Raw genomic sequence first — 559,741 nt, forward strand, 5'->3', positions numbered from 1 at the left:
GAGCGCTTTCGGCTTCAGCGGAGTGATTAGAGAACCGGAGCCCGGAAAATATTCACGTCGGGGAAGACTTCCAGGAGGAGTAAATCTAACCGCCGGCACCGCCACACACCTCCCACGAGGCGTGGGGCCCGGCTCCGCTTCCTCAAACCACGCCCCTCCGGGAGGCGTGGCTTACACCGGAAGCCGCCCTCCCCAGCGGAAGCCGGATCCCGCAGCCTAGGCCCTCCTCCCAACCTGTCACCAGCTCTTGCCCCGCCCATCCGAAAGTGGGTGAAAGGTCGGCGCTGCCGGCGCTGTAGCTGGGGCTGTGGAGCAGAACCCGCCCGGAACAGACCGACACAGTGCCGGCGAGGCGGACGGACGGACCATGGCAGACAAAGCGAAGCCCATCAGCCCGCTCAAGAATCTGCTGGCCGGAGGCTTTGGCGGCATGTGCTTGGTATTTGTGGGGCACCCGCTGGACACCGTCAAGGTGCGAGGTGGCTGGGGCGCCGGCTGGAGGGAGGAGGCCCCGGGCGGAGCGCAGAAAGCAGTGTCCCCCGCGAGGCGCAGCCCGAGATAGGCGCGGGGCCCTTGGGAGCTTACATGAAAAGTCTAAGGAATCTCCCTTTCATTCTTTCCGGGGATCGGGGGCGCGGGGAGAGTTGTTCCTCGCGCCCCAAGAGCCGACAGCGCAGAGATAGCAGCCTCTAACCGTCCATCAAGGGTTCTCGTTTAAAATTCTCTCTCCTGCATCCTCTCCTGACCTGCGGCACTTGTTTGAGGGTAGGAAAGAAAAAGCGCCTCCCCAAAGCTCTGATTTGCAGCAGACCTTATAACATTAGTAGCAGGATTGAAGCAAAGCACCTGGTAAAGCCCTCCTCAGGAAGAGAGCTAGGCAGAGGCGCAGTTATTCTAGAGATGTCTTTTTTTTTTTTTTTAAGATTTTATTTATTTATGAGAGACAGAGAGAGAGAGACATAGGCAGAGGGAGAAGCAGGCTCCATGCAGGGACCCCGATGTGGAAAGCAGGCTCCAGGCAGGGACCCCGATGTTGGGACTCGATCCCTGGACTCCAGGATCAGGCCCTGGTTCAAAGGCTAAACCACTAAGCCACCCAGGCGTGCCTAGAGGTGTCTTTTGACACAGTCCTCTGGGTCCAAGGTTTCCCCATCATCATCTCCTCACTCTCCACTGCAGAGGGAGGGGGCTGGCCATCTTCAGCCTATAACCTTCCATTAGCCTGATGGGCCTCCTGTGGGAGGTGATGATAACCTGAGATTGAGTCCCTCCCAAGGAAAGCAAGTGACTGATTTCGCCCAGGGCCAGGATGATCCTCGCAACTCCCATGTAAGGAAGCTGTGGTCAAACTGAGACTCTAGGAAGGAGGAAACTCATCAGGGCTTGTTCCCCAGTCTTCTGCACATCATGCCTCAATTCGTTCCCCTGCAGCACTTTTAGCAAGGCCTGCCTGAAGACCAAAGTCCATGCCTTGTGACTTAGCATTCAAAGCTCCATGGGAGTTTTTTTGTTTTTGTTTTTATTCCATGGGAGTTTTCTAACCTTATTTCTGGACACACATTTGGAGGAAACTGACAGATCATGTCCAGGGTGGGCCTGTGGGGAGCAGACCTGAGTCTTGTAGAGTGGGAATTCTATGTAGGGGACTTATTAGAATACTGGTTGGATTGTTTCCACAGGGGATAGCTTTGGGGATACTTCCTCTTGGCAGGTTTGGGCAGCAAACTCTTTGCTGCCTTTTTTCATCTGGAGGAAGAGCCGGAGTCATTTTGCAGCAAGATTAGGATTAAAACCAGGCTGGTTAGGGCACATGAAATCAGATGTTTATTCAGCTGATAGTAAATGTTGTTTGCATTAGTGCTTCCCAGAAAGTGGTTTAGGCAGCACTGTCTAGTAAGAGAGAATTGATTGGTCTCTCTTCCTACTGTTGATCCATGTAGCCAGACATCTTATTAGTTCCAGGCATTTGGGACCTCTCTTAAAAGAAAACAAAAACCCTTATTTGCTGCCTTATACAAATGTTGCTCTTACTTCTGTATCCTCTTGCCCTTCCAATAGATGTCACTCTCAGGAAGAGCCCAGGAGGTGATCTCTGTCCTGATGTGTGAAAATGTTCCCTGGCATTTTTATCAGCCAGAAAGTCTCTTTTTGGTTTAAACAAAACCACAAATTTCTGATTGCAGTCCTTTTGGCCTCAGAGATCCAAATGGAAACCAGTCAAAGCCTGGCCTTACGGGCACCTTCAAAAGTCCAAGGCCACTAGTTGTGGCCTGAGAAGGCAAGAACTGCGGTATTTGAGAGTTGGAGCTTGGAAAGGCTATATGGCAGGTGGCTAAGGGCTGGCTGAGTTCTGATTGGAGAGGTAGAGAAACCCAGACATTCTGGCTGCGAGGAGGGCAAGAGTGAAGGCAGATACAGGCTTAGCAGTGGGAGTCAAGCTGTAAAATAAGAATGAGGTACTTTAATGTTCTTACTGGCTTGGGTGGCTGATGTCATGATGGAACAAGGATGAGATTTACCCAGAATCACAGAAAGGGATCATCAGTTGTTTTTTTTTTTTTTTTTTAAGATTTTATTTATTTATTCATAGAGATTCAGAGAGAGAGAGAGAGAGAGAGGCAGAGACACAGGCAGAGGAAGAAGCAGGCTCCATCCAGAGAGCCTGACGTGGGACTCGATCCAGGGTCTCCAGGACCACGCCCTGGGCTGCAGGCGGCGCTAAACCGCTGTGCCACCGGGGCTGCCCCATCAGTTTTTTTTTTTTTTTTTTTTTTAATTTATTAGAGACACACACAGAGAGAGAAAGAGAGACACAGGCAGAGGGAAAAGCAGGCTCCATGCAGGGAGCCTGACGTGGGACTCGATCCTGGGTCTCGAGGATCGTGCCCCGGCGCTAAACTGCTGGGCCACCAGGGCTGCCAGGATCATCAGTTTTTTTTTTTTTTTTTTTTTTAATTTTTTTTTTTTTTATAATTTTTATTTATTTATTTATGATAGTCACACAGAGAGAGAGAGAGAGAGGCAGAGACACAGGCAGAGGGAGAAGCAGGCTCCATGCACCGGGAGCCCAACGTGGGATTCGATCCTGGGTCTCCAGGATCGCGCCCTAGGCCAAAGGCAGGCGCTAAACCGCTGCGCCACCCAGGGATCCCTAGGATCATCAGTTTTAATCCACTTCTTCCTCCCTGAGGGAGGTTGTGCCTGACCATGGAGGATCTGAACGCCAATATAAGGGATTTCAGATATAAAGCAGTGGGACCCTCTGGACATTTCTACTGTTCTGTCCTATAAACTCAGACTTGCATGTCCTCTGCATTGCCTAGAGAGTGATTTCCTTATTGTGATGTGTAAGGCCCTAACAAATATAAGAATAGGAGATTCTAAAGAAACAGAAACAGCATGCTGAAAATGGTATCTTGAAAAGGTTAGTATGGTAGCAACCTGAGAAGGACTTGGAAGCAGAAGAACTCTGAGCAGGAAAAACAGCCAGGAAATAGACTGCAGAAGTAACCAAGTGTATCAGTTATCTATCACAGTATAACAACTTACCTCAAAACTTAGTGATATGAAACAAGAAGCGTCATTAACTCTCACAGTTTTTGTGAGGCAGGATTGGCAGTTTAGGCAGATAGTCTGGTTGAGGATTGCTTGTGAGGTTGCAGATGTTGGCTGAGATCCAGGATGTATAGAGAACTCTTACAACTCAGTAATAAGGCAAACAAGCCAATTAAAAAGTGGGCAAAGGACTTAATATTCAGTAAATATTAAGCAAATTTATAGGGACAGAAAGTAGATTAGTGATTCCCAAGAGCTGAGAGAAAAGAGGAATGGGGAGTAGCTACTAATGGTATGGTGTTTCTTTTCTTTCTTTTTTTTTTTTTTTTATGATAGTCAGAGAGAGAGAGAGAGAGAGAGAGGCAGAGACATAGGCAGAGGGAGAAGCAGGCTCCATGCACTGGGAGCCTGAAGTGGGATTCGATCCCGGGTCTCCAGGATCACGCCCTGGGCCGAAGGCAGGCGCTACCGCTGCGCCACCCAGGGATCCCTGGTATGGTGTTTCTTTTTGGAGTGAAAGAAGTATTCTAAATTGATTGTAAGGAAGGTTGTACAACTCAAAATACTAAAAACCATTGAATTGTGCACTTTAAAAGGGTGAATTTTGTACTATGTAAATTATATCTTAATAAAGCCATTACAAAAAGTACTGAACCAGATTGCCTGACTGCCTTAGTTGGTAGAGCATGTGACTCTTGATTTTGGGGTCATGAGTTTAAGTGCCATGTTGGGTGTAGAGATTGCTTAAAAAAAATACTGAAACAAAGACAGTGCACCTACCCTGCTGCCCCCACCCCAAGACATTATCTGGGACTGTACTCATCTGAAGGATTAGCTTCCATGTGGTTCATTCACATGCTGGCAAGTTCGTCCTGGCTGTGTCAGGAGGCCTTCTTTCTTCCACACATGGCCTCTCTAGGCTGTTTGAGTGTCCTCATGACTTGGTGGTTGACTTCCCCCACAGCGGATAACCTGAGGTAGAGACAGGCAGAAGCTGGCCTTATCACCTAGCCTTGGAAATCATATAGCATCAATATCACCACACTCTATTTGGCAAAAGTGAGTTCAGTGAGTTTGGCACACATTCAAGGGGAGATTAGGACTCACTTTGAAGGGGAGAGTATCAAAGAATTAGTGGACATAATTGAAAACCACTATACTGGGTATGGATGGGTTAGAACTTGCACCAGGAGAGGACTCAGACAAAGAGGAAGAAATCAAGATTCTGGAAACATCTTGAAGGACTACTTCAACAGACTTGGTGCCCATGGCATAAGAGCAGTGGAAGTAGTCAGAGGTAATGCTATGATTTCAAATCCTGAGAAAGGGGTGGCTAGGTGGCTCTGGCACAAATGGAACATTCATAAGGAGGGTAAGATTCCAGAAGTGATTTGAGTAGGGAGATCTTCAGCAGGCAGTTGGAAGTGTAGCCCTAAGAATGGGAAAGAAGGTCTGGAGATGACCAAGTGATAGTTATCACTGAGCAGAAGCTAAAGCCCTGCAATCTGAGTTTTCTGAAAGGGATTGTGGATCAGGTGGGTAGGGAGCTAAGCCTTGAAGAATGCCTAGAGTGGAAAAGGCAACAAGGGAGGGAGGTGCAAGAGGGGAGGTTTCAAGAAGAGATAGTTTGAAGCATTGGATACACCAAAAGGTCAAGAAGGATGAGGAACAAAAAAAGTAGGATTAAATCCATCAGGGAGGGAGGTGCAAGAGGGGAGGTTTCAAGAAGAGATAGTTTGAAGCATTGGATACACCAAAAGGTCAAGAAGGATGAGGAACAAAAAAAGTAGGATTAAATCCATCTTAGTCCAGAATGCCTTTGTGGAGTGCTTGACCTAACCACCAGCATGTCACCACCAATGGAAGGGGGTGGTGGCTAGAGCTGGAGCTTTGCATTAGCCAGGTCTTACTAGCACATCACTTGCACTCCCTAAACCTAGTCTTCTCATCTGTAAGCTGGGAATACTTGTCCCACTGAGTCACTGTGGGATCTATTGGTAAGAAATAAATGATGAAAAAAAAAAAAAAAAAAAAAGAAATAAATGATGGAAGTTAACTGGATGGGGGGGAAGGGGGGGAAGCATGCTACTCCTGACTTGTGAGTGCAGAGTTTGAATAAAATGGAAGAAAAAGAAGTCTGAATCTAGCAGGTTAAGTGAATGCTGAAGACATGTACACAAGCTCAGCTTTCTCTGTTTGGAGTTTGGTAGGCAGTTTGTTTCTGGGAGATGACTATGTTTTAACTTCTGGTTTTAGGTCCGACTGCAGACACAGCCCCCGAGTTTGCCTGGACAGCCTCCCATGTATTCTGGGACCTTTGACTGTTTCCGGAAGACTCTTGTTAGAGAGGTATGGTATCCAGGTGCTGGACATTCCTCTTAATCAGAGAACCAAATTCACAGAATTGGTTTATTATCCCCCTGGGGGAATAGAGTGACTTTCTGCAGAGGTCTAGCCCACAGCTGTGGCTGTCTCATTGTGCAGTCCTGTGCCTTCCTGTTGTTGTTCTGGAATCTTTGATAGTTCCAGCCACTGTTTTATACGGAAGACTAAAGCTAATAAAATGGTTCTCTTATTTGAAAGGCAGAATTAGGGGTGCCTGGGTGACTCAGCCAGTTAAGCGTCTGTCTTTGGCTCAGGTAATGATCCTAGAGATCAAGCCCCATGTCATGCTCCTTACTCAGCAGGGAGCATGCTACTCCCTCTCCCTCTGCCTGCTACCCCCCCCCACCCCGCCTTGTGCACTCTCTGTCAAATAAATAAATAAAATCTTTAAAAGAATGAAAGGCAGAATTAGACCACAAGGAATTAGTGGGGAATGATTAGAGATGTAAAATGGAAGAAAATGCAAATCTGGATCAGTTGGTTCAATAGAGGTTAGTGTCAGAAGTTCATGTAAAGTCTTTGGGTGCCTGGCTGACTCAGTTGGTGGAGCATGTGATTCTTGATCTCAGGGTCATTAGTTCAAGCCCCATGTTGGGCATGCTTAAAAAAAAGAAAAGAAAAGAAAAAAAAAAAAAAAAGGTAGTCAAAAAGAAGTTCATGTAAAGTCTACAGGAAAAGCAGCCAGTCTGGGGAACGGTGAGAAAGACCAGTGAATCTACAAACCCCTAGACAAAGACACTAAATTGGTTTGGGGTTATTGAATTACATAATAGCTTTTTAGGTATTTCTTAGAGTGAAAACATGGGATTTATTTATTTTTTTAATTTTTTTAATTTTTTATTTATTTATGATAGTCACAGAGAGAGAGAGAGGCAGAGACACAGGCAGAGGGAAAAGCAGGCTCCATGCAGGCAGCCCGACGTGGGACCCGATCCCGGGTCCCCAGGATCACACCCTGGGCCACAGATAAACCGCTGTGCCACCGGGGCTGCCCAAAACATGAGATTTTATTTTATTTTATTTTTAAGATTTTATTTATTCATTTGACAGAGAGTGCACATGCAAAGGGAGTGGCAGGCAAGAGGGCAAGGCAGAAGCAGGCTTCTCACTGAGCAGGGAGCCGATGTAGGGGCTTGATCCCAGGACCCTGAGATCATGACCTGAGCAGATGCTGAACCAACTGAGCCACCCAGGTGCCCAGAAAACATGGGATTCTTAAAAAGTTTTTTTACTTTTTAAAGCGATATTAATCACTTCAATAGCACGAATATTAAAAGACCTTGTTGAGAACTTTTCCTTTGCTTCCTAAAATGTAACTCTTATATTAATACTCTATTAAATATATAGCCCTTAGTACAGAAATGAAGAAGTAGGTGTCACCCAGATAAACAGAGGATGCTGGTAAGTGATGGACTCAGCCTTGGGAGAGTTGTTCCCAGGGTTCCTGCAGTACCCATGCCTGAGATGGTGCTGCCTTTTCTTCTATAAGGCATTCATTTTTTCCTCTGTGTTGCCCAGAGTAGTGTCTGATAGAGGCTTTAGGCTTTGGGTCTGCTCAGAGTCCACTGCCCTGGTGAAAGAGAGGCAGGATTACCTGCCTCTTTGTCAATAAACACTGAGTACCTGTTTAGTGGCTTGGCAGGGTGCTGGGTCCTGGGGGCCCAGTGAGAATGACTGTATAAACCCAACTCCTTGCAGAGTTAAATAGGCTTCCTTAGTCCATATGTTTGCATGTCCCTGGTTTTTGCTGTGCAGGCTGAGCACTCTGCTTCCTGAAGCTGCCAGAGATCTTGGTGTTGCATGGAGGTGGGTGGGCCAGCATAGTGGAAGGAAGGCTAGTGGAGTTGTCAGGAGGCATGAGCTTAGCCCCTTAGGATTTGGGTATCCTTCTCAGCCCAGTTGGGGAGCTGTGGGCTTTGGAAGCACTTTATCACATGCTGCTTCTGTAGATCCCCCTTGGAACCTTCTTTTTCCCCTTTACTCTTTCCTGTTTATTGCTTTTGCACTTTGTCCTCTGAGAGTCTGCTTACAGTCTGTGGCAATGTTAGGCCTTTGCAGGATCCAGCAGTGCCAACTGGTATAGCTGGCCCCTTTAGTTTAGGAAAGAAGACTGGTTGTGAATGCCCAGAATCTGTAGAGAGACAGGTTCTTTTTTTTTTTTTTTTTTTTTTTTTTTGAGAGACAGGTTCTTCAGCCTCTGACTGGAACTTCCCAGTGTGTAGCACCACTCTATTTATCCTACAGCTCTCTCTCTTAATTTAATTTAATTTAATTTAATTTAATTTAATTTAATTTAATTTTAATTAGAGAGAGAGAGCTCTTGCAAGCACAAGCTGAGCTGGGGTGGAGGGTGAGCAGAGGGAGTGGGACAAGTGCACTGAGTGTGAGCCCAATTTGGAGCTCAATCTCAAGACTCTAGGATTAGGGACTTGAACTGAAATCAAGAGTTCAGTACTTAATGGACTGAATCACCAGGTGCCCCACCTGTAACTCTCTCTTAAAGAACAGCTTTTTTACAAGATTTTATTATTTGAGAAAGAGCGAGAGCACGAGTGGGAGTAGGGGGGAAGGGCAGAGAGAGAGGGGGAAGCAGACTCCCTGCTGAGCCCACCACCTAGAGTTATGATCTGAGACAAAGGCAGACACTTAACCGACTGAGCCACCAAGATGCCCCAAGAACAGCTTTAATATATTTTTTTAAGATTTTATCTATTTATTGAGAGAGAGAGAGAGAATGCCTGAGTGTGTGCGAGCAGCAGAGGAAAGGGAGAGAGAATCTCAAGCAACCTTGTGCTGAGTGCAGATCCCATGACCCTGAAACCATGACCCAAGCTAAAACCAAGAGTTGGATGTCTAAGGGACTGAGCCACCCAAGTTCCCCCTTAATATTTGGGGTTTGTTTGTTTGGTTTTTAAGATTTTATTTATTTATTTGAGAGAGAGAGAGAGAGAGAGAGCGCTACATGAGCAGGGGAGAGAGGGAGAAGCGGGCTTCCTGCTGTGGGGCTTGATCCCAGGACCCTGAATGGAAGGCGTACACTCAACCAACTAAGCTACCCAGGTGCCCCTAATATTTGTATTTAAAATTATTCCTTATTCTGTTTTGAAGTGATTCAAGCACTTGAGTTTGTTACTAAAAGGGCTGTAACAGAGTAGTAAAATGATTTATCCCCTCTTTCTCCAATTATTTTCAGCTCTTCCAGTTATTTATGCTGTTTCTACCTAAATAATATACATTTATTACTATATTTTATACATTTTTATATGCTTTAGCTACCTGTTTGTAGCAGATGATTTTAACTCTTACATTCCTTTATTCCTTCTTTCTGCCCTGTCCATACAATTTTATCATGTTTTCTGGTTTAATCAAATTCACTGCTTTCATATTTACAACTTTGTATGTGTGTTTTTTCTGTTAACTAAGTAACATACTATGAGGTGCATTTTATTTCTTGTGCCACTTTTTGTTTTTATTGAGGTTGGGTTAGTAATTGTATCAGTTTCTTTTGCTTGTGTTTCTTTGAATCTTGGCTCTGTTACCCTGTATCTGAAAAGCTCTGTGGCAAGTACCTTTCTGTTTGGTTTTCCACACTGCCTAAACAGTTAAATCTGTTGTCCCACTGTGAGTTGTTTTGCTTTGCTTTTCTTAGAAACATTCCTTCTGAAGTCTTCCATCCTCATACTCCCTTGTAGACTGGCTTCTTTCCAGATTGACAGGACTCAACACCATCCTGGTAACCCCGTTCACCTCTCTTGGGCTGAACCCTTGGTTTCCTGAGTCCAAATCTTCCTCTTCCCTGGTTTACCAACCATGTTTAGTTGGGATATCAATTTGTCTATTTACTGGCTACTGATATAGTTGATTTTATCACCAAACTGTATGAGTGAAAATTGATGTGCTGTCTTACTATTGTTTCTAACAAAAACTCCACGTCTCGGGTAGCTCAGAGGTTGAGTGTCTGCCTTCAGCTCAGGGCGTGATCCCGAGTCCTGGGATCGAGTCCTGCATCGGGCTTCCCTCAGGGAGCCTGTTTCTCTCTCTACCTATGTCTCTGCCTCTCTCTGTGTTTCTCATGAATAAATAAATAAATAAAATAAATAAAATAAAATAAATAAATAAAATCTTAAAAAAAAACAAAAAACAAAAACCTCCATGCCTTAATACATGGAAAATACAAAAATATCCTAATTCCCTGTTATCTTACCTCAAGTAAGTCAGATCACTTTGTACATCTTGTTTTTTAGCCTACTTTTTTTAGTGGTCTCTAAGTAGACTTAGTAGATTCTTCTCATGTTACAGCATGATTTAATGGCTGTGATAGTCCATTTATGGAATTCCCATCATTTGTCTTGTTAGTGTCCTATTTGGGAGTTTTTTGGTTTATTCCAAAAATTTTGGGAGCTTCATATTGCCTGGTGTCATTCTCTTTTTACATCTCTTAGTATTTTCTTAGAATAAATTTCTAGACAGAGAATTTCCTGATGAAAAGGTATGCTGCATATTGCCAGATTACCTTACAGAACGAAAGCTGTTTGCAGTTTCTTCAGCAGTGTGTAAGAGGACAACTATTTCTGGTGTTTCCTTCCTACTTAAAGCTGTCTTTGCTTGAAGAAGAGGTGAAGGAAGGAAGCCACAAGTTAGAGGACACATTGCTTTCCTGTTTCAGAAGATAAAGGGTAGTTGTTTCTATAAACAGTTTCTGCTTCTGTGATTCCTTACAGGGCATCACTGGGCTATATCGGGGCATGGCTGCCCCCATCATTGGGGTCACTCCCATGTTTGCTGTGTGCTTCTTTGGGTTTGGTTTGGGGAAGAAACTGCAACAGAAACACCCAGAGGATGTGCTTAGGTGAGTACTTACAGGTCTGGAGCTCTTGAAGTTGTTCTGCCTGATGATGTGACATGGGTTAAAGGAAAAAATCTTGGCAGATAAGGAGTGGCTTTCTTCCCGGACCCCTAACACTGGCTCCTGGTTGCCCCACATGAGGCAGGTACTTGAGTTTCTTTTGCTCTGTGAAGTAAAGGGGGAAAGAAAACAACCCAGAGCCCTCCCCATCCTCCCTACCAGCTTGTCGTAATTTCTTCTGTGAAATAGTATCACTTACTGGAGATATTAGTGATAAGTAATAAGACAGCGTTGGGAGGTGTGACTGCTACAATGTGTATAAAATTCCATGAACAGGGATCCCTGGGTGGCGCAGCGGTTTGGCGCCTGCCTTTGGCCCAGGGCACGATCCTGGAGACCCGGGATCGAATCCCACATTGGGCTCCCGGTGCATGGAGCCTGCTTCTCCCTCTGCCTGTGTCTCTGCGCCTCTCTCTCTCTGTGACTATCATAAATAAATAAAAATTAAAAAAAATAAAATAAAATTCCATGAACAGTACCTGAGGCTGCAGTAATGACAACGGTAGCCTTGTTTCCCATCACTTGGTTGGGAAAAGGGAAGGCTTGAACTTTTGTTTTACATCATTTTAGTAACATGATTATAGTTATTTCAGTTACTGGTTTTTCTGTTAAGTGAAATAAATTAGTAATTATTTAATTTATAAATTTATATGTTAGTATACATTTTTTCATAAACTTTAAAGAAGTTGGATTTGGGTACGAAGAGGCAGATGAGTCAGGATTACAGCTCAGAATTTGCAAAGTAGTTAATAAAAACATCAACTTTGGGACGCCTGGGTGGCTCAGCGGTTTAGCACCTGCCTTCCGCCCAGAGTGTGATCCTGGAGTCCCGGGATTGAGTCCCACGTTGGGCTCCCTTCATGGATTCTGCTTCTCCCTCTGCCTCTCTCTGTCTCTAATGAATAAATAAACAAAATATTTTTTTTAAAAAATCAACTTTTTAAAAAACTAAACGTTTTTTAACTTTTAATTGAAATATAGTTGATGCGGTATTAGTTTCAGGTGTATAACACAGTAATTTGACAATTATATACATTATGAAGTACTCAGCATGATAAGTGTAGTTACCATCTGTCACCATATGAAGTTATTACATTTATTATTGACTGTATTATATTCCCTGTGCTGTACTTCACATCAGACCAGCTTCTTGGGATGCAAAGGAATTCTGAATGGAAATGTGGAATGGCAAGGTGGCTCAGTCTTGAGACTTGCAAGGTGACAATTCCTGGGAGGGGCTGCAGGCAGTATAGAACCCACAAAACCTAACCAGGCTTGGGATCTAGTAGCTTGAGGGAGGAAATCCAGGGTGCTGTGCAGTTGTTTTCTGTTATTACTTCAGGTCAGAGCATGCTGACTAAGGGTCTAGGACATAGATAGAGATGCTTGTTTTTTGTTTTTTTGTTTTTTGTTTTGTTTTTGTTTTTTTAAGATTTTATTTACTTATTCATGAGAGACACAGAGAGAGAGGAAGAGAGAAGCAGGCTCTATGCAGGGAGCCCGACACGGGATTGGATCCCAGGGATAGAGATGCTTACAATGTGAAACTATTTCTGGAGTCCTTGTGACCCTCCAAATGTGTCCAGCTTCTATAAATAGCAACAGGTGGCCACAAATGTGGATGTGTATAGGGTCCTTTTGAAGCTGTGTTTGATTGTTGGTAGGTCCAGGTAGGTCCAAATGTCCCATGGACACATGTCCTCTCTGAGCAACTGGTCTTCTGGCTTATGTACCAGCTCGTAACTGTATCAGGACCATGCACTAAAACCTCCAATGGGGTCATTGTTAGTACTTTGGCCTATAGGTTATGTTCCTTGTACAATCAGATCAGCATGCAGAGAAACACTTTCTGCTTGAGCAAAGGTCAAGACACTCGGGACCCCAACCCCATAATCCGGCCATCTTTTAAATTCTGAACATCAGCCTTGCCCCGTTCCCCTCCCTGCAGTGGTATTTAGGGACACTGTGAAAATGAGTATTACTAGGACCATGGAGTGGACACCCAAGAGGTCCAGACTCACAGATGCCACCCTGGGGCGGGGGGTGGGGGTGGCAGAGTGGGCCAGGCAGTCACAGAATGTCTACAGAATACCCTGTGCACACAAAGAGATCCCATTTAAGGGAAAGTCCTTACTCCCAGGAGATGGGAGTGTCCCTGACCTGGGGTATGGGCATCCTGCAAAGAACAGAGCATGTTGGTCTCATGAGGGGAAGTTCAGTTGTGGAGAGGACTCTTCTTGGGGATAATAATGTGAACTGAGACTGTGAAGGAGGCCATGCATGAAAGCAAGTCTCTTGACTGTAAAACAGTCAACCTGTGTGTTAGACCTGCATGCCTGAGGTATATGTGTGATCTCTACCTGGGGTGAGATTAAGAACAAACCAGGGCTGTTGAAACTGATACCCTGCCTGGAGGGAAGGACCTGCATAGATGTCTCTGTACCCCCAATTTGACACCTGCTCTCTAGATCTTGGACTCCTAGTTGGGTGGGGCCTGCCTGAAGGCTCAGCTGTCAGAGGGTGGGGGTCAGGAGGGACCTGAGGTACTGGCAAGTAACTGAAGCTTTTTAGCAACATATATATATATATATATATATATATATATATATATATATATATTAACTTGCAGGGGCTCTGTTGAAATGCTCATTGTAGCTTTGTGCTCCACTGTGTCCTGGCCACCCTTGGTTTTTGTTGTTGTTGTTGTTAAGATTTTATTTATTTATTTATTTCTTCACGAGAGACACAGAGAGGCAGAGACATACAGGGAGAAGCAGGCTTCTCACAGAGAGCTCGATGTGGGACTCGATGCCCGGACCTGGGATCACACCTTGAGCTGAAGGAAGATGCTCAACTGCTGAGCCATGCAGGCGTCCCTCCTGGCCACCCTTGTATTACTAATCCCAGAAAGAAAAGGAGATGACAGCTATACAGGCAGCTGTGCGCTATAGATGCTTGGAGTCCCAGAGTCCTCTGAATACTTGGCATGGTTCATTCTTTGAGAGCCAGGGTGAGGATCTGTATCTCTGGCCACTGGGGGACCATTCCCTGCACAGAGGGCCACAGAACCCATCATGCCTATCTGGGTACCATCCCTGTCTGGGCCTTTCTCAGCATCTTATAGCATAGTCCTTGCAACTGTCCTGGCTGCCCTTCAGCCTTTGGAGGTGGCCACCCTCCCCCACCCCCGCCACAATGCTTGTCCTGCTTGTGTCTTGACTCAGGACGTTTGTGGTCCAGACGAAGTGAGATTGAAGGGGAACTGGGGTCGATCGAGACCCAGATCTTGAGTTAGAGGCTTTTTTCCACAACAACTCTGAATTTGACAAATGGAGAATCAGGGATCCATGAAGCCTGAAGACTTGTCTGTAGTGTCTGTGTATCACAGGCCCAGGGGAGGGAGCTGTATCTCACTGTAAAGCTCCTTCCTTGGGTGAGGCCAGCTGAGTGTGCAGCTGACCTTGACCACGTTCATATTGTTCTTGGCATTGAGAAATTTGCCCTGGGAAATTTGATATCGGAATACACCTAGAACTTGGCTTTTGTGCAAGATATAACACTTGTGCTGGGCTCTTGTCTAGTCCAAGTGCTTCTTTTTTCTTTTTCTTCTTTTCTTTTTAATTTAAATTCAAGTTAGTTAACATATAGTGTAGTATTGGTTTAAACAATACAATGTAGTGATTCATCACTTAGTATAATACTCAGTGCTGCTCATCCCAACAAGTGCCCTCCTTAATGCCCACCATCCATTTAGTGCATCCCCTGACCCTTAGTGCTCCTCCCCCCACCCCCCGTCATCCTCTTTGCTGGAATTGCCTCTGTTCTGAGTGGTTAGTCACAGGTGCTTGCTTCTGGTTTTTGTTTTCAACACAGCTACCCCCAAATATTTGCAGCTGGGATGTTATCTGGTGTATTCACCACGGGAATTATGACCCCTGGGGAACGGATCAAGTGCTTGTTACAGGTAAGGGTGTGATTTGGGGTGGGAGGATGTGATCTGCGGGGAAGTGGCTAGCTTTTTCCATTCAGTATGCAATTTTGTGTGGATGTTTATGTTCACCCTTTATAAAGGCTTCAGGTCAGGTGTGCAAAACAGTTTCAAGGTTTTCAGGAACATGGAAGCAGTCGTAGTAGAATCAAGAACCAGGACAGTATAACAAACCAACCAAAATCTCACACCTGTAACGTGTCATTCCAGACTTATCCACTCTTACTAACAGCTACTTCAGGAACTCAGAAAGGTGAGTCATGTCTCTTCAGAGGTGGAAGGGAGGCTGCTTCTGCCCAGTGTATCTTGTGTCTCTACCAGTTGCCCAAAGGCTCAGTGCCCTTGGAGTGCTTAGCTTCTTCACAGGCCAAGTGTGTGAACTGGCTGCCTGCCTTTCCACACAGGGCTCCTTTTATTTATTTATTATTTTTAAAAGATTTTATTTATCTATTAATGAGAGAGAGAGAGAGAGAGAGGGCAGAGACACATACAGAGGGAGAAGCAGGCTCCATTAAGAGAGCCCTAGGTGGGACTCGATTCCTGGACTCCAGGATCATGCCCTGGGCCAAAGGCAGATGCTAAATGAGCCACCCAGAGATCCCCCAGGGCTCCTTTTAAAACAACAACAACCAAAATTACTGCTTTTTTCTTCTAATGACTAAAGTAATTTAACACGCAAATTTTTTTTTATAAAGATTGTATTTATTTATTCATGAGAAACACAGAGGAGGAGAGAGAGGGGCAGAGATACAGGCAGAGGGAGAAGCAGGCTCCACACAGGGAGCCCGACGGAGGACTCTATCCCGGGTCTCCAGGATCACGCCCTGGGCTGAAGGTGGTGCTAAACCACTGAGCCACAGGCTGCCCTTAACACACAATTTTTGCTAGAAAATTTTCATAATGCAGAAAATCACACACAAAAAAAAATGTATTTATCACCTGTGATACCATCCCACTGTTAGGCTTTCTGTCTGAATTCTTCTAATCTTTTTGGTAAACACATATGTTAAGAAATGTTAACGCTTGGGCAGCCCCAGTGGCGCAGTGGTTTGGCGCCTCCTGCAGCCCAGGGTATGATCCTGGAGACCCGAGATGGAGTCCCATGTCGGGCTCCCTGCGTGGAGCCTGCTTCTCCCTCTGCCTGTCTCTCTCTCTCTCTGTGTCTCTATGAATAAATAAATAAAATCTTAAAAAAAAAAGAAATGTTAACTCTTAAAATTGGGGTCATATAATGCATTATTTATGTAACCAACTTTTTTCACTTGATGGTACCTGATTTTCCATGCGGTTATTTTTCTCAAACATCATGTTATTATTTCATTACGTGGCTGTCACTTACCCAATAATCTCTTATCTGGGGGCATGACAAATTATATACGATAGTGAAGATCTTTGTAAAGAAGTTTTTGGGGCAGCCTGGGTGGCTCAGTGGTTTAGCACCACTTTCAGCCCAGGGCGTGATCCTGGAGACCCAGGATCGAGGTAGGCTCCCTGCATGGAGCCTGCTTCTCCCTCTGCCTGTATCTCTGCCTCTCTCTTTCTCATGAATAAGTAAATAAAAATTTTTTAAAAAAGAAGTTTTTGCGTGTGTACTTGATTATTTTCTTAGAATAAATGTCCAGACTTGAAATTATTATGTTTCAAGGTGTATACTTTTTAAAACAAGATTTATTTTATTTTTTTATTTTTTATTTTCTAAGATTTTATTTGTTTATCTATGAGAGACACAGAGAGACGCAGACCAGTCCTAGAACTAATAAGAGAATCAGAAAGGTCACAGGACACAAGATTAATATATAAAAGTCAACTGTATTTCTATAAACTAGCTATGAACATGTAGATAACAAAATTTAATTACAGTACCATTCACAATGCCATTTTTCAAAGTCAAAAGAGAGAAAAGACTTAGGTGCAAATATAAGAAAACATGTACAGGCTTCACAGTCCTGATGAAAGAAAGTAAAAGTTCTAAACAAATGGAGAGACATACTATGTCTATGGATTGGAAGACTCAAAACAGTATCAATTCCATCCAAACTGATCTATAGGGACGCCTGGGTGGCTCAGTGGTTGAGCATCTGCCTTTGGCTCAGGGCATGATCCCGGGGTCCTGGGATTGAGTCCTGCATCGGGCTCTCCACAGGGAGCCTGCTTCTCCCTCTGCCTGTCTCTGCTTTTTTTTTAAGATTTTACTTATTTATTCATGAGAGAGAGAAACAGAAAGAGAGGCAGAGACAGGTAGAGGGAGAAGCAGGCTCTTCGCAGGGAGCCTGATGTGGAACTCCATCCCGGGACTGGGATCACGCCCTGAGCCAAAGGCAGACGCTCAACTGCTGAGCCATCCAGGCATCCCTCCCCTTTATTCTTGAAGGAGATTTTTGTTAGACATAGGATTCTGAGTTGACAAGTCTTTTCTTTCAGTACCTGGAAGATACTGTGCTATTTCTTTCTATCATCCCTAGTTTCTGCTGTCATTCTGGTTTAGGTAAGGTGTTATTTTCCTCTGGCTGCTCTTAAGATTTTTTCTTTTCTTTTAGAAGGAGAGGAGGTGTAGAGGGAAGGGTAGAAAGAGAATTTTAAGCAGGCTCCATGATCAGCGCAGAGCCTGATGTGGGGCTCGATCTCACAACCCTGAGATCGTGACCTGAGCTAAAATAAAAAATCAAATGCTTAACTGAGTTCCCCAGGTACCCCAAGCATTTTTTTTATTTATCTTTAGTTTTCAGAAGTTCATTTGTGATATGTCATTACATGGATATATATGGGTTTTTCTGTTTAGTATTTTTTTTAAAGATTTTATTTATTTATTTACAAGAGACACACACAGAGAGAGGCAGAGACACAGGCAGAGGGTGAAGCAGGCTCCATGTGCCCGATGTGGGACTCGATCCTGGGATTCCAGGATCACACCCTGAGCAAAGGCAGACCCTCAACTGCTGAGCCACCCAGGCATCCCTTCTGTTTAGTATTTGCTCAACTTCTTGAATCTATGTGTTTATGTTTTGCCACATTGGTAAAGTTTTGGAAAGTTTTTGGCAGTGATTTCTTTTTATTTATTTATTTATTTATTTATTTATTTATTTATTTATTTATGATAGTCACAGAGAGAGAGAGAGAGAGAGATAGGGAGAGACACAGGCAGAGGGAGAAGCAGGCTCCATGCACCGGGAGCCCGATGTGGAATTCGATCCCGGGTCTCCAGGATCACGCCCTGGGCCAAAGGCAGGCGCTAAACCGCTGCGCCACCCAGGGATCCCTTTGGCAGTGATTTCTTCAAGAATCTTTTCAGTCCTGTCCTCTTTCCTCCTTTCCTTTTGGGATCCTGAGGCCACAAATATTAGATTTTTTTTGTTGTTGTTATAATCACACAGGTCCTTGAGGTTCTGTTCAATCTGTTTCAGTCTGTTTTCTTCCTGTTGTTCAGATTGAGTATTTTCCATTGTTATGTTTTCTGGTTGAGTTTTTTCCTCTCTTGCCTCTGTTTTGCTCTTTAAAAAAATTTTTTTTAATTTATTAATTTGAGAGAGGGAGAATGAACAGGAGGGGCGGTGCAGAGGGAGAGGGAGAAGCAGACTCCCCGTGGAACAGGGAACCCTATGCAGGACTTGATCTCAGGACCCTGGGATCATGACCTGAGCTGAAGGCAGAGGCTTAACTGACTGAGCCACTCAAGCGCCTCTTTGGATCTTGAGTGAGCCATCCATTGAGCTTTTTATTTTGGTTGTATTTTTCTCTTCCTTTCTTTTCTTTTTCCAATTGCATTTTTCAATTATAGGGTTTCCATTTGGTTCTTCCTTACATCTTCTATTTCTGTGCTGAGACTTTATTTCTTTGCTGTGGCTTTCTGTATTTTCATCTGCTTTAAGCATATTTATAATTACTTATTGAAGGATTTTTATCATGGCTGCTTTAAAATTAAAAAAAAAAAAAAAAAAACAAGGAAAACAAAACAAATCTTCATCACATAATAAGGGTTGTCTTAGGGATCCCTGGGTGGCGCAGCGGTTTAGTGCCTGCCTTTGGCCCAGGGCGCAATCCTGGAGACCCTGGATCAAATCCCACGTCGGGCTCCCGGTACATGGAGCCTGCTTCTCCCTCTGCCTATGTCTCTGCCCCCCTCTCTCTCTCTGTGTGACTATCATAAATAAATAAAAATTAAAAAAAAAAGATTATATTTAAAAGAAATAATAATGGTTGTCTTACCTTGGTGTTGTCATCTGTTGCTGTCTTTTTTCTTTCAGTTTGAGATCTACCTCATTTGGGGTATGATGAGTGATTTTTTATCAAAACTAGTTATTTGGGGATCCCTGGGTGGCTCAGTCTGCCTTCGGCCCAGGGTGTAATTCTGGAGTCCTGGGATCAAGTCCCACATTGGGCTCCCTGCATGGAGCCTGCTTCTCCCGCTGCCTATGTCTCTACCTTTGTCTCTCTGTGTCTCAAATGAATAAATAAATAAAATCTTAAAAAAAAAAAAAAGAAAGAAACCGGTTATTTGCATATTATGTTGAGATTGTGGATCTTATTTAAGCTTTCTGTTTTACCCGGCTTTCTCTGACTCTTCCAGCAGGAAAGGAAAGGTTACTGCCTTGTTACTTCCAGGTGGAGGTAGAAGTCTAGGTTCCCAGGGCACCTGGGTGGCTCAGTGGTTGAGCGTCTGCCTTTGGCTTAGGTAATGATCCTAGGGTCTTGGGATTGAGTCCCACATCAGGCTTCCCATAGGGAGCCTGCTTCTCCCTCTGCCTATGTCTCTGCCTCTCTGTGTCTCTCATGAATAAATAAATAAAATCTTTAAAAAAAAGTCTAGGTTCTCTACTTGGTCTCTGTTGGCACCTCAGGGTGGGGCACTTTTTACTGCTGGGTGGGTGTGGGAGTTCCATCGTTTCCACTGACCCCATTGGATAAGAGGTTACTGGTTACCAGCTGTCAGGGATGAAAGTCCTAGTTCCCTACTTGGCCTTCTCTGACTCCACCCTGGCAGCATGTTGGGAGGCTTGTAATAGCCCTGCAAGGGTGGAAGTCTAAGCTCCCCACCTGGTGTTTGCTGGTATGGATGGGAGTGAGGCCCCAGGTTCCCCCCCCCCCCATGGGGTATGGCTAGAGTAGAGTGTTTATTGTCTAAAAATTTTTAATCTTCTAAGATGTTCCTTTCCTGGTCCTTTGTCTAGAGAACACAGATTTTTGTTGAGGTTTCTTTTTGGTCTATGCTTGCTAGCATTCCTGGACTGCCAATTTCCTCAGCTCCAGGTCTGAGATATATCAAAAAGAAAATCCAAGAAACTTACCACCATGTCATTCCTCAAGTTCAAAGGCCCCTAGCCAGTCTCTCTTTTTGTCCAAACTTTCAGAGTCATCTCATGTTTGTTTCAAAAATAATGTCTAGGGATCCCTGGGTGGCGCAGCGGTTTGGCGCCTGCCTTTGGCCCAGGGCGTGATCCTGGAGACCTGGGATCGAGTCCCACATCGGGCTCCCGGTGCATGGAGCCTGCTTCTCCCTCTGCCTGTGTCTCTGCCTCTCTCTCTCTCTCTCTCTCTCTCTCTCTCTCTGTATCTGTCATAAATAAATAAAATATTAAAAAAAATAATGTCTAGAGTTTTTGGCAGCTCTTCCTGCCCATGAGTTCTGTCCACCTTTAATAAAACTACCTTTTTCACACTGAAAAAAAAAAAATCTAAGGTTTTTTGTTGTACTTTAGCAGGAAGGATAGGGAAAAGTACTTCCTAGAAGTGAAGTATATTGATTTGACTAAGGGAATATTTGTTTTCAGTAACTGTATCCATCAATCATTTCCATCATGGCTTTTTCTTTCTCCATTATGTCTGAAGTCCTTTCCTGCTCCTAGACGAAACAATCCCTATCCATACTCTTCTCTCGAATTCCTCTTTTTTGGGGGTGACTACTTTATACTTATCCCTTCTTCTCAAATCCCTACCCTCTCAGCAGATAACTTGGCTTTCTATTTCACTGAGAAAACTGAAACCACCAGAGGAAGACTTCACCAGATGCCCTTCACCACCTCCACCCACCCCTCTGGCACCTGTTATTCTACCCACAGCTACCTAGCTTGTTTCCACCAAGGATGGCCCATACTTCTGCTAGATCCCACCTCTTCTTTATGTCCTGAATTCTATCTCCTTTTACCCATCTGTAAACCTCACTTCAGTAGTTCTTCTTTCTTTCTCCCTTCAATATAGATTTTTACTCTCCACTGGATTGTTCTCATCAGCAGTAAAAGCATAAACATGCTGTGTTTTCACTTTAAGAATACAACTCTCGGGGATCCCTGGGTGGCGCAGCGGTTTAGCGCCTGCCTTTGGCCCAGGGCGTGGTCCTGGAGACCCGGGATCGAATCCCACATCGGGCTCCCGGTGCATGGAGCCTGCTTCTCCCTCTGCCTATGTCTCTGCCTCTCTCTCTCTCTCTGTGACTATCATAAAAAAAAAAAAAAATTTTTTTTAAAGAATACAACTCTCTATTTTATTTGCCACATCAATTTCTTTGCTTCATGTCTTTCTTCCCCCTTAAGTCAAAACTCTTTGAAAACATTTTGTGTGTGTGTGTGTGCGCGCGCGCGCGTGTGTTTTGTACTCCTTGTCTATAGCTCCTCTTCTCTAATTGGTAAACCCACTTGAGTCTGACTTTTGCCTCACATATCCAACAAAAGTATTTTTGTCAAGGACGCCAATGAGCTTTATACTAGTCTAATGTTCAGTTCTTAGTCCGCATCTTTCTTGATCCATTGGTAGAATTTAACTCAGCTAATCCCCTCCTCTTACTTGAAGAGCTATTTTCATTTGGGTTCTCTCCCGATTTTCCTCCAACCTACTTGGCTGGTCCTTTTCGGTCTCCTTTGTTGATTCATCATCATCTTCTTGATCTTTTAACATTCATGCTCTATAGGGCTCCTTTCTACTACATGCATTTCCTTGATGATTTCTTTTTTAGCTTGTGATTTTATTTTATTTTTTTTGGTCTCGTAATTTTTAGATACCATATATATGCTAATGATTCTCCAGTTTATATCTCTAACTCAGGCTTTTCCTGAACTCCAGATGAGTTTATCCAACATTTCCATTTGGATGCTAACAGGCACCTCAGAGTTACCATGTGCAAAAATGAACTCCTTGTCTTCTCCAATAATTGTTCACCTACAACCTTCTGCAGCTCAGTTGGCAGCAACACCATCCTTCTAGGTGTTCAGCTCTAAAGCCCAGGAGTCATCCTAGATTCCTCTCTTTCTGTCACTGTACATATCCCATCTGTTAAACAGTTAAGCTTGCTTTATTTTTTTTATTTTTGTTTTTTTTTAAAGATTTTATTTATTTATTCATGAGAGGCACAGAGAGAGAGAGAGAGAGAGAGAGAGAGAGGCAGAGACACAGGCAGAGGGGGAAGCAAGCTCCATGCAGGGAGCCTGATGTGGGACTCGATCCCGGGTCTCCAGGATCACGCCCTGGGCTGAAGGCAGGCACTAAACCGCTGAGCCACCCGGGCTGCCCCAAAGCTTGCTTTAAATATATCCCAAGTCTACCACTTCTCATCCCTCCGTTTCTAGCTACATTGCTCCAGGTCACCTTCATTATGTAATAGAAGATTCTGATAATATGTCAATTCCATACCAATCCTCTTTGGCCCCTCATGTCACTGTGAGTCAGCTCTAGATCTCTGATCACGTGGGTCTCCTTGCTATTCCTCAGATATGTGAAGGTTTATGTGTGCCTAGATCATTTGGGGAAGTTTTTTTTTTTTTTTTAATAAATAAGATTTTATTTATTTATTCATGAAAGACATAGAGAGGCAGAGGGAGAAGCAAGTCCCCTGCAGGGAGCCTGATGTGGGACTCGATCCCAGAACTCTGGGATCACGCCCTGAGCCAAAGGCAGATGCTCAACTGCTGAGCCACCCAGGTGTCCCCCGGAAGTTATATATATTTTTTTAATTTTTATTTATTTATGATAGTCACTAGAGAGAGAGAGAGAGAGAGAGAGGCAGAGACACAGGCAGAGGGAGAAGCAGGCTCCATGCACCGGGAGCCCGATGTGGGATTCGATCCCGGGTCTCCAGGATCACGCCCTGGGCCAAAGGCAGGCGCCAAACCGCTGCGCCACCCAGGGATCCCGATTTTATTGCTATTTTGAATGGGATTCTTTTCCATTATCTTCAAATTGTTATTGCTGGTACGAAAGAACATTATTGGACTTATATGTTTATTTTGTAAATGTTTCTCCTTGGTATTGCTAAAGCTTAACTCTCCAGCTTGCTGTGGATCTTGCATGGGGTTCTTTCTCTTGGGGTTCTTTCTCTCAGATCTTTTCTGGGATTATCCCTGCCTGCCTTACTCAAGCTCTTAATCTTTTAGGCCCTGAATCCCTGAAGCCAGTATGGGGGCCTCTCCATCACTCTCCCCTGGCTCTGTACAAGACCTCTATCCCAGCACTTAGAGCTCAGAATAGCCATTTCCTTATCACCTTTCCTTAACCAAACTTCATGATCAGTTAGAGCTTGGAATGGATTTGGTGCTCATTTGTTGAAGGAATAAGTGAATGACTGAAGTATTTGTCTCCCCCTTTCTAGACCTTCCAACTAGCTTTATTGGGAATGCTCTTGTATTTGAGAAAGTTCCTCCACTTATTTTCCAACTCCCCTGTTGACTTTTTTCTTGTCAATGTGTGCATACTTTGTGATATTTTCTTTTTCTTTTTTTTTTAGATTTTATTTATTTATTCATGAGAGACACACAGAGAGAGACAGAGACATGGGAAGACATGCAGAGAGCCCAATGTGGGACTTGATCCTGGGACTCCAGGCTAAAGGCAGACGCTCAACTGCTAAGCCACCCAGGTGTCCCACTTTATGATATTTTCATGTAACCTTATTTCCTAGTGATATCCACCAATATTCTATGTTCCAAATAACTATCAGTTTGATAGTGAAGTCTTTCATTGGTCTAATGCCTCATCACCATTTCCACACTCACCTTGTAATCTTCTATAACCTGCTGAGTCTGTTGACTTTGATATTGCTGCTGCTGACTTGATGACTTTTTCCCTCCTTCTCAGATTCAGGCTTCTTCAGGAGAAACCAAGTACACTGGGGCCTTGGATTGCGCAAAGAAGCTATACCAGGAATCTGGGATCCGAGGCATCTACAAAGGGACAGTGCTCACCCTCATGCGAGGTAACCTTTTATGTTTTCCACCTGAGGTCACCTTGGGGGGGCTCATCTGAGTTAAATCTGCCACAGAGGGATCCCTGGATGAGCTTTGGCACTGTACAAGCCATACCTCTGACAAGGCTGGCATGATGTGTCCTGGTTTTAGACAGTCTCACCCCTGGCCAGCATGGACACAAATGAGGCTAGGAAGACTCTGTCTTCCTGGCAGGCTGGCCCTCAAGGATGTAAGTCAAGACAGTGGCAGTTACAGGGGAGTGGCAAATAGATTGAAATCATGGCTGGAGGGATGAGTGGGAGGAAAGAATGACTAAGGACACTGGAGCTTTCCCTGGTTTCAAGAGGCATGGTCTGTTGGGGTCGCAGTAGGAGAGACAGCCATGGCCTTACCCCTGTCCTGACATGGCATAGAAGCTTGGAGGAAGGCCAGAGACTAGCTGTAGTTTGTAACTTGGAGAGGGTGTGTCTGTGGGAACCACTTGGGGGATTTTGAAGGTGAAATGATGTTGTGTGTGTTTGTGCCCACTCACACCAGTGCTTGTCCCCAAACAGCATCTAATTACTGCAAAATGATGACTGCAAACAGGAGGTGCTACTGAGGAACTTCCCAGAAAACTTTCAAAGAGCCAGCACTAAGCTTGGCTCTTCTAAGTTTTAGAAATCTGTGAGGATTTTATATCATTTACTTTGCTTCTTTCTGGCCCCTAACAGATGTTCCAGCCAGTGGGATGTATTTCATGACATATGAGTGGCTGAAAAATATCCTCACTCCAGAGGGAAAGAGGTGAGGAGAAGAAAACTTAGAGGCCACTTTGTTCAGTCATGGGTTGGTTGGCCTTTCCTGTGGATGGGTCTGAAGGCAGAGTGGTTCTGGCTCCGCATCTACTTTCTTCCCCTTGCTGCTGAGACCCAGCTAACACTGCTGACTTTGTACCTCATCTGCTGGAGCAAGTATGTGAAACAAGTTCATGAAACCACCTTCAAGGAGTGGCAGCTGGCATGTCACGGGAGCCCTGGCCTTGGACCTCCTCCCTTCTCTCTGTAACTGCCCCACCTGCCATGGGAGGGATGGTCTGAATGCTGTGCTCACAGCCTTTGTCTGACTGGGACTGCGGTTGGTGTTCTGCAGTGTCAGTGAGCTCAGTGTGCCTCGGATCCTGGTGGCTGGGGGCATCGCAGGGATCTTCAACTGGGCTGTGGCAATCCCCCCGGACGTGCTCAAGTCCCGCTTCCAGACTGGTTAGTGGAGGGTAGTGGGGCAGATGAGGGTGGAGTGGGTCCCAGAACTGGCTGCCCCTGGGGTGCAGAGCTCTTAGGGCCCTAGAGATATTCACTCTCCATAGCAGCACCCAGCATCGGTCTGACCAACTTTTTCCCTTGCAGTCATTTCTTTCCTGGAACCCTAGACTTATTTCCCATTGGCCAAAACACAAAATAAGTGAGATAAGCAGTCAAATGAACTCTGCTGCCTTCACATGACCAGAAGGACTGTTTCATTCTTCATTCTTTTTCATTCGCTCAGCATCAGTCCAGACACTGAGTCTGTTTGTCCCAAGGTGAACTGTGTTGTCTGTGGACTGGTCCCAGATGACCTAAAGGGTGTCCTCTTCCTGATGCTGTGACTCTGCAGGAAGACTTGACTACAAAATTGTCCCCATGCGGGTCACCATAGGCAGGTCAGGAAACTTCCTAAAGCCTTAATAGTTGGATTCCACCCACAGCACCTCCTGGAAAATATCCTAATGGTTTCAGAGATGTACTGAGAGAACTGATCCGGGATGAAGGAGTCACATCCTTGTATAAGGGGTTCAATGCAGTGATGATCCGAGCCTTTCCAGCCAATGCGGTGAGTGGAAGACAAGGGCTGTGCTTTACCTTCAGAGCTTAGAGCAGGGTGCAAGGTCTAGGCGGGCTGACTTTTGCTTGTTCCTAGGATTGGATCACTTTTCCCCAAATTCCACCCTCAACCAGAGCTTCCTTATTTGCTTCTTTTCCTGAAGCTTTAGGAGGGGTTGCTTTTGGGATTCTTTGAGGGGAGGGGCTTTGATTTCATGACTTGGTCATCAGAAGTAGACAGTTGTGAGACATGGATTTTCTTCCCCTCTTAGGAATAAAAAATCACAGCTTGATTCCCTGATCTGGGGTGGGAATGAAATTGGGGAACAGTTCTGATCAGAACTAAAGTTAGGGAAGGGTTCTGGTCCTGACAGGGTCAACCAAGCATGATGGTAGGATCTCTGTGATAGTCACAATTCCTGTTAGCTTTTCTCTTCCTTCTAACTCCTTTTAGGCCTGTTTCCTTGGCTTTGAAGTTGCCATGAAGTTCCTTAATTGGGCCACCCCCAACTTGTGAAGCTAAAGGCTGTTTGAGGTTTCTGGATAACGGAAGCTATTACGGAAGAGGAGCAATCGGCAGGACTAGGCAGTCCTGAAAGGCAAAGGGAGGGGAATGGTGGGATCAGAGCTCTGTACATGGACTTGTTGAGACCATTGCCTTAATGACACCCTCTACATGGATAACTTGGTGTGCCATTTTGAAACTTGAATTTACTCATGTCAATTTACGGGATCTCAAGAGGATTTGGAGGTGGAATAAGTAGCTTCTAGACCAGATTCCAGCTGTGGTCAGAGAGCTGTCTAGTGGTTGACTAAAGGCCCTTCTGTACCCAAAATATTACTCCAGAAAGAGGAAATCTTGGCTTCTCACTGGAGACACTATGCATGTTTTCAACCAGCTGACCAAGAGCTGGTGTTTCCTTTGATCCCTACTCAGGAACACCCACCTGATTTCCAGAGTGTCACTTAATCCTGGTCTGCACATGGGGATGTGGAGCTGAGGCCCACATCTCTCTGTCCAAGTGTACTGGGCAAATGTGCCTGGGGCATATAGCCCCTGTTAACAGTCAGTTTTTTTTTTTTTTGAATGCATGCAAGAAATAAAAACTAAAACTATAGTAACCTAATTTGCCAGGAGTAGATGAAGAGCTTTCCCTCCTACACAGTGAGGAGGATTTTGAATCAACACTCCTCGCCTGCTGAGATAAGTGACAGGGGTGTAGGAAAAGCTCTTTTTACACATTATTTTCTCATGAGAGTGCCCTATTTTAACAGGAAACAATAAATATTGTTTCTAATTTTTGCATTGTGTGAAATTATTTTGATTCTGGGTCATTTCAGCAGGTAGCCTGTGGCCTTGGTGGAGGCTGTTAGGGATCCATAATCCCTCCTTGATGGCTTCAGGCAGGGGCTTTGGCCGGAGAAAGAGGAGGAAGTTTTGGTTAGCCAGCCTTACCTGACTGTCCTAACAGCAGCTGCTTGATAGAGAAGGTGGGGGGGGCGGGTGACTACCTGATTGCTAACTGTTCTGATAGCCCTCAGTACAAGTCTGCAGCCTTTTCCCTTCATTCTTTCACCTCTCTGCCCTGAGCTAATGCCATAGAAACATCCACAATATATTTTCTAACACAAGCAAGATAGTTGATTGTTCTAAAAGCCAAAAGCAATCTTGACTTTTCTTTTTTTTTTTTTTTTCAAAGATCTTATTTATTTATTCATGGACACACAGAGAGAGAGAGAGAGAGAGGCAGAGACACAGGCAGAGGGAGAAGCAGACTCCATGCAGGAAGCCCAACGTGGGACTCGATTCCGGGATTCCGGGATCAAGCCCTGAGCTGAAGGCAGACACTCAACTGCTGAGCCACAAAGGCGTCCCAATCTTGACATTTCATATGGGTTTTGGGGTCACTGTGATCTGATGTCACCAGCAGGGCTTTGCTAATAATTAGGCTATCGATGATGCCCAGGTGCATCCAGGGGAGGTAAGGGAGACAAGTTAATTTGTCCTTATCTGGTAGGTGGTGAGGCTCCTGAAGCTGGGCTTTTCTGGCATTGTCCCAACTGGCAGTCACAGTTACTTTTGCTGGTGCTTCTCACGTTGCTGCAGCTGTGCAGAGACACTTGGACTTTGGCTTTAGAGCCACACTTTGTATAAAGGGGTGAGGGGACAGGGACCCACTCCCATGTGGATGTGGGTGTGGCCAGTCTGACAGGAAGCTGAAGATTTGGGGGTTTAAGGAAGGATACTTTATTCCTGGGAAGATATTTTTGGATGACCAGATAGGAATTATGATAAAAAAATAACAATAAAATAAAAACATTGTTTAGAGATGAAAATTTTGTGCCCTCTGTTAGGAAGATTAATTCAGTGTTATGCCTGCCCCCTCATGCTGAGGATTTAATCTCTCACTGGTTTGGAGAAGGCCACATGCATGTTTCTTGAAGCTCTTCTTGGCAGCACCCTGTCTCTGAGACAGTCCTACAACCTCAGCCTTTGCCTGGAAGCCCCTGTGAAGTGCATTTGCATTCCAGCCAAATGACAGCCATTCCCATGGCTCAGGATGACTTTCACAGTCCATGCTTCTGGATAATTTGCCCTTTGAAACAGCTTCCATTTTAAAATGGAATGTATGGGTTCCTTGGTGTTAGTGGTAGTAGATATTTCTATTCCTTTGGTTGTTCAATAGGTGCTAAATCAAATAGAGAAGCCCTGGAAGACATATCTGTGAAGGGAGCAGAGCAGATGGTGAGGAACTCCCTCCTGGCTGGCACTTCCTTTTTATGATGCACTTTGAAATGCCACCTGTTCCTGATAGATCTCTTTTCTCCCTGGTGGGGGTAAGGGTGTAGGGAAAGACCAGGGCCCTCCTCAGCAACTTCTCTGTCACGGACAGCATTAAGCAGAAGCCAGACAGCAAGTGTTAAAACAACCAGCCAGTGATAAGGCCTCACCCAGGCACAAAGGAGAGTATAACTGGGTCAAAGGTGAGGGGCAAACAGTGGGATATTGCAACAAGCCTATTAGAAGCTTCAGTGCCATTTCTGCTAAAAGGTTGTAACATCTCCACCCACAGTTCTTTCCCTACAGTTCTTTTTTTTTTTTAAGATTTTATTTATTTATTCATGAGAGACACACATACACACAGAGACACAGAAACATAGGCAAAGGGAGAAGCAGGCTCCATGCAGGGAGCCCAATGTGGGACTTGATCCCGGGACTCCAGGATCACATCCTGGGCCAAAGGGAGGGGCTAAACCGCTGAGCCACCCAGGGATCCCCTCCCTACAGTTTTTTTGAGGCTGGAATCCCCTATGGCTTTTCTAACCTTTCCATGGGTTCTGTCTTATTTCTTTATTCCCATAAAACTCAATATATAGTGGGCAGGGGTTTTCACCCCCACTTTCAGATGTGATAGCCAACTCTCAGACAGGGTAAGCTGATCTGCCAAGATCACTGACAGATTGATAATAGTGTGCAGAAAATAGAGTGATGTCTGGGTGTCCATAGGCCTGAAGAAAGGTTCATGATGCTATCAGAGGCTGTCCTGGGGCTGCTTGACCCAAGCTCCAGGAGGCCTGTACGTACTACAGGGTCAAAGCCCGGCAACTGGCCTCACAGGTACCACACAGAGTCCCAACAAGCTCTGGGAGAGCCCCAGGGTCAGGTATTCCCTCAGCACTCTCTTCTGCTTTCTCTGCTCTAGTGAGCATATAAGCCTGTGGCTCTCCAGCCAGGCTCTCCCTTGCTTCCCAGGTTCTGTCCTTGCCTTGAGGGGTCTGCCAGGCAGACCCAAGGTCCACTGAAGAATCTGACACTTTCTTGGGACACAGTGTTCTGGGAGGGGTGGTTCACAGGTGCAGAAACAGGTGGTCTGGGAATTAACTGCTCCCTGGGTCATAGATGCTTGTTAAAATAGAGCAGTCTTCCTAGACCAAAGGCAGTAGCCACATGAGGGAAGCTGAAGGACAGCTCTATAATAGAGGCTGAAGGACAGCTTGGGTGATGACAGAGAAAACATAGCCTACTTCCCCAAGCCTTCCTGTCCAAGAGGCTCATAAACACTTCTAAGGCAAAACGGAAACTGATAATGGTAGATACTAAATGAGCTGGGAAGACTGGACCAGAGGGGCCGGCACGTGGGGTGGTCAGATGACTAACAGGTTCCAGGAGAAGGTAGGCGATTGGAGTGGCTTAGAGATACCCTTTGGGCAGAGGAGAGAGGTATTGCTGCTGGGGCTAAGTCCACTCCCCCACCCCCAGTAAGCAGAGGGTATCAGAGGGCAGAAGGTGTGTATAAATTGGGAAATCTGGGCCAAGAACAGGCTGCCAGAGGAGTCGGGAATTTGAGTGGTTCCTTTCTTCCTGGAAAGAGAAAAAAGAGAATTGAGAATTGAGAATTGGCCCCATTGTGTTTATGTATGCCTGTGGTTGGTGATGTGGCAGTCTGTACAAGATTTGACTGCCTGCTGGGTAGTGACTCCTAGGCCTGGCTTGGAGTTGAGCACCTGTCAGTGCTCTGGGACCTCCTCTTCTCTGCCACAGTCTCTATATTTCTCTGGCTTTTCAGGGTCTCTGCTTTTGGCTTTTTCACCCACCATCACTGTTGGCAGCTATTTCCTGGTTACCTGCTGCCTGTGGGTTTGGTTGCCATGGTAACCTCCAGTGGTGTAGTTGGACAGGCTTGAATGAAGGCAGTCGGGAGGGTAAGGGTAGAAGAGGCAGGATTCAGGGCCCTGGTATTTCTCTTTTGCTCTAAGGCACTCTTCTTTGGCCAGCTCAACTGGGCATTCATGAAGGCCCTTGGGACTCCACTTGCAACAGAAGGGCATCCCAGAAGGGGCAGAGATGGATCCTTACTCTTGGACCAGATGCTAGGGAAGGGAGCCACATAGGGCCTGGACAATTTTATTTTAGGCTGGTCTGTGGAAACAGGTAAGGAATAGCTATGGGGTTCGTGATTTCTGTGGCTCTCATTTCCTCCATGTCCAAAGATGCCCTTTGAATGTCATGTTTGCTCGATGGATGGATGGCCAAGCTATCAAGCAATTGATAGCAAACCAGCCTACTCCTGGCAGAGGCTGATGGAGGTTCCTTAGAGTGACTGGGAGAACCTACCCACACCCAGCTCTGTCATCAGCCCTGGAGTAGTCTTTATCTTTTTTTTTTTTTTTAAGATTTTTATTTATTTATTAGATACAGGGGAAGAGAGAGAGAGAGAGAGAGAGGCAGAGGGAGAGGCAGTCTCCATGCAGGGAGCCTGACATGGGACTCAATCCTGGGTCTCCAGGATCACACCCTGGGCCGAAGGCAGCGCCAAACCGCTGAGCCACCGGGGCTGCCCTATCTTTTTTTTTTTTTTTTTTTTAAGATTTTATTTTTTCACCCATGAGAGAGACACAGAGAGAGAGAGAGAGAGGTAGAGACACAGGCAGAGAGAGGGAGAAGCAGGTTCCACGCAGGGAGCCCAATACGGGACTCAATCCCGGGTCTCCAGGATCACACCCTGGGCTTCATGCGGTTCTAAACTGCTGAGCCACTGGGGCTTCCCACCTTCCTCTATCTTATTTTGTGATTGAGGTCAGAGTCCTAACTGTACAGGCACCTGTCCCCCTTTAAAACATATAAAATCTGAAGAATGAGCAAACTAGGGAGTGGAGTTGTGAATTTGCCTTTCCAAAGGGTCGGTTTGTAGGATTATTTGAAGCAGGTATGGTGGTGCAGTGGGAGTGACATGCAGGTTTTCTGAGTATGGGCTGACTCCTGGAACACTTGGAAGGGTCGATCTACTGAAGAGCAGAGGAGAGTTGACGAACCCTGCCCTGTTAGCCTCTTACTGCCCATCTCAGTGAAGTGTTCATAGGCTGAGATTTAAAAAAATGCAGCTTTATTTTTTTAAAGTTTTATTTATTCGGGGATCCCTGGGTGGCTCAGCAGAGAGGCAGAGACACAGGCAGAGGAAGAAGCAAGCTCCCTGTGGGGAGCCCAATGTGGGACTCAATCCCAGGACCTAGGGATCATGACCTGAGCCAATGGCAGATGCTTAACCACTGAGCCATCCAGGTGTCCAGAAACACAGCTTTAAAGAAAAGGACTCAATCCTGAGACAGGGGTCAGGAGAGCAGTTTCACTGACTCTGCTTCCTGTGTGGAAGCATTCATTTATTCATTCAGTAAACCTTCCCCAAGAATGTATAGTAAGGACCCAGCAGGAATCAAGGGACACTGTCCTTCCTCTCACAAAGTAAATTGTGCATGACTCCTCCCAGAGGTCAAGGCACTTGTCCAGGGAGACACTGCTGTTTGAAATCACAGTGTCTGGCCTAGAGCATGGATGGTTTCTGTACCAGTGGTGTTTGGTTGCTCCTGTTTCCAGAAACTAAGCTCCCAGCAGCACTGAACTCCTGGGTGTGTGCCAAACCAATATGAGAGGTCTTAGTGCTGATTTTAATTAATAGTGGGTAATTACCAGGTGGAGCTTAACCGTCCCAAATGCCTTGGAGGTTCCCGAGCCTACAGCTCGCCACTTCTGTCTGGGCCCAGCAAGGAGAGGTCGGGTTCTGTCCTATGCCCACTGGGCCTTTCACCAGCACTCTGACTCAGGACAATCGCCTTTTTCTATTCCCTTCTGATCTGGTCTAGGTGAAGGGAACAACTTGGGAAATGGTCTAGCCTCTCCAATTCACCTATGCCCACTCCGTAGCGGTAAAGGATAACAGTGCCTTGTGGTCTGCTCACCTCCACCAAACAGTGGGCCCAGGGTGGAGTGTGGGAAGAGAAGAGGTGTGCAGAATCCTGGTGGGAGTGCTCAAAAGCAGGAACAGACTCACAGGTGGTTTCTGCTCTGGGCCTTATACCAGTTTCTCGGGAACCTCCAAGGCATTTGGGACGGTTTGGGACGCCTGTCCTCGCGGCTGTCGCCGGCATGAGCCACATCCAGATCCCGCCGGGGCTCACAGAGCTGCTGCAGGGCTACACGGTTGAGGTGCTGCGGCAGCAGCTGCCCGACCTGGTCGACTTCGCGGTGGACTACTTCACCCGCCCGTGCGAGGCCCGCCTGCAAGCCTCCAGCCCGCCCGCCGCCCCTCCTTCCGGCTCCCAGGGGCTGGAGCCCAGCCCTGGCCTGGTCGCCGACGCCAAGGCGGACAGCGAGTCGGAGGACGACGAGGACCTGGATGGTAGGCGGCGGGCTGGGTCACTGTTTGGCCCAGTGACTCTTCCAGGCTTCTTTCTCTGCCTGTGGCTCCCAAATTGCTACATCATTGAAACTCCTACTATCTACCAGGCCTAACCCGTTTGACATATCACAGGCCCCCTGCCAGACTTCTGAGGGTCCTATTGTTCTGCCACCATTCCACCCCGTGAGCCTCTGCTCTTGCTGTCCTCTATGGTCAGATGGCTTTCCTCAAGATTTTCCTGTAGTAGCGTCCTGTCCAGGCCTCGGAGTCAGCCTGAATGTCACCCCCTTAAGTGGGCCCTCTCGCTCTCCACCGCAGCCAGAACCGCACTGAGGTTGCAATGTGTGTGCCAGGCGTCTGGCTATCTGGCTCTAGGCTGTGTCCCTGGAGCCTACCCAGTGCTGGCAAACAGGTGGCTCTTAGCGAGTATTGAAATCGAAACAAGTGAAAGGTTTTTGGGACTAGGTGGGAAGCTCTGACGACTCCCTTTAGCGGGGAAAGCACTCACTCCACGACTCGACCCGGGACTGCACGGGGCCTGCGGGCGGCCCGGTGGCGCACGCGCACTGGGGGCCGGCGGTCGGCGGGAGCGCGCACGCCCGCGGTCGCGTGCGTCACAACCCGGGCTCCTGCCCCGCCCGTCCCGCCTGCCCGCTGGTCGGTCTCCGCGGCGGCGGCGGCGGCGGCGGCGGCGGCGGCGGCGGCTGCCCAGTGACAGCGGCGGCGGCACCAGGCCGGCCGTAGTAGCTTAGTGTCGTGCGGCCCGGAAACGCACACCCGGCGGAAGGGCGGCGCGGCACGAGGAAGGCCAGAGCCGGGTCGCGCGGGAGGAGACCTCGCGGGCGCCGCGCGAAAGGCCGGCGTGAGGGAGCGCGGAGGCAGTGGCCGCCGGCGGCCGGGACCCGCCTGTCCTCGCGGCTGTCGCCGGCATGAGCCACATCCAGATCCCGCCGGGGCTCACGGAGCTGCTGCAGGGCTACACGGTTGAGGTGCTGCGGCAGCAGCCGCCCGACCTGGTCGACTTCGCGGTGGACTACTTCACCCGCCTGCGCGAGGCCCGCCTGCAAGCCTCCAGCCCGCCCGCCGCCCCTCCTTCCGGCTCCCAGGGGCTGGAGCCCAGCCCTGGCCTGGTCGCCGACGCCAAGGCGGACAGCGAGTCGGAGGACGACGAGGACCTGGATGGTAGGCGGCGGGCTGGGTCGACGTTCGCGGTGGGGGGGCGGGGGGCGGGGGGCGGTGCAGGGGTCTCCAGGGGTCTGGAGGGGCTGCGGGGGCCGACCACACGGGGCCGGGACCTTGGAGCTCTCTGGCGGAGTTTGTCGGGCTTCCCCGAGCCGCAGGCGTGAGCCCCGCGTGCGCCGCCTCCCCGCTGAGCTCGGCGGCCCTCCGAGCCCTGGAGCGCACCGAGGGAGTTGTCAGATTGAGCCTGGGAGAAAACGTGCGCGCCTTCGGCCCGCGTGGTGGCGCGGAGCCCACGTCGGCCTCGCTTCTGCTGGGGACCCTTCGCTCGGTTCGGTTCCGAAGACAAGGACGCTCACATCCACCGGCTCGTCTTTAATAACCAGGACGGTAACTTTGTTTGGGAATCGTTCATTTCGTGGAAAGTTGTGGCGAAAACTTTAAGCATAGGCAAAAGTAGAGAGAGAGAGAGAGAGAGAAGGTGAACTGCACCCCTCCCGATGCCATCATCCACATTCAACAGTTTATCCGGCACAAATGTTTCATCTCTCCTTTTTTTCCTTTGCCTTGCTGAAGTATTTTAAAGCAGATCCCAATCAGTCATTTCACCTCTGCATAACTGGATTTCTTAAAATATTCTTAGTATTTTTTAGAATTTCTTAAAATATATGTATTTCAGCTTCGCTAAAACGATTGGGTCAAATTTGGTGAGGGTAAACAGTAACTTGTTTGACCCGTAGTTTATCCTGTTTAGGGTGCAGGGAGAAAGACAAGTTAACACTTTTTACATCAGATTTAAGCAAGGTTGTCAAAAACCAATTCCATTTTCCTTGGTTGCTTCAACATAGGCTTTGTCAATTTAACAATAGAATTACCCTACATTTGAATCTCCGAAATTTAAGGAGGAAAACAGAGACGTAGTTAGAGGCTTAGTGTTATTAGAGTATGCTGGAAAAAAAAAAAAAAACCAGAGTAGTTCTGAGTTGAATCCACATTCAGGTCACACCAGCAAGGAGTTAATTATTGGTCATTGCTGTTGGAATTTGTAAGCTTCAGTGTTGTGGACACCTTCCCATAGTTTATTTACTATTAAGAGTAGAAATGGTTCTTCAGTGTTTCTTTGACTTTTTACATGTTAAACTACGAGATTTCACCTTAAGCCTAGAACCAAATCGTTATTTCCCAAATCTCTTCCACAGATTTAATTTCCGGCTAAGCCAATTGATTAAACCTATTTGATTTCAGATACACTTATCTTAAAATGGGGACAGTGACAATGATCTCCCAGGGATAAATGCCTTTAAAAGTTTTATTTCGGGAGGGACTCCTACATTCGTTTCACTGTCATAGCCATAAAAAGCAAAGCTGTAACCTGCTTTGTAAAATTTTTATGTACACAGATTAGTATTTTAGAAATTAGTTCCAGATGAGTAAAATGGAGTTTACAGGTTTTGTGTTGTGTCCGCGTTCTTTGTCATCTTTAGTATCTTTAGTTTTCAAAATTGAGTTGATTTAAATCTTTGTAACCCTGTGCTTTATTTTATTGGCATGTAAATATTTGTTGTTTATATCTCTAATGTGGCTGTGCTACGTATAATTATAGAAATCAACACAAGGTGAACTTCTATTTACAGATAATAGACTAAAAATACATTGCGCACAGTGAGATACCACTTCACACCCATGAGGATGCCTATTAACGAGAAACAAATTGCAAGTGTTGGTGAGAATGTAGAGAACTGGGAGCCTTTGTTCATTGCTGGTGGGAATGTAAAATGGTCTAGCTGCTGTGGAAAAACAGTTTGGTGGTTCCTCAAAAAGTTAAACATAGAATTACCATATGATCAAGCGATTTCACTGCTATGTGTATATCCCAAAGAATTGAAAGCAGAGAGTCAAACATAGAGTTATATGCAGGTGTTCATTGCAGCATTATTCATAATAGCCAAAAGGTAGAAACAACCCGTATCCCACTAGCAGATAATGGTTAAATTGTGGCATATACGTTCTATGAAATAATTCATCCTTTAAAAGAAATGAAATTTTAATATATGCTACAACATGGATGAGCCACAAACACATTATGCTAGTGCAATATGCCAGACACCAAAACACAAATATTCTCTGATTCTGCTTATATGAGGTATCCAGAATAGGTAAATTCATAGAGATGGAAAGTAGGATAGAGGTTAACTGGAGTTGGTGATGAGATGTTACTGTTTAATGGGTATAGAGTTTCTGTTTGGGATGATAAAAAAGTTCTGAAATTGAATAGGAGTGATGGTTGCACAACACTGTGGATGTACTTAATGCCATGAGTTGTACACTTAAATGGTTAAAGTGGCAGGTTTTTTGTTAAGTATATTTTATCACAATTTTTAAAAAGACCAGAAAAGAAATACATTACATATCCAGTGATTAGGAACATTAAGGTAATAAGCCCACAGTACCTAAAATAAGAACTAGCATATGTAGAGTTGGATCTGTGTATAGCAAAGGAGATTTTCTTTAGTATGGCTAACCATCGGTTCAGTTTATAAAGTTGTATGCTATTTGAAACACAAAAAAGTTATTAGCTGTCATTGGTTTGTTCTAATAACAGTGTTTTGATGTCAGACAGCACACCAACTATGAAATATTGTAATGAGTATTTAACTCTTGGGAAAGCCTGAAGACTTCAGACTTATTAATAAGTTACTATAACGGCATCCTCATGAGAACAATAAATTGACAACATCCAGACTGATTTACTCTGTACTTAACCATAAAACACTTACACTTGTGGGTCTCCCGGTGTGTATATTTACTTGGTTATATATATACATATATATATATGTATATATATACATATATATATACACACACGCACACACACACACATATGTGTATATATATTCAAGTACTATGTTACTCACCCATTTAGAGTTTATAATTCAGTGGTTTTATTCACAAATATGTGCAGCCATCACCACAGTTTTAGAACAATCAATTTTCATCACTCCAAAAAGACCTCATACACTAGCCATCAATGCCAACACCTCCACTCCCCTCTAATGTGTTTTCTGTCTATGGATTTGCCTGTTGTGCACAATTCATATAAACAGAATCATAGAGTATATGGTCTTTTGCTCCTGGCTTCTTTTGGTTAGCATGTTTTCAAAGTTCATCAATATTATAGCATATATTATTAATATGTTTCTTCTTTTTATTGCTGAATACTATTCTGTTGTATGGCTGTACCAGATTTTGTTTATCCAGTCATTAGTTGATGGGCATTTAGGTTGTTTTTACTTTTTAGCTATTATGAGTAATGTTGCTATGAATATTCATGTATACAAGTTTTCATGTGGACATGTTTTCATTTCTCTTTGGTATATATACCCGGGAGTAGAATTGTTTGGCCATGTGGTTAACCTTAACCTCTGTGTTTAACCTTTTGAAGAATTGCCAGATTGTTTTCCAAAAGTGGCTACACCATTTCACATTCTAACCAGCAGTGTGTTAAGGGTTCTAGGGGCACCTAGCTGGCTCAGTTAGTTAAGCATCTGACTCTTTTTTTTTTTTTTTTAAGGATTTTATTTATTTATTCATGAGAGACACAGAGAGAGGGGCAGAAACATAGGCAGAGGGAGAAGCAGACTCTGCGAGGAGCCTGATGCAGGACTTGATCCCAGGACTCTGGGACCATGACCTGAGTCAAAGGCAGACACTCAACTGCTGAGCCACCCAGGTGTCCCTGGTGGATTCTTTAGGAATTTTCCCTAGCATTTTTTACTGCACAGTGTATACCTCTTAACACAGGAGTTGGTGCAAACAACACTAGCAGAACTTTTTTGAAATTGCTTAATAATAATATTCCTGAAGATTTTTAATAAATATCTCTGCATATCTGGATCTCTTAGCAGGATTTGGACACTGTTTGAATCACCTTCTCCTGAAGTTCCTCTCCCTCTTGGCATTTGTGTCTTCATTCCCCTGGCTCTCCATCCACTACTTGGCCTCTTCTCTGCCCTTTAAATGATAGTTCATGATCTCCAGAATTTAGTTTGTTACCATTTCTGCTTTAGTGAGCAACTCTCTTCCTGAGCATTTTTACTGCCTTGAACGAGGACTTTCATAATCAAAATTATAGCTTCAGTATTCTCTGCTGATACACATGCCTGTTCATGCTCATTTTGCTAGCTGGTCATCTCTCATTCATCTCTCAAACTCCTATGCCTAAAATGGATGTAATTAATTTTTTGTTTCACTGCTATTTCCTCTAATTTTTTAAGCAATAAACCTAGGAATCAGTCTTTCTCTGTCTCACTCTCTCATTTTATTCTCTGGGCTCTCTTATCTTGTCCTTCCCCACTGTCCCTGTCTTGGGATTGACTTTTATTGCTTCTCAGCCATATGCAGCTGAGCATCTATAGGCCTCCCACTTATCTCTCCTCCACCCCATCCATTCTCTACACAATCATCAGAATCACCTTTCTGCCACCACCCCCCTTTTTAAATTGTGGTAAAATATACATAATGTAAAATTTACCATTTTAACCTTATTTTTTAAAATATTTTATTTTTAAGTAATTTCTTCTTATTATTATTATTTTTATTATTTTTTAAGTAATTTCTATCCCCAGTGAGGGGCTCAGATTTTACAACCCTGAGATCAAGAGTTGCATGCTCCACCAACTGAGCCAGCCAGGTGTCCCCCATTTTAACCATTTCAAGTATACAATTTACTGGCTTTTTTTTTTTTTTTAAGATTTTATTTATTCATTCATGAGAAACACAGGGAAAGAGAGAAGCAGAGACACAGCCAGAGGGAGGAGGATGTGTCATCCTCCTCCCTCTATGCAGGGAGTCCTATGTGGGACTCAATCCCGGGTCTCCAGGATCACACCCTGGGCCAAAGGCGGCGCTAAACCTCTGAGCCACCCGGGCTGCCCCTTCAGTGGCATTTATAACCACTTTGTTTTCTTTCTTTTTAAAATTAAATCTAATTTTTTATTTAAATTCATATTGGCACCTGAGTGGTTCAGTGGTTGGGCGTCTGCCTTTGGCTCAGGGCATGGTCCTGGTCCCGGGATCAAATACCACATTGGGCTCCTTGTGAGGTCCCTGCTTCTCCCTCTGCCTGTGTTTCTGCCTCTGTGTATCTCTCATGAATAAATAAAATCTTAAAGATAAATTCATTTACCAGCACATCATTAGTTTCAGATATAGTTTTCAATAATTCATCAATTGTGTATAACACCCAGTGCTCATCATATCATGTGCCCTTCTGAATGCCAATCACCTGGTTATCCCTTCCCCCCATCTTTTTTTCTTTTTTAAAGTAAGCTCTAGGCCCAACATGGGGCTTGAACTCACAACCGCAAGATCAAGAGTCAATATGAATTTTGTGATCAGTTTTTTCATTTCTGTAAGAAAGCCTGTTTTCTTAATGTTATCATCAGAGTGTTTGTGAACTTATACGGCTACAACTAATTTTTGTGTGTTGATCTTATGCCCTGCAACCTGTGGATTCTTTAAAATAATCTGAATAGTTTTATTTGTTCCTTTTCAATCTGCTTTTTATTTGTCTCTCTTGCCTAATTGCTGTGACTAGGACTTTCAGTACTATGCTGAATAGAGATGACTCAAGTGGGCATCCTTGGGGCACCTGGATGGCTCAGTTGGTTAAATGTCTACTTGCAGCTCAGGTATTAATCCTGGGGTCCTGGGATGGAGCCTCATGTCTGGCTCCCTGCTCAGCAGGAAGTCTGCTTCTCCCTTTCCCTCTCCCTCACTTATGCGTGCATACTTGCCTGTGCGCACTCTCCTTCTCTCTCTCACAAATTAATAAAATCTTCAAAAAGAATAAAGTGTGTATCCTTGTCTTCTTCCTGATCTGGGGGGAAAGTTTTCAGTCATTTATTGTTGAGTAAGATGTTATTTGTGGGTTTTTTAAAAAATTCTCTTCACTATGTTGAGGAAATTCCCTTTTAAGAAATATTTTAAAATTTTTTATTTATTTGAGAGAGCAAGAGAGAGAGAGCAAGTGAGCACAAGCAGGGTGGAAAGAGGTAGAAGGAGAAGCAGATACTCCCCACTGAGTAGGGAGCTGGACGTGAAGCTCCATCCTAGGACCCTGAGATCCTGAGCTGAAGGCACAGACTTTTAACTGATTGAGCCACCCATGTGCCCTGAGGAAATTCCCTTTAATTCCTGGTTGTTGAGTGATCTTATCATGAAAGGGTGTTGGATTTTGTCAGATGCTTTTTGTGCATCAATTGAAATGATCATGTGACTTTTTCCCTTCATTCTTTTTTTTTTTTTCCTTCATTCTTTTAATGTGGCATATTATACCAATTGATTTTTGCATGTTGAACCACTCTTGCATTCTCGGGATAAATCCCACTCAGTCATGGTGTAAGGTATAATCCTTTTAATATGTTGCTGGATGTGGTTTGCTGGTATTTTGTTGTCATGAATTTTTGCTGCATTTTGTAAATCAAGTGAGTGTATATGTGTGTATATATATATTTATTTATAAAAGCTTTATATATTTATTCATGAGAGACACACAGAGGAAGAGACATAGGCAGAGGCAGAAGCAGAAGCAGGCTCCCTGTGAGGAGCCTGATGTGGGACTCGATCCCAGGATTCCGGGATCACACCCTGAGCCAAAGGCAGATGCTCAACCACTGAGCCACCCAGGTGCCCCTCAAGTGAATATATTATACTCATTTTCCTTTTAGGTTGTTTCCAGATGTTTGCTTGTATGAACTTTTTTATGTATGTGGGCTTTTAAGAAAACAATTGATTATTTTTTATTTTCTTCTTAAGATTTTATTTTTTTATTTGAGAGAGAGAGAGCAAGAGAGCAAGTGAGAGAACACAAGTAGTGAGAGCTGCAGAGGGAGAGAGGGAAGTAGGCTCCTTGATGAGCAGGGTACCCGACCCAGAACCCAGGGACCTAGAACCCAGGGATCATGATGTGAGTGGAAGGCAGACACTTAGCTGATTGATCCACCCAGGCACCCCAACGATTGATAATATATGAAAGTAGTTAATTTAGGGACACCTGGGTGGCTCAGCGGTTGGGTGGCTGCCTTTGGCTCAGGTCATGATCCTGGGATCTGGGATCGAGTCCTGCATCCAGTTCTTGCAAAGAGCCTGCTTCTTCCTCTCCCTATGTCTCTGCCTCCCTCTGTGTGTGTCTCTCATGAATAAATAAATAAATCTTTTTTTTTAAAGTCGTTAATTGAAGTATCTCCAAGTGGTGACTTCAACCTCGATTCCTGGCTCAATGCTGATAGAAGTAATTTGTTCAGCAATCTCAGAACTGTGCAAGTCAGTGAGTTGCTTGTGAATTTTGTCTGAAAAAGATCCCAAGTCTTAGTACCTTCACCAAAAGGAGTTTGTTTGTTTTTTGGGGGGTGGGTAGGGGTAGAGGCAGAGGGAGAGAGAAAATTTTAAGCAAGCTCTACACCCATTGTAGAGCCCAACATGGGGCTTGATCTCACAACCCTGAGGTCATGACCTGAGTCCAAGTCAAGACTTGGACATAACCGACTGAGCCACCCAGGCACCTCAAGGGGTTTTCTAGGTAGTGGTTCTCAGAGTCTTGTTAGGTACCTGAACTAGTCCTTCCATTTTGAGATTCTCTTCCTTTACTTTTATGTTAAGGCCAGTTAGGGTAATTCTAGTTTGGTGAATTGCCACCTCTGGTTCCAGGCATGATTTTCTGTTATATTTAAGAGCCATGGATGCAGTTCAACTCCCTGACAGAATTTGTTCCTCGGAGAGAGCCAATAGCAGTGAGTCAAGAGTAGGAGCTGGCACCCCAAGCTCCACTGCAGCTGTGACTATGTCTTCCTCAAAGAGTACACAAGGCTTTTAAAAAAAAATTAGCTTATTCTCTTGGAATATATTTTTAGAAATAGAATTACTAGGTCAAAATGTACTTTTTTTTGTTATTTAATATGACTATATAGTCATATACTTTTCAGAAGGATTGTGCTAATCAGTATACACAGTCACCAGCAACATATGTGAATACCAAATTTGTACATTTGAAAGCACAAGGTATTAAAATTCTTTAAAAAGTACTAGTTTTGGGGGCACCCCTGGTGGCGCAGCGGTTTAGTGCCGCCTGCAGCCTGGGGTCTGATCCTGGAGACCCAGGATCGAGTCCCGCGTCAGGCTCCCTGCATGGAGCCCGCTTCTCCCTCTGCCTGTGTCTCTGCCTCTCAGTCTCTCTCTCTCTCTCTGAATAAATAAATTAAGAAAAAAAAAACTTATTAAAAAAAAGAAAAAGTACTAGTTTTTGGAAAATTTCTCAATGTTTTAATTTCAATTTTATTCATTTTGGGAAGGTTGAACCTTTATCTAATGTCTGCTCACATTCAATGTAGGGTTGTATACATGAGATACTTATTTTGGTTGAGTTGATAAGAATTATTGACTCCTTGCCTTTGAAAGGTGCAGGAGAGAGGAAAGTCAGAGTTTACTCCTCACACTCCACCTGGGGTGATCTTGGTATTATACCTGGAATACTAGTTGGATAATGCTGTTAATAAATATACTAGGTAAAGTAAAGCTGTCATTCCTCTGCTCACAGCACTTTTTTTTTTTTTTAAGATGTTATTTATTTATTCATGAGGGACTCAGAGAGAGGCAGAGACACAGGCAGAGGGAGAGGCAGGCTCCCCACAGAGAGCCCTATGTGGGACTTGATCACAGGACCCTAGGATCACACTCTGAGCTGAAGGCAGATGCTCAACCACTGAGCCACCCAGGCGTCCCTCACATAACTTTTTTTTTTTTTCAAAGACTTTATTTATTTATTTGAGAGAGAGAGAGATCATGAGCAGAGGGAGTGAGAGAAACAGACTACCTGCTGAGCAGAGAGCCCAATGTGGGGCTCAATCCCAGGATCCTGGGATCATGACCTGAACTGAAGGCAGCTGTTTAACTAAGCGACCCAGGCACCCCTGCTCACAGCACTTCTAACACTACCTGGAGTTAGTGCAGACCACACTGGTTAGCTCAGTCCCACAAGATGGCCCCCCCCTACTTCAAAGGCTAATCCCAAATCCCTGGCCTCCTATACTTCCAACTGACCATCTGTAAATTGGAGGTTTCTACACCCGCCTCCTGGAGTTTGATAATTTGCTAGGATGGCTCACACAACTGAGGAAAGTGCTTTACTTACTGTTCTTATTTTATTATAAAGGGTACAACTCAGGAACGACCAATGGAAGAGATGCATAGGGCAAGATAAGTTGAAGGGGCACAGAGCTTCTATGCCCTCTCTGAGTGTACCACTCTCGAAGCACCTCAGTGTGTTCAACCTGGAAGCTCTGAACCCATTTATGTAGAGTTTTTCTGGAACTTCTGTTATGTAGACACAACTGATTAAATCATTGGTCATTGGTAAAGAGCTCAATTCCCAGCTCTTTTCCCCTCCAGGGAACTTTCAAAGGGCTGAAAGTTCCAATTACCTGATTAGTTTCTCTGGTAACCAGCCCCCCATCTTTATTAGCATAAGCTTAGGTATGGTGGAAAGGGGCTTATTATGAATAACAAGACAGCCCTCACAAGAAACTTCAAGGGTTTGGGCAGCCTGGGTGGCTCAGCGGTTTAGTGCCTGCCTTCAGCTCAGGGCGTGATCCTGGAGAGTCAGGATCGAGTCCCATGTCATGGAGCCTGTTTCTCTCTCTGCCTGTGTCTCTGTCTTCTCTCTCTGTGTCTCTCGTGAATAAATAAATAAAGTCTTGGGAAAAAAAAAAGAAATTTCAAGGGTTTTATGAACTCTGTGCCAGGAACCAGGGCCAAAGACCAAACATATATTTCTTATTATATCACAATATCACACTAAGAAATTTTAAAACCAGACTTTCTTCCTCCCCTTCTTCTCTTCTTCCCCTTCCTCTCCTGTCCCCTCCCCTTCCTTTGCCTTCTCTTCCTTCCCCTCCCCTTCCCTTTTTTAAAAAAATTTTTAAATTTTTAAATTTTATTAAGGGGATGACAGAGTTGGATCTATTGCATGAATTTGATAGGTTTGCAGGATGGCCAGGTAGAAATAGCCGTGATAATGACAGGCCTGGATCTGGGAGTCAGATCAAGGGTGGAAGGAAGATGTGGTATGGGAGTGGATGAGGCTATCCAGGTTGAAGAGAATAAGGCTGTGGGCATGATCCTGGGGACCAATGACATTCTGGGTTTAAAAAGTATGGGTAAATGCCAAGATTTAAGACTTAGGGTGGGGATGAGAGTAATCTCTGACCCTTTTTTCTTCCCTCACTCTTTACATTCATCCTTTAGCAAGTTCTCTCTATGAAATATTGCCTCCAATTATTTACCTCCAATATTCTGGCTTTGATTCCATGTGTTTGATCAGACTGTTTAGTTTTTTCTTTCTCTTTTTGTAATTGAGATACAACACATAAAATTTACTTTTTTAAAGTGTACAATTCAGTGGTTTATAGTACATTCACAAAGTTGTGCCGTCATCACCACTGTATAATTCCAAAACATTTTCAATACCCCAAAAAGAGCCCCTGTACCCATTTTTAAAAAATATTTTATTTATTTATTCGAGAGAGAGGCAGAGACACAGACAGAAGGAGAAGCAGGCTCCATGCAGAGAACCTGACGTGGGACTCGATCCCAGGACTCAAGGATCAGGCCCTGGGCCAAAGGCAGGCGCTAAACCACTGAGCCACCCAGGGATCCCCCCCCCCTTTTTTTTTTATTTTTTTCCTGTACCCATTTTTGTCACTCCTCATCCCTCCCTCTCTCTCTGGCAACCAGCAATCTATTTTCTGTATATGGAGTTTCTTATTCTGGACATTTCATATACATGGAATCACATGTGTTCTTTTGCTCCTGGTTTCTTTTACTTAGCATGATGTTTTCAAGGTTTATCCATATTGTACTATCAGTGCTTCATTCCCTTTTATGGCCAGGTGCTGTTCTATTATAGGAATATATTAGCTTCTGTTTATCTATTCATCAAATTATCTATTTTGAGTTGCTTTAACTTTTTGACTGTGACAAATAATGCTACTGTGAACATTTGTGTTAAAATTTGTGTTAAAAAATTTGTGTTAAAATTTCACATTAACTTATTTCCTTCTCCAGTTTTATTGAGATTCATTTGATATATAACATTGTATTACTTTAAAGTATACAATGTGGGATCCCTGGGTGGCGCAGCGGTTTAGCGCCTGCCTTTGGCCTAGGGCGTGATCCTGGAGACCTGGGATCGAATCCCACGTCGGGCTCCCGGTGCATGGAGCCTGCTTCTCCCTCTGCCTATGTCTCTGCCTCTCTCTCTCTCTCTCTGTGTGACTATCATAAATAAATAAAAATTTAAAAAAATAAAATAAAATAAAGTATACAATGTAATGATTTGATACATGACGTATTTTTTTTAAAGATTATTTATTTATTCATAGACACACAGAGAGAGAGAGAGAGAGAGAGAGAGAAAGGCAGAGACACAGGCAGAGAGAGAAGCAGGCACCATGCAGGGAGCCTGACGTGGGACTAGGTCCAGGGTCTCCAGGATCACGTCCTAGGTTGCAGGCGGCGCTAAACCGCTGCGCCACCAGGGCTGCCCAATACATGATGTATTGTGGAATGATTACCACAGTAAGTTTAGTTTACATCTATCAATCATCTCATAGTTAAAAGTTTTTTTTTACTTATGATGAGAACTTTTGAGATTTACTCTTTTAGCAACTTTCAGATATATATTATATATTATATATTATATATTTACAATATATATATTGTAAACTGTTGTTACCATAATGTACATTACATACCCAAATTACATCACATAAAATTCTTAAAATCTTTTTTTTTTTTTTTTTTTTTTTTTAGATTTTTTAGATTTTTTAGATTTTTTATTTATGATAGTCATACACACAGAGAGAGAGGCAGAGACATAGGCAGAGGGAGAAGCAGGCTCCATGCACTGGGAGCCCGACGTGGGATTCGATCCTGGGTCTCCAGGATCGCGCCCTGGGCCAAAGGCAGGCGCCAAACCGCTGCGCCACCCAGGGATCCCTTTTTTTTTTTTTTAATTCTTAAAATCTTAAAAAAAAAAAAAAAAAAAAAAAAAAGCAAGTGAATGAAATCTACATATCTTCCATGGTCTACACAATCCTACCGGATTTGGATCCTATCTTTCTGCCTTCTCTCTCTAGCCCTTCCCCTCCTCACTTTCTAAGCTTATTTCTACACTAACCTTACTGTCTCCCTGAGTATTTGATGATTGCTGCTGGCCCTTCCTGAATCTTTCTCCCTGGCTTTGACCAGCTGGCTCCTCTTCTTTTAGGACTCAGCTTCAGAGAAGATTATCAGATTGTTCTGCTTAAGGTGGGTCTCTCTGTTGAGGTTCTATGGCACCCTGGGTGGTTACATTAGAGCTCTGTTATGATCTGGAATTCTCATTTGCTTTTTGTTGTTTTTCTTTCAGTAGTATAGATGCTCCTTGAGGATGGGAAGCTTTCTGTCTTCTTTGTCTCTAGTCCTTAGCTTACACCTGGCCCATCGTGGATACTTAAGAAGCTCTTGTTGAGTAAATGAGTGAGTGTATGATGGGGAGCTGATTTTGGAGATTGATACAGAGTACATGCGAGAGGGAGCACAGAGATGGGAGCTACAGAAGGGACTGGTCAGTCCGTGGTGTTGGAAGCAGTGAAGAGGTTGGCAGTGCCAAAGCTGGCGTTGAAGTGGTTGCATTCAGCTATAATTCTCAGGATGATGTGTGCTGGTCTCAGCCTGGCATGGTGGTTAGACTGGCCCTATGCTTCTTTATTGTAATTGCAGGATACCCTTCAATAACCATCAAAAAACTTTGAAAGAATAAAGGTTTAAGAAAAAAACAAAGAATAAAAGTTTATTATTTATAGGACCTGGAAATTACATAGCACACATGGAACTACACAACGAGAATGTTGTATAGGGTGGGGGGAGAGTGTGCAGCTCAAGCCAGGGAACAAGAGAACACAAAGACACAGGCCTGGGGTTCTACTTTTATTGGAGTTGAAGGTGGAGGCCTAGGGTGTGGGGAGGCTCGCTCTATTGGTGAATTTAAAATATAAGAGGGGGAATTTAAAACATGGAAAGAGAAAAAAATAAGCAGCCCAAATAATCATTTATCAAAAATCAACCAAGATCTCTAAAACAAAGGAGCCTCAGTGAGGGGAGGCAGCCTGGCTCTTTATCTAATCAAGTGACTAGCAATGTGTTTATTCAAGATAGCCCTCTTAAAGTAGATGCCTTTTTGAAATGAATGCGTCCGTAATCACTTGCATTACAAAACAAAACAAAACAAAACAAAAACAAAAAAACAAAAAAAACCTGCTTAGACTCCATTTACACTGGATACAGGCCCCAGTGGGATTGTGGTGAAGGAGGTCAGGAGGCAGTAGGGTAGGAAAAGTGTGTGTGAGGGAGGGTGGCTTTATAGGATATGAATAAGGAATGGGGACTACATTTTGAAGAAGAGAGGACCCAGTGATAGATCGAAGGAGAGGTAGGTGTGAGGAAGAGTTTTTGTTAAGATACAGTCAGCCTTAGTGTGGGCCCATGAGGGAGGAAGAGAAACCAGAGGAGAGGTAGCAGCTAAGGCCCTAAGGCTGGGTGGGTTAGAACAGGGAAAAAGTGGGGATACCTCATATTCAGAGAGTGGAAAGGAGTGTTATTTGCCTTCCCTGTTATTTAATTTAAAGGATAATTTAAGGTTTCACTTCAAGGCCTTGTCTTTTATGAGTTGAATCTCAGAGGTAAATGTTTAAGCTAAGGGAAAATAACCCTCTTTGAAGTGGGTTATTGATTCTTCTAGCTTATCTGTCTGTTGGCTGCTTTGAATGCCATGGATCCATGAGAAAGAAACAAATGCATTTGTTTAAAGGTTTTTATAACACAGACCTTTTTGGGGAAGGGTTCTTTTAAAAAAAATTAACTTCTTAGGGTGCCTGGTGACTCGGGCATCTGCCTATGGCTTGGGTAATAATCTGGGGTCCTGATAAAGCCTCCCATTGGGCTTCCTGCTCAGTAGGAAGTCTGCTTCTCCCTCTTCCCCTCTCCCCAGCTTGTGCTTTCTTTCTCTCTCTCAAATAAATAAATAAAATCTTTAAAAAACTCAACTTCGGGATCCCTGGGTGGCGCAGCGGTTTAGCGCCTGCCTTTGGCCCAGGGCGCGATCCTGGAGACCCGGGATCGAATCCCACATCGGGCTCCCGGTGCATGGAGCCTGCTTCTCCCTCTGCCTGTGTCTGCCTCTTTCTCTCTCTCTCTGTATGACTATCATAAATAAATAAAAAAATTAAAAAAAAAAGAAAGAGTGGGAGAAAATTAAAAATAATAATAAAATAAAATAAAAAACTCAACTTCTTTTTATAAAATCTTTTATCTAGAAATTAATGAAAAGGCAGCTTATTGGAACCTCTTGCAAGTCTCAAAACTTCCCTATCTGATAAGAGATGATGAGCTATTTCTGGATGACTGTTTGTTGTAATTTTCCATTTGTTTCTCTTATAAACTTACTAACTGCTGAAAAAAATGAAAGAAAACAAGAGGTCACTATTATGATGAAAATATTTGGGAAGCAATTATGATAATGAGGGAATCACTCACTAACTTTTACATTTCTAGAAATAGCCAGGGGGGCGCCTGGGTGGTGTATTGGATTAAGCATCCAGCTCTTGGTTTCAGCTCAGGTCATGATCTCAGGGTCATGAGATGGAGCCTTGCATCAGCTCCACACTCAGTGTGAGTCTGCTTGAGATTCTCTCTCCCTGTCCACCTGCCTCTCCTGTCCTGCTGTCTCTCTCTAAAATAATAAAGAAAGAAAGAAAGAAAGAAAGAAAGAAAGAAAGAAAGAAAGAGAAAAAGAAAGAAGGAAAGAAAAGAGCCAGATACTCAAAATCAACAATTAAGTGATTGAATTATCCTTGGATTAGTTTTTTTAGTGGAGATAACTTGAGAGTGCTTAAGATTGCCTGCTTTTTTTCCAGCTTTGCTTCTGATACTTACTATTAAAATATTTTCAATTTTATTTTATTTTTTAAATATTTTTATTTATTTATTCATGATAGACACAGAGAGAGAGGCAGAGACACAGGCAGAGGGAGAAGCAGGCTCCGTGCCGGGAGCCCAACACGGGACTCGATCCCGGGACTCCAGGATCGCGCCCTCGGCCAAAGGCAGGTGCCAAACCACTGAGCCATCCAGGGATCCCCATATTTTCAATTTTAGAAAAAGAACGATGTCCCTCAGTGATCTGCTCACACTGTTTTTATTATAGAAAAGATCAAGACAGTCTCCAGTTAGAAAAGTGTTACACAGTACTGTGACTCACACACTGCTTCTCCTCTGCCTAGTCCTCCTTTTTGAGACTGACAGCATAAGTTCTGTTTTCATCACATCATAATAAACATGTCTGTGACTCTGGTAAGACTCCTGGGGCCTATATTTCCGGGCAGGGATGGGCACTCATCAGCTTCCTGGGTATGAGAATGTGGCGTTACTGCCCCTCAGGTACCCAGCTCTTGTGCAACTAAAAGATAGGTGACCTTCCTTCTTCCAAGCTTTTACAGTAAAACTGAGGACCCTATTGCCCTTTTTGAAAGCAGCTATGAGAATGAGTTGTGTGGAAAAAATAATTTTCCAAATATAAGAGAAAAGGTGGGCTCTCTTTGTGTGGTGGCCTTTACTAAGAAATTATGATTATTAAAAAAAATTGGGGGTGCTTATTCACAGAACACAAAGATCTATCTACTCTAGCATTAATGCAAAAAGTGATCTTTGCTAATGCATGTTTAGTAACCTATGGGCAGCTTTTGAAATGTCCTCATTTGAAGGACCAAATATATTGGAGGACACCAGCGCATAATCTGTAGACAAGGACAGGTTGGTCTCCATTCTGGAGACCATGAAGAGCTTGTTTTCATCATCTTGGTTACAAAATAGCCTTAGTTTACAGTTCTGTTGAAGAATGAGATATTATTTCAAGATTATATGTTTCCTTAGTAAAAATGGATCAAGGCTTCCTCTTCAACTAAAAAGCAACTTGAAGGAAAATAACAGGGGAAACATTTGGCTCATTAAGTCGTTTTGTAATAATTTTAGGTGACTTGGCTCCAGACTGAAATAGGTGTTGGCACAGCTATTTCTTGTCTCTAGAAACAGGTGGTCTGTTAGGACTGTTCCTGTATATTATATCTTCACAATACATTTTTCTCATGTCATTTTTCCTATTTTTAAAAAAGATTTTATTTATTTATTCATGATAGACATAGAGAGAGAGAGGCAGAGACACAGGCAGAGGGAGAAGCAGGCTCCATGCAAGGAGCCCGACGTGGGACTCGATTCCGGGACTCCAGGATCGCACCGTGGGCCAAAGGCAGGCGCTAAACCGCTGAGCCACCCAGGGATCCCCTCATTTTTCCTATTAAATGTAAAATTTAGTTTATGATTCTTTGGAGTTAAAAAGGTGGGAGTGAGACACTTGGGTAGCTCAGTCAGTTGAGCGTCTGCCTTTGGCTCAGGTCATGATCCATGGTCCTGGAGTTGAGCCCTGTGTCTGGCTCCCAGCTCAGTGAGGAGGGTTCTCCCCCCCCGCCCCCCCGCCCCCTGCTCATGCTCTCACTTTTTCTCAAATAAATAAATAAAATCTTTAAAAATAAAAAAGCAGGAGTGTTCAGAACCTGGTAACTAAAACTTTTAGCTTGTATAATTTATTTTCCATTTGAGGTTCTGCTTAAATGAATTTAAGATCTAAAAATAGATGGCTTGAGTTTTTCTCAGTCCCAAGCCCTGATACCTGCCTGGGAATTTGTCAGCAGCAGTTTTAGGATGTGATGCCCCACAAGATACTGTGTGTGAAGACAGTGACTGATGATATTGAAATTTGGATAAAGATTTTTTTTGGCTAAACCAGTGGCTAGAGAATTACTGTTCAGTTTTCAATGTTATAGTTAAGTACTTTTGTTTTTTGAGACATCCAATATTTTTAAAGAAAAGTAAAATTATGTTTAGAGGAGGATTTGTTTCATACAGTAAATAGACATACTTTTGCCATGTTCTATTTTTTTTAAGATTTTATTTATTTATTCAGGAAAGACACACACACACACACACACACACACACACACACAGAGGTAAAGACACAGGCAGAGGGAGAAGCAGGCTCCATGCAGGGAGCCCAACGTGGGACTCGATCCTGGGTTTCCAGGATCACACCCTGAGCTGAAGGCAGCACTAAACCCGCTGAGCCACCCAGGCTGCCCATTTTTGCCATGTTCTTGATGGCTTTTTTGGAAAAGATTATTGAGATTTTTTTTGTTTGGTGACTCCATGATTGTTAAGAAGGAGATGATTTGTCTTGCCATTACCTGGCCAATGCTCAAATAATGGATCTTTCAACTGCCAAAAGAGTAGCTCCATCTGTTTAGTGATGTTAAGGGTTTTTTTCCCTAGCAATCACTAGATAGCCTTTGGAGTATAGTTAAATTTAATGCATAAAAAGTTATTATTATTTTTTTTATTTTAGAGGAAGAGAGAGCTTGAGTGAGAGGGAGGGGTAGAGGGAGAGGAACAAAGAGAGAATCTTAAGCAGCCTCCACGCCCAGTGTGGAGCCTGACCAAGGATCCAGTCTTACAGCCCTGAGATCATAACCTGAGCCAAAATCAAGAGGTGGATGCTTAACCATCTGAGCCACCCAGGCTCCTCAATGCATAAATTTTTTTTAAATAGTGTGTAGTCTAGTAGACGAGTGATATCTGAAATGCTAATAAGTGAGAATAGGATTTAGTGCTCCTAAAATGAGTGGACATCAGTGGTCTTAGATGCATTTTTTTATGTTTGTCTTTAGTTTTGTAAGTTGGTTAGGGAATTTGTTTGTTTGTTTTTTGGAATTTTGTTTTTGTTGCATAATAATGTGTCTGGCCTTTGTGCCTTCCACAATTCTTACAATTTCCCAAGCAATAGGGGGGTCTTTCTTATTCATGAGTCCTTTGGATCACACCTGAGTTAATGTTAATGAGATAATTCAGAATGGTCCCTGGTCACCAGAAAGACCAACTATATAATTAGAGGATTGGGATTTTGAGCCAGTCTGACTTCTGGGGAAACGTGGAGCTGGAGATTGAGTTTAATCATATGGCCCATGATTCAGTCATGCCTATGGAATGGAACCAAAAAAAAAATCTTGGTGGAGCTTCCTTTTTGGTGAATACATTTCTGTTCTTAGGAGCGTGACATGCCCTGATTCCATGAGGAGAGGAAATGGAAAACTCTGTTTAGGACCCTTCCAGACCTTAGCCTTTGTGTTTTGTGTCCTGTATTATAAAATTGTAAGTATCATGTTTCCAGGGGTTCATTTGTTCTAGCAAATCAAACCTGAGGAGTTGTGGGAACCTCTGAATCTATAGCCAGTTGGTCAGAAATGTGGATGGCCTGGGGACTCGCAAAGTATAGCTGGCATCTGAAGTAAAGACAGTCATGTTTGACTGTGGACTATGATGCTATTTGGGTGGTTAGCATCAAAGTTATAGTGAATTACACCAGTTGGTGTCAGGGTGGTTTTATATTCCTATTATAATTCTATTTAAATTGGTGGCCAGATGTGAGTGGGTGAGAGTATATACATCAGAAAAGGGACTTCGCTGTTAGTCTTTTTCAGTCTGGATAATAGGAAATAATTCATTCAATCCATTTATATTTAGTGTCTCTGTGTGCCAAAGTCTGTGCTAGACCAAACGTGGTAGGAAAGTATCTCTACTCCTTAGGAGATTTTAGGGTGATGTCCTAGATACACGTGGAATTTTTGTGTGCTATGATAGAGAAGAAGTGCTCAGCCCCTGGAATGGAGCTGTCTTTTTTGCATCTTGGACGATAGGACTGGGTTAGAGATGGATCTGCTTTAGTCAGGGGGTACTTTAGGAACAGAGAGATGTCACATGTACTAGTGTACATGGGGGGCAGGTGTTGTGGGTGGCAATGGTTATTTCAGAATAAGTGACTGTGTTTAGTGGCTGGATGTATGTGTTAGGGCAGTGTTTTATAAACATTGTAAGTGAACCATCTGTATCAAAATCACCCTGCCCACTGGTTCTCCTCTCTTCACACAGAAATGCTGGTTTTCTTTTTTAGTTTTTTTTTTTTTTTTTATGTTGGTAAGTGTTAATTATTGACAGTAGTAAGAATACTGTAATAAACCCATCTACTCATCACCCAACTTCATGGTATTGATACCATGGCAACTAGCTCTGATTTATAGTGTTTGACAGTTTCCTTTGGGAATATTCACCCATGTGTTTACCTTGCTAATTTCAAGCTACCAACACAATTTCATTGAACAGGAAGTTGGGTTCTTAGAATCAGTTCTGATCCGGTGCGAGCTCGTGATTCATTTGCACTCAGACCACCTTCCCCCAGATTATTAAGTAAAATTCTAAACAAATATATAAAATAAATAAAATTCTGGAGATAATTTTACCATAAATATTTAAGCTTATATTTGTGAGGATTAGTTTAAAAAATATATCTACAAAACTTTTATTACATCTAAAATAATGAAAAATAATTCCATAGCATTAAATATTCAATCTGTCTTCAGACTTCACACATCTCCAAATGAGGTCCATAGGTTACATTTGGCTGTTTTAAAATATTTTATTTATTTATTCATGAGAAACATAGAGACAGAGAGGTAGAAACACACTCAGAGGGAGAAGCAGGCTCCATGCAGGGAGCCCAACGTGGGACTCGGATCCCGGATTTCCAGGATCATGCCCTGGGCTGGAGGTGGCGCTAAACCGCTGAGCCACCCAGGCTGCCCTGTTTTATCTCTTAAGTGTATTTTAAACTATAAGATTTCTCTCTCTCTCTACTCCCCCATTCTTTCTCTTTTCCTTTTGAAGCTAATTTGTACAAGAAAGTTTATTTTGTAGATTTTTTTCACAGCCTGAAGTTTGCATTTCCATGATGTTTGCTTCAGAGTTTCTCTCATTTTTTCTCTAATTCATGATTAGCACTACAGCAGTGGTTACTAAAATGAGGTTCCAAGATCATCAACATCGGCCTCAGCTGGAAAACTTGTTAGAAACAGATTCTTAGTCTTGCTCCGGACCTATTGAAACAGAAACTCTGAGGCTGGGGCCTTGCAGTCTGTATCTTTAAAAAATAATTTATTTAATAGAGAGAACACAGAGGGGAAGTGGGGCAGAGGGAGAGGGAGAAGCGGACTCCACTGAGCAGGGAGCCCAACTGGGAGCTCGATCCTAAGACCCTGGGATCATGACCTGAGCTGAAGGCAGATGCTTAACCAACTGAGCCACCAGGCACCCCTGCAATCTGTATTTTTTTTCTTTTTTTTTTTTTTTAATTTTATTTATTTATTTATTTATTTATTTATTTATTTATTTATTTATTTATTTATTTATTTATGATAGAGAGAGAGAGAGAAAGGCAGAGACACAGGCAGAGGGAGAAGCAGGCTCCATGGAGGGAGCCTGACGTGGGATTCGATCCCGGGTCTCCAGGATCGCGCCCTGGACCAAAGGCAGGCGCCAAACCGCGGCGCCACCCAGGGATCCCTGCAATCTGTATTTTAACCAGTCCTCCTGATGATTCTGATGGACCCTGAAGTTTGAGAACCTTTGCTGTGTGGGCTTGATCAGATTCAGGTTTGTACCTCACTTGCTGTCCCCACCACCTCCACCAACTATTTCATAACTTTTGATGTATCTTCCATTAGAAGGCACATAGAACTAACTGGTCTCTGATTTATGATGTTGATGATCATGTTGATTGTTGCCAGCATATATTCATTAGTTCACCAAGGTTTCACAGAGCATTAATTCTATCATTCTTTCTTCATTACATACTGAAATGCTTCTGTAAATAAAAACTTCCTCTTTTTAACTCTTAGGTTACCCTGCAGAATAGTTTGTTCAGGAAAGATAGGGTAAATGCTTGAGTCTTTCCTTTCATTTACTTGTTTTCAGAATAATAAGTTGATTTTCTAGTATCCTCCAAAGATGACCAATTAAGTCTTTAAAAAGATACCATTATAAAGTTAAGGATTTAATTGTATTTGTTGATTTAGTCCATTGCCATTTGTTCTTATTTGATTCTCATATTATTCCATCTTTTTTTTTTTTTTAAAGATTTCATTTATTTATTCGTGAGAGACACACACAGACAGAGAGAGGCAGAGACATAGGCAGAGGGAGAAGCAGGCTCCATGCAGGGAACCCGATGTGGGACTCGATCCCAGGACTCCAGGATCATGACCTGAGCCAAAGGCAGACGCTCAACTACTGAGCCACCCAGGCACCCCACCCCCTTTTTTTTTTATTCAGACACAGAGAGAGAGAGAGAGAGAGGCAGAGACACAGGCAGAGTGAGAAGCAGGCTCCATGCAGGGAGCCTGATGTGGGACTCGATCCCAGGTCTCCAGGATCACACCCTGGGCTGCAGGTGGCGATAAACCGCTGCGCCACTAGGGCTGCCCTTATTATTCCATCTTTGTGTAATGGGAACCTCTTTAAGTTTCCTCTAATTTGTTTTGATTTGGTCTTAGTAGTATCTTTTTTTTTTTTTAAGATTTTATTTATTTATTCATGATAGTCACAGAGAGAGAGAGAGAGAGGCAGAGACACAGGCAGAGGGAGAAGCAGGCTCCATGCAGGGAGCCCGACGTGGGATTCGATTCCGGGTCTCCAGGATCGCGCCCTGGGCCAAAGGCAGGCGCTAAACTGCTGTGCCACCCAGGGATCCCGGTCTTAGTAGTATCTTTTAGCATTCTTGCTTTTTAGTAGATTTTCCAGTATTGTTACATGTTTAGCTCCAAACCAGGAATCAGCATTTCTTCAAGGAGCCCTGCTTCGCTTTAGCCAAAAATGGTGGAGACCATAATCTGGATGGTAGGGGTGCTCATTGCTACTGGGGTTAGTCATATTTCCAACTCACATTGAGGACTGTACTGCTTTTATTTAACCTAATGTATGTCCTTTCTCTAATGCCAGAAAATTGCTATTGTTCAATAACATAATTACTCATTTTCTTTATCTCATAAAGCGTGTAACAATCTCAGAATCATGAGACTAGCAGTATGATGTTTGAAAACTGTTTAAGATTTTCTTGAGTTATTATCTTTAGGATAATACCTCACTAGGATTTCCAGGTCAAGTCTCTTGAAACAGTTATTTTATATGGTTCTCCTCTCAATTCAATATACAACTAATTTGAATTATGTTTGGGGGATTATTTTTTTTAATTACTTTTATAACTATATAAGATATTTACACAGTTCAAAGTTAAATCTCCAAAATAAGGTAAATTCAGAGAAGTCTGGCTTCTATCCTTAAAGCCTCCACTTGATTCCCTCCCTCCCTTGTAGCAATGGTTTTCAGCTTTGAGAGCTTTTTTTTTTTTTAATATTTTATTTATTTATTTGTGAGAGAGCAAGAGCCAGAAAGATCACAGAAGGAGAGGAAGAGGGAGAAGAAGAGGAGGAAGAAGCAGATTCACTACTGAGCAGGGAGCCCAGCACGGGACTTGATCCCAGGACTTCAGGATCATGACCAGAGCCAAAGTCAGATGCTTAAACAACTGAGCCATCCAGGTACCCCAGCCTTGGGCGCTTAAAAAAACAAAAACAAAAACAAAACCCGATGCTCAGATTCCATATCCAAACAATTAATGAATAATTTGGGGCGGGGAGTTAAAGGAGAATGAGACCCAAGTATCAGTAATTTTTACAAGATTCCAGGTGATTCTGGGATCCCTGGGTGGCGCAGCGGTTTGGCGCCTGCCTTTGGCCCAGGGCGCGATCCTGGAGACCCGGGATCGAATCCCACATCGGGCTCCCGGTGCATGGAGCCTGCTTCGCCCTCTGCCTGTGTCTCTGCCTCTCTCTCTCTCTCTGTAACTATCATAAATAAATAAAAATTAAAAAAAAATTAAAAAAAAAAGATTCCAGGTGATTCTCATGGATAGCTAAAGTTAAGAACAACTGATGTTCAATTTTTTTGATAATATATTGTTGCATTAAAATGTATGTGCACACGTGTACAGATAGAATACATCTATATTGGTTCCTCCCTTTATCCCTCCGACCATCCTTCCTTCTTCCCGCTTTCATTTCTCTCTTTTCCTTTCCTTTGTTTTGCTTTCCTTTCCTTTTTTGAGTATAGTTGTAACAATGTATAGTATAGTATGTAACAATGTTACATTAGTTTCAGATGTAACAATTATTCCACAAGTTTACATATTATGCTATGCTCACAAGTGTAGCTCCCATTTGTCCCCATACAGTGCTATTACAGTATCATTGACTATATTCCCTATGGTATGCCTTTTATTCCCATGACTTACATTCCTGGAATGTAAGTGGAATGTATAACTGGAATGTAAGTGGAATGTAATAACTGGAAGCCTCTATCTCTCACTTCCCTTCACATATTTTTTCCATCTCTTCACTCCTCTCCCCTCTGGAAACCATCAGTTTGTTCTCTGTATCTATAGGTCTGGTTTTGCTTTTTGGTGTTTTTTTATTCATTTGTTTTTTTAAATTTCACATTGAATTCATATGGTATTTGTCTTTTTTAGTCTGACTTATTTTGCTTAGCATAGTATTGTCTAGGTCCATCCATATTGACACATGATGCAATCTCATCCTTTTTATGTCTGCATAATATTCCAATGTATAGATTTATACACCCCCCCACACACACATTTTCATTATCCATTCATCTATTAATGGACACTGAGGTTTCTTTTATATCTTAGCAATTGTAAATAATGCTGCTGTAAACATAGCACTACATATATCTTTTTTCTGAATTAGTGTTTTCCTTTTGGTAAACATGGTAGTGGACTTATTGGATCATATGGTATTTTTATTGAATTTTTTGAGGAACCTCCATACTGTTTTCTTTTCTTTTTTTCTTAAACATGGGGAAATATACTGCAGTCTTCACTGAACAACATGACCTGGAGAGAAGTGACATACTGTGCAGTGTAAGAAGTGTCTGGGTTATCTTGCCACCTGCTAAAGCTGGAGGATGCCAGTGTTATAGATGTTATAGGATTTTAGTATATGTGCTGCCGAAGCGAGCACAGATGTTATAGGATTTTAAAAAAGAAAAGTGACAGTTGAGTAATTTTCTAAAATGTTTTTTAAGTATAAAGGAATTCTAAACACATTTATATAATTCTAAAAATTAAGAATGGTAGGGCATCATGAACACATGTGTGACTTGGCATCTGCATCTGACAGTGCATGATTCATATTTACTAACTAGCATGATGTGTGATTTCCATTGATTACTTATCTGTGACATGTGTCTTTTTTTTTAAGATTTTATTTATTTATTCACGAGAGAGACACAGAGAGAGAGAGAGAGAGAGAGAAAGAGGCAGAGACACAGGCAGAGGGAGAAGCAGGTTCCATGCAGGGAGTGCCTGATGTGGGACTCAATTCCGGGTCTCCAGGATCACGCCCTGGGCTGAGCCACTCGGGCTTCCCTGTGACATATGTTTTATGTTCTTATTATAATTTGTAAAATTTTGTTAGTAAGAAAATAAAAATGGCTTAACTTTTTTTTTAATTTTTTAAAAATTTTATTTATTTATTTATTTATTTATTTATTTATTTATTTATTTATTTATTATATTTATGATAGTCACAGAGAGAGAGGCAGAGACACAGGCAGAGGGAGAAGCAGGCTCCTTGCACTGGGAGCCCGATGTGGGACTCGATCCCGGGTCTCCAGGATCGCGCCCTGGGCCAAATGCAGGCGCCAAACCGCTGCACCACCCAGGGATCCCTGGCTTAACTTTTTAATCAGTTTTTTAATTTGACCATAAAGTTTATTTTATTTTTTTGCATCAATTACTAAGGCCATTTTTTCTTCTCTGTTTCAGTCCAAGCACTCAGTAGATATTGTGAGTACCAGCTCATGTTCTATCAGTTTAAAACAGTTCTATGGCCACACAAGTTTGGGAAATGCTGCTGTTGACCCATTAATAAGCCTTACAAATAGGAGGGACACCATCATGTTTGTACTCTAGGCAAGCAATGTGAAGAACTGGTCTGAAGCAGGGCCAGAGTGAATACCAAGAGACCTCCTTATAATCCATTATAATGATACAAGTCAGTAGTGAGAAGGGCCTGAACTGAGCCCAGTGAAATAGTGTTATGGGTTAGCAGGAATGTTATCAAAAAGGAATGTTTTCCTTTAATTGATTCATCAGCTATAAGATTTGTTTTTCTGTTTTTAGGGTCCAGAAAATAGGTGTTTTGATTGATTGATTGATTTTTAAAGATCTTTATTTATTCATGAGACACAGAGAGAGAGAGGCAGAGACATAGGCAGAGTGAGAAGCAGGCTCCCTAGCCTGATGCGGGACTCAATCCTGGGACCCTGGGATCACTACCTGAACCAAAGGCAGATGCTCAACCACTGAGCCACCCTGGTGCCCAAAATAGGTGTTTTAAATATACTCATACATCCGTATATGATCAATTGCTTGATGACTTACTCATGTTAATTAAACTCACTGGAAAAAAAAAAACAAAACTCACTGGAAACTGACTTACAAGAATCAGGCAGACCTAGGTTTATATCCTTGCTCTGTCAAGAGTTTTCATTCTTAAAAGAGGAATTCTTTTAATTCCACCCTTTTTCAAGGGTGGTGAATATTAAAGACAATGTTGCTACGTACCTATCATAGTAACTGGTGTGATAACTCTAATTGGTTGGGCAGTCTCTTCTATTGATCCTTGAATCCCTATCCTTGAAAATCAGAGAACTTGCCCGTATAAAATCTTTAGAAAGTTGGATTATCAATAACAACTTTGATTGGAAAACATGGAATTATTATCAGCAATATAGCAATAGCTAAAGGGGATTAGGGAAGTAGGGGAAGTTGTTGTTCTAGTTCTTGAAAAGCCTGATGCAAAGTTGGTTTTTAGCCTACAGCAGGGGATGATTCATTGGGGCCTGGATGGTTTGTGTTTCCAGAGTTGGTTTTTGCCCCTGGGTTGGCAGTGCTCTGTGTCATCCCTGACTTGACCCCTCTGCTTCTTCTGACCTTGTCACAGTTATGTCCCATACTCAGGAACCTGGCAAGTGTTTGTGAGGCATGGTTTACATCAGACTAACCATCCACCCTTGACCCACTGTTACAGTCTCTGTGTTTATGAGTTTATGGCCAGTAATTAAAACTGTCTGGTGGAAAGAAAAAAAAAAAGAAAGAAAGAAAGAAAAAACTGTCTGGTGGGAGAGGATGGTGACATTGCCCCCGAGGTAGGGAGCCTGGAGGAGCAGATCTGATGGTGATTGGTTTCATTCTGGACCAGTTGAGTTTTAGGTACAGTCCCTGATGCTGGAATTCCAACTGTCATTTAGCTAACACTGGGAGTATGGCTCTAGAGAGGGCAAAGGTCATGAGTCAAGCTCATTTTTTATGTTTCTTCTCCTTTGGATATACCTTCCCTTCTTCCTGGAATGCTGTCTTTCCCCCTTGTATGTCTGCTGAGCTACTGCTTGTCTTTTATCAGCCAATTGAAGGGTTTCCTTTTCTACATACCAGCAACCCTATAAGGTAGGTACTATTATTGTCCCAATTTTTTAGATGAGGAAATTGAGGCACAGGGGTTAAATAACTCATCCAAGGTCACACTGCTAGTAAGTGACTTAACACTGGGATTTGAACCCCAATGGCATGGCTTAGACTCTTGTGCTCATAATCACTTCATCTTAATGCTTTTCAATTACTCAGTAAATCACTTATTATGTGAATCAAGTGTCTACAGTGCTCATCTCTATATGTGGGATTCAAGGAGACAGGTTTTTCCTTTTAGTACAATATTTCCAGTGAGACAGAAAGCAATTTCAGAGTGTTCTCTTTTCTCTGTTCCTGTTACCATTGTTACCATTGTCTTGGTTTAATCCCTCATCTCTTCTCAGGACTATTATTGTAGGACCGTTACTGGTCTTCCCACTGTGTTTTATTCCTTTGTGTTTTTCTGTGGCTATTATTAGAATCATCTTTTAAGATGCATGTATGACCTTGCTACTCCTTTGCAGAAGACCCTTCTATGGCTCCCTACTGCCTATAGCATTCCCTAATCCAGTCAAAAGAAGGAACAATTTTTCTGTCCTTTTCTTAGCTTGGCTTGGGTCATTTTAGAACAAGTCATTGCGCTGGGGCAGTGGAAACACTACAGTTTGCTCAGCTTGGATCATCTACCATGTCCTGTGACCTAGTTAGAAGTGACGGTGATGGGCAGGGTTGAGAGTAAAGGCCCACAAGGACTTCAAGTTTGAGAGAGGCCACTCCTAAATGATAACTCCAGATATCTAGATGGAAAGAGGAAGGGGTACTGAGTGATGCGAAGGGGATGGAGTTGGGCTAGCAGCTAAATCCTGTTGTGGCCTTCAGCTTCCCTCTGCATTCTGGCTTTAGTTGGACAGATGCTCATTTTGCTGGGCCCTGGGATACAGAAGAGAGGAAGAGCATTCATGACTGCAGTAGCTTATCAGGTGGAGGCAGTGAGCAGGCATGTGATGTGATGATCCCTCCACAGGAGCAAGCCAAGTAATTCTAATATACAGTATATTGCTGTGGTTCCATAATTAAACAGTGGTGGAATTTTTCCCAAAAAGTACAAAACAGGCATTGTATTTAATCACAGCTCTGTTTTTCCTGAGTTGTCAAATTTACATAAATCACATCCTGGCTTAACCACTCCCTAGCTTTGTGACTGTCTATTTGAGGGCAATTCTCTTAGGTTCCTCGTTACAAAATGGGATAGCAGTAGAGTTGTTGAGACAATTACATTCAATGGTGCATTTGAAATTCTTGGTTCAGTACTTGCATATAGTGGAACTAAAAAATTGTAACTAAAAAAAAAAAAGGTTTGAATGGGATATACACAGTGAAGTAGCAGCTGTGAAAAAATGTGAAACTGAGCTCGTCTTTTAAAGATCTACAATTTTGAAAAAATACAAAATTGTGATATCCCTAGAATTTTACAGTCATAGTACCTTTAAATATAGGGTCACTGAGTCCTCCTTCAGGTCATTTGTGGTAAATAATACTATTCTGAGTTAATTTATGAGAATACCAAGGCCTTAGGGAGGTTAAATTCTAAAGTTAGAATGCAAATCTGTCTTTGACTTCAAATCTATTACGACTTTTGGGGCGCCTGGGTTGCTCAGTTGGTTGAGTGACCAACTCCTGATTTCAGCTCAGGTCATGATCTCCAGCTAGGGGAACAAGCCCCCAGCCAGGCTCCACAATCAGCAGAGAGTTTGCTTGATATCCTTTCCCTCTCTCTTTGCTCCCCCTACTCTTGAGTGCCCCCCCCCCCGGATAGATCTTTTAAAACATCTTGTGATTCTTATGTTTTCCCCATTCTGCAAAGCCTTGTCAAATATTAAGAATAAATTATTTATGGGGCACCTAGGTGGCTCCGTTGGTTAAATATCTGACTCTTGGATGATCTGTAGTTTGGGAGATGGAGCCTTGGATAGTCTGTTTCCCCTCTCCGTCCCCTCTGCCCCTTCCTCCCACATATGCTCTAAAACGAATGAATGAATGAATAAATAAGTAAATGACTTGCATTGTAAAATGACAGATTGAAGGCTGGTGGTACAGCTTTTCTCATTTGAAAATATGGCAGATATTCCTTATGTAAAGAATTTGATAGGCTTAGTTGATTGATTTCCAGTTTTCTCAACAGACTAGGCTGATTTCTGACAGAATGCCTTGGGTGTGGCAAATGTGGAAATGAATGTGGGCATATAAAGGAAGATAAAGAAGTCTGACCTGCTGCTTCACACCTTTGCATTAGGGCAGAGGGCAGCCAAGATAGAGTCTATATTACGTGGTACCTCTTGGATGCAATGTGTGTTAATGTTTATAGAATAATTAGTGCCTTTGAAAATGGAAAATAACTGACTCTTCTAAATTGCAACATTTATGTACTTAGAGGATTAAGAATCTTCCAGTTTCTTAGTAGCATAGTATCTCTAAAAATGCCAGTGCTTTCAAAAGAAACAAAAATCTGAAATGGAATATATACATTTACTCTTTCATGAAAATATGCCAACTCTTCTGAATATCAAAAGGCTTTAGAACTGGAGAATTGAAACCACCTATTTTCTTCATATCCTAAAAGACATGTTGAAATTCATGATTAAATATTTACAAAGCACAAAGCTTGAAATTAGAAAATAAAAGTGGACTGTTTGCTGTTAGATGGAAGCTTTGAATTGGTGGAGAGCTGTTCTGATTTAAAGGCTTCATAAGCTTTGAACTACTCTGATTCTGTGACATGTTATCAATTTGTAGCAATGATTCTTTACTCTGGTGCACATCAAACTTATCTCATAGAACTTTATGGAAATACAAATGGAACAAGGCATTGGAGAATGTGTGTGTGTGTGTGTGTGTGTGGTTTTTAAAAAAATATTTAATTTATTTATTCATGAGAGACAGAGAGAGGCAGAGACATGCAGGGAGCCCAATGCGGGACTTGATCCTGGGATCCTGGGATCACGCCCTGAGCCAAAGGCAGACGTCCAACCGCTGAGTCATCCAGGTGTCCCAAAGAACATTTTAATATCAACAAAAAGGCCAAACTTAGTTCAAGATTCAAAATATATCTTTCTTTTTTTCCCCAAAAAATATGTCTATCTTAAAAGAAACTGGAAACCGTAAATCTGTTCACTCTTTGAGTGAATGGAAAGGATTATAAAGTCAGTTGAATATCATTTACTATTAACATTCTTTATAACTTCCCTCCTTTGTCTTATCTAGCTTTACTTAGAATCTTTAACATGGCTTATAGCAGCTACCTAAATCACATGAAACTTTCTGGAAATTGCAGTATTTTGTCAATCCTGACGAAGAATTGAGGCTCTGTTGCCCAAAATCTCTATAATCAAGTGGACTTTTGTCTTCTATATCCAGAAGCTGGAAGAGGTACTTCTTATTGCCTTCTAATCAGAATCCCACCCTGTCTTTTGTTTCTTGTCTTTAGTTCTTTTTATTTTTTTTTTAAGATTTTATTTATTTATTTATGAGAGGCAGACAGAGAGAGAGAGAGGCAGAGACGCTGGCAGAGGAAGAAGCAGACTCCCCACAAGGAGCCCAATGTGGGACTCGATCCCAGACCCGAAGATCACGCCCTGAGCCGAAGGCAGACGCTCAATCCCTGAGCCACCCAGGCATCCCTTGTCTTTAGTTCTTTCTTAATATGTACAGAGTGTTATATCTAGTTTGATTACTGTGACTAACACAAGATTAGACAAGTTTCTGCTGTCTTTAAAAATCAATTGTGTTTATAAGTTCTCAGAGTTTAAAAAATCTGAGCATAGGGATCCCTGGGTGGCTCGGCAGTTTAGCACCTGCCTTCAGCCCAGGACGTGATCCTGGAGTCCTGTGATTGAGTCCCACATCAGGTTCCCTGCATAGAGCCTGCTTCTCCCTCTGCCTGTGTCTTCACCTCTCTCTCTCTCTCTCTCTCTCTCTCTCTGTCTCTCATGAATAAATAAATAAAATCTTAAAAAAAAATCTGAGCACCATTTTTAAAAGTTTAAATAGAACATAAGCTGTCACATAAAGTAGTTAAAGCTTTTCTGCTCACAGTTGTCTGTAATGCTAAATAAAAAAGGGATGATGAATTATTTTCTTCCTATTAATATATTTCAGAATTTACTGAGTCTGTACCTTATTATATTACAGGGTATGTTTGTTTATTGTTTGTCACCACAGTTAGATTATAAACTCCACTGAGGACAGGTGATTTGTTTTGTTCTCCACCTTCATCCCAGAGCCTAGCACATAGTAGGCACTCAATAAATATTTATTGAATGGAAAAGAGTGATGTTTTATCCTGTTTTTCTCTTTCCTCTGTTTCATTTCCTCTCCACATTCCTTATACTTGATATGAATCCGGAAAAAAAATAATGATATGAATCATGGCTAAAAGCTTTCAATGGGTTTTTAAAATGAGTTTTATTGATAAATAATACATATACCATGGAATTCATCCATTTTAAGCACACAATTATTTTTAGTAAATTACAGAGTTGTACATCCATCACTACAATTTTAGAACTTTTTATTTTCCTAGGAAGATTGCTTGTGCCCATTTGCAGTTGCTTCCCTTTTCCACCTCAGTCCCAGGCAGTCACTAATCTGCTTCTATCCTTCTGGTTTTACCATTTTTTGGGTATTTAATTTAAATAGAATCATAGAGGGATGCCTGGGTGGCTCAGTGGTTGAGTGTCTGCCTTCGGCTCAGGGCATGATCCCGGGATTTGGGATCAAGTCCCACATCGGGCTCCCTGCAGGGAGCCTGCTTATCCCTCTGCCTCTATGTCTCTGCCTCTCTCTCTTTGTCTCTTTAAAATTAAATAAAATAAATAGAATCATATAATATGTGGTCTTTTGAGCCTGGCTTCTTAGCATAATTTTTAAAAATTGAGGTGAAATTCATATAACATGCAGTAACTGTTTTAAACTGTACACACTTCAGTGGCATTTAGCATTTAGTGCATTCACAGTGTTATGCAACCACCACGCCTCTGGTTTCAAAATTGTTTCAATGTCCCAGAAGAACACCCTGTACCTAGTAATCACTCTTCGTGTTCCCCTTCTCCCATTCCTTGGCAACCATCAGTCTACTTTCCTTCTCTATGGATATTTGGATTTACCTTTTCTGAATAATTCATATCCAGAATATGAATCATACAGTATTTGAGCTTTTGTGTCTGGTTTCTTTCATTTAACATGTTTTCAGGGTTCATCCAAGTTGTACTGTGTGTTAGTACTTCATTTCTTTTTATGGCTGAATAATATTCCACTGCATAGATAGACTGCAATTTATCTGTTCTTCTGTTCATGGACTTTTGGGCTGTTTCCACCTTTTGGCGATTATGAATAGTAAGTGCTGCATGAATATTGATAAACAAATATCTGTTTGAGTACCTGTTTTCAGTTCTTTTGAGTATATACCTAAGAGTGGAATTGCTGGGTCATTTGACAATTCCATGTATACCTTTCTGAAGAACCAGTTTGCCACAGCGACCATACCAATTCACATTTGCATCAGGAATTTTCAAGGGTTTCTGTTTTTCTGCAACCTTGACAACATTCATTTACCATTTTTTTTTAATTTTTATTTATTTATGATAGAGAGAGAGAGAGAGGCAGAGACACAGGCAGAGGGAGAAGCAGGCTCCATGCACCGGGAGCCCGACGTGGGATTCCATCCCAGGTCTCCAGAATCGTGCCCTGGGCCAAAGGCAGGCGCTAAACCGCTGCACCACCCAGGGATTTACCATTTTTTGGATTAAAGCCATCTTGGTGTATGTGAACCCACATCATTGTGGTTTGATTGACACTCCATTAATGACCAGTGATGTTGAACATCTTTTCATGTGCTTGTTGGCTGTTGGTGAAAAAAGTCTATTCAAGTCCTTTGCCCATTAAAAAAAAATATTATTGGGGCGCCTCAGTAGCATAGGCAGTTAAGTATCCAACTCTTGGTTTCAGGCTCAGGTCATGATCATGGGGTCATGGGATCAAGCCAGGTGAGGCTCTGCACTCAGCACAGAATCTGCTTGGGATTCTCTTTCCCTCTCTCTGTGTTCCTCCTGTTTGGGCTCTATCTCATTCATAAATAAATAAATAAATAAACAAACTTTAAAACATTTATTATTGAAGTACATAGTTGACGTATAGTTTGTAGTTATATGATGTTACAGTGATCTGGCAATTCTGTACGTTATGCAGTGCTTGCCGTATTAAGAGTAATTGCCATCTGTCACCATACAAAGCTATTGCAATGTATTGTGCTGTACTTTCCCCCTCGTAACTTGTTTTTATAACTAGAAGTTTGTACCTTTTAATTCCCTTCACCTATTTCAGTCATCTCCCCACCCTCCTCTCTTCTGGAAGCCACCAGTTTGTTCTATGAGTCTGTTCCTGTTTTTGTTATTGTTTGCTTATTCATTTTAATTGGGTTGTTTATCTTTTGTTGTTGAGTCATGAAAATTCCATATATATTATGGATATTAAAACCTTATTAGATATCTGATTATCTAATATTTTATCCCGTTGTATATGTTGTCTTTTCACTCTCTTAATAATGTCTTTTGGTGCACAAAGTTTTGGTGTCAAATCTGAGAATCCAAATTGTCAAGTCCAAGATCATGAATATTTATTCCCATTTTTTTCTAATAGTTTTATAGTTTTAGCTCTTTTTAAATTTTTATTTATTTATTTATTTATTCATGACCAACACAGAGGGAGAGAGGGAGAGACACAGGCAAAGAAAGAAGCAGGCTCCACACAGGGAGCCCGATGCGGGACTCGATCCTGGGACTCCAGGATCACGCCCTGGGCTGAAGGCAGGCGCTAAACCACTGAACCACCCAGAGATCCCCAGTTTTAGCTCTTATATTCAGGTCATTGATCTATTTTGAGTTAGTTTTTGTATGTGGATTCTTTGCATGTGGATATCCTGTTTTCTTAGCACTATTTGAAGAGAGACTGTTCTTCCCATTGAATGTTTTTAACACTTGTTGAAAATCAGTTGGCCATAGATGTTTTATTTCCAGACTCTCAATTCAATTCCATTGGTCTATATGTCTCTCTTCATGCTTGTCCTACACTGTTTTAAATACTGCAGCTTTGTAGGAAGTTTTGAAATTGGGAAGTCTCCGTCTTACTTTGTTTTTCATTCTTTTATAAAATAGATTTATTTATTTTGAGGGGGAAGGGAAGAGGGAGAAGGGGAGAGAGAACCTTTAAGTAGACTCCTTGCTTAGTGCAGAGTCCATGTGGGGCTTGAACCCACAGCCCACAAGATTGTGACCTGAGCTGACGCTGAGAGTTGGTGCTCAACCAACTGAGTCACCCAGGTGCTGCTCCTGTTTTTCTTTTCTCAATATTGTTTTGGCGATTTGGAGCCTATGTAATTCCATGTGAATTTGAGAATCAGCTTTTCCATTTCTACAGAAGAGGCCATTGGAATTTTGATAGAGATTGTGTTTCCACTTTATTATTATTTTTTTTAAGATTTTATTTATTCATGAGAGACAGAGAGAGAGAGAGGCAGAGACACAGGCAGAGGGAGAAGCAGGCTCCATGCAGGGAGCCTACCGCGATCCTGGGTCTCCAGGATCAGGCCCAGGGCTGAAGGTGGCGCTAAACCGCTGAGCCACCCAGGCTGCCCTGTAGGTCCCTTTAGAGAGTATTCCATTTTAACAATATTAAGTCTTCTAACCCATGAACGTGACCTGTCTTCCATTTGGTTAGATTTACCTTAATTTTTTTTTTTTGTTTCTATATTGTATATTTCTATAATGTTGGAATTGCTTAAATCTATTTCTTTTGTTGGTAGAAAAACCAATAAGGATAATTTAAACGCATTTTAAAACCCAATGTAATTAATATATATTATATATTACTAATATGTTATATTCGTTTCGGTGTATTTCTTTCAGTGCTACTTTGTAGTTTTCAGTGCACATACATCTTTGACTTCTGTCAAGTTTATTGCTAGGTATTTTATTCTTTTTGGTGCCACTTAAATGGAATTGTTTTCTTTCTTTCTTCTTCTAATTTTTTTTTAAAGTAAACTCTATGCCCAACATAGGGCTTGAACTCAGAACCCCAAGATTGAGAGTTGCATGCTCTACCTGCTGACCCAGCCAGGTGCCGCAGAATTGTTTTATTTTCTTTTTTTTTTAAAGTAGTCTTCATGCCCAGCATGGAGCCCAGTGCCAGGTCAAACTCACTACCCTGAGATCAAGAGTCAGAGACTTAACTGACTAAGACAGCTAGGCACCCCCTTTACTATCTTAATTCTTAATATCCCTTTGGTTTGTTCATTACTGTTGTATAGAAACACAACTGATTTCTTTTTAGAATTTTATTTATTTAAAAATTTAATTTAGAGAGAGAATATGCATGAGCAGGGTGGGGGCAGGGAGGAGTAGAGGGAGAGGATCTCAAGCAGACTTCCCATTGAGTTGGGGGGTTGGAACACACACACAGGGCTCCATCCCATTACCCTGAGATCATGACCTGAGGCAATATGAAGAGTTGGGCGCTTAACCAACTGAGCGAGCCTGGTGCTCCTTTTTGTCAATCTTATACCTGGCAATTTTGCTGATTTTGCTGAATTCATTTGTTAATAAGTAGTTTTTAAATGGATTCTCTAGGGGGCACCTGGATGCCTCAGGCAGTTAAGTGTCTGACTGGATTTCGGCTGGATCAGGTCATGCATGATCTCAGGGTGCTGGGATTGAGTCCCAAGTTGGGCTCCACGCTCAATGGGGAGTCTGCTTGAGATTCTTTCTCTCCCTCTGCCCCACCCCGCACTTGAGGATGCTCTCTCTATCCCTAAAATAAATAAGTCTTTTAAAAAAATAAATGGATTTTTTGAGGTTTCTGTATATAGAATCACATCATCTGCAATAGACACATTGTTAAATAGCAGTGGTGAAAGTAGGCACTTTTGTATTGTTCTGAATCTTAGAAGAAAAGTTTTCAGTTTTGCACCATCAGGTATGATGTTAGCTGTGGATTTTTATAAATACTCCTTTTCATGCTAATGAAGTTTCTTTGATTCCTATTTTTCTGACTCTTTTTTTATCATGGAAGATTGCTGAATTTTATTAAATGCTTTTTCTGCATCTATGAAGATGATCATGTGGTTTTTTCTTCTATTAATGTGATATTGATAGTCTTATGATGAATTACCCTAGCACTCCTGTGCTAAATGCTGCTTGGTCATGGTGTATGATCTTTTTTCTTTCTTTTTTTTTTTTTTTAATGATTTATTTATTTGAGAGAGAGAGAACATGAGAGGGGTAAGGGGCAGAGGGAGAGTGAGAGAGATAGAATCTCAAGCAGATTCCTTGCTGAATGTAAGCCTGATGTGGGACTTGATTTCATGACCCTGAGATCACAACCTGAGCCAAAACCAGGAGTTGGCTGCTTACCTCTCTGCTTACCCAGGTGCTGCCATATTTTTATATATTTTTATTTTTAAGATTTTATCTATTAGAGAGATAGAGGACAAGTGAGGTGCGAGGAGAGGGAGAAGCGGGCTCCCCACTGAGCAAGGATCCCAATGTGGGGCTATATCATGACCTGGTCCTGGAATCATGACCTGAGCTGAAGGCAGACACTTTAACCAACTGAGCCACCCAGGTGCCCAGTTCTGATTCTTTTTTTTTTAGATTTTTATTTATTTATTCATGAGAGACACACAGAGAGAGAGGCAGAGACACAGGCAGAGGAAGAAGTAGGCTCCCTGAAGGGAGCCTGATGTGGGACTTGATCCCAGAACTCCAGGACCACGCCATGAGCCAAAGGCAGATTCTCAACCACTGAGCCACCGAGGGGTCCCCCAGTTCTAATTCTTAATACTGTTTTCACTGTTTACTAACAAAGAGCTGGTGGTTCATAGTTCTGTTTTGTTTCATACTTTACATTAAAATAATATGTTTCTTCTAGCAGTAATATGTTTTACTTTTAAATTTAGAAATTCTACAAAATCATAAAGAAAATGTAAATTGCCCCTGATTCTACCACCCAAAGAAAACCCCATTAATATTTTGGTGGTTTTCCTTTTTATTTAAGCTCAGGTAAAAATGTGCATATAAAAACTGGCATTGTATAGCATATTTAGGCAGTTTTTGCTCTGGTTAACTTATAATGAGCACTTTTTCCTTGTCATTAAATGATCTCCAAAGACAATTTTTTTCAACTAACATCTTCTTTTATTAAGTTAAAAGTTTTTGGGTTGTTTAAATTTTGTTAGTTAACATACAGTGCAATATTGGTTTCTGGAGTAGAATTCAGTGATTCTGAAGGGATTAAGTGATTCATCCCTTACATACAATACCCAGTGCTCATCACAACAAGTGCCCTCTTTAATGCCCATCACCTATCTGGCAAATCCACCACCCACCTCTCTCCATCAACCCTCAGTTCTCTGTCATTAAGAGTCACTTATAGCAGAGGGGCGCCTGGGTGGCTCAGTTGGTTAAGCGTCTGCTTTTGGCTCAGGTCATGATCCCAGGGTTGTGGAGTCGAGTCCTGAGACAGTCTACCTGTTCAGCGGGGTCTGCTGCTCCCTCTGCCCCTCCCCACTGCTCCTGCTTGCTCACTTGCTTTCTCTCTCTCTCCCTATGCCTCTCTCTTAAATAAATAAAATCTTAAAAAAAAAAAAGATTTATTTATTTATTTATTTATTTATTTATTTATTCATTCATTCATTCATTCAGAGACAGCGAAAGAGAGGCAGAGACACAGGCAGAGAGAGAAGCAGGCTCCATGCAGGGAGCCCGACATGGGACTCGATCCCGGGTCTCCAGGATCACACCCCAGGCTGCAGGCGGCACTAAACCCCTGCGCCACTGGGGCTGCCCAAATAAATAAAATCTTAAAAAAAAAAAAAAAAAAGTCAGTATGGCAAGGCGCCTGGGTGGCTCAGTCAGTTAAGTGTCCAACTCTTGGGCAGCCTGGTGGCTCAGTGGTTTAGTGCCACCTTCAGCCCAGGGTGTGATCCTGGAGACCTGTGATTGAGTCCCATGTCGGGATCCTGACATGGAGCCTGCTTCTCCCTCTACTTCTCTCTCTCTCTCAAAAGTAATTTTTTTTTTTTTTTTTTTTTTTTTTTTTTTAAGTATCCAACTCTTGGTTTTGGCTTAGGTCGTGATCTACAGGTTGGGAGATGGAGCCCCTTGTTGGGCTCTGCACTTAACAAGGAGTCTGCTTCCCCTGTCCCTTTCCTTTTACCTCTCCTTCTGTTGAACTGCTCTTTCTCTTTCTTAAATAAATAAGTCTTTAAAAAATTAAAAAAATAAAAAAATAAAAAAAAATAAAAAAATAAAAAATTATTTATGGCTTGTTTCCTTCTCTCCTTTTTTTTCCCTTCTTCCCATATGTTCATCTCTTTTCTTTCTTAAATTCCACATGAGTGAGATCATTTGTCTTTTTCTGATTTATTTAACTTAGCATAATACACTCTAGCTCCATCCAGGTTGTTGCAAGTGGCAAGATTTCATTATTTTTGATGGCTGAGTAATATTCCATTGTGTATATATACCACATTTTTAAAAAAAGATTTTATTTGAGAGCGAGCATGAGCGGGTGTGGAGGGTGGAGAGAAAGAAGCAAGGCTCCCCACTAAGCAGGGAGCCCAATGCAGAGCTCGATCCCAGAACCCTGAGATCATCACCTGAGCCAAAGGCAGATGCCCAACTGAGCCACCCAGGCACCTCTATACTACATCTTATCCATTCATCAGTGGATGGACATTTCGGCGGCTCCCTCCATAGTTTGCTATTGTTGATAATGCTGCTGTAAACATCTGGTTCCACACACCCCTTTGAATCTATATTTTTGTATCCTTTAGGTAAATACCTAGTACAATTCTTTGGTTGTAGGGTAGTTGTTGTTGTTGTTTTTAACTTTATTTGAGAGAACACAAACTGGGCTAGGGGAAAAGGGCAGAGGCAGAGGGAGAAGCAGGCTCCCTGCTTAGGAGGAAGCCCAACACGGGGCTCAATTCCAGGACCTCAGGATCATGACCTGAGCTGAAAGCAGATGCTTTACTGACTGACCCACCCAGGTGCCCTAGGGTAGTTCTATTTTTAACTTTTTGAGGAACCTCAAAACTTCTCCAGAGTGGCTGCACCAGTTTGCATTCCCACTAACAGTGCAAGAGGGTTCCTCTTTCTCTGCACCCTCACCAACACCTGCTGCTTCTTGTATTGTTAATTTTAGCCATTCTGACAGGTGTGAGGTAGTATCTCATTGTGATTCTCATTTGCGTTTCCCTGATGATGGGTGATGTTGAATGTCTTTTTGTGTGTCTGTTAGCCATAGGGATGTCTTCTTTGGAAAAGTGTCTATTCATGTTTCCTGCCCATTTCTTAACTGAATTATTTATTTTTTGGGTGTTAAGTTTGTTATTTGTAGATTTTGGATACTAACCTTTATATTAGTATATTCAGACATGTTGTTTGCAGATATATTCTCTCATTCCATAGGTTGCCTTTTAGTTTTTGTCAACTGTTTCCTTCTCTGTGCAGAAGCTTTTTATCTTGATGAAGTCCCAATAATTCATTTTTGCTTTTGTTTCCCTTGCCTCTGGTGACATATCTAATAAGTTGCTGTGGCTGAGGTCAAAGAGGTCTGTATTCTCCTCTAGGATTTTGATGATATCCTGTTTCATATTTAGGTCTTTCATCCATTTTGAATTTATTTTTATGTATGGTATAAGAAAGTTTCCCAGTTTCATTCTTCTGCATGTAGCTGTTCAGTTTTCCCAATACCATTTGTTGAAGACTTTTTTCCATTGGATATTCTTTTCCTGCCTTGTCAAAGATTAGTTAACCATATAGGTGTGGGTCTATAATTTTATTTAAAGATTTCATTTCTAAGTAACTTCTACATCCAGTGCGGGCTTGAACTCACAACCTGGAGATCAAGAGTCACATGCTCCACTGACTGAGCCAGCCAGGTGCCCCTCCCAAAAACATGATTTTTGAAGGCTTTGTAATCAGTCATGGATCTGCTTAACCATTTTCTTGGAAATAAACATATTTTTTAATTTTCCAGATATCCATGTTTTCATTCAGAACTCATTTTTTAACTTCTTTTGAAATAATTTCAGACTTCTAGAAAAGTTGCAGATAGAACAGAGAATTCTTATATCCACATTCTCAAATGTTAACATTTTGCCACATTTGCTTTGTCATATTCTTTTTCTGTGTTATGCACACATGGTTTTTCCCCCCCTGAATTCTAATAGTAGGGCTGGAACTCACATGAGGAGAATGAGGCATTTGCCTTGGGCACAAAATTTGAGTGGGTACCGAAAAACTCAGGAATCAAGATAGATATTTTAAAGCAATATTGAAATAAAAGTTCATATAAAATAATATATGATTGATATAAACATTTAAAAGACAGTTATTGCAGGCATGATGCCCTTTTATTTCCTTTTTTCCTTAAGATTTATTTATTTATTTTAGAGAGATACAGAGAGAAAGGGCATGAACGCGAGGGGCAGAGGGAAGGTCTGATGTGGGGCTCGATCTCTCCACCCTAAGATCACGACCTGAGCCAAAACCGAGTTGACACTTAACCGACTGAGCCACCCACATGCCCCGATGCCCCTATATTTCAAAATATTTAAGTGTGTTTCTTTTAAAAATGGAGAGATGGGGGCAGCCCAGGTGGCTCAGCAGTTTAGCGCCGCCTTCAGTCCAGGGCATGATCCTGGAGACCTGGGATCGAGTCCCACGTTGGGCTCCCTGCAATGGAGCCTGCTTCTCCCTCTGTCTGTATCTCTGTCTCTCTCTCTCTCTGTGTCTCTCATGGGTAAATAAATAAAATCTTTAAAAAATAAGTAAATAAAAAATTAAAAGGGAGAGATGATATTCTCTTACATAACCACAATATAATCATCAAAATATAGGAAATAACTTTGATATAATACTAGTACCTAATAAAAAAAATACTAGTACCTAATATCTAATCTACAGATGTTCAGTTTTTATCAGCTGTCCTAGTAGTGTTCTTTATAATATAAGACCTTTTTTCTGACTCAGAGTCTTATCCAGGATCAAATGTTGCATTAGTTATCAGGTCTCCTTAATCTCCTTTGAAATGAACAATATAAATCCTTCATGACTTCGACACTTCTGAAGAGTGCTGATCATGTATTTTATAAAATATCCTTTGACTTGAGTTTGTCTCTTATTTCTTCTTGATTAAATCCAGGTTATAAATTTTTAGTAAGTGCCATGTCTTTTTCAGTGCATTACATCAGAAGACACAAGGTATCTTTTTGGTCCTATTACTGGTGGTGTCAGCTTTAATCACTTGGTTAAGAATGTGTCTAGCTAGGTTACTCTATGGTGAAGTTACCATTATTTTCTAATTAGTTGGTATCTTTTCAGGAGATACTTTGAGTCTGTAAAGATACTGTTTCTCCTTGTGCTTTTTAGTTTTAGTATCTATTGATGATTCTTGCCTTAAACAGTTATTTACTATGATGCTTGCCAAATGGTAATTTAAAAAATTTTGCATCACTCCTTTCTCATTTACTGGTCAGAATTTTACTCTAAGAAAAAAATTTCCTGTCTTATGTATGTCTTTATTATATTATTAATACATATCAGTTTGTATTCATTCTTCTATAAGTTATAATTCAGTACTATCATTTTTTAAAAAGATTGTATTTATTTATTTATTTATTTGAGAGAGAGCGCAGGAAAGAGCATGATCTAGGGGAGAGGCAAATGAAGAGAGAGAGGCATACTCCCCACTGAGCAGGGAGCCCAATGCAGGGCTTGATCCCAGGACCCTGAGATCATGACTTGAGCCAAAGGCAGACGCTTAACAGACTGAGCCACCCAGGTGCCCCAATCTAGTATTATCATTATTTATCTTGTTAAGTACAGAGTTTTGTTTTATTTTGTTTTTTTCTTGCTCAGGTCACAGTTTAATATGCTTCCAGAGAACTGGGCCTCTGCTCCCCACACATTCAGAGATCCAGGCTCCTTACTCCCCTAGAGTAGCCCTTTCACCTGAAAGTTGGGAAATAATTAAGCCCTAATGCTTTAAGACATCTATTGCATGCAACAAGTTAATTTCTCGTGATTCTGTAGTGGTACTAATTATATGCCATCCTTGGGACAACTGAGGAATTAGTCATTTGTATCTTTGTTTATTAAGGGCTTAATTCTCTCAGGAAACTCTGGTTGAAAAGGGCTTCTCTGGAGACTCAGTCTTCTGCTGACTCTGCAACTGGTTGAATGAGGAGGGAAGAGAACATAGAGGATCCCATTGAAGGATTTTGAGGGGTCAAGCTGGAGTTGGCAACATCAATCACCAGTGTTCCATTAGCCAGAATGGTTCAATATTGTCCCTATCAGAGAGGCTAGATAACAGTCTAGCTGTGTTGTCCAGTAGGAAAGGAAAATATAATTTAGTGAGCTCAGAGCAATCTCTGATACATTTCCTTTATTCTACTTCCTTCCTTTGCTTTTCTTTCTCTCACTTATTCCTGATGCCACATGTCTATTTCTTGTTTGTTTCTCCCACTAGAATATAAATTATATTGATTAAGGAATTTGTTTTTATTTATCTATCTCCTGATACAGTATCTAGACAAAATAGGTAAAATCTTGAATTAATTACCTCAAAAACTACTATATAATATTTCAACATTAGAGTGTTCTTGCCATCTTTAATCTGACAAGACAGAAGGAAAGGACATCTTGAGAAGGCTCATTAACAATAGCAGAGGCAATGAAGTATTTACCGCTTCTTTGTTGATGTGAGAAAGGTTGCCATGCATTCTGGAACAGTGCTTTTTTAGCCTTCAGGTTGTAATTTATGACTGAGTATTGAAATTGGGACACCTGTGTGGCTCAGTGGTTGAGTCTGCCGTTGGCTCAGGGTGTGATCCTGGAGTCCCTGGCTTGAGTCCCACATCAGCTTCCTTGCATGGAGTCTGCTTCTTTTCCTTCTGCCTAGGTCTCTGCCTCTCTCTGTGTGTCTCTCGTGAATGAATAAATAAAATCTTTTTTAAAAAAATAAAGATTTTATTCATGAGAGACACAGAGCGAGAGAGGCAGAGACACAGGCAGAGGGAGAAGCAGTCGTTCCCCCCACCCCACCCCACCCCCAGCAAGGACCCCAATGCAGAACTCAATCCCGGATCCCGGGATGGACACCTGAGCCATCCAAGCATCCCACTTTCAAATTAAAAAAAAAATATTAAAAAAAATAATAAATAATAAATTTATTTATGTATGTATTTGAGAGAGAGAGAGAGAAAGAACACGAGTTGGGGGAGGGGCCGAGGGAGAAGCAGACTCCCCACTGAGCAGGGAGCCTGATGTTGGGATTCCATCTTAGGACCCCGAGATCACGACCAGAGCAGAAGGCAGTCACTTACTGACTGAGCCACCTAGGTACTCCTGGTGGTATTTTAAGTTGAGGCCAGAGGAAGCATTGAGAGTGGACATGAATTTCAAGAGCAGATTCAATTAAGTCTTGATGCCCAGTTGCATGTGTGTGGGGATGGAGGAAGGGTGTAGAGGGCGGAAGTACAGATAGGCTTCAATGGTGATGATGACGGGGAGACCAGATTTGGCTTTGGCCATTCAAGTACAAACCTCCAGAGGCAATAAAGAAATAGAAGTTTGGAACTTAGGAACAATGTAGGAGTATAGAAATGGATCTGAGATGTGTGTTGTAGTAGTAGTAGTAGCAGCAGCAGCAGTAGTAGTAGTAGTAATAGTAGTAGTGGGAAATTTTTTTTTTTTTTTTAATTTATGATAGTCACAGAGAGAGAAAGGGAGAGAGGCAGAGACATAGGCAGAGGGAGAGGCAGGCTCCATGCACCAGGAGCCTGATGTGGGATTCGATCCCGGGTCTCCAGGATTGCGCCCTGGGCCAAAGGCAGGCGCCAAACCGCTGCGCCACCCAGGGATCCCAGTAGTGGGAAATTGAGATTGCTATAAAAGTTGTGCAGAGAAGATGGCCCAAGAAGGAAGCCTGGGGCTTTTCAACAAGAAGGGCTGCAGTGAGAGTACCAGTGAAACCAGAAAGGTAGGAGGAGAAATGAACAACGTTTTGGCCAAGCCACTGGAAAGAGGCTAGTCAACTATGTCAGGTGTATAGGAGGTCAGATAGAATGAGGAAGGGGCAGAGGGTGATGATGGTGACCTGCCAGCCTCTTGGTGAGTGAATAATGTGGCCCACCTGCATCAGTTTTGAGTTCCACTCAGGAAAAAGCTTTATTACCCCTTGTATGGATCTACATTCTGTACCAAACTGTCTGGGTCATTAAGATGATTTATTTCTGTATTTGCTAACCTTAGAGCTTAGAAACATATGTTTATTTTGTATCTTTTATGAAGTTAAAGTCTCATTATGAAAAAAAAGTTACCATCTTTTTCATGTTACCTAATTTTTTAAAAAGATTTTATTTGTTCATGAGAGAGAGAGAGAGAGAGAGAGAGAGAGAAAGAGGCAGAGATACAAACACAGGCAGAGGGAGAAGCAGGCTCCATGCAGGAAGCCCGTTGTGGGACTCGATCCCGAGTCTGCAGGATCACGCCCTGGGCTGAAGGTGGCATTAAACAGCCTGAGCCACCCAGGCTGCCCCATGTTATCTAATTTCTATAGGTGGTCAGCATTGATACTTTTTAGACCTCTCCTCACCCCACTAGATGGGAAAGGCAAATCAATTTCAGATTAAAGAATTTATCTGAATTGGATGTGTTGTTTTGATTTAGAAATTTCTGAAGAATGTACAGTTTTCATAGGCCACACAATGAAGAAAATAAAGATAACCCAACTTTTCCTGTTTTAGACTCTGCTGCCTTTGGGGTTGGTGTCTTTTAGTTTAGATCATTAAATGTGTTATAGTTTCACTCCCTAGAAGTAAGATGAAATCAAGCACAAAAGTAAAAAAAAAAAAAAAAAAAAAAGAAAGAAAAAGAAAAAGTTATAAACTAATACTTTTTGAAAAAAAAAACTAATACTTTTTTTGTTTTTTTTTTAATTTTTTTTATTTATTTATGATAGTCAGAGAGAGAGAGAGAGAGAGAGGCAGAGACACAGGAGGAGGGAGAAGCAGGCTCCATGCACCGGGAGCCGGACGTGGGATTCGATCCCGGGTCTCCAGGATCGCGTCCTGGGCTAAAGGCAGGCGCCAAACCGCTGCGCCACCCAGGGATCCCCAACTAATACTTTTTGAAAAGCTGATCCCATGTAAATATTTTCTTTTAAATGAAAAAGAAATGAAACTTCTTGTTGATACAATTTCTCAAGAAAAAAAAAAGGTTAAATAGATAATGTCTGTAAAAAGAGCACATCTACAGCCTTATCTGACTCAATTTTTGGTGCCACTAGTCTCAGAATTTTTTTATTCTCCATATTGGTGATATCCAGGCCAAAATTTTGGATGTCCTTTTTCCTCATTTCATTTTTTTTATTTAGTCGGCAGTTAGGTTTAGTATCAACCCAAGTGGATTTTTAGTGTTGAGGAAGGATATTTGTTGATATTATATAGAAATTCCACTTAAAAAGGACTATTTAATTAGGCAGAAGAAATTGAAGAAGATTAATGAAAGAACTATATGGTGCTTTTTCTGCTTTCACATAATCTTCAACTGATCAATATTATATGACAAAGAACCTTTTATCTAATTAGACCTTCATTAGATTTTTTTAAATTTCCAAGGCTGTTTCCTAAACTGTTTATCTTAATTACAAGTATTTTGGTATGGTTTGAGTGGGAGATATAATGCAGACGTAGATCACTATCATACAAAGATTGGTAATGTAGAATCAGATCTGATTCTGTTGGGCTTCAGGTTTACAGATATGTCTTAAAGGCTGTCTTTGCAGTTTTGCTCTGGAGTTTTAAATAGCATGCACATTAATACTAGTGATTGAGGAATGGAAAGAAATGATAGCAGAACCGATTGACAATTGAACAACTACTGTTTTTTATTATGGTGAGTTATGTTTACTTGCTGGGTGGTGGGTTTTGTTACATCTTCACATCCTATTGGGTATGTGATACATTTTTCAAGGCAAAAGAATATGTCCAGGAAAAGTCTTTACCTAACAGGTGGTAATGATTATGCCTATGCAGATGTCTTCACTGATAGATAAACAAAAATTGTAAGTTATTCTTTATGATTAAAGATATTTTCTGCTTGTTAACAGATGATCTTTTTTTTTAATATTTTATTTATTCATGAGAGACATGAAGAGGCAGAGACACAGGCAGGGGGAGAAGCAGGCTTCATGCAGGGAGCCCTTGATCCTGGGACCCCAGGATCACACTCTGGGCCAAAGGCAGGTGCTAAACCGCTGAGCCACCCAGGGATCCCCAACAGATGATCGTTTTTTCAAAAGATCTAAGACCAGCAAGAGAACAATGATTGTGAAGTCCAGACTGGTTTTTACTGATTGTGGACTTGAGAATTGTTTTCAACATCAGAACTCAGAGAGGCAGAGATGATTTTTTAAAGATGATAGTGATAGCTCTTGAAAAATAAGGATTTTTGGTAGTAATAAAACAATTTACATTAGTCATTAGGAATCAAATCAAAGCCGTGGGCAGCCCGGGTGGCTCAGCGGTTTAGCACTGCCTTCAGCCCAGGGCATGATCCTGGAGGCCTAGGATCAAGTCCCACATCAGGCTCCCTGCATGGAGCCTGCTTCTCCCTCTGCCTGTGTCTCTGCCTCTCTCTCTCTGCATCTCTCTGTGTCTCTCATGAATAAATAAATGAAATCTTAAAAAAAAAAAAAGGAATCAAATAAAGGCTGTGATAAGCTCCCCCTTGTTACTCTAATCAGGTGCCTCAGTGGCTTAGTAAGTTAAGTGTCCAGCTCTGGGTTTCAGCTCAGGTCATGATCTCAGGTTTGTGGGATCAAGCCTCATGTTGGGCCCTGGCTCAGCACAGAGTCTGCTTGTCCTCTCCCTGCTTGTGTGCGTGCTCTCTCTCTTTCAAAAATAAATAAATCTTAAAAAGAAGATATAATAACAAGTGTTGGTTAGGGTGTGGAAAAATTGGAACCCTCATGAACTGATGGGAATGTAAAATGGTGCAGCAGCTTTGGAAAGCAGTCTGGCAGTTTCTCAAAAGGTTAAACATAGAATTACCATATGACCCAGCAGTTCTACTGTTACATATATACCTAAGAAAAATGAAAACAAATATCCACATAAAACGTTCATAGCAGCTATTATTCCTAATAGCCCCAAAGTGAAAAGAAAACCAAAGTCTGTCACCTGATGAATGAATAAACAAACTGTGTATATCCAGGCAATGGAATATTTTTTTGTCAACAAAAAAATGAAGTACTGATACATGCTACATATTGCATTCTGTTTATTTGAAATGTCCAGAATAGGCAAATCTATGGAGACAGAAAATAAATTAGTGGTTGTCTAGGGCTAAGGGCATTAGGGAAAATGGGGAGTGAATGCTGATGGGTTTGAGATTTCTATTTCAAGTAGTGAAAATACTCTAAAATTGATTGTAGTGATAGAGGCATAATTCTGTGAATATACTAAAAGCCATTGATTGAATTGAATACTTTTTTTTTTAAGATTTTATTTATTTATTTGAGAGAGAGAGAGCACAAGCAGAGGGGGAGAGGGAGAAACAGACTTCCTGCTGAGCAGGTAGCCCAACGTGGGGCTTAATCTCAGGACCCTGAGATCATGACCTGAGCTGAAGGCAGACACTCAACCCACTGAGCCACCCAGGTGCCCCTGGAATTCCTTTTTTTAAAAAAATTAATTTAAATATTTGCTTATTTAAGAGAGAAAGAGAGCAGGGGGAAGGGTGGAGGGAGAGGGAGACAAGCAGACTCCCGGCTGAGCAGGGAGCCAACACAAGGCTCGACCCCAGGATCATGACTTGAGCCGAAATCAAGAGTCAGATGTTTAACCAACTACACCACCCAGGCCCCCAACCTAAACAAATTTTAAAAATACACATATAGGGGTGCCTGAGTGGTGCAGTCATTTAAGCCTCCAACTCTTGATTGATTGATTGATTGATTGATTGATTGATTTATGAGAGAAACAGAGAGGCAAATACATAGGCAGAGGGAGAAGCAGGGTCCCTGTGGGGAGCCTGATGTGGGACTTGAACCCAGGACCCTGGGGATCATGGGATCATGACCTGAGCCACTGACTAACCCAGGTGCCGCTGACTCTTGATTTCTTTTTCTTTTTTTTAATTTTTTAAAATTTTTATTTATTTATGATAGTCACAAAGAGAGAGAGAGAGAGAGAGAGAGAGAGAGAGACGCAGAGACACAGGCAGAGGGAGAAGCAGGCTCCATGCACCGGGAGCCCGACGTGGGATTTGATCCCGGGTCTCCAGGATCGTGCCCTGGGCCAAAGGCAGGCGCCAAACCGCTGCGCCACCCAGGGATCCCTGACTCTTGATTTCAATTCAGGTCATGTTTTCAGGGTCCTGGGATCAAGCCCCATGTCAGGCTCAGTGCGGAGTCTGCTTAAGACTCTTTCCCTCTCACTCTGCCTGTCCCCCACCCCCCCTGCTCTATCTCTATCAAATAAACAAATAAAATCTTTAAAAAATTTTAAGAGCTAAAAAAATACATGTACAGATAAACTATACAACATAAGTTTTATGTGAATTGAGCATGTAAATATACATATACTTTAATGAAATCACAGAAATTTAAAAATTGGGGAAAAAAGACTATGGATGCATGTAGTTTACTTTGAATTGGTTATATAAAAATATGATTTGACAACAATAAAAATGAAATTTGTTTGTTTATTTTATTTTTTAAAGATTTTATTTATTTATTAATGAGAAACACAGAGAGGCAGAGGGAGAAGTGGACTCCATGCAGGGAGCCCGACGCGGGACTCAATCCCAGGACTTCAGGATCATGCCCTGGGCCAAAGGCAGATGCTCAACCCCTGAGCCACCCAGGCGTCCCGAAATTTGTTTTTTTAAAGATTTTATTTATTTATTTGAGAGAAAGAAGGAGAACACAAACATGGAGGAGGGGCAGAAGACAAGGGAGAAGCAGATCCTCTGCTGAGCAGGGAGCCCAATGTGGGGCTCCATCCCAGGACCCTGGGATCATGACCTGAGCCTAAGGCAGACGCTTAACCGGCTGAGCCACCCGGTGCCATTTAGGTGCCCTAAAATGAAATTAACAAAAAATGAAAGTTTGGGGCACCTGGGTGTCTCAGTTGGTTAAGCATCTAACTCCAGCTCAGGACACGATCTCAGGATCCTATGATTCAGCCCTTTGTGGGACTCCTTGCTCAGCAGAGTCTGCTTGTATCTCTCCCTCTCGCTCTGCCCCTCCCCCTGCTTGTGTGCTCTCTCTCAAATAAGTAAAATCTTTTAAAAAAATGAAAGTTTATCATGTTTAACTTGAGGCCCTACATTTATTGATTTTTAAAATATTCACTAGAGAAGCGCATTTGATTGTCCAGTTCTTTTTTTTTTTTATTTATTTTTTATTTATTTATCTAGGATACAGAGAGAGAGAGAGAGAAGCAGAGATACAGGCAGAGGGAGAGGGAGAAGCAAGCTCCATGCACCGGAAGCCCGACGTGGGACTCGATCCCAGGTCTCCAGGATCTCACCCTGGGCCAAAGGCAGGCGCTAAACCACTGCGCCACCCAGGCACCCCTGATTGTCCAGTTCTTTATCTCATCTCAGCTCAGGTCTTGATCTCAGGGTCAAGTAAGTTCAGGCCCCACCCCACCCCGCCCTGTGCTGGGTATGGAGCCTACTTAAAAAGTAAATAAATAGGGGTTCCTGAGTGGCTCAGTTAGTTAAGCCTCCAGATCTTGATTTTGGTTCAGGTCATGATCTCAGGGTCCTGAGATAGAGCTGCATGTCAGGCTCCCACTCCCCCTCTGTCCCTCTCCCTGCTCACGCACAAGTGTGCTTTCTCTTTGTCTCTCTCTCTCTTTCTCTCTCAAATAAATAAATAAATAAAAATATTCATTAGAAAAATGTCAACTCTGTTGAAAAGTTGGAAGAACCGGTAAACTCCAGTTGTTAATATTTTGCCATGCTTCACTTCTTTTATCTCTCTCTTCCTGTTTATATACACATGCACATGCACACACACATTGTAGTGTCAATTTTTGCTTTACATATATTTAATTTTTCTTAATTGTAGACAGATACACATAACATACAATTTACCATTTTAAAGTTGTAGTTTATTGCCATTGAGTACATTCATAACAATCACCATTGCCTATCTCTGGACATCTTTGCATATTGCAAAACTGAAACTCTGTACCCATTAAACAATATCTCCTCCTCCCTTCCCCCAACCCCTAGCAACCACTGTTTTGCTCTCTATTTCTATGAATTTGACTATTCTAGGTACTTAATATAAGTGGAATCACTTATGTAGCTGACCTCATTTAGCATAATGTTTTCAAGATTCATTCATCTAAACTTGTAACAAGTTTCACAATTTCCTTCATTTTAAAAACTGAATAATATCCCATTGTATGTATACCATATTTTTTTTATTAGTGGGTACTTGGGTTGCTTCTACCTTTTGGCTATATATGTGGGTATACTGTAATATCTCTTTGAGATCCTGCTTTCAGTTCTTTTGGGACATATACCCAGAAGTGGAATTGCTGGATATGATAATTCATTTTTAATCTTTTGAGGAGCTGCCATACTATTTTACACAGCAGCTGCATGATTTTATATTTTGACCAACAGTGCAAAAGGATTCCATTCCTTCATATCCTTACCAACCTTTATTATATATTCTTGTTTTTTAATCTTTGGGTTTTTTTTAAGATTTTATTTATTTGTTTGAGAGAGAGAGAGCAGGGGAGAGGGGCAGAGGGAGAAGGAGAAGCAGACTGAGCAGAGAGACCCATAAAGGCCCCTATTCCAGGACCCTGAGTTGACCTGAACTGAAGGGAGACATTTAACCAACTGAGCCACCCAGGCACCCCGGATTACTTTTATTTATTTTTTTCTTTCCTAATTGTTCTGGCCAAAACTTTCAGTAATATATTCAGTAGAAGCAGCAAAACAGACATTTTGCCTTGTTTCTGATCTTAAGGAGAAAGCTTACAATCTTTTACCATTGAGTTGGTGTTAGCTGTGGGTTTTTCATATGTGCCTTTTTCATGCTGACAAAATTCCCTTATAATTCCCATTTTATCATGAAAGAATGTGTTGTCAAATGCTTTTTGTGCATCAGTGAGATGATGATGTAGTCCCCCCCCAACTTTGTTCTATTAATGTGGTGTATATTGCTTGATACTCTTATTTTGAACCACCCTGGGATTCCTGGGATAAATCCCACTTGGTCATGGTGTATAATCACTTTAATATGTTGCCGGGTTTGGGGGCATCTGGGTGGTTCAGTCATTTAAGCATCTGCCTTCAGCTTAGGTCATAATCTCAGGGTCCTGGGATTGTGTTCTGCATCGGGCTCCCTGCTCAGTGGGAGTCTGCTTATCCCTCTCCCTCTGCCCTTTCCTACATCATGCTCTTGCTCTTGCTCTCTCTCAAATAAATAAAAATAAAATCTTTAGGGATGCCTGGGTGGCTCAGCAGTTGAGCATCTGCCTTCCACTCAGAGCATGATCCCGGAGTCCCAGGATCAAGTCCTGCGTTGGGCTCTTGCATGGAGCCTGCTTCTCCCCTCTGCCTATGTCTCTCCCTCTCTCTCTCTCTGTCTCTCTCTGTCATAAATAAATAAATAAAATCTTTTTAAAAAATAAAATCTTTACAATAAGTATATTGCTAGGTTTTGTGTACTAGTATTTTTTGGAGGATTTTTGTGTCTATATTCATAATGAATATTTTCATGTTTCATCTAGGTTATCCAATTTGTTGAAATACTGTTTTTCATAATATCTCTTATAATCTGTTTTAGTTCTGTGTATTCCATTGTAATGTCCCTACTTTAATTTTAGTAATTTGAATTTTCTTTTTTCTGGGCAGCCTGGGTGGCTCAGCGGTTTAGTGCTGCCTTTGGCCCATGGCCTGGTCCAGGAGACCCAGGATCGAGTCCTGTGTCGGGCTCCCTGCATGGAGCCTGCTTCTCTCTCTGCCTCTCTCTCTCTCTCTCTCTCTTTCTCTTTCTGTGTCTCTCATGAATAAATAAATAAAATCTTAAAAAAAAAAAAGAATTTTCTTTTTTTCTTTGTCAGTCTAGCTAACAGTTTACTGATTTTGTTGATCTTTTCAAAGAATCAACTTTTAGTTTCACTGATTTTTTTTTCAGTGCTCTATTTTGTACTTTCTCTCCCCTCTGAATTTCTTTATTTTTGCTGCTTCAGGATTTAGTTTGCCCTTTTTCCCCTACTTCCTTAAGGTGTGTAATTAACTTATTATTTTGAGGCTTTTCTTCTTTTTAAACGTAGGCATTTGTAAGCTGTAAATTTCCCTCTTGCACTACTTTCAGTATATCCCATAAGTTTTGGCATATTGTGTTTTTGTTTTCATTCATCTCAAGCTATTTTCTCATTTTCCTTTTGATTTGCGTCTATACATTTAAATCATTATTATTGTAATAAATTGTTGGTAGTGATGTTTTACAGTGATTTTTCAAGCACTTTTAGATTTTATGTACCCAGACAGGGTGCTTTGCATCATAGTTTTTAAAATTTCAATGTGTTACTCTTTTCCTAGAAGTTCCAAATTTTTTTCAAGTTCCCCTGTTTTATTTTGTTTTGGTTGTATCTTATTCCTTTATTTATACTTTAGATTTCTGTTTTTTATGTCTTTGTTTTAAGCATTCTATTCTTCTGATGCCTGGGTGGCTCAGCAGTTGAGTGTCTGCCTTTGGCTCAGGGCGTGATCCCAGAGTCCTGGTATAGAGTCCCACATTGGGCTCTCTGTGGGGAGCCTGCTTCTCCCTCTGCCTATGTCTCTGCCTCTCTCTGTGTCTCTTATGAATAAATAAATAAAATCTTTAAAAAAAATTCTGTTCTCATTTTATAATAGTTCTATAATCTTGGTATCTAACCGTTTGTTTGAAATATCCTCTGATTGTACCCATGCTAAATTGTTTCATTGTCTGTTTTATAATTTTAGGTTGTATACTAATGTTTAGTGGGGTTTTAATTATGGAAATCCCATGAGGCCTCTGTTGTGGGTTTAATTTGGTACACATTTCATCTGTCTGCCTGAGTGACAGGAACATGTGTTTTAAGTGATCAGAGGAAACCCTCCCCACACCCCTCAAGCTAGAATGCAAACTTCATGAAACTAGGAGTCTTTGTTTTATTTACTGGTGTATAACAAATTGTCTACTACAGTGCATACCATGCACTAGGTACCCTATCTATATCTGTTGAACTGAATTTATCATCTTTGCTGGTGGGTAGATTAATTTTGACAGATCCACAGTTTTATTGAGGAAGTAGTAAGAGGAACTGTTGTAGGTACTTCCTATCAATAATGGCTGGGGTTTTTCTTTTGTATTCTTGCCTATTTGTTCCTAACATTTTACCCGATGCTATACAAAAAGATAATTCTAGTCCTCTTATGGTGAATGAGCATTTGTCTCCTTCCTGGGTCTATTTTTGTTTCAGAGGCCTCACATTAGTTGAATTTGGCTCTCTGGGCCATCTTCAATTTGTTTTTCACTAATCAAGTTTCTTTTTATAGAAGGTGAGAAGGCATGTTTTACATAAATTTTTAAATAAAAATAATCAAATTAAGCTCTGAAGGTTAAAAAAAACAACCTTGGAGTGTCTCGTTGGTTCAGTCAGTGGAGCATGTGACTCTTGATCTTGGGGTCATGAGCTTGAAACCCACATTGGGTGGAGTCTACTTAAAAAATAAATAAAAGGGATCCCTGGGTGGCGCAGCGGTTTGGCGCCTGCCTTTGGCCCAGGGCGCGATCCTGGAGACCCGGGATCGAGTCCCGCATCGGGCTCCTGGTGCATGGAGCCTGCTTCTCCCTCTGCTTGTGTCTCTGCCTCTCTCTCTCTGTGACTATCATGAATAAATAAATAAAATCTTAAAAAAAAAATAAAAAATAAAAAAAATAAATAAATAAATAAAATAAAAATAAATAAATAAAATCTTTTTAAAAAATATTGTATTCAAATGACATAGTTGTAGTGAGAATTTAGATAACATTAAACATAACAAATGACAGGTGAAAAGTAGAAGAAGAGATTAGCAAAGATAAAACTTATGTGGTTTTTTTAACCTAAAACAAGTGGTACATTTTTCTGATTAATATACTAACTGTGGGCATATTGAGGAAGAATATAACTTAATGGTTAATTTCTTTTTCATTTTAGTGTAATAGTTATTTTTTTAAGATTTTATTTATTCATGAGACACACAGAGAGAGAGAGAGAGAGAGAGAGAGAGAGGCAGAGACACAGGCAGAGGGAGAAGCAGGTTCCATGAGGGGCCCCAACATGGGACTTGATCCCAGCTCTCCAGGATCACACCCTGGGCTGAAGGCGGCGCTAAACTACTGAGCCACCTGGGCTGCCCATTCAGTTATTTTAAAATGAAATTTAGATGTTGTCCAGCAGATCTTGGGATTATTTTTTAAGAATATTAAAGAAGAAAATTAACTATTTAATATCATAACAGTACCAATAAATTTAGAGTTCTTATTTATTTGATATGACACAAGTTAGATGGAACATGGATGTAAACAGAAATGGAATTGCCACCCTGAGTACATTGAAGTTATAAAGAGCTTGTTTTCAAAGACGTAAGTTCTTCCTTTATTGCCTTTTGTGATCATGTTCAACAGTGGTTCAACCTGTGGTTGATTACAGAAGAGTATGAATTGACCTAACATTTGGTAATAAGGTGCTTTTAGTTCTATGGTTAAAAATTAGGTCATGTGACATGATGACAAACTAAATGTTCCTTCTTTGTTTTGCAGTTCCAATTCCTAGCAGATTTGATCGGCGAGTATCAGGTATGTATTCTCTTTCATAGCATATTGCTAAAATGCTGTTCTAAGATGGGATTATTTTAAATAAAAATAAACAACTTTTAAATAAAAAGGTAATTTAGCATTATACATAGAACATTATAAAAATTATCTGTAATTCCTTCATTCTGTTTCATTTTGATTTCTGAGACTACATGTACATATTTGTCTCATTTATGCCATTAATATTTTCCATGTTCATATGTATGACTTCTAAAAACTACTTTTTTTCCTTCAATGCTTCCATACACTATGCCATGTTCATCACAGCAAGTGTACTCCTTAATCCTTGTCACCTATTTAGCCCATCCCCCCCACCTCTCCTTCAGTAATCATCACTATGTTCTCTATAATTAAGAGTCTGTTTGTTGGTTTGCCTCTCTCCCTTTTTCCCCACTTTGTTCGTTTGTTTTGTTTCTTAAATTCCATATATGAGTGAAATCGGGTGGTATTTGTCTTTCTCTGACTGACTTATTTTGCTTTGCATTATACTCTTCTAGCTCCATGCATGTCATTGCAACTGTTAAGATTTCATTCTTTTTATGGTTGAGTAATATTCCATTTTATACATGCACATGTGCTCACACACTCACACATTTCTTTATTCATCAGTCGATGGACACTTGGGCTATTTCCATGATTTGGCTATTGTAGATAATACTGTTATAAATATTAGAGTGTACATCTCCTTTTGTATTAGTACTCTTGTATTCTTTGGGTAAATACCTAGTAGTGTGATTGCTGGATGATAGGGTCATTCTATTTTTAGCTTTTTGAGAAACCTCCATAGTGTTTTCCAGAGTGTTGTACCAGTTTGCATTCTCACTAACAGTGCAAAAGGTTTCCCCTTTCTCCACATCCTTGCCAACACCTGTTGTTTCTTATGTTGTTGATTTTAGCCATTCTGACAGGTATGAGGTGGTATCTCATTATAGTTTTGATTTGCATTTCCTTGGTGATAAGTAATGTTGAGCACCTTTTCATGTGTCTGTTAGCCATCTAAATGTCTTCTTTGGAAAATGTCTGTTTTTAAAAATACATATTATTTCTGGTATTCTAAATTTGCTGTATTCATTTCTTGCATACACTGTTGAGCCACTAAGATTATTTCCTCAATTATAGTGTTGGGTAGCATTCTCTGGTCAGAAACTGATCATTGCCTGGGTTTTTTCTGTGTATTGCTTTCTAGAGGCAGTCTACAGAATAGGCTGCATGCAGAGAGAAAGACACCCTACAAAGGCTTCTCTTTCACCACCATCTCACTAACATAGATGGTGCCTACTACTTTATTTTTTTTAATAATAAATTTATTTTTTATTGGTGCTCAATTTGCCAACATACAGAATAACACCCAGTGCTCATCCCGTCAAGTGCCCCCATCAGTGCCCGCCAACCAGTCACCCCCACCCCCCGCCCTCCTCCCCTTCCACCACCCCTAGTTCGTTTCCCAGAGTTAGGATCTTCCATGTTCTGTCTCCCTTTCAGATATTTCCTACCCATTTCTTCTCCTTTCCCCTCTATTCCCTTTCACTATTATTTATATTCCCCAAATGAATGAGACCATATAATGTTTGTCCTTCTCCGATTGACTTATTTCACTCAGCATAATACCCTCCAGTTCCATCCACGTCGAAGCAAATGGTGGGTATTTGTCATTTCTAATGGCTGAGGAATATTCCATTGTATACATAAACCACATCTTCTTTATCCATTCATCTTTCGATGGACACCGAGGCTCCTTCCACAGTTTGGCTATTGTGGACATTGCTGCTATAAACATCGGGGTGCAGGTGTCCCGGCGTTTCATTGCATCTGTATCTTTGGGGTAAATCTCCAGCAGTGCAATTGCTGGGTCGTAGGGCAGATCTACTTTTAACTCTTTGAGGAACCTCCACACAGTTTTCCAGAGTGGCTGCACCAGTTCACATTCCCACCAACAGTGCAAGAGGATTCCCTTTTTTCCGCATCCTCTCCAACATTTGTGGTTTCCTGCCTTGCTAATTTTCCCCATTCTCACTGCTGTAAGGTGGTATCTCATTGTGGTTTTGATTTGTATTTCCTACTTTAATTTAGATATAAAATAGTACTTTAGGGCAGCCCCAGTGGGCTCAGCGGTTTGGCGTCACCTTCAGTCCAGGGCATGATCCTGGAGACCTGGGATCAAGTCCCACTTCTGGCTCCCCGCGTGGAGTCTGCTTCTCCCTCTGCCTGTGTCTTTGCCTCTCTCTCTCTGTGTCTCTCATGAATAAATAAATAAAATCTTAAAAATAATAAAATAATAAAAAATAATAATAAAAAAAAATAAAAATAAATAAAATAAAATAGTACTTCAGATTGTTCTATTTGGCACTCCTTTGATTATTAACAAAAATGAATGTTTTCCAAATATGAGAAATCAATTTTTATTTTTTTATACAGTACTAGTTTGGTGATATTTTTCTCTTTGATCTATTATGATCCAGATTAGTTTTTTATAAGTTTAAGTAAATTTCTATCATGATTTTTGAACTTTTGAAATTTTAAAAAAATATTTTATTTCTTTATTTTAGAGAGAGAGAAAACATGAGTGAGGGAGGACAGAGGGGAAGGGCGAAGGGAAAGAATGCTGAGGAGACTCTGTACTGAGTGTGGAGCCAAATGCAGGGCTTGATCTCAACCACTCTGAGATCATGACCTGAGCTGAAACCAAGAGCCAGATGGTTAACTAATTGAGCCACCCAGGTGCCCAACCTTTTGAAATTTTTAATGCAAAATTTTCCTGCTTGGTATGCTACTTGTTTTAATTTTGCTATTTTTTTATGGACTCAAAAACTTTGGGATCCCTGGGTGGCGCAGTGGTTTGGCGCCTGCCTTTGGCCCAGGGCACAATCCTGGAGACCCAGGATCAAATCCCACATCGGGCTCCTGGTGCATGGAGCCTGCTTCTCTCTCTGCCTGTGTCTCTGCCTCTCTCTCTCTCTCTCTCTCTGTGTGACTATCATGAATAAATAAAAAAAAAAAAAAAAAAAACTTTAGTACGTGACTGATTCCATGAACACTGCCTGCCTGGCACATAGCAAACACTAAGTATTTATTGAATATATAGAGAATATATATATCTTCATTTTTAAAAAATAATTCCTCTTTTTTTTTTTCCCATGCTGTAGAATCTTTAAGTATAAAGACTTTCAATCACATCACCTAGGGACCATTTTACCCACTGTTCTGTTTGATTGCCAGTCTCTTGTCTCTTTCCTTAGCAATAGTAAGGCAGATACCCTTTGTGCGGGGAAGAGAAATCCATGGTTTGCTGCCTTTGCAAATAACAAAAATGTTGGAGAGTTGGGTGATGAAGCTGTTGCCATTGGCATCTTTCACGTGAACTACATCAAAAGAACCAGGGTGTCTCTCTCCTTTGGTGATCACACCAATTCTTCCCAGGTTGGTGCCTCCATTCACCATACACAGATTATCAGTATCAAACTTGATGAAATCAGTAATCTTTCCAGTCTCCAAATCAATCTGAATGGTGTCATTCACCTTGATGAGGGGATCAGGATAGCGGATGGTGCGAGCATCATGAGTCACCAGATGAGGGATTCCTTTTGTTCCCACAAAGATCTTTCTCACTTCGTGCAACTTATACTTGGCCTCCTCAGGTGTAATCCGATGAACAGCAAAACGACCCTTGGTGTCATAGATTAGACGGAAATTCTCCCCAGTTTTGTCAATGCTGATGACATCCATAAAACCAGCAGGGCAGGTGATATCAGTTCAGACTTGCCATCAATCTTAATAAAACGCTGCATACAGATCTTCTTCACTGCATCTCCTGTTAGGGCATACTTAAGTCTGTTCCTTAGGAAAATGATGAGAGGAAGACATTCTCTCAACTTATGGGGGCCAGTAGATGGGCGAGGGGCAAACACACTGGTCAGTTTATCCAGCATCCAGTGCTTTGGAGCTGCTACATGCTTCAGGTGCTTCTTGGGACCACAAGCCATGGCTGCACTAGGCACGAAAAGAGCTAAATAATTGCTCTTAAGCTGAGAAGGTTCCCCTCCCCTTTTATAGACCTAATAAATATATTTTCTGGAAGTTTCCTTATAATTAAAATGTTTGACTTTTGGATACATCCAGAGTTTATTTGATTGTATAGTGGGGATGTTAATGTGTTTCAAACCTGCTGTGTGTGAGCTGTATGTATCACATCATTCTTTGATATCCCCTCATTCTGGGAATCCTTGATTTTAAATTGTCATATAAACTAATATGTAGTGAGACTAGGAATCCCTTTTCTATCCCTTTGTCCTTTTCTTTGAGAAAATCTGCTCATTTATGTTTCAGAAAGCCTTTAGTAAGGTTGTACACCAAAGTATGTTGAAAGGAGATTGAAAAAACTATGTTCTTATGTGTAGTGAGACATTATGGAGAAGAAATTAAGTATGGATTAAGGTTGGTATGAGATCCATGAGCTATTACCTTCCATTTTGTTCATTCTTGGCCTCCTTTTCTTTTCTTTTCTTTTCTTTTCTTTTCTTTTCTTTTCTTTTCTTTTCTTTTCTTCTTTTCTTTTTTTTCTTTTTTTCTTTTCTTTTCTTTTCCTTTCCTTTCCTTTCCTTTCAGTCATCAGAGAGAGGCAGAGACATAGGCAGAGGGAGAAGCTTTTCACAGGGAGCCCAATGTAGTACTCGATCCTCAGACCCAGGATCACACCCTGAGCTGAAGGCAGGTAGTCAACCCCTGAGCTACCCAGACATCCCTACTTTCTTTTCCCCAAATGATTAGTAATGTCTCTTGACCTCTGTAGGACAGATCTGGGAGATGGAGAGTACAGTGATATCTCATCCAGAGGTCCTGGATGGTGTTCATGAATTGCTGCTTGAGCTGTCAGTGTTCAGGCCTGAACTCTGTGGAGAACTCAAACAATAATCCCTCCTCCTTAGATTTTGCAATCCTTTTTTTTTTTTTTTTTTAGATTTTATTTATTCATGAGAGAGAGAGAGACAGAAAGACAGAGACATAGAGACATAGGCAGAGGGAGAAGCAGGCCCCATGCAGGAAGCCCGATGTGGGACTCGATTCGGGAATTCCGGGATCATGCCCTAAGCCAAAGGCAGATGCTCAACTGCTGAGCCACCCAGGCATCCCAGATTTTGCAATCTTATTGAAGGTTTAAAACTTCTCAATATTATTCAAATGCTAAGTTAAAAGATTCTTAAAAGAATCCAAAATGAGGGGGATCCCTGGGTGGCTCAGCGTTTTAGCACCTGCCTTTGGCCCAGGGCGCGATCCTGGAGTCCCGGAATCGAGTCCCATGTCGGGCTCCCTGCATGGAGCCTGCTTCTCCCTCTGCCTGTGTCTCTGCCTCTCTCTCTCTCTTTCTCTCTCTCTATGTCTATGTCTATCATGAATGATTAAATAAATAAATAAATAAATAAATAAATCTTTAAAAAAAAAAAAAGAATCCAAAATGATTATGCAGGAGAGAAAATAGCCTGTAGGAATAGCTAATGTTCTTTTCATCCAGGCTATGTGTTAGGTGCACAATTTTAAGGTCTATGTAAATACCTTCCTTGTGTCATTGAACATAATCCTCACATTAACAGTGAGGTACATGCCATGATTATCCTCACTGTACAGATGCAGAAACTGAGGACAAGGCAGAGGTTAAGTCGCTTGAACAGTCGAGGTGATAATGTACCTAAAAGTATCAGGAGTCCTAAATTCTACCCTTCTTATCTCTCAGGACCCTTTCTTATACCCTCTGGACCTTTTGGTCAGTATTCATATAAATCCCCTAAATTCTCAGCCTGTTACCTCTGAATGTAGCTTTCATCTTCTGGATCTAGCTGAAGCTTGGCTTGCCCTGCAGGCTTCTCAAATTGTGATTCTTTTCTTCCTTCTTTCTTGTAATACAGACAGGAGGTGGGTAAATGGTAAATATTTCTATACTCCTTAGTGCTTCCAGACCATTGTCTCTCCCTCCTCCCTACAACCCTCGCCTTCAAACTTCACGTTATTATATTCTCTCAGCCACTTCCCCTCCTGGTTTTTAGTTCTCTAATAATGCATAGGCTGTTTTCTTCTTATTTCCATATAGATGATTTTCTCAATGTCTTGCCCTTCCATTCATTGACCTCTTGTCTTTCACCCAACTTCAGCCACTCACCCCTCTGGTCATTCTCTGGAATGACAAGCATTACAACTCTTTTTTAGAGGGGGAGTGGCAGAGAGAGAGAGAGAGAGAGAGAGAGAGAATCTTAAGCTGATGCTGGGCTGGATCTCACTACCATGAGATCAAGACCTGGGCTGAAATCAAGAGTCAGATGCTTAACAGACTGAGCCACCGGTACCCCAGGCATTACAACTTTTCATACTCAGTGATCCCAGTCTCCCACCACCTGCTGTCACCTGGGCTCTTTTGCTATCCTGCTCCAACCCTGACAACTTGATCTTTCTTTCCACTGTTCCTCCCTTCGTCTTTTACTAACCTTAAATTATTCCTCAGTCAATGATTATAACCACTCTGTGGCACATACCTTCAATTTACTGTTTCCTTTTTACTTGCTTGGCTAAACTACATTCTATTTAAGCCCACCTGTCCACTTTTTTTTTTTAATTAATTTATTTATTTATGATAGGCACACAGTGAGAGAGAGAGAGGCAGAGACACAGGCAGAGGGAGAAGCAGGCTCCATGCACCGGGAGCCCGACGTGGGATTCGATCCCGGGTCTCCAGGATCGCGCCCTGGGCCAAAGGCAGGCACCAAACCGCTGCGCCACCCAGGGATCCCAGCCCACCTGTCCACTTACTCTGCATCTGCCCCACAGCAGTATTTGATGGAAGGAAAATACACAGCCCTGTTGACTAATCTTACTTTCAGTACATGATCATTCAATACTAGTAGGCTCTGGATGCCTGCAATCATCCTGTGTCTCCATACTTCTTTCATTCTTCTGTTCTCCCAGATAAGCCTTTCATACCTTCTTTATTCCAAAACCTGCACCTCATCCTGAATCCTCATTCCTGGCAGATGATTTTTTTCTTAACTAAGGAAATAGAAGCTATGAAAGATAGTTTCCATAGACTCCCATCACCACATCTATTCTTCCTTACCTGCCTGTGAGTCCAGTGTCCGCCTATACACTAGACCTCTTCCCTTTATCCTCCTAGCAGTTACTTCCTCTTTATCCTGCATGATCTTTTTTTTTTAATTAAGATTTTATCTAGTTATTCATGAGAGACACACAGAGAAGCAGAGACACAGGAAGGGGGAGAAGCAGGCTCCATGCAGGGAGCCCAATGTGGGACTCGATCCCGGGTCCCCAGGATCAGGCCCTGGGCTGAAGTCAGCACTAAACCACTGAGCCACCCGGGCTGCCCCTATCTTGCATGATCTTTATCCTTCACCTGGATTATTCTTCTAAGTGGAGAAACACAGTATTGATTTCCACTTCTTATAAAAATAAAACTTTTTAAAAACACTCTTCCCTCTCCAGCCACCACCCTTTTTCCCCCTGCATATCTTTATAGCAAATTCCTTGAAGGAGCAATCAATATTTGTTGTATCTAGTTTCTCTTCTATTCTCCCTTGAGTCCAATTTAATCAGACTTTTGCTCCTGTATCTCATCATAACTATCTTTGTAGATTGCTTACATCCTTTAGACCTTTATTTGCAAAACACCTTCTCAGTTAGGTCTTCAGTAAGACACAACACACAACACACACACACACACACACACACACACACACCCTATCTCCCTCACTTATTTTCTCATTACTGTCTCTCTCACTCTCTCCTTCTTAAGTTATTTGTCCTATTTATTATCTAGTCCTTGTGCTAGAGTATAAGCTCCAATCAGGCAGAGAAGTTTTGTGTTTTGTTCGTTGATGCATATAGTTAACATTTAGAACAACGTCAGTAAATATGAATGGATGAATAGAAGAAAGGAGCAAAAGCAAGGGGTTAGAAATCAGAAGGAGAAATTACTGTGGGCAGAAAAAAATTAAGAGACACATCTTTGAGGGAGGAAGCAGAAATTGCACTGGAATTTGTAAGACATGGTTACTGTTTGACTAGTACCAAGGATGCATTCTGTGGGAAAGAATGTCTTAAGACTCAAAGGGGGATGAACTGGATCTGGCTGCTCTGGCTATAAGTAAGGAGATAAAATAAGATTGGAAAGAGAAGTAGGGAATAGGGCTCCTTATGGGATCCAAGAATTTCAGCAATGACTAGCTATGTGAGGACATGTGCTATGTCAGAAACTGCAGGAGAGGGCAGCCCGGGTGGCTCAGCGGTTTAGCACCGCCGTTGGCTCAGGACGTGATCCTGGAGACCTGGGATCAAGTCCCACATCAGGCTCCCTTCATGGAGCCTGCTTCTCCCTCTGCCTGTGTCTCTGCCTCTCTCTCCCTCTGTCTCTCCTGAATAAATAAATAAAATCTTAAAAAAAAAAAAAAGAAACTGCAGGAGACTTCAACAACTCAGTGTGTCTGACTGAATAATAATCTGGAATGTAAAACAGTGTAAGAGAGCTAGCAATTGTTGAGTATCTCCTGTGAGCCCAGCCCTGTGTTTTATTTTTTTTTAAGATTTATTTATTTATTTGGGGGGGATAGGCAGAGAGAGAGGGACTCTAGCAGACTCCTTGATGAGTGTGGAGCCCAGTATGGGGCTTGAACTCAGGACCCTGAGATCATGACCTGAGCCAAAATCAAAAGTCGGATGTTTAACTGCCCAAGCCACCCATGTGCCCTGCAGCCCTGTGTTTTAAATGTCTCCTCCGGGATCCCTGGGTGGCGCAGCGGTTTGGCGCCTGCCTTTGGCCCAGGGCGCGATCCTGGAGACCCGGGATCGAATCCCACGTCGGGCTCCCGGTGCATGGAGCCTGCTTCTCCCTCTGCCTGTGTCTCTGCCTCTCTCTCTCTCTCTCTCTCTCTCTCTCTGTGACTATCATAAATAAATTAAAAATTTAAAAAAAAAATAAATGTCTCCTCCTACTCCCCACTTTTTACATGATTTTCATATTGTTATTGCTTCTCACCACTGAAGAAACAGACCAGGGATCTGGAATATAGGGAAATAGTGAATGAGTGAGTGGTGGGTGGATTGAAGCTCAGACCCTGGTGCATGTAGTAGCTTCAGAGATGAGCTCTTCCCTTCTTTGATGCTGGGTCTCCATTGCAAAGCAATAGAATTGAAAAGCTCTGCCTGTCTACGGACATACCACCCCAAACGCGCCCTAGCTTGTCTGAAAAGCTGTGCCTTCCAAGTTTAAGTTCTAACAGAACAGTCCTTCTATGTCATGTGATAAATTCATCAAATGAAGAGAGTTTGTAAATTCTTTAAAGGCAGCTTTCTTGAAATAGTCCTAAAGTAGTATTAACTGGCTTTGAGTTTGAAATGTTAGTCTGATTCTGTTAATTAAAAAACTTCATCCCCAGAAAAATCCTTTCATTTATTAAATGTATATTGAAGCTTCAAAGCATTTTAATCAGAAATTTGTGTGTTGGCATCATGCCATATTTAGGCAGGGATAATCTGATCTGGTGATGACTGTGACCAGTCAGTAGAGTCTGCTGTGCATCTGGTGCCATAGTAGTCACTCCTCTCTGCATGATAGGTGCTCTTCCTTCATGAGGCGTCCCTGTCTTTTAAGGCTTACATGCTTACAATAGACTGAAATATTGATTTTTGTCTAGATAGCCTTTCACAGTATTCAGTATTTTTTCCACCAATAGCTATCTTCAGGTAAAATATTACCAAACATTACTGAAAATAATTTAGAAACCCAGTGTTACATACTGAATTTTGTCCCTTGTGAATTCCTATGTGAGGCCCAATATGACTGTATTTGGAGAAAGGGCCTTTAAAAAAAAAAAAAAAAAGAGGCAATTAAGGTTAAATGAGGTTATAAGAGTGGAGCCCTAATCCAATAGGACTGGTGTCCTTATAAGAAGAGGAAGAGACACCAGGGAGTGTACCATAGAAACAGAGGGCCATATGAGGACACAGCAAGAGGGCAGCCACTCGTGAGCCAAGGGAAGAGGCCCCAGGAGAAATAAAACGTGCCAGTACCTTGATCTTGAATTTCCATTCTCTAGAACTGTGAGAGAATAGATTTCTGTTCTTTAAGCCATTCTGCCTGGTATTTATTATGGCAGCCCAAGCTGAGTAATACACACAGGCTGAATCAACTCTACACGGGAGCTAGCAGGAGAGCATAGCACCTCAGGATGTGACCAGGATCTGTGCTCACTTCTTTGTAAATATGAAAGGGTTTTCTCTCACCAGCATACTTTAATGATTCACATTTCTGGGAGCACCTGGCTGGCTCAGTTGATAGAGTGTGCAACTCTTGATCTCAGGATTGTGAGTTTGAGCCCCACATTAGGTGTAGAAATTACTTAAAAATAAAATCTTTAAAAAGATGATCCACATTTCTGGATGACAGAAGCATCAATTAAAATTTGGAAGAAGAGGGCAGCCCGGGTGGCTCAGCGATTTAGCGCTGCCTTCAGCCCAGGGCCTGATCCTGAAGACCCAGGATCAAGTCCCACGTCAGGCTCCCTGCATGGAGCCTGCTTCTCCCTCTGCCTGTGTCTCTGCCTCTTTCTCTCTCTCTCTCTCTCTCTCTCTCTCTGTATGTCTCTCATGAATGAATGAAATCTTTAAAATAAATAAAAATAAAATTTGGAAGAAGAAATTGTGCTGGATAGGTTCTTGTCACTTTGTACAGTTTCGTGTTGCCAACCAGTGACATCTGCTGGAAGACTGTGGCAAAACAAATTCCCTGGAACCAGGGATTGTGCTACTCTTTCAGTCTTCGTTTTCAGTAGGTGTTACACATCTCATGACACTCAGTATCTTTCTTGAGGCTTCATAGGAGATCACACAGACTCTGGGGCAACAACCACATAGACACTTAAAAATGGACTTTTAGGGGCAGCCCTGGTGGCTCAGCAGTTTAGCGCCGCCTTCGGCCCAGGGTGTGATCCTGGAGACCTGGGATCAAGTCCCACGTTGGGCTCCCTGCATGAAGCTTCTCCCTCTGCTTGTGTCTCTGCCTCTCTCTTTCTCTCTCTGTGTGCCTCTCATGAATAAATACATAGAATCTTTTTTAAAAATGGACTTTTATACAGAAGATGAAAGAAGTGGTTTGGGATCAAGACCAGGAAGAAGTAGAGAGATTGGGTAGAAACAGAGGGAACAGGCAAAGAGAGGTGAGTCTGGAGTTCAAAAGAAAAGGGAAGAAATTCAAAATCAAGTTTTGGAAAATAAAGACATAATGTTTTTCCACAAAAATAATAATTTTACTGGAAATAACTATTTTTGCTTAAATCACAGTGCTGCACCTTAGGACTTGAAGACTGTAACATTTATTGCCTGAGTTAGGTTAATGTCTAAAAATATAAAAACGAGGGGCACCTGGATGGCTCAGTTGGTGAAGCATCTGACTCTTGATTTTGACAGAGGTCCTGATCTCAGGGTGGTGAGATTGAACCCTGAGCCAGGCTCTGTGCTCAGCCAGGCTCTGTGCTCTTAAGCATGGAGTCTGCTTGAGATTCTCCCCCACCCTCCCCCACCTGCTCAGGCATGCATGCATGTGTGCACTTGTGCTCTCTCTCTCTCTCTCTCAAAATAAATAAATAAAATCTTTTTTTAAAAAAGACCTTTGAGAAGACATACACATGGCCAACAAGCACATGAGAAAATGCTCCACATCATTTGCCATCAGGGAAATACAAAGCAAAACCACAATGAGATACCACCTCTCACCAGTGAGAATGGGGAAAATTAACAAGACAGGAAACAACTCTCCAAATGTTGGAGAAGATATGGAGAAGAGGGAACCCTCTTGCACTGTTGGTGGGAATGTGAACTGGTGCAGCCACTCTGGAAAACAGTGTGGAGGTTCCTCAGAAAGTTAAAAATAGAGCTACCCTATGACCCAGAAATTGCATTACGGGGTATTTACCCCAAAGATACAGATGTAGTGAAACGCCAGAACACCTGCACCCGAATGTTTATAGCAGCAATGTCCACAATAGCCAACTTGTGGAAGGAGCCATGATGTCCTTCGACAGATGAATGGATAAAGAGCATGTGGTATATATATACAATGGAATATTACTCAGCCATCAGAAATGACAAATACCCACCATTTGCTTCGACGTGGATGGAACTGGAGGGTATTATGCTGAGCAAAGTAAGTCATCAGAGGAGAACATCACATGGTTTCACTCAGACGGGGAATATAAGAAATAGTGAAAGGGATTATAAGGGAAAGGAGGTGAACTGAGTGGGGAAAAAATGGAGAGGGAGACAAAGCATGAGAGACTCCTAACTCTGGAAAAGGAACAAAGGGTTATGGAAGGGGAGGTGGGCAGGGGTGTTGAGGTAACTGGGGGATGTACTGAGAAGGGCACTTGATGGGATGAGCACTGGGTGTTATACTATATGTTGGCAAATTGAACTTCAATAAAAACACATGAAAAAAATAAAAACGTTAAAAAACTGTCAGCAATTCTACACATCAGTAATAAGATAACTGAAGGGGATCCCTGGGTGGCACAGCGGTTTGGCGCCTGCCTTTGGCCCAGGGTGTGATCCTGGAGACCCGGGATCGAGTCCCACGTCAGGCTCCCGGTGCATGGAGCCTGCTTCTCCCTCTGCCTGTGTCTCTGCCTCTCTCTCTCTCTCTCTCTCTGTGACTATCATAAATAAATAAAAATTAAAAATATATAACTGAAAAAACCTTTGAGTCTTTTTTTAAAAAATAAAACCATAAAAACAAACTAAGTCACTGAAGTACTTTCCTTCAAAATCAGAGAAAAAGCAAGCCTGGAAATAGGCTAGCCCAAGACTATGTCATTATCAGTAAAATCCTGTCAGTCTCATCATCACAGACTTATTATTTTAAACTTTTTAAATGAAAATTTTCATACATATGCAAAAGTAGAGGAAGTATAATAATAGTCATGTACCCATCTGTCTCCAAAGTGAGGGTTTTTTTTTTTTTTTAAGATTTTATTTATTCATTCATGAGAGAGGCAGAGACACAGGCAGAGGGAGAAGCAGGCCCCAAGCAGGGAGCCTGATGTGGGACTCCATCCCAGGGCCCCAAGATCACGCCCTGAGCCAAAGGTGGACGCTAAACTGCTGAGCCACCCAGGCATCCCTAAAGTGAGGGTTTTTAAATGCATTTTTCTAAGAAGATATTTTGAGGTCCTGGACCAAGAAGTAGCAATTGAAGTACATTGAATAAAGGTCAGATAAGAGAATATTTCTTTCTTTTTTTTTCTTTTTTAAAATTTTTATTTATTCATGAGAGAGACACAAAGAGAGAGAGAGAGAGGCAGAGACACAGGCAGAGGGAGAAGCAGGCTCCATGCAGGCAGCCCGATGCAGGACTTGATCCTGGGATTCTAGGATCACACCCTGGGCCAAAGGCAGGCGCTAAACTGCTGAGCCACCCGGGGATCCCCAATATGAAAATATTTCTGAAGGAGAATTTGATGTATTCATTGGGTAAGAGGTGAATGAAAGAAGTAATGGTGAGTTGCAAATTTCTGGTTTAGAAAACTGGGCTGCTAACGACAATATTAATCAAGAGCACAGAGAGCCAAGAGGCTTGCAATTTAATAGTGTGTCCTCAATGCAGCTTCCTCAAATCTACCAAAATAATCTATGAAGGTGCAAAAAAGTGGCAGCAATATGTCTAGGAACTCAGGAAGGTATGTGTCTTAATCTTTAGGACAGATCTGAGATAAATGTAGCTGACCTCATCTTGTGGAATCAGGAATGGCTTGGAGAAAGTTAGTCATTATCTACATCCTGTTGTCACTTTCCTGGCTCAGCTACCCGAAGCATGTACCAGTCAGGGACTAAGCAGACCTTCCTGCAGAACATTACCTGGTGCTGTTTTATACTAGAATAGTATATGTCCTTTTACTCCCTTCTCCCTAATTTTTCTCTGGGTAAGGATACTGGATCCCTGTTGGACAGGCAGAGTATTGATGGTTATTACAGTACAGAGGTGTGACCCACACTAGAGTACCGTAGGGTAGGCAGGGAAGGGACTCCTCTCTGCCTGATACACCATTTCTCAGGTGTTCCATGCATTCAGAGAATCAGTAGGAAGGGGAAGCTGGGATGCAACTAGACCAAGGCTGCAGTGAGTAAATGTGTCTAATAAGCCAGGAGTTAAATTGAAAGCAGTATGTATCCCTAGTTGTTAGCTATAATACAAATGCATTGAGTGTAGGGTCACGAACCATTTGGATTCCTTGCCTGCTAACTTCCTGGTTTATCCTTCTCTATTTCCCTTTGGAAAAATAAACAGGTAAAAAAAAAACTTTTATGTATATATTCATATTTATATATATATTTTTTTCCCCTCATCTTAGTGTTCCTTCTTTCTCATAGAAATCCTTTACGGAAGGGAGAACATACTACATATATCTTTCGTTTTGCTTTTTTCCCTAGAAATCCCTATTAGCCCTTGGAGAGCTTTCTAGTTTTTTTCTTGTAGTGTATTATTCAAATAGTTATATCATATTTTTTATAGTTCTATAATTTCTGATAATTTTTCTATTACAAATATTCAGTAAATATTTTCTGAATCTTTGAATTGCAAGAGAGACAAGTCCTGCAGCCAACCAGTGCAACAAACATAGGTTACCTACAAGGAAAATCCAGTTGATTTTAGATTTGTATAATATTGTACCCAGAAGAAAGACTGACACATAGTATTCATTTTGTTTAAAATTCATTCTTATTGGGGTGCCTCCATGGCTCAGCAGTTGAGTGTCTGCCTTTGGCTCAGGTCGTGATCCCAGGGTCCTGGGATCGAGTCCTGAATCGGGCTTCCTGCAGGGAGCCTGCTTCTCCCTCTGCCTGTGTCTCTGCCTGTCTCTCATGAATAAATAAATAAAATCTGTAAAAATAAATAAATAAATAAATAAATACATAAATAAATAAATAAATAAAATTTGTTTTTATTTTTAAATCATTTATGTACAGAATGATGTTGAACAATTTTAATTGATTCTTTTCATAATTACTCCATATCCATATCCATGTGTTTATATTGCATATGTTGTACTCTGATTTTTCTACCCATGCTTAAAAATTCAGCAGAGAGGGCAGCCCAGGTGGCTTAGCGGTTGAGCACCGCCTCCAGCCCAGGGCATGATCCTGGAGACCCGGGATCGAGTCCTGCGTCAGGCTCCCTGCATGGAGCCTGCTTCTCCCTCTGCCTGTGTCTCTGCCTCTCTCTCTCTCTGTCTCTCATGAATAAATAAATAAAATCTTTAAAAAAAAAATTCAGCAGAGATAGTACTTCTTTCCTTGTCCTTGCCACTATCATGGGATTTTCTCTATGATATATTTTATCAACTCTCTCCTATTTGAGACTACCGATCCCTAGAAAGCTGGCCTTTTAGAACCTAATAGAATTCCTGACATGAGTAGGTACTTAATATATTTGTTAATTGCTGAAAGGGCTTTAAAATCATTACAGCTTTAGAAACCAGTGAATAACAGGAAACTACGTTCACTTCCTATTTTTCCAGTAAAAGCACACATCTGTTTTATTCACTTTTCTCTTTATGTTTTTCTCTCCAAATTTAGTCTGTGCTGAGACCTATAACCCTGATGAGGAAGAGGAAGATACTGATCCAAGGGTAAGAATTGCTGCAAAGGCAGCACTTACTGCCTTATTTTATTCTGTACTTAACTCCCCTCCTCCTCTACATCATGCTGATAATTTAAATGAATACAAATTAAATTTCAACAAGGTGCTATATTTTTTATCACCAGTTTGACAGATATTAAGAAGAATGAAAGCAGGACTGGTTGAGGTTATGGTAAGAAGGGGTGCCTGCCTACCTGTAACTGTCAAAACCTTAAATATAGTCAAGCCAACTGACTCATTCTGAAAGAGAATTCATCCTTGACAAATAGCTGGATCCTTCCTGAGGATGTACAGAGATCATTGCAGTGTTGTAGTAGTTAAAAATGGGAACAATGCCTCAAAATAGGGGATTACCAGGGGTTAAGTTATGGTACATTCAAATCAAGAGAATCGGCAGCCATTGGAAATGATGGTACAGGACCAGATTTAACAGCAAGGGATCCAAGTGGTTCTTGACCCTACACTCAATAAATAACTTAAAAAAATATATTAATCTGAGGTGTCTGGTTGGCTTAGTCGGAAGAGCATTCAGCACTTAACCTCGGGGTTGTGAGTTCAAGTCCCACTTTTGGTATAGAGATTACTTTAAAAAGTAAATAAACTTTAAAATACATACATACACACACACACACATACATACATACATATATATGTTTATCCGTCTGTCTAGTGTTTATTAGTACAAATAATTATTCTGGAAGAATATATCCCAGATGTTAACAGTGGTTGTGGCAGGACTATGGTTCACTTTGGTCCTTAAAAACTCAGATTTTTAAACTTTTATTTTTTATTTTTATTTTCCTTATTATTATTTTTTTTTGGTAAAGATTTTATTTATTTATTCATGAGAGACAGAGAGAGAGAGAGAGAGAGAGAGAGAGGCAGAGGGAGAGGAAGAAGAGAAGCAGGCTCCATGCAGGGAGCCCGACGTGGGACTTGATCCCGGGTCTCCAGGATCACGCCCTGGGCTGAAGGCAGGTGCCAAACCACTGAGACACCCAGACTGCCCCCAAATTATTTTTATAAAAGCATATCTGAATCACCACTTTTAAAAGGCTAATACTATAAAAGAAGCTTCAATGATCTTTTAAGTATGCCTTAAAACGAGCAGTCCATGAAAGATTTCTCAAGTATTCTAATAATAAAATGGTACCATTGTGTGAATCTAATAGATATGTAAATTTAAAAAATTCATTCTGGATATTGTAAAATTCTTGATGACTTTTTTTTTTTTTTTTCTTGATGACTTTTAAAAGTTAAAGCAGGTTTTTTTAGTGGGGGCACCTGGGTGGCTCAGTCAGTTAAGCATCTGACTCTTGATTTCAGCTCAGGTCATGATCTCAGCATCATGAGATCAAACCCCATGTTGGGCTCTGTGTAAGTGGGGAGTCGGCTGCAGGCTCTCTCCCTTGCCCTCTGCCCCCCTGACCAACACGATCTGGCACTGGAATAATCACAGTGGTTTCCTGGCTTCCACTCTTCACTCAAGGCTGTTCTTCACTCGATAGTCAGTGTGAACCTTTAAAAACATTAGTCAGATCTTTTTCATTCCTCAGTCAGAACCTTCAAATTGCCTCCATGTGGCTAGGGAAAAGTTGTAGTTCTGCATTGTAATGCCCTCTCTGGTTTGAGCATTTCCCTCACCTAAGCCCTCAACTTGGTCTCTTCCTGATCTTTCACCCTTGCTCCGAATGAGTCACACCCATCTCCTAGTTGTTTCTCAGACATGCTTTTCACCTACCACAAGGCCTTGTTTTCACTTGCTGTTCTCTCTGCTTGAGGTGCTCTTCCCATAGAGATGTCCACATGACTCAGTCCCTCAGATCATCCTCACTTCCTTGAGATCTTTACACAAATATCACCTTCTCAGTGAGGCCTCATCTGCTCACTCCACACATACTTTTTTTTTATCACCTTTCCCCACCTTTTTTTTCCTCCTGTCCTTGTCACTCTCTTACATATTTTACAGATTTACCTGATGAGAGCAGGTGTTATTTGTGTATTCCCTGTGTCCCTAAAGGTGGAACAGTGCCTGGCACCTAGTAGATGCTTAATATCTGTTGAATGAACAAATCTATAGCCCTCTGCTTTACAGACAAGAATGCTGAGGCTCCCAGGAGATAGCTGACTTGCTGCCAGTCACACAGTCAGTGAGTGCCCCAGGGTGGGTGCTCTGCCCCCATCACCTTGCCCCTCCATGGCCAAGGACACTGCTTAGTATTTGTATAGAATTAAAGTTACAGTAAACAAACTCTTAGTTTTCCCTACTTTTTAGGAGAAAGAAAATTACTGATCTGTAAATAAAGCCAAATTGTTAAATGGAATAAAAATATTTCCCTGGTTTCATTTGGATTAACAGGTGATTCATCCTAAAACTGATCAACAGAGATGCAGACTTCAGGAGGCTTGCAAAGATATTCTCCTTTTCAAAAATCTTGATCAGGTAACGTTTTGTGTTTTTTTTTTTTAATATTTTTGTCTTTTAGCTTTTGTATATTTGTCATTTAAACAGTTTTTGTTATATTAGCCTCAGTCAAATGAGGCATAAAACTTTAGATTCATCTTACTTACAAATGTTTGCAGTGTGTTGCCTATCATAACTTATAATGAGCTTTTCAGATGACTTCCAGTATTTCTCTGAATTGCTTTGGTACTTCCTCCAAGAAAATACCATTTGAGGACCATGCAGTTTGGTCATGTTAAAAGGAGATAAACAGGTTTGCATGACTCTGGCTTAGTTTAGAGGGTCTGAATTTATGCTGCAGAGTAATTTCTCCAAAGATGCTAGTATGGAATTCTCTTCTCTGGTAGCAGTTAACCCACTGGAAGTGCATGACTTCTCAGGCCTTCGATGTGAGGCACCTCTTGTGATTACTTCTCAGCAAAGACCTCAGGTGTGGGGAGGAGTGGGTGTCTGCAGGACTCTGGTATAGAATCTCTTCTGGGAATGTCTTCCCTCCCTTGGTGAAGATAGAGAGTAGGGGCTACCTCAGGAGGTTGAAGAATCTTCAAACTTCATTACTCCTCTACTTTGAGAGCCACACACTGAAGCTACATAAATGGCTTGAGGTACTGGGCCTACCAGAGAATCCTAGAATGTGCAGAGACACGAAGGATGGAATTAGAATTCTACTACCACCCAGCTCCTGCAAATAAGTCTTCGGATGACATCCTCACAACCATCCCTGGTATCTGTAAACCAGTCTGTGTGGTTTTAAGAATAGCCAGAACTTTAGTCAGTTTTATTAGTCTCAGGCTGAATAAAAAAAAAGACCATGACCTCAAGGAAAGGCTGATTGTGAGAAATACTGGTCTGTGTCACCTATTTTCCCTAGAAGATCCATCTGTATCAATGGAAAGAAGACTTGGGATCCCTGGGTGGCGCAGCGGTTCGGCGCCTGCCTTTGGCCCAGGGCGCGATCCTGGAGATCCGGGATCGAATTCCACGTCGGGCTCCTGGTGCATGGAGCCTGCTTCTCCCTCTGCCTGTGTCTCTGCCTCTCTCTCTCTCTCTGTGGTGTGACTATCATAAATAAATAAAAATTAAAAAAAAAAAAATTTTAAAAATAAAAAAAAAATGGAAAGAAGACTTGCTGCTTTACCTACTGAACAAAACCCCTTGTAAATTTTATATCATCAGATATTCTAAGGGAAATTGCTATGTCAATCTAATATTCACAGTTTTCTTAGTATTGAAGAAAACCATTTTACCATTTCATTTATAACTAAAATTTCATATTTCATTATATTTTTCTAACATTTTTGTCATGAAAATATTCAAATACAATAAAGTTGAGAGACTTCTATGGAACACATACTTATCCACTGCTTTGATTCTATGAGTAACATTTTATTATGCTTGCTATCTTATATACCACCTACCCATCTTTCAGCAAAGAGGTCAGTAAACTTTTTCTTACAGAACTAGGTAGTAAGTATGTCTGTTATAACTATTCAGCTCTGTTATTGTAGCAGGGAAGCAGCCATAGACCATACATAAATGAAAACGTATGGCTGTGTTCCAGTAAAACATTATTTACAGAAACAGGCAGCTGTTTGCTGGCTCCTCCATTAACCCGTCTTACTCTTTTGGGTTCGTTTCAGAGTAAGTTGTAGATATCATTATACTTTCCTTTATTTTTTAATTTTTTTTAAAGATATTATTTACTTATTCATGAGAGACACAGAGAGAGAGAGAGAGAGAGAGGCAGAGACACAGGCAGAGGGAGAAGCAGGCTCCATGCAGGGAGCCTGATGTGGGACTCGATGCCGGGACCTCAGGATCACGCCCTGAGCCAAAGGCAGGCGCTAAACCCCTGAGCCACCCAGGGATCCTCTCTACTTTTCTTTAAATACTTTGGCATGTGTATCATGGAACTAAATTTCAATATTTGCATAAAGTCTTTTTTTTTTTTTAAGATTTTATTTCTTTATTCATGAGGGACACACAGAGAGAGGCAGAGGGAGAAGTAGGCTCCTCACAGGGAGCCCAATGTGGGACTCGATCCCGGACCTCGGGATCATGCCCTGAGCCGAAGGTGGACACTCAACCACTGAGTGACCCAAGGGTCCCACTTACAGTCTTTTGATATAAAGTTTACATGCAATGAAATGCGTAACTTTTAAGTGCGTTCGTTGAGGTTTGACAAATGTATACATTTGGGTGACCCAAATTCCCTAACAAATCATTTAACATTTGTTAAACACCCCGCAAAAATGCCCTCATGCCCCCTTGTGATCAATTCTGGCCCTATCTCCTCTCAGAGGCAACTACGATTTTGATTTATTCTGCAATAAATTAAATTTGCCTCTCCTCAGATTTCATATAAATGGAATCGTACAGTGTGCACTCTTTTGTGTGAGACTTCTTTCACACAGCAATTTTTGAAGCTCATCCCTGTTGCATTTATCAGTAGTTCATTTCTTTTCCTTTTTCACTTTTTATTTTGAATTAGTTTTAGACTGACAAAAAAAAGCTGCAAAAATAGTACAGAATTCCCATATACTCTTCATCCAGCTTCCCCTGGTATAAACAACTTTTTTTTTTTTTAAGATTTTATTTATTAAAAAAAAAAGATTTTATTTATTTATTCATGAGAGACACAGGCAGAGGGAGAAGCAGGCTCCATGCAGAGAGCCCGATGTGGGACTCCTTCCCGGGACTCCAGGATCACACCCTGGGCTGACAGCAGGAGCTAAACCTCTGAGCCACCCAGGGATCTCCTACATCTTAACATAACCATAGGACAATGAGCGAAACCAGGAAATTAACTGTTAGAATACTATTGGCTAAACTACAACTCTTGGGATCCCTGGGTGGCGCAGTGGTTTGGCGCCTGCCTTTGGCCCAGGGCGCGATCCTGGAGACCCGGGATCGAATCCCACGTCGGGCTCCCGGTGCATGGAGCCTGCTTCTCTCTCTGCCTGTGTCTCTGCCTCTCTCTCTCTCTCTCTGTGACTATCATAAATAAATAAAAAAAAATTAAAATAAATAAATAAATAAATAAACTACAACTCTTATTGAGATTTCACCAGTTTTCTCACTTATGGTTTTATTTTTCTGGTTAAGGATCCAGTTCAGAATCCCACTTTGTAATTTAGTTCTTATTTCTCTTTAGTCTGTCATAGTTTTCAGTCCTTTCTGGTCTTTCATGATCTTGACACTTTGAAGAGTACTGGTTCGTTATTTTATAGAACGCACCTCAATTGGATTTGTCTGATGTTTCCTTATGACTATGGAATATGGATATACATTCTTGGCCTGACTCCCAAAGAAATTATATTGTCTTTTTCTCAGAGCATCATTTCAAGGGGTCCATAATGTCAGCATGCCTTATTGCTGGTGATGTTAGTTCATTCCTCTTTTGTTGCTGAGTAATATGCCATTATATGAAAATACCAGTTTGCTAATTCTTTTTTTTTCCCCTGTTGATGGATACCTGGTCTATTTCTTGTTTTTAGCTCTTAGGAATAATGCTGTGGACATTTTGTACATGTTTTTTGTGAACTCCCCGCCCCCACCCATTTCTCCTCAGTAAAATAACTGAGGGCAAAATTGCTAAGTCATAGGGTAGGTATATGTTAGATTTTACAAAAATCTGCCAGGTCTTTTTAAAAGTGGTTTACCATTTGCATTCAACAATACATGAGCTTCCCAGTTGCTCCATATCCTTACCAATATTTGGTATTGCCCATCTTCTCAAATTTTAGCCATTCTGGTGAGTGTATTTGTTTCAGTTTGTAAAGATTTATTTACACCTACTTTGGATATAAAGCATACTTTAAAAAATAAATAAAAATATATAAATAAAATAAAAATTTATTATCCAAATCTCTGGTTTTAAATTTTCAAATTTACAGGAAAATAAAAAGAATAGTATCATGAACACTCGTGTACCTTTACCTAGACTGACCGGTTGTTAACATTTTGCCACATTTATTTTCTTTCATGTGTGTATGTACGCACACATAAGTACATGTAAACTGCTTTTTTCTTTTGTCCTGAGCCATTTATAAATATGTTTAAGACATCTTGACTCTTGGCCCCTAAATACCTTAAGATATATTTTCTAAGGGATCCCTGGGTGGCGCAGCGGTTTGGCGCCTGCCTTTGGCCCAGGGCGTGATCCTGGAGACCCAGGATCGAATCCCATATCGGGCTCCCGGTGCATGGAGCCTGCTTCTCCCTCTGCCTGTGTCTCTGCCTCTCTCTCTCTCTGTGACTATCGTAAGTAAATAAATAAAAATTTAAAAAAAACAATTAAAAAAAAAAAGATATATTTTCTAAGAACAAAGATACTCTCCTACATTAGCACAATACCATTATTAACATTGATACAGTAATGTTATCTCGCATCCATTCCATATTCAGATTTCCCCAGTAAAGTTCTCTATAGCTTTTTTGTTTTGTTTTTCAGTCCTGAATCATGTGTTGCTTTTAGTTGTCATGGTATCATTTTAGTCATCTCCAGCCTAGAATCCTCCCCTTATACCTTATTCTGTATCTTATGATACTGATGTTTTTGAAGAGTCCAGGCCAGAGAAGAGTTACTTAGAACAAGAAGCTGCCAATGGACAGCCCACAGGCCAGTTATAGCTAGGTACAGGTATATGTGTTTGGTCTGTATTGTACTTGAAAATTTGAGTTGGTACCTGTATTTAAACATGAGATTTCTGGCAACATTGGGCTCACATTCCATGTGAATGTGGAATGCATGTGAACATCACTTCCCTTATAGTATTTGTTGGCTTGTATTCAACACACATGAACCTGTGGAAATAAAGAGATGCTTTTAGTTTACTCAGTTATTTTTAGGTAGCACAGTCTTACTGACAGACACTGAATCACATGGAATTATGCAACAATAAAATTTTTCCTTGCCACGTCTTCAGTCCACATTCCTCCAAGGAGAGTCTTTCTTTGAGCTGAAGCTGATATTCATTAGTGCCCCCTGACAGCCAGTGATCTCCCTTCCTGACAGAGGGATGCTGGCCCTAGACTGAGACCACTGTTTTGTTAGAATTTAATTGCATTGTTTTGTTTTCCCTATACTTATCAATACAGTTACCTTCTGATTATAGCAGGTAATAATAAGTAAGTCATTATATGTGTTGTATATAGATGTTTGAATAGATCTCAATTTTTGAGTACCTGTTGTGTGATACTTTCCTTAGATTTTTCTCTTTTAGTCATAAAAATCAATGAGCTAGAAACTAGTAAACGCTTATTTTTTTTTTAATTTTTATTTTATTTTATTTTTTATTTTTATTTTTTTATTTTATTTATGATAGTCACAGAGAAAGAAAGAGAGAGAGGCAGAGACACAGGCAGAGGGAGAAGCAGGCTCCATGCACCGGGAGCCCGACGTGGGATTCGATCCCGGGTCTCCAGGATCGCGCCCTGGGCCAAAGGCAGGCGCCAAACCGCTGCGCCACCCAGGGATCCCTGTAAACGCTTTTTAAAATATGTGTTAACTGAGGCTCAGAGAGGTTAAGTAATGTGCGTGACTAGTCAGAGCAGTTGTGCTACTCTGTAAGGTAACTTCTAAGTCTATCCCAGCCCTTTAGATGTGATGATCCTAAAAAAAAAAAAAAAGGATTTGATCATCCTGTTAAGATCAACACCCATAGGAAGATGGCATTGCATGGTTTACAGATGGTATAGTGGAGCCATCAAGGAGCCTGACAGTCATGTGGGTGCAACTGGGAGAATGGGTACCATAACTGAGATACCTAGTTTTGCAAAAATTATGGAATGTTTTTTCAAAACAGTACGCCTCAAAAATACTTGGCAACTGTGCTGTGTACATGGAGGTACAAAGCTGAACGGTCAGGGGAAAACATTTGTTTCAGACAGCTTTTAGGATATTGCTTGAATATGGGGAACAATCCTATATGTGTACTTCCACCTTGTAGTTGCAAACTGAGATAAGCAGTCATTTTTTTCACAGCCAGTGTAAAAGCCGCCTTTTCTCTTTGTGTGTATACCTTGCAGGAACAACTTTCTCAAGTCCTTGATGCCATGTTTGAAAGAACAGTCAAAGTTGATGAGCATGTCATTGACCAAGGAGACGATGGAGACAACTTTTATGTCATTGAACGGTAGGAAATGAAACTTTGCAGATGTGTGGCTACACTTAATAAGATTCATGATTAAAGGCACCCAGTGCTTTGTTCAGCCCAGGAAGGACTTAGGATCAAGTGTACAGGCTTCCCTCTCTGCCCACTGCCTGCCCCCTGTATCTACTGCTGTTCTGAGTCCTCAGTACAACCCCATGTTTGGGTTGCTATTAGCAACACTAAAAAGTCTCCTTTACAATTAGACAAGATGGGGACGCCTGGGTGGCTCAGTGGTTAAGTGTCTGCCTTTGGCTTGGGGCATGATCCGGAGTTCTGGGATCAAGTCCCGAGTCGGGCTTCCTACATGGAGCCTGCTTCTCCCACTGCCTGTGTTTCTGCCTCTCTCTATGTGTCTCTCATGAATAAATAAATAAGATCTTTAAAAAATAAAAATAAGATTAAAAAAAGAATTAGACAAGATGTGCTTTATAAACATGTTATTTGGGCAGCCCTGGTGGCTCAGGGCAGCCCCGGTGGCTCAGTGGTTTAGTGCCGCCTGCGGCCCGGGGCATGATCCTGGAGACCCTGGGATTGTAGCTTGGGATTTTCTAGGGGGCTCCCTGTCGGGCTGCCTGAATGGAGCCTGCTTCTCTCTCTGCCTGTGTCTCTGCCTCTCTCTCTCTCTCGCTGTGTCTCTCATGAATAAATAAATAAAATCTTTTAAAAAATAATAAAAAAAAATAAACATGTTATTTGCCAGTGTTCAAGTGAATTGATTTCATAAAGAAGCCATTTTGCTATACTGTCATCTGGATCTTTCAGGCCCAGCCTAATTTACCTATGAATACACTGCCTCAACTTCCATGTCGCCGGCCCCTTCTGGCTCTGTTCCTGGTATAAGCCATGTCGGGAGACATGAAATACGTGGGTTTGACCTGCTGGCCTTAGTGTATTGTGAGCTCTTCAATTGTTAATTTCATCTTGAGGGTTCCTTCTGACCCCCTCCCAGACATGAAAAGAACCACCTTCACCAAATAATCTCCTATAGAATGTCTAGAAATGGTAACACTGGGTAAAAGGGTCTCTTTAAGGAATTTGTTAAATGTTGTTAAGTATCTTGCAAAAATATTGATATATTTAAGTTTGCCTCAGTGATGTATTGGGAGTGCCTGTTTCTCTAAATGTTTGTCAGTTCTGAATATTATTCTTTAGCAATCATTACCAGTTAACAGGTAGAATATTGCACCTTTTGGTTTCTTTATTTTAATCAGTTCTGTATCCTAGTTTTCAACAAACTACAAAAGACTCATATAGTTATATCAATCCCTTCAAGAAAAGCATTTGACAAAATTCATCACCTTTTCAATGTAAAAACTCTCAGCAAACTAGGAATAGATGTGGTTTTTCACCAGTCCAGTTAAAGGAATTTTTTTAAAAACTTTTGGCCAGCATCATAGTTAAGGGTGAAACATTGACTGTTTTCCCCTTAAGATCAAGAACAAGGCAGGGATATCTGCTCTCACCACTTCTATATAGTATTGTATTGTAGATCCTAGCCAATGCAATGAGGCAATGAAAAAAAGAAGAAGAAAAAGAGGGAGGAAGGGAGGACATAAAGATTAGAAAAGAAAAAGTGAAACTGTCTTTGTTTGCTGATAACATTAAACATTATCTTCCCTAGAAAATCCCAAGCTACAAAAAAGCACCTAGAACTGATAAGTGAGTTTAGCAAGGTCACAGAATACAAAGTCAAAATGCAAAAATCTATTGTATTTTTGTATACTAGCAAAAATATGTTGGAAGTTGCCTGTTTTATATCATTTGTACCTTCTATTTATGCACTACCTGTCAGGTCTTAAATTTAGAAGTAACAAATGAAATTTATTGGAAGTAATAAATGAAATTATTTCTTGTATTTCCAGGGGAACCTATGATATTTTAGTAACAAAAGATAATCAAACTCGCTCTGTTGGTCAGTATGACAACCGTGGCAGTTTTGGAGAACTTGCTCTGATGTACAACACCCCAAGAGCTGCTACCATTGTCGCCACTTCAGAAGGCTCCCTTTGGGGACTGGTGAGTTAGAGAAATGATAATCCTTGCGTGGCGTAGTATTAATTCCCCTTACTTCTGAATTTGCTGTCCTTAAGCTATGGTTCACACTATATTTTGTAGCCAGTTCTCTGAAATACATTATGAAAGGATTTGTGCCAATGTGTTTTTCCATTTCTCTAAAATAATTTGTCAACAAACCATTTACTACAAATTGCAAGGAAAAGACTGGGTTTTATAACCTTATAGTCATGTCAGTTCTTATTATGCTTTCTGTTTGTTTTGATCAGACAGGTAGAGAGAAAGGGGATAATTTTCCATGCAAGAGGCAGCCTAGAAAAATAATTGTCATAGAGAGCTTTGCCAACAGTGCTTGTCATCTCTAGCTGTCCCAGGACTAACTTTTCTCTATGGCCACCCATCCACTTGTTCATGTGCATTGGTCCATGCCAATATCCAATAGGTGTGGATGGCTAGAAAGGCTGATGGCCATATTCTGGGAAAGAGAACTTTCCTAGAATGTCTATGGCACACCACTGCTGTGATCCCTATCCTCTATTACCCATGGTCCATCTTGCTTCCTTTCAGTATCAAGCCTTCAGAATCTATAACTCTCTTCCTTCTTAAACAAAATAATTACCCTTTTGTACAGATTCCAAATTTCACTTTTTAAGATATTGACATCTGTGATAATGTGTTTCCATCTACTTTACTAGCAGAATTAATTGTATACCATAGCATTATCAACATAGTTCCTCAAATGAAATCACATTTTAAAGACAGAGCACTTCCTGTGATATACAAGAAAAGACCTGTCTTTTGGTATAGTGTGTCTTGAGAGATGAGACATGTAATGGCTTAAGAATAAATCACACACTTGGGGACCTAGTGATTGAAAAACTCAAGGATGGGGCACCTAGGTAGCTCAGTTGGTTGAGCATCCAACCCTTGATTTTGGCTCAGGTCATGACCTCAAGCCTTTCTTGGAGCCTGTTTAAGATTCTCTCTCTCCTCTCCCCCTACCATTCCCCACCCTGCTGACATGCTTATTTGCTTGCTTGCTCTTTCTCTCTCTCTTTAAAAAAATAAAAAAGGAAAAACTCAAGGATAGATCATAGATCAATAAGTAATAGGGAAAATAAACTCAGTTTTAAAATGTATTGATGCTAAGGCTGGCGCTCAGTTAGTAGAGTATGCTACCTATTCTTGATCTCAAAGTTGTGAGTTTGAGCCCCACCTTGGGCATGGAACCAACTTAAAAAAAAATGTAATTATGACAACTACTGGTCCAGGTCAAGATGGCATATCTCCATTCCTCACTAGTTTTATCTCTTAAAACTAAAAAAATTCAGGAGCACTTTAGGTGGCTCAGTTTGAGTGTCTGCTTTCAGCTCGGATCATGGTCTCAGGGTCTTGGGATGGAGCCACACATTGGGCTCCTTGCTCAGCAGGGAGTCTTCTTCTCCCTAGGCCTCTGCCCCTCCCCTGCTTGTGTACTTTCTCTCTCTCTCCAGTACATAAATAAAATCTTAAAGAAACAAAAACAAAAAGCTAAAACAGTCCAGATATCATACAACAAACTTAGAAAGATGGGAAGGATAGGGATAAGGTGAAATGGCTAGGGATCTTGGGATTTAAAGACGGACAAGACAGTGAATTTCCTGGGTTTTCTTTTTTGCTTCCCATATATATACCAGATGGCATTCTGGAAAAGCCTACAACCTAGATCCACCAACAAGTACATACAAAAACAACCCCAAGAAAAGCCTGACCCCTTTAGCTAAAGGACCAGGAAAAGGGCAGCCTAGCAGAACACCTACCACTCTATTCTAGCCAAATACCAAAGGAAAAAATTGCTTCTACTTTCCAGTGTCACTGGGACTAGCAGCAAACTGAACGTACTACAGCCTCACCCAGTAGCAAAGAGGCAAAATGAGGAGATACACAGTGTTATTAGTTGGCATTCCACTTTCCCTGCCAGGGTTGTGTCAGTGGAATCCAGAGGGGAGCTGAACATTCACTCCCACATGTACATGCACACTATACCTAAATTGTGCCTGCAAAAGAAAAAGATTAAATTGGATACATAATTTCACAACATAATACCCCAAATGTCTGAGGGACAATAGAAAATCATTTGTTATACAAAGAAGAGCGAAATTCTCAACCTGAGTGAGAAAAGACAATCAACAGATGCCAATACCAAGATGACACAACTATTGCAACTAACTGACAAGGGTTTAAAACAATCATCAGGATAGCCCAAGTGGCTTAGGAGTTTAGCGCCGCCTTCAGCCCAGGGCGTGATCCTGGAGACCTGGGATCGAGTCCCACGTCAGGCTCCCTGCATGGAGCCTGCTTCTCCCTCTGCCTGTGTCTCTGTCTCTGTCTCTCTCTCTCTCATATAAATAAAATCTTTAAAAAAAGCCACCTGGATGACTCAGTTAATTAAGCATCTGCCTTCAGCTCAGGTCATCATCCCAGGGTCCTGGGATCAAGCCCCACATGGGGCTCTCTGATCAGCAGGGAGCCTGCTTCTTCCTCCCCCTCTGTGCTCTCTCTCCCTCTTTTGTTCTCTCTCAAATAAATAAAATCTTAAAAAATAATAAAGCAGTCATTATATAGCCAATTATATAAGCCACAATTGCAATTATGGACACACCTGAAAAAAATGAAGAAAAAATAGGGCAGCCCCGGTGGCTTAGAGGTTTAGTGCCGCCTTCAGCCCAGGGTGTGATCTTGGAGACCTGGGATCGAGTTCCACGTCAAGCTCCCAGCATGGAGCCTGCTTCTTTCTCTCTCTCTCTCTCTCTCTCTAATAATAAATAAATAATCTTTAAAAAAAAAAAAAGAAAAAAAAATAGAAGGTCTCGGAGAAATAGAAGACAGAAAGAAGATCCAAATGGGAACTGGAAAATATAACAACCAAAATAATAACCAAAAAATTACTGTCTGATGTGGTTCTCAGTGTATGTAGAGAAAATACTTGGGACACCTGGGTGGCTCAGCGGTTAAGCACCTGCCTTCGGCCCAGGGTGTGATCCCAGTCCTGGGATCGAGTCCTACATTGGGCTCCCTGCATGGAGCCTGCTTCTCCCTCTGCCTGTGTCTCTGCCTCTCTCTCTGTGTATCCCATGAATAAATAAATAAAATCTTAAAAAAAAAGAAAATACTTAAGATAGTTATAGTCTAAAAGGAAGAGGTAAAGGGGCCCAAATGGAAGTAAAGCTTCTACACTTTATTCCAACTAATAAAATGTTGACATCAGTAGATCGTGATTAAATTACATATATATAAATATAATACCTAGAGCAACTGCTAAAATAATCTGTACAAAGAGATGTATTCAAAAGCTTTAATCAGGTAACCCATAGGTATACAGGAAAATGAAACAGAAGAACAAAACAAAGGGGAACAGCAGAAAACAGTAAAATGGTGGACTTAAACCTTAATATATAAATAGTTACTGTAAATATAATATGATTATACCAACTAAATGACAGAGACAAATCACATGGATTTTTTAAGATGACCAGCTCTATTCTATCTGCACCAAACTCTCTCAAACATGATATAGATTGATGGGGATCCCTGGGTGTCTCAGTGGTTTGGCGCCTGCCTTCGGCCCAGGGCGTGATCTTGGAGTCCCAGGATCGAGTTCCACATCAGGCTCCCTGTGTGGAGCCTGCTTCTCCTTCTGCCTGTGTCTCTGCCTCTCTGTGTGTGTGTGTCTCTAATGAATAAATAAATAAAATCTTAAAAAAAAAACACATAGTATAGATTAAAAGTAAAAAGATAGAGTTATATATATACCATGCAACCATTAACCAGAAGAAAGCAGGAGTAATTATATTAGTATCAGATAAAGTAGACCTCAAAGCAAGGAAAGTTACCAGGGACAAAGAGGAACATAACATAATAATGAAAGAGTTAATGTACCAAGAAGACATAGCAGCCCTAAATATGTATACACCAAACAACAGGGCTTCAAAATATGCGAAGCAGGGATCCCTGGGTGGCTCAGCTGTTGAGTGCCTGCCTTAACCCCAGGGCATGATCCTGGAGTCCCAGTTGGGCTCCCTGCATGGAGCCTGCTTCTCCTTCTGCCTGTGTCTCTGTCTCTGTCTCTCTCTCTCTGTGTCTCTCATGAATAAATAACATCTTTAAAAAATATATATGTGAAGCAAAAACTAATAGAACTGAAAGAAGAGACAAATCCACAGTTATAGTTGCAGACTTTAACACTTCTCTCTCAACAGTTGATGGAACAATTAGAAAATCAGGAAGGTTATTGAAGAACTTAACCACACCATTAGCCAAAAAGATCTAATTGAAATTTATAGAACACTGGGTACAACAATAGTAGAGTACTCATTCTTTTTAAGCCTGTGGAATATTCAACAAGATAGACTATATCCTGGGATATAAAATAAAACCTAGCAAATTTAAAATAATTTAAACCAGAGAATGTATTCTGTAACCTCAATGGAATAAATCCAGAAATCAGTAACAGAGAAGTAACAGGAAAATATCCACAAACACTTGGAAATTAAATAACACATTCCTAAAGAATTCCTAAGTCAAAGAGAAAGTCACAATAGAATTTTTTTTAATTGAACTATAAAGCTACCTGTCTCATGGTTGGGTATGAGAATTCAACAGATGGACATAAAAGAAGCAACTCTCTTGATGTCTGGCAAAAGGTAGGGGCTACAGAATGGCAACACCTGCTCTCCATAGTTGTGGTGCTGCGTTATGACCATTCTCTCCTGAGATCCCTGCCTTGTCTTTCTACTTCCTAGCCTTATCCTTTTCAGCCTTTTCTTCCTTTCCCTGCTGTTTTAAGCATCCTATCAAAATGCCCTTCTGGGCTCTGCTTTTCTTCTGCTTTGTTCATGTACTTTATAGCCCAAAGCCTCTCGAAAGCTTTAGTATCACCTCTTCAAAAGTGACTCCCTGATGGTCCTCTACAGCCTGATTTCTTGTAGCTTCCAAGGCTTCAGAAATGCTTTCTGAGGCTAAAGCAGGGAGGACTTGGTGTAGTCACTTAAGTTTCTCACAGTGAATTCTACATTCCTTCTCTTAGTGGGGGCAGTTGCCACCATGACCACTATACTTAGCCTCTGCTCTTGTTCTCTCTTGTGAAAGTGAAAGTTAATAGAAACTTTCTTAGGAAATGCTTGCAATCACTGGAAAAGGTAGTATTCCTTTTCTTTTCTGAACTTTAGGCTGTAAGCTTGACGCTGAACACTTGCCGCCTGAAGGATCCACTATTTCACAGTGGGAGTTTTCTCCTCACAGCTCTGTTGGAAGCTCCCTGAAAGCTTTTTCATGCCCTCCACAGTCACAGGAGTTGGCCTTGCATAGCATGAGAGTTCTGGGAAGAGTGGAAATACGCATAGAAAATGTTGGAACATGAATAAATAAGTCACTTTGAGAGATACCAGTTGTTTTCTCTTCAGCTAGAAATAGTTTGCTATTGCAATTGTAGCGATCTTTGTGATGTTATAGATGGATTAAAAAAAATTTTAACAATGCCTACTCAGAAAGAAGAGAACTTCATAATTCCCATTTTCTCACTTTTGATTGTCCTCTTTCTGTAGCACTCGTGCCTAGATTGGCCCAGAAAACATGTGGAAATTGAATTCTAAAGATAATGAAATAATATTCCAAAGTATAACAGTAACATTTTAAATGATACATCCCTAACCTTGGACTTAAAAAAGTAGTGGCAAATCATGCAGCCCATTAGAGCAATCAGAGATTGAATGGCTCTTTTCAAGCAGACAGATGGAGAAGAAATGGAGCAGAATCTTGCTATATGCTAAAAAACAAACATGATTTGTACAGCAGTTTAGAGGGAGAGTTGGAGTCTGTCATAGCTCATACTAGGAATATAGGGTGTAGTAGGTGACTTCTCTCTCTCTCTCTCTCTTTTTTTTTTTTTTTTTTTTACTTCTCTTTTAAGGCAGATGAAACATGGTATGGGATAGGGGCTGGGAATTCTATAGCTTATGGAATATGAGCTGTAAAACCCATTAGGACATCTCAACTCAGTTGTCTTCTATGTGATTTCTCTACCCCACTACCAACCCATCATAGAGCATACTAAAATAGCAGACTTACAGTTAAACATCATGTCCTGGGAACCCTGGGTGGCGCAGCGGTTTAGCACCTGCCTTTGGCCCAGGGCGCGATCCTGGAGACCCGGGATCGAATACCACGTCGGGCTCCCGGTGCATGGAGCCTGCTTCTCCCTCTGCCTGTGTCTCTGCCTCTCTCTCTCTCTCTCTGTGACTATCATAAATAAATTTAAAAATTAAAAAAAAATCATGTCCTTACCTTGTATGTATCATTCTGCCAGCCTTGAGGATTTCATTATGTTGCTTTCAAAGGAAAAACAAAAAAACAAAAGACACCTTCCTCTCCCAGCCTGAGGTGGACAAAAGGTACAATTAACTTAGGTATAAAAAACCTAAAACTAAGCAATTAATATTCTCCTGGCTGTGTGTCCCTCCTCACAAATATGTACACATATCTGAGAGGAGCTTGACTGTAGCTCTGGTTAGCTGTCTTCTGATCAGAATCCATAACTTGCTGGAGTCAAGGGACTCCATTTCCATTCACATTCCTGCCTCCCCTCTTTTTCCGTTAATTATTAAATTTTTATGTATAGTTATATAATTATCTATAAACATGATTTATATATAATACTTATATTGTGAATATTTATATATGTATTTGTTTTTTAAGTAGACTCCACACCCAGTGTGGAGCTCAGTGTGGGGCTTGAATTCCTGATCCTGGGAACAAGACCTAAGCTAAGATCAAGAGTTGGATGCTTCATCACCTGAGCCACCTAGATGCTCCACCAAAATTTATATTTTTGCAACAAAAATACCCTTGATCACTCCAGCCTACTGTGATCTCTCTCTTTACCTCCTCAGAATTCTTGTGGCACTTACTCTTGTCTTTATTGTTCACCTGGCACATTAGATATGCTGTCTTGAACTGTAGATTTTTTATTCCCATATACTTTGTGTTGTCTCCCCATTGAGATTGTAAAGTCCTTCAGGGCAAGAGCCCTGAAGTGGTTGTTACATCTCCTTTTTTTTGAATGTGCACCTTTTCACATTGAACAGTGACTGTGAACTGGGAAGTGTTTGATTGGGATTTGTATTTTGTGTTCTATTTATGACCCATAGGTGGCACTCATTGAGTACTAGATAGCAAGCAATTGCACGTGGACCATCTGTCTGACACAGGCTACAAGTCTTTCTCTTCCAGTGATGACTCAGATTAAAATGTCATTAAACACTCAGTTGGCCCAGTACATTCCATAGTCCTCTAATATTTGCTGTCATCCAGTTAGTTAAACCATAGATGTTCTCTCACAGAGGCATTTACCAGAATTTTCATGTTCTTTCTTGTAGGACCGCGTGACTTTTAGAAGAATCATAGTGAAAAACAATGCAAAAAAGAGAAGGATGTTTGAATCATTTATTGAATCTGTGCCCCTCCTTAAATCACTAGAGGTAAAGTGTATTTGAATAAGAGTCTGTTTTTGGAGCTTTAAGATTTAAAACTAATATAACCTATTAAATTTTCAAATTGGATGATTCTAATCAATTGTTTGGATATTCTTTGTGACTTTCATTCGAGATCTTTTCCTTATAGTTTATGGGTATGTCTATTGTTTCAGATGTCAGAACGAATGAAGATTGTGGATGTAATAGGAGAGAAGGCCTATAAGGATGGAGAGCGCATAATCACACAGGTACGTGGGGCCTTGAGCAGCTCCTTTCCTGAGGGTTACCTCTTGAAGGACTAGTGCATCCCTTGTCCACACACTTTGGGAGCTCGTGTTGCCAGCTAGTTGGGCACACTTCCTGCAGAGTCCTCTGAAACCCATTGATGTTCATCTCATGGACACATACACATCTCTTGCCTCCATTCACCTTTTGCTGGATTCTGATGTTGTTCTTTTGGATCTCATTCTCTTTTGATCCTTGTGTAAGCTTCATTCATTAGTGTTAAAGCCTAGAGAAGGTCCAAGGGTTGTGCCCTTTACCTTTTACGTTTGACACAAAAGTGGCTTCTTAGCTAATCTAAAATAGGCCAGAGTCTTCAGTCTTCAGTGATTGACCAGATTTATAAGTTGTCTTCAATATTTCCTTTGTGCCTTTCTCTCATGTTATTTTTGGGTGCTTGAGGATCACCACACAGTAGCCTGGGTCATTGTGATGAGTATTGTGTAATAATTTTCCTTGTCTACTCTGTTTGTGTCTTTAATTATATGTTAAGACTTCTAGGTGTAAACTTCTCTGTCTGTGGTTCTGGCAAGAACACTGGGAACATATCTGGTTGGTCTGGGTGGGGTAATGTTCCCATCATGAACCCAGGGCTGGGGCTAGGAGGAAAAAAGACTCAGATTGGTCAAACCTAAGTCCTGAGCCCACCTCTGGGGCCAGTGGATGGAGTTGGCCCAACCGGCACTGCAAGGACTAATCAGGCTTATTATCACAGAAGGAGAGAGAGAAACTCCCAGAGAAAAAGGACTAACAAAAAACAAAAAACCCTGTGCCTTCTCTAAATGCCTTTGTTTTCTAAGTACCCCTACTGTTAATAATTCCTTCAATTAGAAATTGGTTTGAGGGATCCCCGGGTGGCGCAGCGGTTTGGCGCCTGCCTTTGGCCCGGGGCGTGATCCTGGAGACCCGGGATCGAATCCCACGTCGGGCTCCCGGTGCATGGAGCCTGCTTCTCCCTCTGCCTGTGTCTCTGCCTCTCTCTCTCTCTCTCTGTGTGACTATCATAAATAAATAAAAAATTAAAAAAAAAAAAAAAGAAAGAAATTGGTTTGATTCTCTAGATATTAAGATACACAGGTAAGGCTAGATATAAGTACTATAATGAAGGAACATATGAATGACAATGAGAATGTAGGAAAGGGAGTACTTGGGCAGCCCGGGCGGTTCAGTGGTTTAGCGCCACCCTCAGCCCAGGGTGTGATTCTGGAGACCTGGGATCCAGTCCCACGTTGGGCTCCCTGCATAGGAGCCTGCTTCTCCCTCTGCCTGTGTTTCTGCCCCTCTCTCTCTCTCTCTCTCTGTGTGTGTGTGTGTGTGTGTGTGTCTCATGAATAAATAAAATCTTAAAAAAAAAAAAAGGAAAGAGGGTATTTCATATGGTTCTGTGGGGGGAATAAATGCCATTTGGGCTGGGCTTAGAAGTACAGCTTCAGCAGTTGAGGTCAGGGAGAGGTCTTTTGGGGCAAAATAACAATATGAGCAAGGGCCTGTCGGTGTGAGCTGTGTTCCTGAGCAACTGTCCTGGTCTGTTAAGAACGTAGGCCTGAGTTGCAGGAATGGGACATGTTGGGGCACCTGGTTGGCTCAGTAGTTGAGCATCTGCCTTTGTCTCAGGTTGTGGTCCTGGGGTCCTGGAATCAAGTCCTGCATCATATTCCACACAGGAAGTCTGCTTCTCCCTCTGCCTATGATGTCTCTGCCTCTCTCTGTGTGTCTCCCATGAATAAATAAATAAAATCTTTTAAAAAAAAAGGGGGGGACATTTTGACTGGTCAAATTTCTTCTGAATCTGAGGTGCTTTCATTTACTCCCAAAGGACCTCTTCTTCATCCAGAAAGCTCTAGGCCTTCAGGAGGTATGTCAAGAGGTATAAGCTGCAGTATTTTCTGTTGTGTCTGTCTTCTTGAAGACAGGAGTGCTAGGTGACTGTGCTTAGTGGACATGAATTAAGATGACATCAGCTTATTTATAGACCACTTTTGGCAGTGTCTCTAGCTAGACGAGGGATCTCCAAGTGAGGTCCCAAATATAGCAGCATCAGTGTCATCTGGGAATTTGAGAGGAATTGTTAGAAATGCAAATCCTTGGGAATCAGAAACTGTATTTTATGTTCTGTTTGTTTGTTTTGGTCAGCTTTGTTACAGTATATTGTACATACAAAAAAATCACCTGGACACCTGGGTAGCTCAGTGGTTGAACATCTGCCTTTGGCTCAGGGCATGATCCTGGGGTCCTAGAATCAAGTCCCTGCATTGGGCTCCCCATAGGGAGCCTGCTTCTCCTTCTGCCTGTGTCTCTGCCTCTTTCTGTGTGTCTCTCATGAATAAATAAATCTTAAAAATATTAACAATAAAATAAAATCACCAAGTGTATAATTCTGGAGTTTTTTTGTTTGTTCGTTTGTTTGTTTTTATGATAATCACAGAGAGAGAGAGAGAGAGGCAGAGACATAGGCAGAGGGAGAAGCAGGCTCCATGCACCGGGAGCCCGATGTGGGATTCGATCCCAGGTCTCCAGGATCGCACCCTCGGCCAAAGGCAGGCGCCAAACCGCTGCGCCACCCAGGGATCCCTAATTCTGGAGTTTTATAGCCATCCGTACAATCATAGAATCATAGTATAGGATATTTGCATCACCCCAAGGAATTCCCTCATTTAGATTTTTAGTCAATCCACTGCTCCCACCTCCTTATTCCTGGAAACTACTTACTTGCTCTTTAACATTATAGAAATTACTTTTCTAGAATTTTATTTTTTTTTAATTTTTATTTATTTATGATAGTCACAGAGAGAGAGAGAGAGAGGCAGAGACACAGGCAGAGGGAGAAGCAGGCTCCATGCACCGGGAGCCCGACGTGGGATTCGATCCCGGGTCTCCAGGATCGCGCCCTGGGCCAAAGGCAGGCGCCAAACCGCTGCGCCACCCAGGGATCCCCTTTTCTAGAATTTTATATGAATGAAGTCTTATAATATGTAGTCTTTTGTGTCTGCCTTCTTTCTCTTTGCATGTTTCGGAGATTTTTTTCATGTTGTATGTGTCAGCAGATAGTTCCTTTTTATTACTGAGTAGTATTTTCACTGTATGACGTACCATAATTTGTCTTTCCATTCACCAGTTGAAAGACATTTGAGGTCTTTCCAGCTTGGGGCAATTATGAATAAAGCTGCAATGAACATTCTTTTTTTTCCCTTTTTAAGATTATTTATTTATTTATTCGTGAGAGACACAGAGAGAGAGAGAGGCAGAGACACAGGCAGAGGGAGAAGCAGGCTCCACGCAGGGAGCCCAATGCATGACTCGATCCCCAAACTGGGATCGTGCCCTGAGCCAAAGGCAGACACTCAACGACCGAGCCACCCAGGCGTCCCGGTATCAGCAGTCCTTTTAATTTTAGCCATTCTAGTGGGTATAAAGTGGTAATTCATTTTGGTTTTAATTTGCATTTCCTAATGTCTAATGATGTTGAGTGTCTTTTCTTGTGACTGCTTGCCATCCATAGGTTTTCTTTGATGAAGTTTCTGTAAATCTTTTGCCCTATTTACAATTAGGCAATTTGCTTCTTCTAATTGAGTTGTAAGAGTTCTTTATGTGTTCTGAATGCAAATCATTTATTAGGCAAATGATTGGCAAATATTTCTCCCAATCTATGTCTGTGGCTATGGCTTGTCTCTTCATTTTCTTTTCTTTTTCTAAATTATTTTTTGTCTCCAAACTTTTATTTAAATTCTAGATGGTTAACATACAGTGTAATATTGGTTTTAGGAGTAGAACTTAGTGATTCATCACTTATATGTAATACCCAGTGCTCTCATCATAACAAGTGCCCTCCTTAATCCCTATCATCTATCTAGCCTATCCTCCACCCACCTCCCTTATCTCTTCATTTTCTTAATGATAGTTTTTAAAAAAGCAAAAGTTTTTAATTTTGAAGAGTCTAGTTTGTAATTTTTTTTCTCTTGTTATTCATTCTTGTGCCCTATTTAAAAAATTTTTGCAAAGTCAATAAGATTTTCTCCTTTATTTATCTCTCGGCTAGCGCCATTCAATAAATATCATGTAAAACACATATGTAATTTGGGATCCCTGGGTGGTGCCGTGGTTTGGCGCCTGCCTTTGGCCCAGGGCGTGATCCTGGAGACCCGGGATCGGGTCCCACGTCAGGCTTCCGGTGCATGGAGCCTGCTTCTCCCTCTGCCTGTGTCTCTGCCTCTCTCTCTCTCACTGTGTGTCTATCATAAATAAATAAAAATTTTTTAAAAATTAAAAAAAACACATATGTAATTTAAAAATTTTTAGCAGCCAAATTTTTTTAAAGGTTAACTTAATTCTAATAATGTGATATATTTAACCTAATATCTTTAAATAATACCTCTTCAACATTTAAGTGATATAAAAATTCAATGATGAAATATTTTACATTTTTTTTATTCTGTCTTCAAAATGTGTTGTATATTTTATATTTTACAGCACACCTAAATCTATAGAAGTTTTTGTTTTTTTTTTAAAGATTTTATTTATTTATTCATGAGAGACAGAGAGAGAGAGAGAGAGGCAGAGACACAGGCAGAGGGAGAAGCAGGCTCCATGCAGGGATCCCAACGTAGGACTCGATTCCTGGGTCTCCAGAATCATAACCTGGGCTAAAGGCGGCGCCAAACCGCTGGGCCATCAGGGCTGCCCTTTTAATTCTTTTTTATAATTATTTTAGCTATTCTGTGCTCTTTACATTTCTATTTATATGTTAGAACTAACATAACAATTTCTACCAAAAAAGCCTGCTGAGATTTTTATTTATTGGGAATATGTTGAATCTATAAATCAATATGGGGAGAAATTGACACTGTAACAATAATGAGTGTTTTATGTCAGTCTCAGGCCATCGGTAGTGATAGTATCAGCTAGGAATATCTGAGGCACTCACCTACTTCTAGCAAATCCTCACAGACATTTCTCCAGAGCCAGTGTTATGGCTGGACCAGCCCTTGTGGTTCTTTTTTTTTTTTTTTATTTTTTTTGCCCTTGTGGTTCTTATTATGACTACAAGACTTACCTCAGCAAACAACTATAAGGGAACTTTGAAAAAAGATTTGCTGTTTATTACTTACAGGTCCTGGAGGGTACATGGTACATCCAGGGCCACACAGTGAGGTCACAGGGTGGGCTGGGGGACTTGGAATTTGGTCTGAGGGTGGGGTGCCCAGGGTTTGGCAGGTTCCCTCTTTATTGGTGAATTTAAAACATAAGAGCAGGAATTACAGTGTCACTCAAGTGGTCATTTTCCTCCATTTCCCAGGACTTTCTAAAAGGGAAACTTTATAGGTGAGAGCAGACTAGCTCTTCATCTAGTTATATAGCTGGCAATATGTTTATTCAAGATGGGAGTCTTTGAAATGGTTGCCTCAATAATCAAAAGGTTGATGTCAATCACTTACATTACAATCAAAAAAGCTTATTGTCAGTGAGATACCACTTTACACCAGTGCGAATAGCTAAAATTAACAAGACAGGAAACAGCAAATGTTGGTGAGGATGTAGAGAAAGGGGAACCCTCTTACACTGTTGGTGGGAATGCAAGCTGTACAAACACTCTGGAAAACAGTCTCAAGAACTTTAAATAGAGCTACCCTACAACCCAGCAATTGCACTACTGGGTCAAAGATATAGATATAGTGAAACAACAGGACACCTGCACTCCAGTGTTCATAGCAGCAATGTTAACAATAACCAGAATGTGGGAGGAGCCAAGATGTCCTTAGACAGATGAATGGGTAAAGAAGAGTGTATACACACACACACAATGGAATATTACTCAGCCATCGGAAAGGATGAGTACCTACCATTTACATAGACATTGATGGAACTGGAGGGTATTATATTAAGTGAAATAAGTTAATCGGAGAAAGACAGTTATCATATGGTTTCACTCATGTATGGAATATAATAGTGCAAGGGACCATAAGGGAAGAAAGGGAAACTGAATGGGGAAAAATTAAAGGAAGACACAACATGAGAGACTTTTAAATCTGGGAAACAAACTGAGGGTTGCTGAAGGGGAAATGGGTGGGGGGCTGGGGTGACTGGGTGATGGGCATTAAGGAGGGCATGTGAAGTGATGAGTACTGGATGTTATACTATCTGTTGCTAAATTGAATTTAAATAAAAAAAAAATCTTACTGGGGTGCCTGGGTGGCTTAGTTTGTTAAATATCTGCCTTCAGCTCAGGTCATGATCCCAGGGTCCTGGGATCAAGCCCCACGTGGGGCTCCCTGCTCAGCGGGGAGCCTGCTTCTCCCTCTCCCTCTGCCTGCCACTACCCCTGCTTGTGCTCTTCTTCTATCTGTTAAGTAAATAAATAAAATCTTAAAAAGAAAAAAAAAGCTTATTGTCAGATACTTAAATGCTACAGTGAGTTGGTTCATGAACGTAGTATGCTTTTATATATTTTAATTTTTCTCTCCTATTTTATACTTTTCAAGTCTTACACATCTGTTCATTTATACCTGGATATTTCATAGTTTTAACTTTATTCTAAGTGGTTTTCCTTTTTTCAGTTTTTAATTATGTATTGCTAGTACATAATTGTATTTTTATATACAATTGAATTTTGCATATTGATCCTGTGGTATTTACAACCTTGCTAACCTCACAATTTTAACAGCTTTTTTGTAGCTTCCTTGGGATTTTCTGTATAGATGATTATTTTATCTATGAACAAAGACAGTTCTACTTCTATATGCCTTCTTTGTAATTTTTAGCTAATTAATTTGCCTTATTGCATTGGCTGGGACCTCCAGTATAATATTGAATAGAAATGCTGAGAACAGACATCTTTGTCTTATTAACTGATCTTAGGAGGAAAGCATTTAATTGTTCACCATTAAGTATAATGTAATTGTAAGCTTCTTTATAAATGTCCTTAATCGGGTTAGAGAACATCCCTTCTGTTCCTAGTTTTCTGTTTTTATCATGCAAAGATGTTGAATTTTGTCAGATACTTTTGCTGTTCTGTTATTATTGATGTGTTCATATGGATATTCTTTTTTAGTTAACAAATATGAATTATGTTGTTTGACTCTTTTTTAACATTGAATTTTGAATATTAAACCAAGCTTGCATCCTGGAGTGAGCCCTACTTGGTCATGATATATATATTAGCCTTTTTATTTATTACTAGATTTAATTTGCTAAAACTTTGGTTTTTTTAATTTGAAGATCTGATTGACTTTATTAAGTAATTCATGAATTAAGTAGCATCCTATCTAGCATGTAGTGGGTAACTCCCTTGTTAAGGACTTTTGCGTTTGTTCATGAAGGGTATTGGTCTGTAGTTTTTTTCTCCTTGTGATGTCTTTGTCTGGTTTGTTATCAACAACTCCAGACGATTTTAATGTTTGCTAAAGTTTGAAAACCACTACTATAGCCTATTCTAAGGCTTGGTAATGCCCTTGCTTTAAGAATACTTGGTGGAGGGATGCCTGGGACGTTTAGTGGTTGAGTCTCTGCCTTCGGCTCAGGGTGGGATTCCAGAGTTCCCAGATCAAGTCCCACATTGGGCTCCCTGTAGGGAGCCTGCTTCTCCCCCTGCCTGTGTCTCTGCCTTCTTTCTGTGTCTCTCATGAATAAATAAATGAAATCTTAAAAAAAAAAAAAAAAAAGAACACTTGGTGGAAGTGTTTGAGAAGCACTTTCAAAGATTTTTGAGAAGGATGACACTGAGAATTGTATTCTCAAAGCATCAGTTCTGGCATCAGTGAATAATGAATTGGTTTCAGCCTCACTGAGTAATCAGGGAAATGCAAATTAAAAACCACAGTGAGAACTATTTTCATACCTATTAGCTTGGCAAAAAGTAGGAATCTGACAATTCCAAGATGTAGTAGGAAGTTTTGTTCACTGTTAATAGAATCATTTAGCTGAATCCCTTTTGAGAGAAATTTATCCTTATCCTGTAAAGCTGAATTTATTCTATAATCCAGAAATTTATTTTCTAGATATTTTCAGAGAAATACCCTTACACTTCAGAAGCTGTTCCACCCTCATGAACTCCTATCTAGTCATGGCCTTCCTACCTCCCTATCCTGACTTTATGGTAGTCATGTATTCGCTTTCCTTTGTAGTTTTAACCACTTGGGTATACATCCTAAACAATATGGCCATATCTTGCTGGGTTTTTAAAATTTCTAAGTTGGAATTAGAGGGGTGCTTGGGTGGCCCAGTCAGTTGGGCATAGTTTGTTCATTTTCATTACTGTGTAGTATTCCAGTGTGTGAGTAAACTATTTGCCTTCCCAACTGCTAATGGACACTTGAGGTGTTTCTAGTTTTTAGCTGTTATAAGCAAGTGTTCAGTGAGTACATTGATTTGATTTTCAAATGTTAAAGCAGCCTTTTGTTGCTGAGATAAGATAAATCAACTTGGCCATTGTATAGTATCCTTTTCATGTATTGACGAATCCAATTTGTTAATATTTTAAGATTTTATGGTTCTGCTCCCAAGGGAGGCTGATCTGTAATTTTCCTTTTTATAACAGCCTTGTCAGATTTTGTATCAGGATGTTAGATTCATAATGTAAGTTGGGATTCTGTTCTCTTCCTATTATCTGAGCAGTTTGTATTAAGACTAGAATTCCTTTGTCTGAAATTTAGTGTTGTTGGCATAAAGTTGGCCATAAAGTTCCTATAACACCTTTTATTATTTTTATTTTTTACTTAAATTTTACTTAGTTAACATACAGTGCAATATTGGTTTCTGGAGTAGAATTCAGTGATTCATCACTTATACAACACCCAGTGCTCATCACAAGTGCCCTTCTTAGTACCCTTCACCCATCTGATCCATCCCCCCCACCTCTCTCCATCAATCCTCAGTTCTCGTATGAGTGAGATCATACAGTATTTGTATTACTTTGAGTTATTTCACTTAGCATAATACACTTTAGCTCCATCCACGTTGCAAATGGCAAAATTTCATTCTTTTTGATTGTGAGTAGTATCCCATTGTATATATATACCACATCTTTATGCATTCATCAATGAACAATTTGGGATCCCTCTATAGTTTGGCTATTGTTGATAATATTCGTATAAACATCGGGGTTCATGTACTCCTTCAAATCTATATTTTTATATTCTTTAGGTAAATACCTAGTAGTATAATTCCTGGGTCATTGGGTAGTTCTATTTTTAACTTTTTTTTTAAGATTTTATTTATTTATGAGAGGCACACAGAGAGAGACAGACACGGGCAGAGTGAGAAGCAGGTTCCATGCAGGGAGCCCAACATGGGACTCAATCCCGGGCCCCCCTAGATCACGCCCTGGCTGAATATGGCACTAAACCGCTGAGCCACCCGGGCTGCCCTATTTTTAACTTTTTAAGGAACTTCCAAACTGTTCTCAGAGTGGCTACACCAGTTTGCATTCCCACCAACAGTGCAAAAGGGTTCCTCTTTGTCCACATCCTTGCCAACACTTGCTGTGTCTTGTGTTGTTGATTTTAGCCATTTTGACAGGTGTGAGGTGGTATCTCAGCACAGTTTTGATTTGTATTTCCCTGGTTATGAGTGATGTTGAGCGTCTTTTCATGTGTCGATTAGCCATCGGGATGTCTTCTTTGGAAAAGTATCTATTCATGTTTTCTCATTACTTAACTGGATTGTTTTTTGGGTGTTGAGTTGATAAGTTCCTTACAGGAATGTAAGGAACTGTAGTTCCAACTTATAGTTGTATACTAACTCTTTATCAGATATTGTTGTTTGCAGATATCTTCTCCTATTCCATAGGCCACCTTTTAGTTTTGTTGTTTTCCCTCTAACACCTTTTAACTATATAACAGCATCTAGAATGATGTTCCTATCTTCATTCCTAATGTTGTTTTGTGCCTTCTTTTTTTTTTCTTGCTTAAGCTTGCAAGGGGCTTATCAGTTCTTTCAGTCTTTTTAAGAACCAACTCTCAGGCAGCCCCGGTGGCTCAGTGGTTTAGCGCTGCCTTCAGCCCAGGAACCTGATCCTGGAGTCCCAGGATTGAGTCCCATGTCGGGCTCCCTGCATGGAGCCTGCTTCTCCCTCTGCCTGTGTCTCTGCCTCTCTCTCTCTCTCTTTCTCTCTTTGTCTCCTTGAATAAATAAATAAACTTTCTCTTAAAAAAAAAAAAAAAAAAGAACCAACTCTCACCTTTTATTAATCCCATTAAACATTTTCTGTTTCATTACTTTCTGTCTTTATCTCATTTCCTTTCATCTCCTTTGTTTTTGTTATTTTCTCTCTTGAGTTGGTTGCTTAGCCCTTTACTTTCTAGCCTTTCTTCTTTTTCGATTATGAGCATTTTAAAACTAGAAGCTTCCCTACATCCCTGAAGATCAGTGATGATCGTCAGCATTTAGAGATTGCTGCCTCCCTCTTGATAGTTGTGCTTGGACTGCTGTGACTCTTTAGCACCATATTCCTTCCTGCAGCCCAGCTATTCTTTACATGTGATTGTGCATGAGAGTGGGTGCCCTACTTAATGCACACGTCCAACTGGGGCCCAAATACAGCAGAAAGAACAGAAGCCACTGCTTATTGCAGGGTATGGTGGGATGCTAGTATGCATCTCAGCCTGTCTCTAGGTATTGTCTAGACCATGTGTACTATCAGGGGAACCCCTGGCAAGCTGCCCCCTTCAGAGTTTCTCTTATTATATCCTTACAAATTTTTATTCTTTATTTTACAAATAGAATTTTTATTTTAAAGCCAAAGAATATGACATTTTAATGTTATGCTTGTGTACTTTGTAATGTTTTAATAATTTTTGCATTTATCCTAATTGATGGGATATTTTACCTGTTCTCTGAATGATGTGAACAGAATTTATACCTCATAAAAAGTATGTTTCATGTATTCAGCATTAAGTACCATTTCATTAAGCCAACAAGGCGCCATGTCCTGAATTAGAGTTTCAGTCATTCTTATGGTGGGATATGGATCTTTATCATCATTTGTGAACAAGAGACATTTATTTAATATAAAGTCCAGTGAATTTCATCATATGGATGATAACCTAGTCAGTACCTGCTGTAGACATTCAGAAACTATTTATCGAAACACCTGATATGTTCACAAAAATTTAAAATATTTTTTACTGGCTTTTTTACTCCAGAATATAGAATGGAATATTCTTTCTGTGAGATGTATCTTAGTGGACTTGACAATTTGAAAAGCAGGGCACTCTTCCATTGAGCTCCTGGGTAGATATCTCATTCTACTCTGTCCCCCTGTAAACTGACAGGCATCCTACAAAGTCTGAACAACCAGCTTTGCATGCATTATCCATCACTGGACCTGAGGGGGATGGGAAATACTTGTCCTGGCCCATCTCTGTCTCAGCCTAACCAGGCTGTTTCATGAGGCTGAAAATGCCACACAGTATGTCCCCTCAGATACCACAAAAATAGATTATTTTCTTTTTCTTCTTTTTTAGTTTTTTAGTTTTTAAAAAGATTTTATGTATTTATTTGAGAGAAATGGCGAGCCTGATGGGGGCAAGATGAATAGAGGAGAGGGAGAAGCAGACTGTCTTCTGAGCAGGGAGTTCAATGCGGGGCTCAATCTCAGGACCTAGAAATCATGACCTGAGCCAAAGGCAGATACTTAACCAACTGAGCCACCAAATTAGACTATTTTCAACTGATACTATCATCGTTCATAGTTTTATTTATTTATTTTAAAAGTTTTTATTTATTTATTCACAAGAGACACAGAGAGAGAGGCAGAGACACAGGCAGAGGGAGAAGCAGGCTCCATGCAGGGAGCCCGATGTGGGACTCGATCCTGGGACTCCAGGATCACTCCCTGGTCCAAAGGCAGGTGCCGCTGAGGCACCCGGGGATCCCCCCCCTTCATGGTTTTATTTAAAATTTTTCTTCTTGGGATCCCTAGGTGGCGCAGCGGTTTGGCGCCTGCCTTTGGCCCAGGGCGTGATCCTGGAGACCCGGGATCGAATCCCACATCAGGCTCCCGGTGCATGGAGCCTGCTTCTTCTTCTGCCTGTGTCTCTGCCTCTCTCTCTCTCTCTCTCTCTCTCTGTGACTATCATAAATAAATAAAAATTAAAAAAAATAAAATAAAATTTTTCTTCTTAAATTGTTTGTGAACTATGATAATCCTTTCTGGTGATATATTAGCAAGTTAGTAAAATTAAAGGGATTAGAGATGATCCTCTTGATTCCACCAGCTATGTCCCCTACCTCCTATGACAAAGTTATCTTCTGAGCTCCTGAGGAAACTCATCTGTAAAATGCAATGGCAATAGTACTGAGTTTATCTTCTTGGGAGATTGTGTGAAACCAATATACATGCAGCTCACACCAGAGTGCCTGCTGGGAGTGAGCACACAGCATCGTTAGCAGGTTCTGTTTTATTTGAGCTCCTCTGTTCATCAAACTCATTCTCTTCACACTCATTCTTTTCACCCTGTAGACATGCCTGAGTCTCTCTTGTCCTCAAAATACACACGTTTCTCCACTCACTCCGTTTTCACTCCAGCTACTAGCTTCTCATTCCTTTCACAGGCAGGCATATTCAAAGTGTGGGTCTCACAGTGTGAACTAGCAGAAGCCAGACACAAAAGGCAATGTATGATTCCATTTATATGAAGTTAAGGTACAGCCTTACTTTCCTTAACAGGAGTTAAGGAAAACTGCAAGGACAGAAGTCAGATACAATTACCTAATAGGTGAAGTAGTGGTGGTTTTGACTGAAAAACACTCCATAGGGTGGAGGCCAGAAAGATTTTCTGTTGTGTTTTTTTCTTTTTTTAAAGATTTTATTTATCCATTCATGAGAGAGGCGGAGAAGCAGGCTCCACGCAGGCAGCCCGACATGGGACCCGATCCCAGGTCTCCAGGATCATGCCCTGGGCCAAAGGCGGCACTAAACCGCTGAGCCACTAGGGCCACCCAGATTTTCTGTTTTGATCTAGGGGGTGGTCACACAGGTGCATACATGTGTGAAAATTTATTAGGCTGCAGCTGTGAAAAATGAGCCCTGTAAATTAGGCTATTACACATCTATCTAAACAAAAAGAGTTCACTCAACCTTCACCACCTGTCACTTTTGTGGCTCATCCCTACCATTCACATTCTTGGTCACCAGAATGTTTCCACACATTTGAATCATTATTACTCTTGACCTCCCAGCAACACTGAACACTGGTAATCACATCTTCCTTTATTAAACTCCCTTCTTGGACCTAGAAACTACTCTTCTTCCTGGTGACCATGCCTCTGGTTCCCCTTTAGTTTCCTTCAGCAACCTCTGTCAGGAAGCTCTTTGTGTAACTCTAGAATCTCATGCTGATTTGGCTCTGCTGGGTACAGGGTACCTACCCAGCACAGCAGCATAGAAACTCACAGGCACCCCTTTATAAAGCTGTGGCTTTTACTGACATGGAGCAGTGATTATTACATAGTGAACTGGGACTAGACTAACTGAGGAATGGCAGCCTCAGCTGGAAGGTGTCCACTTGGAGTTCTCTGTGGTAGTTGAAAGACGTTGAAGTCTTAACAAAAATTCAGAAGTGTAGATTCTTCTGAAGACATAAGACCCACATAGAATGAGGACACATGATTAGTATTGAATTATCCAGTATAGATGGTTATTGCTCCAGATGTTAAGAGAAAGGTGTCAGAGACTGAAGTGAGCTTGTGAAAGCCTCTTCTCCTGTGTCTGCTTGCTTAACTCTTGCCTCATTCCAGCCTTTGCTCAAATCTCACCCTCTTGATGAAATTCTGCTGTATACTGTAGCCATCTCCTCCCCCCAGTACTCCAGATCCCACCTTCCTCTACTTTCTCTCTATAGTAGTACTTAATTGCCTTCTAACACAATAGTATCATTTGCTGATTCATCATGTTAATTGTTTGCAGTTTGTTTGCCCTATCAGCCTGTAATTTCCACAAGGGTAGGGATATTTGTTTTGTCCACGTACATCTCACATGCCTAGAACAGTGCTTTGGCACATACTAAGTTCATAAATACCCATTGAATTACCTGAATGACTGGTTCAGCCAAGTGGTTTAAAATCCAAGCAAGGAAAAGAAAAGCCTGAGGCTCATAAGGGTGACATTAACCCACATTATAGTACCTCCCTCACCAAGGCAGAGCTTTCTCCAGATCCACACTGTCCTCTGGAGGGCTGCATTTGGTCGTGCCAGGAGTCACCTTGATATTGTCTGTAGCAGTCTTGTCTGCTGCTCCCCCCAGTCACAGATTCCTGAGCAGCAACAATAGTAATGCTATGTATAATTGGCAACCCAAGTATTATCCAGGGGAAAAATGTAAATATTCCATGTCAGGAAGTGAGAGATGTGTGTTATAGTTGGACTGACATCCCCAGGGACCAGGATCCTTTCATTTTGTACTGAATTTGTTAGCCACTGGTTAATTTGTAGAGTTAGAAAATAAATACAAATCAGAGCTCGGGCAATGAGATGATCTATTTCTGTGTCTTTCACCAATATGTATGTATGTATGTATAGCTCTGACAACCTTCTCTCCCTTCCCAGGGTGAAAAGGCTGATAGCTTCTACATTATAGAGTCTGGTGAGGTGAGCATCCTGATCAGAAGCAAGGTGAGTCTGCATGTGATGGTACAAGTGAGGCCAGGTGCATGCACAGGAAGTAGCTGCTTGCTTTCAATAATGTGAAATGTGTCTAGTGTAACAAAACCATCATTGTTCTATGGAACTGGCAAAGACCCATGTTTAAGTATCTCCAGTGGTAGGAATTTATTATATTTCTCCTTATTCCTATAGCCTTTGCCTCTGTGACATAATTAATGATATGAGAAATATTGGCCTACAAATCAATAAGACAAAGATAAACACAGCTTAGTAAAAAGTGGGGTAATTACATGATAAAGGTGTACACGTGGGTGTTGAATATGAAAAAAATCTTCCTTCCTAGAGTACTGGTGGGGAGGTCTGTTGGACCAGTATTACTATGCCATTTCATGGATAGGGAGGCCTAGAAAACTGATGACCTGTAGGTGGGAGGAGTGATCCTTATCATAAATCCATTGTCACCAGATTTCCCTATTCCAAATTTTTTAAGAATGTAGAATTTATTAAAATGGTTAAATATAATACTAACCTAATATGAAACCTTTCACAGAATATCTTTAGTAAAAGTTAAATATGGAGAAAGAAAAAGATGATTACCACCTATAAGATGGCTTGATTCCTGATGAAAAATAGATCTGCTGTTTCACATGAAACAATAGGTTGAAACGTCTCTGTTCTTTTACTTGTTGTTTTTGGACTAGTGATATATGTTTGCACATTTCTCAAATACTCATTGACACCTCCTGATCACAGCATAGTGTTGGGTATGTGGGACCAGCAGCACTGTGGCCCTGGGGAATGAGGGAACTTGTCAGGAATGCAGTCCTGGGCTCTGCCCCAGACCTACTAATCAGAATCTACATTGTAACAAAACCCCAAGAGAGCTGGTTTTCCTGTGACAGTGTGGTAACTGCTACTCTAAAGAAGGGACTAGATGGGCACAAACACATCTGCAGCCCCAGAGAATGCTGCAGAAATTGGAAAGAGTGTTGGCTCTGATGGATCAGATCAACTTCAGAGCAGACAGGTTGGGGCAAAAGTGTGGAAGGAGGATTAACCGCCGATAACCTAAAGAGCCTCTTAGAGATTAAGACTAATTCTTACCAATAAACTCTAAATAATTTTTTACTTAAATTATTGCTTAGCAGATGGATTTGTTAAAAAAAAGGAAATTAGATATTAAATATAATATGCTACATTATTTTCACTAATTTGAAATTACAAATTCCAACCTGCTTGATTTCTTAATACAGAGTTAAATCCCTAAATATCCAGGTTGAAAATTATCAAAAAATGTTTTTAATTACTCACCTCTTCTAAAAAAAATGTATATGTGGGGGGGAGGAACCACTAACTTAAGATACACACTGTACCTAAAAGAAAATTTGTCACTGTATTGTTTGAGAAAGGCATAGTCTCAAATCAAAAAGAAGTAAACCCAGGATTGTGCCTTAACCTAAGAGAAACACTGACATCATTTAGCAGCAATTAGCTTTTCCCTTGTGCCTTAGAAGTTAGCATCTACCAAAAGAAGAGCATTCACATATATATAAAATATGTGTAAATGTATATTAAAATACATATGTATTTTATGTTAATATATAATGTATGTTATAACAATTGGATATATATTTTCTTTGGAAGATATATCTAAATCTCCCAAAGAAAATGGTCTGTTCCCTACCTAAATTAGTCATTACCTGAAATGTGTTGGGACTTGGATGAAGCCCCAGGTAAAAGCCAACTCCTCTAATTAAATCAGACCACTAAGATGAATTAGCCCATGCAGTTTACATGGTACAGTTAGTGTCTCCACAAAGTGAATTTCTTAATAATTGTGTTAAGTGTGCTGAGAAGGGAATGCAAGTGTGTGTGACTTGACATGCCCAGCTGTGATTCTAGAATCAGCCTAGGTCATGTTTTCCACCTGCTCTAGACTAAAGCAAACAAGGATGGTGGGAACCAGGAGGTTGAGATTGCCCGTTGCCATAAAGGGCAGTACTTTGGAGAGCTTGCACTGGTCACCAACAAACCCAGAGCTGCTTCAGCTTATGCAGTGGGAGATGTCAAATGCTTAGGTAAGAAAAACAAATTCTTTATGCATTTATACTTTTTTTTTCTAACACGCAGTACTTTTTTTTTCCCCATCAGTAAGCCTTGTCTCATTTCACCAGTTCTCACACACCTCTAGGCTTGAACGGTCTGTGGGGCCAACTAGAAATGGGTGAATATATCCTTTGAGCAAACATTTCTGAGCACAGTATAGCCTGTGAGAAGAGCAGTAACAGAGGCAGAGAAGTCCAGGGCTCTGTGGGGATCAAGTGAATAGGTGATACTCAGCTCTGCAAAGTCATAAACAGATGACACAGCCCGGCTATACTCACATAGAAACATCGGTCTTTTTTCCAAGTGCCCAGGATCCCACAGTCTCATTCCCCAAGGTGAATGGGTATATTTAAGAAAAGGTTTGCATGAGGGAAATGACTGAATTACTGGTGTAGAGAATTCATTTTGTCTCATGCCTTTTTTTTTAACAACGCAGTTATGGATGTACAAGCATTTGAGAGGCTTCTGGGGCCCTGCATGGACATCATGAAGAGGAACATCTCCCACTACGAGGAACAGCTAGTGAAGATGTTTGGCTCCAGCATGGATCTGATTGATCCTGGGCAGTAGGTGTACCACACCCCAGAGCCTTCTCAGTGTGACACCAAAACCTTCCGGTCAGCCACAGAACACACACAGAAGACAGACACGACAGAACTGTTCCTGCTATTGCCACCGCCGCTGCCACTGCTACGGCCGTGGGCATTTAGAAAACTTGAAAGTCAGCACTAAAAGATGGGCAGAGGTTCAACCCACACCTCCTCCACTTTGCTTCTGAAAGCCCATTATTAGACCACTTGTAATGATTATTCCAACCCAGTTGTCACATCTTTGGTTCAAAATGGCATGTCTCTCCAACAATTTAAGTGCCTGATACAAAGTCCAAAGTGTAATCATCTTCCTTTCCTCTCTGGCTGCTACTGTTGCTGTTGGAAGTCACCACAGGTCTGCACAAACCTGTGTATAACTGTAGACACCCACCCCTAACCTTTCTCAAGGGAGGAAATATTGTAGCCCTTGATCTTCTCCTTCGTTTGTCCTTTGAGAAAATCCACATTTGTTCACAATTGTAGCCTTTGGTTTTACAGTAGATGGCGGCAGGTAGGCTGGAGGTCTGTGGTCCTGTGGCATTGTCCTGTCTGCTGCCAGCTGCACCTGTGACAGCTGTCTCCAAACTCACAGTGATGCTTAGCAAAAGGCTTTGCCTAGGACCCAGCTGGTCAGCACCCCAGCACACACTGATTGGTCATGAGGACCCTGGTTAGAGCAGAAAATTTGGGTTCAGCACATTCTACAGGTAGCAGAGGGCCAGGGAAGGTTTTCTGGGTTGGGGGTTTTGGTTTGTGTTGTTTAGTTTTAGATTTTGTTTTGTTTTACTTAATCTCTGTGCAGTTTGCATGAATGAATTACTGTCCATTTCTAAGGAGCCAGGGTCTGAAGGTGCCATAACTTTATCTGACCCAAATACTTCCCTGGACAACTCCTGCCATCTCGTTTCCAGTTGTCCCTACCAGCTGATAATGGCAGTATGCCAGGCAAGAGGTTGTACTAAGAAGAGAACCCTTTCCTTTTACTCCAGTGTTGTTACATAGCTTTGCTGTTGAACTATCAATTTTTAAACTCTTTAAAGAAGATGCAGCTATTTTTTTGGAAATTAAAAAAAATTATTTCTGTATTTTGGGAATTCCCATTGGACCTGTTCATGTATGTCAGTTTGTCAACTGACTCAGGCATTCATCCTGAAGATCAGCTCTTTGTTTTTAAAAATCAGAATCATTCACAATGTCATAGAATTACTGCAAAGAACTTTCTAATTAAGGTGTGATATTTGGGGTTCTAACTATTAGCCCCAAAGGAAAGTAACCTAGCTTGTATTTTAAAACTTTTTAACCTTTTAATAATATCAGGTAGAAATTCTGATGAATTATCCTAATTAACTAGATATATTTCAGAATGAATTTTTTCTTCAGAATGACTTAGAATCAGATACTACAGGAGATCCTAAGAGCAGTGTGAATTTTGCATAGAGATGAATTTGAATATTGTAGCCAAGTTTATATTCAATCAAGAGGCCCTTTCCAATATGATTTACTTCTTAAACTTATGTGATTCAATAAATCCCTAAGAGATTACATGCTGAGGTTTGAGTCATTCCTGTTGTAGGATTATGATGGAGCCCACATGGTCCCTTCCGTTGTCCACAGAAGCCAGGCTTTCTGCTTTTAGCATGGACAATGTGGTGGAGAGATTTCCAGAGTGGTGACCCAACCACAACCTTGGTCAAGTCTCCCTTTTCCTTGTGTTCTGTGAAGCGAAAGCAGCAGGACTCTTTTCAAACTGCCCTAGCTAGGTAGTCTGCATTGCAACTCTCAGAATCGTGAAAGGTTATAACTAATACCCCAAAACAGGCAGCTAGCACTGGGAAAGCCCATGTGGCTTTTTCCCATGATTTTCCAAGGTTGTTCTTCTCTAAGGTGTTGCTTTATTAGCATCAAATAAATTAAGAAAGCAGATCTTGTACTTTAGCAGATAGGGATCACACCGTTTCTTCCAGAAGCAGCAGGTACATTGAGCTTTAGGAGTGTCACAGAGGCCTAACCTCAGACTATGTGTGGACTCTGTTTAAACACTGAGCAGATGCCCCCTTTGTACCTCCATGCCAGCATTAGTCAGGGCTGGCTGTGAGCTTAGTGCCAGAGTCACTCCTGCAGGCTGCTAGGCATGGGCCTTCTCATCCTGCCTTCTTACACATCCCAGTTCAGTCTTCCCCTTCACAGAAGCCTCTGATGCCCCCAACTCACTGATGGTTACTGTTTTACAGAGTAGAATTCATCTAGATTTGAGTCCTCCTGCTCTAACTACAGACTGACATATGGATCATGAGTCCAGATCCTCACTGCATTCAGGGTCCCTTGGGGGTCCGGCTTGAGGAAGGAAGACTTTAAAGGGACCAGTGTGAGTGAAATAGGACACAGCCATTAGCAAGGTGCCAGAAGTCTGCCAGAGTTTCAGTTCTTTTTGCAGCATGAGGACTCAAAGGTAGCAGGCCCAGTTTGACCGAGGACTCTAGTGTCCACATTATACCAGGCAAGCCCTGCACCAATTGGTTGGGCTTCAAGGGGAAGAGCGTGTTTGGACAGGGATCCCTTTGTTAATTGTTTTATATTGTTCTCTTCCATGGATTAGAGCTTCATGCCTTCTTCATGGCCTCTTTCCTGGCTCTGCTATTGATTTGGGATGGTAGAGAATATTCCTGAGAACCTCGAGGTTCAACCTACAGTATTTTCCTTCCTTCTAGCCCCAGTTTATCACACCCACTCTCTTCTTTTGGTTGTAGTCTCTGAAGAAAGGGTTCATGTGCCCTGTCCTCTTAGTAGATAGTCTAACATAGAATTGCTATAGATTCTCAGAAGTCAGAGTGCAGCTTTTCTTTGAGCAGTTTAATGAATGAATTCAGCAGCAAAGTGGCAAGAAATGGTTCTCCAGCCAGGAGAAGTCATGTTTCATCCTCTTAATGCCCAGATTCTGTGCTCACAATGGTAGTCAATGAGAGGTGCCACTGGTGCCCAGCAACACCCTGGGCACACAGCATCTCCATGTGAAGTCGCAGTGTAGAAACAATCTTCTCTCATTTAGAAAAAGTGAAAGAGCATTTTTGCACAGAGAAAAAGGAAAAAGACCCATGAATGTCATCTTTTATCTTTTGTTTTCAGTTGGCTGATGTTTGGAATTTTTGTTCTTGACATACACTTGTAAACCAGTCTTGCCAAGATAAAAGTTGTTTTGGTTTTTCACTACAATTACCTCTTGTTCCTCCTGTCTTGACTGCTGACGTTCCTCAATGATTCTAATGTCTATTTTATGGGAAGCAGCCTTCCCTGTGGGTTTCCTTTTACATACTGCAGGGCTATCTTTATACTTAAAAAAAAAAAAAAAAAAGAAAAAGAAAGAAAGAAAAGAAAAGAAAAAAGAAAAAAAAGGAGAAAACTGTCACTAACCTCATGGGGGATTTGCAGAAAACCATTTAGCCCACCTTAAGCAAAAGGTAGATTTCCTCATTGTTTTCATAAACTCATTGTAATAAAAGAAATCTAATTCAGCATTATTGTGCTACCTCAAAGGTAAAATGTTTTAAGGTATTTTTTTGGTCCTGAGTTCACATAGTGTTTGAAATGTCTTTCAATTGGAATTGTTTTTTAAATCATTGGGGAGAATCTTATTTTAAACGTTTTACACTTGTATTTTAATCTCAGAAGAATAAGTGATTAGAAAGTGATCAATTCTTGTTCTGTAGTATTGAACATATAATTAAATCATTGTTTGCCATAAACAAGGTCGGGTTTTTTAAAAGGAAACTCTAGGGCTTGGCTTTGCTCTTGGTTAATAAAGGCTGACAAATCATGTCTGACTTTCTGGTGCGGCCTTGTGTTGTTTGTCCTCTCATTTTAGGGTTCCAGGCCATCATAGAACTCATCTGGCAGATACATGGTTGGGACTGGGATATGAGCTCTTGAAAATTAAAGAGGAGGCCTGGCCTATGTATCAGGGTTCTCTAATAAGAACGAATAAGGAGTGTGTGTGTGTGTGTGTGTGTGTGTGTAAAGAAATTTATTATAAAGAATTGGTTTATGCAAGTATGGAGGTGGGCAGGTCTCATTATCCACAGGATGAGTTGGCAAACTGTAGACCAAGGAGAGCTGATGATTTCATTTCAGTCTGAGTCTGAAGGGTTGAGAACCATGAGAGCTGATAGTGGTCCTTTCAGAGGGTAGCAGACTGGAAACCCAGGAAGAGCCAATGCTCCAGTTTGAAGCAGTCAGGCAGGAAAATTCTCTTACTTGAGAAAGAGTCCCTTTGTTCTTTCTGGGCCTTCAACTGATTAGATGAGGCCCACCCACATTGGGGAGGGCAATATGCATTATTTACTCAATCTACTGATTTAAGTGTTGATGTCATCTGAAAACACCCTTACAGAAACTCCCAGAACAGTGGTTGGCCAAATATCTGGGCACTCCGTGGCCCAGTCAAGTTGATGCATAAAATTAACTATCATAGGGGCACCTGGGTAACTCAATCACTTAGGCCTCTGACTCTTGATCCCAGCCTAGGTCTTGATCTCAGGGTTGTGAGTTCAAGCCCCATGTTGGGCTCCACACTGGGTGTAAAGCCTACTTAAAAATAAAAAAATTAGGGGATTCCTGAGTGGCTCAGCAGTTTAGCACCTGCCTTCGGCCCAGGGCATGATCCTGGAGACCCGGGATCGAGTCCCGCATCGGGTTCCTGCATGGGGCCTGCTTCTCCCTCTGCCTGTGTCTCTGCCCCTCTGCCTCTCTGTCTCTCTCTCTCTGGGTCTCTCATAAATAAATAAATAAATAAATAAATAAATAAATAAATAGATAAAAATAATAAAAAAATTTCAGCGGTGCCTGGGTGGTTCAGTCAGGTAAGCATCTGACTCTTGATTTTGGCTCAGGTCGTGATCTCAGGGTCATATGATTCAGTCCCATACTGGGCTCCATGCTGGCTGTGGAGCCTGCTTAGGATTTTCTCTCCCTCTCCCTCTGCCCCTTCCCCATACACCCTGTATGCATATACCCTGTCTCTAAAATAAATAAATAAAATCTTTAAAAATAAATGAACTTAATCTTTTTTTTTAGTTTTTAACAATTCTGAAAAGTTAACTATCACATCGTGGTATTTGAGTTGTTGGGGATGGCATGGAAGGGCATTGAATATATCCCTTGTCAGGAAAGATAAACTCACCAATGAAGCCCAGCAAAAAACATTTCTTGTCTGACAATATTACTTCTACCATTTCCTTCTCAGTAACATGGCTGTAACGAGAACTAGCAATGATTCTGTGATAACCCAGTATACCTACAATTTCTTTCCAACTGACCAAAAGAAGCTGTTCTACAACAAAATCATGTTCCAGTTTGATCTTGCCTTGACCTGACAGTACAAAAGGGTCAAGTGGCAGGTAAACATACGAAATATCCCCACGGAGCTCAAGAAGCTGGGAGTTGAGCTGTCCAAAAGCCAAATTGGCCTTGTTTCAAGGCTTCAAAAATGAAATATGGCTTGCCTTTTGTGGTTTTAGTGGTGGTATTGTTATGAACAGTTAAGAAGTGCCAGGACAACAATAAGATCATATTGTCCACAGTCTCAGCCTTGAAGAGGTCCTCACGTGAGGATTTTGCTTTCTTGTATGTTCGAACATAAGCTCTAAATTTGCCCTGTCAAAGGTACCTGAATAAATCTTCAGTGATCTTAGTGCATCCATTTTGTAACAACAATTAAAACAGTTTACTTACACTGTGATTAAGGAATCTGTGTTTGTTTCACAAGGCATCAAGTATGAATTTGGCTTCCTTTACCCATCCTCTCTGTAGACAAATGCCCCGTCATATCATGGCACAGATACTGTTACCTGATTATTTGGGGATATGCAGATAGAATGCAGGGTGTTGACCAAGAACATACTGAATAATCACTTGTGAATTTATTTTTTTATTTTTTATTTTTATAAATCTTTTTTTTTAAGATTTTTATTTATTCATGAGAGACACACAGAGAGAGGCAGAGACATAGGCAGAGGAAGAAGCAGGCTCCCCTTAGGAAGTCCAATGTGGGACTCCATCCCTGAACTCCAGGCTCACTCCCTGAGCCGAAAGCAGAGCTTAACCCCTGAGCCATCCAGGCATCCCTCACTTGTGAATTTAGAGGAGTATTATCTAGGTTCTGAATTAGAATGTCAGAAATTAGGTCTGACTCCACTTATTCATTGATTGAGCAAATTTTGATGACCTGCCGTGGACATTCCTGACACTGTGTTTAAACCCCAGGAGGGATGCCTGGGTGGCTCAGCAGTTGAACGGCTGCTTTCAGCCCCAGGGCGTGATCCTGGAGTCCCGGGATCTAGTCCCGCGTCAGGCTCCCTGCATGGAGCCTGCTTCTCCCTCTGCCTGTGTCTCTGCCTCTCTCTCTGTGTCTGTTATGAATAAATAAATAAAATCTTAAAAAATAAATAAACCCCAGGAATTGGGTGTCTGGGTGGCTTAGTTAAGTGTCTGCCTTCACTCAGGTCATGATCCCAGGGTTCCAGGACCCAGTCCCGCATTGGGCTCCCTGCTCAGTGAGGAGTCTGCTCCTCCCTCTTCCTCTACCCCTACCTCCTACTCATGCTCTCTTTCTCTCACACTCTCAAATAAATCAGTAAGATCTTTAAATAAATAAACCCCAGGAATTCTCAAGAATGATAGGTCTAGGCAGCCCAGGTGGCTCAGCGGTTTAGCACTGCCTTCAGCCCAGGGCATGATCCTGGAGTCCCGGGATCAAGTTCCACGTCAGGCTTCCTGCATGGAGCCTGCTTCTCCCTCCGCCTGTGTCTCTGTGTGTCTCCTCATGAATAAATAAATAAAATCTTTAAAAAATTGGCTCCTCTGTAAAAAAAGAATGATAGGTCTGCCAGGGCATCCTGGACCTTTCTTCCATTGATGATGGAGCTTATCCTCCATGTTTCTGGACTCATAGACAGCAGCCCCGGTTTCTTATTTCATGGATGATCATGCTCCCAATGCCTTATCGTTGCCCTTGGTCATGCTGCTCTTCTTTAAGGGCTGCTGCTGCCTCTTCATATAAAGTGAGTGGTTTGGACACACAGCATGCATTGTCCCTCACTGCTCTAGCCTGCATCACACAATTCTGGTTACACAGCATCTGAGACACCATTAAAGGAGAAAGACTAGATGTGAGATTTGGAGGAGACTCCCTCCAAATAAGGACTTCGCAGAAATTGTCACCTTCATCCTACTCTTGTAAACATCATGATGAAACTTGGCCAGAGATGACTTTTGGGCCTAGGTTGCATTTTGTGATGTCATAAGCTAAAAATCAAACTTTTCTGAAAGAGGGTCTCTTCTGTATGACATTTCTACCCCTTTCTCTGGCTTTTTCCCAACCAGAAGCCTTGATCCTATGAGCACTTCTTTCTCTTCTATAAAACCAGTTAACTGGCTTGTCCTTAAGTCCATAAAGTCAAGCAGTGCCCAGCCCATTTGCAGACTAGAGAGCAGAAAGCTGTCCAGGATGGAATGTGAAGCCCAAGGAGCCACCCCAGACACTAGGAAAGCCAGCAGGACCTGACCCCACTAATCATTCCATCCTGACAGGCAGAAGAATGGGCATTGGGCAGTCAGGTCTTGGGGAACACAGTTGAAATAGTACTAGCCAAATCTCCATGGCCTTCTTGGCCATCGGCCCACCACTTCCTCCCTCTGCAGAATTGTATTGAGTTAAGGGTCAAAAGTCACTGTGTGTGCTGCTGAAAGCCAGGATCCAACAATCTCCTTCCTGACCAGGTCCTCCAGCCCCCAGAATGAGGAGGCAGGGGTGTGCAGTTGTTTTTTTATACTAAACTGGTAAAAAGGAAGAGCTAAAGTCTAGACCCACCAGATAAGCAAACCAGCACTTTCCAGCATAACATCCAAGCATAGTTAAACTGGACATTTCCATTTTGAAAATGAAAGGCCTAGGCATGAAGGCTTACCCACAGCACACTCTCCCATGCATGCCGCAAGCCCAGCCTGGGTAGCTGGAGGAGTAGGAGACCTGAAGCTGAGGCTTGGATCTGCAGGACAGGGCAGAGAACTTTGGGGCAAGCAAGCTGGAATAGCACAGGAGCCACTTGGATTCTTGGCATCCTATCCTAGAGCCCCATGCCCAGAATAAGAAATGAGGCCTCACACAGGCTCCTATGACCCCAGACAAGGGACTGTTCCCCCAGACAGCTGCAGCCCTGGCAGCTCTGGAAGCCAGAGTGCTTTCCTAGCCAGGACAGAGCTGGGCAACAGAAAGCATGGGACCCTCAGGTCCCCACTTCAGGGCTCTGCCACTACCTCAGAACTCAAGATGGTTCCATGGGACTGGCAGCTCTGGGCTGAGGCTGGTGAGGCGAGAATGAGTTGGAGACCCTCCAGTACTTTGGCTTGCTCCTCTGTAAAGAAGGAAACAGGCTTATGGGAGGGCATCCACTCTGCTGCCCATTGCTTTGCCCACATGCGTTGGCCCAGTGGAATTCCAGGCTGGCCCTTCACCTGCAGGGGGCGGGCCAAGGCCCAACCACAGAAGGAGGCTGGGGTCAGTGGCTGCTAGGGTCTCTCCCGTAGTGCTCACTTTAAGCTGGGCATCTCTGGCTCACAGCAAAAGCAGACCCCACTCTGACAGAAAACTGGCCTCACAACTGAAAACCTATGTGAGTTATTCTCATACCTGATAAATGGTTAAAGCTAGTTTTATATTCCAGGAGGCTAGCTTTGCACCTGGAAATTAGTGTGGGGCTAGGTTTGCAAAGTGCAGGCAAAGGTACACAAAGAGTGGGGCTTGTTGAGACCAGGGAGGCTTCCAGCACAATGGGAATTACTCAGTGTCCTGGGCTCTGATTGTGGTGTGTGTCCAGGGCAATGTGCTGAGAGCTGCCTCCACCCCGGCCCTGAGGGATCCTTTTCTTGGTGTTTTTCCTGCCTTTTGTTCTGTAAAAGCAACAACAACAAAAGTCAGGAATGACTTGCAGCCAGCCCCTCCCCATGTGGCCCACTTCCCAGAACTATGGATACAGGGGAGGGGGTAGAGATGTGGGGGACCAGAGTCCTACCTGTACCTTGGGAACATCATGTTCTGGACTGGACTGAGAACTGCGCATCCAATCCTTAGGATCCATAGGCCCCAGGGGGTGGAGTTGAGCAAGAATGGCCAGCTTGATTTAAGAAACAGGCAGGGAAGAGGTTTCTGATAGCTAACTGTCCCCAGGGCAGGACTACCATTGCACTCCCTCCTGACCCTACCCCTGGCCCTGACCCTGGTAAAGAGGAGCCCTTCCTTCCTTGATCCTAAGCCAAGGCTTCGTGGGAGGAACCAAGTGATTCCCCAACTGGGATCTTCAGCACAGAAAGGCTGCATCCACCTCCTGGTCCAACTCTCACTCCCTCCGCTTTTGGACAACCTCTTTCACCCTGGCTGATCCCTGGCTACTTATATCCCTGAGGAGAGGTCCCTGCTCAGCACCTACTGCCACCCTTTATCTCCAGGCCCCTTGCAATACTCACTGCCTGGCCCTTGGCCCATCCTCTACTCTTTTGTGCCTCTGTCCCCCTCAGCCATGGGCTCACCTCATTATTAGAGAAAACAGAGACATGGGCTAGAAGCCCTAGGCTGCTCCTCTGCTCCCCATGTCCCCATTTAGATCCTGCCCCACTTCTCCTTCCATGGCAAGAACCTTGAGACTTCCCTATAGTCACCTCCTCACCTCATCTTCTGGCTACAGCTCACCACCACCTCGGTCCTTGGAGCCAGCTGAAGTCACCATGGTGGATTCTTCTCTCCTGCTTCAGGACCACCTTCTCAGGAACATCTAGTTCTCCTGATTTTCTTCTCAGCTCTGTCAGCTTTAGCCCAAACTACAGTTAAATGTTGGGGTGTCCCAGGACTCCACTCCACTCCACTCCCACCCTGGGAGATTGTCAGAAGCAGTGTGGCCTTGGGTTCCCTCCACGCCACTCACTCTAGATTTATACCTCCATCTGGGACAGTGCGCTGAGCTGACTGTCCAGTGGTCTGGGTTGGGATTCCTCTCCCATCTCTTCACTCCACCCACTGGGCACCTTCTACAAGTTTGCTTTGGTTTTTTTATTATTATTTAAATTTTTTTTTAATTTAAGATTTTATTTATTTATTCATGAGAGACACACAGAGAGAGGCAGAGACACAGGCAGAGGGAGAAGCAGGCTCCATGCAGGGAGCCCGACGTGAGACTCGATCCTGAGTCTCCAGGATCACGCCCTGGGCTGAAGGCGGCGCTAAACCGCTGAGCCACCAGAGCTGCCCTAAAATTTTTTTTGAAGTGTGGACTATAACGTATATAGGAAGGTGCCTAAAACAAAGACATTCTGCTTAATGATTTCTCACAGGCCAAACATTCATAAAACAGAGCCCAGGTGAAGGACATCATTGGTGATCTATAGTGGGTGCCTCTGTGGCTCTCCAGTCATTCTTCCCGGCTCTGTCCCAAGTTCTAAGGTAAGGTGGTCATTACCTTAATTTTCTTGATCCTTACCACCTAAACATACCTCTCTGAAAAACTACTTTCTTGGGGCACCTGCCTGGCTCAGTTGGTGGAGCATGTGACTTTTGATCCCCATGTCAGGAGTTGAAGCCCCAGGTGTAGAGCTTACTTAAAAACAACAACAACGGGATCCCTGGGTGGCGCAGCAGTTTGGCGCCTGCCTTTGGCCCAGGGCGCGATCCTGGAGACCCGGGATCGAGTCCCACGTCAGGCTCCCGGTGCATAGAGCCTGCTTCTCCCTCTGCCTGTGTCTCTGCCTCATTCTCTCTCTCCCTCTCTGTGACTATCACAAATAAATTAAAAAAAAAATTAAAAAAAATAAAAACAACAACAACAATAAATAGATAGATACACTTTCTTCATACAGCGATATAATAAACACCTATAATTAAAGTCATAAGGGAGAACCTATCCTAACTGCTGGGTTTTAGCACAGTCTTTATCTTTTCCTCTTTTGTTTACCCCCGGCTCTATCTTCTATCACCATCACTCTCTGGAAACCCATGTTTACAAGATACATATTCTCTGAGGCGCCTGTGTGGCTCAGTAGGTTAAGTGTCTGATTCTTGGTTTCAGCCAGGTCATGTCCCAGGGTCTTGGGATCAAGCCCCTGGTCGGGCTCTGTACTCAGCAGGGAGTCTGCTTGAGATTTTCTCCCTCTCCTTCCCCCTCTGCTCTCTCTCAAATAAATAAAATATATTTGACTCCTCAAAAACGTAATACCCTGCTGTTGATTAGAAACCTTACTAATAACGTAGACAGTCAATTAACATGTTTTGTATGATATATGTATTATATACTGTATTCTTACCAAAAGTAGGAAAGAAAATAAGAGAAAATACATACTGTACTGTATTTATGGAAAAATATGCAAATAAGTGGAGTTCAAACCTGTGAGTGTCAAGTGTATATTTACGCAGAATGGTTTGTCTTTATTGCATACATGAGATCATTTTGTACACACTTTTCTGCATCTTTCCTTTCTCACTCACCTCAACTTCTTGCAAGTTCTCAACTTATTCTAGTTCCTCCTTTTTTTTAAGATTTTATTTATTTATTCATGATATACATTATATATATATATATATATATAGAAAGAGAGAGAGAGAGAGAGAGGCAGAGACACAAGCAGAGGGAGAAGCAGGCTCCATGCAGGGAGCCTGACGTGGAACTCAAACCCGGGTCTCCAGGATCACACCCTGGGCTGAAGGCAGCTCTAAACTGCTGAGCCACCTGGGCTGCCTAGTTCCTTCTTTTTGATAGTAACATAAAACCTGTCCCCAAACTTTATGATACTCCTCCCACAAAAGGTGGAGTCTAATTTCCCTCTTCTTGAACCTACATCCTGGTTTTAGTGACTTTGCTTTTAAAGAATTGAATGAGACAGAAATGACAGTGTGACTTCTGAGTCTAGGTTAGAAAGGCAATACAGCTTCCACCTGCCTTCCTCACTCTTGGGTCAGTCATCCTTGGAACCTAGCCACCGTGTTGTGAGGAAGCCCAGGGCACACGGAGGCCAATGTGGGTGTTCCAGCCTCAGCTCAAGCCTGAGCTGATAGCCACCATCAAACATGCTTCAAGTGAGGGATCTTCTGATGATTTCAGCCCCAGCTTTCAAGCTGCCCAGACTGGGATGTAGCAAAGAACAGTTGCCACTGAATCTTGATTAAATGGCAGGTTTGTGAGCAAAATAAATGTTTTTAGCCACTATTAGGTAGTTTTTTACACAGCATAGTAGCCAGAACAGTGTAGAGGTACCAAAATGTCTCTAATCATGATCTTATGGATGGGCCATCACTTTGCATTTTTTTCCCACTACACATAATGTAGGAATAAATGTCCCTAACCATATAGCTTACATCTCAATGGTTTTATTTCTTTTTTTTTTTTTTAAGATTTTATTTATTTATTCATGAGAGACACAGAGAGAGGAAGAGACACAGACAGAGGGGTTAGCAGGCTCCCTGTAAGAGTCTGATGTAAGACTCAATCCCAGGACCCCAGGATCACGACCTGAGCCAAAGGCAGTTGTTCAACCACTGAGCCACCCAGGTGCCCTCATTAGTGCTTTTATTTCTGTAAATGAGAATCCAAAGTTTAGGATTATAGAGCCCAAAAGTGTATGCATTTTTATTCTACTGGAGTTTGCCAAACTGCTTTCCAAAAAGGCTGTAACCAGTCACCTTTGTCAAGAACGTTTGGCTGAATCCTTTTCCTTACATACTGGAAAGAAGAGTTGGTGCAACCCTTTTTAATTTTTGCTAGTCTACTAAATATAAAGTGACAACTCATTTTTCTTTTTTAAAAAATTAATAGTGTTTTTTAAAAAGAGTGACCTTAGGTTCATAGCAAAAATGAGGGAAAGTACAGAGAGTTCCCATATCCCCCCCTCCCTGGCCCAAGACACAGCTTCCCTCCCCATCAGCATCCCCTATCAGTGTGGTATATTTGTTACAATCAATGAACCAATGTTGACCCATTAGCAACCAAAGTCCAGAGTTTACATAGAGTTCATTCTTTTTGTTGTACATTCTATGGGTTTTGACAAATGTATAATGAAATGTATCCACCATTATAGTATTATACAGAAGGGTTTCACTGCACTAAAAAATCCCGTGTTCCACCTATTCATCTCTCTCTCTCCTTCAAATCCCTGGCAACCACTGATCTTTTTATTCTCTCCATAGTTTTGTCATTGTTACATTTTTACTCTGACTCACATTCCTTGCCTTCTGATGAAGGGGACCATTTTTTTCATGTTTTGAGGTTCTGTTGGTTGCCTCACAGTCCTTTATCTCCTTCGTCTTTGCTAATAAATCCAGATTTTATCCAGTGGCAAGTGTCCAGTCTCAAGTGATGAATGAATCCTGACCCCATTCCCTGACCTCTCAGATTCCTAGTGTGATTTCCTATAGGAAATTTCCCACCAAGTACAATTCCTATACCTTTCATAATAAATTATTCCTAAGTATTTTATAGTTCTGTTATTGTTAATTGAATATTTTTCTCAACTTTATTGATTTCTAGGGGCTTATTTATAGCAAATTAAAAAAAATTTTTTTTAAGTAGGCTCCATGCCCAGTGCAGAGCCTGATGAGGAGCTCGATCTCATGACCCTGAGATCACGACCTGAACTGAAATTAAGAGTTGGATGCTTGGGCAGCCGGGGTGGCTCAGCAGTTTAGCGCCGCCTTCAGTCCTGGGTGTGATCCTGGAGACCCGGGATCCAGTCCCATGAAGGGCTCCCTGTAGGGAGCCTGCTTCTCCCTCTGCCTGTGTCTCTGCCTCTTTCTCTCTCTCCTCTCTGTGTATTCTCATAAATAAGTAAAATCTTAAAAAAAAAAAAAAAAGTTGGATGCTTAACCAACTGTGCCATTCAGGCGCCCCTGTAGTGAATCTTCGATATATTTTTCTTGTATTTATCACCTTAACAGTTTCTCTTATTAACTGTAGTTTTCAAGGGGTGCCTGGGTGGTTCAGTAGCCTAAGTGTCTGCCTTTGGCTTGGGTCATGATCTCAGGGTCCTGGGGTTGGGCCCCCCTTCAGACTCTATGCTTGGAGGAGTGTTTTTTCCTCTCCCCTGCCCCTACTCATGCTCTCTCTTGCTATCTCTCTCTCTCTCAAATAAATAAATAAAATCTTAAAAAAAATAATTGTAGTTTTCAAGAAAGCCCTTTGGATTTTCTAGATTTCCAATCATGACATTAACTAAAAAGATTGTGCAATCTCTGTCTTTTCAATATTTATAACATTGTATTTTCTTTATTTGCTAGAACTCTAAAGCATTGTGTAATGATAATAGTGTTAATACCAATCCTGTCTAATTTCCGATTTAAAAAAAAGTAGTTTTAGTATCTGGTGTATGTTATGGTTATGAATATTTTACCTTTTATATTTTTTTCATAAACTGTGCCTTTGTTAAATAATGTGCCTCTCTATTTTTCTCAATGCATATCACCTTAAATCTTACCTTCTCTGGTGTCATGTAGCTATTCCTGCTATCTTCTACTTTGTGCAGGCCTAATCTTTCTTTCTGCCAACTCCTTTATTTTCAATCTTTTCTTGTGGTTTCAAGTATCTTTATTATAACCAGTATAGGTCTGGTTTTTGTTTTTCTAACCCAGTCTCTGTCTTTAATGGGGGGATCCAGTGTATCCTTAATTAGTTATTTAGTGTGACAAAGATGTTTGCTCATTCCATAATTCCTTTATGTTTGTTATTTTATACTTTGTGATTTTATCTTTTTATTCAATTGAACTACATGAAATTACCAACTACATGCTGCTTTCCTCTTTTCTCTCTTTAAAGCTGTCATTCATTTTATTTTTTCCCTTGGTAATTTGGAAATTCTACTACTTTTTTCCATTCCATTAATGGCTACCTTCCCCCTCCAGGCATGAGGACTGACCCTTCACTAGGTATAGATAACAGATAATTTACCTATGTTATGGGGGACAGTTTAAAGCTAGTTGGGGGCAGCCCGGGTGGTGGCGCAGCAGTTTAGCGCCGCCTGCAGCCCAGGGCGTGATCCTGGAGACCCTGGATTGAGTCCCACATCAGGCTCTCTGTATGATGCCTGCTTCTCCCTCTGCCTGTGTCTCTGCCTCTCTCTCTCCCCCTCTCTGTCTCTATGAATAAATAAATAAAATCTTTAAAAAATAAAAAAAAAATAAAGCTAGTTGGCCCTTCCTCCTTGGTAGGTAACTTGTTCTATCTATCTGGAGTTTGTACAATGTTCTCTTTCTCATTGGAGGTTAAGCATTTACTACTTAAGAATTTACTATTGTCTTTCCCTTCCATACTGCCTGGGAAAGAGGTCAGTACCTCCCATCTACAGGCACAGCTTTTTCTTCATGTCAGAGAAGTTTTCTACTGTAATTCACTTGGTTCATGCCTCTATTTCATCCATCCCTGTTTCTCCTTCTGGAACTCCTATTTGCACAACAGGATTCCTGGATTTGGCCTCCAGATCTCCAGTTTTTCCTTCATGCCTTTGAGCTTTCCATTTAGCTCTGAATGATTTCTTCCATTAGACCCAAGCACCTTCTTCATATTCCTCCAATATACCAAACTTGTTCTGTCCTTGGGGTTTTTGTCCTTGCTATGCTTCCTTCCAGGACTGACTTTTCTTAGATCTTTCCCTGCTCAGCCCAAAAGTGGGCTGATGTAAGCTCAGATTTAGGTTCATGTTAGCTCAGATGTCCCCTTCTCAGATTTTACCTTTTCTGCTGCCTTGGATGTAAGCACCATACTCTGCATATCACTTTGGTTCCCTTTCTCCATTATTCACACTGCTCATAATTAAGAGTTTTTAAACAATATTTTATTTATTTATTTAAGAGAGAGTGAGAGAGAGCACAAGCAGCAGGGTGGGGGGTGGGGGAGGTGGAGGCAGAGGAAGAGGGAGAAGCAGACTCCCTACTGAGCAGGGAGCCTGACACAGGGCTTGATCCCAGGACCCTAAGATCATGACCGGAGTTGAAAGCAGATGCTTAACTGACTGAGTTACCCACTTGCCCCTTAAGCTGTTTTTTTGTTCTGTTTTGTTGTGTTTTACTGTTGTATTCATCCTTTATTTCCCCATACTCCTCACTATGGGGCAAGGATTCTGTAACAATCATTCAAATTCTTGCTGTGTCCATTCTTGCTATGTACCCAGTGTCAGGCACAGGTCAGCACTTATGGAAGAAATCTAAGAGTGAACTAATGTCTTCCCCAGGGAAACCCTGCCGTGTCCAGCCTCAACCCCACACACAAGATTATTGGAATGGGAGAGTGAGTGGGCAGAGGAAGGTGGGAAAGTGCTTGCCTGTGAAGACTTGAATAACGGTGCCTGTTGGGCCCTTTTTTATTCTGTGGCTATAGCAGGGAATAGGAGCAGAAGCTGGGTTGGGCTTCCTAGCAATCCTGATGGGTATGGGGCCTTTGGGCCTGACCCAGGAATAGCCTTGATCGGGGATACTCTCATTCTGCTCCAACCTTCTGCTGCCCCATTGAAATTTTTTTCCATACCACTTATCACTTAAAATCCCATGGCATCCATCTTATTCAAGTCAGCCAACAAGTATTTCTGGAGCTTACTTGGTATTTGAGGTGCTCAGGCTATATCCGTGACTAAAACAGAGAGATTCTCACCTCACAGGGCTCTTATTCTAGTGGAGAAAGCCAGGCAATGCCATATAAGAATAATAAATGCCTCCATAGGGCACCTGGGTGGTTCAGTGATTGAGCAACTGCCTTTGGCTCAGGTAGTGATCCAGGGGTCCTGGGATCGAGTCCCACATCGGGCTCCCCACAGAGAGCCTGCTTCTCCCTCTGCCTATGCCTCTGCCTCTCTATCTCTGTGTCTCATGAATAAATAAATAAAATCTTAAAAAAAATAAATGCCTCCATAACAAAGGTAACTGCTATAGAAAAAAGTAGAGCAGGGAAAAGGGATAAAAGTGATCCCATGTGCTGGTTGAAAGGTGCAAGCTGCAGTCTGAAATGAAGGGCTTTGAGGGTATTAGGGGACAGTCCTGGGAAAATTTATGGAAAGTGCATTCAAGGTATGGAAACCAGAGCCCAGCCCCTGGGATAGGAGAGTGCATGAGGTGTGATATATAAGCAACTTTGGGCTGCTGAGCAGTGGGGCTGGAGATAAAGAAAGGAGATGCAGTCAGAGAGGTAATGGGGAATCATAAGGTTCCTGCGAGCTTTGAGTTTTTCTTGGGGAGGGGTTACTGCAGGGTTCTGAGAAGGGCAGGAGCGATTCTGATTTATGTATTCACAGGCTAATGTGTAGAGAATGCACTAAAGGTGGCAAGGGCAGCAGCAGGAGATTGGAAGTTGACTGTGACATTGCCCTAGGGAGACAGTGGTGGCTTGGACTGGGTGGAAACTATGGACCTGGCAAGAAGTGCTCTCATTCCGTGTAGATGATGCAGTGGAAGGAATAGGACTTCTTTTTAAAATTTTTTTATTTATTATTTTATGCATGACACAGAGAGAGAGAGAGAGAGAGAGAGAGAGAGAGAGAGAGAAGCAGACGTGGGACTCAATCCCGGGTCTCCAGGATCACATCCCGGGCTGAAGGCAGTGCTAAACTGCTGGGCCACTGGGGCTGCCCAGGAATAGGACTTCTTAAATGTAAGTGGGAAAGTAGTCAAGAGGTGTTTAGTCTGAGCAGTAGAAAAGACTAAGCAGCCATCCCTTTGAGCTGGGGGAGGAGAGGTAGAGTGCATTTGGAGGACGAGCCAGAGCTAGGGTGGCACAAAGTGAGTTTGAGATGCCAAGCGGAAGTCAGTACAGATGCCTAGTTTACAGCTGGGCATTGAGTCTGGCACTCAGGTAGGATCTGGACTGGACATACACCTTTGGGAGTGATGGATGTGTAGGTGGAATTTGAAGCCACGAACCTGGATAAGTTATGAGAGAAATAATAGAGAGAGGAAGCAAAGAGGAGGAACCAGTGAGGTGAGAAGAAAGCATGAGGAGCCCTGAAACACACAGGAGAGGAGAGGCCAGCTGGTCACAGGAAGTCTTTCCTGCCCATTCCCGTAAAAGCAGACCCCATATATATTTTTTTAAACTGTTTTTGTTCACTGCTATATTTCCAGCACAGAAAGTGGGTCTCAAATACCTGTTGAGTGAATAAGCATATGCATGTGTCCACACCTCTGCCACCCCCAGTGCTCATGCAGCAACGTGGGCCTCCCTTACAGAGAGAACAGAGATCAGGTAGGAGGCTCTGCCCACTTCAGTACCATCTCCCTCCTCCCTCGAGTTTCCCAGCCACACTGACATCCACTCAGGTGGGAGCCCTTCTGGCCAACCCATAGGACCCAAGGCAAATGCGCTTCAGACAAGCCCTGCAGTGTGGAGGTTGGTATGACCTAGGGTGGGCACGGGGTCATCCACCAGTCCCCAGAGGACCCTACAGCCATTCCTGCGTCCACCCCTCTCTATCTAGTCATCTATCCACCTGTGCATATAACCATTCCTTTACTCACCGTCTACAGTCCCTCTTTTGTCCATCTTTCCATCCATCCACATCTAGTCCTCTGTCCATCCATCTGCTAGGGTGACGAAATTCCCAGTTTGCTGCAGACTGTCTCAATGTTAACCTTGAAAAGTCCACACTCCGGGAACCCCACCCCGGACTCTGGAAAAATGGGACTAGTGGTTGAGCCATGCGTTCACCCAGGGATCCGTCATTGCACCCACAAACCCAAAGCCCATCTGTCCACCCAACCACCCACCTAACCTGCCTGGCCATCCTGCCCCTTGGAAGGCCAGCGAGGCCCGCAGCATCTCTGGCCCCGCCCCGTGCCCCGCCCCGTGCCCCGCCCCTCCCGGAAGCCGCTGCCTGGATCCCGGCGCCCTAGCAACAGCGCTTTTCGCGCTGCCCAGTCCGCGAGCCGGGCTCCCGGGGCGAGCCAATAGCGAGGGGGCTCCGGGAGCGAGGCGCGGGGGGCGGGGCTCGACGCGGCCGCCGCCATCTTGATGGGAGAGAAACAATAGGACGGAAGCGCCGCGGGACGGGCTGAGGCCGCAGGTAATCCCCGCCTTGTGCAGCCTGTGGCTCTGCCGCCCAGGTACATTTGGGAGAGGGGGTCTCCAGGCCGTTCGCAGGCGCGGTCTCTGGTCATGAGGGGTGTCCCCGTGTTATTTGGGGTGGGGCTCTCTCGCGGTCCTGGGGGCGGGGAGATGTCCCTGGGTCTTCGTGGGGCCGGATATCCCCCGGTCATTTGAGAAAGGCATTATTTCCTCAGGTTACTGGGGGCGGGGATGGGGTGGGTGGAGAATATCGTCCCGGATTTTGAGGGGCAGAATCTTCTCTGGTCATCGAGGGGGTCTCCCGGGTGTTTTGGCGGCGCAGGATCTCTCTGGGAAGGTTTCCTCCAGGTCTTCGTGGGGGAAAGATCTGTGTCATTGCTTCCCATGGGCCCCCGGGTTACTGCGGGGGGGTTCTCCTCGAGTCTTTGAGTGGAGGAGCCAGCCCACCGCCTCAGGTGCTGCCTACCTGGGGCTGGCAGATGTGCAGCCATTTTGAGCGTTGAATGCCAGTTGGGCCTGTCAGCGGGTCGCTGGTGAGGAAATCTGCACATCATCTTCTCCAAAAAAGTCCTAAAATGGATCACAGGATGTCTTCTCTAATAGTGGTAAGCTTCACCGCGGGTGGAGCTTTCATTTCTTTCTCTTTTGCTTCAAGACTGCTTTTGCCTCCTATCTAATGATTTGTATCCTTCGGTTTCCTACGTCCAGAAAGCTGCACTTGCAGAAAAAAAGAGCCCTCAAGTGTTGTGAAAACAGAATGTAGAAAACAGTCAAGCCTAGTGCTCTTAAATCCCAGGGAAATAGAACTAGTTACAGCTTGGAATGAAACATTTTGGTAGTTAAAGGTACATAAAACAAGAATAAAGTCTTTGGAAAGAATAGTTGTCGAAACTTTTGAAAAGCGGTAACGAAAATGTTGCAGTTCACCAGTTTTGTGATTTTTTTTTAATAAAGCACCATGATTACAGTAATTTTGATGAATTCTAGTATTTAAAATGTTTGCAGTATTTGCATTTTAAGCAGGGTTACATTTTAAGCAAACTCAGGTGCTTATTTACATGTGTTGCTGCTGTGAGTTTTGTATAATTGCATCCTGTAGCCTGGTGTTAAGTTTTTAAAAAGAAGTTTCAGGGGGGTGGTGTTATTCTTTTAACTTAAGCCACCATCAGAATTAGAAGCTGGTGAAATGGATACTTTATCATATTTGACGTAAAAAGCCAGTTGATCTTAGTAACTTTTCAGTTGAACTGTTCACTCTTATTCCAACTGATTTATTTGCTTTGTGACTTTAGACTAGAATTCACAGGAATTGTTAGAAATCAAGTACATAAGAACCAGCACCAGAGTTGATAGAATTGTAAAAACCACTTTTGCAGATGGAATAGAGTTCTTTTGTGCTTTGGGGCTTCGCAGATGGCAGACCAGTACACCATATACCATCCCTGTGTCTGTCATAGCAGTGGAATGTGGAAGGAAGGAGCAACTGCTGACTGATGAACCTTAGCCAGGCTCCCTTGCAGAGAGGTGCCAGAGCCTTCTGTAAGCACTGGAGATGTCACTGGTATCTAGGCAACAGGGTTGAGCCTGAGCCTCCAAGGCCAGCTTGCTGAGGTGAAAATTTTCCATTGTTTAGTTCATAAAGAGGATGCTCTGGGGAAGAATTTTCCTTTTAAGTGGTTATTTTACCTAGTGAGTAATCGCCCTAACAAATTGAACATGTTTTTGTACAGTGGAAGGTAAGCAGATGATTTCTCTTGTGTGATTACATTTTAAAGCATGTTTTTGTTTTTTAAATAATTATATTTTTGCCTGTGTGAATACTGAGTAATAAAAGTAACAAGTAGTATTATATTTTGCAATATATTCTGGTAACAAAATAAAAAGTCCTTTTCCCCCCCAAAATTGGATTTGCAATCCACCTCAGAGTTTGAAGGAAAAGACAGTCTCTTAAACTGGTGAACAGTTGGTTTAGGTCTGTCATCCATCACCAGTTGGAGTTATAAACTCTTAGTTGATCTTGTTTCATCTCACTGCCTGTCTCCCCCATCTTAAAAACAAAACCTGAATCTTTTTAGGTGGCATAGTCCCAGGATGTAGTTTTTCCATCAGTATTTCATTGCGTATCTCTAAGAGATAAGAAGCTGCCCAGGGTATCTACAATACCATTATTCTGCCTAAAAACCAATGATGAGGGACGCCTGGGTGGCTCAGCAGTTGAACATCTGCCTGTGGCTCAGGGCATGATGCTGGGGTCCCAGAATTGAGTCCTACATCCAGCTTCCCTCGGGAAGCCTGCTCTTCCTCTGCACGTCTCTGCCTCCTCTTTGTGTCTCTCATGAATAAATAAATAAAATCTTAAAAAAAAAAAAAAACCAAACAATGATAATACCTTTTTTCCCCACCTAAACATTTGGTTATGGTCAAATGTCTCTGATTTTCAAATAATTTTTTTTTAAAGATTTTATTTATTCATGAGAGACACAGAGAGAGAGGGAGGGGGGCAGACAGAGAAGCAGGCTCCATGTAGGGAGCCCGATGTGGGACTCAGTCCCCGGACTTCAGGATCACACCCTGGTCCCAAGGCAGGCGCTCACCTGCTGAGCCACCCAGGCGTCTCTCCAATAATATTTTTACAGTTGATTGGTTCATATCAGAATCCAAATAAGTAGTCTGCACATTGCATTTGATTGAGGTATCTCTTTTTCTTAAATTTATATATGCTCATTCTATTTTTCTTGTAGTTTTGTTGCAGCAACTGTCATTTATCTTTAGGATCCCATATGCTGGCTTTTGCTGATCATTTCCTTTACTTGAGACCTTTTGACTATGATGACTGGATTGAAGGAGGTCGCTCCTGTATATCTTTTCAGTGAAGAAGTTGTGAAAGCTTTGCCAGGGCTCACTCAAGGGATGCCTAGGTGGCTCAGCAGTTGAGCGTGTGCCTTTGGCCCAGGGCATTGTCCCGGAGTCCTGGGATCGAGACTCACATCAGGCTCCTTGCATGGAGGCTGCTTCTCCTCTGCCCATGTCTCTGTCTCTGCCTCTCTCTTTGTGTCTCTCATGAATAAATAAATAAAATCTTAAAAAAAAAAAAAAAAAAAAAAAAACGCTCACTCAAAACTGAGCCCCAAATCATGACTCTCTAAAGGCTGTCAGGGACATGAAGTGCCACACAGTACAAGATTCTCCTCCCTCTGTGTCATGTAGTCCAAAGGGTATGAGCCCTAGATTTTCAGTGTGAAACTAGGAGGAGATTCTTACCCATGGCTTCTAGGAGGATGTAGATGTTCTACCTCTTTGTCTTTTTATAGACCTCCCTCTCTTGTGCTGACCTTGCAGCCTGTGAGGCAGTTCACACCTCTGGGGGCCCTGACTCCGTGTTCTTTGCACATTACTCTTAGAGTGCCTTCTGTCTTCCTTTTGTAGGTAATCTCCAACTCTTGTTTTCAGGTAAGTTCACTCAAGCTTCAATTCCATTGCTCCCAACTATCTGCTGAATATTTCTTTTTTTTTAAATTTTTTTATTTATTTATGATAGAGGGAGAGAGAGAGGCAGAGACAGGCAGAGGGAGAAGCAGGCTCCATGCACCGGGAGCCCGACGTGGGATTCGATCCTGGGTCTCCAGGATCGCGCCCTGGGCTAAAGGCAGGCGCTAAACCGCTGCGCCACCCAGGGATCCCAGTCTGCTGAATATTTCTTGAGTGCTTGACCATCCCCTTATATGTTAAGAGTCTGCAGCTCAACTCCGTGTCTTCTGAGTGGTTTCTGACTTCATGAACCAAACATTTTGTTATGACGTGGGAAGGCTCAATATCTGACTCATCCCTCTAATTTGATTCCCCGTATTGGGTTCTGAAGATAGGGTCCATGGGTATGCACACTCCAGTCTGTATGTAGAGTGCAGTGAGAGTTGTGCATTTTTTAGGATAGAGGCCCACAGATGTCTCAGATTCTCCAGGGGGTCAGTAACCCCCAGAAGGATTAAGAACAGTGTGATACACCTGGCCATCTACTAAATCCCGTTTCTCTACTCTTACCCCCCTTCCTCCCTTAATTCCCCTGTGGAAGTTGGGCACCAGGCTCTCTGGGTACGTTGGAGAAGGGAGGAGAATTTGTGCCCTCCTGAGTGTGCCACTGAATGTGGGGAGGTCATTCTAGGTGGGACAGGTGTCTAGAGAAGGGGGTCTCAGCCTAAGAGCTGTCAGGACTCTTTCCCACTTCCCACCCCAGGGATGAAGTAGGAGAGACCCATGAGAGAAGGAAGCTCATTCTGGAAGAGGCTGAAGAGATCAGCTTGGTCTTGATCCTGATGGTCTCCTAGAGGTTGCAGCTGTTAGGGGTACTCCTGCTATCATCTCCTTCCTTCTGCAAACTCAGGACTGTGAAGGCAGTATTACTGCCGCCTTTTCACCTTTGGTTTTAAAATCTTCAAATAACCAGATAACTAAATTCATGAGCCCACAGTTACCTGGAACAAAACATTTTTATGGTATAAAATGTAATGGAGTAGCTTAAGAGCTTTCTAAGCACTAGCAGTTTTTCTTAAGTTTAAAATTTTTTCTTCTCTCAAACCTCCCTTTTCACATGTGCTTCTTTTTTAAAAAAATATTTATTTGTTTATTTATTTATTTATGACAGAGAGAGAGAGAGAGAGAGAGAGAGGCAGAGACACAGGAGGAAGGAGAAGCAGGCTCCATGCCAGGAGCCTGATGTGGTACTCCATCCCGGGATTCCAGGATCTCGCCCTCGGCCAAAGGCAGGCGCCAAACCGTGGAGCCACCCAGGCATCCCCTTCACATGTGCTTCTAATGTGTATAAGAATCGAATCTTTTTGTTTGCTCCTTAAGTAAAAATGTAGACAGAAGACCTCAATAAATGCTGGTTCTTGCTGACACTATCCTTCTACCCATGCCATTGCAGTAGTGACATGCTGGGTGTCTGTGAAACCAGGTTTTCCCTTTTCTCTGCCTGGTTAATTTTCTTCTTTTTTTTTTTTTCTTTTTCTTTTCTTTTTTTTTTTTTAAGATTTTATTTATGTATTCATGAGAATATACAGAGAAGAGAGAGAGGCAGAGACACAGGCAGAGGGAGAAGCAGGCTCCACGCAGGGAGCCTGACGCGGGACTCGATCCCAGGTCTCCAAGATCATGCTCTGGGCTGAAGGCGATGCTAAGCCCGCTGAGCCATCCAGGCTGCCTGGTTAATTTTCCCTAGGGAAAATGTCACCACCCTGCCCCACAATCCTTGGTGGCTCACAGACATTACAGGGAAGAGTGAAACAGTGGGTGCAACCTCTATCCTCTGTCCCAGCAATTCTACTTCTAGGAATTTTCCTACAGAAATTCTTCCTCAAGAGTACAAAGACCACTACAAAGACACTCATTGCATTATTATTGTAATAAAATAGCGTCAATAGTGAAGTTAAAAAATAACATTAGGAAACGGGCAGCCCGGGTGGCTCAACGGTTTAGCGCCGCCTTTGGCCCAGGGCATGATCCTAGAGACCTGGGATCAAGGCCCACGTTGGGTTCCCTGCATGGAGCCTGCTTCTCCCTCTGCCTGTGTCTCTCATGAATAAATAAATAAAATCTTTTAAAAGAATAATACATTAGGATTATGTGAATAACATGCTGCCCTTGAAAGGAAATCTGTACAGAGGTATGGCTAAGGCATATAGTTTAGTGGGGGTAAGTGGCAAAACAGACAAATATTGAATGATCCTACTTGTATGAAAAACCAAGGTACTATGATTCATAGAGGTAGAAAGTTGAATGGTGGTTGCCAGGGGCTTGGGGGTAGGGAGACTGGGCAGTTATTGTTTAATGAGTACAGAATTTGAGTTTGGGAGGATGAAAAAGTGGTGGAGATGGGTGGTGGTAATTGTTGTACAGTTTTTTTTTTTTTTAAGATTTTATTTATTTATTCTGAGAGAGACAGAGAAAGAAGCAGGCTCCATGCAGGGAGCCCAATGTAGGACTCGATCCCACGACTCCAGGATCAAGCCCTGGGCCAAAGGCAGACGCTAAACCACTGAGCCACCCAGGTGTCCCAATTGTTGCACAGTATTGTGAATGTACTTAGTGCCACTGAACTGTACACCCCAGAATAGTTTAAAAAGGTAACTTTTATGTTGTGTATATTTCATCACAATTTTTTAAAAAGGTGAGAAAAATAAAGCTGGTTTTACTGGGGGGAGAAAAGCAAAACAACACATACAGCCTGATCCTGTTTATGTAAATAGAAAAGCATATGGAAGAAAATCTGCAAACTGAAGAGGCTCCCAATAATGGGAGGAGAGGAGCCAATAATGGCTGACCAATAATGGTGGTCATTTTATCACGCTTGTAACTAGTTTAAAAACCTGTTTCTTTAAAGGCTAGGCAGGATGTCCCGTGGCACTCCATTCCTCTGCCTGGTGTTAAAGCCTCCTTTCTTCACTCTCCTTCCAGAGGCCATACTGTCTGGTCCCTCTTGTGGCCTCTCCCAGTAGACTCTTTGGAAGAACTGCAGGGCAGTAAGGGGCAGAGGACAGCCTGTGTTTGAAGAGTACATTGCATGCAAGCCAAGCCGGAGGCTAGATGTTTTACTCTTTCCCACCTCAGAGCACCTTTGTTTTTTGGGTTTTGTTTTTTTTTTTTTTTTTAAGATTTTATTTATTTATTAATGAGAGACACAGAGAGGCAGAGACACAGGCAGAGGGAGAGGCAGGCTCCCTGCAGGGAGCCCAACATGGGACACGATCCCCTCAGAGCACCTTTGTAAACTGTACTGTGCCTAGTTTACAGATGAAGACAGGCATGAAGAGAAGGCTAAGCACCAGGTATACCCCAAGATAAGGTAGGCCCCAATTTGCCAGGGAGATTTAAATGAATTTTTTTATACAACTCAAAAGTGTATTACATAAACTTAAAGAGATGTACTTGGAAGTTGACTTTCCTATAATACTATTTTTATTTTTATTATTTTTATTTTTTATTTTTTATAATACTATTTTTAATTGCATGTACACAATTATTATCTAAAACAATGTATTCCTTTAGAAGCTATGCTTTTTACCCACATATTTTGTGAATTAGTCCTATTCCAATTTGCATGCTTCTTTGCTATTCTCATAGCCACATTTGGAGGTGCTCTCCTCCTGAGCACTCTACCTTCACCTCTTAGTGGTAGAGATGTGACATTGTCACTGGAACCTCTACCCCAAGCTGGTTGTAATCTCTTCAGTGTGACCCTGTTACTGTATTGATTTTTTTTTCTATATAACAGCTTTATGGAGTATTGTTCACGTAATATATAATGCATTCCAAAGGACTCCTGTATCTCTCATTTCCATTATAGCCCCCCCTCCACTGGCCCTTTTGTCTTCCTGAAAGTCTTTTCCCCTTGACCTGTGTTAAAGGCCACCACTGTACATGGTTAAGCCCTGGGGATGAAGGGAGGAAGCAAGCTCTTCCTGCTGTTGGTTGTGGTAGTATGCCCCACAGTGAGTTGCCTTGGGACCAGGGAGGATGTAGCACATTACCATTTTGGTATTTTACATGGAAGATTGGGAGCGTTTTTGTGCTTAAAACTGCTGAGATGCCACTTAATTTTTTTTTTTTAAGATTTTATTTATTTATTCATGGGAGACACAGAGAGAGAGAGGCAGAGACACAGGCAGAGGGAGAAGCTGGCTCCATGGAGGGAACTGGAAATGGGACTCGATCCTGGGTCACCCAGTCAGGCCCTGGGCTAAAGGTGGTACTAAACCGCTGAGCCACCTGGGCTGCCCAAGATGCCATTTAATTAAGACTGAAATGGTTGAGAGTATGGTCTCCAGGTCGGAATAGCAAAACCAAGTGGTTAAACAGAAAAAATGTGCCTTTATTTTATTTTAATTAATTTATTTTTAAAAGTTGTATTTATTTATTTATTCATGAGAGACAGAGAGAGAGAGAAGCAGAGACATAGGCAGAGGGAGAAGGCAGGCTCTCTGTGGGGAGCCGGATGCGGGACTCTATCACTGGACCCTGGGATCATACCCTGAGCCAAAGGCAGACCGCTCAATCATTGAACCATCCCGGCGTCCCTTGATTTGATTTGATTTGATTATTAATTTTTTTTATTTATTTATTTATTTTTATTTATTTTTTTTATTTATGATAGTCACAGAGAGAGAGAGAGGCACAGAGACACAGGCAGAGGGAGAAGCAGGCTCCATGCACCGGGAGCCCGATGTGGGATTCGATCCCGGGTCTCCAGGATCGCGCCCTGGGCCAAAGGCAGGCGCCAAACCGCTGCGCCACCCAGGGATCCCTGATTATTAATTTTTTTTAAAGAAATCTGATAGGTTTCTTTTTTTTTTTTTAAGATTTTATTTATTTATTCATGAGAGAGAGACAGGCAGAGGGAGAAACAGGCTCCATGTAGGATGCCCGATGTGGGACTTGATCCCGTGTCTCCAGGATCAGGCCCTGGGCTGAAAGCAGTGCTAAACCACTAAGCCACCCACAGGGGCTGCCCCCTTGATTTGATTTTAAATGTTAGTGAAATGTAGCTGTTGCTTATTTTGTCAGTACCTACAGCACCCTGTCCATGGAAAATAGAAATAATAGCTCCAGCACCTTCTCCTGGGACCCTCACTATACTAAGTCTTTCATCTGTGTCCTTTTTGTTCCTGGGGTGATCTCATCCCATTCTGGACTGAAGAGTTTCAGACTTTGGGTTGTTTCTGAAACCCTTGTGATTTGGAGATGGAGTTCCAGTACCTGCTGTCATAAACTCCTCAGGGCAGTTGGGGTCAGTCTGGGCCTCTTGGGCCTCTTCTGTTTGGTTTCTGTTGTAGAGAATTCACAAAACTTTCTTTGTAATGCTGGGTCTGTTTGCGTGTCTTCACTCTTGTGAATGTATTTAACTGAAAGTCATGATCAAAATGGGAGATCATTTAGTATTACTTGTTCTATGTTTCCATCCATTTATCTTATTTGAGACACTTATACATGATTTAGAAATTTTTTTTTCTTTTAATAAGATGTGTTAGAAATCGGGAAGACAGAACACTTGGCTAGTGCTGCTGTTTCTGCTCCAGGCTTTTCTGTCCCTAGGTGCATACTTCAGAAATGAGAGGCCCCATGGGCTATGTGAGTTCCATCTTACTGCCTTGGGGAATGTAAAAATCTTGCATCACCTTCAAAGCTTGTTTTGTTTGTTTTGTTTTGTTTTGTTTTCAAAGCTTGTTTTATAAGAATAGTAGTTTTTTGTTTTGTTTTGTTTTGTAAGTGTAAAACTAACTCTAGATAGGACTTTTTATCTGGGATTGAGATGCCAGATCTATACAACTTTGGTGTCATTGCTAAGGCTGCAGGAAACATTTGTTTTGGGATTAACATAGCTCCAAGCCTGCCATTTTTCACTCTGATGCCCATTTGTTTAATGTGCTTGAAACTTGGTGTCTGTGGATTGCGCCTTTAGCTCATTCTTCCCCTCTCATGAGCAAGAAGTGATGCTAAATCTCTGTAGGGGTCTCACTTTAGCTTCTTTTACAAGGTGCTCTGTGGAGGTGTGTGGACCAGCACCTGTTGGTTCTCATGCTAAACAGAATCAGACCCTTTCCTTGGGAGATTGCCGAGAGCTATCTCCAGCAAAGAAGGCTAGATAGTGTATTTGACCACAGAATGTATTTTTTTTTTTAAGATTTATTTATTTATGAGAGACAGAGAGAGAGGCAGAGACATAGGCAGAGGGAGAAGCAGGCTCCATGCAGGAAGCCCAATGTGGGACTCGATCTCGGGACTCTAGGATCACACCCCAAGCCAAAGGCGGATATTCAACCACTGAGCCACCCAGCCGTCCCAGAATGTATGTTTTTATGAACTTGAACATGACAGGAAAAACATACACCAATCTTAAACTATTTAATTGAATATTGCCGAGATGATGGTCTTCCTAAATGAGTCAGTTCTTAATGAACATTTTCAAGTTTTCTGCCTTTATGCTCTACTCATGTGAGGCACTGAAAAGTGTCCTTCCATGAACAGTGTCTGTTCTCTGAGGTGAGTGCCTCGAGGAGAGATAGTGGAGTTGATTGCCAACTCCTTGCTGAGGGTTTGGGTTTTATTGCTCTGTCCTTATCAGAGAGTATGGGAACCCAAGTGTCTTTTCCCCAGGTCCCTTGAGCTGCCCCTGCCTGCCCTTTGTAGTATTTATGCTGGGCCTCATGGAACAGATACAGCAACACCTTCCTGGGGTTGCATGCTTGAGGGCCTTATGGATTGATTAGGATGCTGCACCTCCTTGGAGGCCAGGGTAGGACTGTAAGCCTCAGATGCAGAGGTGCCAAGTAGCAGCTTAAAGTCTCTGGGCTCTGAAAAACTGATGGATGTGGCCAAGAGGTTTAGGGCAGGTGATGGCTGGAAAAAGAGGGGACAGGCTGCTCCTCTTCCAGGAATGATTAATCTTACTCTCAAAACAGTGTTTTTTTTTTTTAAATACTGGAGGCTCTTTGTATAGTGCCAAAAAAAAGGGAACAAAGAGGTAAGATGTCAAAAGTGTCCCATCTGCCTTCCCTCCCAGTCCTCAAATGTGCTCTTGAGTGACTAAAGTCACTGCCCTTCTTAAAAGCTGGGTGATTCCGAAGGAGTCAGTGTATTATGATTTGCTTCATAACTGGATGTGGTTGAATTTTATATCTTTGAAATTTGTAAATTTTTTGTTATGCTTTATTTTGGAAAGAAATCTCAGGACTTCTGGAGGATGACTGGCAAATGGCATAGGGCTGTGACCTGTGCCAGCATCAAGAATTTTCTCACACACATATCATTCTTTTCTGGTTCGTCACAGAGGAACACCTCTGAGTAGTTTGTGATAAAAGCTGCCAGATTGGGGGACACCTGGGTGGGTCAGTCGTTTGAGCACTCTACTCTTGGTTTCAGCTCAGATCATGATCTCTGGGTCATAGGATCAAGCCCCATGTTGGGCTACACACTCAGCAGGAAGTCTGCTTAAGAGTTTCTCTCCCTGTCCTCCTTGCACTCTCTCAAATAATGTTAAAATAATAAATGTTAAAAAAACAAAACAAAACAAAACTTCCAGATTGATGCTGTGAGCCTGGGCCACTTTGCAGACTCTTGAGGAGAGAGTATTTACCTGAGTGAGGTTTTGCAAGGACTTGGAAGAAATTGCACTCCCTGGAACACAGTACCCGGTGCAGTGCAGGACACACCTTGGTCCCTCCATCAGCAGATACAACACTTGGAGTGCTGGCCTGGGCAGGTCAGGGCTGCCTGGGTTTTGTGGCTGCCCATAAGGACTGAATAATTTTTGGCTCCCTGTGTTTCAGAGAATGAGTTCATGTGTCATCTGGTTTGGGAGCCAACTGAGCGATGAGTAGGGGTAAACATTGACCACATGCAGAAAGCATGTAATCTTGCCTAAAGCCAATGAATGGACCATTACTTGTCGGCACAAGAGAGGAGAGAACTATGACTCAAGGTAGGAAAATCCCTCACAGATTTAGAACTCACAGCAATTTCAGTTGCAGTCTGAAGCAGTCACTTCGGTGTGTTTCTGTTGTGTCTGTTTCCTACACGGTGGTGTGGGGAGTCATAGACTGCACCAAGGAGAAGACTGGAGATGGAGAATAACCCTTGAAAGAGGAGTAATGGTCTTTTTAAGGAGGACTGAAAATTCTTGGTGTGTGTATGAAATGCATTTAATTCTTTATAAGAAATGTGATATTCTGATAAAGAGAACATGTGACACTTTAGAATTAATAATTTTAATTTCCCTGAAGCAGCAGTGCTATGGTTTTACTAGAAAAAGCTTTTTAAGTTGCTAAAACTTTGTAATTCTAGCAGTGTAACTCTGATGAACATACTTCTAGGTAGGCTTAAAGCTCCTTCTCATCTCCTTCCATCTTGGGACATGCTAGTCTTTCATTCCAGAAATCTGATCTGAGGCAGAGAGATAGGGCAGCTTGGTTGTGCTGGTGGTTCTAGAGAGATGAAGCATCTGAGAGGCTATTTCCCTTACAGAAGAGCTTATCTGGATTTTTAAAAAATATTTTATTTATTCATGAGAGGCACAGAGACATAGGCAGAGGGAAAAGCAGGCTCCATGCACGGAGCCCGATGTAGAACTCAATCCTGGGACTCCAGGATCACGCCCTGGGCTGAAGGCAGGCCCTAAACCGCTGAGCCACCCAGGTGTCCTGCTTATTTGGATTGATTGATTGATTTTTATTTAACTTTTTAAAAGATTTTTTTTTTAACTTTTTAAAAGATTTTTATTTGTTTTTTCATGACAGAGAGAGAGAGAGAAGCAGAGAGAGAAGCAGGCTCCATGCAGGGAGCCTGACATGGGACTCCATCCCGGGTCTCCAGGATCACACTGGGGGCTGAAGGCAGCGCTAAATCGCTGGGCCACTGGGGCTGTCCATATCTGGATTTTTTTTAACAGAATCTGTCACTTTATTTGTCCCTCAGCATTAGGGGAATCTGCCGTATTGTGGCTTTAGTGAAATAATTCCACGTACAACTTACAGCTTTTCCTTTATTAAAACTAGAATAAAATGTTAATGAGGGAGAAAACGAATACCTAGTGTTGGATCTCAGGCATCTGTGTCAAGTCAGTGCAGAGCTTCTGTGTCTTATCTCCCTGGCTCTGCTGCTTTGGTATGGTGGTAGGGGGCCGTGTGTGTGGGGGTGGACGGACACCCTGCAAGCCAGCCAGGCTGCAGCTCCTTTGAAGTTAGGACTATGATTCCAGCCATCCTCAGCAGTAACTCTTCCATCACTTGTTTTCTGTGTTGAAGTCTACCTGTTATGGTGCCCTCCTGGGGCCTCAGTACTTCCATCCATTAGGAAGGTAAATCGAGGGGTGTTGTAAGAGCATGGGTGTCACAGAATAGACTAAGTACTCCCTAAGCAGTGGTTCTGGTCTCTGGTATGGTTGTATCCCATTGTCGTTGAAGCTTGAGGAGTTGGTCAGTTCCTCATCCGGTCTTCCAGTGCCTTAGACATACCTTAGGGGCAGGATGTGTTTGGGTTGTTCTCCTTACTTGTTTACATGTGGTCCATCTTCCAGGGTCTCCATCATGGATTAGAGCTTTGAGCACGGTATGGGCTAGGGCAGTGTTTTTGTTTTTGTTTTTGTGGATGAGCTTAAAACTTTCAAGAGCTGAACAACTGAATGTTTTTTCCTGTTTTAGTCTCCGTGAATTCTTTTATTTTTCCCTCTAATATTTTCCATCCCTATTATAAAAGTAACATATGCTCTGAGTTTGAGAATATTTCAAGAAGTTTGGTATATATAGACAATTTGAAGAGAAGGGAATAACGATCTTACCACTTGGCATAGGGCAGATGCAAGTTTTGTGCTGTCTCAAGTTTATATAACATAAATATATATATATATATATTATTTATTTATTTATTTTTATTTTTTGCTTCTAGTGGACAATGATTTTATTGCTTGAGTACATAGCCAAATTTATGTGACCAGGGTAGAGGCTGTGGATGACTCATATTTCCAGTTGAGGGGGGAGGACTCGTTTGGTCTTAGAATATCGAGCCAATTGGTGAATACGGCTCTCAATCAGAATCCATCGGAATTTGGCATCCTTATCCTTTCTGTTCCTCTCAAGATGCTTTCGAACAGCAACAGCTAATCAAATGGTACAAATCCTCAGGGAGATCAGGTGCAAGTCCCTTGGACTTAAGAATTCTCAAGATTTTATTGCCTGTCATAGAACGTACTTGTGCAACACCATGGGAGTCTCTCAGGATCACACTGATCTGCGAGGGAGTCAGACCCTTCTTGGCCAGTTTGTAGATTTGCTCCTTCACTTCATCGGACGTCAGCTTCAGCCAGGTGGTGGGGACGCTGTGGCTGTAGGGCAGAGCCGACTGGGACTCCCTTCCTGGGAGCGTGCATGCGACCCATGATGGCGGTGATCAGGCCATATATGATCTATTTATATAAATATATAATTACAACTGCCTTCTTTTTTTTTTTTAATATTTTTTAATTTTTATTTATTTATGATAGTCACAGAGAGAGAAAGAGAGGCAGAGACACAGGCAGAGAGAAGCAGGCTCCATGCACCGGGAGCCCGACGTGGGAATCGATCCTGGGTCTCCAGGATCGCGCCCTAGGCCAAAGGCAGGCGCCAAACCGCTGCGCCACCCAGGGATCCCACAACTGCCTTCTTTAAACAGAAGAGTTTACAGTGATGAAAACAAGTAGGTGAGAAAGTGACTGTTTAGAACGAAAAAAGAAATCAGAAGTTCACATTTCAAAAAGCAGACAAATACGACAGCCTGCAGTACCTTTTCCCCTACATTTTGGGGCAGCATTTTTTTTTTAACTTTTTTTTATTTATTTATGATAGTCACACACAGAGAGAGAGAGAGAGGCAGAGACACAGGCAGAGGGAGAAGCAGGCTCCAGGCACCGGGAGCCCGACGTGGGATTCGATCCCGGGTCTCCAGGATCGCACCTGGGCCAAAGGCAGGCGCCAAACCGCTGCGCCACCGAGGGATCCCCTTGGGGCAGCATTTTGACTTCCTCTTCTGTGACAACAATAATCTATGTTTTTTTTTTTTTTTTAAGATTTTATTTATTTATTCATGAGAGACACACAGAGAGAGGCAGAGACACAGGCAGAGGGAGAAGCAGGCTCCATGCAGGGAGCCCGACATGGGACTCGATCCCAGGTCTCCAGGATCACGCACTGGGCTGAAGGCAGGCGCTCAACCTCCGAGCCACCCAGGGATTCCCATATTCTATGTTTCTATAGAAAGGACACACAGTTGCTCCCCTAGGTTGATGCCCATCTGCTTCCAATTACTGACAACTTATAACACTTTATTTTAGTTCACAATTCATCATATTCCGTGTCAGTTTTTAGGATTGTTGTCAAATTTGGGAAACCTGTATCAAATTTCTTTCTCATATGTGAGCTGGGAGACTTCAAGGCATTCACTATTTTTAATGTAATGACTACAGGGCTTTGGAAGGGGGCGAACAATGAGTAGCTGGTACTTTTTTTATTTTTTGTGTGTGGTAAAATATACATAACATGAAGTTTACCATTTAACCATTTTTAAGTGTATGATTCAATGGCATAGCTGGTACTTTTTGCTAGTCTTTTCCTCTGTAATTCTTTGGACCTAGGTCAGACATTATAGATTATACAATTTTATATCTGCTTTTTTCACCTAAAAGAGGATATCTTAAGCATTTTCTCAAATGTTTTAAAATCAGGGGATCCCTGGGTGGCGCAGCGGTTTGGCGCCTGCCTTTGGCCCAGGGAGCGATCCTGGAGACCTGGGATTGAATCCCACGTCGGGCTCCCAGTGCATGGAGCCTGCTTCTCCCTCTGCCTGTGTCTCTGCCTCTCTCTCTCTCTCTCTCTCTGTGTGTGACTATCATAAATAAATAAAAATTTTTAAAAAATGTTTTAAAATCGTAAAATTGATAAGCAAACTTTTCATAATATCCTGATAGCCCATCATGCACTCTTCTATTGCTAGACGTGAAAGTAAGTGCATTCATAATGGAGTATAAGAGATGTCTTGATGCGGTGGGGAAGTGCCTGGCTGGCTTAGTCCGTGGAGTACGTGACTCTTGATCTCAGGGTTGTGAGTTTGAGCCCCACATCAGGTGTATAGAGTACTTAAAAATAAAATCTTTTTAAAAAAAGGGAAGATGTCCTGATGGGGCTTAATCTTGTAGCAAGCACGGTGTGGGAGTTTTCCTGAAGTTGGTGGTAGTTTGATGCTCTGTACCCAGATGGGTCAGTCTGGTCAGCCCTTATCCTTGGTACATCTCACAAGGCAAACATTGATAGCTTTCCTCTTCCTTCCTGGCTTTATTTTGCTAAAACTCCTTTTTATATATTCATTTTGTTACCAGGAATTGTGCCTCATCTGTTACCGAGCTTCCAGGTAAGTTCAAGTCACGCTGGGAATGATTTTCCTTCTGCATTGTCTTGCTAAGGACTCATTTAAAGCTGGAGGGCAGGGCAGTCCTGGTGGCTCAGGTGGCTCAGCGGTTTGGCACCGCCTTCAGCCCAGGGTGTGATCCTGGAGACCCAGGATCGAGTCTCGCGTCAGGCTCCCTGCATGGAGCCTGCTTCTCCCTCTGCCTGTGTCTCTGCTTCTCTCCCTCTCTCTGTGTGTGTCTCTTATGAATAAATAAATAAAATCTTAAAAAAAAAAAAATAAGGCTGGATGGCAGACCCACCAGCATTGCTGAAGAAGGCCTTCAGCAGAGACTTAGAACCAACACGTGGCCTTTCTTTGTTTTGCCTGCAAAAGATGCGGATAATTATCTTTTAATGATAACTTTGCAACTTGAAAACCTTGGGTCTTTGGGATGAGAACTCAATACCAAAACAGAATTTCTGAATGCTAGTTAGTATATTTGATTTTTGTTTTGTTTTTGATTTTTTAAAGATTTTTATTTATTTATTCATGAGAGACACACAGATAGAAGCAGAGACAGGCAGAGGAAGAAGCAGGCTCTTGATGTGGGACTTGATCCCAGGACCCTGGGATGACGTCCTGAGCCAAAGGCAGACACTCAACCACTGAGCCAGGCATCCCTAGTATGTTTGTGTTAAACTATGATAGAATTTTAATCTTCTTGAGGCTGCATTTATTTATTTTTTTAAAGATTTTTTTTATTTATTCATGAGAGACACAGAGAGAGAGAGAGAGGCAGAGACACAGGCAGAGGGAGAAGCAGGCTCCATGCTGGGAGCCCGACGTGGGACTTGATCCCAGGACCCCAGGATCACACCCTAGGACAAAGGCAGGCGCTGAACCGCTGAGCCACCCAGTGATCCCCATTTTCCTTTTTTAAGTAATCTCTACACCTAATGTGGGGTGCAAATTTACAACCCTGAGATCAAGAGTCCCGAGCTCTACCGACTGAGCCAGCCAGGTGCCCTGAGGCCACACTTTTAAAGTTTATTCTTGAATGACCATTCTTTTTTTTACAAGATTTTATTTATTTATTCACGAGAGACACACACAGAGAGAGGCAGAGACACAGGCAAAGGGAGATGCAGGCTCCATGCAGGGAGCCCAACATGGGACTTGATCCCAGGTCTCCAGGATCACGCCCTGGGCGGAAGGCGGCACTAAACCGCTGGGCCACTGGGGCTGCCCATGACCATTCTTTTCTTGCCTGATTTTCCATAAGAGGGAATTTTCCAAGAGATTGATTGTCATTACATTAAGAGCTTAAGCTTTGTTTACATGAAATGTTTCCATACCACCTGGTCCCAGATGAGTGTTCAGGTACAGGGTCCTTCATTTATACTCCACAGGTAATGCAGACTTGATAGATGGGGAATTATAAATGCAAAATACATTTTGTAAAGTGTGTTGCATACCTCATTTTTAAAAATTTATTTATTTATTTTTCATACCTCATTTTAATAATCGTACTCACTATGATTGGTGAGGGTTTGGATAATTGCGGTGGGTGCCTTTTGAGTTCTTTGTTGATCTGTGTGCAGAAAGTGTTCATGACGTAGTAGTGATTTGAGGCACATCCTATGAAGTGCCTACTCTGTGCTAGTGTTCTTCTGGACTCTGGAGACTCAGTAGTAAACAGAACAGTCAGAAATCTCTGACTTTATGGACTTTGTTTTCTGGTGGAGTCAGGATGGGGGATACAAAAAATAAGACAAATAAGAAAACATAGTAGTAGTAAAAAAACATAGTATATTAGATGGTGGTGATAAGTACTAAAGAGAAATAAAGCAGGTTGTATAAGGGAGTGTGGACAGGAAGATATGGCACTTTCAGATGGGGTAGCTACGGAAGACCTTATTAAAGAAGGGGCATTTGCATAAAGAGCTGAAGGAGGTAAGCTTGTGAGTGGAGGGAATACCTGGGGGAAGAGGTATACCAAGCAGAGAAGATGGCAGTGCAAAGGCCCTGAGGTAGTTGTATTCCAGGCATGTTTGAAAAATAACAAGGAAGCTAGTATAATAACAGATTTGATGCTATTGATGAATGTTTTACAGAAAGGTTTTTTTTGGTTTATGCTTCTGTTCTGCTTGTTTGTGTGTAAAGGATGCTTTTGCTTTGACTTTACAAGAATTGAAAAAGATAACTATGCAACTGGTAGAAGTCTGCTAGTATTAAGACCTTGATAAAATTGGGCTTTCAAAGTGAGCAAATGGTTTTAGGTTTAGCAGTGGGTGTCATGGATTTATGAGGGAAAACGTGGCTGTCCCTGAAAGTCTGTACCATCTGGGAATGCCTGCACAAAAGGATGGGGGAGTCCTTACTTTGACCAAGATGGTGACCCGGGCATCTTGGCAGGAGTGACTCAAGGTGCTCAGTGTGTGGCAAATGAGCCCAGTTAGAATGGCTGGTAAAGTAAATCTCAACCAAAGCGTTTACATATAGAAGCTATTTGACACCTAATATGATCTTTTTAAGTATAATTTTTCCTGATTAAAATAATATGTACTTATGAAAATTTGGTAAATTAAAAAGTATAAGAAAAATTTAATTCCTCAAATGAAGTATGTTATATACAATAAGACTCCTCAATTTTAAGTCTAATTTGATGAATTTTGACAAATTTATGTAGTCCTATAATTACCATCCTAGTCACAGTGTAGAACATTTTCATTACTCCTAAAAGTTCTTAGTCTTCTTTGCAGTCAATTCTATTCCCCTACCTCTGCAGCTATTTGTCTACTTTCTAGAGTTCTGCTTTTTCTATAATTTCATATAAATGGAATCATATAGCATATAATCTTTTGTGATTGGCTTTTTTCATTTATAATGCTTTTATGATGAATCTTTGTTGTTGTATGTATCAATATATCCCTTTTTATTGCTGAATAATATTCCATTATATGGATATATCATAGTTCGTTTATTCATTCACCTTTTTTTTTCTTTTCTTTTTTTTTTTTTCATTCACCCATTTGATGGATGTTTGGGTTTCCACCCTTTGGCTATTGTAAATAGTATCTCTATGATGTACAGATCTGTGTAGATGTTTTCATTTGTTTTAGGCAAATACATATGAATAGGAGTATTGGGTCATATAATAAGTATATGTTTAACTTTCTAAGAAACTGCCAAACTGTTTTCCAAAGTGGCTATACCACTTTTTGCATTCCTACAACAGTATTTAAGAGTTCCAGTGACTGACCCTGGTGGTGTAGTCATGGGTTGTGTGCAGATACCTTATGGTGGTGGCTCTGGGGCTCGTGGAGAGGAGGTGTGAATGATGAGTGTTGTTTTTCCACCATCAGGCCGGTGTGCCTCACACCCCACCCCCTGTGACTATCCAACCCTGGGGTTTTTCTAGAGGCAAAGTTAAGTGGCCCCAGCAGACTCCATTTGTAACCTCATTAGCTAAATTCTAGGCGTGTGAGCTAAGGGCTCAGGGGTTTTCATGAGTCATAGTTGTTTTATTTGCAATATTTTATTTTTAAATTTTTAAAAAAGATTGTATTATTAGAGTTAAGAGAGAACATGAAGGGGGAGCGCACAGCAGAGCACCAGACATAGGGCTCCATTCCAGGACCCTGGGGATCATAAGTGGGCCAGAGGCGGATGCTTAACCAACTGAGCCACCCAGGCATCCTTATTTACAATATTTTATTTATTTGTTTATTTATTTATTTATTTATTTATTTTTTAAAGATTTTACTTATTTATTCATGAGAGATACAGAGAGAGAGAGAGACAGGCAGAGGGAGAAGCAGGCTCCATGCAGGGAGCCTGACGTGGGACTCGAACCGGGGTCTCCAGGATCACACCCTGGGCTGAAGGCAGGCGCTAAACCGCCGAGCCACCCAGGCTGCCCCTATTTACAATATTTTAGAAGCTAAGAAATTAAGGCATTGTTTCCAGCAGATCCTTAAACCAGATTAATAGATTTAAGGGGATGGGCTGCAAAGGAAATCTATGTCCTGTCCTAGGATGTATTATGTTCTGCTTTCCTTCCTTGTTTATCGTTTCATGGACCAATATGAGGCAGTGTGGAAAACTAAATTTAGATGCTAAATCTGAGGGCAGTATTTTATGGTTATTCCCTCCCTAGTCACAGGGTCCACACATTTTGCATGGACTTCTCAGTAACCACTAAAACTCTAGGACTCCTGGGAAACTGGGCCTTAGACAAACTGAGACATTTAAAAATCCCTCTGCTAAAACCATATGTGGAACAGAAAGTAGCAGGTGAAAAAGAGCAGGTGTTTTGGACACTTTTCTTTCTTATGGCCAGGTTGAGGCCACTAGAGTGGGAGCCGATCTGATCTGTGTAATCTTTGGGAAGTTTGATCATTCATTTTTCCACAGAGATGGGGCAAGCTCCACTTCTTCATCCACAACCCCAAATATTATAAATATGTGGTATAGTGAAGCCATATACTTATGCTCATGTTGAGAGACTAAACATAATTGAAATAAAAAGGATGCCTGGGTGGCTCAGTGGTTGAGTGCCTGCCTTCAGCCTAGGGCATGATCCTGGAGTTCTGGGATGGAGTCCCACATCGGACTCCCTGCGTGGAGCCTGCTTCTCTGTCTGCCTGTGTCTCTGCCTGTCTTTCTCTCTGTGCCTCTCATGAATAAATAAATAAAATCTTTTAAAAAATCATTGAAATAAAAGAATCACAAAACAGGACTTATTATTTGCAATGCAATGATATTTACTGTTTTTTCCTTTTTGGTTAAAACAAACTACTGGTTACCACTCACTAATTGCATTATACCACCCACACAAGGGCTACTCCAGGTCTGTGTTCTCTGTTTTACAAACCAGAAAACTGGAACCCAGAGGGAGCCAGGGACTTGGAGACTTTCTCCAATCAATCAAGTGGCTGAACTGGGACTAGAATCTGGCTTCACCTCACTACTGGGTAATCAGTTGTCTCCCTAACTTCGCTTCATTTTTGGGAGTTTCCTCTGTCATCAGCCTGGGTCAGGCGAGGATTAGCCTTATTTTTCTTGCCTCTCTACCCAAGATGATGATTATTCTCTAGGGAGCAATGTTCTGTGGACTGCCAGAGTTGAGTGCTGGGGGGCAGGGTGGCAAGGTGCCACATCATACCCAGCAGCTAATGAATACACTGAGGACCTGGGAAGAGGAGATAGAGACACTCACCTGGCCTTTTGGCCTCCAGCCACACCCATGCACCATACACTAGAGTTGCCATGAGGGACCAATTTTTGTTGTAGATTTACCATCCCTAGATGGGTAAGAGATGCCTGGAGAAAGAGATTTTTATTTTTCTACTTAATTGAATACATTTAAGGAATCTTGAACAGAGTTGGATTTGGATTCACTTTGGTGTTAGCATTACTCTGGTAACAAAAGCAGTTTATACTTTAATGAAAGGTTTGGATTGTGATTCTAAAGCCTGGACCATGGGAAGTGTTTTGTGTTTGTGCATTGACAATTTAATAATTATGGTACCTGGTTTGTGCTTGGGTACTGGCAGACCGTCTAAGTCAGTACAGTAGCTTTCTTTTGGTATTGCTTTTACTCCAGAGGTTTCTTTAGTGCATTAGTATGAACTGGTCTGTAGACCCTAAGAAAGGGCTCAAGTGGCCAAGTATCTCAGAGCTCCACCTTCTGGAGAGAGTCTGGAATGACTGGACTGTACTCCTTGGAGCTTACAACCCTGCTCAGCACATTCCCTCCTGAGGGCTTCTCTGATGAGAAGGTGGTGCCAGGACCTTTGGTTTTCGTCTCTTTGCATATAGGAAAGCTTATGGATTCCTAATCCTCAAGTCCTGTTGGCCTACAGTTGGATCTCTCTAAAAAGAGATTAACAACCAATTTAAACTCTTTAAGGGAGGCTATATTATAAACAGAAAATATACATGGTGAAGGCACTTTCACAATAGGCTAAATGTCCCTTGTTCATAGGAAGAGCGCTGTATCAAGGAATTAGTGCCAAAGACCCTGAGACCTAGAGGTGTCCCTAGGAGGGCATCCAACAGATTGAGGTTCATTTGAGAGCTGTGGCTTATTGTCCCTGGCCCTGGAAGAGTTTCCTCACCTCCCCAAATCAGCTTCATTGTTTGCAACAGAGAGGATACTGTCTTCCTCCCAGAAAATATCCCAAGGACCAAATGAGGTAAGTTTCTGTAATGAACCTAGCATGTAATAGGTGCTTTACTCACTTTAGAGGACGTGGGCACATCTTCAGCAGACCTGTTCTCACCACCAGCATGTCAGTTGGGGTACATGGGGGACTCTTCCAGTTCCCATTAAGAACCCTGTACAGATAATGAAATGTCCAACACCCGTCAGTAGTGCTAGTAGCCCCTGTGTAGTTTGTAAATTATAGACAGAAAACAGAGAACTAGCTTGACATGCTTTGAAATGGTTAACAGTTGCATTGAGGTTGCTTTGCTGAGATGTGGGGTGCTTAGAGATGCGAAGTCAGGTCTAAGGCCCTAAACCTCAGGCCCTGATTACCCCAGGAGTGCAGCTTTGGTTTAAAGGTGTGCCCCAGCTTTTGGAGATCAGGATAGAACTGATAAAAATAGTCACTGACCTAGAACACCATGTATCTTTTTAAATGGAGTTAGCCAGCGTTGATCAGTTGTTTTTAGATACAGACGTTAATCATTAAAGCTAGGCCCAAGCTCTGCTGCTAATAAGGTTAATGGGGCTTGTCTTTGGCTTTAGGGTTGGGGGGGGCACTCTGGGGGAGTAAATCTTACCAGATGGTGAGTAAGCAGGTTTTCCCTTTAACTGCATTTTATAAAAACATAATTAATGACTAAGAATTAGCCGTAATGTAAACTATGATGATGAATCAATGTAGGTTCATCACAGTTTGTAAGAAACCTACCACTCTGATGAGGGATATTGATAACGGAGAAGTCAATGCATGTGTGGGGGCAGATGGTTATGTGAGCAATTATCTCCGTCTAATTTTAGTGAACCTTAAACTACTCTAAAACATGGAGTATTAAAAATGTGTATGTATGGGGGCTCCTGGGTAGTTCAGTCGCTTAAGCATCTGCCTTCTGCTTGGGTCGTGATCCCTGGGTCCTGGGATCCAGTAGGCCATTTGGCTTCCTGCTCAGCGGGGAGGGAGCCTGCTTCTCCCCTACCCCTAGCCCTACCTACCTCGTGCGCTCGCTCTCGCTCAAAATATTTTAAAAAATGTATGAAGTCAACAATCTTACTAGAAAATGGCAAGATTTAATCTGAATTATTAGGTTTGAAATGGAACTTTACCTTATCGTTGCTTTGCATTTTTCCCGCCTAGTGGAGGGCACTGGCTGTTTTCGGAACACCTGGGGCCAGTCCCTGCTTGTCGGAATCTGGCCCCGCCCGGCAGTAGCTCCGGCTGTTTGTTTCTGCGGGAGGAGGCGGAGCCGGAGTGGACGGCGTGGGCGGAGCCCCGCCTAAGAACTGGCTGTTTGTCTCTGCTGGAGAAATGCTCGCGGCTTTAAGACGGTTCCCAGGCCGCTTCCAATGCCAGTGTCTCTTTGCTTCCAGCAGAGCGTCCTGTCCCGCGCAACCGAGGACCTGAGGCCAGACGGACGACAGACGGAGGACGCGCTGGCCGCTGGACCCCGCCGCCTCCCCTTTCTCCCTGCCGCCTGCGCCTGGAGGATGAGCCCAGCCTTCAGGGCCATGGACGTGGAGCCCCGCACTAAGGGCGTCCTGCTGGAGCCCTTTGTCCATCAGGTTGGGGGGCACTCATGCGTGCTCCGCTTCAACGAGACGACTCTATGCAAGCCCCTGGTTCCGAGAGAGCACCAGTTCTACGAGACTCTCCCAGCCGAGATGCGCAAATTCACTCCCCAGTACAAAGGTGAGCCCCCGCTACCATAGGGGTCGCCAGCGCCTGGCGCCAGGAGAGATGAGAGGCGGCGCAGCCGTGGAAGGCCCGGGCAGCCATCCCGGGAGCCCTCACCCCTCCCCACACTCTGTGTTTTCCCTCCTCCTCTTGGCCCTCAGCCCAGCACCTCACACCCTCAGTTTGCAAGGCCTGGTAAGATTGCTCAATTGTTTTGTTTTGTGGATTTGTTTTGAGTTTATTTTTGGTGGAAGTATAGTTGTGTTTTATGTTCAGGTGTCTCTTGATCACAGTAACCCATAGCCCCCCCTGGGGGAACAGCGGGGGAAGACTTTGGGAGGATTTTACCCAGAATCCTTGCAGCCTGCTTTTTGTCCTCCAGGAAACCAGAAGCCCTGGTGATTAGGTAGGCTGGGAGCAGCGTTGAGTCAGATGGAATGCAGGAGTGGGAGGCCTGTGCTGATTAGCTGAAGCCCTTTGCTATTACGGAATGTCCCCGAAATTGCGATGTTATGGCAACCCTTTGATTCACATATGGTGACTCTTTCTTTTTATACTGCATTTTTGGGGTGACATCAGCAGCCACCAGCGTAATGTGGTCTTTCCTGGGGAAGGGGGATATTTTGTAAATCAAAGAATCCATTAAGGAAATTAAATTTACATTGCTTGATTATACAAAAGACTCTTGAACAACCTAGGTTCTTCTGGGACTGTTGAAACATGCTCTTTGAAGACAGAATGTACTGGGCGCCTCTCTCTGTACTCTGAATATGCATGTGTGTTGTGGTGGGGGGTCGGGGAGTTGAGGGCCCTCACTTGGTCCTTCTCTGTTGTTTTTTCCAGGACAAAGCCAAAGGCCCCTTGTTAGCTGGCTGCCCCTGCCCCCCTTTCCCCCTGGTTCTTTCCCCGTGGCCACAGGAATGTGTGGTCCCCTGAATTCCTCACCCGGGGTCCTCTGCTCCTCTGCGCCCAGAGCCAGGGACCACCTCAGAAGTGTCATCTCTCTGAGCACGCATTCCCCTGCAGCGAGCAAGCGAGCGAGCAAGCGGGCGGGCAGCAAGGACTGAGCAAATTGAGTGATCCCGGGCCAGAGAGGCCTGGGAGGAAAGGTGTTCAGCCAGTCGGTTGTAAGGCGCTCGTCGGCACCTGCTGAAACGCTCCCACCTGACAGCCCCCTCCTCAAAGACTGTCTAATTACACATGGCAGGTTCTAGAGACTCAAGGGGGACAGCTGCTTTCAAGGCCACCACGCGTCTGTGCTCCCAGCCCAACCCTATTTGCCTTGTGTTCATTTTGTTCTTTTGTGACTGCAAAGACCAATAAAGTAACATGTTTGAGGATAAAAGGCTTGGGGTGCCCACCCGTGTGGGGGTGCTGCAAGAAGCCTTTGCTAGGGTGTCTGTTGTGCTGTGTGGTTTGTTTTGTTTGCTCCTTTATTTTGTTTTGCTTGCCCAGTCTTCCCTTACCCTTGGATGCTTCTTACCCCTCAGGACAAACCTTTGTTCCCCGTGTTCAGGCTCTGCTTTAAAGCAAGCCTCAGGCCGTCGGAGTTTCTGTTTAGGGCATCAAAAATTCCCACAAGATAAAAAGAGCAAATGTTTTTTCTTCTCTCTTAGGATTAGAAGAATTACATAAAACTTAATAAACATTTTCAATGATGGAAAAATGTGTCTTGTAATTCTTTGGCTCTTGCCTTTTTGAGTGCATCAGAGAGGATGACTCTCGGCCATGTTTACTCCCTAATCGCTTGTCTTGTATGGTGTCATCTTTTCTAGCTGTTTTGATATTTGTTAGGTTTGCAGATGAGTTTGGGGCCTCTGGCAACATAGAGACTAAGGAACAGGGTAAGAAAAAAACAAATGTTACAATCATGTTATTTATAACACATCTTCTATGGAATTAAAATTTCTCTCTGCTCCTCACCTCCCCTTCCAGGTGTGGTGTCTGTACGCTTTGAAGAAGATGAAGACAGGAACTTATGTTTAATAGCATATCCATTAAAAGGGGACCATGGAACTGTGGATAGTGTAGACAATTCAGACTGTGAACCAAAAAGTAAGCTCCTGAGGTGGACAAACAAAAAACATCATGTCCTAGAAACGGAAAAAAGCCCCAAGGACTGGGTGAGGCAGCACCGGAAAGAGGAAAAGATGAAGAGGTATGTATGAACTCAGCAGGAGGAGAGGTGTGATCTTATTTACAACCCAGCCCCCTAGAGCTAGGACTCAAATGATAGACTTAGTCGGTGCCTTGTCACTCAGTGTCCAGTTCCCACAACTTTTCTTTAATGACTGTGGGTTATACTTTTGAAATTTGTGTTAAATATTAGCATTTTAAGATCAGTATTTTTGAAATAGAAAATGGAGAAGATATAGTAGACTTTTAAAATGTGTATCATAGGTGAAGCTAAAAGGCAATGCCAATTCTCTCTTCAGCACTGAGGTCATCTTTAGATTATAGAAATATCACAGTTCGTTTTTATTTTTTAAAAAGATTTATTTACTTTTAGAGCATAAGCATGCACATGAGCATGCAGCAGGGAGGGGCAGAGGGGGAGAGAGTGAGAAGATACTCAGACTCCCTGTGGAGCATAGAGCCCTATGTGGAGCTCCCAGCTCATGACCCTAAGATCATGACTTGAGTCAAAACCAAGAGTTGGACACTTAACCGACTCAGCCAGCCAGGCATCTCAGAAATACATGTCACATTTCTTTTGTATTTTACAGTCACATTTCTTTTTTATTTTACAATTAAGATAATCACGTGATTTTTCAATTATAGTTTGGGCATATATGAAAAGAGTTTTGTGTACTTTCTAAAACAAAAGTGACTTTTACCAAATTTAGAGAAAGCTACATAAAAGTGTACTTTTTTTTTTTTTTTTTTTAAGATTTTTATTTGTTTATTCATGAGAGACACAGAGGCAGAGACACAGGCAGAGGGAGAAGCAGGCTCCATACAGAGAGCCTGACGTGGAACTCGATCCCCGGTCTCCAGGATCATGCCCAGGATCATGCCCTGGGCTGAAGGTGGCACTAAACTGCTGAGCCACCTGGGATACCCTTTAAAAGATTTTATTTATTTATCCGAGAGAAAGCACAAGTTTGGGGGATGGGCAGAGGGAGAGGGAGAAGTAGACTGCCCAAGGGGCAAGGAGCCTGATGACATGGGGCTTGATCCCAGGACCCCAGGGTCATGACCTGAGCGGAAAAGTACCAACTGAGCCACCCAGGCCCCCCTTTAAAAATGTACCTTTAAAGATTTTTGGAGGGAGGGGGATCCCTGGGTGGCTCAGCGGTTTGATGCCTGCCTTTGGCCCAGGTGTGATCCTGGAGCCCCGGGATTGAGTCCCACATCGGGCTCCCTGCATGGAGCCTGCTTCTCCCTCTGCCTGTGTCTCTGCCTCTCTCTCTCTCTCTCTCTCTCTCTCTCTCTCTGTGTCTCTCATGAATAAATAAAATCTTTAAAAAAATAAATAAATAAAAATAAAAAAATTTTTTGAAGTGGAATTTTACCACTTTGGCCTTTGAAAATATATCCTAAATCTAGGAATTGATTTTTTTATTTTTTAAGTATGCTCCATACCCAGCATGGAGTCCAGTGTAGGGCTTGAATTCATGACCCTGAGGTCAAGACCTGAACTAAGATGGAGAGTCAGATGCTTAACTGACTGAGCTACCCAGGTGCCCCTAGGAATTGATTTTTAAAGGGAAGTTATAATAAACAAAGGAAAGTACAGACTTAAAATGAATCAGATTTACACCATATTACCCAAATCCACTATATAAATGTAGACATGGAATGCCTAGGTGGCTCAGTTGGTTAAGTGTCCAACTCTTGATTTTGGCTCAGGTCGTGATCCTCAGGATCATGTGTTAGAGCCCTATGTGGATCTCCACACTATGCATGGAGTCTGCTTAGGATTCTCTCTCTCTTTCTCTCTCTCTCTCCTTCTTCCCCTTCTCTGTGTCAGAAACAAAAACAAACCAGGGACTCCTGGATGGCTTAGTTGGCTGGGTGTCTGCCTTTGGCTTGGGTTGTGGTCTCAGAGTCCCAGGATCTACCCCTGCATCAGGCTTCCTGCTCAGTGGGGAGTCTGCTTCTCCCTCTGCCCCTCATCTCGCTCTCTCGCTCTCTTCTCATTCACTCTCTTTCTCAAATAAATCTTTTTAAAAAAAGACATAATGAAGTCATCTGATTTGTTGTTTATTCTGCCTTATAAATGTTATTAGCCTTTTTTTTTTTTAAGATTTTATTTACTCGTAGAGATGCAGAGAGAGAGAGAGAGAGGCAGAGACACAGGCAGAGGGAGAAGCAGGCTCCATGCAGAGAGCCTGACGTGGGACTTGATCCAGGGTCTCCAGGATCATGCTCTGGGCTGCAGGCGGCGCTAAACCGCTGCGCTACCGGGGCTGCCCCTGTTATTAGCCTTTTGTTAGGATATATAACCTGCTAGTTAATTTATTTTGAAATAAAGTCTAAACATATAAGGAATTAAAAAAAAAAGACTCTGGGTTAAATTATGCCACTGTGGATAAGCAGAGTTGTAGTCACTCACTGCTGCTGCAGCTGCCCTGTGCCAGGCCCAGCGAGGAGCCATCCCATCACCTCAGGTTCCTCACTGGTAGTGGAAGACAAAATGATCAGTTGGGCATCCCTGAAATGTGGGATCCGGCTATACAGAGCCTTCCAAGTGCCGTTCCTTGTCAGAGCTTGTAAATATATAAATAATATATATAGATTGAAGTATATATAATGCAGCTAAGCAGGTTGGCTTATTCCCATGGGATTTCAATTCAGCTTTTCCTAGTTTCCAGCATTTAGAATCCGGGAACCTGCAGGTATTAGAAGCCAGGGAGTGGTACCACCTAGAAGAGGGCAGTAAAGGCTGCAGCTTGGGGCAGGGGGTGGGGATAAGATGGGGGTGGTGGATTGGAGGTGCAGGGGGAGACAGGGTGTTCTCGCATCTGAGGCTTTCCTAACGGTAGAAAAAAGTGAGCTGGCCCCTCAATTTTTTAAAAATCAGCTTTCTTGAGGTATAATACACTTGTATAAAATGTATCCATTTGAAGTGTTTAATGTATACACTGAAACCCTCACCACATCAAGACCTTAAACTATCCATCACTCCAAAAGATCTTTTGTGCCTCTTTGGCCCTGAATTTTGATAAAACGTTGTGATTTATTGGCTTCTTGTCTCCTTACAGCCACAAATTAGAAGAAGAGTTCGAGTGGTTAAAAAAATCTGAAGTCTTGTACTACAGTGTAGAGAAAAAGGGGAATATCAGTTCCCAGCTTAAACACTCTAACCCATGGAGCATGAAATGTCACCAGCAGCAGTTACAGAGAATGAAGGAGAATGCAAAGCATCGGAACCAGTACAGTATCCTTTGTTCACAAAGTGTCTCTGCTTTGGGGAGAGGGAGAGGGCAGGTGAGACCCTAAGATCTCAAAGAAGCTGGGTTTGTTTTCTAGTCATGGTTGTGTCAGGATACCCTGTATAGTAACCGCAAGCAGAGCTCCGTTCCCGCAGGAACAGGGGCTGGTCTGGGAATACAGGTGGTAGGGAGGCAGGTGAGGGGCACCTCTTGCGGGGATCAACCTGCATCAGGGAGGCTTTAGCCTAGAGTACAAGGGGCTGGTCTGTGTTTTCTGAAGTCCCCAGACTGCTTACTTGCCATGGGTGGGGTGGCTGGTGGGTGCTGATCTTTCAATCCTGGTTCACCAGACTGGTATGTGAAGAATGGCACAGGGGCTTTTCTTCTTTTTCTTTTTCTTTTTCTTTTTCTTCTTTTCTTTTCTTTCTTTCTTCTCATTTTATTTATTCATGAGAGACACATACAGAGAGAGGCAGACACACAGGCAGAGGGAGAAACAGGCTCCATGCAGGAAGCCCTACATGGGACTCGATCCCAGGTCTCCAGGATCGTGACCTGGGCTGAAGGTGGCGCTAAACCGCTGAGCCACGGGGGCTGCCCTCTTTTTTTCCCCCTTCTAACCCATTAAGCTATGTTTCACTGATTATTTTTTTAATCTTAAACATGTTAGACATAGTATAATACTTTGAACTTATAAGTACCAGTGACCCAGGTTTAGCAGTTAATCCACTTATGTCCATCTCATGCCATGACAGTCTTCTTAAACCCAGCACTCCCAGCCGAGCTCTTTCTGAAGTGTCTCACCTGCACACACCTCAGCATGCATTTCTATGAGAAGGGTATTTTAAGGTGTTATTACCATTATTGCTCCTCAAAAGTAGACAGTAATTCCTCATTATCAAGTATCTAGCTTGTGTCCCCATTTCCCCAGTTGTCTCATAAATATATTTATACTGATGGATTGTCCAAGTGAGGTTTGAATTGGTCAAATGTTTGCATTTGGTCAAAATGTTTAAATCTCTCTCTTTTTAAGATTTTATTGAGGCAGAGACATAAGCAGAGGGAGAATCAGAATCCCTGTGGGGAGCCTGATGAGGGACTCAATCCCGGGACCTCAGGATCACACCCTGAGCCTAAGGCAGATACTCAGCCACTAAGTTACCCAGGCATCCTGTGTTTAAAGCTTTTAAAATACCCTTTCCATTTTTCTTCTTGGAAATTTCTTGTCAAAGAAACTAGGTCTTGGCGTGCCTGGGTGGTATAGTCAGTTAAGTGGCTGACACTTGATTTCAGCTTAGGTCCTGATCTCAGGGTTGTGAGATTGAGCCCCAAGTTGGCCTCCATGCTCAGCGGACAGCCTGCTTAAGACTCTCCCTCTGCCCCTCCTCCCTCAAATAAATAAATCTTTAAAAAAAGAAAGAAACTAGGTCTTCTAAAGTTTCACACCATCTGGATTTTACTGATTACATTCTTGTGTTACTCTTTTTCCTCTGTTTCCATTAAGTTGCTAATTTGATCTCCAGGCTTGATCAGATGCAGGTTTACTTTTGGGATGGGGGTAAGAATCCCTCTGAGATAGTATTGGCTGTTAGCAAGTACACTATTTTGTCTTTTTCCTCCTGTATTGATATCGTCTTAGATCCCTTTTCCCACTAGGTGATTTTCTAGTTTTGTCATTCCTTCTTAGCTGGAATCCATAAACTTTTCCTCATCAACTGTATGCTTTTGCTGAGGTATGGTTGTTATAGGAAAGGCAAATTAAATGTTTCTTTTTCCTTTATTTACTAAATATTTGGAATAATGGGTGGGTTTTTCACCATCCTCCAAAGATGACTAGTGAGTTTTTCAACATCACTATAAATCTGTGAATTTATTTATTTATTTTTTAATTTTTATTTATTTATGACAGTCACACACACAGAGAGAGAGAGAGAGAGAGAGAGGCAGAGACATAGGCAGAAGGAGAAGCAGGCTCCATGCACCGGGAGCCCGACGTGGGATTCGATCCTGGGTCTCCAGGATCACGCCCTGGGCCAAAGGCAGGCGCCAAACTGCTGCGCCACCCAGGGATCCCTAAATCTGTGAATTTAAACATACTTGATATGGTTTATTCCATTTGTAGTTTTTATCTTTACTGATGTGCAAATTCTCCCATGTTTGGTCTTTTAAAATAGGCTATTGAGCCCTTCTGACACAATCACGGTAGTCTGTGATGGCTGCCTTACTTTCTGGTATGAAAAGATGGTCCCAAGGTCATGTATGTTTTCTGTTCCAGATGTGAGTTCCTCATTCCTCTAAGGCAGGAGTTAAAACATTTTCAGTAGGGGGCCAAATAGTAACCTAAACATGAGGCTTTGCAGGCTGTACAGTCAGTCTGTCATAGCTCTGCCATTGTGGCATGAAAGTAGCTATAGATAATTAAATTTATGAATGAGCATGACTGTATCACCAAGATTTGCATATCCTTTAATTTGTGTATGTCATGAAGTATTCTATGTTTTTTGATCTAAAAATTTAAGAATGATTTCTAGTTTACAGGTCATACAACAAGTAGGGATCCAGGGAAAGGGCCATTTATGGGTCTGGGGGGGTCTCAGGGCTCTGGGAAACTGATCAGAATTTGGTGGTGCTGGAGTCTTAGAACCGAGTCTTGAATTCCACTCAGATGAGACTTCAGATACTGAGTCTCAATGGGTCTGGAATCCCAGGGAGTCTCAATCCCAGAGTTAGGCTTACAGGTCTGGAGTCCTCAGAGTTGGCTCTCAAGGGCCTACCCTTTCTTGGGGGTGCGGGCTCTTGGGGTTCTAGTCCTCATGAGTCTGGGGTCTCAGGGTCAGATGCTCAAACTACCTATCTGTTGGAGGTCCCAGCAGGCCTGGGGCTCTCTGGGGTTGGTACCGAGAGCCTACAATGGGGCCCAGTTTAGGGACCTTGGAGGCCGGGCTAGGGAGGGGCATGCTCACCAATCCCTGCCCCAGGAAAACTGGTCTGGGTGCTAGGGGTGCTTATACATCTATCTTGTCATTGTTTCTAGCCGTTTTTGGTGCCACACAACAGGGAAATACACATTTATTTTAATGAGAAAATTTTTCATGAGTTCGTACAGATATTTCCAGTTCACATATAAGGCTACAGGATTTACTTATTTGGTGTCTGTTTATAACTTAGGACAATCTGGTGTGGAACCCTCTTCCCACGTCTTGCTAATAAGTTCAGGAAGTGTGTGTGTGTGTGTGTGTGTGTGTGTGTGTGTGTGTGTGTGTGTGTCTGTGTCTTCCAGGCTGGGGGAACCCAGGCCTGTGTCAAACCTAGAACCAGCCAGTTCCTGGACAAGAATTAAATGTGCCTTTTAGCCTTGGGCTCCCTATGTGGGGGGATAGCAGGACTGAGGGGGCCCTCTGTGGACTCAGGCTTCTTTGAGGTACTGTGTGCAGGCATTGTGCCCTGGGAGTGCCAAGGCCCCATGTAGCAGCACTTTCTTTTTAGAGCGAGGACTGTCCTTAACCACTCAGAATTCATCTTACTGGAAAACCTGACTTCCCGCTATGAGGTGCCTTGTGTCCTGGACCTCAAGATGGGTACCCGCCAGCATGGTGATGATGCTTCAGAGGAGAAGGCAGCCAACCAGATCCGCAAGTGCCAGCAGAGCACATCTGCAGTCATTGGTGTCCGTGTGTGTGGCATGCAGGTGAGGGGAATGGAATGCTGGTGCATAGCGTGGGTGGGTTAGGGTATTCAGTAGCTGCCACTCCTGAACCCTGGCATATAGTCCTGTTTTCTCAAGATTCCAGCGTGGCTGAGCAAGTCTGTCGCTTTCTGATAAAAAGAATGCATGCCTGGATGAACCCTCTGGGGCTGTCCTGTTTGAGTGCAGAGCCTCTGTACAGGAGCAGGAATAAAGGCAAGAAGGTTAGGCTCTCTCCACTAATCCATACACCAAGCAAGGGCCTGGGGACAGAACTAGATCAGAGGGCTGCATCCTGAATGGGTGTTTTTTGTTTTGTTTTGTTTTGTTTTTTTTTAAGATTTTATTTATTTATTCATGATAGACACAGAGAGAGACAAAGGCAGAGAGAGAAGCAGGCTCCCTGCAGGGAGCCTGATGTGGGACTCGATCCCAGGACTCCAGGACCACGCCCTGGGCCGAAGGCAAGCACCAAACTGCTGAGCCATCCAGGGATCTCCCTGAACGTGTTTTGATCAGAGGATTGCGTCTTGTGTGACAGGTGTCTGATCCAGGGCTGTTGTATTGCTCTTGGCCAGGGTTCAGGCTTTGAGATAGCTGTCGGTACCTAACCTGCTGGTCTCCTTCCCACAGGTGTACCAAGCAGGCAGCGGGCAGCTAATGTTCATGAACAAGTACCATGGACGGAAGCTATCTGTGCAGGGCTTCAAGGAGGCACTTTTCCAGTTTTTCCACAATGGTCGGTACCTGCGACGTGAGCTCCTAGGCCCTGTGCTGAAGAAGCTGGCTGAGCTCAAAGCCGTTTTGGAGCGACAGGAGTCCTACCGCTTCTACTCAAGCTCCCTGCTGGTCATCTATGATGGCAAGGAATGGCCTGAGATGGCCCTGGACTCAGATGCTGAGGACTTGGAGGACCTGTCAGAGGAGTCAGCTGACGAATCTGCTGGTGCCTATGCCTACAAGCCCATCGGCACCAGCTCAGTGGACGTGCGCATGATCGACTTTGCACATACCACCTGCAGGCTGTATGGCGAGGACAGCGTGGTACACGAGGGCCAGGATGCTGGCTATATCTTTGGGCTCCAGAGCCTGATAGACATTGTCACAGAGATCAGTGAGGAAAGTGGGGAGTGAGCTTGCTGGCTGCACCAGCACCCGAGAGACTCTCTGTGTCCCAGGCACAGCTGTGCTGCGTCGGGGAGAAGGCCAGTATGGCCAGGCCGTTGGCCCCTGCAGCCTGGAGCTGATGTGCAGAGGCCTCTGTGAGTCCCAGCCTGAGCCAGCCCCAACCGCGTTTGGAGTCTTTTATTTATTTTAACTATTTCTTCAACATTCCACATTTGATGATGCAGATACCTCTTTCTTCCCTGAGTGTAAATGTTCTAATACAAATCTTTTTGTTAATTGTACACAGTGCTGCTGTTGTTCTTACTAGGGGCAGTCAGCCAGCCCCTTTCCCAACCCTCAGAAGTTTCACACATGCTGTCTCCTCCACCCTAGTCCTGGAATATTCGCCTTGCCACTGCCCCCACCTCACAGACCCTAAAGTCCCCACAGCTTCTTGGCTCGGTCCTTGGGTCTCTTTGGGGTTAGTATCGGCTTAGTGTCCAGCACTCCCTAAGCAAAGAACTACTTGACTCTTGATACATGTCTTTCCCTGCCCTCCATGCAGCCTAAGACAAAGTTGGGCAGCATGTGTGTCAGACCTTGAATCCAGCTCCTGCACCACTGGCAGCAGCTAATTGGTTGGTCACTGTGATGTCAGACGTGCTAGAGCCAAACTGGGGCCTCAAGTAGCTGTCAGGCTCTGGTCTGTTGGCAACTATGGGCTCCATGGCAAAAGGTCCTAGGAGGTGGGGAGTCCCAGTGAGAAAGTGTTCTGGGCAGTGTGGTCCTCTTAGCCATACCACATGTCACCGCTGCTACCCACAGCTATGCCAGTCTCATCCACACAGCCCCAGGCAAAGCAGCCCCTAAGAGCTACTTCTTTGCTAGGAGGGCCCTGGGAGGTGTGGCAGGAGGTCTTGAACTGCAGAACCAGACACCTGGGAGAAGCCAAGGTAGGGTCCTGATGTCCAGTTCTAACAGCCCCACACCTCCCCAAAACTCCCAGCACCTCCTCCAAGGCCCACTATGCCTATGTGCACTATATCCACAAATGCCAACGGTTTGTGCCCACAGTCCCTGCACCCTGGGCCCAGGCTTCTAGTGGTGAATGTGGCAGGACCAGTCCCTGGACAGGAATAGGAGGCCCCCAGGACCCTTAGGGCCGCTCCCCTGGGTCCCTCCCTCTCAAGACATCAAGGACAGGTCAGGGCTGACTGGAAAGGGGTGCAGGGATAAGTAAGTTCTTGAGGCCACAGAGCACCCCCCTCCCCACCCTCAGCAGCTCTCTTGTCTGCTCAGAAGGGAGCATCAGAAGTCCGATAATTTGAAGTTGACCTATAAAGACAACAAGGGCAATGTGACAGCGACTGAAATTGTGTGATAACCTTAGGTTGTGAGGAAGGGAAATGAGTCCCTGGCAGAGGAAACCCTATGGAAGACCCACAATAGAGGAGTAGAGAGAAGCTAGCGGAGAGAGTAGGTGAGTGGGCAGCAAGGACTGGCGGATGGGAACTGCCGACCTGGTTTCGTGCCTGTGGCTGGAGTAGGGACTCGGAGGAGAGGGGTCCTGAAGCCTGCAGACACCAAGGAGACCGGTCCCCGCGGGCGCCTCCCAGTGTTGGATCAGCGAGATGCAACAATGGGACTACGCCGCTGCTTAGTAGGTCAGGATCCACTCCCCCAGCGCGCCCGGCACGCTGGGGACTAGAGCGCAGGACACAGGCGCTGCCTGTGGGCTGCGGGCGGTGCGCTCCTTCGGGAGGTAGGACGGGCCGCAGCACCTGGGCTGGGGTGGAGGGCCAGGCGGGAGGAGCTGGGGCGGGCGAGAGAGGCTGCGAGGCTCGGAGTCTGGGGGGCCGGACCCGACTCACCGCAGACTGGAGCCGCTCGGGGCCGCACCACCCCGCTCGGGGCCGCCAGGGGGCGCCGCGATCCGCGCGGGGGCCGCCCCTCTCCCGAGGCGGGGCTGCGGCGGGAGGGCGGGTGCGCGCACGCGTCATGTGTCACGGGGCGGGGCGGGGCGGGGCGATCTCGGTGCTCCGGGCCTGGCGTCCTGGTTCCGCAGCCCCCGCCGCCTCCACTGCCCCGGCGCGGCGCGGCCCGGCCCGGCCCCATGTATCGTGCGCTCTACGCGTTCCGCTCGGCGGAGCCCAACGCGCTGGCGTTCGCGGCGGGCGAGACCTTCCTGGTGCTGGAGCGCAGCAGCGCGCACTGGTGGCTGGCGGCGCGGGCGCGCAGTGGCGAGACGGGCTACGTGCCTCCCGCCTACCTGCGCCGCCTGCAGGTGAGTGTGCCCCTCCTCGGCCGGGCCTCCGCGGTCCCTAGACTGGGCCCCTTTGTAGGCTCTCGGTACCGACCCCGGAGAGCCCCAAGCCCGCCGGGACCTCCCGCAGATAGGGGGTTTGAGCACCTGACCCTGAGACCCCAGACTCATGAGGACTGGAACCCCAAGAGCCCGCACCCCCACGAAAGGCCAGGCCCTTGACAGCCAACTCTGAGGACTCCAGACCAGCAAGCCTAACTGGGACTGAGACTCCTTGGGATCCCAGACCCATTGAGACCCAATATCTGAATCCTCATCTGAGTGGAATTCAAGACTCGGTTCTGAGATTCCAGCACCACCGAATTCTGATCAGTTTCCCAGATCCCTGAGACCCTAGGCCCATAATCGGCCCTTTTCCTGGATCCCCGGGATCCCACACTCTTGCCTCCCACCTTCAGACCCCCAGCTGGAGCCACTGCCTCCACCACTGAGACCACCTGTTTCCCCGACCATCCTCTCTGTCCCTACTCCTCCACTGAGACCCTAGTGTCATTGATAATCCACTGAACCTCCAGACCTCAGTGTCTTTGACTCTCCTGTACTCAGCCACCCCCTAAGCTCATCTTTAGACTGCCACCCCGCCACCCTCTTGGAACCAAAGATCTCAGCCCCTGTTGACACTGCCTGTCACTACTCTCCCCAAACTCCCCATCACAAGCCTCCAGCCCTGACTTTCCAGACTAATTCTCTCTAAAAGTGAAAAGTTCCATCCCTCCTTGTCCCCAGCCTGGGGTGGGGGGCGCTCCTGTTGTGAGGAAGTGAGGCCTCTTCATGGCTTCCCCTGGGCTGTCGCCCTGTTTCCTTCCAGTGGAGGCTGCATCTCCAGTTCCTGTTTCCCCAAGAATAGTCCTGCTGTGGGGGCTGGGGTGCAGTGTCTCCAGCCGGTGTCTATTCTGACCTCAGGGGAAAGAAGGGCCTGGAGCCTCCAGGCCTGGCCTGTGCCAGACACCCCCGCCCCATCCTAGTCCCTAGTCCTTAAGAAACATCCTGTCCCAGCCCAGTTCAGGACAGAAATAACAGGATAAATTTGGAGATGTCATCTGGTCTTACCAGAGAGGATGCGCCCTAGGGCCAGGACCCTCAGTTTGCTCCCATCTAGGAGTGCCTGGGGTGTGTGACTGGGGCCCTGGACACAGGGCTGCTGGCTCTGGAGTGAGCGTGTCAGACCCAGCCTCCCTGGAGTTGGGGGCCTATTGGAACACTCTTCTTCAAGGGACCATGAGGCTCCTCTCCAGGGTCCCCTGGGGCTTGGTGTTCAGTGAGGGCCAAGAGGCTGCCCTCCCCCTCCTAGTCTCTTTCTGCATATCTCCCTGTCTTTGTCTCCCTAACTCTGTCTCTGTCTGCCATTCCAACTCTCTGCCTTTCTCTGTCTCCAGCTCTCAATTTCTTTCTGCGTTGTCTCCCTCTGCCTGTCTCTTCCTTTCCCTCCTTCCCTCTATCCCTCCCTCCCTCTCCCCCCCTTTCCTGTTTTCTATGGATAGGTGTTTCTTTTTCTGTCCCGCTTTCTGCTTGCTGTCTGCCTGTATCCCGGCATACCCCATGCTACCTGGAGGGCTTTGCTGACCTCTGTATCCATCTGTCTGGCCCCATCAGAAAGCCTCTTAGACCCCGCTTGAAGTGACGTCACCTCAGTTCTGAGACTACCATGTAGCCCTATGGCCCATCGTGGACAGGGGAGGGGTGGAGGTGGATGGTTGCCCAGCTGCCACCCTCTGCTCTGCACACTGTGCCAGGCTGGCTGGGGGGATTAGACTCCTGAGTTGCTGGGTCTGGCAGTACAGAATCTGGGGCAGGGGCCAGGCCCCTCTCTTATGTCCATCCATACCACAAACACAGAACTGCTGCTTCCCAGGGCAATTCTGGAACAGCTAGGGGTTATGAGAGCTAGAAGCAGGGGTGGAAAGAGGGGATCCCCTTGGCCCATCCTCAGCTGGTCCGTCAGGCCCCCATGATCTGCAGAAGGCTCTACGAGGACAGGGCTATTCTGGAGTGTGACCTTGGTTTTGAGAAGGATACACAAGATCCAGAGTGATTTGTTAAGGGTTCCAGACACTAGAGGCTCCCTGCTTGGCATTTCAGCCTGGGCCCTGAGCCAAGCCTGGGAATAGACTAGGTATGTACTCCTGGTCTCAAGCTAAGGGTCCCTGGGCTTGTTTTTGTTCTAGATCCCTGATTCTCAGAGAGCCTCACTGTGGGGCCTGACTGGGGCCCCAATATGTAAAGCAGCAGCATGGGGCCACCCCGCACCCCAGCTCCCTGAGTGACACAATTTGAGAACCTTCATATTCTAGTTCAGCTTTTTGTGCTTATGTCTCGCATTCCAGGCCTTAGCTGTAATGTTCCTTGGCCTGCCCTGGGTTCCATCCTGGGCTAGATGTGGGTTCACCCTCACTAGGCCCCCAGATCTAACTGCCCATCCTTGCCCCTGCCCAGGGCCTGGAGCAGGATGTCCTCCAAGCCATTGACCGGGCCATTGAGGCTGTGCACAATGCAGCCATGCGGGATGGTGGCAAGTACAGCCTGGAGCAGCGTGGAGTCCTCCAGTGAGTGGGGGAGGGGGAGGGCGCCCTCCCCCTCCTCATCCCTGTGTGCATAGTCGGGTGGGGGTCCTTCAGTGAGTACTGGGGATGTCTGGAGGGTAGAGTCAGAGGGTAGTGCAGAGTGGGGTGGAGCGGGAGGGAGGGGGGAGGAGCCTGGGCTGTGAGGGGCATCCTGCAAGCAGGCAGCATGTAAGGACTTCAGGAGTTTTAAGGTAACTCACCCAGTAATCTCCCCGTCCCTCCATCAGAAAGCTGATCCACCACCGGAAAGAGACCCTGTCTCGCAGAGGCCCCTCAGCCTCCAGTCCTGCAGCTATGACCCCGTCCACCAGTGATCACCATTTGGACGCTGCTGCCGCCAGACAACCCAATGGGATGTGTCGAGCTGGGTTCGAGCGGCAGCACAGCCTGCCCAGTTCGGAGTATCTTGGGGCCGATGGAGGCCTCTACCAGGTATGTGGTGAGGATATCCCAGGGAAGGGAGGTGAGTGGAGCTTTAGGCTTGGTCCAGAGGTGCCAGAAGTCACTTGGGTCAGTGATGCAGACAGAGCCATGGCCCCGCCCATGCCAAGAGCCCAGGGCCCTAGTCAGGCCGGTTCCCCAGGTGTGGCAGCCCGTCCTCCCAGATCCCACTTCTGTCCTCCCAGATCCCGCCACAGCCTCGCCGAGCAGCTCCCGCCACGCCGCCCCCGCCCGTGAAGCGCCGAGACCGAGAGGCCCTGATGGCCCTGGGAAGTGGTGAGAAGGCAGGGTTGGGGCAGTTAGTGGGACACCCTGTGCTTGGAATGGTTGCCCTGCTTGTGTCAGGAAGTTGGGGGCTCTGGGCTGGGGGGGTGGGGCTCAGGGCCTGGAGGGGTAAGGGCCCAGGGGGCTGTCCCAGCACAGCATCCACTCTCTGCCCACAGGCGGCCGCAACACCACACCCTCCGGGGGCAGTTCTGTGTCCAGCGGCTCCTCAGTCAGCAGCACCTCCCTTGACACGCTCTGTACCGGCTCTAGCTCGTCTGAGCTGGGCCCCAGCTGCTCACCCACGCCCCCACCCGTGCCCCGCCGAGGCACCCATACCACTGTGTCCCATGCTCAGCCCCCTCCCTCCAAGGTGCCGGCCCCTGAGCCCCCTGCAGAGGAGGTAGCAGTCGATACCACCTCAGCCCCTGATGAGCTGGAGGCCCTGGGTGCTCTGAGCCTGGGGACCACAGACGAGAAGGTGGTGGCTGAGCCTGCCGTGCCCAGGACCATCGGGGCAGAGCTGATGGAGCTTGTGCGGAGAAACACCGGCCTGAGCCACGAGCTATGCCGTGTGGCCATTGGCGTCGTGGTGGGTCACATCCAGGCCTCTGTGCCGGCCAGCTCGCCTGTCATGGAGCAGGTCCTCCTCTCGCTGGTAGAGGGCAAGGTGAGGGTGGGTGGCAGGGCCAGAGGCCTCCCCCTCCTGGGGCCACCCTGCCTTCCCTGCCCCGTTCCCACCCTCACACTTGTGTTCAGCCTTAACTTGACAGGTGCCTGTTGAGCTCTCGCTTGGCCTTCATTGTGCTGGGTGCCTAGGGACCTTTGAGCTGATCCCTGAAGGAGAAAGGGTGGAAGAGCATTCTGGGCAGATGCTTAGCTAGACAGGGGCCGGAAGGCAGGACCAAGCGTAGCTCGCAGGAGAAGTGGTTCAAGGCCAGCATGGCAGTAGGGCCGGGAGTGAGGGAACAGGTGGGGTGGGAGGAGGTGAGGCTTGGGGCTTGTGACAGATGAGACCAGATGTGAGTAGCCGGGAGTCCTCTCTGGCTGCAGGGGAGGAGTGGACACAGGGTGTGAGAGAGCACAGTGCCGTGCTGGCCTTGACAGTGGAGAGGAGTGGGTGCTTCAAGAGCTGTGGCAGAGACCTCAGTGTTGACTCAGGTGTGAGTCAGGTGCGTGGGCATCACAGATGGGTGGGATCCTTTGCCAGGGCTGAGGCGCTGGTCAGGAAGCAGGATTGGAGGGCAGTGAACCATCTCCAGATGGGGACCAGATGGGCCCAAGGTCCTTCCTTAGGGCCCTAGGACCCGGCAGCTGCAGTGGGGGCGTGGGGATGGGTGCAGCAAGTCCCCAGGCTTGTCTGTGCCGGGCGGGACAGGTGCTGTCAGCCTGGGAGCATTCGGGAGACAGGAGGTGGCAAGATGACAAGGCCCGACGCCATGTGGTGTGGTGGATTCAGAGAGTAGCATCTCAGTCACATTCAGGCAGTGACGGTCGGTAGCCTTCCATATGGAAGATGTTTATACAGGTCTGGGATGAGAGGCAGGTACTTGGAAGGCACCACAGATCTAGTGGGCAGGATCTAGTCCCAGCAGGTTATCAGGCCTAGGGCAGAGGAGTCACTCGCAGAGGCAGTGTAGACCTGGGCTAGTGCCCTTGGGAGCTTTGGTGTTGAGGTGGGCCATGGGAGCAGGTCTTTAGTGGGAGCCCAAGGCGGGGCAGAGGGGAGGAAGAAAGAGAACCAGGGGCTGGTCCCCTCACAGGTTCTGGGAGGACACAAACTAGGGGCAGCTCTGAGAGGCGAGGCTGGGTACCCTTGCCTGACGTTGGCTTGGAGCTCATGCCCCTGACATCCTCAGGGTCTGGGTTGACTTCCAAGCCTCAGGGGCTTCCTGAAGATGGTGATGGGCAAGAAGTGTGCTGAGTTGTGCCTCACCCTCTCCCTCCAGGACCTGAGCACCGCCCTGCCCTCTGGGCAGGTCTGCCATGACCAGCAGCGGCTGGAGGTGATCTTTGCAGACCTGGCTCGGCGGAAGGATGATGCCCAGCAGCGCAGCTGGGCCCTGTACGAGGACGAGGGTGTCATCCGCTGCTACCTGGAGGAGCTGCTGCACATTCTGGTGCGGGGTGGGGCCCACGGGTGTCTCTCCCCTCCCCCTACACCATCCCCCTCTAGTGCTTAGGAGTGTCCCTGGCATGTACTCAGCTCACCTGTGCGTGTGGCCATGTGGCTCCCACTGAGTCTGTCACGCTTCCTCCTCCCCGCAGACTGACGCAGACCCTGAAGTTTGCAAGAAAATGTGCAAGAGAAATGAGTTCGAGTCTGTCCTGGCTTTGGTGGCCTACTACCAAATGGTGTGTGTGAAGCAGAGGGGCGGGGGGGCATGGGGACACCCAGGTAGAGGGGCAGGTTCTGGGCACTGAGTACACAGGGTCTCCTGCCAGGAGCACCGGGTGTCATTGCGGCTGCTGCTCCTCAAGTGCTTTGGTGCCATGTGCAGCCTGGATGCAGCCATCATCTCCACACTCGTGTCATCTGTGCTGCCTGTGGAGCTGGCACGAGACATGCAGACAGACACACAGGGTGAGGCTTGGGGGAGCTTCCTGCCACATGGGGGGTTCCCACTGTCTGTGGGGGCTCTCACCGCCTGCCTTGCCCTCCAGATCACCAGAAACTCTGTTACTCTGCCCTCATCCTGGCCATGGTCTTCTCCATGGGAGAGGCAGTGCCCTACGCACACTATGGTAAGCGGGCTGGGAGCCTGTGGGGCTGGGGACCCGCTTGCCTGGGGCTGACAGGGATAGGGCATTCTGGGGCTGACAGAAACCCAGGCGGGTGGGTGGGGTGCAGAGGCCGGGAGGGCTCAGATCCTGTGTGCCCCTGCCCAGAGCACCTGGGCACTCCTTTCGCCCAGTTCCTGCTGAGCATCGTCGAGGACGGGCTGCCCCTGGACACCACAGAGCAGCTGCCGGATCTCTGCATGAACCTGCTTCTGGCTCTCAACTTGCACCTGCCAGGTGGGGGCAGGGCCCGGCGGGAGGTGGTTGACCGACTAGGGGCTCCTCGCTTGGTGCCCGTGCACTGTGTCTACACCCATGTCCTTCCTCAGCACCTGACCAGAACGTCATCATGACCGCTCTTAGCAAACACTCCAACGTCAAGATCTTCTCTGAGAAGCTGCTGTTGCTCCTGAACAGAGGAGGTGAGGGAATCTGTGTGGTGCCACTTCACTGTCCTTTGGCTCCGTGACCCCATGACCCCTTGTGGTGGCTATAGGCCCCGCACAACGACCACCCTGAGCCCTCTTCCCCCTGCCTCCTAGACGACCCCGTGCGCATCTTCAAACATGAGCCGCAGCCGCCACACTCCATTCTCAAGTTCCTGCAGGATGTATTCGCCAGCCCCGCCACAGCTGCCATCTTCTACCACACGGACATGATGGCGCTCATTGACATCACTGTGCGCCACATCGCGGACCTGTCACCTGGAGACAAGGTGCCTGGAGGTGGCTGCGGCAGGGCTGGGAGCTGTGTAGAAACTGAAACAAAATGAAGGGGAAACAGGACACTGAGCGGAGACTGGGGACAGGGTTGCAGCTGGAGCCAGGTCAATGTGGGGGCCACTCAGAATCCATGGCAGTTGTGCCCAGACCCAGAGGAGCCCTGGTGAGCTGATCTGGGCCAGGCTGCCTACACAGAGCTGGGGTAGAGGAAACCAGGTGGTCAGGCAGGAGACCCTCAAGGAAGCAGCCACAGCTGTCGAGGGGGCCCGGGTGGGCCATGAGAGGCCATGGCCACGGGGGAAGAGGTCAGGTTTGCGTGCATCAGAGATGAGTCCCTGGGCTTGCCCTGGACTTCTGTTGAACAACCAGGCGGATGAAGTGTGATTGCAGAGGTGGGGAGGCACTCTCTGAGGGGGGAGATAGAGTTGCGTTTTGATGTATTGAGATCGAGAAGATAACCACTAGACAGCCAGGTCCAGAGCATGTCAGGGAGCGATGGAGAGTTGGGATGGAAGGGACACAACTGTGCCATCGCCTTTGCACAGATGTGATGGGCAGCCTGTTTCAGGGCCACCACCGCAGGTGTGAGCACAGCGAGGACAAGTAGGGAGGAACCCAGGAGAAAACCCAGAGGCCAAGAGCCCAAAGCGCAGGGCTCAGAGGAAGTGGGAGACGAGCTGTCTCTACAGTTAGGAGCCTGAGTAAGACGGCGGCTATGAATTGGCTGTTGGGATTGCCCCACAGAGGCTAAGGTGACTGACAAGCTATATCTGTGCAGTGGAGGGTGAAGGGTCCGAATGGAACATTTAAGAGAGAATTTGAAGTTGGAGGGGAGTGAAGGGGGACATTGGAAGACATTAACAGAGACAACTCCTGTGAGTCTTCCTATAAAGGGAGCAGAAAAGTGAGGGTGGGGGGCACCCACTGGAGGGAGATGTGGGTGTCAGGAAGTATTTTAAAGGTAGGAAGATATCTGGGCCAGAGAGAATGATCCAGTAAACATCAAGAAATGGCTGACGTGTTCAGGAGAGGGGCCACTGCTCTGGCGAGGAGATCAGGTGCGCGGGGGAGAGCCTGGGCCTGTGGATGGATACCCCCCACACCCCCACAGCGGAGGCCAGGGCGGCTCATCCTGGTGGGGACAGGTGAGATGTGGAAGTTGGGAGGGCAAGACAGGAGCGTTCAGAAAGGTCACTAGTTTTCCCCATGAAGCACAAGGCCAGCTGTCCAGGCACTTTAGATCTGGAAACCGGGAGAAAGTGGGCAAGTAGCTCACACACCCTGAAGTGAGGGAGTCCAGGACAGTGCTGCACGTCCGTGTGACATCTGTGATAGGGAAGGAAGTTCAGGCCTGCACACAGCCTTGTGGCTGACTACTGCTTAGACGCTGGGAGGTGATTTGCAGGTGCTGCAGGGTTGGACTGCAGGGTTGTCTGACCAAGGTTGGGGATTACAGGGCGGTGCTGCCCAAAGAAGGTATTGACTCCTCTAACCACAGGTACAGAGAGAAGTGAGGGATGGTGACAGGGGTCAGTGAAGGGGACAGACAAATGGGAAGCACTGGGGTCAGATTAATGGGTTGGGTGTCTCAGCGAGGCAAAGGAGCAGCTGGGGTATCCAACTGGAGAGGCTACTGAAGCATTTTCAGCCAAAGGTGCCGGGTTGGGGAGGTGGATGCTGGAGCTGGCTGCCACATATGTGGAAGGGAGGGCGGCAGCCAGGTCCTAGAGGGTGTTGGATATGAAGGGTGCATCAGGACACCTGTGTTTTGACCGTGCCCTTTAGTAAGAAAAAAAAAACACGAGAAAGCCTTCAGTTTGGGGAAGACAGGGAAGGTCATGAGTTTGATGGTAGATATATGGGACAAGCTCTCTTTGAGGTGTGCAGGAGGTGAAAAGTGAGCAGTTGATATTCTCATCTGGAGCTCACTAGAGAGGGCCAGAGGTATAAGTGTGGATCATCATTTGAAGCTGTGGGTGTGAGTGAGATCTTCCAGGGTAAGAGGAGGGAGTGAGAAGCAGGGGTCTCCTGACCAGACAGTGCCCCGTAAGAGCCCAGCATTGAAGATGGGCAGGAGCTGGCCGTTTCCCGTTGCCACATCTCTGAGCCAGAGCTCCAAAGGTCTGGCCGCGTTCTGGGACTGCCTGTGTCTGAGATGATCCATTCCCTCACTCACTCAGTGGCTCTCGAAGGCCAATTCTGTTCCAGGCATATTGTGGGTGCCAGGGGTGCAACCCTGATCTCCAGTGCTAGGGGCCCCTTGGCCCACGGGGCAGCCTGTTGCTGTCTGGTGGTGGTGGCAGTGCCTCCCTAGGGTCTCTGAGCTTGCCCACTCTTCCCACAGCTGCGCGTGGAGTACCTCTCCCTAATGCATGCCGTGATCCGTTCCACGCCCTACCTGCAGCACCGCCACCGGCTCCCTGATCTGCAGGCCACGCTGAGGCGCATCCTGACCGAAGAGGAAGCCTCACCTCAGGGCCAGATGGACCGCATGATTGTCCGAGAGATGTGCAAGGAATTCCCCGTGCTGGGGGAGGACCCCAGCTAGCGCCTTCCCTCCCTCCCCTGCAGCCCTGGTCACAGTGCAGGGGATAAGGAAGCTTGGCCCTTAGAATGTTTTGCACAGATAGTGCGGGGGGAGGTCGTGGTGAAAAGGGACCCAAGCAGGGCCCCCCACCTGAAGTACAGCCAATACAAGGGGCCAAGTGCAAGATTGGGGACCACGCTCTGGGAGCTGTGCTGGGGCAGAGGGCCTGTGTGAGCCGAAGGGCCCCCCCCCAACTCCTGGTAGGTTGCCTCTTCAGCATGCCCCCTCCCCTCAACACAGATGCACACTCAGAGTCCTGCTGCTGCTCCAGGCTGGGCCAGAGCCCCCATCCCTGTCCTGCCTAGTCTGGGTCCTGGGCCTCAGCAAGCCGTGTCCTTGGGGTAAGGGCAGGCACCTTCCGCCAGCTCTGTTCTTTGCCTTAGCTTTGCAGTGAGTGCTGCTCATGTGCTTCCCCCCTCCCCTTGGGGGTCGCTTTCCCTTGCTCCTACCCCCAGAGGTCTTGGCCAAGCTGCTGCTCTGAAAGCAGAATCTTAGAAACAGGCCATCTAATTCTGGAGCTTCATAGGATACGGTGATGGCACTCAGGACGCCAATGACGGAATCTATTTTCTCTGTAAAGACAGACTGAAAAGCCATGTGTATTTTCCTGTGTGCTGCAGCTCACCTTTGGAAATAAATCACAGGCATCTGGAAACAGGCTGTGTGATCAGCAGCCCTGTATGATCCTGGGTTGTGGTGGGAGAGGACGGGAAGGGGCACTGGGGCTTCAAGACCTTGCCACTTGCTTGCCTTGACCTCTCCACTATAAGGAGGGGATGCTCCCTAAGAGGCCTGTTGGGGTCCCTTGACCTCTGTTCCAGTCTCTCCCTGAGTTCCCATTTCTAGTTCTTCTGGGCCACAGCTAAGCCAGCGAGCTAAGCCCCGCCGTCCGTTTGCAGGTGACTGCCCTTCCAGACCTCACTTCGACCCTGTTTGAAACCCTGTCCTCCGTAGCTGACTTCAAATTAAGCAGGCCCCACTGCAGCCCCAGCCTCCCTGCATGTCCAGGCCCTGCTCAGCTCTATTCCCTTCCTCATTCTGTCAGTGGGTCCAACAAGATCCCCTTTATTTTTCAGTCTCAGAGATTTGGTCGTTCGAGTAGGGCAAAGAGTATCTCAACGAGCATGTGGTTCAATTTGCACTACTATTTGCAGATAGGGACCATTTGGCAAAAACTTCATTTTCCATGTGTGCTCCCATGTTAACAAAGGCTCTCACCATAAAGGGGGGAGGGGCAGGAACCCACAGGCAGACACCATCAGAAGTGGTTTTCATCAGTTCCCTTTTTTTCACCCAGGACGATCCTCATCAGACACTTCCACACATCCAGAATTATTGATACAGTGACTTCCAGTCACGACTTTTCCTTTCTTATCGGGATGCTGAAGGCAGAGGGCTGTTCCATTACTTTCCCAACAAGACTGTAATGCAGCAAGAAGCACAAAAGAGGCCAGGGCTAGGGGTAGGGTCCCCTGGACACAGGTCCTCAGGAAGCTGAGGCAGGAACATCTGCCAGGGAACTCACGAAAGCAAAGCACAGGAGGATGATGGGGAACATCCTTAACTCTTTTTTTTTTTTTTAATTTATTTATGATAGTCACAGAGAGAGAGAGAGAGAGAGGCAGAGACACAGGCAGAGGGAGAAGCAGGCTCCTTGCACCGGGAGCCTGATGTGGGATTCGATCCCGGGTCTCCAGGATCGCGCCCTGGGCCAAAGGCAGGCGCCAAACTGCTGCGCCACCCAGGGATCCCCTTCCTTAACTCTTGATTCTCAGGTTAAGCACCCAGGGTCACCTGCTGGACCTGACTAGGGGCTGAAAGAATGCTCCCCAGTAGAACTGTGTGACACACCCTGGTCACTCCCCTTCACCCCAAAGGCGTTCTTTCTTTTCACATCCAGAGTCAATGACATGGACTTCCAGTCATAACTCCTTCCTCACTGGAGTGCTGAAAGCAGAGAACCATGGTTCTCCTCTCAAGATAGTGTGATCCAGTGACAAGCACAGGTTTCTTGAGAAGCTGAGGCAGGAATATTTGACAGCCTCCTTGCCTTGCTCTGTTCCCTGTTGTGATGCCCACACCAACCTTGGGAGGGCAGGGCTGTGCTGTGCCATCTGTCCCAGCACCAGCACCTATGATGAGCAAAGTGTAAGCCCACGGCAGGAGGTATCAGAAGCCCTGGCCAGTTTCTGTGCAATTGGCCAAGGAGCCCTGGCATGTGTTTGTAAGGCATGCAAGAGCTCCAGGTGACAGTTAAAAATTGGCCTCTGGCAGCAAACATGCTCTTTTAGGATCCAGAACTCTACAACCCCCTCAGCGAACACCTTGATGGTGCTCTCAGAACACAAAATTAGAACCATAAGAGGAAATGATTAGCCACAGAATTCCTCAGTGAGGGAACCGTCTTTGCAAGAACACCCATTTGACTGCTTGGAAGGAGGGTAAATGTGGGGTATGGTGAGGCAGGAGGACAGAGAGAGACACCTAAGCCACCCAAATGGGAGTGTTTTGGGTAGGTGGGGCCAAGAAAAAAAACTCAAAGATTTTGAGGGACAATGAGGAATGGGGGTTTAGACTGACCTCTGGGGTAGAAGGAGTATATAAAGGTGCTGGCACCTTGCTTGTGGGACATGCACAACGGACCACAGGCTACCCATGCATCAGGCAACTCCAGGGTAAGGCCTTGAATGAAGATCACATGCCTGATACAGACTCCCAAAAGTAGGTGAAAACAATATTTTTTCTCTTGTTTTTATGGAAGAATAACATAACCATGAAATGTACAGTATACAGAGAACACAGCAGAGTGACTTATGAATCAGAATGCTGACATAACCACTACCAAAGTCAAGAAATAGAATAGCACCAGTCCCCAAAGCCCACTTGTGTGTGTCCCCAATTCATCACTGACCCATTCATGCTCCCTAGAGGAAATTTCAGATAAGTTTTGCCTGTTCTTGAACTTGGCATAAATGGAACCATAGGTTCAAACTCTTGTGTTTGGCTGCTTCATTTGCCATTAAGTTTCTATGTCCTAGTATGTAGTTGCAGTTTGTTCACCCCCAAAGTTGTATGGGATATACTCTCATTTATTCAGTGCTGATGACCTCTCAATTTCCAGTTCTTGTCTGTTGAGATTAGTGCCATCAGGGACATTGTTACTCAGGTCTTCTTGTTGCACATGTGCATTATGGGGGTGGGGGGTATTCTCATGAGTGGAACAGCAGGGTCACAAGCCAGTGCTCCATATAGTTTTGCTAAGTAGCTGTACCAGTGTACACTCCTCCAGTCATGTGAGTTCCAGCTCCTCTCCCAAAACTTGGTATTGTCAGACTGGTTGGTTTGTTTTTAGTCATTCTGGTTCGCCATAGTATGTATGTATGTATGTATTTATTAAGATTTTATTTATTTATTTATGATAGTCACACACAGAGAGAGAGGCAGAGACATAGTCAGAGGGAGAAGCAGGCTCCATGCACTGAGAGCCCGATGTGGGATTCAATCCCGGGTCTCCAGGATCGCGCCCTGGGCCAAAGGCAGGCGCTAAACTGCTGCGCCACCCAGGGATCCCAGTATTTATTTTTTAATTTGCATTTCTCTGATGGCTAAAGAGGTTGAATACCTTTTCACTAGTTTATTGGCTATTTGGGTTGTTTGTGAAGCACCTGTCAAATCTCTTGCCTATTCATCTGGGTTGTCTATCATTTGTTGACTTGTGGTATGTATGTGGCATATGAGTCCTTGGGTTGTCTGTCTTGCAATATCTTCTTCCTTTCTTAATGTTGTCTTTTTTTTTTTTTTTAAGATTGTATTTATTTAGAGACACACACACAGAGAGGCACAGACACAGGCAGAGGGAAAAGCAGGCTCCATGCAGGGAACCTAACATGGAACTCAATCCGGGGTCTCCAGGATCACACCTTAGGCCAAAGGCAGTGCTAAACCACTAAGCCACCCAGGCTGCCCCTTAATGTTGTCTTTTGATGAAAAGACATTCTTACGGGTAATGTAATCCTTTTTTTTTTTTCCAGGATTTTTGTGGTTGGTGCATTTTGTATCCTGTTAATAAATCTTTGCTTAAAGTATGAAAATCTTTGATGTTGTCTTCTAAAAGCTGTGTTCTCTTTCCTTTCATTATTCAGACATCAAATCTATCTGGAATAGATTATGTGGCTAGTATGAAGTAGGGTTCTCATTTAACTTTTTTTAATAAATATTTTATTTATTTATTCATGAGAGACACAGAGAGAGAGAGAGAGGCAGAGACACAGGCAGAGGGAGAAGCAGGCTCCATGCAAGGACCCAGATGTGGGACTCGATCCCGGGTCTCCAGGATCACACCGTGGGCTGCAGGCAGCGCTAAATCGCTGCGCCACCGGGGCTGCCCTCATTTAACTTTTTAAAAAATATTTTATTTATTCATTCATGAGAGACAGAGAGGCAGAGACACAGGCAGAGGGAGAAGCAGGCTCCTCACAAGAAGCCCGATGCGGGACTCGATCCCGGAACTCCGGGATCACGCCCTGGGCCAAAGGCAGATGCTCAACTGCTGAGCCACCCAGGCACACCCCCCCCCCATAAGGGGATGCCTGGGTGACTCAACAGTTGAGCATCTGTCTTTGGCTCAGGGCGTGATCCCGGGGTTCCGGGATCGAGTCCCACATCGGCCTCCCTGCATGGAGCCTGCTTCTCCCTCTGCCTGTGTCTCTGCCTCTCTCTCTCTCTGCATGCCTCATGAAAAAATAAATGAAATCTTTAAAGAAAAAAATAACTTCTTCTATATGGGTATCCAACTGAGCCCTCACCGTTTTTTGAAAAGCCCATCTTTTCCTGATGTTGACTCTTAAGAGCCACCCTCATCAAAATTCAAGTCTCCACACATCTTGAGGCCCATCTCTGGATTATGTTTTTCAGCAGTCTATTCCTGCTCTGGCACCATAGCCTTGGTTTCTATAGCTTGGTTATACCCAGTATAGAAAGTTGTCCTCCTACTTTGGTTTTCAAGACTATCTTGGGTATAACCTGGCCCTCATTTTAGAACCTAGCTTATCAGTTTACACACACACACACACACACACACACACACACACACAACTTACTGGGATATTATTGGAGTGACATTAACTCCATATGTCAATGTCAATTTTAGAAGAAATGGCATCTTTACAATATTAAATCTTCCAATCTTTGAATATAGCTTTTCACTCCATTTCTGTCTTTATTGCTTTCAATAATGTTTGTGTGTCTCTGTGTGTAAGAGTTATTGCATATCTTTCACTAGCTTTATTTCTGGCATTTTGTTACTTGACATTCTTGTAGGTGGCATATTTTTAGAATGTTTATTTTCTGTTGCCGATATATAGAAATTACAACTGATTTTTATTTTTATTTATTTTAAAGATTTTATTTTTAAGTAATCTCTACATCCAACATGGGACTCAAACTTACAACCCCAAGGCCAAGAGTTGCACACTCCACCAACTGAGCCATCTAGGCACCCCACAACTGATTTTTATTTATTTTTTATTTTTTTAAATTATTTATTTATGATAGTCACAGAGAGAGAGAGAGAGAGAGAGAGAGGCAGAGACATAGGCAGAGGGAGAAGCAGGCTCCATGCACCGGGAGCCCGATGTGGGATTCAATCCCAGGTCTCCAGGATCGCGCCCTGGGCCAAAGGCAGGCGCCAAAGGCAGACGCCAAAGGCAGGCACCAAAGGCAGACCCAGGGATCCCCCACAACTGATTTTTACATATTGACCTTATGTTCAAGGAGTTTGCTAAACTTACTCTAATATCTAGAGTTTCTTTTAAATTTTTTACATACACAAAATCCTATTGCCTGTGCATAAATTTTATTTTTCCCTTTCCAATCCTCATACTTTTTCATTATTTTTCCTGCCTTAATGGTACTGGCTATGCCCTCTGATAGAATATTGAGACTTGTGGTTATGAATGTAAAATGTTTTTCTCTAGTAATGTTCTGCTGCTCCAAGAGGTGAGGAACACACAAATAATCTATTTTAAGTGGGGTTAGGTTTTAGCCCATGTTTGTCTAAGAAAAGCAGGGCAGATGAGTTGTTATAACACTGGATTCTATAAGGCTAATGGTAAACAAGGAATGAAGAGGTGAGGAATGATGGATTGGAAATCTCAATGAGATCGAAGAACTGTTGGATAATCAGCTGGATGGGATGGCCAGGTCTTCTGGCTTGCTCTTCCAGCAAAGTACCTGACAAGCAGGAAGAAGGAGCAAAACACAGTATAGACAGAATAGGTAGGAAGTGAGAGACCAAGATGTCCTAGAGAGCAGTTTCTTTTTTTCTTTCTTTCTTTCTTTTTAATTTTATTTATTCATGAAAAACACAAAGAGGCAGAGACATAGGCAGAGGGAGAAGCAGGCTCCCTGTAGGAAGCCTGATGCATGACTCCATCCCAAGACCCCAGCATCACAACTTGAGCCAAAGGCATACCCTCAACAACTGAGCCACCCAGGTCAGGTGCCCCTAGAGAGCAGTTTCTGCCAAGCCTTTGCCCTCTGGTCTCCTGGACTGCTCTCCATTTACCCCACAGAAGCCTCAAACCCAGGTTTCTTTCTTTCTTTCTTTCTTTCTTTCTTTCTTTCTTTCTTTCTTTCTTTCTTTCTTTCTCTTTCTTTTTTTTTAAGATTTATTTTTATTTTATGATAGACAGAGAGAGAGAGAGAGAGAGAGACAGGCAGAGGGAGAAGCAGGCTCCATGCCAGGAGCCCGACGCGGGACTCGATCCCGGGACTCCAGGACTGCACCCTGGGCCAAAGGCAGGCGCGAAACCGCTGAGACACCCAGGGATCCCAAACCCAGGTTTCTGAGCCCTGGGTAGAACCTAGCTTAGAATTGAAAAGAAAAGACAAAGGATGAACCGTAGGGATCTTGCTTATGTTCCTAGAAGGTAGCGGCCAGCCTGGAGTTGAAGAGAGAAACCATCACCAGTACCTGGTTTCTGTCTTTCCAGGGCTTATTAGAAGCTGCCACTGGGGGTGGGGCAGAGAGGCGGGGAGCCGGCGGCCTCCACTGCACAGCAGCCAAGGACAGCAGTGAGGCAGGAACAGCAGGGAGCGACACGTACGGGCGCCGCAGTCACACGGCGAGTCAGGGGTGTTAAGAAGCCTAGGTCTTGCTCTCCACCGGAGCATCCGCTGAAGCCACTGCTAGCCCTAGTGAAGACAGCAGAGGTTGACTCCCCTCGGCCATGGTTCCTTTATGCCTCTGCATATTTGCTCACTTAGCCTCCAAGACTTAGGATGGCTCCTCCTTCCCTCGCAGCTGCAGACTTCCTCTCGGTTCTGCCCAGGCATTTTCTCAAGCGGGAAGCTGTCCCAGATCGCTAAGTTGGCTGAATCACCTCCTCCAGGACCCTAGCACTCTTCCCGCTAGCGTTCCGCCTGTCGGCCTCCCTCCTTTGTTGGTGTAGAGTTTTGTGCCCTGCACTCGCTAGATTGTGGATCCAGAGGGCGAACGAGCAGCCAAAATCTCGTCCCCGGCCTCGCTCCTCAATCGCCTACAACGACTGGGCCCCCATCCAACCGAGCTCCGCCTTCAGCGGCGCAGCAGATGCTCCCCCCTCAACGCCCAGTGGAACCCAGGCTACACACCCGGCGCGAAGCTCCAGCCTTACGGGGTCCTCAGATTCTGGAGCCCACCAGCCAGTTCTCTGTAGGTAGGTAGGGCGTTCGGGAGGTGGAGCCCACGGGAATCCCACCTCCCGGAAGCAAAGAAGTCAAGGGGGCCAAAGACTGTGCCTTCTGATTGGTTGATGATGATGTCATAGGTACTGTCGGCGTGGACCGGAGGCCTTAGCCGGGAGTTTTCCGTTAGTTCCTAGCAGGAGCCGCGCCCCTTGCAGAGTTCTGGGATCCAACCCTCAACCCCTCCTCGGTCCTGAGACGCCCGCGCCCTTTACACATGACGCTGCTGGTCATTGCCGCTGCTGCCTTTACAGGCGGGACCACAGAGCCTGGGAGTCTCTCTCCCGGCCATCCTGGAAGCCACATAACCCTCCCCTCAGACAATGAGTCCGCCGTCGGGGGCGGAGCCTCCTATTGTGCCAATAGTTCTCCCCCAACCCTGTGTCGTCTTCTGTGACGTTCGTTCCGCCGGGACTGTTCATTGGTCAGCTGGGACCAATTTACGCCCAGAATTGCTCAGCGCTGGGAGAACTGTATTGAATCGTGGGAGAAGGGTTGAGCTTCCGTTAGTCCCTTCAAGGGGTTAAGGGACGCGGTAGTGGCGGGCGAGGGGCGGGGATCCGAGGAGGCGGTAGCTGCACCCCTGTGGCAACGTCGGGGTCACGTGGTATCCCAGAGCGCTAGAGGCCCCGCGGCCTGGAGGAAGGTGTAGCGTCCAGTGAAGGGGTCTCCAGGGCGGGAGCCTGCTGGGATCCAGCAAGGCAGGGAAGAGTTTGGTCTTTACTCACGCCTTGGGTGGGTCACCTCCAGTCCCTGCACTGCAGAGACGCAGCAAACTCATGTTTCATGAGTTAAAACTCACGGATTGAACAGTTCAAGCTATTAACTTTGAGTCCGGCGTCCCAGGTCCGCATCCAGTCAACGTCCCTTCCACCCCCAGGATTCCACATGGTCAGGAGAACGCTCTCTGCACATCATGGACACCAAATTTTCAGATCAAAATCCGGGATAGGGTTCAGAAATGGGGACAAGAGACCTACTAGCGGAAGAAAGGATGGGAGATGCAGCTGGGACCGCGCCTAGAAGGAGGAAGGCGGATGAGGGCGGTGGCTCAAAGCAAGGAGGGTGGATCCAGGGGCGGCGAACCTCCTAGCCCTGTTCAGCACCGTGGGCAGCAGTTATGCTTTGCCCTGAACAAAGATGGCGACAACAGCCTCATTAGTCGGAGTTAGCATGCGCGACGGGCTGTACCACCGGATTTGGGGCTTCGGGGCGGAGGTGGAACGAACCATCACTGAGTCCGGGAGCCATGTTGGAGCGACGGGAGGCGGCAGCAGCGTCGGGGATGCTGTGGTGGGGGCGGCAAAAGCCGGGGCTGCACGCCAAAGGGGTTCTGGCCGCGGAGTAGATGGTGCCCAGAGGGCGGAGGCGGCGCGGAGCGACAGGCCGAGAGGCGGGGGGCCGGGGCGGCGGCAGGGGCCCGGGAGGGGGCCCGAGTGGCGGGGCGGGCCCAAGGCCCGGACCGGGGCGAGGGGTGGTGGAGGCCGTATGGGGAGGCGGGGGGTGATGGCGAGGCGGCCGCTGTGGTGGAGTCTCAGGGGGCCGACGACCCCACTACTCCTGCTCCTTCTCCTCGTCTCTTTGTTCCCTCTCAGCCGGGAGGAGCTGGGGGTCGACGGGGGCCAAGGCTGGGACCCAGGGGTAGCTGCCGCTACGGGGCCAGGGGCGCGGATCGGTGGTGGAACCTTAGCTCTTTGTCCCGAGACGCCCGGGGTCCAGGAGGATGGAGAGCCTGGTCTGGGAATGAGGGAGCCTGTCTTCGTGGGGCTCCGAGGGGGAAGGAAAAGCGCCCAGAGTGGTCGAGGGCCCCCTAAGCAGCCGGATGCGGGGCTGGGGGCGAAATATGGGGTCCAGGCATTAGACAGCCGCGGGCGAGAAACAGGACAGGGCACAGGGTCTCTGTTATGCTGGCGCACAGAGGTCTCCTCTTGCGAGCAGGCAGGACCCTTGCGAAGAGACAGTCTGTCTCCAGAGGCTCTGTCCCCAGAGGTCCCGAGCCTGGAGAACAGCCCGCCCTTCCCTTCGGACCTTCTGGTTTGGCCTCGTGGTTACAAGCCGGTGTCCTCCCAGAGGAATGCTGGGAGAGGCACCCCCAAAAAAGTGGGAACCATGCGCTGCTGCGGGGAATTGTGGGCTCCAAGGCGCAGGGGTCAGGGTGAGAGAACTGCGACACCTAGAGCAGAGAGGACAGCCCCCCAGCCGGAGTGTTCCCCCAGGGCTGCGGGATCTGGCCCTGGGCTGGATTCAGCACCGCTCACAGAGAGGACAGCTCCCGCGCCTGGTTCAGCACCTCGCGAGTCTCGGACAGCTCCCGAGCCGACGCCCGAGCGCATGCGCTCGCGTGCTCTCTTCCGCCGCCGCTTCCTCCCGCAGAGCCCTGGGCCGCGCCCCCCGGGGGTCCTGGCTCATCCAAGAGTCTGGAGAATACCCACAGCCAACAGAGTCCGCCCCCGTCGCGCCGCGAATCGCCACCCGCAGTTTCCGCAGTACAACTATCAGGCGCTAGTGCCTGAGAACGAGGCAGCGGGCACCACGGTACTCCGCGTAGTGGCGCAGGACCCGGACGCAGGAGAGGCCGGGCGCCTAGTTTACTCGCTGGCTGCTCTCATGAACAGCCGTTCGCTGGAACTGTTCAGCATTGACCCACTGAGCGGCCTCATCCGCACAGAGGCTGCTCTGGACCGCGAGAGCATGGAGCGGCACTACCTGCGCGTGACCGCGCAGGACCACGGCTCGCCGCGCCTCTCGGCCACCACCATGGTGGCCGTTACAGTGACTGACCGCAACGACCACGCGCCGGTGTTTGAGCAGGCGCAATACCGGGAGACGCTTCGCGAGAACGTGGAGGAGGGCTACCCCATTCTTCAATTGCGTGCCACAGACGGCGACGCGCCCCCCAATGCCAATCTGCGTTACCGCTTCGTGGGGCCGCCAGCTGCGCGCGCCGCTGCCTCTGCCGCCTTCGAGATTGATCCGCGGTCTGGCCTCATAAGCACCAGCGGTCGTGTGGACCGCGAACACATGGAAAGCTACGAGCTGGTGGTGGAGGCCAGCGACCAGGGCCAAGAGCCCGGGCCGCGCTCTGCAACAGTGCGTGTGCACATAACCGTGCTGGATGAGAACGACAACGCGCCCCAATTCAGCGAGAAGCGCTATGTGGCGCAGGTGCGCGAGGATGTGCGCCCCCATACGGTGGTACTACGCGTCACAGCCACAGACCGGGACAAGGATGCCAACGGACTGGTGCACTACAACATAATCAGCGGTAACAGTCGTGGCCATTTTGCAATTGACAGCCTCACGGGCGAGATTCAGGTGGTGGCACCTCTGGACTTTGAGGCAGAGCGAGAGTATGCCTTGCGCATCCGGGCACAGGATGCAGGCCGGCCACCACTGTCCAACAACACAGGCCTAGCCAGCATCCAGGTGGTGGACATCAATGACCATACTCCTATCTTTGTCAGCACACCCTTCCAAGTCTCTGTACTGGAAAACGCACCCCTGGGCCATTCAGTCATCCACATTCAGGCAGTGGATGCAGACCATGGGGAGAATGCCAGATTGGAGTACTCCCTAACTGGCATGGCACCTGATATGCCCTTCGTGATAAACAGTGCCACTGGCTGGGTCTCTGTGAGTGGCCCCCTGGACCGTGAGTCTGTGGAGCATTATTTCTTTGGCGTGGAGGCCCGAGACCACGGCACACCCCCACTTTCAGCCTCAGCCAGTGTCACAGTGACTGTGCTAGATGTTAATGACAATCGGCCTGAGTTTACGATGAAGGAGTACCACCTGCGGCTGAATGAGGATGCCGCTGTGGGCACCACTGTGGTCAGTGTGACCGCTGTAGATCGTGATGCCAACAGTGCCATCAGCTACCAGATCACAGGTGGCAACACCAGGAATCGCTTTGCTATCAGCACCCAGGGAGGCGTAGGTCTGGTGACATTGGCTCTGCCACTGGACTACAAGCAGGAACGCTACTTCAAGCTGGTGCTAACTGCTTCTGACCGTGCCCTTCATGATCATTGCTATGTGCACATCAACATCACAGATGCCAACACTCACCGGCCTGTCTTTCAAAGTGCCCACTACTCGGTGAGTGTGAATGAAGATCGACCGGTGGGTAGCACTGTGGTGGTCATCAGTGCCTCTGATGATGATGTGGGTGAGAACGCTCGTATCACCTATCTCCTAGAGGACAACCTGCCCCAGTTCCGAATTGATGCAGACTCAGGGGCCATTACACTACAGGCTCCACTGGACTATGAGGACCAAGTGACCTACACACTGGCTATTACTGCTCGGGACAATGGCATCCCACAGAAGGCAGACACTACTTATGTGGAGGTGATGGTCAATGATGTGAACGATAATGCTCCACAGTTTGTGGCTTCCCACTACACGGGATTGGTATCTGAGGATGCCCCACCTTTCACCAGTGTTCTACAGATCTCAGCCACTGACCGGGATGCTCATGCCAATGGCCGGGTCCAGTACACTTTCCAGAATGGGGAAGATGGCGATGGAGATTTTACCATTGAGCCCACCTCTGGTATTGTTCGCACAGTGAGGCGGCTGGATCGGGAGGCAGTGCCAGTATATGAACTTACTGCCTATGCAGTGGACCGAGGTGTGCCCCCACTGCGGACTCCAGTCAGCATCCAGGTGACGGTGCAGGATGTAAATGACAATGCACCTGTCTTCCCAGCTGAGGAGTTTGAGGTGCGAGTGAAGGAGAACAGCATTGTGGGCTCAGTGGTGGCTCAGATTACTGCAGTAGACCCTGATGAAGGCCCCAATGCCCATATAATGTACCAGATTGTGGAGGGAAACATCCCTGAGCTGTTCCAAATGGACATCTTCTCTGGAGAGTTGACTGCACTCATTGACCTGGACTATGAGGCTCGTCAGGAATATGTGATTGTAGTGCAGGCCACGTCGGCGCCTCTGGTCAGTCGGGCCACTGTGCATGTCCGCCTGGTTGACCAGAATGACAACAGCCCTGTGCTCAACAACTTCCAGATCCTCTTCAACAACTATGTATCCAACCGCTCAGACACCTTTCCCTCAGGCGTTATTGGACGCATCCCAGCTTACGACCCTGATGTCTCCGACCACCTTTTCTACTCTTTTGAACGGGGAAATGAACTGCAGCTGCTGGTGGTCAACCAGACCAGTGGGGAGCTTCGACTGAGCCGCAAGCTAGATAACAACCGTCCACTGGTGGCTTCCATGTTGGTGACTGTCACAGGTAAGGGCAGTGGAGGGGGGGCAGGCAAGTGACCCAGTAACCTCAACCTGTCAGGGCCTCAGGGGCTCCACAGGGTACCTCAAACCAAAGAAGGATTTCCAAGCCTTCCCAAGAATCCTTTAAGTGCTGGGTTCCTGCACCCCACAGGATCCACCGAAGACTTCACAGGTTAGTAGGTTTACATAGTCTCTGCTTAGGGTCTTGGGTAGACTCCACAGAACCCCAAAGATTCTAGGATATCTATCAGACCCCATAAAGATGGTATGAACTGTCTATTACACTAGAGATAGTGCCCCTACCCACAAAAGGCTGCAGGTCCTGGGTTAATGCTCTGGAGGTTACAGGAAAAGCCAGCATGGACCATTCAGTCCACACCACACCCCTGTTCAGATGAAGCGTTACTTTGGTTCCAGTCTGACCTTCACTCTGTACAGGGGAGGTTGGTCAATGGTTTAGCGGTTAAGAACAGCAGCTTACTCTGGCAGCTTCAGACAAAGAGTGGGCTCACATTTGCCTGGCTACTATCTAAGGGGCTGATTGAGGCCCTGCCCTTCCAAGAAATGTCCAGAGGCCTACCTGCCTCTTTCCTGCCTCTACAGCCCCAGACTTTCACAAACATTCCCTCATAGGAGGGTGCAGGTGGGAGAGGCTCTTGCAATCCTGCCTACTTCTCCAGAGGTTGGGAGATAGGCTTCATCTGGTTTTCATTCCAGAGTTCTGGAGCATGGACTCCTGGCACTGCCAAAGAAGGCACAACCTTCATTTATTCCTCAGTTCACTCAACAACCAATCCTTATTGACATTCAATGTGTACTAGGGTCTGGGGACAAGGTATATAAACATTTCATCCTCATTTTGAGATGTGGCCACTGAGATCATGGACACAGGTCTGGGGTGATGGGCTGCTTTCTGACCCAAGAATGCTGAGGAGGGGGTGGGTGGCCAGGGTCCAAGACCTTTCTGGAGAGAGGGAGCACGCTGAGCCAGGGTTCTGTGGGATGAGGTTGAGTGGTCACAGGGCCAGCCCTTTTAGTGCCATGGGAAAGCAGTTTGCTGACCAGAGATAGGGGATGGGTGATCCTTGATCTAGAACGTTATTTGTTTCTTTGAGGGGATGTTTTGCTGGTTATGCAATGCTGGGGGGAAGGGTGGGTGGTCAGTGACCCTGGCTCCTTCCTAAGTTGTGAGGGTGTCCTGCTGACCACGATAATCTGGGGGGAGGTGGGTTGCTGCCCACTTAGGGACCATCTTGTGTGCTGGATAAATGACTGACTGACCCATGAGCTGGCTCAGATCTCTGCTGGTGTTGGAGGGAGGGGAGAGGAAGCAGCAACTTTTTACTTTGATGCTGGGGGAGCTGGTGGTCACAAGCCCCAGACCTCCTATGTCCTGGCAGCCTGTTGACTCAGAGGTACTGGGAGGTACAGGGAGTCTGAGCATTCATTGAACCCCAGCCCTCTGAGTCCTGGGACGGGCAGCCTCTGACCCCAGACTGACCTCTGCCCCTACCCTCACCCACAGATGGGCTGCACAGCGTGACTGCGCAGTGTGTGCTGCGTGTGGTCATCATCACGGAGGAGCTGCTGGCCAACAGCCTGACGGTGCGCCTCGAAAACATGTGGCAGGAGCGCTTCCTGTCACCGCTGCTGGGCCACTTTCTGGAAGGCGTGGCGGCGGTGCTGGCCACACCCGCCGAGGACGTCTTCATCTTCAATATCCAGAACGACACGGACGTGGGGGGCACCGTGCTCAATGTGAGCTTCTCGGCGCTGGCGCCGCGTGGGGCGGGGGCGGGCGCTGCGGGTCCCTGGTTCAGCTCCGAGGAGCTGCAAGAGCAATTATACGTGCGCCGCGCGGCCCTTGCCGCCCGCTCGCTCCTGGACGTGCTGCCCTTCGACGACAACGTGTGCCTGCGCGAGCCCTGTGAGAACTACATGAAGTGCGTGTCCGTGCTGCGCTTCGACTCGTCCGCGCCCTTCCTGGCCTCGGCCTCCACACTCTTCCGACCCATCCAGCCCATCGCAGGCCTGCGCTGCCGCTGCCCTCCTGGCTTCACCGGAGACTTCTGCGAGACCGAGCTGGACCTCTGCTACTCCAACCCCTGCCGGAATGGCGGCGCCTGCGCGCGGCGCGAGGGTGGCTACACCTGCGTGTGCCGCCCACGCTTCACAGGTGGGCAGAGCGTGGGGGCGGGAGCGAGGGGGCGGCGTCAGCCTGGAGCCCACCGGGTCGAGCCCACCCGCGGCGAGGCGGGAGGCCCTGGGGAAAGGCGAGGTCTGGGCGGGACTGAGGCGGCTAAGGGGGCGTGGCCGCGGAGGGGGCGGGCCCGGGGCGCGGTCGGAGCTGCTGGGAGCGCGCGGGGGCCAGGCTGACGCGAGGGGTGCCCTCGGGGAGCTCGCCCTTTCAGAGCGCTGGGAGCCCTCGGAGGCGCGGGGCCCCCTGGAGACCCGGCGGGCGGGGCGGTGACCGCGGACCCGGGTTTGGCCCGCAGGAGAAGACTGCGAGCTGGACACGGAAGCCGGACGCTGCGTCCCGGGCATCTGCCGCAACGGGGGCACCTGTGCCGACGGGCCTGACGGCGGCTTCCGCTGCCAGTGCCCGGCGGGTGGCGCCTTCGAGGGCCCGCGCTGCGAGGTGGCGGCGCGCTCCTTCCCTCCCAGTTCGTTCGTCATGTTCCGTGGCCTGCGGCAGCGCTTCCACCTCACGCTGTCCCTCTCGTAGGTGCCCGCCCCGTATCCCTGCGCGCCTCCACGCCGTCCCTACTCCCTGCAGACCCTGACTCAGATTCCCAGCTGCCCCACCCTGAGGTCCCATAGGACACCGCCGCTCCCTGGATGCCCCGCCCCTGACGTCACTGCGCTGTCCCTGACGTCACCGCACCCTTTCTCGTCACTGCTTGCCCCATCCTAGCCTGGGCGGGCTCCCCGCGCAACTCTTTGTCTCCGGGATGGTGAATGTGCGGTGTCCGGCTCAAGACACTCCCTGTCCATCCCACTCAGGTTCGCAACAGTGCAGCCAAGTGGGCTACTCTTTTACAACGGGCGGCTGAACGAGAAGCACGACTTCCTGGCCCTGGAGCTCGTGGCCGGGCAAGTGCGGCTTACATATTCCACGGGTGGGTGCTCCTGTGGATGTGCGTGGGGGCCGATGTACGTGTGTGGGTGAGATGGCTGGGGGGTATAAGCCTCAAGTCCCCTCAGGTTTGCCTCACTGCACCCCCTAAACACTTACCTCCATGCCAAACAGACATCAGTGAGGGTCTGACCCTCCTAGCCGTTCCCTGGGTCAGAATGGCTCTCCAAGAAGTGTGTGCTTCTCCTATCTGTCCAAAGGCACTGTGGTCCAGCCAGTGTGGTAACCAGTAGATGGGACCGATCTGATCTACATCTTGGGAATAGCTGTATTTATATGACTGGGGGTGGGGAGGGAGAGGCAAGTAGGCAGCTCCAGACAACCTTCCACATGTGTCCTCCCCACAGGTGAGTCCAACACAGTGGTCAGCCCTACAGTTCCAGGGGGCCTGAGTGACGGACAGTGGCATACAGTGCATCTGAGATACTACAACAAGGTGGGCACCACTCTTGGCATGGGAGTTTGAGGGGAGCTGGGCTGCCAGGTTCTGCCCTTCAGGGGTCACCCTGGGGGTCCTGTTGAGTGGTGTGCCTGGGTCTCTAGCCCCGGACAGATGCCCTGGGGGGTGCTCAGGGCCCCTCCAAGGACAAAGTGGCTGTGCTGAGCGTGGATGACTGCGATGTGGCTGTGGCTCTGCAGTTTGGTGCTGAGATCGGCAACTACTCATGTGCAGCTGCTGGCATGCAAACAAGCTCCAAGAAGTGAGACCCCAGCCCCTGATCCCCATGGCCTCTGCTTGCCAAAGCCCACCCTAACCCTTCACATATCCCACTTCCCACTCCAGCCTGCCAAACTCCCCATCCTTCCCCAGATCACAATTTCCCTCTCCCCATTAGGATGCTGAAAACTCACCTCACTCTAACTTCATCCCTGTATTCTACTCCAGACTCCCTACTCCCACACATGATCCTCAGGCACCCAGTCCCCAGTCTCCACTCTCCCTGCTTCTTCTTAATGCCCCACATCCCCACGTGGTCCCCAAGACTCTTCACCGACCACCCAAGTGCCTCACTCTTTCATCCTAGTCCTCAACCTCTCCATCTTTCCCCAGACCATCTGTCCATCATGAGCCCTGCTTTGCACCCTACAACTGAAGTTAGGCCCCGGCTTCTTCCCTAGCCTGGCCTTACCCTCCCCACTAAATCACCTTTACACTCTAAGTCCTACCCTTGCACACACATACTTCCTGTGACTCTCAGGAGCAACCCTACCCTGGCCCCCGTCCCAACAATGATGTGGACCCCTGATCCCCAGGTCCCTGGACCTGACGGGCCCTCTGCTCCTGGGGGGTGTCCCCAATCTCCCCGAGAACTTCCCCGTGTCACACAAGGAGTTCATTGGCTGCATGCGGGACCTGTACATTGATGGCCGCCGAGTGGACATGGCAGCCTTTGTCGCAAACAACGGCACCATGGCAGGTAGGCTACATCCTCGTATTAGAGAGGGGGGTGGAGGGCTACATGGAGCGATTGCACATCTGACCTCATCCTCATTTCCTTTGTGGGCAAGCATTTGTGCCATAGCCTAGCCTTTAGGGCCTGCCTCCTTCCAGCTCCACCCTGAGAGAACAGGGGGCCAAAATTGTGGCCACTTGTGGCCCCCTTGGGCCCGTGTCCTGTCTAGCCCTCATGCCCCCTGCCCCTCATGTTCTCATATCCTCCGTGTGCCTTCCTCTCCCAGGCTGCCAGGCCAAGCTGCACTTTTGTGACTCGGGCCCCTGTAAGAACAGCGGCTTCTGCTCAGAACGCTGGGGCGGCTTCAGCTGCGACTGCCCTGTGGGCTTCGGTGGCAAAGACTGTAGGCTCAGTGAGTGGGCAGCACGGGGCAAGAGGGGCCTGCAGGGTAAGGTCTGTTGCTGAGGTGGGGCCTGTGATCCTGCTCCTTTTGTCCCCTCAGCCATGGCCCATCCCCATCATTTCCGTGGCAATGGCACACTGACCTGGGACTTTGGAAATGACATGGCTGTGTCTGTGCCGTGGTACCTGGGGCTGGCATTTCGGACACGGGCGACGCAGGGGGTCCTGATGCAAGTGCAGGCTGGGCCACACAGCACGCTCCTCTGTCAGGTGTGTCTGTCCTCCTGGCCCCTCCCTCAACCCTCAACTCTCAACTTAAGATGCCACCAGCAACACTCCTTTGGGTTTGAGCCTGTCATGCAGCGTACTCCTACCAGGTGTCCTGACCATATTTGACCCTGCTTTGGATCCTGTCCCTTCGCCTTCTTTCCTACCATCATATCCTCTGCAAGTGCAGAGCCCCAGCATATCTGTTTTGTGCTAGCTGCACCGATCCACAGTCCCTGATCCTGACCTCTGCCCCCTAACTTCACTCTCAGCAACATGACATCCCAGGGCACAAGCCCCTGTGTGCCCAATATACCTTGGCCCTGTAATTCTGATGTCTGAACCCCCTGACCTCCCCTCTTAACACTCCCAGCCCCAGTCCAACTTGAGGCCCTGACTCCAGGGCTATTCTTCTCTGTCTGCAGCTGGATCGGGGGTTGCTGTCCGTGATGGTGACCAGGGGCTCGGGCCGTGCTGCCCACCTCCTCCTGGACCAGGTGACTGTCAGCGATGGCCGGTGGCACGATCTGCGGCTGGAATTGCAGGAGGAGCCAGGTGGCCGGCGGGGCCACCATGTCCTCATGGTCTCGTTGGACTTTAGCCTCTTCCAGGTCTGATCTCTGACTCTGTGGTAGTCCATTCTTAGTCTTCCAACCAGACCCACCTCACTTGACCCCCCCCCCACCAGTCCACTTCCTCTCAATTCCCTCCAATGCACACCACTCTCCTTGCAGTCCCCTCCTCGTACCCTTGCTCTGAGCCCACCATGCCAGCCAGGCTGCTCTGTTGCCAGGCCTGCTCATGTCAGAGAGGTTATCCAGATTCCTGGCCTGGTCTTGGGGTACCTCTGCAGCCAGTATATTCCCTAACTCTTGGAAATCCCTTCTGAAAAAAAAAAAAAAAAAAAAAGGAAATCCCTTCTGATCCCTGCCCTGACTTCCCTAGCTCAAAGCCATGAAATCTCAGGATCTCTTCTGGGTCCAGGAGAGAGAGGCCTGTCTGGACCCAGTTCTTGGCCGAAATCTTGCTATTACCCACCCGCCATGCTCTAGCAGGTCCTCCATACTTGGGGGTAGCTCATTCCCAGACTGTTCTCCTGATCCAGAGGGCTAGAGGATTGTCGGGCAGGGCTAGGACAAGGTCAAGACTGACTCTGGGGTAGGACAAGGGTCCATCAGGCACCCCCACACCCCCAGTTCTGACTGTCCCCCTCCCCCAGGACACCATGGCAGTGGGGAGTGAACTGCAGGGCCTGAAGGTAAAGCGACTCCATGTGGGAGGCCTGCCCCCCAGCAGTGAAGAGGAGGTTCCTCAGGGTCTGGTTGGCTGTATCCAGGTGGGGGTCAGCATGGGAACGTGATATGGGCTATTAGGGTGAGTGGTCAGAGGTTAGGAGCGCCTTGGGACCTGAATGCTGCATTCACGTAGGGGTTGGCATGGGGAGGGGATGTGACCCAGAACCATCAGAGACAGGTCAAGCCTTTCCATGCCCTTGGAGCTGAGGGTCTAGCTTAGATTATCAAGGAGCACTAGAGATCTGTGTCAGGGACAGCATGATTAGGGGTTCCATGGGGTGCTGAATTGGGGATATTGGGGTCAGTCTGGGTTTTTAGGGGGTCTGAGGGAGCTTGCATGTGAGGGATCATCAGATCAGGTGCCTGGCTCTGTAGGGTCCGAGGTGCTTTGACATGGGTCTTACACCTTGCTGGCTGTGTCCACAGGGGGTATGGCTCGGCTCCACACCTTCGGGATCTCCAACCCTGCTTCCACCTAGCCACCGAGTGAACGTGGAACCTGGCTGTGTTGTGCCCAATGCCTGTGCATCTGGACCCTGTCCACCCCACGCTGACTGCCGAGACCTCTGGCAGACCTTTTCTTGCACCTGCTGGCCAGGTGTGACTTGGGGATAGGGCAGAGTGATCTGGATAGGAACCAGGGGCTCATGGTGAAGACTAGGGGATCTGGAGAGCCTGGAGGAGACAGGCACTGGAAGAGTGGGGTGCCTGCTTCCTCCCGTGCTCCGTGGCTGGTGTCCTGAGCTTGCCGACCCAACCTGCAGGTTACTATGGCCCAGGGTGTGTGGACGCCTGCCTCTTGAATCCCTGTCAGAACCAGGGGTCATGCCGCCACCTTCCAGGAGCCCCCCATGGCTATACCTGCGATTGTGTGGGTGGCTATTTTGGGCACCACTGTGAGCACAGGTGAGGGGCTGGAGACTGAGATGATGGAAAGACCTGGTGGGGGCGGGGAGGGTCACTGGGACATGGAGGCATCTCACCTGGCTGTCTCCCTCCAGGATGGACCAGCAGTGTCCACGGGGCTGGTGGGGAAGCCCGACCTGTGGCCCCTGCAACTGTGATGTTCACAAGGGCTTTGACCCCAACTGTAATAAGACAAACGGGCAGTGTCACTGCAAGGTATGCCTGGCCCCTGACCCCTGACCTTTTAACTTTTCTCTAGCCATGATTTGTGATTCTTATCCAGCTTGCTGATCTCTGCCACCTGACTCAGGCCCTAACCTCTTACCCTGTCCTGTCACCTAACTGCCACCTCTTGTTCTTGACATCTGATCCCTCCCTTACGTTTCATTTGAAGTCCAGCCTTCCTTCTGGCCTGTGAGTACTGCTTTCTTGACCCTTTGCCCTTGATTCCACTCATTCCCCAAGCCCTGACTTGAGACCCCTACCTTAAGCCCTAGTCTCTGACCTCAGGTCCCTGATCCATTCTCAAATAGGAGTTCCACTACCGACCACAGGGCAGCGACTCATGCCTCCCGTGTGACTGCTACCCTGTGGGCTCTACCTCGCGTTCATGTGCACCCCACAGTGGGCAGTGCCCCTGTCGCCCAGGAGCCCTTGGCCGCCAGTGCAATAGCTGTGACAGTCCTTTTGCAGAGGTGACAGCCAGTGGTTGCAGAGGTGAGCAGGCTCCTTGCATTTCCACATATAAAGGGCTGGCTCTGGCACACTGCTGCCGAGTCTCCTGGTGGGCTTGGCTCCTTAGATAGGGGCTCTGGGAGGTTTTTCCTGAAGGAGACCACTGACCCCCTAGGGCTCCCACATTTGCCCCACGTACTTTGATGACTTGTCACAGAATCTGATAAGCCAGCTCCTATAAGGTCAGCAGGGGAGTGGTGGGTGGTGGGTCTGATGTGGGTGGCAGAGGGGCAGTGGGTGTGGCTGTCATTTCCCCCTGGCCCCTGGCCATCTGTTCAGTGCCTCCTCTCTCTCCAGTGCTCTATGATGCGTGTCCCAAGTCCCTGAGATCTGGTGTGTGGTGGCCCCAGACCAAGTTTGGCATGTTGGCCTCAGTGCCCTGTCCTCGGGGGGCTCTGGGTGAGTACCTGGGTGGGGGGCAGGAGCAACACTGAGGAGGGGAGGAGGCCTGTCATCTGACTGGAGATACTTCTTTTCCTGAGTTGGGCGGCTCTACTCCTGCAAAGAAGTGGGAGTGGGGTAGGGGGTCCATGTGTACCTCCTAGGGACTCTGGGTCCTTCCTCACCCCCTCATTGAGCCTCCATCTGTTTCTCTTGGCTTCTGGGCAGGATTGCGGGGTGCAGGTAAGGGGTACGTGTTTGCTCAGGTGTGCTGCCCCCCCCCCCCCACTGCCAGAGCTTTCGCAGACCCCTCTTGCTGCCTGAAATCCCTGCAGACCCATCCCTGCTACCTGAGGTCTCTAAAAGCTACTCTCAGCTGCTTGAAGTCCCTGGAGGCCCCTTCCCTTTCTCTGAGGATGCTGGGGGCCCTTTTCTGATGCCTGAGGACCCTGCAGACCCCTCCCACTTCCTGAGATCCTTGCAGGCTGCTCCTCAGTTCTCAAGGTCTTCAGGCCTTTTCCTACTGTCTAAGGTCATGAAAGATCCCTCCCCTCTGATTGAGGACCCTATAGACTCCTCCCCGCTGCCTGAGGGCCCCTCCTTGCTGCCTGAGGTCCCCGCGGTGGCTGGACAGAGATCATCTGTGTATGCATGCTCATGTGTGTGTCTTTCTGTGCCTGCGCACGTGTCTGTGAGTTTGTTTTTCAGGGGTGGGGGCTCTGTGTTCAAGTGAGGGTCCCCTCTTGCTGGTGGCTATAAACTGTCTTAAGGCCCAGGTCAATTCTGATGCAACCCCCCATCCCAGTCCCACAGACAAGGGAGAGATCGCAGCAGAGTCCACCACTGGGGCAGTTAAAAGTCGTGTGAGAACTTTGACCCCCACCCTCACTTTAGTCACACAATGACTGAAAAACCTGTTCTGTGTCAGCATGTCTGTGTGTGTGTCCACGAAAGAGTGTGTGTGTCTATCCTGATCACATGTCTATGTATGTGCCAATGTGAGTGCTGGTGTGTGTGTGCTTGCCCTGGGTCACATGTCTGTAAACCTGTGCTGGCCTGTGTGTGTGTGTGTGTGTGTGTGTGTGTGTGCAAGAGAGAATGGGAGAGGGAGAGGGAGAGAGGGAGAGAGGGAGGGAGGGAGGGAGAGAGAGAGAGAGAGAGGGCGCCCTTGTGCTCTGCTTTATTTAATCAGTGGTTCAGGGCCCACATCTTCAAGTATTAACTGATAGGCAGCTGGGACCTGCCTGGGCTGGGCTTAGGGCTGGGGGCTGGGGCTGCTCTGTGCCTAGGTCCAGCCACAGATGCCTACTACTCTGACCTCTGTCTTAGAGCTCCCCCAGGGTGGGAGAGGGTGCTGTGTTCACCTCCTCAGTGAAGGTGGCCAGGCCCCAGGCCTGACCCTGAGGGTCATCTGCCCTCAGGTGCTGCTGTGCGGCTGTGTGATGAGGACCGGGGTTGGCTAGAGCCTGACCTCTTCAACTGTACCTCCCCTGCCTTTCGAGAACTCAACCTGCTGGTGAGACTGCCCAGACCTGGCCCTGCACTCAAGACCTTGGCCTCCCCAGGCCTGTGCTGGGCTCTAGACATCCTGCCCCAGCCTTTGACCTCCTGGGCTTCTCCTGGATGCCCTTTAATCTGGCCAAACCCTTCTTCCTGTGAAGCTTTTGAGAAAGGCCTAAGGGACCAGAGAGCAACATCCCCATCTTTATCCTGGCAGCTGGATGGCCTGGAGCTCAATAAGACAGCACTGGATACTGTGGAGGCCAAGAAGCTGGCTCAGAGGCTGCGGGAGGTGACTGGCCACACTGAGCACTACTTTAGCCAAGATGTCCGAGTCACTGCCCGACTGCTGGCCCACCTGCTGGCCTTTGAGAGCCACCAGCAGGGCTTTGGGCTGACAGCCACACAGGACGCCCACTTTAATGAGGTGAGGCTGCACCCTGTGCCCACATCCCTGGGACCCCTGCTCAGGCCCCTCCTGACCCTGGGGAATTGAAGGTCCTGGGCTCTCCCTCTTCCCTTGTCCTCTCCAAACCCACCCCGTTGTCTGCTGGGGCCAGTCTGAGTGCTCAGCCAGATCCCTTGGACCTGCCCTGTCCCCCACATGTCCTCACCTGGCTGAGCCCACTTTCATCTCCCTCCTTCCAGAACCTGCTGTGGGCTGGTTCTGCACTGCTTGCTCCGGAGACCGGAGACCTTTGGGCAGCACTGGGGCAGCGGGCCCCTGGGGGCTCCCCAGGTAGCGCAGGGCTGGTGCAGCATCTGGAGGAGTATGCCGCCACACTTGCGAGGAATATGGAGCTCACATACCTGAATCCCGTGGGGCTGGTGACGCCTAACATCAGTATGTAGCGGGTGGCCTGTGGGGGGTGGGGTGGGCAGGGGGCTGTGAAGGGGCAAGGACCTGGGGGTCTGAGGGGCTGGGGATATTGGTGTCAGCATTAGTGGCAGGAGGCTGTGCCACCTCCCTCAGAGCTTTGAAGGGACAGGCTCTGTGCTGGCAGCAATGAACTGATGGGTTGTGGGACGTGGGGACAGGACGTGGGGACAGGATAAGGCTAGGAGGGTATGGGGCCTTCAGCATGGGGAGGAGATCCTTGTTGGGTCTCACCCGCCTTCCTCCTGGGCAGTGCTCAGCATTGACCGCATGGAGCACCCCAGTCCCACCCGGGGGACCCGTCGCTACCCTCGTTACCATAGCAACCTTTTCCGGGGCCAGGACGCCTGGGACCCTCACACACATGTGCTGCTGCCTTCCCAGTCCCCGCGGCCGTCTCCACCTGCAGGTGAAAGCCCTTGGCTAACCCCCGACCCAGGTCCTATTTCCTCCCCTGCCTATTTTGCTACATAGTATGTTGCCCTCCTGCCAGTTCTCCCCTTGCCAGACCTGCTCCATGTCAGACCCCTGTGTGAGACCCTGCCGTGCCAGCCCTCCGCACTGCTCTCACCTCACCACATTCTCTCCCTCTCCCGAGATGATCTCTCCTGGGCTTTGATGTTGAGGATCCAGCCCTGGGGACGAAGGGGACATGGGCTTCTGCTCCCCTGTCTCCCAGTTCTGGATCTTCAGGGAAGAGATTCCCATGCTTGATGCGGCATTGGGTTGGTTCAGAGCTGGGTTTGTGGGAGCTTGGGGGTCGCTGATGGTGGTTCCTCTCCCTCTCCTGGCAGTTCTGCCCACAGGCAGCGGCAAAGTGGAAAACATCACCACCTCAAGTGTGGCCCCTCCTCCAGCACCCCTGGAGCCCGAGCCTGAGCCTGGGATCTCCATTGTCATCCTCCTTGTTTACCGCACCTTGGGGGGGCTGCTTCCTGCCCAGTTCCAGGCTGAGCGCAGAGGTGCCAGGTACCTCGGTGGGGGAGGGAGGAGTTACTTCCAGGCCCCTCCCCTGAGCTTCCTGCAAGCTTCTACCCAGCCAAGCACCCCTTTTTTGGTGGGCAAATGAACAGGTTCCCCGTCATCCTGAGATACCTCCTGTACACAGTTCCAGGGAGCCTTGTCCACGCTGGCTTTCATGTGAATCACATTCTGTGGGGTTGTGCAGGGTTGCAGACAGACACAGAGCCACAGACAGACACAGAGCCACCTGGGTTGCAGCCACAGGTGGGGGCTGGCGCATAAAGGAGAGGCACAGGAGCCAGGTACAGACAGGCAAACTGGCTAACAGGCAAAGACGGACTGACCGATGGAGGTCAGATGGGGGTGGCAGGGAAGACAGTTTGAGGCAGTCTGCGGCTGCTCGGGCCACACACCCCGGTGTGGGCAGTGGGTCTGCAATCTCTCGGCTGCAGAGAATCTGCTTTTCCTGCAGAACTGTGACAGCCCAGCTAGGCCATTGAACTCAGGGTCTTGAAGCAGCCCAGAAATTGTTTCCACTCTGGGCATCCCGGACTCTCGGTCATCCATGCCAATGGCATGAAGACCGTGAGGTAGGTAGTCAGAGCTTGGGGAGGTCAGCGGTGTCTGAGCCCAGGTTGGGTGTCTCCTCAGGCTCCCTCAGAACCCTGTAATGAACTCCCCGGTGGTCAGTGTGGCTGTGTTCCACCGACGCAACTTCCTAAGCGGTGTTCTGGAGTCCCCCATCAGCCTGGAGTTCCGCCTGCTGCAGACAGCGAATCGGAGCAAGGCGATCTGCGTGCAGTGGGACCCACCTGGCCCGTGAGGACCTCTACTCCGGAAACCCTTGGTCCCCTGTTGGCCCCTGGAGTGCCCAGCCTGTCCTTGGGGCCCTCACCAATGTCCCTGTGCACCCAGGCCCATTAGGACTGCTGCTCCCCACCTTCACACACCCCCAACACCCTCCCCCCACACTATGTGTCACAAACCTCCCACCTGTCTGCGGGGTACTGCCCTGAGGGGATGGTAGATCTAACCCGCCTCTGGCTGCAGGGCAGACCAGCACGGCATGTGGACGGCACGGGACTGTGAGCTGGTGCACAGGAATGGGTCTCATGCTCGGTGTCGCTGCAGCCGGACAGGCACCTTTGGGGTCCTTATGGATGCATCCCCCCGTGAGGTGAGACTATGTTCAGAGTCCTGAGGATGGAGGCAGGCCAAAGGGCAGGGGTGGGATGTTATCCACCAACCCTATCCCCACAGCGGCTGGAAGGTGACCTGGAGCTGCTGGCTGTGTTCACACATGTGGTCATGGCTGTGTCTGTGGCTGCACTGCTTCTGACCGCAGCTGTCCTACTGAGCCTGCGCAGCCTCAAGTCCAACATGCGTGGAATCCATGCCAATGTGGCGGCTGCCCTGGGCGTGGCAGAGCTTCTCTTCCTGCTGGGAATCCACAGGACCCACAACCAGGTGCAGGGTCAGGGCCAGGGGACCTGTGTCTTGATGACCTCAACCTGGCCCAGGAAGTCCTGGAGCCAAAGTTCAGGGTTAAGGGCCAGGGATGCTCAGGTTGGGGCCTGGGTTTGGGGCAGGATCCTGGGATAAGGTGCTGTGGTTTAGGGGTCAGAGGTGGGGGGAGGCGGGAGCAGTGCTGACACCCCCCAACCCTGCCTTCAGCTGGTGTGCACCGCGGTCGCCATCCTCCTGCACTACTTCTTCCTCAGCACCTTCGCGTGGCTCCTCGTGCAGGGGCTCCACCTCTACCGCATGCAGGTTGAACCACGCAATGTGGACCGTGGCGCCATGCGCTTCTACCACGCCCTGGGTTGGGGTGTCCCTGCCGTGCTGCTGGGTAAGGGCTCTGCTTCCTAACCTATCTAGGCCTGTGATCCCCAACTTCTGTCACATGGCCTGACCCTTGCCTCTGCCCCTAATCATAATCATTACTTTGATCTTAATCCTCACCTGCTGCATGCACGGAGGAGCTTGCTCGCCTGTGCCCCACACCAGCTTCTCCCCATGTATGAGAGGGTCAGCTGCTCTAGAACATACCCCTTTGATCATTCCTCTCCTCCCCTACAGGCCTTGCTGTTGGCCTGGATCCCGAGGGCTATGGGAACCCTGACTTCTGCTGGATCTCCATCCATGAACCCCTTATCTGGAGCTTCGCAGGTCCTGTCATCCTTGTCATTGTGGTGAGTGTGTTCACACAGGGCACCTGTGTGCTCCACAGCAGGTGTTGGGGAGTGGCCCTGCAGCAGGTGCGGTGGTGTCAGTGCCAGGGTACCAGGCGGAGGCGGTCCACGGCTTTCCGGGGCGTGACCTCAATTCCTGTTCTCTACTCCACTGGCACAGAGATGGGAGGTGTCGGGTCAGAAAGATGGCTGCCTCTCTCTGTCTGTGAATCCCTGTCTCCGTTGTTCAGTCCCACTCTGGTTCCCTCTCTCGGACTTCCTCTAAGGTCCTCTCTGTTTCTGTTCTCCCTGTTGTGTGCGTGTGCACCCATGCACTTGCGTGTCTCTCCCTGGTTCGGCCTCTCTCTGTGCAGCCTGGTCTCTCTCTGTCCCTGTCTCTCTCTCACTGTCTCTGTCTCTCTCTGCCCCACCCCTGCTCCACATGTCTGGCCGCGGGTCCAGATGAATGGGACCATGCTTCTCCTCGCTGCCCGCACATCCTGCGCCACTGGGCAGAGGGAGGCCAAGAAGACCTCCGTGCTGTGAGTTGGCTGGCTGGGGAAAGCGGGGAGGTTCTTAGAACGGCAGTCCTCTCCCGGGCAGGCTGGGCTCCAGATGCTGGGTATGGGGATCGAGTCCTACCTGCCCTGGCCAGTGGTCCCTCTCTGGCGCCCCCGCATGTGCTGCTGCCCTGCTGTCCCCAAAGTCTCCTGTGGCCTGGGTGGTTCACTTTGCCCCCTACTCCCTGTGTCCCTGCTGTCTCCCACATTCCTCTCACAGCGCCCCCACCTCCCACATGTTTTCCCCATGTTCCCTCGTGGCTCCCTGAGTATCCTCCTGATTCTTTCAGTGACCTCCCGTAGTCTCCCATAGTGTCTTCCTGAGACTGCTGTGTTCCTGTGTGATTTCCTGTCCTTCCATGTCCCCTGTGTGCTCCGCACACGAGCCCTGCTTGACGCTTGCGTGTCCCCTGTGTCCTCCCATATCCCGCAGCAGGAGCCTTCGTAGCTGCTTTCTGCTGCTTCTCCTTGTCAGTGCCTCCTGGCTCTTCGGCCTCCTGGCAGTCAACCACAGCGTCTTGGCCTTCCACTACCTCCACGCTGCGCTCTCTGGCCTCCAGGTACCCGGCACCCCTTCCCACCCTGGGCCAGGGGGGGCTTCAGCGGGGTGGCTCCAACCCTGGTGGGCCCTTGACACCTGATCTAGGGCTCACTCCTCCCGGTAGACTGCTGATGGGCAGGCTGCTCGTCCCAGGTTGACCTCCTCCAGCACTGACCTCCACAGCTTAGTCACTTGTGCCCCTCTGACCCGTCACTGCCTGACTCCTTTACTGGGTCGCCCCTGGCTCCTCACTCCCTCACACTAACTTGTGATGACTAATCCCCCTTGCTGAGCCACAGTGACTTCTCCCAGCCCTGACGGACCCCCTGGTACTCCTCCTCTGACCTGCGACTCAGTTCTAAGCTCTCACTGATTTTCACTAACCTTCTTTGACTCCATACTGACCCTTGCTACCACAGGGCCTGGCAGTGCTGCTGCTCTTCTGTATCCTGAATGCAGATGCTCGTGCTGCCTGGACACCAGCCTGTCTGGGCAGAAAGGCAGCACCTGAGGAAGCAAGGCCGGCCCCGGGCACGGTAAGGGGCTCTCAGGTCTGGGGAACCTGGGCAGGGGCCCTGGGAGGCCAGGGTTGGGAGCCTCTCCAGAGCTGGCTCACACTCCTGTCTGTACCCACCTCCTGCAGGGGCACGGGGCTTACAACAACACAGCCCTCTTTGAAGAGAGTGGCCTCATCCGCATCACTCTGGGAGCTTCCACTGTCTCCTCAGTGAGCAGTGCCCGCTCCGGCCGGACCCAGGACCAAGACAGCCAGCGGGGCCGTGGCTACCTCAGGTGAGCAGAGAGGTCTTCATGGGAGGGGGCTGTACTGCTCAGACCTGTCCCCCTTGACCAGAGGTTGGCATTACCGGTCCCAGAACGGTGGCTTCACCTGTCTTGGCACTTGGGACTCTGCTACTATTTCTCCTCCAGATGCTTCTTGCTGCACACCCAGGGGTGCCTTCAGAGCCATCCCACAGCAGTTGGCCTTATGTGCTCACAGACACCCCAGTCCCCAGAGTACCCTATCACATCCCTCTTTGATGGGTGGCTGGGGCACTCCTGCATTTCCAGGGACAATGTCCTGGTTCGACATGGCTCCGCTGCTGACCACACTGACCACAGCCTCCAGGCCCATGCTGGCCCCACTGACCTGGATGTGGCCATGTTCCATCGAGATGCTGGTGGAGGTAGGGGCCTAGGCTGGGGGTGGGCCTGGGCTTTCTTGAGAGCAGCGGCTGACTGTGGTGGGCAAGTTCCCCCCAGGTCACTGCCCCAGGAGACACCTGGTTCTCCTGCCAAGTCCCAGCCATTCTGCACCAATACCTGCTCCAGACTCTGCCTAGGTCTCCAGCCCCAGTTTCCCATTGTAGCTACCCTAAGACACAGCTCCACACTCTTTTCCTTGTCCCTTGGAGCCACTGACATGCCTTCCCTCTTCTGACTTTCCTACCTCCAGCCGCGGACTCTGACTCCGACAGTGACCTGTCTTTGGAGGAGGAACGAAGTCTGTCCATCCCATCCTCAGAAAGTGAGGACAATGGCCGGACACGGGGGCGTTTCCAGCGTCCGCTCCGCCGGGCTGCCCAGAGTGAGAGGCTCCTCACTCACCCCAAAGGTGAGGGCATACTCTGACCCCATGAGTGACCCAGAGATACCCTCTATTCCATTAGGGTCAAAGTCAGGGATGTTACAGGGTGACATATCATCCCTCCAGCCCCTTTTCTTTCCTGAGAGTTAGGGGTCAGCCCGCTTGGTTCTTCCAGGTTCTTGGTTCTTCCCAACCCCTCAGCCATCAAGTTCCCCCACCCCTAGTATCTGCCCACCTTCAGAGTGGCAGGCTCATCATTAGTCCTCTCCATGGTTCCACTGATTTCTGAGAGATGCCCTCTTGTTCCTACCTCCACTCAGAGCAGCCAGGGTTTCAGGAGTTGTTAGAGTTGGGGGAGCGGGGGCAGTCACTGAGTCTGGATCACAGGATTCATAAGACAATGGAGTCAATTCAGAGGCTCCTGTAACCTGCTCTGGCTCTACAGATGTGGATGGCAATGACCTTCTATCCTACTGGCCAGCCCTGGGGGAATGCGAGGCCACTCCCTGTGCTCTGCAGACCTGGGGCTCTGAAAGGCGCCTGGGACTGGACACCAGCAAGGATGCAGCCAACAACAACCAGCCAGACCTGGCTCTGACCAGTGGGGATGAAACCTCCCTGGGCCGGGCCCAGCGTCAGAGGAAAGGTATGATCCCTGACCTTGGCCTATACTTTCAGGGACCCCAGGAACTGCTTCTACCCCCATCCAAGGGATTCCTGCCACTTTGACCCAGACCTGCATTGCCAGGACCTGGGGACTGTCCCTCCTCTGATCTCGAGGGTAGGGGGTTGTTGCCCTTACTCCTGCACTATGGGGACAGACCCTGTCCTGATCGAGGATTACTGTCTCCCCACTCTGAGCCCTGTCCTGCTGCCACTGTGGAATCCCTAGAGACTGCTGCTGCCACTCCCCAAGGGATTTCTGCCCTCAGCCTTATGTCAGAGGGATCCCAGGGGCAGCTGCATCCCAAGACCCAGGGAATGTCTGCTCCCCCCACCCCCATACAGACCCTATCTCCCATTTGTTCCTCACGTAGGCATCCTGAAGAACCGATTGCAGTACCCACTGGTGCCACAGACCCGAGGTGCCCCAGAGTTGTCCTGGTGCCGTGCAGCCACCTTGGGCCACCGTGCTGTGCCAGCTGCCTCCTATGGTCGCATCTATGCTGGTGGGGCCACAGGCAGCCTTTCACAGCCAGCCAGCCGCTACTCCTCTCGAGAACAGCTGGACCTGCTCCTCCGGCGGCAACTGAGCCGTGAGCGACTGGAGGAGGCCCCTGCCCCTATTCTCCGTCCCCTGAGTCGGCCAGGCTCCCAGGAACGCCTGGATGCTGCGCCAGGCCGCCTGGAGCCCAGAGATCGGGGCAGTACCCTACCACGGAGACAGCCACCCAGGGACTACCCCGGTGCCAGGGCTGGCCGCTTCGGGTCACGCGATGCTCTGGACCTAGGGGCACCCTGCGAGTGGTTGAGCACACTGCCCCTGCCCCACAGTGCCCGGGACCTTGACCTACAGCCCCCGCCTCTGCCCCTCTCTCCCCAGCGGCAACTCTCAAGGGACCCCCTCTTGCCATCGCGGCCCCTGGATTCTCTGTCCAGGAGATCGAACTCAGGGGAGCAGCTGGACCGTGTGCCTAGCCGGCACCCCTCACGAGAAGGCCTTGGGCCACCCCCACAGCTGCTCAGAGTTAGGGAGGACCCAGCCAGTGGCCCTAGCCATGGCCCCTCCACAGAGCAGCTGGACATTCTTTCTTCTATCCTGGCCTCCTTCAACTCCTCAGCTCTCTCCTCCTCTGTGCAGTCCTCAAGCACGCCCTCGGGCCCTCACACCACTGCCACGCCTTCTGCCACGGCCTCTGCGCTTGGGCCCTCCACACCACGCTCTGCTACATCTCATAGCATCTCGGAGCTGTCTCCAGACTCAGAGTAAGCAGTGTGTGGCCACCTGCCTACACCCTCATTAGCTTAAGGCAACCTCCTGTGTACCCTGCCCTGTGTTTTGCCACAGAACGTAGGTGTGGGTTGGTGGACGGTGTGGGCTACCCCAGGCTCAGCACAGCCAGGCGCCACAGGCAGGGAACGGCAGTGTGATTAGCAGTGTGATTAGCGGTGACCTACCGGTGTAGGATTGGTGCCAGCCACCCTCCCCTTGTACCTCCCGGGCTAGGGAAGAGAGATAAGTGCCTTCCAAAGGGTTTGGACTAGTGGAGGGGGCAAGATCAGGAGCCAAGGTCTAGAAGTAGGAGATAACATGGTACATACAAGAGGCAAGGGGGAGAGGAGGAATCATTACTGGGGATGCTTTGCTTAGGAGTGGTAAGGGTTAAGGAGGGCCCAGAAGTAGTGTCAGGATATGGGCATCTCATATGCCAGGGTGAAGAGCTAATTTTGAAAGTAAATAATTTACCCACTTCTTTATTTAATCAATGTGAGTCTCCTTGTACCTACGGGCAATGTGAGATGGAACACAGAGGAGCTGACTCGGGGCCTGTTGCATCTCAGGTTCCTGTGGGACATCTGTAGGGTGGGGAGCAGCTGGGTACACAGGAGTCAGAGAGGAAGTAGGGAGGAACCAGGGCTTGCCAGCCACGGAAGCCAAGAGAAGAGTTGAGTTTCAGGAAGGAGAAACAGCTAGGTTAGGCTCTGTGGAGGTCTGCAAGGTGAAAGGAGGCTTTGAGGGGAAGGGATGCCAGGAGTGGTGCAGGAGACTCATAGAACCCAAGCAGAGTCAGAGGAGGAGAAAGGGAGGAGGAGCCGGGGATTTAGGGCCTGGTGCCAGGGATTATGGAAAGATGCCTGAGGTAGGGCTGAGGGAGAGCTCTGAGCTCTGAGTATTGCTCTGGCCTTGAGGTCTGGCTGGTGGATGGTAGGGAAGGTGTCCTAGGGGACTGACTACACAGGGGTTCAGGCTCTGAAGTCACACTTGACCTCTCTGAGTCTCCGTTTCCATATCTGTAAAATGTGTCTGTAGTAACAAACTCTTTGAGATGTGGTGATTTTTTGAGACAGAACCTGTCAAGTGCTAACCTAGTATCTGTGCATGGCAGGTGCTCGCTGAGTGCCTAGAGAGAAAACAGGTGACCAAGGGGCCTTGCTGATGAGTCTCAGGGTGCAGAAGGGGTCTGAGAACCCTGGAAGGGGGTGTAAGGGGGCTGGGGACTGAGAGGGAGAAGGTGATGGGGTTGGGGGTGCTGAGATGGTGGGGACCCAGGCTGTGGGGGATCCCAGAACCCCCTGACTCATTGTCAGCCACCACCTCTGACCACTGCATTCAATTCTGCAGAGTTCCCAGAAGCGAGGGCCACTCCTGAGGGCCAGACTCATGGACTAGGAACGGCTGAGGGCGATGGAGGATTTGAGCTACCAGAAGAGACTCCAGGAGTGAGGGGCTGATCCTAAGGCAGTCTCTACCTACCCCACCCCCAGCTCTGCCTGTGGCTGCCATGCCGAGGCTCCATGCTCCGTCTGTGAGCATGTGAGCAGGTGTGTAGCAGGTGCAGGGTGAGAGAACTGAAAGGAGGACTTTTATACGTTTTGTACCTTTGTAACCAGAGAGATATGCTTATGTTATTTTTCCGCTTTTCTGTCTCCCGGGGTTCTGAGGCTGGGCTGGGAGGGGAAGGGGACAGAGGGTAAGAGGTGCAGTGTTTGGCCCCATTTGGGTCCCTGGCAAACCATATGCTCTTTCCTCTCATTTGACTGGGGTGGATTCAGACAGGAGGGGCAAATAGCCCCCATCCTTTGATCTGAATATCATGAGGGCCTAAAGTACAGAATTGATCTTTGCTTTTTCTCGGATGCTCCGAGGGCCAAACTTCAGGGACTGGGGGTTGGTCTTGGAAACAGGGGTCCTCTGACCTCCTCATGGGGCTTGCTCATGCTGCCCCTCCCCGTGGATGTGTGTGTTTCTTATGTGGAGTCCCTGCCACTTACTGCCTTATGACCTAGGACTGATGCTGTGGGGCGCTGGTGGAGCAGCAGATGTCATGTTTACAGAGCAAGGCTTTCTTTTCTCCCATGTGGAGGAGCTCAGGCCTCTATTCAGACATTCCTGCAGAGGGTAGACTGGGGGGTCATTCGCCAGCCCCTGCCTCTGGTGTGAGCAGAAGTTGTCTGTGGTGCCATTTGATTCCCTGACACTGCCCTTTGCTAGAATTTCTTCCTAAGGATAGGGGTAAGAGGGGGAGCAAGGGGAACAGAAAGAGAATTGAAGACACAGAATGTAGGTGCCACTGCCTCCCATGTTTACAGGACCCTCCTGGCCCTGGGCGCCTGGGCTGCAGTAATTCATTCCACGTTCCACCCTACTTTATCCCCTTCTAAAGGGAAAAATGACTGTTAGGACCCTGTTCACAAAACTCTTCTTTTATTGCTTTGTCTGATGTCCAGAACTGGGGACTTTTAGATTTTGTTACTTTGTTTACAGGTCAAGATTTAAAACATTTTAAAACTTTGTTTACAACTTACAACTTTGAACTTTTTACACTTTGTTTACAGTTGAAAATGTGGGTTCTCCTCCCCCTTTGTTTACAAGTGAAAGATGGGAAGGTGGGAGAGGGGCTTAAGGACCCTGGACCTGGCCATCTTGAGGGGTTTCTAGCTCCTAGCTCTCCCAGGCCAAAGGTCAGCCCTGAGCCCTCTGTTGAACAGCAGACCCAGAGGCCTCCAGAGTAGGCATCCTCTTACGGCTAGGAACAGTGGGTTGTGCAGGGTTGTAGGGGATCTATGCAGACACCCTCCTGCCCTACACATACTCTTAGGAGGCAGTTTCCAAGGAGATTAAAAGTTCTACTTTGCTGACTGGTGCCAAATCCTGCCAGCCAGGACTCCAGCTCTCCTTACCCAGAATGACCCCAGCCCTTGAAGGGTGAGGGGTCCACTGTAGGGAGAGGGGGTTGTCCTTGCTATGTCCCTCTCTGGGGGTCCCCTGCTCCAGCCCAGTGGCCCCTTTCCCTGTCTGTGTAAATTGTTCCGTGAAGCCGCGCTCTGTTTTGGGAATAAACTTCTATAGAAAATGATTATTGCTTCTTTCTGTTTGGGGGTGGGAGTGGGGAGGACAGGGTAGGGTAAGAGGGTAGCTATGAAGGATTCAGGCCCAGCTGACCTTTGAAAGAAATCTGAGCACTTCTCTCCCCCCCCCCCCCAATATTCAGCTATTTTTAGCCTATTTCATCTGACATTTGGACCAGGTTTCCATCTCTTTCACCCTGACTTCTGGCCTACTGCCTTGTGATCAGGGGCTAGAAGTATGAGCACAGGTGTTGGGAGTAAGGTGCCAGGGAACCCCCCTCTCTCTTCAAGGTGTCAGTACAATGACTTGGTCTTCAGGCCTGCGACTCTAAGCTGGCATTTGCCCTGGCCAGGGCTCCAACCCATCCCAGGAACTGCCCTTGCTAACCCCTCGGCCCATGAACAGCACTGACCCCCACTAGCCTCTCAGGCTTCCAACTGGCCAGCACATCGTGTTCCTTCCCCACTCAGGCAGAAACCTTCCGGGCCAGATGCCAGGCTCTGTACGGGAGGGAACCCTCGCAGCCTCATTTCACGCCTTGATGTCCAGGGTTGAAGGGAGGCTTTGGGCACCTTCAGCGTCAGACATTGCCTGGTCTTCAGGGGAAAGCTTGAAGGTGGCGCCCTCGGTGGGAGGCAAAAGAAGCCCCAAGGACCGGATACCCCAAGGAGGGCTAAGGTCCTGGTTCCCAGAAGCACCCCCAGGCAGCCCATTGGGGGGGTTCCCTCCCCCTCCCGCGGGCACCTTCCGCGGTCAGCCAGAACCTGGTATCCGCCCCGTCGTACCCAGGTACCCGGGGCCGCGGCTACGGCCAGTCTAGCGCGGATCCTCGGTCCCAGTTCCGAAGTTCCATCCGGCTCAGGGAGGCGGACTCGGCGAGCCCAGAGGGGCAGCACGAACCAGGCCGCAGGGGAGGAAGGGGTTAAACCTTCCGCCTCGGGGCTCGCCCCGCCCAGAGAACGACCCTTAGGCCCCGCCCGAGCTCGCTGATTGGCCCAGGCCTGCTCTGGCCTGTGCGGGGATTGGCCCCTTGGAGCGCACCGTAGGGCCCCGACACCCATCCGGAGCGCGAGCGGCCTCCCGCGCGAGCGCTTAGGGAGCAGCTGCCACCTGGCAGGCGGCCCGCTGGCCATGGGGCCGTCTGAAGCTTCGGGGTGAGTGCAGGGCGCAGCCCGGGTTCCCCGCGTCCGGGTCCTCGAGCTGCCGCGTGGCCCGGGTGTAGGTGCCGGCTTGGGTTAGCGCGGAGGGGTACCGCCAAGACCGCAGCAGGCGTCTTCCCCTTGCGACGCCTCGGTTTGCTGCTTTGCCGATTTTCTGCAGGCGGCTGCCCCCGGAAGCGAGGGATGGGGGCGGGAGCCGGCGCGCCCCCCGCCCCCGAGGGCTGTGTGCGGAGCCACTCGAGCGCCGCCCGCGGGCTGGCCTCGGGCCGCGGGAGGCGGCTGAGTGTGGAGGAGCCCCGGCCCGGAGGTGAGCCGCTGGGCGCGTTGGGGCCGGGAGGTCGCCGCACCGACTCCGCAGCGCTGGCCTGAGCCCATCCGGCTGTACCTCTGGTCCGGGAATGAGGGGTCCGGCTGGAAGGGCCGAGGTGCCCTCCCAGGGGGAGGGGCCAAGGATCCAGGCCCCGCCCCCCAACCCCGCGTCCTGGGGAGTGGGGGAGCCCTTTAAGAACACCTGAGTGACTCACGGAGGAGGGGCAAGGGGGCTCAAAGATCTCTGAGAGACGGCAGTGCCTAGAGTCTTTGAGGATTTGCCTTTTGCGCCTACTCCGCTCCCCGCTCCAACCAGGACATCCAGGTTAGAGGTTCTTCCCAGGGGAGTTCCTACCCCTCGGGTGGGATCCTACCCCTCGGTCAGAGCTTTCCAGAAAAATTTCCCAGCGGGGGAATTTCCCCCGCAGGGAAGCCACCTGCCCTGAGGTCTATTCCCAGGTGAGAGCTTTCAACCATTCCGGGTGGGAGCCTCCGCCAGGTAAGCGCTTCCCTTAGGTGAGAGTACCCTCCAGATGAGAACTTTCCTAGCTTTCCTGGCAGGTGAAAAGTTTCCCCACTAAGAAAGTTTTCCTCCCAGTATGAGCTTCCTCGAATAAGAACTCCCTCCCCACAGATCTCCTATTACCAAGGGAGGTCCCCTCTTCCTCTCCCCTCTCCCCTTCAGGTGGGAGCCCCTGGGTGGATAAGAGATTCACTGAATACAGCACATACCTGACTGGTGCAAACTTTCCCGTCAGGTGAGAGCTTTCTCTATGTTAGAAAAAGCACCTGGGGGATCCCTGGGTGGCGCAGCGGTTTGGCGCCTGCCTTTGGCCCAGGGCGCGATCCTGGAGACCCGGGATCGAATCCCACATCGGGCTCCCGGTGCATGGAGCCTGCTTCTCCCTCTGCCTATGTCTCTGCCTCTCTCTCTTTCTCTCTCTGTGACTATCATAAATAAATAAATAAATAAATTAAAAAAAAAAAAAAAAAAAAAGAAAAAGCACCTGGTAGTAGTAGGAGCTTGCGAAGTGAGACCCCTTTCTCCACGTGAGAGCCATCCCCTGGCTTTCCCAGATTAAGCCTGAGTTTGTTCACAACCTGGACTCCCAGGCTGGAGGCCCAGGGGCAACCTTAGTCCCAATATTTTCCTTCCCTTAGATGGGAGCCACTCTAAAGAGGAGCCTGCCTGAAGAACTGAACCCCTGTCCCTTCCTTGTGTGTGCTCTCAGCCAGCACTGAGCTCACTGGACAGGGATTGTCTTGGGAGGGGGGACAGGCAGCTGGGGACCAGGCCTCATAGAACACTGACAGGTGGGCAGCTATACCTGGGTTGGAGGTATGGATTGTACTCATCTTGCTATCTTTTCATAGGGAACTTTGGCCCAGCAAGAGACTTTTCCCAGCCAAAGTTCAAGAATTGCCACTGGCTGGGCGTGGGTCCAGTTGAAAGCTGGACCTACCTAAATCTTAAGGCCTAGAAAAGTCAAGTGGGTGACTCTGATCCCAGGTGGAAGTGTGAGGGAGGTTGGGCCAGGGGTACACTCACTGTGACTCTGCTCTCACCATCCTAGGCAGAGGGACACACAGGCGCTGTTGCCTGTGCCACAAGCCATGGAGCTAAGGAAGCGAGACTACCATGTGGAGCGGCCACTGCTTAACCAGGAACAGCTGGAGGAGCTGGGGTGTTGGACCTCAGCAACTGGGACCCGCCAGTGGCGAACCTGGTTTCAGTAAGGCTGAGGATGGGGGTCTGGGGGGCACTGGCAGGACTTAGGTAGACCCTGTCCCCAATCCACCATTGTGTCCCCAGGTGCTCCCGTGCTCGGGCCCGAGCCCTTCTGTTCCAACACCTTCCGGTTTTGGCCTGGCTACCTCGGTATCCCTTGCGAGACTGGCTCCTGGGCGACTTGTTGGCTGGCCTGAGTGTGGCCATTATGCAGCTACCACAAGGTGAGCCACACCTGACCCAGAGGCTGTACCCTCAGCCTCTTCCAGAGGTGAAGAGTGATCTGCAATCCATCAAGGCCCTGTCGTGGAAGCCCTATGGTCTCATGCCCCTCTGTAATCTGAAGCTATAAGCCCTGCCCCTGGAACTATGGACCATGACCTAGGGTTGGGATTCCCTCATCCTTCTCAAGGCCCTGGCCTGCAAGCCTCCATTGCTACCATTCTACCTCCAGGCCTAGCCTATGCCCTCCTGGCTGGACTGCCCCCCGTGTTCGGCCTCTACAGCTCTTTTTATCCTGTCTTTGTCTACTTCCTGTTTGGCACTTCCCGGCATATCTCTGTGGGTAAGTGGAACCAGGCTTGGCCTTGCAGGAGGCTGTCCACCTTTCCCTGTGGAGGACAGGATGAGGGAGGGCTAAGTGGGGAGAGGGAACTTGGAGAGGGGGACAGCATCGGTGCTGGACCAGTGGGAGGCTGGCCCGAGGTCATTCCCAGGCAGGACTAGGCCTCTGACTATGGGGCCGCAGATTCAGAATAGCTCAGGGCCCAGGCTCCAGGAGGATGTGGGTGAGATGACTTGAGGGGTCCAGAACTTGGCAGAGGCCTAACCAGCCTGAGGCTGGCCGAGCCCTTTTCCCCATCTCACCTTCTACAAGGAGAGTGATTCTGAGCCGATGGACACAGGTGGGGCAGGGCCAACATTTCTAGCCACCCTTAAGATGCCTTGAGTTCAGGGTTCATCCTTGACCACGAGCATGGACTCTAATGCCTAGTGGAGTCTGAAGATACTCCTCTGGAACGGGCTATCTCCTGACCTCTCCCCTTAAGGGCAGAGCTCCAGGGAAGGGCAGCATCCTCTGCCCTCAGACCCACCCTGACCCACCCCTGCAGGCACCTTTGCTGTCATGTCTGTGATGGTGGGCAGTGTGACAGAATCCCTGGCCCCAGATGAGAACTTCCTGCAGGCTGTGAACTCCACAATCGATGAGGCGACCAGAGATGCTACCCGGGTGGAGCTGGCCTCCACGCTCAGTGTCCTGGTCGGCCTCTTCCAGGTGCGGAGCAGGCAGGAGCCTGTGCCCCCACCCTGACCCCACCACTGCCAAACCCATCCCCACCCTCCTCTCCCAGTTCCCCAGAGTGTCTGCCCATCACCACCCTTCCTCATCACTCTGGCTGCTCCCACCCGCCCTGGGCTCTGCTGTAGCCACCCTGACAACCCTTGTCTCTCCCCTGACGTCCCCTGGTCACCCCACAGGTAGGGCTGGGCCTGGTCCGCTTCGGCTTTGTGGTCACCTACCTGTCAGAGCCCCTGGTCCGAGGCTATACCACAGCTGCGTCTGTGCAGGTCTTCGTCTCCCAGCTCAAGTATGTTTTTGGCCTCCAACTGAGCAGCCGCTCTGGGCCACTGTCCCTCATCTATGTGAGTGAAGGTGGGAGGAGGAGCCAGCGGGGCGCGCCCCACAACCTCCAGTGCCACCCGTGACCCTGCCCCCCCCCCAGACAGTGCTGGAGGTCTGCTCAAAACTGCCCCAGAGTGTGGTGGGCACGGTGGTCACCGCGGTGGTGGCCGGTGTGGTGCTTGTGCTGGTGAAACTCCTGAATGACAAATTGCACCGACGTCTACCCCTGCCGATCCCCGGGGAACTGCTGACGGTTTGGATTCTTCGGGGCAGGAGGGTCAGGGAAGGTGGGGGAGGTGCTTGCTGGCAGATGCCCCCCAGACTTCATGACCAGCTGGAATGGGCGGGCACCAGGGAGAGTTCCTGGGGTTGACCACAGCAGGAAGATCCCATGCTGGCACCTTCCGGACCTTGATAGCATCTCTACTTTCCCCAAACAGTTGTGTGTCTTACCCCTGTCCTCTGCTACACCACCCACCCCCTGAAGGCTCTGCTTCCGGCATCCCTCTACCCCCTTGACAATGCCAAACCCCTCCCCTGACTCTGTCCTCTCTCCCTAGCTCATTGGGGCCACAGCCATCTCCTACGGCGTGGGCCTGAAGCACAGATTTGGGGTGGATATCGTGGGCAACATCCCTGCAGGGTGAGCTCTGGCCCCTGTCCAGTCAGGGAGGATTGGGTGGCCAAGGCAAACACCCTCCTTTGGCCTCACAGATGCCTCTCACAGGCTGGTGCCCCCAGCAGCCCCCAATCCCCAGCTGTTCGCCAGCCTGGTGGGATATGCCTTCACCATCGCTGTGGTTGGTTTTGCCATTGCCATCTCTCTGGGGAAGATCTTCGCTCTGAGGCACGGCTACCGGGTGGACAGCAACCAGGTCTGGCAGTGGGGTACAGGGGTAGCTGAGTGTACAGTGACCCCAGGGGCTGGGAGCGGGGGTGTATGGAGTATCAGGTGGGATGTGGGGAGGCAGCAAACAGATGTGCTGGGGCCATGTGGGGCACTGAGGGTGGGAGTTCAGGGCATTTGGGGCAGCAGCAGCCAGATCAGGAGACTGTTGAGTGAGGATGGAAGTTGGGGACACCTAGGCCTAGGCATAGTGGCCTAGGGGAGGCACTTGGGAGGGCAGAGACCAGGCACTAGACACCTGCATTTTTCTCCACCAGGAGCTGGTGGCTCTCGGCCTCAGTAATCTCATTGGGGGCATCTTCCAATGCTTCCCCGTGAGCTGTTCCATGTCCCGCAGCCTGGTACAGGAGGGCGCCGGAGGCAACACACAGGTGGGCTTCGGGCATGGGTGTGCATCCGTGCGCATGCGCACACACACACTGCTTTGGCTGGGCGATCCCACCCCGTTGCTCCCTCCACTTCTACTCTCCTACCCTCCATCCCACCCTTCTGGTTACTCCGCCTCCTCCCCCCCAAAGGTGGCTGGAGCCGTCTCCTCTCTCTTCATCCTCATTATCATCGTCAAACTTGGGGAACTCTTCAGAGACCTGCCCAAGGTGAGCTGCCACACCCACCCAGCCAGGCTTGAGGGACTTGGCCAGACCAGGGGCTCAGGTCAATTAGGTCCTAGGTGAGGGGCAGGGATACAAGGTCATGACCTATTTTTCAAGGTTGAGCTCTTTAGGGTGAGATTTGGGGTCAGGGATTAGAACCCTTCAGCTTCAGATCCGAGTTGTTTTGTCCAGGGGTGGCAGTTAGCATCAGGTGGGGTTATGCCAGCATCAGTCTGGCTCCTGCCCAGGTGGTCAGGCTTGTTAGCATCTGGGCATCTCTCAGCAGCCCATGGTGACACTCTCTCCTCTCACCTAGGCAGTCCTGGCAGCTGCCATTATCGTGAACTTGAAGGGCATGTTGATGCAGTTCACCGACATACCTTCCCTCTGGAAGTCGAATCGGATGGATCTGGTGAGAGGTCTGGGAGCCCAGGGGTGGGGTTAGGGGCCTGCAGCCCCAAGGCCCCATCTAGAGCCTGTTGACCATTGTCCTACTTTTAGCTCATCTGGCTGGTGACCTTTGTGGCCACCATCCTGCTGAACTTGGACATTGGCCTGGCAGTTGCAGTGGTCTTCTCTCTCCTGCTTGTGGTGGTCCGCACGCAGCTGTGAGTCTCCCCTTCTGGTCCCCTCATCCCATTCGGTGAGAGGGTGAGGGCTACACTGGCTCCCTCCAGCTTTCCTGCATCTTGGTGGTAACGCTTGGCTCCCTCAATGCCCCCTTCTCACACACTCTCCTTCACAGGCCCCACTACTCTGTCTTGGGGCAAGTGACAGACACGGATATTTACCAAGATGTGGCCGAGTACTCAGAGGTGGGTGGCAGAGGCTAAGCAAGAGGAAGGCCTGGCGGGGTGGGATGGAGGCACAATGGGTCCTCTGTTGGTCCTTTCTGCACTTTGCAAAGACCCTGGGGGCTGAGTGTGCTTTGGTCCTGGGAACTTCAAGGGAAGAATTTGGGGCTGTGACCCTCCTCAGAGCTATAAAGGGACAGAGGAGGAGTGGATAGAGGTGCTGGGGAGCATGGAGAGGAATCTGACTTGAAGCTAGCAGTCCAAGCCTTCTCTTGCAGAGCAGCCTTGGGGCAGGAATGCTGGGGGGCAGGAGCCCGGGACACCAGGATGTTGGGGAGGCTGTTGCCTGATCTGACCAATGGAGTTCCTACATCTCTAACATTCGTTTACCTCCTGAGAAGGTTCAGGGCTAATAGTGGGGTTCTGGAATAGAACAAGCCTATTCCTGCTGACATGGAACCTTGGAGCCTGAGTACAGTATAATCAGAACAAGGGGAGGGCAAGAGGGGGAGCAGCTCAGCTGGACAGAAAGGGAGATGGGGGATGCCTGGGTGGCTTAATTGTTGAGCATCTGCCTTCAGCTCAGGGCGTGATCCTGGGGTCCCAGGATCGAGTCCCACATCAGGCTCCCTGCGTGGAGCTTGCTTCTCCCTCTGTGTGTGTCTCTGCCTCTGTGTGTGTGTGTGTGTGTGTGTGTATGTCTCATGAATAAATAAATAAAAATCTAAAAAAAAAAAAAAAAAAAAAGGGAGATGGGAGCTGCTTTGTGCAGGCCCAAGTGCTGAGCAGAGACCTGGGCTATGCCCTGGATGGAGTGGGAGCTGGGGAGCGTTCCTCTGTGCGCAATGTAGCAAACAGACCACAGGGTGGGGGGTGGAAACCCAAGAGGAGGCCTGAGAGCCTGGCCTGGGTATTGGCAGAAGGGAAGGGATATGGGAAGGGAAGATGCAGGATGCCCTGGGGGAAGCTTTGACAGGCCTGGCTGAGGCCTGGGTAGCCGAGGGTGGGGAGTGGGGAGGAGGATAAGGAGTTAGGGTGACATGGCCAAACTTCTTTCTGGCCCACGATCTCGGGAGGGCAGGGGTTGCAGGCTGGGCCCATGCTGGCTGGTGAGCAGAGCCCTGGTGATGGGGGCTCAGGCTGCACAAGGGAGGAAAACAGAATAGGATACAACTGGGAAAGTAGGGGCTCAGGCACCCCAACACTTGCCCATCCCCAGGCCAGGGAGGTCCCAGGTGTGAAGGTCTTCCGCTCATCAGCCACCATGTATTTTGCTAATGCTGAGCTCTACAGTGATGCGCTGAAGCAGAGGGTAAGTCCTGGGGTCCCCAGGGTGAGCATCAGAAGGCCCCTTGTGTCCCCAAAGTGTCCACATCCCCTTCCCTTGCATTTGCTTCTAGTGTGGTATAGACGTCGATCACCTCATGTCCCAGAAGAAGAAGCGGCTCAGGAAGAAGGAGCAAAAGCTGAAGCGACTGCAGAAGACTCTCCAGAAACAGGCAGGGGCCCCTTTGAGCTGGGGACTCCTGCCCCCGTCCTGCTGCTGAACCCACATGGCCTTTTTCCTGGGCCCGTGGGCTCCTGGGCTCCTGGGCTCCTGAGTTCTTAGCCTCACTCACCCTTCCTTTTTCCCTGATGTCCCCAGGGCCCCTGCTTTGCTCCCCTGGCAGGTTAGTGTTTTGGGCAAAGTTTTGTTTCACGCGCACACACACACACACACACACACACACACACACACTGCCAGCCAGTGACAGCATGGACCACCACAGTCCTTTTCCATTTTTGGCTGCTCCAGGAGCCAGTCAAACCCTACTGTATTCAGCCTGGTGGCCTTGGGTTCCAAGGTTTAGTTCCTGGCCTGCCTACCTGCCCAAAGCCTGGGGGTGACACCAGACTTGCCTGGCCTGGCTGCCATATGACAGCTGAAACAGCTCTTTCCTGTCTCCCTTCTCCCTGGCCTAGACTGCAGCCTCTGAGGGGACTTCTGTTTCCATCCATGTTAACACCAGCGTCAGAGACATGGAAAGCAACAATGTGGAGGACTCTAAGGCCCAGGTGAGGCTGGAGGTGGGAGAGGGGCCAGCCAGGAGCTGCAGAAATGTGGGTGTATCATGCATGTCCTGAGAGGAAAGCCATGGACTTACCCGCTGGGGCTTCAAGCTGGTTGTACCAATGGTAGGAGTGGGGGTGATGGAACTGATGCCCCATGGGGAGAAGCCTGGTGATCTGCCATAGATTCTGCTTGTGGTTCTCTGATCTGCCATCCAAAGACCTTGAATTTGTAGAGTCCATGAGACCTCACAGTCTGTGTTCATGGGTAGAGGGAAGGGATTGGGGGTATGGGGAAAAATATGGGATCAGAGGGTGTGCCAAGCCCAATTAGGGACCCAGGCTGGGTGCCAAGGTGTCTGTGTGTGCACGTGTGTCCCTGAGCCCCCTATTCACTCCACATTGGCTGGCTAAGGTTGGGGCACATTTGCCCACTTCCCTCCCTCGGTCCCTAGGCCTGGGCCTGGGAGGTAACAGAGCAGTATATGCACATCTGTGCGTGCTCCCTGAGTCTGAGCTTCCTCTCCTGTGCATTCCCATGTGTCCGTGCATGTCCCATATATGTGGGTATTTACATGCATGCTCCCACAACTGACCCCATGTGTCCCTTGCATGTCCGTGTGTGTTCCTTGCCATCACTCCTTCATGTGCAGCCTTTGCAGTGTGTCTGGTTTCCCAGCAGGCGAGCACAGGGAATGAGGTAGAGGATATAGCAGCTGGTGGTCAAGAAGATACTAAGGCCTCAAATGGGTCCACACTGAAGGCCCTGGGCCTGCCTCAGCCGCACTTCCACAGCCTTGTCCTGGACCTGAGTGCCCTCTCCTTTGTGGACACTGTGTGCATCAAGAGCCTGAAGAATGTAAGGGGCTAGGAGCACCCTTCAGCAGAGCCCTGGGAGAGGACCAGGCCCCCCAGTCCTCTTGACCCTGTAACTGGACCCAAGAACCGTCTGAACTCCCCCTCAAAACTCCCTCTCCCACAACCTGCCTGAGTCCTTCCTCAGAGCCCTGGAGCCTCTCTCTGAATCTGGCCCCCTTTTCTGCTGCAGATTTTCCGCGACTTCCGAGAGATCGAGGTGGAGGTGTACCTGGCTGCCTGCCACAGTGCGTGCTTGGGGACAGCACGAGTGGTCTGGGAGGGGAATGGGGCTCTCCCAGCCAAGGAGCCTGCCATGCAGCACAAGGAAAAGTCTTTCTCTGAAACTAGAGCTCAGAGGTGTCTTGGGAGGCAGGGGGTCAAGGGAGGCAGGGGAGGCAGGGGGTCAAGAGGGACTAGAGGTTTAGTTGCAACCCCAGGAGTATAGGTCATAGGTGAAATGGGTCAGGGTATTCTGGTGATTGGGGTTGGTGTTCCTGGTGATTCTGTGAGTCAGAGGAGACTTCCTTCCTGCCTGCAGCTCCTGTGGTCACTCAGCTTGAGGCCGGGCACTTCTTCGATGCATCTATCACTAAGCAGCATCTCTTTGCCTCTGTCCATGATGCTGTCCTCTTTGCTCTCCAACACCCGAAGTCCAGCCCTGCCAACCCTGTTTTGGTGAGCTGGCCTCTGGCTCACAGAGCTCTTTTTGTTTGCCTATTGCTTATCCCTACCCTGACCCCCACCTCAGGGAAGTCCGCCCTTCCTGAATGGCTCTGCCCCCAGTGGACCCACCGCCTTCCCTTCCCACATGCAGCTAAAGCTGCTCCCGGGAGCAGGAGTTGCTGTCCTGGGGGAAGGGGCAGGTATGTGTTTTTGGAAAGTGACTGGAGCCTCCCATCCTTGCCTACTCAGATGACCAAACTCTGACCACGCTGCTGCCCAGACTGAGACTACTCACCTCTGGAGGTTGTGACCAGGCACTTGTGAGAACGTCCCTACCCTTGGGCTGCCTCCAGATGTCACCCAGGAGTCCTCTCCGTATATACACATACATACAACTCAGGGATGGAGGTTTTGGGACTCCCAAGTTCAGTGCTATAGGCTTGGGCCTGGGATTGGGCACTGGAGTCAGACCAGCACTGGCTGGGTGGGGGGAAGATGCATGTTTTTAGCCCCAGAAATAAAAACCTGTTTGCCTACCACTGGGCTCTGCTATGCCTTGGTGGAGTGGGCAGTGATCAACAGCCCTGGCTCCTGACCCTTCTTATGCCCCAAAGTGGAGGCTGAAGTCAGAAATTGGGGGGAAGTTTTGGGGAGGGCAGAGTCAGGTAAGAGAATAGAGAGCCCAAGGGAGAGTTATGGAGCCCAGGCCAAGGGTTGGGGGCACCCCAGGTTCAAGCTCTCCAGCTATGCACAACCCTTGGGGCCTGTTTCTTCAGTTGGAAGACCATGGAATCAGAGCTGCTTCTTAGGAATGGTCTGGTGAGTGTAGCCCCTGGAGGATGTGGAGTGAACACCTGAGCAACCAGCTGGAAAAGCATAATGTTCACAGGTGCTGCTGGTCTGTGTTGAGAAGTAAGAACTGACAGGATTGATATACTTGGGAAAAGGCCTGTTCACATCCTTAGACCACTTGGGCTCTGCAGGTCACTGTCAGCCAAGAAGCATGTGCTGCTTTCTACCACAAAAGGCCAGCATCCGGGCATGTCGCCCAGTGGGCAGCAGTGGGCCTTCCTTCGGGCCAGCTGATGCTCTGAGTGATTGGGAGCAGGAGACTAGAATCTTCCTGGGCCTCAGTGTCTCCTCGGCAGTACAGTGCGAATGTGACTGTACCCACTTTGTGGGTGCTCAGTGAGTATGAAACGAGTCAGTGCCATGGAACGCTTGTGGCAAGGCTTTGCTCACGTCACCCGCTCGGGATGTGCAAGCTCTGCTGTCCCCCAGGTACTGACCAGGTGCTCAGCTGTGTGCTGGGCTAGTGGACAGAGGCTGCTCTGTCCTTCAAGTCACCCGGATGCCCCTTGTCCAGCTCAGTGTTTATCGTATTCTGCAGTGGCGGCAGCCTGCTCTGTGTTCATGAATCATCTGCCCCACCCCCCAGAACCACAGCTCAGGAAATCAGGGCTTTTTATCTACTCTGACACGCCATGGCCCAGCACCAGCAACGGTGGTGTGTGGTGTGCTTGGCAAATATTGGGTGAGTAAAGCTCATGTGCTAGACTGGAGGGCAGACCTCAACTAAGAAATTGCGGACAGAACTGCTTTGAAGAAAAAACTGGGTCATACACGAGAGAGAGAGAGAGAGAGAGAGAGAAAGGAAGGACAGACTCTATTGCCCATCGTGGTCATGGGAGGGAAGCTGAGGGAGTAGGTCACACAACTGAAACACCAGCCGTGGGGAGTGGAGGAGTAGAGGACCATGTCCTGCCAAAATGAACTGCAAATATGTTCAGGAACACCAGGGAGGCCACTGGGGCCTGTGTGAGGCCAGATGGAGGGAGGATGCAGGACACAGGACTTCCCAGGCCAGGGTGAGCCTGCAGGCTTTACTCAGAGTGTGTGGGGGCCCCATACTTCCGAGGGCTCATCCTGCTGGAATTTGTACTGTAGGGTAGGCTGGGCTTTGGGGGCCAGCTTTGTGCTGGACAGCAGCCTTAGGAACTGTGAAGTGTTAGGATTTTAGGGATCGAAGGCTAGATGAGGAGGAGGAGGTAGGGGGAAGAAGGTATCCCTTCAGACCCGGGCTGGCTCAGAGATTGGCACCCAGGACTCAAGCCTGCCCAGTGCACCTGCCCCCCAGCCCTGGAAGCTCCCCTTCCCTCCTGCTGTGCTTTCTGGCCAGGCTGCCCCTCCTGAGAGGCCGTGGGCCCAGCTGGAACTTGCTGCCTGCTGCTGGGGGAGGGGTGTTTGCCCGTTGCCAGGCGCCCGGGTTCTACCCAGGCACTTGGCACAGCCATGCTGCTCACACCGTCCTTCCTGCTACTGCTGCCCTTGCTGGCCATGCCAGCCCCCTCCCTCACCTGGACACGGCCCCTCTGGTACCAGGTGGGGCTGGACCTGCACCCTTGGGGGTGCCAGCCAAATACCCTGGATGGTTGTGGGAGCAGCCTGGGCTGTCCTGGCCACTGGATGGGCATGGGAATGAACCGCATCTACCCTGTGGCTGGGGTCACAATCACCACTACCATGATGCTGATGATCAGCCGGGCCGTGCTGCAGCGGCGGCGCTCCCAGGCTGCCAAGCTCGAGGTGAGCAGAGGACTGCTCTGTCCTCCACAGCCTCCTACCTCCACTTAGACTCAGTGAGCTCATGTCTTCCACCCCTCTTCCCCTCTCTACCTCCTACCCCATCCTCCCACCCGTGCCTCCATCTGTCTCCCCACCACTCACACCCTGTGGTCCCTATCTCTGTCCACACTCATCAACCCCTGACCATTCCCTGTGGCCAGTACTCTGCTCCTATCTATCTACCCCTTTAATGTCCCTGTTCCTTGTCCAGCCCCCTTGGCCCCCATGACCACCCTAGCCTCCAGCAGACCCCTGGTCACCCTTCCTCACCAACTCCCTTCCTATGCCCTTCTCCCTGGTCCCATGGCTGCTCCTTACTATACCCCCCCATCCTGTCCCTCTGCTCTCACTCCTGCCTCTTGGTCCTATCCTCAGCATCCACAGGTGACTACTAACCCCTCTGGACCCTGGAAGCGGCGGGCCCCAATCTCAGACCGTGCCCTGCTCCGTGGGGTCCTGCACATGTTAGATGCCCTCCTGCTCCATATTGAGGGCCACCTGCAGCGTATATCCAACCAACAGAAGACCCAAATAAAGGAGTGTCCCACCCAGACTGGGTGACCCAATGTATGCCTCTCTTTGCCTGGTGGCCAGTTGGGGTTGGGATAGCCTGAGGCTCTGGACCAAGCTCAGGCCCGTGTGTGTGTGCGTCTTCTCCAGGCCTTCCTAGACCCTGTGTCCCCTTTCTACTGCAGCCAGCGGACCTGAGGTCTCTGTGCCCAGGATGGGTGGGTAGATAGGTGGTACTGGCTCATACTGCTCCGTTGCCCCCACCAAGAAATAGACCCCTCTTCACTCACAAATGCAACTGTCTCTCTGGAGCTCCTCACGGGCCCCAGTGTGGTGGAACAAGACTTGACCATCAGGGCAGAATGGGGTAGTCCATGGAGCGGAGGGGACAACCTAGCTGAGTCACTGAGGGCTCTGTGTAGGTGATGCAGGGGTCGGGGTTGGGTAGGTGGGGTGGAGGCTGAACCCTGGCCGCTTTTATCTTTGTGGCAGCCTCAAACATGCTCTGGCATCTGAGTGGCCCTTGCCCTAAGGCCTTTGGAAGTGGAGGGAGGGCTGAACTTCACTCCCTTTTTCCCTTTCTTCTACTGCAGAAAACCCAAGTTGAGTAGGTACTGAGGCCCATATGTATTTAAAGTCTGTTTTAGAAAAAGAATATAAAATTACGAATTAAAAAATAGAAACATGCATTCACATGAGGAAAGAAACAAGAGATTACAAATGTCAAAGAGTTGACCCTACAATGCAAAATCCAGACCAGTAATGTGCTTATGGTGACATCCTGACCCATTTCTGTAATGCAAGTCCTCCTGCACTCCCTGGCTGCTGATTCTGACAACCTCTATATAGGATGAGGAGTTTGTCATATGGGGATGTATTCTCTATACAGAAAAGAGAAAAATAATTCAGTCTTCCTTCTAACATGGTTGGTTGAAACTTGTATTTTAATTTTTGGTAGTTTAGGTTGAGTGTCTGTCTTTGGCTCAGGGTGTGATCCTGCGGTCCTGGGACTGAGTCCCACATTGGGCTCCCTGCATGGAGCCTGCTTCTCCCTCTGCCTGCCTCTATCTCTCTGTGTCTCTCATGAGTAAATAAAATCTTAAAAAAAAATTTTTTTGGTAGTTTAGAGAATTCCTCTCCTAACCTGTTTTTGATGATGTCCCATCAATGGTCTAGATGGTTTTCGAATTTTGAAAACTGTCATCAACTTACCTTCATATAGAAACTGTGTAACTTGGAAGAATTTGCCAAAGATGGACTTCTGGCTCCACAGACCTTTCAAAACTTGTTTTCTTTGTATGGCCCACAATTTTCTAGCACGGGGCATTGTGGGGGCAGGTTCTAAATGCAATGGGACCCTGTATATCTATTCTGACCAGAAGCTCTAACCTGGCAGGAGGTTCCTGGAGGCCTCCTGTACCAGGGAAGGAACAATAAAGTAACCACACACAGGAGTGGGGTGAACCACATTGGGTCCCTCTGAACCCAAACCAAGTGTGTCCCTGAGGTAGGCTTAGCGCTGTGCCACCCAGGTCCCTCAGCGGGAAAGCCTGCTGCTGCCGGCAGATAGGTCTGCCTTAGCTGCAGAAAGGCCTCATCATAGCTAGTTTTTGCCCTTGGCCTAACCCTTTCTCTCCCTCCCTCAGATACCGATCTTGACTCCTTGGTAAACATCCTAATCTCCCTCTTTGAGTCCGTGTCCCAGAGAACTCAACCTGGGACAACCCCCAACCCACCTTCCTCTTGGCTAACCATCCAAACTGTTATAACCCCTTTAATGCTCCCTAAAAGAGGAGGAGTAGGGTAGAGGGATTGACTGGAAAAGGAAAGAGGTTCTAACTGAATGCTGTTAGAATATCTTCATTTTGTGAGTTAAAAAAAGAAAAAAAACCCCACCGGAAACAGAAGGTCCAGAGAGTTCTACAAGGTCTACCAGCAGTTCCAAAGGAAATACCCATGGATAGAATGATTCGGGGGGCCCCTGGGTGGCTCAGTCAGTTAAGCATCTGCTTTCAGCACAGGTCATAATCTCTAGGTCCTGGGATGGAGCCCTGCATCAGGCTCCGTGCTCAGTAGGAGGTCTGCTTCTCCCTCTGACTCTGACCCTCCTCCCTGCTGTGCTCTCTCTCTGTCTCAAATAAATAATAAATAAATAAATAAATAAATAAATAAATAAATAAATAAATAAATAAATAAATAAAATCTTTAAAAAAAGAAAGGCTTGCCCTTATGGACACACTACTGGGGGTCTTCCCAAGGCCCGGAAGAGAAGGCCATTGAAGCTTAGGATTCATCAGCTTCTTGCTAGACCCACTTCTACATTCTGAAGGTTCAGAAGCACCGTTTGCTAGTTCTATTGTGGATACTGGATGCACTGATGTACAGAACAGAAGGGGCTCCTCCCTTACCCACTCACAAATGGGAAGGTGGCAGTAATGGCGGTGACGGTGAAACCAATTCAAAAAAAGCAGTCACTCTACAGAGAGTTGTGCTGGCCTAGTCAGGGTGGAGCAGAGGTGGGCTGACTGCTGGCACCTGAAGAAAAGTGAGGTGACTAGAGTAGGAGAGAGTGTTCCAGTCAGAATGACAAGCCTAGTGGAGGGGGTGGGGGCAGAACTTGGCCTTGTCTATGAACTAGGCGATGGTCAGAATTTCAGGGGACGAAGAAGCTCTGGAGACTAAGGAGCAGGCTAGGGAGGCGGAGGGGCTGATACCTCCTGGTGAGGGTTTGGTGGGCAGAATAATGGCCCCTCAAGATGGCCATGGAATCTGTGGTTACAGAACATGGCAAAAAGAACTTGGCAGATGTAATTAAGGTTAAAGACCTTAAGGTAGATTATTCTGGATTATTTTGCTAGGCCCAATGTAATCACATGAGTCCTTAAAAGTGATGAAGAGGGCAAATGAGTTGGTCAGATTTAAATTATGAAAGGTATTTGATCCTCTGTTTCTGGTTTTGAAGATGGGGGAAGGGATCTTCCACCATCCAAAAATCCAAGGAATTCAGGTGACCTCTGGAAGCTGGGACGACCCCTTGGAGATAGTAAGAAAAACAGGAACCTGGGGTGCCTGGATGGCTCAGTTGCTTGAGCATCTGCCTTCTGCTCAAGTCATGATCCTAGGATCCTGGGATCGGGCTCCGCATCAGGCTCCCTGCTCCTCAGGGAGCCCGCTTCTCTCTCTCTCTCTGCCTACCTCTTCCCCTGCTTGTTTGCTCACTCTCTCTGTCAAATAAATAAATAAAATCTTTATTAAAAAAAAAAGAAAAACAGGAACCTCAGACCCTACAACCACTAGGATCTAAATTCTGCCAACAGGGGATCCCTGGGTGGCACAGCGGTTTGGCGCCTGCCTTTGGCCCAGGGCGTGATCCTGGAGACCCAGGATCGAATCCCACCTCGGGCTCCCGGCGCATGGAGCCTGCTTCTCCCTCTGCCTATGTCTCTGCCTGTGTGTGTGTGTGTGTGTGTGTGTGTGTGTGTGACTATCATAAATAAATAAAAATTAAAAAAATAAATAAATAAATTCTGCCAACAACCCTAATGATCAGGGACATAAATTCTCTCCTAGAACCTCCAGAAAGAAACACAGTTCTGCTGATGCCTCAATTTTAGCTTAATGAGATCCATGTTGGACTTTGAACCTACAGAACTGTGAGACAATACATTTGTGTTCTGAGTCATTGGGTAATTTGTTGTGACAGCAATAGAAAATTAATACAGATGTTGGTATCAAGAGCAAGGTACTACCATAACAAATTCTAAAAATGTGGGAACAGCTTCGGAATTGAGCAGTGAGCAAAAGCTGGAAGAATGTAAGGAACATAATGGAAAAAGCCAAAACATCCTTCAACTATTAGCAGAAATCTGGACCTTAAAAATGCTGCCAGTGAGGGCTCAGAAGGAAACAAGAGACATGTTACTGGGGACCAGGAGGAAGCAGAATGCTAAGTAGCTGCAGAAAGCTTAGTGGAATTGTGTCCAACAGTTGGGTGGAAAGCAGAACTTGTAAATGATGAACTTGGACATTAGGTAGAAGAGATCTCCAAGCAAAATGTTGAAAATACAGCCTTAGGTCTTCTTGCTATTTATGGTAAAATGCAAGAGGAGGCAGGAAGATTGAGAGAAAAAGTATTACAACAGAACCAAGACTTGATGCTAGAAATTCTTAGCCAACTGTCCAAAAAAAGGACTTTCCCCAAAATTATTGATTAGAATACATATCTAATCAAACCAGGTTTTTCTTTTAGATTGACAAAGTACTGTCTTGATAAATAATTTAGAACACAATGTGACATCACAAAAGATGATAGAGTAGCACTCCCCAGGAATCCTTCCCTCTATTAAAATAACTATTGACCTAGCAGAAATTGTGTAGCAGCTTTTTTGGAATTCTAAAGTCTAGGTTGAACACTTGCAGCATCCAAGGGAGAGCTTGATGGAGAAATTCAATTCAATGAATTTCCCTGTTTCAAACCCCACAAGCTGGGATCCCTGGGTGGCGCAGCGGTTTATCGCCTGCCTTTGGCCCGGGGCGTGATCTTGGAGACCCGGGATCGAATCCCACGTCAGGCTCCCGGTGCATGGAGCCTGCTTCTCCCTCTGCCTATGTCTGTGCCTCTCTCTCTCTCTCTCTGTGTGACTATCATAAATAAATAAAAATTAAAAAAAAAAAAAAAAAAACCCCACAAGCTGAGGCAGCTTCCCAGCTGCAAGGGATTTAAGTAGACCTCACTTCACCACCCCCATTCCCACCTTCCTTCTGGGAGCAGGACACTTAAGGAAATCTTTGTCAGATCACTGGCTGACCAAGTGATAATAGAATAGAAACTTCAGTTTCTATACACAACAAGGAAAATACACTTTGTAAAAATAGTATGGAGAGGTCATAAACAGATGGCTTCACCTCTCCACAAGCTGAAATCAGAAATTACTGAAGAAAAAAAAAAAAGAAATTACTGAAGAGTTCTCACTCTCCAGAATTACCACATTTCATATTCAGAATGTCTAGTTCTTAACAAAATATTATGAAACATGCTAAGAAATGGAAAAGTATGGCCCATTCACAGAGGAAAAAAAAAAAAAGGAACTTGACAGGAAACACCCCTGAGTAAGCCCAGGCAGTGGAATTTTTTTTTTAAGATTGTTTATTTCATTCATGAGAGACACACGGAGAGAAGCAGAGACATAGGCAGAGGGAGGAGCAGGCTCCCTGCAGGGAGCCCGATGTGGGACTCGATTGGACCTATGGGGATCAGGCCCTGAGCCAAAGGCAGATGCTCAACCACTGAGCCACTGAGGTATCCCCCAGGCAGTGATATTATCAGTGAAAGGAAACTGGACAAAGAGCTAAAAGAAATCAGACAGGGCAGCCCAGGTGGCTCAGCGGTTTAGTGCTGCCTTCAGCGCAGGGTCTGATCCTGGAGACCCGGGGTCAGGTCCCACATCGGGCTCCCTGCATAGAGCCTGCTTCTCCTTCTGCCTGTGTCTCTGCCTCTCTCTCTGTGTGTCTCCTGTGAATAAATAAATAAAAACTTAAAAAAAAAAAAAAGAAAGCAGAAAAACAATGTCTGCATAAAATTAGAATATCAATAAAAAGAAAATTGTAAATGGATCTAAGAATGCTGGAGCCAAAAACTATAAGATAACTGCAGTGGAAAACTAGAAGTGTTCAACAATACACTGGAGCAGGCAGAAGAAAAGATCAGTGAACTTGAAAGTAAGACGAGATATCCAGTCTGAGAATCAGAAAGAAAAAAATGTGCAGATCCTGTAGAACACCATCAAGCACAGCAATATATGCATTGTGGAAGTTCCAAATAGAAAAGAAAGTGAGAAAGGGGCAGAAAAAAAGTTTTTGAATAAATAACGGTCACCTCCTCCCCCCAAATCTGATGAAAAACATGAGCACACACATCCAAGAAGTTTGGTTTGGTGGGTTGGGGCTTAGCATAAATGACTCCATTTTGGGCATCTTGCTTTTGACAGTAAATATTGTATGAATCCCATTTTTATGAGTGGGATATTTAAAGCAGCCAAGTTCATTTAAACAGAAAGTAGAATTGAGATTATCCAAGGTTGGAAGAAGGAGGAAATAGTGAGTTATTGCTTAATGGGTACAGTTTCCATTTAGAATGATGAGTTCTAGAAGTTCTAGAAATAGTGGTAATGGTGGCACAGTATTTTTAATGTAATTAATGTAACTGAGTTGTACACTTTTTTTTTTTAATTTTTATTTATTTATGATAGTCACACACACACAGAGAGAGAGAGGGGCAGAGACATAGGCAGAGGGAGAAGCAGGCTCCATGCCGGGAGCCTGACGTGGGATTCGATCCCGGGTCTCCAGGATCGCGCCCTGGTCCAAAGGCAGGCGCTAAACCGCTGTGCCACCCAGGGATCCCGTGTTGTACACTTAATAATAGTTAAGGTACTAAATTTTATGTATATGTTAGCACAACTTAAATCTAAAATTTGGGGATCCCTGGGTGCTCAGCAGTTTAGCGCCTGCCTTTGGCCTAGGGCGTAATCCTGGAGAGCCGGGATTGAGTCCCATGTCAGGCTCCCTGCATGGAGCCTGCTTCTCCCTCTGCCTATGTCTCTGCCTCTCTCTGTGTGACTCTCATGAATGAATAAATAAAATCTTTAAAATAAATAAATAAATAAATAAATCTAAAATAAAAAAAAAAACAAAACAGGGGTGCTTGGTGGCTCAGTCAGTTAAACGGCTGACTCTTGATTTTGGCTCAGGTCCTAATCTCAGGATCCTGGGATTGAGCCCCGCATCAAGCTCCACACTCAGCGAAGAATCTGCTTCAGGATTCTCTCTCCCTCTGCCCCTTCCCCTGCTCACACTCTTGCACATGCATGCTCTCAGATAAATAAATCTTTCAAAAAATTAATAAAATTTTGAAAACACATGGAAAAAAAAAGCCTAGAATAAACTGGTGAGTATATCAAATAAATATTGAGTGAGAAGAGTAAGGTGAGTCCCAGAGCCTTCTCAGGCAGCCCACAGGGATCTGGTTACAGGTTTGAGAATCCCTGGGGTGGGTAATAAAGGGGATATGGATAGAGACGGGACACCTGGCTGGCTCAGTTGGTAGAGTATGTACCAAATGTATCAAATTTTTGATCTTGGGGTCATGAATTCAAGCCTCACGTTGGGCATGGACATTACTTAATAATAAATAAAGAAATGCTGTTAGAAAATGCAGTTTCCAATTTAGGGGGAAAAGGGATATTTTGACTTCACCTCATTCCATTTACCAAGTAAATTCCAATGATCAGTGAATCATCAAAGACTCTTGCCAAGTCATTGCGATGGCTGCCGCTAATAATAAACATTTCCTTTTTTGACCAACCTCTCGAAACACAGGCTTCTGCAACATCACGCACTTCCTGGTTGTATCATTGTCCTTCCCTTCTCATCCCAAGGTAGTAGTGGGAATGGGGGATGGGTATGAGGAAGACTGGATATAGAAATTATTTTTTTTGAAAGATTTTTTTTATTCATTCATGAGAGTCACACAGAGAGAGGCAGAGACATAGGCAGAGGGAGAAGCAGGCTCCATGCAGGGAGCCTGATGTGGACTTGAACCTGGGAATCCAGGATCACACCTTGAGCCAAAGGCAGGCCTTCAACCGCTGAGCCATCCAGGCGTCCCTCTGGGTGTGATTCTTGAAAGAGGAGTCAAGGTTGTCTCCTAGATTTTTAGTCTGAACAACTAGGTTAATGGAGGTGTCATTTACTGATGAAGGCAATTATGGGAGGTTTGGAAGGAAGAGTAAAGAGTTCAGTGTTAGCCATGTTTAATTGAAATGTTGGCCCTCCGGGGGAGATAGTGAAAAAATGCTGGGAATAGAGAAGCCATTGTCTGTACAGACAGCACTGAAGCCCTGCGGCTGGGTGATTTGACCAAAGAGTAGATTTTATCAGGAAAGGAAGAAGTAGCCAGGACTGAGCCCTGGGCTCTCTATTAAGATTGGGAGGTGAAGAACCAGCTGAGGAGCTAAGAAGGAGTGTCCAGGAGGCGGGACAAGAATAGTAGTGTGGGAACCTGAAAGTAAAGAAGGCATTGGCTTTAGCAACATGGAGCTCACCGGTTACCATAACAGGTGTGGATTTGGAGGAGTGATGTAGTGATTGGACTGGAGTGGATTTGGGAGAGAATGGGAGGACAGGAATTGCATGCAGCGAACTCTTCAGGGGAGCTCTGCCAGAAGGGTACAGAATGTGGGTGTCACTGGAGGAGGCTGTGTCATAGACAAGAGAAGCCTAAGAAGATGTAACAACTAAACATGTGGTGTCCTGAATAGAATCCTAGAAGAGAAAAAAACATAGGTAGAAAGTAAGGTAATCTGAATAAACTATAGACTTTAGTTAATAGCATACCAATATTGCAACCACCATACCTTAATGTCAGATGTTAATAATAGGGGAAACTGTGCATGTGTGTATAAGGGAGATATATATGGGAACTCTACTATCTGCTCAACTTCTTTATAAATATAAAACTTCTTGAAACTAAAGTTTTAAAAAAGTGGAAAGATGGACTAGATGATTCTATTTTTTATTTTTCATGTCTAAATCATAACTTAATCTTATTTTTTATTTTTTAAAAATATTTTATTTACTTATTCATGAGAATACACAGAGAGGAGGGCAGCCCGAGTGGCTCAGCGGTTTAGCGCCGCCTTCAGCCCAGAGCCTGATACTGGAGACCCAGGATCGAGTCCCACGTCGGGTTACCTGCATGGAGCCTGCTTATGTCTCTGCCTCTCCCTCTCTCTCTGTGTCTTTCATGAATAATTAAATTTAAAAAATCCTAAAAAAAAAAGAGTTCTTCTAAAAACAAACAAACAAACAAACAAATAAATAAAATACACAGAGAGGAGAGAGGCAGAGGCACAGGCAGAGGGAGAAGCAGGCTCCATACAGGGAGCCCCATGTGGGACTCGATCCCTGGTCTCCAGGATCATGGCCTGGGCCAAAGGCAGGCGCCAAACCGCTGCGCCACCCAGGGATCCCCATAACATAATTTTAGACCACAAAATATTAATAAACACACACTTAAGCGCCTTTTGTCTGCTTTTTATAAAAGTTATATTTTAAGTATGACTTTTTTTTAAAGATCGCAAAGACAGAAGTAGAATAAATCACATATAAATTACGTAAAAGCAGAGTTCAGAGGTATGCTCTTTCAAAAGTAACATGTGTCTTGCAAAAATTAAAAACTTTGTATTAACACAGAAATCTAACTATGGTGAGCATCCTTTTCTTCCCTTCAATCCATTTTTTCCAGAAGTCCCTCGGCTGAAAGTTTCGAGTGAGTTCCTCCGGATTTTTTTCTTTTCTATGTGGTCTATGAGAAAAGCCGTATTGTTTTGTTCTGTTTGTGGGTGTGTGTTTTGTTTTCTCAGAAAGGAGTTGCAATGTCACAAATCCGAGATTAGGAGTTTTCCTGTTCTACAGTGCGCAGTGGGCGCGTCGCCGGGAACGGGGAGCAGCAGCTTCTCTCTCACGTTCCTCTGGGAATTGTGGCTCAAGGTCGACGACTCCGAATTCGACGTTACTGTCCCGGGGCGTCTGGGCGCACATGCACAGTGCCAGCATCAACCGCCAACGAACGGAATCCATGTTCTCTCCACCCAAGTAAGTAGTCTCTAAGCTGTTCCTTTTTCTCCAATTCCCTCGAAGTCAACCGTCTGAATCTACTTCAACCTTTTCGAGAGAAAACCGTGATCAGCAGCTACCTCACAGTCCCAGCAATCCGCGCCGCTGCTAGGGCCCCGGGGCTCCCATCCCCGGACACGCGGCCGCTGCGCCCCCGGCCCGCGCGGCAGCTCCGAGCTCGCAGTGGATTCGGGGCGCCCGCGAGGCGTGAGGAACATCGGCACTTTGACTCTCACGAGTGAAAGGGGAAGCTGGACTGTACCGCGGACGCACCGGCACTGGCCACGCACAGCCAGGTGGGCTGAGGCACGCGGGCACCCGCCGACGGCGGGCACAACCACAGACCAACGGCGCGTGAAGAAGCTGCTCTCCGCCAGGAGGCGGCCGAGCGCCACGGCTGCGGCAGTGCGCCTGCGCCTCGGACGCCGTCGCGTCCCCTTTTACGCTTGCGTGACGCGACCTAGCGTCGACTGGAGCTGGAAGATGGCGGCTTCCGCGGTTTGCCGGGCGGCGGGCGCCGGGACGAGGGTGCTGCTGCGCACCCGCCGCTCGGTGAGGCGACAGCGGGAGCACAAGGCCGCGGAGCGCGGGGCTTCGGCACGCGGACGGGAGCGGACTGTCTAGCCGCGCAGGGTCACCGTTGGGGAGGTTCCGGGGTCAGGGCCGTGCGAAGGTCACGGCGCTGAGCGGGGATTGGCGTCCTGCGGCGGGCCGGGGCGGGGGGGCTGCGACCGGGATCCCACTGCTGGCCAGGGAGCCGAGGTCAGATCCCGCAACCGAGTCCTCAATCTCGGTCGTCCCTTTTTAGCAGTCGTCCCTGCTGAGGTCGCCTGCCTTGCGGAGCACCGCCACCTTCGCCCAAGCTCTCCAGAGCGTGCCAGAGACACAGGTCAGCCTGCTGGACAACGGGCTGCGAGTGGCCTCCGAGCAGTCCTCCCAGCCTACCTGCACGGTGAGCCGGGGCTCCCCTCGGGAGGCCGCCTCCCTACTGCGCCTGGCGTCTTTTCCTAGGTCAGGGTGTGACCTTGGGCTCAAGTCCTCTGTGGTTTGGGTCAGACTCCTTATTCACCACTGAATTGACTCTACTGCCTTAATCCCGACCCCAGCTAGGCCCCACTTCTTGGAGGCATTCCTTACTATAACTAGCACACATTTAGTATATGATGCCTGCCAAGCCAGAGGCCAGGTTTTTTTTTTTTCCAGCGTATTCTTAAGCACCTCAAAGGAGAGAAGTGATCCTGTTTTCATTTTACCATGAGGAAAATGGGTTTCAGAGACATAAGGTAACTGCTAGAGTCACAGCCCAAAGTCATAATCTCCTGGCTAGACTACTTACGGGCCTGCATAAGGAATGCATTTGAAAATTCCGAAGAAACGGTTGATTTTCCAAAAAAATACAAATCCCCCAAATTGACTTAAAAGAAATCTTGGTTAGATATATGAATAGATGAGAAGATTCTGAAGATGTAATCCTCTTCTCTGCACTCTAAATGCCAGGGTGCAATAAGACCAATAAGTGGTCTTATTAGTAAATTCCTTCGGTTTTCCAGGAACAAATAATGTGCTTTAAGTTGTTACTGAACGCAGCAAAAAATCATGGGCAACTTTTGTATTACGTGGCTCTTATATCCAAAGCCTGTTTAGAAAGTTGGTGAGAGAATGCTGTATTTCACGGACTCTGAGAAGCTCTAATTGTAAGGGGCACCCACTGTGTCCCAGTGGCATATAAAGAATGCTGCCTATGATAATCAAAGACTACCGTGGGTTGTAAGATTTAAGTTTTCCTTCTGAGATGTTAGTTGTGAAATAGATGTTAGCGTAAGAATTTATGTTATATTGTATGCCTATCAACATCTCTTAGGAAAGTAGATGTGAAAATTTTAAATCAGCTGTGAGCAAATATTAAAAGACTAGATCTATGTGACTTGTGTGGGATGAGTGATGTGGTGTGTGTTTCATAGCACACCAGGAGGCTGTTGAAGTAATGATGAGATTCTCTCATTGGGTGCCAAGGAGACATTTGACAGTGTTAAGTATCCAAGTCTGGTTAAAAACTTAAAAAAAGAAAAATTGTGAATGAAGGCTCCTTGCTTAATAAGATAAAATGTTCAGTGTCTAAACCAATAGCCTGGGCAGCCCCCGTGGTCCAGCGGTTTAGCGCCGCCTTCAGCCCAGGGCCTGATCCTGGAGGCCCAGGATCAAGTCCCACGTTGGGCTCCCTACATGGAGCCTGCTTCTCCTTCTGCCTGTGTCTCTGCCTCTCCCTCTCTGTGTCTCTCATGAATAAATAAATAAAAATTAAAATAAATAAATAAATAAACCAATAGCCTTCCTTAATGGTGAAAGACAAAATTACCAGAACAAAGGCAGGGTATAATTTTTAGAAAGCAGAAAATAAGTTGTTGTTTGCAAACAATGTGTCGATTGCCTAGAAAAAAATAAAAAGAGTCAACTGAAAAGCAAGACAATATAAGAATTTCATATTGGTAATGGGGTTAGGTGAGTGTGCACAGAAGCTTTCTTGGGAACCAGTCTACAAATAGAGTGGGAAGGAGAAGGGACATGGTATGTCTTTGAGCCCCTGCCTGTGCCCAGGGCACAGCTGTATCTCCAAGCACATGGGGTCCTACTGAGACAACTCTCCCCCAACCTTGGGACCGTGAGCCCTGACCTGGGGCTTCTGTTGAGTCTTCCAGGATAAGGCATAAGTGGGGGCTGGGGTGGTTTGTGTGTTACCTTTGTTGATGGCTTCTTGTCCAGGTCGGGGTGTGGATTGATGTTGGCAGCCGTTACGAGACTGAGAAGAACAATGGGGCAGGTTACTTTCTGGAGCATCTGGCTTTCAAGGTGAGGCTCTTGAAGTCCTGCATCTCCCCTGGGGTTGGGGCTGCCTGGTGTCCCTCCTGAGGAGGATGTAGGTTCACAAAGTCAGCTTCCTCAGTTATGGGCTTCAGTTGGGGGGCGATCTCTGGCTGGCCTTTCTGGAAGGAATCACATGGGCTTAGCCTCTCCTGAGTGAATATATATCTGGTCAGCCCCTGCACAAGGCCCCCAGCGCCTGAAAGAAACCCAGGGAGACGCAGGACCCCACTCCTCACCAGAGAGGCCGGGCGTGCGTCATACACATGCATTGGTGCAGAAGTGTGGAACACGTAGATAGATGTTAAGATATGTATTTGAACAAACTTGTAGACTTGGGCTGTCAAGCGTTCTCGTGAAATGCTCTCTGGCCGAATACCTGGGCATCTCTTGTTTCTAGAAGTAAATACTGAGCTTTCCTGAGGTTGGAGATAGTCTTCATCCTTAGCCCCTCAGCCAGTCCATGTTGTCATGAAGTCTGTTTTTTTAAAAGAATGAAAAAAATGGAGGAGGAGATATAGATGGGTGGGGGCGTGGAGCAGGACCATGTAGATAGCCTAGCCAGCAGCAACATCACAGATGTGTGTGCAGATCTCAAGATGGATGTGTGTGCCAGTGGACACACGCACACATACACGTACAGGGCTGGGGTTGAGTCCCACAGAGGTTGCACTAGTACACACACAATAATATGAATGGCTTGGGGTTAGAGTGGGTAATGGCAGCATCAGCTGAACATTGATGTGTACTAACCTGACCATGACTGTCAGCAAGGTGACAGAGAATGGGAAGGTCAGGCTGCTATGGGGCTCTGGATTTCAGGCAATACTTGCACTGGCTGTGCCTTTCTTGGCCCCTGGCTGTCTCCATTTTGTTAGCCTATGATACTGTGTGGCCCTGCTTGGCACTTGGTGAGTATGGATTGTAGGCCCTATATTCCCATCATCTTTGCTAAAGGATGTGCCCGTGGACTAGTGATCCTGCTGAGACTTTAGCCTTTGAAGATAGGGGTCCTGAGTTCCCATGTGGCTCCTGATTGGTCCATTTGCTGTCTGGCTCAAGGGAACAAAGAATCGACCTGGCAATGCCTTGGAGAAGGAGGTGGAGAGCATGGGGGCCCATCTCAATGCCTATAGCACCCGGGAGCACACTGCCTACTATATCAAGGCACTCTCCAAGGACCTACCAAAAGGTAAAGCCTGGAGGAGGAGGCAGGGACAGGATGATAGGACTTAGGGGTACAGAGGACAGGCCCCCAGGAGCTTGGCCTGGCTGAAGAATGGGGTTACCCTGACAGTATACTCTTGTAGCAGGGCAAGCAGGCATGCCAGGCCTGGGGGGTGCGGGGGAGGGGGTTGTGCTGTTACTGGCCTGCAGTAGCCACCTGGTGCCTAAACCTGCTCTTGCATCTAGCTGTGGAGCTCCTGGCTGACATTGTGCAGAACTGCAGCCTAGAAGACTCCCAGATCGAGAAGGAGCGTGATGTGATTCTACAGGAGCTGCAGGAGAACGATGCATGCATGCGGGATGTGGTCTTTGACTACCTGCATGCCACAGCATTCCAGGGCACACCTCTAGCCCAGGCTGTGGAGGGGCCCAGTGGGAATGTCAGGTGAGGGTTGGCCGGACCTCTGCCAGAACTTGCTCAAGCCCCATTCACATGAGTTTGTTTTAGTTGGCCTGTGCTATTATATTAATTTGCACAATTGGAAACATCTCTGTTGCCACATGGTCCGTGGGGTTCTTTTTGAAGACCTGTGTGGTCTTTATTTAGATTGTGGGCTTCCTTGTAGGGTTTTATGTGTCCTGACCACCTGAGGGAGAGAGCATTGGGGGTCTTGTCCTCTGGTGGGGATCCTGACACCTCCTTTGGAGAGAAAGCACTGCCATGAAGGCAGACATGTGGTGGGGACCTTGGCAGGCTGGGTGGCAGAGATGGGAAATGGGATCAAGGGGTCTGCTAGGGCTTGCTCCCTGGAGAAGTCCTGTCTCCTCGTCTGTCTCCTCAGCTCTGTTTTGTGAGACCCAGATCACTGTGATTTGGGAGAGGCGTTGAGCCATTGGCTGTATGTCTTTCAGGAAACTATCTCGTGCAGACCTGACCGAGTACCTCAGCAGGCATTACAAAGCCCCTCGCATGGTGCTAGCAGCAGCTGGAGGTGAGTACTGGGCTCACTGAAGCCCTGTGGTGATGGGTGGGTAGGAACCAGCCTTGTTTACCAGGGCCCAGGTCTCCTGGTTCTGACCATAGGGAATCTTCCATTTCTGGGGACCCTGTTCCTATTCTGTCCTTTAGGGGAGTGACTGCCACCCATCTTTGGGACCCGCCACATAGGGATGCTGCTCCCCCTCATTAGTACAGGCCTTTCTCAGCCCTACCTGTTCCCTAAAAGACCTAGTTAGCAGGCTGATGGGGGATATAGGCCCTCAGGGTGTTCCTTGCAGCCGTGCTAGTGGGCAGCCAGGCACTGGGGTGTGACAGTGCATATTTGATGACAGACCAGGAAGTGCAGAGTTGGAGGTTCAGGGGTGCTTTTGAAGTATATGCTGTGGGAACCAAAGTCTAAAGGATGGGGGGAATCAGTCAGGAGGGAGCTGGGACCCTGAGTGGTGGGGCAGGGCAGTGTCATGGCCTGATGCTTGGCTGTTTGTGGGGGCTGGAGCACATGCGGACCGATCAAGATGCTAGAGCGGCAGAGAACTCCTCTTGTAAGGGTGAGGGTGGGAGGTCCTGCAGTGTCCTGAGGGGCTGAGGTCACAACGTTATTTGTGAATATCCTCAGAATGAGTCACAGCCCTGTGGTAGCACCTCTGTGCCCTCTCATTTGCCACCTCTACAGGGTAGCAGCCAGGATCCTCTTGAAGGGTCAGAGTGACGAAGCAGGGCAGGAGGCCTTGTGCCCGGGGTACCCCAGTCTTGTCCTTAATGTGGGAGTGAACGGATCACATGGAGACCCATCTGCAAGCCCAGCATGCTACTGCTTCCCTGGGGATGAGGTCATGGGCACTCTTTGACCGTCAGGTGCCTGCCCTACCTCTGAGGCAGAGTCTGCCTACATGGGACTCTTCCCTCACCCTGTCCCGATGTCATGTTCTCCTTCTGTCTCCCACTGAAGATAGGATGTGGGGTCCCCTGACCCTGTGCTTTGGACCCTACCTGGCCAGTAACAGTGCTGTCTATTTTGGCAGGGGTGGAGCACCGGCAGCTGCTGGACCTCGCCCAGAAGCACTTCAGCAGCGTTTCTGAGACATACACAGAGGACACTGTGCCCACTCTGGCTCCATGCCGCTTCACGGGCAGCGAGGTGGGCTGCCTTGTGGGCTGGGGCGGTGTTCTTAGCCCAAGCCTCTAGATGGGCCCTCACGTACCTGGTTGTCTTCATGACTCCAGAGGAGCCTCGGGAGTTGGAAGCGGGTCTTGTGGCTGTTGTGTCGCAAGCACAGGTGTTCACACACACACGTGCATGCTTCACCCACAGCTGGTACCTTTTCTGGTCTCTGGATGTTCTGCCTCTCTCAGTCATGCCGTGTCCTTTTTCAGATCCGCCACCGTGATGACGCTCTGCCCTTGGCCCATGTAGCTATTGCAGTAGAAGGGCCTGGCTGGGCCAACCCGGACAATGTGGCCCTCCAAGTGGCCAATGCCATCATTGGCCACTATGACTGCACTTATGGTGGCAGCACGGTAAGCACCGGGGCGAGCATGGGACCTTGCCTTCAAGGTACAGAGGGTACCAGGGCTGTGGGCTCCTGTACCTTGGGGTTCAGGGTGTGAACCATCGACAGGAGGGTGAATGCTGACAATCCTTGCCCCGGCAGCACCTGTCCAGCCCACTGGCTGCTGTCTCTGTGGCCAAGAAGCTGTGCCAGAGTTTCCAGACCTTCAACATCTGCTACGCAGAGACTGGGTTGCTGGGCGCACACTTTGTCTGCGATCGCATGAACATTGATGACATGATGTTCTTCCTGCAAGGCCAGTGGTGAGTGGCAGCCCAGTACTATGGGGTGCAGGAAGGGCCTTTAAGCAGGGGTGGGGTAGGAGACCGCATCATCTCTCGGGATGACCACCTTGTCCCCTGCCCATTTCAGGATGCGCCTGTGCACCAGTGCCACAGAAAGTGAGGTGCTCCGGGGCAAAAACATCCTCAGAAATGCACTGGTGTCTCATCTGGATGGTGAGTTGTGCAGCCCTCTGAGGAGGGTGTGGAGCGCATCCTGGCAGGGACAGCCCCAGGATAGCCACGTTCCCAACCAAATTGGGAAAGGAAAACTCTGAAGGCCATGCCATATCCCCACTTCCACTCCCAGGGGTGTGGTGTGTCCAGTACGAGTGCCAGTGGGCCAGGTCAGCAACAACCCATTGTTACAGTGGCAAGTGATAGTAGAAGTGGGGGTTGAGATCTGGGGTCAAACCATGGTCCAGATGTCAGCCTAGAGCTGGAGGCTCAGTGAGTACCGGTGGTCCAGGACTGGACTGGGTGGACTGGTAACCCTCCCCTGACCCTTGCAGGCACCACTCCTGTGTGTGAGGACATTGGACGCAGTCTCCTGACCTATGGCCGGCGCATCCCCCTGGCTGAGTGGGAAAGCCGGATTGCGGTAATGTGGGCCCCTGGGGGAGGTTCTGGAGTCTTGACCTGGCAGACTTCTAAAGGGCGGGGAGTTCAGGCCTGACAGCGCACTGTGCAAACTGCTCCCGTAGGCATCTCTGGTGTCTTAGGCAGCGTCACCCACGGGTGGCATTATTGGAGGGCAGGGCAGAAGCCGATGGCTGAGGGGATGGGCGGGGCCTGCTGCCTTTTCCCTTTGGGTGAAGAGCAGCTCCTTGGTTCATATAGAAGATCAGGGCTGGCTGGGTGATGTTGACCTGCTGAGGTGGTCCCAGGAGCCTGCCTGTCAGTGTGCTCTCTACTTCACCCTGCAGGAAGTGGATGCCAGTGTGGTGCGTGAGGTCTGCTCCAAGTACTTCTATGACCAGTGTCCAGCAGTGGCTGGATTGGGTGAGTAGCCTAGAGGGCCTGTTCTTAGTCCTCCTCCTCAGGCCTCCTCTTGGCCTCCCCTTCTGCCTCTGTTCCCCCACCCCCTAGCCTATGCTGGCAGCAGCAAACTGAGGCCCCCGAGAGGCTCTGCCCACTAACCTGGCTGCCAGGGAGTTCTTGCTCAGAAAACCTGTCCCAGCAGCTCCCTGACTCCCTGCCAAGGTACCTCTATCAATACCCCACACCCGCCAGGTAACGGACACCTCTGTGTGGGGGGTGGGGCTTCAAGAGCATGAAGTGACAGGCTCAGCACCCCTGGGGGAATGTTCTCTTCCTTTTTTCCACTGAAAGCCTGTCTTGTGCTGCTCTGGGCAGCTCTGAATCGGGTGCGGCGCAGGGCCAGGTGTCCCTGTACAGGCCAGGTACCCCACCCTGACGCCCCACCCTATCCCCACAGGCCCCATTGAGCAGCTCCCAGACTACAACCGGATCCGTAGCGGCATGTTCTGGCTGCGTTTCTAGGCAAGAAGGCTGTACGGGCAAGAGGGCTGGGCCAGGGTTCATGGTCCCTCCCCACCACAAACATGCCACCTCGGCTCTTCAGACCTGTGTGCAGATTACCTTACCTCCAATAAAGTCCTGTGTTGAGAACTGTGTTGTCCTCTCGGCATTACCATGGAGTCCACTGGGCAGTGGATGGGGGAACAGGGACTTCTCTTAGGTTCTGTATGCCCCCGATCCTTCTGCCTTCCCACAGGCTGTTGTATCCCCAGCCAGGGGCAAGCGTGGGGGCCGCAGTATGGAGGCCGGAAGCCTTTGATGCCTGCAGGGAGCTGAAGCCAGATGTTTCCATTTAGCCACGTGGGGGATGCTCCTCTCTAGTCTGTCCCAAGAGTAGGGTGTGGGAACCCATGTTTTTGCCCTGGTAGAGGTTCCAGCCTGGGAACTCGGAAGCCAGGAAGGAAGCCCTTGGTGTGGGCCCTGTGCAATTGCTTTCTGGCAGTTCCTGGTCCCCTGGACAGGCCAGGAGGGCCAAGGAGTATCCCTGAGGAAGCCTTCTTCATGTTTACTCTGGATCCTGGGAGGAGGATAGCCTGGGGCATAGTGTTCCCATCTGATTTCTAACTATTGCCTGGACAGGCAGGGCAAGAATCCTTTGCCTCGATTTGCTGCTGACTCAGGCTCCGAGAATAGCCCTGAGCTCAGTGGGGCCTGAGCCCCCTCCCTTGACTAGATCTGTCCCAGGCAAGTCCTGAGCTGCTGGCCTGATGATCCCCTTCCCATCTACCTGAGGCAGCCAGGACCTGGTGGAGCTCTCTGCTGCCTAGTCCCCCTTCAGGCCCTGGGCCCACAAGGCAGGTCAGCAGGTAGACCCTTCTTGTTTCCAGCCCTTCTGCAGTCAGATTCCCTGGGAGCCCAGGAAGGAAGTGGAAGTGAGGGGCCTGATTTTCTTAGCAGAAGTGCTGCTGGCAGTCGGGACCAGAGTCCTGGGACAAAGGTCATTGAGAAGCAGGCTCTTCAAAGTCACCCAGCACCCCAGCCTTACAGTGGCCCAAATAACCCTTGAATCACTCCTGCCCTGCCCCAGTGTCTTTCCCTCACCTCTTCATTGACACCAGTTGTCAGTCAAGAAATAATGATCAAGTGCCTTCTAGAACCCAGAGCTGGATAACCCAGGTCATTCTACTTTGTGATCAGTTTGAGAGAAGCTGCTGCACAGTGCGGAACCCTGACAGGCTCATTCCGGGTATTTATAGGTGCAGCACACTGGGCCCAGAGAATACCAAATCTTGGCTCTGGGTGTCCTGGGCACACGAGAGAACCCAAGCTCTGGAAGTGATCTGGTCCCAATTGACCTTGTGTAACCAAGCAAGGGATTTTGATCTTTGCTCTGGAGACATTTTCAGGGAGGTATCTTGGGAGTTACTGGGAAGAGAAGTGACTTGGTCAGCCTGAGATTTAGCATGGGGACTCTCAGGCTGGATTTCTGTGGCACCCCAGTAAGCTGTGCTATAGCAGAGCAGAGGTCACAGCTGTAGGCGGAGCTGGAGCGAGCTGTAGAGGATACAAGCCGGATAGCAGCCCCAGCAGAGCTGGGGTACCCCAAAGAGGGGTAGTTTGGAAGAAGATGACCTTCCTAGCTTTGGCCATACTTTTGGTGAGAGATTGCCTGGGCTTAGAAATCAATCCCATCTTCCAGGAACTCAAACTTAAGGTCAAGATTTGGTATTCTCCAGGCCCAGTGTGCTGCAAGAGGCCTCAGAGGGTCACACACCTGCTCGTAGCCTAATGGGGGCTCCAGTCTCATACTCCTCCCCATCTGTTTGAACCTGCCCAATAGCCTCTCCCAGCACCCTCTGAGTGACCCCCACACCGCAGACAGCCTTTTCTCTTAGGGGCACATCATGGTTCTGATACCCTCTCAGCAGGATGTCCAGTCACCCCTAAAGGCTGGACTGCCACATGTGCATAGGACCATTCTACATGTGGCAGCTCTAACCTCTACTGTACAAGAAGAGGTGAGGGTCTTGTGGCAGGGACTGCCTCTGTAGGGAGATTGTGTCTGCTTTTCTCACCTATCAGCTTTAAGGGGTGGGGGTCTTGGGATGCGGCTAAGAGGACCATGACCTTGGAAAAAGTTCTGGGCCCCATGGGTCACAGCACTGTATCCTACGATAGGGAGAAGGATCACTGATAAAATACCATTCTGTAGCTCCAGCCATATGGGCAATAGTAAAACGGAACATGGATGGTCCTCATTGCCTCCAGCCCTGGCCATACTTCATTGCCTCCAGCCCTGGCCTCCAGACCCCCAGCCTGGAAGGCCCAGGGAAGATGAAGCAGTGCTGTCCCCATCTCTCCCCACTCAGCCTGTTGATCCCCAGGAGTGGCCTGGGGCCAGGCATGTTGGAAAGGACTTGGTGGCAGTGGTGAGTGTAGACATACTTTCTGGGCTTCTCAGGATTATCTAGGACTAGCAGGAAAACAAATAAACAAAAACCAGGGCCTGCTGTTCCTGGGAACATCTCTGCCTTGAGGTCACTCTCTATGATGCACACACAAAGACTCACCTCCTCCGTACAGCACTCGTGACCTGGAGATGTATTAAAGGCAACTGTCTACAGTCACAAAAGCCAGTTGAGGGAAATGGGTGGGGAGTCAAGCTGGTTAAGGGGAGAGCAGTGGGGCAAGGGTAGTTATGAGGGTGGCAGCCACAGGTGGACCCTAAGAGCAGTGAGGGAAGGAGGGAGGCTGGTGGTGACCTCTGGGTCTGGTGGGGATGATGGGAAGAAGGGGGTCTTCAAGAACAATAGGGTGAAGGAGACTGCCACACCAGAATGAGGACAAATAGGGGGACTTGGAGCAGGACAGGGCCACCAGTGAGGATGTAGGCAGGAAAGAGTGGATTCCTGAGAGATGAGCTGTCACTGTGGGTGGTCCCACCCTGCACATATGGACAACCCCCCCTTCCCTGCAGGCACAGCTGGATGGCATCTGCCTGGGACTGGTTCAGGGCATGGTAGGGGGTACGGAGTACTGGGATAGACACGTATGCATATGCATGACACAGATTCTCTCCTGGCTTCCCCTTCCCAAGGTGGGGTGGGGTGGGTATTTTCCAGTGGTGCCTTGGTTTCCCAGGGAAGAGCCCAGAGCCCCTCATTTGCTGGGGGGTGCTCCAGCTGTCAAGGGGATTGGGGTGGGGCACAGGAGATCTAACAGACAGAGGCATGGCTGAATCACAGGAGTGGCCGGCGGGACTCATGGCCTGAAGGCTTGTCTGGGCACCCCCATAGGGTGGGGGGTGAGTCATCTCCAGCTGCAGCCTCCCCCCACCAGCATCCCACTGTCTCCTCCGTCCCCAGGAACCTATCTGAATTCCAGCCTCCAGCTGTCACTTCACTAGTCCCTCTGACCTTAAAGCACACAAAACTTCTGACCCCGGAGAAGGTTGGAGTGGTCTTCCCGACAAGAACCTTCTGGGGGGAGTCCTGGAAGCCACAGGAGGTGGGGGGCTTTACCCTCAAATGGAGTCAAATCATCTTCCCCGGGCTGGGGTGGTGGGGCGGTGGCCTTTGGGACGCGGGGTGGGGGGCGGGCCGCCCGGGACCCCGCCCGCAGCTCCGCCCCCCGGATCAGGGACTTTTCTCCGCTGTGGCGGCGGGACGGCGGCAACGGCTGGCGGCGGGAGCCGGTGGACGGCAGGCAAGACCGGGACTGGGGGTCGGGGTGGGCTGGGCTCGGACCCGCCACAGCTGCGGGGGCCTGGCTGACTGTCTCCCCCACCCAGGATGAGGCTGCCGCTCCTGGTGGCCGCGCTCTGCGCCGGGATCCTGGCAGGGGCGCTCCGAGTGCGGGCCCAGCAGAGGGAGAGAGGTGGGCACTGCCGAGAAGGACTCCATCCTGGGCGCTGCGCCCGTCACCTGTGGCCTTCATCTGGCCCCCCTACCCACCTCCTCGACCCTGCCCGCATCCCTCCTCAGACTCCCCAAACCCTGCGCCACCCCTGCTGGGTCTCCCAGACTGCATCCTATCCTATTGGGTCTCAAACTCTGCTCCCCAAATGCGGCTAGGTCACCTACTCTTTGTCACTCCACTCGGCCCCCTGAGGCCAACCTCAGTCCCAGAACCACATCCGTGCGCTTCCTTCTCTGCACACACCAATCCTCCTGGAGACTCTGCTCTGGGCCCCTCTGTCCCTCCCTTCCCAGGTTCCCAGGCCCCAGCCGGCCTGGGCCGGTTTGCTTCCCGATGAGGCCTACTGCATCCTCCCCAGCCCCTAGTGTCAGGGGACCACAGCACGAGGAGGGGTGGGTGGGCTCCAAGAAGAGAGCGTGATGGCTCCTCCCTGCCCTAGTGACCTGCACACGCCTTTATGCTGCTGACATCGTGTTCCTACTTGATGGCTCTTCATCCATCGGCCGTGGCAACTTCCGTGAAGTGCGAGGTTTCCTGGAGGGATTGGTGTGGCCCTTCTCTGGGGCGGCCAGTGCACAGGGTGTGCGCTTCGCTGCCGTGCAGTACAGTGATGATCCACGGTGAGTGGGGGCCCCTGGAGGTGGGGACTTGGAGATCTCACCAGGATTCTTCCCCCACAGAAGCAGAGAGCCCAGAACCCCTAGGCCAGGCCTTGGAGAACCCCAAGACCCCTCTCCCCTCAGCCAGGACCTCCTCTGGAGACAGAGGCAGGGATCTCTGAGGTAGAATACTCACACCTGAGACACTCTCAGGCTAGTGTCCTGCCAACGACAGGGCTGAGTTTTCTGATCTAGAGATGGGGAACCCAGGGGCCTCAGATGCCCCTGCCTCTTGGACTCTCCATGTTGCAGCCTCCCGATGCCTTCAGCCTCTCCCCTCCCACAGGGCCTTCCTGTCTGGCCAAGATCCACCTCCCTACAACTGGACCCTTCCTCCCACAATTCCCTAATTAAGCAGACATCCTGCTCCCCAACGCAGGGAGCCCCAAGGGCTCCAGCCACAAGCCGGACACAGAGGGTACCCGAGGAGTTTGTTAACGGCTTCAGAGGTGGAGAACAGGAGTCACAGCAGCAAGAGGACCCTCAAAGGGACATGATATTCATAGACCTCACCCCAGGGCGAGGCCAGGGCCAGAAAAGATCCTGGCCCCTAGCCTGTCGCCACCTTCCCTCCCCTGTGCAGGACAGAGTTTGGCCTCGGTGCACTTGGCTCAGGGGGTGATGTGATCCGAGCCATTCGTGAGCTCAGCTACAAGGGTGGCAACACGCGCACAGGGGCTGCAATTCTCCATGTGGCCGACCATGTCTTCCTGCCTCAGCTGGCCCGCCCAGGGGTCCCCAAGGTGATCTCTCACTCTACCACGCCCCCTACATTAGCCATCTGAGGCACACTGATGTATTGCCCTGCCCCGCCCCTGCCCCAGGTCTGCATCCTCATCACAGATGGGAAGTCCCAGGACCTGGTGGACACAGCTGCCCAGCGGCTCAAGGGGCAGGGCGTCAAGCTGTTTGCTGTGGGTGAGTACCCTGCTGAGGTGACAAGTGGGCTGCGGAAGGGCCTGTCGGAGGGCATGTGAGCTGCCAAGCTCTGACTGGGCCTCACCTCAGGAATCAAGAATGCTGACCCCGAGGAGCTGAAGCGAGTCGCCTCACAGCCCACCAGTGATTTCTTCTTCTTTGTCAACGACTTCAGTATCCTGAGGACACTGTTGCCCCTTGTTTCCCGGAGAGTGTGTACCACAGCTGGTGGTGTGCCTGTGACCCTGCCTGGTGAGCTCCTGCCCACACCTGTGCCCTGACCTGGACCTCTGACCCCACCCCAACCTGGCAGCGCTGACATCAATCCCAGGCGCTCCTGACACCAGGCGGGGGTACCACCCTCTGGTCCTGCCCTGGCAGTGCTGACCCTATCCCATGTGTTCCTGACCCTGGACCCCAGTTCTACTTTACTTCTGACCCCTGATCCTCTTGTCTGATTGCCTGACTACCCCCCGCCTTCCCAGCTGATGACTTGACCTCTGGTCCACGAGACCTGGTGCTGTCTGAAGCAGGCAGTCAATCCTTGAGAGTACAGTGGACAGCGGCCAGTGGCCCAGTGACCGGCTACAAGGTCCAGTACACTCCTCTGACAGGGCTGGGACAGCCACTGCCAAGCGAGCGGCGGGAGGTAAGGATGTCAGGGGTGGTGTGTGGAGGGCTTGGGATTTGGCTGGGCAAGGTAAAGTGACCTCTGACCCTGGGCAGGTGAGCGTCCCAGCAGGTGAGACCAGCACACAGCTTCAGGGTCTCCGGCCACTGACTGAGTACCAAGTGACTGTGGTAGCCCTCTACGCCAATAGCATCGGGGAGGCTGTGAGCGGGACAGCTCGGACCAGTGAGTGATTCTGCTAACCTCTCACCCCATCACCTAACCATCCCCTAACCCCTCCCCACTCCTGACTGTGCTAACCCCTGCTGCACCTTCTCCCAGCTGCCCTGGAGGGGCCGGAACTGACCATCCAGAATACTACAACCCACAGCCTCCTGGTGGCTTGGCGGAGTGTACCAGGTGCCACTGGCTACCGTGTGACATGGCGGGTCCTCAGTGGTGAGTGAGGAGTGTAGACTGAGGGCCTTCCCTGTACCTCAGACACGATTGTAGGGTTCTGAGTCTGCAAGACACACCAACCACCCCCCTTCCGCACCCCCGTGCAGGCGGTGTCACACAGCAGCAGGAGCTGGGCCCTGGGCAGGGGTCAGTGCTGCTACGTGACCTGGAGCCTGGCACAGACTACGAGGTGACTGTGAGCAGCCTGCTTGGCCGGAGCATCGGGTCTGCTTCCTCCCTGACTGCCCGCACTGGTGAGAAGGCTGGGTGCTTTCTTCAGGCTGGGTGGGCAGGCAGGCAGTGTACAGTGGCTACTGACGTCCCGTGTGCCCTGGGCAGACACTTCTGTTGAACAGACCCTGCGCCCGGTCATCCTGGGCCCCACATCCATTCTCGTTTCCTGGAACTTGGTGCCTGAGGCCCGTGGCTACCGGCTGGAATGGCGGCGTGAGAGTGGTCAGTGCAGGGGAGAGAGGTGGGCAGGCAGGGTTGGGCTTGGCTTCAGCTGACCTGACCCTGCCATCTTGCAGGCTTGGGGGTGCCACAGAAGGTGGTGCTGCCCTCTGACGTGACCCGCTACCAGCTGGATGGGCTGCAACCGGGCACTGAGTACCGCCTCACGCTCTACACCCTGCTGGAGGGCCGCGAGGTGGCCACACCTGCAACTGTGGTCCCCACTGGTGAGGGCTCTGTGGGCCTGGCCAAGTGACAGGGGAAGGGACGGGGGCCCTGGGACAGCCTTTCATGCTGTGCTCCTCCACAGGGCCAGAGCTGCCCGTGGGCCCTGTGACAGACCTGCAGGCAACCGAGCTGCCTGGGCAGCGAGTGCGAGTGTCCTGGAGCCCAGTTCCCGGGGCCACCGAGTACCGCATCACTGTGCGAAGCGCCCAGGGTGAGATAGACACAGCCACGCCCATACACACATTAAAGATCCAGCTCTTGGGGTTTGACCACACCTTCACCCCATCTCTTTCCATTCCTGGGTTTCTACAGCTCCTTTCTGTCTCCTTGTCCATCTATCCCCCAAGGAGGCAATAAGCCCAGGTCTGCCACAGAGGCTGCCTGCTTCTGGCCCTGCCTCAGCCCATCTTCTCACCTGGGTCTGTCTGCACTCACTGCCCCCCCATCCCTGTCTGCACAAGGCAAGCTCAGTCCCTGCCCTTTGGTTACCCTATCTGGAACCACTGCCCACGCTCATCTCTCACCCCCTGTCCCCACCCGGGACTTGCCCCTGTCACCCACATCACTGTCTATCGATGACCTGTCAATTCACATTATGGTCCATTGACTTCTCTCATCCTACATTCCATGTCCCTGTCCACTGACCCCTGGCCTCCTGTGTCTCCATTCATCCCTGGTCCATTATCCTGTGTCATTGTCCATCACTGACCGCTGTTATCCCATATCCCTATGTCTCACTGCCAACCTACCCTGCCTTTTCTCTTAGGGGTTGAAAGGACCCTGGTGCTTCCTGGAAGTCAGACAGCCTTTGACTTGGATGATGTCCGGGCCGGACTAAGCTACACTGTGCGGGTGTCTGCTCGAGTGGGTACCCGCGAGGGTGGCGCTAGCATCCTCACTGTCCGGCGGGGTGAGCACTGCAGGAGGGCTGTGGGGGGGAGAGCTGACTGTCTCACTCCAGTCCTAGTCTTGACCTCTGACCTCTATCTTTAACCCTTAGAACTGGAAGCCCCACTTGCCATCCCAGGGCTACGAGTGGTGGCCTCAGATGCAACACGGGTGAGGGTGGCCTGGGGACCTGTTCCTGGAGCCAGTGGATTTCGGATTAGCTGGAGGACAGATGGTGGTCAGTGTGGGCTGTGTGTGGGAGGGCTATAGGGAAGAACAATTAGGATATGGGGCATTGAGGGGGCAGGCAAGAGCCATGTCAACACTTCTCTCTGACACTAGGTCCAGAGTCCAGCCAGACATTGCCCCCAGAATCCACGGCCACAGATATCCTGGGGCTAAGGCCTGGAACCTCCTACCAGGTGGCTGTGTCAGCACTGCGAGGGAGAGAGGAGAGTCCCCCTGTGGTCATCGTGGCTCAAACCGGTCAGGGTCTGACCTAGCTCCTTGGCTGGCTTTCTCCAGTGGCCCTTTAGACCCCTATGCCTTCCCTCTCAGACTCTCACTTTGCCCCACAACAGTCTCCTTCTTCAGATTCCCATGCCTTCTCCCTCAGAGTCCTGCTTTCTCCTTTGGCCTCCTTTGCCACCTCTTAAGCCCCTACCTTCTTCAGATTCCTCTGCCTCTCCTCAAAGATCCCACTTTCCTCTCTTTGCCCTCAGATTTCCACCACCTCATCTCTCAGGTTCCAACTGCCTTTTCTGCTCCACCTGACTCTCCTCTTAGACTTACGCTTACACTTTTCTCTGTCAGACTCCCTCACTGTCTCCTCATACCTCCATCAGAACTCTATTATCTTCTCTATCAGACCCTTTTCTCTCTCAGATTCCTGTCACCTGCCTCACTCAGATTCCCACTATCTCCTCTGTCAGAACGCCCCTTCTTCCCCCATCTGGCCCATTCACTACCTTCCCCATCAGATCCCTGTCTCCTTTTAGACTCCTATAGTCTTCTATTAGATGGTCCTCCAATCCTTCCCCATCAGATCCTCTACTGCCTCCTCCATTAGACTCTCCATTGCCTCTCCCTGCAGACCCACTGGGCCCAGTAAGGACTGTCCATGTGACGCAGACCAGCAGCTCATCTGTCACCATCGCCTGGAACAGGGTTCCTGGTGCCACAGGATACAGGGTTTCCTGGCATTCAGGACATGGTGGGGACCAGGGGTTTTGGAGGAGACTAGATGGTCATGGGGGGCAGGTCTGGGTAGAATGCAAACTGGGGGCTTATTAGGGGTCCAGGTGGGGCTTTGGGGGGCAGAGTCTGCCTAGCCCTGAAGCTGCCTCCTTTCCCGTTGCCAGGCCCAGAAAAATCCCAGTTGGTTTCTGGAGAGGCCACAGTGGCTGAGCTGGATGGGCTAGAGCCAGATACTGAGTACAGGGTGCATGTGCGGGCCCATGTAGCTGGTGTGGATGGGACCCCCGCCTCTGTGGTTGTGAGGACAGGTGAGTGGAGCCTGGCCAGCTGGCAACCACATCTCATTGGCTACCCCACCCCACTGTGTATTCCTGGCTGCTTCAGTTGCCTGCTCCATCACTGCTCAGTGACTTCTCCATGTTGAGTAAGTGTCTCCCCTCAGCAACCTCCTGGCTGCTCCACACTGCCCACTCTGGGGTGCTGACCTCCTCCCTCTCAGAGGTTGACTGACCTGTGCATACCAACCTCACACTGACCTTCAGGCCTCCCTGCGTTGACCATGTTTGCTCTGCCACCCTGTTCTCTGCCAGCCATCCAGTGGCCCCTGACCCCTTACCCTGCCTCTGCCCCCAGACCCTGCGCCCGTGGGCAGTGTTTCGAAGCTGCAGATCCTCAATGCTTCCAGTGACGTTCTGCGGGTCACCTGGGTGGGGGTCACTGGAGCCACAGCCTACAGACTGGCCTGGGGCCGCAGCGAGGGTATGGTTTCCTGACACGGCCCTTGTCCCTCCTGGCTGGGATTGACCTCTCACCCTGACTGGTAAGCCACCCACACCCCGACCGTTGCCCCATGTTTGCCTGCCCAGGTGGCCCCACGAGACAGCAGATGCTCCCCGGAAACACAGACTCCGCAGAAATACGGGGTCTGGAAGGAGGAGTCAGCTACTCTGTGCGAGTGACTGCACTTGTCGGGGACCGGGAGGGCGCGCCGGTCTCCATCGTCGTCACCACGCGTAGGCGGAGCTCGGGCTGGGGCGAGCCTTGGATTGGTGTCCTGGACGGTTTGGGGGCGGGGTTCGTGCTCGGCGGGGGACAGGGGGAAGGAAGGATGAAGCCTGGGGTAGGCAGAGGGGCCGGGGCGGTGCGCGTTGGTCTGGGGTTGGCTCAGGAGCCGGGGCCGGAGCCTCCCTGAGTCCCGGGCTTCCTCTGTAGCGCCTGAGGCTCCGCCAGCCCTGGAGACTCTTCGCGTAGTGCAGCGAGGGGAGCACTCGCTGAGGCTGCGCTGGCGGCCGGTGCCAGGGGCGCGGGGCTTCCGTCTGCGGTGGCGACCCGAGGGTGAGAGGTGGCCCCCGGCGGGGGCCGGGGCGGGGCGGGGCGGGCGAGGTGGGCGAGGTCAGTGAGTGGGCAGGGTCTGTCAGTGGAAGGGGGTGTCAGCCCGACCTGCGACAGTCTGTGGATCCGTCAACCAGATGGGTGGGATGGATAAGGGTCAGTCGTGCAGGGTCAGCGAGAATGAGGAAAGTCAATTAGGAGGGTGGATCTGGTCAGCAGGGGCAGTCAGTGAGGTGGGCGCGTTGGTTAATGCTGGTCTGGAGCATCTTTCCACGTGCCCTGGGTCCCCACTCTCACACCTGCCCCAGGTGGCCAGGAGCAGTCCCGGGTCCTGGGGCCTGATCTCAGCAGCTATGAACTGGATGGGCTAGAACCAGCAACCCTATACCGCATGTGGCTGAGCGTTTTGGGGCCGGCTGGAGAAGGGCCCCCCATGGAAGTGACTGCATACACTGGTGAGCCTAGACAGTCCATTCTTCCCTGGTGAGCCTAGACAGTCCATTCTTTCCCCCACTGACGACCCACCCTGGTTTCCTGCACCCCCATGACCCTTAGCGACTCCTCCTGTAGCCCTCCTACCACTCTTGCCCCTGGGGTGATCCCAGCACGATCTCCCACGACACTTATTTCACTAAGATGAATCTGCCCCAGAACCTCCTCAAATGGTCTCTCCCCCCTGGGTTCTCAGCTCGTAGACTCTGACCTCTGGTCTTTGATTCCTTCTTCAGAGTCACTCCGTGTCCCAAGTTCTGAACTGCGTGTGGTGGACACTTCAGTTGACTCAGTGACTCTGGCTTGGACCCCAGTGTCTGGAGTATCCAGCTACATCCTGTCCTGGCGGCCACTTGGACGCCCTGGCCAAGGTGAAGGGGAGGCCAGGATTGGGGTGGGCTGGCAATTGGGGTTCCAATGGAAGGCCTCCTGTTTAACCAGGTTTTATCCTCTGCAGACATCCCTGGGGCCTCACAGACACTTCCAGGGATCTCGAGCTCCCAGCAGGTGACAGGGCTAGAGCCTGGCATCTCTTATACCTTCTCTCTGACACCCATCCGGGAGGGTGTACGGGGTCCTGAGGCCTCTCTCACACAGAAACCAGGTATGATGGGCACAGTGGGAGAGGGTAGCTAGATGGTCCAGCTGCTTCAGTAACTCAGCCCCCTTCCTGCAGTGTGTCCCCGTGGCCTGATGGATGTGGTGTTCCTGCTGCACACCACTCAGGACAATGCTCATCGTGCAGAGGCTGTAAAGCGAGCCCTGGAGCGTCTGGTGTCTGCACTTGGGCCTCTTGGGCCACAGGCAGTCCAGGTTTGGTTCCAGAGGCAGTCAGACCCCTTCCTATCTCAGCCCTTCACCATCCCAGGCTTCACAGCAGCTACCATGTTCCTACTCTACCATTGGTCCAGGCTGTCTCCCAGCCCTCTCCAGGCTCCAGATCTCCTCATCTGCTGGTTGGCTTCCTATCCTACCATCACTGCTGACTCCCTAGTGTTCAGGTTTAGTCCCATACCTGGTTTAGTCTCCTACAGGCTCTGTCATCCTTGCTTTGCCATCCTCCCCATCCCAGGTTGGCCTCCTATCCTACAGTCATCGGCCCTCCCCACTGTTCCCGCTGAATAGCTCCTACAATCCTGATGTCATCCTGCAGAAGATCCACAGCATCCCCTATGTGGACCCAAGCGGGAACAACCTGGGTAAGGAACTGCACTGGATATGGACTCTTAGGGCTTCCTTGTGGGAAGCTGGTTCCCCTGGGTTCTGACATGTTCTTTCTCCCAGGCACTGCAGTGGTTACTGCTCACAGACACCTATTAGCACCGGATGCTCCTGGGCGCCGCCAGCACATACCAGGGATAATGGTTTTGCTAGTAGATGAGCCCTTGAGAGGTGACATCTTCAACCCTATCCGTGAGGCCCAGGCTGCTGGTAAGGAGTAGAAATGGGGCCTGGGAATCGGGTTGGCCCCAGCAGGGTTGTCACACAGGCTGCTGGATCCCTCTTTAGGGCTCAAAGTGATGATATTGGGCCAGGCCGGAGCTGACCCAGAACAGTTGCGTCGCTTGGTGCCAGGCATGGATCCTGTCCAGACTTTCTTTGCTGTGGATGATGGTTCAAGCTTGGACCGGGCAGTCAGTGGCTTGGCAACATCCCTGTGTCAGATTGGCTCCACCATTCAGGTTTGCAAATTACCTCTGGGGGGAGAGGTAACTGGCAGGGGAGAGGGGGCCTGGGGACTCTTGCTAGAAGAGCCTGGCCTCAAGGAGACCTTATGTCCACAGCCACAGCCAGAGCCATGCACAGTGCATTGTCCAAAGGTAAATGTTCAGGGTGGAGAGGGTGGGTGAGGGCCACACCTGGGGCTAGCCACTCAGATCCTCGTTTGACCTATCTTTCCCCAGGGCCAGAAGGGGGAACCTGGAGAGATGGTGAGTGGCCCTAGTTGGAGGCAGAGAATGGTTGGAGGTCAGTGGGGCCGGGGGAGGTTGATGGCACAGGGCTCACTGATCACCCTTCCTAGGGCCTGAAAGGACAAGCAGGGCCTCCTGGCCCCCCCGGCCTCCCGGTGAGTGCCTCCCCATGCCTGTCCTCTGCTCCCTGACTGGCGTACTGCCTCCTTACCTGCTCTCTCCTCTCAGGGCAGGATTGGTGTTCCTGGCCCCCAGGGGCCCCCTGGTGGTACCGTTGCAAAGGGTGAGAGGGTGAGTAGAAACCACTGAAGTTCCCCTAAGACACTCCTCCAAGTGTCCTTAGGATTTTTAAAAGACAGAAGGAAAGAACAGGTGTAGAACCATGGGGTATTCCTAGAAGCCTAAGTGGACATTATAACCACATCAGAGACTTTGGGGGAAGGGCCTAAAGTAGAGCAGCCTGGGGAGTTTTGAGATTCCCCTAGAGAACCTGGGTGTAAGTTCTAAATCCCAGAGGCAGGGAAGGCCCTCTGCCTCATTGCTGCCCTTGTGCCTGGGATGAGGCCCTGTTTAGCTCGGAGAGGCTGTTTCTCTGCCCCACTGCTCTGCCCCAGCAATACTCAGGGGCTGTAGGGTGGGAGTTCAGGTAAAGAACAGTCTGGGCTCCTCCAGCAAACCAGGGGCATTGGAGAGAGGTCCCTTCCTGCCCTGACCTCTTTGCTTCCTTAGGGCTTCCCTGGGGCAGATGGGCCTCCAGGCAGCCCTGGCCGCCCTGGGACTCCTGGAACCCCTGGCTCCAAGGTAAGCAAGTCTTGCCCTTGCAGGTCACATGGTAAGGCTCTTGGCTAGAGTAGGCAGGTGGGTGGTCTGACTGTTCTGACTGCTTCCATTTACAGGGCTCCCCAGGGTGGCCTGGTCCTCGTGGAGAAACAGTAAGCTGCTTTCCCTTCTTTGCCCATCTAGTGTCTCCCCAGAGTTCTTTCTGCAGGCTGGGGATCTGTGGTGGTGGGGCCAGTGTTGGTATACTTGAGCCCAAGCATCACCCTTTGTTCTATTTTGTCCTCAGGGAGAACGAGGACCTCGAGGCCCGAAGGGGGAGCCGGTAGGTGAAGGGGAAAGGGAGGCAGCCTGGATGTCCTGGGAGAAGCAGGCTGGACACTGCGTAGGGCATGATAAGGAATATTGGGGGCACGTTTCAGGGCCTCTCTCACCTCAAGGCTCCCATACCCTGAATCCTGTCCACTGCTTCCTGTCCCACAGGGAGAGCCTGGACGAGTCATTGGAGGCGGTGGCCCAGGGCTTCCTGGGCAGAAAGGGGACCCTGGACTTCCAGTAAGTTCCAGGACATGTGGGGACAAGTAAAGTGTGGTGGGGGACCTAGCAGGAGGCAGGGTAGGAGTAGGGAGTCTGTGGGGTTGTACTTTATACTCTGTCTCTTCCATCAGGGCCTCCCTGGATCCCGTGGCCCATTGGGGGACCCAGGACCCCGTGGTCCCCCAGGACTCCCTGGAACAGCTGTGAAGGTGACAACATGACCCTTATATGGTCTCATGACCTCCATGTGATCCAGTGACCTGGTGACCCCATCTGAACCCACACAACCCCTACTGGTCACTCTGACCCCATGTGAACCCTTAACCCCCTCTGCCCATGACTCCTCAGTTCCTCCATACCCTTTGTAATCTAGTTGGTCCCATGATCCTCATTTTTTCCCCATATGTTGGGGAGTGGAGGTGTAGCCCAGGGTCATGGAGTCATGATCTGTCTTTCAGGGTGATAAAGGTGATCGTGGGGAGCGGGTAAGTGAGGGGCAAGGCTTTCTAGGGGTGGCTTGGAGTCTGATTCCCCTTGGCTATCTCTCCTGACCTGCTGTTCTCTCTCAGGGCCCCCCAGGACCAGGTGATGGCAGCACTGCTCCAGGGGAGCCTGGGCTGCCGGTGAGGGAGGCTTGAAACTCTGCCGGGGAACTTGGGAGCCATGCTCAGGGTTGTGGATACTGGGGCCAGGGCTCTGCTGGGGCAGTGGGTGGGTGCTGGGCCTCACAGTTTGGGGCTCACGTTTTTACCCACTTTTCCCTAGGGTCTTCCTGGAAGCCCTGGACCCCAAGGCCCAGTTGGCCCCTCGGGAGAGAAAGGAGAAAAGGTAGGAAGCCTGACCCCTTTGTGTCCCAGGTCTGGGGCAGGGGTGGGGTAGGTGGGGGCCAGGTCTCCGACTCATCTGTTTCTCCTTCAGGGTGACTGTGAGGATGGAGCCCCAGGCCTCCCAGGACAACCTGGTAGCCCGGGTGAGCAGGTGAGTGTAGGGGCAAGGGTTCTGAGGGGTGGCCCTAGCTCTCTCAGCCTCCCACCCTCTACACTGTCCTTATGCCCAAACCCAAATCTCTGAACCCCTTCTAGGGCCTACGAGGACCTTCTGGAGACATTGGCCCCAAAGTAAGTGCCATTTGGGGGAGTCAGGAGTGGAGTGTGACACAACCGGACCACTATAGGGTTGGGGAAGGTGGGAAGATCAGGAGATCCAAGTCAGAAGTTGTGGTTTCAGGGGCAGGATGGCCAGAGGTTGAGGCACCTTTTCCGGGGCCTGACAGTCAAGGCACCTCTCTCTCCTGTCTGTTTCCCCTTAGGGTGATAGAGGACCCAAAGGGGCTGTGGGTGACACTGGAGAGAAGGTAAGTACAGCCTAGGGGTCTCTCAGGGCCCCAGAGGGCCTGGACCCAGACTCCTCTCTGACCCATCCTGTTCCATCAGGGTGAACGTGGATCCCCTGGCCCAGTGGGACCCCAGGTGAGCCCCGTGACCCCAATGCTGGTGCCCCTATCTGGTTCTGACTTCTAGGCCTTGACTCCTCCTGCCCCTCCACCTCTCTTCATGTAACTCCTGCTGACACAGGCTCTAACCCTCACTCCCTGGAACCCCCTTGAAACTTCCTGACCTTGCTGAACTGACCTTGACTTCCTCTGACCTGGTCTCTGTCATCCCGCTGGGTTCAACCCCTGCTACCTGAATCCTGACCTCCTGTGCCCTCTCTTCAGCACCCTCACCACCTTGAGCCCCTGTTTGCCACGATCTCCCTTGCCTCCATGCCTCCATCCCTGGACCAGCATCTCTGCTCTTCTTCCCCAGGGGCTGCCTGGAGTGGCTGGACGTCCTGGAGCCGAGGGGCCTGAAGTGAGTCTGTGACTGTGGTAGGACCTGGAGAGGGGTTTTTATGTGTTTCTCCACTCTGGCTTCACACTTTTTCCACATGCAGGGGCCACCGGGACCTGTTGGCCGCCGAGGAGAGAAGGTGGGCAATTGCCTGGGGGCCTGCCGCCTCCCCTGTACTAGGGATTGGGGCAGGCAGGACACCAGGACCTTGGGTTCCTAGGTGGGTCTCTGACCCATCCCTGCCTCTGTCCTTTTTCCACAGGGGGAACCTGGTCGGCCCGGGGACCCTGCAGTGGTAAGCAGAGGGAGGATGGGGCTCTGAACGCAGCGCAGCTCCTTGCACACTGGCCTGCCCCTAGCCCAGTGTTCCAGGCTGGGACCCTGTGACCTGGGGGCCCTGGGCAGACTAAGATCTCTGTGACTCTCCTTATGCTACAACACATGTCCTGACTCTTGGCTGTCACCTGTGACCCCATGACCGTCGCACAGGTCATAAGCTCTGTGTAACCCCTGCCTGGCTCCCAGAGGCAACTCTGTGACCTCTGGAGGGAGACTGAGCTCTGTGACTTCCAGTTCTATATTACCCCATCCCCAACCAGTCTCATAGTACTGTGGTCCCCAGGTGGGGCCAAGTGTGTCTGTCCTGTTTGTTTCCAGGGACCTGATGGGACCGGGGCAAAAGGAGAGAAGGTAATTCTGACAAGAGTGAAAGGAGGCTGACACAAGGTTGAGGTCAAGGTTGTAGGGCCTGCCTGGAGGCCTCTGAGGGGCAGGAGGGTCGTGGCATGATTGCTAGTCGGGGAGGTGGTGGGGGCTGGTCATGAAACCCAGGGCTGATGGCCAATGGTCTTTGTCACCTCCAGGGAGATGTGGGGCCCACTGGGCCCAGAGGAGCTGCGGGAGTCAAAGGGGAGAGGGTGAGTAAAGAGCCTCTAGAGGGATAGGGCAGGTGAGAGTTGCGTTCCCTGACTTCTGATCCTTCCACCACAGGGTCCACCTGGCTTGGTTCTTCCTGGAGACCCTGGCCCCAAGGGAGACCCTGGAGACCGGGTGAATAAATATGGGGTTGGGTAGTGTGAAAGAAGGAGATATGGTGGTACCTGGGAGCCCCAACTAAGTCCTGTACCCCCTTCCATGCCTTGCAGGGTCCCATTGGCCTCTCCGGTAGAGCAGGACCCCCAGTAAGTACCTGTGACCTCAGGTAACCTCCAGGTTTCTGGGGTTACCAGCCCTCAAGGGTTGGCTGCTACCTGTGTCCTTTGTCACCTCATTTCTATCTCCCCCACAGGGTGACTCAGGGCCTCCTGGAGAGAAGGGAGACCCTGGGCGGCCTGGCTCCCCAGGACCTATCGGACCCCGAGGACGAGACGTAAGAAGGCTGGATTTTGGGGTCCTGGGGGGGAGGGGAGTGGGGTGTTGTCAGCCTCATGGGGGATCTGGGGACTAGGGCTGACTCTCCTGTCTCACAGGGTGAAGTTGGAGAGAAAGGTGACGAGGGCCCCCCGGTGAGACTCTTTCCCACTGTGGTTTCTGACCTTCTTCCCTCAAACTGTGATCCCGTTGGGCTGTGGGCTTCACCAGGTCATCCGGTCCATTCCCCTGCCTGCTGTCCTGCTGGGGCCCAGGCCCTTCTCTGCCCTACTCCCAGAGTCAGTTTGAGTCCAATTCAGCTGCTCAGTGTGGCTTTCTCTCCATCACCAGGGTGACCCAGGTTTGCCTGGAAAAGCTGGCGAGCGCGGCCTTCGGGTGAGGCTGGCAGGGCAAAGTAGGGGATGCTGGAGAGTCTGGAGGGAGGCATGGTGTGATGGGAAACTCTGGCATGATATTTAGGGTGATGAGGAACCTGTGGAAGTATGGGGGGTTCCTGAGAAACCTGCAAAATGCAAGGAGGGTCTGTCTCAAGCTAGCTGCTCTTCCCAGGGTGCGCCTGGAGCTCGGGGCCCAGTGGGTGAGAAGGGAGACCAAGGAGATCCTGGAGAGGATGGACGAAATGTGAGTCCTGACCCCTGACCTCTGTCCCCAACTCCAGCCATCCAGTTCCCAGTCCCTGATCCTGTCACCACAACCCTGCAGTGCTAAATCCTCACAATCCCCTGTGGTCTCTTATCACAACCCCCAAAGGCCACCAGGATCCCCACAAGTCCTTAGTTTGCTTCCCAAACTCCTGGAAATGGCTGCCTATCTTGAGTGACCCTGACCCCCTGACTTTCTGCAGGGCAGCCCTGGACCATCTGGACCCAAGGGTGACCGTGGGGAGCCAGTGAGTTGTGACAGTGTTCTGGGCTCTGGAGGGATGGAGATTTCCCGTGTTTGGTCTGGTCAGTGTCTCTGCATACGGGGCCTGGAGGTCAAGGTGGGGAGCACTGAAAGCCACCTCTAGGCCTGACTTGCCTTCTGGGCATTGGCATTGGAGTGCTTCAGGGAGTCTGGGAGCAGAGTTGAGCCTGGGGAAAACCTAAACCATGCCCTGAGACCTCAGGGCTCCTGTTAACCATGATCATTTCCTTTCCTAGGGTCCCCCTGGACTCCCTGGACGGCTGGTAAGAGTTGAGCTGATCTAGTCCTGTGTCATCTCCCTTGTTGGCCTCTGTTGGTGCAACATGGCATCCCTTCATCCCTACCACTGGCTCCCATTTCCCCCATGGCTTCCTGGGGGGAGCTTCCCTGATCCCATAGCCCCTCACTGGCCCCACTTCTCCATGTTGAACCATTCACTGGCCATTCCCCCCATAGGTGGACTCAGGACTTGGAGCTGGAGAGAAGGTATGAGGGTCTGTGGGTGGAGTGGGGCTCTGAGCGCAGGCGGCATCCCAGTGCCTCCATGATGGGCATGCCTGTGGCCCTGGGGCTGTTCCTTCAACAAGCTTGTCTCTGTCACAGGGAGAGCCTGGGGACCGTGGACAGGAGGGTCCTCGAGGACCCAAGGGTGACCCAGGCCCCCCTGGAGCCTCTGGGGAGAGGGTGAGTGTGGTTGGCCCCCCAAGGAGGTGTGGGTCTGAGGAGGCCTGGTCTGATTTCTTCCTTCCCCTATTCTCAGGGTGTCAGTGGACTTCGGGGGCCCCCAGGGCCTCAGGTGAGTGACGCTCTTTGCCCCAGCAGCCTCAGAGCCCCTCATACCCTCACCTCTCATCTGACCTTGTTCCCTCCAGGGGGACCCAGGTGTCCGAGGCCCAACAGGAGAGAAGGTGAGAGAGCAGGGAGGTTTTCTAGCCATGAGCCAGGCTTTTAGGCCTACCTTATCCTCTGAGGCCTCTTACCTCTCTGTTTTCCTCAGGGTGACCGAGGTCCACCTGGCCTGGATGGCCGTAGTGGGCTAGATGGGAAACCAGGAGCCCCTGGCCCCCCTGGACCGCATGTGAGTTGTGATGACCACTGCCTGGGCACACCCTTCCCTTCCGTCCTCACATGACCCCAGATTCACCTCGGTCTTCTTGGTCTTGATGAGCTCTGGAGCGAGATGGGATGTTTGTGTCTCCTCCTAGAATCTGCTGGGGTGGGGGTGGGAGGTTGAGGGGAGAGATCGTGCCTTGTAGGCCCTGAATTCATAGGAACCTGTGGCTGTGTCAGTGGGTGGTGCTCCTGATCCTGTGATCACTGCAGACTCCCTGATTTTGAGTCTCTCTTCAGGGTGCTACAGGCAAAGCTGGAGACCCAGGGAGAGATGTAAGTGAAGGGAGATGTTAGGGTGGAGGGTGGCTCAGGGGTCCAGCATAAACACAGCCAAGTCATAGCACCATAGTATCAGTGGGAGTTGGGGGAGTGGGTCCAGCCCAGTGCTTGGGAGGGTCCCTGGCAGGCAGATTTTCGCAAGGTCCAGCTTTTGGACCTTCTCTGCCACGTCCTGGGAGTTCTTCCCTTGGGAGTTTTAGTAGGAACCCCTAACGAATGGGGATTCTGCCTCAGGGGATCTCAGTGAAACCTCCAAATTTTGGGGGGTCTCTGTACTCCCAAGGAGGATCTTAGTGGAGATCCCCCCAAGTCCATGGGTATGCTCCAGGGGCTCTCTCAGGGGGTCTCTCCATCCTAGCAAAGACTTTTTCCAGGGGCTTCCGGGCCTCCGAGGCGAACATGGCCCCCCTGGCCCCCCTGGCCCCCCTGGAATCCAGGTGAGACTGAGCTTTCATGGTACCCTTTTTTTTTTTTTTTTAATTTATGTATTGGGCATCCCGGGTGGCTCAGCGGTTTAGCACCATATTCAGCCAGGGTGTGATCTAGGGGGCCCGGGATTGAGTCCCACGTTGGGCTCCCTGCATGGAGCCTGCTTCTCCCTCTGCCTGTGTCTCTGCCTCTCTCTGTCTCTCTGTGTCTCTCATGAATGAATAGATAAAAATCTTTAAAAACATAACAAATAAATTAAAAAAATAAAAAAGTTTATGTATTTATTTACTTGCTTTGTTATTTAAGTAATCTAAGTAATCTCTACACTCAACGTGGGGCTCCAACTCGTGATCCTGAGTTCAAGAGTCACATACTCTAACAACTGAGCCAGCCAGGCGCCCCTCATGGTACCCTTTGCCCCTTTACTACCCTTACCCAAACCCTGACTTCTGATCAATGATCTGTTCTACAGGGAAAGCCAGGAGAAGACGGCAAGCCTGGCCTGAATGGGAAAAATGTAAGTGTCCGGAGCAAAACAGTGACACCTGCTGATAAATGTCAGCACATGTACCCAGCCCAGATGTGCATATACACATGGGACACACATGCAGACACCTACTGAGATGTGTCAACACCCATGTACCTAGCCTAGACCTACAGATACTTCCAGAAACACACGTCCATGTGCAGATGCAAGTAGCCTCACGGAGAGTGAGCCATATGGCTATGCTGACTTGTGCCCAGATGGTCTGACACCTGCTAAGATAACATATAGCCACAGGCATAGGCGAAGAGCCACAGACACAGATGGAGAGGTGCAGAAGTACTGGTATGAAGCCACATTCAGGGATGCTTGGAGACATGTAGACACACAGACACCTCCACCCAGACTAGAGATGTGCTAAGACATATGTGGAATTAGGGCCACACGTGGACTTGTGTTGAAACATGGGGAGACACACATCCAAGGCTCTGGCATGTGACACACACATTTATATCCACAATCACTCATACATATGGCTCCACGTACTGAGATACACTTGCAGGCAGGTGTCTGAGACATACAGACCATTCTCAAGGCACCAGGAACATGTAGATCCATGTCCATCCTGTGTATACATGTATGTGCCCATATCTAGATGTGGGTAAAACGTGCAGACTGAGATGCCTACTAAGTGTCACTTGCCAGGACACAGACCTTTGCATGGATACACATGATAACACACACACACACACACACACACACACACACACACACACACATCCAGAGATGCATAGATGTGGAGTTACATCTAGAAAGCCAGAGAGAGGCCATGTGCAGTTACATGTGGAGGTTAGCAGAGCCACGTAGGCATGCCCTCAGATGTGACACAGCTCACTTAGTTGGTCACAGGCCCTCCTCTGCGACACACAGGGGCCTGGAACTACAGACACAGACATATAGTCATCTGAGACCAGCCAAGCCAGTGTCTTACAGCCAGACCCAGTGAGTTTTTGGGCTGATGTTAATCTTCTGCCCACAGGGAGAACCTGGGGACCCTGGAGAAGATGGAAGGAAGGTAAGGCCCCTCACTCGAAGTCTGCTATGGCTTCAGATTAGGGCCCTGTCTAAAGTACCCTTGTCTTCCTTAGGGAGAGAAGGGAGATTCAGGTGCCCCTGGGAGAGAAGTGAGTACTGGAGTCTTCTGCAATCTGGCCCCTGACCCCCAACTCTGCAGTATATGGCTCCACTCTTTTCTGGGATCTCAGAGTCCTGATCTTGGCTGCGTCCCCCACAGGGTCACGATGGTCCCAAGGGTGAACGTGGAGCTCCTGGTAGCCCTGGACTCCAGGGCCCCCCAGGCCTCCCAGGGCAGATGGGCCCTTCTGGCCAGGTGAGTCTCCAGGAGGGTAGTTCTAGGACTTGGGAATAGCAGGGGCCTTTATGTTTCCACCAGATACCCTCCTGGGATGCCATGATCCTGTGTGACCACTTTGTGTTCTGTCCTATCTCAGGGTTTTCCTGGGGTTCCGGGAAACACAGGCCCTAAGGTGAGCATGTGTGTGGTCGATAGAGGGTGTGGTGAGGGCTGAGCAGGGCTGGGGCATTTCTCTCACCTGATCATTCTTTGTTCTCAGGGTGACCGTGGGGACACCGGACCCAAAGGGGAACAGGTGAGGTCCCCACCTTTTTCATGTGCTCAGGTAGCCATATAGCTCTTACCTATGCATACACACTCCCCCAGAAACTGGGTCCAGCAGCTTGTCTATTGGTGTCTCCAGGGCCTCCCTGGAGAGCGTGGCCTGAGAGGAGATCCTGGAAGTGTGGGGGTGAGTGAAGCTTAGGACCTCGTCCTTGACTCTTACCTGCATGTGTGAAGGAACCACATCTCTCCCCTTCCCTTTGCTATGAGGCCCCACGGGGTCTGTCCTGTGTGCTCAGTCCCCTGTCCTATTGGGATTTCTGTAGCCTACATTCAGGGAACTAGGGAATGGGGACATGCCAGGGAGGGGCTTCCAGGGCCTTGGGCCGCCTAAACCAGTGCTAGAGGGTCCTGTGGCCAGAGGGCTGGGTAAGAGGGTATGGGGGCTGTTTCTGGGAGCAGTGTAGAGCTTCCTGAGGCTGCCCCTCACCTAGCTTGTGTCCCCAGAATGTGGAGCGGTTGCTGGAAACTATTGGCATCAAGGTAAGTTGTTTGGGGCCTGGGAGTGGCGGTAGAGGGGAGCCCCGCAGGGCAAGTAGTGCCCACATGGCCAAGCAGGGGCCTGGGTGGCTGCAGGAACAGGTCCCATTTCTCCAAACTCCTTGCTATCACTCAGACGTCTGCCCTGCGGGAGATTGTGGAGACCTGGGATGAGAGCTCTGGCAGCTTCCTGCCCATGCCAGAACGACGCCGTGGCCCTAAGGGGGACCCAGGCGAGCGGGGCCCCCCAGGCAAGGAGGTGTGTGTCTGCCTCAGTGGGGGTGTCCTGGGGACAGCATCATGGCACAGCTAACAACATTCACTCTTCTGCTCCTCCAGGGCCCCATTGGCTTTTCTGGAGAACGTGGGCTGAAGGGAGAGCGTGGAGATCCAGGCCCACAGGGGCCACCAGGCCTGGCCCTTGGAGAAAGGGGCCCCCCTGGACCTCCTGGCCTTGCAGGGGAGCCTGGAAAGCCTGGCATTCCTGGGCTCCCAGGCCGGGCTGGGGGCGCGGGGGAGGCAGGAAGACCAGGAGAGAGGGTGAGCTGGCCTAGCCAAGAGGGCTGGGGATACGGGCCCAGGAGGAGCTGGACTCCTCATGGACATGGCCCCCTTCCTCCTATTTGTACCTCAGGGAGAACGGGGAGAGAAAGGAGAACGCGGGGAACAGGTGAGCTGGGAGGGCTGCAGGGGTGGGCCTGCCTGGGCACCGCATTGGGGCAGCCCTGCCATTTCCTTCTTTTCCACAGGGCAGAGATGGCCCTCCTGGCCTCCCTGGACCTCCTGGCCCCCCTGGCCCCAAGGTGATCAGCTGAGCCCTGCCCAGTGCCTATAACTGTTGTTACCAGGAGGCCACCGTTGACTCAGACCCCAGAAACTCCATGTGGTGTCTCTGACCCATAATCCTGTGAGATCTTGTGATCTGGATGACCCTTCCATGCCTTTGTGACTGATACCTTTCTCCCCTGTGACCTTGTGTGTGTAGGTGGCTGTGGATGAGCCAGGTCCTGGACTCTCTGGAGTTCAAGGACCTCCTGGATTCAAGGGCGCAAAGGTCAGTATGCACGATCAGTTGGGGGGCCACCCCCTGCTATGGCACCAGGGCCTGGCTTGACATGTCATCCCTATAGGGGGAGCCAGGCAGTGACGGCGACCAAGGCCCCAAGGGAGACAGGGTGAGGCCTCCCACCCCATCATGCTTCCCTGTCCTTAATGGGAGCACACAAAGGGTGGTGTGTATGTGGGCACACAGCAGTGCCTGGGGGCTCAGGACCTGCCATTCTGCTTGCAGGGTATGCCAGGAATCAAGGGAGACCGGGGAGAGCCTGGACAGAAGGGGCTCGATGGCAGCCCGGTGAGTCTGTGCCCTAGGCCACCACATGCCAGCCTGGGGCTCTTATCATGTTGTCTGGACTGGAGTCCGTACTACCTCGGATGTCTGGGGGAGGCTGGGGTGAGGGAACAAAAAGGAACAGTGTGGCCTTGAATCTATTCTCTCCAGGGTCTACCAGGAGAGCGTGGTGTGGCTGGACCTGAAGGGAAGCCAGTAAGTGGTGGCAGGAATGGCCTGGACCAGGCTCCTGGGAACAGCTGCTCTCTGCTGTGCGCTGGCCCCTCTGTGCACATGTCACTAGTAACAAGGGTTTTGTGCCTGCAAGCATGGGTGTGAGAGCAGATGCGTGACTTCCGTGCATGTGTGCCTGCTCATGTAGGCCAGTATATGTTATCCCTGAGGGGCAGCCCCTGGGTGAGGGGTGATCTCTGCCTAGGAGGGATGGTGGCCTGCAAGTGGGCCCTCTGGACAAAGGCCTCCAGAGGGTGGGAACAGGTCCAAGTGAGGCCCAGCTTGAGGCTCAGCAGCCGCCTTCTCTGTCCAGGGTTTGCAAGGTCCGAGGGGGACCCCTGGCCCAGTGGTGAGTATCCTAGAATCCTCACCCCCTCCTGCCCTCATCCTACCCCATCCCAAAAGGATACTGTCTTAGTTTCTTTTATGGGGTAGGACTGGCTTCCCCTCATCAAACTCTTTCTCTCTCCAACAGGGTGGCCATGGAGACCCTGGACCCCCCGGTGCCCCGGTGAGTCACGGGAGAGTACTGCCTGGTGGGAGTGGGATGGGTACTGGGCCCCACTGATGAGCCCAGTACATTAATACACTGATTTGTATTAATCCCTGAGCCCAAGCAGATTAACTCTGACTCCTGTCTCCTCTTGATACTTTTTTCTAGGGTCTTGCTGGCCCCGCAGGACCCCAGGGTCCTTCTGGCCTGAAGGTGAGTATAGGTGTGTGTGAGTGTGTGCCTAAAAGGAAGAGGAGGCTCATCTGAGCCATGTCCACCCCAGGATAGCCACCCCCCTCTGCCACCCCCCTGAGATGTTGTCACCCTGCAATGGGGCTGAGTGTCAAGGTGTCTCATCCCTGTGGGCTTTGCTTATGGTGAGGGGCTGAGGAGCCTCTTGTCCTTCTGTGAGGTCATGCAGTCTCTGGGTTTTTGGCAGGGGGAGCCTGGAGAGACAGGACCACCAGGACGGGTGAGTGACTCAGCTCGTGGGTGAGAGTCACTGGGAACTGCCCTGTGTGAGGTTGGGACTGCCCTGAATTGTTTCTTCTCCCAGGGCCTGCCTGGACCCACTGGAGCTGTGGGACTTCCCGGTCCTCCTGGCCCTTCAGGCCTGGTGGTGAGTGAGGTTCCTGCAGGGACACCATGTTCTGCCCTCTGGGTCTCACATTCTCCCATGTCCCCCTCACATTTGACTTGTCTCCCTCAGGGTCCTCAGGGGGCGCCAGGTTTGCCTGGACAAGTGGTGAGTCCTGAAGGGTCAAGGCTGGGCCCCAGGGGCCAGGAGTCCATGGCAGGCCCCTGACAGAGCTCCTCCTTCTCAGGGAGAGACAGGAAAGCCAGGAGCCCCAGGTCGTGATGGTGCTGGTGGAAAAGATGGAGACAGAGGAGCTCCTGGTGTGCCGGTATGTTCCGAGGGAGCTTGCTTCAGGCCTGTGATGGGGTCCAGTCCTGTGGCTGGAGGATGAGGAGAGCAGGGTGGTGGGGTGACAATGAGTTCTTCACACTGCTCTGTCGCAGGGGTCACCTGGCCTGCCTGGCCCTGTTGGACCTAAAGGAGAGCCTGGACAAACGGGGACTCCCGGACAGGTGATCTGACCCCAATCTGTACCTCCACCTCCCTGGCCTACTTCCGGCCTCCCATCCAGGATGGTTGGGCGGGGCTGGGGGCAAGGCCTGAGGGTAGGTAGCTCACTGGGCATTCCCCACAGGCTGTGGTCGGGCCCCCTGGAGCAAAGGGAGAGAAGGTGAGTGTGTGGATGGCCTGGGGGGAGGGGCCAAGTGCCGGAAGCCAAGGCAGCCCTCTGACCCTTCTTCCTTGTCAGGGAGCCCCTGGAGGCCTTGCTGGAGACCTGGTGGGAGAGCCGGTGAGTGTAGAGCCTCTGTCAGCACAGCTCACCGATCCTCCTGTCCCTCAGTGTCACGTTTGACCTCAGGCCTCATGCCTCTTCCCTTGAGTGGTCATCTTTCTGTGACCCTAATGCCCATGTTTCTTCCTGTCCCCTCTCTCTACAGGGAGCCAAAGGTGACCGAGGACTGCCAGGGCCTCGGGGTGAGAAGGTGAGGTGGGCCCTGCCTAAGGGTGTAAGCACTGAGTCACTGGGTAGGGAGGGCTAAGTGGGGTGGCTAGAGCCACTCACCGTCCTCTCTGTGCAGGGTGAAGCTGGCCGTGCAGGGGAGCCTGGAGACCCTGGGGAGGATGTGAGTCTGGGGTCTGGGCGAGTCTGAGCTTGGGGGGAGGAGTGCAGTTGTGGACATGAGGGACCAATCCCGGGCATGTGCACCTTCCAGTATATTCAGGATCCTGCTCCTGGGAGCACCTGGGATCAGGCATCTTGGCTCCCACACTCCCGGGTTGGGAGGGGGCATCCTTTCTTCCTTGTGTCGGTCCTAGGTCTTCTGCTCCTCACTGTGTCTGAGCACACACGTATGTGGTTTGTGTCTGCTGCCCCAGCTCTCAGGACACATCACAGTTCCTGTGGGCTCTCCTTTCCCTTTCCCCGCCCCGTCTGAGTTCCCCGTATCTGACTGTGTGTTTGTGGGCCCCGTCTTAGCTCCTTGAGCTGGGATGGCTCCGAGTTCCTGCACTTGCGTGCTCCTGGGATCACCTGTATGTCTGTGCTCACATCTGAGATCCCTATGCCTGTGCTCATGGGGAGCTCTATGTGTCTGTCATCACACCTCAACTCCCACATATCTGTGGTCCCCTCTGAGTGTCCCTCTGTCTGTGCCCTCATGAGTCCATGGTCACCTCTGAACTCCCGTGAGTCAACCCTTGTAAATTGGCTGAGTTTTGTGTCTCTAGGAACACATCTGAGCTATCCTGGGAATATTCTTAGGCTGTGTCTAAGGTTCACATTCCTCCCCTCAAGTACTATTTACATTGTTTTTTTAGGGTCAGAAGGGGGCTCCTGGACTCAAGGGTAATAAGGTATGTGTACTCTGAAGTGTCCCTGCTGGGGTCATGTTCCTGAGACTCCCTGAGCCTGATCTGAACCCTTTTTTCCTTGAAGGGGGACCCGGGAGTCGGGGTTGAGGGACCCCCCGGGCCAGCTGGTCTTCCGGGTGTGAAGGTGAGTCGATGCCCCATCACCAGAGGTGGGCAGTGGGCAGGGAGGTCTCTGGAACTGTGCAGAAGAGGGCATTCTGGGGCTAGTTCTGGGAGGGAGTCCTGTTGGGACCATTCCTCCCTTTGCTATATGTTCCAGGGAGATGTGGGCCCCCCTGGATCCCCCGGGGCTCCTGGTGTTGTTGGATTCCCTGGTCAGACAGGCCCTCGAGGAGAGATGGGTCAGCCAGGCCCCAGTGGAGAGCGGGTAAGTGTGATGGGAACAACATGTGCAGGACTTGGTGACTTCAGGACCTTTGAATCTGGTAGTGGATGAGTGGATGAGGATGAGGAGGGGGCCTAGGCCCTGCCTCGGGCGCTCCCAGTCTTGGAGTGGCCAAGGGGGCAGGAAGGTCCCTAAGTCACCCTCTTCCTCTTTTGCTTCATTGTTCTGGTAGGGTCTGGCCGGTCTCCCAGGGAGAGAGGGACCCCCAGGTCCCTTGGGACCACCTGGACCACCAGGGTCAACGGTGAGTAGAAGTGCCCCAATGTCCCAGCTGTGTGTTGGAGTCTGTCCATGTGGGAGCTGGGACACACTGTGTGGCTGGGTATGTGTGTGTGCCTTTGAGGGGCACAGGACCCTCACCTTACTCTGCCCACAGGGAGTGCCCGGGGCCTCTGGACCCAAAGGAGACAAGGTAGGTGGGACAAGGTTGCTGGCTCTCCTGTATCTGTCATCCCTCCCACCTCCAGCGACCCCTATCACTCCTCCCACCTCCACTGACCCCATCACCCCCTCCCACCTCAGCTGACCCCCATCACCCTGTCTATCCCCATCTGGCACACACACCCCCACCCCATCCCCACTGATGCCCCTCACATATGCCCGGTATCCTGTTGCTTTCCAGGGAGACTCTGGAGTGGGGCTGCCAGGGGCCCGGGGTGAGCGTGGGGAGCCAGGAGTCCGGGTATGTATGTCCTGCTCTGCAGTCACAGCTCCCTGTATCACAGCCCTAACCTCTGATTTCCAACTTCTGACTCAATGAGCTTAATGTCCCCGTCCAGGGTGAAGATGGCCGTCCCGGCCAGGAGGGACCCCGAGGACTCACGGTGGGTCCCCTTGGGAAAAACACCAGCAGTGTGACTTCAGTCCCCTGCCTGTGTCCTCTGTGCCCTTGGGACACTCTCCATAGCCCCTTGGGTCTTCTCATGTACTTCATCTATCCTCTTTCCCTGGGACCCCTTGGTCCTCCTGCCTCCCGAATGGTCTCCCAATGAATGCCCCCAAATTCCTTTAGCTCACTGTTGTCTTCTTCTCACACAGGGACCCCCAGGAAGCCGGGGGGAACGTGGGGAGAAAGTAAGTACAAGGGGGAAGGCAGCTGGGGGGAGCAGGGATGGGGCTAGATCCTGTAGTTCAGGACTTGGAACTCCTCCAATTTGGAGAGACTCACACTCTTCTACCTACTAGGGTGATGCTGGGACCTCAGGGCTAAAGGGTGACAAGGTGAGTGTTGGCTTGGGGGGGGCAGGGACTAAGGGTGCTCCTGACTCCTCTGACTGCCCCCTATCCAATCAGGGTGACGCAGCCTTAGCCATGGGGGCTCCAGGGCCACGGGGTGCCAAGGGGGACATGGTGAGTAGGTCTGGCCCGTGTATAGCCTGGATCTCTCTCTTGTGTATGGTGTGGGGGGGCTCCAATGGGGGCTGGGCCAGTGGATCTGAGAGCTCAAACTCTCAGATGGTGAGGACCCTCCAGCCCCTGACCCTGGCTTCTGACCCCTGACCCAGGGTGAACGAGGGCTTCCAGGCATAGATGGTGACAAAGGACCTCGCGGAGACACTGGGAACCCTGGAGAGAAGGTACAGGGAAGAGGGTGGAGTGCTCTGTATGGAGTCGGGAGAGGGTTTCTGTGGGCTGTGGGGGCTCTATTGAGGGTCTGTGAGGACAGGAGGAGAGGGTGGGGCTTTGTGGAGGGCAGAGGGGAGGGAGTTCAGTAGGCTGTAGTGACTCTGTGGGATGGCTGAGAGGATGGGGGCTCTCTGGAGGGCTCGAAGACCTCCATGGGAGGTCACTACATACTCTGTGGAATGTAGTTCGAGGAGAGGCCCTCTGGGAACAGACAAGGGGCTTCTTAGGTGACAGGGGTATTCCAGGTAGGTTTAGGGGCCCCGTGGTAGGAGGGAGAGGCAGGGATCTGAGGGCCTGGGGTGAGAAATGAGCCATACTGAGGGTGGTGGGTGGGAGCAGCTCTGCCCCTCGCCCCCCATGGGTTCCAGTCATACTCCAAGCCTCCAGCATGTGTCTCTCTCCTGGTCATACCCACAGGGCACCAAAGGAGAGCCTGGTGACAAGGGTTCAGCCGGGTTGCTGGGAGCTCGTGGACTCACTGGACCCAAGGTCAGCCCCACCCCAGGCACAGACCCAGCACTACCGGCCACACATGTCTGTCTCATGGGTGCCCTCTGAATGCTGGAGGGCTTCCAGCCTCCCTTGCTGTTGGCCATGTATGTGTTCACACAGGATTTGTGTGAGGCCTGGGAGTCAGTGAGTGGCATGGGGGAAGTCACACTGAAGGACTGCCCTCTCCCATTTGTGCTTCCCACAGGGTGAGCCTGGTGCCGCAGGGATCCCAGGAGACCCGGTAAGATCACATCACCTGCTCCCACAAAGATGCCTTGCCCCATGTGGCCCCTGTCCTCACGTGGTGGTCTTTGACCTTATAGTGACCCAAGGCTCTCATGGTGGCCTCCTGATGCCCAGGGCCTCCACCTCCACAGTAATGGCTGTGATGGTTCCACCCCTTCGGCGACCCCCAACCCCTGGAAAGCCCTGCCCTTCCAGTGGCTCTGGCCTCCATTTGTGACTCACCCTGTGATATCCCCTGTTCCTTTCCCTGGATCCCTCCTGACCTTCTTGACTTTATATTGACCTCTTTCCCCACCAGGGATCCCCAGGAAAGGATGGAACCCCTGGTGTCCGAGGAGACAAAGGAGATACTGGCTTCATGGGCCCCAGGGGCCTCAAGGTGGGAAGGGGCTGGGTCTTTTTTTTCCTGGTCAGGGGAGCCTGATGTGGGTGGTCACGGTACCTGGGGTTGAAGGTCAGATATCTTGGGTCAAATGTTGGGTATCTGGGGTTAAATGTAGGTTATTAGGTTAGGGGTTGGAAGGTCAGAGGTTAGAGTGTCTGAGGCCAGTTTGGGAAGTGGTTATGTGATCAAGGGGTCATGGGGTGAGGTATTGGGAAGTCCCTCTTCTATCTGCTTTTCCCCCGCAGGGTGAACGAGGGGTAAAGGGGGCCTGTGGCCTCGATGGAGAGAAGGGAGATAAGGTAAGGAGGTGATGGGGGATGTCGGCAGCTGTGGGGCCCAGAGCCTACGTCTGACACCTCCACCTGATGCCTACAGGGAGAAGGTGGTCCCCCAGGCCGCCCTGGGCTGGCAGGACGCAAGGGAGATATGGTGAGTGTCGGGCACCCAGGATGGGGAGGGGATGAGTAGGCCAGGGCCCAGCTTATGTTTTCTCTTCTCCAGGGGGAGCCAGGTGTGCCGGGCCAGTCGGGGGCCCCTGGGAAGGAGGGCCTGATTGGTCCCAAGGTATGGGGTCTCTCGACAGTGGACAGAAGGGGGTCAGAATGGGGCAGGGATAATCACAGTAGGATCATGAGGGTTTCATGTCAAAAGGGTTGTGGAAGGTTGGGACATTGGGGGAGTAGAGTGAGGTTGGTCTTGAGGTTTCAGGGTGGCTTGGGGTCACAGTGGGGATTTTGGTAGGATTAAGGGATGAGAGGTGGAGAAGTGGGGAGATGGGCATCAAGGCTAAGATGTCAGTGGGAGGTTGGAGTGTCAGTATAAAGGACATAGGTGGGGATGCCTGGGTGGCTCAACGATTGGGGGTCTGCATTCGGGTCAGGTTTGATCCCAGGAGGCAGGGTTGCGTTCCACCTCGGGCTCCCTGCGGGGAGCCTGCTTCTCCCTCTGCCTATGTCTCTGCCTCTCTCTCTCAGTCTGTGTCTCTCATGAAGAAATAAATAAAATCTTTAAAAAAAAAAAAAAGGACATAGGTAGAATCAGAACAAGGGAGATTGCAGGAAGGTCAGGCTCATGGGGAGCATGACAGATGGAGGGTCCTGAAATGGTAGGATCACAGGTGCTTGGGTCATGGAAGATTGTGGCCATTGGGCCAAGGGGCTCTTGACAATTTATCTGAGGAGGCTGAGGGAGATGGTTTCTCATGCTTCTTTCCATTCCCAGGGTGATCGAGGCTTTGATGGGCAGCCAGGATCCAAGGGTGACCAGGGAGAGAAAGGGGAGCGGGTAAGTTGAGACCAAGGTCATGGTAAGCTAAGGAAATTGTACTTTCTGGAAATGCATCCAGCTTTTGGGGCTTTGACCCTGACCTGTCTCTCCACAGGGGCCCCCAGGAATTGGGGGCTTCCCAGGTCCTAGGGGCAATGATGGCTCTAGTGGTCCTCCTGGGCCACCTGGCAGTGTCGGTCCCAAAGGCCCAGAAGGACTTCAGGGCCAGAAGGTAAAATGCTGTGACTCTGCCCCCTACCCCCTGACCCTTCCAACCTCACTGACTTCTGACCTATAACCCATCCCCAATACCCCTGCCCCAATCTCTGAACCTATGATCTCCAACTTTCCCTGCTTCTCTGACTGTTCACTCGGTCCTTGTGCCTGACAGGGTGAGCGAGGTCCCCCTGGAGAGAGAATGGTGGGTGCTCCTGGAGCCCCTGGGACCCCTGGAGAGAGAGGAGAGCAGGTGAGTGGGCATCCATGGGCTTAGGGTCAGAAATTGGGGTGACTTCTGGTGTTCCCAAGATCAGAGGTCACAGCCTGGTCCCATCCCTTGTGCATAGGGGCGGCCAGGGCCCGCTGGCCCCCGTGGAGAGAAGGGAGAAGCTGCGTTAACAGTAAGTGTGGGCCTGGGTGGGCCAGACTCCACCTCCCGCACCCAGTATCCTGACCCCCTGGGCCTGGGCCCCTGACTCAGTGCTGTCCCTCCATGATCCCTGCATCATATGCCTTTTGTCTCTCCCATGATCCACGGGATCTTCATGATCCTTATGGTCTTGTGTCCCAGGAGGATGACATTCGAGCCTTTGTGCGCCAGGAGATGAGTCAACATTGCGGTGAGTGGGGCCCAGCTCAGAGCCTCTGGGGTCCCATTCCCACTATGCCCCAGCACCCCTAGACAGGGGCAAGCAGGGTCCCCAGAATTTACAAGGGACAAGCAGTCAAGGAGATGAGTGGGTATGCAGGACATATGTGCTTCAGGACAGACATGATGAGACTTTCCCCATATGGTGACCCACAGCAAATATGGATGGACAGTAGTGTTCCTAGAAGCCCAGTGTGGCCCTGTGTAGGGGGTGGAGGTGGGAGCAGTCCGGTGGGTATCAGAGAGTGATGCTCTGTCTCTTGTCTCTCTGCTTCCTACCCATTCTTTCTTTCTTTGTTGGTCTCTCTGCTATTCTCTCCTGCTGTCCTCCTCTGGCCACCTCTGCCCTTCTCTGTGTGTGTCCCTCTGTCTTTTTCTCTGCCCTTCCTTCTCTGCCCTCTCCAGCCTGCCAGGGCCAGTTTATTGCCTCTGGATCACGTGAGTAGTTTTCTGGGATTTTCTCCCGGAACCTTCCTCATCCCAGGCCCTACTGTGTCCGTCACCTCGGTCCACTCAGCAGGGGCTTGGCTGGGGTAGCCACCACTATGACCCCAAGGCCTTGCACCTCTGCCTTTTACTCCAGGACCCCTCCCTAGCTATGCTGCAGACACTGCCGGCCCCCAGCTCCCCCCTGTGCCTGTGCTCCGGGTTTCTCATGCAGAGGAGGAAGGTGAGGATGGCTGGACCCCTTGGGCATGCATGGTGGGGTACAGACGCATGCAGCGCTGCTCACACATGCAGGGCACATGCCGTGTGCATAGGGACAACACGGGGGCACCACATGAACACCAGTGCTGCCTGCCCCGCCCCCAGGGTGGCCTTGCTCACGACACTCCACCCTGTGTGCAGGCCAGGTACCCCCTGAGGATGATGAGTATGAATACTCTGAGTACTCCGTGGAGGAATACCAGGACCCTGAAGCTCCTCAGGATGGCAATGGTCAGAGTAGGCACTGGCCCAGAGGGATTCAGGGAGCGGCGGCAGACCCCTGGTCCCTCTCTGACTACTACCACCCCTGCTGACCTCCTGACCCCTACTGGCCCTAGACCCTTGCTTGCTTCCACTGGACGAGGGCTCCTGTACTGCCTACACTCTGCGCTGGTACCATCGGGCTGTGGCAAGTGGCACAGAGGCCTGTCATCCCTTTGTCTATGGTGGCTGTGGAGGGAATGCCAATCGTTTTGGGACCCGGGAGGCCTGTGAGCACCGGTGCCGGCCCCACATGGTCCAGAACCAGGGAACAGGTATGAGTCTACCCCTCCACCCTGATAAGAGTCTGGACACTGATCCTACCCAGATCAGGTCCTGGTCGGGATCCCAGATCAGGAGCTCTCACAGACTAGGGGCTAGGGACAGACCCCCCAGATCAAGGAGCTGAGCAGAGAACCCTAGCTGTGGGGTCCCCTCCATGTTCCCTCCTCCAAGGACCTGAGGATCCCCTCTCTACAGTCAGAGCCCCACTCCTGTCCTGCCCCCAGCTGTCCCACTGATCTGAAGATAGCTCCCCACCTGCCGCACCCCCCCTAGGTGCTGCCCGGAGCTGAGGCCCAGATGATTGGCTGAAGTTCAGTGTCTCCTGGAGGAGTTCTGCTGTCCCTCCCCTTGGTGCTAGAGGCCTGTGTGCATGTGAGCGTGCATGAGCGTGTCCGTTATTTCAGTGACTTGGTCCCATGGGTCTGGCCTTCCCCCCTGTGGACAAACCCCCATTGTGGCTCCTGCCTCCCCAGCAGATGACTCAGTGTGGGGGTGGCTGTGGGCAGTGAGCGGATGTGACTGCATCTGACCCGCCCCTTGACCCAAGCCTGTGATGACATGGTGCTGATTCTGGGGGGCATTAAAGCTGCTGTTTTAAAAGGCCCCTGTTGTGACTGTTTGGGGAGATGGGGGTGGCAGAGGGTCAGGTTTCCCCTGGGAGGTCAGTATTGTCCCGCATGGGTGCAGAGTCCCTCTGTCCAGCCCTGGTTATTGTCCTGTGACCCTCAGTCCCCAACTTGTCCCCAAAGAGGAGCAGACTGAGTGGGGGCTGAGGACATGTCCTCACTGCCCCCCAGGAAGGGATGAGTCAGAGGTGGGGGGATGCTTCATGCCAGGAGCCATGCCCCAGCTCCTACCACAGGGGGTAGAGAGATAAATGGGCCCGAAGGGGGCAGAGGGCCGGCCCACAGCACAGCACTGCCTGGCCCCGGCCGCGGGCTGCTCCGGTGCCCCACCTTGCCGCAGAGGAGGTTGCTGCTGGTAGGACTGGGCTGGCTCTGGGTGGCATGGGCAGGGCCTTGAGGGCTGAGTGGATCTGGGATTTGGGTTGATGGAGGTCTCTGGACCTCAGGGGGCATTGGAGTCTCTGGCTGCTTCTCCACCTTAAGGACCCTATTTCTGGTCTTCTTTGTCTGTGATCAGGCTTCTTTGTCTGTGATCAGGCTCCCTTGGACCTTGGGTTCCTCTTTTGTCCCTCTGTGTTCACTCTGTGTCTCTGCATTCCTGTTTTGAAGATTTTATTTATTTATTTGAGAGAGTCCAAGCAGAGGGAAGAGGGAGAAGGGGCAGAGGGGGAGGGAGAACAGGCTCCCTGCTGAGCAAGGAGCCTGATTGAGGGGGTAGGGTTCATCCCAGAACCCTGGGATCATGACCTGAGCTGAAGGCAGACGCTTAACCCGCTGAGCCACCCAGGCGCCTCTCTACATCCCTGTTTTTATCATGTATCTGTGTCTGGGGTGGTTCCAGCCTCTTTTTCTTCCAGGCCCCTTTGTTTTGCTTTGCCTCCATGTCCTCCCTCTCCTTTCTCTTCTTCTCCATCTCCTCCCTAAGTGTATCTCTGTCTCTGCATCTAGATCTAGATCTTGCCGGGCTCTCTGTCTCTCATTCTCTTTCTCACTCTTTGTCTCCCGGCCGCTGCTGTGTCTAGTGCTGTCTTGATTTTCCCAATCTCACTCTGGCTAAGTCTTGTCCCTTCATCTCTGTCTCTTCTATCTCTCTCCAACCCTTGCCTGGCCTCTCTAATCTTGCTTTCTGTTTTTCCCTCTGTCTCCCATTCTGTCTGTCTGGTTTCCCCATCTGTCTCTGTCTGCTGCTGTGGCTGCTCAGAACCCCCGCCCTGAGCCTCTTTTCTCCTTGCAGCCTAACCACGTGATGACCAGGTGGGCTTTGCTGGTGCTGATGGTCCTGACATCGGGCAGAGCCCTGCTGGTCACTGGGACCCCTAGCCCAGCCTTCCAGCTCCTCCCTCAGAACCCTCCCCAGGCTACTCCCTGTCCTGTGACCTCGGAGAGCACTACAGCCACCACCACAGGCCCCTCCACTGCTTGGGGCCACCCCAGCCCTGGCCCTCGCTCGGGCCCCCGCATCATCCTCTCGCTGGATGTCCCCATTGGCCTCCTACAGATCTTATTGGAGCAGGCCCGGGCCAGAGCTTCGAGGGAGCAGGCCACCACCAACGCTCGCATCCTGGCCCAGGTTGGCCGCCGCTGAGCCTGGGGGCAGGAGTCACAATAACGGGGCCATCCTGGATCAGGAGACCTGGAAGCCCTGCAGTAGAGCAGGACAGCATTACATCTGGGCATGGTGCGCCTGGCTACCTCCCTATGGGGTCACTGCCAGCTGGTGTCATATCACAGCTGAGTGCCTCACAGAGCCCCATTGTATCTAGACAGCCTGGACATTGCCATATTGGGTGGCTGCCAAGTGGAGTCTTGCCATGCCTGGAGCCCCACAGACTTACAATATGTCTGGACAGTTTGGACACTACCGTGGAATGTCAGTACTGTGTGGAGTCTTGCCATGTCTGGGTGCCCCACAGTTGAAGAGCATCCGGACACTGCCAGTGTGGTAATTCTTGTGCCACTTTTGGGAATCTCATCAACACAGGAGCTCAACATTGCATCTGAGGCTAGTCCACCTAAGGCCAGGCCCGTGGGTCTGCCCTGCCCCACACAGGTCACCACATAGGAAGTGCAGGCTGAGGGTCATATGCATGTTTTGTGCTCCACAAGGCAGCACCTGCCTCAGATGAGTGGGGTCACCAGGGGCATCTCTCTAGGCGTGTAGAGCCGTAGGTGAGAAATCTGTAGCTGTGGCAGCCTTGTTGTAGGTGTATGCATGCAGGAGTGGCTGTGTCTCTGTGTATCTGATAGTTGTGAGTCTGTGTGGGCAAGGTGAGGGCATGTGAGGGAGCTGTGAGGAACAGATGCTTATCCCCCAGACCAGCATGAAGCATGCCCAATGCACAGCCAGGCACTGTCCACACGCCTGCACACCCAGCTGTGGCCCTTGGACACATGTGGCTCCAGCTGCTGGGGCTCAACCCAGCTCTGCTCGTCCTTCATCAAATTGTCTGCAGCAAACGTGTTCACCTTTCCAAGCCTTGGCTTTCTCCTTGGTAGGGCAGAGCCATGACCAGGCTTCTTGTGAGCACCAAGTGACATGTACATGAAGGTTCTGGCATGTAGGAAAGAGCTCAATAAATGCAGTGACTGGAGAATGGGATGAACGAGAATCACAGTCCTGTGCACCCAGAGAGTGACAGTCTGGCTACACAGCCCCTTTGCCCACTCCCCACCCCCCAGCCCCCAACCACTGGTCGCATTTCACCGACCTGGTCCCTTGGTGTAGAGAGAGTGGAGAGTGGGTTTTCCCTAATCTCACACCCCCAGCTCCATGGTTGGGCTGGAGAGGGAAGTGACCTTCTGAATGGTGTGGACAGGCTTGCCTGCAGATGGGACAGAAACTCTAGGTAGTGTAGACAGCTCCGGTTGGAGACAAGGGCAGACCCTGGGCATTATGGACTGCTCTGACCGCAGAGGGAGGCCACACTGGCAGGAGTGCGGCTGTCTGGGGTGGGGGCACTGTTGATCGCTCAAGTTGTGAGCAGCCCTGGGGGGCGGGCCCAGGGCGGGGCTGGGAGGGCGGGGCCACACGGGGCACACCGCAGCTCCCTCCCGAGCCCGGAGGGCGGGGCTGCCCGGCCCCAGGCTGCAGGGGGCGGCGGCCCCGGGGCCAGATCGCTTGCAGGATGGACACAGGCGCGGAGGGAGGCAGCGCCCTGACGGACCCCGGGTCAGGGAGCAGCAGGCGGGGTAGGCACGGGCGGCGGGGAGAGAGTGGGGGGGATCGGGGAAAGACGGTTGGTGCTGGCAGAGGTGCAAGGGCGTTGGGGGTCTCTCTAGGTGTAGGGGTGCTCAGAGGGGGCATAGCCTGTCAGTGGCAAGGAGGAGGGGGAACACTGTCGCCTTGCAGGGGAGTGGGGAGGCTGGGCCAAGGGGGAACTATAAATAGCTTCTTCCTCCAGCCCAGAGAGAGGGACAGCCAGCTGGAGCTGCCTGAGGCCCTCCTGCTCTGCCCTTTGCTGGCCTCCAAGGGGTCGTGTTTGTCCAGGTCCCCCCTCAGGGGTCACACATCATTTTGGGGAGGCCCAGAGGCTCATTTGGGACATTTTTCATATGAAGTGGCTTTAGCCTTTAAACAGCATTTCTAGGGCACCTACTGTGTGCCTTATGTGAGTCCTGAGCTGCTCTAAGCACCTACTGTGTGCTCTGTCCTGGTCATGAGCCTCTCTGAGCCTTTACTGTGTGCTTTGGCTGGCCCTGAGTCACTTTGAGCACCTACTGTGTGCCCTGTAACAAGCTGGAATCAGCAAATGCAGACCACAGTTCACAAGCTACTCAGTCACATGGCTCCATATCCCTAAGCTGGAACCTCACAGCCTCTGTGAGCTCTGGGCCCATGGAGATACTGGAGATGATCCTTGGCTTGAACTGGCCAGAGGAAGCTGGAACTCCTGGGATCTCCCTGAACCTCCCATTGGCAGCAGAGGGGAGAGAAGAAGGGAAATAAAGGGGAAGGGGGGCAGTAGAGAGCAGCAGGCTGCTGCAGCCTGCTCCTCCCTGCGGGCCTGGGTTGCTAGTATTTGTGCACATGTGGCTCTGTGTGCATGCTTCCATGCACTGGCATGTAGGTCTGTGTGGCATTTGCTGAGCGCCCTGGGCCTTTATGCTGCAAAGTCTGGCCAGGACTGACCAGCAGACACAGAGGTTGGGAAGAGTTTGAGCAGTGAGAACTGAGGATCTAGGACTTCAGCACCCTATATTTTATAGCCAGGGACACGGGAGAGAGGTCCGGTGGTCAGTGCAGAGGGCACCACTGGAGCCAACCAGGGCCAGCCAGGCAGGTTCATAGAGGAGCAGAGAGGCTGAGCAGGACATATTCACACACCAATGCATGCTGACAACCCAGTACACTTTTCACCCCATCACTTTGGGATGGCCCCAAGGAAGGATAAGTCATGAAGGCTGGCTGTTCTATTGGGCATCTACTGATGCTGGGGGAGCAGAAAACTAAGAGAGCATTGGAGGGAACAAACCAGAGCCCACGTGTATGGGTGGGAAATATGATTATCTAGAAGAAGTGGGAGGGGAGTTTTTGAAAGGCTGGAGGTTCATCTGAGTCCACTCTGCACTGTGGGCTGGCTCTGTGACCCTGGGCCCTGCTCCCCTTTCAGTTTCCTATTCAACAAATGGGCAGGGAGATGAAGAATATTCTTAGAGTAGAGGTAGACTCTGGCCTTGGGGAGGAGCCCCAGACTCCTCCTGCTGTTAACCTGTGGCCTCCCACTGGATATTGGGACTTGGGAAGGTATGTGTGGGTCAGCCCAGGGTCAGACTGTTTGGGGAAGAGTGGAAGGTACAGAGCCACGGCTTTTCCTGGGAAGCTAGGCTCACACTGTCTGGATGTGGGGACAGCTTCCTCGAAATGGTCCTGGCATTCTGCCCTGCTCTGACTACCCCCTTACCCCAGCCTTTGACTAACATCCCAGGAGGGCTGAGAAGGAGAATGGGCAGGCCAGAGGAAGTGCTGGGCGTCTGTGGATGCTAGAGCATGTAGCCTTTGCAACAAGTGCGGGGGGGTTGGACAGGGTGTGGGCGGGTGGTGACAAGGTCTCTGAAGTCAAGGTGGCCCCAGGATGGCCTTGGCAATGGCTAGGAGACAGACAGGAAGGCTGACTGTGTCAGGAACAGAATGACAGGCTTTGGAGAAGAAGGAAGCAGGCAAGTTGTCGTAAGGGGCATCGTGCTCATCAGAAGCTGCCCACGGGTGTGCTCAGAGCTGCCTCTGCATGAGGTGGGGGGTGGACAGTGCAGACGGAGGATGAAAGAGGAAGTGCTCAATTCTGGGGCAGGGCGTTCCTCCCAGGGGAGGCAGCCAGAGCTAGTTTCAGGGAGGACTTAGGTGAGCTTCTACCTCCTGAACTTTCATCTCCTGTGAAGTGGGCGAGACATCTGTATTAGAGTTATCTTAAGAGTCCTTGCCAGGCTCTGAAGTGCTAGGTGGAGACAAGTATGTGGAATGGAGGTCAGAGGTGCACTGGGCAAAGCCTTGTTCTCCATGCCCCTAGCCCTGGCTCCTGGCTGGGCACACTGGGCAGAGAGGACCTGAGGATGCCAAGATCCTGTCTGGGGGTTTGTGGAGGACATCGCTAGGGGGCAGTGTGACTCAGGTTGGAGCAGTGGTAAGGGGTCCCCAGGATATTAAGTGTATAGAATTTGGGAGAAGCTGGGCTAAGGAGACAAAGGAGAATGACCCAGGGTTCCTAAACTTCTGGCTTTCTCCCTTGTCCTTTGCTTCCACTGCATTCTTAGAGACAGAAGGGAGATAAATAATACAAATGATAGTGCTAATGTGCTTTACACTGTCACATTTAATCTATACCAGAATCTTGTGAGGTTGATGATGCCCGCGTTGTTTTCCTGATGATGAGAGGAAGGATCATGTTGGAAATATGCAAATTTACAATTTAATTGGTAAAAATGAAATCCTGGAAGAAGAGAGAGACTCAGTGAGTCCCCAGGGAGCTTGGTTAAAAGATCCTGCTCACGTGCTCCAGGTGGGCTGGAGTTTAGCCTGAGCTCCCCAGCAGCCAAGGTAAAGAGAGGAAACAATTTTGAGATGTCCCCGTCCGTGAGGTGAAAGAAGATTTTCCGGTGTGGTTGGGCCAGTGGGTTCGGTGGGCGAGAAGGAGTCCTAGGACTCAGGGACGCACAGCCGGCGGGGCGCAGCAGTTGACAAGTGGCAAAACGCAGGAGCTGCCAGGCTGATCCAGACCAAGTGAGACCTGCGAGCCAAGCTGGCGCAGCCCCTTAGCATGCAAATCCCTCCCTCCTGGGGGCCCTGACGTCAACCGTAGCAGCGAGCGGAACCCGAGTGCCCTGGAGGCAAGGCTGTGCAAGGCGAGGCCCCGGACCAGGTGGATCAAATCTGCGCGGTCGAGTCGGGCGTGCTGGGCTCGCTCATCGCCGGCGGGGTCGGCACGATGTAGGCCTGGAACCGGCGGGCAGTCGGGCATGCGCGTCCTCGATGCCGGCGCCAGGGGCGGGCCTGCTCGGGCCCAAACCGGGGGGCAGGCGAGTTGGGCATGCGCGGTCGCAGGCCGGGCCCTCCCCGCTGGGGGTAGGGCCTACTCGTCCGGGGCGGGGCCTGCGGGGAGTCGGACGGACGCCTGCCGGGCTCGAGGCGGGGCGGGCTCGGGGGCGGGCCCGGGGGCGGGCCCGGGGGCGGGGCCTCGAGTGGCCCGAGGTGGCCCGGCTGCTGGGTCGGAAGCAGCGCAGTCAGTCTCATCGCGTCCCGGGTATGGCGTCCCCACGGGAATTGACCCAGAACCCCTTGAAGAAGATCTGGATGCCGTACAGCAATGGGCGGCCCGCTCTGCACGCCTGCCAGCGCGGCGGTGAGGCGGGGGCTGTGGAGAACCGGGGGGTGGTGCACGGGAATGGGTGGATAGGGCGGCCTGGGCAGTGGTCTCGCGTGGAAGGGGGGCCAGGAACAGGTGGGGAACCCGGGACAGGTGAGGCTGCCGTGACTGCTGGCAGGGGAGCAGACACAGGTCGTGGGCCGGGCACAGGTGTGGCGGAGCGGGGGGGTGGAGGGTGGTGCGGAGACAGGTATGTGGCCCTGTCTCCTCTCGCTAGGGGCTCAGTCCTGTTACCATCACCTCCGGGAGGGCGCCGGCCCCTTCTCACCCGAGTCTCTACCCACCAGGTCAGGCCAGGGGGAGGATTCAGAGCCTCCTCTTGCCATTCACTTCAGGCCAGAGTGCATGGACCAGGTCTGAGCTGTGTTGGCTTTATGGAAATCGCTTGACCTCTGTGAGCCCAGAACTTTCAGAAGTCCAGTGGGAGCCCCTTGGCCTTGACTACCCACCTCTGGGGCCAGTTTTGGGAGGAATTTCAGGGAAGTGCAGTTGTGTTCAGGGTGGGTGAACACTGCCCTTATGGACCTATCTTTGGGTCCATGGGGGTATATGCATCCAGGTGGGGTCGTGGGTGAATGGTGAGGTTGGAGGCAGAAACACCTAGGAGACATACTGAAATTCTTGGCATTGTTAAGGAATTGTTAAGGGACTTGGATTTCCTGAGATCCTGGTGTTTAATCCACTTTACTTGACTTTCTGCTTGTCTTTTTTTTTTTTTTTTTTAAGATTTTATTTATCCTTTTGAGAGAGAGAGACCACGACGAGCAGGGACAGAGGTAGAGAGAGGAGAAGCAGACTCCCCACTGAACAGGGAGCCTGACGCAGGGCTCAATCCCAGGACCCTGGGATCATGACCTGAACCCAAGGCAGATGCTTCACTGAGCCACACAGGCACCCCTCTGCTTGTCCTTAAATGAGTCTGCAACCTCTTATTGCCAAGAAAAACAAAGTTGTTTTTTTTTTTTCTTTTGAGTAACTGAAACATTATAATGAATTTGCAAGTTGGCAAAGACCTCAGAGAACATCTCGTTCAACTTTGATACAGATATAGAACTGTGATCAGGAGATTGTGTGATGTACTAAGATCTCCCTGTACTCCTTGACCTCTGCTTGGGCATAATAAGGGAGGGGAGAATGCTCCTTGCTTGTTTTGTTTTGAGGCCAGCCTGGGAGCCCTGGCTTTGAGCAAGGTGTAAGTCCTGTGGGTAGACTGTATCTCTTACTACAGTGGGTCCTGGTAGGGGGTGGCCATGGTTTTGGCAGGGCATTCTGGTGGGTCATGGCTGTGACCATAATTTAGGTCCTGCTAGGATGTGGAGATGGTGATCAGGCTCTTAGCGCTGGGCCATGGCTTTCCATTCAATACTCAGTCCTGAGAGGCAATGGCTACATCCTAGCTAGCCCTCCTTCCAGACTTTCTGGAGCGACCAAGATCAAGGCCCCTTGCTCTTGTGTTTCTAGCCAGTCTGTGTTGTCCTAACTGGGGATGGCTGCTGTTATTACATAAAGGGGAAGGGAAGGAGTCAGAGCCTGGGCTTTGAAGGCAGGAACACTCAAGCCACATTGTGGCTTAGCTGTGTGACCTTGGACAAGGACCTGACCCTCTAGGCCACGGCATGGGTTCCTCATCTGTGGGATGGAGACGGTCATCATCCCTGCTCCTAGAAGCTGCTGTGAGCCTCTTCACAGGAGATGCTTGATAAGTGGTGGCAGGTGGTGCTATCATTTCGTCACTAGCCTTCTTTGCTTCTCAGTACCTCAGAGTTGGGAATTGAAGCATCAGCTCTGAACCAACCCCCATTCCAGATGGCAAAGATGCTGAGGCCCAATGGGGAGGAAACTGTTTCTTCAAGCTCCAAGGATGCAGTGAAAATATGGCTGTGAGGGGCTTGTGCCATGGTACTGTCTCAGGGTATTGCAGTGGGTGAGACTCTGGACTGGCCCAGCATAGGGAGGGCTTCTTGGAGGAGGAGGTACCCAAGAAGCCAGAGATAAGACCTGCAGATTGTATAGAGGTTGGGCCCCAAGTGAGGGTCCCCGAGTTCATAGCAGGGAGTAAGCTGTGAATGAACATCGAACCTGTCTGGGCAGCACTTCCAGTCCCCAAAGCCTGTGTTCATGTAGCGTTTTATCCTCTGCATGGTAGATTTTTTAATTAAAAAAAATATATTTATTTATTCATTCATGGGAGACACACAGAGAGAGGCAGAGACATAGGCAAAGGGAGAAGCAGGCTCCCTACAGGGAGCCCGATGCAGAACTTGATCCCAGGATGCTGGGATCACAACCTAAACCAAAGGCAGATGCTCAACTACTGAGCCACCCAGGTGTTCCGCGTAATTTATAATTTGGTGGAAGACCACAAGGACAGGTGAGGACCTGAGGGTGGGGGGTGGGTGGAAGTTGACCACAGGGCTTTGTAGAGAAGGGGCTGTGGAGCTCATGGCTGGTCTGTGCTGTGTAGTGGGTTGTCTTTGGTATCTTGTGCCTGGCTCCTGAGGGAGCCAGAGGCTGCTTGGCTCTGTGTGCCTTCTCCACCCCTACAATCCATGAGTTCAGAACTACATATGAGGGCCTGGAAGCTGTTACCTTCTTCATCATTGACCCCTCAGCTCAGCCCTGGAGGAACCAGCCCTGGAGGGCAGGTGGGGCAGGGGATGAAGACAGAACGTGAAGCATGCCAGAAGGACAGTGCTTGTGATAGCTTGTATTAGCAAAAAGGTAGCCAGACTTGGCTAAGGACATGACTGGAATGTGCATAGGATGGTAGGAGAGATTACTTTCTGTCCCATCTGAACAGGACGGTGATGCCAGGTTACTTTCTTTTTTTAAAAGATTTTATCTGGGCAGCCCAGGTGGCTCTGCGGTTTGGCGCCGCCTTCGGCCCAGGGCCTGATCCTGGAGACCTGGGATCGAGTCCCACATCATGCTTCCTGCATGGAGCCTGCTTCTCCCTCTGCTTGTGTGTCTGCCTCTCTATATATACATATATCTCTCATGAATAAATAAATACAATCTTAAAAAAAAAAAGAAAATAGTACTTTAAAAAAATGAAAGATTTTATTTATTTATTCATGAGAGACACACGAGAGAGGCAGAGACATACGATAGAGGGAGAAGCAGGCTCCATGCAGGGAGCCCAACATGGGACTCGATCCCAGGCCCCTGGGATCACGACCTGAACCGAAGGCAGGTGCTCAACCAGGTGCCTCCAGGTTGCTTTCTTTTGAAGAGTTCTCCCTTCACCAGCCTGGCCCAAGGGTGTGGGAGCAGGTGCAATTCGGAAACCAGTTCTGGACCCCACTCGGGCTTGTGGCTGCCCCTGGGGTGACCCACCAGAAGGTGGTAATGAGGTAGCACCAGGCTTGTCTCTGGCCTCTTAATTCCTAGGGCTCTTGTGGCCATAAGCACGTTTATAGGAAAAGGAACCAGTGAGATAAGTTGAATGGACATGTCTGCAAATCTCTCTTGTTTTAAATGGTGCATCCTGCCACCTGGTTGCTCGGTGCCGAGGCTCTCGAGTGCCCAGAGCTGCAGTTCTAGCCACACAGCCAGCTCACCTGGTGCAAATGCTCTGTTCAGGCGCTGTAGCACATTCCCTCTGTGGGCCTCAGTTTGTAATTCCTCTATTGCTAGCTTGCTTATGTTTTGCTGTTGTAAGCAGAGCTATTATTGCAAATACACTTCTTGTACTTTGACCTTTCTTTGGGTCATTTCCTTGGGAGCTTATCTTGAGGAACAGAGATGATAGGTAATTTATTGCTGTTGTTTCGCACCCAGCCCTGGTTTACTGCCCTGCCTGCCCACAGCGGCTGTGCATGGGGCCAGGGGATCCTGTCACCAAACACTGGGAGAGGAGGCCGGGGTGTCTCTGGGAAGATAGAAGATGTGAAGAGAAGGTGTAGAATCCTACTCCTGAGGTCATGGGAGAGCCCTTCATGGAGCTGTGGGGAGAAGTGAGCAGGCTGAGTGTGCAGGTTTCCCCCATGCTTAGTAGCTGATTCACTGCCCTTTGGTTGCTTGAGAGCCCCGGCCAGCGATTGTGCAAACGGTACAGGCCCCAGTGTCACTGGCCCTCGGGACGCAGGGCCTTGCCTAACTTGCTTTTCTCTCACCTTAGCCAATGCTGAGGTTTTTCTGCAAGTTCTCTCTTGTTCACTGTCAGCCTGTGTTCCGTGGGATCCTCTCCTTCCCTCCCCCGAGGCTCATAGTTTGGGTCACCTTTGCCCAAAGGTCATGTATAAGAGCAACAGAGCCCACACTGGCAAGTGGGTCCCCTTACCTCTCTGCAGGGCCCAGCTGGAGACAGATGGGTGCTTCTGCACCCTACATGCCAAGGGCAGTTGGTGCTAAGGTGCACCTGCGTCCTTAGCAGGTATCCTGCCAGGGCTGGGCAGAGGGCATGGCTTCCCAGACATGCTTTGGCTTTTACATGGAGGTAGTGCAAGGCCTCACTGGGGGATTGATCATCATCCCATTTTACGGGTGAGGACACCAAGGCTCAGAGTTGCCAGGAGCTGTCAGGGTCAGGATAGGAACCTAGACCTGACTCCTGACCCCACAGACAGGGCTGCCCCTGCGGCCTCTATGCTCTAGCTCCGGTGAGGGAGACAGCCTGAGGGGTGGGGCCCAGCAGTCTGTCCAGGAAGGACTACCAGGAGAAGGCCCTTGTAGAGAGCCCTGGGGTTCTCCACATCGGCCGTCTGTCTGTGGCCCAGGTGCTGGGGACGAGGAAAAGAAAGCTTCCTAAGGTTTCTGAGGTGAGGCTGACTGAAAGCAGAGCTGAGTCACGTGAGGCTGGTAGTTCTGCTGCCTTGGTGTCTGTCCTGGTAGGCCAGGGTTTGGGGATGTGCTGTCCAGACATGTCCCTGCCTCCGACCTTGGCAGCTTCTCTGGCTGGTGGCCCATGGGATGGAGGGGGGTGGGCTGTCAGAGGGACAGTCCTTGTGGACATTGCTCTGGGTCTCTGGCCTCAGCCCCTGGTGGCACTCACCCTGGGGGATTTCGAGACGCCACTCCCTTCCCCATAATTTTTGAGCACCAACTCTGTGCCAGACCTCATGTTCCCAAACAGCTCAGATCCTGCGGGGCTGCCTATGCTCCACGTGGTCAGGTGCAGGGGGCCAACTCATGGGCGAGATGACCGGGCCTGGGGGAGAGAGTGCACCAGGGCAGCGCAGAGGTGGCTGGGAGGAAGGGTTCACTGAAGAAGCAGCTTACGAGCTGGGCTTTGTACACAATGAGGCGAAATTCCCAACTGGGAGGGTAAGGAGTGGTACTGTGCTATCAGGAATGCTGAATGGCTGCACGGGTGGGGTGTGGATTCCCCGATAATAGGTGGGTGTCGAATATCCCCTGGGCTTTGGCTCTTGTCCTGCACGTTCATTCAGGGGTGTGGCAGGTCCAGCTTTATATCTGCCGTGCACACCAGGATAAGGGGCTGGTGAGATTCTGCTACATCTACTGGAGCCCAGACAGGCCTGGGCAGCAGGGACATGCCAGTGGTGGCTTGAGACCAGGGTCTGAGGCCAGGAGGCCTGGAAGGTGTGTCTGATGTCCTGTGACAGGAGCAGAGGGAGGGGCACCCTCGGAGGCATCCCAGCCCTTATCTGACACCAGCTCCTTGTCTTTCAGTTTGCATGACCAATTGCCCAACGCTCATTGTCATGGTAGGCCTGCCCGCCAGGGGCAAGACATACATCTCTAAGAAGCTGACTCGCTACCTGAACTGGATTGGCGTGCCTACTCGAGGTGAGACTTGACCTCGGCTTCCAAAGGGGCCTTGGGGCTTTGTGGGGAGAGGGGGAAAGAGAGAAGGCTAGCCTGGGGTGAGTCAAGGTCAAGAACGGGGGGAGGGCTGCTGCTGTGTGAAAGCTGAGCCTTTCTTTCCCCCAGAATTCAACGTTGGCCAGTATCGCCGGGAAATGGTCAAGACATACAAGTCGTTTGAGTTTTTCCTTCCAGACAACGAAGAGGGCCTGAAAATCAGGAAGTGAGTATATGTGTGTGATTATGTGTGTTTACAGAGAAGGCCCTGGAGCCCGGGCACCCAGCTGCTCCTGAGCCCTGGCCTTACTCTGCCCCACTGGACTGTGACAGGGCTGGTCTCTTGACCTCTCAAGATATGGTGGTATTGGGGATGTGTTGGATTAGGAGACAGTGGGGAGGGCGTATGGCCTCTTGGTGGCTGGCTGTGCCCTAGGACTCATGAACCCTTAGTAAGGACGTCCTATGGAAGGGGAATACGGGGTTTCAGAGAGATAGAGGAGACCTAGCCAGGGCGGGGCAGGGGCTGGCTGCACAGAAACCTCTCACTTGCTTACCCCAGGTGCTCCATGGGGATGGCCTGTGGCAGGGAGGGGGGGGGGTGAGTGGGTGCAGGGACACAGTCCTCAGAGATGAGGCAGAGTGAGAGTGGGCCTACCTCCTGGCACCTTCTCCCAAAGCTAAAAGGATGGATGGAGCCCAGAGCTGCAGCCTTCCTTCCCTTGCCCCAGGATAAACTGTATATTTGGAGCATGTTTGGCATGTGCTTGGCATGTTTTTGGCACGTGTAGGACAGGCCTTGGCTTCGCTTTCCTGTGGCTCAGACTTCACCCTCCTGCTCACATTCGTGAGATGGGAATTTGCATATGACACCCTACCTCCTTCCCTCCCCGCCCTATTCAGACTTGAACCAGGAGCACCTGCTGGCTGTCTGAGGATCTCTGCTGTGGTCTTTTTGGCAGGTGTCAGCTGAGGGATCAAGAAGCTTCCTTGTCCTTGCTTTGGGTTCAGCCATGGTGGGAGGGCATTTAGCAGAGGTTGGCCCAGCTCTAGTGAGCTCCCCTAATCAAGAAGAGCTCCAGGCCAGAAGATGCCAGATTGTTGCCCAGGCCTGGGTCCTAGGCAGCCTGCTCTGTCTCTGGCCACCAGGGGGCAAGAGCTCCCCAGTGTGGGGCGTGGTCCTTCCCCAGTGTTGGCTCTTGCGTCAGTGGGGCTGGGCCAAGTGGCTGCACCCAAAAGGGAAGGGGAGTCTGATGTTCAGGCCTGTGGCCGAATTGTGTGTGAAACTTGAGGCTGGACAATCCAGTGACCCAGACAAAGGGAGGGGACTGATATTTGAATTCCTGCTGTGCATGATGCCCGATTGTCACTCCTCTTCCCATTTTACAGATGAGGAAGCTGAGGCTCAGGAGTCTCACACAAGATAACAAGTTATTTCACAGAGCCCAGACTTGAATCTAAGCCCATACCACTAAAAACTGTTGTGTTCATCTTTCTAGCGTTACGCAATTAGTAGATCAGAGGCTGTATCAAATGCAAATTCTACAACTACCTCACGCTATGGGCACTGGCTAGCTTATTGGCTCTTCCCTGCAGTGGGGCAGGCGTTGTGTCACCTCACTCCCCCGTATTCGGAGGTGAGGTCTGAAAGTGATGGGCCTGTGTAGGATCACACTGAGTTTGAATTTGAAGCCAGGTCTGTTTGAATCCAAAGTGTTTATGGGAAGAATAAGGAAGCTGGCACCCCTGGGGCTCACTAATAATTCTGCTCAGGCCTCCTATCGAAGGTAGGAGTATTGGGATTAATTCAGATGGGGAAACCCAGACTTGGGGAAGTTGGGGAGCTAGATCAGGGTCACCCAGCTGGAACAGAGGCCCCAGCAGGAGAAGCTAGGGGCAGGTTCACATGTGCCTCTCTGTAGGCACACCCTCTGGCTATTCCTAGAAACCTTCCCTCCTGGATCTAAAGTCTGGGTCTGGCGCCAGGGCTTCAGGACCATTTCCCAATAACCAGCCCCAAATGTCCTGCAGATAGTTGGTAAAATAGAAGGATCAGACTTTTTAAAATGGGAAGCCTGAAAAGAAAAGGCTAGATTTCCCAGACACCTAGGTGATCATACATTGTTGAGGTTCCTGGAGCTACACGATGTTGATGTCTGTCCCTGACACTGGGAAGGTCCAGGAAAGGGTGTGCACAGTCACATGTGCACGTGCTGGTCACGTGTACACACACACCATAAGGCACATACTCATGCTCTCAGTCTCCTACCACACATGAGCACCTATGCACACCTGTGGGCAGGCACATGCACACCCATGGGTGCATGCATGTGTCGCTAACAGTTCAGTTCCGACACTGTCCACCTGGAGTTAGCATCAGTCTGCCCAGGTTAAGGGCTCAGTTCCACAAGATTGCCCCATGCTCATACCCCCGTACACTCAGGGTCCCAGGCTATACCTTCCACATCTCCATTAGAACCCTGATCCCCCTCTTACATGGTGCTGCCTCAGCCAGAGCAACCCACAGATCTTAGCCCAAAACATGGTCCTTGATGTGGGTGGCTAGAAATGGCTCCAGCAATGCCAGTTTCCTGGACTCTCAGAATCCAGTTTTTTGGGGGGAAGAAGAAAGCTCTTTAAAGTTTTAACTGAAAGACCCACTGGGTGGGGTCTTCTTGGGGCACAGATAGGTCACAAGGAGGCTTAGGAGCAGAGCTTCTTCCAGGGACCTGGACTCAGCTCTGCCACCAATTTCCCCATGACCCCAGCAGGCTGCCCCTTGCTCTGCCTGGCCTGTGCCTCCATGCTTGGGCACGGTGGCCTGGTCTGGCCCAGTGAAAGCCCCGATAGCACAGTCCTTGGATGCACTGGGGGTTTATATACAAAATCTGAAGACCAAACAAATGGAAGGAGATCTAATTTTACTCTTTTTTTTTTATAAAGATTTTATTTATTCATGAGAGACAGAGAGAGAGAGAGAGAGGCAGAGGCATAGGCAGAGGGAGAAGCAGGCTCCATGCAGGGAGCCCGATGCCGGGGACTCCATCCCCGGACTCCAGGACCACACCCTGAGCTGAAGGCAGACGCTTTAACCACTGAGCCACCCAGGCGTCCCAGAAAAGTGGTATTTTAAAAAAATATTCCCAGGGGCCCGGAGCATATAGCCTTTCACTTAGAGGATCAGAATTGGCAAAAGCACTGAAAATGACCTCAAGGAAAGAGAAACCTTGAAAAGAGAAGGGGCTCCAGGGACTGGGCCCTCTCCTGTCTGGGGTAGGATGTATCTCTGATCTACTGCCCTCCTGCAGCCGGGTTTGGGTGCTGGGCTGACCCTGTGTTTTCTCTTCTTTTTGTGTGTGTGTGTGTGTGTGTGTGTGTGTTTGTGTTTTCTCTTCTGAAGGCAGTGTGCCCTGGCAGCCCTCCGTGATGTCCGGCGGTTCCTTAGTGAGGAGGGGGGACATGTGGCGGTGAGTGTAACATCATGGTGACTTCTGGGAGTGACATGTGATAGCCTATATATCGCTAGCCCTTTGCTCATCGGGAACCTGGAAGGGAAGGCAGGGTGTGTGGCCCCGACTGCCAGGCCCTGGGAGGAAGTCTGCAGCCACTACTACATAGGAGGAGGCTGAATGTGTGCTGGGAATTTCCTTCTGGGCTTGTGGTTGCATTTGACCCTGTAGGACTTCCTTCCAAATACTCACATTGTTGGTCATCACATGTGCTATCATGTTACCTAAGTCTTTAGCCAATGTGATTTCTCCTGGGGTGGAGAGAATCCTGCCCCACATTTAGTGACTGTTCTGGGAACCAGCTGAATCCTGGGCAATGGAATTCCAGCTGTGTGTTGGCCCCTCCTGTCAGATGGATGAGTGGAACAAAGCTGAGCACGGGTGCCTCTGGGAAAGGCCCCTACCCTAACCCTATGCAGTCAAACACAGGAGCCGCTTTTTCATTTGCTTTTCCTTGTGGAGGCATGCCTCCAGGAGCCCTTACTCTCCCAGCTCTGTCTGGATCGATCAACTTCTCGGTGTGTGGAACCCTGGGAATTCCCTTCTCCCAACTCTTGGGTTGAAGCCCTGCTCTCGGACCCCATGTCTTCTTTTTACTTGGTTTACTGACTTGTTTTACTGGAGTGCATCCTCCAGTGGCTTCCTGAGGAAGGTACTTGGGAAGTTCTTGCATGAGACTTTGCATGTCTGGAAATGTCCTTCTGTATCCTCATAGTTGATGGTTGGGTATAGGTGGGAAGTATTTTTCCTTTAGAATTTCTACAGCATCTCTCTGTTGTATTATGGCTTCCAGAGTAGCTGTGACAAAATCTGATGGCATTCTGATTTGCTGATCTTCCTAAAAGTTTCATCTCTTAGAGGGAACTGGGGCTGCTCTTGCCCTTTTCTCTGGGAAAGAAATTAGGACATTGTGGTGGGTCGTCTTCACCATGCTGGGTCCCAAGGTGGCCCTTTTCAGTGGGAGCCTCTTTTCTAACAGGTCAGGAAGATTCTCATGTATTATTACTTTGATAAACCACCCCTACCAGTTTCTGACAATTGATTCTCTGCTCCACTCCCATTTTCTGAGCTTTTTTTTCTTTCTTTCTTTTTTTTTTTTTTCTAGAACTTCTGGTGGCTTCATGCTGGGCTTCAGCCCTAATCTTTATCTTTTTCTTTCCTTATTTCCTATCTCTATCATTTTTGTTCTACTTTTTTTTTTTTTTTTTTACGGTTTTATTTATTTATTCATGAGAGACACAGAGAGAGAGGCAGAGACACAGCAGAGGGAGAAGCAGGCTCCTGCAGAGAGCCCGATGTGGGACATGATCCTGGGACTTGGGGATCACGTCTGTCCCAAAGGCAGAAGCTTTAACTGCTGAGCCACCCAGGTGTCCCATTTTTGTTCAATTTTCAGGGAGACTTTTTCAACATTATCTTACAAGCATTTGGTTGCATTTTCAAACAGTTTCTGTGATCACATTTTAATTTCTAAATTCTAAATTTCTTATTCTCGGAGTGTTCCAATTTTTCAGAACTCTTTTTGTTTCATGGTTACTTACAGTATTTTGTATCTCCCTTTAGATAACAGTTGTAAGGCTTATTTATTTTTTGACACTACTTTCTGTTCTAGGCTCTGTCTTCATTTTCTCAAAGTTCCTTTTATTTTTTTTTAGTCTCTGTTTTTCATGTTAGAAGTTTTGCTGGAGCATCCAGTGAGCCCTGGTTGAAGGCCCTTTTAAAAAACTCTGGAAGCTGCTTAAAAGCAGCTCTAGAAGCTGCTTCTAGACATGCAGGCGAGTGGGTTACCCCTGAGGGCACATGGACAGGCTGTGGGCATTTCCTGGGGAGCCCCAGGTGGGCCCCTGGCCTCGTGAGACAGGGAGAGGGCGTGGGGCTCTATCTGCTCTTTGTTGTACCACCAGGCAGTCTTCCTTTTTCCTCTGCGCACTTGTCCCTTTTCTCAGAGACACCTGAGACCCATTCCTGACTCTCCTACTTCTGCACAGGTGGGTGTGCTCTGGTGGGTGAGGGCTTGTGTTTAGTTTTCTCTATTTCTCTGAGTCAGTCACCAGAATTTTATTGATATCTCCTCTCCCATTCTCTTTATTTTTCTTTTCCCATCTTAGTGGAGTCTCAGGATGGAGTGGAAATAAACAGTGGTTCCGCTCTCCATGTTTAACTGGTTTTACAGGAAGTCCTGGTGGTCAAGCATGAAGCGAATGCCCGCCACACGTGGGGCAGTGCTGAGTGTGCCCCGTGTGCCAAGGGTTTGCCGTCCCATGTGCCAAGGGTTTGCCGCCCTGCTGGGAGCACAGGCCCCTCCCCTTCCAGCTTCCCTGAGGCGTGTTCCTCAAGGAAGGGGAGGCCTAGCTCAGTCCTTGCAGGTCTAAAGGAGACCAGCCGGGTGGGTGGCCTGGGCACCAGCTGGTCCCTGTGAAAAATCTGGTCCCTGTGCAGCCACTGTTGGCTGATCTCCCCCCTGCTCCAGGGCCAGAGTCCCAGTTAACCCAGTTTGGTCCTAGGTTTTCGATGCAACAAATACCACCCGAGAACGGAGAGCAACCATCTTTAATTTTGGAGAACAGAATGGCTACAAGGTGAGGTGTCTTTGGCTCACCTCCTTGGTTGGGCTGTGGCATGTTCAGACCCTCTGGGGACCAACCCTCTTACAGCCTCCTGATGTGCGTGGGCATCAGGCCAGCGGGCTCCAGAATGGATGTGGGATCTAGGGGTTGCTATTTCCTCTCCATCTGGGGTTTTCTTTCTGGGAAGGTGGGCATTGTGGGAGAATCCTGGATGGGGTGGCACCTGGTTTGGGTCGGGGCTTCTCTATCGTGCCCTCACCCTCTTGGGGTCACCCTGGCCCTATGTGAGGGGGAAACTCCGTGGACCCAGGCCCAGTGCCCTGAACGTATCTGTGATTCCTTCTGTCCTGCCTGCCTTGTCCTTGCCACAGACTTTTTTTGTGGAGTCCATCTGTGTGGATCCTGAGGTCATAGCTGCTAACATCGTGGTGAGTGGTATACCTGACCTTGTGGGGGCAGTAACGTAGCTGAGGGAGCATATGACAGCGAGGTCCTTCTCCAGGTTTGGGCTGGTGCCTAGGCCGGCCCTGATTTGGTCTTCTTGAACTTTAGGGGCAGGAGAGGGGAGGCAGTACAACACAGGGATCAGGTGATCAGAGACTCCCAAGGACCACTTGGGTAGAAGGCTGTGTCACCAGGTGGCATTCATTCATGTTCCCTCGTCTTACCTTCCCCTCTCTTCCCCCTCATAATTCCCTGCACAGTGAGAATGGAGCTTCAGCCTCTGGAGATGGGGGGTAGGAAGTGATGTTCATATTTTGAAAGAGAAAGAGATTCAACTTCTCTCCCCTACTCCCTGTTTATCCAAGGAATGAACATCTGGGTTTGGGGAGATGGTTCAGGTGGGAAGAGGCTTCTAAGCCCCTTGCCCCTCTGGCCTCACCTCCCCCTGTGCCACAAAGATGAGGACGCCAATCTTAGGCTCCCCAGTAATATTCTGTTGGCACACTAGCGTGGGAACTAAGATCAGGGAACTGCTGGACTCTTCCTAGTGGAACCAGTCTCCTGGGATTGGCCTCCAGTCTCCTGGGATTGGCCTCCAGCCTCACACCCCCAGTCTTGTCCTGGCCTCTGGCCTAGCCTTCCCCCGCCCCGCGCCCAGCAGTCTCCTTGGTCTCTGGCCTGGCCTGGCTGCCAACCTTGATGTGTCCTTGCTCTGTGCCTGGTTCGGCAGCAAGTGAAACTGGGCAGCCCTGACTATGTGAACCATGATAGTGATGAGGCCACAGAAGATTTCATGCGGCGCATTGAGTGCTATGAGAATTCGTATGAGTCACTGGATGAGGACCTTGACAGGTGAGTGAGGAGAACACCATGTCCTGCAACTATGATGGTGGGTGGTGAGGGTCCCCTCTTGGCTGCTTCCTTGTGACTTGCCGTGGTGGTGGCTTAGGGGCCATCCCAACTGGCAGAGATGGTCTGACCCTGTTTCTTTCCTTCGGGCAGAAATCGTGGGCCAGAGGTGACTTGCAGAACCCCTATTACCTTATGTGGGGCTCCGCAAGTCAGAATTTTCTGTTATTCCATGCAACTCTTGATCTCAAGGTCATAAGTTCAAGCCCCCTGCATTGGGCGTAGAGTTTACGAGAGAAAGAGAAGGAAGGAAAGAAGGAAAGAAAGAATTTTCTGCTATTGCCTTATAAAATCAAGCCTAATTTCTATGTAGAAGGTCTTCCTGCAAGGCATTTGCAAGCATTACATGTTCTTTAAATTTGTAGTCTGTATTTTGAGCCAGGGGTGGGGGTGAGGGGGAAGGAGTGCCCAGATCCTGTCTATGCATAGCTGGCAGTGGCCCATGTGGCCCATTCTGGAATGGCAGACCCAGCAGGAGGAAGTGTTGGGTGGGGAGGGGTCTTTAGGCCCACAAGGGGTATTCAGCTGAGGCTCTTAGAGTAGCAAACTTTACCTGTAAAGGGTCAGGTAACAAATATTTTAGGCTTCAGGAACATACAGTTTGTGTTGAGCTATTTAACTCCACCATTGTAGTGCAAAGGAAACATAGACAATATGTCAACAAATGAGCAAGTCCCAATAAAAGTTTATTTACAAAAACAGGCTGCTGACTGAATTTGACTTGTTGGCCATAGTTCGCCAGCTTCTGTATAACAGCATAAGTGGGGACAGTGGTTAAGTAAGTAACACTGTGGCCCCTTGGTAAAGTATTGCATAGTCACAACTCAGAGCGAAGACACATGGGACAGTGTAAGTTACATAGTGTTAAGTGAAAGGCTGGAATATAAACTTGGGTGAGGGTCCTGTATAATCAACATGAGAACATCTACTGCCTACAAGCCCAGGAGAACAAGTGCCTGGAAGAGGAATGATTTCTCTGGGTCTTTGCAGAATAATTCCTACACTGGCTGAGTCTCCTTGGCCAGGCTCTGTGGCCAGCTCAAGCCAGCTGCCACCCACTGCCTGGGCCGCTGTGGTATTTTATGTTTCTCCAGTCACCCCAGGACAGTGGTTTTCCTCATGGTTCTGTTATGTGATTGCACGAGAGAGGCTTACTGGGGCAGCTTCTGTTGGATTCCTCGCTTAGTTAATGGGGCTGCTGTTTTTATTGGTGTTGATGTAACAACCCTAAACTAAACCCATGCACTGGGGCCAGACAGTGAGAACTCAGATGAGAACATTCAGAATGGTCATCCTGGGCCAGCCCAGAACACTTGCCTGAGAAACTCCGCCTTTCCTCCTGCTGCTTCCCCAACACCCAGTAAACAAGCAGATGAGCGAGGCGAGCGTGTCCTCCCAACCATCATGCTGCCCAGCCCGAGCAAATAAGCAACCAAGGGAAGAGGCTGAGCTGGGTTACAGGGGGAAGCAAGGAAAGGCAGGGGCAGGGGTGGCTGGCCAGGGAAGCGGAGGGGAGGAGCGTTTGCCAGCTACCCCCAGGTCAATCCTGGAAAAAACTATCTCTTATTTACCTTACAGACTGTGCGTTGAAAGCTCGGAGGTAGGTAAGCGGGGTCCGGGGGACACAGCAGCAGTGAAAGTCACAATGTGTATTACTGACCCTGTGCTTTGGATGTCACCTTTTGGAAACATGACAAGTGTTGAGCACCTCTCATGGGGTTTGTCTGGATGTCACATGTGTTACTCCCTCCTCACCCCTGTCACTTGCATACCAGCTGCTGGTCCTGTGTGTTGTGATCTCAACTCTGGTGGTCAGAAATGCACAGCTCTGCAGCTAGTTCCTATGGCTGGCAGGATAAGCCCTCGAGGGCCAAGTCACACTCATAGGTCTTTCTCTACCTTCTCTCTGCAAAGGGATCTGTCCTACATCAAGATCATGGACGTGGGGCAGAGCTATGTGGTAAACCGTGTGGCTGATCACATCCAGAGCCGTATCGTATATTACCTCATGAATATCCATGTGACCCCCCGCTCCATCTACCTCTGCCGGCATGGGGAGAGTGAGCTCAACCTCAAGGGCCGGATTGGCGGGGACCCAGGACTGTCCCCCCGGGGCAGGGAGGTCAGTGTGTGTGTGTGTGTGTGTGTGTGTGTGTGTGTGTGCCCACGCATGCGCATGCGCCCGCGCTGCACTGGCATCCTCAGGGTTGTAGGGGGAGCTGCGCATTGGTACTCCTGGGCAGCTGGGTGCATGTATGTGTGTATCCAATGGGCCTGGGCTCTAGCTCTTGTAGCTACTGTGTAATCAAGATGGATGACCTTCATTCAGTCTGGAATGTTCCTGTCATGTAAAGGAACTTGGAAAGTCACCAAGCACCAAGCTAGGATCTCTGGCTTTCATGTGAGCTGTCACCAGCTGGACCCCTTTCCCTGAAGAGGCCTGCCATTATAGGAGTGACCCAAGTGTCTGCAGTGCAGCTGATAGCCACACCACAGTCCAGGGGAGATATTGAAGCCTCTGTAGGGAGGTCATAGGGTCCAGGACACATGGTGGGCAATGGCAGGAGACGTAATGATGGAACTGGAACGACAACTGGAATTACACAGAGGGTCTGGAGAGAATGTATAAGAACAGCACTTGAGGTCTGTTCTCATGAGGTTCTCATGAGGTCTGTTCTCTGTGCTCTCAGAGGCTGGATGGGCATGACACCATCCATTGGGCCCTGTGGCTTCAGGGTCCCTTGAGGACAACCTTGGATCTGTGTGTCTGAATTTGCTTCTGATACATTTCAGTTTGCTAAGAGTCTGGCCCAGTTCATCCGTGATCAGAACATCAAGGACCTGAAGGTCTGGACGAGCCAGATGAAGAGGACCATCCAGACAGCTGAGGCCCTGGGTGTGCCTTATGAGCAGTGGAAGGTCCTCAACGAAATCGATGCGGTAATCACCGCCCCTGCCCTCCACTGCCCTTCACCTCCAATCCCAAACCTCCACTGCCTGGGGCTCACCATTCCTGTTTGCTCACTGTCCCTGCCCTTGCCTTCTGCTGCCCATTGCTGCCTGGAATTCAGGTGCTCACCGTCCTGGCTCCCGCCCTCCCGGGCCCTCACTGGCTCTGCTTGCTTACCATCTGTGCCCTTTGCTGTCCTCCATAGCCCTGTGTTCCTGGGCATGGCTGCACTCAGCCAGGGCACCTGTGCTGAGGCTTGGGAGAGCTCACTCTTCCAATTTCCTTCAGGTTTTAGGAATTGGATTCCTCCCTCCTGTCTTCTTTCCTTCCTCTCTTCCTCCTCCTCTCCCTCCTTCCCCTCCTCCTTCCCCTCCCTATGCGGGACTCAATCCCAGGACCCCAGGATCAGGATCTGAGCGAAGGCAGACGCTCAACCACTGAGCCACCCAGATGCCCCCCTTCCCTTCTTTTGAATTTAACTATCTCAACCAACCAGAATTTATTTTTTTCTTTAAAAAATTTTTTTTAAAGATTTTATTTATTTAAGAGAGAGACAGGGCAGCCCCGGTGGTGCAGCGGTTTAGCGCTGCCTGCAGCCCGGGGTGTGTTCCTGGAGACCCGGGATCAAGTCCCACGTCGGGCTCCCTGCATGGAGCCTGCTTCTCTCTCTGCCTGTCTCTGCCTCTTTCGCTCTCTCTGAATAAATAAATCTTTAAAATAATAATAATAATAATTAAAAAAAAAGAGAGAGAGAGAGAGAGACAGAGAGCACATGGGGGGGAAGGGAGAGGAGGGCAGAGGAAGAGGCAAAAGCAGACTCCCTGCTGAGCAGGGAGCCCAGCCCCATGTAGGGCTCCATCCCAGGACCCTGAGATCATGACCTGAGTGGAAGGCAGATGCTCAACTGACTGAGCCCCCCAGGCACCCCAGTCAACTGGAATCTCTTTTGGCATTCTAACATAAGCCTTAAATCTGATCTCACTTACCTATAACCACCCATTTATCTTTTCCCTGTTGGCTTATTTCACCTACTTTTATGTTAAGTATCACTTAGAGTATCACAGTGTTTTTTTTTTTTTTTTTTTTTTAATGATAGTCACACAGAGAGAGAGAGAGAGGCAGAGACACAGGCAGAGGGAGAAGCAGGCTCCATGCACCGGGAGCCCGACGTGGGACTCGATCCCGGGTCTCCAGGATCGTGCCCTGGGGCAAAGGCAGGCGCTAAACCGCTGCGCCACCCAGGGATCCCTATCACAGTGTTTTTTTTTTGTTTTTTTTTTTTTTTTAATTTTTTTATTTTTATTTTTATTTTTTTTACCTATCACAGTGTTTTAATTGTAGCCGTTTTTCACTCTGTTTCTTGGCCATTTAGATATCTTTTATGAGGTCTTGTGTTCTTTATCTTCCCCTATTGGATGGCCTACCTTTTTCTTTTCTTTTTTTTTTTTAATATTTTATTTATTTATTCATGAGAGACAAAGAGAGAGAGAGGCAGAGACACAGGCAGAGGAAGAAGTAGGCTCCATGCAAAAAGCCCGATGTGGGACTTGATCTGGGATCCCAGGATCGTGTCCTGAGCCAAAGTCAAATGCTCAACCACTGAGCCATCCAGGCATCCCGGATACACTGCCAATTTATGATGGGGAGCCAGACGTTTTGGATGAACAGTGTTGGAGATAATTTTGGCTTGGGTTAATGTTTTCTCTCTCCAGAGAGAGAAACTTTTACTTTGGGCAGCCAGTTGTGGTAGGTTACCTTAGTCTACTTAGGGATAGAGCAATTGCAGAGCTGCATTTTGACCTTCATAGAGGCCACTAGATTTTCAAGTCTTCCATCTCTGAGAATGTAGCCTTGAAAGTTCTGATGGAAAACCTTGTGGGCGCACGCTTCTTCTTTTGTCCCCTCAGCCCAAGATTGCTGCCAGCTTGTCCAGGCTTCTGTCCACTCAGTCCTGACTTCCTGCTTGGCTTTTCCTCCTCCATGCCCCAGCCCCAGTTTTATTGAGATATGACAGATGGGTAACATTGTGTTAGTTTTAGGGGTGCAACATGATGACTTGGTATACATATATATTATGAAATGATTACTAAAACAAGCTTAGTTAACATATGTCACCTCCCATAGTTACACTTTTTTTTTTCTTGTGAGAACTTGGAAGATCTAATCTCAGCAACTTTAAAATATATGACAAAGTATTATTAACTGTAGTCACCATGATATATGTTATATTCCCAAGACTTGGGATCCCTGGGTGGCGCAGCGGTTTGGCGCCTGCCTTTGGCCCAGGGCGCGATCCTGGAAACCCGGGATCGAATCCCACATCAGGCTCCCGGTGCATGGAGCCTGCTTCTCCCTCTGCCTGTGTCTCTGCCTCTCTCTCTCTCTCTCTGTGACTATCATAAATAAATTTAAAAAAAAATTATATTCCCAAGACTTACTTAATCACTGGAATTTTGTACCTTTTAACCACTGTCACTCATCTTCCCCACCCCATCCCCCATCTCATCCTTTGAAAGTTTTTTTTTAACTTATTTATTCATGATAGACATAGAGAGAGAGAGACAGAGACAGAGACACAGGCAGAGGGAGAAGCAGGCTCCATGCCAGGAGCCTGACACAGGACTCAATCCCGGGACTCCACGATTGCGCCCGGGGCCAAAGGCAGGCGCCAAACCACTGAGCCACCCAGGGATCCCCCCCCCTTTTTTTTTAAGGTTTTATAAAAATTTATATCTCATCCTTTTAACTGCCACTTTCAAAGCAACAAAACCCCGAAGGAAGAAATGATGCCATGTATCAGGTTCACCTCTTTGGGTTTCCTTTTCTCCAAGACCTTGGCCCCTCTTGGCCTCTACCTTGTAGCTCTATGATAATATCAAACAGATTTAAATTTTTTTTCAGTCTGGCTTTTCTAGTTGCTCTCTCTGGAGGGTGGTTCTGAAGCCAGCTAGGCCACCATTGCCTGAAGTTTAAGCTGGTAATAAGATCAGATTTGAGGTGTAGAGAGGTCACCCCAGCTGGCATAGAGAATGGTTTTGTTGGGTGAGATAGGGGGACAGGCTGGAGAAGGGAGACCAATGAGGGACGTTTGTAGTGGCCTGGTAAGGTGATGACATCTGGAACTTGCTGGCAGCAGTCAAGAGGGAGAAGTGGATAGATTTGCAGGCTGTTTATTCATTTATTCAAGTATTTAAGTGAACCTGCCCTGTGGTAGGAACTGGGCCAGGTGCTGGGGACCGACATGGTGAGGTGATAGAAGTGATAACTGAGGGTTGGGGTGAGAAGAAGATAAGCATCCAGGACGATTCCAGCTTTCTAGTCCCCGGGAAAGGTTCTGGGTCACGTGAGGGCAAGAACTGTATCTACCTTGTATCCCACATGGTAGGTGCTCAGGAAATATGTACTGAGCGGAAGAAGGAAGTTTGGGGGAGAATTGGTGAGCTCTTTAAGAGAGTAAGCACGGGGGATCCCTGGGTGGCGCAGCGGTTTAGCGCCTGCCTTTGGCCCAGGGCGCGATCCTGGAGACCCAGGATCGAATCCCACGTCGGGCTCCCGGTGCATGGAGCCTGCTTCTCCCTCTGCCTGTGTCTCTGCCTCTCTCTCTCTCTGTGACTATCATAAGTAAATAAATAAATAAATAAATAAAAAAAAAAGAGAGTAAGCACGGGGCAGCTCCAGTGGCCCAGCGGTTTAGTGCCACCTTCAGCCCCGGGTATGATTCTGGAGCCTCTTGGTCAAGCCCCACGTCAGGCTCCCTGCATGGAGCCTGCTTCTCCCTCTGCCTGTGTCTCTGCCTCTGTGTGTGTATGTCTCTCATGAATAAATAAATAAAATCTTAAGAAAAAAAAAAAGAATGAAGAGGGCAAACACTTTTTGTGACTCATCTCGTAGCCCCTTTGACCATTTTATAGGCTCCCATCAGTGGTGGCTCCTGGGAGTTGTGGGAGGCCCGCAGCCATGCTTCCTTGGTCTTCCTGAGCCTGCATGGATGCCACTGTCTGCCCTGCAGGGACTCGGATACGGCTCTAGCATTGGGTTTTGCACAGAGGCCTTAGGCCACCCCAGTTTTTTTCCCTTTGTAGTTGATCTGATTATTTTCCTAGATGCTGGTGGATTCTCTTCTTTATCTTTTGAGTTTGGAAGCTATTCTAATATCTGTGATCTATTCATCATCTTTCTTTGTTTATCTTTGTTCTTTTCCTGGGTTCTGGTAAACAGCCTTGGGCTAGCCTTTTATTTCAACATTGGGATTTTTTTGTTGTTCTTTGTTCAATCCACAATTCACAGCCTTATTTGTTCTTTTTAAAAAAATACCAGCTTTATTGAGAAATAATTCACATACCATATGGTTCACCTACCAATGCATACAATTCAGTGGTTTTTAGCATATTCACACAGTTGTGCAACTACCACCGCAATCAATTTCAGAACATTTCATTACTCCAATGAAACCCTGACCATAGCTATCCCTCTGTTTCCTGAAACCCCTTCCCCCAGCCCTAGGCTACCACTAATCTACCACTCTGTGGACTGGCCTAGTGAGGATATTTCATATAAATGGAATCATACACTATGGGGTCTTTTGTGACTGGCTTCTTTCACTTAGCATTTATTTTTTAAAGATTTTATTTAATCATGAAAGAGAGAGAGAGAGAGAGAGGCAGAGGCACAGGCAGAGGGAGAAGCAGGTTCCATGCAGGGAGCCTGATGTGGGACTCGACGTGGGTCTTCAGGATCATGCCCTGGGCTGAAGACTGTGCTAAACCGCTGAGCCACCGGGGCTGCCCATGTTTTTAGAGTCCATTCATGTGGTAGCGTGGGTCAGAGCTTCATTCCTTTATATTGCCCCATATCCTGTCATATGGATATACCACATGACATATTTAGTTATCAGTGGTTGAGCTTTTTGGGGGGTTGCATTTGGGCCTATTAGGAATAATGTTGCTGTGAACACTTATGTGCAGGTTTCTGTATGGATGTGTCATTCCTCTTGGGTATATATGTAGGAGTTGCTGGGTCATATTGTAAACTCCGTGTTTAACCTTGTGAAAGACTGCCAGATTGCACCATTGTACATTCCCACCAGCAGTGCGTGAGGGTTCTGGTTTCTTCCCATCCTTACCAACTCTTGTTATTATCTTTTTATTAGTAGCCAACCAGCAGTAGAACATAATTCAGCAAGTTCTCTGCCATTTTATTACAAAAATCGCTTTTTCTTTTTTCTTTAGTGTCCAGTAAATACCACCTCCTTTTTCTTTTTCTTTTTTTTTATGATTTTATTTATTCATGAGAGACACAGAGAGAGAGAGGCAGAGGCATGGGAAGAGGAAGAAGCAGACTCCATGCAGGGAGCCTGATGTGGGACTCAATCCCAGGACTCCAGGATCACCCTGGGCCTAAGGCTGGCACTAAACCACTGAGCCACGCAGGGATCCCCCACCTCCATTCCCTACTGATGCCTCACTAGAAGCCCTTTTAACATTCGTATTTTTTAAAAAGATTTATTTATTTATTTATTTGAGAGAGAGAGAAAGAGCATGAGTGGGGCAGGGGTGTGCAGAGGGGAGAGGGAGAGAGAGAATCTCAAGCAGATTCTCTGCTAAGTGTGGAGCCCAACACAGGGCTCAATCCCAGGACCCTGAGATCATGACCTAAGCTGAAATTAAGAGTTGGCTGCTTAGGGGTGCCTGACTGGCTCAGTTGTTTAAGGTGTCCCTAAACCAATCTGTTAAAAAAGAAAGAGTTGGCTGCTTAATCAATTGAGCCACCTAGCCACCTCAACATTCATATTTCTAGCAGCGTTATGCTCATGAGGATATATGTATTTTTAAGATAATAGAAGCTTGGGACACCTGGGTGGCTCAGCCGTTAAGCACCTGCCTTCGGCCTAGGGCGTGATCCTGGAATCCTGGGATCAAGTCCCATAGCGGGCTCCCTACATGGGGCCTGCTTCTCCCTCTGCTTATGTCTCTGCCTCTTCCTGTGTCTGTCATGAATAGATAAATAAAATTTTTTAAAAAGATGACGGAAGCTTTCTCTGCTGTGCTTCACTTCTTTCTGAGCCTTCAGCAGAATCACTGTCAATGCCCATATTTTTAACGAGTATCTGGTCATTGCCAACAATCCTTGGCATCCCTTAACTTACAGCTAGCTGCATCACCTCAGTCTCTGTCCTCACATGGCCTTCATCCCTGTGTGACTTTCTGTGTCTTCACCTGGTCTTCTTTTTTTTTTTTTTTTTTAATTTTTATTTATTTATTTATGATAGTCACAGAGAGAGAGAGAGAGAGAGAGGCAGAGACATAGGCAGAGGGAGAAGCAGGCTCCATGCACTGGGAGCCTGACGTGGGATTCGATCCCGGGTCTCCAGGATCACGCCCTGGGCCAAAGGCAGGCGCCAAACCACTGCGCCACCCAGGGATCCCTTCACCTGGTCTTCTTGAAAGGACTTCAGTTAGTGGATGAGGGCCCACCCTTGGTGACCTCATCTACTTGGTTACATATTAAAAAACTTTTTTTTTCTTTTTAAGGCTTTATTTATTTTAGGGACACCTGGGTGGCTCAGCGATTGAGCGTCTGCCTTTGGCTCAGAGCGTGATCCCAGGTCTGGTTTCGAGTCTTGCATCGGACTCTCCATGGGGAGCCTGCTTCTCCCTTTGCCTGTATCTCTGCCTCTCTCGGTGTGTCTCTCATGAATAAATAAATAAATTTTCTTTTTTAAGATTTTATTTATTTAAGAAACAGCACATACACACAAGTTGAAGGAGGGACAGAGGGAGAGGGAGACCGAGAATCTCAAGCAGACTCCACGCTGTGTGCAGAGCTGGACTTAGGGCTCAATCTCACAACCCTGAGATCATGACCTGAACCAGAACCAAGAGTCAGACGCTCAACCAACTGAGTCACCCCGGTGCCCCCAAAACCCTATTTCTAAATAAAATCATGCTCACAAATACCAGGTGTTAGGACTTGAAACCCCACTCAACAAAGATGGTTTGTCTCTCTAGGAATTCTCTGACTTAATGTAAGTTACCTCATTTGTTGGCACGGAGTTGTTCACAGTAGTTCCTTAGAGTCTCTTCTCTTTCTGTAAGCTTGGTAGTAATATTCCTCTTTTGTGCCTGATCGTAGTGATTTGAGCTTTTTCTCTTGTCAGTTGGGCAAAGGATTTGTGAATTCCATTAATCTTATCAAAGAACCAATTTCTGCGTTCATTGCTTTTTTTCTCTTTTCTATTAAATTTGTTTCTGCTTGTATCTTTTTTACTTCCTTCCTTCTGCCTGCTTTGTGTTTAGCTTGCTCTTCTTTTTCCAGTAACTTAAGGTGGGATGATTTGCGATCTTTCTTCTTCTTCTTCTTCTTTTTTTTTTATATAGACATTTACAGCTATAAGTTTTCCTCCCAGTTTTTCTTTCTTAATAGACAACTTTGCCCCAAGGCTTTGTCTAGGAAACAACTTAGAACAAAGGCAGAGAACAGCAGCTTTTTATTAGGACATTTTATGGCTTCTTCCCCTCTCAAGGCCCTTGAACCATACTTAAGTGTTCTCAACCAGTGTTCTCTGCTGGATTTCTTTGAAAATAGCATTTGTATAAGGTAATCTATGCTACATGTGAGTGCGTGTGTATCTTGAAGGACACAAGTGAAATCTTGCTTTATAGCTTGTACAACAGTCCATACTCAGTAAGTATTTCTATAGCACAGAAAACAGAAGACACAATAGTTAACATTTCTGTTTATTTTTATGGCATAAACTGGATGGATGGATGATGGATGGATGGAAAAGACTGTTCTGGTAGCTCTTTACAAATGAGATGCAGACTCCTCTTTTACGGGTCTGCTCCTCCCAGGTAGGTTCTAAGTCCAGGCTAGGAGGGGCCCCATGGCCTAGGAAATGCCCTGTAAACCTGGTCCCCTCTGCCTGCCCTCCCCCTCGACACAGGGTTGATCCCGGGCCTTGCATGGGAGATGTGATGACCACTGTGTCTCCCTAGGGTGTCTGCGAGGAGATGACCTATGAGGAAATTCAGGATCATTATCCACTGGAGTTTGCCCTGCGGGACCAGGACAAGTACCGGTACCGGTACCCCAAGGGGGAGGTAGGTGGGATTTGGGGCCTTAGTCCCAGCCGCCACCTGCTGTGCCTCAGAACCCCTGGAGCACTCTGTGGAGGCTGCATGGACAGCAAGTGGGGCCTGACCCTAGAGCTTGGCCAGGCTAGGTGTGTGTGTCATCTCTACCACTTCCCAGCCATGGTACCCAGGCTGCAGTCCTCACCCATCTTGGGCAGGTGCACGGGACTCCCAACTCTGAGACTCGTTGGATCCCTGCTCCCCAATATTGCTCATCTTTTCTTTTCCCCTTCCCCATGGTATCACAGGGATCATGTCCTCCCTGTGGCTCCATATTCAGGGCCCTGAATACATACCTAGAAAGGCTTTTCCCAATTGAGTCGTGGCCACAGCAAGCCATGTGCTCTGACACCTTCCCTCAGGCTGGCTTCTGTCTCAGCCCAAGCCCCAGCTCAGAAATAGGTCACCGTTGACTTGGGTATCTTCCATTTCTAGGAAGTGGCCTGGGGCAGTGGCCAAACCAAGATACCCCTGCAGACACACAAGTGTGTATGCACATCCATGGACACACGCAGAAGATCCCCCTACCCCCATCCCAGATGCCTGACTCCCAGCCCCTCTGCTATACTATCTTCAGGAAAAGTACAGCTCTGGGGAGCTTTAATTATTCCCCTTGTGGACTGGGAGGCAGAGCTCAGATTTAAAACTAACCCATCACAGTAAAAAGAAGCAAAGCAGTGGCCTGTTCAGACTTGAGAATACAAAGGGAGAATTGGTAGGGAAATTACAGTTACCAAAAGACCTGATCTAGAATTCCCCTAGAACTACAGGGCATTGCTCCAGTCAGCGTACTTTCAGCTGCAGCTTGAGGTGTGTGTTTTGAAGGACCACTTGCTGTATGCAAAGGGGGCTTGGTCTCTAGGTGGATAAGTCTCTAACCCTCAGGGCACAAGTGTAGGTCCAAGGGCTCCCTCATCAGCTACCTCATGGCACCCAGGGGAGGCACAGGACAGGCAGATGGTGAGGATTGTTGTTCCTAGGCCCTGAGGAATGCCGACAGGTTGTGCTCCAGGAAGTTTTGGAGGGTCTTTGCTCCTCCTACCCCCACGGTTCCTTCTGTGTGTTCCGCCTGCTGTGAGCTAGAGGGGTGTGGTGTCTCTCCCACCAGTCCTCAGCTGCCAGTGTGTGAATTCCAGCAGGAGAGGGCTCAGCCAAGGGCCCTATAGGTGGGTGTACGAGATGGCCCCTTAAGATGGTAGCCTGAGGCCCAGCCCTGCCCTCTAGTCCTCCTAGGCCCTGGCCCTAGGGTGGAGGATGAGATCTCTTTCCCAGGCTGCTAAGTCTCCCCTCCCAGCTTCCCTCTCAAGCTGGATATCTCACTCTCCTATAGGGGCAGGCCTTAGCCTGGAGCTGTCCACCCCCAGGTCCCCAGGGGTCAGGCTGGAGTATCCCTAGCCACAACCTCCCAGAATGGTGAGGGTCCCGGGCATGAGGAGGTAGCTTGCTACCCAGAATGTCTCCATAACTACCCCTGGAGCAGGGCCTGAGGGACCCTTCCCACTTCCCTTGCAGTCCTACGAGGACCTGGTCCAGCGACTCGAGCCTGTCATCATGGAGCTGGAGAGGCAGGAGAATGTGCTGGTCATCTGCCACCAGGCCGTGATGCGCTGCCTCCTGGCCTACTTCCTTGATAAGGCAGCAGGTGCAGGCTGGCCCCCTGGGAGGTGGGATGTGTATATGTGAAACAGAGGGACTGTTATGTGGGCATCCCTGGTGTGCCAGCCCTTCCTATCTGTGTCCACAGAACAGCTGCCCTACCTCAAGTGTCCGCTGCACACCGTCCTGAAGCTAACCCCTGTGGCTTACGGTAAGGAAGCTTCCTGCACGCTCATCTGGTTGCCAGGTACTGGCTTTCCATGGGGCTCTGTGAATTTTCTGCAGATCCCTGAAAATTCCATTAGGGGCTCATTCCTCTTCTGCCCACTCCACTGCCTTTCCCAGTTTACTTTTTTTTAAAGTAAGCTCTACACTCAACGTGGGGCTGGAACTCGTGATGCCAAGATCAAGAGTCACATGCTCCCCTGACTGAGCCTGCCGGGAGCCCTTCCCAATTTACTTTTTACCTTTTTTTTTTTTTTTTTGGTTTTAATTTCTGTGGCCACATGTGCCTTTCCAGTGATCCTTTACCATCACCCACCTGCATGAAGGGCTTTTCTACTGGTTTTTCTGAAACCCCCACAAAGCACCATGGCTCCTACGACCTGGGCCTTAAAATATTTGGGGTATTTTGAGTGCAGAATCGTTTGAGTCCCACCTCTGCCTTTCACTGTGCCCGCAGAGACCTCAGGCCACCTCCTAAACTCCTGGGTCTCAGCTCCTCAAGTTCAACATAGACTATGAGGCACCCCTCAGGTAGCCATGTCCTTGGGAGAATGACTGTAAAGCCCAGTGGCAGCAGGTGTCATGCCATTTATCCCCTTGTTCCTATTGCACTGAGCACCTGGCGTAGCATAGATTTGGCTCTGTGTTTGTGGCACACTTGGGGTGAGTGGTTTGGGGGTCCCCTGAAGGCTCACGTAACGATTCCATGCTGAGCTCAGGCCCACTGCTCCTTAGAATGCCCTCCACCCCGGCAGTGGATAGCTCGTGTCCTCAGCATAGCCCTCCTGGGTGTCTGGGCTTCTCACCAAGGCTGTGCTGTGGCATATGATAAGCACAGGCCTAATGGGGTGCCTCGTCCTTCCTCATGTGCTCCTCAAAGGTGCCTAAGGTGAGAGGACCAGGATGAAGCTGAGAATGGCTGCTCTGTTCTATAATACCCCAGGCCTCTACCCGAGAGAAGCTTCTACCCTCTATGGGTCTAGCTGCCCTCCAGGAGGGGAAATGGATTTACATCTTTCCTTTGGCAGGTTGTAAAGTGGAGTCTATATTCCTGAATGTGATGGCTGTGAACACGCACCGGGACAGGCCTCAGGTAACAACAGGGTTATTGCAGGGTGGCAAGCATATTCCTGGGGGCATAAGATACGGTATCTTCCAAACCCATGTCCGGTTGGGGTGCCTGCCAAAATGAGCCTGAGTACTCTGCCAAACCTGCTGTTTTATCATCAGGACAAGATTATGACTCTGGGCGAGGCCTTCCCAAGGATGCCGCCCTGGCAGTGGGGAGGTCCCTGGGTGTGATGGCTTCCCAGCAGCCCTACCATAGAGGTCTGTGCCAGGGGGAAAGGGGTTCCCAGCTTGTGGAGCTGAGGAAAGCGTCAGGCCTTCCATTCCTTAGACTTGAGCTCAGCAGGCTGTGGAAGGAGCTGGGCTTTGTGGTCTGGCAAGGGCTATCTGTGGCTGAGGGCTGAGGGCTGTCCAGGGTACCCTGTGCCCCAGCTCAGAGTGCAGAGCAGGCTGCAGACTAGGAGAGGTCTGAAGGCTGCTGGGACCTCATCTGTCCACCGAAGCTCAGACCCAGAGGAAGGCACCCTCAAGGAAGGGCCTCCTTCCTTGCTCCCACTGGTGAGGAGGCAGGCCCATAGCCAGCTCTTCCCTCCCACTTGACTCAGGCCTGAGGTAGGACGTGGGATGGCCTCATTCTGGGTGCTGCCTGTCATGTGTGCCAGGAGCCAGCAGGACCCAGGGCACCGTGCACCCCTGCCTTTGAATCCTCATGTTTGTCCACCCACCATGTGTTGAGAGGCTCTTGGGCCCTGGCTCTTAGGGAAATTTGGCTCCTAGGGGGTGAGTATGTGAACCCAGAGGGCTATGGTGATGGGGAAAGGAGACAGCAGGACAGTGGATGTCTACCTATTCTCACCACAGAGTGAAGGTCCTGTGTTTTGTTTGTTTTGCAGAATGTAGACATCTCGAGGCCTCCAGAGGAAGCCCTGGTCACGGTTCCTGCTCACCAGTGACCATGTCTCATCCACGGTGACCCCCAGGAAGGTATTGATCCCGGCAGACAAGGTCATCCCAAGCCCCCTGGTCCGTGTGACAGTTTCTATGCTGGAGCATCCTCAAGCTGCACCTGGCTGGTGGCACCCAGAGCCCCTGCACCAGCCCACCTGCTTCCTTGTTAATGGAGACAGGATTCCACAAGGTGCCCAACCTGCTGCTAAAAATCATTTGGTCAGACTGCATCTGCCCTGGACTGGTGAGAGGTTTCCTAGCAACCTGGTCCTTCTGTTGCAGCTTTGAGGTGTCCTCTCACTGGTCAGTTGGCTTTGTGAAGTATGAAACCCTAAACATGTGAACGGAGAGCGCATGCTGTGATGCTCCCACGATGGCCGAACTGTCTGAGGTGGACCTGAGGATTCCAGCAGGGACTCTGCTTCCCTCTCCGTGTGGGGCCCTGAGCTCTGCTCCTTGGGTCTGGGGGAATGCCCTTCCCATCCTGCCCTGGCAGGAGCTGGAGAGCCGCTGAGGCAGACCCTTCCACCAGCCAGGCCGTTGTGTCGGAGCCGCTTGTGAGAACACTGTGCTCACTTCATGCCATGATGCATAGAAACCCACGGGGAGCACAGCCTCTCTGGTCACTCCTTCCCTACTGTGCACACACTGGAACATTTGGGGGAGCTGGTGGCCAAGGCCACCCCTGCCAAACTGCTGTCGCAGTGAAAGCACTCAAAGACAGGGCAGTCGTGTAAGCACCCCCGTTCCAGTGCACATCCCAGGTGCTCGGGGGGAGAGGCTGCCAACCTGCCTCGCCCTCCTAGCTGTGCTCTCTAGGCTACCTCTCCCCCACTGCCACCTGTTTCCATGCAGGAGCACACCCTGGGGGGCAGACAAATGCATTTGCTGTGAATGATTCATAGAAAAAAGCCTGTCCTGACATTCATTGACCTCTGCCTGTGACACCGAGCAGGGGAAAGGCAGGAAATCCGAGGTGCCCTGTCCAGGGGAGGATTTTCCCAGCATAGTGCAGCTTCGGATTCCTGTGTATGGGAGCCTGGCCTGGCAGGAAACTGCCTTGGGACACTGCCACCTGTCATGCCCCTGAGTTCTTTTGGGCCCAAAGAGGCAGGCTGGGCAGTAGGTTCTGGCTCCCATTTTGTAGCTGGGCAGGGGGCCTGGCCAGCAAGTTGTGAGGCTGCGTGAGGAGGGGTCTGGGTCTGTAGCTGGATGCTCTGCATCCCCAAGTGGGTCCTGGTCCAGGAGCCTGAGCCCACTTTGTACCTGGAACCTTCCCTGGCAGAACAGCCCACCTTTCCTGGCCTCCTCGGGCTTTCGTAGCCTGTAGTTGCTGCCTGCCCCTGAGGGAAGCGTGCGCCCCTGCCCCCAGCTGATGGTGGCTCAGCCCTGTGTGCTGCAGTGGCTGTGCACAGACTCAGTAGAGGGCTGGAGCAGAATCTTCTGGACTTACCTCCTGCCAGAGCCCCTCAGGACCAGAGGACCCTCAGGTCCCTCAGGACCAGAGGACCATGCCACTGTCTTTGGGACATGAGGACCATAGCCTTTGTTTCTGTGTCCCCCAGAGTTTTGGTGACTTGGTCACTTGGACACACTCACTTGTTGGCCATAGTGGGCCTCTTTGGTTGGTGGCATGTACATCTGGATGTCCCCCACTCCAGGACCTCAGGCTGACTGAGGCAAGACCAGTGAGGCCTTTTCTCTGTGCCCAGAAGGCAGTCAGGAGCTGCTGGACCCACAGTGTTACAAGGACCGGGATAGGGCAGAGGGAAGTCTAGGGGTATGGCCTGGGTTGGGGCAGCTCTTCTCCACCTCTGCCTGGAGCGATCTCTGCATGGGCAGCAACCCCCTGGTTGGCTGCTGGATTTTATCCATGATGGTCAACATGCTTGTGTCGAAGACATTTTCCTATTTTCCCTGGAATGGGTGTTGGTGGATCTCAGCCACACATCACACTGTGTCCAGCATTCTTTGCAATAAATATTTTTTTAAAAATTGGGGTGCCTGGCTGGCTCAGTCAGTAGAGCATGTGACTCTTAAGGTTGTGAGTTCGAGCCCCACATTGGGCCTAGAGCTTACTTTAAAAAATAAATAAATAAATCAGAATCTAAGGTTGTATCTTTTTTTTTTTTTTAAGATTTTTAAATTTATTTATTCATGAGAGACACACACAGAGAGAGGCAGAGACACAGGCAGAGGGAGAAGCAGGCTCCATGCAGGAGCCTAATGTGGGACTTGATCCCTGGTCTCCAGGATCACACCCTGGGCTGAAGGTGGCGCTAAACCACTGAGCCACCAGGGCTGCCCTCTAAGGTTGTATCTTGTGGCTGTTTCTCCATTTGTGAGGTGTTTCCATCTGGTTCTGCAGACTCCCATGTTGTGGTCTCTCATTGGTCTATGTTAGGATCTTTGGTCCAGCTCCCACTTTCGTGCCTACCCCCCTTTTTGGAGAGGAAACTGTCTTACCCTGGAGTGAGTCCTGGGCCTGGACATGGGCAGGGCCAGGGCCAGGGCCAGGTTTTCTGTGGGCCAATCTTCTGGGACCTCACCCCTGAGCAGGAAGCAGATGCGTGAGGGGACATCTGGGGTGGAGCACCATTAAAGGGAAATCATGGGTCCTGAATGTTGACATCCTTGGGGAGGGGAGCCAGGGGCTGGGTCGAGGACAGAGAGGCTGCACAAGGCCGTGAGTGGGGGCATGTTGGCTGATTCTGTCCTGTTTTCTTTGTCACCTACCTCTGGATTGGGGAAGATGGTGACCAAGGGCAGGGTTTTCCCTTGCCCTTGCCCCAAAACTTCATTGGATTTTATATACCTCCTGCCCTGGGGCTGGGCTATTGGAGACCAGCAGACCCCATGTGGGTGGACATGGCTGGGGACCCATCGGCACCTCTCCCACTGTGTCAGGGCAGAGGTAGCCGTGGCTGGGCTGCCTCTGAGTGGTTCATTGTTGCCAAGAGCTATGGCTCTGTCTTACCCACCTGTGTCATGATGGGTGATAGAAACCCCTGGGCTTCATCCCTGTGTTCCAAGGGATTTATCCCTGTGTTCCGAGGGATTTCAGCTGTGATGGTCTTCCTGGTGGGTGATATTTGGGGACAGCTTGATGGTCTTCACTCTGTCTCTGGGCAGAGTTCTTGGATGGACACCTGACCTGAGAGGACTCGACGCTTTTAGAAGAGGTATTAAAGATTTTTAGTAGCAAAGCAACAGCAGAAGGAATGAGATTTAACACTATGAGAATTTTTCTTCAGGTCCTTTTCTACTACAACCCAGAAAGAGGGATTATATATCATCATATTGAAAAATTGTGTAGCATTTTGGGTTTGCTAGGAAACAATGACCATCATTGGATGTTAGGGTCAGAAGATACTTGGATAGAAAGAAATGCTGTTGCAAAGGCTTAGACTTTAGCAAGGGCCCCTGGCTGGCTTAGTTGGTGGAGTGTGCAACTCTTGATATCGAGGCTGTGAGTTCAAGCCCCACATTGGGTGTAGTGATTACTGAAAAACAAAATCTTTTAAAAAAAAATCCATAGATTTCAGCAACTTTTGAATTATGTTTATAATATAATATTTATTATATATTAATAAATTAAAATATAATTATCACCTGCAAAGGGGAGTGTTAATATGTTTGGCTTAGACCAATTATGTGTGGGCCTGGGTATGTTGTTACATTGTTTGAACAAAACTATTTTATTAAAAATGAAAAATGCAGGGGCACCTGGGTGGCTCAGTCATTTGGGTGTGTGACTCTTAGTTTCAGCTCAGGTCATGATCTCTGGGTCTTGGGATAGAGCCCTACTTTGGGCTCTGTGCTCAGAGGGCAGTCTGCTTGAGATTCTCTTCCTCTCCCTTTGCCCCTCTTCCTGTTCATGTGCAGACTCTCTCAAATATTTTTTTAAAAAGGGAAAAATGGGGCACCTGGCTAGCTTAGTTGGTGGAGCATGTGACTCTTGATCTCGGGGTAGTGATTTTGAACCTCACATCAAGTATAGATTACTTTAAAAAAAAAAAAAGTGGGATGCCTGGGTGGCTCAGAGGTTGAACGTCTGCCTTCACACCCAGGGCATGATCCTGGAGTCCTAGGATCAAGTCCCACCTCGGGCTCCCTGCGTGGAGCCTGCTTCTCCCTCTGCCTTTGTCTCTGCCTCTCTGTCTCTCTGTCTCTCTCTCTGTTTCTCATGAATAAATAAATAAAATCTTAAAAAAAGAAAAAGTGAGGGATGCCTGGGTGGCTCAGTGGGTGAGCATCTGCCTTCGGCTCAGGGCATGATCCCGAGGTCCTGGGATCGAGTCCTGCATCAGGCTCCCTGCAGGGACCCTGCTTCTCCCTCTGCCTGTGTCTCTGTCTCTCTGTGTGTGTCTCTCATGAATAAAGTTTTAAAAAGTGAAAAATGGCTTTGGGGTAGGCTAGCACTAGTATCTGCCACACCTCAGTTAATGGCCACAAAGCCCTTTGGGAAGGACTGTGAAAAAAGTGCCACCATGAACCTGTGCCATTTTCACAGGGGCCTCCTTCTTTAATGGGTACCCACTCCACTTCCTTCAGGGGCCCCTGGGTTTATGAGCTGATTTTATCTATAAACTTGGAGGAAAATCCTCTGTTTCAGGCAAATCTCTGCCAGTCCTCTTGCTAAACACATTAAGGAGGACTCTACGCGCCTACCTTTTGGTCATAGGGGCCTGGTGATCCTGGCAAAGACCCTTCCAGGCCAGACCATGCAGATTACCAGCATGTCCTACTGCATGTCATGGTCTCTTGTACCTTTCCTCGGCAACTCAAGGCTCCTACTTGGCTCTTAACACCCAGAACCCTCGTATCTGTGTTGAATTCAAGGAGTCATCTTAATTATAGTGTCTCTAGTCAAATCCTTGACCCATGGGGGCACCTGGGTGGTGCACTCGGGTAAGTATCCGACTCTTGATTTCAGCTCAGGTCATGATCCTGAGGTCCTGAGATCAAGCCCTGCATTGGGCTCTGTGCTCAGCAGAGAGTCTGCTTGGGATACTCTTCCTCTGCCTCTCCCACTTGTGCTCTCTCTCTCTCTCAAATAAAATAAATCTTAAAGAAAAAAGGAGCACCTGCATGGCTCAGTGGTTGAGCATCTGCCTTCAGCCCAGGACGTGGTCCTGGGCTCCTGGGATCCAGTCCCATATCAAGCTCCCTGCTTCTCCCTCTGCCTATGTCTCTGCCTCTCTCTCTATGTCTCTCATGAATAAATAAATAAATGATCTTAAAAAAAAAAAAAAAGAATAGCATCTTTGCAGATGCAATGAGTTGAGGTCATACTAGGAACTGTGAGACTGGGACGCCTGGGTGGCTCATCAGTTGAGCATCTGCCTTTGGCTCAGGGCATGATCCCTGGATTCCAGGATCAAGTCCCACATCGGGCTTCCTGCATGGAGCCTGCTTCTCCCTCTGCCTATGTCTCTGCCTCTCTCTCTGTGTCTCTCATGAATAAATAAATAAAATCTTAAAAAAAAAAAAAAAAAAGGAACTGTGAGACCTTTTTCTGTTGTTTAAGCCACTCAGTGTGTGGTACTTTGTTACAACAACTCTAGCAGACAAACTTTTCAGACATTCCCCTCAGCAATGAACTTCTAAATGATGGTGAAGGGAGTCTCTCTGGATAGAGTTGTCTGATAAACTCAGTTCAGCATTTTTTCTCAATGAATGAGTGAATCCTCCTGAGGCTTTGGATTCTTTCCTCTACATTCTCCCAGGGAGCTTTTGGCATCTTGATTTCTTTTGGTGAGACAACTTTCCTTCCAGCCAACCAAATAGACGTACAGAATGACCTCTAGTAGCTGAAGCCAGCACACTGAATCCAAAATTTCTGGCAAGTGCACCTGTATTGATAAATTCAGCCCAATCTAAACTTTGTTTCTTATCTCCTTGGTCCAGGACCTTGATTTTCCCTTACACATATTCTCCATATTGTGACTAAGGTAAAGTAAGGTTTTATAATTTCTTTGATGTATAAGCCTTCCCCTCTGAGTCTGACTTGTTTTTTTGTTAAGATTTTATTTACTTATTTGAGAGAGAGAGAAAGAACAAGCAAGGGGAGCAGCAGGCAGAGGAAGAGGGAGAAGCAAGCTCTCTGCAGAGCAGAGAGCCCAATGCAGGACTCAATCCCAGGACCTGAGCCCAAGGTAGACAATCAACTGAGCTATCCAGGCGCCCCTGGACGTGACTTTATAAAAAGATCTTCAGACACGTTGAAATCCATCTTTTTCCCCCCAATATTTTATTTTTCAGTAATTTCTACATCCAACATGAGACTTGAACCCACAATCCTGAGATCAAGAGTCACATGCTCCACTGACTGAGCCCATCAGGCGCCCTGCTGGAATCCATCTTTAATTCAAGGCACTGGGGATGTTAAGGAGTTTGGGAAGAGGGCAGGAGAAGGTTAGGCTTCCCCTTGCAAACTTATTTCCTCGCAAGGTTGCTTCTGTGGGCAGGGAGATGCAAAGGGGCTGGTGTTGGTGGTAATTAGATTCCTCTGAGTTTTTTCATGTATCTTCATCCTGTGTATATAACACATGAAATGCCTACCGTGGGCTAAACAATGTGTACAGAGCAGTAAGCCTGACAGACAAACCCTTGCTGTCACAGAGCTGACTTTCTAGTGGTGGTAGACACAGTAAAGAAATAAGTAAAAATGTAGTCCCTCACGGGGTGCCGGAGCAGACAGGAGGCTGTGGGTGTGGGGGTGTGTGAAAGCAGACCTCACTGGAAGGTGACCAGAGACCTGGATGAAGCCATGGAAGATTCCACAGCCAGCACAAGATACTGAGGGCAAGCTATACCAGGTAAGTTCCAGAACATAGGAGAGGCTGGGGTGGCTGCAGAAGCAGGAGTGAGGAGGAGGGGGAAGGCCAAGTCAGAGATCATGGGGTGCAGATGATATGGGGCCTTAGAAATGGGAGGCCCTTGCAGGTCTTTGAGCCAAGTGTTTTGATTTGATAAACATTTTTAAAGGGTCCCTCCGGCTGCTGCTGACTCCAGAATAGACTTAAGAGGGGCAGAATAGAGGCCTGGAGACCTGTCCAGAGGCTCCTATGACAGTCTGGGCAAGAGTCCTTGACACTGGTGTTGGGCCTACTGAGAAGTAATCATGTTCTGCCTAAATTGTGAAAGTAGAGCCAAGGTCGGCTGCTGGTTTGTATGAAGGCCTATGAGAAACACAAGATGCCCAGGGGTGGGGTCACCACTCTGGACATGTGAGAGTCCACAATGGGGGCAGCACGGTGCTGGAGGTCCACAGTTCAGGTGAAGGTGCATTCAGGTTAGATGCCAGGGATATCCAAGTGGAGGTGTTGATAGGACAGTTGCATCTTGGCATCTGGAATTGAAGCCTGGGCTAGAGATAAGAAATTGTATCCCCTGGTGTGTAGACAGTACTAAGAGCTATGACAGTGGACGAGCACTCAAGGGAAATGTAAGTAGAGAAGAAATGGCATCTGAGGACTGAGCTCTGGGGACCCTGCAATACAAGCTGGACACGAAGAGCCAGAAGAGGAATGTGAGAAGGAACAGTGCAGGGAGCATGGGTGGAGAGTGAGTGGCCCGCTGTTTCGGAGGTCACCAGTGGGTTGAGGAAGGTGAGAAGTGCTACTTGATGCGGGCTTGCGGAGTGTTTCCCGGTGTCTCCATGCACACTTTCTGTGTGCTCTGTCCTGAGCAGTGCCTAGCGTTCACATAGAAGATTTTGGGAGAAAAAAAAAAAAAAAGAAGATTTTGGGAGGGGGGATCCCTGGGTGGCTCAGTGGTTTAGCGCCTGCCTTTGGCCCAGGGCGTGATCCTGGAGGCCCGGGATCGAGTCCCACGTCAGGCTCCCTGCATGGAGCCTGCTTCTCCCTCTGCCTGTGTCTCTGCCTCTGTGTGTGTGTGTTTGTCTCTCATGAATAAATAAATAAAATCTTAAAAAATAAAAAAGATTTAGGGAGGCTGTGAATTCAATCAGTATTTAATCTGGAAGCCACAGCATTGGCCTGTGGGGTTGATGATGGGCTACCTCAGCCCCATGGCTACAGGAGAAAGGAGGCTCCTTGCAAAGCAGAGAAAGTTTTCAATTTGAGCCTTGACCAAGCAGCTAAGAATCTTACCCTACTATGCTCTTTCTTTAAACTGTTTGGTGCTGTTGGAAGCAACCACCTGACACTGGTCACTATGCCTTTCTCCGGCCCTTCATGCTGGTGTGAGGTAAAGCCCTTGGCCTCTCAAAGCCCTGTCTTGCATGGGTTCCTCACTTGAGGAGTCCCCTGTGGTGTCTTGTTTTCTGACACCATTTTGGACACTAAATATGGTGGGGGTTTTCACACCAATAACGAATTCTCTGAACCTCCCACACCAATAGGGTGTCCAACAATTCAATTCGATTTGGACACTAACTCCTGAATTAGTACAGACCCTACAGGTTAACGGCTCAGTCTCATAAGACTGACTCTACTTCAGGTGCTAGTCCCAAGCCCCATGACTTCTGACCAGCTGGCTGTACCTCAGGTATAAGCCCCATCCTCAAATTCAGTAATTTGCTGGAATGACTCACAGTATTCAGGGAAACCCTTTATTTACATTTACCAGTTTATTAAAAAAGATACAATTCAGAACAACCAAACAGAAGAGATTCATAGGGTGAGGTATTGGGGGAAGGGAAGGAGTGGTGTGGAGCTTCCAGGATACCCAGGGCTCCTGCCTTCCCAGCTCATACCTTCACTGATCCCAATACTCCCTGAACTCACTATGCAGGGGGTTTTATGGAGGTTTTGTTACAGAAGTACCATTGATCAAATCATTGGCCTTTGTAAACTGAAGGACAAGTGTAGGAGAGTAGGGGTACTGAAATTCACAATTGGATTGAAATTTTATTTTATTTTATTTTATTTTTTTAAGATTTTATTTATTCATAGAGACGAGAGAGAGAGAGAGAGACAGAGAGAGAGAGAGAGAGAGAGGGGCAGAGACACAGGCAGAGGGAGAAGCAGGCTCCATGCAGAGAGCCTGACGTGGGACTTGATCCAGGGTCTCCAGGATCACACCCTGGGCTGCAGGCAGCGCTAAACCGCTGCACCACTGGGGCTGCCCATGGATTGAAATTTAAAAAAAATTAATGTTTTAACTTTAAAACTTTATTTTTTGAGGGACACCTGGGTGGCTCAGTGGTTGAGCATCTGCCCTTGGCTCAGGGTGTGATCCCAGAGTTCCAGGATCCAGTCCCACATCCGGCTCCCTGCATGGAGCCTGCTTCTCCCTCTGCCTATGTCTTTGCCTCTCTCTCTCTCTGTGTCTCTCATGAATAAATAAATAAAATCCTAAACAAACAAACAAACAAACAAAAACCCTTTATTTTTGAAGTGAAGGAAAATTTGCTATTCCTGGTGTTGATTATCAAAATTAAAAAAAAAATCATTGGCCTTTGGGTTTTTTGTTTTAAGATTTTACTTATTCATTCATGAGAAACAAAGACACAGGAAGAGGGAGACACTGGCTTCCTATGGGGAGCCCAACGTGGGACTCATCCCAGGACCCCAGGATCATGAACTGAGCCAAAGGCAGATGCTAGACCACTGAGCCACCCGGGAGCCCCTGGCCTTTGGTTGATAGAAGTGAAATCTCCACCCCCACCTCCCTAGTCTGGGCTCTCATTCAAGGCTTGGTCTTCCTGGTGACCTGTCCCCATCCTGAACCTATCCAGGGGGTATGACTTTCCCTGCCAGGAGTCTTTTCATTAGCATTAAAAGGACAGTAAATTCCAAGTGTTTTAGAAGGTCTGGTGCCAGGAAGCAGGGACAAAGAACATCTATTTTGTATTAAACTGCATCACCAGTGGTGGCTCCAGTCTGCTAGGTTTGCTGGAACCCTTTCCCTTCATCCTAGCTGGATTTCCATTGCCTTTAGCTTCCACCAGATGAATATCTAGTCCGCACACACCTCTATTTCCCTGGATACTTCCTGCCATTCCTGGTGACAACTTGTCTATCACTTGCCAGAAACAGACTCTGCCCAACTTAATCAGAAGCAGAGGGCAGCCCAGGTGGCTCAGCAGTTTAGCGCCACCTTTAGTCCAGGGCCTGATCCTGGAGACCTTGGATGAGTCCCACATCAGGCTCCCTGCGTGGAGCCTGCTTCTCCTTCCTCTGTCTGTTTCTCTCTCTCAAATGAATAAATAGAATCTTTTTTTTTTTTTTTAAAAAGCAGAATTTATGAAAAGGAACTCGTGTAGCTCCCAGACCCACTGAAGGGGCTGAAGGACAAGACACAGAGCCACATAGATTGTCTCCAACCCAAATCACAGTTCTGCTCTGGCCTGTTGAGCATGCCACCCCGGCTACCACCCCGCCATCACCATAGGCTCAGATGCTGCAGGCTGCTGCCCAGCTGCCACGACCCCCATGAAGTAGGCTATCTGCTGTCCTCCCGCTGGCCACCAAACACCCCCCACCCCCCGCTGAGTGAACTCCAGGGAGGGTACATTTGATTTGTTGGGCCTGGACATAGGCCCTTGGCCTAGGGCAAAGGACACAGAGCAAGTGAATATCTGGCATTTCTACCTTCTAAAGTAGAAGAAAGCGGCCCAGCTGCTGGGTGAAAAGGAAAGGCAGGGACCTCTACTTCAGCATTGTTACTTTTTGTTTTTAAGATTTATTTACTTATTCATGAGAGACACAGACTGAGAGAGGCAGAGACATAGGCAGAGGGAGAAGCAGGCTCCCCGCTGGGGGCCCGGTGTAGGACTCGATCCCAGACCCCGGGATCACGACCTGAGCCAAAGGCAGGCGCCCAACCGCTGAGCCACCCAGGCGCCCCTGAATGGTTAATTAACAAAAATTCCAATGAGTAAAAGTTAAAGATCTCATTGGCTTTACTGAACGCCTCATGAATTGGGCAGCGTTCCATCTTGCACGTGGAGGGGAGCTCTGAGGAGTGGGACCAGATGGAAAGTTTTCATAGACGGAGGGTGAGGGTCCTGAGATCGAGTCCCGAATTGGGCTCCCTGCAGGGAGCCTGCTGCTCCCTCTGCCTGTGTCTTTGCCTCTCTCTACATCTCTCATGAATAAAAAAAAAAAAGAAGGAGGGCGGAGGCCAGAAAGTTATTAGCAAAAGAAAAGGATTGTTCCCGGCCAGGCTCCTTTCTAGGGGGCAAAGCAAGGTGTCTTATCATGCGGATTACCTCATCTTCCTTTGAGGGGTAGGAGAGGAGCAAGTGGCAGACTCAGTGGCGCTGATTTAAAATTCCTGACTGACCGGTTGAGACCACATTTCTGGGGGAGGTTGAAACTGCAATTAGATTGGATATCAAGCCTGGGGAACTTGGTCTGAGGGACCAAGTGGTTTCCTTTTTAACAGCACTCAGTGCTCCTGACCCGGAGGCTCAGTCCCCGGCTGATGGGCCACATCCACACCCTGTCACCCACACACCCTGTCAGCACCGGGCTTTCTGGGCATTGCTGGGTGTTGCTTTGGGGTGCCTGCTGGCCTGTGTGAAATTCCCATCACAGCTTGGCCACACACCAGAAGTAAGGGTCCCATTGTCCGCACGCTGGGTATTTGAGAAGAACTCAATACAAGGGCTGTTTACGGGACTGTTGATAAGTTCAAGGAGTCACCTTGGTTGGAGAGCACTGGGTGCTGACACCAGGAGAAGCCCTTTCCATCCCTAGGCCTGCAGGGACAAGGTGCAGAAGGGTTATCCGAAGCTGGTGTGGGACCACCCTGTAGCGCCGATGGGCCCCCAGGGCTCCAGTTTCAGTTTCTGTAATCCATCCACCAGAGGGATGGCGTTCACTCCCGTGGCCCTCTAGGTAGGTAAAATCTCAATTTCTCAGCATATGGCCCTGAAAGCAACCTAGGAAAGAGGAATGGCCATGGGGTGGGCTGTGTTGACTGCAGGCCAGGAGTTTGGGGACCTCCCACCTTTGCCTTATATCTGCCGAGCCCAACCAGAAGCCCAGGAAGAGGGAGGCCCAGGACAGGGTAGGGTGGAGCGTGGACCTAGAAGGAGAAGTAGAAGGCAACCTGCTGCCACAGGCCGCTGCTCTGGACAGCACAGGGGACTGGGGACACTGAGGCAGCCCATCCCCTAGGGGAGTGATTGCAGGGCTGGTATTCAGGGGAATGTGGTTAGTGGGCTGAAGGGGATCCTGTCTTTCCTTTTTCAATGATCTGACACCAACTATGTGCATGGCCTTTGTGCTGGATACAGAATACAGACACTACCTCAGCCTCGTTGAACCCTCGGAGTCGCAGAAGACACCCAGGGATTGGTGTTGGATTGTGGGGGTCACAAGGGCTGTGGAAACAGAGAGGAGCCCTAACTCAGATTTGACATCTGGGGAGGCTTCCTGGAGGAGGTGGTATTTAAAATGGGACCTAAGGGGTGAGCCAGAGAGGGTAAGGGGGATGTGTGTGGTGGTGGCTGCAGAGCCAAGATGCATGAGGAGCCCATTTATTGCCGGAACTGAAATTAGAACTTTACTTTAGGAGCCATGGGGAGCCCTTGCAGGGTTTAGAGTGGCAGAGGGGCTACTGATTTATTCTTTAGGAAGATCAGGACTGAAAGCATGGAGAGAGGTGGTGAGACCAGAGTTGGGTCAGTAGTAAGTAAAAGAATGTTCTGGAGGGGAGAGGGGCAGAGTGGGAGGGGAGTTGAACCACAGCCTGGGTGACCAGGTGGAAGTGGGGATATAGGTGTGATTTGTCCATGGAGCCCCAGGAACTCTTCGGAGGTGGTGTTCTGGGAGTCCTCAGGGCCTGGACTGTGGTGAATGGACAGGAAATCTCAGAGGCCAAGATGGCTGGGAGAGATGTCAGGGCAGGGTTCCCTGTGAGAACACTGGGGAGGGGGCAAGAGTAGAGCTGTGGGTGGAAGGTGAGAAAGGTGGCGTTCAGGTGGTCCCAGACACCAGCAGGCAGTGCAAGGCAGAAATGCAGAGGGAGAGGGTAAGGACACAGGGGAGGACCCTATGGTGCCAGTGGCCTGGGACAGGGGAACAGCAGGAGGGAGGGGGTGCCCTGAGCTGGGAGGGGGAATCATTTCAGGTAGACCAGATGGAAAAGGGGCAGAATTTAAGATAGGGTCGCCTCTAAGCAGGGAAGGACCTCTGCTGGAATGGAGAGCAGATGGGGGAGGCCTGAGGAGAAAGGCTGTCAGGCGGGTGGGTCTGAGTGCAACAGTCCCAGCTGCCCGGCTTCTCCATCCCGTACATGTGGCCTGGTATTTTTTTGCTGTGCTAGTTCAGCTGGACTGGGTCCTCACATCATGTGTGCTGCCTGTAGGAACCTCAATCTTGTTGAGTACATTAAAACAAAAAAACAAAAAAAAATAAAAAAACAAAGGGCAGCCCGGGTGGCTTAGCAGTTTAGTGCCACCTTCAGCCCAGAGTGTGATCCTGGAGACCCGGGATCAAGTCCCACTTTGGGCTCCCTGCATGGAGCCTGCTTCTCCTTCTGCCTGTGTCTCTGCCTCTCTCTTTCTCTGTGTGTCTCTCATGAAGAAATAGATAAATAAAATCTTAAAAAAAAAAAAAAAAAGCCAGAAACAAACAAAAAACCCTCTACACCCAATGTGGGACTTGAACTCAGGACCCTGAGATCAATAGTCAGATTGGAGGACCCTCAATCTTGTGAAGATCCCCATGTTTGGCACAGGGAGTTTGGTTTCTGCCCAGGAGGGGCTGATTTCCCCAGGCAGCTTGTGGGAAGTGAAGTGACCATTTCCCAGCCTCATAGACTTGGTGTCCTTTGCTCACCACCATGGGCACATGCCTGTCAGATGCATGGCTGTGATTTCCCAGTCACTGGCTTTTCCTGGCCTCCAGCCCCTCCTGTCCATACACAGCTCTGAGGGGTCATGGAGCCCCCACTCTACTCCCCCATGAAGGTTTCACATGTTTATCTGAGTTGTGGGAAAATGAGAGGGCATGGGGACCCCAATCCTGAAAAGGTCAGGAAGGACAAGGCCAGGGAAGAGGCCCCTAGAAGAAATGGGTTGGGGGTGTCAGAGTAGAGAGGCCAAAAGACAGATGACAAGAGGTAAGAAAGGACAACTCTTAGGAGCTCTGTTGGGGGCAGGGCACCCAGAGTGTGGAACGAGGGGTCAGAGGCTGGCTAGACAGGTGCACGTGAGGGGAGCATGTGGTGGCTGTTGTGCATGGGGCAGGGAGACCTGGGCTGTGTCCAACCTCAGACTGTAGTGCTGAGGGGGCAGAGCCAGTGGGGCAGGACAAAGCCGAGCTGGGTCTGAGAGGGCTACTCATTCTGTCCCAGGACAACCATGCCTCTGCCTCCAGTGCTGAGTCCTGGGTCTTTCCCGGCCAGCTGGTGGCCGAGCCCTCTCCTGCCTCTTCTCATACCCTAGCCTGGGGAACTGCACTGAGGACACCCCAGGTTGTCTCTGGGGTCTGTCACAGGATGCCCCTGTCCTCAGCTGAGAAACATGTGGTGGCACACAGGGTGTGTGCACTGGCTCATGTGCCCAGTCAGTGTGACATTTCATGTTTCCCGTCTTGAGTATAACGTTCTGGATGTGCCAGGTGCAGTGTGGGCAGCAGGTCAGGAACCCTGGGTGAAAAAATGCTTGCCACAGATTGAATACCTGTGTCCTCCCAAAATTCAGATGTTGAAATTCTAACCCCAAGGTGATGGTATTTAGAGGTGGGGCCTTTAGGAGGTGATTAGATCTTGAGGGTGGAGCCCTCGTGAATGGGGTTTAGTGCCTTTATGGAAGAGGCTTCACAGAGGTCCCTCGGTCCTTCTGCTAAGTGAAAACACAGGGAAAGGACAATCGTCTATGAACCAGGAAACTCTCATCAGACACAGAATCTGCTGGCAACTTGGTCTTGGACTTCCAATTGGCAGAACTGCTGTTTATAAGCCCCCAGAGGCTATGTTTTGCTATAGCCCCTGGAAACAGACTCTAGACAGTGCTCTTTCTCAATTTTCTTTCTCTCTTTTTTTTTTAAGATTTTATTTATTTATTCATGAGCGACACACAGAGAGAGGCAGAAGACACAGGCAAAGGGCGGAGAAGCAGGCTCCACGCAGCAGCCGGATGCAGGACTCCATCCTGGAACTCAAGCATCACGCCCTGAGCCGAAGGCAGACGCTCAACCGCTGAGCCACCCAGGCGTCCCATCCTTCTCCATTTTCCAGACTTTGCCCAGACCTCTGCCCACAGTGAATGGCAGGGCCACTATTAGTCATTGATTGTCCCACCTCAAGGAGTCTTGTGTGAGCACATGGTCCTGGAACAGGCTGGAATGCCTGCCGGCCAGCCATACTCCCCTGAGCCAGGAGGTGGCCCAGTGTGCTGGGAGCTGCCAGTCGCCGTAGACCAGGCCATCTGAATCAGGCTTGCCCTGAGAAGCAGGGTGAGCCTGCCTGGGCTGGGGGGTGGGATGCCTGGAGGATAGAGGTGTCCGCTCAGTGGGCAAGGCGGTGGAGCTGCCTCAGGGCCTTCAGACAAGGCTTGCCGGAGGGACTGGCCTTTCTGGAGTGCCCGCTGTGCGGCCGGCTGGGCCCGGGCACCGTTCCCCCACCTCACCTGGCCCCTGGCCCCTGGCCCCTGGGGTGGGGATCCGCGGGCCCGGGACGGCCGGCCCGCCGCGGGGAGCGCCTGTGTCCCGCCTCCCCAGGGTTAGGATGCGGACCTGGGGCGCGGGGGAGGCGGGGGCGGAAAGTATCCCCCGCACAGAGGGCAGCGTCGAGGGGGCCGCCAGGCGCGCGCCTGGGGGCGGCTGGGGCCGTGGTTTCCGTGTGGCCCCCGACTGGCCCGGCCGAGGCTGGGAGGGGCGTCGGCTCCCCTCCCCGGCCTCGCTCTCCCTGCTCCCTCCTCCGGGCGGGGTTCCCGGAACAGCCCGCCGGGGCGGGGCGAGGAAGCGGTGGCCTCACGGGTCGCCGAGGCTGCCGCGCACCTCAACCCCTGCAGCCTCTGCCCGTGTGTCCTTCGGTCCGTCCACCGCCCCGCCATGGCCGCGCGGGCGCCCGCGCCACGGATCCTGCTGCTGCTGCTGCTGCTGCTCCCGCCGCCTCCAGGTGGTGAGCCCGTGGGGGTGGGGTGGAGTTTGTCCCAGGGAAGGGACAGTGTGTTGGGGAGGGTGGTAGCCACCTCCGTGCAGTCTCTGGAGTGAACCCGGGCAGCACCATCCCCGCAGTGGCCCCCACCCCAATAACCCGGAGGCGGTCAGCCAGCCCCCAGGCCTGACCTGACCTGGACCACAGCAGCCTCCTATCTGAACTGACACTGCTCAGACCCTAGGAAGTTGCCACCCTCGTCCTGCCCTCGATGGTGGCAGTAGTGGTGGCGTCTGCTCTTTCAGATGTTCCAAGGGATTGGGTCCCCAGGGGCTCCTTAGCCTAGGGTGGTGGCAGGAGGGAAGCCTGGCCCCTCCATCAGAGGCCTTCCCTTAGGCTCTATTTACTGGCTAGAAGACCCCACCCGCTGCTCCATGGCCCTTGGGTTCCTGGAGACCGCTGAGCCTGGCCTCAGGGGTTGGAGGAAACACTACTGTGTGTGTTAATGGTAGACCGATGATTCACAGACAAGGAGGCCAGGCTGGGGGCCCTTTAGGGGTAGGAATTGGAACAGCCCCTTGCCCAGCCAGAGGAAGCGATGATCCCTCTGGGGTGAGTGGCTTCCTTGAGTAGAAGGGCTTTATTTCCTGGGGGGTGAGATGAATCTGGGAACTTGGGGTGGGAAAGGAGAAGGTGGAGCCCTGGTCCCTGGTCCAGTGAAATCTGGCACAGCTCGTGCAGAGTGTCTGGGGCCCAGAAGAGCATTTGTGTCGTGGGCTCTTGGCCCAAACGGTGTTGGGGTGTGTGTGCAGCCCCAGCTTAGAGGCTGGGCTGTGGCCATAAGGCTGTAAGGAGGTGGTCACCTGAGTTACCCAGTAGCATGGGCCACGTGGACCATACCTATTGTCAGTTGCACAGCTGGCTGGGGTGAGCCTGGTAGCAGCCAGGTCCTCTGCCCTGCAGCTTTGCCCAGAGCAGGGCTCTGCCTGAACCTGTCAAGAACAGAGCACCCCGCCCTGCCCGCCACCCCCCCCCTCCCATTTATAGTTATCTCTTCTCAAGGAGGTCGCTCAGTGCCTCTGTCTTTGGGCCTCGCTCTGTACATGATATACTGACCAGGCTGCACACTGCCCTGGGGCCCTGGCCAGTCTGGGTCTCCAGAGTCCAGGTGCTGTGCCCTGTTTCCAGGTGACATACCCATACTTCAGGGTTTATCATCAGACCTGTCCCCAGGCTACCACAGTCATCTGGACCTTGCTGAAATGGGTGTTCCTTTTGGGGTCTGTCCAGGTACCATCTGGGACCACCCCATCCTGCTGGTGGGCTCTAGATCTCTGCTAATCTAGCCTAAGGATACATGACTATAGCATCTTCCTGGAAGTTTGCAAGCCTCATGGTCTTCCAAAGTCCTCGGTAATTTCCCACACTTGTCAGCCAGGTCCTTTCATCATGACCTGGAATATTGAAGCTCTGTCTTTATCCCAGCCTATGGAAAGGTCCTTGGATCCCAGCTCTGGCTGAAAGCCTTGTGATGGTTCTGGAGTTGAGGTGGTACTGCCGTCCCAGAACCCTGGTCACCAATTGCGTAAACATTTTCTAGGTTATCTGCTACAGGCCCAGCCTAGGGTGAAGTGCTTCACAGACACATATATGGTGGGTATGGCTGTGACCAATGGCCAATGGCGAGTTGGTCTGAAGACAGCCTGCCCCGAGGGTGTGGTCTGTGATCTGTGCCCTGAGAGCCAGGCCCCTGCAGTCCCCTGTCTAGCAGAGGCTGAGGCTGCTGTGGCTGAGTGGAGAGGAGACAGAGTAAGGATTGGGAACTCATTGGCCCAGTGTCTGGGCCTCTGCAGCTGGTTGGGGGTGTTCCAGTTCAGCTCTGTTACTGCTGGGCTTGGGCGGCTTCTGGAGGAAGGGGCCTGGAGGAAGGCCTTCAACGACGGGTAGATTTGAAGACAAGGAATGAAAAATAGGCAAAAAATATGGCCTGAGTGTGGGCAGAGCTGGAAAGTTGGGGTGACCATCAAAGCCCTTGGTGATCTAGACCCTGGACTTGAGCATGAGACAGTGGAGACCAGGGATGGTCCAAGAGCAGGAAGTGATCAGATTCCCACTTAGAAAGGTCAGGCTTCTGTCAGAAGGCAAGTGGCTGGTGGGGGAGAGAGGGAGCCCAGTTAGGTGCCTGTGCTATAGGGTGGGGGAGAGGGCAAGGCTGATGGGGATGTGGCCAGAAGTGGCCAATGACTAGTGTCGCTCAAAGACAGCCCAGACTCTTGTACCTGATGGCTGTGCTGGGCCAGGGCTGTTGACCGGGACGTGGCTGAGATCTGGCGTGAGGCCTGGCCCCATGGCCACAGATTGACCAGTGTGTTTGTCTACTCCAGCTCGCAGTGAGGTGTGTGTGGCTTCCCATGGACACAACCTCTTCCCTGAGTCCTGTCCTGAGTTCTGCTGTGGCAACTGTTACTACCAATACTGCTGCTCTGATGAGCTGAAGAAATTTGTATGGAATGAAGAAGGGTGTGGTGTGCCTGAAGCCAGGTGGGTGCACCTGAGTCTGCCCCCAGCAGAAGTGTGCATGAAGGAGAAATAGCCTTGCCCCTCTGGCCTCTGAGCTGCTTCAAGATGGTAGAGCACTGGACTAGGGGTGGGGGTGAGGTTGGGGAGCTCCTGTTCTGGGCTGAATTCCCCAGAACTTGCTCAGTTAGTTCCTTGTCCCTCTCTCCCCAACCTTCAAGGGCTGCAGCTCACCTGGCACACTCAGTCTTCGGCTGAGCGGGTTTCTCAGGGGTGGTGGCCTCAGCTGGCGCTGTGGCTCATGCCTGGCTATGTACCTGTATCTGTGCACACCTTGGTGTGAGTGTACCCTGTAGTGTATGCATGTACCTGGCAGGGGGATTGTATGTGATTTATGTAGGTATCATCCTGGGGCCCCTGGAATGCACATTACACTGCCTGTGTCCTCTTGGTGTGGCCAGTGGATTTGCATTCCATCTGGATTCAGACCGTTTCATGGGCTGGAAATAAGATCTCCCTTTGCCAAATCTGTGTTTCTTTTGTGTTTAGTCATAGGTATAGAGAGGCTTGAGGTGGTTCAACTATTCAGCTCATGGCAGGTGATCATCACTGGTCTGGGCAAGATCAGCTCATACCATTTTACATATTCAATCTCACATGAGCCTTCCATTTCCCTCTCACTCCATAAGCAACCAGCCTGTATGTCCTTTTGTTTGTGTGATTGATTGCCTGATTTTTTTTTTTTTAAGATTCTATTTATTTATTCATGAGAGACACAGAGAGAGAGAGAGAGAGAGCGAGAGAGGCAGAGACACAGGCAGAGGGAGAAGCAGGCTCCATACAGGGAGCCTGATGTGGGACTCGATTTCTGAGACTCCAGGATCACGCCCCGGGCCAAAGGCAGGCGCCAAACCACTGAGCCACCCAGAGATCCCTGATTGACTGATTTTTTAAGTTAAAGTTTTGTTTTTTAAAGACTTTATTTATTCATGAGAGACATAGAGAGAGGCAGAGACATAGGCAGAGGGAGAAGCAACTCCATGCAGGGGGCCCGATGTGGGACTCAATCCCGGATCCTGGAATCACGCCCTGAGCCGGAAGGCAGACACTCAACAACTGAGCCACCCAGGTATCCCTACCTAAGGATTCCTGATGGATCCTATTCTACCCTTTTACTTCCAACCTTTTGGTGTCCTTTAAAAAACAAAAATCCATTCCAGTAATTTTTTAAATAAAGGAACATTTCATTTACATTTAATGTAATTATTGGTGTTCTGAAACTATATTTATCATCTTATTTTTGTGCTTTTCATTGTTCTCTCCTATTCTGTATTTCTTTCTTTTTCACTTACCATATTGTTTTGGTTTGGTTTTATTCCATTTTTTCCCCTTCTACTCTTTACTTCTTTCATACTCTGTATGCCTTTATTCCTCTTTCTTGCCTCATTGCATGGGCTAAGACCTCCATTGCAATGTTGAATGGACGTGGTGAGAGCATATTTCCCTGTTTAGATAAAACATACAGTATTAGGTATGATGCTAGTTGTAGCTTTTTTATTGGTGCCATTTATCAGATTAAAGAAGTTTCCTTCTATTTCTAGTTTGCTTGTACTTTTAGTCATAAAAGAATTTTGAATTTTGTCAAATAGTTTCTCTGCATCTGTATTTTTTTCCCTAGGTAATTAATCTTTTTTGATGGTACTATAAGTAGTATAGTTTAAGATTCTCATTATTTATTGATACAGAGAAAGGTAATACATTTTTATAAATTGACCTTGTATCCAGAGACTTTACTAAATTTACTTGTTAATTTGAGTGATTTTAGTTGAAACTTCTTTAGAATTTTCTACCAAGTCACATCATATGTAATTAATGTTTTATTTCTTCCATTCCTATTCTTATACTTTTAATTACTTTTTCTTGCTTTATTGCACTGGCTAAGATCTCAAGTACAGTGTTGATCGAAAGTGATAATAGGTAGCATTCTTGTCTCAGAGAGAAGGCTTTCATCATTTCATGATTAAAAATAATTATTTGTTGTAGTTTTTTTTAAGACAACTTTTATTAGACTAAGGAAGGTTTCTGCTATTCTTACAGCGATACTAAGAACTCTTTTTTACAAATCTTTGATGCATTTTAAAGATTTATTTATTTATTTGAGAGAGAGAGAGTGTGCATGAGGGGAGGAAGGGCAGAGAGAGAGGGAGAGAAAGAATCTCAAACAGACTCCCTATTGAGTATGGAACCCAACTTGGGGCTTCATCTCATGACCTCAAGCTCATGATCTGAACCAAAATCAAGAGTCAAGCATTTAACTGAGCCACCCACATGTCCCTCTTTGGTATCTTTTAAAAGAAACATATTTCTGGGACTCCTGGCTGGCTCAGTCAGAGAGCATGAGACTCTTGATCTCAGGCCCCACACTGGGAATAGAGATTACCTAAAAAAATAAAACTTTAAATAACACATATTTCTTTTGGGTAAATATCTAGGAGTAAAATTGCTGAGTCATTGGGTGCATGTGTTCAGCTCTGGCAGATACTTATAGTTTTCTAACACTGTTGTACCATTTATACTCTTACCAACCATGTGTGAGAAGTCCAGTTTGCTGTGCATCCTCTCAAAACTTGGTGTTATAAACCATTTTTTAAAAAATTGAGGTATAGGGGCATCTGGGTAGCTCAGTCAGTTGGTGTCCAAATCTTGGTTTTGGCTCAGGTTGAGCCCTGCATCTGGCTCTGCATCTGGCTCTGCACTGAGCTGAGCATGGAGCTTGCCTGGGATTCTCTCCTCTCCTTCTGCCCTTCCCCCTTGCTCATGCTCTCTTTCAAAAATAATAAATAAATAAATAAAATAAAATAAAATAAAATAAAATAAAATAAAATAAATTTTTAAAAATTAAAGAAAAAAATTGAGGTATTACATACAGTAAAATGCACAAGTCTTAATGTTTCAGTTTGATGAGTTTTAGTAAATGTATACTTCTCACATATAATACCTCAGTCAAGATTTAGAATTATTTCTATTTCCTAGAAGGTTTGAATTTTAATAATTTTGGTGAATGTGTAGTAATATCTCATTGCGAAGTTTTCTTTTAAGATTTAAGTCCTTTGAAATTTATTGAGATTCATTTTATGTCCCAGCATATACCATACCTTGGTAAGTGTTTCACATGAACTTAAAAAATGGTATATTCTGCAGTTGTTGGGTGTAGTCCTTTTATAAGTGTCAGTTAGGTCAAGTTGGTTGATAATAGTGTTTGGATCCTTTCCGTCCTTATTGGTTTTGTCTGCTTGTTTTGTCGATTACTAAGAGACCACAGATATATTTATTCTTCTTTTAGTTCTATCAATATTTGCTTCATGAATTCTGATGTTTTGTTATTAGGTACATACATACTTAGGATTGGTTTGACTTTTTTTTTTTTTTTTTGGTTTGACTTTCTGGTGAATTATTCATTTTATCATGTATAATATGCCTCTTTATCTCTTGTAATACTATTGTAAACCTCAAAGATAGTAAGTTGTTTGTTTTTGACAGCGAATGTTTATTTGCATTTATCCATATATTTATCCTCTCTGCTGCTGCTTATTGCTTCCTGCATCTTTAAGCCTCAACTGAGATCGTGTTCCTTCTACCTCTCATGCAGGTATGCTGGTGTCAAATTTTCTCTGTTTTTGTTTCTCTGAAAATGTCTTTATTTCACCTTCCTTCCTAAAGGATAGTTTTCCTGGTTATAGATCTCTAGGTTGGCAGCTATTAACTTCTTTTAGCCCTTAAGGCTTTTATTACATTGTCTTTTTAATTTTTTTTTTTTAAGTAATCTCTATACCCAATGTGGGGCTTGAATCTATGACCTTGAGAGGCTTTTCTGAAGGAGCCAGCCAGGTGCTCCATTCCATTGTCTTCTGATGTCATTTTTATTGAGAAACCAAATGACAGTTTAGTCATTGCTCCTTTGCAAGCAACACGTTTTCTCTGACTACTTTTTATAAACTTTTAATTTTTTAAAAAGATTTTATTTATTTATTTATTTATTTATTTATTTATTTATTTATTTGAGAGAGAGCGCATGCATGTGCCAGATGACGGGCAGAGGGAAAGAGAGAATCCCAAGCAGACTCCCCCTGATCAGGGAGCCTGATGCAGGGCTCCATCTCACCTACCCTGAGATCATGACCTGAGTTGAAACCAAGAGTCAGACACTCAACTGACTGAGCTCCCAGGTGTGCCTCTGACTACTTTTAAGATTTTTCTTTGTATTTGTTTTTTAGCAGTTTTGCTGTGATGTGCCTCACTGTGGCTTTGTGCTGTGCTTGGGGTTCTCAGTACTTCTTGAATTACTGGCCTGTTTTTCTTCAGTTTTGAAAAACTGGCAGCCGTTATCTCTTTAAACATTGCTTCTGCTCCATTCTCTCACTCTTTTCCTTTTAGGACTCTACAGATATGTAAGACCACTTGTAAACCTCTTGTATTTCATATTTTGCCCACCACCTTCTGTCTTTACATTTACTATCTTTTTGTGTCTCTGAGCTTCAGTCTACATGTAGACCTATCCTCCATTTGATTAATTCTGTCTTCAACTGTGACTAATAAATTATGAATTTGTAGTATTGTTTTTTAGTTCTAGAATTTTTGTGTCTTCTTTTATATTTCATGTTCTCCTGGACTGCTTGGTTTTTTCTTTTGTCTCCTTGAACTATGTATGTGGTGGCGTTTGATGTCAGTAGCTTCAATATTTGAAGCCCTGGGGGTATTTCTGTTGTCAATTGTCTCTGTTTTGTATTCATGTTGTCTAGTGTCCTAGTGTTCCTGAAAATTTTTGATGGTGTGCTTGATGCTACATTTACAGAATTGATTATAGAAATTTAGAGTCTAGGACTTCTTCCAGGGAGGATTTAAATGATTTATATTGCTTTTGTCAGGGACACAGCATTCTTTTTTTTTTTTTTTTTAAGATTCTTTATTTTATTTATTGATGAGAGACACAGATTGGCAGAGACATAGGCAAAGGAAGATCCAGGCTCCATGTGGGCAGTCTGATGCGAGACTCAATCCCAGGACCCCAGGATTACAACCTGAGCCAAAGGCTGACGCTCAACCACTGAGCCACCCAGGCACCCTGGGACACAGCACTCTTAAAACCATCTTGGCCTAACTGGAGAGACTAAGAGGATTAGAAGCTGAGATCTCTATACTCACCTTCCTCCCTTCTTCTTGGGGTGCAGCTTTTGAGGCCTCATCCCAAGTGAGTGGGAATCATCAGGGCTTTCCCACCTGGTGGGCTCTGGTTCTAATATCTATCACCTGAGACTTTTGGAAGTGCTACTCAGCCCTTCAGCTGCTCCTCTGAAGTTGGCTAATGCTTCCAGGAGAACAGAGCCTCAGGTGCCAGGCTTACTTCCATGGATCTTTATTTCCAGCCTCCAATACACCAGCTTGGTATCTTTTGCTCTGTTATTGCTCACCTAAGCCCATGCATTGATTTTTCAAAAAAGTTTTATCTCTATACCCAATGTGGGGTTCAAACCCATGACTCTGAGATCAAGAGTCACATGCTTTTCCAACTGACCAGCCCCTGTATACTGTTTGTTTTTTTTTTTAAAGATTTTATTTATTTATCCATTATAGACAGAGAGAGAGAGAGAGAGAGAGAGAGGCAGAGACACAGACAGAGGGAGAAGCAGACTCCATGCAGGGAGCCCGATGCGGGACTTGATCCCGGGACTCCAGGATTGCACCCTGGGCCAAAGGCAGGCACTAAACTGCTGAGCCACCCAGAGATCCCTGTACACTGGTTTTTAAAAAATATTTTCTCTTCAGCTTCACTTTTTTTTTTTTTTTAATTAAAAAATTTTTGGGGGGGGTGCCTGGGTGGCTCAGCAGTTTGTGCCAGCCTTTGGCCCAGAGCATGATCCTAGAGTCCCAGGATCGAGTCCCACATCAAGCTCCCTGCATGGAGCTTGCTTCTCCCTCTGCCTATGTCTCTGCCTCTCTCTGTGTCTCTCATGAATAAATAAAGAAAATCTTAAAATAAATAAATAAATAAATAAATAAATAAATAAATAAATAAATAAATAAATAAATAGTTTTTTTCTTCAGCTTCACTTTTCCTTCAAATTTAGAATATAGGTGCTCCGGGATGCCTGGGTGGCTCAGCGGTTGAGCAGCTGCCTTTAGCTCAGGGTGTGATTGATCCTAGGAACTGGGATCGAGTCCCACATCAGGCTCCCTGCGAGGAGCCTGCTTCTGTCTCTGCCTCTCTCTCTCTCTCTCTCTCTCTCTCTGTCTCTCGTGAACAAATAAATAAAACCTTAAAAAAAAAATAGAATGTAGGTGTTCCTAATGCTTTTTAATTTTATTTTGTTTTACACTTAATTTTAGAAATTTTCCAAAATTATAAAAGCAGAGAGAATAATATAACTATATACCCATCACCTGCTTCCATAGTTACCAAAACTCTGATGCTTTTTTTTTTCTTAAGATTTTATTTATTCGAGAGAGAGAGAGAGAGAGAGAGAGAGAGAGGCAGAGACACAGGCATAGGGAGAAGCAGGCTCCATACAGGGAGCCTGACGTCGGACTCGATCCTGGGTCTCTAGGATCATGCCCTGGGCTGAAGGTGGTGCTAAACCGCTGAGCCACCCGGGCTGCCCTGATGCTCTTATTCTATACATGCCCCCCTCACTTTTTTTCAGATTATTTTAAAACAAAATAAAAATTGAAACACCATAAAAATTTCTCCCAGGGTGTCTGGGTGGCTCAATGGGTTGAGCATCCAACTCTGGATTTTGGCTCAGGTCATGATCTCAGGGTTCTGGGATCAAGCCCCAAGTTGGGCTGTGTGCTCATTGGGGAGTCTGCCTGAGATTCTTTCTCTGCTTTTGCCCCTCCCCCTGCTCTCTCTAAAATAAATCTTTTAAAAATTTTCTTCTTAAATGTTTTTCATTTGTACAGTTTTCATCTGCACAAATGAGTCCTTTGTAAAGAAATATAACCACTAATTCAGTAACATATTTGGCACAATGAACAGTAAATCATTAATAATTTTCAGTGCCAGTCTGTCTTTAGTTGCCTCCACTTGTTCCTTTTCATGGGTGGTTTGTTCAAATCGGAATCCAAATAAGGGGAGTACCTAGGTGCTCAGTTGGTTAGGTGTCTGCTTTTAGCTCAGGTCAGGATTTCAGGGTCCTGGGAACAAACATTGCATTGGGTTCTCTGCTCAGCAGGGAATCTGCTTCTCCCTCTCCCTCTATGCCCAGTCTTGTTCTCTCTCCCTCTCTCTAATAAATAAATAAATAAACTTTAAAAAGAATATAAGTAATTATTTTTTAAATCAAAGTATAGTTGACAAACAAGATTCTATTAGTTTCAGATATACATCATAGTGATTCACTATTTTTATATTGCAAAATGATCCCAGAATAAGTATAGTCACCATTTGTCACCATACAAAGTTACTACAATATTATTGAGTATATTCCCTGTGCTGTACATTACATCCCTGTGGCGTGTGTATTTTATGACTAGAAGTTTGTGCCTCTTAACCCCCTTCACCCACCCCACCCCCCAACTTATCCTCCCTCTGGTAATCACCAGTTTGTTTCCTGTATCTATGAGTCTCTTTCTGTTATGTTTTGCTGTTTCTTAGATTCCACATATAAGTGAAATCATACGGTATTTGCCTTTCTCTGTCTTATTTTGGTTAACATAATACCCTTTAGTTCTATCCATGTTGCTCTATCCAGTGTGTGTTTATGTGTGTATGTCTGTGTGTCTGTGTATCTCACATCTTCATTATCCACTAATCTACCAATCAACACTTGCGGTGCTTCTATGTCCTATTATAAATAATTCTGCAGTGAACCTAAGGGTGCACATATCTTTTCAAATTGGTGTTTTCATTTTCTTTTTTTTTTAAATTGTAACTCCCTTGTGAAAGTTCTTTTTTTTTTTAAGACTTTATTTATTTATTCATGAGAGACACAGAGAGAGAGAGGCAGAGACACAGGCAGAGGGAGAAGCAGGCTCCACACAGGGAGCCCAATGCAGGACTCCATCCTGGGACTCCAGGATCACGAGCAGAAGGTGGCACTAAACCGCTGAGCCACCAAGGCTGCCTGTGTTTTCATTTTCTTCAGGTAAATATCCAGAAGTGGAATTGCTTATTTATGGATTATATGTTTATGCCTATTTTATTATTATTATTTTTTAAAGATTTTATTTATTCATGACAGACTCACAGAGAGAGAGAGAGAGAGAGAGAGAGAGGCAGAGATACAGGCAGAGGGAGAAAAGCAGGCTCCTTGCAGGGAGCCTGACATGGGACTCGATTCTGGGTCTCCAGGATCACACACGGGTTGAAGGCGAAGGCGGTGCTAAACCGCTGGGCCACCGGGGCTGCCCTGTTTACGCCTATTTTCAACTTTTTTTTTTTTTTTAAGATTTATTTATTTATTCAGAGAGAGAGAGAGAGAGAGAGAGAGAGAGGGAGAGGCAGAGACACAGGCAGAGGGAGAAGCAGGCTCCATGCAGGGAGCCCGACGTGGGACTCGATCCCGGGTCTCAAGGATCACACCCCAGGCTGCAGGCGGCGCTAAACCGCTGCGCCACAGGGGTGCCCGGCCTATTTTTAACTTGTTGGGGAAACTCCATACTGTTTATCAGAGTGGCTGCACCAGTTTGCATTCCTACTAACCATACACGATTGTTCCCTTTTCTCCACATTTTCCCTAGTACTTGTTATATTTTGTCTTTTTGATACTGTCCAATGAAGTTATTACTTTTATTTTTTGAAGATTTATTTATTTTTAAGATATTTTATTTATTTATTTGAGAGAGAGAGAGAGCTCAAGCAGGAGCAGTGGCAGAGAGAGAGGGAGAAGCAAGCACCTCACTGAGCAGGGAGCCTGATGTGGGACTCGATCCCAGGATCCTGGGATCATGACCTGAGCGAAAGGCAGATACTTAACCAACTGAGCCATCCAGGCATCCTTTATTTATCTATTTTAGAGTGAGAGAGAGGGAAGGCAGTGGGGAGGGGCAGAGAGAAAGGGAGAGAGAGTCTCAAGCAAACTGCAGCAAGTGCAGAGCCTACATGGGGCTTGATCCCATGACCCTGAGATCATGAACTGAGCTGAAACCAAGAGTCAGATGCTCAACCAACTGTGTCACGCAGACACCCTTAAAGTTACTACTTTTAAAATCTGTTGTACCTGTAGTTATTTCCCCCTTTTATTTATTTGTTTATTTATTTGTTTTTAAGATTTTATTTATTCATGAGAGACACACAGAGAGAGGCAGAGACACAGGCAGAGGGAGAAGCAGCCTCCCTGCCGGGATCAGGCCCTAGGCTAAAGGCGGGTGCTAAACCACAGAGCCACCCAGGCGTCACTCCCCCTTTTTATTATGCTTTTTTTCCCTTTGTGTGACTTTTCTCTTTGATGAGTCTTGCCAGAGGTCTATCAACTTTGGGTTTTTAAATCTTTTGTATTACTTTTTGTGGCTGTTGCTCTATTGTATTTTTGTGTTTCCCTTTATTAATCTCTTCCTTAATGAGGGGCTTTGCTCTATTACTTTTCCCCCACTTTCTTGAGTTTAATATCTTACTTTTTAAATTTTTAAAAAAATATTTTATTTTTATTTATTCATGAGCGAGAGAGGGGCAGAGGGAGAAGCAGGCTTGCTGTGCAGAGCCTGATGCAGGACTCGATTCTAGGACCCCGGGATCACGACCTGAGCCTAAGGTAGATAGATGCTCAACCACTGAGCTACCCAGGCGTCCCTAACATCTTACTTTTATTATTTATTTATTTTTTAAAGGTTTATTTATGTATTTATTTATTATAGACATAGAGAGTGAGAGTCAGAGACACAGGAGGAGGGAGAAGTAGGTTCCATACCAGGAGCCCGACGTGGGACTCGATTCCGGGTCTCCAGGATCGCGCCCTGGGCCAAAGGCAGGCGCTAAACCGCTGAGCTATCCAGGGATCCCACATCTTACTTTTATTTTTATTTATTTTTATTTTTAAAGATTTTATTTATTTATTCATAGACACACAGAGAGAGGCAGAGACACAGGCAGAGGGAGAGGGAGAAGCAGGCTCCATGCAGAGAGCCCGATGTGGGACTCAATCCCAGGTCTCCAGGATCACACCCCAGGCTGCAGGCGGCACCAAACCGCTGCGCCACCAGGGCTGCCCCCACATATTACTTTTAAAGATAAATACATTTTGGGGGCACCTGGGTGACTTGGTTGAGTGGCTTTTTTTTTTTTTTTTAAGATTTTATTTATGTATTTGAGAGAGAGAGAGCAAACATGAACGGGGGTGGTAAGTTAGGGAGAGGCAGAGGTAGGCTCACACGAGAAGAGAGCCTTTTGAAGGGCTTGATCCCAGGACTCTGGGATCATGACCTGAACAGAAGGCAGATTCTTAAACTGACTGAGCCACGCAGGTGCCCTGAGTGTTTGACTCTTGATTTCAGTTCAGGTAATGGTCTCAGGGTTGTGAGATCAAACGTGGTGTCAGGCTCTGTGCTCAGTGGAGAGCCTACTAAAGATTCTTTCCCTCTCCCTTTCCCTTTGCCCCTCCTCCCACCTTGGAATCTCTGTCTCTCCGAAATAAGTAAATCAATCCTAAAAAAAAAAAAGAAAGATAATAGGGGCAGCTGGGTGGCTCAGTGGTGAACGGCTGCCTTTGGCTCAGGGCGTGATCCCTGGATAGAGTCCTGCATCACACTCCTCACAGGGAGCCTGCTTCTCCCTCTGCTTGTGTCTCTGCCTCTCTCTCTCTGTGTCTCTCATGAATAAATAAATAAAAATCTAAAAAAAAAAAAATAATAAATTTCCCTCTAAGAACTCTGTTAGCTATGTTTCATGAATTTTAACCTATCATATTTTTCTTATCCAGTTTTATTTATTATTTATTAATTAATTTATTTATTTATTTTCAGTTTTATTTATTTCTTAATTTCTTTTTTCCCACCCTGCACAATTTTATTTATTATTTTCTTCTAAATATTAATTTAAATTCTAGTTAGTTAATATACAATATAATTAATATTGGTTTTAGGAGTAGAACTGAATGATCCATCACTTACAAACAGCACCCAGTGCTCATCAGCCCTCTTTAATGACCATTCCCCAACTAGCCCATCCCCTGCCCACCTCCCTCCATTAACCCTCAGTTTATTTCCTATAGTTAAGAGCCTCTTATGAAGGATGCCTGATTGGCTCAGCAGTTGAGCATCTGCCTTCAGCTCAGGATGTAATCCTGGGGTCCCGGTATTGAGTCCTGCATCAGGCTTCCTGCATGGAGCCTGCTTCTCCCTCTGCCTCTCTCTCTCTCTCTCTCTCTCATTCTGTGTCTCATAAATAAATAAAATCCTTTTCGTTTTAAGTCTCTTATGGTGTGCCTCCTTCTCTCTCTTTTTTTCCCCTAAATTCCACATGAGTGAAATCATACGGTATTTGTCTTTCTCTGATTGACTTATTTCAACCAGCATAATACACTCTAGCTCTATCCATATCATTGCAAATCACAAATATCATTCTTTTTTTTTTTAAGATTTTATTTATTTATTCATGAGAGACACAGAGAGAGAGAGGCAGAGACACAAGCAGAGGGAGAAACAGGCTCCATTGAAGGAGCCCGACGTGGGACTCGATCCCAGGTCTCCAGGATCATGCCCTGGGCTGAAGGTGGCGCTAAACCGCTGAGCCACCCGGGCTGCCCTATATTACATATTTCTTAATTTGCTTTATAATTTCTTATTAATGTACAATTTTGTTGCTGCTTTTCTTTTTTGGTACCATGTTAGTTTCTCAAGGTGTGAGTTATGTTTAGCATTTCTGTTTGAACTTTGTGACATGGTAGTCTTCCTTTCTGACTTCTAACTTCATCGCATTGTGGTGGGAGAAGATGACTTTGTATGATACCAGTCTTTCCAAATCTGTTGAACCTTGTTTTGTGACCTTACATGTAGTCTGTACTAGAGAATGTTCCGTGTACACTCGAGAGGAATGTGTGAGATCCTGGTGTGTGTGATAGTCCTCCTCAGGGGCCATCAGGGCTACTCTGTGGCCTGTAGAGGATTGGCTTTTGTGCATTTTGTGTGTGTGCTAAGGTAGTGTTTGTTCCTGATGTGCTAGGTGGGGCTTGGGTATATTAATCGTGAGGTTTCGTCTTTCAGTGTGTCCATTGATATGGAGTCGCTGGAGCAGCTGGGCTCGGCGCTGAGGTTCTATTCCAGCTTGGACAGTGATCCCATGTCAGGGTAAGTAAAACTTGCAGGCTGGGTACATCTTCCTGGTCGAGGTGACAGGGGCCTCAGTGGGCTAGAGTGAGGGCTGTGGGGACCAGGTGGCCACAGAGTCATTGTAGTAGGGCTGCAGAGAAGTTGATCACCAGGTCCTTGATCCTTTTATATATATATATATTTTATTCATGATAGACAGAGAGAGAGAGAGAGGCAGAGACACAGGCAGAGGGAGAAGCAGGCTCCATGCCGGGAGCCCGACGCGAGACTCGATCCCGGGACTCCAGGATCACGCGCTGGGCCAAAGGCAGGCGCTAAACTGCTGAGCCACCCCAGGAATCCCCCTCCCTTGATCCTTATATTGGAAAGTTGAGTCATCATCATTGTACTAGGGATGGGGGGACAGTGGCTGACAGTTGAAAGGCCAAGGGTAGAGGGTCTAGGGATGCCTGAGTGGCTTAGCAGTTGAGCCTCTGCCTTTGGCTTAGCGTGTGATCCCGGGATCTGGAATCGAGTTCCGAATCAGGCTCCTTGTGGGGAGCCTGTTTCTCTCTCTGCCTGTGTCTCTGTCTCTCTTTGTCTCTTATGAATAAATAAATAAAATCTTTAAAAAAAAAAAGGGTAGAGGGTCCATATTGACCTAGGTGAGACAGGTGCCCAATATGGATTGGGCACAGGTGACTGATGGGGAGAGAGTGACAGTGATGGGGGTGATGGTGTTGATAGTGACAGGGCAATGATGACAGTGATGTGGCAGTGGTGATGGTGACAGGGTGATGGTGGTGACAGTGATGGGTGTTAGTGACAGTGATGGGAAATAGTGGTGACAGGCATGGGGTGACAGTGGTGATGGTGATGGGTGATGGTGGCAGTGATGTCAGGGTGACAGTAGTGACAGTAATGGGACAATGGTTGTGATGGTGATGAGTTAAGGTGGTGATGGTGGCAGGGTGAGGGTGATGGTGATGGGGTGGCAGTGGTGATGGTGATGACATGATGGTGATGCAGGTGCTCAGTGATAGAGTAGTGATGGTGTGGTAAAGATGCTGGGACAACTGATATGCCCAGTCTCTGTCAGGGCTTGTGCGTCATGGTTGCTGTGTCAGGGCCAGGCAACAACCCAATCTCCCAAACCTCAGTTCCCTTGGCCAAGTTCCTGCTCTGTCTTGTTGCCACCATGACGAGGTGTTATGATGCACACTTCGTATGGGTGGAGTAAGTGTTGGGAGGCCAGAGGGAGGCTGGACACAATTCAGCAGTTGCCTTCTAGGGAGTGGGGGTGATGGTGGGGGTGGTCTCTGCTCTGTTGACCTCCCAGAGGTCCAGCCCTGGAGAGGATGTGGGACCAGGAGCCGGTTAGGGTGAAGGGCTCAGGGTGGGTGGTAGGGGTGTGTTGAGGACTGAACCTGAGCATTAGGAACATTTGAGAATGGCCTGGGGAGGTGCCCAGAGGGAGGGTTCAGAGCCGTGGGGAGAAAGGGGAGGACGCTTGGGCTGTGGGGTGCTGAGAAATGTGGATGCTACCGCACAGAGGCCGTGGTACCCTTGGCAGGAGGTGCCGTTTAGTGGAGCGGATTGAAGAGTGAGTAGGCAGTGTGTAGGGTGAAGCGAGTGCAGACAGCTTCAGAGAGCGATCTGGTGGAGGACTAGGACAGGAGGAGGAGAAGTCGGGTTGGAGAAGGGCTTCTTCAATGCTGGTGGAGACTTGAGCTGAGAAAGGGGAGGGAGGGGACATTGCAGAGCGAGGTCCCGAGGGACACGGGAGGAGTGGTGGCAGCAGAGAGGTGACTGGGGTGAGCCTGGAGCACCTGTCGCTCCCCGAGGTGTGCACAGGGCCCTGGGTCTGGTGTGTGAGTTGGCAGCTGCGTGCCCCCGCCCCTGCGTGTCCTGGGCGTGGCGGGCGTGGCTACTCCCTGTCCCCTGGCTCTGCCCTTCGTGCCCCGGCCCTGCCTGCTGCCGGCTGGCCTGCCCTCTCCCTGCCTCACCTCTCCTCTGCTCTCCGACCAGAGACCTTGTGTCTCGCACAGCACCTGCCTTATGAAGGTTTAGGGCATGGGAAGCAGGTGGAAGGGCAGGGTCCCTAATGACACTTCTGTGAATGCCCTCTGGTGGGCATCTGGGTGCTGCCCCCTTGGCCAAGGGCACTGTTTATCCACTGAAGTGTGGCTTCTAGGTGGTTTCCAGCTCCTGCTCCCCAGCCCGTGGCTGGGAGCTCCAGGAAAGCTTCAGTGGGGGGAAAAAAACCCACGTCTCCCTGTGTCAGTGACTCCTTGGGTTCCCCAAGAATGAGGCATCAAGGCAGAGTACAGGGACCCAGATGAGGCCACCTCTGCTTGTCACAGCCTGGATGGGTGGTGTCTTCCCTTGACGTGGTCACTGTGCTCCCCATGATGTGGCGTGGGGTTGGTCTAGGTCTTCTGCTGCCTGCTCCCCAACTTTGGCAGGTGAGCCCCATCCTGCTCTGTTGAGCAGTCAGTGTCTGTGTCCATTCTTGGCTTGTATGCTCCCTAGAGCTTCCTTAGTCCCCTGTCATGATTCTTTTGGATCCTCATTTCATTGTCCTTTCCTAGTTCCTTGCTATTCACAGGATGGTCGGGCAGGATTGGCATGTTTTTAAGCACCTGATTTGTAGGATGCATGGTCACAGGTCCAGGCTGGTAATTGCTGACCCTGACTGCTAGGACAGTGTGGAGGGAAAGGCATGCAGGTCCCTTAGGTGAGGTGAGGCCCTGGTGCACCTGTCCCAGCCCTCCCAGCATCCTTTCTGTGGCTCTCACACCCGCTGTATCATGGCCAGTCCGCTGTATTGCCAGTATCACGGTGAAATTGCTCTTGTCCCTGTTCCACAGATGGTCTTTCCCTGGCCCAAACATTGGGAGTCTTCGGCCTTCTGGGACCACCCGTTCAGCCCTGAGCACACCCTGCCTGGGCTGATTCTGCATTTTTTGAACTTGGCCTTTGGACTCTGATCCAACCTTGGGAACCCCATTCCCTCCTCTCAGGGGCGTGGTTCCACTAGAACTATGACCATTGGCACTAAAGGCCCCTGCCACACTCTGCAACCACCCCTCAAATATTACCCTTCCTCAGAGGACGATGCCTGGCTATCCCACTAGGTGTTACCCATGGGTCTTGAGTGAATTTTTCATTCATCAGATACCTATTTAACACTTACTGTATGCTGGATGCTGAAGATACAGTGATGGCCCAAAGCAGGTATGTCTGTGCCTCTGTGAATCCATAGGCTGGAGACAAGGTGCATGTCAATCAAATGCTTACACAGAGTGTCCATTTATAAACTGAGGTAGACAGGAATTTAATTCTGTAAGAGCATTTATCAAGGAGCCTGAACTTATCTGGATGGTCAGGGAAGATGTCCCCAAGGAAGTGATATTTTGAACTGAGTTCTGAAGGGTGAGGGTAAGAGGAAGAGAAGGGCAGACCAGGCAGGAGGAGCTACATACGCAAAGACTCTGAGGTCAGATACAGCATGGTGCTTTGAAAAGCTGAAAGGAAGGTGATGTGGCTAGAGCACAGAGAACGAGGTAAGGTGGGAGTTCCAGATCACACAAGTTTTTTTTTTTTTTTTTTAAGATTTTATTTATTTATTCATGAAAGACTCAGAGAGAGGCAGAGTCATAGGCAGAGGGAGAAGCAGACTGCCTGCAGGGAGCCTGATGTGGGACTCGATTCCAAGACCCCAGGATCACGACCTAAGCCAAAGGCAGGTGTTCAACCACTAAACCACCCAGGTGCCCCCAGATCACACAGGTTTTATTTTATTTAGACTTTATTAACTCAAGATTAAAATCTATCTTATTGTAAGTATTACTATATGGTGAGACATATCTTAGATTTTTTTTTTTGGTCTTTTATTGCCAACTATAATACATAGATACACACAGTTTATTTATTTTAGACTTTTTTTTTTTAATTTTCAAGTAATCTCTACACCCAGTGGGACTTGAACTCACAACCCCTAGATCAAGAGTCACATGCTTTACCGACTGAGCCAGCCAGGTGCCCCAGATACACACAGTTTAACAAGTAAATTATAAATCAAATTCCTGCATGATCCCATGTGAAGGAGCCATGGTAGGCTTTTGAGCAGGGGTGATATGATCAGACTTGGCAGGTTGGCCAAGGGCACTTGAGAAGACATCTGCATCATCCTGGTGAGGCAGGCTAGTGGCTTGAAGCATGTGCAGGTAGGAGAGGGGGGCTGAGGGGACTCATCATTCTGGGGGCCCCAGGGGCTGCTGGTGGCAACTGAAGTTGCCCATCAAGGAAGACAACTGGAACAGGGCTGGTGGGTTGAGCAAGAGTGTGGCTTGTGCACTCAGGGCACCTGTGATGCCAGGGCAACGTCCGGGCAGGGGGGTGGACAGCCATGGTGAGAGGCCAGGTGAGGGCAGGTGAGGCTGGGGAGGCAGCTCCGGGAGGACCGCCTGACCACCCCAGGCTTCAGTCCCTGCTCCTGGCCGCCCTGGGTGCAGCTGGGCCTGCTGTGTCTTTAAGGGCTCTGTATTGCTCTTCCTCCCACTGACGTCAGGGCTAGGGGAGGACCAAGATTTGCTTTCTGTTTCCTGGAAAGGGGAGGAGATTGAGACTGAGTGGCCCATGATGGAAAGAGGGGAAGTCCAGGGGTGCTGGAGCCCTGGGAGTGAAGGCGGAGGCTAACATGGGGTGAGCTTGGGCGCCATACTGTGTGTGGTATGTGTGGGAGTGTGTGTTCCGCTCCATTCCTTGGGGCAGGAGAGGGTTTAGGAGGAACTTGTGAGTCAGGGCCAGGTGAGGGGCCGCACATTCTGTTTTGTGAATGTGGTTGTGTATTTTGGAGTCCCTGCTGTGAAAGGTCTGTTCTTAGCCAGTCCCCTCCCCGGGCTGTGTGGGGCCCTGCGGAGGTGGTGCTGTCCCCTGGACTGTGGGGGAAGCCCCTGCACCCAGGGTGGACGGGGCCACAGCCCTTCCGGGGCCTTCAGGAGAGGCACACGCCCTATAGCTCACCAAGCTCTGTCCATGTTTTGTCTTTTAATGTATTTTATTTTATTTTTTTAAGGAGGCTCCATGCCCAGTGTGGGTGGAGCTTGAACTCACGACCCAGAGATCAAGCACATTCTACCAACTGAGCCAGCCAGGTGCCCCTCCTTGCATGTTTTAATGTACTAGGTGCAGTCACCAAGCATGTGCCTTTTCTTAGAATAGAGCTGGGTCTCTGGTAACAGAGGAGGAGAGCAAGGGACTCTGTCTGCCCTTGAAAGTCAGTTTTGGCGAACTTCCTGGCCAGGGTCTGTTCTTTCTTTCTCTCTCTCTCTCTCTCTTTTTTTTTTTTTTTTTTTTTTTTTAAGATTTTATTTATTCACGAGAGACAGAGAGATTGGCAGAGACACAGGCAGAGGGAGAAGCAGGCTCCATGCAGGGAGCCCGATGTGAGACTTGATCCCGGGACTCCAGGATCACGACCTGAGTCAAAGGCAGACACTCAACTGCTGAGCCACCCAGGCGTCCCAAGGGTCTGTTCTTTCTCCAAGCCCCTCCACTCTGCTGTGGTCCTTGCTGAGGGCGGGCATCAGATGGGCAGACCTCTTCTTCCAGAAGGAGCACCAGCTCCAGCACCCTTGTATCAACTACATGGCTCTTTGTTGACCCACTGGCCATACTAGTCAGAGCGCGGGAGCCCAGGGATGTACATGAACCCCTGGCACAGTGCTTGGCACCCAGCAGGCTCACGGTCACTGCCAGGGAGCCAAGGGGTCAGCAGCCCCTCTCTGGGGCTAGTGCTGAGGCTGTGTTCCCTGCGTGCCTCTCCCCACTGTTCTGGCCACACTGGCCTCTGCTCTCCTGCAGTTTCTCCCCACCTTTGTCCCTTGTGCTTCCAGAGTCATTTTACCTCAACATCTGTCTCGTACACTGAACTGTGGGCTCCCAGAAGCCATGAGCTGGTCTGTCTTGCCCCTAGGGACTGAGGACCATCTGCTGAGTGGGTGGAAGTGGACAAGATGTGTGTCTGGTGGGGAGGCACTAGAACTCCCTGCCATGCTTCTAGCCGGGGGGAAAAGAGGGGCAGGCCCTGGCTGAGGTGCTTTAGCCAGGCTCACAGAACAACCCCATTATACGCTGAGGACACAGTCTGACAGAGGTCCAAGCTGCACAGCCTTGAAGTCGCTCTGTGCTGCCCAGAGTCTCCTTTGGCAGGAGGGGTGCCCCTGCGAATGGTGGGGTGTTCGTCCTGGGCAGGAGCGAGAGGTCATGACTGGCTCTTTGGCAGGTTTGGAACAACTGTAGCCATTGGCCTGACCATCTTTGTGCTCGCTGTGGTCACCCTCATCGTCTGCTTCACGTGTTCCTGCTGCTGTCTCTACAAGATGTGCCGCCGGCCACCACGTCGTAAGTATGCCCACCCCCTCCCTGCCCCACTGTGACCCCAGGTGCAAGGGGAGCCGACCAGGACCCTGGCTTGGCTGAGTGGGAGTGAGGGGCAGTCTTGACTGGGATTCTCTTTGCAGCGGTGGTAACCACCACCACGGCCACCACCGTGGTACACACCCCTTACCCTCAGCCTCCAAGTGTGCCACCCGGCTACCCTGGACCGACGTACCAGGGCTACCACCCCATGCCCCCGCAGCCAGGGATGCCGGCAGCACCCTACCCGACACAGTACCCACCACCCTACCCTGCCCAGCCAATGGGCCCCCCGGCTTACCACGAAACATTGGCCGGTAAGTACCACTGCCAACTGCCTGACCCTGCCTGACCCCCCAGGTCTAATACCACTGTCCCCTCACATTGCAGCCCTCCATGTTCATAACCAGTGTCCTCTCTGTTTTCAGGAGGTGCCGCCATGCCCTACCCTGCCAGCCAGCCTCCTTACAACCCGGCCTACATGGACCCCCCGAAGGCAGCCCCCTGAGCATGTCTCTGTGCCTCTGGCTGCCACTCGATTGTGTGCGTGTGTGTGTGCATGTGTGTGTGTGTGTGTGTGCGTGAGAGAGAGAGAGAGAGAGAGAGAGAGAGAAAATGGGTATGTGTATGTGGGTACAGTCTTTTCTCCCTGTGCCTGGTGTTTGTCCTGTCTGTACACGAGACTTCTTATGCCAGCATGGTTGGGAGACATCCTTGCTGGAGTTGCTGGGACCCTACTTTGTTCTCTTCCTCACTTGAAATTGTGCTCGTTTGAAATCTCAAAATTTAAAGACTGGGGTGGGAGTTCTTTTTCATATCACCCCAGGGAGATCAAGCAGGTGGGGCTCCTTATGCTAGGGTAGTATGGCCTTTTGTGGGCAACATGCACACATGTTCCAGTTTTCGTGGAGGCTAGCCACTGCTCAAGGCCATGGTCTGTCCCCAGGGTGGGGTACTTTTCAAAGAACCAGAGCCATCATGGCACGGGGGTGAGGCTTGGGGACATGGCTAGGTTGGGTTTTAATCCTTTCGGCGACATCCCATAGTCCCCAGAGCCTGTGCCATGCCCAGCAGAGGACAGGTAGCCTCCTGAAACCAACTCACCCAAACGCTGTCTGCCTGCACTGTTCCTGGCACCACCTGGAGGGCCACGGTCACCCACAGTTCTGGCTGCCCATGACCTGCATCATGGTCTGCGGGGTAGCCTCTGTCCACTTGCATACTCAGGTGTCCTCCCTGCAGTGTTTCTGTTTTCCTTCTAGCCAACCATTTTGCCTGTTTTCCTGTTCAAAATGTATGTGATAGTTTTTGTGAAGCTGAAACCCCTGGGTCCTGGAGGGAAATTGGCCCACAGTGGAGAGGGACCGTCTGACCTCTGATAGTCCCTGCTTCTCCTGACACTAGCTTCACAGAATAGCCAGCTCCTGTACCCCAGCCCAGAGTCCTGTCCTGTACCCCAGGACAAGGTGGGCCAAGGGGCTGTCTGGACCAAAGGTGGAAGGGGCCCTAGGTGGCTGCTCTGGCCCAGGCATGAGTACCTCGGTGTTCCCTGTCCCTCTCTTAGTATCTCACCAGCTCTGTCTTAGCTTTGTACCTGTTGACGTGTTTCTGAGAGTCTAGGGTCTGCACCTTTGTATATAATAAATGCAAACATTTGGGGCCACTGCCTCCTTTCTTCAGAGCCTTGGCTTCTGAGACTGGGCATTAATTAGGCCAGGTATCATCCTCATCCGACTCTTGGATTTCCATGTTTTCCCATCTTTCCTGGGCTCAGACATCTGACCATCCTGCTGGGGAGGGTGAAGGACAAAGACTGCCATTCTCTATGGCCCCCTCCCCAGGCCCCTGAGTGTGGGCAGAGGTGCAGAAGGCTCTAAGGCTGCCAAGGAGGGTAGAGGTGAGTGGCCACTCAATGCTGTGTGTGTGTGTAGGGGGTCTTTATTAGTTAGACTTTCCTTCTTGGACTATTGCCCAGGTGTGGCCAGGGAGAGCCCATACAGTGTGGCTATTGCCAAGGTGAGGAAGGCCAGCAGGCCCAGTGGGGCCAGCAATCCCTCCCTGGGTGAGGCTTCAGGGCCCTCCATGGGAGGAAGGGTCTTGGGCTTCCTGCCCCTGCCAATGTTAGGACTAGTGTCCCTGGCTCTAGCCAGGGGTATAGTGGCTGTGGTGGCAGATGGTGTTGGGTTGGTTCCAGCAGAGGCTGTGACCCCATACATGGGCTTGACAGTGCTGAAAGGCCTGGCATTAGCATCAACCCACTGTAGCAGGGCCTGTGGCCTCCACTGACAGATGCTGAGCAGGGCTAGGACGTCACCCTCGGCCATGTGGGAGTCTGGTGGGGCCTGCCCATACAAGCGTGTGTAGATGCTACCGAGGCTGTAGCTCTTCCTTGGGCCATGCTCCGAGGGGCTGGCAGCTTGCTCCAGCGCCTTCAAGGCAGCAATGCTATCCACACAGAAGGCACCATCCAGAATGCTGGCAAGGCCTAGGACAGCCAGCTCTGCCTGGAGCAAGGGGAAGTCGTATCGGTCACCGTTGTGTGCCACAAGGCACCAGGGCTGTGGCTGGCGCCGTAGGAAGGCTTGGAGCAGGTTGGCCAGGTCGGCATCGAAGCGTTGACGCCCATGTGCTGCCAGTACAGCTGTGCTCAGGCCTGTGATCTTACTGGCTTCTGGGCTGCAGGCCTTTCCTGGAGCCACGCACAGAGAGAGCTTGTCTACCACCCGGGGTGGTGGGGGCACTGTGGGACGTTGCCCCTGAGGGGTGGGGGAGCTCTCCAGGGCACATCTGTGGACAGCCAGCAAGCACAGCTCCGTGACCTTGGGCTGAGAGGAAGGCAGGCCAGTGGCCTCCAGGTCCAAGAAGATGAGGGTCTGCACGGGACCCTGGGCTGGGGCCTGCGAGCCCATGATCGGTGCCTGCCGCTGAGCCTAGGGAGGAGCATGGGGTGGGAAGTGGATGTATGAGTGCTCCAGTGGAAAGAGCTAAGGCGGGTGGGGGGTGGGGCAGGGCCGGAAGGAGCACATCTCTGGCCTTCTCTGCAAATGCAGGCACTGTGGGTGAGCTCCAGGACCCACTTACAAGGCAGGAAGCCAGAGAGGGTGGGGTGGCTTCCTTAGAGGGGGAGCATACTCCGCTATCTGGGGGAGACTTCGCTCCTAGCCTAGCACCCACCTAGTCTGGGCCTGGGTGGGGGGTGGGGCCTTCCCACCCTGCCCCATCCCCATGGGGGTTCCTCACTTACCAAGTAGCAGTCAGGCAGCAGTGATTCAGGGTGCAGTCTGGCTGGTTCTTGCTGGCAGCAGTGGCGGGAAGTGAAACAGAGTGTGAGCCGCCTATAGGCTGTCCTAAGTGAGGCCCGCCCTGCTGTCAGCAGGCCAGGTCTGTCCCTCCCCAGCATTACCTCCTCGTGACTCTGCAAAGGCCTCAGATCTACCACTGTGGGGCTGTGGGCCCCGCTGGCTAGCACAATGCATCAGAGCCCTCATACCATGGGAGGCAGCTGGCAGGATAAGGGCAATGTTGCCCAGCCCTTGGGGAAGGCTAGCACCAGGACCCTAGCCTGCCAGGCACCCCTGCTGTGCCCACCTTACACCCACCCCTTGGCCCCACTTGCTCAGGTCTCCCTGGTGTAGGCCCGGGCTGACAGCTGCCTCCTCCCTCCTCCCTCGTCACACAATGGTTTCTTCCCATGGCCTCAGCCCCAAAGCTATGACTCATGATAATTCCACAGGCAGGGCAGGGCAGGGTTCCTAACTCAGGGCAGATTCATTACCATGGGGACAGGGTCTCAATTCCAGCCAGGGACAGGAAGAAGGATCCCAGCCTTCCCTGGATCTGGCTCCTGCTCCATCCCTCCCACTCAGCCGCCACAGATCAGACTCAGGAAACATCACAAGGCTAGTGTGTTCTCAAACAGCCCTTCGCTGTTTTTAATCAGTTGATGTGGTGAGGGAAGTAGTGGTTCTGGTGCCACCATGTGGCTCAATGCTCACTGGCCTCAGCTACAGTCCATCTCTGGGTCATCGGTATCGGTTTCAGCAGCACAGAGGTCATCCAGGGCTGCCTCTGAGCAAAGAGAAGAGGGGTTTATGGTAAAGGCCTGGAGGTGTTGGGCACAGGTGGGGGGGAAGACCCACCGACTGCTCCTCCCCCACACCCAAGGGAACTAACCAGTCCCTTCCACGCCCAGGCCTTGATCCCTCAGCTACTGCAAGCAGAGTGATAAAAAGGCAATTCAGACAGGGATGTTTCTGGAAAAACCAGAAACCAGAGTGGCTCTGCCAGGCCAACTCAACAGATACAAGCAAAAGGCAGCCTGATATGCTCAGAGAGGAGTCTGAGCAGTAAGGCCAATATGACCCCAGTGCCAGCAAAGGCTGCTTGGAGGGAAGACTGCTGACTTATGGCCAAGAAGTCTGATCTGTCCATGAACTTCAGAGAAACTCCACATGTGTGTTGGGCAGGGGGTGGGGGTTCCTCCTGCCGGCTCACCTTCACAGTCGGCCACATCAGGGAGCCCTCGAATCAGCATGCTGACCCCTGGCATCACCTGGTCATACTGATGCAGGACCTCCACGCAGTGCACAGTGAAGAGCTTGTCCTTCTGGGACAGGCCGTGCAGCAGCAACACTGTGTCCCGCAGACACCGCACTGTCCGCCTCTGGCAGTCTGTCCTTGGGGACCCCCCTGCCCTCCGTACTGTCAGCCACTGTCTGTGCAGCATCACTGTGAGTGCTCTGACCACCTAGGGAAGAGTGAAGGCCAAGGCCGCGTCTCAGGGCTCCTGCACCTTCACAACCTGCTCAGCTGGACAGCACCCTTCCTGGCCACTCCAGGCGAGGAGGGTTCTGAATGATGGCAGAGGGTTAGAAGGAGCAGAGGGTCCTTGCATAGGGTCACCTCATCCCCCAACAGAGCTGCCACGCTGTTGGCCTCTGGGGCACTCACCTCCACGTTGCACTGGCAGTTAGAGCCAGTGACTGGGGAGGAGGGGCTCTGCACGCCAAGCTTAGCCAGGAGCCACACGGCCTAGAACAAGAACAGACTGTTCCATCTGTGGCAGAATGAGACCCTGATCACAGTGAGGGCTTTCTAAGGCTTCTCCTACAAGTGCTCTAGTTGCCTTAGCAACTGCCTGTCTGTACAGCAGGATCCAAGAAATGGTGTTGTGGGGCCTTCCCAGGCTAGACTATGGGCTAATACATGTGTCTCGCCAGTGACCCACCTGCCTCTGGGCCCCAAAGCCAGGGTAGGACCCATTATCAGGCAAATCTGCCAAATTTCAGGACATTCTTAGGTCCACCTATATGGCTTCTGTGCAGTGTGGAGCCCTCAAACTGAGTTTGCTTTGTTACCAAAATGAATTAAGCCCCGTTCTCCCCAGAAGGAGTAGGAACAGTGGCCCTTAGGTGGAGTGGGATGGTGAGCAGTTCGCAGAGGGGGCTCAGGAATTTACCTCTTGTTCTAGTTGAAGCCACTGGGTCTCGGAGGCCACTTTGTCAGGCCTTGATGTGATGTACATGTACAGCAGCAGGAGGAGACAGCCTTCTGAAAAGGACGCCCCACCTCTCGCTCAGGGTCTCCCTTCTTACCCGGAGCCCAGGGCACAAACTACAGAAGCCCTGAAGAGGCCTCTGACCTGCCCCTGCCACCACCCTTGCTTCCAACCTGCAGGAGCAGCCCAGCCGCCCACCCCTGCCCTGCTTTACCTGAGTGGGAGCAGAGTTGAGGGGCCAGCTTCTCATGGTCCACCAGGAGGGAGAGGAGCTCAACAGTCAACAGCACACTGGGCAGGGGGCTCTCGGGGCTGAGGCACTGTGGCAGCACCCGGAACACACACTGGAACCTATAGCACAGGGGCCCAGAGGGACAGGACACTGATAACCCAATCCCACAACTTCACTGGAGGCAACAGGAAGTTTTGAGCAGGTCGTACAAGGAGCTGTGGTTCAGACCTGGGTTCAAATGCTGGCCGACCACTACCACCTACTTGCTAGTACATCCGCTTCCTATGAATGAGTGGGTACTGGCCTCCATTGCAGTATTGCTGTGGCTTAGGACAGGCCCTTACCAGGCACAGTGCCACCTGTAAACAGGGGATGCCTCCCTGGACCTGGGGTGCCTTGCTTCCACATTGCTTGTGGGTGCTTTCCACCTCTGCTCCCAAACAGGGAGGCAAATCTTAACTTGGGTGTGAGAGAATGTTATGATCCCACTATCTGAGGACTGGTCAGGCTCCAGAAGTGACAAATGCAGACTTGGCTAGGGTGGGATTTTATGAGACCACTTGCTGAGCAGAGCATTTTTGAAAACATCAGTTCCTCTGTCACCAAGTATGAGCAGGTACCTACTTGGACAGTGCATGGGTGAGGAGTTCTGGGCACACTCTCCCCCAGGTTTCACAGGCACAGAAAACAAAGGAACTAAGTCCCAAGACAACTACTGCTATTTGCTTAACCCACACAACCCCATGGGTGAGAAGAGGGGCAATTCTACATGTCCCCCTGCAAGCATCTGCAGCACCTCAGTACACACCATCGAGGGTTGAGAATATTCCTCAGTATGCCATTATGAAACAGCTTCTTACTATTTGGAGTGAAATCATTTTAGAGCAAATCCCATACAGTGGATAAGCTGCATGATTTCAGTTGCAGGTAGTGTGAACTTTGTGGGACACTGGGGTTTAACCTGGTGGTTACTCAATTTCACCATGAAGTTAGAAGTGGTCTCTAGTCCACGTGTAAAGTCCCTGAAACTATCTGCAAGAAAAATCCATCTTTATGTATGACACAGTGGTTTCCAAATTATTTTTCAGAACCTTCTTTAAAATTTTTTTTCCAGAACCCCCAAACACACAATGTAGTCCTACTATTCTGTCTGAAGCTGGGGATAAGACCTCTGCTCAAAAGCCACTGCCATCCTAGTACCTAGGGTTGACCCTGGACCTATGTCTACACCAGATGTGGTATGAAAACATGGGTCTAAGGGGATAATTTGTCCTCAAGCCTGGGTGGGCAGAGGTGCCCTTTATGAGACTACGGTCTCCCTGGCTACTTGTGTCTCACTGCACATTGCTTTGGAGCCTTGGTGGCACATGTCCTTAGCTTTCATTCCAAGGTGAACAGGAAGCAGTGTCGTAGTGGGGTTCAGCCTGAAAGGATGTAGGGATTCTGAAGAGAAGCACCAAGTGGGAGGTGGTGTCAGACAATGATTAGGGGCAAGTCAAGGAGCCTGGCTTGAAACTCACCCAGCATGCTCTCTATTCATATTCATATAACAAATACTGAGTGCTTATAGTGAGCCAGGCTCCATGCTAGGTGTGAGGATGCAGGGCTTGGAGGCTGTCACGTGAACTAGTGAACAGAAGGTCTCTGTCTGGCCTAGTAAGCATCCACTAAATAGCTGTTTTTCCATGTCCTCATGAACAAGCTCAACAGGAATGGAATGATGGTATATCTACTAAGAGGAGTGGTAAAAAGTGGTTCTTGGGATTCATTCAACACCAATGAAACAAGCAACCAGCCACTATGAGCTAGGTCTGTGCCAGAAACAGGTGATGGTTCTGAACCTATGGAGCTGCCTACACTACACTAAGGTACTGTGTCCAACTCTGAGGACTACCTTCAGGATGGACTGGACCAACCAGAATATCCTCAAATGGAAACCAGGATCCAGAAGTGTTTTTAGGCAACAAGTGTGCTAAGCTCAGAGACTAAAAGCTTAAGGTAAGTGCAGCCAGTAGAGTTACTCCAAATAGGAACTGGCCTTTTGGTGGCATGCTGACAGGGAGACAGGATTACTGAATGAGGGGATGGGCTAGATGGTGTTTACAGTTCCTCCCAGTCTTAAGGCTCTGGAATCCCAAGTTAGGAATTTATGACAATAGTGTTCACAAGCGAGGTTCACTATACAACCACTTCTAACAAACTTTAAGAGGAGCAGGTAACCTATGGCTCATGTCAGAGTAGGGCACAATGATGATAGGCAGATTCCCAGCAAAGTCAGCTTATGGGCTGCAGACCTACCCCACACCCTCTGCTTCCTTGGGGAACTTCACCAAACTTAAATGTGGTGTGATACACAGTCTTCATTCATGGCTCAGGTTCAGGACTCTTGGTTCAGCCTTTGTCCTACAGACAGGACATGTTTCCATAGTGGCTAAAACCCTTCTTTCATCACATGTCTTTTGCTTACTTGCTGTACAGAGGCAGAATTAAGCCAAATAAATCACTTCCTTGGTTCTCCTAACACCTGTCCCCACTCCATCACTCCAGAACTCCCTGAACGAAGTCTTAGAGTGTAAAACCAAGGTTTAGCACTGAGCAGTATAGATAAGTCAAGATGTGGGCAAAGTATAAGGGCCACAGGACAGACCTCAAGAGGTCAGGTAAGACCCACGAAGAATCATGACTCCCAAGCTGTGTTATACCTGGGCAGGAAATCAAAGGAAGCGTTTTCAGCTAATTTCACCAAAATCTTAAGACATTGGCTCAGGACACTGGCTTGAAGGTGACCTGTTGCTGATGAAGAGAAACTCAACAGGTGAAGAAGCATCTTCAGTAGTGGATGCTGGCCTTGGTCATTGGCAAACCCCCTTGGGGCTGAGGACACATCCCTATGATCTTGTCTGTGAACCTGGCTCTGGTTTCCTTCCCTAGCAGCAGAATCCACCCCTGCATCTGACAGTAATAGGTGGACGACTGCTCCGCTGTGGCACACCAGGTGCTGAAGAACACTGAGTGAAGCCACAGAGAAGCCTTCCATGTTGCAAGGTGAGTCCTCGAGGCTGGCCTCTCCCCCAGAGCTCACGCAGGAGGAATGTGTCGGTGAGTCTCCAGGTGCTCCATTTCTCTTGGCTGCTGCCAAATCTTGCAGAGCCTGGCAGTGTAAGCCGATAAAGAACTGTACCAGGGGGAGGAGATGCACAGCTCCAGGAAGCTGGCAGAGTGGGAAGGCCCTTCTGCCTCCCTCTGCTGGGTCTCCATCAAACGAGCTTTCATCCCTGGCAATCAGATTCAATCCAGTGAGTGCCAGGTTCTGTGCTTCTTTCAGGGCCAAGAGGGGAAATGACCCATCGCGAGAACCTGTGGTTCTAAGGCTTGAAATCCCAGTCAAGGTACTAGCAGCAAATACAAAAGAAAACATAAGTATGAGATGGAGACAAGGTCAAGGGCCCCAAACAACCTGCCTGCCAAATTCTCTAGTTTCCCCCCAAGCACACAGACCCCCCAGGCTGGCCCAGACCAGAAAGGGACTTGCTTCCTGGGAACTTCTTCCTAAGTGAGCTTTTTAGGAGTCTGAGGCTTACCTGCCAAACCCCAGTGGCTGTAACAGGGTGCCAGTAGGAGCCTCAGAACAACTGCTCAGGAGGTGGCACAGACCTAAAGATGACCCTGGGATCAAAGGCTGCTTCAGGAGAAGGTTTATGAGAATGGAACCTGTAGAAGACAAGGTGATTCTAGACGGTTCTAACAAGGGAGGCCTTTTCTAAGGCTTGAGGGAAAAGTGAGGGTTTCTTGGATGCTAACTGTCATCTAAGCTACCCTTAAGCTCCCTGTGGGTGCTGAGGGCTCTGGGACATACCTGTTTTGGACCCTTCTATTTTACAGTCTTCTGCTTAAGTCACAGACTACTATTCCCCGGGACCCTCTGAAGGACTACCTGGGGTGCTGGTTTTCAGAGGCATTTCTATTGTAGCTCTGCAGAGGACTACCGGAGCTATGCCGGCCTTCTGCACAAGGAGCAGGGGTTCTGGTACCTTGAGTGTTTGATCTCTGCATCCAGCTGTCAATTAGACTTTTCTGGGATTCTTCTTGCTTTACGGGGTCACCTCCCATCCTGTGGCTCTTATTCTCTACAACTAGATAAAACATGAATCAAATCTTGAGCACAAAAGCACAGGCACATCAGAAACTCTTGAATGTAACACATTTTTAATTTACTTTTTTTAAATAAACTCTACCATCAACATGGGACTCGAACTCACGACGCTGAGATCAAGAGTCGCAGGCTCTATGGACTAGAGGCCAGCCAGGCACCCCATACTGAGTTTAAAACAAGAGCCATGGGCAGCCCGGATGGCTCAGTGGTTTAGCACCGCCTTCAGCCCAGGGTGTGGTCCTGGAGACCTGGGATTGAGTCTCACATCAGGCTCCCTGCCTGGAGCCTGCTTATCCCTCTGCCTATGTCCTTGCCTCTCTCTCTCTCTGTGTCCCTCATGAATAAATAAATAAAATCTTTAAAAAAACAAACAAACCAGAGCAACTCAAGAATCCTCACATTTTTGCCTTCCTCATGCAAAACAGGAACTCATACAAAGGAAGGAAAGGGGAAAGGGGAAAGGGGAAGGGGGAAGGGGAAGGGGAAGGGAAGAGAAGTTGTTTGCCCCACTTTAAAATGAAGCAATATGGGACACCTGGGTGGCTCAGCGGTAAAGCATCTGCCTTCAGCTCAGGGCGTGATCCTGGAGTCCCGGATCAAGTCCCATATCGGGCTCCCTGCATGGAGCCTGCTTCTCCCTCTGACTGTATCTCTGCCTCTCTCTCTATCTCTCTCTGTCTCTCATGAATAAATAAAATCTTAAAAAAAAATGAGGCAATATAACATAAAAGCACTAATCACTAATACTTATGGTGGTTATTCTGTGCCAGATAGACTCTGTTCTAAGAGCTTTACCCATGTTAGCTTATTTGTTCCTCAAAGCAACCCTAAGAGCAAGTGTTATCATTAGCACTATTTTATATCTAGGAAAACAGAGGCACAGGGGTTAAAGGACTTGCTTACCCACATCACACAAGCCAGTAAGTAGTGTGATTTATGTTTCTGCCCGGCCGGTAGGCAACATTGCCTGGTCCTAACAATTATCCTATACTGTTCCCATATTTGCCAGATGCCAAAAATGTGAATGGTTGAGGTTCTCAGAGGTGGCGTGATGGCCAATGACTTGAAAGAGTTGATGGTGGTAGGAGAGAGGCAATATATCTGAATTGTAAGATAAACTGACACAGCACATTCTCACAGTGAAAATCTACCAATGCTAGATTGTGTCCCTCTCTATAAAGCAGTAGCACACCCTCAGTCTGGACTCAGTGGCACAAACTCAAGGCTGAAAGGAACACAAGTTCCTGTATACGAGCTAGGTTCCTTGTATGTCAATGGATGTCGACTGGGGAGGTTTTAAATTATACCTGGAAATTCTAGACACACTTCTCTTCAGAAGGTGCAGCCTAGTTTCCTTCCCCTTGAACATGGCTTCTAAGGAACAGACTGTGGCAGAAGCGATGATACAAGATTTCTAAGGCTAGGCCATAAAAGGGCTAGCTTCCACCAGCTCTCTCTGGTTTGTTACCGCTAGAGGAAGCCATCCACCAGGTTATGAGGTCACCCACGTAGCTTTGTGGAGAGGCCCACATGTGGAGAACTGCATTGCCAGTCATGTGAGTAAGCCACTTTGAAACAGATTCTCCAGCCCCAGACAACCCTTCAGTGATTCCAGTCCCCATAGAGACAAACCATCCCCACTGTGCTCTCTCAGAATTGTTGTCCCACAGAACCAGGAGAAATACTCATTATTGTTTTAAGCCACAGGTTTGAATAATTGGTTACACGGCAATAGACAAGAGGCAGACTGACTTACCCTCTCTGCCCACGATGCACTTATATCCTGGCTCTGTCTGGAAGGGGTGGGGAAGGGACATGTTAGCACTAAAAGACTCCTTTGTAGGGAAAGATGGTTTTCCAAATTGTGGAGAAGAAGCTTCTGGCTTTATAGCCACAGAAGGGCTTTTCCTAGGACTAGAAAAAGTTAACTATGAAACCAAAGTAATGATTTTGCTAAAAAGCACTTAAAATACCTGGTTATAAAACTTCTAATTTGTTTAAGTGTTAAACTTTTCATGTCTAGATGCTTTGACCAAAGGTTTTATCTATTATATATTTGTCATTCTTTGTCAGGATAGCAGTACAAAATTCAAGGCATTTTGATCCAAATTGTTGAAAAACTCTTTGATGTCTTTATTCTTCTAATCACCCAACATTGGCCATAATTCCATTGCTATTTCCAATTCCACCAAAATATGTTTTTAATGTACAACAACCTCTTATTTAATAGTCCCCAGCGGCTGAATTAAAAGATTTTCAGAAGAAAGAGGGTCTGTTAAAAGGCATGTTGGGTCCTACAACTTGAAAATTGAGCCAGGTACTCAGTGCCAGTGTCTTTGTGTTAGAGAAGCAGCTCTAACACTCTGAGCGCATCAGACAATGCCAAGACCCTTCTGTCCGAGATGTGTGAGGAGGTGAGGATGGATCTCCTCCACTCTCCTGTCTTACCTGAACTAGGCAAGGCAAGAAGAGTTCAATTTTATACCCTTTATGAGCAAAGGCAGCAGAATGTTCAATACCAGAAAAAGATACCCTGATTCATATTGTTCAAATTTCAAGGCTGGGATCAACAGCATGCCAGACTTCTCTGGCAGGCAGGGGGCAGGACAAGACCATTAAGAAGCTGATCACAGGGATCCCTGGGTGGCGCAGCAGTTTAGCGCCTGCCTTTGGCCCAGGGCGTGATCCTGGAGACCCGGGATTGAATCCCACGTCGGGCTCCCGGTGCATGGAGCCTGCTTCTCCCTCTGCCTGTGTCTCTGCCTCTCTCTCTCTCTCTCTCTCTCTCTCTCTGTGTGACTATCATAAATAAATAAAAATTAAAAAAAAAAAAAAAAGAAGCTGATCACATCTGCAGCAAAGGCGGGGGCTGTTGGACAAAGGTCCCCCAGGGCAGCAAATGAGAAAAAAATGTGCCAGGTAGCTGGCATTGAAATATGCTTACACATGGGGCAAAATCAGTTATCTGAAACAAATTACATAAAAATGAAGACTGGGCCACCCCAAAAGTTCAGAGAGCATCTTTCCAGCCTTTTTTAGTCCTGAGTAAAAAGTCCTACAGAGAGGAAGCCATTCTAGAGTGTGAGGTCTTTATGTTGTAATGCACTAGACCATTCATGCCTCATCTAAACCACCTTTGAGGCCTTCAGGAAAGAGGGTCTATGTCCAAATGACAAAGTTTAAATGGCCTTCATTCAAGACTAGCCTGACCTTGTTATTCATATTTTCTACTAAACCATGCAAAAAAACTCTCCCTCTAGCACCATCATTACCTGGCATGGGGAATGGAGGGAGCAGCCAGTTTATTTGCTCGTTCGCTGCTCTGAAGCTTTGTCCTTAATTCATTCATCTCTGCATCTTTAAATTGAAGTTCAGACTGCAATGATTGGAGCTGGAAGGCAAAAGCAACATACTTGTGGCAGCCCCATCAAACATGTGAAAATATCTCTGGGCTTCAAAATTTCAAGCTCATTAAGGAAAAAAAAACAATGAGAAATAAGTATGAAAGTCTGCTGTGACACAAATGTCCTTTCTACCAAGTTTTAGCTTTCTTCCTGAAAGTCAGCATGGTATTCTAAAAAAAATATGTTGAGGGCAGCCCCGGTGGCTCAGTGGTTTGGCACCGCCTCTGGCCCAGGGTGTGACCCTGGAGACCGAGGGTCGAGTCCCACGTCGGGCTCCCTGGAGGGAGCCTGCTTCTCCCTCTGCCTGTGCCTCTGCCTCTCTCTCTCTGTCTTTCATGAATAAATAAGTAAAATCTTAAAAAAAAAAAAAAAAAAAGATATTCTGACCCGAACTATTGTGAGGTAGTTTGTGAGGGTTCAAATACCATTTACTCAGCCTCTCTAAACTTTAGCTTATCTGTAACACAAATACGTGTCTTCATGGTTGAGGGAGTTAAAGAGGAAGGATGAATGTGAACTGCCTAGCCTGGAGCTTGGCAAGATGCCTTATCTCACAGTGACATGTCAACCTTTTGATGAATGTAATGGTACACAATTCCAGGTATGGGCAGAGTATTTGGGAATTTTACCATAAGCTCACACAGCATGCGGAGACCTGCTCTGGCCTACTACCAAGAGTAAGTACTGTTACTCTCTGGGTATACTCTGTGCCAAGCACGGTACCAGTCACAGCACCAGTCACAGCAAGTGCAGGGCTTTTAAGCCTTACAGCGACCCTTCTGGTTATTTCCTGGAACAGATAATGGAAATGAGTCATAGAGTTTAAGTGATTACCCTGAGGTCTCTACTCATATGTGATAAAGCCTGGATTTAAACTCTGGTTTGTCTGATTACAACTCCCTTGGTCTTCCATCATGTATGTGGAGAGACAACTACTACTGTTAGAGCTGGGCACTAGGTTAGTGCTTCTTTAAAGTTTGCTAATTTGCTGAATGAGTGCAGAATAAGACCCATGTCCTTGAAATTAAAGCCTTGGAAAGTCCTGAAGGAAAGTGGTAGTAGGTATGGACCTCCCCCCCACCCCCAAACCCCTGAGAAAGAATCATTTCCGTACCTCTGTGGGATTTAAATGGGAGCTATCATCTCTGTGGTGGCAGTGACTGGGTCAGGGATAGGCACCTGACTCAGGTCAGACCAATTAGAGATTTGAGATGAGGGAAGCCAAATATTCAGTCCACTCTAGAGCTATGATTTATGAATCCAAGAGCTGCTAGAGAACATATCTTTTACCATAAGGATAGAGCCTGTCTAGAGTATAGGAGACAGTAAAGATGAGTTCTGGCAAGGCTTGAGTCATTCAAAGCCTCAGCACACCTGTTTTTTTACCCAGACTTAGTTATGGAAGTCAATACATTTCCTTTTGGCCTTAGCTATGTCAATTGAGTTTCTAATCTGCCAGAAAGATCTTACTTAATCCTATTTCTGGAAAGTCTAAGCTATTGATTTATTCCTGCCAAGACCAACTATCATTTCTGCCACAGCAAAGCAGTTTCATCTAATTCCTTTTCCAATCCACATGTAGAGCCTAGAAGAAAAGTATATGCAATTAACTGATAGCAGAAAGTATTTAAGACAAATAACTGTTGAAATCTTCCTGGAAGATTTATAGACACTTTGGTCAACGCTTCTAAAAGAACTCAATAAGCAGGTAAAGCTTGTGTCCAGAACAAGAAAAAAAAAAAAAAAGCTCTGGGTCACCTTTTTGGAAAATTCTTTTTCCTTGTCACCAAGTGCTTGAGTTTTCTCTTGTTCGAGAAGGAAATGTGATCTTCTCTGTTCCTCTAAGATGGATTCTGTCTGATGCAGTGAGTCACGCAATATTTTTATTTCTCCATTTTTAATGAGGACTTCTTCTTCCATTGCCTTCATCTGTAAATCCCAAATCAGTCTTGTGAAAAGCTTGCAAGGGCAAGTTATATATGTGCTTGTTTCAACATATAGCAGGGGAAATGGAGAGAGCACATGTAAACCACGTTCTACAGACCAATGAGTCCTCAAATATATCCATACCTACTAGATGTCACCATGGTCTACTAGGCCCATTCATAGAACAATGGACATACAGCAAGATAGCTTAAGGACACACTGTCATCCACACATACACATTTTGTAGGTTCTAATAGGTATTAAACAATCTGAATCACACACTTCACAGATCTAGAATTTCACACTATATTCCTGGTTTTCCTAAGGATCTACAGAAAGTCATTTAAAGGATGTCTGCTGGGCAGCCCGGGTGGCTCAGTGGTTTAGCACCGCCTTCGGCTCAGGGTGTGATCCTGGAGACCCGGGATCGAGTCTCACATCGGGCTCCCTGCATGGAGCCTGCTTCTCCCTCTACCCGTGTCTCTGCCTCTCTCTCTCTCTCTCTCTGTAAAGGATGTCTGCCTTTTGGTAAAACTGCTAAGGAAAACAGCAAGCATTATGATGTTGTGTTCCCTATATAAGATATATGCTATAAATTTGTCTCGGTGCTATGACAGAAAGTTTGTATCTCTCTCTTTTTTTTTAAGATTTTATTTATTTATTCATGAGAGACACAGAGAGAGAGAGAGAGAGAGAGAGGCAGAGGGAGTGGGAGAAGCAGGCTCCATGCAGGAGCCTGACGCGGGACTCAATCCTGGGACTCCAGGATCACGCCCTGGGCTGAAGGCAGGAGCCAAACCGCTGAGCCACCCAGGGATTCCCCCCGTATCTCTTTTTGGACCTGGTATACAGTGTTTCCCTTCTTGACTAGTTGTTAGGAATCTCAGGATTTGATTTCAGTCTAAATTTTCTGGCTTGCTTTCCCCAGCCTTCCTCCATTTTGTGGGATGAATCTGAACTCTACTCTTGTTTTAAAACTTTTTTTTTTTAAGATTTTATTTATTTATTCATGACAGAGAGAGAGAGAGAGAGAGAGAGAGGCAGAGACACAGGCAGAGGGAGAAGCAGGCTCCATGCAGGGAACTCGATGTGGGACTTGATCCCGAGTCTCCAGGATCACACCCCGGGGCAAAGGCACCGCTAAACCGCTGAGCCACCGGGGCTGCCCCTTAAAACTTTCATATATCTTATTGTATAATGCTTTTTAAAAAAATGTTTATTTAAAAAAATGTTTATTGGGATCCCTGGGTGGCTCAGCGGTTTGGCGCCTGCCTTTGGCCCGGGGCGTGATCCTGGAGACCCGGGATCGAGTCCCACGTCGGGCTCCCGGTGCATGGAGCCTGCTTCTCCCTCTGCCTATGTCTCTGCTTCTCTCTCTCTCTCTCTGTGTGACTATCATAAATAAATAAAAAATATTTTTAAAAAAATGTTTATTTATTTGTGAGCGAGCAAGAGGACAAGCACAGAGGGAGAGGGAGAAGCAGACCCCCTGGTGAGGAAAGAGCCTGACATAAGACTCAATCCCAGGGATCATGACCCAAGCAGAAGGCAGATGCTCAACTGACAAAGCCACCCAGGTGCCCCCTGTACAATGCTTTATAATACATGCATAAGTGAAGAAGTTAGCTCTAAGAACCACAAGTCACTTACCTTTTCTTTAAGTTCTTTGTATTGTGTCTGAAGTACCTCTAATTCAAAATTATCTTTAACTGGAACAAGTTCTCTGTTTTTCCCAGCAGGAGTTTTTGACATCCCATCTAATCTGGGGACCTTATGAACATCTGTAAAAAACAGTTTGCATATACTTTTCAGGATCCAACATTTTCCCACTTTAGTTAGTCAGTGCTGAAAAGAATCACTCTTGAAAGCAAATTAGAAAAAGATCTAGTAAGCAATATAGGTATTTTCCAACATAAGAACATGATTCAAACTCATAAATGATCTTTAAGAAATAACAGACCCTGCCACCCCCCCCCTCCTCATCTCCCAATTTTAAGAGTCTCACCAATAGGCTAAAAAGGTGTTTTGGGGACTTCACTGGTCAGAAGTTGGAGATGTCTTATTCAACAATATTTACTGAGCACCTAGATCTAAACCAACACCTACACCTACTGAGCACCTGCCATAATCTAGTCTCTAAAGCTACAGTGGGGAGCATAATGGATCTAGTCCTCATACTCATAGAGCTTACAGGACATTAAAAAAAATTCACACAAATGTGAAATTACAACTGTGATAAAACCTGGACAAGACAATAAATACAGAAGAACCTATCATAGGGGGATTTGATCCAACTGGAATGATTGGAAGGCTTCCCAAAGAAGTGATGACTGAGCTGAGAGCTGAAGAATAAGCAGGAATTAAGCAAATGAGTGGGGATGGGGGAATGGATGGGAAGAATAACTCAGTATTCAAGAAACAGCAATGTACAATTTATGTATTGTAAGAAAGCAGGGAGAATTCAAGAAATGAAGGTCACTGTGGCTCAAACCCAGAGAGTGGGAAAGGACCAGGTCATACCAGCTTTGCAGGCCATTTTAAGGACGATTTTTTTTTTTTAAGATTTTATTTATTTAGGGGCGCCTGGGTGGCTCAGTGGTTGAGTGTTTGCCTTTGGCTCAGGTCGTGACCCCAGGATCCTGGGATAGAATCCCGTATCAGGCTCCCCACGGGGAGCCTGCTCCTACCTCTGCCTATGTCTCTGCCTCTCTCTCTGTGTCTCTCATGAATAAATAAAATCTTAAAAATAAATAAATAAACAAATAAATAAATAAAAGGGGGAAATAACTACAGATACAACAGATTTTAAAAGTAGTAAATTTAAGGGTGTCTGTGTGGCACAGTTGGTTGAGCATCTGACTCTTGGTTTCAGCTCAGTTCATGATCTCACGGTCATGGGATCAATCTTCTTTAAAAAAAGATTTTATTTATTTATTCATTTAGAGAGAGAGAGCACAAGTAGGGAGAAGAGCAGAGGGAGAGAGACAAGCAGACTCCATACAGAGTACGGAGCCCAACATGGGGCTCCATCTCCCAACCCTCAGGTTATGACCTGAGCGGAAATCAAGATTTAGAGCCCTAACTTGATGAGCCACCCACAGGACTTTGATCTTTATACTAAAGGCAGTGGGAAATCATTACAGCGCTTTCAGTAGGGATGTTCACTTGTATCTGTGTGAGACACAGCCAGATTGGAGTTCTGAAAAGATCACTCTGGCTGTGGTATAAAGTCTGACCTGTAGGGAATTGAGACTGGAAACGGGAAGACCATTTAGCAGATCATTGTACAGAAGGAAGGAATGCTTGTAACATAGATCAGGAAGATAGAGAGGATACAAAGAGGATGGATTCCAAAGATGGATTAAGAAGGTAAAGTTACAGGATCTGAAAAGGAATCAGATATATGGTCGAGGAAAGGGAACTGTTGCCTTGTACCACCTGATAGACAGGGGCACTAGTCACTGCTGTACACAATAGTCAGTCATTGATGAACATTTTTGGAATATCTGCTTTGCCAGGCACCACACACAATGCTGGAGAATGACTGGGCTTCCAGGAGATAAATGTGTAGGATTTAATATGCCTGTGAAATATCCAAGTAGAAATGCGGGGCGCCCTCAAAACGTTTCTCCTTCTTACATTCTCCAGCTAGAATGTAAGATCCTGAAGGAAGGAGGTTTTTTGTTTTTGGTTAATTGCTAAGTATGCTGCAGTTCCTAAAGTTTTGGGCACTTAGTACAACTTACTGGTTGTATAAAGGAATAAATCTCTCATCTCTTGCCTTAGCCAAGCCCCTCTTCCGTTCTTGCGGCCCAAGGGGGCGGGGGAGGGGGAGCAAAGCCTCCCAAATCTGTCACAAGAATGGGTGGGACCCCATGTGCAGGTGTGTGGTGGTCGTGTTCCAAGGATCTCTGCTTAGAACCAAGAACTTTGTGGCCCAAACTTCATAAACCACAGTAAACTTAACCTAGTTTTCCGTATTTCAAATCGGCTGTTTGACATTCTTGATACATTTCTCCCCCAACTCAAAAGACCTTTTTGGGCACGACTGCTGCTTAAACGAAGCCGTTCTTATATATTTTAAGCACGGAAGGGTGGGTGCAAGACAGCGGGGTAGCGGTCTCTGTGGGGTTCCGAAGTCCCAGCCTTCAGGGAGGTCTGGCGAGGTCTGCACCACCCTCCGGGGGAAGGCCCCGAGGCGCACTCACTGGACGTGTCCCGAGCCGCGGCCTGGCACTGGCTCAGGGCCTGCGACGCGAGGGTGTCGAGTTCCTCCAGGTCGTCGGCGGTGAAATCCCCGTGCGCGCCGAACGGGTCTTCGGGGTCTGGGACGGCGGCCGCGGGGAAGCCCCGGGCTCGCTTGCTCGGAGGGTGCCCGGTGCTGGGGGGAGGGCCAGAGGTGGGCGCCGGGAGCCCGCTCCGCCTCCGGCTGCCCGCCGCGGGGGTTCCGGCCATGCCTCCGCCGGTCAGTCTCCGAAGGCACCAAGCAAGGCCTGGTCGCCGCGAGGCCGGATCGCGGGACCAACCGCCCGCGCGCCGCCGCTCCGCTCAGCCGCTAGGGCCACGCCTCCGAGCCCACGGGCCAATCGGCTGCCAGCCGGCGGGCGCGCGAGAATGACCGAATCCGAACGCGTCGCCCTGCTCCGCCCCGCCCCCTCGTCCAGCTTTGCCGGGCGCTCAGGTACCCGCGGCTGCGTTTGCGTGGGTCTCCCGCGGGGTGGGTGCTACGCGATCTGCGTTACCAGGGTGAGGGGGGCCGAGGCTTACCGGCCTTACAGCGCGGGCGGCTCTGCGACGCTCGCCGCAGACGCGCGGGAGTCGGCCCTGACATTCACATGTACACGCGTGAATCGACACAGGCAGCATTCAGGGGTTTGGTCTCTGCGACTTGGAAGATTTCCTCCCGCCGGACTCCCCTCTCACATATCCAGAGGTTCTCTTGAGGAGGAGTCTGAGAGAGTGGGGTTGGGCCCAGAGTATGAAAACAGCTTTTGTGAGGAGGGATCTTTGAGAACAGTAGACGTTTCGAATGTGTGCATTTGAGATCGGTCTGGAGAGGAAAGGTCTCAGGAGAAGGGGTGATCCTGAGAAGGGCGCGCCTGTGTTGGAGAGGGTGGGAACTCACTGCTCATGATGTTGACATTCATTCATTTCCCTGAGAGCGCCTGAGTGGTCTCGTCCCTAGCGCGGGTCATGAATGAACGAAGCTCAGGAAGTCAAGAAAGGCTCCTTCAAAGTGGCGCTTGGCCTGTCCTCCAGGTTGAGTGGGAGTTAATCGAGCTAGCATGGAGACTGGCATGCAAGACTAGTTAGATAAGAACACAACACGGACGTGGAGGAGTTGACCTGTGGCAGAGAGGAGGTAAGGCTTCAAAGAGGAGCAGGACTCGGGCACCTGACAGGATTTTATTGGGCAGCAGTGGTGTGTGGGGCAAATGAGCAGAACTGGGTGTTAGAGAGTAACAGAGGTAAGACTCTACCCTTGCACACTCAGTGCCACACTTAGCATGTAAGTGTCCTATGAATGTCTGTGGAAACAGTAAATGAAAGGGAGATGGTTGTCAGGGTCCAGAAGGCCTTGAATACCTGAGTTTAGTTTTTGAGACACTAGTAGGTCTCAGATGTCCAAATGTTGGGTGCTTAAGTCTTCATTGCTGCAGGTCTCTGGCCTTGTAAAGAAATAGGATTGTATGGGCAGCCCAGGTGGCTCAGCGTTTTAGCGCCACCTTCAGCCCAGGGCCTGATCCTAGAGACCCGGAATCAACTCCCACGTTGGGCTCCCTGCATGGAGACTGCTTCTCCCTCTGCCTCTCTGTTTCTCATGAATAAATAAAATCTTAAATATATATATATATATATATATATATATATATATATATATAGAGAGAGAGAGAGAGAGAGAGAGAGAGAGAGAGAGAAAAGGGTAACAGACAAGTGGGACTACAACTTTATATACAGTGGTAAGGGAAGAGCTCACCACTGTAATGTTTGAATTCTCTAAGGGAAAGGAGGTCATCTCCAGTACACAGAAAAGTGACAGGCAGATGGAGGAGTTGGTAAAAACAGCTTGCTTGGAATGTAGACCATTATGGCTCAAGATAATCAGGGGATGAATCCGGACTATCAGCAGGGAGTGGCATCCAAATTCCTTAGGGCCTGACTGGTCATTGTGGGGACTCTAGTTTTTGTCCTAGGAAGCCACTGAAGAATTCTGAGCCAAGTAGAGACAAAGTATAACTTCATGGTTTATTTTTTTTTTTTTTTTTTTTTTTAAATTTTTATTTATTTATGATAGTCAGAGAGAGAGAGAGGCAGAGACATAGAGGGAGAAGCAGGCTCCATGCACCGGGAGCCTGACGTGGGATTCGATCCCGGATCTCCAGGATCGCGCCCTGGGCCAAAGGCAGGCGCCAAACCGCTGCGCCACCCAGGGATCCCCTAACTTCATGGTTTAGCAAGAACACCACATCCTGAGTGAAGGTTATACCTTACAGAGCAAGGGTAGGGGGCAGGAAGATAAATGTGGATGTGGTTGCAATAATCCAGGTGAGGGATTTTAGGTCAGGATGCGGGATGGGAATGATATTGGAGGAGGTATCCAGATGCCAGATTGAATTTTGCTGATGGGTTGAATGTGATATAAGACATGGGAACCAAAAAAAAAAAAAAAGACATGGGAACCTAGCAAGGGCCTTTTTGAAGCCCTAGAGTAAATGCAGACCTGGGGGGTTTCAGAGTAAGCTTGGTTCTTAGAAACTTTCAGGCTGAGTGAAGTAAGTCAATTGGAGAAGGACAAACATATGTTCTCATTCATTTGGGGAATATAAATAATAGTGAAAGGGAATATAAGGGAAGGGAGAAGAAATGTGTGGGAAATAACAGAAATGGAGACAGAACATAAAGACTCCTAACTCCGGGAAACGAACTAGGGGTGGTGGAAGGGGAGGAGGGCGGGGGGTGGGGGTGAATGGGTGACGGGCACTGGGGGGGGGGCACTTGACAGGATGAGCACTGGGTGTTCTTCTGTATGTTGGTAAATTGAACACCATTAAAAAATAAATTTATTAAAAAAAAAGAAACTTTCAGGAATCCCTCTCCTTTCCTGTTTTTTTATTCCCTTTATAATGCATATAGGATGTATTAATGTTGCTCCTCTCCCATAACAAATTCCTTGACAACAGGAATTGCTCTTTGGTACACATGCAGCATGCACTTAATGGATTCCTGGCATGAAAGATGAACAATTCCATTTACAACAAATGGCAATGTGGAGGTCTTAATAGAGACCTTTTAGCCTCATGTAATATATTCCATCAGGTATACAATGAATTTGTTTAATTCCAGGTGACAGTTCAGTACAGAACAAAGACTGAAGAGCACATGTTGGCAGGATTCTGGGCTAGGTTTACTCTGACCTCATAACTAAGGTAGAAATGACTGAGTGACGAGAAATAAAGAGAATATGAGCCACTGTATGATTGATTCTTTTATTATTTTTTTTTTACAAAAGTTTATTCTTAATGTACAACAGGATCTAAGACAACACTTCATCCCAGCTATAGGTGGCAACAGATGCTATGATAGGGAATCCAGATGTTTAAGCAGGAATGGAATTAAGGATCATCACTGCCTCAGGCACAAGGAACAGCTTACTTTTTGCCAGATTTCTTAATTCCACCTGTGGCTGCAAAAGGAAAAAAGCGTCTCAGCTAAAGAAAAATATACTCCTTATGGTATAGTGCCAGGGGCCTGATATGCATATGTCAGTTCTTGTGCTTGACATTTCTTTTTATACAAACATGCACAGAGCTTTACCAACAGTCCATTCTGGGTAGTATTTGGATGAAGATGAGGCATGAGCATGAATACTGGCTGTGCACTGGCCTAAATCTACAGCTAAGTATTTTATATACTGGCTCATTTAATCCTCATCCTCTCATCAACCCATTTTACAGATAATGAAGTCTTAGCGATAGGTGTTGTTTAAAGTTATAAACTGGTCTGTGACAAAGCCAAGATTCCACCATGGGTAGTCTGACATCCAAGACCACATTCTCAACTGCCACATCATATCATATTATGATCCCGGGGTGTGAAGGACTCATTATCTTTATTTTATTCAATTTACATTTGACCATATATGTGGCACATAGTAGATAACTTAATAGTTACAAAATTAAATATGTCTAACACAGTAATAAAGATCTTCTATGTCTTAACAAAATAAACCTTTAAAAAATGAGACCTGTAGTATATATACAATGGAGTACTACTCCACCATCAAAAAAATGAAATCTTGCCATTTGCAATGACATGGATGGAACTAGAGGATATTATGCTAAGTGAAATAAGTCCATCAGAGAAAGACCATTACCATATGATTTTATTCATATGTGGGATTTAATAAAACAGGATCAGAAGGGAAGAGAGGAAAAAACAAAACAAGATGAAATCAGAGAGGGGGACAAACCATAAGGGACTCTTAATCATAGGCAACAAACAGGGTTGCTGGAGGGGAGGAGTGTGGGGAGATGGTGTAACTGGGTGGTGGACATTAAGGAGGGCACTTGATGTAACGAGCACTAGGTGTTATATTAAGACTGATGAATCACTGATCTCTACTTCTGAAACTAATATATGTAAATTAATTGAATATAAATGAAAAAGAATCTTAATGAAATCTTCAATGAAAAACAAGTAATACAGGATTTCCCTAAAGATTGACCTTGTCCCTATACACAATCACAGATTAAAGGAAGGTACAAAATACCTTACGATCCAAAAGGGAATCTGAATAACTAGAATCTCAGGACTGTGAATCAAATCAAACCCAGTGAGATAAAAGTCTTGGGAAGCCCTGGATGACCCTCCCACCATCCCAGCCTCTACCAGCCCCAGTGTGGCTCACAGTGATCCCACAGGGTGGGCACAAATAACTAGAAGAAATTGTTCATTAGTTTGATAAATGTAAATAGCATCTAAGAAGCACAGAAAAGTATTCGGGCTGTTGGGCTTGAGAAATCTTTTGGTATGAAACCAACTCTTCCTACATAAAGAAAAGAGGCAGAATGGTGGATTAGATTAAAACAGCATATATCGCAATAGCACATTAAGAAGACTGGACTTTATCTTTTAGTCTAGGCGCACCCAGAAGTGAAGACAGGATGCAAACTAGTTTACTGGAGTTAGCAATACGAGTGGTTAAGTAGAGAAATGTTATGAGCAAAAAAGCAGCACTGAAATACGAACTTGGAGCAAGAAATAGTGGACTATATTTGGAAAACTCAACTCTACGAATTTGTGCATAAAATACAGGAATTTCGGTGTTTCCCATTTCTGCCGCTTCCCTAAAGAAGGCTGTCTGGGACGAAAGAGACTTCATTTCCGAGTTGCTTTGACTGCCGCCCCTTCCCGCTGGGGCGAATCCAAGCCTGGCGAGGGGGGCAGTCAGCCGTAGCGGACGCGAGGACCCGGACCTCACCCAGGACCAGATTGATGCTCAGAACGCTTGCCCGGCTTGAGCGCTCTACTTGGCCCTCACTTACCCAGAGGTCCCTTCCCCGCGGCCTTCGCTTTTAGTTCCTCGAGTTTCTTCTGCTCCTCCTTCTGTTTCTGCTTGAATGCCTTATCTTCCTAGGGAGAGGCAGACGGGGTTCACTCCAGGCAGATTTCCCAGTCCCTCCGCACCCGCCCACGCCTCCGCGCTCGCCCTCACCTCGTCCATCTCCTTGGCCTGTTTCTTGGGCTGCTTCAGGGGCTTTTTCTTGCCACCTGTGGGGGACACAAGCATGCTCAATTCAGTCCCCGCGGGGTCCTGTCCCTCTAAGCCCCATCAACCGCAAACACTCACCTTCGCGGCCGGACATGGCGCCTGCCGCCCCTTCCCCAGACCCTGCCACCGGAAGCGGAGCTCTCCTTCCCACCCCCTGCGCCTATACCTCCACGCGGGGCCTCTGATTGGCTGCTAGTCAGGAAGTTGCGCTCGCGCTGCCGGAAGCAGCTCTGGGGGCGGGCGTTAAGGGGTCAGAGATCTACTGAGTGGCGGGCGCTCGGTTTGGGTTGCGGCTTCTGCGCTGGGGCGCCAGGTACGAGGGGAGGGTCGGCTTGCCAGGGGAGCGTCCGGAAGCCAGGAGGGGTGCTTAACCGGAAGGCGCTATGCCTGGGACCGTGCATGGGGAAAGCACGAGAGAAGGGCGCGTGTGCAGAGGCCTTGAAGTTCTACGCGTTCCTGGAACCCAGGAAAGCGCGCATGGGTCAAGGGAGATGTGAAGGAGGTGACAGAAATATGGACCAGGGCTAGATCACCTGGTCCTAAAGTTTCGGAGGCCACTGGAAGGAATCTGGATTTTATAAAGCCGGGCTGTGACTTTTTGCAAAATTCTGTTTATTCATTTAATCCATTCTTGTTGAGTATATACTATATACAGAGTATTACAGGCACTGAGGCGGCCGTGAACAAAACAATGCCTGCGCAGGCAGAGCTGACATTCTGGTGGGTGAGATACCCCATTAGCAAAGTACATAAGTGAAATACACATCGCAGGTCATGGGATACGTGCTTGGAGAAAAAGAAAGCAAAGTGACTGGGATGGAAATGCATGACAGTGACACTTGAGCAGGACCTGGAAAAGATAAGGAAAGAAGCAATGCAAATAGCCAGTAGCTGGTGTGAAGGTCCGGCTGTGGGGATAGCCTAGTGTGTTCCAACAACATCAAGAAAGTCCATTCATGGTAATTACCTGAACGATGAGTTAGCTAGCTTTATTGTGGTAAATGTTTAGTAACATATACATGTATATATGTATCGAGTGTATCAAATCATCATGTTGTGTATCTTATACTTACACAGTGATATGAATCATTTGTATGTCAACAAAGCTGTGTTGGGAGGAAGGTCCATATGATTGGAGCAGAGTGAGAAGGGTATGCTAGTGGAAGATGAGGTGAGAAAAGAATGAGAGCCAGGACAGGGATGCCCTGTAGACCATGGAAAAAAATTTGGCTTTTTACATTGTGAGAAATGAGGAATCATTGCAGAGAGAGACATGGTTTGGCTTGTTTTTTTGTTTTTTAAGATTTTATTTATTTATTCATGAGAGACACAGAGAGAGAGAAGCAGGCTCCACCCAGGAAGTCCGATGCAGGACTCCATCCCGGGACTCCAGGACCACGCCCTGAGCACGGAAGGCAAGCGCTAAACCGCTGAGCCACCCAGGGATCCCAGGCCTGTGTTTTGAAAGGACCACTGGCTGCTTTGTTGACCATAGCTGTAGTGGTTAGAGTAAAAGCATGGAGACCTGGTCAGAAGGCTCTTATGGTAATAGATATTAGTCATTGGGACCAGGTGGTAGCAGTGGCAGGGGTAAGAGAAGGAGGGATTTTAGTTTTAGAAAGGAAGTAGCATTTGGTGATGAGTTGGATATGAGATGGAAGAGAAACCAAGGAGTCAGGGATAATTTGAGGGTTTTGGTCTGATTTGGACTTGCAGTTTCCATCAACCAAGATGGAAAAGGCAAGTAGGGGAGTGAGGTTAAGATCCCCATTAATCTTCTAACCAGATATGTGGATTGAGCAGTTGGGTAAATGAATCTGGAATCTATGGGAGAGGGCTGGGCTAGAAAAATCAGAGTGTAGTTGATTGTTTTTTAAAGTAATGGTTCTGGGACACCTGGGTGACTCAGCGGTTGAGCGTTTGCCTACGGCCCAGAGCGTGATCCTGGAGTCCCAGGATCGAGTCCCACATCGGGCTCCCTGCATGGAGCCTGCTTTTCCCTCTGCCTGTGTCTCTGCTTCTGGGTGTGTGTGTGTGTGTGTGTGTGTGTCTTGTGAATAAATAAATAAAATCTTTAAAAAAAAGTAATAGTTTTATTGAGATAACAATTTACATACCATACAATTCACTTATGTAATGTGTACAACTCAGCGTTTTTAGTATATTTCCAGTGTTGTTCAACCATCAGTATAATTAATTTTATAACATTTCTGTAGATGTCTTTTAAAGCCATGGAGCTGAATAAGAAAGAAGTCTAAGGACCTTGCCCTGCAGCCCTCTATGTGGAGAGAGGTTCAGGAGATGAATGGGAACTGGAAGCCAAGTGTAGAAGGCATTTGAAGGAGGTAGCACAAGGCATAGGCTACTGATAGGGCAAGTAAGGGGAGGACTGAGAACTGGATTTAGCAATGTGGAAGTGACCTGGACAAGAGCATTTCCGATGGCATTGTGGTTGTGAGGGCCAGATCAGAGAGGGTTCAAGAGAGAATGAAAGAAGAGGAACTGGAGACCGCGAGTACAGACAATCTGTCAAAGAGTTTGGCTGTACAGAGGGGCAGAGAAGTGGGGATGTTGCTGGAGGGATGTCTGATCAATTAGTGAGCAGTGTCAGGTGGGGAGAGCAAAGGGACCTGGGGCACAGCTTGGGCTTCCTAGAGCATGAATTCTTCATTCTGAAGAACAAGAGAGAATGTGGAAATTGGACAGATACTGGCAGGCAGGAAGGTATGATAGGAGTTTATAGAAGTTGTCTTCCAATTTTTAAATATTTTCTTAGGGAAAAATGAAGCAAGCTGTGAGTGAGGAAGAGGTACAAGTGATGGAGGTTCATGGGATGGAAAGTTGATAGGAGATGATCATCAGGATAGAATGAGAGAATGGATTTGGAGGGGCAGGGTTCTGAATGTGGCCCTCAAGACCATCTTAATATGGTCTCTGTTTACCTCTTCCACCTCTCTTCTGTCCTCTCTCCTTCCTTCTGCTGTTTTATAGCTGCACTCGCTGCCTTTCAGGTTGTGGATGGCCCCGAGTGCATCTCTACTTTGCCCCCTCTGCCAGGAACACTTGCCCTGTGCTGACCAACGGCTTGTGAGATGTTTGAGTGATGAGGGGCTGAGAGTCAGGCTGAGTGGGAGCTGGGTGGTTGAGAGGAGGGACTGGAATAGAGAAACAACCTGAGTCATTTCTTCACACAGCAAAGTCTGTTGTCACTAAGCTTGTGTTCTGGTGAGGGGTCTGGCAATGTAAAGAAGGCAAATATGTGCCTGATGGAGAAAAATAAAGCTGATGGCCCAGGAAGGGATGGTCAAGAAAGGCCTTGCCATGAGCCAAGACCGAGCTAAGACATAGAATTCTGTCAGGATGAGCTGACTGGAGCTGCAGAGGAAGAGTGGTCCAGGTGGAGGAAGTAGCAGGGTTGGCTTCACATGTTTGGGTGCCTATAGTGGGGGATAGGGGCAGAGAAGAGGAAAGGGATGACGGTCCAGGGGACCCGGCCTTGTTGACCACTGGCGGGCCTGGTGTTTGTGGCAGCGAGATGGGAGCTGTCGAGGGTTCTGAACCAAGGAATGCAAAATGATGAGTTGATAGAGCCTTGGGTTGTGAAGAATGGCTCCGAATGGCAGGGAGGAAGCAAGGACTGGGGAGGATGCTGTTGTCACTGCCAGGGATGGGTGACCTTCTTGGCTTCCAAGAGTGGTTGGCTAATAGAGGAGGAGCTGGGGAAGGAGGCTGAGAAGGTGGGAGGAAGCCAAGATTGGAAAGTGACTTCAAAGAAAAGGGTGGTGAAAGCTGCAGAGATTTGGAGAAGAAATCTGAGAAGCATCTGCTGGATCTAGCAAGGTGGAAGTTTTGCGGGGCCTCCAGGAGAGCAACCTTGTGGTGGAGTGGGATCAAGATAGAATGAGGGCTGAGGAAGTAATGACAGCCAAGGCGGACACTTTTCTGGTGAGTGTTTCTGAAAAGGAGAGGGCTGTCATTGGCTGGGCTGCAAGTCTGTGTGCTTTGCTTTGATGCAGTGTACACCTGTAGGATTGTTGTGGGGTCACAGTTCAGTGCAATGGGTGCTGACATTGAGACCTGGGAAGCTAGCTTGATCCCTGGGTTACAGATATTGTATGCCTTCTTGGGCTTATGAATGGGGCCCTGGAGTTCAGGTGTGGGACCAGCTTGGAACCAGTGTTATAGAAATGTTCCCCTCTGTGGCTCTCAGCTCGGACCCACTTTGGGCAGGAGGCAGGTCCCTGCCCAACCAACTTTGTTTCCTAGAGGGTCTGAGCTTCTCCAAGCACAGCATAAGGGGGAGGAGGTGGGGATGCTCTAAGATGGGCTCTATTATATCCAGAAGCCCCTTTCTTCATCACCAGAACTCCTCCAGTCAGGCTTCCTGTCCCCAGCTCCCTCTGCTTTTCTCTCTGGCCTGGTTATTTGGCCACCAGGTGTCACTCTGACAGCCAGAGTCAGTACTTGAGGGCTTGTGTGTATGTGGGGGAGTGTAGGGAGGTTGGCCAGAGGAGGGAGTGCTGGCCCAGGTTTGCCGGGAGCATGGTCACTGGCCCTATCTTGGGGTCCTCAGAGTCCCTGCTGATCTTGGGCTCAGACAAGGTCTGACTGGGTAATAGCAGTCTCCTTGTGCTGTTTAGGTAACAAGAAGTGGGTGGTGTTGTGGCCCAAGCATCAAAGCAAGGTTGAAAAGGGAAAGATTAAAGAAACCTAACCTGTAGAGCATGACTAAGGTTGGAGAGGCTGGGGGGGTGCCAACGGGGTCGGTGGTTGGAAGCTTATGGAAGGTCAGAAGATCTCGAGATGGGACTAGGAGCCTGGACAGTCTAGGCTCAGAGCGCAGAGGAGAGGTGCTCGTGTGAATCTAAGAAAAGCCGTCCTCTGTAAAGAGATCCGGACGTTTTGTTTCCTTTTTCTCCTGTGATTGTCTTCTCAGAGGACAGCTGAGGAGGGAATTTTCTGCCTTGGGACATAAACGACCTTTGGCCTTAAATATACGTATAACTGCTTCCTCAGTGCTGCAGCAGCCCTCAGAGTCCAGGCAGTTGGTTCTGATGGTCTCTTACAGAAATCTTTCCCCAAGGTTGCCTTGGTTCCACTCCTGATTTCCCCAGGAGTTTTTATGAATCTTTGTGGGGCTTTGTCAGCATGGGCACAACTCAAGTTTGAGAATTTTCTTTGATGTTGTCAGAAAACCTGGTACCAGGATTCTCATCCAAGTCCCAAGAGACCTGGGGGACATGGGAAAGGTGGAATGGGAAGGTCTGGTGGCATTGTGGAGGGAGGTGGAAGGCATGGTCTTTCTGTCTTTCTTTTTTTTTAAAGATTTTATTTATTCATGAGAGACACAGAGAGACAGAGACATAGGCAGAGGGAGAAGTAGGCTCCCTGCTTGGATCCTGATGTGGAGTCAGTCCCAGGACTCCAGGATCACGCCCTGAGCCAAAGGCAGATGCTCAACCACTGAGCCACCCAGGCACCCAAGGCATGGTCCCCTAAATATGTTCTTCCCTGAGCTGTCTGGGGGCATCCAGGGGAAGTCTGACTACAGCGGCTGCAGTCTCCAGGCATAGCAGGGTAGCGCTCAGTCTGGACTTCTTCATGGGAATTAGTTCAGAACTGTCCCTAGACCTTAAAACCTGACTTATGCCCAGCTTTTCTCAGCTCTGCGCTGATTTGTCTGGCATTCCCCACCCCCACCCCAACAGGTCTCCTGATGACAGGGCACAGCACCGCGTTTACCATGCAGCACATCGTGGGTGTACCCCACGTGTTGGTGCGGAGGGGCCTCCTTGGAAGGGACCTCTTTATGACCAGGACTCTCTGCAGCCCAGGCCCTAGCCAGCCCAGAGAGAAAAGACCTCAGGAGGTGGCCCTGGGGCTGTATCATCGCCTCACAGCTCTGGGAAGAGCCCTGGGGCACGACATTCGGCAGCGAGCGTCCTCCACAGCCACAACTTGGTGGGACAGATATGAAGAGTTTGTTGGACTCAATGAGGTTCGAGAGGCCCAGGGAAACGTGACTGAGGTGAGGAGGGAAGTCGGGGTGGTTGGCCCTGCCTTCTGAGTTGGGAAATGTGGCCTGGATGCTCCTGCCAAATATTCAGTAGCCACATGATGCTGGGAAGCCATGCCCAGATTTGCCTTTTCTTGAACAAATACTATTAGCAGAGGGATCTGACTCATTTCTCATGTGATAGTCTGGATTTGGTAGTACTGGGGTGATGATCTCTGTGTAACTGTGCCCACCTACCTGAGAACAGGTTTCTGTGTACTGAGCAGTCCATTGTGTTAGGCCAGTGAACACTTCCTACATTGACCCTTTGGGGTTGGTGAGAGTCTTAGAGTGTCCTCAAAGTCCCGAGTATAATTAAAATAGCCCCTGTGAAGGTAGAGGCACAGGGCTAGGACAGCATCATAGGTGCGGTAGAAAGAGCTGCCCGTGGCTGTGAAGCCTTTGGTGGCAACGGCAATGCAGTCTGTCATCTCTTTTCCTACTCCTGCCTAGCGCAGACCAGGCTGGTGAGGTGGCAAGAACCTGGGGTTCAGAGGGGGATTTTGAGGCACAGTGCCATCTCTCCCCTTGGAGGTGGTGATCTTGGCTGAGCTGCCCTTTCTGGGTCTGTAAAATGGAGGCCATAGCAATACCTCTGGTGGCATTGTTTTGAGATGTAGCTAAGGTAATGTGAAACAGCTTAGGAACCTTGGTTCCTCTTTGTGGTTTGTATCAGACTAGAATTGGCTGGGTTTTGTATATAGCATTAGCTATTTCCCAGTTTCTCAGTTTCTCAGGGGCAAATTATTTCTACCTGAATGGATAAATCTGATGGTTCTGATGGGTGCGGCCTGGGGCTGCACTTTGAGGATTGCCCGGATTTTGTGTCTGAGGGAATCTTTTCCACTCTTTGCACTGACACTGCACTCACCTTAGCCACAGCCTCGTTGGGAATGGAGCTGAACCTGTGTGGGCTTTGAAGGGAAAGGCAGACTGCCTCCATTGTTCTCTCTGTAGGCAGAGAAAGTATTTATGGTGGCTCGAGGGCTTGTCCGAGAGGCTCGAGAAGACTTGGAAGTTCACCAGGCCAAGCTGAAGGAGGTGAGGGACCGCTTGGACCGCATCTCCAGAGAGGATAACCAATACCTAGAACTGGCTACGCTGGAGCACCGAATGCTGCAGGTAGGCACCTCATGAGACAGCCCTTTCTCACTGGACAGGGACCTTAGCCCACCTGGTCAGGGAAAGGCAAGTTGGGAACCATCACTGGCTGGTGGTCAGAGATCTGGTGAGGAGGTAAACCAGAAGGTACACTGGGCCCCAGGCTTCCAGAGCCTATCCACCCACTTCCTCCTGTTGTATGGAGGTCAGCAGTCCAGGGCAATATGATCTGAGTCCCAGATTGCTGAGGAAGGAGCTTCATGGAGAGGGTACTGGCCCAGAGAGGGCCAGATACTTCCCTTTGATGGATTAATTCTGTAGTCATTAGTGCATGTCTGAGCAGACCCAGAAATGCTTGGGTAGAAGGTAGTACAGCTCATCTTGACCCCCCCAATTCCTTTGCTCCCTGTCCTGACTGGGCATACTCTGCCTTCATTCATTCAGCGGGTTAATGGAGCACGTAGGCTTTGCCAGGTGTGAGGAGGCTGAGCCCCAGGGACATCTGCTGGTGGCTGCAGCTGCAGGGCCACATTGCTGCTGTGTAATGCAGCTTTGCCTTTGCAGGAGGAGAAGAGGCTTCGGGCAACCTATCAGCATGCTGAAGACTCTGAGCGAGAGAAGTTCTCCCTCTTCTCTGCAGCTGTGCGAGAAAGTCATGAGAAGGAGCGCACTCGAGCTGAGAGGACCAAGAACTGGTCCCTCATTGGGTCAGTCCTGGGGGCCCTGATTGGTGTTGCTGGCTCCACCTACGTGAACCGTGTCCGGCTGCAGGAGCTGAAGGCATTGCTTTTAGAGGCACAGAAGGGTCCTGCTAGCCTCCAGGAGGCCATCCGAGAACAGGCATCCTCCTACTCCCTCCAGCAGAGGGACCTCCACGACCTCATGGTGGACCTAAGGGGCCTGGTACAAGCTGGGCCCAGGCAGAGCTCTGGAGCCCAGGCAGGTACTTCTCCCACCCGAGACAGAGACACTGATGTCCTTTCAGCTGCTTTGAAGGAGCAGCTCAGCCATTCCAGGCAGGTCCATTCCTGTCTAGAGGGTTTACGAGAGCGACTTGATGGCTTGGAAAAGACTTTCAGCCAAACAGCTGAGGTGGTTCAGCTTGCAAAGGCTGCAGCACATCCAGGCCTGGTGGAGCAAGCAAATGGGGCTCTGCCTGGCTCCTTGCTGGAACAGGGGAGCATGATCCTGGCACTGTCGGACATGGAGCAGAGGCTAGAAGCCCAGGTCAACAGGAACACCATCTACAGCACGCTGGTCACCTCTATGACATTTGTGGCTGCACTACCTATACTCTACATGCTGTTCAGGCCCAGTTAGCCCCTGACCCTCCTCCAAAGGGTCTGAGGGTATAGGTGTGGATATGGATTTAGTTAGAGAATCCCAACAATGAAGTGAGCCTTTGGGGTGCACCCAGCCTCAGCCTGAGGCTGAGCACCGTCTGTGTGGCTCACTGGTAGGCATACTTTGCTTTTTAGAAAATACTCATTTACATTAATTATCAAAACTTTGTGCTGATGTCCAATTAAAATATCTTTGGGTTTGTGTTACTTAAAGTAATTTACATCAGAGTTTTTCTTGTTGAAGACTGAGATTTGGGACTTGAGGGTTGGACCTAGAATTATGGTTATCATCGCCCCCTTTAGTTTCTCACTCCTCTTGGTCTTGTCCTCAGTTCAGGACCATGTTGGATGTACTTCCCCTTGAGGCCTGGGTTTTTGTTTGGATTGCCTGGCCTGGCCTTTGCTTGCCTGACTCTCCGTCTCGTGTCAGATAGCCAGGGAGTTCCAGTGAGTGGAACCTAGCCTGCACACTACTGACCATAGTGACTGCCTTGTTTCTGCCTTGTTACTTTCTCTGCCAGGGTGGGGAGAACCTTCTGGTTCTAACACTGGAGGGATGATCAGAAGAGAGCAGGGAAGAAGGATCAGGGGAATGGTTGATAAATATTGCTGGGGATGTAATTATAGAGATTGGGTCCCTGTGCAGAGAGCTTTGGGCAGCCTTAGTATGCCCCTAGAGTTAGGTGTCCTTCCATACACAGACTAAGGACAGCCTGTACAGGCAGGGGCAAAGCTCATCCCATCAACAGTGTAAAGTAAATGGCAATGATGGGGAGGGGCCTCCCAGAGGTGAGAGGTGCAGTGGGGGATCCTGGGGTGGACTGCCTGGAAAGGGATTTCCTTTTTCAGAGAACAGCAACCTTTGACCTCCTGAGTAAATGGCCATGAGTGGCCTGGTATGTCCTTGAGTAAACAGGAACAGCCAGGAGCACTCTGTACTCTCTGCGGGTCTGGAAAAGCCACTCCTCTGAGAGCATGTGGAGGTATGTAGGATCTGTGGGGAGGGGCTTCTGTGGGCTGGGACTTGTTTGCCTGGGCCTGTGTAGAACCCACTCTCAGCAGGGGCCTGTGGAGCCAGTAGGGTTTCCCATGAGATGCCCTCTCTCCTTGGAGCCTGTTATCAGGCTTGGGCTGTGTTCACAGTCCAAGTGTGGTCCCATGGGTTCTGTGATCTGGGTGCCTGGTTCCTTGGTCATTGGTCACTCTATTTTTGACCTTGTTTCTTTGTGTAATGGTTCCTCAGGATGGTGTGGGATGTTCACCCTCCTGATGGGGTACGAGATGCCACATCTGTGTACAGATGAGGGGAACTGTGGGGTTTGGAAGTCCTGTGTCCCTCTTTGGGATGAGGTAGGTCCTAAAGAGTGTGCACTTGAGTGAATGAGTTTGAGGAGGGGAGGATTCCAGACATGTGGGAGAGGCCCCCCACAGGCTGCGCAGGCAAGAGAGCCAACTGGGCTGAGGTGGGTGGTGGGTGTGGAGGAGTGGTGGAGCATAAGTTAGAAAATGAGGTGGAGGGCCTGGTTTCTCTAATGACGGAAGCCAGGAATAAGGGAACTGGGGAGGCAGGGCCATGCCAACCCAGGTAATAGAAAGGGGGTTGAAGGAAAGGGAGTGATCTGAGAAGCTGGTGAGAGAGAAATTGGAAGGCAGAGTTGGGTAAATGAGAGCCAAGGCAGATGCTTGATGGGAAGGGAGGATGACAGGTGGCAAAAGAGTGCCCGTGGTGTTGGCTTTTTGGACAGTAGCCAGTGTTGGTGACCTGAACCTTCTGGTTGAGGCTCTCCCTAGCCTGTGGAACCTCTGGGGGCTTCCAGGTTGATTTGTGTGTGACAGATTTGCCTCCCAGGAGGCTATCCCAATGGTCTTGAGCCAAATCCTGCAATAGTCGTAATGGATAGGCCAGGTGCTGGCTCCTCCTGAGTTTGCAGTGAGCTCGCCAGGTTGTGTGCAAAGGGCCCGGCAGAGGGCACAACTGGGCCTCTGCTCAGCAGTTCCTCCCTAGGAAAGCCCAGGTATTTGCCAGTGAGAGGGAGTCCAGACTTGCCCAAGGCTTCCCGGCTTAGGGTGGGGCCAGGTACAGGCCTGGGAGGAAAAGAAGGAAATGTGCCCTTGCTTGTGCTCTTCGCAGCCCGTGTGCCCTCCTTTAACAGCCGGCTAGGTGTGGTATCACCTCCACTTGCCAGTGAGCAAACAGGCGTGTGTGGGGGTGGGGGTCAGGTTACTTGGCTTAGTGGTGGCACAAACCCAGGCCCAACCCCAGAGCCTGTGCTCCTCTCGCACTGCTAGAGACTGGGGCGGAAGGAGGGGGTGGCTGTCAGGGATCCGGGGAGCCGGGGCAGTGGGAAGAAACCAGGCGCCCAGAAGTTCAGGTAAAGAAAGTTGGAGAAGGACGACCCCAAGAAGGGAAGGAGGGAGCTCGGGGCGCTGCGGGGCGGGGGTGCCAAGGGGCGCAGGGAGAGGCCAGGCGCGGCGCCAGCACACCTGTGGGTGCGGAGCGCGCCCCCCGCCCGGCGCCGCCCGGCCCCGCCCCGCCCAGGAGCGCCCAGGAGCGCCCCCGATTCCGGTTCCTGCGCGGCGCGCAGGTGAGGCCCGGCGGGTGGGGCGGGGCCGCCCGCGCTCCGGGCCGCGCCTCTCGCCCCCGGCTCGCCCGGCCGCGACCCGCGTTGCCGTGGCTACCGCCGCGGTGCCGCCTGCGCCCCCCCCGGGAAGGGTCGAGTCCCCCGCCCTCGGCAAGTGCGGAGCCCGCGGGGCTGGAATGCGGGGTCCCGGGCGGCTCGAGGCCGCGCGCCCGGCTCTCGCGGCTGCTTCCGGCCTGGCCTCGGCGGCGGGCGGGGGGAGGGCGGCCCGGCGGGCGCGGGGGGAAGGAGCGCAGCCCGGCCCGGCCGACGCGGCTTTGTCTCCTTTGTTCCCGGTGGTGGCAGCGCCGCGGCGGGAGGGGCGGGCAGCGGGCGCGCTTTTCCGCCCCGCGGTCTCCGGGTAACAGCTGCAGCGCCGCCGGGGCCACCTCGGGGGCGGGGGGCAGCGAGACCGCCGCGCGCAGATCCCGAGCCCGCAGCGGCCGGCGCCCGCCTCGGCGCGCTCCTCCCGCGGGGCCCGGCCGGGTGGTGAGTGCGGGGCCGGGGCCGGGGCCGGGGCGGGGGCGGGGGCGGGCCGCCCCGGGGCGCGGGAGGTGGGCAGCGTCGGTCCAGAAGCCGTCGGGCAGGGGCGGCCCGGGCGCGAGGTGGGCAGCCTCGGTCCGGAGAGTTGGGACCACACTTCTCCACACTGAGGGAAACTCTGGCGGCTCCGCCTGTAATGCGATTGGGAGACAGAGGAGGTGGAGCTGCTCCTCCGCGCCCCCTCCTCGCCGCCGCCTCAGCCGGGACCGGCCGGCCCCGTCCCCGCCCTCCAGGACCACTCGTGGGGTCCTTGCCCTGCGGCCCAGGGAGGAGGGACGAAGAGCCGATGGGGGAGGTCGAGCTTCCCTTTCCAGGCTGCGTTCGGTGCCACCGACAAAGGCAGACTGTGAACCTTGTTGTTGGGCATCTGCAGAGGGGGACCCCCCACCTCCCTGCACGACCCAGTCGTTGGGTGATTGATGAGCGCTCCTGAGCCCTCCAGGGTATTGCAGAAATGGTGGACCCCTCCACCCCGCCTGGACACACAATGCACCACAGCACTGTCCATGAATCTCGTCTCCTGAGTGGACCCTGGGAGCCAAGCAGGAGAAGGGGAAGGAAAGGCCAGTTTCCTACTGATCCCTGTGACTTGGTAGATGAAGGCTGGGTATCCCCCCTCCAGATGTGGAAGGGCAGAGCTTGTTAGCCTCTTTGGTTGGCAAGGACAGCCCCAGGAAGACCCTGGAGGTGCCTTCTCTTTGCAGATAGACGTTGGGCAGCTGTGGCGTTTGCTGAGAGGTTCAGAGAAAGATGGGCCCAGAAGAGACCTCAAGGCAGGCCTACGGCCCGGGTACATGCAGGGTTAGGCTTCGCCTGTGAGTTTGGATGAGGCCTGAGATCTTGTGATCCTGCAAGTTGAGGACATGAGGCTTGGCTCCAACCAGCCTTTTCAGTCTGCTCTGGCCTGGTTATTAATAAAAGTGGGCCTCACACCTTGTCCCTTTGAGAGGCCAAGTGTCCCAGAGAGGGACGTGAGCCCTGTATCTCCCCTCCTGGCCAATTCTTTGGCTGTGAAGTGGGGGATCTCTCCACAAGTAAGGAGCACCTGCTTTGTGCTAATACCTGTCTTAGTTGCTGGGGCCTCTGAATCGAAAGCCACTTTTCTTGCCGGCAAGGAGCTTTCAAGTCTAGAATGGGGAAGGTGGGACAGAGAAAAGTGACCTTGGTTGGTGCCACTCCTGCCAGGCACACACCGTTTCATATTTAATGGTTGGAGCCCTCCTGCCTCCCATTCTACAAACTGGATCTGTAAGGCTCAGCCTGAGGCAGAGCTTCTGTCCACACCAGGGTGGTAGCTGGGCATGTCCATTCCATCCACCATAGGGATCCTGGGAGGGACAGGGAAGGCTCTCCTGGGATATGATGGTTCAGAGTCAGAGTTAACCAGCTAGAGAGGGAGTGGGCATTCCAAGCAGGGAGGAGTGTGAAACAGCTCACAGTTCAGACCAGCAGGAGCTAACAGCATGTGTGGGGGAGCCCTGGCATGGATTGGATGGAAGAGGGCGTGGACTAGAGGGGTTTGACCTTTATTCTTCAGGCCCGGGGCTGCCCCAGAGACTGGGGAGAGATATACTCTGATTCTGCTTGAAGATCCTGTGAGGTAGGAGGGGTAGCCTGGAGGGACTGGGGGCTGCTCTGGCCTGTGAATTCGAATGCCCAGTAGGGAGAAGATGTCACTGCCGGGCCTTTCTTCTTTCTCCACCTGCGGTTAATGGGGAAGAGTCCTGCCTCGGTGACTGAAGAAGCCTGTCACTTTTCCCAGAGTGGCTCAGCCTCCAGCTTCCTTTGTGGCTGGCCAGGAGCTCTTCTGATCCTTTCCATCCTCCTGTGGGCCACTTGACCCAGTTGTGATTTTACATTTGGGGAGTGTCTTGGTTGCTGCCCCTTGAGGGCTGGAAAACCTTGGCACGCAGTAGGCTCTGAGCAAATGTTTTTAAGCGAATAAAGGAGTGACTCTTGGTCTAACCATGGACACTCTGCCCGTAGCACATCCCTGAGCAGGAGGTGGCCGGAGGGAGTGAGCAGTAGCTGAGTGCAGGAGAAAGCCTCTCCCATTCTCAGGCAGACTCTGTCTTCCCAGAGTAAGAAACTTTCCCCCCATCCCTTGGAAACAAGGTGGGGGGCTTCTGGAACCCTGGCCTTGCCATAGTCCTGGGTTCACGACTCTCCCTACTATCCCCTTTCCCCCACCCCCTCGGGTAGCAAACAGAGGCGGCCTTGTTCCTGCTCCCATAGAGCTGCCCTGTTCTCCACACACTAAAAATGGAAACCCCCAAGCTATTTTGGGAGCAGTGCCCAGCTGGGCTGTGGCCACTGCTCCCCTGCTCCCACCAGGCTGCTGGACCCTTCTCTGAGACTTACGCCCAGCCTTCTCATTGCGGGACAGTCTCAGCAGTACCTTGGCGGGGTCTTGGCTGGGAGGAGCTGACCCTGGGCTGAGGGAAGCTCTCCCTCTTGCAGACTGGCAGCTGGGGGCGGGAGGGGCTGGGCAACGTGGGCTGGGCAGAGGCCGAGTAGAAGTTATCTCCCGGCCTGGGAGCAGCATTTCATCAACCTAGTGTTCCTGACTGGGGACCACCCGGGGCTGGGGAAGATAGTGTTGCCATGGTTTTCAGCTCCCAGCAGGCCTTAGCAGGGGCTTACAGGGAGGGATCTGTGAGGAGAGCAGGGACCCAGGGTCTGAGGAGACCCCGGGGGTGGGCAGCAAAGCTGGACATGGTGACTTCTGGGACAAGCCTCCCCCAACCCTGGGCCCTGGCTCTGCTCTGACCTGCAGGAGAAGAAATAGCAAGAGATATGCTGGCTTCCAAGGCTCTGTAGGCCTTAGGGCTCGAACCAGGGAAGTGCGCATGAATCTGTGTGTGTGGGTGTCTGAATGTGGGTGGGTGTGACATCTGCTTGTGTGGAATGCCTGTTTGTGCAATATGTGTGTTTGTGTAAGGAGGTTGTGTCTTTGTGCAGGTGTCTTAAGTGTGTGTGGTATATGGCCTGTGTTTCTCTGTGTGTCTGTGCTATGTGGACGTGTTGCATCTGCATGTATCTGCATGTGTGCAAGTGCCTGTGTGCTTGTGTGTGGGCGTGTGCATGCAGTGCCAGTGGCATGTATGTTTCTTTGTGTATGCAAGCTTGTGTTTCCCTATGTGCCAGTGTCAGTTTGGGCTAGGACGGTCCCTGGCCTGTGTGGTACCTGGGTGCCCTGATGGAGTTTGGGCAGAGGGTGAGAAAGAGTTCCAGGAAGGGAGAAGGAGCTGCAGAGGGACAGGGCCATCCTGGGGTGGGGTGGGGCTGGGCTCTGCCAGCTATGGGGCTCCTTCCTAGCTGCCCTTTCCCAGGCCCTGAGGGTGCCTGGTTCCACTGCCCTCCTCCTCCCTGTGTGGGCTCTGAGGAGGCGTCCCCTGTGGAATGTGTTTGGTGGCTGAGGGCCAGGCTGGGCCCAGTTCCACTGGCAGGCTGGGCAGCGGGAAGGGGAGCCTGGGCTCCCACATGCCTGCAGCCCAGCCCCCAGCTTCATGTTCTGCTATCTCCCTGGCTAGGTGACTCCCACACAGGTCATGCTGTTATCTCCTGATCCAGTCAGCCCTGCCAGGTGAGCCTGACCTCACACCTAGGCACTTGGGAGAAGTGTGACTCCTTCTTATGGCTCTCCAAGGTGGGGTCTAGTTTCTCAGACCCCAGCCCTGGCAGCCTCAACCTCCCTCATCTTGTCATTGGTTCTGTGGTTTCCTTCTGGATTCCTGGCCTTTTCAGAGGGGTCCTCTCAGTGCTCTGAGCCTCTCAGGGCTCTGGGCCTCTCCTTCCCCTCACTTGCTCTCTTGCCTATTCCAGGCCCCAGTCCCCTGGGGTTGGGTTGTTTCCCACATCTCTGCCCCACTGGCCGCTTACCCTCGGACCCTGTGGTGACACAGGCCAGGGCAGGGCAAAGGGGTGGTGGGATGGGATGGAGGTCTCCTGAGACCATAGTGCTTGCAGAAAACGAACAGTGTTGAAGTTACCAGGAAAAGATCTGACCCCTTGCTAGTATGTGGTCCTGGGGTCATCCTGGACCACAGTGCCATCTAAGCCTGGGCCTCCTCTGCTCACTCCCTGGGATTAGGAGAATCATCTTGGTGATGTGATCCCAACAGTGGCCCTTCAGCACTCCATCTCTCTCCTTGCCAGGTGACCATGCCTGCCCTCGGCCCAGCTCTTCTCCAGGTGTTCTGGGCTGGGTGGGTTCTCACCCTCCAGCCCCCTCCACTGGCTGTTTTTACTCCCAATGGCACGCATCTGCAGCATTTGACACGGGATCCCACCTCAGGCACTCTCTACCTAGGAGCCACCAACTTCCTGTTCCAGCTGAGCCCTGGGCTGCAGCTGGAGGCTACCGTGTCCACGGGCCCTGTGCTAGATAGCAGGGACTGCCTGCCACCTGTGATGCCAGATGAGTGCCCCCAGGCCCAGGCTACCAACAACCTAAACCAGCTGCTCCTGGTGAGCCCAGGGGCCCTGGTGGTGTGCGGGAGTGTGCACCAGGGGGTCTGCGAGCTGCGGCGCCTGGGGCAGCTTGAACAGCTATTGCTGCGGCCCGAGCGCCCTGGGGACACCCAATATGTGGCCGCCAATGATCCTGCGGTCAGCACAGTGGGACTGGTGGCCCAGGGCTTGGCTGGGGAGCCCCTCCTCTTCGTGGGGCGAGGCTATACCAGCAGGGGTGTGGGGGGTGGCATCCCTCCCATCACAACCCGGACCTTGTGGCCGCTGGACCCCCAAATTGCCTTCTCCTATGAGGAGACGGCCAAGTTGGCTGTGGGCCGCCTCTCTGAGTATAGCCACCACTTCGTGAGCGCCTTTGCACGTGGGGCCAGTGCCTACTTCCTGTTCCTGAGGCGAGACCTGCAGGCTCAGTCTAGAGCATTTCGTGCCTACGTGTCCCGAGTGTGCCTCCAGGACCAGCACTACTACTCCTATGTGGAGTTGCCTCTGGCCTGCCAGGGTGGCCGCTATGGGCTGCTTCAGGCTGCGGCTGTGGCCACATCCCGGGAGGTGGCCCAGGGCGAGGTGCTCTTTGCAGCCTTCTCCTCAGCCGCTCCCCCCACTGTGGGCCGGCCTCCGTTGGCAGCTGCCGGAGCATCTGGAGCCTCTGCCCTCTGTGCCTTCCCTCTGGACGAGGTGGATCGCCTTGCTAACCGCACACGAGATGCCTGCTACACTAGGGAGGGCCGTGCCGAGGATGGCATCGAGGTGGCCTATATTGAGTATGATGTCAACTCTGACTGTGCACAGCTGCCGGTGGTGAGTCCCAGCTGATTCCTGTCTGGCATTCACAGCCAAGCAGCTGCCCGAGGACTCTGAAGGGAAACTAGTGGTGGTGTGGGGGCTGATCAGGTCAACGGAGGGAATGTACTTCCATTGTGCCTGGGTGGTGGAGAGATACCTTACTGAAATTGTGGCGCTCAGGTTTTGGAGAGCCATTCATAGCTGGGCTTGGACTGGGCTCTGTAGAGGTGGTGTTTGTGTGGGTAGACTGAGGGTGTTTGGGGTCCTAGGGTATGGGGCAGGGACCTAGAATGTAGGGAGTTAGGCCCTGTTTCAGGTTTTTGAGCAAGAGCCTGGTGAGGTTGAGACTTGTTTGGCTCTAGCTTCTGGATGGATAACACAGGGAAGAAGCCCCACCCAGGGGGACTGAGTGAGGGAAAGGTAGTAGGGGCCTAGGGGAGCAGACCTGGACATGAAGACACAAGCTGGTGGACAAGGGGAAGACTGAGTGCATAAGCTGGGGTTGGGAGAAGGTGGAACTCCAGATGGGTGGGGATCAGGGGCAGGGTAAGGAGCTGCTGGAGCCTGTCCAAGGCAGCTGAGGCCACGCTAAGGATGCAGCTGTGGGCAATGTCAGGGAGGGCTGGCAAAGAGACTGGGTGGGGATGGGGCAGTCTATGGTCTCCCGAAGAGAAGGGTGAGGGGATAAGGCTGTCCTGGAGGCCCAGCAGAGGAAATAGAATCATTTAGGGAAAGCTGGCTGGGCCAGGGGATTGTGATATCCAGGGAGGGCCTTATTAGTCTTGCTGCCTGTAGGATACCCTGGATGCTTATCCCTGTGGCTCAGATCACACGCCCAGCCCCATGGCCAGCCGTGTCCCCCTAGAAGCCACACCCATTCTGGAGTGGCCAAGGGTCCAGCTAACAGCTGTGGCAGTCACTGTGGAGGATGGACACACCATTGCTTTCCTGGGTGACAGTCAAGGGCAACTGCACAGGGTGAGTCCACAGGAAGTACTGGGCTCTGTCCCACGATAAATTGCTGGTGACCAGCCTGGGCTGAACTATGCCTCTGACCCCTAAGGCTGGGATGAAGGATCTGTGACACACCCCTGGCCCCAAGACTAGGAGAGATGACTTATGCTTCTCTTTCCAGGGCTGGGTGGTTTTTATCTATGACTTCCCCATCCCCTCCCCATGGGTTGGGTGGCGTGACCTGTACTGCCTAGGAGAAAGTTCTGCTTGTAAATTGCTTCAGTCATGGGGAGAGGAGAGGGTCTTGGGTCTGTGGCCATGGACTTGGGTACCAGAACTTGTGGTCTCTGATTTCAGGTCTACTTGGGCCCGGGAAGTGATGGCCACCCATACTCCACACAGAACATCCAGCAGGGGTCTGCTGTGAGCAGAGACCTTACCTTTGATGGGTCCTTTGAGCACCTGTATGTCATGACTCAGAGCACAGTGAGTACCAGGCGAGAGCTGGGACCTGGCTGCTGGGAAGGGCCTTGGGCTGGGCCAGGGACCCATGAGTCACTGGTGTTTGGATTGCTGTCATAGCTTCTCAAGGTTCCTGTGGCCTCCTGTGCTCAGCTCCTGGACTGTGCATCTTGTCTTGCTCACAAGGACCCATACTGTGGGTGGTGTGTGCTTCTTGGCAGGTCAGTGCTCTACTGACTCCTGACCCCGATCTATCCCCCAACCCCAGCCTCCTGCCCTAGCACTGCACCTGCATAACTGCCCTGTCCAGTATTCCTGGTCCTTGACCCTTGACTTACAACCCTTGAGCCTTGGATGCCCTACTCTCCTTCCTGCATCCTCCATCCTGGACATCAGAGGCCTGCCAGGGCAGATGTAGCCTAGTGTCACGGCCTGTCTGAGGATCCTGCTGAGGTCCCCAGTATTGGAGGTGCCCTCCCCCATGAAGGTGGATCCCCATCATTCTCATGCAGGTGTAGTCGCCGTTCCGAGTGCTCACGAGGACAGGGCCCAGAGCGGTGGCTGTGGAGTTTCCAGTCTGAGCTGCGTTGTCTGCGAGTGGCAGTTATAAGTCCTGCCAACATCAGCCGAGAGGAGCGGAAGGAGGTGAATGAACAGAGCAGGCGCATTCCTCATAGGGAGGGCTCTGGTGATGGGTCAAGACTTTGAATTTTAGTGTCAGTGGCTCCAAATACCACATGGCCTTATATGAGTCACTTCCCGTTGGACCTTGCTTTCTGTTTCTAACCCAGGCTAAAAGGCAATTGTGAAGGCTCAGGACCCCCAGCCCTTGGGGGCTGCCTGCCCTTGAGCCTGCTTACATTGGACACCCCAGAAACAAGCCCTGGTCTGCTCCAAAAGCCTGTTGTGGCCTTTCTTGGCAGGTTTTCCTGTCAGTGCCTGACCTGCCACCCCTGTGGCCAGGGGAGTCCTATTCCTGCCAGTTTGGGGATCACCAGAGTTCTGCCCTGCTGACCAGTTCTGGTGTGATGTGTCCTTCCCCAGACCCCAGTGAGGCCCCAGCACTGCCAAGAGGAGCCGGTGGGTGAGAGAAGGGGCCAGCCTCCGGGGCCTGGGAGCCCCACCCTCTCATCTTGCCCCAAGGGGTGCATTTGGGGTGAGGTGTGAATCTGGGCTGGGAGCCCTAAAGTAGCACCTTTCTCTGAGTCCCCTGGCTAGTCCCCAAGTCCCTAAAGTATCCATTTTGTGCCCTGTGGACTTCCCCAGACCCTGGGCTCTCCTCCCTGCTGATGGTGCTAACCCCACTCCGGGGCCCCTCTCTCCCGCTTTGCAGACCACGTGTCCGTGAGCGTGGAGCTTAAGTTCGGTGCTGTGGTGATTGCCAAAGCTTCGCTCTCTGTCTACGACTGTGGAGCAGTCACTGAGCTCCACCCGTCTGCACAGTGAGTTCCTCCCCAACCCCCAGCACCTGGGCTCCCCTGTGGTGACCGCTGCCCCATGGCTGTGCTCTGTGCAGGTGCCAGGCCTGTGTGAGCAGCCTCTGGGGGTGTAACTGGTGTGTCTGGCAGCAGCTGTGCACGCACAAGGCCTCATGTGACGTCGGACCCATGATTGTTAGCCAGCAGGTGAGCAGGACCTCTAGCCGGGCCCCACAGGGTTGTGTGGGTTTCTCTGATGGCCCAGGGTCTGTGCACCTACCCACCCGCGGGCTGCTGTGTGTGGCGGACTCACTGGAGTTTGAGGAGAGACGTTTGTGGCTGAGCGGCAGGGGAGGTCTGGGCCTCATGCCCCACCTCAGCACAGATGCCCCTGGAGCCTGCCCTCCCCTCTCTCCTTTGGAGAATTAACGGGCTGTTTTTGTTTCTCTTTCCCTTGGTCTCCTTTCCTCTTAACACACCCTTTGCCTGCCTGCCACCTGCTCCCACGCCTGCCTGCTGAGTGGCCCCTCCTGTCTTTCTCTGCCTCCCCCTTCAGAGCCTGCTTCTCTCCCCAGCCCCTCCAGCAAGAGATGTACCCACCCCCTTCCCATCCCAAAACCCCCAGGCCCCTGTCACCCCTGCTCCTGACACCCTTCCCATGGAACCTGGGGCCCCTTCCACAGCCACAGCCTCGGATGTCCCACCTGGGGACGGGCCTTCCCTGCTCAGCCCCTGGGGGCCAGGGACAGGTCCTGGTCCCGTACCTGCCTCAGCCTCCACAGAGTCACCTCTCCATGAGGAACCTCCCCCTCCCGACCCCCCCAACAGACCTGGAACCGCTGTCCCTGCCCCCACTGACTCCGGACCCATGGCCACACCCGAAGACCTCTCAGCCTCCCACCCATCGCCCTCAGATGCAGCAGCACTGCCCCCTGCCCCTGCAGACCCCGGCCCCGAGGCCGACCCCTCTGCGGCACTCCTGGACCAGCCCCCCGGCACTGCTCCCGCCACTACTTTCCCAGGGGCCGCTGGCTCCGTGAAGCCTGCTCTGGACTGGCTCATGAGAGAAGGCGGCGAGCTGCCTGAGGCGGACGAGTGGACAGGGGGTGACACACCCGCCTTCTCCACTTCCACCCTCCTCTCAGGTGATGGAGACTCGGCTGAGCACGAGGGCCCTCCTGCCCCCCTCATCCTCCTGTCCAGCCTCGACTACCAATACGACACCCCCGGGCTCTGGGAGCTGGTGAGGCCCAGCCCAGGAAGGAGGCCTCGGGAGGGGACGCAGGGCAGACTCGGCCCTTTACCTGCAATTCTGCATCTGGAGGGTTCAAGGGGCAGGGTGGGTTCTGCAGCTCCATGCTGGCCTGGGCCCCAGGTTCTGCATGGGGAATGGGTGAGTTGACAGGGTGGGCTCCATAGACTGCCTTGCTCTTGGTGTCTGCAGGAGGAGGTGAACCAGGGGGCCAGCTCCTGCCCTTGTGTAGATAGTGTTCAGGGCTCCACGTTGATACCCGTCCATGTGGAACGAGAAGTCCGGCTGCTGGGCAGAAACCTGCGCCTCTTCCAGGTGGGTGCATTGGGTTGCTAGTGTACTTGCAGCCTCCTTGGCTGTTGACCAGCCACACACAAGCCCTGGAGAGCAGGAAGAGAGCTTGGCCCCAAGTCTCAATCCCAACCCAGGGGCTCTACTAGGGGCCCTACGGGGCTCACTGGGCTCAGCTCCTACTACTGCCTGCCCTACCAGCTGTGTTCTCTGCCCCCAGGACAGCCCAGGAGACAATGAGTGTGTGATGGAGCTGGAGGGCCGCGAAGTGGTGGTTGAGGCCCGGGTCGAGTGTGAGCCACCTCCTGATACCCAGTGCCATGTTACATGCCAGCAGAACCAGGTATGGATTATGAATACCTGGGTGGGCAACATGTGCTGGCCACAGGCTGGCTCCCAACCTCAGCTGGCTCACCACACTCATCCTAGCCCAGCTGTAACCCTGTGACCTTGAGGGAGTCTGGGTAACCGGCTCTGACCTTTGACCCTATGTGCCTGAGGTCCCTGCACCTCAACTTTGACCTTGTGTTCCCGCAACTAGTCATTTTGGTCCCTTTTTCTGACCACCCCCTCCCCAGGCCTGATGCCTCCCCCAGCCCCAGGCTCTGACCTCATTCCCATTTCTCCAGCTCAGCTATGAGGCTCTGCAGCCAGAGCTCCGTGTGGGGCTGTTTCTGCGTCGGGCTGGCCGTCTGCGTGTGGACAGTGCTGATGGGCTGCATGGTGAGCTAGTTGGGGCCTCTGGGGGCCTGGGGCTCCTCCACGCCTGCCTCTCACTTTTGTCTCTGCTACCCCCAGTGGTACTGTATGACTGCTCTGTGGGACATGGGGACTGCAGCCGCTGCCAAACTGCCATGCCCCAATATGGCTGTGTGTGGTGCAAGGGAGAGCATCCACGTTGCGTGGCCCAGGAGGCTTGTGGCGAGACTGAAGCTGTGGCCACTCAGTGCCCTGCACCCCTCATCCACTCGGTGTGTTGAAACACTGGTGTGTCCCTTCCTCACCACTGCCTTTAGAGGGAGGGCGGGGGTACTGTGAGTCCAGGGGGCCCAAAGGTGGGAGACTGGAACTGCCTTTTCAGGCTGCCAAAGGTTGACTGGTGGGTGGAGGTGAGCAGTCCACCTCTTGGAACAGGTAGAGCCGCTGACTGGGCCTGTGGACGGAGGCACTCGTGTCACCATCAGGGGCTCCAACCTGGGCCAGCATGTGCAGGATGTACAGGACACGGTCAGGGTGGCCGGAGTGCCATGTGCTGTGGATGCTCAGGAATACGAGATCTCTAGTAGGTGAGTTGGCTGGACCAGTAGGAATTTAGCACACCTTGTAGGCTCCCTGATTGGCTTTCCCACTCACACCTGTCCACCCACTCCCTACTCATCTGTCCTTCCTTCTCCCCCTTTCCTTTTTTCTGGTCACAATGCCTCAGAACTAGGGTTGCCATTTGAAGCCTCAGAGCACTCACCTCTGCTTTGTGCACAGATATGCGTGTTCCTAGTGTGGGCTGCTGGGGAACATTGCTGGACCCAGGCCCAGTCACTGCCTAGAGTCAACAGGTGGCCCTGTCCAGGTGTTCTCACCTGGCTCTCTGAGTGACTGTGGATGTAGCTGTGGTAGCAAGGTTCTCAGACCCCAGATAGCTGGGCTCAGAGGCTGACCTTCCACCTGCTGCTCTTTCTTCTCCAAACATTGCCTCAGGAGGGCTCTTTAGGAGGAGGGACTTGTGGCCCGCATGCTGAGTGTGACTCCTCTGTCCAGTCCCTGGGATCCTGGCTGCCTTCCCAGGGCCTATAGCTGATAGAGGTTCTGGTCATGGTAGCCTGGCTGGCAGCTACAGGGTCCCAGAGGTGCCCACACAGGATATTCCCAAGGAAATATCCACAATCAGCAAATCCCAAACCTGATTGAATATCAGAGTTACCTGGAGAGCCTTTCCAAAGCCACCAAAGGAATGGGTCCTTGGAACCCACCTCAGAGATCTGAATTCTCAGCAGGCCTGTGCTGGGGCCCCATAATCTATATCTTATTTAATTAATTTATTTATTTTGGTAATTTGTATTACATTTTTTTAAAAAGATTTAATTTATTTATCTTGAGAGAGAGAGTGTGAGCAAGCATACACATGTGTGAGAGTGGCTGTGGTGAGGGTGGTGATGAGGAGGGGCGGGGGGGAGGGAGAGGGAGAATCTTAAGCAGGCTCCATGCTCAGCGACACAGAGCTTGATCTCATAATCATGACCTGAGCTGAGATCAAGAGTTGGACACTGTAACTGACTGAGCCACCCAGGCACCCCTCATAATCTGTATTTTAAACCAGACTTTGTTAGAGTATGTGGTTTCCCCCTCACTGAGTCATGGCCAAGACCTTTAGGTGATTGTCTAGATTGTTAATGATTCTAGAACCATGAGACTAAAGTAACTTGAAAAGTGATTTATAAAGAGATTAAAATATTCTCTTGCTAAAGTCCCTCCTAGGTACTTTACATATCACTTGTTCTGTTTTCTGAAGTGTTGGCAGTGAGTGTGACAATGTCACAGAATCGAGCCACTGCCAGGTTCACATTGGGGAAATTAATTTGCCCCAAGCTTTTGTTTTCTGGCTGAGAACCAGCATTTTCTTAGATTGCTCACTTTCCCTTTCCATCTACCCCCAGACCTGACTAGAGGCTTCCAGGGATTTTTTTTCCACGAGGAAATCAAGTTTCCACCCCTTTGCAAATGGTGTGGTGCATGTGGCAATGGCAGCCAGTTAGGCCATTCATTAGCTGAGCACCTCATCCCCACAGCCTGCCTTGCAGGGCTCCTTGTAAATTTGTGCCACACAGAGAGGTAAAGTCCTCTTTGTTAGAGGGCTTTAGGGTTGGACTTGGATGGTTGAAACTATGAATGTTAATTCTTAGATGCCAAAGCCCTCTGGTGTGCCATAAAGAATTTCCTCCAACGCAAGAAGGTCTCTGTCAACCTTGGGAGTGGGAAGAACACGTGATTTAGTAGGGCAGGGAGGGAGCAGCCGGTCAGTTGGAGGGGCCCTTGGTGCAGCCTGGCACCCCAGCCTGCCCTGTGCCCACAGCTTCGTGTGTATCACTGAGGCCAGTGATGGGGAGGTGGCTGGGGCAGTGACGGTGGAGGTGCCAGGAAGAGGACGCGGTGTCTCAGAGCACGATTTTGCCTACCAGGTGAAGTAGCTTTCCTCAGTGCATCTAGTTTTGCCTTCCTGGGCTTTCCTACTCTAAGGCCTTCTTGTCTGCCCCAGGCTACTCCTGCCTCTCTGTTGGTGGCTTCATGTTTGGCTGTCTCTCCCTGTTCCACTTCCCACAGGACCCAAAGGTGCATTCCATCTTCCCGACCCGGGGCCCCAGAGCCGGGGGCACCCACCTTACCCTGCACGGCTCCAAGCTCCTGACTGGGCGGCTGGAGGACATCAGAGTAGTCATTGGAGATCAGCCTTGTCACCTGTGAGGGCTGCTTCCTCATTCTGCCAAAATCCATGTGCTCTAGGAAGAAGACAGAGGGGTGGGATGCTGGGGAGAACAGAGAGGGGAGAGGGCCAGGTCTACTCTGTCGGAAAGAGGCCAGACCCTTTCTAAGCTGGGGCTGTCATGGGAATGTGGCCTCCAAGCTCACCTATGGAGCTTTCAGTCAGCTGAGGGAAGTAAGCTGAGGTCTGAGTGGGTCCTGTGGCCCAGAATCTTCTGTTTCCCCTTCCTGGCCCTGCCTTCCATTCGTCCCTCCCTGCCCTAGGCTCCTGGAGCAGCAGGCTGAGCAGCTGCGGTGTGAGACCAGCCCATACCCTGTACCTGCCACACTCCCTGTGGCCGTGTGGTTTGGGGCCACTGAGCGGAGGCTTCTGTATAGCCAATTCGAGTACACGTCAAACCCCAATGTCACCTCTGCTGGCCCTGCCAAGAGCTTCCTCAGGTGCTGGGCCAAGGGCATGGCTGCATGACATGTACTGGGGCTGCAGCTCTAGGATGTGGGGAGGTTGCGGAGCTTTCTATGGAGGCTTGACTCCTATGGTACTGGGAGTGGGGGGCATGTGGCTTGGGGCTGGGCTAGCCTGGTTCTCCTAGCCACCCATGGGTCATGGTCTGTGTTGCAGTGGAGGACGTAAGGTATGGGTCCATGGCCAGAATTTGGATGCGGTCCAGACACCAAGAATCCGAGTGACTGTGGCCCCAAGAACCCTGCAGCCTTACCAGGGGCTTGGGCGGAGGCGCCGTGTGATCCCGGAAACCGCATGCTCCCCCGGTGGTTCCTGTGGCGGTCATCACGTAGGATATCCGTGGGCATCCCCCATGTGCACTGGGCTGGCCATCACCCACATCACCCCACATGCCACCCTGTGCACAGCCATGGTTGGCGGGTACCAAAGAGGCTATCCTTCAGTCTTTGCGTGACCTCCTTCCTGCATGGCTCTCAACTGATCCTCCCCCGTTTTTCCTCCCTCTGCCCCAGTTTGAGGAGCCGTGCCATGTGAATTCCTCTCAGCTCATCATGTGCCACACGCCTGCCCTCCCAGGCCTGCCTGAGGACCCCTGGGTCCAGGTGGAATTTATCCTTGATAATCTGGTCTTTGACTTCGCAATGCTGAACCCCACACCCTTCTCCTATGAGGCCGACCCCACTCTGCAGCCCCTCAACCCCGAGGATCCCACCATGCCGTTCCGGCACAAGCCCGGGAGTGTGCTGTCTGTGGAGGTACTGTTCCTGCTCACACGTGGTGGGGCCACATGACCCTTCACTTTGCTGGGCACTACTGCTGTGTGTAGGGGCATGACAGCAGAGCAAGGACCTGTGCATGGACCTGGCTCCTTACCCTTAATGTGGTGAGGGCTAAGGGACCAGTGGTGGGCTGCCCAGCCTGACACATCTGCCCGGGGCTTGGGTCCTGTAGCCTGGGTCCCAGCACACTCTGTGGCAGGAGTCTGAATGGCTGCATGTAGATGGTTTGGCACACGTAGTAGCTGGGTGGCACGGTACACAGTAGGCGCCTGGGCTAATGCCCATTTGGCAGCTTGACTCAATGTGGACAAACAGTTGGCATGGATTCTGACACATATAGTAGGTGGGCATTCTGAAACCCATCATCATGCACCGGGTGGGCCAGCAGACACAGCAGGGGATCTGGCTTTGTGAGGTAACTGGGCGGGATTCGGGGGCAACTATAACTGTCTGGATTTTTAGCTCTGGAGAAGTAAAAGTGTGAGGCAGGAGGATGGGAAGGGCAGAGGAGGGTCAGGGGACAGCTTGGAAGATACCCATGGACTGTCACCTCTCATGCAGGGGAAGAGGTGCTGAGGCACCATCAGCCCTGCCCCTAGGGATGGGTGTCAGGACCATCCTTCCCACATTTAGGGGGAAAGGATCTGAGTGACCACCAGCAACTCCCCTTAGGGAAGAGTTCTGAGTGATCCATCAGTGACCTCGTGTTCCAGGGGGAGAATCTGGACCTTGCAATGTCTAAGGAGGAGGTGGTGGCCATGATAGGGGATGGCCTCTGCGTGGTGAAGACGCTGACCCGTCACCACCTATACTGTGAGCCCCCCATGGAGCAGCCCCTGCCCCAGCACCATGCCCTTCGAGAGGCACCGGACGCCTTGCCTGAGTTCACGGTCAGTAGGTGGGCTGTGGGCTGGGCCAGGCACTGGGCACGTGCTGAAACCTTACTCACAGGTGCCTTCCTGTGTAGGTGCAGATGGGAAACCTGCGCTTTTCCCTGGGCCATGTGCAGTATGATGGCGAGAGCCCTGTGGCTTTTCCCATGGCAGCCCAGGTGGGCTTGGGGGTGGGCACCTCTCTTCTGGCTCTGGGTGTCATCATCATTGTCCTCATATACAGGTGGGTGCAGCTGGATGTGGCTGGGCTGAGGCTGGATGGGAAGGGGAGACTAGGCCAGGGGTCAATAAACACATTGCCTGTAAAGTCCCAGAGGGTACCAATTTTAGGCTTTGTGGGCTGAGTGGCCTCAGTGGCTCAGCTCTGCTGTTAAGCATGCAGAAGCAGCTATAGACGATATGTAAACACACGAATGTGGCCGTGTGCCAACAAATCTTTGCAGAAACAGGCCGTGGGCCGGATTTGGCCTGGTTGTAGTTCCTTGATTTCTAGGCTAACCCCGGGGCTAGCCTGCGGAGAGGGTGTGACTTGCCCAGGACAGGACAGTCTAAATTATTTTTGGGCTAAGTCTTGGCTTGGCTGGGCATGGCCATGTTGGACGGTATCAGCCTGGTCCAGGGTGAGGCTGGGGTAGATAGGCCTGGGCCAGGGGCACCAGAAAGGGCTCTGGCCTTGTCTGGCCTCCCCCTTCCTAACCTTGGTGCTGAGCAGGAGGAAGAGCAAGCAGGCCCTGAGGGACTATAAGAAGGTCCAGATCCAGCTGGAGAATCTGGAGAGCAGTGTGCGGGACCGCTGCAAGAAGGAGTTCACAGGTGAGGCCGCCGGCAATGGGCCTGAGCACCCTCCGGGGCTCTGCCTAAGGCTGTTCCCACAGTGTGGGATCCACACCCAAACCTGGCCTCCTCTGCTCAACAGACCTCATGACTGAGATGACCGATCTAACCAGTGACCTTCTGGGCAGTGGCATCCCCTTCCTTGACTATAAGGTGTATGCTGAGAGGGTCTTCTTCCCTGGGCACCAGGAGTCACCCTTGCACCGGGACCTGGGTGTACCTGAGAGCCGGCGCCCCACTGTGGAACAAGGCCTGGGGCAGCTCTCCAACCTGCTCAACAGCAAGCTCTTCCTCACCAAGGTGCCACGAGGCCCCCCACAGACCTCTCCACAGGACAAAGCGGGTTGGTGGGGGGGGAAGAAGCGTCTCCTGGCCCCACCCCTTCTGCCCCGCCCCCTGCCCTTTCTCTGTCCCTCCAGTTCTGAATGGGACCCTCCCTCCTCCTCCTGTCTCCCTGGCACCAGTTCATCCATACCCTGGAGAGCCAGCGCACCTTCTCAGCTCGGGACCGCGCCTATGTGGCATCTCTGCTCACCGTCGCACTGCATGGGAAGCTTGAGTACTTCACCGACATCCTCCGCACCCTACTCAGTGACCTGGTGGCCCAGTACGTGGCTAAGAACCCCAAGCTGATGCTGCGCAGGTCTGTATGGCTGTCGAAAGCCGTAGGGTTAGGTGTCTGTAAGGGCTGGGGCTAGGAGCTGAGGCAGAGCTCCTAACCCTCTGGGGGTTTGCTGCTGCTCAGAGCCCCAAGGCCCTGACCCTGCCCCAACCTTTCCCGTCATCCTAGGACAGAGACTGTGGTGGAAAAGCTGCTCACCAACTGGATGTCCATCTGCCTATACACGTTCGTGAGGGTGAGAAAGACAGAGGTGGATGGGGCTTGGGCTCTGCTCCAGGTTGGGGCAGGACTCTAAACTTCTCGGCTTCTAGTCCCCATGCAGCTTGTCTGCTCCTACCCAGCTTGTCTATGTCACCTGGGGCCCCTTGTAGCCTGTCCTCTGCCTCATCGTGGGCCATGTCCCATACAACTTCCTTTCATGCCTGTTACCTGCCCTGGGGGTCCTCACTGCCACGTCACTTCTCTAGGACTCGGTAGGGGAGCCTCTGTACATGCTTTTCCGTGGAATTAAGCATCAAGTGGACAAGGGACCAGTGGACAGCGTGACTGGCAAAGCCAAATACACCCTGAATGACAACCGCCTTCTCAGAGAGGATGTGGAGTACCGTCCCCTGGTGAGGGAGGGAGGAAGCGAGTGGGAAAGGGATACAGGGAGGGAGGGAGAGAGGGAGGAAGAGACTGCATGAACACATTTGTGCACAATGGTGTCAGCCCCTGGTGAGGATGAAGACAATGAGTGTGTGTGGTCATTATGAATGTATGTGTCTGGCTTGCAGATAGCCTGACTTCCGGCTGGCTGCTGGAAAGAGGCCCTTAGGTGGGCTTAGCAGGACAGAGTCTTGAGGACCAGTCCTTGAGGCAGAGGGACTTGAGGATAGGACCTCAGGCTTGGGATGGGGTCTGTGTGGACACAGCCAGGGTTTGGGGAGCAGTCCAGGTCCTTGCACTGAGCCAGGGCCTGAGTGTTTGCCTGATTGGTGTCATGCCAATGCTGCGATGCACCCACCAAGCCGGGCGCCAGCTCTGTCAGACCTTACATCTCTTCCTCTGGGTTGCCTTCCCTTGGTGGAGTCCCTTCCTTAGTGACCCACATGGGGTACCCCTGGGAAAATCTCATTCAGGCTGCACCAGCCCTGGTCCTCTCTCAGGCTGGTAGGGACTTGTCACTTCTCATGCAGGCTTCTGTCAGGTGTCTCAGCTTGTCCGATTGAACCAGGAACCTGGGGACCTGAGTTTTTTCTGCTGTTCAGCCCATAGACATTTTCTTAGTGCACTGTGCTAGGTGTTGGGGTCACAGAGGAGGGAGCTGCTGTCCCAGGGAGGTGGGGGGCGAGTGGGTAAAGAGATATGAATTAGGGACTCTGGTGCCTGGAGGTCAGAGGCAGTGGCTTCCTCCTGGGCTGTCTGCGCCTGGGTCATTCCGCGTGTGGCATGAGCCCTAATTGTTCCTGTGGATACCCTGGTAGACCCTGAATGCACTGTTGGCTGTGGGGCCTGCCGCGGGAGAGGCCCAGGGTGTGCCTGTGAAGGTCCTGGACTGCGACACCATCTCCCAGGCCAAAGAGAAGATGCTGGACCAGCTTTATAAAGGAGTGCCTCTCACCCAGCGGCCAGATCCTCGCACCCTGGATGTTGGTGAGGGTGGAGGGGAAGGGTAACCTGGGGGACTGAGCCAGAGTGAAGGCTGGGCTCGCCCTGGCCCAGGCCTGCAGGGGCAGAGGTGGGCTGTGGAATACCTCTATACAGAACCTCTCCCATGGTGAGGGCACCCCCCCCCCTTCCTACTTTTTGCAGAGGTTGGGTGATGTTGCCCCCTGATGGTGGAGCTCATAACCCTGTGGAGGGACACAGGAAGGGTGTCCCAGGAGCCCTAGACCAAGTCCCACCTTGCTCTTGCAGAGTGGCGGTCTGGGGTGGCTGGGCATCTCATTCTTTCTGATGAGGATGTCACTTCAGAGGTCCAGGGTCTGTGGAGGCGCCTGAACACCCTGCAGCATTACAAGGTGGGAGGGGTGAGAGCGGAAGGAGGGGTAGGGTGGGGTGGGGCTGGTGGAGGGGTCACGAGCTGTGGTTAGCAGGTCCCAGACGGAGCAACTGTGGCCCTGGTCCCCTGCCTCACCAAGCATGTTCTCCGGGAAAACCAGGATTATGTCCCTGGAGAGAGTGAGTACTCCCCCACCACCCCCGGCCCAGCGCCCACCCAATCTCCATCCTCTGCCCTTGCTTCGCCCAGTCCCCAGTAATGGGGAAAGCCCTCTGGACCTTAGGATGGGCTTGTGTCTACTTCCCTTCCACCTGGAGAAGCCCTCAACCCATGCGTCCACTCCTGGAAGTTGGCAGGAGCCTGGGGGCCCAGGGAAAGTGGTACCTGATGAGGGGTGATGAGCTGTGGGGTCTTGGCACAGGGACTCCCATGCTGGAGGATGTGGATGAGGGGGGCATCCGACCCTGGCACCTAGTGAAGCCAAGTGAGGAGCCGGAGCCTCCTAGGCCGCGGAGAGGCAGCCTTCGGGGCGGGGAGCGTGAGCGAGCCAAGGCCATCCCTGAGATCTACCTGACTCGCCTACTGTCCATGAAGGTGGGGCAGGAGGGATGGGTTGGAGGCTGGGGTCAGGGACAGGACAGGCAGTAGGTCTGGCTTGTGGGGGAGGATGGCTACTTATAGGATTTGAGGGTGGTGTGGGGTGGGCATGGGTGTAGTACCCCAAGGCATCTGGGGCTGGGCTGGGGCTGAGGTCCCCTTGCTGAGTGCACCTCCTCTTGTGCTTACCCCCGCCCCAGGGCACCCTGCAGAAGTTTGTGGACGACTTATTCCAGGTGATACTCAGCACCAGCCGTCCCGTGCCACTTGCTATTAAGTACTTCTTCGACCTGCTGGATGAGCAGGCCCAGCAGCACGGCATCTCTGACCAGGACACTGTCCATATCTGGAAGACCAACAGGTGAGGGTGGGGCTGGAGCTGGTTGGGCCAGGTGTGTGTGGGGTCTTCTCTCCTGCCTCCCCAGCACACTCATCGGCCATGCTTGCCCTGCCCACAGCCTGCCGCTAAGGTTCTGGATAAATATAATAAAAAACCCGCAGTTTGTGTTCGACGTGCAGACATCTGATAACATGGATGCAGTGCTCCTGGTCATCGCACAGACTTTCATGGATGCCTGCACTCTGGCCGACCACAAGCTGGGCCGGGTGAGTGGGTCAGGGTGGATACGGAGGGCATTATGGGGTGGGGTAGTAATGGGTCAGGGATGGGTGGTGCTGTGTGTGCACAGATTCCGGAATGTCAGGGAGGAGGGCTGGGGAGGCCTCTGACTCCAGCGCCAGGCCAGGCTTTGTCCCTGAGCTCCCTGGAATGTGGCAGTGCCTCAGTCTTCAGAGATGACCCCTCAGGAACCAAATCCACCAGGTGGCCTGGAGCTATTCTGTGACCATAGAATCCACCTGTTCACCTGGAAACCACCTGGTGGCCCCGCATCACCTCAGGCTCCCCCTCCTCCAAATCGTAGCCAGAGGCCCAGCGATCAGAAGTGACCCCTGCTTCTTTCTCATCCCCCATACTCAGAGGTGGAGGAGGTGTCTGCCTGCCAGTGCAGTAGACAGGAGAGGCCAGGGCAGTGAGTGCCAGGCGTGGAGCAAGGTGCTGGGGAGGGGAGCTGGGAGCACATAGGAGAGGCCAGGGCTTGTCTGATAGCACGTGGTGGTGGTGGTGGAGTGTTGTCACAGTGGTAAGAGCCAAGAGAGTCGCATGACAGATAAGGGGTCACTGCTGCAACTGCTCAGGCCCTCAGCAGACAGGGCTGGTGGCTCCTCAGGCCCATGAAGGGAACCTGTTACCTCTTGAGAGATCTATCTCTCGATCTCTGTGGAGAAACAGAATGTTAAGTTCTACTCTGTAGTGTTGTCTTTGGGGCCCATTTTTGTTCTGTGCGTTCTTGTCAGCCTATAATGAGCTGAGAAGCACAGGGTCCCACCAGGATCCAGGGGCCACCTCAGGTGAATGCTGTGTGGTGGCTGGGTTTTTGCTCAACCTTCACACTGCCGACCCCTCCCACCCCCCACCCCGCCCTTCCCAGCAAAAGTGCAAATGCTTGCTGAGTAGCTCAGGAATAGTCCAAACTAGGAATGCCAAAGGTCCCCCTCACGGAGTGTTGGTGAGGAGGCTTGCATGCTGACTCAGGCCGAGGACTGTGACACTGCCCACACAGGGCTGGTGCCATCTTGCCTTACCCTCCTGGCTGCTGTAGGATGAGGCAGCAGGTGCCGAGTACGGAAGTGTACTGCCCAGAACCCACTGCTTCAGGGGCCGAGCTGGGATTGGAACCCACCTCTTGGTGGAGGATGTGTCTGTGTGTGTTAAGAAGTGGGTTCTGACTTGAGAGACCTGCTTCAGGCACCAGCTCTACCCCTCAGGGTGAAGTGATGTGGGGCGATTTACATTAATTTTCTGGATCAGTTTCCTGATTTTTAACATGATTATGTGGGGAATGAGCAGCATGTGGAGAAGCAGCATTAGGATTCCACAGAGCACTGCCCCCCCACCCCCATGCCTGTTCCCTGCTGGACGCAGGCAAAGGCATGGGGAGCTGAGAAGTGACCTTGGAACAATTTGGGGAGAAGCTCCAGGTGACAAAAGCCGAGACTGGACAACGATGGAGGCGAAGGGGTAGAGGAGGTCCTTGTAGAAAGAAATGGGTCAGAGGGACCAACCATCCCAGTTGCTGGGGATTGAGGGGTTTCCTGGGATATTTAAAACTGAAACAGTGCTGGGAAAATTGGGACAGTTGGTCACCCTAAGGGGGCTCTCTTTCTTTCCTGCTGGTGCCCAGGACTCCCCCATCAACAAACTTCTATATGCTCGAGATATTCCCCGTTATAAACGGATGGTGGAAAGGTATGAGGGCGAGGAGATGGGTCTGGAAGAGGGATGAGTGGACAGATTGATGGATGTTTATGGCTGCAGCCTAGGGGTGGGCCCTGGTGGGGTGAGGAGTGGCTCATTTACCTGGCAGCTGCCGTATCTGGTCTCTGGCAGGTACTACGCAGACATCAGGCAGACTGTCCCTGCCAGTGATCAAGAGATGAACTCCATCCTGGCTGAGCTGTCTCGGGTACGGCCCTCCCTCTGCTTCTTGGGTTGGGCACAGGTGTCCTGCCGTGAGGGTCCTGCTCTTTTGCAAGGAAGCCCTTGGGGCCTCAGCAATCCCATGAGCTGGTTGGGGCAGGACACATATCATCATCATAAATGCAGAACGTTCCACTGGCCACTATAAAAGGCCAGGGCTCCCAACATCTCACTGCAGAGCAGCAGAGACTTTTCCTGGCAGCTGCCACCTAACCTGACTCACCTGGCTAGTTGGGTGCCTACAGCCTGTGCTGGGATCTGGGGACAGTGCATCCAAGGCAGCGAGGTGGCTGGGATTCAGCCCCAGGCCTGCCCATGTCTCCGTACTGCTTCCCTCGGGGGTGTAGATGTGCCCCCACCTACTCCTAAACAGCCCCAGGGAACTTATAAACAGTGCATCTGAAACAATGATGCACACCACAAGCACACGCAGTAACAACTGCAGCTACAATTTGGTGGTGTTGCTGGGGGGTGCTTTGTCCACTCGCCTGGCCCCCAGGGGAGCTCCACAGGTTAGGTGCATCAGCGCCCTTGTCCTGACGAGGAGGTGCAGATTCAGAGATGGCTCTGTGGAGGGGCCTGGTGTGACCTCACGGAAGACGTGAGGGAGATCAGAGCTGACCTATGCTGGGTCACAGCCCGTAAGCGGCACCCGTCCCTGCTCAGCCCTGTGACCACTGGGGCCCTATTCATGCTGCAGACCTGGGAGCCCTGGTGTGTAGATGGGGCTGCCTGCCGCAGGGCCTGTCCCCTCCGCCACCGCCTCCCCCGTTTCCCAGGCGTCCTGTGGCTGGTGACACATTACTCTCTCTCATCTCTTGTCTCCTCCCTAGAACTACTCTGGGGACCTCGGGGCACGAGTGGCCCTGCATGAGCTCTACAAGTATATCAACAAGTACTACGACCAGGTGGGCAGAACCCTGGGCCCTGACCCCTGCCGGGGCCCCCCAGGCACAGAGCAGGCTGGGGAAGCACTCTGTGGGCCTGGGCCCTGGAACTGGCTGTGCTCTAGCCTGTCCTCGGGTTACCTCCTCAGCAGCGGCAGGGATCCCAGACACTGGGGCAGGGCCCCTGGGGCATCTGCCAGGGCCCGGAGGTGGTGTGGGGGATGTGCTGGGAGGGACACACAGCTGCCCCCTCTGCCCCCACCTCGCCCTGGCCTGCATCCCTCCCCGAGTCCACAGTGGCAGTGTGCCGTGCGCGGCCTCCTCTGTGGGATGCACACGCTGCCAGAGAGGAGGGTCCTGCCAGGGTGGGCACGGGCACAACCAGCCAGTGAGGGGGCTGTCTGGGGGATCCCTGGACTGGGCCTCGGGTCCAAGTGCCCACGAGTCAGCCTGCTAAGTGCCTGCAGAATTGTCCACCAGCCACATGGCCGTTGCTGTTCAGAGATGAGGCGGTGCCTGCCTCGTGGTCCAGGCCTGGAGTGAGGACAGTCATTCCATAAACGTGTGACACAGAAATGTGAACTCCAGGCACCCCGGTCTTGCTCCAGCAGTGCAGGCAGGGAGGGAGGGAGGCAGGGGTCTGTGGTGCGTCATGTGCTCTCATGCAGTCAGGGTAGGGACCCCCCCGACCCCATCTGCCCTGTGACAGCTGCCATGTGTCCTTCTGTAGTTGCTGGTATTGGGTTAGCATCTGTCCTGCCATCAGTGAGCTCCATGAGGGCAGGATCACGTGTGTCCCATCATCGTGGGGTCCCTGCTTCTTGCAGGGTGGGTAGGAGGAGCCAGGGTGGCTAGAACAGGGCTTCTAGGGGGCTCGCGGGGACCAGGCCGGTATAGTGGGTGCAAAACGATTTTACCAGTGGAAATGAATGTTTGTTACCGTGAGTGCTAAGTACTAAGTACTGAGTACTGAGTAAGTTCTCTCCTCTCTAATCCCCAAAACCCTATGCTGACTTCACCAGCCAGGCACTGAGGAAGTGAGGTAGTTCATTGGCTTTCTGGGGCTCCTTTCCCCTGGCTGTGCTGCAGTGTCTGAGGTGGCCAGCTGACGTCTGCGGGTGAGGGTGGTGGCGTGCTCCCCTGACCGGCCACTCTCTGTTGCAGATCATCACAGCCCTGGAGGAGGACGGCGCAGCTCAGAAGATGCAGCTGGGCTACCGGCTCCAGCAGATCGCTGCTGCTGTGGAGAACAAGGTCACAGACCTGTAGGGACCTGGCTAGCCCTGGCTTGCCATTGCCTCAGCCCTGCCTGAGCAGCCCGGGAACCGTGAGGGAGAAGTCACCTTCTTAGATGCCTGTAGTGCCTGACAAGCAGAGTTAGTGGAAGGTGGCTTCCAGTCTCCTGGGGCCTCTGGCCTGGGCCCTGCTGGACCTACCTCGCCGGCCTGGGGCCTTCAGGCTGACCGGGTGGTGCCCAGCCTGCTCCCTGAGCCCAGTGACCCTGTGGGCTGTTTTGTATGCGAGGTCTGTGTGTGGGGAGTCAGGGACTAAGGGCTTCCGGAGAGTGGCTGGAAGGGCCTCCAGCCCCTGGAGAGACTGTACTGTTCCTGAACACTGGCCTTTATCCCACTGGGATTCGGAAGGAGAGGAGGAGAACCCCACTTCCTGTCCCATCCTCCTCCATCATCCCTGACCTCAATTTAGTTGCCTCCGGCCTTGCTGCTGCCACGTCCCTAGGTCCGAGAGATGAATGCCCTTGCTAGGCCACTGCAGACTGACTCCTCTGCAGGGCTGGCTGCCTCGGGGCCACCGTGCCTCAGAGGCAGCCAGTGGTGAGGGGCACCTGCTGCAGGGGCCTGGACGAGAGTGGTGGCCCCACTGACCCAGCTCTTCATTAAAGGATAACACTCTGAATGGTGTCTGATGTGTGGGCTTGGCCCAGCCCCTCCCTTGGTAGGAGGGTGGCAGCTTGCACCTAGCAGGCACTGGAGGGAGTGCGACCTGTACCTTGTGACCCTTGGGCTGGCTGAGCTCTTTTTGGCTTCTGGGCAGGCTTGCTGGGGCAAACACTTCTGGAAGGAAGTGAGAATCCCATCCAGGATGGGCTGGGGCACCTGCAACCTGAGGCAGAGGGGTCTGAACCCCTTTGGGGGCCCTGTGTGTCTGTCACGCAAGTGTTCTAAGGCCGCTGTCATCTGGAAGGAACTGGGAGAGGAGGGCACTAGTACAGGCGTCTCCAGGCAGAGTTTTGGGGCCCTTCTCTGGGCTCCCCACACCTCTCTTGCCTGGGACATCAAAGGGGCTCCTAGATACTGGATTGTACCCTCATTCCAGGCATCCGGGGTAGGGGCCCCTACCCTACTGTCTGCCTGTGTGGAGGCCCCCTTGGGTGGTGTTCCTGATTCGAAGCTGGAGTGAGCATCGAGATTGTCTCGGTCGGGTCTTGTTTCTCTGGCTGGGCCTGAAGGGCTGTGGACTGATGCCCCTTTGAGACCACCCTTGGCCTCCCCAGGAGGCCAGCCTGCCAAATGGAAACACCCTCGAATCTTGACAAGGCTCTCCCCCTTGGCTCTCTGCTTACTCCCCACGCCCAAAGACCCCAGCCCCCCTTCCCTTCTGACCAGAGGCCCCACCCCCCACTCAGAGGTCTTCATGGGGTTTGAAGAGATAGAGGCTGGTAGCATTCCAAGAGGAGTCCCTTCCTTCCTTCTCAGTGGCCCTAAATAAAGCTGTGTTGGAGTTCTTTTGCCTCCGACAGGAGGAGCCACACTGGTCTGTCCACCATGCTCACAGCTGCTATTCCCTGTCCTGAAGTCCCCCCTTCCCCATTTCCACCCAAAGTTGGAACCACAGAGGTCGGGTCCAGCAACATAAGTTGGGAGCATGGGCACTTTAGTGCTTCAAATGGGTGCTCCAGTCAGGTTTTTAGAATGGCTCAGACTCCCTCACAGGCTGTCCAGCCCAAGGAGGGGATCTCAGGGAGCAGGCCCAATGGGGAGTTCAGTGTGGGGTGGATTCGGTCACAATGGCCCTTCACCTCTGCTCCAGGCCCAGGCCACTACAGCTTCCAGGAGGCTGGGAGGTGAGAGAAGGAAACCAGGTACCTGTGTGCCTAAGAAGGCTGAGTGTTGAACCGTGCTCTGAGTTGTTCACTTTCACATCTCAGCTGACTCAACATTGTTCTAGAAAAAGGTAGAGAATGAAAATCTACCACAATAATGTAGGAATATCTAAGGCCTCATTCAAACGCCGCAGCTGAGAACAGAGATTCCAACGCCAGCAGCTCTTTGTGATTGTTCACTTGGGTCTGGGCCAGTTTCAGTGTCACACACTTGTCATCCAGGCTGACCAGACCAGTCTCTTCCTTCCTAATTTTTCCCACCAAGGTGGGAAAAGTGTGGTCTCCAGGCTGAATTTCCCACAACCGTATTCGCATGCAAAGAGCCTTGTTTCTCGCTGGGGGCGCCTTCAGGAGTTTATGAAGTGACTTGCCTTAGTAAATGAACTTTCTCCAATTTAAATATTGGAATAATTGTCCAGACAAGATCTGAGAGTTGTGTGTGTTTGTTAACTTTTTTAGTATTCAAAAGACGGTGCTAATCGGTGCGACAGCTGGATGTGTGCTGATAAATGGTAGTATCATCTTGGAAGCCACTTGAAACCTTGGGAGTGGGCAGAAGGACTCTAGATCCTCTTGGCCAGCACGGACAGATGACTGTCGACTGTGTTGGGGGCCACAGGGTGGGCCTGGCTGCCCCAGGCTTCTCTGTTGGGTGCCGACACTGGTGTATCCAGTGCCCTTTCATCCCCCCAGCTTCTCCTTAGGATAACACATAGCAGAACAAATTCAGACCCAGACCATCTGGTGATGCTCGTGGATCTCCCTTTAAGAGTATCCTGTTCTAATTAAGGATGATGGTTTATCCTATTGCAAATATTTACCAGAAATCTAAGGCAAAGATAACATCTTGGTATCTGAAAGGAATTTATTCCATGATGGCAATTGGGGGGTTTTATTTTATTTTTTAAAACATTTTAAAAAGATTTTATTTATTTGAGAGAGAGAGAGAAAGACAAAGCATGAGCAGGGTGGAGGGACAGAGGGAGAAGAAGAATCAGACTCCCCACTGAGCAGGGAGCCTGCCACAGTGGGGCAGGGAGGTAGTGGGGGGGGGGGTTAATCCCAGGACGCTGAGATCATGACCTGAGCCAAAGTCAGCTGCTTAATCGACTGAACCACCCAGACGTTCCTGGGGGTTTTACTTTTAAGTGCTTGGATTACCTGGCTGATACGTGCACTTGAAGCAGAATGATCTGTGGGCTGGCCCAGTGGCGGCAGGTCTAGGAGTGCGTGCCTGGACCCCTGGGGAAAGCTTGGAACTTGGGGTGGGTGGTGGCGTACTGCCATCTTCTGGTCACAGTGTGGAATTTTATCAGAGGCTGCTATGGGTATTTCTGTGTCTGGAGCTCTTTAGAAAATCACAATGGTGATTTTCAGTGGTGCTGGAGCTCAGGGGGGATCCTTGCCATGTCTTGTCTCTGCTCTGATCTCTGGTTTAGACGTGAGGTATGTCTAAGGAGGTAGTTAATCCTGTAACAGTGAGTGGACTAGTCCAGAAAATAAACCAGGGTGTCTCAAACAGACCATCGATTACCAAGGTGTTGGGAGGGCAAAGCCAGGGAGTAAAGGTCCTGAGGCCTTTTTGCCCCTAAACTGGCAGGGGCACAGCCCTGTGACCGGTGCCCACGGGCTGCGCCAGGGCTGGGTGTTTGCTAATGCTGTAGAAACCCTTGGACCTGACTTCCCCACTAAGCACCTACTATAAAACTTCAGCACTCGCAATTCATCTCTTCCCCAAAAGCTCAAGCCAGGAAGGCCAAAGATCTGGATTCTAGGTTGAGTTTCTCCTCCTCTGACTTGCTGGGCCTCTGGGGAGAAGGGCACAACCGTTCTGGTACGTGGCGGGAGCCATCCTGTGTCGCAGGATATCACAGGACCCCAAATTGGCACCTGACAGGATTTAATGAGGAAATGTTTATCAAGTGCTGGGTCCATCCAGCTCCTGGTGGGAGGCTGATGGCTTCCCAGAAAAGAGGTCATGGAAGTGGGGTCAGCGCAGAAACTACCGAGCTGCTGCGGGCCTCAGGGAAGCCTTCAAGGGTGGTGGAGCGCAGATACTGGCCCTGCGTGGGGGCAGGGATGAAGCGGGTAGCAGCAGCCGTGGGAGCTGAGGCTGACGGAGGGGCCACCCCACAGGCACAGAAGCCTCCGGAGGAGGAAGGCAGTGCCTCCCAGCCTGCCCCACGGCAGCAAGGACACTGGCGGAGTAATTATCCTGGCCCCTTGCTCTGACCACTTCCCAGTCTCCTGTCAGCTCCCCCTGTTGGCCAAGCTGCCTGAGAACCAGAGGGCCGGGGAGCCTGGCGGATGCACATGGGGAGGTTGGCTTCTGAGTGCAGAGCTGGGTGAAAAATCAGGACGGGCCTGGTGGAAAAACAGAGCATCCAGCACGAGCACCTCTTTGCCTTGAGAGGCAAGGTGTTTTGTCATTCAGGGCCGCAGGGTTAACACCACAGTGAGGCTTGGTTCCCAGCTCCCAGGGATTTGCCCCCCACGCCCTATGACCTGCTGCCCCTTCCCCTGGAAGGGCCTCAGATACCTCACCTCCCTAGAGCTGATTGGCCTCCTCGCCTCTGCCGGCTGCGTGGGAGGCTGGGTATGTAAATAGGGACCCAAGGGAAACTCAAGCTGCAGGCTGTGTAGGATGCATTTATCCCAGGCCAGAAGAATCCAGCCAGGGCAGGGCAGAGACCCACCCAGAGAGGCAGGAGGCCCGTGTATCCGTGTTCCTTACACCCACTGAAATGCGTGCAGGCACTCCAATCTCCCAGGCAGGGAGTGCCTCCTACCTACTGACCTGGAGTCAAGGCAGCAGTGCTCGCCGTCACTGCGTATTGTGTATGTTTGCTGTGTGTGTGTGGCACTGGGGGCAGACAGATGCTCTGGCCCTGAGGAAAGATGCCATCCTGGTGGAAAGCCCCATGGACCTGGAGCTCCAGAACTGGGCTCTGGCCTGGCCTTGACCATCTTGCAACATCCACCTCAGGTTCTGTAAGATGTGGGTCCCAAAGCACCTTTCCAGAGGGGTGTCTTGTGAAAAGTGTCACTGGAGAAGGTAGGCCCCTGGAGACCCTGAGGGCTACAAGAGCCTGCAGGGCAAGAGCTAGCCCTCCATGGCCTGGAGGGCAGGGAGCTGGGAGGCTGCCCAGCGCCTTGTTGGAGGAGGACAGGAAGCGGAAGGTGCTCGCAGCAGGCTGCACACCTTGCGTGGCCTCCTTGCTCTGACTCCCAGGCAGTGCAGCCCAGGAGGTTTCTTGACTCCTCATGCCCAGGTTCCTGTCTGGGGTCTCCCCTGCCTGCACAATGGATTCAGGCTCCTGGCGATGCAGGGAGGCCCCGCCTTTGTCTTCTCTTGCTGGCGAAGCCACAAGTGGCGAAGCACACATTATCCCCACAAGTGAGAGGTGCTGCTCTGGCACTGTCCATTGGTTGGGAGCTCAGCTGGAGGAGGCACAGAGAGTGTCTTGTCCTTGGGTGGCAGGGATGGGGTGGGGAGTGGGGGCGGCCGGGAGATTGATTCCATCCGGAGGGAGTGACTTGCTCACCATCAGGCAGCAAGGAGGACTAGCACCAGCCTCTCCTGACTCCCAGATGGAACCTAGGCCTCTTGCAGCTCCATACTGCCCGGGTTCAACCTCCTACCCTGCTCCTGCCTGGTGAGGAGTGGCACTTGGGTTCCCTGTGTCGCCTCCTTCACCCCTGGGTCCCCAGCTCTATTATTGGACCAGATCCTTGGGTCTCTTGGGGGACCTGCCCGGCCCAGATTCTTCTCTGCTTTTTGTACGTCATCTAGTCTGTTTCCCATCTGCTCCCCTTCCACGTGCCTCCAATAGTTTTGTTCACTTCTCTCTCTCTCTCTCTCTCTTTTTTTTTTTTTTGTTCATATATTTGAAGGGGGTCCTATTTAGTATTTTTAAATCTTTGTGTTTAAATTTATTTTTAATGGAAGTATAGAAGACATTAAATTAGTTTCAGGCATGTAACATAGTGATTGAACCATTATACACATTATTGGAGCACCTGGGTTAAGCATCTGACTTGGGCTCAGGTCATGATCCCAGGATCCTGGGATTGAACCCCATATCAGGCTCCCTGCTGAGCAGAGAAGGCTGCATCTCCCTCTCCATCTGCCTCTCCCCCTGGCTCATGCGCACTCTCTCTCTCTCTCTCTCTCTCTCTCTCTCAAATAAAATCTTTTTAAAAATCCAAAAAACAAAACAAAAAAAAATCCCCCCCCAAACCAATTCTACACATTATGAAATTCTCACCATGGTGTTATTGCAATATTATTGACTATCTCCTATGCTGTATTTTCCATCCCCGTCACTTATTTTATAACTGGAAGTTTGTACCTCTTACTCCCGTCCTCCCCACCCCCTTCCCCTTACTGGCAACCACCAGTGCTCTGTGTTTGAGCGTTTCTCACTTTCATTTGTTTTATTTTTTGGATTGCACGTTATAAGTGGAATCATATGGTATTTGTCCTTATTTAACTTATTTCACTTATAATACCCTCTAGGTCCATCCCTGTTGTTGCAAATGGCAAGATTTCATTCTTTTTTATGGCTGAGTAATTCATTGTGTGTATATGTGTCTGTACACACATCACATCTTATCCATTCATCCATTGATGGACAGGTTGCTATCATGTCTTGGTTGTTAATAAATAATGCTGCGATAAACATAGGGGTGCATATCTTTCTGAATTAGGATTTTTGTTTTCTTCAGGTAAGCACCCCAAACTGGAATTACTGGATCATATAGTATATCTATGTCCAATTTTTTGAGGAAGCTTCAGACTGTCTTCCACAGAGGCTGGACCAGATTACCTTCCCACCAACAGTGCACAAGGGTTCCTTTTCCCCCACATCCTCACCAATACTTGTTGTTTCTCGTCTTTTTGATTCTAGCCATTCTGTGAGGGGATATCTTACTGTGGTTTTCATTTGCATTTCCTTGATGGGTAATGATGTTGAGCATCTTTTCATGTGTCTGTTGGCCATCTGGATGTCTTGTTTGGAAAAATGTCAAGCCCTCTGTCCATTTTTTTAATTGGATTGTTTTTTGGTGTTGAGTTATACAACTTCTTTTATTTGGGATATTATTAGGATATACTTTAATATTTTGAATATTAACCCCTTATCAGGTATATCATTTGCAGTATCTTCTCCCATTCAGTAAATTGCCTTTTCATTTTATTGATGGTTTTCTTTGCTGTGCAAAAGCTTTTTAGTTTGATGTAGCCTCATTTATTTTTGCTTTTGTTTCCCTGGCCTGAGGGAACAGATCTAGAAAAATATTGCTTAAGGCTGACGTCAAAGAGATTTGTGTGCATCAGCAGTTGATTTATACTTATTGCTGGGTAGTATCCCATTGTATGAATGCACCCAGGTAGATCTTTCACCAGTTGATGGACATCTGGGTTGTTTCCAGTTTTGGGTGGTTATGAATACAGTTGCTATAAGCATTTATATACAAGTTTTTGTGTGATCAAAAGTTTTCATTTTTCTTAGGTAAATACTTAGAAGTGGGATGGCTGGATAATGTGGTAAGTGCATATTTTACTTAATAAGAAATTGCCCAACTCTTTACAAAAACGGCTATAGCATTTTGCATTTCCACCAGCAACGTAGGAGAGTTCTGGTGGCTCCACATCCTCCAGCTCTTGGCATTGCCAGTCTTCCCACCTGCGCCCTCCAATCTAATAGGTGTATACTAGTATCTTATCATGGTTTTTAGATTTATTTAATGGCTAGTGATGTTGAGCACCTTTTCATGAACTTGTTTGCCTCTTTTATATCCTCTTTGCTGAAGTAGCTGTTCAAATCTTTTGCCCAGTTGTTTTCTTGTTGAGTTTTAAGAGTTCTTTATATATTTGGAATATTGAGTTTTAAGAGTTCTTTATATATTTGGAATATATCTATAAGGGCTCAAAGGATCTGGGGCTCATCAAGGAAAAGGATAAACCACAAGAGGCAGTAATACACAATATTTACTGAGAGGTGCTTGGAGAGCGTTGTGTGGAGGGGAAGTTCTTCATCTCATGAAGCTGGCTGGAGGTCTGTGGTGCGGGGGCCACCATCCAGGAGGGGAGGACTCTAGGGTACTCTGGGAGAGAGGAGATGGAGATGGGAGAAGGGGATTTCTGTGTCTAGGTATATAGCTCAACAGCGCAGCTTGTGTTGGGTTGGGGAGCTCCAGGTCAAAGACACCCCCCATGACCAATAACCGCAGCAACCTGAGGCTTATAGCCATAGGGCTCTGGCTTATCAGTGGTCATTGGCAAGAGCTGTCAGGTAAGGTAAGGTTTCAGTGGGGATATGAAAAGCAGGCTCTCAATGGCTAAAAATGTGCTTGTTTGGGGTATTTCAAAATAATATGTTAAAATTTGAATTTGGCACCAGCACATTCTTGAGGTAGCAGGTCTCATGCCTGTTTTTGGATCCAATGATAAAGCATCATTAGGATCCCAGAATCCTATAAAGTCACAAACTAGGATTTCAGAACCTTTTCAGCCAGTCTGCCCATTAGTAGTTGAGAGCCAAGTGAATTGATCCAAAATTTATCTGTTTAGTTAGCAGATAAATTTTTTTAGTTAGTATTGTGGCACCTTTGATCTCTGTCCTGTACTCTGTAAAATTGGTGAGTGTTGTTCATCCACAGGCAGCAGGATGTGCTAACAAGCACTAGACACCCTCCACCCCAGCCATGTGGGGCTAGGGTGACTAGCCACAGAATGTGTAGTTGTGATGTAGTTTTGCAATGTAGGTGAGGTTTGGTGGGGTGAAGTTTGGAGCCAATGACTAAGAATTCTTGAGATGTCTTCGGTACAAAAAGGTGGTTTTATTAAAGCACGGAGACAGGACCTGTGGGCAGGAACAGCTGCTGCACTGGGGTTGTGAGGGGTGGCTGATTGTATACTTGGGAGGTGGGAGATATAAGGAAAAGGGAGATTTTGAAAAGAACTTTAATAGGCTAAAGAGGACCTACCAAATACTGGGAGCATCGCCATTGTCAAGTTGGGTTTTTTTTTTCCCCTCTAGCAAGGCATTAACATTAAGACAGCTGGGAGCTTCCTGGAGGAATGTCACACATATCCCACCCAGGAGTTGGAGAGGTTGCTGGGTGTCAGCTTGTGCTTTGTCCTCAGCTGGCCTTCTGATCCCTCATCAGTTGCACTGGTGAAGGTAATAGGGAAAAGGCATAGTCACAGAGTAGGGGTTAAAGTTGCAGGGAAGCTGTTGGTCTTCTGGGAATCACCCATATGGTGCTATCCCATTCAGGGCAATTAATTCTGTTAACAAAAATTCAACCAAGTAAATCTTCATAATTTTTCAATTAGTTTAAAAAAGATTTTATTTCTTTGCTGGAGATAGCAAAAGAGCACAAGCAGAGGGCGGGGGGGGGGGAGACAGGGGGAGAAGCTGACTCCCCACTGAGCAGGGAGCCCAACACAGGACTTGATCCCAGGACCCTGGGATCATGACCGGAGCTGAAGGCAGAACTTAACTGACTGAGCTACCCAGGCACCCCTCAACCAAGTAAAATTTAAAGATCCATCTCCATCTAGCAAGTCAAGGGGAGCTCCAAAGGGCTACAGAAAAGGAAAAGTTCCTAGGGAGTGGAAAAAGGGAAATCATTAGTAAAGAACCATTGTTTTAGGAAAGGTTGCACCCCTAAGGGGAACAGCAGGGGCATAGCAGTAAATCTCCCAGTGCTGACCAGGAACATCCCATGTTGACTGGGTAAAGAGGATATTTCTAGGGGGCTGAAACTGCAGTTAGGTCAAGGCCCCAAGACAGCCAAATGTGGTCTCCTTTTCCACAGCTCTGTCTCCTGGGTGTTAGGAGCAGGTCCAAGTTTGCTCCATAGCCTGTAGTGGGGCAACGTACATGCGTGATAGGGAGGACACTTCTCTCTTTCTGGTAAAGTTTTTACTAAATAGAACGTGTTAGTCAAATATATCAACCACTTGTTCCTGTTTTTTGAATGTATCCATTCAAGCAATGATATGGCAGAGGCATTCTAATTAAAGGAAGAGCCCTGTTTAATTCTCTGTTGTCTACAGTAAGCCAGCCCAGGGGGATGAAAAAGGGAGTGTGTGTGTGGGGGAGCCTGGGTGGCTCAGCACTTGCGCGTCTGCCTTTGGCTCAGGGCGTGATCCTGGGATCCGGGATGAGTGCCCCATTGGGCTCCTTGCCGGGAGCCTGCTTCTCCCTCTGCCTATGTCTCTGCCTCTCAGTCTTTCATGAATAAATAAATAAAATCTTAAAAAAAAAGAAAGAAAGAAAAAGGAGTGGGGAATCAGTACCCCTTTGGTAACTAAGTCAGCTATGCTGGGTTGGCACCCTTAGGGCAGTTCTGGACCCCAGGTTCTGGGAGGGAAGATGAACTCTTCCCACCAGCTGGTGCCCACCAACAGGAGTTTCCTGTGGCTGAGACAGAAACAAAACCTGGACTAGACTAGCAAGCACAGGTCAAAAGTGGACTGCCAGGGGCCTGTAGGGAAGTGTACAAAAAGGAGAGGCTAAAATACCACTAGGTGTATTACTTCTGTGGCTTCTTGAATGCTTTTCACCACAAATCCTAATTATAGTCATCCCTTCATTAAAGATAGGTCAAATTACCTTAATTTGGCTGTGACCTCTTTCTAGTCTTGGGACCTTGACTGATGTCAACTCCACCTCCAAGGAGATTATTGTTATGTTAGGAATTCTCTGGAGAGAGTGGTTTCTGTTTTTATTCCACCCAAACCTGAAGTTGAGAGAGGCAGCTCTCCCCATCATCCTTTTCCAATGGATAGACTTCCCCTTCAGTTTACCTAAAAGGAAAGGATGGTTACTTTTCTGAGGGTCTTAGACCTTGCAGATCTGTGACCTGACCTTGGCAGGGGCTCTGTATTCCATCATGGAGTCCTTTAACATTCTATGAAGAAGGCATGCAACACTTGTTGACTTTTCTGGGTTTACCCTCTTTTCTCATTCCCCAACTTAGAAGGTTTCTCTTCAATTCCAGCCCCCTTACACCCATGGGTTTTAAGGTTTTCTTTTGTATGTGCAGTTTTGAACAATGTTTGGTGCTGTATGTAGAAAGTTCTCTCTGCATGTCTTGACCACCTTTTTCTGGAAAATGAAAGCCCAACATCATTTCAGTTTTGTCTCTCTTTAAGTTATTCAGAAATCACAGGCTCTGGGGGATTCTGTTTAGCCTTGTTTCCTATGACAGATTACAGTCTTTGTGCTCATGCACATGTAGTCCGCAGATTTTTTTCCTCTATCTCATCTTCTACCTCCATGTCCACCACCACATAGTCCCTTTATGACAGAGATTCTAAGCAAGACCGTGGCCTCTCTGGCTTTCCTTAGTCATGATGGCTACATTTTTTAAATTGAGATAAAATTGGCATATGACATATTAGTTTCAAGTGTATGCAATGGCTCCTTCTAAATCAGTTTTCTATATGACAGTTAAAAGGATCTTTGAGGGACACCTGGGTGGCTCAGTGGTTAAGCGTCTGCCTTTGGCTCAGGGTGTGATCCTGGAGTCTCAGGCTCAAGACCCACATCGGGCTCCTGGCATGGAACCTGCTTCTCCCTCTGCCTACCTCTCTCTGTCTCTCATGAATAAATAAAATTTTTAAAAAGAAAAAAAAAAAGATCTTTGAAAAACATAGATTTACACAATGTGGGTCTTTTTCCCCCCTTTGTTAAGAAACAAAATGTTTGGATTATATCCTGCAAATGTCTATGTGACTTTCCACTCTTGTGTTAGTATATACTCCTACTGGCTGACTTTGATTCTGACGTAAACCAAACATGCAAATGTCCCAGAATTTTCAGGTGCTGTTTACAAAGCATCTCACATCAGGTTCTCCTCCCAGCCTTGTCCATTTCCAGAGACCCTTCATTGACTTCCTTTCCTTTATCCTCCTGGTCAGAGCTTGAAGTTTATTTTGAGGAAAAGGCAATGGTGGGCACTTTAACAACCTGGAAACCCACACTGCTCCTTGGAGAAATCTCCCATTTAGATTACATTCCCATTAGAGTACAGTCTACTCCTTCACATCATCTTTCTTCCAGTCCTCCCCTCCTCTCAAAGCCAGGACTGTAGACCTGTGGATCTTAGGCTTGATTTTTCAGTACTCTCTCTCCTGAGCCAATGATACAAACCTAGGGGGCAGTGCTTTATCATATCCCTTACAGTGGCTGTGATGCTATACAAATCCAAACTTTCATGTGATTTAGCTTTTGCTATATTTCCTATTTCCTAGTCTTCATGAGCACATATTCCTACCATCCATATTCTGAGTCTCTTGTAGCTACCTTTAAGTATTACCATCTGTTTTTCTAAAATGTAAGCAAAAAATAGATGTATTAGAGAACACTAATACAGATGACCTTCACTTTTACAATTTTTAAAAGTAGGCTCCATGCCCAACATGGGGCTCAAACTCACAACCCTGAAATCCAAGAGTTGCATGCTTTACCAACCGAGCCAGGCATCCTCATGCCTTTGTTTTTAAACCAGCCTTAATCTACAGTAATGCTTTCCCCAGTTATAGGCTCCCTTTGAATTGATTTGTGTGACCAGTTATATTTTACTACCTTGGTATTCTATACTGGCAAGGACAAAGGATATGTTGCTCTGCATTCTATCCTATAGTGCTGGATCTGTAGTATCCATTATAGTGTCTGATTTACTGTCAGTAGTTAAGTCATTGCTTCTTTCCTAATATTACTAAAATAATCATTCTGGGTTTGCAAACAGAAATCTCTTTACTACATGGAGGGAAATGATGTAGGGTTAATTCCATTAGTTTCCACATTACATATGCAAAGAATACATCACCAGAATGCTGGATTCACGAATTCTTGACACCACACATACTATGCTCATGTTATCACATATCGCTTTGGAGACATAGCTGCCAACAGAAAAAACGAAATCAGTGGACAAAGGGACATAGTTGATAATACTAAATTTGACCCCAACAAAGATATGAGTATTCTTCGCAAATTAATTGGTCCTTTGATCATTGAAGTTACTCTTAGATTTGGTTTTGACTGCACAGATCTGGCACAGTCATGCTGATTACTATTTGTAGGAGTAGCAACTTCAAACTGCTCTGAGATAGCATCACCAGAATGATCAAGATAATCTAGCAAATCAGAGATATTATTTAGTAATGATGAAGGAGAATATTTTTTTAAAGATTTTTTTGTTATTCACTTGAGAGAATGTGAATGAGAGCACAAGCAGGGGGGAAGGTGAGAGGGAAAGGGAGAAACAGACTCCCTGCCAAGCAGAGTGCCTGATACAGAGCTCACTTCCAGAACCCAGGGATCATGACCTGAGCCGCAGGCAGACACTTAAAAGACTGAGGCACTCAGGTCCCCCAAGAAAGAATATATTTATTTTAAATTAGAATTCTGTTCCCTTTGACTACACTTGCCCTATTCCAGGTGAATACCCAAAAGAGGCCATGCCTCCCTCCCCATGGGGGAGATGTAGAGATTGTGAGGCATGGCCCTGTCAACCATTCCCATCCTGTATTATTGAGGTAATACTCCTTTTCTTCAGGAGTCCAGAAACTGGGGGTAGAGTTCTGTTGACCATCCCTGCCTTGCACTAACCCAAGCAAAGGTGGTGCTTTTACCATTCCCTGCCCCATTCCCCACCCCCCAGCAAAGACTGAGGTAGAGCCCTGTTGACTATCTCCTCCCTTGCACTAAAGTGAGTAGAGGTGGCACGCCTTCCTCTTCCCTTCAAGCACTGCAGAGACAAGTAATAGCTAAAATTCCTCAAATTTGGTAAACCTACAGAGTGAAAAAGTTGATCAAACCCAAGCAGGTTAAATTCAAAGAAATCTACATCAAACACATCAAATTTCTGAAAACTAAAGACAGAAAATAACTTGAAATCAGACCAAGAAAAATGACACTATCTACAGAAGAACACCACCTTGAATGACAGTGGATTTCTCATTGGCTACCATAGAAGCCAGAAGGAAATAACATTTCCCAAATGCTGAAATAAGAAAAGTTAATATACCAGTTAAAAGACAGATCTTGGCACACTGTGGATAAAAACATGACCCAATTAGATGCTGTCTACAAGAAACTCACTTCAATTATAATGGTATAAGTAGATTGGAAGTAAATGAAAGGAGAACAATGTCACATACAAACATTAGCCGAGAGAGAGTAGGAGTAGCTAAAGTAGGTAAAGTAAACCTCAGAGCAAAGAAAATTGCCAAGGACAAGGAGGGACATTACACAAAAATAAGAGGGCCGACTAACCAAAAAGACATAGTAATACTTAATGTGTATATACCAAATAACAGAGCTGCAAAATACATGAAATAAAAACTGATAGAATTTAAAGGAAAAATAGATCTACATTCATAGTCAAAAATTTCAACAATCTTCTCTCATAATTGATAGAACCACTAGGTCAAAAATCAGGAAAGCTATAGAGGAACTGAAACAGATAATCAACCAAGGTGACGCCATTGCCAGTGACAGAACATTTGACCCAACAAGGGCAGGGTACACATTCTTTGGCACATACCAAACATTCACCAACATAGATTACCCCTTAGCTCATAAAGGAAAGTTCAACAGAAAAGAAGAACATACAGAGTATGCTCTCTATAAATGATTCAAACTAGAAATCAATGAAAAGCAATAAAATATCCAAACACTTGAAAAATAAACACACTTTTGAATAATCCATGGGTCTCTACTCTTGAAATTAATATTACATTATATGTTGACCAACTGGAATTTATTTCTAAATAAAAGAGGTTTTTTTTTGTTTGTTTGTTTTTAAAGATTTTATTTAGTTATTCATGACACACACACACACACACACACACACACACACACAGGCAGAGACAAAGGCAGAGGGAGAAGCAGGCTCCATGCAGGGAGCCCGACATGGCATGGGACTTGATCCTGGGTCTCCAGGATCATATCCCCGGCCAAAGGCAGCACTAAACCACTGAGCCACCTGGGCTGCCCTAAATAAGAGTTTCTAAAAAGACTTTGAGAATGAGTGAGCACAAGCAGGAGCAGAGGGAAAGGGAGAAGCAACTTCCCTGCTGAGCAGGAAGCCCAACTGAGGGCTCATCCTAGGACCCTGGGATCATCACCTGAGCCACCCAGGGGCCCTGGAATTTAAATTAAAACTGGAAAATAAATAATCCATGGGTCAAAGAGGAAAAGGGAAATAGAAAGTATAGGGAACTGAGTGAAAATGAAAATACAATCAGTTGAAATCTGTAAGTTGCAGCCAAAGCAGTGCTTAGTGAGGAATTTAGAGTATCAAATGCTTATATTTAAAAAGAGAGGTTTTGGGATGCCTGGGTGGCTTAGTCAGTTGGGTGACCAACTCTTAGTTTCTGCTCTGTAGTGATCTTGGGGTTGTGGGATCTGGCCTGTCTTGGGCTCTACACTCAGCATGGAGTCTGCTTGAGATTCTCTTCCTTCTCTCCCTCTGCCCCTCCTCTGGCTCACTCATGTGTTCACTCAAATTAAAAAAAAAAAAAAGTCTCAAAGCAATAATCTAAGTTTCCACCTCAAAAATTAGAACAGAGACGCCTGGGTGGCTCAGTGGTTGAGCATCTGCCTTCCACTCAGGGCATGATCCCAGGGTCCTGGGATCAAGTCCTGCATTGAGCTCCCATAGGGAGCCTGCTTCTCCCTCTATGTCTCTGTCTCTCTGTGTCTCTCATGAATAAATAAAATCTTAAAAAAAAATAGAGAACAAAATAAACCAAAGCAAGAAGGAAGGAAATCAGAGCAGACAGAGATAAAACTGAGGGGGAAACAAAAGAAAAGCTATTTCTTCGAAAAAATAATTAAAATAAGGAAACCTCTATTAAGACTGACAAAGAAAAAAAGACAAATTACCAATATCAGGATTGAAGGAGTTGAAATCACCAGATTCTGCAGATATATAAAAGACTGAAAGGAACAAGTTAGATGAATGACTAATTCCCAGAAAACCAAACTACCAAAACTCACTCAGCATTAAAGAGATCATCTGAGTCGCCTGGGTGACTCAGTAGTTTAGTGCCCACCTTTGGCCCAGGGCGTGATCCTGGACTCCAGGGATTGAGCCCCACATTTGGCTCCCTATGTGGAGCCTGCTTCTCCCTCTGCCTGTGTCTCTGTATCTATGTCCCTCATGAATAAATAAATAAAATCTTTTTTTTGTTTCAATACTCAGAAAAGTCAATCACTGGAGGCACCTGGATGGCTCAGTTGGTTGTGTCTGCCTTCAGCTCAGGTCAAGATCTCAGGGTCCTGGGATCTAGCCCTGAATTGGACTCCCTGCTGAGTGGCAAATCTGCTTCTGCCTCTCCCTCTGCCCTCACCCTGCTTGTGCACTACCTCTGTCTCTGTCTCTCTCTCCAAAATAAGTAAAAATCTTTAAAAAATTATCTCAGAGTTGTGAGATTGAGCTCTACACCTGGCTCCCTGGTCAGTGGGGAAGCTGCTTCTCTCTCTCTGTCTCTCTCTCCCCCCCCCACATCCCTCCCCTTGCTTGGGCTAAGTAAATCTTTTTATAAAATTTTTAAATTATTGAAAGGAGAAAAAAAGCATTTATGACTCAGAGTAGGCTAAGATATATTAGATGATGAATGTAAAAAATCTGCTAAGCATAATTATATATCAGTTATATATAGTTAATTTTTTGCCTCAAAAACACTGGAAATAATTTAATGGAACATAAAGATATAAATTACAGCTGCACAGTACTCCATTATGTGTATAAGCCATAGTAATTTAAATAGTCTCTTACATTTGGGCAATTAGTTTCCAGCATTTGGCAATCACAACTCATGTTGCAAGACAATCAATGTATTTCTAATTGCTGGAGGCTTACTATCAAAGTAAATTCCTGCTAGTGGTACAGGCAGTTCAAAGGATATATGTATTTGTATTGTGTTAGATATTACCAAGAATAAACCCATAAGGACAAGCAACAAGGTATATACAAAGACAAGACCTTTATCTACAGTATATAAAAGCTTGAGAAAAACAATTTAGATGAAGGCAAGCAATCTAGAAGAAAACTAAAATGGAGATAAAAACAGCTCACTAAAGAAGCAACCCAGGGGTGCCTGGGTGGCTCAGTAGGTCAAGCGTCTGCCTTCGGCTCAAAGTATGATCCCAGGGTCCTGGGATCAAGTCTCGTACCAGGCTCCCTGCTCAGTGGGGGGTCTGCTTCTTCCTCACTCTTTGCCCCTTCTCCCTGCTTATGTTCTCTCTCTCTCAAATGAAAAAATAAAGTCTTAAAAAAAGAAGTAACCCAAATGACTAATGAACTCAAAAAAGGTAATGACAAAATATTGAGGATATTCTGATGAAGATACTGGGCAAACAAATGGGAGCCCCTTTGGAAAGGCTTTTGAAATCTACTGCAAGGGCTGTGAACATATTCCAAGAACTAGCAATTCGCTTTTTGGACAGAAGTTTATTTATACATATCCTCAAAAAATCTTTTAAAAAAATCTCACTTATTAGCCCTTCATATTTTTATGTCAAAATTTGAAATCTTAAAGGGAAGTTTAAGTCACAAAGCAGAGCTTACCAGCTTGGTGCCAGGTCACTCCCTATGTGTTCCAGATGACAGCAGCTTTTGAGGTATGGATAACGGCCTTCGTCTTCCCACATGTACAAATGCAGAGAGTCATCCATAGATGTGGTGAGGATGTGCACAGAATCCTTCAAAGGATAGCCGGGATGAATGGCCCAGAGTCAAAGTCAGAGCAACGAGCAGGGGCAGAAGAGGCTCATACATACCACCCATAGGTTGCTGATGGTCCTCTGGTGGTCCTCAAATCGTTGCAGCAGGTGGCCACTGATGGTGAAGAGGAACAAGTATGGCCCACTCTCAAACACGATCATATTGCCATCACCAACTCCCATCCAAATAGGACTCTCCATATGAACTGGCAACAGGAAAGTTGCAACCTGATGGGCTGTTTTCATGCAAAACACACACACACATGCAGGCAAACTGTGGATCAGTCAGAACAACATCTTTACACAGAATGAAAAAAACATGCTCCCTCCTTTCACAGGACCTCAATCTGGGGAGGAAAATGAAGGGTAGGTCAGTGATAAATACATATCACGAACCAGGGTAACAGGTGCTAGGCCCCAGGAACAGGGGCCGTGGACAGTAGCCACCAGCTCAGGCATGGAGCACGCATGGGGTCCAGGCCTTAAAGCAGGATAGGATCTAAACATATCTGTCCAAGAGCGGGGTGGAGCATAGTAGAGGGTAGAGCACGGGGGTCAAAGGCACATATGCATGGGTTATTCTCCAGGAAAAGAAAGCCCCTTCCCCCTTTCCACAGATTTATAGCTTCCAAAGAATGCATGTGTGAAAGGAACTAGAAACCGTGTCTCTGATGTGGCACAGCCTACCTTGGATGTCTGTCCTGCCCCCAGTCCTCTTAGCCATTAGATCAAAGGTGGTAAATCCTGTCTTTTTGAAAGAACCTCTTCGGTACATCACTGTTACCCTGCTTGTCTTCCTTGGGGCCCAGCAAGCTCTGCAGCATGATGAAAATGGGATAGAGAGGCACAGAGGGCTATTGCCTTCTGACGGTTTCAGCAAGCACTCTGTGAGAAACACCTATGGAGAGATTATTGCACATGTAGTCAGGTGAAGGGAGAAGTTGCAGCATGTCAGTATAGGAGGGACTCCAGAAGAGCCTCCTTAAAAGTCCTTGTTTTGCGGGGCACCTCGCTGACTCAGTCAGTAGAGACGTGACTCAAAAAAAGTTCTTGTTTTGTGGCCAAAACTTTATTCTGAATCTTAGGAAACATTGAGTAAGTCCCTGCTCGTCCTCTGACATCCAAGGAATGTCTTCCTATCCTGCCTGTCATGGTCTTGCAGAGAACAAGGCCCCTGAAGCTGCTCTTCTGGCAAACCACAGAGTTACAAAAATCATCCAGCCACTTTGGAGCCCAGATCAAGTTGCCATTGGTTCAACAGATCTCTCCCTCCTTGGATAACTAGTCAAGAGCTGTTTTGCTTTTGTTGCCTCCTCTCAGCTCCCTGGACTCTGGTGCCTGGTCCACATATACCACATGATAAAAATGGCTGGCTCAAAGGCCACAGACTTTCCCAGAGGGACATTCAGAGGCTGGTACGTTTTTATTTACTTCTGGACTTCTTTGTACTTTCCAGACAATGTGGATAAAAGTAAGGAAAGCTAAAGTAAAGATACCAAAGATCCTCCTTTCTTGAGATCTCTCACCTTCCTCTATCTCTTTGGCTGATTCAGGTTTCATGAGCAAATTTTAACAAACATTTGTTTATGCAACTAGACACTATCACTTCAAAGAACATTGTTTCTTGGCTATAGCAATGGATTCTATGAGTGATATGGCCTTTGAGCAGGGGGAGCACTACATCTGGTCCTCCCTGAGTCCTGCAGGTTCTCCAACACTTCCTGAAACCCCACCTTCCTAATACTTGACCCTCTCCTCCCAAAGATAAAGCACAGAGCAACACATACCATTGGCAAGATATTCTGATGTGTCCCAGATGCAAAGATCCATTTCCTGTCAGGAGAGCAGTGTAGGAGGTCAACACTATATTTAAATGCATTGACTTTAGAAACACCCCTTAGCTCAGGCACGGTCAGTGTGTAGATGTCACCTTCAGAATTGCCTACCTGAAACCAAAGCACCACCACCACGTCAATGGAAAGAGACAGCAAATCCTAAAGCACACAGAAGGCAGCACTGTCAGCTGCAAAACATACCACTGTTTCTTCAATCACATAATGGAGATGAAAAGCTGCCTCAGTGTTGCAAGAACGATCCCAAGGAATAAAACTTTCTAAGCCCCAAAGCACTGTCTTCAATAATAGTTATACATAGCACATCAACACTGTTCTTTTTTTCCCTCAATGTCTTCCCAAATCCTTAGCTCTCACTCCCCGTAACCCCTGCCCACAATCAAGTACTGTACAATATACACTTGAAAGAAGAGACATGGACATGAAATCATTCAGTGAGGGTTTTTTTTTTCTTTTTTGGAAGAATAGGGAAATGTACTTGTGGTAGATCAAAGGCCAAGATGCTAGTGCGGTTTGTATGGCCAACATTCGTTAGTATGTTTTGACTCTCAGGGTATGTGGTAGGGATGACTCCAAGAAGATATATGGTGATGTGACAGTCACAGGGCCACAACATCTGTCAAGGTGGCAGGCATTCGTTTTGTGGGCCATGTCTTGGTGCAGGGCTCACTTACCATCAGGAATGGGCCATCATTTGTGAGACAGATTTCCAAAGAAAAACAGACCCGAGGCATGGCAAGAGTAGCCAGGGCATCCTCATCCTGACAATTCCACACTTTGACAGTTCCTTCCAAGTCCACAGTGAATGCGAGATGCATCTGAGGGAGGGTCGCCAGATGCATGATGCTAGACTGCTGGACTGGGCTGGACCAGATCATAGTGCCCTAGAGGAGAGGAACACTGTATATGTGCAAGGAACTCTTCGCTGTGCTTTCATTCTGTGCTTTCATTCTGCCAGAGTTTATTTGGAAGTCTCCTCCAAATCAGATCCATTTCTTACTTCCGGGAAAAGAATGAGAAAACTCTAAACATCTCAATTATTTAAGGGATAGTGAACACAGAAAAGGAACAATGCAGTATATTCATAGGCAAGATCTCACTATGTGATGGGCATAAAGAATGGTCAGGCTTCTGGGCTCAAATCAGTGCTGCTCCTTAATAGCAGTGTTACATTCAACAAGTTACTTACCAGCCTGGCTTCTTATAGAACTGTTGTATTACATTCCACAGCACATGGAACATTCTTGGAATTCTGCCTAGGGGTGCCTGGGTGGCACAGTTGGGTAAGCATCGGACTCTTGATTTCGGCTCAGGTTATGATCTCAGGGTTGTGAGACTGAGCCCCGTGTTGGGCTCCGTGTTTAGCACGGAGTCGGCTTGGGTTTCTCTCTCTCCACCCCCCCTCCAAATAAATAAATCTTTAAAAAAACAACTCTCCCTAATTCACAGGAGTTCAGAGCACGTCAACTATCATAATTGTTATTCCATCATCAATCGTGTACATTGCAAATAAGACAGAAGAAACAGTTTCTAGATTTTCTTTAGCCTTTAAAAAATTGTGAAGAATATAATATAAAGAGAAAAGAAAAAAAAAAAAGAAAAAACGAAAAAAGGGAAAAAAAGAGAAAAGAACACAGTAATGTAAAATTCAATTATAAATTGATCATAACTACTTCTAAGCCCACTTGTACTTGCTGTATTAACTTCTCCACCCTCCCCAAATGTAATCACCATTTTTTAAAAAAGAATTTATTGATTGAGAGACACAGAGAGAGGCAGAGAGAGACATAGACAGAGGCAGAGGCAGAGAGAGAAGCAGGCTCCATGCAGGAAACCTGATGCAGGACTCGAACCCAGGTCTCCAGGATCACACTATGGGCCAAAGGCAGATGCTTAACCACTGAGCCACCCAGGCATCCGTCACCATTTTGATTCATAACTCCCAACAGATTGCTCTGCAATAAGTCATCCCAAAATTGGGTGGCTTAAAAATCAAAGCCACAATGAGATATGACCTCAAACCTGTCAGAATGGCTGAAATAAAAAATGCAACAACCAACAAGTGTTGGCAAGGGTGCAGAGAAAAAGGAATTCTTGTGCACTGTTGGTGGGAATGCAAACTGGTGCAGCCATTGTGGAAAACAGTATAGAAGTTCCTCAAAAATTTACACAGAAAACTACCACATGGTCCAGCAAGTCCACTACTGGATATTTAGCTGAAAAAAAAAACAAAAAAAGGAAAAATGCTAACTTGAAGAGATATGTACATTCTTATGTTCATTGCGTTATTTACAATAGCCAAGATATGGAAGTGACCCAAGTATGCATCAATAGGTTAATGGATAAAGAAGATTGAAAAAAAAAAAAGATTGAGGTGTGTGTGTACACAAACATACATATACAATGGAATATTACTTGGCCGTGAAAAAGAATGAGATTTTGCCATTTACAACAACATGGGTTTATCTAGAGAGTATAACGCTAAGTGAAATAAATCAGAGAAAGACAAATACCATATGATTTCACTCATATGTGGAATTTAAGAAACAAGACAGAAAAGTGGTTTTTGGTTTGTCTCAACTATAGAGAACAGTTATCAGAGAGCAGGAGGTGGAGAATGGGAGAAACAGGTGATGGGGATGAAGAGCACTGGTCTTGATGAGCACTCATTTTGGGTGATATACAAAATTGAATCATTATATTGTACACCTGAAGTTAAGACAATGCTGTATGTTAACCATACTGGATTTTTTTTAAATAAGCAAAATAAAAAAATAATAAACCCTTCCATAAAAACTGGAGTTTTTCTTATCTCAGTTTCTGCTAGAAATTCAGGTATAGCTTGGCTAGGTGGTTCTGGCTTGGGGTATCTTATGAGGTTGAAGTTGGCTTCATAAGGATGAGGCTCAATCAAGATGGTTCACTCATATGGCTGGCAAGTGGGTGCTGGCTACTGGCAGTCTTCAGTACTTTGCTACACGGACCTCCCTGTAGGGCTTCTTAAAGGTCCTCATAACACTATGGCTGGGTTTCTAGGAGCCAGTGACTCAAGAGGGAAAGAAAGAGTCTTTCAGGACATAGCTTTGGAAGTTACACACCATCACTTCCACAATGTCAGTTGGTGATAAAGGTCAGCCCTATGCAAAGTAGGAGTGGATGACCTAAGATCATGAATATAGGACAAGGAATATTGATGTCATTTTAGAGACTGGCTGACACAGCCACCCTGCAGTCCCTCTCACGTGCAAAATACATTCACCATCTCCCAATGCCCCCAAATATCTCACCATTATGGCACTATCTCAAAATCTAGATCTTACTGTTTAATGAGATGAAGTTCTCTAGATTCAGTTCATCTAGATGTGAAAATCTTAGACCTATACAAGAAAATATACAAGTTGTCTGACCTGTTATCCCTAAAATACAAGGATAGGGCATTACAACATAGGTAAGGATAACATTATAGACACTCTTCCCCCCCCCCCCCAAAATAAAAAAGGGGAGGGAGGGGGAATGACAGTAGAGGGATGGGAACCACTGCTACCCAGAGAACTTAAGATCTAATAGAGAATGTGCTGGTAGAATGTTGATCAGGATTCAAGGCTTGGGAAAGATTCTTCAGGACTCTTGGCTCCACTCTCTAGGCTCTCTAGGCTCTAGGCTCTTGGTTCTGCCTTTGGAATTATCCTGCCCATAGATGGTGGCCCAACGCCATAGCTGAGTAGTCAAAGCAATAAACACTTATTTCACACAGCTTATGTTGGCCCAAATTCAGAATTTGATTCACTGAGTGGTTGTGCTCACTTCCTATATGAAGCACATATATGATTCACTTAGTGACTCTGGTTTAGGGTTCCTCATTAGGTTCTAGCATGCTGACAATAATCAATACATCTACAAGTAATGCATGGTCGTATCCATCTTGTTCCACACAAGAAACAAGTGCTGGGGTGGGGAGTGGAATGATACTTGGAATTGGTAACAGAAACAGAATTTCAAATCAGGTCTTCTAGCTGGTAAGATTTTAGCTGCCTCTCCTCCAGGCAATAATCTGAAGGATTGAAGGTTATGTTTCAAGGTGGTTCACTCACATGACTGCAAAGATGGTGCTGGCTGTTGGCAGAAGGCCTGAGTTCTCTACCAAGTGGATCATCCACTGGGATGCTTCGATGTTCTCAAGGACATGGTGACTGGTTTCCCCTAGAGTAGGTTACCCAAGAGAGTAGTACCTTTCTGATTTATTTTCTCAGCTTTAGTGAATGTAATTGACATATAACATTGCATGACTTTAGGTGTCCCTTTTAGACTTATTTCATCATTCTCCTGCCACCTCATATATTCATAAAGGGATATTTATCATACTTCAGAAGATCTGGTGTGAAAAAGTGTCATTACATAATTTTCACAGGGAAAGGAGAAAAATCCAAACAGAGAAAGCCAAGAAAATACAATAACTCGGGACTCACTTTGGAGTCTTTCTTCCAATTCCCTATCTAGTGATTCTTGCACCACATTTACTAGTCCTGATGATAGAAGACTTTCATGTGCCTTGGAAGTGATCTGAGTTAGAGACCACTCTCCGAAAAAGCCAACGTGACAAATGCCAACCATAGACAAAGAGGTCACAAAGATGCACAACACCCAAAGTTTATTTCACAGCCATTCTACGTTACTGATAGAAGATAAATCCTTGCACAGATTTATATATAGAAACACATAAAAAAGTAAATTTTCTTTGTCTACAGTTTCAGTGGAAAGGTCACAGATTACCAGCTAGAAGACCTGATTTGAAATTCTGCTTCTGTTACCAATTCCAAGTATCATTCCACCCCCCACCCCAGCACTTGTTTCTTGTGTGGAACAAGATGGATACGACCATGCATTACTTGTGCTCCTCATTGGCCAGACTCACCTCCTGCACGTCCCAGGTACAAAGCACGTGTTTTGATGACACCGTGCAAATGACTGACTTCTCTTGTCCACCCACTGTGTGGTCATTTCCTGACAGATAAGCCATAGGTCCTAAGATTCCTAGAAGGAAACACAGACAACACTTGGCCACCAGATGATTGAGGGATGATCTGATCAAATTAAAGAGGACTCTGGAAAGATAACTGTGGGTTCTCCTGCGCTCTCTTAGAGTTTGGGAAACAATTATGGAGAAGAGAAGAATCTGGCTCCAGAGTCATCCAAACATGGAAATGGCAGATTAGCCATTTGGGAGACGCTGGCTGACTTGCCTTTCCTCCTTCATTTCAGTTTCCATACATATAAGATGGGGATAAAGAGCTCTCCATAGGAGAACTGTTCAGAGTTTTAGAAGAGGTACTAGGAGTAAAGTGAATGGTAGAAGCTCTGTTATTTAAGTTTCCTTTTTGTTTAAAGTTTTTATTCTAGGAGGGACAGGAAGCCTTTGGAGAAAGGGAGTCAGGAGCCTGATCGGATCTCATAAAAAGATCACTCTGGTTTTTCCATGCACCATAGACCATGGGGGTCAAGAGAAGATGCAGGGAGACCCTGACAGCTATCACAGCAACCTGGTCCCATTAAGCTTTAATTTTCTCTTCACTGAATGAAGACACGTGTGTGTGTGTGTGTGTGTGTGTGTGTGTGTAGAATACTGTTTTTTTCTTTTTTTTCAGATTTTTATTCCTGAGAGACACAGAGAGTGAGCGAGGCAGAGACATAGGCAGAAGGAGAAGCAGGCTCCCTGTGGAGAGTCTGATGAGGGACTCGATCCCAGGACCTCAGGACCACAACCTAACCCAAAGGCAGATGCTCAACCACTGAGCCACCTAGGCACCTCAAGAATAGGCATTTCAGGCAGCCCCGGTGGCTCAGTGGTTTAGCGCTGCCTTCAGCCTGGGGTGTGATCCTGGATACCCGGGATCGAGTCCCATGTCAGGCTCCCCACGTGGAGCCTGATTCTCCCTCTGCCTATGTCTCTCCCTCTGTGTGTGTCTCTCATGAATAAATAAAATCTTAAAAAAAAAAAAAAAAGAATAGGCATTTCTTAAAATAAGTTTGTCCCGTTCCTTTAAGGTAGCCCTTTCCCTGTACCGAGGTTCCCACTTGCTTCTCTGAAGGTAAAGTCTTCTGGCTTCGCCAACGCCATCCGGTACTCCTGCTTTCTCTGTTTGAGGAAGAACTGCTTCCACGTCAGTGAGCCCAGGCACTGGGAGAAGTTACAGAAGCTCCATTTCTTCAGACACAGGTTCCTGGAAACAGAGTCATCATCCCCCCAGGCTGCCCCCGGTCAATTCACCGCCTCAAGAGCCCTGGTCTCATGAACCCTTTCCTCACTGTAAGTCTCACTCAGGCCTCTCCTGGGACAGCCGCCTACAGGCCTTCCTGGTACACACTCGGATGCCCTCCGCCTCCCATGAGAGCCACCTGTCTTCCCACCCTTCCCTTCCTGTGCTCACCTACCTCCACAGGTGATCATTCTCTGCAACCCTATTCCAACACTGAGGGAGACAAAGGAAGAGGTAAGCAGGCAGTCAATACCCAAACACTGGCTCCTCCTCTGCCATCATTTTGTAGGAGCAAGGCACCTATTGGTTAATCAGCCACCATCTGGGCTCTCAAAGCCCTCCCAGTCTGGGGGGGGACTGGGACACCATGAGGACAGCAGAGGCCCATCTTGGCTAAGACAGGCCCTCGGAATCCCTTGGGGTTTCAGCAGGAGAAACTTGGGAACTTGACACAGGAACTATGGGACCCTTTAGTCAGCACAGGGACTCCTGTGTATCCCTTTGTCTTTTTCATTTAAGGAAACATGAGGCCCTCAGAGTGGAGGATACTAACCCCCAACACCCAGTGCATCACCCTGCTATTCTGCGAATGGGTGCTCAACGTACTGTAGAGAAGCAATGGAAATCCAGGGACCTGGATTTATGGGAGCTGATTGGATGAGCCTGAAACAGGGCAAATGTGAGCAGTGAGGGCAGCTCTATGGGTCCGAGGCTGGGTTCGCCAAGAACTGGGACTTGGTGAAACGCCAGGGACTGAGGTGAAAGGAGTCTGCGCAAGGACTTGGGAGGAGGGCGGGGCGGATCCCACAGCAGGTCGTGGATGGCATTTACCCTGTTCACTTGGGAAGCCTGGAGCAAGCTGAATGCATCCAGGAAGGAGAAGATTTTCAACAGCGGCACGTCAGGCACTTGAAACTCCATCTCACACGGGCAAAACCTACGTTCAGGCTCCTCTCCGGCTCCGAATTTAAAGGCTTGGCCCAAGTCTGCAGCACTCGGGAGGATTCCACCCGAGGCTCATCTGGCTCTGATGGAAACAGGCTGCAGGTGTGCACAGCTGCAGGCTGCCCTCTGCTTCGCCTCTTCCCTGGGGCCAGAGCCACGCTGGAGGGCATCCCTCCCAGCACTCGCCTGTTACTGGTCACTGTTTAACACGACCTCTCTTTGCTACTGTGATCTGAACAAAAGTGCAGGACCTGGGGCAGCTCTAGGTGCTGATGAACTTGTCAGAACTCTAGGAAATTTTGACGGACACACATTCATTAAATTCAAGTCTCCGAGTCTGCCTTTGGCTCAGGGCCTGATCCCGGGGTCCAGGGAGCCTGCTTCTCCCTCTGCCTATGTCTCTGCCTCTCTCTGTGTGTCTCTCATGAATAAATAAAGAAAATCTTTAAAAAAAAACAATTAATTTTTTTTATTTGCGAGAGAGAGGGAGTTGTTGAGCAGGGAGCCGGACATGGGGCTCGATCCTAGGACCCTAAGATCAAGCTTAACCAACTGAGTCACCCAGGTGCCCCACTTGGCATCTTTATAGGTCTAGTTTGGGATGTGGAATCGGGCCAGCAGGGCCTATCTCCTAGCACTAACACAGTCCTGGGGTTTCCACTTTTGTGCATTCCTTTTTCTGACAGAAGGAGAAAGCATGGGCCACACAGACTTCCCTATAGAGGCCCATGCTAAGGGCACAAGGCGCCTCAGAGATGGCTCCCACAAGTAGTGCCTTTCTCTCATGACCCAATCCTTTTCTTCCGAGAACTTGAAAGATTCTAGTATTCTCTATGAATTCCAATGTGAGGCTCAGTGGTGACAACCCCTTCATTAAACTGCTGCCTCCAGCCTAATCCACAATAGTGGTTCTTGGAAGCCTCATTTTCCCTATAACATTATCTACTCCATTATCCAAAACCAGACTGGGCTTTTCAGGGATAAATGTCCTCTTCCTCAGAATTTGCAATGGAAAACTTTTCACATTGACAGGCCCATAAAGTACAAACCTGACAACTATGGGAGGACACATTTTTCATTCTGTGGTTTGAAGAGAATATGGTTTAAAGTGAAAGAAATTGTCATAAAGAAAAAAAATCCTATGGAACTAGAGGGTATTATGCTATGTGAAATAAGTCAATAAGAGAAAGACAATTATAAGATTTCACTCATGTGTGGAATTTAAGAAACAAAACAGAGGATCACAGGGGAAGAGAGGGAAAATAAAACAAGATGAAAACAGAGAGGGAGACAAACCATAAGAGACTCTTAATCTCAGGAAACAAACTGAGGGTCTCCAGAGGGGAGGTGGATTTGGGGGTGGGGAAGCTGCTGTGACAGGCATTCAGGAGGGCACATGATGTGATGAGCACTGGGTATGATAGAAGACTGATGAATCACTAAACTCTACCTCTGAAACTAATAATATATTATAAGTTAATTAATTGAATTTAAATTTTTAAAAAATCCTGTGGGTTTTTCTTTTTTTTTTTTTAAGATTTTATTTATTTATTTGACAGAGAGAGAAAGAGTACAAGCAAGGGGAGCAGCAGAGGGAGAGGAAGAAGCAGGCTCCCTGTCAGGGCTCAATCTCAGGACCCCAAGATAATGACCTGAGCTACAGGCACTTAACTGACTGAGCCACCCAGGCACCCCCAATTGAACATTCCTGTAATTACTTCAAGGTTCTTCATTCTGCCTGCCTCCAGCCCAGGTGTCCCTGTGTTTATACAACAAATGTGCATTAAAATTGACATTGAAAGCAATGAGGTATTCTCGCTTTGTTCATCCTTTCTTCTCTGGATCAGGTAAATCATTTATCTTTGTTTCATTAGGGTCTTTTTCTGAGGTTTTTATCTTGTTCTTTCATTTGGAATATATCCCTCTGTTTCTTTATTTTCCTTGACTCCCTGTGTTAATTTTAAGCATCAGATAAAACAGCCACCTCTGCCAGTCTTGGCAAGGCCTCATGTAGGAGATTAACCTTATCGATCAACCATGCCCTATCTCTTGGTTCTCTCTCAAACTCGGGCGATTATCCAAGTAGGCTGCTTTCTTTTGAGGGGCTCCTAGTAGTTGAGGGTGTGCCATAACCTGTCAGTATCCCAAAGGGGAGGATCTCAGTCAGTAATAGATTCAGGCTAATTGGAAGTCTGAACCTCCAGCAGCAACTTTCAAACATGTACAAATAGGGGTGCCTGAGTGGCAGAGTTGGGCTCATGTTGTGATCTCAGGGTCATGAGATCAAGCCCCACATCAGGCTCTGTGCTCAGCTTGGCATCTGCTTGAGATTCTCTCTTCTTCTGCAGCTCCTGTTTGCACTCGCATGCATGCGCTCTCTCTAAAATAAATTTAAAAAATTTTTTAAATGTGGAAATATACCTCTTTCAGGGGAAGATAAGTGTTTCTATCTGCTTCCTCTGTGCTGAGTCTTAGGGTGCCAGCCAGTTGAGAACTGTTTCCTTCTTTGCTACTTTCCTGTTGAACCTGTGAACACAAGCCCCACTGGCCACCAGAGCCAGGCTATCACCAGAGGCGTGTCCTCTGGGCAGCAGACACAAAAGCCAGGGTGCAAGACATGTGCAAAATCTCTTTCCTCAGGGACCAAAGATCTGGGGTGGGACAGAGAGAGAGCACAGATGGCACCTAAGATTTGCAATTCATGTTTTATGCCCTGGAGGCCCCTGCTCCCCCAAACCATTATGCCCCAAGTCTCTCATGATTTTAAACTGCATCCCTCTGGTCACAGGTTCAGCTCTGTAAGACCTCATTCACTCAGCAAATATTGAATGTGTGCTTACTCTTTGTGGTCCCTTTTCTAAGCACTGGGGCTCACCAGAGAGAGAACTCGGGCTTAACTTTTCCTGATTTCTCTGACTCGTCTAGAAGAGAAAGAGACAGAAAGTATAAGTAGGGTTAGGTTGGCAAGCTCCAGGGAGGTGAGGCAATAGCTCTCTGGCTTTCTGTTGAGCTCCCAGCCTCTTGAGGTTTTGTCTGATATGTCCAGAGACCTGGCACAGTGCCTGGCACCCAGAAGGCATTGAGTAAATATTTGTTTTTTGCCTGCCAACTTATGGGGCTACTTTCGAGTACAAAGAAAGTATGGCAGCCTTGCATCAGCGGGGAGCCTTGCCCCCACCCAGTTATGTCCTGGGGAGGTCACGCAACATGGGATTCTCCTCCTCATCCATGTGAGGAATCTGGGGCTGTTTCATGCCAGAATGGGCCTTAGCAGGTGCAGAGCAAGCAAATCCAGGGCATGAGTGCCACTACTCCCTCCTTCCCCTACCCACTGTGAACACGTCTTAGTCCTTGCACTGTCTTACCAAACCCTGGGCCACCCAAGGGTCTTTTTTCATTTTGCATTCTACCCAAGCATGGAATGAATCTCCCATACTGAATCTCATTTTACAGGATGGTCATGGATCTCCTAAGGCCACACAGGAGCCAGTAAAGACAAGGTAAAGGACAGGAACGGGGTGGTGGTGGGGGGGAAGCAATGGGAGCACCTGGAAACATGGGATGGGAATAAAGTCTGGACAGGAGATCTCAGGCAGCACTGCATAGGGTAATCATGTGTGTCTGAACAGTATGTAGAATTGCCAGAGGATTGGGGTGGGCCCTCAAATGATCCTGGTGGAACAACAGGGCTGCCATGGACTAAGGCAGGAATCCTGGGAATGGGGAGTGAGGATCAAGGCCAAGAGTCATAGCAGAAGGGGAAGCAGATCTGTAGGCCCCAACACTTTTATGCAGAGCATTGGGTCCACAGAGAGGTCCATAGACAGAGGTGCTGAGGCTGGGCAGGTAGAAGGCGAGGTGATGAGATCAGGTGTTCTGCAGGAGACATGGGTCTGAGGAATAGGAGGACATTGGTTCTGCACGCATTGAGTCTAGATGCTGCACAGAGGGAGGTGCCTGGGTGGCTCAGCAGTTAAGTGTCTGCTTTTGGCTCAGGTCAAGATCCCAGGGTCCTGGGATCAAGTAACATATCAGGCTCCCTGCTGAGCAGGGAGTCTGCTTCTCCCTCTGCCCTTCCCCACTGCTCATGATCTCTCTCTCTCTCTCTCTCTCAAATAAATAACAAATAAAATAATTTCTTTAAATAAAAAATTTTTAAATAAAAAAAGAAGCCACATGAAGGGCTTTGAAAATGGAAACTTTCTGTGTTCATTAAATAATCCTGTGTTTGGTGCCCTTGGGTGGGCTCAGGAAAAGGCATGTGACCCATGGACCTTGAGGTTCTCACATGTCTGAGCCCTTGTCTTGGGTGTGGTGCTGGGCAGGTGGAAGACAGGTGGCTCCTGTGGTATCTACCATGCACACCCGGGCACCCAGTGCAGACCCAGGCAGGGAGAGAGACAACTGGGGCAGAGCTATGGTAGTCTAACAGGAAAGCTGAGGGCCCCGATGCCGGGCTGGGACTCTCCTGATTGGGAGAGTCTGGAACTGTGCAAAGAAAATACACAAAGACAGTTCATGGTTTGTCACTTTGTTCATCCACCAGATGTTTCAAGAGCTTTAAGAGTTTTTCAAAACTTCCTACCTGACTGCCACTGTTCTAAGCATTAAATCTTACCAGTGACCAATAAGGGCATTTCTATTCTATTTTCTTCCTAGAAGAAGGATACGTTGAGGCTCAGAGAGCTGAGGTATGTGGGATATTTAACCTGCTGATCCTCATGGTACAAGCCAACTAGGATCTGGGACTTTTGGAGGATATAATCCCTTTCCTCTTTTATTTTTTTTTTTAAGATTTTATTTATTTCTTCATGAAAGACCCAGAGAGAGTCAGAGACATAGGAGGGAGAAGCAAGCTCTATGCAGGGAGTCCGATGCAGGACTCGACCCTGGGACTCCAGGATCACGTCCTGATCTGAAGGCAGGCACTCAACTGCTAAGCCACCCAGGTGTCCCCCTTTCCTCTTTTAGTACAGCTAGCATTCTCTGCCCAAGACAGTGAATTCACCTGATTGCCCCTACAACTGTATAACCACCACTATAATCAGGTACAGAACAGGTCCATTACTGCCCCAAATTCCCCTGTGCCCTTCAGTGCTGACTTTTGATAAACAGAAGCCCTTATTGAAGTCCAATTCATCAGTTATTTCTTTAATAAACTGTTCTTTTCCTTTTTCAGGTACATCTGCCTACCATAAAGTTACTTTTTTGCTTGAATCTTTGTTGTTTTGGCCATTCATATTTAAGTCTATGGTTCATTGTGAAATAATGTTTCCATGCATCCGATTCCCATCTGACATAGCACCACATGTGGAAAAGGTGATTCTTTCTCTATTACAGTTGATTGACACCTTTGTCGAAAATCAGGTGATTATAATATATGTGGGTCTATTTCTGGATTCAGTATTATGTTCCATCAATCTATTTAAGCAATACATTTATTCACTTCTCACAGAGCCAGGGGAAGATTATCCTAATCTGGTTAGGGACTGAGATGACAGGAGGCAGATTTGCCATATTTTAAGGCTCCATCTACTTCTGAATCACCTGGTGACTTGTGGAGTGCACCCTGAGATGTCCCAACTAAAAGTGTAGTGCATTTATAAGGGTCCCTATGCTTTGTTTGGTCTTGAAATTTGATGTTTTCCTCTTTAGCCTTGAGAGATTGTGATCTGTTTTAGAGGCCTTCTGTCCAATTTCTATTCCTCTACTCAATATAGTCCAAGAATTTGGCAAATGCCTCAAGAGGAAGGAGAACCCAAATCATATGTTGGGGTTTCTTTTTTTTTTCTTTTAATTTTTATTTATTTATTTATTTATGATAGTCACACAGAGAGAGAGAGAGAGAGAGGCAGAGACACAGGCAGAGGGAGAAGCAGGCTCCATGCACCGGGAGCCCGACGTGGGATTCGATCCCAGGTCTCCAGGATCGCACCCTGGGTCAAAGGCAGGTGCCAAACCGCTGCACCACCCAGGGATCCTATGTTGGGGTTTCATCCTCTTCCTCCTTTCCTTGGAATATTGGCCACCCGAATCCACAAATTGCCATCCACAAATTTCAATCTCGCCACTTTTTATGCTTATTCCCCTGACCCTTAGCAAAACACTGCCCAGACCTCTGTGCACCGGGGTTTTCAGGCACCCTCATGCTATTAACAGCCTCGTGCCAATAGACAAAAATCAGATAAAGAGTTTTGGCTCTCATTCTGGTTCACTTCCTTTTGACATCTGCCCACTCAAAACCTAGTTCCCTAGGCGGCTTTCTGATGATGTCATACAAATTCATTTCTTAAAATCTTATTTCCTTTTTAATCTTGTTTTTGTGGGAGCATGAGCCTTCCACCAACCACTCTGTCATAGCCAGAAAAGGGTGTCTGGATTCCTGGTTTAAATGATGTCTATATACTCATGACTCCCATGTTTATATATCCTTCCCAGGCATCTATGTGAGTTTAAGACTATGTCGCCTGTTGTCTTCTTAGCATTTATACTTTGATGTTTAAAGGCATCTCAAACTCAAATGTACATCTCAAATGTACATTTTCCCTGTGTCCCCGTGCGTAACTGTCACTTACATTCATTCTCTTGCTCAGGCCAAAAATCTCAAAATTTTTCTCAATTTCTTTTGCTTGTGACTCTCACCTTCTCTTGTAGTACCCCATCTTTTCCTTCACATCACAGCTCAAATACTACCTCCACATGAAGTTTTTCCTAAAATTTAAAACAGAAGTTTTTCCTAAAATAACACTTCCCATCAAGTCTGGTCCTTTTTGCTATTTTGTTTCCATACCCTTAACAGCATCTATAATTCACTTGTAAATAAATTAAGTATATTTATTTGTTTATCTCTTTATTGTCTCTCTCCCTCAAAGGAATATAATTTCTTTGATAAAAGGAATCTGTCTAACTCACTTCTGAACCAACAAAGTCCAGGCTTGTTTCTGGAAACATAAGACTTAATTATAACCCGATGAATGAAGGAATGGATGAATCCATTTTAAGCTGATGAGAACTGCAAGTACTCTGAATGCCACGGTTGCTAACAACCATGGCTAACACATGTCCTGATGTAAGGACAAATACAAATGAAAAACAAGGCTTAATTTTCCCTGTTGAAGATAAAGGAAGAGATTTCCTTCCCTTTCCTTTTAGAGCATTAACTTTAGAAATTTAGCAATTGTAAGTTCTTTCTCTGTCTCTCCAAAGTGTATAAAATCTTTTTAGAAGCTAAATAAGAATCTTGCTAGAGTACACGTACTGCGATGAGCACTGAGTAATGTATAAAATTGTTGAATCACTCTATTGTACATTTGAAATTAATATAGCACCGTATGTTAACTATACTGGGAAACAAACAAACAAATAAATAAGACTCTTGCCAGCTTTATGACCCAGGAATGTCTTTTTCAAAGACCTGGGAGCCATCCCTTTAAAATGTAAATATTCAGAGAGATAGCACCCCTATCTCTCAGTTTCTGTGGGAGGGCAGGAACCTACCTTTAGTGGGTACCTTGCTCCTGGTTGAAAAAACATCTCCTGTCATGAAGATAAGAGTTTATTTTTCTTTTGTATAAAACCAATGAACTGACACAGATGGTCACCCCATTATCAGATGAATTCAGGGAGAACTATGTAATAAATCATGCTGTCAATTCTTCTTGCCGGATGACTAATCATTTATTGTCTATCTTGGGAACATGTACAGAATGGGTTGTAGCTGCTTGATCATCTAAAACAGTAAGATTCCTTTCTGTCTGTAATCTCTCTGCAACTGCCTGTGATCCCTATCACATTCTGGCTTGATGCTTATTCAATAATGAAATTTCTTTTTCTTCTACCTTTGTGTAAAGGTTTCCTGGGTTGAGAGATTTTTTTCTCTAAGATTTTATTTTTAAGAAATCTCTACACCCAACATGGGGCTCAAACCCATGACCCCAAGATCAAGAGTCATATGCTCTTCTGACCCAGCCAGCCAAGCGCCCTGGGAGATTTTGTTTTTAATTACATTTCTCTGATGCTGACAAAGCTAGGGAAAAATTACTCCTCTTGAGGGTATGTGAATTTTAGACATATTCCAAACACGCTCATTTTGTCTCAGAAGCAATCAGCCAAAAGGCAAGATAAACATGAGTCACATCCAACATAAATGAAGAATGAAGTAACAATCAGAGATCCATCTATAAGTTGGAAGAGGTTTAGTTGTGTTTTATATTTTCCCATCCTTTCATGAGAAAAACACAGTAGAATTAGATATTTTTTCTTGATAGAATTAGACAAAATATCCAAGAATGTATAATATGTATTGCTGTGCAATCCCTACTTATTTCCTGTCTTTCTGAACAGATCTACATTTTCCAGAAAAATATTTGATGGCACATTGAGTTCAAGATGAGGCCTCCACAGGGCTTTCTCAAGTGACTACTGCCAGTTACTGAACAACTCTATGAAGAAAATCGACTTTTGCTATTCTGGGGTAAGATGGGCAAATTAGGAAAGGGCTTAATTATAGACAGCTGGTAGAAATTTGAGTGTTAATGAGTGGTTGTTTCTGGGGAGAGAAAGGAAAAGCCTAAGGTTGGCAAAACAAGTCTGATTATTTATGCCTGGTGTAAGGGGGTACAGTGAGACTTGGTAGCCCCGCCCACCAAGATGGGTCAGTTTTTCTGGGCTTTGTGACTTCCTTTGGTTCACAGTCACACACAGGATGTGGTGTGTGTGGCAGCCCATGGGCATTTAGATGACCCTACCTAGGTGCAAAGGGAAGTGATACCTCTATGCTATGGAAGGGGAAGATGGTTTTGCTATATTTCTCCATATGGCATATACTCCGCTGTTGTTGTTGTTGTTTTTTTAAGATTTTATTTATTTATGAGAGACAGAAAGAGAGAGGCAGAGACACAGGCAGATGGAGAAGCAGGCTCCATGCAGGGAGCCCGACGTGGGATTCGATCCCGAGACCCCAGGATCACAACCTGAGCTGAAGGCTGTGCTAAACAGCTGAGCCACACGGGCTGCCCTACTCCGCTGTGAAAATGTAATGTCACTGTTTTCCTGGTGGGAAATTCTGACAACCCATAACAAACTGGTGTTTAAACTGTCTTTTGAGCAGCGCTTGGGTGGCTCAGTTGATTAAGCATCTGCCTTTGGCTCAGGTTATGATCCCAGAGTCCTGGGATGGAGTCTCACGTCGGGCTCCCTGCTCAGTGAGGAGCTGCGTCTCCCTCTCCTTTTGCACCAGCCACCCCCCCCCCCTCATGTGCGTGCTCTCTTTCTCTCTCTCTCTCAAAATAAATCAATAAAATCTTTTTTAAAAACTGTCTTTTGGAGATGCCTGGGTGGCTCAGCGGTGAGCATCTGCCTTTGGCTCAGGGCGTGATCCCGATCCCGGGATCGAGTCCCACATCGGGCTCCCTGCATGGAGCCTGCTTCTCCCTCTGCCTCTGTCTCTGCCTCTCTCTCTCTATGTTTCTCATGAATAAATAAAATCTTTTTTTTTTAATCTTTTTTGGAGCTACCTATGATATTCTTTTTTTCTTAATATCAGCCTTTAAAAATTATAATTGTACTTTATGATTGATATACTTTCTTTCATATAAAAAAATAATTTGAGAACTCATAATTTTCTCTCCATAATTAGATGTTTCCATCTATCTCAATTTGCTTAGTTTCACCCTCCTGGTGAAAGAAAATCAGCAATTCTTGCACCATATGGGAGGAAATGCCCACTGCTAATGTGTATGATCTCATAACCTTAAAGAGTCCTGTTAAACACGTTTCAATGGGCAAATACCTATCCTAAAATTAATAAGGATTTGGAGAAAACGTGACTCTCTGAACTTGCCCTAAGCAATTTGGCAAGTTTCTTAGGTCCCCAATAAAAGGACTAGATTAGCTCCATTGATAGTCCTTTTGGAAATGGAACCTGTGATTCGTCTACTGACTGCATTGAGATGTGTATCATACATACACTGTTGTCTCCCCCTCTACACCCCCATGGCCCACCCAAGTTCACCTACAACTGTAAAGCAAGAGGGCTTCCCAATGTGCTGTTATCTTCATATCCCAGGCATGGGCATCTTTTCTCTGAGTAAGACTTTCTGGTACTCGAGAAGTACCACATGAACTTGCTTGGCTGCACAGACACGTAGCAGGGAGATGGGAGGAGTTTCTGAGGGTACCCCTGAAGTGCTGGGACATGGGAGTTGGTGGGTAAATGCTGCAGCCTCACATACTTAACTGGGATGATTCTGAGTTTGTTCCACACAGCTTCTCAGAGATTCCCTCAATGGGAGTGAGCATAAACCTGTTAGTTAATGCCACAGTGGATGGCTTTTCTACCTTTCTTGTCTCATTTCCCACTTCCTCTTTTTTTCCCCCTGGGGGCCATCTTCAAAATCAAGCATGTTGTTTAAGTCCTTGTCTTGGGATCTCCTTTGGGGGAACCAATTCTAAGACCATTGGTATAGTAACGGGTCAAGTATAGGTCAGATAATAGTGAGGACTGTTTTGCTAGTGTGGAGTGCCATGCTGGGAATGTTAGAAAGATATGTGGTGAACTGGGATGAGGTACAGATGGAAAGTGAAGCACTGAGTTATGCATTAGTTCTAGATTTTGAACAGTAACGTGAAGAAAATGATTGGAAGGCCCTAGAGTTGAGAGAGTGGCCAATCACAACCTAAGGACATGCTCTGAGAACAAGAATCCCACCATGGCAGCATTTAAACAGACCTTTGTTTTCTTTCTTTCTTTCTTTCTTTCTTTCTTTCTTTCTTTCTTTCTTTTTCTTTTTCTTTCTTTCTTTTAAAAAATATTTAAAAAAATAAAATTTAATTTAAAAAGATTTAATTTATTTATTTTGAGAGAGAGAGAGCACAAGTAGTGGGGAGAAACAGAGGGAGACGGAGAAGCAGGGTCCCCACTGAGTGGGGAGCCCAACACAGGGCTTGATCCCAGGACTCTGAGATTACAACCTGAGCCAAAGGCAGACCCTTAACCAACTGAGCCACCCAGGTGCCCCTGGACCTTTCTTTCTTGTAGCAAGAAGGCAGACTGCTAAAATTAAGGCCAGGATTTAATTATAAGTGCAGTGGAATTAAAAGGATGTCAATGCACAGACCTTACAGGTCTTCTCTGCTAAATTAGGACACTAAAGCTGAAGGAGTAAGACCCTGATACCAAGCATAGGAACGTATATTTGGATCTTCCTGAGACCACTGAATTCTAGATTCCCCTTAAAAACTTCTAGGTCTAAAAACAAAAACAAAAACAAAACAAAACAAAAAAAACTTCTAGGTCTATAGAAGCAGTCACCTTACCTTTATAAGAAGAGACCAGGCTCTCATTATCCTGAGGCTATACAAAGGCCCCCTGAAATGGCTGCCTCACAAGATGATGTCTGCCCACCTCAAATTCCACTTCTGCACCCTTCATGACCCCTAGCCCAGTAACTAGATTCAGATCTCTCAGTAGAGCCTTGGTGAGGAAATAGCTGATTTACCAAATGAGCTGTATGCTATGTCTCATTTGTATTGATGGGCACTGGGGGAACAGGTGCAGAAGAGCATAGTGAAGGTTTTCACTTGCCATGGAAATGGCTGGGCACAGAAGTGTTTATGGATATGAGAGTACTCACAATGACTCAAGATAGTCATTGTAAAGACACATGACACTGGCCCTTGACCCCACTGGGAGAGCTCTTTGAAGATTTGACATGATGTTGCCACAGTAATGAGGCAGAAATGCTGGAATTGCCTTGGCAAATTGTGAAAGTCAGAGTTTCTGCAAAGGGATGTATAAGAATTGAAATATCAGAGGAGCCTAGGTGGCTCAGACAGAAGAGTGTGTGACTCTTGATCTTGAGGTTGGGAGTTTGAGCCCCACATTGGGTGTAGAGATTACTTAAATAAATAAAACTTCTTTTTACAAAAAGAACTGAATTATTGTGTAATTCCAGAGAACCCACTAGAATGGTCCTGGAGCTGATTAGGATTACTATAACCCACCTGAGTATGGTCCTGGAGAGGGTTCAGAGATCACTCCTCTACAAAAGCAATACAGAATGTATTAGCAAAATAGGTATCAACATCACTGAGAAACTCAGTGGTGAGCTTTTGTCCTCTGAAGGTCCTGGTGAGGACAGGAAAGTGACCAAGAAAGTGGGCTCCCTAGTGTCAGTGGGGACAATAGAATTCCATATAATAGGAGCAGCTCACTGTCGAAGCAGTATGTCTGTCCTGTCTCTACCAGGAAAGAAGAGTAAAAGCAATTTTCAATTGCCTGGATAAGAAAGCATTCACCTTCACTTTCTTTCCGTGAGGCTATGACAACTTTTCTGTTCTATGTCACAATATAATCAGAAGGGATTTTGATTATCATGACATGATGGCATCATGTTAATTGGTTCTCAGGAACAAGACACAGAAAATTCTCCGGATAATCAGGTAAGACAAATGGGCACCAGAGGATAGGATAAACCATCCCTCTTTTCATATCTAACATATTTAATAGGGCTGTCTACACAACAGTTTGCCTTCATTCCTAGATTCTTCAGAACCATAATTCCACCGAGGCTGCTGGAACTAGCTATCTCCCCAAAACTTTGTGTTTCCTTCAGGAGCTACTTTGATGTAGTAATATTAATTTTCCTCTAAACAGTTTTGGATTTCATCAAACATTATATCTTTGTTAAGTTGACATGAGGAGGGGGATAAAAGCGTTCTTATTACTTCCTCCTTGGCAGTCCCATTATGCACTATTTTTTGGTGTTTCTATTTCATTCTTTATATCATAAATGCCTGAGTATCTAAAATTTGTGAAGAAAAGTATATGGAATTACACATTCAGGGAAATTGATTCCTCAAAGGAACCATAATTCTCTCTGGAAAGTGAAATTAGATTCTCTACACTGATTTACTGTGTCTGAGGATATCTGCTTCCCATCACTCTGGAAATCACTGGAAAGTTTCTCTTCTAGTTAATTTTGACTGTCTTGTTGGGCATTTTCATTAACGGCTATTAATCATTTACAATAATACCTTGAACAAATCTTTGTTGGGGAATTAGCATGATATTCCCTTGAAGCCACTGTCATTCCTGCTGCAGGTGGCATGATAATCACAGCTCTGGAAAGAGATGAGGTCAGAGATTCCTGAAGTTACAATGCAGAGTTTAGCTGCTCCTCACCACACACCCTTTTGGCTATAAAGCTGATAATTTCTGGCTTCGTACCTGGGCTTTTATAATCACTCTTATCCCATCGCACATCCAAATCATCCCCTCATCATCTTCTCTAAGCTCAAAGGGATCTCAGATATTGCAACATTAGAAGTACCATATCAGAGTCATGCCAATCACGGCAGCCAGTGCTGTGTTGTTTACACAAGAGATTTGTCAAGTTTTGAAGAATGACAGTATATATAGATTTTAGAGAGACTGTCTCAATTTTTAAAAAAGATTTGATTTATTCATTAATGAGAGATACACAGAGAAAGGCAGAAACATAGGCAGAAGGAGAAACAGGCTCCCTATGGGGAGCCTGACGCAGGACTTGATCCCAGGACCCCAAGATAACAATTGAGCCAAAGGCAGATGCTCAACCACTGAGCCACCCAGGTGCCCTGTATCCTCAATTTTTAATTAAGTCCAAAGACCATATGGACAGCAACACATTCATCCAGACTTCACGTAGGCTGGTGTGTTCATGCTGCATTGTACTTTGTTTCAAGCAATCTGCCATCACCTTGGCGCTCAACATGCATTCAATGACTTACTGCCTTAGACAAATAACATGTTTTGTATAATAAACACACACATGTCATTTCTCCTGGAGCACTTTTACCAAACCAATTCCTTTGGAAGTTAAACTTATATGCTGAGTCATTGTCTTTCATTTAATAATAATTTGATATTTTGTTATATTTCAATTTCTCAGTTTTGGATTCCTGGCTCTATATTTTTCTTGCTTATTTATTTATCTTCAGCTCCTTTTCTCTTATTCAGGGCTGCTACCCTGCCTTCCCTCCTCAATATAGATACTTCTGTAGGCTTCTCTTAAACTTTTGAGATATTCTTATCACTTTCATTATTTATCATGATTTATTACCTTGTCATTATTTATTACCTACTCTTTCATGTACTGTTAGTGAAGCACTGATTCACTGTAAAAAACATCCTACAATAGAAACATAACAGGGCCACAGGATGCAAGAGCACCTGGCTTTAGGGTCTCAAACAGAACAGGTTTGGACACTCACTGCTGGCAAAATCCAAAGGCAGAGAGACGGGTGGTGGTGAAACAAGAAAGGAACTTCTTTCAGTGAGACCTACACGGGGAAGACAGCAGATTAGCATCTCAGAGACTATCTCTAAAGTGCTGGAAACACTTCCAGGTTTATATTAGGGAAATGTGGGTCAATGGGTACTTGCAGGTGGCCAGTGAAGGTCAGGTCGATCACTATCTTGGGGTCAGTCACCATCATTGTTTTGCTGGCTCAGGGCAGTTCTTACTGCTTGCGGGGGTAGTTTCAGTTCCCATGGGGGATGCTTTGCACACAGCATCTTTGGCCTGAATTAAAAGATACACTGGAAAGAATTTTATCAATTAGAAAGTACAACTGAAGTCAAAATGGAGGTGCTTGAAATCCTCTTTCAGACACATATTACAAGTATCTCTCTTTGACAGAAAACCAAGACCTCTTCATATTCTGATTCTGTCTCTATTATTAGCAGCCTGTGCAGTTTTAACCATCATCCATCTGCTCACTTCTCTCTCTCCTCCCAACCTCTCATCCACTTCTTTGAAAAGTTTAAATATTTGAATACCCACTGTCTTCAAATATCTTAAAATATACTACCATTTGGCAAAACCGAGGCTTCTTAGCTCTGTGCCTTGTGTTCTATGTCCCAAACTTCAACAATTTTCTGATTCAGAATCTCTCATCATGTTAAATATTCCATTAAATGTGTGCTTTGGGACTGGGATAAATTCCTATCAATAAGCACACACATTTGGGCATTCCTGTCCTATCACTTTCTGAGAACACAGAGAGAATGGGATATTCTGCAGGATGGGTATACTCAGAAAGGGGTTCAGATATGCTGGACCCTTCTGCTCCTAACTACTTTGATTTCATTTGGGGTACTTTTCTAGGGATATCTGTTTTGTTTGTTTTGTTTTGTTTTAAAGATTTTAGGGATGCCTGGGTGGCTTAGCAGTTGAGCATCTGCCTTTGGCTGGAGGAGGGTGGGGGGTTGGTGATCCTGGGATCCAGTCCCACAACTCCCTGCATGGAGCCTGCTTGTCTCTCTGCCTGTGTCTCTGCCCCCGCCCCCTCTGTCTCTCATGAATAAAGAAATTTAAAAAAATTAAAAAATAAAGATAAAAATAAATTTACTTGAGAAAGCTTAAGAGAGAGAGAATGAGTAGGGGAGAGGGTTAGAGGGAGAGGGAGAAGCAGACTCCCTGCTGAACAGGGAGCTTGACTCCGGGCTTGATCCCAGGCCCCTGGGAACATGATCTGAGCCAAAGGTAGACATTTAATCCACTGAGCCACCCAGGTGCCCCAGGGATACCTGTTTTATTTATTTTTTATTTTTTAAAAAAGATTTTATTTATTTATTCTTTTTTTTTTTTTTTTTAAGATTTTATTAATTCATGAGAGACACAGAGAGAGAGAGAGGCAGACACAGGCAGAGGGAGAAGCAGGCCCGGTGTGGGGAACCTGACGTGGACTCGATCCCGATCCCGGGTCTCTAGGATCACGCCCTGGGCCGAAGGCGGGGCTAAACAGCTGAGCCACCCAGGGCCCCCTGGGATACCCATTTTAAAAGTATTTTAGGGGCAGCCCGGGTGGCTCAGGGGTTTAGCACCGCCTTCGGCTCAGGGCATGATCCTGGAGACCCAGGATCGAGTCCCACGTTGGGCTCCCTGCGTGGAGACTGCTTCTCCCTCTGCCTGCGTCTCTGCCTCTCTCTCTCTCATGAATAAATAAATAAAACCTTAAAAAAAAAAGTATTTTAGAATTCTACAATTTTCCTGTGTCATCTTTTACAAAAATGTCTGCTTTTATGTACAAATATTAGAAACTTTATAATTTTTCTGCTCATATTAAAAGGAATAAAATCTTTGCGTTCTCATACTTCGATAGCATGTACTGGGAGATTCTTTTTTGTTCTCTCTGTCTCAGAGCCCGATAAATTAAGGATACAGTAAGTGTCTCTCACACTCAAAGTGCTTGTGATCAGCGAGAATCCGCCCATTTTCTTTTCTTCAGTATATAATTGAACATGTAATGATGTAAGTTTGGAGGAACAGAGATTCAAATGATCCTTTTGGATAGTTTTTAATTGTTATTTCTGCCCCTAAATATAATTTCCCACCCCTGCTATTTTTTTTTTTTTTATTCTCTCTTCCCTATTCTTCATCAATTTCTTCAGGGTGTGGTGGTTTGAATGAGTTAGCCGCTGAATGGAAGTGAAGAGGTGAGTTGGGTAGCTGGTGGGTGGGTGGTACAAGGAAGTATTTAATGGTGACAATCACTTATCATGGAAAGAAGCCTGAAAGGAGAGGCTATTTGTGACTCAGCTGAGAATTGGTCTCTAATGCTTGGTTTACTAGAAATAGCTCACATATGGTTATATCTGTTTTTTTTTGCATTTCTGGATATGTTAAAGCCTGTTTCTGTGCTTTGCTTGGACATCACTCATGTCTCCCTACTTCGTGGAAGTGCTGTGATTCAGCTTTTCCATCCTCTTCGCTCTGGTCTGGAGTTCCCTGTTTTGCCATCTGGTCTGGTGAAACAGCTTCCCTTCAGTGGACTTACATGTGCACCATCTGACACCATCTCCAGAGGAGACTAAGCAATCTGATTGCTTCCTTTTCTTAGAAGATAAAACTCCCAATATTGGCCTCTCACCTTTGTTTTATTGGTGTGTTTTCCTATTCTTTAATTCATTTTCAAAACTATTTGTTGGTTTATAAAGATCTATTTATTTCTTTTTAAGAATTTTATTTTTAAGTAATCTCTACACCCTACGTGGGGCTCGAACTCACAATACCAAGATCAAGAATCACATGCTCTATGGACCGAGCTGGCCAGGCGACCTGATTTATTTCCTTATATTTACTCATGCTCTTATTGGACTCTATTAATTCTAGGAATTTTCGTTTAATTTTGTCTTAAGACAACTATCGCTCATTAGTGAATGTTTTACTTGGTTTCTTTCTTTTTCTTTTTAGTTTCAAGTTTTTATTTAAATTCTAGTTAGCTAACACACATTGTAATTTTAGTTTCGAGTATAGAATTTGGTGATTCATCACTTATGTACAACACCCAGTCTTCATCACAGCAAATGCCCTTCTTAATCCCCGTCACTTATTTAGCCTACCCCCGACCCACCACCCCTCTAGCAACCCTCAGCCTGGTCTCTATAGTTAAGAGTCTGATTTATGGTTTGCCTCTGTCTCCTTTTTTCCCTTCACTGTTCATTTGTTTTGTTTGTTAAATTCCACATATGAGTGAAATCATATGGTATTTGTCTTTTCTGACTTATTTTGATTAACATAAGACATTTTATTTATTTTTTTAAATTTTTATTTATTTATGATAGTCACAGAGAGAGAGGCAGAGACACAGGCAGAGGGAGAAGCAGGCTCCATGCACTGGGAGCCTGACGTGGGATTCGATCCCTGGTCTCCAGGATCGCGCCCTGGGCCAAAGGCAGGCGCCAAACCGCTGCGCCACCCAGGGATCCCAACATAAGACATAGATCCATCCATGTCATTGCAAATGGCAAGATTTCATGGCTGAATAATATTCTGAGATATATTCTGATATATATAAATATCTGGATATATATAGATATATCCATATATATCTATCTATATATATACATCACACATACATATATATATCTCATATCTTTTTTATCTACTCATTGTTCATTCCTCTCTTTTTCTCTTTCCTCACATTGGCTAGATCAGAAGAATAATTTAAAAAAATTTTTTTTTTAATTTTTTTTTTTAATTTTTTATTTATGATAGGCACACAGTTAGAGAGAGAGGCAGAGACATAGGCAGAGGGAGAAGCAGGCTCCATGCACTGGGAGCCCGACATGGGATTCGATCCCGGGTCCCCAGGATCACGCCCTGGGCCAAATGCAGGCGCCAAACCACTGCGCCACCCAGGGATTCCGAATAATTTTAAAAATTGCAGTGATAATTGTCATATAAGATTTGTTTCTGCCTGAAAGGTAAATTATTTCTTTATCATTCTATTATCACAAGACCTATGTGGTTTAAGAATAAACATAGTTTAGTTTTGGGTTATTGTACTTTTAATATTCAATTGAATATAATTTCATAACATCTGTTTTAATTTTTTCTAAAGATTCATTTATCCATTTTAGAGAGAGGGAGAGATCCAGCATGAGTAGGGGGAGGGGCAGAGAGAGAGAATCTTTAAGCAGACTCCCCGCTGAGTGCGGGGCTGAAATGAGACTCCATCCCAGGACCCAGGAGATCATGACCTGAGCTGAAATCAAGAGTCAGATGCTTAGCCGACTGAGCCACCCAGGTTCCACCATAATATCTGTTTTAATCTCTCATGATTAATAGTGAAATGTGTTTATATTGTAAATCTTGAATATACAAGATAAATTTAAACGACAATAGAATAAAATAGTTAAAAAATGAAAAATTAACAAGCATTTCCCTATACTCATAAGAAACTAACAATTTAAAAAATAGAGTGTTGAGCAGCCCCGGTGGCCCAGGGGTTTAGCACCACCCTCAGCCCAGGGTATGATCCTGGAGACCCGGGATCGAGTCCCACGTCGGGCTCCCTGCACGGAGACTGCTTCTCTCTCTCTGCTTCTCTCTCTCTTTCTCTGTCATGAATAAATAATTAAAATCTTTAATAAAATAAAAAATACAGAGTTTTAGTTTCTAGTAAAAGATACTTAATTTGATAGAGAGTATGACCTAACAAATGTGACTTCCCTTCTTGGTGAGGCACAGAGAGCAATTACACCAGATGGAGTTGTTGCACAAAGGAAACTTTATTTGCAGCAAAGAAGGAGATCCTGGAGAATAGCTTCCAAAGCTGTGACTCCCTGGGCAAGGGTGAATGGGTTTCTTTTATTTAAAGTTATGTTGACTATTTAGAAAGGGGAGCCTTGTCATCGTATGAAGAGGAGGGCATAAGGTTGTACATGCACCTTACACACCTTACCGAGTCATGCTTATGCACACATTGTAAATGAGGCTTGTGCTCCTCCATAGGTGGAGATCATACTATTATGATGAGGTAAAGGTAACTGTCAGCGACTCCATGTGTCACTCCATGGTCTATCTGCAGAGGCGGAAGTCAGGAGTTAAGCTCAAACTGGTCTGGGTGGTCTTGGCTGCCAGAGCTCTTCATCAGGGCAGTCCTGATTGCTTGAAAGGTAGTTTCATTTTCAATCCTGGATGCTATGCTCCTTGGGTCTTTTGCCTGAGTTAAGAGATAAGCTGGAAAGAAGAGCTTAAGAGAAAAGGTGGGACAAAGGTTGTTGGGTACAAGCAGGTGAGCAGTTAAAGGTTAGGTCTTGGGGTCTAGCTGGTGATAATAGCTTCATTGTAGCTCTCTGTATATGCAAAATATTTTTTTTAAAGTCCCATTTCAGGGGCGCCTGGGTGATTCAATAGGTGAAGCATCTTCCATTGGCTCAGGTCATGATCCCAGGATCCTGGTACGGAGCCCCGCATCTGGCTCCCTGCTCAGTGGAGTGTCTGCTTCTCCTTTTCCGTCTGGCCCTCCGTCCTGTTTGTGTTCTCTCTCTCTCTCTCTCTCAAATGAATAAATAAAATCTTTATAAAATAAATAAAGTCTCATTTTACACCATTTAAGTCTGAGCTTAAACATTTAAATTTAAAATATCCAGACAGGAAAAAAATAAATAAATAAATAAAATAAAATAAAATATCCAGACAGGGATCCCTGGGTGGCGCAGTGGTTTGGCGCCTGCCTTTGGCCCAGGGCGCGATCCTGGAGACCCGGAATCGAATCCCATGTCAGGCTCCCGGTGCATGGAGCCTGCTTCTCCCTCTGCCTGTGTCTCTGCCTCTCTCTCTCTCTCTGTGACTGTCATAAATAAATTTTAAAAATATTAAAATAAAATAAAATATCCAGACAACTTAAATATTTAGATTAAAAATATAAAGCAGGGATCCCTGGGTGGCGCAGCGGTTTGGCGCCTGCCTTTGGCCCAGGGCGCGATCCTGGAGACCCGGGATCGAATCCCATGTCGGGCTCCCAGCATGGAGCCTGCTTCTCCCTCTGCCTGTGTCTCTGCCTCTCTGTCTCTCTCTGTGTGACTATCATGAATAAATAAATAAATAAAATCTTAAAAAAAAAATAAATAAATAAATAAATAAAAATATAAAGCAATACATTTTTGCAAAAAAAAATCTACGTGACTACATCTAAAATTTAGGGGTGGGGACAACCATAGCAAAGAAGCAGAAACTATATAATAATAAAATGGGATTAGTTGACTAAATATCATGTAAAAATATTTGTGTGATAATATATTCTATAAACAATTAATACAATTAGCACAAAAATAATCAATCTAGTAAAAATGTACTTTGCAGATTCTAACATTTGACTAGTCACACAGAAGTAATAATTCTTATGAATTTCTGAGGAAAGACTAGGGGAAAAGGTATAAAATTTTCAGTTCCCAAAGATGAATCCAAAAGATATAACCTCTTAGAAAAATATTCAAATTCATTTGGGTGAAGAAAGGCAAATTATAGTAACATTGGCAGGGGTGCCTGGGTAGCTCAGTCAGTTAGGCATCTGACTTTGGCTCAGGTCATGATATTAGGATCCTGGGATAGAGCCCTGCATGGAGCCCAGGCTGAGCCCCAGCTGAGCCCCGCCACAAACCCCTGCCTCTCCCTCTTCCGAACCCTTTCCCCCAAACCAAACCCCCATTCATGCTCTCTTTCCCTCACATGCTCTCTCTCTCAAATAAGTAAAACCTTTAAAAATAATAAAGTAACTGGGACACCTGGGTGGCTCAGTGATTGAGCGTCTGTCTTTGGCTCAGGGCGTGATCCCAGGGTCCAGGACAGAGTCCTACAACGGGCTCCTTGCATGGGGCCTGCTTCTCCCTCTGCCTCTCTCATGAATGAATAAATAAAATCTTTAATAATAATAATAATAATAATAATAATAATAATAATAAAGTAACAATGCCATATCACTTTTGACTTACCAAACTGGGGGAAATGCTGAAATTACTAATGCTGTTGGGAATTAAGGAGACTAACACACTCCTACCTACCTGGGAATTCATGATCCTCGTCCTCTTCCCTCATCTCCCTCCCCTTTTTCTTCCTGTCTTCCATCTGTCTCTCCTTCCTTTCTCTAAATAACATCCCACCCCCATGAGTCTGAATCTGCCATAAGAATAAAAGAAACAAGAATAAGCTTGTTGCAAAGCTGTAATAAGCAAACATCTAGGTTCTTATATACTCAGTAAAAAATATAATGAGTCTACTAATATGGGAGACTGTGAGATGTAAAAGTTAAAGACTTTTAACTTTTCAGAGCCAGTTCAAATCTCAGTTCTGCTACTCATCAAATATGTGAATATTGGAAAGTTATTTAATCTGACAATGTTTCATTTTCCAGATCAGTGACATGAGGATAACACTATATCTAATTTGTAAGTTTGTTTTGAAAGTTAAAATAGATCATGTGCATAAAGTTTTAAAATAATACCTGGAACTAGTAAGCAAAATATAAGTGTTCATTCTTGTCAACCAACCAAACTGATTCTGCCACTTTAAGGTTTTGATAAAAGCGTGTACTCCTGTAATGTAAACACATTATTAAAATATTATGTTGGCAAAGGTATATAGAAAATGACATTTTTATTCTCTCAACCCTTTCTGTGCATAGCAGGTTGAACAAGATGCATCTCAGTGAAGAAGCGGCAGAGACCACTAATAGTTTTACTTGGTAAATCTGGACAGAGCATTTATTAAAAATTGACCATGGAAATGACTCTGAGACTAAGTCATAATTCCCTTTGTAGTCAGGTGACTTCCAATTTTCTTATTTCATCAAAACTGAAGGAAAATATAATCAAGATTATGGCTTATAAATTATGAAAATTATTTTTAGTATCACGATGTAACTTTTCATAGATAATTAGGAAAGACTTCCAAGAAGTAAGTGACACTAATAAAAAAAAACTTTTTATAAGATTTTATTTATTTCTTTGAGAAAGAGAGAGAGAGAACACAAGCAGGAGGAGGGGCAGAGGGAGAGGGAGAAGCTGACACTCCACTGAGCAAGGAGTCTGATGCAGTGCTTGATTCTGGGACTCCAGGGTCATGATCTAAGTCGAACAGGTGCTTAACCGACTGTGCCACCCAGGCACACCCCCCATCTAGTTATTTAATGTAAACATGATTTTTCAGTGTGTAACTGTGAAAACAAAGGATAAATACAGAACTGATGCTGGATCCCGAGTAATTCTAGCAACAAGTAATATTCAAGGGTACATACACAAATAACTGGAAAACATCAGCACCATGCATCACATTAAGAGGTGTATACTTAGGGGTGCCTGGCTGGTTCAGTTGGAGGAGTGTGTGACTTTTGATCTTGGAGTCATACGAGTTTGAGCCCCACATTGGGTATAGAGATTACTTAAATAAATAAACGTTTTAAAAAGACAGAGAACTATATTTTTAATGAAACTTCTATGATAAATAACTATAAAAAGTTGTAATGTATGCTGTTTTGATCAATGTGTACTACCAATGTTTGTGATAACTCAACCCAAAAGAATTGTAAACACTTTATATCCTATGGTCACAAGAAATTGAAAGCATCAATTCATTTGCATATTTCTGTTGAAGAAAATTAGAAAAGACTGACCAGTAAAGATCTGTATCATAGGGCAGCCCTGGTGGCGCAGTGGTTTAGCGCCGCCTGCTAGGGCGTGATCCTGGAGACCCTGGATCAAGTCCCACGTCGGGCTCTCTGCATGGAGCCTGCTTCTCCCTTTGCCTGTGTCTCTGCCTCTCTCTCTCTGTATCTCTATGAATAAATAAAATCTTAAAAAAAAAAAGATCTGTAACATAACATTGTATATAAAGTTGTAGGGAAGTAAAATGAAAATTCTACTCATTCAAGGAGAAAAAATATGTAAAATTTCAAACTGTGAGCTCATCCATGTGTTTTTCATATTATCATGGTGTCCTCAAATCACTATAGAATGTAGATTCCACTGGATACATCTTTTTTTTTTAATTTTTTTTTTTTTAATTTATGATAGGCACACAGTGAGAGAGAGAGAGGCAGAGACACAGGCAGAGGGAGAAGCAGGCTCCATGCACCGGGAGCCCGATGTGGGATTCGATCCCGGGTCTCCAGGATCGCGCCCTGGGCCAAAGGCAGGCGCCAAACCGCTGCGCCACCCAGGGATCCCTCCACCAGATACATGTTAAAGAATGACTTTAATTTTCAACATTTTTATTTTAAAACATATTTAAAGTAAGTCAACCATTTAAACTTAGGATGAAAAATTTTACATGCCACTTAAAAAATATCTAAGTGGGGTGCCTGGGTGTCTCAGTCAATTAGGTGTCTGCCTTCAGCTCAGGTCATGATCCCAGGGTCCTGGGAGAGAAACCCACATTGGACTCCCTGTTTAGTGGGGAGCCTGCTTCTACCCCTCCTGCTCCTCCTGCTTGTGCTCTCTGTCAAATAAGAAAAATAAAATCTTTTTTTAAAAACTACTCTTTTATTTTTTTAAAGATTTTTAAAAAATATTTTATTTATTTATTCATGAGAGACACAGAGAGAGAGACACACACAGAGAGAGAGAGAGAGAGAGAGAGAGAGGCAGAGACACAGGGAGGGGGAGAAGCAGGCTCCATGCAGGGAACCTGACGTGGGACTCGATCCTGGAACTCCAGGATCACGCCCTGGGCTGAAGGCAGACACTCAACTCCTGAGCCACCCAGGCATCCCAAATCTTTTTTTTTTTTTTTTTTTAAAGAGAGAAAGTTAAAAAAAAAAAAAAGCCTAAGTGACGTGAGGGCACCTGGGTGGCTCAGTGGGTGAGCATCAGGCTCTTGGTTTCAGCTCAAGTTGTTGTCTTAGCGTTATGGGATCAAGCCCCAAGTCAGACTCTATGCTCAATGCAGAGTCTGTTTGGGGTTCTTTCTCCTTCCTTTTCTCTCCCCCCCTGCTCCTTCCCTCTGTCAAATAAAATAAATAAAATATTTTTTAAAAATCTAAGTGGGCACCAAATATAGAGGAATTGAAAGCAAAAATTTTGAAGACTATCATGGTAGACACTGTGGTCAATCAGAACAGTACTGAGAAAGTAGAGGCACCTGAGTGCTCTTGATTTCAGCTTGAGTCTTGATCTCAGGGTTGTGAATTCAAATCCCAGGTTGGGCTCCACATTGGGCTCCACACTTACTTAAAAAAACAAAACAAAAAACCAATACTGAGAAAGTATACTCCACCTCTCAGAACTAGGTGGCATGTCCCTACTTAAGGCCATTCATTCAGGACTAGGACCTACAGAATAGTTTATGATAACCAGTAACCTCTGAACTTTTCCTGTAAAGCTGGTGTTTTGAGGGACTTTTGTTCCAAGTGGTAGAAAGAGTTGGCACTCCATCCTAAGATTCCTCAACTCCACTAAATAAGGCTGAACATGGCAGATTCCATATAAGGTAACTTTCCACTTTAAGATTCTGAGTCAGTATTAGAAACATTCTAAATTAAAGGTTTCAATAAAGTGAATACATAGTTTTGACTACTGATAAAATAAGTAACTGCATATGCAGATGTGGCAATTTATAGTACTCTGTACATATCCAAAGCTGTCTTGAATACAGTGATTGCCTACAGATAAAAATACAGGAATTCAAATTTGGGCAGGACATCTCTCTACACTCCTAGGTCCAGGTTTGGCAAAAACTAGATTTGGTGTGCCTGGGTGGCTCAGTTGGTTAAGCGTCTGCCTTCCGCTCATGTCATGATCCCAGGGTTCTGAGATTGAGCCCCGAACCCCTGTTGGGCTCCCTACTCAGCAGGGAGCTTTTTTCTCCCTCTCTCTGCCTACTGCTCCCCCTGCTTGTGCTCTCTCTCTCTCTCCCTCTGTCAAATAAATAAATAAAATCTTAAAAAAAAAAAAAAAAAAAAGAACAGCTAGATTCTGGAGTGGTAGTGGACAGTACTTACCACCCTCAAAAAATTAAAACAGAAACTGACCAGATTTAGGCATTACAGAACTTGGAGTTGGAAGAAATAGGTATGTGTTGTGACCACAATTCCTAACTTCAGAGTCCCCTCTCTTCAGGGCACCTGGCTGGCTCAGTCGGTGGAGTGTGTTGACTTGATCTCCAGACTATGGGTGTGAGCCTCACACTGGGCATAGAGTTAACTCTAAAAAAAAAAAAAAAAAAAAAAAAATCTTTAAAAACAGGGACGCCTGTCTCAGCTGTTGATCACCTTTGGCTCAGAGCGTGATCCTGGATCGGGATGGAGTCCTACATGGGGCTTCTTGCTGGGAGCCTACTCCCCAACCCCCCACAACCATCACCACCCCATCTGTGTCTCTGCCTCTCTCTGTGTGTGTCTATCATGAATAAATAAATAAAATCTTTTTTAAAAAAATCTTTAAAAACAAAAAAGTTCATTCTCTTCTACTGCCAGGCATCTCAGTCTTGAAAAGACATTTACTCCCTCACCCACCCACCCCCACACAAATCATTTCATTATCAACAAACTGGAAATAAAAAATATCTCGTCCAGCCTGTTTTTCACAGCAACTAAGGGAGTCACAGCAGGTAAAGTGGACATACTAATTTGCAACCTTTTGAGTAGGAAACAGATTATATCAGTTCTTATTTGTTTTTACACAGGGAGGGTCTTGGGAAGAAATGACCTAAATATATAATTTGCCTGGAAAATGTATAGGAAAATGTATAAAAACCTGCAGACAAATAATGTCAACTGCCTTGTTTTATAATATTTTCAATAATGCAAGTAAGCTGTTGGTAAATACTCCATGGTTTTCTTTTCAGTACTGTTATTGATTACTAAATATTAACACCAAAGTAATAATATGGAAGATTAAGAAATGAAAGTGAGTATTGTTTTGTCCCTTCCTGTCTTTTGTTGTTTGTTGAATTAACACGTGCCACCGAACTTCCTAGAGACTGCCCTTCTTACCTCAGAGATAAATATCAACTTTTAAACATTTTTGATGCCTATTCTTTACCAAATGATCCTCTACAGATAGCATTTACTAGCTCTTTTTCTGGCATCTTCTAAAATTCCTTTTTTTTTTTTTTTAAGATCATTTTCTTCTAATGTCCAATCATTCTAGGGAAATAAATTAAGCAATTTAATTGCATCAGACAAAATTCATTCCAAATGGCCTGAGGAAAGAACAAACTTGAAGGATTTAGACTTCACTTCCTGGTCAGTGAGGGATCTCTGTGAGAATGTGGCCTTCACACGGAACTTTCTCTATCCTACCATCTAAGGCTGCATATTTTCATAGCTCCTCTGCCACCATGAAGGAGGTCGTCCTTGTTTTGGTCATCTCCGTGTGGGCTGCCTTTGCAGTTGGTGAGTTACATATCCTTGCTCTGCTCACATTTTCTGTGGTATATCCAGGGTTACAGGAAAATCAGAGGTATCTGTGGAAGTGCTGTTCAGTTTTGTTTAATCCTAATCTCTTTCTTTTACACATGTACAAACTGAAATCCAGAGGAAGAAAGTATTCCCTCAATGTCATTGGTATCAAAGCTGGGAATCAAATCCAAACCTTCCAAACCCAGGACCACTGAACTTTCCAATACCTGATTACTATGGAAGCATTTAAACCAAAGGGCAGTCGTCACTCTGGAACATTCATTTCCAGAGTCTGTATATTTACATTTCTCAAACCCCAAAAGAATTTGATTAGGCTCTGTAGAAATAGAGTCAGATATTATTTTGGTCAATGGCTGGTTTTCGAGTAAACAGTTCATCCATAACTATGGGGAATCTCTGAGGGCCTCAGAGTAAACAGTATTCAGGCTTAACTGTGGGGAATCTCTGAGGGCCTCAATGTGGTACATTCTGATTGGGTCAGGGGCGAGGTACAAGTGGTGAAAGAATTCAACGAAGGCAGAAAAAAAGACATCAAAGTTTATCAGATACACCTCAAGGAAGCATCAGGCAGGACAGTGAAGGAGAGACTGCCAGGAGGTGGTGGTGAGGGGCTATAGTTACAGGGCAGAATGAGGAGGTATGGGGATATACCCTCCCTTTTTTGGTAATTTTAGGAACTGTGTCTGGTTGTAATTGGTCACTTAGGGCCTATGGCTATTTCAGGTGGATTGCTTAATGAGCCTGTTTGTGTCAGTTTGGTGGTCGGTGGTCACTATGGGCCCTCTTGCCTTCTTCAGATTTCCATTGCTCAAGCCTGTTGCCTAAGAGTGGCCTCTACACTCCAATACACTCAACAGGTCCTTTTTCCATCTGGATTCTGAAACTCTCATTTACCTTCAATTTTTTACTTTTTATTGGTGCTTTCTCTCACTTAAAACATTTTTTTCAAGCCTCTCTCGTCTTTTTTTTTTTTTTTAAGATTTTATTTATTTATTTATGAGAGATACAAAGAATGGCAGAGAAATAAGCAGAGGGAGAAGCAGGTTCCCTGAGGGGAGCCCAATGCAAGACTGGGTCCCAGGACCCTAAGATCATGACCTAGGCCAAAGGCAGACACTCAACCACTGAGCCACCCAGGTGCCTCCCAAGCCTCTCACATCTTAAGATGCTCTGTAACAAATTGAAAACTATTCTTCATGCCTCTCATATCTTATGGGGGAAAATATTTTTCTTTTTCTATTGAAGGAAAAGCTATTTCCTTCTATGCCAACACTTTTGACACCAAATATAAATATGTGGGTTTTCCACACCAAGCAATCCTCCCATTTTCTGTAGATACCAATTGAGTATTCCAAAATTTAATACAATTAGGACACCACTACCTGGCATTCATCTAAACACCACAGGTTAAGAGACTCAGTCCTACAAGATTGCCCCTAGTTCAGACAGCAGTCACAAGACTGGACCTCCAGTACTTCTAACTAGCTAGCTATAAGTCAGGAGTTCCCTTGACCTCCTCTTCAAGTTCATTAATTTGCTAGAATGGCTCACAAAACTCAGGATAGTGCTTTACTTATTATCACCAATTTATTATAAAGGACACAACTCAGAAACAGCCAAATAGAAGAGATGCAATGGGCAAGGTGTGTGGGAAGGGGCACAGAGCTTCCATGCCCTCTGGGTGGTCACCCTCCCAGCACCTCAGTGTGTTCAACCTGGATGGGATGCTCTCCAAACCTCTTGGTCTAGGATTTTTATGGAGGTTCCATTATGAAGGTGTCAACTGAGAAAAAGAGGGAAAACTGAAAAAGAACAAAGGCCTCCATCTGAGGTCTCAGAATTGCAATTTGGCAAGCATGGTTTCCAGAGTGACCAGAAAAGTGTCCTGCTCACATGGGAACATAAAAGGTCGTTGTGAGAAAGAAGGAGGGTAACTACTTGACATAGATACAGGCGAGAAAAGAAAAAAAAAAAACTTAATTCAGTGCTAACTGGTTGAGCTGCCTTTGATTACTACCTAGTTGATTATTTTATAGGTGTTATCAAACAAACTTCCTCTGGGGATGCACTAGTTAACGTTTGTCTTCATAAAGGTAATATAAACAGTTTTATGGTCCAAGGACCAGTTTGTTCTGTTGGTTTTATAAGCAACTATTTGCAATACAATGACCACTTCTGGCCCAGTTCAAGAGTTCAGGAATTAGAAAGAAAAGGAGAGCTTCAAAATGGAGTGTCTCATGTCTAGAAATTTTATATAATTCCACGAAGGCTCGACTGATTGAATCAATGGTCATTGGTGATTAATTCAATCTCCAGCCCTTCTTGTCTCCAAAGGTTGAGGGGTGGGGCTGAAGGTTCCAATTCTCTAATCATGTGGTTTGCTTCTCTAGCAACAAGCCCCATCTTCAAGAGCCACCTCATGAGGGATCCCTGGGTGGCGCAACGGTTTGGCGCCTGCCTTTGGCCCAGGGTGCGATCCTGGAGACCTGGGATCAAGTCCCACATTGGGCTCCCGGTGCATGGAGCCTGCTTCTCCCTCTGCCTGTGTCTCTGCCTCTCTCTCTCTGTGTGACTATCATAAATAAAAAATTAAAAAAAAAAAAGAGCCACCTCATGATCATAAACCCAGGTGTGGTGGAAAGGGGCTTATTATGAATAACAAAAGATACTCCTCTCCCCATCACTCAGGAAATTACAAGAGTTATTGGAGTTTTGTGCCAAGAATTGGAGACTGAGACCAAATATCTATTTCTTATTTTTTTTTTTTTTTTTTTGGTTTTACCCGAGATGTTTATTTGAGCAGACTTGGGCACCGGCAGGCTCTGCATCTAAAAGAAAGTGTTGGGCCTCTTGGTGGTGAAGCGTGGCTTGTGCTGACGATGCAAGACCCGATGGGGCAGTGGGAACTTGATCTTGGAGTCGTGGAACTGCTTGACCGCTGGCCGGCGGCACTTGCTGGCTGCAATCTCCTCCACCTTCATGATCTGGATAGAGTGGGCCCGGGCACGGTGTCGGGCACCCATGTCTCGGTAGCACTGGGTGACGGCGCCTGCGGTGGTCAGATCCCGGTATTCCCGGTACATGTTGTGGGTGCCACTGCGTGAATCATAGCGCAGCCAGATGCCGAAGTTCTTCACCCGCAAGGGAGATTTCTCGAACACCTGTCCACAGTAGACAATTTCTCCAGAAGACTTCTTCATCTTCTTCAGTTGAGACACAAAGTACCAGAAGCGGGACTTGGCGACAACATGATTAGGTGCAAAGATTCGCATCCGATACAGGGGCGGAGTGTGACATTTAGGGGTGGGCAGACAGCGCCCTACCACCTTGTACTCTCGCAGCGTGCCCGAGGCCTTCATAGCGTACTCTCTGCTCTCGCCGCCACACCAAAAAGGAAGTAGACGTCCTCGTGCTCTATTTCTTATTATATCACATCTCCTCTTTCCTATTACACTTAATCCTCTCTAAAGAAATCCAGATTTATTCTTATACTTTCTCATCTTTCACTTCATCTTCATTCCCACTGCTACTGAGAACACCACCCACTGGCATCAGCCCTCCTGCAGGCACACCATGTGACCTTCTGGCTAAGTGTTGGGCCCACCCTTTGTGGGGAACATACCATTATTCAACCAAGGTAGATCACTTCATCTTTCTTGAAAATCATTCTGTCCATTCCCTCCCATTTTTATGGCCTTATATTTTCCCTCTGTTTCTATCCTGCATACCCATTTCACCCATTGTTCAATTGATAAAACACTTCATACATCACGTAAATGCATGCCCTTCTCACAGAAATGACTCTTCCTTAGTGAAGGTTTTCATCATTGTTCCCTGAAAGAATGTTTATATTCTTCCTGTTTCCTTTGCCTTGACTTCCTTTAATCTGTCATCCATACTGCTTAAGAATTTGCCCTTTTTTAGCACAAATCTTATCTTAACTCTGCTATAATAAACACAAAAGCCTTTGTGATAATAACCTTACCATTATGCTGGGTTTCCTAATGAGAGAGTAGGCAGTTAGTGATACATGAGCAGGGAACCAGACTTTCTGACCAGTAAAAAGATAAAAATCAAGAAACCACCAACCATCCCCAAAACACAAACAGCTAGAAAAAGACTCCAGGGATACGCCTGCAGTCTTCCCTAAAACCGCTGCACTACAGTAACCTGTAGCTTCATTATTATTTACATTGCAGGCTTGACCTCCCCCCCCCCCCCTTGTGGAGGATTGCTGTCAGAACAGATCTGACAAGGACTATATAGGACCCAAAACTCCCCCTGCTGACTGGTAGGAGGAGTCCCTTAGGTGATTGGACACAACCTCTGTCAGAGTGCTCCCTAGTTGACCCCTAACCTATGCAAACATAAAAAAAGAAGAAAAACACCCCTAACTCTGGTGCAGTTGCGACATCTGGGTTCTCCTGCTCTAGTATTTTGACAGCGTATTTAACCATAACTGCCATTCTACTCTTGCTTACTTGAGAGTTTGACTCTGAATTCTCTCTAGGCTGAATTTAAGACTTGAGGTTGGTGCTGAGTTAGGGAAGGGACCCGCCTATGACATTAGCAGCCACTTATTTACATCCAATAACTACATACCATCTGCTGAGAGTGGGCCAGAAACTGGGCTAGACCCTGGATATATGGCAGGCATGGTCCCTGGTCCAGCAGTGGGACAGAAATGTGGCTGGAGAGACCCATCAAGTGCTAATGCATTAGTATCCAGAAATATATAAGGAGCTCTTACAATGCAATAATAAAAAGACAAGGGCAGCCCCGGTGGCGCAGCGGTTTAGCGCCGCCTGCAGCCCAGGGCGTGATCCTGGAGACCCCGGATCCAGTCCCGCGTCAGGCTCTCTGTGTGATGCCTGCTTCTCCCTCTGCCTGAGTCTCTGCCTCTCTCTCTCTCTCTCTCTCTGTCTCTATGAATAAATAAATGAAATCTTTAAAAAAAATAATAAAAAGACAAATAAGCCAATTTTTTAAGTAGGCAAAGTAAAAAAAAAAAGCCAAAGTAACTGAACAGACATTTCTCCAAGATAATGGTTAATAAGTGCACGGAAGGATGTTCAACATCATTGGTCATTAGGGAATATTATTCAAAACCACAGTGAGATACCACTTCATACCCACTGTGCTGGCTATAATAAAAAAGGGAGAAAACAAGGGTTGGCAAGAATGTGAAAAATTAGAACCCTCGTACATTGCCCCTGAGAATGCAAAATGGCTCAGGTTCTTTGGAAAATGGTCTAGTAGTTTCTCAAAAGGTAACCATATGACCCAGGAATTCCACACTTAGGCGTATACCCAAGAGAAATAAAAACACATGACCACACAAAGAATGTGTATAAATGTTCCTAGTAACCCTACCCATAATAGCCTAGAAGTGAAAACAGTTTAAATGTCTATGAATTGATTAATGAATAAGTGAAATATGGTATATACATCCAATGGAATATGAAATTTAGCCATAAAAAAGAAGTACTGATGCATACTGTAACATGGATAAACCTTTCAAACATGGTGCTAAGTGAAAGATACAGAAGACTATGTATTGTATGATTCTATTTATATAAAGTGTCCAGAAAGGATGGAAAGTAGATTAGTGGTTATCTGGGATAGGGGAATGGAGGGGTTGTTGAGGGAAGAATGAAAAGTAACTGCTGATGGGTACAGGGTTTCTTTCTGGGGTGCTGAAAATGATCTAAAACTGTGGTAATGCTGCCCAACTCTGTGAATATACTAGAAACCACTGTACACTTCAAATGGGTGAATTCTCTGGTATGTGAATTATATCTTAATAAGGCTGCTATATGTAAACAGCTGATAATGTATCATACATATTATATATAATAATCATGTTATCAGGTAATTATATATAATAAAGTATTATATACATATACAGTTGATCCTTGAATAATGTGAGGCAAGGGTCACTCCCACATACAGTCAAATGTCTATGTATAACTTTTGGCTCCCCAAAACTTGACTACCAATAGCCTAATGTTGACTGGAAGCCTTACCAATAACATAAACAGTCGATTAATATAATATATATTTTGTATATGTATTATGTATTGTATTCTTTTTTTAAGATTTTATTTATTTATTTGAGAAAGAGCATGGGCAGTGGGGAGCAGAGGAAGAGGAACAAGCAGGCTCCCGGCTGAGCAGGGAGCCCCATGCGGGGCTTGATCCCCTGACCTGAGCCAAAGACAGATGTTTAACCAACTGAGCCAGCCAGGTGCCCCTATCTGTTATATTCTTAAAATAAAGTAAGCTAGAGAAAAGAAAATGTTATTAAGAAAATCATAAGGAAAATACATTTATAGTACAGTACTGTATTTATTGGAAAAAAATCCACACATAAGTGGACCTGTACAGTTCACACGTGTTGTTCAAGAGTCAACTGTATATGAATAATTGCAAAGACAGCTTTGGATCAAGAATATATATGCCCTTGAAATCAATATAACATTGTATGTTAACTACACTACAATTTAAAAAAAGAAAGAAAATATATGGGGGCAGCTGGGTGGCTCTGCCTTTGGCTTAGGTCGTGGTCCCCGGGGGTCCCAGGATCGAGTCCCGCATCAGGCTCCCTCTGCCTATGTCTCTGCCACTCTGTGTCTCTCATGAATAAATAAATAAAATCTAAAAATGAAAGAAAGAAAAGAAAGAAAGAAAGAAAGAAAGAAAGGAAGGAAGGAAGAAGGAAGGAAGGAAGGAAGGAAGGAAGGAAGGAAGGAAGGAAGGAAGGAAGGAAGGAAGGAAGGAAAAAAGGAAAGAAAAGAAAGAAAATATGTGGAAGCCTTAATGAAACTCAGCATCTTCTAAAGTATTTCCATCTAACTATTTCATGGTAATTTGTCATTTAGAGAGTGTTTTCTAAAAACAACTAAGAAGGATTATAGAAGTTGTTATTTACCTGTGGAAGGGCCGGGATTAAGATCTCCGTTTTTACATGAGGGACAGGGCAGAAGTTTCCCATTTCTTCACTTCTTTAGAGGGCAGCATGCATCACAGAGGAACCACAGCCCCTCCTGATGGGATGTGATGCTTTCTTTGTGCCAACCAGGGTTTCCCTCACCCTAGCTTTCCCCGCTAAGGTCAGAAGACAGAGGAGCAACTCTTGTGAATGTGTTTTTGTCTTCCAGATTTCCCTCTTCCTACAGGCGCAGGAGCTCACCTCCAAGAGACGAAGGTAAGCTCTACCTCCTTGGTTCCTAAGAACAAGAATGGGGAGCAAAGCCAGTTTCCTTGATAGCCCCAGATCTTTCTTTTGAGAGGTGGAGGCAGAGGGGGCTTGTATGGGAATAACACCACAATAAAAGTTGGGTCATCAGTTACGTAGCACATTTCATATGTTCCTGAGCCCTCTTCCCATGCATTATCCCAATCAGCTCATACTCTCTTGTGGGATAGAAGCCGAGTATTTTTTTTTTTTTCTGAAGCCGAGTATTTTGAATCATTAAATGGGTGTTGAAGTCATGGCTCAAGTTCATATCTGTCCTATGCTGGCAGTGGACATTCTTTTAGTCAAGATATGCCAATATGTCCATCCTGCCTCCCACATACTAATGCTTCACAAATAGTCTCTCTGTCCCCTTCCTTCTACATCCCACCTCTGCTGTGACAAGCTTGATGCCACTGTTGTGTGAAACACCACATACAAGTCACTCAGTAATGTTCATAAGAAAAGTCTAACCATAAAGACATTCTCCTTTCTGTAATCTAACGATCGCATTTTGTGGTTGCTTGGGCAGAGATTTTCATCCTAATGAGTAACTTAGAGCTCAGACTGGGGAGTTCACAGCTCACATGTTAGGTGATGATATATATTATATTCATATTGTTGCGTAAGTGCCAGGGGCCAAACACTGAAGCTGCTAAAGACTGTCCTCTGAATGCCTGATCTAGCATTCCTTCTTCAATTCCCCTACCCCACTACCAGTGACAATGGTCAGAGGATCTAGAGGAAGGCATCTCTAATCTGTGTCTCACCTTCAGGTGGAGTGCAGTGAGAATATAAATAAGTGCTGGATTTTCTCTTACATCAAGCCAAGTGAACCCATATGTGGCAGTGACCAGATGACTTACAGCAGTGAATGCCATCTCTGCTCCGAAATTCTGTAAGTCTTGATTTTTATTCTCCTTTCTCTCAGTCAGGGGGCTGAAGGTAGCCAAGATAGGAGTAACCTCCTCAGAATGCTTCCTCCTGGTTAGATCTTCCCTCCAGGGACTCCTCCACTATTTGCTCCTCCATTTCTTCCATCCCTCCCTATACTCCCAGAAGTGATGCCATTCACACAATTGCAGAACAGAAACCCACTGAGGGGAGAGTGTTCTTCCTGGCCTGGGCAAGTATTAGGTGGAAAGTTCTCAGTATCAAGTAGCCACAGCATTCAGATCACATAACCACAGATGAGGGTTACCCTCAGGCCAAAGAACAAAAGCCTGATGAGGAAGAGGAGGAAGGGGCTGGGTGAAAAATCCTCCCAGCGGATGGCTTGTTGATCCTTGAATGGGTATTATTCTCTCAAGCAACTTTCTTTAGCTTCCAGCTTTCTTTTAGCTTTCATGCTTTAGCAATATGCTTAAATCTTTGGGCCCATTACATGTTAGAAGATTTAAGTGACACCCACGTGAAATGCCCAACCCTTCGTCTGAGAGGAACAGTGGGGCACAGAGCTTTTTATCAAGGAGGCTGCCTTACAGAGGTTGGAGGAGGATTTCTCTGACATCTGCTTTCTCCTTTAAGGAGAAAAGCAATACCCTTGGGTAACTAAGATTTAGAGGTTAAGTCCAATATTTTAAGAGAGAGAAAAGCAAAGACATGAGAGTAGATAAAACTTTCTTTCTGTCCTTCCTCTGGTCTTCTCCTTAAAAGAAGAAATGATAATTCTGGTCACAATAAGAGATGTCAAGCTGGGCAAGATTGGATTTTCTTGAATGCCTTGCTGCATAAATACCAAAATTTACATTAGAACTCACAAATTTACACTAGAATTAAATAACTTTAGTGTCAGCCTCAATCACCCTTACAGACAGCTGACAATCAGAATGCACAGTCTGGGGAACTTAGAACATCAGACTCGGGATCCCTGGGTGGCTCAGCAGTTTAGTGCCTGCCTTTGGCCCAGGGCATGATCCTTGGGGTCCCAGGATTGAGTCCTGCTTCAGGCTCCCTGCACGGAGCCTGCTTCTCCCTCTGCCTGTGTCTCTGCCTCTCTCTGTGTGTCTCTCATGAATAAATAAAATCTTAAAAAACAAAAAACAAAAAACATCAGACTCATAGAATGCTAAAACCAGGAGATCCTTGAGAGATAGCTTCCAAAGAACTCACATTGACCAAATTTTTGGAAATATTTTCTTAGTAGTTAATATAATGGAATTAAAAGATCTTAATGTATAATAACTTAGTTTGGATTGATACCACATTAATTACAAAAGTATTTTACAAGTTTTGTTCCTGGGGCACCTGGGTGGCTCAGTTGGTTAAGCATTTGCCTTGAGCTCAGGTCATGATCCCAGGGTCCTTGGATGGAGTCCCATATTGAGCTCCCTACTCAGCAGGGAGTCTGTGTCTGCCCCTTCCCTCCCTCCACTCATTTTCTCTCTCAAATAAAATCTTTTAAAAAAATAATTTTTTTTAAAATAAAAACTTTGATCCTAATAGCTCCTATTCACCCTTCTTTGCATATTATCATGCAAATTATACCTTAATATATGTATGCCCAACAACATAGATTCATAATTATCACTTTATGTGGTTATCTCTTAGATAGGAAAAAATAATTACAGATAAAACACATTTATACTGTTTTCCTATATAGTTAACTTTGTTGGTTCTCTTTGTTTCTTCATGTGGATTTGAGGTTCTGTCTGGTATCCTTTCACTTCAGCCTGAAGGACTGTCTGCAGTATTTTGAAGCAACACATTCCCTCATTTGGGTTGTTTCTTCATTTTAGCTGTTGTGAACATTTATGTAAAGGTATTCATTTGAGTACCTGTTCTCAATGTTTAGGGTATAAACCTTGGAGTGGAATTTTTCTGGGTCTTATAGTAATTATATATGTAACTTACTGAGAAACTACCAAATATTTTCCACAGGGACTGGACCATTTTACATTCTTGCCAGCAACATTAAGGGTTCCAATTTCTTTACTTTCTCCCCAACATTTTAAAATATCCATCCTTGTGGTTGTGAAATGGTATCTCATTATGGTTTTAATCTACTTTCCCTAATGACTAATGATGTAAGCATCTTTGCATGTACTTGGTGGCCATCTGTATACTTTCTCTGGAGACATGTCTGAGTCTTTTGCTCCTTTTTTTTTTTTTACTGCATTATTTGTCTTTTTAGTTTTGAGTTGTAAAAGTTCTCTATATATTCTGAATTCTAGATATAATTTGCAAATATATTCTCCCATTCTGTAGATTGTCTCCCACTTTCCTGATAATGTACTTTAATGCACAAAGTTTTGAATTTTAATCAAGTCAATGTATCTTTTTTTTTTTTCCCCTGCTGCTACTGTTCTTGCTATTAGAGTCATACCTAAGGATCCACTGTAAAATCCAAGGCAGGAAAATTCACCCATACGTTTTCTTCTAAGAGTTTTATAGTTTTGGCTATTAAATTTAGGTTGTAGATCAATTTTTGAGCTAATTTTTGTTATGGTGTGAGGCAGAGGTCCAACTTCATTCTTTTGCATGTGATTATCTACTTGTCCCAGCACCATTTGTTGAAAAGACTATTCCTTCTCTCACTGAAAGGCCTTGGCACCCTTGTCAAAAATCAATTTGTCATAGATATTTGAATTTATCCCACATTCTCAGTTTCATTCCATTGTTCTATATGTCTATCCTAATTCCAATGCCACATAGTTACTATATCTTAGTAGTAAATTTTTGAAATTGGGATTTGGAGGTCCTCCAACTTTTTTTTTCAATGGTTCTGGCCACTCAGGACCTTTTGCAACTCCATATGAATTTGAAAGACAACTTTTCTGTTTCTGAAAAAAAAAAAAAAAAAAGCCATTGGTATTTTGATAGGGATTACATAGACTCTGTAGATTGCTTTGAGTAGTATGGACATTTCAACAATACTAAGTCTTCCAATCCATGAGCATGGGAGAGCTTTCTATTTATCAAGACTTCGTTAATTTCTTTCAGAAATGTTTTGTAGTTTTCAATGTACGAGTCTTTCACTTCCTGAGCTAAATTTATTCAGAGGTATTTTATTTTTTGGATGCTATTGTAAAGTGAATTGTCATTGTTTTTTAAGTAGGCTCCCTTCCCAACATGGGGCTTGAACTCATGACCTCAGGATCGAGAGTTGCATTCCCTACCAACTGAGCCAAACGGATACCACTATAAATGGAATTGTCCTATTAATTTTATTTTCAGATTGTTCACTGCTGCTAAATAGAAACACAACTGATTTTCATGTTGTGTTTCATGTTTTCACTGTACCCTGAAACAGTGAATTTACTAGCTTTAGTAGCTTTTATATGAATTCTTTGGGATTTTCTATATGTAGAATTATGTCACCTTCAAATAGTTTTACTTCTTCCTTTCCAATTTGGATCTCTCTCCCCACTCCAGTTTTATTGAGGTAAAATTAACAAATGAAATTTTGGATGCCTTTCTTATTCTTGCTCTGGCTAGAACTTTTAGCATAACGTTGAATATTAGTGGTGAAAGTGGGTATCCTTGTCTTGTTCCTAATCTTAGAAATTTTAGTCTTTCACCACTGAATATGATATTTGCTATGGGTTTTTCATAAATGTTCTTTATCATGTCGAGGAAGTTCCCTTCTATCCCTTGTTTTCTGAGAGTTTTTATTATGAAAAGGTGTCAAATGAGGGTTGGGTTGTTTTTTTTTTTAATGTCAATTGAGATTAACATGTACTTTTTACCTCCTTCATTCAATTAATGTGATGGTATTGCATTGGTTGATATTTTGGGGTTGAACCACCCTGAGTTCTTGGGATAAATCCTGCTTGGTCATAGTGTATAAATCTTTTAATATGCTGTTGGATTCAGTTTGCTATAACTTAGTTGAGAATTTTTACATCTATATTCATAAGGTATATTGGTCTATTGTTTCATGTGCATGTGTGTGTGATGTCTTTGTCTTTCCTATCATGGTAATTCTAGCTTTACAGAATGATTAGAAAGTGTTTTTTCCTCTTCTATTATTTGGAAGAGTTTGAAAAGCATTGGTACACACTCTTTAATGTTTGGTAGTATTCTAATGAAGATACCAGGTCAAACTTTTATTAAGAGGTTTTTTATTACTGATTCAATTTCTTTACTTGATATAAGTCTGTTGAGATTTCCTCTTTCTTCTTGAGAGAGTGTAGGTAATTTGTGTATTTCTAGGAATTTGCCCATTTCAGCTAGGTTATCTAATTGTTCACATACAACTGTTCATAGTATTCCTAATCATTTTTTTATTTCCATAAGGTCATAGTAATGCCTCATCTTTCATAAAATTTATACTGTCATTTTATTGTATTATTTAATTGTATTATATGTACTCTGGATTTCTACTTAAATATTCAAGATTATTTTAAAATTTTTTATATTCTATAAAATACATAATTTTATATATCCAATATCTTTGACAAATAAAGATCTATAACAATAGGTATTTTAAAATATTTGTTATGTAAGAACTCACCATATGGGGATCCCTGGGTGGCTCAGTGGTTTAGCACCTGCCTTTGGCCCAGGGTGTGATCCTGGAGTTCCAGGATCGAGTTCCAGGATTCCCAGGATTGAGTCCCGCATCAGGCTCCCTGCATGGAGTCTGCTTCTCCCTCTGCCTATGTCTGCCTCTCTTTCTCAATTTGTGTCTCTCATGAATAAATAAATAAAATCTTGAAGAAAAAAAAAAGAACTCACCATAAGCAGAGTGTTTCCTTCTCAAATTTAATTAAAGATTATCAAGTGAAATTTATTTTTTTATAAAGATTTTATTTACTCATTTGAGAGAGAAAGAGCGAGCACAAGCAGGAAGAGAGGTAAAGGGAGAGGAAGGGGGAGAAGCAGACTCCCACCAAGCTGGGAACCCGATATGGGGCTCAATCCCAGGACCTGGAGATCATGAACTGAGCCAAAGGCAGATGCTTAGCCATCTGGGCCACCCAGGCACCCCTATCAAGTGAAATTTAGTTATAATTTATAATACGCCTTAAAAGAAAAATAATCATTTCAAAACATAATTTCTTTCAGATACAAAGGGCTTAATATAACTAAACTATATGATGGACCATGTGTAAGTAAAGTCACTTTCATTTTTCATTTTTAGGAGTAAACCAGATATACTGATGTTATAGAGTTTTAAATGCTTTGTTATAAAAAATTTCTAGTTTATACATTTATAAACAACTAGATACAATAAAATATCATATGTCTATCATATCAAACCAATGAAGTAGAAAGTGTCTGCCACATTTCCTTCATTTCTTTTTTCTTTTCCTAAGTATATTAACACATGTCTTGCACATCATGTCATATTACTAAGAAGTGTGGACATTTCCTTACATGCCCACAATGCTGTTATCACATCTAATTAGTTCCCTGTCATCTTCTAGTACGTATTTCACGTTTATTTATTTATTTTTTTTTATTAAATTTTTATTTATTTATGATAGTCACAGAGAGAGAGAGAGGCAGAGACACAGGCAGAGGGAGAAGCAGGCTCCATGCACCGGGAGCCCGACGTGGGATTTGATCCCGGGTCTCCAGGATCGCGCCCTGGGCCAAAGGCAGGCACCAAACCGCTGCACCACCCAGGGATCCCCGTATTTCACGTTTAAATGGAGGAACCTCCATTCTGTTTTCCACAGGGACCGAACCAGTTTGCATTCCCACCAACAGTGCACAAGGGTTCCTATTTGAATCCTTGCCACACTTGTTGTTTCTTGAGTTTTTTATGTTAGCCATTCCAAAAGATGTGAGGTGATATTTCACTGTAGTTTTGGTTTGCATTTCCCTGATGATGAGTGATGTTGAGCATCTTCCCATATGTCTGTTGGCCATGAGATTAAATACTAAATGTTGATCATACACAAAAATACTTTCCGAGAAATATTCAGAATAATGTTTGATCAAGTATCTGGGCACCATGGCCCAGCTAAGTTGACACATAAAATCAATCATCACAAAGCCTGTCTGTGAGGCACTGGTTGGAAAACAGCTGTTCTCCAATACAGAGCACCTGCCCCAGGGACCATTATGTGTATAAGTAATGAACTTTTTATTTTGTTCAAGTCTTTTCATGTTTGTCTGTTTACTAAATGGCACTCGAGCCTGCCTAAGACAAAAATGAAGGCACTATAATCATCAATCCGAAGGCAGGCTTAATCACAAACTATTAACAGTATTAAAGGGATCCTGCAATTGTGCTGGATGCAAGATCAGTCAACAATAACACATCACTCAAAATAGAAACAAAAACTATGAAATATCTGAAAATTAACTATATAAGAATAAAAATACTCGGGACTTCCAAAGAAAAAAACTTTAAAACTCAGACAAAGGATATTTGAAATCATATGAATAACAGAGAGGCAGTCCATACTCCTAGGTTATAACTTAAGTAATATGATTTGGTTTTTTCTAAACTATTCTAAAAATTCATTTCATTCCCAGTCAATATTTTGTTGGACTAAAAATATATATATATATATTTTGTTGGACTGATGATGTCTGATAAGTAAAGGACATTATGGTAAGTTAGTAGACAGCTGACAGAACTGGAGGATATTTGCCATTCCCAAAAACAACAATAAGTTAATATTGAGAATGTGTATGCAAATAAGCAGCAAGAAAATATAAGGTAAACCAACAAGAAAACAGGCAAAGGCTATGGTTTTATACAAGAAAGATAAAGACTAATTAGCATAAGAAAGATGTTCAAAACCTCATGAGTAACCAAACAAGTTCAAACTGAAACAAGAGAACAATTTGTACTTGTTATATTAGCAAACATCAGAAAGCTGGGTCATGTCCAATGCTATAGCTTCATAACATGTGTTAACAGAGAAGACTGTTATAGCCACTCTTGAGGACTAATCTACCACTTCTTAGGCAAAGTAAGAAATTAGATACATGCATATCTCCTGGGACAGCATTTCCAAACCTAGGAAATCACAAAGCAATTCTCTCGTAACTTTGTAAAGTGACATACATGTTTACCGCAGTGTCATTCATGGTGGCAAGTGGCAGGTTTCGGGGGCAGCCTGGGTGAGACTAGTCCAGAAATCAACTAGTAAACTGTGGAAGGTGTCCTCATGGAGTTCCATGCAGCTCTCAGGATAAATCAGATGTACATTCAGCAGCATGAGTAGGTCTCAAAATACTGCACTGAGAGAAAAAGCAAGAGACAGAATAATTCAAGTAACTCAATACCATTACGTAAATTAAAAATAAACACAAACAATACATAGTTTATATAAACACATAAGCAAAAAAGAGACGCTAAGCTCATTAAAATGGGTGGCTATAGTGTGAGGAGAAAGGGAATGAATGAATGAATGAATGAATGAATGAACAATGGCCCCTCCCGAAGCCCTTTACCAAAGCACAATGGACATGGTTTCCAACAAGACTGCAAAGAAAATAACAATAACCTTAGGGGCAGCCTGGGTGGCTCAGTGGTTTAGCCCTGCCTTCGGCCCAGGGTGTGGTCCTGGAGACTAGGGATTGAGTCCCACGTCGGGCTCCCTGCATGGAATGGAGCCTGCTTTGCCCTCTGCCTATGTCTGTGTCTCTCTCTCTGTGTCTCTCAGGAATAAATAAGTGAAATCTTAAAAAAACAAAAAACACAATATCCTTGATGGGAGGACTAACAATTATCACTGATTGACTGCCAATCAATACACTGATTAAGGTATGTGTACCTTGCACTGTGCCACATGCTTTGCCTGTATCTCCTCTGCCATGTTTCTACAGCCCCCACCATGAGGAAGGTGTTGCTATTAGCTACATTTCATACTGAAAGATGGAGAGGTCTACAGAGGGATGTGACTTGCCCAAGACCACACAGCTAGGAGCAGGCAGGGCTGAGTCTTGGACCTGGCTGGTCAGCCTTCAGACCGTTCTTTATCACCTCTTTCTATGCTGCCCATGGCACCTCATATGCCTCTGACCAGACTGTTTTACACCAACTTCAGTGCCTCTATCCTCCACCTTTTCTGCCTCATGGTTCTCCTGGGGTTCAAAGACTCACATAGGCATCTGCATTTTTAGCTCTCCTCTTCTCTTCCCAAGTCCACTCTGTGCTCTTGTTCTTCACTGAAATTAGAACGTCTCTAGTTTGCCTTCTCATTCATAGAATAATTGTTTAGCATTCCTCCAGCAGGACTATGGGTGTGGTTATCAATGTGGTGGGTTTTCTCTGAATTTTCCCAAATTTGATTTCTCTAAGCAGATACTTCCCTTGCAGGAAAACTCCTGAATTTACCATGAAGAATTATAGATCTTGCTGAATCCCCAGATGATTAAGGGAAACATAATGGTTGTCACTTCAAGTATCATCCTGTGGAGGAGAATGCTGATGCTGGAAGAAACCAATGGTTAGATGATCAAACTCCTTGAGATTTGCTTCTTCAATAAATGATTCTCAGTAGAAATTCTGGCTGGCAAACATTTCTCTTGGTTATTAAGAATCTCTTAAAAATATCAACTATTCTGTGTTCTCATCCCAAAACTACATGACTTATGCCACAGATTCCATCTGTTCTCATACAGATTGTGAGCAAATGACCCCAGAAATCTAAACAAGACAATGGGTGCCTTAAGAGCAGCTATATTTACAACCTGAGGGCTCTGGTCATTATTGAGATGAATATGTGTCATGTGAGTAACACGGTTTTCAATATACCAGGATCTGATTTGAGTAATTTCAATCAGACCATAAAAGAGAGAATTTTATCCAAAGAAAATGTGTTAAGCACATTACTTGAAGTAATGCCTGGCCACGGTAAGGTTTCCAAATAGTTTACAAGCACTAACTTATTTAAGCCTCACTACAAACTCAAGAAGTACATCCTCAGTTTATAGACAAAGGGATGGAGGCTTAGAAAGTTGCACACATGGGACACCTGGGTGGCTCAGCGATTGAGCATCTGCCTTCAGGTCATGATCCTGGGATCCTGGGATCAAGTCTTGCATTCAGGCTCTCTGTGGGGAGCCTGCTTCTCCCTCTGCCTATGTCTCTGCCTCTCTCTGTGTGTCTCTCATGAATAAACATACTTATGGTCCTAGGGAAACACATATAGACACATGCACACATTAAACTGAGAAAGGATGAGGAAATACATGCCTGTGTTAATATGTTTATTTCTTAACATGCTTTAATGCTTTTCTTCTTTCCCAAAATTATAAGCTGCAGACTAATGACACCATGTAGGATTTAGGACTAAGAACATTTACTCAACACAATCTAGAAGTTATAGTCATTTAATCCAATTTCTCCTCAATTCTTAGGATAAAGCATAAAAAGAATAAAAAGAATAGAATGAGATTGTTATCAGAAGTTCTGAAATGAACCCCAGGCAACACCCAGTAAGAAAGAAAAGCCTCCCAAACTCAGAAATTCTGATGTGAAACTAGAATTAGGAACTATGTGACTCAATTATCTTCTTGAGGTCCCATGCAACAAGAGATCCTACAGTTCTTTTTTTTTTTTTTTTTTAATTTTTATTTATTTATGATAGTCACAGAGAGAGAGAGAGAGAGAGAGAGAGAGTCAGAGACATAGGCCGAGGGAGAAGCAGGCTCCATACACCGGGAGCCTGATGTGGGATTCGATCCCGGGTCTCCAGGATCGCGCCCTGGGCCAAAGGCAGGCACCAAACCGCTGCGCCACCCAGGGATCCCGAGATCCTACAGTTCTAAGGAGAAAACTGTTTATATATGATGGCACTGGTTGGTCAGTGTGAATATGTCCTTTCCTCAGATATAAGAGATCTGAAAATGTCTATAGAAATAAAAGAAGTGGACAGAGATTTAATATGAGGATGAAATTTTTTTTTTAAAGATTTTATTTATTTATTCATGAGAGACACAGAAAGAGAGAAAGGCAGAGCCATAGGCAGAGGGAGAAGCAGGCTCCATGCAGGAGCCCGACATTGGACTCAATCCCGGGTCTCCAGGATTATGCCCTGGGCTGAAGGCAGTGCTAAACCACTGAGCCACCCAGGCTGCCCAAGGATGAAATTTTTTAAGGGGCAAAGAGGAGATGAGATTAAGGGGCAAAGTAGAAATCTCCACTGAACTCATGCTAGTGGGCTTGAATCTGTTCCTACATGACCTGCGTACACGCATAAAATGACATTTGTAAGACGATAATACCACAAAGGAGGAGGTGGGCAGAGTATTATATAGAAACAGAGTTTTGTACAAGATTAAAATTAAGTTGGAATTAATATGAACTAGAGAGGGATGCCTGGGTGGCTCAGCGGTTGAGCATCTGCCTTTGGTTCAGGTAGTGATGGTGGTCTCGGGATCAAGTCTCACATCGGGCTCCCTGTAAGGAGCCTGTTTCTCCCTCTGCCTGTGTCTCTACCTCTCTCTCTCTTTCTGTGTCTCTCATGAATAAATAAAACTTAAAAAAAAAAAAAAGGAATTAACATGAACTAGATTGTTATATGTTGTTAATTATAATCCCCAGGGTGATCACTAAGGAAATAACTAAAACATATAGTAAAAGAGGGGTGCCTAGGTAGCCCGGTCAGTTGAGCATCCAACTCTTGATTTCAGCTCAGGTCATGATCTCAAGGTCATGGGATTAAGCCCCATGTTGGGCTCCATGCTGAGTGTGGATCTGGCTTTTGAGATTTTCTCCTTCTGCCCCTCCTACTCGCACATGCTCTCTCTAAATAAATAAATAAGACAAGGGAATTAAAATAGTATTCTGAAAAATATTTAACATACAAGAAAAGGCAACAATGGTGGAACAGAAGAACAAAAAAGACGTAAGACAAATAGAAAACAAATTGCAGGGGATCCCTGGGTGGCTCGGCGGTTTAGCGCCTGCCTTCGGCCCAGAGCATAATCCTGGACTCCCAAGATCAAGTCTCGCATCAGCCTCCCTGCATGGAGTCTGCTTCTCCCTCTGCCTGTGTCTCTGCCTCTCTCTCTCTCTCTCTCTCTCTCTCTCTGTGTCTCTCATGAATAAATAAATACAATTTTTAAAAATAAATAAATAAATAATAAAAATAAAAATATGTTAGGGAAGAACTTTAAAAAAAAAAAAAGAGGGATCCCTGGATGGCGCAGCGGTTTAGCGCCTGCCTTTGGCCTAGGGCGTGATCCTGGAGACCCAGGATCGAATCCCACATCGGGCTCCCGGTGCATGGAGCCTGCTTCTCCCTCTGCCTATGTCTCTGCCTCTCTCTCTCTCTCTGTGTGACTATCATAAATAAATAAAAATTAAAAAAAAAAAAAAAAGAAAACAAATTGCAAAATGACCAGAGGACAATTCTACTTTATCCACAACTACAGAAATGGATTACACATTAAAATCAAAAGCAGAGGGATCCCTGGGTGGCGCAGAGGTTTGGCGCCTGCCTTTGGCCCAGGGCGCGATCCTGGAGACTGGGGATCGAATCCCACGTCGGGCTCCCGGTGCATGGAGCCTGCTTCTCCCTCTGCCTATGTCTCTGCCTCTCTCTCTTTCTCTGTGACTATCATAAATAAAAAAAATAAAATCTTTAAAAAAAAAAAATCAAAAGCAGAAATTGACAGAATGAATAAAAACATGACCCAATTAGATGCCATCTATAAGAGACACATTTTGAATTCTAAGACACAAATGGACTGAAAATAAAAGGATGAAAAAAGGGCAGCCCAGGTGGCTCAGTGGTTTCACGCTGCCTTTGGCCCAGGGCATGATCCTGGGGACCCAGGATCGAGTCCTACATCGGGTTCCCTGCATGGAGCCTGCTTCTCCCTCTGCCTGTGTCTCTGCCTGCCTCTCTCTCTCTCTCTCTCATGAATAAATAAAATCTTTAAAAGAAAAAAAAAAGGATTAAAAAAAATCGCGTAAATAGCAACAAAAAGAAACCTAAAGCGGCTATACTGATATCAAAAGTAGAATTTAGACAAAAATTATTACTAGAGATAGAGGATAGTTTATATTGATCAAAGAGTCAATCCAGCAAGAAGACATATAAACATTTTTTGCAGCTAAAAATAGAGCCTCAAAATACATGAGGCAAATTAAAGAGATAGACAATTCCACAATAATAGCTGGAGGTTTCAACATCCCATTTTCAATCCTGGATAGAGCAACTAAGCAGAAGATTCAAAGTAAACAGAAGGCTGGAATTATCAAATCTCCACAAACATCACAGATCTAAGTATCTATAGAACATTCCATTCAACAACAGAATTACATATATTCCTCAAATGCATGTAAAATATTCTCCAGGACAGACCATATCCTGGACCATTAAAAATGTTCAATACGGGAAGCCCTGGCGGCGCAGCAGTTTAGCGCTGCCTGCAGCCCAGGATGTGATCCTGGGGACCCAGGATCAAGTCCCACGTCAGGCTCCTTGCATGGAGCCTGCTTCTCCCTCTGCCTGTGTCTCTGCCTGTGTGTGTGTGCGTCTCTCATGAATAAATAAATAAATAAATCTTAAAAAAAACCGTTCAATACATTTAAAAGGACTGAAATCATCCCACGTATTTTCTTTGACCACAACGGACTAAAATTAGAAACCAATAGCAGAAGGAAATAGCTAAGACAGACCTAACACAACTATTGACAAATACCTAGCAAACCTATGTATATACTTTACTTTCAAGACAGTAATCTCATCCTAGGAATCTAGGACTCTGAAGACACACCTCTATACAAAAGTATGTAAGTGCAAGGTTATTCACTATAGCATTGCTATTGCAAATAACTGAGAACCCTCTAAATGTCCATGTATAAAAAAAAATAAAAAAATAAAAAATAATAAATGTCCATGTATATGGGAATGGTTACATACACAATAAAGAACAATGCAGCTGTAAAAGAAAGAAAAAGAAAGAAAGAAAGAAAGAAAGAAAGAAAGAAAGAAAGAAAGAAAGAAAGAAAGAAAGAAAGAAAGAAAGAAAGAAAAAAGAAAGGTAGAAAGGTCTCTATGAGCTGATACAGAGTGTTTTCCAGGGCATTCTGAAAGTGGAGAAGGCAAAACGCCCAGGAGTGTAATGTAACATTTGTGTAACAAAGAAGAGGATACAATAAACTACACCTGTATCTGCTCATTTGTACAAAGGGAACATAAGGTAAACCAGAAACAAAAAAGAATGGTTACCTGTAGGGAGTACTTGGGGAAATGATGGAAAGAAATGGGTAATGGGAACAAGATAGTAAGAATGAGGGAGGAGCAGCACTTCTCTGGGCATTTTTGTACAGTTCCCTTAAAATCAGAGTTGTTTCACATACACAAAAATAAACAATTAAAATCAGCCAGGATGTGGAGGACTCAAAATGGAATATAAACACTAAGGATGGGCAGCCCAGGTGGCTCAGGGGTTTAGTGCGGCCTTCAGTCCAGGGTGTGATCCTAGAGACCCGGAATCCAGTCCCACGTCAGGCTCCCTGCATGGAGCCTGCTTCTCGCTCTGCCTGTGTCTCTGCCTCTCTCTGTCTCTGTGTCTCTCATGAATAAATAAAATCTTTAAAAAAAAAAAAAAGAAATTTTGAAATAAACATATTTTGATACTTTTTTTTAAGATTTATTTTATTTTAGGTTTCAGCAGTATTCCAACTTAAAGCAAATTATACCTAAGTATAATGAATATACAGAAGTCACATAAGCATAAGCAAGATAAAGCACCTCCTCGGTCCTGTTAGCAAATGTTCTCTATTACTACTGTCTGTTGCCCTTCGTCTCTTTTGTATGGGCACCCTAGTGGTGGAGGTAAAGGTTGGGAATGAGACAAAAGGGAGAAGGGACTCCGAGCATGGAATTTTTTTTTCCCCTTCTGTCCTCTCCATGGGAGATTTGTGGCTGTTTCTTGAAGTTTGGTTCATGTTGGAACACTGGATCCTGGGAATCCCATCCAGGTCAGGGCCTGGAATTTGGGGAAATAGCTGGTTTCTTTCTTTTTTTTTTTTTTTCTTTTTAATAGCTGGTTTCATATAGGGTTCCTGTCTTTTGTTCAACTAGATTGTTAGCTGGTTTCTGGGCTTCTCCTGGAGTCCCAATGATTATGCTAGGGAAATTGGGGGAATGGTAATGCTGGCTATGGCTCTTATCTCCTGGGGTTGATAGCCATTGTATTACCAAGGTTTCTTCTGCTGTGTCCTAGGGCAAGGGCTTTACTGAGCCATCCATCTGTGCCTGAGAGCTCTACCAGGAAGGACAATTCTCTTCCATCATGGCTCTAGTATGACCTGCTGAGTCTACTGTGTTGGGACAGAGAGGTATGGTCACAATGACTGACTTTCATTGCCTGTCTTTAGAGATTTGAAGGCTTATTCAGGCTTGCTGCTGGTCTACCACATCTTTTATTTAGGGAAGTGTTTCTGGCTTTTTTTCTCCTGGCTCTTTAGAAGTCCTATTGTTTCATGTTCTGTGTCTGGTGGATTAATTTGCTGGCATTCACTATGTCCTCTGACCTATGCACTTTGAGTTGCTGCAATTCCTCTGTCTATGGTCCACAGTAGAGTGAAGTACTGGCTTGTCATTTGTGGAGTTGGGGTTGGGGTTCTAGGGTTCCAGGGTTCTGGAGGTTAGCAGTATGGGTGAGGGTTTAGAGGTTAGAATCCATGGGTCAGGATTTAAGGATTAAATGTTGAGATTAGGGCAGGATTACCAGGTTAGAAGATAAATGTCAGGATCTCAGGATCTAGAAACCGGGTCTAAGGTTAAAGGGTTAGAAGTTTAGAGACTAGGGCTTGGGCTAGGGTTAGAAAGTTAAGGTTAAAGTGGTGATTAGGGAACTAGGGTGGGTTAGATGTTAGAGCTGTGGCAAAAGTCTAAGGTCTAGCACTTCAGTTTAAGGATCAAGGGCCAGGGCAGCCCCGGTGGTGCAGCCCAGGGCGTGATCCTGGAGACCCTGGGTCGAGTCCCATGTCAGGCTCTCTCTGCATGGAGCCTGCCTCTCATTCTCTGTGTTTCTATGAATAAAATCTTAAAAAAAAAAAAAAAAAAAAGGATCAAGGGCCAGAGTTAGGTCAGTGTCAGAAGAGAATGAGTCAGGATCAGAAAAGGTAGGCTAGGTTACAAGTTAAGAGTTAGATCACCATCAGTGGTGGGGTTAGGGGCCAAGGTATAGGATTTAGAATAAGAGGCTCGATAGTAGGGGTTAAAATTTGTTAGGGTTAAGGAAACAGAGCAAGGGTAACTTCCTCTTTTTCCTTGCTGTGGACAGATTCTCCAGGAAGACAGAAGGCATCAGGTTCTATGGTTACGTACGCCCTAAATCCCAGGGGATACATGTCAAGGTTTCACACTAACTATTCCATTGCACACCCCATTTGACCATGGAAACACTGGGTTGAGGTTCAAGGGATGAGTAGGAGAGAGGCCAATCTCCTTCTGCAGGTACTTCCCCATATTTGAAAGTCAGACTCTGGAATCCCCTTCACTTGGTTCAGGGGAATACACACACACACACTCTCAAGTACCCACACATGCAGGGAGGAGGCAAGTGGAGCTGGAGAGCTGTTAGCTAGATTTTCCTCTTTTTTCCTTAAGATTTTATTTATTCATGAGAGACAGAGAGAGAGAGAGAGAGAGAGAGAGAGAGAGGCAGAGACACAGGCAGAGGGAGAAGCAGGCTCCCCCACGTGGGACTCAATCCTGGGTCTCCCGGGTCAGGCCCTGGGCTGAAGGCAGCGCTAAACCACTGAGCCACCTGGGCTGCCCAGATTTTCCTCTCTTTAATAAAGCCAGAAGAAAAGGTAGGCTAGAGCAACAAAGATAGGTACAGGTACTGAGGAAAAACAGAGAAGGTTAATAGAAAATGCTGGGAGAGGGTGTTGCTTTAGATCATGAAATCTGGCCAGGCCTGAGGAGGTGACTCAGTGTGGAGTGACTGGAGCAAATATTGGGTAGAAGGAGTTTTAGGTAGAGGGAATAGCTCCTGTGAAGGCCTTGAGGTGGGAACAAGATGGTGGAATGGTAGGAGTGAGGGAAGAGTGGTTCGGGAAGAACAGAGGTCAGCAAAGGCCAAGTCACATGGTGCTTTAAGGGCCATGGTGAGGAGTTTGGCTTTTGTTCTTAGTAAAGCAGCAAAACATGGCAGTGCTTCAGGCAGTAGAGTGATGTGACCTGCTTTATGCATTAAAAAGATCAATATGGGGACACCTGGCTGTTAGTGGAACGTGCAACTCTTGATCTCAGGGTGGAGTCTGAGCCCCTGATGGGTGTAGAGATTACTTTTAAATATATATATATTATATATTTCAAATATTTTATTTATTTATTCATGAGAGAGACATAGGCAGAGAGAGAAGCAGGCTCCCTGTGGTGAGCCTCATGTGGGACTTGATCCCAGGACCCCGGGGTCACAACCTGAGCTGAAGGCAGATGCTCAACCACTGAGCAACCCAGGCATCCCAATATATATTTATTTTAAAAAGTAAAATTAAAATAAAAAGATCAGTCTAATGGTTGTATGAAAAACAAGCCACAGAAGGCTTGAAGAGATGACAGTACATGAAGAGATGAGGCTGACTCAGGCTAGATGGCCAGAGGTGATCCAATTTAGGGTACAGCTGAAGGTTAAATGGACAGAGGTTTGCTGAAGGATCGTTGAGCGCAATCTTGCAAAAAATGAAACCAAGAATCATGCCTGAGTTTTTGGGAAAACTGGGTAGCTAATGGCAGAAGTGGAGCTCAGGAGATTAAAAGTTCTTTATAACATCTACAGCAAAAGAAAAAAATACACACTTCATCTAAAAAGCAAGTGTGAAGGTATTTAAATGTATTTTTTTTAATGGAAAGTATTTGTTTTAGCAGTTGTGAGCAGAGATGGTGATTCAAAGTTAGAAACTTCTATCAGGATTTTTGTTCTCTAAAGTAAATGCTCACTCAGTCATGATCCACTTGGTTTATGAATATTCATTAGCTAAACGTGACTAAACAATCCTTGGGTCTTATTCTCCTGATTAAACAGGCCAGTGAGTAAACTGGATATGAAATGGGTTTCAAGTATTTTTAACAGTATCTAGGATTCACTTACTCTTTTGGCATTGCTAATATTTGGGAGTCTAAATACTACTATACAGACATTGCCCCCAAAACAACATTCAACTCACGTTGCTACTTCAGGAGACTGAAACTTTCAGGGCTAATTTAGACTAGAGCGGAGTCTGATTAAAAGGGAGGTCAGAGATTCTGACAAGGGAAATAACAGACCTGGCCTAGTTGAAGGTGGATACTGATAGACATTATTTATCCAGAGACAGCCTGACACCTAAATCTCACCTGAACTCTAAAGGTCTTCTGGGGAACCCATAAGCAAGTGAAGTTGTATTATTTTATAATCCATTCAGTTGCTGCAGGAAAGAATACTGGCCTTTTTGTTGGCTGCCAGCTGATCAGCAGTCTACCCACAGGAAACAAAAGCCACCATTTACATAAAACCGTTTTTTCCTTCTTCCTTCTCTACTCTTTCTCATATATAAATACTGTTTTTGCTTTTGCTAGATTTAATCAATCATTGTTTTCCCTTATATACAAGTTTTTTTTTTTATGCTTATGTATTTACTTAAGTAATCTCTACACCCAACATTGGGCTTGAACTCACAACCCTGAGATCAAGTCACTGCTTTTCCGACTGACCCAGCCAGGCATTCCCTTTATAAACAAGTCTTTAATTATTCTTTTTTTTTTTTTTTTTTTTTTTTTTTTTGGCCTCAACAAAAGAGACGGGGTCTCGCTATGTTGCCCAGGCTGGAGTGCAGTGGCTATTCACAGGCGCGATCCCACTACTGATCAGCACGGGAGTTTTGACCTGCTCCGTTTCCGACCTGGGCCGGTTCACCCCTCCTTAGGCAACCTGGTGGTCCCCCGCTCCCGGGAGGTCACCATATTGATGCCGAACTTAGTGCGGACACCCGATCGGCATAGCGCACTGCAGCCCAGAACTCCTGGGCTCAAGCGATCCTCCTGCCTCAGCCTCCCGAGTAGCTGGGACTACAGGCGCGCGCCACCGCGCCCGGCTTTAATTATTCTTAGACAGGGGAAGGATTGGTCTTTGACCTTGTCTTCTCTCTGCATTCTTTCCCATGGTCAGTTCTTCACTGACGTATTTCTATCACCCCTTTGACAATTCCCAAACCTAACTTTATCCAACTACCACCAAGCTACTTCTGCTTGAATGTCCTACCATCACTCCAAACTCACATCCCAAATGAATTCATTTTTTTCTCTAAGCCAATCTCTCAACCAATTGCCAAACACACAGGTTGAAACCAAGTTATTCTCAACTTTACTAGAAAGCAAATGTTTCTTGGACTGGTTTCTTGGGTCCAAGAGGAAGATTTCCTCTAAATACTCCTGATCTCTTCTCATAACTCTTCTCCCTTGGCTGAAGCTTCAGGGACATAGAGCCAGATTAAGGGTAGCTTGACCCTTTCTTCCCTTATTTTGGGAACCAGCTGCCCACAGGTTCTGTTGCTCTATTTTGTAAGTTTCACAGGCATAGGCTCTGCCTTTTGACAGAGGTGGAGGGATGTTTCATTCAAAGGAATGTTAGGATCTCATGATTTGGCAAAGAACAGAAAAGAGAGATCTGGTGAGGAATGTGGAGAGTAAAATATCACATACAAGTTGAGGCTACAATGGGACCACCACTTGAAGCATTTCACTTTTCAAGCTGGCCATGTTGAAATGCAGGCCACTTTGTTCACAGGCAAGTGTTTTTCTAACTGATTTTATGTACAGGCTGGGATGAAGGAGTACCTTAGCAAAATGCCAGTCACATGGTTCAGTAAAGCCAGTCCTTAACACAATCTCTGTGGTTGAAGCACATAAGGGCTAAGGTGTGGGCACTGACCTTGGCCTTATTAGCAGAGACCCACTGCCTTCCCTTGTGGGGCATCTGCAAAGCCTAAGCAGCAGGGAAGACCTCGGTGAGCAGGGTCTACTGAGCCACAAATTTAACTACAGGGAAGTCCTTCCCCATACACGCCTTTTAGATACTGGGGTAAAACAAGTATTTGGTCCTTTACTATGTCTTTTAGCTAGTTCAAGAGGCCAGGGCCTTTAAATTGCAATTAAATTCTACATATGCAGGACACCTGGGTGGCTCAACCGTTTGGCACCTGCCTTTGGCCAGGGTGTGGTCCCGGAGTCCCAGGATTGAGTCCCCCATCGGGTTCCCTGCATGGAGCCGGCTTCTCCCTCTGCCTGTGTCTCTGCCTTTCTGTCTATCATGAATAAATAAAATCTTAAAAAAAAAAAAAATTCCACATATGCTAAGGAGCACAAGTGTATGAGTTCCAGACTTTGTTAGGCCCAGCCCAGCGGACAGAATGGAAGGGCTGTCCCAAATTCCATCCCTTATATCCTGAGCTAGACTCAAGGCCAAAGGACAAAACCAGAATTCATGTGTGGTTTTTTTTCCCCTTCATGGTTTACTCCCCACTTGCTGGTCTGTCAATAACTCTGACTATGGGGCAGCTTGGGTGGCTTAGTGGTTTAGCACCGCCTTCAGCCCTTGGCTTGATCCTGGAGACCCGGGATCGAGTCCCACGTCAGGCTCCTGCATGGAGCCTGCTTCTCCCTCTGCCTGTGGCTCTGCCTCTGTGTATGTGTGTGTGTCTCTCATGAATAAATAAATAAGATTAAAAAAAAAACAAAACAGGGCAGCCCTGGTGGCGCAGTGGTTTAGCGCCTGCCTTCAGCCCGGGGTGTGATCCTGGAGACCTGGGATCGAGTCCCGCGTCGGGCTCCCTGCATGGAGCCTGCTTCTCCCTCTGCCTGTGTCTCTGCCTCTCTCTGTCTCTATCATGAATAAATAAAATAAAATCTTTAAAAAAAAAAAAAAAAAAAAAAACACCTCTATGGTTTTATAGTTCTGAGATTTACAATGCAGTTTCAATCTTAAAAAGATGGTAGGTTTTATTTGTAAAAAAAAAAAAAACAATGCCCTTATTACAAATAAAACATATCATCTTCTCAGACTGAAGTAGAAAAACCACTCGATGAAATTACCACAGCCATGGAGATTAAGAAGATGGGAAAAGCCTGGGCCTGGAACAGTATTACAGAATCACATATGTTTACAAAGTCCAAGAAGAAATGCATAGCTTTAGAAACCTGCTCCAGGGATCCCTGGGTGGCGCAGCGGTTTGGCGCCTGCCTTTGGCCCAGGGCACGATCCTGGAGACCCGGGATTGAATCCCATGTCAGGCTCCCGGTGCATGGAGCCTGCTTCTCCCTCTGCCTGTGTCTCTGCCTCTCTCTCTCTCTCTGTGTGACTGTCATAAATAAATTTAAAAAAATATTAAAAAAAAAAGAAACCTGCTCCATAAGATCAGAAGCAGTACAAGAACGAAAATAAAGGAAAAGAGGTTTTGGGGGGTTTTTTTTTGAGAGATTTTTTTAAAAAGCAAGTTGATATCTTGGAAAACAACTGAGAGACAAATCTCTAGGGCATGGCTATGTAAATTCATTCCTTCCCCACTTTCTGTAGCCTAGCAAAGAGCTGGTTCCATGGGTCTTCCTTCTCTCCAACGATAAAAATGTCAGAAATTCAATGAGCCTTCTGGAAAGGAGTAGGGGAACACAGAAAAAGAAAAAGAAAATGCCCAAAGAGAAGTGTCTGAAAGAAATACTACTCATGTGGCACATCCAGAAGCTCAGAAGCTGAGACAGGATCTGGAGGAATGGCAAAGGTCTCAATTCTCACTGGGTCCCTGAGGCAACAAATTTTAGAATAGTAGCTTCAGGTAAAAAAAATAAAAATAAAAAAATAAAAAACACCTGCCACAGTAATGCTCAACTAAAACTCACGGGGTAAAGGACCACCCTCCTGTCCCCCACGCATAGGAGCCATGTGTCCTGGGCCTGACCAACTCTACAGAAGAAAACAGTGGCCAACTGAGAGCTGCTCACAGTGGGGCTGGGTAAGCCATGTCATAGAGCTTACCCTCAATGCAGCTTGGGGACGCCAGAAACACAGGACCCAAAAGAGAAACGGTATTAAGAAATTTGAATATATTGGACAAAAAAGAAAGACACCTCAAAGACATGGTTTGGGGCTGCTACTATTGTAAATTAACACTGTAAGAAGGTGGCATCGTCTTAAATACCACTAGCTGAAAAACAAAGACTAGACAAGACGCAGGTAGAGGCCCCTCAGAATATAATCAACACAGGTCATAATTAATCTCATAATAGGTGATTCTCCCGAGTTTAGATTCACAAGTTAGGAGACTCAATAACTGTTATAGAATTACCAGAGCCACAGTGACATTGAGTCAAGACCTTTTCAGCCTATTCACCGTCCCTCACATTGAGTATGAGTCTTTGAAAAGGTTTCTAGGGACAAAATCTACTACAAGCTCAAGGTGATCTGCTTCCTAAATTCAGTGAATGTGAAGCAATGCTGTCATAACTTTGTATGTCCTATTAATGATTTAGATTCTTTTTGGTGTTACTTAAGGCTTTTAGGAGACCTGGCATTGAAGTCTGGCAGCACAGAATTAGAAGGTGGCGAATCTGGTTCTCACAATATGTTCTCCAACAGCTCTACCAGTATTAAATAAGCTGACATTTGGTCTCTACCTGCCTGCCATTACTCTATTTCTGTTGGTTCTGAGCCCAAGTTCAGAAAAAGGGTGTTGGGCACCTGGGTGGCTCAGTCAGTTAAGCGGCTGTCTTCGGCACAGGTTATGATCTCAGGGTCCTGGGATCAAGCCCTGAGTCAGGCTCCCTGCTCAGTGGGGAGTCTGTGTCTCCCTCTCTCTTCCCCTCTGCCACTCCCCCTGCTTGTGCTCTCGAGTGCACTCTCTCTCAAAAAAAAAAATAAGATCTTTAAAAAAGAAAAGAAAAAAGGTGTTATTTATTGAGTCTCCTAAAATCCTATCTGCCCTTCCTTTCATTATATAGGCTTGTTGCTCAGGGTAGTCAAAACAACTATAAAATATGGAACTAAAGCCTTCGCCAGTGTGTGTGGGTTAGACAGAAAAGTGAGCTAATGACCATGGTCTAAAAATCAGCAAAATCCCTATAGTGCAAACGTATGTTAATGAAGATAAAGGTAGGGCAGCCCTGGTGGCTCAGCGGTTTAGTGCCGCCTGCAGCCCAGGGGGTGATCCTGGAGACCCTGGATCGAGTCCCACATCAGGCTCTCTGTATGATGCCTGCTTCTCCTCTGCCTGTGTCTCTGCCTCTCTCTGTCTCTATGAATAAATAAATAAAATCTTTAAAAAAAAAAAAAAGGAGTACGTCACTCTTTATCTCAGGCTTGTAAACTAAAGCCCCATGTTGGGTATAGAGATTACTTAAAAATAAAACCTTAAAAAAAAAAAGGGAATAGAAAATAAAATTGGACCTGAAACACCTGGAAAATAAGACTAAAACCTGATGTCTGGTCAGTAGCATATGGTTAAGTTTACTCTAATGCTGTGAAGGCAGAAATGGACATGTGGGGCAGCCCGTGTAGCTCAGAGGTTTAGCGCCGCCTTCTGCCCAGGGCGTGATCCTGGAGACCCAGGATCAAGTCCCACGTTGGGCTCCCTGCATGGAGCCTGCTTCTCCCTCTGCCTGTGTCTCTGTGTCTTCCATGAATAAATAAATGAAATCTTAAGAAAAAAAAAAAGAAGAAGAAAGAAAGAAAGAAGAAGAAAGAAAGGAGGAAGGAAGAAGGAGGGAGGAAGAAAGAAGGAGAAAGGAAGAAAGAAGGAGGAAGGAAGAAAGAAGGAGGAAGGAAGAAGGAGGAGGAAGGAAGAAGGAGGAGGAAGGAAGAAGGAGGAGGAGGGAAGAAGGAAGAAGGAGGAGGAAGGAAGGAGGAGGAGGAAGGAAGGAAGAAGGAGGAGGAAGGAAGAAGGAGGAAGAAGAAGGAGGACGAAGGAGGAGGGAGGAGGAGGGAGGAGGAGGAGGAGGAAGAAGGAAGAAGGATGAAGAAGGAAGAAGAAGAAGGGACATGTGCCTTCACCAGCCAAGCAGGACTGGACTTTCTGAAAGACATCGTGTGGAAACAAGCTACCAGAATCACAGACCTCCCTTCCAACTTTCCAGAAGTGCAACACCTGTATACTTGGCACTAGAATCAGATATATATATATATATATATATATATATATATATATATATATATATATATGAGTGTGTGTGTGTGTAGATATAAAGATATAGATGACAGTTATGGCTTATTTTCACTCTTCTCAAATTCAGTGACTCCAAGAAAAAATGTCACCACCCTTCTTCAACCTGCCACACTATCCCATCTCCATACTTAGACCACACACCAGGAATACCCGCAGTCCTCACCTCACTTTGCATTGCTTCAACAGGCTGCTGGAGAACCCACCCACCCTACCCCACGTTCCTTAGCGACATGTCCAAGGCCCTTCCAACTAGCTTCCCTCACGGCCTACGGAAACCCAGAGCCCAGGTAAGAACCCTCGGTCACCACCTCCACCTCAGCTGTGCTCCCTCGGGTCTAGGTATCGCCTGAGCGCGAGACTTGGGACGGCTGCCACGGCCCTCGCGATGCAGCGCCCAAGTTCTTCGCCCTCCACGTAGCTCCGACAAGTACCGGGCAGCAACCACGAGCCAGGCACTACCCTAGAGAGAAAAGTAACAGAACGAGTCGAGCAAGCTCCGTCCCATTGCCAGGCGGCCCCCTCCCCCGCGCAGGGCCGCCCAGGAACGCCCGCCTCCCTCCCGCCTGAGGGCGCCCAAGCCGGCGCGGAGGGGCAGTTCCCGCCCGAGACGGCCCGTCCCTTCGTACAGCCCGGGACAGGCGCTGCGGAGAGACAAGGGCCACCCGCAGCACCGGCGCTGGGCCCGCAGGCCGTCTAGCCTCCGCCCGGCCACTCCCACTGCGCCGTCTCCCCCTTACCTCACACACCACGCCTCCACTTCCGGCCGGGTCCGCGGCTTCCCGGCAAGGACCCCCGGAAGGGCTGCCCGGCCGAACGCCCGAAAGACCCCGCCTGGGCCGCGCAGGCTAGCTACCGCGGTGCCTGGTGGCCGGGCGCCGCGGTGGAGAACCAGGTGAATCCAGACCTGAACTCCTGCTGGGCGGGAGCCAGAACAGCTCAGAATCCGGGGTGCGCTGAGGCCCTGGTGCAGGGGGCAGGAGTCCCGCGGCTGCAAGCCTAGAGAAATGAGGGGCAGCAAGGAGATGGATTGGTGTCAAGAACTGGGGCTGAGAGCCTGGGGTGTTGGGGAGCTGGGCCTCAGGTGTCGGGGGAGGGTAGAGGACGGGGAGCCGAGACAGAGTTAGGGGGTTGCGGGTCCCCGTGGCGCCTGGGAGGATGAGGGGCTTGCCCCACCCCACCCCCACCCCCACCCCCCGCTCCCTGAAGCAGAGGAATGGGCACCTCAGGTGAGGGGGCGAATACCCTGGCAACTTCTGAAATTTGTGATTCTCTGATAAAGCAACTTTGAAGTTGAGCGAGTTTCTTGATCTGTCAACATTTGTTGTAAATCAAGGGCCAAGACAATCATTACTTGGCTGGCATTCGGAAAGGAGCCACATCCTTCCCCAGAGGGCCCCTGGCAGCTTGGCCTTGCAATAGCTGGATGAGACACATTCATTCATTCATTCAACAAATACTGTTGAGATTCAATTATGTACTAGACACTCTGCATAGGTGAGCATCTTTTAATGCTTTCATGGAGCTTACCTAATGAGTGAAGACATAACTGAAGAAAAGGTCCGAGAAGCCATAATAGGGGAAGTGAACTAAAATCTAGTAGATGGATAGGCAGTAACCAGAGGAAGCACATTTTGGACTGTGGAAATGTCTCACATGATGAGATTTACATTTTTAGTACACTGGCTGCTGTGTGGAAATTGTAGAGGCTGGCAGGAGTAGAAATTGAGAGGCCATCGAGGAGGCTGTTGCAGAAATCCAATGAGGGTTGATGAAGTCTTGGGCTAGGGTGGTGGCCCTGGAGGAGAGGATTGTATGGATTTGAGAGACACTGCTTAGGTCAAATTGCCAGAACTTGGTGATAACATGGATATGGAAGGTGAGGGAGAGATGTTAAGGCTGTCTCTCCTTAGATTATGGTGAAGCTTCCTTTTGCTTTCAGTTACTCACAACCTGGGATATTAGGGAGAGTGGGTTGGCTGGACTTAATTTTGTGGTTTGAGTGGAGCATCCAGCTGAAAGCTGTAGAAAGGACATGAGTAGGGGAGACCCTAGCACTGCCTTTAACATGATTGTCAGGCTACTTTCAGCCTAAAAGAAATAAGTGTTGTCCAGACTATTCCTGTGTGTCTTCATGGAAGTCTTCTCCATATTTGTTGGCAAATTTAGGAGCTCCACTAGGTAATCTTTTATACTTAGTCCTTAGTCCTGATCAGATGATCGGTTTCTCACATGTGAATAGAATTTCACAGTTGAGAGATACCCCACATTCTCTTGGTCCAGTTTAAGAAATACTTTTATGTTCCTTATATCATTTCCATGATTATTTATTGAGCTCTTATGCTATGCTAGGCTCTAGAAATACAAAGATAGACAGAACAAGACTGTATAGGTTCCATTAGTCAATTAAACTGACCTTTGTCCTAGGCATTGTTTCAGCTGCTTCAGATACAAAATGGTTACAAGTGGTCCTTGACCTTGGAGTTGCATATCCACAGGCCTTGCCATTGAGGACAGCTGCGTATATTAAAGAATTGATTGGGACGCCTGGGTGGCTCAACGGTTGGAGTCCCAGGATCAAGTCCCATATCGGGCTCCTTCCATGGGGCCTGCTTCTCTCTCTGCCTGTGTCTCTGCCTCTCTCTCTGAGTCTCTCCTGAATAAATAAAATCTTTAAAAAAAAAAAAAAGAATTGATTTGGGCAGGGGAGATCCTGATCTCTATGTAAGATTAGATAAGAGATGGTATGTATCCAGCAGACTTCTTTAAGAGTATCCTGGCAACATCCCAATTCTTGTCCATCCAATCTTCCACTTCTAGAATTGATGGGAGCACCCTATGGGATAGAAAGCCTTATGAATGGAAACAGTTACTGTACATTTGGGGCCAGGCTGTTTAGCAATGTAAATTGTAAATCCTCTAAAACACAATGAAAAGTTAGAAATTGAAGGGACCATTGGCAGAGACAAGTAATGTTTAATCTTGAATTTCTCCTGAATAGGTAACTCCTTTGTATGTAACCACCATAGGCCTTGAAAGTGAGATGGCTGTTGGCTTTCAAGGTTACATGGCTCCAGAGTAGGGAGGGTGGGGAGCGTAGCATGGAGGGGTCCTTAATCCAGCTTTCTGATGGCAGGAGTGAGATGACCTCGATCTTGCGAAGCCCTCAGGCTCTCCAGCTTACTCTGGCCCTGATCAAGCCTGATGCTGTTGCTCACCCCCTGATTCTGGAGGTAAGAAGGAATCCTAAGCCTCTACTGTATGCCCTGGGCACTGCTTCTGTTTCTGGGGCTGCAGAGCCATTTGTGAAGACTGACAGCACAGTCCTATGAAAGATGCTATGGAGGCAAAGCTAGGACCTGTGGACTCTGACTCTAAGAAGACAAAAATCTACTGGAGAATTGGGGCAGATAAAAAATATAAGGGTCCAATACAGTAAGAAGAACCAAACCTCAAGACAATGTATGTATATTAGTTTTCTCTGGCTGTGTAACAACTTACCACAAACTTAGCAGCTTAAGACAACATTTCTTATCTCACAATTCTAGAATTTAGAAGTTCAGTAGGCTTTCCTGGATTTTTCCTTAGGGTCTCACAAAGCCAAAGTTAAGGTGTTGGCTGACTGGCTCCTTAGCTGGAGGATCTGGGAAAGAATCCACTTCCAAATTTGTTCGGGTTGTTGACAGAGTTTGATTCCTATGGTTATAATACTGAGGTCCCCATGTCCTTGCTTGCCTTCAGGCAAGGACTGCTCCCAGATTTTAGAGACCACTCACATTCCTCATCACATGGCTCACTCCATCTTCAAGACAGCAGTGGTGTGTTCAGTGCTTCTCATGCTTAAATCTGACTTCTCGTTTAGCTGCTAGCCAGATAAAAGTCTGCTTTTAAAAAGTTCATATGATTAATCAGGCTCATCCTGATAACTTCCCTTTTGATTAAAGCAAAGACAACTGATGGAGTGGCTGGGTGGCTCAGTTGGTTGAGCATCCAACTCCTGATTTCAACTCAGGTCATGATCTCAGGGTCATTGGACTGAGCACCATTTTGGGCTCTGTGCTCAGTGGGGAGTCTGCTTGAGATTCTTTCTCTTGCCCTCTTCCTCTCCCCTCCCTACCACATACTCTCACTCTCTCTCTAAAATGAATTTTTAAAAATAAATACACCAAAGTCAATTGATAGCAACCTTAATTACACCTGAAAATCCCTTTTGCCATATGATATAATCATATTGCATCATATTCACAGTCCTGGAGAGTAGGGTGCAGAACCTGGGTGGAACTAGGGGAGGGTCATTGTAGGGTTCTGCCTACAATAGTTGGATAAGTACTAGCTGAGCAATTCTGCTAGGTAAGCACACTGTGGTGCAGAGGAAGACCAGAGCAGTCAGAAATGGTGGCCTGCAAGTGTTGGGACCTGGCCAGGCTCAAAGGAAGGATGGGCTTCAGTTAGTGTTCAGGAGGGCAGGTATTCCCTAGAGGGAGACACTGAAACAGGAACACATATGGTGGATCTGAGGGCCACAGGCAGGCTGGGGTGATGGGACTAGAGAATTGGAAGAGGTGGAGGACAAGGACAGTACAGCCTTGAACACTGGGCTAGAGTAGTTGTACCTCATTCCATAAGTAAGGTTCTGACCAGAGTGTGACATATATTTTTATGGTGTTCTTAATCTGTTGAGTGTGATAGTTTGGAGAGAATGGGACAAACTCAAGGCAGGACCACTATCAAAATATTTTTAGGATGGTTCGAGAAGCGGGTCATGTGGGCTGTAGGAACAGAAGGGCAGAGATGGCACTTCCTGCCCCCTGCACCCGAGGCTCATGCTCTGGCCATGTGACTGAAAGTCTTTACCTCACTCCACCTTCTTTCTCTTCCTACCCAACTATGGGACAGACTCTCAAGTCCTGGGCTCTGGTGGGTCCTCATGGTTCTTTTGATCAGTCTGTGTCTCCTATTCATTCCAGAGGTCCCTTTGACCAATTTTTATCTTTGATGTGGTTGTTTATCCAGGCTGTTCATCAGCAGATTCTGAGCAACAAGTTCCTTATTGTACGAATGAAAGAACTTCTGTGGAGAAAAGAAGAATGCCAGAAGTTTTACCAAGAGCATGAAGGTAGGATCAACAGTCCTTTGAATGGGAGACTTCTCTGTCTCAAGATGTGTGCAAGAGAGATTTTCACCTGGATGCACAATAGCAGGCTGTCTCTGACCTACCAACTGTAATACTGTGGCCATTCTTCTGAAGTCTCGCTTGATACACAAACTTTTCATGATCATCAATCTTCGGAAAATATTTTCCAGGGGGTGTCTAAGTGGCTGTCAATTGAGTGTCCAATTCTTGATTTTGGCTCAGGTCGTGGTCTCCGTGTCGTGGGATCAAGCCATGGGATCGAGCCCTGTGTTGGCTTCATGCTCAGTTTGGAGTCTGCTTTTCCCTCTCCCTCTGGTCCTCCCCCCACTTGCACTCTCTCTTTCTCTTTCAAATAAATAAATACATTAAATCTTTAAAAAAAAATTTTTTTCTAGGAGGGTTCCACTTCGTAGTCCTAACCAAAAATTTAGTTTTATGTCCTGATGATATCAGTAGTTAGTAGTTAGTGCATGTTTACTATTTCAGACCTTGTCCTGGTGCTCATGATTTCATTGAATTTTCCCTAGAGCCCTATGGGGTGTAGGTATTGTTATGTCTCCAGTACAAAGATTAGGAGCCTGAGTTAGGAAAATTAATGACCTACCCAAAATTGCACAGGTTGTAAGTGGCAGTGCCTAGATTCAGACCCAGGTATGTCCTTATTCTTTTCTCTAAAACAGTTTTTATTGGGGTGCCTGGGTGGTGCAGTCGGTTGAACATATGACTCTTGGTTTTGGCTCAGGTCATGATCTCAAGGTCATGGGATTGAGCCCCCCATCAGGCTCCACTCTCTCCCTTTCTCTCTCTGCCCCTCTCCCTTGCACTCTCTCTCTAAAGTGGATGAATAAATAAATAAAATCTATTTCAAAAATATTTGAGAGAGAGAGAACATGAGCAGAGAGAGGAGCAGGGGACGAGGGGCAGAAGGCCAGAGAGGCAGAGAGAAGCAGACTCCCTGCTAAGCAGGAAGCCCAATGTGGGACTCGATTCCAGGACCCTGACTGAGCCACTCAGGTACACCAAATCTTTTTTAAAAATAAAACAATTTTTGTTATTTTGAGTAAGGAGGCAGAAGTACAAACGTTCTCTTGGGCACCAATGTCTTGATGAAGTTACTCTCTCCTTGCAGGGCGTTTTTTCTATCAGCGGCTGGTGGAGTACATGGCCAGGTACTTCTAATTTTCGTTTTGGCATCTTTATCCACCAAGATTTATCTCTCGGGGCAGCCCAGGTGGCTCAGCGGTTTAATGCCACCTTCAGCCCAGAGTGTGATCCTGGAGACCTGGGATCAAGTCCCACGTCAGTCTCCCTGCATGGAGCCTGCTTATCCCTCTGCCTGTGTCTCTACCTCTCTCTCTGTGTGCGTGTGTGTCTCTCATGAATAAATAAATAAAATCTTTTAAAAAATTATCTCTCTTGCTCCCTAAATTTTTAAGTTTCATTTGACACTCTTTAAAGTTGTAATCAGTGTTAAGTGTCTGAAGATACATGGACTTGAGGCTATGACTAAGCCAACACTGACCTGGTAGCCACTTGTCCCATGATGGTTATTGGTCCAATGGCTAGAGAAGAGTGTTGTTAAATGCTACTGAGCCACTATGCTGACCTCTGTGGCCTTTCATGTATACACGGAGTGGCCTTCCATCACTTACTACTTGAAGCAGCATCAGTCCTTAGCTAGAAAGGCAGGGTAACTCTCAGGACATAGTATGCCTTTATTCATGCCCTGCTCACAGTGTGCCCTCCTCAACCACATAGCCAGATTCCTGACATGTGCTCCTTTTGTACACAGCGGACCAATCCGAGCCTACATCCTTGCCCGCAAGGATGCCATCCAACTCTGGAGGACCCTGATGGGACCCACTAGAGTGTTTCGAGCACGTCATGTGGCTCCAGATTCAATTCGTGGAAGTTTCGGCCTCACTGACACCCGCAACACGACCCATGGCTCTGGTGAGTCCGCCTCCCCTGTCCTTGGCCACCAATAAGAGAGGATGGTTTGGAGTTGGTGGTCAGGCCATATGTTGGAGTTAAGGGGTAACCCTGCCATAAACTTTCCTCCCAAATACATTTCTCTTCTTTTGTGGCCATCTCCGCAGACATGGCCTCAGGACTTAGGGTCAGGAGGCAGAACTAGAGGCTCAGGTTTCTGAATCTGATTATAACTGTCTCTTGCCTCCAACTGGCACTCCTTATGAGAACTCCTTCTCTTTCTTACCTCCCCTTGCAGACTCTGTGATTTCCGCCAGCAGAGAGATTGCAGCCTTCTTCCCTGACTTCAGTGAACAGCGCTGGTATGAGGAAGAGGAGCCCCAGCTGCGCTGTGGCCCTGTGCACTACAGTCCAGAGGGAGGCATCCACTGTGCAGCCGGACCAGGAGGCCCAGGACCAGCCTGATGCAAGCCTGTTGGTCTGTGAAGACTGGCTGCACTGCCCAGCCTTTTCTCAGAGACCTAGGACCAGGGAGGCCTGGGGATCGTAGCACCATCTTTGCTGGGCACCACACATACCTGAGGATCTAGCTCCTCACTTCCACCTGCTCTAGAATCTAGCTATCTACCTCTTTTCCAGAATGTTCATGGGTGGTTCAGAGCAGTAATGGCTCCTCTTTTCTCTAAGAACTATTCATCCTTTTCAAGGAGGAGTTTGCCTAATTGACTTGCCTGAAAAATGCAGTGACTATAAGCACCACTTGGCCTGTCTTCCTCAATAAAAGTCAGTGTTCTACTGAATCTTCAAGACTAGGAGCACTATTCTAGGTGCTTTCTCTCTTTCTCCTTAAGTGGAATAATTAAACCTGTCCCAGGAATGCCTGGGTGGTTCAGTCTGTTAAGCATCAGACTCTTGATTTTAGCTCAGGTCATGATTGATTGGGTCGTGGGATTGAATCCTGCATCAGGCTCTGTGCTTAGTGCAGTCTGCTTGAGATTCTTTCTCTCCTCCATCTGCCCCCCATCTTGCTCTCTCTCTCTCAAATAAACTTAAGAAAAAAACTGTCCTGGAGCCAAGTTTCTGGTCTATGCTAAATGGAGAGGATTGTGTAGAAATCTCCCAGAAGGTTCACACATGTGTGTAGCTTGTCTAGTGCATAAAGGAACCCAGTGACAAAGTTGAGTGTGGGCCCAAATGCATGTTGTGCACCAGGGGTAGGGCTGCATCCTAGGGGAAGGGGCAACTTTTATTTGAACAAGGATGTGTCTGCCCAATAGAAGCATGTTTTTATGACTCACTTTTCTGTTTTGCACAAAGCCACTAAAGTTAGCCATGTCTCTGTTATAGATGAGAATGAAAGTTAACCATTGCTACATTACAAATCACCTCAACATTTAGTGACTTAAAACTGTAGTTTATTTTTATGTGTCTCTGGATTGGCTGGGTGATTCTGCTGGTGTCACTTGGACTCACTCATGTGGCTGCATTCAGCAGGTGGGTCAAATGTGGTATTTTATCCTGAACTGCTTCATAGCATGATTGTTTCAGGGTTCCAAGAGGACAGGCCCCCATTCATAAGCTTATTAAGCTGCTGCTTGTATCATGTTTGTTAATATCTCATTGGCCAAAGCAGGTCATGTGGCCAAGCCCAGGGTCCAAGTGTGACAAAACTATAAGGGGGGCATGGATACTAGGAGGTGTGAATCATTGGGAAGGAGGAGGGGTGCCATAACTATGACAATTTACCATACAGGGAGTAGTGAGGAACCTTGAATTTATATAGAATTTGTGAAAAATATTTGCAGAAGCTAACAAAGCAGATAAAGAAATAGAGAAGGAAGGAAAGAAACAAGGATGTGTGGATCAGGAAAGTCAAAAGAAGAGTTTTTCTGGAGAATGAAGCAATGTTGAATATTGTTATGAAGTCCAGAAAGATGAAGCTTTTAAAATACCCTCTAAATGTGGCAGCATGGAGGTCACTGTGACCTTGGCAAGAGCAGGTCCTCTGTGCCAATAGGGGGGTTACCTTGCGTGGAAGATGATGGGCTGAAGCATTTATAGTGTCCTACTACCTTTGGGCTTAGAGTGAAATATCTAAGTGTCTTAGAGAATCTTCTCACATCCAAATCTATAAATGTATCTGCATATGCTCCCACCTTCTCTTCTCTTCCTATTACAATACAGGAAGGGTCCTGCTTCCCATTAAGCCAGTCTTTCCATGTGCTCTGAATCCCACCTTGTTCTTTTGATTTTCTAGTCTCTACTGCACTTTCACTTTCTCTGCTGGGTCCCTTCCCTTTGAATTCAAACATGTTTTGGTGTCTCCCATCTTTCAAAATCTTTTTAACTCCACTTTCCTCTTCAGCTACCTCTGTTTCTTCATCTCTATACAAACAAACCCACACCAGTTGTCTGCTCTAACAGGCTCATCCCCCTTTTCCCAGCAGCCCACTCCAGTGTGGCTTGCACACTAACCACTCCAGAGGAGACTGGTTTCCTCATGCTTTTATCACTGTTGCCCAGTTCAGCACCAGACATAGGTATCATTGCTTTGTAAATAGCACTAAGCTATCCATAGTGTGGTCTTTGACATTGCTTAGGATCCCTCCATCTTTAAAATCTTGAAATCCTATTTTTATTTTTATTTTATTTATTTTTTTTTTTTTTAAATTTTTATTTACTTATGATAGTCACACAGAGAGAGAGAGAGAGGCAGAGACATAGGCAGAGGGAGAAGCAGGCTCCATGCACCGGGAGCCCGATGTGGGATTCGATCCTGGGGTCTCCAGGATCGCGCCCTGGGCCAAAGGCAGGCGCTAAACCGCTGCGCCACCCAGGGATCCCGAAATCCTATTTTTAAATCATAGTCTTCTATATTCGTCTCTCATGTCTTCTAGACCTAGACTATTTGCTCATTCACTCTCCTATGTAACTTTTTCATATATTCTCTCTCCAAACCTCCAATAGCTTCTTTCTTCTTCCTCATTGCCCAACTGTTAACCCTGCCTCCTCTTTCAGGAAGTTAACAGCCAGGAAAGAAACTCCATAGACTTCTAAGACCTTACTGAGCACCTACCTGCATCTGTGCTCATGTACTCTGCATCACTCCTGTTAGAATAAACAATAGACAAACCTTCCAACCTCCTATTTAAAGCTTTCCCCATTTTGTGCAGGACATCTTATTGTCTGCCACCTATTCAAGGCATTGCTCCAGTAATTATTGCCTATGCGTCCTGCATCATCAGGAGAGAGATGTTACAAACATGCTGCAGTTCCTCTCATTAAAAATAAATAAGTAGGGGCTCCTGGATGGCTCCGTTGGTAAAGCATGTGACTTGTAATCTCAGGGTCATGAATTCAAGCCCCACTTTGGGCATGGAGTCTACTTAAAATTTAAGAAATAAAAAATAAATAAAAGCAAATTTTCACACCACATCTCCTTCATGCCACTGTCCCATATCTCTTCTCACCTTTAGCAAAACTCTCAACAGAGTAACCTAGAACAGCAATGACCAATGACTTTCAGTATAGACAAAATGGTGTAGACCCATTTATCTTTGCTCCTCCCTGCTGAGTACAACCATAAACCTGAAAAGAATGCAAAAAAACAAAGGGAACTCTGAAAAGTTCTCTGAAGTAGAACTGGTTTGAGACTTCCAGACTAGAGGAACAACACAGCAGCAGGGCATCTTAGGTCTCCCCACACAACAGAACAAGGTGAGCAAGACTAGGCATTTCCCAAATCCTAACCCAGCAATAGATGGCAGCCCATATGGCCTATTCTTTCCCATGAGTAAACAGACTAAATAGAAAGTCCAGCTCAAAACACCCGGCAAACTGACAGGAGGATTGATCAGGAGTGCCAGCTATCAATAACTAGGGGAAGTACTCTACTTCCTAGCCAAGTCTGCGGCTACCCTCCCCCATGGAAAGATAATAAGCTGATGGAGTAACACAAAAGAGACCAAAACAAGTGCCCAAAGTCCAAGTTCTGTGACCAAAGTTAGACATCTAAGTCAAAGTCAAAAGTAAGTTCCAAGATCCAAGTCAATCCCATGTCTGAGTTCAATGTCCAGGACAAGTTGAGTCCCAAACGAAGGTTCCAGTCTAAGACCCAGGTCCCCCAGTCTAGATCTAGGGTTCTGGTTCAGATCAACATTCCAGGTCCAAGGTCAATGTCCTAGTGTAGGTCTGATGTCTAGGTATGAGGTCTTGACATGAGGTCAAAGTCTCAGTTTAGATGTTGACATTCAAGTAACAGTTGCAAGGGCTAGATCCATCACTGAAGACTGAGGACAGGTCCAACATCACAGACAAAGAGAGTTCCACAGATGAGATTTGATGTTCAAGTCCAAGGTCCAGTTCTATGTCCAAGGGCCAGTTTGAGATCTAAGGGCCAACTCCAAGATCTAGGCCCAAATCTGAGGTCAAGGTCCAGGTCCAGAGCTTGAGAACAAGGTCCCTAAGTCTACATTTAGGTCAAGGGCCAGGTTCAAGATCCATGTCCCATTTCCAAAGCCTAAGACCAATATAAGTATCCAAGATCAAACACAGATCTACACCCTACATTCAAGCCCAAAGGGCAGATCCAAGTTTCAAATGTTCAGTGTTCAAATCTGAGATCCACGATACTATTCTATATCAATATAGAAGTCCATGTTCAAGGACCAGGTTTATTTTTTTTTAAGATTTTATTTATTTATTCATGAGAGATACAGAGTGAGAGAGAGAGGCAGAGACACAGGCAGAGGGAGAAGCAGGCTCCATGCAGGTAGTCTGATGTGGGACTCGATCCCGGGTCTCCAGGATCAGGCCGTGGGTTGAAGGCGGCATTAAACCGCTGAGCCACCCGGGCTGCCCAAAGGACCAGGTTTAATGTCAGGACTAACTTACAGACCAGTTCCATATCCAATATCTACAACAAAGTTCAGGAGCAGGTCAGTGTTCAGTTCCAAAGACTATATCTAAGATCCAGATCCATGGTCCAGGTCCAACATCTATGTTCATATTTGAGGCTTAGGTCCAAGGTTAGTGCTTAATGTCAAATCTAGGTCCAGATTCACAGTCTAGATTCAAGGCCCATGTTCAAGGTTGAGGTACACTCAACTACTTCCAAAGTGCAGGTTCAGGTCAAGACCCAAAGTCTGGATCCACACAGTCAGATCCAAGGCAGAGGTTCAAGGACCAGATCCAAGGTCCAATTCTAGGCCCATTTCCCAGGTGTAAGGTGAATCTAAGATCCAGATTAAATCCATGTCTAAAGTCCATGTTGAGTTCCAGCTACAAGATCCAGATCTAAGTTCTAGTTCCAAGGTTAGGTATAATCTATTTTTCATAAAAATGAATGTTTGGGACGCCTGGGTGGCTCAGCAGTTGAGTGCCTGCCTTTGGCTCAGGGCATGATCCTGGAGTCCTGGGATCGAGCCCTGCATCCGGCTCCCTGCATGAAGCCTGCTTCTCCCTCCACCTGTGTCTCTGCCTCTCTCTCTCTCCTCTGTGTCTCTCATGAATAAACAAATAAAATCTTAAAAAAAAATTAAGAGGACTGCTTTCACCATATATGTACAGACCATAGATTCATTCCATCCCATTTGGAATGCTAATTTTTTATCTTTTATTAGCACAAATGCCATAAAACTGCCTTTCTAGTCCTTAAACATCCCTGACATTTCTCTGCAAACTATTCGGTAAAAGTTTGTCTACTGGTTTACATCTTTAACTGACAATTAAATAAACTCAGAATTTTTTTAAACTAAGTTTTGGTGGTGTTTGCTTTATGACCTAACATTTGGATTCTAAGAATATTGTTATTACCATTAGTATTTGCCATAATAAATAGCACTTCCTATGGGCCCAGGACTTTGCTACACATGAAAATCAAATTTAATCCTGCTATTATCATTTCATAGATGGGGAAACTGAGGTGGAGAGGTTAAGTAACTTATCCGTAGTCACAAAGCAAGAAACAAAACAGGGTACAGGATATGCTCTTAAACAAACCACAGATAACGCTGACTAATTAGGATGCAAAGGTTTATATCCTACTAAATCTGTCCTTAAAGAAAAAAAAAAAAAAAAGCTTCCAAGCAAAGACTAGGTTTTTGGAGAAAAGAAGCCCATGAGAATTAAGCCCCTGACACAGATGCAATATCTTCTGGGGGAAAAGCTAACCCAATTTAGTATATAAACTAAATCTGGAAGCAGTCTAAGGCTGCAGAGCTACCACCAGGATATCCTGATCAGGAGATTTCCAGACACCCAACCCAACTGCATGACTCTCTAAGGACAAAATCAGGCGTGGCTAAATCATGCTGCTCCAGAGGAGCTACTGAATCCAACCCTACCAGGACCCTCACCCAACCAAAAGATACTATTCCCTGAAGTCTGGAGAGCTCTGCTCTGAGATCAGGAATAGAAGAAAGGAGTGGAAGTGGGTGACTAAAGGCAATTCTCTTTCTCCTCCCCCTCCTCCTCTTCTCCTTCTTCTCCTTCTCCTTCTCCTTCTCCTTCTCCTTCTCCTTCTCCTTCTCCTTCTCCTTCTCCTTCTCCTTCTCCTTCTCCTTCTCTTCTCCTTCTCTTCTCCTTCTCCTCCTCCTCCTCCTCCTCCTCCTCCTCCTCCTCCTCCTCCTCCTCCTCCTCCTCCTTCTTCTTCTTCTTCTTCTTCTTCTTCTTCTTCTTCTTCTTCTTCTTCTTCTTCTTCTTCTTCTTCTTCTTCGAGAGGTAGAGAGAGTTGGGGGACAGGCATGAGGAAAAGGGAGAGAGAATCCCAGGCAGACTTCATGGAGCCTGAGGCAGGGGTCAGTCTCACCACCCTGACATCATGACTTGAGCTGAAATCAAGAGTTAGATGCTCAACTGAGCCAGTCCGGCACCCCTCTTCCTTCTTTGTTCTACATTTCTAATAAATAGGACTCTTCATTTATCATATTTTTTTAAGTCTATAATGTTCTGAGTAAAAGCCAAACTAGCTCCTCAGAGGGGCCTGCTAGGTTCCACATTCTCTGGTGATCTGCTGCCTTTCTGACTCCATCTATTCTCCACCCTTCATTTGCTTCACCAGAGCCACACTGACCTCCCCTCTTGAAGCCTAGCACTGGCTGGTTCCTATGTAATGAACTCCTTTCTCCCAGACATATCAGTGGTATGTTCCAAGAACCCAAAACTGGGCCTAACATTTGAGAGTTAATAAATATTTTTGAATGAATGAGTGATAGGAGCAGAGTTAATTAAGAAAGAACTAGGGATCCCTGGGTGGCGCAGCGGTTTGGCGCCTGCCTTTGGCCCAGGGCGCGATCCTGGAGACCCGGGATCGAATCCCACATCGGGCTCCCGGTGCATGGAGCCTGCTTGTGTCTCTGCCTCTCTCTCTCTCTCTCTCTGTGACTATCATAAATAAATAAAAATTAAAAAAAAATAAGAAAGAACTAAAGGGTTAGATAGAAGATAGATAAAAGGTTGACAACACTGTCAAAATCAAAGCCTCCTTCTTTTTTTTTCAAAGATTTTGTTTTTAAGTTATCTGTACTGTACACCCAACACAGGGCTTGAACTCAAAACCCCGAGATCAAGAGTCACATGCTCCCCCAACTGAGCCAGCCAGGTACCCTCAAAGTCTCCTTTTTATAGTCTATGTTTTCTAACATCTCACTTATGGTCCTGAAATGAAATTTATATTTAATAAGTTGTGCCCATACAAAGAATATTTTTAAAATAATGTGCTACCCTATCTAAAATATCAAAAAGGAATTTTAAAAAGGAATTTATAATAAAACATTATGCATTTCAATATGAATTTCTTGTCAGGACTGCATTAAGAGACATAATAAAGCAATCAGATGCTATAGGCAGTTCATTGTGGACATGACAGTTACAAATGCAGACAGACAAGGATGTGTCTTACTGATGAGTGGCATGCACATATTTTATTGGTTATAGACACAAATGTGCTATGTAGGTGGTAATTCAAAGACTACAACCAGCTCTGCAATTGGTGGTATGATTTTTTTTTATATTGGTGAATAGTTCTTGATAAAGTTTGAAAGTATTTTCCCTCGATTTACAATCTTTGTAAAAATTACTTTATGATATTATCTAAAACAGATTTATATTCTAGATTCACAGCATTACAAACAGATCCAAGGCCTATGGGGAAAAACCAGCAGAAGAAGGAAGAATTGTTACAGATTTAAGAGACATTTAAAAAAAAAAAGGAATTTGTGGATCTTGTCTGGATCCTGATCCAAATTTGCAAAAAGACTTTTTTGAGATGTTCAGGTAAATCTGAACATGGACTGAGTGTTAGATGATATGAAGGCACTACTGATAATTTTGTGAGATGTGATAATGATACTGTGGTTATGTAAAGCAAAATGTCCTTATTTAGTAGAGTTGCACTGTGATATTTTTAGAAGTGGTATGTCACATTATATGGGACTTGCTTTTAAAAATTCAGCAACAGGGGATCCCTGGGTTGCTCAGCGGTTTAGCACCTGTCTTTGGCCCAGGGCGTGATCCTGGAGCCTGGGGATCAAGTCCCACATCGGGTTCCTGGCATGGAGCCTGCCTTTCCCTCTGCCTGTGTCTCTGTCTCTGTCTCTGTCTCTGTCTCTCTCTCTCTCTCCATGTCTATCATAAATAAATACAATCTTTAAAAAAATAAATAAATAAAAATAAAAATAAAAATTCAGCAACAAGAGAAAAAAAATATGGAGAAGAAGGAAAGGATGAATCAAGAGTAGCAAAACAGTTTAAATCCTGAAATGGATCCAATTGGATCCAAAATCTCAGTGTGAAGATTAATTTGAATCAGGTTATTTTAAGGCAATTTTAACATAGTCTCAGAATCATCAAAATGTATGAGCATAGAGAATAAGAAGACCAGATGAGGGATGCCTGGGTGGCTCAGCAGTTAAGCGTCTGCCTTCGGCTCAGGCTGTGATCCTGGGGTCCCAGGATCCAGTCCCACATTGGACTCCCTGCATGGAGCCTGCTTCTCCCTCTGTCTGTGTCTCTGCCTCTCTCTCTCTGTGTCTCTCATGAATAAATAAATAAAATCTTTAAAAAAAAAAAAAAAAAAGACCAGATGAAACAAGATAAAAACAAGGCCAAATTAAGTCAGTTGAAAGCAAATTTAAATGGGTGAATCTACATTGAAAGAGATGGAGAAACTAGGTCAAAACCCAAATGGAGTAAAAGGGGGCCAATTCAAGTCAGATGAAAAGAGTTCAAAACAGATCCAATTAGATAGAAATAAAACAAACCAGAACTATCTAATTCTTCGCTATGCCAAAGGAAGAGAAATCCTGAAAAATCTTCTGATAGAAATTTGTGTGCAACTCTGAAAATATAGCTCTTAAGAACTCAAGAATAGGGATCCCTGGGTGGCGCAGAGGTTTAGCGCCTGCCTTTGGCCCAGGGCGGGATCCTGGGGACCCGGGATCGAATCCCACGTCAGGCTCCTGGTGCATGGAGCCTGCTTTTCCCTCTGCCTGTGTCTCTGCCTCTCTCTCTCTCTCTGTGTGACTACCATGAATAAATAAAAATTAAAAAAAAAAGAACTCAAGAATATCCTGGATAGTTTTGTATTTGTCAACCTAGATAAATAATCAGTTTTAGGATTTATTTTTTTATTTTTATTTTTTAAAGATTTTATTTATTTATTCATGAGAGACACAAAGAGGCAGAGACAAAGGCTGAGGGAGAAGCAGGCTCCACGCAGGGAGCCTGACGCGGGACTCGATCCCGGGTTTGCCGCTGAGCCACCCAGGGTTTCCTATTTATTTATTTTTAAATATTTTATTTATTCACTCATGAGGGACGGGGGGGGGGGGGGGGGGGGTGCGGGGAGTAGTAGGCTCCATGCAGGGAGCCCGACGTTGGACTGGATCCCTGGTCTTCAAGACCACACCTTGGGCTGAAGGTGGTGCTAAACCGCTGAGCCACCCAGGCTGCCCAGTTTTAGGTTTTAAATAAATGAACAAAAATATGATTTGGGATACCAAAAAACCTATGAAACACAGAACTGCTGTATTTAATTACACTTTAAACTTGAACTTCCAGGTGCACCTGAGTGGCTCAATGGTCCAGCATCTGCCTTTGGCTCAGGTTGTGATCCCCGAGTCCTGGGATCAAGTCCCAAATTGGGCTTCCTCTGCCTGCCTGTCTCTCATGAATAAATAAATAAAATCTTAAAAAGGGGGGGGGGGGTGAGAGAGATTTTAATGCCACTTTTTTTTTGTTTTTTTTTTTTAAGATTTTATTTATTGGGTCGCCTGGGTGGCTCAGCAGTTGAGCGTCTGCCTTCAGCTCAGGGCGTGATCCCGGGGTCTAGGATCGAGTACCACATCAGGCTCCGCTTGAAGAGCCCACTTCTCCCTCTGCCTGTGTCTCTGCCTCTGTGTGTCTTTCATGCGTAAATAAGTAAAATTTATTCATTCATGAGAGAGAGAGAGAGAGAGAGAGAGAGAGTGAGAGAGAGAGAGAGAGAGGCAGAGGGAGAAGCAGGCTTCCAGAAGGAGCCCGATGGGGGACTTGATCCTGGATCCCGGGATCATGCCCCAAGCCAAAGGCAGAAGCGCAACCGCTAAGCCACCCAGGCGTCCCTAAATAAAATGTTAAAAAAAAATAAAAATAAAAAAAGATTTTATTTATTTGTTGGAGAGAAAGAGAGACTATGCAGGAGCGGAGGGAAGGGGCAGAGGGAGAGGGAGAAGCAGACTCCCCGCTGAGCAGGGAGCCCCACAGCGGGCTCCATCCCAGGACCCCAGGACCCCCAGGCCTCCCCACCAGAGCCAAGGCAGATGCTCGACTGAGCCATCCAGGTGCCCCTTAATGCCACTTTCTTGAGCCATAACCACAGGTGACCAGAGCCCTGGCCCACCTGATCAGGGCCATGATGTCCCCATGCTCGAGGCCGTGACCTTCATTCTCCCCACCGAGATGAGGCTCTGCCTGGCTCTCCGGACCGAGGCCGCAGCCTCCAGCTCTGAGCTGTGAGATGGAGAGGCTCCTGCGGGTCTTGGATCCCGGAGCAGTTAGCCAGGTTGGGGAGAGAGTGTGAAGGACTTATTTTTCCTTTATGCTCTCCGTGTTTTTTAGTGACCTTTGATCCTCTCAGATTATCTCATCTTGAGCAATATAATATCGTGGTTGAATACACTGAATTTGCAATCCAAAAGAACTGATGGAAAATCTAAAACCCACCATTTCCTTGCTTTAGCATCCTAGTTTCCCCATCAGCAAAATGTAAATGAGGGGTTCCTATGTCCACCCAACACACCTCCTCTCAGATACAGGGAAGAAGGCTTAAAAATCACTACTTCTCAGGCAGTTTAACTGGGATTTCCTTTGTAAATAAAGCTGAGTATTTAAAACTAGGCTGGGGGATCCCTGGGTGGCGCAGCAGTTTAGCGCCTGCCTTTGGCCCAGGGCGCGATCCTGGAGACCCGGGATCGAATCCCACGTCGGGATCCCGGTGCATGGAGCCTGCTTCTCCCTCTGCCTGTGTCTCTGCCTCTCTCTCTCTCTCTGTGACTATCATAAATAAATAAAAATTAAAAAAAAAATAAAATAAAATATTAAAAAAAAATAAATAAATAAATAAAACTAGGCTGGTTCTAACAAATTCAGCATATTCTTATGTTCTGATTTAAATATTCATTAGGTAAAGAGATCATATTCAAAATCAGATTGTAATTACAGATGTTACACTGTCATTATTGTGAAAATGCTATGGAATTATTATTCTAGGAAGGAATGGAATAATGTATTTAGGGACTGGATGGACTAAGTGTGTCTATGGGAGAAAGTGCGCCCCACAGCTCTGGCCTGAGGCAGCCTTACCCAGAAGCCTCCTTCATCTATCCAGACAAGGATAACCACGGCCACCTCTCCTGTGCACCCAACCCTCCCAAAGCCCTTCCCTCTCTGCATCCCTGGGACTTTGAATCCGGCACCATCAACCAGGAACACTCCTGGTGGGGGAGGTTATTGATGGGTCTGAGCTCTGCTGTGCTCCTTGGGTGAAATTAGCAGCATCCTAGGAGCAGGCAGGACAGAGGGTGGGGCTATGCTGGTAGACAGGAAGGGTGAGCAAGACCTAGGATGGCTCTGACGCCGGAGTTTGGCAATGGGCAAGAAAACTGTCTTCTCTTTTACCAATTGTAGCTGAGGCTTGCCAAGTTGCACACTATTCAGATTTCGCAGACTAGTCATATGAAATTTCCATTCCCTAGCACACAGTGTGGGTAATGAGATAAAAAGATTGTGCCGTGGTTGGGTGAGACTGTGCTGTATTTAGCTCACCAAACTCTTTTTCAGGGAATTTAAATAAATCTGTCTATCCTGGGGAAGTTATTTGACGTTTTCCTACCTTGTGTGTGTGAGGGTTTTTTTTTTTTGTTTTTTTGGTTTTTTTCCTGTTTTTTAGTTTTGGCTTTACCCAACCAAACAACATGGGGAGGTTACCCTTTATCTTCCTCAAGGAGGAGGTAGGGAAGGAAAAGAGCAGACATTGCCAGTGGCTAACTTTGGCAGAGGCTTCTAAGTGTCCCCCACCCCCTACTCTTGACAAAGCTCATGGGACTACAGGTTCAGCTTGAGAAATTCCTCTGGCTCCTTGTGAAACCACCACGTCTGGTTCAGCTGTCCAGTCCACCCTGGACCTTCTTCAGGATTCTCCTCTTGGTCTACCCCCCTGCATACTAATGGTTCGTTTGGATTGCTTTTTTACCTCAAGTTTTTCTGGATTCTATAAGCTCCCCTAACTTGGTTTTCCACCCTAGACAAAAGATGCAGTACCCCAAGCTCCTGAGGTGGTTAGCCAGACCTGCCCTTGGGCCCCGGAACCAACTGCAGGGTGACAGTACTATAACCAGACCACAGATTCCCGTCAGAACCACACTGATGTACACATCCTCGTCCTGGAAAACAGGATCCGGCCAAACTAGGTGCAGGTGCTCAGTGTCTTTCAAATGCTACAAAGACCTTTGTGAACAGGGAGGATCATTGGTGGTCACAAAAACCATTAGGCTGACTGGCTCCAACATGTGGAAGAGGGGAAAAACACCTCCTACTCAACTGAGCACAGCTCCACCATGCTTATTTTGTAAAATCCATGAACCCATGTGCTCTAAAGCTAAAGCTCTTACTACGGGGCAGTTTGGCAGCAAAAAGATAGACATAGACCCATAGAAACATTTCAATATCCACCACACTGATTTATTTAGAGGCTTTTATACCAATCAAAAAGTTTTAAAGATGTATTTATTTATTGGAGAGAGAGAGAGAGTATGTGTGTGTGAGTGTACATGGGGGGCACAGAGGGAGAGAAACTCAAGCAGGCTCCATGCTGAATGTGGAGCCTGATAGGGGGGCTCAATCTCTCGACCCTGAGATCATGATCCAAGCTGAAATCAACTGAACTGATTGAGCCACCCAGGTGCCCCCAATCAAGAGCTTTAAAAACAAAAACACACAAACAAAAATCCCAAAACTGGCATTGAGATCACAAGTAGAAAATATTGTTCATCTTTAGTGCAACACAGTGACATTCAGCACTAGGTGAGCAGATGCTGACAAGGCCAAACTCCACTCATCTTCCTCACAGGTGGCATCTGGCTGGTTACAAGGCACCAAGTAATTCACCTGACCTGCTATGCATTCTGGGGCTGTTCCAGTGAATGTGGCCCCAAACTTTGAGTTCCTAGCAATGATTTACACCATGAGATCACAGCTAGACAATACGCTTCCTCCACCTTGTGTTTAAAGACATTCCAGTCTTGAGCCACCAAAGTCATTCTCGGAAAAACCAGAAAATACAAGTTTTATACATCAAAACCTCTCCCCTAAAGGGAAGAGAGGGACTACCATTCCTTGGATGCCTACCTATTATGTGCTCTGGAGGCAGCAGCCCACAGCTTTGGTGACTGATACAGGTCAACATTAACATCACTAGATGCTCTGATCTTGTCTGTTTGGGGTGGTTCCTCTCATCACAAACATCTGTGTGGGCCATCCTGCCCTAAAAAGACCAAGCTAAAAGCATGGTTCCTGAGCTCATGCTTTTGCCCCCAAGCTAGCCACAAGGAGCAAAGGCCATCTAAGGAGCAGTTAAGAGGACTGAATCTAAAGCAACTACAAAAATAATCTAAGCAGGGGCACCTGGGTGGATCAGTCGGTTGAGCATCTGCCTTTGGTTCAGGTCATGATCCAAGGGACAGTTAGAAAAGTATAAAAACTAAATAAAGTACACACAAATATGAACACCTTTGATGGAAGAGGAAACCTATTTCCTAAAGCAAGAGCCTTTTCAGATCCTTGTAATCAGAGAAAGCCACATCCCTTCACTAAGACAATTAACTCTGATTTCCAGGGTAATTACAACGATGGCCCATGACTGGATAGGGCATCCAGTAATTAGTGAACAGTGGTTGTCACAGAAGGGAGGGTCAAGTTAGAGCCCACTCACTATGGGCCCACTTTGGAAAGTGAGAGCCATGAAAAGCAGAAAACCTTAATATGACCTGCTCACTAGGAAGAAGCAAGCATGACAGATAATAAAGTAAATGCTATGTGATATCCTGCTTCCTGTTGCTCTCAGAGCAGGACATCTATGTCTTATTTTAGGCTGACCCAGAAGCAGACCTAAGACAAGGATGCAAGTGGAAGTAGTTTATTTGGCAGGCAAATACAGAAAGCAACAGCAGGAACATAAGGAAGTGAGACGGAACAGGAACAGAAGCCAGAACAGGATGTGTTAATGAATAGGTCATTGCTGTGAGCAACAGGGGCACAACCAGCTGGGGACCTGGGAGATGTATAACACATCTTAGAGTGGGCCCACCCAAGGAACAAGGAAGAGAAAGAGAAAATATTTGTCTGCCAATTCCCACCAATCTTTGGTTGAGACTGCTCTCTGGAGTGCCAATTCCCCAGAACTTCCAGTCTGCCCCTAGCCCAGAGCCACAGGAGCTTCTAGTCAGCTACTGAATGGCAAGTGGGCAAGACATTGACAGTGTCTGAAACACCCATGTCTCTCCTAGCCAGAGCTCTTCAGCCTACTGAGCATGATTCTTGTTTTTAATGGTACCAAATGTTCCCAACATTAAAGCTCCCAACTTAAATCTGCTACCCAGCTAAAGAAACAGTGATGTTTTCCAATGCCAGAAGAGACGCCAGGAGTGGTGGGATTTTCCAGAGTTAAGATTTTCAAAGGGAATTGGAACTTTATGGGAATTATACCAGAAGGCTGACCATAGAACCCAGCCAGCCAGGAGACTGAACTGCGTCTCTGTGTTTAACAAAATGTCTGGCCCCTCCCTCAGCTGTCATCTCTATATGAGCAGGAACAGCTCTACAGCACCTCCACTACCACTACACACAGGGTAGATCTCCTCCATCACTACTGGGTGTTCAATGAAGATGGTGGGAGGCATGTAAAGGGCATGGGGAAGAATCCTGAGAATAGAGACACTGTCCTGGCGCTCCTGGCCCTGCAGCCTCACCCCTTAGCTGCCCCCACCTTTGTGTTTTGCATGGGCAGGTGCATGCACACATGCACACACATGCATAAGTCCTCCCAGAATTGAGGCTTCGGTCATGGTAAGTGGGAGGAGGCAAGATAAGTAAAATTGAATCTTGGAAGAGGAAGTTGCTTTCACAAAAATTTATTTTTCAGGGTCCAGAAGCCTAAGCCAGGGCAAAGCAGGCCCTTAGGACTTCTCCTCCCTGGGCTGAAGATTCTTTAAAAAATCCTTGATTCTCTGGCCAATTCTCCTAATCTTTTTGCCAATCTTCTGCCCCCCTGTCGTGATGAGCTCTTTCAGCTGGTCAATTTTCTTGACTTGCAGGATCTGTGCATCAGAAAGAAGCAGTTTCTTTATGGGGGCTGGGCTGGATCCAGGGTCAAGACAAGACCCCTCCCCTCCTAGACAACCCCCTTCTTGGGCCACCCTAGGAGCCTTGGGGCTCCAGTTCATCCTCTGGCTATAACCTTTAGAGTATGTGGTTGATTGAATCCCTACACCCATAGACAGATGAAGAAACTGTCCCAGAGATGGCAGAGGGCTTCCCAGAGTCTCACAGCTTAAAACTCATTACTCTAAGTGGCTCTCAAGCTTCAACAGGAGTCAGAATCCCCTGGAGGATTTGTTAAACTCCAGGTTGCTGGGCTCCACCCCAGAATCTGATTCTGTAGGTCGGAGTAGGAGCTGAGAATTTGCATTTCTAACAAATTCCCAGGCTCTCAGGACCACACTTTGAAAACCTGCTGTTCTAGGGGATTGTAGAGCCAGTCCTGGAGACCTGAGGTTCAGGTTGAGGGAGAAGCCAAGGGTAGATGAGGCTTTCTCTGCCTGGATGTGAAGGTGGCTAATTGGCCATGCACCACCACCCCATCAACCCCTACAACCCAGAAGGGATCACTCACTGAATCACAGTTGAGGTCAAAGTAGCCCGTGTCCTCGTCCAGGATGACTGTCCCTTCACACTGTTTCACCAGCTAAGAAGAGGAGGCTCCAGGTCAAATTGGAACGCCCATGCCATAACCTCCCAGCCTCACCCCCACAGCTGGAAACAGTCCCAGGAAGCCTCTTGTTCAGTTCCTTGGGGGGCATCTGCCAGCGCCCCCAGCCTCACCCCATTGTCCTTGAAACCACACTGCTCCAGAGGCTGCTGTGTCGTCTTGGGACACACAGTCTCCTTCACTGTGAAGCTCACAGGCTTTGGGATGTTTGGATCCTCATCCTGGGCAGAAGAGGAAATGGGAAGACGAGAGTCAGGTTCATGCTTACCTTCTCTAATATGTCTCCCTGCCCACCCCACCTGCCTCCCAGCTAAGAGAACAGCTTTTTAACAACCCCTGCTATCTGCCTGGCACTGGCTTTGTGCTAAGGCACAGAGATGAGGAAGACAGAGCCCATTCCTGCCCTCACCAAGATGAGAGAGCATGAGGGGACCTCAGACAGGCTCTAATGCGTAACGTCTCCCGCTCAGGGGACCAAGGGAAAGCAGAGGCCTCCTGGAGGGAAAGATATTGCCACTGGAATCTCAAGGCCAAGCAGAGCCCATCCCTGGGCAGGGAAGTCACACCCCAGAGCCCGAAATCCCACTCTTATCCCTGGAATTTCCAGAAGGCTGATGGGGAGTGACACCTTTTTATACAGTAAAGATTCTAAGGCAAGAAGCACTCATGCTGGGGGGCAGGTAGTGGCACACAGATCTGGGAAGTTTTCCTGGAAGAGGTGGGACTACACTTAAAGGGAGAAAAGCCGTCTGGACGTGAGCAAAGCATGAACAAAGGGAGGGACAGTATGGCCAAGACCTGCTGGCTGGAGCAGAGCCTCTTTCCTCACTGCCCCCTCCTCGACTCACTCCCTTGGGCTGTGAGTTCAGCTGCAGGAGACGGTAGAGATTCTCCTCCGAGGACCGCTGGTTGAAGCCATTCACAGCACGGAGCACAGCCTCCCTGTAGCTAAGGGCCCGGGAGGCAGCCGGAGTGATCACCAGGCCCAGCAGCAGTAGCAACAGTGACCACCGTCCCAGGGAGGGGCTGTCCTTCTGGGTCTCCATGGTCCCCAAGTCTCCCTCCTCTCAGCCTGCAAGTCTCTCCTTTATGCCCAGCCTGGGCCTGATGCAAAGACCCAGTCAGGAGCCTTCCTGATCCACCTATCCCTGGGTGTCTGCCAGGATGTGGGCCGAGGCTTGCCTCAGTGGGCTGTTGTTGCCCCACCGAGCTTGCTGGGCAGTGCGCAAGTCTGCCTGATGTGCAACTAGAGAAATAGTTTCTCCATCTCCCTGGCAAGGTTTGGGTCTCTCCTGGGCCCCACAGGGGAGTGTTATTGCCAAGGTTGCTCAAGAGAGTTGAGTTCCGCAGGAGAGAAAGAGAGGCAGACGGGTGTCCTACATCCTTCTCCCCAGATGGCCTCCTCAGGAATCATGGCAACGTAGTGTATTCACCACTCAATATTCAGCTCTAGGCACTGCCTCGTGCTCAATACACACTCAGCAAATGTTTGATGAATGATTAACAGTTACCACCTCTGGTCTAGAGCCTGATGCACTCAGTCAGCCCTCAGCTCTGGCTGTCCTCCTTTCCTGAGTTCATCTCCACTGCCTTCTCAGTCTAAAAATGGCCCCAGCCACCATCAGATGTGGCTCATTGCACTGGCTCCCTGCTACCCTCTGAACCTGAGGTCCTCTACCTTCACTGACCCACTTCCTCGCTCTCTCAAACACAGGCCACTACAGGCTGGCCAGCCTTCATTAGATGGCAGGGTCACTCTGAAGCCTTGTCTTTACCTGTGCAGGCATGATGACACCTGTTTCATTGTCCCCTGATGCTACCCTCTTGGTTTCCCTCTCATCTCCCAGGTACTCCTTAGTCTCCTCCAAGGACCCCTCTTAATATGTGAGGCTTGCAGAATTGTATCCTGAGTTGCTTCTCTTCCCATCTCCCTGGGGACATCCCCTTTTAGGATACCAGTTATTGGAGACAGTTATGGTCTGTATCTCTAAATTCAAGACTCCTATAAACACCCCTGGTTGTCCCCCTGGGCCTGTTGGCCTGCTGTTTTGCTCAGTGCCATTGCATGAACCCTGAGATGAAAACTTAGGGGGTACCCCATCTGCTCCTTTTTCCCGGGAATACTCCCTTCTGACCTCCCCCAATGTCCCTGTCCTGGTTCCTACCACCATCTTCTCTCCCCTGAAGTGTGACCATATTCTCCAGACTCCACTTTCTCTGAGTTCCAGGCTCTCCCCAGACCACAATCTACCATCCACACCAGCTTTCCAAGGGCTCTTTCAAACCTCTGCCTTTAGGAGCCCACATGCCTCCTGGGCTGGTATCTTGTTGCTTCCCATTACCACCTCCCTGCCCCCACAGTCCTGAACACCCCAGGCACCAGGATGTTATATATACTCCAACTGCTCAGACTCCTAGAGCCTCCTTCTCTTTTTCAACCTCTGCACCAGAATGGCTCATTGGTTGAGCGTCTGCCTTCAGTCCAGGGCATGATCCTAGAGTCCTGGGATCAAGTCACACATAAGCCTGCTTCTCCCTCTGCCTCTGTCTCTGCCTCTCTCTCTCTCTGTGTCTCATGAATAAATGAATAAAATCTTAAAAAAAAAAAAAAAAAAAAAAAGCCTTCTGCACCGGATCCCTCTGTTTGGCATGCCCTTCCACCTTGTGAAGACTTCCCTGACTTCCAAACCGACACAGCACCCTCCTCCTCTTTGCTCCTCTTTGCTTCCTCCAGAAAGTCTCCTCTGAATTGACCCCAAATGACTCTAAGTCCAATGCTCTAGTTGAGATGCCAGGTTGGGAAGGCTGGTTCTGGGGAGTGGAGAGAACACCACTGGGAGAAGTGACAAAGGGGTGACAGTGACAGGGGGGTCCAGAGGCCATGAGGCAAATGCTCATCCCAGCTCTCCTGTGAAATGGCTATGAGGCTGTGAGGCTGGGGGTAGCTCCTGGCTCCAAAGGCCCTTGGGACTCTTGGGGGCTCTGGTGGGGCACCTCGGAAGGTGTAGCCTGGATGCATGTTGCTGGTTGTGCACTCAGCCTTGGGAAAAGGAAGGAAATGTGGGATGCTGTGCAACCTAGTTTCACAGACCAGCTGTTGCCCCAGTGGCCTCTTGTCAAGCAGGGCTTCACATCAGGGCCTTTTATAGCAGTTTTGCCCACTCTGCAATTGCCACTGTGTGCCTTCCTCTCACCTGCAGGATTGTTCTGCCAGAAGACCTGGAATGGGGGTCCTGGGCACCGTCATTTCCTAGCTGTGTGATTTTGAGCAAGTTGCTTTGTTTTCCTGGGCCTCAATCTCCTCATCCTTAGGATGCAGATTACCTGCCCTGCAATGTCTGCATGGGGACCGTGTGACAGCGAGTGCATGTTTCCTGTCAAGTCTTGCACTCCCGGGTCATTTTTGTGAGTGAGGTCAGGGGCAAGTCTCCTTGCTCTACAATGACTCTAGCTCAACTGTTCCCCAACAGATATGTGCCCACATGCAAGTTTGGGAGCTGTGCCCTCCTTGCCAACAACACCACCCACTTCCCCAGGCCCCTGTTACATTTCTACTCAGGGTCAGCCTCTCCAGAAGATCTGTCCCAGTGTCACCCCCAGTTGGCATCCTCTATGATATACCCCACATCCAACACCAGGATGGGAAGCAGCTCACCGACCTTACCTTTAATCTCAGACTGGTCCCCAGGATAGGACTACCTATCTCCTTAGGCAAGAGTCATGAAGACCTGAGCTGCCCCCTTAGTCTGGGACTCACCAAGCCATCCTTTCTATCCAACCTCTGCCTGACCAAGGGCTTTCCAAATGTGAGAAGTTTGTCCTACAGACAGAGGCTTCTGAGGACAATACTCTGCATTCCTTCATCCCCTAGAGTCTCTAGGGGACAGGACCTGTTTCATCTTTGGGTCCCTCTCAGGACCCAGCACTGGACTCTGCCCTCCAAGGGGCTCAGCAGCCAGCAGGTACAGAGCCAGAAGAAAACATCTGTTGAAAGAAAAACTATACATCATGGGGGTGATGATGGGTAATTTCTAGCAATATGACTTTGTTTCCTGGGGTGATTCCCAAGAGGGTCCTGGAACATGGTGTCCAGGGAGATGGAAGCTCTGTCCGGCCAGGAAGGGGAAACCCAGATATTGCCCAGCTGTCAGCTCCCAGGGCCCATCTGTCTTCCTCTGGTTGTGGTTGCAAGGTGGGGGCTAAAGCAGGAAGTGTCAAACTGAAGTATGTGTCATTCTGGGAAAGGCCAAGGCAGCTGTCAGCAATCACACCTTGTCCTGTGCAAGAATACCCACCCTGGGCCAGGGATACATTGCAAAATCAGATTTCCCATCTCCACATTGCCTCCCATGAGAAAGATGAAACCTCCAGCTTCCTAACCTGGGCAGCCCTTCCTGCTTGCCAGGTGACCTTGTCCTGCTCCATTCCCCATTCCCAGCCTCTCCTGTGGCAGCAATCCATAAGCCCTGTGCAACTCCAACATTTCTGCACTTCCACATGGCTGGGGGTGGTGCCGCAGGAGAGAAGCCAGCCCCCTGATGAGCCTCCCTCTTTCAGCCTTCCCTTCCAGCCACCTGGCACCCCAGGGAGTCCCCAGAATGATGTGACCCAAGTCAGGACTGGCCCATGACCTCAGTGTTCCCTTCTTTCATACAGGCAGGGCAGCATGTGCCTGTAACTCATATTCATTGCCTGTGGCTGAAGGATTGGGAAGCAGGTGTCTACTCCCAAATCAACTCTTTTCTGTTGTAACAGCTTTACTGAGATACGACTGACATGCCACACAGGTCACCCATTTAAAGTGTCAAGTCAATGATTTTTAGTATATTCACAGAGTTGTACAACCAGCACCACAGTTGGTTTTAGAACATTTTCATCATCCCCAAAAGAAACTCTCCATTAGGTGCACCTGGGTGGCTCAGTCAGTGAAGCATCCAACTCCTAGGTTTGGCTCAGGTCATGGATCTCAGGGTCCTGAGATTGAGCCCCATCTTGGGCTTTGCACTCAGCGAGTCTGTTTGAAATTCTCTCTCTTGGGATGCCTGGGTGGCTCAGTGGTTGCGCGTCTGCCTTCGGCTCAGGGTGTGGTTCTGGGGTCCTCGGATCGAGTCCCACATCACACTCCCTGCATGGAGCCTGCTTCTCCCTCTGCCTCTCTCTCTCTCTTTCTCTCTCTGTGTCTCTCATGAATAAATAAATAAAATCTTAAAAAAAAAAAAAGTTGTGGTCATCTAAATGCTCCACAGCCTTTAAAAAAAAAGAAATTCTCTCTCCCTCTCCCTCTCCCTCTGCCCCTCCTCCTGCTCACACATGTGCACGCTCTCTCTCACCCTAAAATAAATAAAGAAATCTTATTTTTTTTAAAGATTTTATTTATTTATTCATGACAGACACAGAGAGAGAGGCAGAGATACAGGCAGAGGAAGAAGCAGGCTACATGCAGGGAGCCCAACGTGGGACTCGATCCTGGGTCACCATGATCACACCCTGGGCTGAAGGCGGTGCTAAACTGCTGAGCCACCAGGGATTCCCAATAAAGAAATCTTAAAAAAAAGAAACCTCCTGTTAGCAGCCACTCCCCCCCACCAAGCTGCACCCCTAGCCCTAGACAACCACTAATTTAATTTCTGTCTCTATGAATTTTTCTATTCTGAACATTTCGTATAAACAGTTCGACTTCTTTCACTTAGCATAATGTTTTAAATATTTATCCATGATGCAGCATATATTGGTTATTTCATTTCTATAGCCAAATAATATTCCATTGTACAGTCATCCCACATTTTGTTGACCCACATATCAATGGGTGGACATTTGACTTGTTTCTACATTTTGGTTATTACAAGTAATTCTAATTGACTCTTTTTAGGTTAAGATTTTATTTATTTATTTATTTTGAGAGAGAGAGCACGAGCAGGCAGAGGGGTAGAGGGAGAGGGAGGGGAAAAGGGAGAGAGATTCTGGAGTAGATCCCACTAGGAGTGCAGAGCCTGTTACCTGACTTGATCCCACAACCCCAAGATCATGACCTGAGCTGAAATCAAGAGTCAGACACCTGGGTAGCCCAGGTGGCTCAGCGGTTTAGCGCCACCTTCAGTCCAAAGCGTGATCCTGGAGTCCCGGGATTGAGTCTCGCATCAGGAACCCTGCATGGAGCCTGCTTCTCCCTCTGCCTGTGTCTCTGCCTCTGTGTGTGTGTGTGTGTGTCTCTCATGAATAAATAAATAAATTTTTAAAAAAATAAAAATAAAAAAAAGAGTCATTTAACTGAGTCACCCAGGTCCCCCTCTAATTAACTCTTCATGTTTGCCAACAGCACAGTGTTGAAGTGGAACCATGCATACCATATCTCCAGCCCAGGACCACAGGGGCCGAGTGTAGCCCTCTAGCCGGGCATTCAAGGTTGTCCATCATCTGCCAACCTGTCCACCTTCCTCACTTCCTGAGGAGGAACAAACACCTTAAACTTTGGAACACCACACTGGCTTCTGCCTATAAACCTTGCTAAGGCCTCCCCTTTGCCCCTCCTGGGTGTCTTAGGTTCATCTCATGGCATACTTGAACCCAACCCAACTGTCAAGGTCAGCCCAAACCACACCTCCCCAAGATGCCCTCCCTAATTGTCAATGGCCCAGAGGGAATTCCTCCAGCCACTCCCTGGGGGCCCAAAGTATACATACTGTCCCTAAATGGTCTCACTGGTGATACTTTATCTTTTATCCTTTACCCCGGAGAGTGAAAGAGACCACAGTATCAGAGGAAGAACCTGGGAAAGAGTAACCCAGAACTGAAAAAGAGCTCCAAGGCCAGAGGTACAGCCTGAGCAAAGGCACAGCGGTCAGCCAGGGCCATATGAAGAGATAAGAGGGGAATGGGGAGTGTTGGAAGCACTGACAGAGGGGAAAGAACAGTGGTCCCCAAGAGATTCAGTGGGGGCCCAAGGCAGGAAACGGCTTGTTCAAAATCTGAGCAGGATTTTGGGGAGGCAGGTGGGTCAGAAGGCTGCAGAGGCTGGGACTCCTAAGCTCTGGGGTAGCCTGGGACAAAACCAACCTAGCTAGGACATTACCCAGCACAAGAGGTATCAGGGATGCTTGAAGAAAATCAAATGGAGAAAAAAATCTCTTAGAGTCAAAGACCAAACATTATTTTTCCAAGTGGCTCATTCATACAGTTGACTAAATTTACTGATTTGTCCAAAAAGTGTATCATGGATTTATATAGGATAAGGCAAGGAGTGTTGGCATCCCTGGGTGGCGCAGCGGTTTAGTGCCTGCCTTTGGCCCAGGGCACAATCCTGGAGACCCGGAATCGAATCCCACGTCGGGCTCCCGGTGCATGGAGCCTGCTTCTCCCTCTGCCTATGTCTATTCCTCTCGCTCTCTCTCTGTGTGACTATCATAAATAAATAAAAAATTTAAAAAAAAAGGCAAGGAGTGGAGTCACAGGGCCTGAGAGTATTAGAGGGGCCTGGCCTCCAGTGTTCCAGGGACCCCTACCCTCACTGTGTCCTCAGCCTCCACATCTCGGTCTCCCACTTTCAGGTTCCCCATCCCAGATTATGTTTCCATGTCTGCTCAAATTGATTATGAAGAGAAAATAAAAGCAGATCTAGTCGAATTGCATGTAAATCTTCAAAATGTTCAAGCCAATCTCCTATAATATGAATTACTGTAAATGGTATAAAATGTTTGAAGACCTTTGAATAATTCTTAAACTTGCTAGATTCTGTGAATTGCTCAGCCTTAAGATATTCTTAAGATACTAAAAGAAGGTACATCGGAAAATTACTCAACTTTTAAGAGACATCAAATGAACTAAAATGTTCATTTATAAAGAGCTAGTTTTTGTTGTATCACAAAAAAGACTATGGTCTATATTAAAAAGACAAATCTGTAAGAAGAATAAATTCCCCAAGCTCAGCATTCAATCTCTTTAACATATCTGAAAAATGTCACTACAAAAACCATGTTCAGGGACACCTGGGTGGCTCAGCGGTTGAGCATCTGCCTTCGGCTCAGGGCATGTTTCTGTGGTCCTAGGATCGAGTCCCGCATCGGGCTTCCTGCATGGAGCCTGCTTGTCCCTCTGCCTGTGTCTCTGCCTCTCTCTCTCTCTCTCTCTCTGTGACTATCATAAATAAATAAAAAATTAAAAAAAAAAGATTTTATTTATTTTTTCATGAGAGACACAGATAGAGAGGCAGAGACACAGGCAGAGGGAGAAGCAGGCTCCATGCACCGGGAGCCCGATGTGGGATTCGATCCCGGGTCTCCGGGATCGCGCCCTGGGCCAAAGGCAGGCGCCAAACCGCTGCGCCACCCAGGGATCCCGAAAAAATAAATAAAATCTTAAAAAAAAAAAAAATGTTCATAAGAATATATTAGGAATGAAGGGTCATTAAAACAAAATGTTGAAAAAAAAAATGTTGGGGGGTGGGGGGCGCCTGGGTGGCTCAGTGGTTGAGCATCTGCCTTTTGCTCGGGTCATGATCCCGGGATCCCGGGATCAAGTCCTGCATGGGCTCCGCATGGGGAGCCTACTTCTCTGTCTGCCTCTCTCTCTGTGTCTCTCATGAATAAATAAATAAATAAAACTTTTTAAAAATGTTGGTAATGTGGTGCACTCTGATCAGATGGGGGCCACCAAAGGTGGGGCGACCCTATTGGGTGGAAGCCAGTGGTGCAGGAGGTGAAAGAATTCATCCAAGGCAGAACAAAGGAGATAGAAGTTAATTGAATATACTCCAAGGGATCCTGGGACAGGACAGGGGTAGGGGGCTGTAGTTAAGAGGGAAGATGAAGAGGAATGGGAACATACGGAATTTCCCTTTTTTTGTACCTGTGTCTGGGTGTAAGTAACCCGTTGGTCAGCTAGGGCATATCAATATTTTTGGTTTTTGTTTTTTAAGATTTTATTTATTTATTCTTGAGAGAGAAGAGAGAGAGGCAGAGACATACACAGAGGGAGAAGCTGGCTCCCTGCGAGGACCTTGATCTGGGACTCGATCCCAGGACTCTGGGATCATGACCTGAACCAAAGGCAGATGGTCAAAACAACAACAACAACAACAACAACAAACAAAGGCAGATGCTCAACCACTGAGCCACCCTGGTGCCCCTAAGGGTTAAGAATTTCATTTAATAGGGGATCCCTGGGTGGCTCAGCGGTTTAGCGCCTGCCTTTGGCCCAGGGCGTGATCCTGGAGTCCCGGGATCGAGTCCCACGTCGGGCTCCCAGCATGGAGCCTGCTTCTCCCTCCTCCTGTCTCTGCCTCTCTCTCTCTCTCTCTATGTCTATCATAAATAAATAAATAAATAAATAAATAAATAAATAAATAAATAAATCTTTTTAAAAAAGAATTTCAATTAATATATGTAACTAAAATTTCTGTATACAAAGAAAGTAGGATATGTTTTTGGGTAAGAAAGATATGAGGTAAAAAAAAGATATGAGGTATGGAGATGAATTTTTAAGGGAAATTAATTTTGTCATCAAGCTAGTTATTTCAGAATGGGAAAAAGGAGAATAAAGAACAAAATGGTATAGAAATTTGGGAAGAGAGAGGGGTGTCCTAGGTGGCTCCTTAGTTAACTACCTGCCTTTGGCTCAGGTCATAATCTCAGAGTACTGGGATTGAGCCCAGAGTTGGGGGTCCCTACTCAGCGGGGAGCTTGCTTCTCCTCCCTTTGCTCCTCCGCTGACTTGTGTGCCCACACTCTTCCAAATAAATAAAATCTTTTAAAAATAAATTAAAAAGTAGAAATTTGAGAAAAGAGAGAAAAAGAATTTTACTTTGTGTGGGCAAGTTGGCTAAAACTGACTTGCTCTTATAAGGATTTTTTAAAGATTTTATTTATTTATTCATGAGAGACAGAGACAGAAGCAGAGACAGAGACAGAGAGAGAAGTAGGCTCCATGCAGGGAGCCGGATGTGGGACTCAATCCTGGGACTGTGGGATCATTCCCTGAGCCAAAGGCAGATGCTTAACCGCTGAGCCACCCAGGCATCCCCCTGCCATTTTTTAAAAAAGATTTACTATTATAAGGATTTTTTAAATAAGCATTAATATCAATAGTATACTTATGAAATTTTCTTGTTTTTTAAAAAGATTTTATTTGAGAAAGACAAAGATAGTGACTGAGATAGCACAAGTGGAGTGACAGAGGTAGAGGGAAAAGCAGGCTCCCCACTGAGAAAGGAGCCTGATGCAGGGATCAATGTCAAGACCCTGAGATCATGATCTGAGCCAAACGCAGAAACTTAACTGACTGAGCCACCCAGGTACCCCTGAAATTTTCTTTGATTGCTAAAAGGACAAAGTTTTGAGTACCAGTCTGCTCCTAATAAGAGATCGTGAAAGGTTTTTCTTTATCTTTTGAATAATCTGACTAGAAAGCAAGGAATTTGTTTTTTCTCAAAACAATTTTCTGTGCTTCACGTTGTCTTTATCCCATCTTTGGTTATCTAAGACAGTTGAATCTTCCCTATTAAGAGCTAAACTCAAAACAAAACAAAACAAACAAAAAAAAAGAGCTAAACTCAGGGCACCTGGGTGGCTCAGTTAGTTGAGCATCAGACTCTTGATTTCAGTTCAAATCATGATCTCAGAGAGGATCCCTGGGTGGCGCAGCGGTTTGGCGCCTGCCTTTGGCCCAGGGCACGATCCTGGAGACCCGGGATCAAATCCCACGTCGGGCTCCCGGTGCATGGAGCCTGCTTCTCCCTCTGCCTATGTTTCTGCCTCTCTCTCTCTCTCTCTGTGTGACTACCATAAATAAATGAAAAAAAAAATTAAAAAAAAAAATCATGATCTCAGAGCGGTGAGACTGAGCCCCATGTGGAGCTCCACTCTGGGCGTGGAGGCTGCTTGGGATTCTCTCCCTCTCCCTCTGCCCCACTCCACTGCCCACTCACACATGCTCTTACTGTCTCTCTCTCTAAAAAAATTAAAATAAAATTTAAATGAAAAAAAAGAGGTAAAGTGTTGTTTCTTTTTACAGTAATGTAACTTTTTATATTTGCCTACAACATCTTTTATTGTCACTTTGGTTAAACGTATAACCATAAGTATAGTTTCACAGTGACTTACAATCCTATTTAATCGAGCATCCAAAATTTTTGGTATTTTTTACAAATTCCAAATGAAGACTTACAGACTTTAAGCTGAGATTACCTTGAACCATCTCAAAAGATTTGTTCTCTCTCCTTATAGAAAGAGAGACATTAAACTAATTAGGCTTATTTGATATGTTAAATTATATGGGAAACATTGTAAGATATTATATTTGTATAAGTATATAAGTGCTTGAGAAATTGTATGAAATTCAGTCATAATTCTAGTTATTATCTTGAAATGTGTGTCGCAGAAATAACCAAATTTCTTAGTCAATCGCATTTAATGAACTCTGATAAGATCTTTAACCATGACTATTTTTAAGTCTTTTGTTATCTACAGTTACTGTTTTATTCTGAAACTTTTGCAAAAGTGCTTCATCTTCGGTGAGATTCATGGAAAAGGCTCTTTCTGATGTACAAGTTTCTGATGACTTTTAGGTCATACCGTTGAACAGATAAGAATGTACACAGCTCTAATGGAGAAACTGATGGCTTCATAAAACTGCTAACAAGAGGGGATCCCTGGGTGGCTCAGCGGTTTGGCACCGGCTTTGGCCAGGGACGTGATCCTGAAGCCCCGGGATCGGGATCGAGTCCCACGTCGGGCTCCTGGCATGGGGCCTGCTTCTCCCTCCTCCTGTGTCTCTGCCTCTCTCTCTCTCTCTCTCTCTCTCTCTCTCTCTGTGTCTATCATGAATAAATAAATCTGAAAAAAAAAACAAAAACAAAAACTGCTTCTCCCTCCTCCTGTGTCTCTGCCTCTCTCTCTCTCTCTCTCTCTCTCTCTCTATCATGAATAAATAAATAAATCTTAAAAACAGGGGATCCCTGGGTGGCGCAGTGGTTTGGCGCCTGCCTTTGGCCCAGGGCGCGATCCTGGAGACCCGGGATCGAATCCCACGTCGGGCTCCCGGTGCATGGAGCCTGCTTCTCCCTCTGCCTGTGTCTCTGCCTCTCTCTCTCTCTCTCTCTCTCTGTGACTATCATGAATAAATAAAATCTTTAAAAAAATAATAATAATAATAATAAATAAATAAATAAATAAATAAATCTTAAAAACAAAAACTGCTAACAAGAGGGCAGCCTGGGTGGCTCAGCGGTTTAGCGCCAACTTCAGCCCAGGGCGTGATCCTGGAGACCTGGGATCGAGCCCACGTTGAGTCCCGAACGTCGGATTCCCTGCATGGAGCCTGCTTCTCCCTCTGCCTGTGTCTCTGCCTCTCTCTGTGTGTCTCTCATGAATAAATAAATAAAATCTTAAAAAAAAACAATTGCTAACAAGAGATCAAGAGAATCCATCGGGGATCCCTGGGTGGCGCAGCGGTTTGGCGCCTGCCTTTGGCCCAGAGTGCGATCCCGGAGACCCGGGATCGAGTCCCACATCGGGCTCCCGGTGCATGGAGCCTGCTTCTCCCTCTGCCTGTGTCTCTGCCTCAGTCTCTCTCTCTGTGACTATCATAAATAAATAAATAAATAAATAAATAAATCGTTGATCAAGAGATCAACAAGAATTAATTATAATGGAACAGAATGAACGGGTAAGGATGATTATAATTTTTATGACTTTTTTGCTCGAAAC

General features: G+C 47.7%; 20 protein-coding genes, 3 long non-coding RNA genes and 2 pseudogenes across 63 annotated transcripts; 15 read left to right on the plus strand and 10 right to left on the minus strand.

Annotated features, from left to right (window-relative positions):
* Positions 1-211: 211 nt before the first annotated feature.
* On the plus strand, positions 212-27,141 carry SLC25A20 (solute carrier family 25 member 20). 2 transcript variants are annotated; one of them, XM_072786300.1, is made up of 9 exons: positions 212-472; positions 5,812-5,904; positions 10,662-10,789; positions 14,720-14,810; positions 23,892-24,009; positions 24,715-24,787; positions 25,133-25,242; positions 25,725-25,849; positions 26,294-27,141. In XM_072786300.1, exons 1-9 carry the CDS (start codon positions 368-370, stop codon positions 26,354-26,356), a joined length of 906 nt encoding a protein of 301 aa, XP_072642401.1. In that variant the 5' UTR covers positions 212-367; the 3' UTR covers positions 26,357-27,141. The 2 variants fall into 2 exon arrangements, with proteins under 2 accessions (XP_072642401.1, XP_072642402.1); XM_072786301.1 differs by lacking the exon at positions 212-472 and adding an exon at positions 635-765.
* Positions 27,142-33,703: 6,562 nt separating this feature from the next.
* On the plus strand, positions 33,704-143,963 carry PRKAR2A (protein kinase cAMP-dependent type II regulatory subunit alpha). 2 transcript variants are annotated; one of them, XM_072786302.1, is made up of 11 exons: positions 33,704-34,196; positions 88,696-88,731; positions 104,368-104,420; positions 106,791-106,874; positions 112,926-113,032; positions 114,913-115,066; positions 122,476-122,577; positions 122,745-122,819; positions 137,393-137,458; positions 139,386-139,527; positions 139,992-143,963. In XM_072786302.1, exons 1-11 carry the CDS (start codon positions 33,944-33,946, stop codon positions 140,123-140,125), a joined length of 1,206 nt encoding a protein of 401 aa, XP_072642403.1. In that variant the 5' UTR covers positions 33,704-33,943; the 3' UTR covers positions 140,126-143,963. The 2 variants fall into 2 exon arrangements, with proteins under 2 accessions (XP_072642403.1, XP_072642404.1); XM_072786303.1 differs by lacking the exon at positions 33,704-34,196 and adding an exon at positions 49,688-49,724.
* LOC140610348 (small ribosomal subunit protein eS4, X isoform-like) lies at positions 91,939-92,771 on the minus strand (annotated as a pseudogene).
* Positions 143,964-147,951: 3,988 nt separating the features above from the next.
* Positions 147,952-158,955, minus strand: LOC140610349 (uncharacterized). The gene is made up of 5 exons (XR_012012040.1): positions 158,666-158,955; positions 158,296-158,370; positions 149,859-149,997; positions 149,208-149,309; positions 147,952-149,085 (listed from the first exon to the last, which is right to left on the minus strand). It is a non-coding gene; the product is annotated as an uncharacterized lncRNA (long non-coding RNA).
* A 100-nt stretch (positions 158,956-159,055) lies between these two features.
* On the plus strand, positions 159,056-193,473 carry IP6K2 (inositol hexakisphosphate kinase 2). Of its 8 annotated transcripts, none has more exons than XM_072786309.1 (7): positions 159,134-159,210; positions 175,108-175,139; positions 182,698-183,016; positions 184,937-185,159; positions 188,209-188,384; positions 191,892-192,067; positions 192,698-193,473. In XM_072786309.1, exons 3-7 carry the CDS (start codon positions 182,815-182,817, stop codon positions 193,196-193,198), a joined length of 1,278 nt encoding a protein of 425 aa, XP_072642410.1. In that variant the 5' UTR covers positions 159,134-159,210; positions 175,108-175,139; positions 182,698-182,814; the 3' UTR covers positions 193,199-193,473. The 8 variants fall into 8 exon arrangements, with proteins under 8 accessions (XP_072642408.1, XP_072642412.1, XP_072642409.1 ...); XM_072786313.1 differs by having other exon boundaries at positions 159,163-159,210; positions 182,701-183,016; XM_072786312.1 differs by having other exon boundaries at positions 159,185-159,250; positions 182,701-183,016.
* LOC140611395 (small ribosomal subunit protein uS15-like) lies at positions 172,681-183,091 on the minus strand (annotated as a pseudogene).
* Positions 193,474-193,915: 442 nt separating the features above from the next.
* NCKIPSD (NCK interacting protein with SH3 domain) lies at positions 193,916-205,505 on the plus strand. Of its 3 annotated transcripts, none has more exons than XM_072786305.1 (13): positions 193,916-194,124; positions 197,928-198,037; positions 198,283-198,487; positions 198,682-198,772; positions 198,940-199,430; positions 200,710-200,880; positions 201,029-201,115; positions 201,206-201,344; positions 201,425-201,505; positions 201,650-201,778; positions 201,871-201,963; positions 202,084-202,256; positions 204,608-205,505. In XM_072786305.1, the coding sequence occupies exons 1-13, from the start codon at positions 193,975-193,977 to the stop codon at positions 204,809-204,811; spliced, it is 2,124 nt and encodes a 707-aa protein (XP_072642406.1). In that variant the 5' UTR covers positions 193,916-193,974; the 3' UTR covers positions 204,812-205,505. The 3 variants fall into 3 exon arrangements, with proteins under 3 accessions (XP_072642406.1, XP_072642407.1, XP_072642405.1); XM_072786306.1 differs by lacking the exon at positions 193,916-194,124 and adding an exon at positions 194,820-194,933; XM_072786304.1 differs by lacking the exon at positions 193,916-194,124 and adding an exon at positions 195,204-195,455.
* Positions 205,506-214,060: 8,555 nt separating this feature from the next.
* LOC140610353 (cadherin EGF LAG seven-pass G-type receptor 3) lies at positions 214,061-250,819 on the plus strand. Of its 12 annotated transcripts, XM_072786327.1 has the most exons (54): positions 214,067-217,829; positions 219,351-220,001; positions 220,321-220,546; positions 220,829-220,944; positions 221,309-221,397; positions 221,505-221,662; positions 222,216-222,379; positions 222,642-222,767; positions 222,858-223,027; positions 223,450-223,635; positions 224,244-224,360; positions 224,746-224,917; positions 225,084-225,225; positions 225,321-225,441; positions 225,759-225,942; positions 226,258-226,359; positions 227,763-227,857; positions 228,059-228,268; positions 228,490-228,685; positions 228,972-229,127; positions 229,513-229,687; positions 230,333-230,500; positions 230,732-230,858; positions 230,942-231,148; positions 231,356-231,530; positions 231,761-231,873; positions 232,315-232,394; positions 232,846-232,972; positions 233,373-233,489; positions 233,597-233,745; positions 234,025-234,140; positions 234,410-234,568; positions 234,987-235,187; positions 235,579-236,467; positions 242,596-242,754; positions 242,835-242,974; positions 243,205-243,315; positions 243,863-244,026; positions 244,230-244,394; positions 244,475-244,627; positions 244,935-245,017; positions 245,102-245,249; positions 245,539-245,652; positions 245,800-245,877; positions 246,191-246,286; positions 246,376-246,482; positions 246,620-246,689; positions 247,888-247,980; positions 248,069-248,167; positions 248,631-248,723; positions 249,397-249,576; positions 249,766-249,820; positions 250,114-250,250; positions 250,488-250,819. In XM_072786327.1, exons 1-54 carry the CDS (start codon positions 214,082-214,084, stop codon positions 250,500-250,502), a joined length of 12,192 nt encoding a protein of 4,063 aa, XP_072642428.1. In that variant the 5' UTR covers positions 214,067-214,081; the 3' UTR covers positions 250,503-250,819. The 12 variants fall into 12 exon arrangements, with proteins under 12 accessions (XP_072642416.1, XP_072642417.1, XP_072642418.1 ...); XM_072786315.1 differs by lacking the exons at positions 242,596-242,754; positions 242,835-242,974; positions 243,205-243,315; ... (15 more) ...; positions 250,114-250,250; positions 250,488-250,819 and adding exons at positions 226,570-226,584; positions 237,825-239,559 and having other exon boundaries at positions 214,061-217,829; XM_072786316.1 differs by lacking the exons at positions 242,596-242,754; positions 242,835-242,974; positions 243,205-243,315; ... (15 more) ...; positions 250,114-250,250; positions 250,488-250,819 and adding exons at positions 226,570-226,584; positions 237,825-239,559 and having other exon boundaries at positions 214,061-217,829; positions 232,849-232,972.
* Positions 250,820-250,969: 150 nt separating this feature from the next.
* On the plus strand, positions 250,970-253,429 carry TMEM89 (transmembrane protein 89). Its single transcript, XM_072786328.1, has 2 exons — positions 250,970-252,824; positions 253,239-253,429. The coding sequence occupies exons 1-2, from the start codon at positions 252,531-252,533 to the stop codon at positions 253,422-253,424; spliced, it is 480 nt and encodes a 159-aa protein (XP_072642429.1). The 5' UTR covers positions 250,970-252,530; the 3' UTR covers positions 253,425-253,429.
* Positions 253,430-262,451: 9,022 nt separating this feature from the next.
* LOC140610357 (uncharacterized) lies at positions 262,452-263,456 on the minus strand. The gene is made up of 2 exons (XR_012012043.1): positions 263,322-263,456; positions 262,452-263,096 (listed from the first exon to the last, which is right to left on the minus strand). It is a non-coding gene; the product is annotated as an uncharacterized lncRNA (long non-coding RNA).
* On the plus strand, positions 263,441-271,537 carry UQCRC1 (ubiquinol-cytochrome c reductase core protein 1). 2 transcript variants are annotated; one of them, XM_072786330.1, is made up of 13 exons: positions 263,441-263,600; positions 263,857-264,000; positions 265,809-265,895; positions 266,970-267,099; positions 267,321-267,519; positions 267,987-268,066; positions 269,097-269,212; positions 269,449-269,592; positions 269,727-269,887; positions 269,997-270,082; positions 270,418-270,506; positions 270,832-270,907; positions 271,344-271,537. In XM_072786330.1, the coding sequence occupies exons 1-13, from the start codon at positions 263,532-263,534 to the stop codon at positions 271,406-271,408; spliced, it is 1,446 nt and encodes a 481-aa protein (XP_072642431.1). In that variant the 5' UTR covers positions 263,441-263,531; the 3' UTR covers positions 271,409-271,537. The 2 variants fall into 2 exon arrangements, with proteins under 2 accessions (XP_072642431.1, XP_072642430.1); XM_072786329.1 differs by having other exon boundaries at positions 263,447-263,600; positions 263,860-264,000.
* Positions 271,538-275,011: 3,474 nt separating this feature from the next.
* On the plus strand, positions 275,012-305,992 carry COL7A1 (collagen type VII alpha 1 chain). Its single transcript, XM_072786331.1, has 119 exons — positions 275,012-275,092; positions 275,178-275,263; positions 275,745-275,925; positions 276,548-276,707; positions 276,789-276,882; positions 276,973-277,134; positions 277,368-277,531; positions 277,609-277,738; positions 277,835-277,951; positions 278,059-278,205; positions 278,291-278,407; positions 278,482-278,631; positions 278,715-278,843; positions 279,399-279,542; positions 279,633-279,758; positions 279,863-280,006; positions 280,614-280,733; positions 280,882-281,025; positions 281,351-281,476; positions 281,584-281,730; positions 281,930-282,052; positions 282,358-282,504; positions 282,778-282,912; positions 282,999-283,145; positions 283,218-283,354; positions 283,614-283,740; positions 283,826-283,972; positions 284,051-284,223; positions 284,326-284,361; positions 284,446-284,472; positions 284,565-284,609; positions 284,683-284,745; positions 285,184-285,255; positions 285,351-285,386; positions 285,521-285,556; positions 285,715-285,786; positions 285,900-285,977; positions 286,227-286,253; positions 286,338-286,391; positions 286,534-286,596; positions 286,687-286,746; positions 286,851-286,886; positions 287,078-287,122; positions 287,202-287,237; positions 287,577-287,621; positions 287,704-287,739; positions 287,863-287,895; positions 288,258-288,290; positions 288,464-288,517; positions 288,591-288,650; positions 288,746-288,781; positions 288,889-288,969; positions 289,070-289,105; positions 289,302-289,346; positions 289,521-289,592; positions 289,816-289,860; positions 290,114-290,140; positions 290,334-290,363; positions 290,481-290,561; positions 290,638-290,673; positions 290,750-290,785; positions 290,875-290,955; positions 291,228-291,263; positions 291,644-291,706; positions 292,171-292,215; positions 293,222-293,257; positions 293,331-293,366; positions 293,477-293,572; positions 293,694-293,729; positions 293,817-293,852; positions 293,961-294,008; positions 294,329-294,364; positions 294,498-294,620; positions 294,701-294,901; positions 294,996-295,031; positions 295,111-295,164; positions 295,347-295,415; positions 295,492-295,536; positions 295,653-295,715; positions 295,863-295,907; positions 296,239-296,274; positions 296,401-296,436; positions 296,587-296,631; positions 296,858-296,890; positions 296,975-297,037; positions 297,128-297,163; positions 297,243-297,323; positions 297,439-297,507; positions 297,630-297,665; positions 297,744-297,785; positions 297,934-297,978; positions 298,075-298,119; positions 298,814-298,849; positions 298,932-298,991; positions 299,127-299,234; positions 299,425-299,496; positions 299,629-299,664; positions 299,875-299,934; positions 300,032-300,076; positions 300,291-300,326; positions 300,438-300,473; positions 300,546-300,602; positions 300,758-300,829; positions 301,296-301,367; positions 301,576-301,611; positions 301,915-301,995; positions 302,247-302,300; positions 302,377-302,430; positions 302,503-302,565; positions 303,223-303,285; positions 303,383-303,499; positions 303,659-303,736; positions 303,834-303,887; positions 304,058-304,106; positions 304,541-304,573; positions 304,719-304,805; positions 304,985-305,074; positions 305,182-305,379; positions 305,663-305,992. The coding sequence occupies exons 2-119, from the start codon at positions 275,179-275,181 to the stop codon at positions 305,677-305,679; spliced, it is 8,811 nt and encodes a 2,936-aa protein (XP_072642432.1). The 5' UTR covers positions 275,012-275,092; position 275,178; the 3' UTR covers positions 305,680-305,992.
* Positions 305,993-306,136: 144 nt separating this feature from the next.
* On the plus strand, positions 306,137-308,614 carry UCN2 (urocortin 2). The gene has a single exon (XM_072786332.1). The coding sequence runs from the start codon at positions 307,262-307,264 to the stop codon at positions 307,598-307,600; it is 339 nt and encodes a 112-aa protein (XP_072642433.1). The 5' UTR covers positions 306,137-307,261; the 3' UTR covers positions 307,601-308,614.
* Positions 308,615-309,064: 450 nt separating this feature from the next.
* Positions 309,065-343,097, plus strand: PFKFB4 (6-phosphofructo-2-kinase/fructose-2,6-biphosphatase 4). 6 transcript variants are annotated; one of them, XR_012012044.1, is made up of 15 exons: positions 312,670-312,848; positions 318,507-318,623; positions 318,768-318,864; positions 322,039-322,105; positions 324,652-324,726; positions 325,086-325,142; positions 325,889-326,010; positions 327,982-328,189; positions 328,861-329,007; positions 337,012-337,116; positions 338,662-338,791; positions 338,894-338,956; positions 339,999-340,063; positions 340,932-341,176; positions 341,269-343,097. XR_012012044.1 is itself a non-coding variant. In XM_072786334.1 (14 exons), the coding sequence occupies exons 1-14, from the start codon at positions 309,141-309,143 to the stop codon at positions 340,989-340,991; spliced, it is 1,377 nt and encodes a 458-aa protein (XP_072642435.1). In that variant the 5' UTR covers positions 309,065-309,140; the 3' UTR covers positions 340,992-343,097. The 6 variants fall into 6 exon arrangements, 5 of the variants coding, with proteins under 5 accessions (XP_072642435.1, XP_072642437.1, XP_072642438.1 ...); XM_072786334.1 differs by lacking the exon at positions 312,670-312,848 and adding an exon at positions 309,065-309,204 and having other exon boundaries at positions 340,932-343,097; XM_072786336.1 differs by lacking the exon at positions 312,670-312,848 and adding an exon at positions 312,253-312,368 and having other exon boundaries at positions 340,932-343,097.
* Positions 343,098-356,849: 13,752 nt separating this feature from the next.
* SHISA5 (shisa family member 5) lies at positions 356,850-379,845 on the plus strand. 2 transcript variants are annotated; one of them, XM_072786345.1, is made up of 6 exons: positions 356,850-357,030; positions 359,394-359,550; positions 371,719-371,802; positions 378,053-378,171; positions 378,291-378,503; positions 378,615-379,845. In XM_072786345.1, exons 1-6 carry the CDS (start codon positions 356,964-356,966, stop codon positions 378,692-378,694), a joined length of 720 nt encoding a protein of 239 aa, XP_072642446.1. In that variant the 5' UTR covers positions 356,850-356,963; the 3' UTR covers positions 378,695-379,845. The 2 variants fall into 2 exon arrangements, with proteins under 2 accessions (XP_072642446.1, XP_072642445.1); XM_072786344.1 differs by having other exon boundaries at positions 356,851-357,033.
* A 254-nt stretch (positions 379,846-380,099) lies between these two features.
* Positions 380,100-382,087, minus strand: TREX1 (three prime repair exonuclease 1). 2 transcript variants are annotated; one of them, XM_072786342.1, is made up of 3 exons: positions 381,962-382,087; positions 381,431-381,481; positions 380,100-381,116 (listed from the first exon to the last, which is right to left on the minus strand). In XM_072786342.1, exons 1-3 carry the CDS (start codon positions 381,962-381,964, stop codon positions 380,151-380,153), a joined length of 1,020 nt encoding a protein of 339 aa, XP_072642443.1. In that variant the 5' UTR covers positions 381,965-382,087; the 3' UTR covers positions 380,100-380,150. The 2 variants fall into 2 exon arrangements, with proteins under 2 accessions (XP_072642443.1, XP_072642442.1); XM_072786341.1 differs by lacking the exon at positions 381,962-382,087 and having other exon boundaries at positions 381,431-381,734.
* Positions 382,088-382,090: 3 nt separating this feature from the next.
* ATRIP (ATR interacting protein) lies at positions 382,091-397,958 on the minus strand. 3 transcript variants are annotated; one of them, XM_072786339.1, is made up of 13 exons: positions 397,607-397,958; positions 395,049-395,179; positions 393,231-393,401; positions 391,341-391,459; positions 389,825-389,982; positions 387,947-388,048; positions 387,497-387,626; positions 386,618-387,307; positions 383,898-384,034; positions 383,645-383,733; positions 383,137-383,217; positions 382,681-382,933; positions 382,091-382,254 (listed from the first exon to the last, which is right to left on the minus strand). In XM_072786339.1, exons 1-13 carry the CDS (start codon positions 397,851-397,853, stop codon positions 382,187-382,189), a joined length of 2,376 nt encoding a protein of 791 aa, XP_072642440.1. In that variant the 5' UTR covers positions 397,854-397,958; the 3' UTR covers positions 382,091-382,186. The 3 variants fall into 3 exon arrangements, with proteins under 3 accessions (XP_072642440.1, XP_072642439.1, XP_072642441.1); XM_072786338.1 differs by having other exon boundaries at positions 383,645-383,736; XM_072786340.1 differs by lacking the exon at positions 386,618-387,307 and having other exon boundaries at positions 383,645-383,736.
* Positions 397,959-400,871: 2,913 nt separating this feature from the next.
* LOC140610367 (uncharacterized) lies at positions 400,872-403,628 on the minus strand. The gene is made up of 4 exons (XR_012012047.1): positions 403,249-403,628; positions 403,114-403,169; positions 402,944-403,031; positions 400,872-401,082 (listed from the first exon to the last, which is right to left on the minus strand). It is a non-coding gene; the product is annotated as an uncharacterized lncRNA (long non-coding RNA).
* On the plus strand, positions 403,241-411,882 carry CCDC51 (coiled-coil domain containing 51). 3 transcript variants are annotated; one of them, XM_072786346.1, is made up of 5 exons: positions 403,388-403,483; positions 405,387-407,115; positions 408,879-409,198; positions 410,183-410,347; positions 410,891-411,882. In XM_072786346.1, exons 3-5 carry the CDS (start codon positions 408,887-408,889, stop codon positions 411,644-411,646), a joined length of 1,233 nt encoding a protein of 410 aa, XP_072642447.1. In that variant the 5' UTR covers positions 403,388-403,483; positions 405,387-407,115; positions 408,879-408,886; the 3' UTR covers positions 411,647-411,882. The 3 variants fall into 3 exon arrangements, with proteins under 3 accessions (XP_072642449.1, XP_072642447.1, XP_072642448.1); XM_072786348.1 differs by lacking the exon at positions 405,387-407,115 and having other exon boundaries at positions 403,241-403,483; XM_072786347.1 differs by lacking the exons at positions 405,387-407,115; positions 408,879-409,198 and having other exon boundaries at positions 403,391-403,483.
* Positions 411,883-413,953: 2,071 nt separating this feature from the next.
* On the plus strand, positions 413,954-439,452 carry PLXNB1 (plexin B1). Of its 6 annotated transcripts, none has more exons than XM_072786352.1 (38): positions 413,954-414,041; positions 418,364-418,416; positions 418,989-420,101; positions 420,882-421,064; positions 421,398-421,526; positions 421,623-421,723; positions 422,015-422,147; positions 422,426-422,582; positions 422,836-422,944; positions 423,019-423,127; positions 423,477-424,163; positions 424,365-424,487; positions 424,684-424,806; positions 425,093-425,186; positions 425,262-425,434; positions 425,598-425,749; positions 427,531-427,636; positions 427,779-427,915; positions 428,202-428,378; positions 428,560-428,731; positions 428,916-429,158; positions 429,896-430,072; positions 430,150-430,298; positions 430,788-430,888; positions 430,992-431,209; positions 431,374-431,552; positions 431,700-431,766; positions 431,999-432,145; positions 432,998-433,166; positions 433,431-433,534; positions 433,610-433,694; positions 433,937-434,109; positions 434,313-434,473; positions 434,571-434,718; positions 436,356-436,420; positions 436,562-436,637; positions 437,485-437,559; positions 438,703-439,452. In XM_072786352.1, exons 3-38 carry the CDS (start codon positions 418,995-418,997, stop codon positions 438,805-438,807), a joined length of 6,414 nt encoding a protein of 2,137 aa, XP_072642453.1. In that variant the 5' UTR covers positions 413,954-414,041; positions 418,364-418,416; positions 418,989-418,994; the 3' UTR covers positions 438,808-439,452. The 6 variants fall into 6 exon arrangements, with proteins under 6 accessions (XP_072642453.1, XP_072642452.1, XP_072642454.1 ...); XM_072786351.1 differs by lacking the exon at positions 413,954-414,041 and adding an exon at positions 414,675-414,776; XM_072786350.1 differs by lacking the exon at positions 413,954-414,041 and adding an exon at positions 414,864-416,430.
* An 8,587-nt stretch (positions 439,453-448,039) lies between these two features.
* On the minus strand, positions 448,040-524,196 carry FBXW12 (F-box and WD repeat domain containing 12). Its single transcript, XM_072788167.1, has 19 exons — positions 524,085-524,196; positions 523,767-523,918; positions 508,399-508,728; positions 507,358-507,533; positions 478,502-478,588; positions 477,470-477,507; positions 472,109-472,177; positions 468,342-468,387; positions 465,353-467,846; positions 464,697-464,734; positions 464,328-464,485; positions 463,180-463,298; positions 458,942-459,151; positions 458,202-458,360; positions 457,102-457,312; positions 456,472-456,650; positions 456,260-456,393; positions 452,480-452,555; positions 448,040-451,675 (listed from the first exon to the last, which is right to left on the minus strand). Exons 9-19 carry the CDS (start codon positions 465,440-465,442, stop codon positions 451,484-451,486), a joined length of 1,566 nt encoding a protein of 521 aa, XP_072644268.1. The 5' UTR covers positions 465,443-467,846; positions 468,342-468,387; positions 472,109-472,177; positions 477,470-477,507; positions 478,502-478,588; positions 507,358-507,533; positions 508,399-508,728; positions 523,767-523,918; positions 524,085-524,196; the 3' UTR covers positions 448,040-451,483.
* On the plus strand, positions 491,935-508,801 carry SPINK8 (serine peptidase inhibitor Kazal type 8 (putative)). The gene is made up of 5 exons (XM_072786358.1): positions 491,935-492,124; positions 499,312-499,358; positions 500,165-500,286; positions 505,398-505,440; positions 508,615-508,801. Exons 1-5 carry the CDS (start codon positions 491,998-492,000, stop codon positions 508,624-508,626), a joined length of 351 nt encoding a protein of 116 aa, XP_072642459.1. The 5' UTR covers positions 491,935-491,997; the 3' UTR covers positions 508,627-508,801.
* Positions 494,900-495,556, minus strand: LOC140610371 (large ribosomal subunit protein eL20). Its single transcript, XM_072786357.1, has one exon. It carries the CDS (start codon positions 495,508-495,510, stop codon positions 494,980-494,982), a length of 531 nt encoding a protein of 176 aa, XP_072642458.1. The 5' UTR covers positions 495,511-495,556; the 3' UTR covers positions 494,900-494,979.
* Positions 524,193-531,422, plus strand: NME6 (NME/NM23 nucleoside diphosphate kinase 6). Of its 2 annotated transcripts, none has more exons than XM_072786355.1 (6): positions 524,193-524,350; positions 526,592-526,688; positions 528,469-528,571; positions 529,719-529,758; positions 530,382-530,542; positions 530,820-531,422. In XM_072786355.1, the coding sequence occupies exons 2-6, from the start codon at positions 526,599-526,601 to the stop codon at positions 530,984-530,986; spliced, it is 561 nt and encodes a 186-aa protein (XP_072642456.1). In that variant the 5' UTR covers positions 524,193-524,350; positions 526,592-526,598; the 3' UTR covers positions 530,987-531,422. The 2 variants fall into 2 exon arrangements, with proteins under 2 accessions (XP_072642456.1, XP_072642457.1); XM_072786356.1 differs by having other exon boundaries at positions 524,249-524,406.
* Positions 531,423-546,170: 14,748 nt separating this feature from the next.
* Positions 546,171-548,226, minus strand: CAMP (cathelicidin antimicrobial peptide). Its single transcript, XM_072786359.1, has 4 exons — positions 547,892-548,226; positions 547,157-547,264; positions 546,948-547,019; positions 546,171-546,372 (listed from the first exon to the last, which is right to left on the minus strand). Exons 1-4 carry the CDS (start codon positions 548,087-548,089, stop codon positions 546,232-546,234), a joined length of 519 nt encoding a protein of 172 aa, XP_072642460.1. The 5' UTR covers positions 548,090-548,226; the 3' UTR covers positions 546,171-546,231.
* Positions 548,227-559,741: the final 11,515 nt, after the last annotated feature.

This window comes from Canis lupus, chromosome 19 (assembly GCF_048164855.1).
Source record: "Canis lupus baileyi chromosome 19, mCanLup2.hap1, whole genome shotgun sequence".
NCBI lineage: Eukaryota > Metazoa > Chordata > Mammalia > Carnivora > Canidae > Canis > Canis lupus.

What these genes read in the sequence shown, in the direction of transcription:
- TMEM89 (XM_072786328.1), top strand. Translation starts at nt 252,531, where the DNA reads ATGCTGCTCACACCGTCCTTCCTGCTACTGCTGCCCTTGCTGGCCATG. An exon ending in CCCAGGCTGCCAAGCTCGAG is followed by an intron (nt 252,825 to 253,238) that starts GTGAGCAGAGGA and finishes TCCTATCCTCAG; the next exon opens with CATCCACAGGTGACTACTAA.
- UCN2 (XM_072786332.1), top strand. Translation starts at nt 307,262, where the DNA reads ATGACCAGGTGGGCTTTGCTGGTGCTGATGGTCCTGACATCGGGCAGA.
- NME6 (XM_072786355.1), top strand. Translation starts at nt 526,599, where the DNA reads ATGACCTCGATCTTGCGAAGCCCTCAGGCTCTCCAGCTTACTCTGGCC. An exon ending in CTCACCCCCTGATTCTGGAG is followed by an intron (nt 526,689 to 528,468) that starts GTAAGAAGGAAT and finishes TTGTTTATCCAG; the next exon opens with GCTGTTCATCAGCAGATTCT. An exon ending in GTTTTACCAAGAGCATGAAG is followed by an intron (nt 528,572 to 529,718) that starts GTAGGATCAACA and finishes CTCTCCTTGCAG; the next exon opens with GGCGTTTTTTCTATCAGCGG.
- SPINK8 (XM_072786358.1), top strand. Translation starts at nt 491,998, where the DNA reads ATGTGGCCTTCACACGGAACTTTCTCTATCCTACCATCTAAGGCTGCA. An exon ending in CTCACCTCCAAGAGACGAAG is followed by an intron (nt 499,359 to 500,164) that starts GTAAGCTCTACC and finishes TCTCACCTTCAG; the next exon opens with GTGGAGTGCAGTGAGAATAT. An exon ending in CATCTCTGCTCCGAAATTCT is followed by an intron (nt 500,287 to 505,397) that starts GTAAGTCTTGAT and finishes AATTTCTTTCAG; the next exon opens with ATACAAAGGGCTTAATATAA.
- PRKAR2A (XM_072786302.1), top strand. Translation starts at nt 33,944, where the DNA reads ATGAGCCACATCCAGATCCCGCCGGGGCTCACGGAGCTGCTGCAGGGC. An exon ending in TTTTCAAAAATCTTGATCAG is followed by an intron (nt 106,875 to 112,925) that starts GTAACGTTTTGT and finishes TATACCTTGCAG; the next exon opens with GAACAACTTTCTCAAGTCCT. An exon ending in AAGGCTCCCTTTGGGGACTG is followed by an intron (nt 115,067 to 122,475) that starts GTGAGTTAGAGA and finishes TCTTTCTTGTAG; the next exon opens with GACCGCGTGACTTTTAGAAG.
- NCKIPSD (XM_072786304.1), top strand. Translation starts at nt 195,285, where the DNA reads ATGTATCGTGCGCTCTACGCGTTCCGCTCGGCGGAGCCCAACGCGCTG. An exon ending in TGGTGGCCTACTACCAAATG is followed by an intron (nt 201,116 to 201,205) that starts GTGTGTGTGAAG and finishes GTCTCCTGCCAG; the next exon opens with GAGCACCGGGTGTCATTGCG. An exon ending in AGTGCCCTACGCACACTATG is followed by an intron (nt 201,506 to 201,649) that starts GTAAGCGGGCTG and finishes GCCCCTGCCCAG; the next exon opens with AGCACCTGGGCACTCCTTTC.
- FBXW12 (XM_072788167.1), bottom strand. Translation starts at nt 465,442, where the DNA reads ATGGAGTTTCAAGTGCCTGACGTGCCGCTGTTGAAAATCTTCTCCTTC. An exon ending in GAGAATGATCACCTGTGGAG is followed by an intron (nt 464,486 to 464,696) that starts GTAGGTGAGCAC and finishes CTCTGTTTCCAG; the next exon opens with GAACCTGTGTCTGAAGAAAT. An exon ending in GTACCTGGGACGTGCAGGAG is followed by an intron (nt 459,152 to 463,179) that starts GTGAGTCTGGCC and finishes CCTCTCCTCTAG; the next exon opens with GGCACTATGATCTGGTCCAG.
- SLC25A20 (XM_072786300.1), top strand. Translation starts at nt 368, where the DNA reads ATGGCAGACAAAGCGAAGCCCATCAGCCCGCTCAAGAATCTGCTGGCC. An exon ending in GGAAGACTCTTGTTAGAGAG is followed by an intron (nt 5,905 to 10,661) that starts GTATGGTATCCA and finishes GATTCCTTACAG; the next exon opens with GGCATCACTGGGCTATATCG. An exon ending in AGTGCTCACCCTCATGCGAG is followed by an intron (nt 24,010 to 24,714) that starts GTAACCTTTTAT and finishes GGCCCCTAACAG; the next exon opens with ATGTTCCAGCCAGTGGGATG.
- SHISA5 (XM_072786344.1), top strand. Translation starts at nt 356,964, where the DNA reads ATGGCCGCGCGGGCGCCCGCGCCACGGATCCTGCTGCTGCTGCTGCTG. An exon ending in TGTGGTGTGCCTGAAGCCAG is followed by an intron (nt 359,551 to 371,718) that starts GTGGGTGCACCT and finishes TTCGTCTTTCAG; the next exon opens with TGTGTCCATTGATATGGAGT. An exon ending in GTGCCGCCGGCCACCACGTC is followed by an intron (nt 378,172 to 378,290) that starts GTAAGTATGCCC and finishes TTCTCTTTGCAG; the next exon opens with CGGTGGTAACCACCACCACG.
- CAMP (XM_072786359.1), bottom strand. Translation starts at nt 548,089, where the DNA reads ATGGAGACCCAGAAGGACAGCCCCTCCCTGGGACGGTGGTCACTGTTG. An exon ending in GTGGTTTCAAGGACAATGGG is followed by an intron (nt 547,020 to 547,156) that starts GTGAGGCTGGGG and finishes TCCTCTTCTTAG; the next exon opens with CTGGTGAAACAGTGTGAAGG. An exon ending in TTGACCTCAACTGTGATTCA is followed by an intron (nt 546,373 to 546,947) that starts GTGAGTGATCCC and finishes TCTGATGCACAG; the next exon opens with ATCCTGCAAGTCAAGAAAAT.
- ATRIP (XM_072786338.1), bottom strand. Translation starts at nt 397,853, where the DNA reads ATGGCCGGAACCCCCGCGGCGGGCAGCCGGAGGCGGAGCGGGCTCCCG. An exon ending in GTGCATCGTGGGCAGAGAGG is followed by an intron (nt 388,049 to 389,824) that starts GTAAGTCAGTCT and finishes TGTTTTATCTAG; the next exon opens with TTGTAGAGAATAAGAGCCAC. An exon ending in TCAACTCTGCTCCCACTCAG is followed by an intron (nt 383,737 to 383,897) that starts GTAAAGCAGGGC and finishes CGTCCTTTTCAG; the next exon opens with AAGGCTGTCTCCTCCTGCTG.
- COL7A1 (XM_072786331.1), top strand. Translation starts at nt 275,179, where the DNA reads ATGAGGCTGCCGCTCCTGGTGGCCGCGCTCTGCGCCGGGATCCTGGCA. An exon ending in CTGGCCCCCCCGGCCTCCCG is followed by an intron (nt 284,610 to 284,682) that starts GTGAGTGCCTCC and finishes CTCTCCTCTCAG; the next exon opens with GGCAGGATTGGTGTTCCTGG. An exon ending in CTGGTCTTCCGGGTGTGAAG is followed by an intron (nt 298,992 to 299,126) that starts GTGAGTCGATGC and finishes TATATGTTCCAG; the next exon opens with GGAGATGTGGGCCCCCCTGG.
- LOC140610371 (XM_072786357.1), bottom strand. Translation starts at nt 495,510, where the DNA reads ATGAAGGCCTCGGGCACGCTGCGAGAGTACAAGGTGGTAGGGCGCTGT.
- UQCRC1 (XM_072786330.1), top strand. Translation starts at nt 263,532, where the DNA reads ATGGCGGCTTCCGCGGTTTGCCGGGCGGCGGGCGCCGGGACGAGGGTG. An exon ending in TGCTGCGCACCCGCCGCTCG is followed by an intron (nt 263,601 to 263,856) that starts GTGAGGCGACAG and finishes GTCCCTTTTTAG; the next exon opens with CAGTCGTCCCTGCTGAGGTC. An exon ending in ACTGGTGTCTCATCTGGATG is followed by an intron (nt 270,083 to 270,417) that starts GTGAGTTGTGCA and finishes TGACCCTTGCAG; the next exon opens with GCACCACTCCTGTGTGTGAG.
- TREX1 (XM_072786341.1), bottom strand. Translation starts at nt 381,586, where the DNA reads ATGCTGGGGAGGGACAGACCTGGCCTGCTGACAGCAGGGCGGGCCTCA. An exon ending in TGCTGCCTGACTGCTACTTG is followed by an intron (nt 381,117 to 381,430) that starts GTAAGTGAGGAA and finishes GCTCCTCCCTAG; the next exon opens with GCTCAGCGGCAGGCACCGAT.
- IP6K2 (XM_072786307.1), top strand. Translation starts at nt 182,815, where the DNA reads ATGAGCCCAGCCTTCAGGGCCATGGACGTGGAGCCCCGCACTAAGGGC. An exon ending in ATTCACTCCCCAGTACAAAG is followed by an intron (nt 183,017 to 184,936) that starts GTGAGCCCCCGC and finishes CTCCCCTTCCAG; the next exon opens with GTGTGGTGTCTGTACGCTTT. An exon ending in TCCGTGTGTGTGGCATGCAG is followed by an intron (nt 192,068 to 192,697) that starts GTGAGGGGAATG and finishes TCCTTCCCACAG; the next exon opens with GTGTACCAAGCAGGCAGCGG.
- PFKFB4 (XM_072786333.1), top strand. Translation starts at nt 312,752, where the DNA reads ATGGCGTCCCCACGGGAATTGACCCAGAACCCCTTGAAGAAGATCTGG. An exon ending in TGTCCCCCCGGGGCAGGGAG is followed by an intron (nt 328,190 to 328,860) that starts GTCAGTGTGTGT and finishes GATACATTTCAG; the next exon opens with TTTGCTAAGAGTCTGGCCCA. An exon ending in CTTCCTTGATAAGGCAGCAG is followed by an intron (nt 338,792 to 338,893) that starts GTGCAGGCTGGC and finishes CTGTGTCCACAG; the next exon opens with AACAGCTGCCCTACCTCAAG.
- LOC140610353 (XM_072786327.1), top strand. Translation starts at nt 214,082, where the DNA reads ATGGCGAGGCGGCCGCTGTGGTGGAGTCTCAGGGGGCCGACGACCCCA. An exon ending in TGGCAAAGACTGTAGGCTCA is followed by an intron (nt 222,768 to 222,857) that starts GTGAGTGGGCAG and finishes TTGTCCCCTCAG; the next exon opens with CCATGGCCCATCCCCATCAT. An exon ending in GAGCTGTCTCCAGACTCAGA is followed by an intron (nt 236,468 to 242,595) that starts GTAAGCAGTGTG and finishes TCACCATCCTAG; the next exon opens with GCAGAGGGACACACAGGCGC.
- CCDC51 (XM_072786348.1), top strand. Translation starts at nt 408,887, where the DNA reads ATGACAGGGCACAGCACCGCGTTTACCATGCAGCACATCGTGGGTGTA. An exon ending in CCCAGGGAAACGTGACTGAG is followed by an intron (nt 409,199 to 410,182) that starts GTGAGGAGGGAA and finishes TTCTCTCTGTAG; the next exon opens with GCAGAGAAAGTATTTATGGT. An exon ending in TGGAGCACCGAATGCTGCAG is followed by an intron (nt 410,348 to 410,890) that starts GTAGGCACCTCA and finishes TTGCCTTTGCAG; the next exon opens with GAGGAGAAGAGGCTTCGGGC.
- PLXNB1 (XM_072786352.1), top strand. Translation starts at nt 418,995, where the DNA reads ATGCCTGCCCTCGGCCCAGCTCTTCTCCAGGTGTTCTGGGCTGGGTGG. An exon ending in CTCGCCTACTGTCCATGAAG is followed by an intron (nt 434,110 to 434,312) that starts GTGGGGCAGGAG and finishes CCCCCGCCCCAG; the next exon opens with GGCACCCTGCAGAAGTTTGT. An exon ending in TATAAACGGATGGTGGAAAG is followed by an intron (nt 436,421 to 436,561) that starts GTATGAGGGCGA and finishes GGTCTCTGGCAG; the next exon opens with GTACTACGCAGACATCAGGC.